This window comes from Pongo abelii, chromosome 10 (assembly GCF_028885655.2).
Source record: "Pongo abelii isolate AG06213 chromosome 10, NHGRI_mPonAbe1-v2.0_pri, whole genome shotgun sequence".
Classification (NCBI taxonomy): domain Eukaryota; kingdom Metazoa; phylum Chordata; class Mammalia; order Primates; family Hominidae; genus Pongo; species Pongo abelii.
In genome coordinates this window covers 11322897-11740924 of record NC_071995.2, presented here as the reverse complement: position 1 = coordinate 11740924, position 418028 = coordinate 11322897, and the positions used below count along the sequence as shown (strand labels likewise).

The window sequence follows — 418028 nt, the reverse complement described above, 5'->3', positions numbered from 1 at the left end:
ATTCACTAACCATATTTTCTCAAAGTTGCCTGACATAATGTCTGATTCAAGGAAATATCTCTACTGTAATAATGCCTGCTGATAACAATAGAGTATGTGAGACTTGGAGAAAAAAGATAAACATTTATAATGGAATATAAATAAATGCACATATGATATACAAGGCAATATGAATAAACATATATATAAAATCACAGTCAGAAAAAAGTGTAATGTAATTTTTTGAACAAAAAAATTATAAACAGAATAAGGAAAAAATTGTAAAATGTTAAGTATAATTAAGTAAGTGTTAAAGCATAATATATATCAGTGTAATGCTTGGATATGTTTGTGTATGTGTAGTGCTACTTTGACTACTGTAATAAAATAACCCAGATATAATCACAGTAGCTGGGAATGTAATGAAGCAGTTAAGAGAATTTTGCTTGCAAATGATGTTACTAAAATATGAAATGAAGATCATGTATTATTTTAATAGAGGATATGGATATGTCCATATGAAAGAAAAAAAAACCAGCACTGTTGTTTGAGGTAACTTTTACCATAATTTTAAAAATGGAGTAAAGGGAAAAAATAGCCAGTAAATCATGGGAAGTATGTTGGTTTTATATTAGTCTTCATGAAGTAGTAGGTGAAAATATTCTTCCAGGTTAAGCCCTGATACAGAGAATGGTGTAAGAATCATAAGGCCGTGGGGAAGAATTGTTGTTTTCTCCAGACAAAATGAACTCTTCCATTCAGGAAATTAGAGTGAGGTCACATCTATCACATTTATCAGGTAGGGTTCTCTCATTTAGCTATTAATATCATCATCATCATCACCACCACCACCACTATCATCATCATATATTTCATTTAACTATTTGTTTTTTAAATGTTTACATGCACAATTTGGAGAATGTCTAGGTAATTTCCTAAAGATTATTATTGTGGGTAAGTTGCATTATTAAAGAGCAAGGCTTATGTGAAACTTAATACATTTAGAATTAGAAATTGAGTGTATTTTTACTTAAAATGCATTGCTTGAACAAATGATTTATAAATAATCTTAAACTCATCAGAGGCTACCTACCAGAAATATTTAGTTTTTAGTGTAAATAGCATTTCTATAATAAGAGAGATAAAGTCAATAAACCACTTTATAATCAAACTCTTATTTCAAAAGAGAGGCTTTAAAAGTCAATGAACCAAACAGAAGTCAGCCCTCACATCTTCAATATCATACTCTCTTGATGATAGACTTGTAAGGCACAAAGCCCCATGTCTAACAGTGTAAGGAGAGTAAAAGAACTACTTAAAAGTTGAGCCATGTTGTAAGATGCTGTTGCTGTGATTGATGTACTCTCTTTTATTTATCGTAATGGCATTTTGAGATCAAGTTCTGCTCCTTGAATTTTCATGTAATAAGAGTCTGTGGTGAAGATCCAGCAACAGAGAAGCTGCTACACCCCAAAAGCTACTTGCATCAAATTTATTTTTAGTTCTTTTCAACTTGGTTAAGAATGATTAGACTCACGCTTTTATTCTATTCTTGACCACAGTGTGGGTAATCCCAGCACTTTGGGAGGCTGCGGCAGGCAGATCACGAGGTCAGGAGATCGAGACCATCCTGGCTAACACGGTGAAACCCCGTCTGTACTAAAAATACAAAAAAATTAGCCAGGCGTGGTGGTGGGTGCCTGTAGTCCCAGCTACTTGGGATGCTGAGGCAGGAGAATGGTGTGAACCCAGGAGGCGGAGCTTGCAGTGAGCTGAGATCGCGCCACTGCACTCCAGCCTGGGTGACAGAGCAAGACTGCGTCTCAAAAAAAAAAAAAAAAAAAAAAATTGGTGTTTTCTTTGACCAAAGTGTGGGTAAAAGAAGAGCATTATTGGTATTTTCTTGTCAAGTTTACTAAAAGTTTTTAAAAAATCTTTAAGAATTTGGTATTATGAGTATTTTATTTATCCATAAAAATAACTTATAGAAATAGAGTGAAAGTTTGTTTCTACCACCAAAATAATGACTGAAAAAATTAATATTAAGAATTCAGTATTTAATAATCAATTAGATTTAACAATCAGTTAGAAATGGTAGAATAAAGAATTAGTGAATTGGAAGATAACTACACAGAATGAAGCATAATTAGAGATGGAAAAATACAGGCTAAAGGGGAAGAGCATTGAGGCTACAGTCAGAAAGTCTTAACACACTTTTGGAGTTCTGGAAGATTTTAGAAGAGAGAATGTAGGGAAGAAGTAATGTTGCTGAGACCTTTCCAAAAATAATAAAATGTATCAATCCGTACAACTGAGAAACCAACAAACCTCAGACAAGATAACTTAAAACAAATTAACATATAAATGCTACAGGAAACCAAAGACCAATAGAAAATTTGAAAAGTAGCCTGAGAAAAAAGATAGATTATGTTGAAAGGATCAACTGTTTGAATGACAACTGATTTTCAGCAGAAAGCATGGAAGCTAGAATTCAATGTAATATATTTTCAGTGCGTTTCAAAGGAGTAGCAGACATTTCATAAACAAATTCAAAAGGATACATTTTCAATTAGAAAAAAGTTACTGAAAATACAAAGTTGAAGATGCAAGAAGGAATGAAAATAAAGGCAATGGCAAATGTGCGTAACTAAAAGGACTATTGACTTTATAGAACAATAATATCTTGTGTTAAAAGAGATAATGAATAAAATGTATGCCAATAACAGTATATAGACTAGGGGTGAAGGTGAAAAGATTAAATTTAGTTTAATTATTATTTAACCTTTTCATTGTCTGTGAAGAGAGTCTGAGTATCAAATTCAATGTGTGTACTCTAGTTATATATCCAACAGAAATGCATTAAATGGCATGTAAAATAATGCCCATGGTAGTAGTATTTGTAATTGTTCTAAAAAGAAACAGCTCAAATACCTATAAATTAAGGAAGGATTAATAATTATAGCAAATTCTTATAATGGAACAATATAGAGAAATTGAAAGGAATGAACCACGTGTACATGCAACAAAGTGGATACATTTTATCAACATAATGCTTAAAAAAAGAAATCATAAACAAGAAGAAAATATATTAAGGTTGTATTTATAAAGAGTCCAAAAATGAGGCAAACTCACATCAATTTCTGCAATAAATGAATCATCTTGAAAATTGTATTTACAACTTCACAACTTCCTGTGTTAAAGTCAGGAAATTTTCTTTCTATATTTCACATAAAATTCTAGTTTTGATTTTTAACAACTGACCTAATTGGTTTCTAATGTTCTAGGAAAAGACTTACAATCATTTTTCCAGGTTTCTGTACCTTCTCTGGTTCTCTGGTTTTCAAGTGAGAAAAGCTACACCTAAGCACCCCCATGAATTATACTGGAAAGTTTTTCACCTCTCTTTTTTGAGCAGAGATTTAGGAAAGTTGGCATTTGGATCCAAGTGACCCAAGCTTTAGGGCAGAATGAAAATTGCAAATCAGTGCAAGTTACTTTTTCTCATATTTGCATGTAATCAAAGTTGAATCCAGCCCTTCAATCAAAATTACAGATCGAGTGTTACTGCCTGAGATTGGCAGAACTGTTTGATAGGAATGAAAATGTTTTTATGTTAATATAAAATTTGTGCCCACATGTATGAAGGATTTTTCTATTAAAACTGTACAATTAAGCATAAGATGTGCCACACTGCAAGAGATATGGCACCATGAAACTAACTACAACTGTATACTATTGGGGCTCAGAACATGATACTGAAAATATATCGCTCTTTGACATGCTGGACTAAACAGGAAGCCTCAAATTCTCTGTCTGAAGTTTTCCCTTCTGTCTATGTCTCTGATCCTCTTTCCTGAAGCACCAGAGGAAATTCTCTCTGGAATTTCCTTATCTGATTAAGAAAATTTCTTTCTAGAAGAAGTGCAATTTTTAAAAGAGTCCTTGTCTAGGAATCTCATCAAATGACCAGGATAAGATACTGGATCAAATAACCACTGGATAAGATACTTGGAGTTGTCAACATGCCTAGACAGACTTCTCAGTTGTTCTTATGAAGGCAGCTCCAAGAGATTCCCTGGGTGACTTTATCTGCATAATAAGACAACCTTTGTTCACAGTGAAGTTCTGGCCCTAACCTTCCCTCCACCTCCCCTAGAGCTCAGAGGAAATTTGTCCTAGGCCATTGCTCTTTAGATTATTCATTTCCTCTGGAAATCATTTATTCTTACATCCCTCTTTTTCCTCTCCCCAATTAAGAGTATACTTAAGAGTCAATTGTCTGGCCCCCGCTTTGAGTCTCATACTTGGTATATGGCTCCCATGTATATATGCACATTAATAAAAACTTGTGTTTTTTCTTATTTATCTATTGTCAGTTTATTTTCAATGAACCCTCAGAGCAGGTGAAAACTTTCTCTTGGCTTCTTACAATACTTGGTTCTCTTTTAATGTATGTCAGTTGAATTGGAGTATATGCTACTGATGGGAGAATTAAAATAATTATTGATAAAAACATTTTGGAATTGTCTGATTGTATCCATAAACTGCCATAGCTGGCTGATGTATCATAAGATTTATTTGAGTGACTTTACTCTAACAAATTTGTCTCCAGTATTGAGTATGTTGAATACTATATACTATTTTTCAAAACTCGAAAATATTTTATACTATTTTTAAATATTACTTCTTTATTTCAATATTAAAGCAGAAAAAACATTCCACTATTTTGCTCTGGACACAAACCACTTGTTTGCTCTCTTGTTTGCCATTTTTTGGGGGGTAATATCTGTTAGCTCATAATATTTATCATAATTCACATTATATGTATTATATTGTTATATTATATCACCCATTCATAAGATCCATTTCTACTCATATATCTCAGGTGTGTGTTGGTATAAAATTCACAAAATCTTACAAGTCTTTTGGTCTGAATTTTACTTTGTCCTGTATCACATTTTGTACCTTGTCATTTGGGGCCTGCTGGGAATTGAGTGTTATCATATATTTAAACATAAGAGGAGGCAGGGATATATATAGAGGGGTATCAGCATTCCTCTGTAAGCCAGACAGCTCAAGGTAAGTCATTACAGGTTTTTAAGGCAAGGGAAGGAAGACTAACCTTCTCAGCGAGGGGAGGAAGAGTGCATCTCCTGGCAACGGTGCACCAGCAGAATTTAGGGGTTCAAGATCCTCCAGATTCTTTGGGTCTGCCATTACAGGCCCACCCCAATTTTTGAGGTCCTATTTCTTTTTTAGCAAATTTCCTGACTTTAACACAGGAAGTCGCGAAGTTGTAAACACAATTTTCAAGATGATTTATTTATTGCAGAAATTGATTTGAGTTTGCTTTTCAGAAATTTTAGTACTTCTGCTACAGGAGATAAGGACTTTTTTGAAGACAGTCGTAGGAATGTTATGTTAGTTTACATAATCCTAAGCTAGTAATTCAGAGCCTTCAGTTCATAATTTTTCTTTCTCCAAGTTTTCTAGCACACTTATGAGTCAGCAACGAACCCTATTCTACTTATTTTCACCAAAATGTTCTATGGCAGCCTCACTCAACGTCTTGCCTTCTATAGGAACTTGATTATAAATTGTTTTGTAAGTGATCATCTATGGATGATAATTTAAATAACTGTTGTGTCACCACATGCCAGGGATTGCCAGTGTCTCCTTTACTGTTGGAAACAGGGTCATGAATATCCTTAAATCTAATTATATGAGACAACTAATACCAGACAACTCCTACCTAGACTTGGAATTTGATTCTGTCATGATCCACAGTCTCATTCTGAGTCTCAGGCAGAAGGGGCAGTTGTACTTGAAGTGTAGCTGTGGCTATTTTCATGGTGATCATCAAAATACAAGAAGGCCCGGACAAACTGATAATGCATTTTGAAGATCTCTGCTCATATACATTCTGCTAATATTCTAAAGCAATTCACAGACAAGTACAATATTAATGGGCATGGAAATTATACTTTGCCCACAGTGGGAGAGCACAGCAAAGTTACATGCAAAGGCTGTGAGTAATACTATCAAAGGGAATAAATAATTGGGGCTAAAAATCCAATATACTATCATCTCCCAAGCTGAACTTTCTTAACCATAGATGTCAATAAACATAAAAGTGGAGAATGGTTAAAACTAAAATATAGTACAGATAAGTGATAAAACAAAAATAAATTGATCTTGAGAGAAGAGAAATTTTCTTCTCTAAAAAGAAATATTAAAACAGTTTTGTGATAAAAATAAAAAATTCTAATAAAATGTGCAATTTTCTAAAAAGTATAATCAGAATTTTCTTGTGAAGAAATGCTCTTGCATATGTCAAAAATAATGAAAGAAATTTGCTTGTATTATTATACTGTCTCACAAATTATCTTTTCCAAAAGAGTTGTAGGTTATATTTAAAATTTTATTTATAATAAACATCACACACTGGGACCTGTTGTGGGGTGGGGGTAGGGGGGAGGGGGGAGGGATAGCATTAGGAGATATACCTAATGCTAAATGATGAGTTAATGGGTGCAGCACACCAGCATGGCACATGTATACATATGTAACAAACCTGCACATTGTGCACATGTACCCTAAAACTTAAAAGTATAATAATAATACAATTAAAAAAAAAAAGAGGAAGAAAGAAAATGGAAAATAAAAGAAAAAAATATTAAGTTATTTAAAAATCTAAACACCTGATTGTAAAAATAATACCTATGCATTATTGCTATATTATAAAATTTTAGATCTGGCTACCATCATAAAAAAAATATGACATACCAAAGAAATGCTGATTCCAGAAATGTGAAGATGGTTTAACATATGGTAATATATTATGATAATCAACTCACTAATAGATTTAAGAGGGAAACAGTATGTTTATAAAATAGTTGTGGACACACTCTTTAAATAAATTTAGTACCCAATTATAATAGAAAATTTAACCAACTAAAGAAAGACTTTCTTTCCCTAATATAATTTGTCCCCTAAACAACTACAGGCAGTCTTGTAACAAATGCTTATCATATTATGAGTTCCACAGAAAAGAGGCTTGAGGTAATCTTATATCCTAGTAATTTATTTGAGCCTGCATTACCATGGAAGCAGGAATGGAAGTAAAGGATGAGTTAGGCAGAAAAAGGAAGAGAGCAAATACAAGACTTATTTAGCTGGCTGTCACTTCATAATCACAATTGATTTCTTAGTATGTGTTTAAAAGGAGTCTGTGTGAAATTTCTGTCTCTATCCAAGGGAAGAAATAAAAAGAATGTATATATTGGCTCTCATCTTTCATTGGTCAAAGTTTTCAGGGTGTCCCCTCTGTGCATTTCTAAACTATATTTTCTAGCCTCTCTAACCAGCCCCTGGTGTAGCAAGATCCCAGGAGAGCAGCAACAGCACTTACGGCATAAGCAGGGCACATTGAAAAAAAATAAAAAAAGCAAGGATGACCAGCAGTCTGTTGTTGGCCAGCAGTATGCAACTTCATGTGCATTTGTGTGGATGTTGACAGACTCTTGCAGGTTCTCACACTTCGGCTGCTGCAGGTAAATCCCAAGACAGGAAAAGAGAGGTGGGTAGTATCAGGCTTAATGACTGAGGGGAAATGCAGTCAGGCTGCACTCATCTCCTTGGAGCAGCTTCAAGCAGGGTCCAGCCAGGCCAGCAAGAGGCAGAGTATCAGAATGATATGACTCCAGTTTCAAAGGCCTGTCACAGCTCAATGAGACTCCTCAAAAGAGAAACCACCTCTGACATGTTTAAGAACGCAGTTGGCAAAAAACAAAACAAACCAATGAAACCTATAGAAAGTGTTTCTGGGCAATATATAATTGAGTCTGGTATAGAGGATCAATATAAAAATATTTTCACTGATAAATAAGGCGAAAATGCTCTTTAACATCTGTAGAACTCAACATTGTTCTAGCACTTTTAGCTAATGTAATAGGACAAGGAATATAAACTCATCTAGGAACTGGAATGAGATAGACAAATTTACAATATAATGATGTGATGATGTCACTGCTTAAATGAACTCCTAAAGAATCAACAGGTAGTATTAGAATAAGAAAAGATAACAAGGTTCTTCATATAACATCGATTTACCAAAAAACAGTGTATCTATTGCCAACAATAAATTACTATATGTAAATTTAAAAAATTCTTTGGCCAGGCGTCATGGCTCATGTCTGTAATCCCAGCATGTTGGGAGGCCCAGGCGGGTGGATTGCTTGAGTCCAGGGGCTTGAGACCAGCCTGGGAAACCTGGTGAAACCCTGTCTCTACTAAGAATACAAAAATTAGCGGTGCATGGTGGCACACACCTGTAGTGTTAGCTACTCAGTAAGCTGAGGTGGGAGGATCTGATCTTGGGAGGCTGACGCAGTGAGCCGAGATTGTGCCACTGCACTCCAGCCTGGGCAACTGGAGTGAGACCTTGTTTCAAAAACAAAACAAAACAAAATAAAAACTATTCCCATTATAGTGAATATATGTATATAAAAATAAATATAACAAAAATGTGGAAGTTATTTATTAAAAAGTAAACATGAAGAACATGAAAAAAACCTGTATAGATGAAGAGATGTATCATGTTCATAGATAAACTGAATATTATAAAATATTATTTCTTTCTAGATTAATATAGTCAATGCAAGTTGTGGCAGTCTCATTAAAGTTTTGCGGAAGTTGTGAAAAATGACTTGAAAGATACATATAGAAAATTAACAGTTCGGAGATAGGCAAGAAAACTTGGAAAAAGAAGAAGGTAAGTTCTCTACTGGGTATCAAGACTTATTATAGTGTAATTATGAAAATTGAAAGAATTTCGGCACAGAAGGATGCAATAGACAAAAGGGAATAGTAAGGCAGAATATATTTAGATAATTTACTTTTTATGCACATATCATTTGTCTTATAATAAGATTATCATTAGAAATTAGTAGATGTGTTTTTTGCAGTAAATTGTGTTTGGATAATGGACTTTTCATAAGGAGGAAAATCAATTTGTAACTTGTATCACAAAAAATAGTCCAAAAGGACTAAGATCTAAACATTAAGAACAAAATTTAAAGCTAAGAAAAATGTAAATTATTTTATAAATTCAAGGTAGGTGAGAATTTTATCTGAAAGATACAAAAACCACAAAACATAAAGTAAAAGTTTGATAAGTTTTAAATTCCTTGGAAAGATCTTTTAATTAATCCAGCTAAGTTAGCTGTCTGACCCTAGTCTAATTATACATCTAGGCATTTGGTAATGAATACAGAAAGAGTATTAAAACTAGGATTATATGGATGAAAATAAAAATACTCATTTTACCTAATTTAAAAAATCATGTTTTTAGATGACATTCTCAATGTTGTGATGACATCAATTCTTGCCAAATTCAGGTATACATGTAAGATGTTAAGGCAAACATTGCCATTTTTTTCTCATTTAGAGTAGTTTATTATGCTAAGGGCCTGGGAAACATTTTAGATTCAGTAAAAAACTTACCTAGAAGAATAAAGGAGAATGAATACTAGAAAAAGACTGAAAAAAAAAATGTGTAAAGATGCACAGAATGAGGAACATCTGTTGGTAAAATATATTATAAAATACTAAAAAGATATCCAGATAGTAAAAAGCTCAGAAACGTGAAAAATCTCTTTCACTTACTACTGGTAGAAGCATATAGTGGGATATAGTGAATGCGAATTTAGCATAAAAATACATACACTTTATGTATCTATGTACACATACTTTTTGATATGCATGTATAACTACATATTTCTGAAACAATTCTAAAAATAATCATGAAACGATTACAGATATGCAAAAACAGTTATAGAGCTATGTATAGTTTGTTAACATTAAGATAAAAGCCTTAACATTTTTTTATGCTTAAAAACATTATAATGCTTCAATATAGCAGAACACACATTTGTCATTAAAAGAGATATAGAGCAGCATTGCTCAGAGTTCAGCAGAATATTCATAGTTGTTACAAAAAAAAGTTCTTAATTTTTAAATATTTTAGGCAATGCTGGCTTAAGCGACTTCAACCTTTTTGTTTTTAAATCATAAGCTTTCTGTATACTCTTAGTATGTAAAAGGAAGTGCTGTATATGGAGTTTCCCAAATTTCCTTTTCTGTGAAATCCTTTTCTGTTTTAGAAAATACCTTTTAATTCTAACATTTTCAGAAATTTAATTTGATAAATTCTAATATTGAGGGATTATGTATCAGTGAGGAACAATTTCATTTTTTAGAACATGTAGACTGGGCGTGGTGGTTCACACCTGTAATCCTAGCACTTTGGGAGGCCAAGGAGGATAGATTATTTGAGGTCATGAGTTTCAGACCATCCTAGCCAACATGGTGAAATCCCATCTCTACTAAAAATACAAAAATTAGCCATGCATGGTGTTATGTGTCTGTAATCCCAGCTACTCAGGAGGCTGAGGCAGGGAGAATCACTTGAACCTGAGAGGCAGAGGTTGCAGTGATCCAAGATTGCGCCACTGTATTCCAAGCAGGGCAATGGGGCGAGACTCCATTTCAAAGAAAACCAAAAACCAAAAAACAAAACAAAAAAAGTGTAGGCACATGTGTAGGTTTGGATGGAACAATAAACACTGCAGAGATTCAGGGGATTGTGGCAGATGGATGTGAGGTAGGACTAGATTGCAGCTCTGGACAGACCAGCATGTGAATGCTTGTATTGTGAATTTTAGCTACAAATCCACTGCAAGAACAAACCAGTAATCCCAAGAGGACCCACAGATCCTCTGAAGGAAGCAGACTGCTCCTGCAGGACCCAGGAGACACCCAAATACAGTGACTGCCCCAACTGCAGGAGTAGGAAAGGGAGACCCTCCTCTTCTGAACACACACCACCACTGGAGAACTGAAGGTCTGTTTGCAGAAGTTTCTGGCTTTACCTTGAGCTGAGTCAAGTTAGAGAGCTGAGTGAAATGCAGGGGTAGAGGAAGCAGGGCAGAAAGGCCCTGGGAGCTCACTGGGTCCCCAAACAGCCCATTCCTGCCTGGCACCATAGTACTCCATCAGGAGGGTGGCCAGAGGAGCAGGGGGTAAAACTCCACAGGCAGAAGAAATCTGTAGCTGAACTTTGTAACAATTTGAACTGATCAAGAAGCCTCCTGGCCAGAACTTGGGGGAGGGTGTGAATCAGTCATGCAGACTTCACAGGCGGGGGAAGAACTAAAGCCCTTTTCTCTCATGGCTGGGAGGCAGATAGCCTTGGGCAAGTTTTCAAGCCCATCTTGCCCTCTGCCTGGAAACAGAGTCGGGGCTGTTGGCTGGGAGGGGCATGGTGGGAGTGAGACCAGCCCTTCAGTTTGCATGGGAGCTGGGTGAGACCTGTGACTGTTGGCTTTCCCCCACTTTCCTGACAACCTGCAAAACTCAGCAGAGGCAGCCATAATCCTCCTAGGTACCCAACTCCAGTGACCTGGGAATCTCATCCCCATCCCCCACAGCAGTCACAGCAAGACCCACAGAAGGAGAGTCTGAGCTCAGACATGCCGAGCCCTGCCCCCACCTGATGTTCCTTCCCTATCCACCCTGGTAGTGGAAGACAAAGGGTATATATAATTCTGGGAGATCTAGGGCCACATCCACTGCCAGTCCCTCACCACACTACTACAGCTGATGCTTTCTGGAAAGCACCACCTCCTGGTAGGAGGCCAATCAGCACAAAAATAAAGCATTAAACCACCAAAGATAAGGACCCCCATGGAGTCCATTGCACCCTCCATCACCTCAGCTGGAACATGCACTGCTGTCCAAGGCTGAGAGTCCCATAAATTGTTCACATCACAGGACTCTGTGCAGACAACTCCCAGTACCAGCCTGGAGCCAGTAGACTTGCTAACAAGTTGTCATCTCCGTCTATTACAGTATTTGCTCTAATCATATTTGACTTATATACCTGGGAGCTCCAATGTTGGGTGCATATATATTTACAATTGTTATATCCTTTTGATGAGTTGACCCCTTTATCTTTATATGTTGACCTTCTTTGTCTCTTCATAGTTTTTGTCTTGAAATGTATTTTGTCTAATATTAGTATAGCTATTCCTCTTTTTTTGGCTTCTGTTGCCATGGAATGTCTTTTTCCATCCCTTTATTTTCTATCTGTGCATGTCTGTATAGGCAAATTGTGTTTCTTATAGGCAACTGATTAGCTAGACTATGCCTTTTGATTGGAGAGTTTAGTCCATTTACATTCAATGTTACTATTGCTGTTTTCTGGTTATGTTGTGGTCTGCTCTTCTTTCTTTCCTTCCTATCTTTCTTTAGTGAAGGTTATTTTCTCTGGTGATATGATATAGTTTCTTGCTTTTTATTTTTTTGTATGTATCCATTGTATTATGTTTTTTGATTTGCGATTACTATAAGGCTTGCAAATACTATCTTGTAACCCATTATTTCAAGCTGATAGCAACTTAGCACTGTTTGCATAAGCAAACAAACAAGCACAAAAACTAAACAAATGAAGACTCTACACATTAACACCATCTTCTCAGTTTTTAACTTTTTGTTGTCACTATTTATATGTCATTGTGCTGTCTATATCTTCAGAGGTTGCGGGAACTATTTTTTTTTTTTTGTCAGTTCATGATTTAATTTTTGTACTTTAGCAAGGTTTACACACCACATTTACAGTGTTATACTAGTCTGTGTTTTTCTGTCTCCTTACATTACCAGTGAGTTTTATAGCTTTAGGTGATTACATATTGCTCATTAATGCCCTTTTCTTTCTGATTGAAGTAATCCCTTTAACATTTCTTATAGGACAGATCTGGTGTTGATGAAATCCCTCAGCTTTTGTTGGTTTGGAAAAGTCTTTATTTCTCTTTCATGTTTGAAGAATATTTTCTCCAGTAACACTATTCTGGGCTAAAAGTTTTTTCCTTCAGCACTTCTAATATGTCATGCCACTGTCTCCTGGCCTTTTTCCACTGAGAAGTCTGCTGCCAGATGTAGTGGAGCTCCATTGTACATTATTTGTTTCCTTTCTTTTGCTGCTTTAGAATCCTTTCTTTATCCTTGACCTTAGGGAAATTGATTATTAAACTCCTTGAGGCAGTCTTCTTCAATTTTACCCGGCATTGTTTGTTGAGAAAAACAATTAATTCCTTTCGAATTGCAATAGTACCTTTTTTTGAAAGCAATTGACCATGAATGTTGGTGTTAGTTTCTGGACTCTCAGTTGTGTTTCATTGTTCTTTTTGTCTACTGTAATGCGAGTTCCGTAGAATCCTGATTAGGGCAGCTTTGAAGTAAGCTTTGAAATCAGAAAGTGTAATCCTCCAAATTTCTTATATTTTAACAATTTCTTTTTGTGATCTTGTCACTTGGCATTTCCAGATATATTTTAGGAGTGGTTTTCCAGTTTCTGTGAAAAAAGTCTTCTGGGATTTGGTAGGGATTGCACTGAATATATAAAAGTTGACTCTTCACCTATAAAGACTCTCCTTGTGCTGGATTTCAGTTCAGCTGGTCATCGTTGCTTGTACAACTCTGCGATGAATTGAAAATATTATTTTGGCCTTTTGTTTCTCTTATCCTAGTTGTTGGAGAAGGATGTCATGCCTCTCTTAACCTCGTGTGTTCTGCTCAAAAATGGAGGTTCTCAGCCAGGTGTGGTTGTCCATGCCTGTATCCAAGCACTTTGGGAGGCCGAGATGAGGGGACCACTTGAGCACATGAGTTGAAGACCAGACTGGGCAACATAGGGAGACTCTGTCTCTATAAAAAAATTAAAAAAAATTATCTGGGTGTTTTGGTGCATGCCTGTAGTCCCAGCTACTCCAGAAGGTGAGGTGGGAGGACCACTTGGGCCCAAAAGTTTGAGACTGCAGTGAGCTGTAATCAAGCCACTACACTCCAGCCTCGGTGACAGAGCAAGACCCTGTCTCCCTCCCTCCACCCAAAACAAGGAAGTTCTCACTGGTATCTTTTATGTATCAAGTAACACATGATGATATGAAAAATTAATAATCCTTGATTCCTGCCTGTACCAGACAGGTAAAATTGAAAGCAGTTATACAAATAGTATATTAACTCCTCATAAATACTATCCAGAGAGAATATTATTATCATCTGTATTTTACAGATGATTATACCAAGGCAGAGAGTAGTTGTAAAATGAGGTCTGTCTGGAGCATAGCTATATGAAGCAGAAAACCTGGTTTCCTGTCTTGGCAGTCTGACTCCAAAATCCTCTCTTAGAAACAATTATACTGTAAAAATGAAAAATAAATAAAATCCAAGATTGGAGACTGATTGTAACATCTATTCATCTTAAACCATTAAGTAATCAAAAATAAATTAAACAGAGGAAAACAAAACCAAATATTCATATAGAAAGAAGTCTAGACTCTTCAATGGAAAACGTGTTGTTCAAGTGACCCACAATAGTTACACAATTGCTGAGCATTTTAATTAAACAATAAATATTTAAGTATTAACTAGACTCAAGAGAATAACTTAGTGAAAGGCCTAAGCATGAGTGGTAAGTTTGATAAATATTGAAAATGGGTCAAAAAGCCCAAATGGAAAAATAGGGCTATTTCCACCTGGATGATTTCCCTAAAATTAATTTTCCATTTTGGAAATTATAGGACAATAATTCCTCCTATTCATGAGGGGTGAGTATGTGTGTATGTGTGTGAGTGTGTTTGTATTAATAGCTTGTTAACAATAAGTTATACAAAAGTATTACTTAGTAGCAACCAGGTTTTAAGGACTATTGGCCTTTTTGAGGTTCCTAAGAAAACCTTGAATGCTTTTGGTAGGAAAAGTTGGGATTCACTCTACATATTACTGGCGTTGAAAAAAATAAATCTACTTTGGTGATGATCCCAGCTATCTTCAAGCTCCATTCACCAGGCTATACAACCAATGTGTCATATATGTATTGGGTTGTAAAATATCTCTAACAACTGAAGTTGCTGAACACAAATTATGGAGAGGTGAAACAGGGAAAAAATTGCAGAACAATTAAAACACTCTTCCTTGGCATGTTAGTAGATGAGAATTCAGCTTTCACTTCAACATCAATATGGAAATTTTTATCTTACAGCAAGGATGTTGTGTTTGAATAGTAGTTAATTTGAGCTGTTTCGGAAATTATCATGTTTTCCATAAAGATAGCATTGATTTCATCCATTAGCATATTGAGATGCTTTCCTATTTGACACTGGTCACAGAATTTAAAAGGAACAAGAACATTACTGCACATTCAGGAATCAGTTACACAAAGAAGTTAAGTTAAGGTCAGGACCTTAAAGGGAATCTTGACCAGTGATATTAGGCCTACTTTTTAAAACATTCAGACATGATGAATTTGCTACCATTTTTTCAATAACAGCAATGATATATTTATTTTTCCCATGGACACCTAAATTAAGCTTGTAGTGTATTTTTATATTTCAACATTTTTGTCTTTGAGTCCTTTTAGGAGTTGTTAAACAATCCTGAAATTTCCCTTACAGTATGCTGTTAACTAATTATATTTTTTCAAAGTCCTTTGGCATAATGATTGATTAAAGAAAGTATCTCCAGTGTAATTACACTTGCTTATAACAAAAGAGTATTTGAAATTTGAAGAAAAAAAGGTTAGACAAATTTATAATGAAATATAAATAAATATGTATAATATATAAGGCATTATTAATAAATGTATGTGAATAACCATCATAGAATGAAATTTATTGAAGTAAAAATACATTCTAAATTAGAATAGAAAAGGGCTTGGAAAATATTGTTTAATAATATGTTATATAAATACAAAACTGTAAATATTACTCTGACATTACTTATTTTGGAGAGGATATGACACAATGGGAATTTTCATATTCTACTCCTAGGATGATAAATCTGTACAGTCATTTTGGCTGAGTATAGCATTATCTGATTAAGATGAAGGATCACATCCTAAACCCAGTATTTACACTCTTATCCGAATACATATACATACATATATCACTGAGTTTCAATAGCTAAAGTTGAGAAGGCCTTGGAATGTCTGTCAGTCCTCCAAATGGATAAACAAATTATGGCATACTTATACAATGGAATACTATACAGTGATCAAAATTAACAAAGAAGACTGACATGTTTATAACAGGATAATACAACAAAGAAAATGAACAAATTTGAGCTACATAGATAATAATACAGACGTGAAAGGAATTATCAAGATGGAAAAATACATTTAGAATAATCTCATTTACATAAAGTTTGAAAAAAATATTTTTAATACATTGTAATTTGTTACATTGGTGATAAAACTCTACAGTGAAATATATGAATGATCATCATAACAATTGGGATAATCAGGAGGGAGGAAATAAAAGGGAAATATCAATAAGAAGACATATATTGGGAGTATCTGGATTGCTGGCAAATTCTGTTTTCTGACCAAGGTGTGGTAACATCAGTGTTAATGTTATAATTTTTTCTCTTACTGTTTATTAGGTTTTATCACTCTCTGTATGTTATATTCCCCAATAAAAAAAGTTAAAAAAGCAAAAACATAAAGTACATTTCTACATATAAAATTAGGGTGATACAGCATATTCTCATAGATACCATTGTAATTAGAGTTTTTGCTGAATAAAGGAGAATAGAGCATTATGGTACTAAGAAATACAAGTTAAAATTTAAAACTTTTCTTTTTTTATTTTGAGACAGGATCTTGCTCTGTTGTCCAGGCTGGAGTGCACAAGTGCAATCTCAGCTCATTGCAACCTCTGCCACCCGGGCTGAAGTGATTCTCTCAGCTCAGCCTCCAGAGTAGCTAGGACAACAGGCGTGCACCACCACGCCCTGCTAATTTTTTATATTTTTGGTAGAGACAGGGTTTTGCCATGTTGCCCAGGATGGTCTTGAACTCCTGTGCTCAGGCAATCCACCTGCCTCAGCCTCCCCAAAAAACTGTAACTGGGATTACAGTTACGAGCCACCACACCTGGCCCAAAAGTTTTCTTAAATTAATTAAAAAATAAGATAAACAAGAACTGTAAATCCACCTTCTTAATGCTAATATGAATTTGAAACATCAAAATTTGAATATTTATGATTGCTAGACACCTTTATTCTTATTTCCAATTTAATTATTTATAATTCACATTTCAAAGTGTCAGAAAGTCATGAATTTCCAATAAACTATAGTAAGATGGATATTAAATATATAGACCTATTATCCCAAAATGTGTCTCTAAATGAAATATGTATATTCGTATTGTTAGCATTCTAATTTCACAATACTATTCATGTGTACACCTGCATTTTGGGTTAAATATTTTGTTACTATAATTTTTTTGGTTCTGCATTGGAGAAAAAAAATCATAGAAAGGCAAATTTGTTAAGGTGTAAAACATATTTAGCGTGATCTTTGAGTATGTTTATGCATATATAATGCTACTTTGACTGCTATAGTAAGATAATCCAGATTTAGTCACCATAGCTAAGAATGTGAAAAATCATTTACAAGAATTTGGCTTGCTAATGATGCTATTAAAAAAATGAAATAAAATTGATATGCTGTATATTGCATAGAGTATTTGTCTATTTTCATATTGAAAACTGCACAAAAAACCCCAAAATAGAATCCTAATTGTTGGAGGTCACTTTTGCTATGAATTTTTAAAGTGTAATAAAATAAAAAAAGCAAATAAATCATTGAAAATACATTGGTTTTACATTATTCTTGATGAAATACCACGTGAGGGTATTTGCCTAGGCTTGATGCTGAGAATAATATAAGAATCATGAGGCCATGAAGAAGAATAATATTGTTCTCTCATTACCCTGAACTCTAGTACTTAAAAAGCAAGACTGAAATCACATTTATCAAATAGCATTCTCCCTTTTACCTGCCATCATCATTATCATCATTATCTATATCCACATCTGTCTCATTAAATGATTTATTTTTGAAATATTTAAACACATAATTTGGAAAATAAGTAATTTTAAAAAGATCATAATTATTGGAAAGTTACAGGAGTAAACAGCAAAGTTTAAGTCAAGCTCAATACATTTAGATTTAGAAATTAAGTGTAGTTTATTTTACAATACATTGCTTAAGCAAATAATTATTTATGGATGAGCTTAAACTAATCCTCTTTTCACTATGATCACGATGGAAACAATTTAGATTTTAATGGAACTAAACCTCCCGAATAAGAAAGACAAAGCAAATAGCACATTTTGTGGGCAAGGTTAGATTTCTAAAGAGAGGGTTTTAGGACCAAATTGTCAAACAGAGGTAAGACCTCAGATCTTCTGTCACACTTGAGTGAGTGATGATGGAGTTTGAAGGTTATAGTTCTATAACCAAAACTATATTCACGGATAGGGATTAAATGGTGGAATTCCTTAGAAGCACCAGATTCAGTTTTGTTTCCATGGGAATAAAAGTTCTTCAATGTTTGATAAACTTGTAAGTACTGTTTTACTCTTTGATCTTTTAAAGATTGTTATAAATGATTTCCAATTTCATCCATGTCCCTACAAAGGACATGAACTCATCATTTCTTATGGCTGCATAGTATTCCATGGTGTAGATGTGCCACATTTTCTTAATCCAGTCTATCATTGTTGGACATTTGGGTTGGTTCCAAGTCTTTGCTATTGTGAATAATGCGGCAATAAACATACTGTGCATGTGTCTTTATAGCAGCATGATTTATAGTCCTTTGGGTATATACCCAGTAATGGGATGGCTGGGTCGAATGGAATTTCTAGTTCTAGATCCCTGAGGAATCATCATTCTCAGTAAACTATCGCAAGAACAAAAAACCAAACACCGCATATTCTCACTCATAGGTGGGAATTGAACAATGAGAACACATGGACACAGGAAGGGGAACATCACACTTCAGGGACTGTTGTGGGTTGGGGGGAGGGGGGAGGGATAACATTGGGAGATATACCTAATGCTAGATGACGAGTTGGTGGGTGCAGTGCACCAGCATGGCACATGTATACATATGTAACTTACCTGCACATTGGGCACATGTACCATAAAACCTAAAGTATAATAATAATAATAATAATAATAATAATAATAATTACAATAAAAGAAAAAAAAAAGATTGTTATAAATGAAGAAGTCTTGATTTCTGCTTATAAAAACAGTAAAATTTAAATCATGGAATAGAATGGTGGAGCTGTGGTTGAGACACTATATTTTATTAATTGTAATGACATTTTCAGATCCAGTGCTGCTCACTGAATTTCCCTATGAGGTGAGTTTGTGGTGATGACCCAGCAACAGACAAGCTACTATCCAAAAAAAGCTACTCACATCAAATCAATTTCCAGTTTCTTCCAAGTTGCAGGAGAATGCCTAGACCATGATTTTAATCTTTTTTGTGACCTAAGTATTACAAAAAGAAGAAAATTGTGACCATTTTCATGTCAGGTATACTAAAAATTTATAAAAACTCCTTTTTAAAGAACTTGTGAGTAGCTTCACTATGCCTGGCTAACAATTTATTATAGAGGGAGTTTCAGTGTGTTGCACAGGCTGATCTTGAACTCCGGGCTGCTCCTGCCCCAGCCTTACAAAATGTTGGGATTATGGGTGTGAGCCACCCTGCCTGGCCAATAAAGAGACTTATTGAAAATATTAAGTTGAATATGCAAGAAGGGATACAAATTAATGAAAGTGGTCAATATGTGCATAATTGTAAATGAATGTTTACTGTATAAAATAATAATGTCTTGTTGGGGTGATTATATAATTGATAAGACATATGCAAATGGCAAAAAATAGACGAGGTAAAGGTGACAGGAGTAAATTTAGTTAAAGTAGTTTTTGAACTTTTCTATGTCTATGAGGAGATTTTAATGACCCTGTAATTCTACCCAAAGGTATATATACAGAGGAATTGCATCAAATCATATATGAAAGAATTCTCTAGTAGAATTATTCATAACTTCAAAAAAGAAGCTGACCAAATGTATATTAAGGATGGGTGAATCATTACATTAATTCCATACAATGGAACAATATAGAGAAATGAAAAAAAATCACATGTACTTGCAACTATGTGACTAAATTTCAGAAACATAATGTTGAGTCCAAGAAGCCACAAACAAGACGAACATGTAGGATTGCACCTACACGGAGTTCAAAGCAGGCCAGACCAAGCTATGCAGTTTAGGGTTGCATACCTAGTTGGTAAAGTATAAAGAAAATTAAGGAAATAATCAATATAAATTATGGATATTGCTTATCTCAGGAGATGCGAAGAAGGGTTTAGGGGCTTGGAAAGTGGCATGGAGGTGGACCTAGGCTGTTTTTGGTGTTCCTTGTCTTGCTCCACGTAATGGTTACTTGAATGTTTATGATACACTGCGGTATTTCCCATTTTTGTTTTGGTTCATTTCTAAGTGTGCATTATAATTTTAATATAAAAAGTTTTAATTAGGAGAAACATCTCATAGAAATTATTATTACTTGTCTCATTATATACTGAGGGGAAAAATAAACTATTTGTATACATTCTTATACAACTCTAAGAGAGTTGAAGTAAGAACTTTCTTATTTAGTTGCAACATGAGGAAATTTGAGATGATGTTATCTGCCACCCCCAGATCTTTCCAAAGGATTTCTTCTAACCTTAATTATCCACCTCACAGGAACAAACCTTTGCCATTCCCCGTCTATTTTTTCTTTTGGCTCCTGAATTCCTGACACAACAAGGTTGTACATATTTCCCACACTCTTGGTTTAGCAGAGTTCTTTTATCAGTTATGTTTTTCTGCAAGAAAAACCCTCCAAAACTACATTAGATATTTATATCTCTCATGTCTTTGGATTTTGTTTTTCTAAATGGGTTTGTTGGATGGCTCTGGTGACTTGAGATGGGCCAAATTCTGCATCTTGGAGGTCGTTAGAGTTTGGCCAATTTAGTCTGGATCAGGTGGGGGCAATCTGCCTTCATTAGTTTCTGATTCTCCTTCTGGGAACAGTGTACTAGCCAGGTGATATTCTCATAGTAAACGGAAAGAGGAAGAACACCCAGTATGGAAGCCGTCTCAAATTTCTATGCAAAATGTATTAATTTTCTGTTCATCAAAGTAAGTTAAATGATTGAACTCCAAGTTCAAGGGAAAGATAGTCAGTCTTCGTGTGATGGGAGGATACTGCAAGATTATATATCAAAGGGTCTGGTACTCTGGAATACTTATAAAATTGCTGAACATTTTAATTAAATAATAAATATTTAAAAATTTAACTTGAGAGAAACTTTACCAAAGGCCTAAGAATTAGAGATATGTTTGATAAATAAACATTATTTGTGGGCTGAAAACCTTGAGTAGGAAAATAGGACTAACTTCACCTGGACAACCTCCTGGAAACTGATTTTTTATTTTGGAAATCATGAGAAAATAATTCGTTCCATTCATAAGTGGTGTGCACATGTGTGTGTTTGTGTGTGTGTTTATGAGCTTGCGAATAATGAAGTTACACAAAAGTGTTAGCAGCAACCAGATCTTATGGAATATTGGCCTGCCTGTGGTTCTCAAGTAAATCTTAGATGCTTTTGATAAAAAAAGTTTGGATTCTGTGTATTTAAATCTGGTATTTAAAAAAGTCCATATTGGTGATGATCTTAGTTATGATCAAGCTCTCTAAGATTTTAGACATTTACTATATGATCTACATATTGGGTTATAAAACTTCCTAAACAACTGAAGTCACTAAAGACAAATGATGGAGAGGTTACACAAGGAAAAACTGCAAACACTGAAAGTGAGTATGTCCTTGTTTGCATACTAGCAAATGAGAATTCAGGTTTCATGTCAACTTCAGTATGAATAATTCCAGCCTATAACAAGAACAGACGGTGAATGAATGAGTTAATTTGACTTGTTTTGAAAATAAAAATGTTTTCCATAAAGAGAGCATTGAACTTACCCATTAGCATGCCATGGTGATTTCTGGCTTGACACTGGTCACAACAATTAAAAGTAAAAAGAATGTCACAGCACATTCACAAATCAGGTGCATATAGAATTTAAGGTCAGGATATTCAAGCAATCACAACCACTGACACTATACCAGCATTTTAAAAATTTCTTTTTGTCTGATCAGACATGATAACTTTTCTGCCCATCATTTTTTCCATTCTAATAGTGGTTATATTTGTTATTGGAAATTTTGCTAATGGCTTCATAGCATTGGTAAATTCCATTGAGTGGGTCAAGAGACAAAAGATCTCCTTTGCTGACCAAATTCTCATTGCTCTGGCGGTCTCCAGAGTTGGTTTGCTCTGGGCATTATTACTACATTGGTATGCAACTGAGTTGAATCTAGCTTTTTATAGTGTAGAAGTAAGAATTACTGCTTATAATGTCTGGGCAGTAACCAACCATTTCAGCAACTGGCTTGCTACTAGTCTCAGCATGTTTTATTTGCTCAAGATTGCCAATTTCTCCAACCTTATTTTTCTTCGCATAAAGAGGAGAGTTAAAAGTGTCATTCTGGTGATACTGTTGGGGCCTTTACTGTTTTTGGTTTGTCATCTTTTTGTGATAAACATGAATGAGATTGTATGGACAAAAGAATATGAAGGAAATTTGACTTGGAAGATCAAATTGAGGAATGCAGTGTTCCTTTCAAATATGACTCTAACCATGCTAGCAAACTTTGTACCCCTCACTCTGACCCTGATATCTTTTCTGCTGTTAATCTGTTCTCTGTGTAAACATCTCAAGAAGATGCAGCTCCATGGCAAAGGATCTCAAGACCCCAGCACCAAGGTCCACATAAAAGCTTTGCAAACTGTGACCTGCTTTCTCCTGTTATGTGCCATTTACTTTCTGTCCATGATCATATCAGTTTATAATTTTGGGAGGCTGGAAAAGAAACCTGTCTTCATGTTCTGCCAAGCTATTACATTCAGCTATCCTTCAACCCATGCATTCATCCTGATTTGGGGAAACAAGAAGCTAAAGCAGATTTTTCTTTCAGTTTTGTGGCATGTGAGGTACTGGGTGAAAGACAGAAGCCTTCGTCTCCATAGATTCACAAGAGGGGCATTGTGTGTCTTCTAGCAGAAAAACTGGTGGTGTATGAAACATTTCTTACTGGGTTTTCTGTAATATATGTATATGAATAATTTCCAAATGTATACCTAGAAAAGTCTTTTACCTAAAGTTAGTCTAGAAAAGTATACATATATATAGATGTGTGCGTGTATGTGTGTGTATGTGTGTATGAAAAACTGAAGAACATTGACAATAACACGCTTTTTATTGTTTTTTCACAAAAACTGCCAAATTATAGAAAATGACAAAAATTCCTCAGAATTATGAAGCCGTGTTTATTTCATACATGTATTTTATATTTCATTTGAAGAATTTATATCTATTTATAATTATTAAGAACTAACAGCTTATCTCTGGAAAAATATTGCTCTTTTCTATTGTTATTTGAATGACACAAATATGCTACAGTGTGCTTATAATCTGTTGTTTTAACCTATAACTTTTTGATAATAAGGTCGTTCAATTCTTAATCACTAATGAGGATGTATCTTCAGGGTTTTATTCCATTATGAATTCTTATTTTATGTTTAGTAAAAAGCAATCAGAATTGTTACAAAACAATGAACAGAATAAAATTTGAGTGACAAGTATACGTAGAGTAAATTTCATGTATGTGTACCATAAACAGTACTGAGGAATATTAGATTTAATACAAGTATGTGAATAACTTAGAAAAAAATCTCTTCTATAAGAGGGATGAAAAATCATGATCATGATCTTGATTGCTATTATCAGCTTCCATATGCAGTTAGAAAAGTCATTTCTTCCAGCTTTTGAATTAAAGAAAAACTTTTTTTGAAATTGAGCTCTGATGTAATTTTAGTATTTTTTCTAAAGCACTTCTAAGCCCCTGAATTGCTAATTATATCCTTATCTTCCATTTTTAAAATTCCTTCCAAACTTCAGATAAGAGAACTCCAATCTTCCGTTTTCTAAAAAAAAATCTATCAATGTGGAAATAGTATGAAAATTATGGAAAATAATTCAGTGCACCTTTTTGTAAATGTTGAAATAGTATCTATGAAATCTATGTATTAATTATAGGATTTGACCTAGTGTAATTTTGTTGTCAATGATTAAATGGAATTGTCTTGACATATTCATTAATAGGAAGTTCTGTTATAAGAAGGAAATGTACAGTCTTGTTTACAGCTAAATTCTACATGACTGTATTAATTCTTGGTGTTACGAAATTTTAACAATGTTGTTCAAACCTTAAGATAAATCATCCCCACACCTGATTCATGTATTTTTTAAAATCATGTATCTTCCTCAGTACAATGTAAGAACCATAAAAGAAGAGATCCTGTCTGTCAGCCTTTCTGTTGACTCCCAGGACCTAGAACCCAGCACAAAGAATAGATGGTCAAAAATGATATTTTAATGAACAAATAAATGGGTGGATAAAATGGGTAAGCTGATGTGGTAAACCAATGAAAAGGAAACTCATCATAAAATCTGCAGTTGAATGAATTCTCCTGTTCTGGTCTCAGGTTGAGGTTGAAGGCTTGTCCAAGCAGAAACCTTCCTCAGAGGAAAAGTTTGGCTATTCCACAATTTTAGGGGAAATATCACAATAATATAGTCTTGATGCAGCTGTATCAGGTGTCTGAATTGGAGACAACGTTAGATGCCACTATTGCAATATTTTTAAAAAGCATATCAAAGACTTTGGTCTATTTGCATATGTATTTTTTTCTATTGTGAATTATATATTCGTATTCTGATATTTTCTAGTTGTTTATCATATAAAAAGGCGTTTCATTTAAAAAAACTGAGTTAGTAACCAGCTACTTTACTAAAATGTTTTTAACGTAATACCTGATATTAAAGTGATGATATTTATATGGAAGACAATTTCAAGACAAAAATGGCAGGGTCGTGGAAATTGAGACAAGAGCCAATGTGAAACAATGTGTGGTGATGTCTTGTATGACTCTGCTGGTAGCCACTTCACAGTGAGGTGAGAGAGACGGCATGATGGTCATCAGATGCATGCATTTGACTCCCAGCACTTTTCCAGAAGGGCTACAAAGGGAAACCACAGCTGGCATTAGTTCATGGAAGAGAGAGAGGAGGGAGAATGTATCTGCTCAGCTGTTGTTAGTCTTCTGTTTCCCCTTGGCCAGGGTTTCCCTGAGTTAGAACTACCATCTCTGTTGTTCTGTCTTACATCATCCAGTCCGTTGGTGGAGGTTATGAAAGTCAGACTTCATGGCCACAGTGTGGTGTTCCATTCCAGTCCCAAATGGAAGGATGATTTGGATCAGGCAAGGTGCTGACCGGGGGAACAGGAGATAGTGAAGGGAATCTGAGGCAGCACATGTCTGTGTCCAATGCAGTACAATCCCTTTGCCACTGAGATGTGCTCATGCCCTCCAGTCATGGCTGGCTTTATGAGCGTATGACTTGCACAGTTGTACAGGGTTTTGTGCTTATAGGGGCTTGTGCTTAGAGGGACTCTATGCTTGGATTAATGTTCTGCACTTGCTGTTTGGTTTTTCAGACAGAGGATACTCCTCTGCTGAAGAGGGAATGCTCTTGCACTAATTCCATAGGGATTTGCTCTCCCCTCTCCTACAGACTTGTCAGAGATGTGCACAGAGTCCTATAATGCCCACTGTGCATGCCTCTACCAGCTTTGAATTCCGCTGGATCATCTGGCACAGTGGCCAGAGCAGCTTGGACCAGAGCTTATATCTTCTGTAGAGCCCTCTTTTGTTCTGGGTTCCACTTGAGACCAGTAGCCTTTAGAAACTTCATTTGTGAGTCAGAGCAGTATTCTCAAATGTGGAATATGTTGTCTCCAAAATCCCAATAGGCCCCCAAAACATCGTGTCTCTTTTGTAGTGATAGGAAATACATATAGAGAGTAACATGCCATTTACTGTAAAAAAGATTGTCTCAGTATGTGGACTAGGGACACTGAACGCTTTAAAACATCACCTATGTTGTCGGTCCCTGAATCTTCTCTGATTTATCTCTTTTCTTCTGTTATTTTACTTCTGCTCAATGTTATAGTGTTTTACTATACTTAAGATACTTGCCACTTCCTGATTATTGTACCAACTAATATATTATTATTATTGGTATTATTTTGAGACAGGGTCTTGTTCTGTCCCTGAGGCTGGAATGCAGTGGCAGGATCACAGCTCATTGCAGCCTCAACCTTCTGGGCACAAGTGATTCTCCCACTTTGGCATTGCTGGCAGCTGGGACTGCAGGGGCACACCACCATGACTGGCTAATTTTTGTATTTTTTGTAGGGCCGGGATGTCACCATGTTACCCAGGCTGGTCTCAAACTCCTGGGCTCAAGTGATCTGCCTGTGTCGGCCTCCTAAAGTGCTGGGATTACAGCCATATGCCACAGGGCCCGGTCTGTAATATTATCAATATATTAAACTGGCAGGATGTTTTAAAAAATGTAAATTAAAATGAGAACAGAAGTGACATAGCCCTGACATACAATAGTGAAGCAGTGCTATTATTCTTACAAGGCAAATAGTTTTGATTTTCCCTCATAATGGGTGTAGATTAAGAACCAGTCACCAAATCATGAGCCCCGTAAAAAGTACCAGAAGCTCTGCTCTGCTCAGTGAAGATAGCACATCCTGGAAAGCATTTGTGTATGTTGATTTAAGTTTATGGTAGTCTGCATTGATTCTATAACCCTCCTGGTTTTGGTAGAGGCCAGATAGGTTTAGTGAATCAGGTTATAGAAAGGACTACCATCCCCTGTAACTTGCAAGTGTTTTGTCATGGCAGTGACCAATTCCATTCTTTAGGGAATGTGGTTATTATATTTTATATATTTTGTTGCCAGTGGAGGAGAATTTCAGAGGCTTTCCCTTGGTCCTGCTATAATAATGTCCCTTACTCTACAGTTCAGGAAGAATGTGAGAGTCCTGCCAGCTGCCGTACGTATCCATTTCAATTACACATTCAGGAAGAGGTAATAACTACAAACTGATTAGCTCCACCTTGGGATGGACATGAGCCGAAGCTCTAGGTAGCATCTGACCTTCAAGAACTCCCACTGCTGGCTGGATGTGATGGCTCATGCCTGTAGTCCTAGTACTTTGGGAGGCCAAGGTGGGAAGATCCCTTGAGAGGAGGAGTTCCCTGTGCAGCATATGGAAACTCCGTCTCTACAAAAAATTTAAAAAATTAACTGGCATGGTGGTACATGCCTATAGTTCCAAGTACTTCAGAAGCTGAGGCAGGAGGATTGCTTGAGCCCAGGAGTTCCAGGCTGCAGTGTGCTATGATCGTGCCACTGTACTCCAGCTTGGGTAATAGAGGGAGATGCTGTCTATTAGAAAAAAAAAAGTGCAAGTTCTCACTGGTGTCAAATATCAAGAAAAACAGTATCAAATCAATAATTAACAATCTTTGGTTCCTGCCTATAGCAAACAGGTAAAATTGAAAGTAGTTACACAAATAGCATATTAACTCCTAACAAAACTAACCAAAGAAAGTTTTATTATCATCTCCTTTTTGTTGTTGTTATTTTGAGATGGAGTTTCGCTCTGTCTTTCAGGCTAGAGTGCAGTGGCGTGATCTCGACTAACTATAACCTTCGCCTTCTGGGTTCAAATGATTCTCCTGCTGCAGTCACCGAGTGGCTGGGATTATAGGTGCGTGCCTCCACCACCTGGCTAATTTTTATATTTTTAGTGGAGACAGGGTTTCACCATGTTGGCCATACTGGATTTGAACTCCTGACCGCAGGTGATCCATCTGCCTTGGCCTCCCAAAGTGCTGGGATTACAGCCATGAGCCACCGCGCCCGCTTTTTATAGGTGATTATACTGAAGCAGGAGTAGTTGGAAAATGGAGTCTCAGAGCACAGCTATACCAAGCAGGGAATCTGGTTTCCTGTCCTGGCAGTCTGACTCCAAGATCCCCTCTTAGAAACAGTTATGCTATAAAAACTGAAAAGAAACAAAATCCAGGATTGGAGACTGATTTTAACATCTATTCATCATAAATCAATAAGTAATCAAAAATAAATAGAGAAAAGTAAAAGTGAATATTCATACACAGAGAAGTGTAAATTCTTCTGTGGAAAACATGTTTTTTTAAGTGCCCAAGGAATAGTTATAAAATTGTTGAGGTTTTTCTTTTTTCTTTTTCTTTTTTTTTTGAGACGGAGTCTCACTCTGTCACCCAGGCTAGAGTGCAGTGGTGGCATCTCGGCTCACTGCAAGCTCCGCCTCCCGGGTTCACACCATTCTCCGGCCTCAGCCTCCTGAGTAGCTGAGACTACAGGCTCCCGCCACCATGCCCGGCTAATTTTGGTTTTGTATTTTTAGTAGAGACGGGGTTTCACAGTGTTAGCCAGGAAGGTCTCGATCTCCTGACCTCGTGATCAGCCCGCCTCGGCCTCCCAAAGTGCTGGGATTACAGGCGTGAGCCACTGTGTCCGGCCAAAATAGTTGAGTATTTTAATTAAATAACTAATATTTAAGTATTCTCAAGAGAATAATTTAGTTAAAGGCCTAAGCCTTAGAGATTAAGTTTGATAAACATTGAAAATGGGCCGAAAGGCCCGAGTAAAAAAATTAATTTTCATTTTAGAAATTATAGGACAGTAATTTTTCCAAACCATGAGGGGGGTGTGTGTGTGTGTGTGTGTGTGTGTGTGTGTGTGTGTGAATGTGTTTGTGTTAATGAGCTTGTTAACAATAATTTGTACAAAATTATTAGTTAGCAGTAACCAGTTTTTAAGGAATATTGGCCTTCCTGGGCTTCCCAAGAAAACCTTGGATGTTTTGGTAGGAAAAGTTGGGATTCACTCTCCATAAATCTGGCATTGAAAAAATGAATCAACAGTGGTCGTGATTCTAGTTTTGACCAAGCTACATATAACACTGTAGTCATCCAATGTATGATTTATGTATTAGGTTGGAAAATTTCCCTAACAATTCACATTGCTGAACGCAGATTATGGAGACATTAGACAAGGAAAAAATTGCAAAATGGTGATTAAGTATATGACTTGATTTGCATGCTAGCAAATGAGAATTCAGCTTTCACATCAACATCAGTATGAAAAATTTTATCTTATAACAAGCATATAGTATTCGAATAGGAGTTAATTTGAGCTGTTTTGGAAATTATCATGTTTTCCATTAAGACAGCCTTGAACTCATTCAATAGCATTCCCCGGTGCTTTCCTGTTTGACATTAGCCAGAGAATTTAAAAGGAACAAGAAAGTTACTGCAAAGTCAGAAATCAGGAGCACATAGAAATTAAGGTCAGGACCTTAAAGGGAATCTTGTCCATTGATATTAGGCCTGCCTTAAAAAAATTCGGACATCGTATGTTTACTACTCATCATTATTTTCCATAACAGTAATAGTAGAGTTCGTATTTTCCCATGGGCACCTTCATTAGGCTTATAGACTGTTTTGATATTTCAACATATTATTTTCTTTGAGTCCTTTTAATGAGTTGTTAAACAGTGCTAAAATTTGCCTTACAGTATATTGTTAACTAATCATATTTTCCCAAAGTCATTTGACATAATGTTTGGTTAAAGGAAATATGTCTAGTACAATTACACTCTAGGATTGTAATCCTTGAATTGTAAATCAGTGCAATTACTTTGAGTATGGCATTATCTGATTAGGATGATGAATCACATCTGAAGACCCACTATTGCACTCTTATCAGAATACATATACACAGACATGCATATCACTGAGTTTTAATTGCTAAAGTTGAGAAGTCTCTCAAATGTCCATCGGTGCTCAGATGGATAAATAAATGATGGCATACTTGTACAATAGAATACTATACAGCAATCAAAATGAACCAACTAGAGAGACATTTACAAAGAATATAAATAAAAAGGAAAATGAACAAATTTGAACTACATAGATATGAGAGATATTAAGATGGAAAAATGATTCCGTATAATTCCATTTATATAAAGTTTACAAAAATATATTTTTAATGAATTGCAATTTATTACATTGTTGTCGAAATTCTAAAGTGAGACCTAAGAGTGATTATTGTAACAATTGGGATAGTAGGGACGGAGGAAACAAAAGGGAAATGATATCAACTAGAAGGCATATATGGGGAGTGTCTGGATTGCTGGTAAATTCTACTTTATGACCATGATGTGGTAACATGACTCTTAATGCTCTAATTTTTTCCTTTACTGTACATTTAGGCTTTATTACTTTGTATATATGTTATGTTTCACAGTAATGAAAATATTTAAAAAGCAGAATCATATAATGAATGAATATAAAATAAGCTGAAAAAACATATTCTTATAGACACCATGGTAATTAGAAATTTTGCTGAATAAAGAAGAATAGAGCATTATGATAGTAAGAAATCCAAGATAAAATTTTAAACTTAACTTTAATTTTAAAAAGGAAGAGATAAGCAAGAAGTCTACCTCCACACTCTTAAAGTTATTCTTATTTTGAAACATCAGATTTTGCACATCTATATTTTGCTAGACACCTTTTTTTCTTATTTCCAATTTAAATATTTATGGTTACAACATTTCAAAGTGGCAGAAATTAGTGAATTTCCAATATATTATAGTAATATAGATATTAAATATACAGGACAATTTTCTAAATTTATCCCTAAATGAAATAATTATACACATATTTTTACCATTCAAAGATTATAATACCATGCATGTGTACACATGTGTGAGGAAAAATATTTTGATACTACAAATTTTTGGAATATTAGAGAAGAATTAGTAGAAAGGTAATTTTGTTAAGGCATAAAACATATATAGTGTAACTACTTGGACTGCTATAATAAAATCACCCAGATATTGTGACAGTAGCTGAGAATGTAAATAAGCAGTCAAGAGAATTTAACTTGGTAATGATGCTATTAAAAGATGAAATGAAGCTTATTCACTCTATAATTGCAAAGAGTATTTGTGTAAGTTCATATGAAAGTGGAACAAAATTAAACAGCCAACAAGTGAGTATTCTTTGCTGGAGGTCAATTTTACTGTAATTTTTAGAATGTGGTAAATGAAAAAAAAATAGCAAGTAAATCATTGGAAATGTGTTGGTTTTATGTCAATCTTGATGAAATATTATGTGAGGGCATTTGTTTAGGCCTGATGTGGAGAATGATACAAGAATCGTGCCGGGCACAGGGGCTCATGCCTGTAATCCCAGCACTCTGGGAGGCTGAGGCTGGTGGATCACCTGAGGTCAGGATTTCCAGACCAGCCTGGCCAATATGGTGAAACCCCATCTCTACTAAAAATACAAAAATTAGCTGGGTGTGGTGGCGGGCACCTGTAATCCCAGCTACTTGGGAGGCCGAGGCAGGATAATCAATTGAATTAGGGAGGCAGAGGCTGCAGTGAGCCAAGATTGTGCCATTGAACTCCAGCCTAGGTGACAAGAGTGAAACTCCATGTCAAAAAAAAAAAAAAAAAAATCGTAAAATTCCATGAGAAGGAATAATAGTGTTCTCCCACCACCCTTACCTCTAGTACATTGAAAAGAGAACCAAATCACATTTATTAAATAACATTCTCCCTTTTAGCTGACATCATCATCGTTATTATCATCATCTACATTTACATCTATCTTATTAAATGATTTATTTTTGAAATATTTACATACATAATTTGGGCAACATTTATGTAATTTCTAAGAGATGACATTGTGGGAAAGTTACATTAGTAAACAGCAAAGTTCAAGTCAAGTTGAATACATTTAGATTTAGAAAGTTAAGTGTAGTGCAGTTTAAAATACATTGCTTAAGAAAACAATTATAGATAATATTAAACTAATCCAAGGAACACTATAAAAAGATTTTGATTTTAGTATAAGTAAAATTGCTTAATAAGAAAAATAAATAAACCATTTCATGATCAAGCTCTTATTTCTAAAGAGAGGATTTTAGAGCTAAATAAATCAAAGAAGTAAGCCCTCCCCAACATCTTCTGTGTTTCATGTAGGTAATGATGGAGTTCAAAGGCACAGAGCCCCATTTCTACAACATAAGCAAAGTGAAAATTAATTCATGGAATACAATGATGTAGCTGTGGTTGATGAACTATATTTTATCTATTGCAATGATATTTTGAAATCCACTGCTACTCATTGAGTTTCCTTTTGAGGAGATTTTGTGGCGAGGACCCAGCAACAGACAAGCTACTATCCCAAAAAAACTACTCACATGAACTTAATTTCCAGTTTCTTTCAAATTGAAGGTAAATTCCAAGATGAAGCTTTTATTCTTTTCTTTGACCAAAGTGTTGGGAAAAGAAGAAATTTGTTACCATTTTCATTTCTAACATACTAAAACAGAACACAAAATACCCAAAAATCAAAAACACTTTTAAAAAGAACATGGCATTAAGATTAGTTTGTTCAGTTTCCCTGTAGAAAATAATTTATGGAAAGATAATAAAAGATTATTCTGAACACTAAAACAAGAAGATTAAAAAATGAATTATCAATATTGAGAACCCAATACATAGAGTTAACTAGTTAGATGAAGTAGAAGAGATAATTAGTGAATTGGAAGATAGCTGCACAGAATGAAGCATAGAGAGAAAGAGATGGAAAATATAAGACTAGAGGGTAATAAATTCATGCTACAATTGGAATATGTAACATACTTCTGTAGTTCTGTAAGATTAGAGGAGAGAAAATAGAGCAAGAGAAAATACAAAGTTGTACTGAAAATACAAAGCTGAACATGCAAGAAGCAATAAAATTAATGACAATGAAAAATAAGTGTGTAATTCTAAAGAAATGTTGCCTGTAGAAAACAATAGTGTCTTGTTGGATTAATTGTATAATCGATAAGATATATGCAAATAGCAATAAAGAGATTGGAGATAAAGTGACAGGAATAAACTTAGTCAAACTATGTTTTGGGCTTTTCTATGTCTGTGAGTAGAATTTGAATATCGTAATCTAGGACCCTATAAATCTACACCCAGATATATATACACAAAGGAATTGTAGCAAATGATATGTGAAAGAATGAATGTTCATTGTAGCATTATTAATAATAGCTCAAAAATAAGGTGCCCAAATATATATCAAATAAAGATGGATAAATAATTACAGTAAAATCATAAAATGGAAAAATATAGAGAAGTGAAAATAAATGAATCACATGTACATGCAACTATGTGATTAAATTTCAGATACATAATGTTGAGTCCAGGAAGCCATGAATAAGGACACATAGGATTGCACCTATACACAGTTCAAAGCAGACCAAACCAAGCTATTGAGTTTAGGGTTGCATGCTTTGTTTGTAAAGTATAAAGAAAATAAAAAAAATGATCATTATAAATTATGGATGTTGCTTATCACAAGAGGTGTGAAGAAAGGAGTAGGGGATTGGAAAGTGGCATGGAGGTAAACCTAGGCTCTTAGCAATGTTCCATGTCTTGCCCTACGTAATGGTTACATGAGTGTTTATGACACATTGCTATGTTTTCCATTTTTGTTTTGGCCCATTTCTAAGTGTGTAGTCTAGTTATAATGTGAAAATTATTAATTAGGAGAAATGTTCCATGAAAATTATTATTACCCTGCTCATTATATACTGAAGGGAAAAATCCACTATTTGTATACATTCATGTATAACTCTAAGCGATTTTAAGTAGAAACTTTCTGATTTTAGTCGCAACTTTTGGAAATTTGACATGATGTTTCCTGCCAACCTCACATCTTTCAATAGGTTTTTCTTTTAGGTTTAATTATCGACTTCATATGACAAAACTTTGACATTCCCCAACTATTTTTCCCTTGAATCCTGAATTCCTGACACAAGTGTGGACATATTTCCCACACTCTTGGTTTAGCAGAATACCTATATCACTTATGTTTTTCTGCAAGAGAAAATCCTCCAAAACTACATTAGATATTTGTATCTCATTTGTCTTTGGATTTCATTTTTCTAAGCTGGGTTTGGTGGAGGGCTCTCGGTGACTAGAGAAGGGCCACGTACTGCATCTGGAAGATAGAGTTCTGCTGATTTAGGCTAGATCAGGCAGTGGCATTCTGACTCTGTTAGTTTCTCATTCTTCTTCTGGGAACAGTGTACTAGCCAGATGATGTCCTCATGGTAAATGGAAAAGAGCAAGAAACTCCAATGTGGATGCTATCTTAAATCTCTGTGTAAAGTCTACTAATTTCCTGTTCACTGAAGCAAGTTACAGGAGTGAATTCAGAGTCAAAGATCAAGGTAGTCACCCTGCCTGTGGTGGGAGGACACTGCAGGATTATGTGACAAAGAGTAGAGTACTTAGAAGTATTTACAAAATTGCTGAATATTTTAATTAAATAATTAATATTCTAACAAAAAACAGACTTGAGAGTAAATTTACCAAAGACCTAAGCATGAGAAACTCGTTTGATAAATATTATTCATTGTCTGACAACCCTGAGTGGGAACATAGGACTAATACCACCTGGATGACCTTCTGGAAACTCGTTTTTCATTTTGGGAATTATAAGAAAATAATTCCTTCCATACCCTAAGGGTGTGAGCGCATGTATGTCTGTCTGTTTAGGAGCTTATTAACAGTAATGTCATATAAATTTATTGGTGTTCAGAAACCAGATTTTAAGGTTTATCGGCCTCCCAGGGCTTTCCAAGATAACCTTGGATGATTTTGATAAAAGGTTTAGAATCTGGTATTTAAATGTGGCATAAAAATAAATCCATATTAGTATGATTGTAGTTATGACCAAGCTCCTTAAACAATTTAGACATTTACTGTATGATATATATATCGGGTTTTACAAACTTCCCTATGTAACAACTGAAGATGCTGGATACAAATTATGGAGAGGTTAAACAAGGAAGAAAATTGCAAAACAATGAAAAAGAATATGCCTTTATTTGCATACTAAGAGAATTCACTTTTCACTTCACCCTCAGTATAAAAAATTTCAGCATATAGCAAGACAGACAATATATGAAGAGGAGTGAATTTGAGCTGTTTTGAGAATAATATTTTCTACTTCTATAAAGGCAGCTTTGAACTCATCCATTAGCACATGCTGATGCTTTCCTGTTGACATTAGTCACATAATTTAAAGGCCCAAATGTTATTACACATTTAGTAATCAAGTGTTTATCGAAGTTAAGGTCTGGATATTAAAGGAATCACAACCAGTGTTATTAAGCCTGCATTTTTTCTTTCTCTTTTTTTGTTCAAACATGATGTGTGTTCTGCTCATCATTTTATCAATTCTGGTAGTGTTTGCATTTGTTCTTGAAAATGTTGCCAATGGCTTCATAGCTCTAGTTAATGTCATTGACTGGATTAAGACATGAAAGATTTCCTCAGCTGACCAAATTGTCACTGCTCTGGTGGTCTCCAGAATTGGTTTGCTCTGGGCCATGCGTGGTGGCTCACACCTGTAATCCCAGCACTTTGGGAGGCCAAGGAGGGCGGATCACGAGGTCAAGGGATGGAGACCATCCTGGCTAACATGGTGAAATCCCATCTCTACTAAAAATACAAAAAAAAATTAGCCAGGCGTGGCAGCTTGCGCCTCTATTCCCAGCTACTCTGGAGGCTGAGGCAGGAGAATGGTGTGAACCCAGGAGGCAAAATTTGCAGTGAGCCGAGATCGTGCCACTGCACTCCAGCTTGGGCAAAAGAGCAAGACTCCGTCTCAAAAAAAGAAAAAAAGATTGGTTTGTTCTGGGTCATATTATTATATTTGTATGCAACTGTGTTTAATTCACCTTTATATAGTTTAGAAGTAAGAATTGTTGCTTCTAATGTCTTGGCAACAATCAACCATTTCAGCATCTGGCTTGCTACTAGCCTCAGCATATTTTATTTGCTCAAGATTGCCAATTTCTCCAACCTTATTTTTCTCCACCTAAAGAAGAGAATTAAGAATGTTGCTTTGGTGATACTGTTGGGGTCTTTAGTATTTTTGATTTGTAATCTTTCTATGGTAACCATGGATGACAGTGTGTGGACAAAAGAATATGAAGGAAATGTGACTTGGAAGATCAAATTGAGGAATGCAATACACCTTTCAAACTTGACTGCAAGCACGCTAGCAAACCTCGTATCCTTCACTCTGACTCTAATATCTTTTCTGCTGTTAATCTGCTCTCCATGTAAACATCTCAAGAAGATGCAGCTCCATGGCAAAGGATCTCAAGATCTCAGCACCAAGGTCCACATAGAACCTTTGCAAACTGAGACCTCCTTCCTCATGTTATTTGCCATTTACTTTCTGTGTTAATCACATGAACTTGGAATCCTAGGACACAGCAGAGCAATCTTGTATTCCTACTTTGCCAAACTCTTGCAATCATGTAGGCTTCATTCCACTCATTCATCCTGATTATGAGAAGTAGGAAGCTAAAACAGACCTTTCTTTCAGTTTTGTGTCAGGTGACATTCTGAGTGAAAGAACAGAAACCCTCAACTCCATAGATTCACAAGGGGAGCATCGTGTGTCTTCTAGCTGAAAACAAACTGATGACATCTGGAACATTTTGTATTTCTATCAGTTTTTCCACAGTGTATGTATTTCAGTAATTTCAAAACAGATACCTAGAAAAGTCATATATATACACATATGTGTATATATATACATATGTATATGTATGTTTATATACATATGTGTATATACATATGTATGTTTATATACATATGTGTATATACATATGTATGTTATATACATATGTTTATGTATATAACATACATATATACATATGTATGTTATGTATACACAAACATATGTATATGTATATATGTATATACATATATACATATATATGTATGTGTCTATATATACATATAAGTGTGTATATATACATATATGTGTATATGTGTGCATGTGTATGAATAACAACATTGACCATAAATTATGAAGCCGAGTACATTTCACATATATATGTATGTTTATTATATGATAGTTTATTGTATGATATTTCACTTGAAGAATTTATTATCTCTATTTATAATTAAGAACATACAGCTTTTATCAGGAAATTATTGCTGTTTTCCATTGTAATTTGTACCACATATATGAACTTAACTATCACTGTTTGAACATCTAATTTTTTGGATGGTAAAGACATTCAACTCTAAATCAATGATGAGAATGTATCTTTGGGGTAGGTTTTATTTCATTATGAATTCTTATGTTGTTAGATAATGATGCACACAATTAAATTTGAGTGACAAACATACGTAGAGTAAATTTTGTGTATGTATACCAAAAACAGTACTAAAGAATACTAGATTTAAACCAGTATGTGAATAGCTTAGAAAGAAAAATCGTTTGTATAATAGGAATGAAGAAACATGATCATGATCATTTCAGTGCTGTTATAGTTTTTTATGTGTAGTTAGAAAAGAGATTTCTTCCACTTTTTAATTAAAGAAAGCCTTTTTTGAAGTTGACATCTCATGTCAAGTATTTCCATTCAATTTGCTTAGCCACCTCTGAGCCCCTGAATTTCCAATTATCTCCTTTGTCTCCCATTCCTAATATTCCTCAAAATAATTCAAATATTCCCTCTCTTAAAAAAAGCTAAATGTAAAGAGGGTATAGGAACTATAGATCATAACTGAATGAAACATTCTGCAAATATTAAAAATTATCTGTGAAATCTCTATATTGATGATAGGAAATGTATTAATGATATGTTTTATTGGGGGTGGGCAGTGAGCTGAGGCTCCTTAGGCATCTCTTTCTATTTTTATTTTGTTTCTCTAGGTAGTTTCTCCAGCATTTGGCTCAAGGTGCCAAGGGCACATGTGACAAGAAGGTGCAGCTTTTTAAACCTTGGAACTTCTTCTGTGTCAGTTCAGAGACATACAATTTACTAAAACACATCATGAAGGCCTGTTTTGAAGAGAAGGGGAGTAAGACTACATCTATTCATATGAGGTATGTCGAAGTACTTGGACGTGTTTTCAAACCACCAATCTTGATGATTTAGAAATGTGCTCCCTTTTCCAATTTCATCCTGATAAAAATGTGTGATCTCTAGACGTTGCCAATATTCCCCTCCATTCCATCATGAGCCGTTCTCTATAATTCAGAGTCTGTGGACTAAGCTGTAAAACTAATGACTGTCAGTCTATTCTACATGAAATAGTGGGCCAAAGAAAAAGGAAAACATGATAAGCAGTAAAAATATATGCACAAAATTTTTTGCTTACACTAATGATCAAATAACACCCATAGGACCAAACCTCCCACAGATACTTTCTATAAATTCTGGATAAAATATTAAAAAAAAACCAGCCACCTGAAGGCAATGGAGAATGAACAAAATAGGCAGATACTGAAGAGCGGTTGACACTTGGAAGAAGGGAATAGCAAGGAGTGAATTTTCTGATTTTATAGCTGGCCCTAGTGTGCACCAGGCAGAGGACTAAAACATCAGTAGAAAAGCTGTAGACTTACTGGGTTGAAGTAACAGAGGACTGAATTTAGGGTAACATGAGCAGCAGGAGGTCAGGAGAATATCTGAGAAAGGAGAAGGCCAGAAAAGGGGAGCCCCAACTTCTGACTATAAACTATCCAAAGCTTTGTCTGGTCCCTACACCACACATGTATATGGCAGACTTCATGTAGCCCAGCTAAAATAATAAAACTGAGATTTCAGTTATCATCAAGCACAGTGAGGACAGAAATAGCAACAAAACACATTACTTTAGGCAAAGATACTCTTTTCTTGAAAACCCAAACTGCATTCCATTACCTTTCATAACAGTCATGTTCCTTGTCCATTCTTGTTTCTACCATGGTTCTAACTCCTACTTTTATTCATTACATTAATCAAAGTAATTCTCTTTCAAAGAGAAAACTGGAGGTTATGTAATTGAGGACTATTAAAAGTAACTATTTTGGCAGATGTGCAAAATTCTCAAGCACATATATTACAACTTTCTATAGTCATATACAACCTTTTTAACACTTGCTTGAATTGGCATACAAAACTCCCATGTTTGTTAATGTAATCCAAACAAATAGCCACTCCATAAAATATAAGAATAAAAATTACATTTATTTATTTATATAACCTGTGATTGGTGACCGCATTTCAGTATTCCATCTTAACTAGAAATTATCCAAAGATTTTCACGAAGTCACTGAATTTAATATTAGTCTAAGGTCTTAAATTGAACTAGGAATCTTGGAAATTAAATTTAAGCTGATAGGCTACAGAAAATAATTACTGTCAATATGTGGAATTTTTCATAATTTGTATTCAGTTTGTTTGAAAACAGAATTTTATATTTTTTTGGTATTTTAACATTATGTGGGCATATTAGTTTACCTTATCAGTAAACAGATATAGGAAGTTTAGGAATTTCTTTTTTTAAATGTATTTTTAAGTTTTGTGGATACATAGTAGGTCTATATATTTATTGAGTACACGGGATGTGTTCATAGAGGCATGCAAAGAGTAATAATCACATAATGAAGAATGGGGTAGCCATCCCCTCAAACATTTACTCTTTTTTGTTACAAACAATCCAGTTATACTCTTTTAGTTACGTTAAAATGTACAGCTAAATTATCATTGACTATAGTCACTCTGCTGTGGTAGCAAATAGTAGGTCTCATTCATTCTTTCTATTTTTTTTTTTGGTAGCCATTAACCAGCCACATCTTCCCTTTAGCCCCCACTACCTTTCCTAGCTTTTGTTAACCATCCATGTACTCTCTATGTCCATGAGTTCAATTGTTTTGATTTTTAGATCCCACAGATGAGTGAGAAAGTGCAATGCTTGCCTTTCTGTGCAAACATTGCTGTTATTTTTTACTTATTCAACTTAACATAATAATCTCCAATTCCATCCGTATTGCTGCAAATGACAGGATCTCATTTTTTAAATGGCTAAATAGTACTCTACTGTGTATATGTACCACATTCTCTCTCTCTGTCTCTTTTTTTTTTTTTTTTTTTTTTTGAGATGGAGTCTCACTCTGTCTCCAGGCTGGAGTGCAGTGGCGCAATCTCGGCTCACTGCAACTTCCACCTCCCAGGTTCAAGTGACTCTCCTGCCTCAGCCTCCTGAGTCACTGGGACTACAGGCGCCAGCCACCACGCCCAGCTAATTTTTTTGTATTTTTAGTAGAGATGGGGTTTCACCATGTTGGCCAGGATGGTCTCAATCTCTTGACCTCATGATCCACCCACCTCGGCCTCCCAAAGTGCTGGGATTACAGGTGTCAGCCACCGCACCCGGCCATACCACATTCTCTTTATCTATTCATCTGTTGCTGGACACTTTGGTTGCTTCCAAATCTTGGCTATTGTGAACAGTGCTACAACAAACATGGGAGTGTAGATACCTGTTTGATACACTTACTTCCTTTCTTTTGGGTATATACCCACCAATGAGATTGCTGGATCATGTGGTACCTCTAATTTTAGTCTTTTGAGAAACCTTTAAACTGTTTTCCATAGTGGTTTTACTAATTTATATTCCCACCTGCGGTGTACAATGGTTCCCGTTTCTCCACATCCTCACCATCATTTGTTACTACCTGTCTTTTGTATATAAGCTGTTTTAACTGGGATGAGATGATATCTTATTTTAGCTTTGATTTGCATTTCTCTGATGATAAATGATGTTGAGTACCTTTTCACATGTCTGTTTGACATTTGCATATCTTGTTTTGAGAAATGACTATCCAAATATTTCACCCATTTTTTGATCAGATTGTTAGATTTTTTTTTCCTATACAGTTGTTTAAGCTCCTTTTATATTCTGGTTATTAATCCCTTGCCAGATGAGTAGTTTGCAAATATTTTCTCCCATTCTGTGGATTGTCTCTTCACTTTGTTGATCATACCTTTGCTGTGCACAAGTTTTTTTTAACTTGATGTGATCCCGATTGTACATTTTTACCTGTACTTGTGGGGTATTACTAGTTAAAAATTTTTGCTCAAACAAATGTCTTGGGGAGTTTCTCTGATGTTTTCTTATGGGAGCTTCATGGTTTGAGATCTTAAACATACATCTTTAATCCATTTTGATTTGATATTTGTTTAGATATATGGGCCTAGTTTCATTCTTCTGCATATGGATATTCAGTTGTCCCAGCATCATTTATTGAAGAGACTGTCTTTTTCCAGTGTATGTTCTTGGCATCTTTTTCAAAAATGAGTTCACTGTATGTGTGTGGATTTGTTTCCGAGTTGTCTGTTCTGTTCCATTGTTCTATGTGTCAGTTTTAATGCCAGTACCATGCTGTTTTGGTTTCTATAGCCTCAGTAGTATCATATGAAGCCAAGTAACATGATTCTTTCAGTTTTGTTCTTTTTTCTTGGGATAGTTTTGGCTATTCTGGGTCATTTGTGGCTCTATATAAATTTTAGGATTGTTTTCTCTATTTCTGTGAAGAATGTTTTTGGTATTTTGATATGAATTGCATTGAATCTGTAGATTCTTTGGGTAGTATGGCCATTTTAACAATGTTGATACTTGTAATCCATGAACATGGACTATCTTTTTTTGGGTGTCCTTTTCCATTTCTTTCATTAGTGTTTTATAGTTTTCATTATAGAGATATTTCATCTCTTTGGTTGAGTTAATTTTCAGGTATTTAATTTTATGTGTGACCTTTGTAAGTGGGATTACTTTTTTGATTTTGTTTTCAAATTGTTCACTATTGGCATGTAGAAATACTACTAATTTTTTATGTTAATTTTGTATCCTGCAAATTTACTGAGTTTGTTTATCAATTCTAATAGTTTTTTGATACAGTCTTCAGGTTTTACAAATATAAGATCATATTGTTTGCAAACAAGCATAATTTGACTTGTTCCTTTCCTATGTGGATGCTCTTTATTTTTCTTGACTGATTGCTCTAGCCAGAGCTTCTACTATTATGTTGAATAATAGTAGTGAATGTGAGGATTCTTGTCATGTTCCAGATCTTAGAGGAAAGCCTTTTAGTTTTTCCCAATTTAAGATGATACTAGTTGTGGGTCTTTTTATATGATTTTTATTATGTTGAGATTTTCCTTCTATGTCCAGTTTTCTGAGGGTTTTTATCATGAAGGAATGTTGAATTTTATCAAATGCTTTTTCAACATTAATTAAAATGTTTATATGGTTCTTGACCTTCATTCTGTATATATGATGTATCACACTGATTGATTTGTGTATGTTGAACCATCCTTGCATCCTAGGGATAAATCCCACTTGTTCATGAGGAAATATCTTTTTAATGTATTATTTAATTTGGTTCACTAGTATAGTGTTGAGACTTTGGAATCAATATTCATCAGAGATATTTGCTTGTTGTTTTCCTTTTTAGATGTGTCTTTGTCTGGTTTTGGTATCAGGGTAACAAGAATTTCAAGAATGAGCCTGGAAGTATTCCCTCTTCCTCTATTTTTTCAGAATAGTTTGTGTAGGATTGGTATCAGTTCTTCTTTAAATGTTTGGTAGAATTCAGCTCTAAAGCCATCTGCTCCCAGGCTTTGTTTTTTGTTTGTTTTGTTTTGTTTTGTTTTTTCTAAAGTGGGAGACTTTTTATTGCAGAATTAATCTCATTACCTGTTTTTGGTCTTATCAGGTTTTGGATTTCTTCATGGTTCAGTCTTTGTAGGTTGTATGTGCCTGGGAATTTTTCCATTTTTTTAGAGATTTCAATTTATTGGCATATAGTTGCTCATAGTAGTCACTAATAATTCTTTGAATTTCAGTGGTATCAGTTGTAATATCTCTGCTTTCATGTCTGATTTTATTAATTTTGATCTTTTTTTCTTAGTCAGCCTGAATGTTTGTCAATGTTGTTTAACTTTTCAAGAAAACAAGTTTTTGTTTCATTGACCTTTTGTATTGTTTTCTTCATTTCAATTTCATTTATTTTTGCTGTAATTTTTACTATTTGTGTTCCTCTACTAATTTTGGGCTTGAGTTACTCTTGTTTTTTTAGTTCCTTAAGATACACATTTAGGTTGTTTATTTCAAGTTTTTCTTATTTTCTGATGTAGGCCCTTATAGATATAAATTTCCTTCTTAGTATTGCTTTTGCTGTATTTCATAGATTTTGGTATATTGTGTTTCCACTATCATTTGTTTCTAGCATTTTTTCAATTTCCTTTTAAATTTCTTTGTTGATCTACTGGTCATTCAGGAGCGTATTGTTTCATTTCCATGTGTCTGTATAGTTTCCAAAATTCCTCTTGTTATTGAGTTCTAGTTTTATTCCATTGTGGTCAGAGTTGATGCTTGGTAATATTTCAATTTTTTGGATCGTTTAAGACTTGTTTTGTGATCTAACATATGGTCTATCCTTGAGAAAAATCCATGTGCTGAGGAAAAGAATGTTTATTCTGCAACTTTTGGATGAAATGTTATGTAAATATCTAATAATCAATTTGTTCTATACTGCAGATTAAGTCTGATGTTTCTTTGTTGATTTTCTGTCTGGAGGATCTGTCTGATGCTGAAAGTGGAATGTTGAAGTCTCCATCTATTATTGCATTAAGGCTTTTCTCTTTGCTTTGGTCTAATAATATTTGCTTTATATATCTGGGTGCTCCAGTGTTGAGTGCATATATATTTACAATTGCTGTATCATTTTGATGAATTGACCCCTTTACATTATATGGTGACCTTCTTTATCTCCTCATAGTTTTTGTCTTGAAATCTATTTTGTCTAATACTTGTATAGGTACTCCACTTTTTTTGGCTTCCATTGCCATGGATAATCTTTTTCCATCCCGTTATTTTCTTTCTGTGCGTGTCTTTATAGGCAAAGTGTGTTTCTTAGAGGCAACAGATTGGTGTTTTGTTTGTTTGTTTGTTTTTCCATTTAGCCAGACTATGTCTTTTGATTGGAGAGTTTAGCCCATTTACATTCAATGTTAGTATTGGTAGTAAGGACTTACTTTTGTCATTTTGTTATTTGTTTTCTGGTTATGTTGTGGTCTGCCCTTCTTTCTTTCCTACCTTCCTATTTTTCTTTAGTGAAGGTTATTTTCTCTGGTGATATAATATAGTTTTTTCCTTTTTATTTTTGTGTATCCATTCTATGCTTTTTGGTTTGAGATTACCATGAGGCTTGCAAATACTACCCTCTAACCCATTATTTCAAGCTGACAACAACTTAGCACTGTTTGCATAAGCAAACAAACAAGCACAAAAACAAAACAAATGAAGACTGCACCTTAACTCCATCTTCTTCGTTTTTAACTTTTTGTTTTCACTATTTCTATCTTATTGTACTGTGTATGTCTTCAAAGGTTGTTGTAGCTATTTTTTTTTAAATTATACTTTAACTTCTGGGATACATGTGCAGAACGTGCAGGTTTGTTACATCGGTGTACATGTGCCATGGTGGTTTGCTGCACCCATCAACCCGTCATCTACATTAGATATTTCTCCTAATGCTATCCCTAGCGCCCCCTCACCCTAAAAGACCCAGTTGTGTGATGTTCCCTGTGTCTTCCCTGTGTCCATGTGTTCTCATTGTTCAGCTCCCACTTATGAATGATAATGTGGTGTTTGGTTTTCTATTCCTGTGTTAGTTTTCCAAGAATGATGGTTTCCAGCTTCATCCAGGTCCCTGCAAAGGACATGAACTCATCCTTTTTTATGGCTGCATAGTATTCCATGGTACATATGTGCCACATTTTCTTTATCCAGTCTATAATTGATGGGCATTTGGGTTGGTCCCAGGTCTTTGCTCTTGTGAACAATGCTGCAATAAACATACATGTGCATGTGTCTTTATAGTAGAATAATTTATAATCCCTTGGGTATGTACCCAGTAATGGGATTGCTGGGTCAAATGGTATTTCTGGTTCTAGATCCTTGAGGAATCACCACACTGTTTTCCCCAATGGTTGAACTAATTTGCACTCCCACCAAGAGTGTAAAAGCATTCCTATTTCTCCACCTACTCTCCAGCATCTGTTGTTTCCTGACTTTTTAATGATAACCATTCTGTCATGAGATGGTATCTCATTGTGGTTTTGATTTGCATTTCTCTAATGATCAGTGATGATGAGCTTCTTTATTTCCCATATTTTGTTGGGTACATAAATGTCTTCTTTTGAGAAGTGTCTGCTCATATCCTCCACCCACTTTTTGATGGGGTTGTTTGTTTAATATCCTCGTCAATTTGTTTAAGTTCTTTGTAGATTCTGCCCTTTGTCAGATGAATAGATTGCAAAAATTTTCTCCCATTCTGTAGGTTGCCTGTCACTTCGATGATAGTTTCTTTTGCTGTGCAGAAGCTCTTTAGTTTAATTAGATTCCATTTGTACATTTTGTCTTTTGTTGCAATTGCTTTTGGTGTTTCAGTCATGGAGTCTTTGCTCATGCCTATGTCCTGTATGGTATTGCCTAGGTTTTCTTCTAGGGTTTTTATGGTTTTGGGCATTACACTTAAGTCTTTAATCCACCCTGAGTTAATTTTTGTATAATGTGTAAGGAAGGGGTCCAGTTTCAGTTTTCCACATATGGCTAGCCAGTTTGCCCAATGCCATTTATTAAATAGGGAATCCATTCCCTCACTGCTTGTTTTTTGTCAGGTTTGTCAAAATCAGATGGTTGTAGATGTGTGGCATTATTTCTGAGGCCTCTGTTCTGTTCCGTTGGTCTATATATCTGTTTTGGTACCAGTACCATGCTGTTTTGGTTACTGTAGACTTGTAGTATACTTTGAAGCCAGGTAGTGTGATGCCTCCTGCTTTGTTCTTTTTGCTTAGGATTGTCTTGGCTACATGGGCTCTTTTTTGGTTCCATATGAAATTCTAAGTAGTGTTTTCCAATTCTGTGAAGAAAGTCAATGGTATGAAATGTTTTTCCATGTGTTTGTGTCCTCTATTATTTCCTTGAGCAGTGGTTTGTTGTTCTCCTTGAAGAGATCTTCACATCTCTTCTTAGCTGTATTCCTAGGTATTTTATTCTTTTGTAGCAATTGTGAGATGGAGTTACTCATGATTTGGCTCTCTGTTTATCTGTTATTGGTGTATAGGAATGCTTGTGAATTTTGCATATTGATTTTTTATCCTGAGACTGCTGAAATTGCTTATCAGCTTAAGGAGATTTGGGGCTGAGATGATGGGTTTTTCTAAATATACAATCCTGTCATCGGCAAACAGAGACAGTTTGACTTCCTCTCTTTCTATTTGAATACCCTTTATTTCTTTCTCTTCCTGATTGTCCTGGCCAGAATTTCCAGTACTATGTTGAATAGGAGTGGTGAGAGATGGCATCCTTGTTTTGTGTGGATTTTCAAAGGGAATGCTTCCCGTTTTTGCCCATTCAGTATATTGGCTGTGGGTTTGTCATAAATAGCAGTTAATATTTTGAGATACGTTCCATCAATACCTAGTTTCTTGAGTGTTTTTAGCATGAAGTCATGTTGAATTTTATCAAAGGCCTTTTTCTGCATCTGTTGAGATAATCATGTGGTTTTTGTCATTGGTTCTGTTTATGTGATGGATTATGTTTATTGATTTGCATATGTTGAACCAGCCTTGCATCCCAGGGTTGAAGACCACTTGATCTTGGTGGCTAAGCCTTCTTATGTGCTGCTGGATTTGGCTTGCCAGTATTTTATTGAGGATTTTCGCATCGATGTTCATCAAGGATATTGGCCTAAAAGTTTCTCTTTTTGTTGTGTCTCTGTCAGGTTTTGGAATCAGGATGATGCTGGCCTCATAAAATGAGTTAAGGAGTAGTCCCTCTTTTTCCATGGTTTTGAATAGTTTGAGAAAGAATGGTACCATCTCCTCTTTGTACCTCTGGTAGAATTTGGTTGTGAATATGTCTGTTCCTGGGCTTTTTTTTGGTTGGTAGGCTATTAATTACTGTCTCAATTTCAGAACTTGTTATTGGTCTATTCAGGGATTTTATTTCTTCCTGGTTTAGACTTAGGATGGTGTATGTGTCCAGTATTTTATCCATTTCTTCTAAATTTTCTAGTGTATTTGCATAGAGGTGTTTATAGTATTCTCTGATGGTAGTTTGTATTTCTCTGAAATCAGTGGTTGTATCCCCTTTATTATTTTTTATTGTGTCTATTGGATTATTCTCTCTTTTCTTCTTTACTAGTCTGGCTAGCTGTCTTTCTGTTTTGTTGAACTTTTCAAAAAACCAGCTCCTGGATTCATTGATTTTCTGAAGGGTTTTAAGTGTTTCTATCTCCTTCAGTTGCGCTCTGATCTTAGTTCTCTCTTGTCTTCTGCTAGCTTTTAAATTTGTTTGCTCTTGCTTCTCTAGTTCTTTTAATTGTGATGCTAGGGAGTCAATTTTAGATCTTTCCCACTTTCTCCTGTGGGCATTTAGCGCTATAAATTTCCCTCTAAACTCTGCTTTAGCTGTGTCCCAGAGATTCTGGTACATTTTGTCTTTGTTCTCATTGGTTTCAAAGAACTTATTTATTTCTGCCTTAATATTGTTATTTACTCAGTAGTCATTCAAGAGCAAATTATTCAGTTTCCATGTAGTTGTGCAGTTCTGAGTGAGTTCCTAAATCCTGAGTTCTAATTTGATTGCACTGTGGTATGAGAGACTGTTTGTTATGATTTATTTTGTTTTGCATTTGCTGAGGAGTGTTTTACTTCCACTTATGTGGTCAGTTTTAGAATTAGTGTGATGTGGTGCTGAGAAGAATGTGTATTCTGTTGATTTGGGGTGGAGAGTTCTGTAGATGTCTAGTAGGTCAGCTTGGTCCAGAGCTGAGTTCAAGTCCTAATATCCTTGTTACTTTTCTGTCTCATTGATCTGTCTCATATTGACTGTGGGGTGTTAAAGTCTCTCACTATTATTGTGTGGGAGTCTGAGTCTCTTTGTAGGTCTCTAAGAACTTGCTTTATGAATCTGGGTGCTCCTGTATTGGGTGCATATATATTTAGGATAGTTAGCTCTTCTTGTTGCATTGATTCCTTTACCATTATGTAATTCTCTTCTTTGTCTTTTTTGACCTTTGTTCGTTTAAAATCTGTTTTATCAGAGTCTATGATTGCCACCCCTGCTTTCTTTTGCTTTCCATTTGTGTGGTAAATATTCCTCCATCCCTTTATGTTGAGACTATTTGTGTCTTTGCACATGAGATGGGTTTCCTGAATACAGCACAACAGTGGATCTTGACTCTATTCAATTTGCTGGTCTGTGCCTTTTAATTGGGGTATTTTGCCCATTTACATTTAAGGTTAATATTGTTATGTGTGATTTTTTTCCTATAATTATGATGCTAGCTGGTTATTTTGCTTCATTAGTTGATGCAGTTTCTTCATAGTGCCAATGGTCTTTACAATTTGGTGTCTTTTTGAAGTGGCTGGTACTGGTTTTTCCTTTCCACATTTAGTGCTTGCTTCAGAAGCTCTTTTAAGGCAGGCCTGGTGGTAACAAAATCTCTTAGCATTTGCTTGTCTGTAAGGATTTTATTTCTCCTTCATCTATGAAGCTTAGTTTGGCTTGTTATGAAATTCTGGGTTGAAAATCCTTTTCTTGAAGAATGTCCCCACTCTTTTCTGGCTTGTAGGGTTTCTGCCGGGAGATCTGCTGTTAGTCTGATGGACTTCTCTTTTTGGTGACTCGACCTTTCTCTCTGGCTGTTCTTAACATTTTTTCCTTCATTTCAATCTTGGTGAATCTGACAATTATGTGTCTTTGGATTGCTCTTCTCGAGGAGTATCTTTGTGGTGTTCTCTGTATTCCCTGAATTTGAATGTTGGCCTGTCTTGCTAAGTTGGGGAAGTTCTCCTGGATAATATCCTGAAGAGTGTTTTCCAACTTTGTTCCATTATCCCCATCTGTTTCAGGTACACCAATAAATCATAGATTTGGTCTTTTTGCATAGTCCCATATTTCTTGAGGCTTTGTTTGTTCCTTTTCATTCTTTTTTCTCTAACCTCATCTTCATGCATTATTTCATTAAATTGATCTTCAATGTCTGACATCCTTTCTTCCGCTTGATTGGTTCAGCTATTGGTATTTGTGTATGCTTCACAAAGTTCTCGTGCTGTGCTTTTCAGCTCCATCAGGTCATTTATGTTCTTTTCTAAACTCGTTATTCCAGGTAGCAATTGCTCTAACCTTTTTTCAAGGTTCTTGGCTCCCTTGCATTGGGTTAGACCATGCTTCTTTATCTCAGTTGAGTTTATTTCCCGCCTTCTGAAGCCTACTCATGTCAATTCATGAAACTCATTCTCTGTCCAGTTTTGTTCCCTTGCTGGTGAGGAGTTGTGATCCTTTGGAAGAGAAGAGGCATTCCGGTTTTTGGAATTTTCAGCCTTTTTTGCCCTGGTTTTTCCTCATCATCATGGATTTTTCTACCTTTGATCCTCATGGATTTTTCTACCTTTGGTCTTTGATGTTGGTGACCTTCAGATGGGGTTTCTGTGTGTACATCCTTTTTGTTGATGTTGATGCTATTCCTTTCTGTTTGTTGGTTTTCCTTCTAACAGTCAGGGTCCTCTGCTGCAGGTCTGCTGTAGTTTGCTGGAGGCCCACTCCAGACCTTGTTTGCCTGGGTATCACCAGTGGAGGCTGCAAAACAGCAAAGATTGCTGCCTGTTTCTTCCTCTGGAAGCTTCATCCCAGAGGGTTACCCTCCAGATGCCAGACAGAGCTCTCCTTTATGAGGTTTTTGTCCACCATTGCTGGGAGGTGTCTCCCAGTCAGGAGGCAAGGAGGTCAGGGACCCACTTAAGGAGGCACTCTTTCCTTTAGCAGAGCTCAAGTGCTGTGCTGGGAGATCGGCTGCTCTTTTCAGAGTGTCTGGCAGAACAGTTTATGTCTGCTGATGCTGCGCCTACAGCTGCCCCTACAGCTGCCCCTTCCCCCACGTGCTCTGTCCCAGGGAGATGAGAGTTTTATCTATAAGCCACTGACTGGGGCTGCTGCCTTCTTTCAGAGATGCCCTGCCCAGAGAGGAGTCTAGAGAGGCAGTTTGGCTACAGTGGTTGTGCAGAGCTGCTGTGGGCTCCACCCAGTTTGAACTTCCTGGTGGCTTTGTTTACACTGTAAGGGGAAAATTGCCTACTGAAGCCCCAGTAATGGCGGATATCCTTCCCTTGACTAAGCTCAAGCATCCCAGGTTGACTTCAGACTGCTAAACTAGCAGTGAGAATGTCAAGCCAGTGGATCTTAGCTTGCTGGGATCCAAGGGGGTGGGATCCACTGAGCTAGACAACTTGGCTTCCTGGCTTCAGCCTCCTTTCCAGGGGACTGAATGGTTCTGTCTTGCTGGCATTCCAGGCATCACTGGGGTATGACAAAAAACTTCTGCAGCTAGCTTGGTGTCTGCCCAAATGATCGCCCAGTTTTGTGCTTGAGACCCATGGCCCTGGTGGCATAAGCACTGGAGGAAATCTCCTGGTTTGTGGGTTACAAAGACCATGGGAAAAGTGTAGTATCTGGGCCAGAATGCGTCGTCCCTCACTGCATGGTCCCTCACAGCTTCCCTTGGCTAGAAGAGGGAGTTCCCTGACCCCTTGTACTCCTGGGTGAGGCAACACCCCACCCTGCTTTGGCTTGTCCTCTGTGGGCTTCACCCACTGTCTAACCAATCCCAATGAGATGAGCCATGTAACTCAGTTGGAAATGTACAAATCATCCACCTTCTGTGTTGATCTTGCTGGGATTTGCAGACTGGAGCTGTTCCTATTAGGACATTTTACCAGCCACTCCACTATTTTTTTTTCGTTATTACTTCATCATTTAGTTTTTCTATTTAAGTGATGTTTATGCACCACATTTAGAGTGTTATACTAGTCTGTGTTTTCTGTCTCCTTACTATTACCAGTAAGTTTTATAGCTTCAAGTGATAACTTATTGCCCATTAATGTCCTTTTCTTTCTGACTGAAGTAATCCCTTTGAAATTTTTCTAGGACAGATCTGGTGCTGATGAAATCACTCAGCTTTTGTTGGTCTGGAAAAGTCTTTATTTCTCTTTCACGTTTGAAGGATATTTTCTCCAGTTGCACTATTCTAGGCTAAAAGTTTTCTTCCTTCAGCACTTTTAATATGTCATGCCACTCTCTCCTGGCCTTTTTCCACTGAAAAGTCTGCTGCCACATGTAGTGGAGCTCCATTGTACATTATTTGTTCCTTTTCTTTTGCTGCTTTCAGAATCCTTTCTTTATCCTTGAGCTTAGGGAAATCGATTATTAAATTCTTTGAGGTAGTCTTCTTCAGTTTTACCCAGCATTGTTTGTTGAGAAAAACCATTAATTCCTATCAAATTGCAGTAGTCCCTTTTTTGAAATCAATTGACCATGAATGTTAGTGTTAATTTCTGGACTTTCAGTTGTGTTTCATTGTTCTTTTTGTCTACTGTAATGTGAGTACCATAGAATCCTGATTCGTGCAGCTTTGAAGTAAGCTTTGAAATCAGAAAGTGTAATCCTCCAAATTTGTTATTTTTTAACAATTTCTTTTTGTGATCTTGTCACTTGGCATTTCCAGATAAACTTTTGGAGTAGTTTTCCACTTTCTGTGATAAAACATCTGCTGGGATTTGATAGGGATTGCACTGAATATATAACTGCAATCTATAAAGACTCTTCCTGTGCTGGATTTCAGTTCAGCTGGTCATGCTTGCTTGTACAACTCTGTGACAAATTGAAAATATAATTTTGGCCTTTTATTTCTCTTATCTTAGTTGTAGCAGAAGGTATCATGCTTTTCTGAACCTTGTGCATTCTGCCCAAAAATGGAAGTTCTCAGCCATGTGTGGTTGTTCACACCTGTATCCAAGCACTTTGGGAGGCCAAGATGAGGGGATCACTTGAGAACAGGAGTTGAAGACCAGACTGGGCAACACAGGGAGGCTCTGTCTCTACAAAAAAATTAATAAATTAGCTGGGTGTTGTGGTGCATGCCTGTAGACACAGCTACTCCAGAAGCTGAGGTGGGAGGACACAAATGTTTGAGGCTGGAGTGAGCTGTGATCAAGCCACTGCACTCCAGCCTGGGTGACAAGTAAGACCCTGTCTTTCTCGCTCCCCCACCCCAAAAAAGAAGGTCTCACTGGTATCTCGTATGTACCAAGTAACACACGATCATATGAAAAATTAATAATTCTTGGTTCCTGCCTGTACTAAACAGATAAAATTGAAAGCAGTTATACAAATAGTATACTAACTCCTCATAAAGACTACCCAAAGAGAATATTATTATCATTTGCATTTTACAGATGATTATACCAAGGCAGAGAGTAGTTGCAAAATGAAGTCTCAGACCATATTTGAAGCAGAAAATCTGGTTTCTTGTCTTGGCAGTCTGACTCCACAATCTTCTGTTAGAAACAATTATACTATAAAAATGGAAAAGAAATAAAATCCAAGATTGGTGACTGATTTTAACATCTATTCCTCTTAAACCATTAAGTAATCAAAAATAAATTAAATAGAGAAAAATAAAACCAAATATTCATATACGAAGGTCTAGACTCTTCAATGCAAAACGTGTTATTTAAGTAGCCCACAATAGTTACACAATTGCTGAGTATTTTAACTAAAAAATTAATATTTAACAATTAAGTAAACTCAAGAGAAAAACTTAATCAAAGGCCTCAGCATGAGAGATAAGTTTGAAAAATACTGAAAATGGGTTGAAAAGCCCAAATGGGAAAATAGGGCTATTTTTACCTGGATGACGTCCCTGAAATTAATTTTCCATTTTGGAAATTATAGGACAACAATTCCTTCTATCCATGAGTGAGTGAGTATGTGTGTATGGGTTTGAGTGTGTTTGTATTAATGAGCTTCTTAGCAATAAGTTATTCAAAAGTATTAGTATCAACCAGGTTTTAAGAATTATTGGCCTTTCTGAGATTCCCAAGAAAAACTTGAATCCTTTTGGTAGGAAAAGTTTGGATTCACTCTACATATTACTCACGTTGAAAAATTAAATTTACTTTGGTGATGATCCTAGTTATGTCCAAGCTCCCTTTACCCCGTTATACAACCAGTGTGTCATCTCTGTATTGGGTTGTAAAATTTCTCTAACAACTGAAGTTGCTGAACACAAATTATGGAGAGGTTAAACAAGGAAATAATTGCAGAACAATTTAAAAACTCTTCATTGGCATGCTAGTAGATGAGAAATCACTTTTCACTTCAACACCAATATGGTAAATTTTATCTTACAGCAAGGACATTGTGTTTGAATAGGAGTTAATTTGAGCTGTTTTGGAAATTATCATGTTTTCTATAAAGACAGCATTGATTTCATCCATTGGCATATTGAGATGCTTTCCTGTTTGACACTGGTCACAGAATTTAAAAAGGAACAAGAACATTTGTGCAAATTCAGGAATCAGGTACACATAGATGTTAAGGTAAAGATCTTAAAGGAAATCTTGACCAGTGATATCAGGCTTGCCTTTAAAAAAATTCAGACATGATAAATTTACTACCAATCATTTTTTCATCAACAATAATATATTTATATTTTCCCATGGACACCTACATTAAACTTATAGACTCTTTTTATCTTTCAACTTTTTTTCTTTGAGTCCTTTTAAGAGTTGTTAAACAATCCTGAAATTTCCGTTACTGTATGCTGTTAACTATATTTTTTCAAAGTCATTTGACACAATGATTGATTAAAGGAAGTATCTCCAGTATAATTACAGTTACTTATAACAAGAGTATTTGAAATTTGAAGAAAAAAGGTTAGACAAATTTATAATGAAATATAAATAAATATGTATAATATATAAGGCATTATTAATAAGTGTATATGAAATAGTCATAGAATGAAAAAGATTAATATAATTCATTGAAGTAAAAATACATTCTGAATAAGAATAGAAAGGGACTTGGAAAATATTGTTTAATATTTTATATAAATACAAAAATGTATATATTAGCCCAATATTATTTATTTTGGAAAGGATATGACACAATGGGAATTTTCATACACTACTCCTAGAATTATAAATCTGTGCCATCATTTTGGCTGAGTATGGCATTATCTCCTTAAGATGAGGGATCATATCCTAAGATCAAGTATTTACACTCTTATCAGAATACATATACATACACATGCATATCACTGAGTTTCAATAGCTAAAGTTGAGAAGTCCTCCAAATGTCTTAGTCCTCCAAATGGATAAAGAAATTGTGGCATACTTATACAATGGAATACTATACAGTGATCAAAACTAACAAACAAGACTGACATGTTTACAACAGAATAATACAACAAAGAAAATGAACAAGTTTGAGCTACATAGATAATAATACTCACAGATGTGAGAGGAATTATCAAGATGGAAAAATACATTTACTATAATCTCATCGACGTAAAGTTTGAAAAACATTATTTTTAATACATTGTAATTTATTACATTGGTGATAAAACCCTACAGTGAAACACATGAGTGATTATCATAACAATTGGGAAAGTCAGGAGGGAGGAAAATATCAACAAGAAGACATATATTGGGAGTATCTGGATTGCTAGCAAATTCTATTTTCTTCCTTTTTTTTTTACTCTTTCATTTGGATCTTATCTGTGTGAAGTATCTTTGACTGTGTTGGTCACCATTGAATCAAATATCTAAATAAAGTGAATCTGGAACATCCTAGTGTCCACATCAAAAGCACTCAATAAAGTTGGATAGGGGAGTGGTGGTGGTGGTACAGAAACAGGGTAGCCTAGTTAGGTTGCACAAGCCTATCTAAACACGTGTGATTATATGATTAGAACCAGGAAACTGGTTACTAGAAAAAGTAATCTAGTGAACTGCAGAAAGAAAATATTACATATTGAAGCACCTCACAATGACTTAACACCAATTTTATTTGAGGAATTTCTTTGTGTTAAAATACAATAAACAGCCACAGTAACAGTAATACCACTAACATTCTTGAGCTTTATTGTGTGCTTAGAAATTTGTGTATGAATTCATTTAATATAGTCCCATGGCTTAACACGTGGATTTTGTTCATTTTTAAAATATTTTATTTATTTATTTATTTTTATTTTACTTTAAGTTCTAGGGTACATGTGCACAACGTGCAGGTTTGTTATATATGGATACATGTACCTTGTTGGTGTGCTGCACCCATTAACTCCTCATTTACATTAGGTATATCTCCTAATGCTATCCCTTCCTCCTCCCCCCACCCCACAACAGGCCCCAGTGTGTGATGTTCCCCACTCTGTATCCAAGTGTTCTCGTTGTTCAATTCCCACCTATGAGTGAGAACACATGGAGTTTGGTTTTCTGTCCTTGCGATAGTTTGCTCAGAATGATGGTTTCCAGCTTCATCCACGTCCCTACAAGGGACATGAACCCATCATTTTTTATGGCTGCATAGTATTCCATGGTGTATATGTGCCACATTTTCTTAATCCAGTCTTTCATTGATGGGCATTTGGGTTGGTTCCAAGTCTTTGCTATTGTGACTAGTGCTGCAATAAACATATGTATGCATGTGTCTTTATAGCAGCATGATTTATAATCCTTTGGGTACATATCCAGTAATGGGATGGCTGGGTCAAATGGTATTTCTAGTTCTAGATCCTTGAGGAATCGCCACACTGTCTTCCACAATGTTTGAACTAGTTTACAGTCTCACCAATAGTGTAAATTGTTCCTATTTCTCCACATCCTCTGTAGCACCTGTTGTTTCCTGACTTTTTAATGATCACCATTCTAACTGGTGTGAGATGGTATCTCATTGTGGTTTTGATTTGCATTCCTCTGATGGCCAGTGATGATGAGCATTTTTTCGTGTGTCTTTTGGCTGCATAAATGTCTTCTTTTGAGAAGTGTCTGTTCATATCCTTTGCCCACTTGTTGATGGGGTTGTTTGATTTTTTTCTTGTAAATTTGTTTAAGTTCTTTGTAGATTCTGGATATTAGCCATTTGTTAGATGGGTAGATTGTAAAAATTTTCTCCTTCTATAGGTTGCCTGTTCACTCTGACAGTAGTTTCTTTTGCTGTGCAGAAGCTCTTTATTTTAATTAGATCCCATTTGTCAATTTCGGCTTCTGTTGCCATTGCTTTTGGTGTTTTAGTCATGAAGTCCTTGCCCATGCCTATGTCCTGAATGGTATTGCCTAGGTTTACTTCTAGGGTTTTTATGGTTTTAGGTCCAACATTTAAGTCTTTAATCCATCCAGAATTAATTTTTGTATAAGGTGTAAGGAAGGGATCCAGTTTCAGCTTTCTACATATGGCTAGCCAGTTTTCCACACCATTTATTAAATAGGGAATCCTTTTCCCATTTCTTGTTTTTGTCAGGTTTGCCAAAGATCAGATGGTTGTAGATGTGTCACAGTATTTGTGAGGGGTCTGTTCTGTTCCATTGATCTATATCTCTGTTTTGGTACCAGTACCATGCTGTTTTGGTTACTGGGCCTTCTAGTATAGTTTGAAGTCAGGTAGCGTGATGCCTCCAGCTTTGTTCTTTTGGCTTAGGATTGTCTTGGCTACATGGGCTCTTTTTTGGTTCCATATGAACTTTAAAGTAGTTTTTTCCAATTCTGTGAAGAAAGTCATTGGTAGCTTGATGGGCATGGCATTGAATCTATAAATTGCCTTGGGCAGTATGTTCATTTTCATGATATTGATTCTTCCTATCCATGAGCATGGAAAGTTCTTCCATTTGTTTGTATCCTCTTTTATTTCATTGAGCAGTGGTTTGTAGTTCTTCTTGAAGAGTTCCTTCACATCCCTTGTAAGTTGGATTCCTAGGTATTTTATTCTCTTTGAAGCAATTGTGAATGGGAGTTCACTCATGATTTGGCTCTCTGTTTGTCTGTTATTGGTGTATAGGAATGCTTGTGATTTTTGCACATGGATTTTGTGTCCTGAGACTTTGCTGAAGTTGCTTATCAGCTGAAGGAGATTTTGGGCAGAGAAGATTAGGTTTTCTAAATATACAATGGCAAATTCTATTTTCTTACCAAGGTATGGTAACATCAATTTTAACCTTATAATTTTTTGTCTTACTGTGTATTAGTTGTTATTACTCTGTATATGTATGTTTTGCTCCACAATAAAAAATGTTAAAGCAGAAACATAAAGTACATTTCTAAGTATAAAATTAGGGTGATGCAGCATATTCTCATAGATATCATTGTAATTAGAGTTTTTGCTGAAGAAAGAATAGAGGATTATGGTACTAAGAAATCCAAGTTAATATTTAAAACTTTTCTTTTTTTATTTTGAGACAGGATCTGTCTCTGTTGTCCAGGCTGGGGTGCACAAGAACAATCTTCGCTCAATGCAACCTCTGTCACCTTGGCTCAAGTGATTCTCCCATCTTAGCCTCCAGAGTAGCTAGGACAACAGGCATGCACCACCACGCCCTGCTAATTTTTTCTGTTTTTTTGTAGAGACATGGTTTTGCCATGTTGCCCAGGCAGGTCTTGAACTCCTGTGCTCAGGCAATCCACTTGCCTCAGCCTCCCAAATGATGGGATTACAGGTGTGAGCCACCACACCTGGCCCAAAACATTACTTAAATTAATTCACACAAAAGAAGAGATAGGCAAGAATTGTTAATCCACCTTCTTAGTGCTAATATGAATTTGAAACATCAAAATTTGAATATCTATGATTGATAGACACCTTTTTTCTTATTTCCAATTTAATTATTTATGATACACATTTGAAAGTGTCAGAAATTCAGGAATTTACAATAAATTATAGTACGATGGATATTAAATAATTAAATTAAATTTATTAAAAATGTGTCTCTAAATGAAATATTTATATTCATAAATTGTTAGCATTTGAATTTCACTATACTATTCCTGTGTACACCGGTGTGTTGGGTAAAATTTTTTGTTACTATAAATTTTTTGGCTCTCCATTAGAGAAAAAAATCATAGAAAGGCAAATTTTTTAAGGTATAGAAAATAATTTAGCCTGATCTTTGAGTATGTTTGTGCACCTATAACGCTACTTTGACTGCTATAGTAAAATAATCCAGATTTAGTCACCATAGCTAAGAATGAGAAAAAGCATTTGTGATAGTTTGCTGAGAATGCCGTCATTTTTTGATAAACTTTTAAGTACTGTTTTACTATTTGATCTTTTAAAGATTGTTAAAAACTAAGAAGTGTTGATTTCTGCTAATTAAAACAGCTTAAAATTTAAATCATGGAATAGAATGGTGGAGCTGTGGTGGAGATACTTTGTCTTATTAATTGAAATTACATTTTGAGATCCAGTGATGCTCACTGAATTTCCCTGTGAGGAGAGTTTGTGGTGATGACCCCACAACAGGCAAGCTACTATCCAAAAAAAGCTCCTCACATCAAATCAATTTCCATTTTCTTCCAAGTTGCAGGAGGATGCCTAGACCTTGCTTTATTCTCTTCTTTGACCAAAGTATTACAAAAAGAAGAAAATCATTACCATTTTCATGTCAGGAGGGTGGCATGGAGATGGACTTAGCCTGTTTTCGGTGTTCCATCTCTTGCCCTGTATAAGGGTTACTTGACTGTTTATGATACATTCCGGTATTTCCCATTTTTGTTTTGGTTCATTTCTAAGTGTGCATTATAATTTTAATATTAAAGTTTTTAATTAGGAGAAATGTCTCATAGAAATTATTATTACTCATCTCATTATATACTGAAGGGAAAAATCAATTAGTTGTATATACATTCTTATACAACTCTAAGATAGTTGAAATGGGAACTTTCTTATTTAGTTGCATCATGAGGAAATTTGAGATGATGTTATCTGCCAAGCGCAGATCTCTCCAAAGGATTTCTTCTAGCCTTAATTATCCACCTCACAGGACAAACCTTTGCCGTTCCCCATCTATTTTTTTTTGGCCCTTAATTCCTGACACAACAAGGTTGTACATATTTCCCACACTCTTGGTTTAGCAGAGTTCTTTTATCAGTTATGTTTTTCTGCAGGAGAAAACCCTCTAAAATATTAGACATATATATCTCATATGTCTTTGGATTTCATTTGTGTGTGTATGTGTTTTCTGTTTTTTGAGATGGAGTCTCACTCTGTTGCCCAGGCTGGAGTGCAGTGGCGCTATCTTGGCTCACTGCAACCTCCACCTCCAGGGTTCAAGTGATTCTCCTGCCTCACCCTCCTGAGTAGATGGGACTACAGGCACATTCCACCGAGCCCACCTAATTTTTGTATTTTTAGTAGAGACGGGGTTTCACCATGTTGGCCAGCATGGTCTCAATCTCTTGACCTCGTGATCTGCCCTCCTCAGCCTCCCCCACACCTGGCCTGGATTTCATTTTTCTAAGCTGGGTTTGATGGATGGCTCTGGTGATTTGAGATGGGCCAAATTTGGCATCTTGGAGATAGAGTTTGGCCAATTTAGTCTGGATCAGGTGGGGGCAATCTGACTTCATTAGTTTCTCATTCTCCTTCTGGAAACAGTGTACTTGCGAGGCGATATTCTCATGGTAAATGGAAAGAGTAAGAATCCTTAGTATAGAAGCCATCTCAAATCTCTATGCAAAGTGTAGTAATTTTCTGTTTATCAAAGTAAGTTAAATGATTGAACTCCCAGTTCAGGGGAAAGGTAGTCAGTCTTCCTGTGATAGGAGGATACTGCAAGATTATATACCAAAGGGTCGGGTACTCAGGAATTCTTATAAAATGGCTACATATTTTATATAATAATAAATATTTAAACATTAGACTTGAGAGAAACTTTACCAAAGGCCTAAGAATTAGAGATATGTTTGATAAATAAACATTATTCATGGGCTGAAAACTCTGAGCGGGAAAATAGGGCTAATTTCATCTGGACAACTTCTTGGAAACTCATTTTTTATTTTGGAAATTACGAGAAAATAATTTGTTCCATTCATAAGTGGTGTGCACATGCATGTATTTGTGTTCGTATTTATGAGCTTGTGAATAATGAAGTTATACAAAAGTATTAGCAGCAACCAGATCTTATGGAGTACTGGCCTGCCTGTGGTTCTCAAGAAAATCTTAGATGCTTTTGATAAAAGCAGTTAGGATTCTGTGTATATAAATCTGGCATTTTAAAAAGTCCATATTGGTGATGATCTTAGTTGTGAACAAGCTCCCTTTAAGACTTTAGACATTGCTATATGATCTATGTATTGGGTTATAAAACTTCCCAAACAACTGAAGTTGCTAAAGACAAATGATGGAGAGGTTACACAAAGAAAAATTGCAAACTCTGAAAGAGAATACGTTCTTATTTGTGTACTAGCAAATGAGGATTCATGTTTCCGGTCAATTTCTGTATGAATAATTCCAGCCTGTAACAAGAACAAACAGTGAATGAATGAGTTAATTTGAGTTGTTTGAAAATAAGAATGTTTTCCATAAAGAGATCATTGAACTCATCAATTAACATGCCATGGTGACTTCTGGCTTGACACTGGTCACAACATTTAAAAGTAAAAAGAATGACCCAGCAGATTTACAAATTAGGTGCATATAGAATTTAAGGTCAGGATATTCAAACAATCACAACCAGTGATATTACATTGAGAGGTGAAGCCAGCTGGACTTCCTGGGTCAAGTGGGGATTTGGAGAACTATTCTGTAGCTAGCAAGGGGATTGTAAAATGCACCAATCAGTGCTCTGTAAAAGGCACCAATCAGCACTGTTTAGGTAGCATAGGGATTATAAAATGCACCAATCAGCACTCTTTAGGTAGCATGGGGATTATAAGATGCACCAATCAGCACTCTTTAGGTAGCATGGGGATTATAAAATGCACCAATCAGCAGTCTGTAAAAATGCACCAATCAGCACTCTAGCTAGCCAGAGGATTGTAAAATGCACCAATCAGCGCTCTGTAAAAGGCACCAAACAGCGCTTTGTAAAATGCACCAATCAGTGCTCCGTAAAATGCACCAATCATCAAGATCCTAAAAGTAGCCAATCGCAGGGAGGATTGAAAAAAGGGCACTCTGATAGGACAAAAATGGAACATGGGAGGGGACAAATAAGGGAATAAAAGCTGGCCATTCCAGCCCACAGCACAACCCACTCAGGTCCCCTTCCACGCTGTGGGAGCTTTGTCCTTTTGCTCTTAAAAATAAACCTTGCTACCACTTAGTCTTTGGGTCCACTGCGTCTTTAAGAGCTGAAACCTTGCTACTGCTCAGCCTTGGGTCCATGCCGTCTTTAAGAGCTGTAACATGACTGCAAAGGTCAGTGGCTCCATTCTTGAAGTCAGCGAGACCGCGAACCCACCTGCAGGAACCAACTCTGGATACAACACCAGCATTTTAAAAATTTCTTTTTGTCTGTTCAGACATGATAACTTTTCTGCCCATCATTTTTTCCATTCTAGTAGTGGTTATATTTGTTATTGGAAATTTTGCTAATGGCTTCATAGCATTGGTAAATTCCACCGAGTGGGTAAAGAGACAAAAGATCTCCTTTGCTGACCAAATTGTCACCGCTCTGGCGGTCTCCAGAGTTGGTTTGCTCTGGGTGTTATTATTAAATTGGTATTCAACTGTGTTGAATCCAGCTTTTTATAGTGTAGAATTAAGAACTACTGCTTATAATGTCTGGGCGGTAACCGGCCATTTCAGCAACTGGCTTGCTACTAGCCTCAGCATATTTTATTTGCTCAAGATTGCCAATTTCTCCAACCTTATTTTTCTTCGCTTAAAGAGGAGAGTTAAGAGTGTTATTCTGGTGATGCTGTTGGGGCCTTTGCTATTTTTGGCTTGTCATCTTTTTGTGGTAAACATGAATCAGATTGTACGGACAAAAGAATATGAAGGAAACATGACTTGGAAGATCAAATTGAGGTGTGCAATGTACCTTTCAGATGCGACTGTAACCATGCTAGCAAACTTAGTACCCTTTTCTGTAACCCTGATATCTTTTCTGCTGTTAATCTGTTCTCTCTGTAAACATCTCAAGAAGATGCAACTCCGTGGCAAAGGATCTCAAGATCCCAGTACCAAGGTCCACATAAAAGCTTTGCAAACTGTGATCTCCTTCCTCTTGTTATGTGCCATTTACTTTGTGTCTGTAATAATATCAGTTTGGAGTTTTAAGAATCTGGAAAACAAACCTGTCTTCATGTTCTGCCAAGCTATTGGATTCAGCTGTTCTTCAGCCCACCCGTTCATCCTGATTTGGGGAAACAAGAAGCTAAAGCAGACTTTTCTTTCAGTTTTGTGGCAAGTGAGGTACTGGGTGAAAGGACAGAAATCTTCATCTCCATAGATTCATAAGAGGGTCATTGTGTGTCTTCTAACAGAAAACGAACTGGTGGTGTATGAAACATTTTATATTTCTTACTGTGTTTTCTGTAATGTATGTGTATGAATAATTTCCAATAATAAACCTAGATAAATCTTTAACCTAAAGTTAGTCTAAAAAATGTATGTATGTGTGTGTGTGTTTATGTGTGTATGAAAAACTTAAGAACATTGACAATAACATACTCTTTTTTGTTTTTTCATATGAACTGCCAAATTATACAAAATATGACAAAAATTCCTCAGAATTATGAAGCCATGTGTATTTCATTCATGTATTTTATATTTCATTTGTAGAATTTACAATGTCTATTTATAATTATTAAGAACTAACAGCTTATCTCCGGAAAGATATTGCTGTTTTCTATTGTTATTTGAACCACACAAAAATACCACAGTGTGCTTAGAATTCATTGTTTGAACCTCTATCTTATTGGATGGTAAAGTCATTCAATTCTAAATCAATAATGTGGATGTATCTTTGGGGTTTTATTCCATTATGAATTCCTATTTTATGGTTAGTAAAAAGCAAACAGAATTATTGTTAGAAAACAATGCACACTATAGAATTCGAGTGATAAGTATAGGTAGAATAAATTTCATCTATGTCTACCATAATCAGTACTGAACAATACTAGATTTAAAACAAGTATGTGAATAGCTTAGAAAAAAATCTCTTTGATAATAAAGGGATGAAATATCATGATCATGGTCTTGATTGCTATTATTGTTTTCCATATGCAGTTAGAAACGTCATTTCTTCCAGCTTTTGAATTAAAGAAAAGCTGTTTTTGAAGTTGAGATCTGATGTAAATTATTTTAGTATTTTTTTCTAAGGCACGCACTTCTAAGCCCCTGAATTGCTAATTATATCCTCGTCTTCCATTTACAAAATTCCTTCTAAACTTCAGGTAAGAGAACTCAAATCTTCTCTTTTCTAAAAAAAACTATCAATGTAAAAATAGTATAGAAATTATGGAAAATAATTCAGTGAAACTTTTCGTAAATGTTAAAATAGTATCTATGAAGTCTATGTATTAATTACGGGATGTGCCTTAACATTGTAATTTTGTTGTCAGTGATGAAAGTGTTTTGACATATTCATTAACAGGAAGTTCTATTATAAGAAAGAAATGTACAGTCTTGTTCACAGCTAAATTCTATATGACTGCATTAATTCTTGGTGTTACAAAATTTTAACAATGTTATTTAATGTTATTTAAACCTTAAGATAAATCATCCCCACACCTGATTTATGTAATTTTTTAATCATATATCTTCCTCAGTACAATGTAAGAACTGTAAAGAAAGAGATCATGTCTGTTTTGCTTTCTGTTGACTCCCAGGACCTAGAACCCAGCACCAAGAATAGATGGCCAAAAATGATACTTTAATGAACAAATAAATGGGTGGCTAAAATGGATAAGTTGATGTGGTAAACCAATGAAAAGGAAACAAATTACAAAATCTGCAGTTGCATGAATTCCTCTGTTTTGGCCTCAGGTTGAGGTTACAGGCTTATCCAAGCAGAATCCTTCCTCAGAGGAAAAGTTTGGCTATTCTACAATTTTAGGGGAAATATCACACTAGTGATATACATAGTGATATATAGTCACACTATATATATATATAGTGATATATAGTCACACTATATATATATATATAGTGATATATAGTCACACTATATATATATATAGTGATATATAGTCTTGATGCAGCTGTATCAGGTGTCTGAATTGGAGACAAGGTAAAACATGAAAATTAGATGGCACCTTGGGAGGCTGAGGGGGGCGGATCACGAGGTCAGGATATCGAGACCATCCCAGCTAATATGGTGAAACCCCATCTCCACTAAAAATACAAAAAAATTAGCTGGCAGTGGTGGTGGGCATCTGTATTCCCAGCTACTCGGAAGGCTGTGGCCAGAGAATGGCGTGAACATGGGTGGCGGAGCTTGCAGTGAGCCGAGACCGTGCCACTGCCTTCCAGCCTGGGCGACAGACAAAAAAAAAAAAAAGAAAAAATTAGGTGGCACCTATGACAATATTTTAAAAAGCACATAAAAGACTTTGGTCTATTTGCATAAGTATTTTTTTTATTGTGAATTATATATTTGTATTATGATATTTTCTAGTTGATTATTATATAAACAAAATGGCATTTTATTTCAAAAAATTGAGTTAGTAACCAGCTACTTGACCAAAATGTTTTTAATTAATACCTGTTATAAAAGTGATGACATTTATTTAGAAGTCAAGTTCAAGACAAAAATGGCAGGGACATGTGGAAATTGAGACAGGAACAAATGTGAAACAATGCTCTAGCCGTTTTGAATTCTGCTGGATCATCTGGCACAGTGGCCATAGCAGCTTGGACCAGAGGCTGTATCTGCTGTAGAGCCCTCTTTTGTTCTGGGTTCCACTTGAGACCAGTAGCCTTTGGAAACTTTATTAATGAGTCAGAGCAATATTTTCAAATGTGGAATATGTTGGCTCCAAAATCTCAATAGGTCCCCAAAACATTGTATCTCTTTTGTAGTGATAGGAAGTACATAGAGAGAGCAAAATGCCATTTACTTTAAAAAAAGATTGTTTTGACATGTGGCCTAGGGACACTGCACACCTTAAAACATCACCTATGCTGTAGGTCCCTGAATCTTCTCAGGTTTATTTCTTTTCTTCTGGTATTTTACTTCCATCCAACATTAGGGTATTTTACTATATTTAATAAACTTGCAACTTCCTGATTATTGTACCAACTAATATTTTATTATTATTGCTATTATTATTATTTTGAACAGGGTCTCATTCTATCCCTGAGGCTGGAGTTCAGTGGCAGGATCACAGCTCATTACAGCCTCAACCTTCTGGGCTCAAGTGATTCTCCCACCTCCGCATTGCTAGCAGCTGGGACTGCAGGGGCACAACACCTTGCCTGGCTAATTTTGGTGTTTCCTGTAGGGCTAGGATTTCACCATGTTACCCAGGCTGGTCTCAAACTCCTGGGCTGAAGTGATCTGTCTGTGTTGGCCTCCAAAAGTGCTGGGATTACAGTCATGTGCCACAGGGCCCGGTCTGTAATATTACTAATATATTAAATTAGCACGATGTTTTAAAAAATGTAAATTAAACTGAGAACAGAAGTGACATAACCCTGACATACAGCAGTGAAGCAGTGCTATTATTCTTACAATAGAAGCCAAATTGTTTTGATTTTCCCTCATAATGGGTGTAGATTAACAAATATTCACCAAATCATGAGCCCTGTAAAAAGTATCAAAAGTTCTGCTCTGCTTAGTGAAGATAGCACATCCTGGAAAGCATTTGTGAGTGTTGATTTAAGTTTATGGTAGTCTGCGTTCGTTCTATAACCCATCTGGCTTTGGTAGAGGCCAGATAGGTTTAGTGAATCGGGTTATAGAAAGGACTACCATCCCCTGTAACTTTCAAGTGTTTTGTCATGACAGTGACCAGTTCCATTCCTTAGGGAATGTGGTTATTATATTTTATACATTGTGTTGCCAGTAGAGGAGAATTTCAGAGGCTTCCCCTTGGTCCTGCTATAATAATGTCCCTTACTCTACAGTTCAGGAAGAATGTGAGAGTCCTGCCAGCTGCCATACGTATCCATTTCAATTACACATTCAGGAAGAGGTAATAACTACAAACTGATTAGCTCCACCTTGGGATGGACATGAGCCAAAGCTCTAGGTAGCATCTGACCTTCAAGAACTCCCACTACTGCAGGCTGGATGTGATGGCTCATGCCTGTAGTCCTAGCACTTTGGGAGGCCAAGGTGGGAGGATCCTTTGAGAGCAGGAGTTCCCTTCGCAACATATGGAAACTCCGTCTCTACAAAAAATTTAAAAAATTAGCTGGCATGGGTGGTGCATGCCTATAGTTCCAAATACTTGGGAAGCTGAGGCAGGAGGATTGCTTGAGCCCAGGAGCTCCAGGCTGCAGTGGGCTATGATCCTGCCACTGATCCTGCCACTGTACTCCAGCTTGGGTAACAGAGGGAGATTCTGTCTTGGAGGAAGAAAAAAAAAAGAAGTGTAAGTTCTCACTGGTATCTTAAATATCAAGTAAAAAGGGATCAAATCAATAATTAACAATCTTTGGTTCCACCTATAGCAAACAGGTAAAATGGAAAGTAGTTATACAAAGGGTATGTTAACTCCTAATTAAACAAAGCCAGTTTTATTTTCATCTCCTTTCATTTTTTTTTTTTTTTTTTTTTTTGAGACAGGGTGTTGCTCTGTCTCCCCGTTGCAGTGCAGTGGTGTGATCTCGCCCAGTTACAACCTCCGTCTCCTGGATTCAATGATTCTCCTGCCGCAGCCAACTGAGTACCTAGGATTATAGGCATGCACGACCACACCTGGCAAATTTTTGTATTTTTAGTGGAGACAGGGTCTCACCATGTTGGCCATGCTGTTTTCTAACTCCTGACCTCAGGTGATCCACCTGCCTCAGCCTCCCAAAGTGCTGGAATTACAGGCCTAAGCCACTGTGCCCAGCCTATCATCTGCTTTTTATAGGTAATTATACTGAGGCAGGCAGTAGTTGTAAAATGGAGTCTCACATCATATCTATATGAAGCAGGGAATCTGGTTTCCTGTCTTTGTAGTCTGACTCGAAGATCCCCTCTTAGAAACCATTATAGTGTAAAAACTGAAAAGATATAAAATCCAAGATTGGAGACTGAATTTAATATCTGTTCATCTTAAACCATTTAGTAATCAAAGATAAATAGGGAAAAATAAAGCTGGATATTCATACATAGAGAAGTGTAGATTCTTCAATGGAAAACATGTTTTTTAAGTGTCCAAGGAATAGTTATAAAATTTCTGAGTATTTTAATTAAATAACTAAGATTTAAGTATTAGACTCAAGAGAATAACTTAGTCAAAGGCCTAAGCATGAGAGATTAAGTTTGATAAACATTGAAAATGGGCTGAAAAGCCTGAGTAAAAAAATTAATTACTTTTTCATTTTAGAAATTATAGGACAACAATTTTTCCCCACCGTGAGGGTGTATATGTGTGCATGTGAAAGTGCTTATGTTAATGAGCTTGTTAACAATAAGTTATACAAAATTATTAGTTGGCAGCAACCAGATTTTAAGGAATATTGTCCTTCCTGGGCTTCCGAAGAAAACCTTGGATGCTTTTGGTAGGAAAAGTTGGGATTCACTCTCCATAAATCTGGCATTGAAAAAATGAATCAACAGTGGTCATGATTCTAGTTTTGACCAAGCTACATATAACAGCGTAGGCATCTGATGTATGATTTATGTATTAGGTTGGAAAATTTCCCTTAACAACTGACATTGCTGAATGCAAATTATGGAGAGGTTAAACAAGGAAAAAAATTGCAAAATGATGAATAAGAATATGACTTGATTTGCATGCTAGCAAATGAGAATTCAGCTTTCACATCAACATCAGTATGAACATTTTTATCTTATAACAAGGACATAGTATTTGAATAGGTGTTAATTTGAGCTGTTTTGGAAATTATCATGTTGTCCATTAAGAGAGCCTTGAACTCATTCAATAGCATGCTCCGGTGCTTTCCTGCTTGACATTAGTCAGATAACTAAAAAGGAACAGGAACATTACTGCACAACCAGAAATAAGGTGCACATAGAAATTAAGGTCAGGATCTTAAAGGGAATCTTGCCCATTGATATTAGTCCTGCCCTAAAAAAAAATCGGACATGGTTTGTTCACTACTCATCATTTTTTTCCATAACATTAATGGTAGAATTTGTATTTTCCCATGGGCACCTTCATTACACTTATAGACTATTTCGATATTTCAACCTATTATTTTCTTTAAATCCTTTTAAGGAGTTGTTAAACAATGCTGAAATTTGCCTTACAGTATGCTGTTAACTAATCATATTTCTCAAAGTCATTTGACATAATGTTTGGTTAAAGGAAATATGTCTAGCATAGTTATGCCTGTTCATAACAAAAGAGTATTTAAATCTTTAAGAAAAAATATTAGAAAAACTAATAAAGAAATATGAATAAATAAACATATGAAATATATAATTCATTATTAATAAATGTGCATGAAATAATGGTCATAGCATTTAAAAAGAGTAATAATTTTTGAATTAAGTATACATTCTGAACTATAATAGAAAAAGGCTTCAAAAATGTTAGGTTTATAATGTTTCATATAGATAAAAAAGTGTAAAAATTAGTCTGATGTTACTGATTTTGGAAAGCATATGAAGCAATGGGAATTTTCATACATTTCTCCTAGAATTGTATATCAGAAAAATTACTTTGTCTGAGTATGGCATTATCTGATTAAGATGATGGATCACATCTGAAGATCCAGTATTTGCACTCTTATCAGAATACATGTGCACACACATGCATATCACTGAGTTTTAACAGCTAAAGTTGAGAAGTCTCTCAAATGTCCATCAGTGATAAAATGGATAAGTAAATTATGGCATACTTGTACAATAGAATACTATACAGCAATCAAAATGAACTGTTGGAGACATGTGCTCAGAGTAGCCAAGAGAAACCTGCACTTGGACAGAAAATTTCTCAGCAAGGCACCTTTACGTCAACAGAAGGATGCTGCTTGCACCTGTTACAATCCCAAGAGAAGAGCACACCTAACAAAGGAGGGAAGGAGTTTTTAATCCTAACACAGTTCCTGTTTCTGTGTCCTTCCCTTACTGGCTGGGGTTGGATTGCACAATCTAAGATGACCCTTAATGGCTTAGACTTAAACTTTTCCAAATAGGGTAAACGCACGTTTTGCAAAAAGAAGGAGGGGTGGGAGGTAGGATTCATTTACAACATTTACAACTTATGGCTGGAAAGTTGAGTCTTTAAAGAGGAGCTTAGTTGTCCTAACAGAACCAGCTAGAGTGACATGTTTACAAAGAATATAAATAAAAAGAAAAATGAAGAAATTTGAACTACATGGATATGAGAGGAATTATTAAGTTTGAAAAAATGATTCAGTATAATTCCATTTATATAAAGTTTACAAAAGTGTATTTTTAATAAATTGAAATTTATTACACTGGTGGTGAAATTCTAAAGTGAGACATATGAGTGATTATCCTAACAATTGGGATAGTAGGGATGGAGGAAACAAAAGGGAAATGTTATCAACAAGAAGGCAAATATGGAGAGTGTCTGGATTGCTGGTGAATTCTACTTTATGAACATGATGTGGAATCATGACTCTTAATGCTATAATTTTTTTCTTTACTGTACATTAGGCCTCATTACTTTATATACTTTATATATATATGTTATTTTTCACAATATTAAATATTTCACAATAATGAAAATATTTAAAAAGTAGAAACGTATACTAAATGAATGAATATAAAATAGACTGAACAAACATATTCTTATAGACATCATTGTAATTAGAGTTTTTGCTGAATAAAGAATAGAGCATTATGATAGTAACAAATCCAAGATAAAATTTTAAACTTTTCTTTAAATTAATTAGAAAAAGGAAGAGAGAAGCAGGAAGTCTACCTCCACATTCTTAATGTTATTCTTACTTTGAAACATCAGATTTTGAGCACCTATATTTTACTGGACACATTTTTTCTTATTTCCAATTTAATTATTTATGATAACAATATTTCAAAGTGGCAGAAATTAGTGAATTTCCAATAAATTATAGTAGTATAGATATTAAATATATAGGATGATTTTTCTAAATTTATCTTTAAATGAAATAATTATACACATATTTTTACCATTCAAAGATTATAATACCATGCATGTGTACACATGTGTAAGGAAAAATATTTTGATACTGGAAATTTTTTTAATATTAGAGAAAAATTAGTAGAAGGATAATTTTATTAAGGCGTAAAACATATTTAGTGTAGTTACTTTGACTGCTATAATAAAAACACCCAGATTTTGTGACAGTAGCTGAGAATGTAAATAAGCAGTCAAGAGAATTTAACTTGGTAATGATGCTATTAAAAGATGAATTGAAGCTTATTCACTCTGTAATTGCACAGAGTATTTGTGTAAGTTCATATGAAACTGGACCAAAACTAAACAGCCAAAAAAAGAGTATTCTTTGCTGGAGGTCACTTTTGCCATAATTTTTAGAATGTGGTGAAAGAAAAAAATAGCAAGTAAATCATTGGAAATGTGTTGGCTTTTTGTTATTCCTGATGAAATACTATGTGAGGATATTTGTCAAGGCCTGATTCTCAGAATAATATAAGAATGGTGCCAAGCACAGTGGCTCATGCCTGTAATCCCAGCACTCTAGGAGGCCATGGCAGTGGATCCCCTGAGGTCAGGAGTTCCAGACCAGCCTGGCCAACATAGTGAAACCCTGTCTCTACTAAAAATACAAAAATTAACTGGGTGGGGTGGTGGGCACCTGTAATCATAGCTACTTGGGAGGCTGAGGCAGGAGAATTGATTGAATCAGGGAGGCAGAGGTTTCTGCAAGCCGAGATTGTGCCATTGAACTCCAGCCTGGGTGACAAGGGAGAAACTTAATCTGAAAAAAAAAATTGTAAATCCATGAGGAAGAATAAGAGTGTTCTCCCATCACCCTTAACTCCAGTACTTTGAAAAGAAGACCCAAATCACAGTTATTTAGTAACATTCTCCCTTTTAGCTGACATCATCATCATTATTATCATCATCTACATTTACATGTGTCTTATGAAATGATTTATTTTTGAAATATTTACATACATAATTTGGTAACATCTATGTAATTTCTAAGAGATATCATTGTGGGAAAGTTACATTAGTAAACAGCAAAGTTCAAGTAATGATGAATACATTTAGATTTAGAAAGTTAAGTGTAGTGTAGTTTAACATACATTGCTTAAGAAAACAATTATGGATGACATTAAACTAAACCAAGGAACACTGTAAAAAAGATTTTGATTTTAGTATAAATAAAATTGCTTAATAAGAAAAATAAACCATTTCATGATCAAGCTCTGATTTACAAAGAGAGGAATTTAGGGCTAAATAAATCAAAGAGAAGTAAGCCCTCCCCCACATCTTCTCTATTTCATTTAGGTAATGATGGGGTTCAGAAGCACAGAGCCCCATTTCTACAACATAAGCAAAGTGAAAATTAATTCATTGAATACAGCAATGTAGCTGTGGTAGATGAACTATATTTTGTCTATTGCCATGATATTTTGAGATCCAGTGCTGCTCATTGAGTTCCCCTGTGGGCAGAGTTTGTGGTGAGGACCCAGTAACAGACAAGCTAATATCCAAAAACATCTACTCACATCAACTTAATTTCCAGTTTCTTTCAAATTGAAGGTAAATTCCAAGACAAACTTTTTATTCTATTCTCTGACCAAAGTGTTGGGAAAAGAAAACTGTTACCATTTTCATTTCTAGCATACTAAAACAAAAAACATAAAAAGCCCAAAATCTAAAACACTTTTAAAAATAACATGGTGTTAAGAGTAGTTTGTTGAGTTTCCCTATAGAAAATGATTTATGGAAGGACAATAAAAGATTATTCTGAACACTAAAACAATAAGACTGAAAAAATGAATTACCAGTATTGAGAATCCAATAGACAGAGTTAGCCTGTTAGATGCAGTAGAAGAGAGAATTAGTGAATTGGAAGATAGCTACACAGAATGAAGCATAGAGAGAAACAGATGGAACTATACCAGGCTAAAGGGTAACACATTGATGCTACAGTCAGAACACCTAACATACTTCTCGAGTTCTGTAAGATTAGAGGAGAGAAAGTCAAGCAAGAGAAATGTTGCAAGAATTTTTCCAAAAGTGATAAAATGTATTCCTCCATATATTTTTAGTAATCTCAAACTTCAAGCATGATAAATTAAACCAAATTAACATAAAATAATACAGGACACCAAAGACCAATAGAAAATCTGAAAAGTAGCTAGAGGTGGAAGATAGAGTATGTCGTGCATTGAAAAGAACTGCATTCTAAATACAACCTGATTTTAACAGAAAATATGGAAGCAGGAACTCAATGGAAACATGTCTTCAGTGCATTTCCAAAGAGTAGTAGACTTTCATAAACAAAAATTGAAAATGATATTTTTCAGAGAAAATAAAAATGACTGAAAATGCAAAGTTGAACATGCAAGGAGCAATAAAAATTAATGACAATGAAAAATAAGCGTGTAATTCTAAATAAATGTTGACTGTATAAAAATATTGTCTTGTTAGATTAAATGTATAATTGATAAGATATATGCAAATGGCAATAAAGAGACTGGAGATAAAGGTGACAGGAATAAATTTAGTCAAACTATGTTTTGGGCTTTTCTATGTCTGTGTGGATAATTTGAACAACATAATCAAGGACCCTGTAATTCTACAACCAGGTATATATATGCAAAATAATTGTAGTAAATGATGTAGGTCATTGAAGCATTATTCATAATAGCTCAAAAAATAAGCTGCTCAAATATATATCAAATAAGGTTGGATAAATAATCACAGTAAAATCGTAAAATGGAAAAATATAGAGAAATGAAAAGAAATGAATCACATGTACATGCAACTATGGGGTTAAATTTCAGACACACAATGTTGATTCCAGGAAGCCATAAATAAGAACATATATGATTGCACCTATACACAGTTCAAAGCAGGCCAAACGAAGCTATTGAGTTTAGGGTCACATACCTAGTTGGTAAAGTATAAAGAAAATTTTAAAAAGATCATCATAAATTATGAATGTCACTTATCACAGGAGATGTGAAGAAAGGTGTAGGGGATTGGAAAGTGGCATTGAGGTAAACCTAGGCTCTTAGCAATTTTCCATGTCTTGCCCTACATGATGGTTACATGAGTATTTATGACACACTACTATGTTTCCCAGTTTTGTTTTGGCCCATTTCTAAGTGTGCAGTCTAGTTATAATACAAAAATTATTAATGAGGAGAAATGTTCCATGAAATTATTACTCTGCTCTGAAGGGAAAAATCCACTATTTGTATACATTCATGTAAAACTCTAAGAGATTTTAAATAGAAATGTTCTGATTTTAGTTGTAACTTTTGGAAATTTGACATGATGTTACCTGCCAACCCCACATTTTTCAATAGGTTTTTCTTCTAGGTTTAATTATCCACTTCATATGACAAAACTTTGACATTCTCCATGTATTTTTCCCTTGGATCCTATATTCCTAACACAACAAGGGTGGACATGTTACCCACACTCTTGGTTTAGCAGAATACCTACGTCAGTTATGTTTTTCTGCAAGAGAAAACCCTCCAAAACTGCCTTATATATTTGTGTCTCATAAGTCTTTGGATTTCATTTTTCTAAGTTAGGTTTGGTGGAGAGCTCTGGTGATTGGAGATGGGCCATGTACTGCATCTTGAAGCTAGTTTGCCTGATTTAGGCTAGATAAGGCAGTGGCATTCTGACTCCATTAGTTTCTCACTCTTCTTCTGGGAACAGTGTACTAGCCAGATGATGTCCTCATGGTAAATGGAAAAGAGAAAGAAACTCCAATATGGAAGCCGTCTTAAATATCTGTGTAAACTACTACTTTCCAGTTGACTGAAGCAAATTACAGGAGTGAATTCAGAATCCAAGTTCAAGGTAGTCTCCCTGCTTGTGGTGGGAGGATACTGCAGGATTATATGACAAAAATGTAGGGTACTTAGAAATATTTACAAAATTGCTGAATATTTTAATTAAAATTTAAACAAAAAACAGACTTGAATGTAAATTTACCAAAGACCTAAGCATAAGAAACATGTTTGATAAACATTATTCATTGTCCAACAACGCTGAGTAGGAAAATAGTACTAATTCTACCTGGATGACCTCCTGGAAACTCGTTTTCCATTTGGTGAGTAATAAGAAAATAATTCCTTCCATCCCCTAATGGTGTGAGTGCATGTGTGTCTATGTGTTTAGAAGCTTATTAACAATAATGTCATATAAAAGTATTGGTTTTCAGAAACCAGATTTTGAGGTGTATTGGCCTCCCAGGACTTTCCAGGATAACCTTGGATGATTTTGACAAAAGGTTTAGAATCTGGTATTTAAATCTGGCATAAAAATAAATCCATATTGGTATGATCCTATTTATGGCCAAGCTCCTTTAACAATTTAGACATTTACTGTATGATATATGTATTGGGTTTTAAAATTTCCCTATGTAACAACTGAAGATGCTGGATACAAATTATGGAGAGGTTAAATAAGGAAAAAAATTGCAAAACAATGAAAAAGAATATGCCTTTATTTGCATACTAACACATGAGAATTCACTTTTCACTTCAATATCAGCATAAAACATTTCCACATATAGCAAGGACAGATAGTCTATAAAGAGGAATGAGTTTCATCTGTTTTGAGATTAATAATATTTTCTCTAAAGACGGCTTTGAGTTCATCCATTAGCATATGCTGGTGCTTTTCTGTTGACATTAGTCAGAGAATTTAAAGGCAGAAAATGTTATTGCACATTTAGAAATCAAGTGTTTATCGAAGTTAATGTCTGGACATTAAGGGGATCACAACCAGTGTTATTAAGCCTGCATTTTTTCTTTTTTTTTTTTTTTTTGTCTGTTCAAACATGATATGTGCTCTGCTCATCATTTTATCAATTCTGGTAGTGTTTGCATTTGTTCTCCGAAATGTTGCCAGTGGCTTCATAGCTCTAGTTAATGTCAATGACTGGGTTAAGACACAAAAGATCTCCTCAACTGACCAAATTGTCACTGCTCTGGCGTTCTCCAGAATTGGTTTACTCTGATCATATTATTACATTGGCATGCAACTGTGTTTAATTCAGCTTTATATAGTTTAGAAGTAAGAATTGTTCCTTCTAATGTATTGGCAATAATCAATCATTTCAGCATATAGCTTGCTACGAGCCTCAGCATATTTTATTTGCTCAAGATTGCCAATTTCTCCAATTTTATTTTTCTCCAGCTAAAGAAGAGAATTAAGAGTGTTCTTCTTGTGATACTGTTGGGGTCCTTGGTATTTTTGATTTGTAATCTTGCTGTGGTAACCATGGATGAGAGTGTGTGGACAAAAGAATATGAAGGAAATGTGACTTGGAAGATCAAATTGAGGAATGCAATACACCTTTCAAACATGACTGTAACCATGCTAGCAAACTTCACACCATTCATTCTGACTCTAATATCTTTTCTGCTGTTAGTCTGTTCTCCATGTAAACATCTCAAGATGTTGCAGCTCCATGGCAAAGGATCTCAAGATCTCAACACCAAGGACCATATAAAACCTTTGCAAACGGTTATCTCTTTCCTTATGTTATTTGCCATTTACTTTCTGTGTCTAATCACATCAACTTGGAATCCTAGGACACAGCAGAGCAATCTTATATTCCTGCTTTACGAAACTCTTGCAATCATGTATCCTTCATTCCACTCATTCATCCTGATTATGAGAAGTAGGAAGCTAAAACAGACCTCTCTTTCTATTTTGTGTCAGGTGACATTCTGAGTGAAATAACAGAAACCCTCAACTCCATAGATTCACAAGGGGAGCATGGTGTGTCTTTTAGCAGAAAAGAAACTGATGGTGTCTAGAACATTTTATATTTCTATCAGTTTGTTGTAGTGTATGTATTTGAGTAATTCCAAAACAGATTCCTAGGATAGTCTTTTATATATATATATAAAATTTATATATATGTATAAAATTTATGTATATATAAAATATGTATGGGTGTATATGTGTGCATGTGTGTGAATAACATTGACCATAAATTATGAAGCCTAGTATATTTCACATATATAATGTATGTGTATTTTATGATAGTTCATTGTATGATATTTCATTTGAAGAATTTATTATCTCTGTTTGTAATTAAGAAATTACAGCTTTTATCAGAAAATCATTGCTGTTTTCCATTGTAATTTGTACCACATACATGTACTTAACTATCATTGTTTGAACCTCTCATTTTCTGGATGGTAAAGACATTCAATTCTAAATCAATGATGAGACTGTATCTTTGTAGTAGGCTTTATTTCATTATGAATTCTTACTTTACTTTTAGTATAAGGCAGATAGAATTTTTGTTAGATAATGATGTACACAATAAAATTTCAGTGACAAACATATGTAGAGTATATGTATTTGCCTTTGGGAAGGCAAATTTTGTATATGTATAACAAAAACCTTACTAAAGAATACTAGATTTAATACCAGTATGTGAATAGCTTAGAAAAAAATCATTTCTATAATAGGAATGAAGAAACAAGACCATGATCATTTCAGTGCTGTTATAATTTTTTAAGTGTAGTTAGAAAAATCATTTCTTCCACTTTTTGAATTAAAGAAAACCTTTTTTGAAGTTGACATCTGATGTCAAGTATTTCCATTTACTTTGCTTAGCAACCTCTGAGCCTCTGAATTTCCAATATTCTTCTTTGTCTCCCATTCCTAATATTCCTTGAAAAAACTCAAATATTCCTTTTCTTTAAAAAAAAAGCCTGACATAAAGAGGGTGTAGAAACTATAGATGATAATCGAATGAAACTTTCTTCCAATGTTAAAAATTGCCTGTGAAATCTATATATTGTCTGTGCCCTGCCCCTAGAGGTGGAGCCTACAAAATGGGAGAAAATTTTTGCAACCTACTCATCTGACAAAGGGCTAATATCCAAAATCTACAATAAACTCAAACAAATTTACAAGAAAAAAACAAACAACCCCATCAAAAAGTGGGCGAAGGACATGAACAGACACTTCTCAAAAGAAGACATTTATGCAGCCAAAAAACACATGAAAAAATGCTCGCCATCACTGGCCATCAGAGAAATGCAAATCAAAACCACAATGAGATACCATCTCACACCAGTTAGAATGGCAATCATTAAAAAGTCAGGAAACAACAGGTGCTGGAGAGGATGTGGAGAAATAGGAACACTTTTACACTGTTGGTGGGACTGTAAACTAGTTCAACCCTTGTGGAAGTCAGTGTGGTGATTCCTCAGGGATCTAGAACTAGAAATTCCATTTGACCCAGCCATCCCATTACTGGGTATATACCCAAAGGACTATAAATCATGCTGCTATAAAGACACATGCACACGTATGTTTATTGTGGCATTATTCACAATAGCAAAGACTTGGAACCAACCCAAATGTCCAACAATGATAGACTGGATTAAGCAAATGTGGCACATATACACCATGGAATACTATGCAGCCATAAAAAATGATGAGTTCATGTCGTTTGTAGGGACATGGATGAAATTGGAAATCATCGTTCTCAGTAAACTATCGCAAGAACAAAAAACCAAACACCGCATATTCTCACTCATAGGTGGGAATTGAACAATGAGAACACATGGACACAGGAAGGGGAACATCACACTCTGGGGACTGGGGTGGGGGGAGGGGGGAGGGATAGCATTGGGAGATATACCTAATGCTAGATGACGAGTTAGTGGGTGCAGCGCACCAGCATGGCACATGTATACATATGTAACTAACCTGCACATTGTGCACATGTACCCTAAAACCTAAAGTATAATAATAATAAATAAATAAAAGAAATCTATATATTGATGATAGGAAATATATTAATGACATGTTTTATTATAATGATGTAAATGGTGAAATGATACAAAGTGTGCTGATGTATCCATTGATACCAAGTTCTATTATAAGAAGGTAATCTACAGCCTTGTTGAACAGCTAAATTCTGTGTGATTATATTCATTCTTGGTGTTATGAAATTTTAACATTGTTATCTCAACCTTAAAATAAGTCAACTCCTCATCTGAGATACATATATATATATATACACACACACACATACATTTTGTTTATCATACATCTCCCCTAGTACTATGTAATCAGCATAAAAAGAGAGGTAATAGCTGTCTTGCTTTCTCTTGACTCACAGGATCTAAAAGCCAGCACAAAGAGTAGTTGGTCAAAATAATATGTTAATGAACACATAAGTGGTTGGATAAATGGATAATTTGATGTGGTAAACCAATGAAAATGAAACTCATCACAAAACCCACAGTTGCTTGAATTTTCTAGTTTCAGGTTGAGGTTATAGGCTTATCAAAGAAGAAGCATTTCTCAGAGCAAAAGTTTGACTATTCCACAATTCTAGGGGAAATATCACTGTAATATAGCTTTGATGTAGCTATACCAGGTGTGTGAAGTAGAGACAAGGTGGAACGTCAAAATTAGATGGCACTTATTCTAATGCTTTTTGAAAAGCATATAAAAGATTTTGGTATATTTGCACAGGGTCAGGGTCAGCTGTGAGTGCCAACTGCTCGGGGCTAGCTGACCCCGTGACAAGAATGTTAGGGAACTTCCCAGTAGCTGCCAAACACACTTTTGTTTTTAGGGAACATCTCTTTCTCCTTCAATATGACTTATGGTGCCTTCAATGCTTTGCTGATACAAGAGGAGTGAACTCAAAAGAAATAAAAATAAAAGCTAGCAAACTTTGCAACTGGTTAAGCTGGTTGTAAACGTACCCAATCACTTTCTACTGCAAATGATATACTTGTATTGTGATATTTTCTGTCTGGTTATTATATACACAAAAAAGGCCTTTCATTTTTAAAAATTGAGTTAGTAACCACTCACCTTACTTACACATTATTTGTATATTATTTTGTTTAGTATCCTTTCTAAATGAAAGTTTTAATTGCCATGTTATAAACACATGAAAAAGTGATTCAGATGAATGTATATCTTAGCTTTGGGTGTCTAGAACTAGAACCAATGTCTGATTTTACAGTGATGACATTTATTTGGGAAGGCAAGTCCAGGGCAGCAATGAGGGATACATGTGGAAACTGAGGCAAAGGAAGATGTAAAATCATGTGTCATGATGTTGGTATGACTTTGCCGGTTGTCACTTCTCAATGAGGTGAAATAGACAGCATGGTGGTCATCAGATACATGCAGTTGGTTCCCTGTATTTTTCCAGAAGGTTTACAAGGGGAAACCACAGCAAATATTAGTCCATGGAAGAGAGAAAAGGGAGAATGTTTCCTAGCTGTCTTCTGTCTTCTATTTCCCTTTGGCCAAAGATTGTTTGAGGCAGAACTACCATCTTTGCTTTTCTTCCTTACATTATCCAACCCCTTGGTGGCTGTTTGGGAAAGTCAGGCTAAACAATACCCCCATTTTTCTAAGAGATAGTTTTCATTTGTTTGTTTGCTTGTTTTCTTTTCTCTTCTCCTCTCCCCTTTCCCTGTGTTTCCTGCTTTCTACTTAACTTTTTAGGCATGCACATATAACTGTTTACTTTCCCCTCACCAGACAGTCCCTTTGGGCAACTTCATCTAACTATGTGCTCCAAGAGGGATCTCTCCTTGAGACTTGACAGTTGATTTGCAGACAAAAGTATGCCCTCATGGAACTGTCACCTCCAGGGGGTTAGCTTAGACCTCACATGCATTAGGAGGGGATGTGGAAAAGATGCCCAGGTGGCCACTTCTACAACTGCTGTCCTGCTCATTTCCCTCCCTACTTTAAAAAAAAATCCACTTTCTGCTCCAAAGGTTAAGTGTCACATTAAAAGTCAGGATGCTTTTTGCCCCTTCCCGCAAGCTAACTTCCAAATAAATTCTCCAGTTTTCTATCAGACCTTGTTCTTGTTAATTAGACTTTACATGAAGTGAGCAGTTAACCATTTTTGTTACAAGACTTCATGCCCACAGGTATATTCAAGTCCCAGATGGAAGGATGATCTAGATCAGGCAAGATGCTGATCAGGGCAACAGGAGACAGTCATGGGAATCTGAGAAAGTATATGTTTGTGTCCAATACACTCCCCACCTTGTGCCACTCAGATGTGCTCATGCCCTCCAATTGTGGCTGGTTTTATAAGCAAATGACTTGTGTAGTTGCATGGGGTCTTGTGCTTGAGGGGCTTTTTGCTTGGATTAATGTTCTGCACTTGCATTTTTGTTTTTCAGACAGCGGATACTCCTCCGCTGAAGAGGGAATAGTTCTGCAGTAATTCCCTAGGGGTTTGCTTTCTCCTCTCCTACAGGCTTGATGGAGACATGCACAGAGTCCTATAATGCCCATGTTGCATGCCTCTAGCAGCTTTGAATTCTATTGGATCATCTGACACAATGGGCAGAGCAGGTTGGGCCAGAGCCTATATCTGCTGTAGAGATATCTTATGTTCTGGATTCCACTTGAAACCAGTAGTATTTGCATTCATTCTGTAACCCATCTGGTTTTGGCAGAGGCTAGGTAGGTTAACTGAACAGGGATATAAAAAGGACTTTATTAACACGTTGGAGCAATATCCTCTACTGTGGTATTTGTGGACTCCAAAACCCCAAGAGGCTCAATAAACACTGTGCTTCCTTTTTAGTGATAGGAAGTATATATAGGGCAACATGCCATTTACCTTAAAAAGGATGTTTCTGCTGGGCATGGTGGCTCACGCCTGTAATCCCAGCATTTTGGGAGGCCAAGGTGGGCAGATCACTTGAGACCATGAGTTTGAGACAAGCCTGGGCAACATGGTGAAACCCTGTCTCTACTTTAAAAAAAAAATGTCAGGCATGGTGACACATGCCTGTAAACACTGCTACTCAGGAGGCTGAAGGATTTGAACTGATTGAACCCAGGAGACAAAGTTTGCAGTAAGCCGAGATTGCATCAGTGCGTTCCAACCTGAGCAACAGAATGAGACTCTGTCTCATTCCATAGTGCAGATTAAGTCTGATGTTTCTTTGTTGATTTTCTGTGTGGAGGATCTGTCCAATGCTGAAAGTGGAATGTTGAAGTCTCCATCTATTATTGAATTGGGGCTTTTCCCTTTGCTTTGCTCTAATAATATTTGCTTTATATATCTGGATGCTCCAGTGTTGAGTGCAAATATATTTACAATTGCTATATCCTTTTGGTGAATTGACCCTTTTATTGTTAATATGGTGACCTTCTTTATCTCCTCATAGTTTTTGTCTTGAAATCTATTTTGTCTAACATTAGTATAGGTACTCTTTGTCTTTTTGGTTTCCATTGCCATGGAATATCTTTTTCCATCCCTTTATTTTCTGTCTGTGCATGTCTTTATAGGCCAAGTGTGTTTTTTAGAGGCAACAGATAGGAGTTTTTTTGTTTTTGTTTTTCCATTTAGCCAGACTATGTCTTTTGATTGGAGAGTTTAGTCCATTTGCATTCAATGTTATTACTGGTAGTAAGGTCTTACTTCTGTCATTTTATTATTTGTTTTCTGGTTATGTTGTAGTCTGCTATTCTTTCCTTCCTTCCTTCCTATTTTTCTTTAGTGAAGGTTATTTTCTCTGGTGATATGATATAGTTTCTTGCTTTTTTGTGTGTGTGTATCCATTCTATGCTGTTAGGTTTGAGATTACCATGAGGCTTGCAAATGCTGTCTTCTAACCCATCATTTCAAGCTAATAACCCTTAGTACAGTTTACTTAAGCAAACAAACAAACAAGCACAAAAACAAAACAAATGAGGACTCTGCACCTTAACTCCATCTTCTCAGGTTTTAACTTTTTGTTTTCACTATTTATATCTTATTGTACTGTCTATGTCTTCAAAGGTTGTTGTAGCTACTTTTTAAAATTATACTTTAAGTTCTCGGATACATGTGCAGAACGTGCAGGTTTGTTACATAGGTATACGTGTGCCGTGGTGGTTTGCTGCACCCATCAACCTGTCATCTACATTAGGTATTTCTCCCAATGCTATTCCTAGCTCCCTACCCTCCAAAAGGCTCAGGTGTGTGATGTTCCCCTCCCTGTGTCTATGTGTTCTCATTGTTCAATTCGCACTTATAAGTGATAACATGCAGTGTTTGCTTTTCTGTTCCTGTGTTAGTTTGCTGAGAATGCTGATTTCCAGCTTCATCCATGTCCCTAAAAAGGACATGAACTCATCCTTTTTTAGTATTCCATAGTATACGTGTGCCACATTTTCCTCATCCAGTCTATCACTGATGGGTTGATCCAGGTCTTTGCTATTGTGAATAGTGCTGCAATAAACACACATGTTCACGTGTCTTTATAGTAGAACGATTTATAGTCCTTTGGTTATGTACCCAGTAATGGGATTGCTGGGTCAAATGGTATTTCTGGTTCTAGATCCTTGAGGAATCTCCACACTGTCTTTCCCAATGGTTGAACTAATTTGCACTCCCACCAAGAGTGTAAAAACGTTCCTGTTTCTCCACATCCTCTCCAGCATGTGCTGTTTCCTGACTTTTTAATGATCACCATTCTAACTGTCGTGAGATGGTATCTCATTGTGGTTTTGATTTGCATTTCTCTGACGAGCAGTGATGATTAGGCTTTTTTTCATGTTTGTTGGCTACATAAATGTCTTCTTTTGAGAAGTGTCTGTTCATATCCTTTACCCACTTTTTGATGGGTTTGCTTGTTTTTTATCTTTTCAATTTGTTTAAGTTCTTTGTAGATTCTGCCCTTTGTCAAATGGATAGATTGCAAAAATTTTCTCCCATTCCCATTCTGTAGGTTGCCTGTTCACTCTGATGATAGTTTCTTTTGCTGTGCAGATGCTCTTTAGTTTAATTGGATTCTATTTTTCAATTTTTGCTTTTGTTGCAATTGCTTTTGGTGTTTCAGTCATGAAGTCTTTGCCCATGCCTATGTCCTGAATGGTATTGCCTAGGTTTTCTTCTAAGATTTTTATGGTTCTGGGTTTTAGATTTAAGTACTTAATCCACCTTGAGTTAATTTTTGTATAATGTGTAAGGAACGGGTCAGTTTCAGTTTTCTGCATATTGCTAGCCAGTTTGCCCAACACCATTTATTAAATGGGGAATCCTTTCCCCATTGCTTGTTTTTGTCAAGTTTGTCAAAGATCAGATGGTTGTAGATGTGTGGCATTATTTCTGAGGGCTCTGTTCTGTTCCATTGGTCTATATATCTGTTTTGGTGCCAGTATCGTGCTGTTTTGGTTACTGTATCCTTGTGGTTTAGTTTGAAGCCAGGTAGCATGATGCCTTGAGCTTTGTCCTTTTTGCTGAGGATTGTCTTGGCTGTACGGGCTGTTTTTTCTTTTTCGGTTCCATATGAAATTTTAAGTAGTTTTTTTCCAATTCTGTGATGAAAGTCAATGGTAGCTTAATGGGGATAGCATTGGATCTATAAATAACTTTGAGCAGTATGGCCATTTTCACGATATTGATTCTTCCTGTTCATGAGCATGGGATGTTTTTCCATTTCTTTGTGTCCTTTGTTATTTCCTTAAGTGGTGGTTTGCTGTTCTCCTTGAAGAGGTCCTTCACATCCCTTCTAAGTTGGATTTCTAGGTATTTTATTCTCTTTGTAGCAATTGTAAATGGGAGTTCACTCATGATTTGGCTTTCTGTTTGTCTCTTATTGGTGTATAGAAATACTTTTAATTTTTGCACATTGATTTTGTATCCTGAGACTTTGCTGAAATTGCTTATCACCTTATAGACATTTTGGGCTGGGATGATAGGATTTTCTGAATATACAATCATATCCTCTACAAGCAGAGACACTTTGACTTCCTCTCTTTTTATTTCAATACGCTTTATTTCTTTCTCTTGCCTGATTGCCATGGATAGAATTTCCAATACTCTGTTGAATAGGAATGGTGAGAGAGTGCATCCCTATCTTGTGCCAGTTGTCAAAAGGAAGGCTTCCAGTTTTTGCCCATTCAGTATATTGGCTGTGGGTTTGTCATGAATAGCTCTTAGTATTTTTAGATATGTTCCATCAATACCTATTTTCTTGAGGGTTTTTAGCATGAAGGGATGTTGAATTTTTTGATGGCATTTCCTGCATCTATTGAAATCGTCATGTGGTTTTTGTCATTTGTTCTGTTTATGTGATGGACTATGTTTATTGATTTGCATATGTTGAACCACCCTTGCATCCTAGGGATGAAATCAACTTGATCGTGGTAGATAAGCTTTTCTATGTGCTACTGGATTTGGTTTGTCAGTATTTTATTGAGGATTTTTACATCGAGGTTCATCAGGGATATTGGCCTGAAATGTTCTCTTTTTTGTTGTTTCTAGGCCAGGTTTCGGTATCACGATGATGCTGGCCTCATAAAATGAGTCAAGGAGGAGTCCCTCTTTTTCCATTGTTTTAAATAGTTTCAGAATAAATGGTACCAGCTGCTCTTTGTACCTCTAGTAGAATTTTGTTGTAAATTCATCTGTTTGTGGGCTTTTTTTGGTTGGTAGGCTATTAATTACTGCGTCAATTTCAGAACTTGTTATTGGTCTATTCAGGGATTCGACATCTTCCTGGTTTAGTCTTGGGAGGGTATGTGTCCAGGAATTTATCCATTTCTTCTAAATCTTTTGTTTATTTATGTAGAGGTGTTTGTAGTATTCTCTGATGGTAGTTTGTATCTCTGTGAAATCAGCGGTTATATCCCTTTTATTATTTTTTATTGTGTCCATTGGATTATTCTCTCTTTTCTTCTTTATTAATCTAGCTAGTGGTGTACGTATTTTGTAGATCTCTTCAAAAAACCAGCTCCTGGACAGACGTGGTAGCTCACGCCTGTAATCCCGGCACTTTTGGAGGCCGAGTCGGATGTATCATGAGTTCAGGAGATCGAGACCATCCTGGTTAACATGGTGAAACCGCTTATCATGAGTTCAGGAGATCGAGACCATCCTGGTTAACATGGTGAAACCTCTTATCTACTAAAAATACAGAAAATTAGCTGGGCTTGATGGTGGTCGCCTGTAGTCCCAGCTACTCAGGAGGCTGAGACAGGAAAACGGCATGAACCTGGGAGGCGGAGCTTGCAGTGAGAGGAGATAGCTCCACTGCCCTCCAGCCTGGGCGACAGAGTGAGACTCCCTCTCAAAAACAAACAAACAAACAAAAACAGCAACAAAAAAAACAGCTCCTGGATTCATTGATTTTCTGAAGTGTTTTAGGTGTCTCTATCTCATTTAGTTCTGCTCTGATCTTAGTTATCTCTTGGCTTCTGCTAGCTTTTAAATCTGTTTGCTCTTGCTTCTCTAGTTCTTTAAATTGTGATGCTAGGGTGTCAGTTTTAGATCTTTCCCACTTTCTCCTGTGGGTATTTATTGCTATAAATTTCCCTCTAAACACTGCTTTAGCTGTGTCCCAGAGATTCTGGTACATTGTGTCTTCATTCTCACTGGTTTCAAAGAACTTATTTATTTCTGCCTTAATATCGTTATTTACCCAGTAGTCATTCATGAGCAGGTTGTTCAATTTCCTTGTAGTTGTGTGGTTTTGAGTGAGCTTCTTAATCCTGAGGGCTAATTTGATTGCATTGTGGTCTGAGAGACTGTTTGTTATGATTTCTTTTGTTTTGCACTTGTTGAGGAGTGTTTTACTTCCACTTATGTGGTCAGTTTTAGAATAAGTATGATGTGGTGCTGAGAAGAATGTGTATTCTGTTGATTTGGGGTGGAGGGTTCTGAAGATTTCTATTAAGTCTGCTTGATCCAGAGCTGAGTTCAAGTCCTGAATATCCTTGTTAAGTTTCTGTCTCATTGATCTCTCTAATATTGACAGTGGGGTGTTAAAGTATCCTACTATTATTGTATGGGAGTCTAAGTCTCTTTATAGGTCTTTAAGAACTTGCTTTATAAATCTGGGTGCTCCTGTATTGGGTGCATGTATATGTAGGATAGTTAGCTCTTCTTGTTGCACTGATACCTTTACCATTATGTAATGCCCTTCTTTGTCTTTTTTGACCTTTGTTGGTTTAAAGTCTTTTTTATCAGTGTCTAGGATTGCTACCCTTGCTTTCTTTTGCTTTTGTTTTGTGTGGTAAATATTCCTCCATCCCTTTATTTTGAGCCTATCTGTGTCTTTGCACATGAGATTGGTCTCCTGAATACAGCACAATGATGGGTCTTGATGCTTTATCCAATTTGCTGGTCTGTGTCTTTTAATTGGGGTATTTAGCCCATTTTCATTTAAGGTTAATATTATTATGTGTGAATTTTTTCCTGTAATTATGATACTACGTGGTTATTTTTCTCATTAGTTGATGCAGTTTCTTCATAGTGTTGATGGTCTTTACAATTTGGTGTGTTTTTGAAGTGGCTGGTACTGGTTTTTCCTTTCCATATTTAGTGCTTCCCTCAGAAGCTCTTGTAAGGCAGGCCTGGTGGTAACAAAATCTCTAAGCATTTGCTTGTATGTAAGGATTTTATTTCTCCTTCACTTATGAAGCTTAGTTTGGCTGGATATGAAATTCTGGGTTGAAAGTTCTTTTCTAAAAGAATGTCCCCACTCTCTTCTGGCTTGTAAGGTTTCTGCAGAAAGATCCATGGTTAGTCTGATGGGCTTCTCTTTGTGGGTAACCCAACCTTTCTCTCTGGCTGCCCTTAACATTTTTTCCTTCATTTCAACCTTGTTGAATCTGACAGTTAAGTGCCTTGGGGTTGCTCTTCTCGAGGAGTATCTTTGTGGTGTTCTCTGTGTTCCCTGAATATGAATGTTGGCCTGTCTTGCTGGCTGGGGAAGTTCTCCTGGATATTATCCTGAAGAGTGTTTTCCAACTTGGTTCCATTATCCCCATCTCTTTCAGGTATACCAATCAAACATAGGTTTGGTCTTTTCACATAGTCTCATATTTCTTGAGGTTTTATTTGTTCCTTTTCATTCTTTTCTCTCTATTTCATCTTCATGCTTTATTTCATTACATTGATCTTCAATATCTGATATCCTTTCTTCTGCTTGATCGGTTCAGCTGTTGATACTTGTGTGTGCTTCATAAAGTTCTCATGCTGTATTTTTCAGCTCCATAAGGTTATTTATGTTCTTCTCTAAACTGGTTATTCTAGTTAGCAATTCCTCTAACCCTTTTTCAAGGTTCTTAGCTACCTTGCATTGGGTTAGATCATGCTCCTTTAGCTCAGTTGAGTTTATTACCCACCTTCTGAAGCCTACTTCTGTCAATTCATCAACTCCTTTTCTATCCTGTTCTGTTCTCTTTCTGGCGAGGAGTTGTGATCCTTTGGAGGAGAAGAGGCATTCTGGTTTTTAGAATTTTCTACCTTTTTGCGCTGGTTTTCCTTCATCACCGTGGATTTATCTATGTTTGGTCTTTGATGTTGGTGACCTTCGGATGGTGTTTCTGTGTGGACATCCTTTTTTGTTGATGTTTCTGCTGTTCCTTTCTTTTTGTTAGTTTTCTTTCCAACAGTCAGGCCCCTCTGCTGCAGGTCTCCTGGAGTTTGCTGGAGGTGCACCCCCCTTGTTTGCCTGGGTATCACCAGCGGAGGCTGCAAAACAGCAAAGATTGCTGCCTGTTCCTTCCTCTGGAAGCTTTGTCCCAGAGGTTTACCCGCTAGATGCCAGCCAGAGCACACTCCTGTATGAGGTGTATGTCGTCACCTGCTTGGAGGTGTCTCCAGGTCAGGAGGCACGGAGGTCAGGGACCCACTTGAGGAGGCAGTCTGTCCCTTAGCAGAGCTCAAGTGCTGTGTTGGGAGATCTGCTGCTCTTTTCAGAGCTGGCAGGCAGGAAGGTTTAAGTCTGCTGATGCTGCACCCACAGGTGCTTCTTCCCCCAGGTGCTCTGTCCCAGGGAGATGGGAGTTATACCCATAAGCCCCTGACTGGGGCTGCTGCCTTTCTTTCAGAGATGCGTTGCCCAGAAAGGAGGAGTCTAGAGAGGCAGTCTGGCTACAGCAGCTGTGCGGAGCTGCAGTGGGCTCTGCCCAGTTTGGACTTCCTGGTGGCTTGTTTACACTGTGAGGGGAAAATTGCCTACTCAAGCCTCAGTAATGGTGGACATCCCTGCCTTGAGCAAGCTCAGGCATCCCAGGTTGACTTTGGACTGCTGTACTGGCAGTGAGAATGTCAAGCCAGTGGATCTTAGCTTGCTGGGTTCCAAGGGCATGGGATGTGTTGAGCAAGAACACTTGGTTCCCTGGCTTCAGCCCCCTTTCCAGGGGAGTGAATGGTTCTGTCTTGCTGCCATTCCAGGCACTACTGGGGTATGAAAAAAACTTGTGCAGCAGCTTGGCATCTGCCCAAATTGTCACCCAGTTTTGTGCTTGAAACCCAGGGCCCTGGTGGCATAGGCACCGGAGGAAATCTCTTGATTTGTAGGTTATGAAGACCGTGGGAACAGCGTAGTATCTGGGCCAGAATGCCCTGTCCCTCATTGCATGGCCCCTCACTGCTTCCCTTGGCTAGGGGAGGGAGTTTCCTGACCCCTTGCACTTCCGACGTGAGGCAATGCCCCACCCTCCTTTGGCTTATACTCCGTGGGCTGCACCCACTGTCTAACCAGTCCCAAAGAGATGAGCCATGTAACTCAGTTGGAAATGCAGAAATCACCCACCTTCTTCATTGACCTCGCTGGGAGTTGCAGACTGGAGCTGTTTCCATTCGTCCATCTTGCCAGCCACTCTGCTCTTGTTTTTATTGGTTCTTCATTTAGTTTTTCTACTTAAGCGAGTTTTATGCACCACATTTACTGTATTATACTAGTCTGTGTTTTTCTGTCTCCTTACTATTACCAGTGAGTTTTGTAGCTTCAAGTGATCACTTATTGCTCCTTAATGTCCTTTTCTTTCTGACTGAAGCAACCCCTTTAACATTTCTTATAGGACAGACCTGATGCTGATGAAATCCCTCAGCTTTTGTGGGTCTGGAAAAATCTTTATTTCTCTTTCATGTCTGAAGGATATGTTCTCCAGTTACACTATTCTAGTCTAAAACTTTTTTTCTTTCAGCACTTTAAAAATGTCATGCCACTCTCTCATGGCCTTTTTCCACTGAAAACTCTGCTGCCAGATATACTGGAGCTCCATTGTACATTATTTGTTTCTTTTCTTTTGCTGCTTTCAGAATCCTTTCTTTATCCTTGAGCTTAGGAAAATTGATTATTAAATTCCTTGGGGTAGTCTTCTTCAATTTTTCTCAGCATTGTTTGTTGAGAAAAAGGATGAATTCCTATCGAATTGCAATAGTCAGCTTTTTGAAATCAATTGACCATGAATGTTGGTGTTAATTTCTGCATTCTCAGTTGTGTTTCATTGTTCTTTTTGTCTACCATAATGCAAGTACCATAGAATCATGATTAGTGCAGCTTTGTAGTAAGCTTTCAAATAATGAAGTGTAATCCTCCAAATTTGTTATTTTTAAACAATTTCTTCTGGTGTTCTGGTCAGTTGGCATTTCCAGATATATTTTAGGAGCAGTTTTCCAATTTCTGTGATAAAACATCTGCTGGGATTTGACAATGATTGTACTGAATATGTAACTGCAATCTACAAAGACTCTCCCTGTGCTGGATTTCAGTTGAGCTTGTCATCCTTGCTTGTACAGCTCTGTGATGAATTGAAAATATAATTTTGGCCTTTTATTTCTCTTATCCGTGTTGTAGCAGAAGGACATCATGCTTTTCTGAAGCTTGTGTGTTCTGTTCAAAAATGGAAGTTCTCAGCCAGGTGCAGTTGTTCATGCCTGTATTCAAGCAGTTTGGGAGGCCAAGATGAGGGGACCACTTGAGAACAGGAGTTGAAGACCAGACTGGGCAACATAGGGAGAGTCTGTCTCTACACAAAATTAAAAAAATTAGCTGGGTGTTATGGTGCATGCCTGTAGTCCCAGTTACTCCAGAAGCTGAGGTGTGAGGACCACTTGAGCCCAAAAGTTGGAGGCTGCAGTGAGCTGTGATCAAGCCACTGCCCTCCAGCCTGGGTGACACAGCAAGACCCTGTCTCCCTCCCCCACAACTCCAAAAAAAGGAAGTTCTCACTGGTAACTTTTATGTATCAAGTAATCCAAGATCATATGAAAAATTAATAATCTTTGGTTCCTGCCTATACAAGACAGGTAAAATTGAAAGCAGTTATACAAATAGTATACTTACTCCTCATAAAGACTACCCAAAGAGAATATTATTATCATCTGAGTTTTACAGATGATTATACTGAGGCAGAGAGTAGTTGTAAAATGAAGTCTCAGAGCATAGCTATATGAAACAGAAAATCTGGTTTTCTGTCTTGGCAGTCTGACTCCAAAATCCTGTCTTAGAAACAATTATACTATAAAAATGGAAAAGAAATAAAATCCAGAATTGGAGACTGATTTTAACAACTATTCCTCTTAAACCGTTAAGTAATCAAAAATAAATTAAACAGAGAAAAATGAAACCAAATATTCATATACAAAGAACTCTAGAGTCTTCAATGAAAAACGTGTTTTTCAAGTGACCCAAAATAGTTACACAATTGCTGAGTATTTTGATTGAAGAATAAATATTTAAATATTACCTAGAATCTAGAGAAAAACTTAGTCAAAGACCTCAGCATGAGAGATAAGATTGATACATATTGAAAATGGGTTGAAAAGCCCAAATGGGAAAATAGGGCTATTTCTACCTGTATGATCTCCCTGAAATTAATTTTCCAGTTTGGAAATTAGAGGACAGCAATTCCTTCTGTCCATGAGGGGGTGAGTATGTGAGTATGTATGAATGTGTTTGTATTAATGAGCTTGTTAACAATAAGTTATACAAAAGTATTAGTAGCCACCAGGATTTAAGGATTATTGGCCTTTCTGAGGTTCCTAAGAAAACCTTAAATGCTTTTGTTAGGAAAAGTTGGGATTCAGTCTACATATTACTGGCACTGAAAAAAGAAATCTACTTTGGTGATGATCCTAGTTATGCCCAAGCTCCCTTTACCAGGTAATACAACCAATGTGTTACCTATGTATTGGGTTGTAAAATTTCTGTAACAACTGAAGTTGCTGAATACCAATTATGGAGAGTTTAAACAAGGAAAAAATTGCAGAACAATTAAAAAACTCTTCATTGGCATGCTAGTAGATGAGAATTCAGCTTTCACTTCAAAAACAATGTGGAAAATTTTATCTTACAGCAAGGACATTGTATTTGAATAGGAGTTAATTTGAGCTGTTTTGGAAATTATCATGTTTTCCATAAAGACAGCATTGATTTCATCCATTGGCATATTGAGATGCTTTCCTGTTTGACACTGGTCACAGAATTTAAAAGGAACAAGAACATCACTGCACATTCAGGAATCAGGTAAAGAAGTTAAGGTCACGACCTTAAAGGGAATCTTGACCAGTGATATCAGACTTGCCTTTAAAAAAATTCAGACATGAGGCCGGGTGCAGTGGCTCACATCTGTAATCCCAGCACTTTGGGAGGCCAAGGCGGGTGGATCACAAGGTCAGGAGATCAAGACTATCCTGGCTAACACAGTGAAACCCTGTCTCTGCTAAAAATACAGAAAATTAGCCAGGCGTGGTGGCGGGCACCTGTAGTCCCAGCTACTCGGGAGGCTGAGGCAGGAGAATGGCATGAACCCAGGAGGCGGAGCTTGCAGTAAACTGAGATTGCACTACTGCACTCCAGCCTGAGCGACAGAGAGAGATTTTGTCTCAAAAAAAAAAAAATTCAGACATGATAAGTTTACTAATAATCATTTTTTCAATAACAACAATAATATATTTATATCTTCCTGTGGACGCATATGTTAAACTTGTAGACTATTTTTATATTTTGACATTTTTTTCTCTGAGTCCTTTTAAGAGTTGTTAAACAATCCTGAAATTTCCCTTACAGTATGCTGTTAACTAATTATATTTTTTCAAAGTCATTTGACATAATGATTGATTAAAGGAAGTATCTCCAGTATAATTACACTTGCTTATAACAAAAGAGTATTTGAAATTTGAAGAAAAAAGTTTAGACAAATTTATAGTAAAATATAAATAAATATGTATAACATAAGGCATTATTAAGTGTCTATGAAATAATAGTCATAGAAAGAAAAAAGATTAATGTTTTTGAAGTAAAAATACATTCTGAATAAGAATAGAAAAGGACTTGGAAAATATTGTTTAATATTTTATATAAATACAAAAGTGTATATATTAGGCTGACATTACTTATTTTGGAAAGGATATGACACAATGGGAATTTTCATACACTACTCCTAGACTTATAAATCTGTGACATCATTTCGGCTAAGTATGGCATTATTTGCTTAAGATGAAGGATAAGACACAGTATTTTCACTCTTATCAGAATACATATACATACACATGCATATCACTGAGTTTCAATAGCTAAAGTTGAGAAGTCCTCCTAATGTCTATCAGTCCTCCAAATGGATAAACAAATTGTGACATACTTATACAATGGAATACTATCCAGTGATCAAAATTAACAAACAAGACTGACATGTTTACAACAGAATAATGCAACAAAGAAAAAGAACAAATTTGAGCTACATAGAAATAATACTCATAGATGTAAGAGGAATTATCAAGAGGGAAAAATACATTTAGTATAACCTCATTTACATAAAGTTTGAAAAACATTATTTTTATTACATTGTAATTTATTACATTGGTGATAAAACTCTACATTGAAACATATGAGTGATCATTATAACAATTGGGATAGTCAGAAGGGAGGAAAATATCAACAAGAAGACATATATTGGGATTATCTGGATTGCTTGCAAATTCTATTTTCTGACCAAGGTGTGGTAACATCGATGTTAACATTGTAATTTTTTCTCGTTATGTTTATTAGGTGTTATTACTCTCTATATGTATGTTATGCTCCACAATAAAAAATGTTTAAAAAGCAGAAACATACAGTACATTTCTAAATATAAAATTAGGGTGATATAGCATATTCTTATGGATACCATTGTAATTAGAGTTTTTGCTGAATAAAAGAGAATAGAGAATTATGGTACTAAGAAATTCAAGTTAAAACTTTTCTTTTTTTATTTTGAGAAAGGGTCTCACTCTATTGCCCAGGCTGCATTGCACAAGTGCAATCTTGGCTCAATGCAACCTCTGCCACCTGGGCTCAAATGATTCTTCCATCTCAACCTCCTAAGTAGCTAGGACAACGGGCATGCATCACCATGCCATGCTAATTTTTTCTATTTTTTTGTAGAGACAGTTTTGCCATGTTGCCCAGGCTGGGCTTGAACTCCTGTACTCAGGCACTCCACCTGCCTCAGCCTCCCAAAATGCTGGGATTACAGGTGTGAGCCACTTGACCTGGCCCAAAACTTTTCTTAAATTAATTTAAAAAGAGGAGAGATAAGAAAGAACTGTAAATCCACCTTCTTAATGCTAATATGAATTTGAAACATCAAAATTTGAATACTTCTTATTGATAGACACTTTTTACTTCCAATTTGATTATTTATAATGCACATTTGAAAGTGTTAGAAATTCATGAATTTCCCATAAATTATACTATGATGGAAATTAAATTAATATATCCAAAACGTGTCTCTAAATGAGATATTTATATAGATATTGTTATCATTTTAATTTCACAATACTATTCATGTTTACACCTGCGTGTTGGGTTAAATATTTTGTTACTATAATTTTTTTGGCTCTACATTAGAGAAAATAATCATAGGCAAATTTTTTAAGGTATAGAACATATTTAGCATGATCTCTGAGTATGTTTGTGCATATATAATGCTACTTTGACTGCTACAGTAAAATAATCCAGATTTAGTCACCATAGCTAAGAATGGGAAAAAGCATTTACAAGAATTTGGCTTGCTAATGTTGCCATTAAGAGATGAAATAAAGTTGACATACTCTATTATTGCATAGAATATTTGTCCGTGTTCATATTCAAAACTGCCCAAAAAAACCCCCAAAATAAAATCCTAATTGTTGGTGGTCACTTATATTATCAACTTTTAAAGTTGTAGCAAAAGAAAAAAAGCAAATAAATCATTGAAAATATGTTGGTTTTACATTATTCTTGATGAAATACCATATGAGGGTACTTGTCTAGGCCTGATGCTGAGAATCATAGAAGACTCATGAGGCCGTGAGGAAGAATAATAGTATTCTCCCATCACCCTGAACTCTGGTACTTAGAAACAGACTGAATCACATTTATCAAATAGCATTCTTCCTTTCACTGCCATCATCATTATCATCATCTATATCTTCGTCTATCTCATGAAGTGATTTGTTTTTGAAATAATTAAATACATAATTTGGAAAATAAGTAATTTTAAAAAGATCATCATTGTTGGAAAGTTACAGTAGTAAACAGCAAAGTTCAAGTCAAGCTCAATACATTTAGATTTAGAAATTAAGTGTAGTTTATTTTACAATATATTGCTTAAGCAAATAATTATTTATGGATGACCTTAAATGAATTATTCTTTCACTATAGTCAGTATAGAAACAATTTAGTTTTTCGTGTAAATAAAATTGCCTAATAAGAAAGATAAAGCAAATAACACATTTTATGAGCAAGATTTTATTTCTAAATAGTGGGTTTTAGGACCAAATTGTCAAACAGAGGTAAGACCTCAGATCTGCTGTCACACTTGAGTAAGTGATGATGGAGTTTGAAGGTTATAGTTCTATAACCAAGACTATACTCATGGATAGGGATTAAATGGTGGAATTCCATAGAAGCACCAGATTCAGTTTTGTTTCCATGGAGCTTAAAGTCTGCTTATATCATATATCATGCATTTTTTGATAAACTTGTAAGTACTGTTTTACTATTTGATCTTTTAAAGATTGTTATAAACTAAGAAGTCTTGATTTCTGCTAATAAAAGCAGAGTAAAATTTAAATCATGGAATAGAAAGGTGGAGCTGTGGTTGAGATACTATATTTTATCAATTTTAATGACATTTTGAGATCCAATACTGCTCATTGAATTTCCCTGTGAGGAGAGTTTGTGGTGATGAGCCAGCAACAGATAAGCTACTAACCAAAAAAAGCTATTGATACCAAATGAATTTCCAGTTTGGGCTTTCGTTGCCATTGCTTTTGATGTTTTAGACATGAAGTCCTTGCCCATGCCTATGTCCTGAATGGTATTGCCTAGGTTTTCTTCTAGGGTTTTTATGGTTTTAGGTCTAACATTTAAGTCTTTAATCCATCTTGAATTAATTTTTGTATAAGGTGTAAAGAATGGATCCAGGTTCAGCTTTCTACATATGGCTAGCCAGTTTTCCCAGCACCATTTATTAAATAGGGAATCCTTTCCCCATTTCTTGTTTTTGTCAGATTTGTCAAAGATCAGATAGCTGTAGATATGCGACATTACTTCTGAGGGCTCTGTTCTGTTCCATTGGTCTATATCTCTGTTTTGGTACCAGTACCATGCTGTTTTGGTTACTGTAGCCTTGTAGTATAGTTTGAAGTCAGGTAGCGTGATGCCTCCAGCTATGTTCTTTTGGCTTAGGATTGACTTGGCAATGCAGGCTCTTTTTTGGTTCCATATGAACTGTAAAGTAGTTTTTTCTAATTCTGTGAAGAAAGTCATTGGTAGCTTGATGGGGATGGCATTCGATCTATAAATTACCTTGGGCAGTATGGCCATTTTCACGATATTGATTCTTCCTATCCATGAGCGTGGAATGTTCTTCCATTTGTTTGTATCCTCTTTTATTTCATTGAGCAGTAGTTTGTAGTTCTCCTTGAAGAGGTCCTTTACATCCCTTGTAAGTTGGATTCCTAGGTATTTTATTCTCTTTGAAGCAATTGTGAATAGGAATTCACTCATGATTTGGCTCTTTTTTTGTCTGTTATTGGTGTGTAAGAATGCTTGTGATTTTTGCACATTGATTTTATATCCTGAGACTTTGCTGAAGTTGCCTATCAGCTTAAGGAGATTTTGGGCTGAGACAATGGGGTTTTCTAGATATAGAATCGTGTCATCTGCAAACAGGGACAATTTGACTTCCTCTTTTCCTAATTGAATACTCTTTATTTCCTTCTCCTGCCTGATTGCCCTGGCCAGAAATTCCAACACTATGTTGAGTAGGAGTGGTGAGAGAGGGCATCCCTGTGTTGTGCCAGTTTTCAAAGGGAATGCTTCCAGTTTTTGCCCATTCAGTATGATATTGGCTGTGGGTTTGTCATAGATAGCTCTTATTATTTTGAGATTTGTCAATACCTAATTTATTGAGATTTTTTAGCAAGAAGGGCTGTTGAATTTTGTCAAAGACCTTTTCTGCATCTATTGAGATAATCGTGTGGTTTTTGTTGTTGGTTCTGTTTATAGGCTGGATGATATTTATTGATTTGCATGTGTTGAACCAGCCTTGCATCCCAGGGATGAAGCCCACTTGATCATGGTGGATAAGCTTTTTGATGTGCTGCTGGATTTGGTTTGCCAGTATTTTATTGAGGATTTTTGCATCGATGTTCATCAAGGATATTGGTCTAAAATTCTGTTTTTTTGTTGTGTCTCTGCCAGGCGTTGGTATCAGGATGATGCTGGCCTCATAAAATGAGTTAGGGAGGATTCCCTCTTTTTCTATTGATTGGAATAGTTTCAGAAGGAATGGTACCAACTCCTCCTTGTACCTCTGGTAGAATTTGGCTGTGAATCCATCTGGTCCTGGACTTTTTTTGGTTGGTAAGCTATTAATTATTGCCTCAAGTTCAGAGCCTGCTTTTGGTGTATTCAAAGATTCAACTTCTTCCTGGTTTAGTCTTGGGAGGGTGTATGTGTCAAAGCATTTATCTGTTTCTTCTAGATTTTCTAGTTTATTTGCATAGAGGTGTTTATAGTATTCTCTGATGGTAGTCTGTATTTCTGTGGGATCAGTGGTGATATCCCCTTTATCATTTTTTATTGCATCTGTTTGATTCGTCTCTCTTTTCTTCTTTATTAGTCTTGCTAGCGGTCTATCAATTTTGTTCATCTTTTCAAAAAACGAGCTCCTGGATTCATTGATTTTTTGAAGGGTTTTTAGTGTCTCTATTTCCTTCAGTTCTGCTCTGATCTTAGTTATTTCTTGCCTTCTGCTAGCTTTTGAATGTGTTTGCTCTTGCTTCTCCATTTCTTTTAATTGTGATGTTAGGGTGTCAATTTTAGATCTTTCTTGCTTTCTCTTGTGGGCATTTAGTGCTATAAATTTCTCTCTACACACTGCTTTGAATGTGTCCCAGAGATTCTGGTATGTTGTGTCTTTGTTCTCATTGGTTTCAAAGAACATCTTTATTTCTGCCTTCATTTTGTTATGTACCCAGTAGTCATTCAGGAACAGGTTGTTCAGTTTCCATGTAGTTGAGCAGTTTTGAGTGAGTTTCTTCATCCTGAGTTCTAGTTTGATTGCTCTGTGGTCTGAGAGACAGTTTGTTATAATTTCTGTTATTTTTACATTTGCTGGGTAGTGCTTTACTTCCAATTATGTGGTCAATTTTGTAGTAAGTGCAGTGTGGTGCTGAGAAGAATGTATATTGTGTTGATTTGGGATGGAGAGTTCTGTAGATGTCTATTAGGTCTGCTTGATGCAGAGCTGAGTTCAATTCCTGGATATCCTTGTTAACTTTCTGTCTCATTGATCTGTCTAATATTGACAGTGGGGTGTTAAAGTCTCCTATTATTATTGTGTGAGAGTCTAAGTCTCTTTCTAGGTCTCTAAGGACTGGCTTTATGAATCTGGGTGCTCCTGTATTCAGTGCATATATATTTAGGATAGTTAGATCTTCTTGTTGAATTGATCCCTTTACCATTATGTAATGGCCTTCTTTGTCTTTTTTGATCTTTTTTGTTTTAAAGTCTGTTTTATCAGAGACTAGGATTGCAACCCCTGCCTTTTTTTGTTTTCCATTTGCTTGGTAGATCTTCCTCCATCCCTTTATTTTGAGCCTATGTGTGTCTCTGCACGTGAGATGGGTTTCCTGAATACAGCACACTAATGGGTCTTGACTCTATCCAATTTGCCAGTCTGTGTCTTTTAATTGGAGCAATTAGTCCATTTACATTTAAGGTTAATATTGTTATGTGTGAATTTGATCCTGTCAATATGATGTTAGCTGGTTATTTTGCTCTTTAGTTGATGCAGTTTCTTCCTAGCCTCGATGGTCTTTACAATTTGGCATGTTTTTGCAGTGGTTGGTACCGGTTGTTCCTTTACATGTTTAGTGCTTCCTTCAGGAGCTCTTTTAGGGCAGGCCTGGTGGTGACAAAATCTCTCAGCATTTGCTTGTTTGTAAAGGATTTTATTTCTCCTTCACTTATGAAGCTTAGTTTGGCTGGATCTGAAATTCTGGGTTGAAAACTCTTTTCTTTAAGAATGTTGAATATTGGCCCCCACTCTCTTCTGGCTTGTAAAGTTTCTGCCAAGAGATCAGCTGTTAGTCAGAGGGACTTCCCTTTGTGGGTAACCCGACCTTTCTCTCTGGCTACCCTTAACATCTTTTCCTTCATTTCAACTTTGGTGAATCTGACAATTATGTGTCTTGGAGCTGCTCTTCTTGAGGAGTATCTTTGTGGCATTCTGTGTATTTCCTGTATTTGAATTTCTGCCTGCCTTGCTATATTGGGGAAGTTCTCTTGTACAATATCTTGCAGAGTGTTTTCCGACTTGGTTCTATTCTCCCAGTCACTTTCAGGTACACCAATGAGATGTAGATTTGGTCTTTTCACATAGTCCCATATTTCTTGGAGGTTTTGTTCATTTCTTTTTATTCTTTTTTCTCTTAACTTCTCTTCTCACTTCATTTCATTCATTTGATCTTCCATCACTGATACCCTTTCTTCCAGTTGATCAAATCAGCTACTGAGGCTTGTGCATTCATCATGTAGTTCTTGTGTCTTGGTTTTCAGCTCCATCAGGTCCTTTAAGGACTTCTCTGCATTGGTTATTCTAGTTATCCATTCATCTAATTTTTTTTCAAGGTTTTTAACTTCTTTGCCATGGGTTTGAACTTCCTCCTTTAGCTCGTAATAGTATGATTGTCTGAAGCCTTCTTCCCTCAACTCGTCAAAGTCATTCTCCATCCAGCTTTGTTCCATTGCTGCTGAGGAGCTGCGTCCTTTAGAGGAGGAGAGGTGCTCTGATTTTTAGTTTCCAGTTTTTCTGCTCTGTTTTTTCCCCATCTTTGTGGGACCTTTGGTCTTTGATGATGGTGATGTACAGATGGGGTTTTGGTGTGGATGTCCTTTCTGTTTGTTAGTTTTCCTTCTAACAGTCAGGACCCTTAGCTACAGGTCTGTTGGAGTTTGCTGGAGGTGCACTCCAGACCCTGTTTGCCTGGGTATCAGCAGTGGAGGCTGCAGAACAGCAGATATTGGTGAACCGCAAATGTTGCTGCCTGATCATTCCTCTGGAAGTTTTGTCTCAGAGGAGTACCCAGCCGTGTGAGGTGTCAGTCTTCCCCTACTGGGGGATGCCTCCCAGTTAGGCTACTCGGGGGTCAGGGACCCACTTGAGGAGGCAGTCTGTCCGTTCTCAGATCTCAAGCTGCGTGCTAGGAGAACCACTACTCTCTTCAAAGCTGTCAGACAGGGACATTTAAGTCTGCAGAGGATTCTGCTGACTTTTGTTTGGCAATGCCCTGCCCCCGGAGGTGGAGTCTACAGAGGCAGGCAGGCCTCCTTGAGCTATGGTGGTCTCCACCCAATCCGAGCTTCCTGGCAGCTTTGTTTACCTACTCAAACCTCGGCAATGGCAGACCCCCCTCCCCCAGCCTTGATGCCGCCTTGAAGTTTGATCTCAGACTGCTGTGCCAGCAATGAGTAGGCTCTGTGGGCCTAGGACCCTCTGAGCCAGGCATGGGATATAATTTCCTGGTGTGCCATTTGCTAAGACCGTTTGAAAAGTGCAGTATTAGTGTGGGAGTGACCCGATTTTCCAGGTGCCATCTGTCACCTCTTTCTTTGACTAGGAAAGGGAATTCCCTGACCCCTTGTGCTTCCCGGGTGAGACAATGCCTAGCCCTGCTTTGGCTCACAGTCAGTGTGCTGCACCCACTGTCCTGCACCCACTTTCTGACACTCCCCAGTAAGGTGAACCCGGTACCTCAGTTGGAAATGCAGAAATCACCCGTCTTCTGCATCACTCATGCTTGGAGCTGTAGACTGGAGCTGTTCCTATTCAGCCATCTTGGCTCCACCCTCCCATTTCTACTTCTAAAACAGTAAGACAAAAAAGAGTAATCAATTTTGAGAATCCAATAGAGTTAACAACAGTTAAACATAAGAAAGAATTAGTGAATTGGAAGATAACTACCCAGAATGAAGCATAAAGAGACCAAGAGGTAGAAAATATAAGGCTAGATGGTCAGAGACATTGAAGCTACAATCAGAACAACTAACATACTTCTGCAGTTCTGGAAGAAAATGGGGCTGAAGCAATGTGGAGATTTTTCCAAAGTGATAAAGTGTATCAGTTCATATATTTTTAGAAACCATCAGACTTCAGACAAAATAACTAAAACCAAATTAACATAAAATGACAGGACATCAAAGACCAATAGAAAATCTGAAAAGTAACTAAAGGAGATAGATTATGTTAAAGGGAATAACTGTCTAAATGACAACCTAATTTTAAACGGACAAAAATAAAGCTAGAGTTCAATGGATCATGTCTTCAATGTATTTCAAAAGTAGAATAGACCTTGATGAAGAGAAACTTAAAATATATCTTTTCAGATACAAGAAAAATTATTATTATTATTTTTGTTGGTAGAGTTGGAGCCTTACTCTGTTGTTCAGGCTAGAGTTCAGTGGTAGGATCATGGCTTACTGCAGTCTGGAACTCCTGGGCTCAAACCATCCTCCCACCTCAGCTTTGTGAGTAGCTTCACGATGCCTGGCTAACTTTTTCTTTTATTTTAGAGGCAGTTTTGCTGTGTTGCACAGGCTGGTCTTGAACTCCTGGGTGCTCCTGCCCCAGCCTTACAAAATGTTGGGATTATGGGTGTGAGCCACCCTGCCTGGCCAATAAAGGGTCAGGTTGAATATGCAAGAGGGAATACAAATTAATGAAAGTGGCAAATATGTACATAATTCTAAATGAATGTTTACTGTAAAAAATAATAATGTCTTGGGGTAATTATATAATTGATAAGATCTATGCAAATGGCAAAAATAGAATGGAAGTAAAGGTGACAGGAGTAAGTTTAGTTAAATTATTTTTTGAACTTTTCTATGTCTATGAGGAGATTTTGAACAATGACAATGTAATTCTACTCATAGGTATATATACAAAGGAATCATATCAAATGATATATGAAAGAATGTTCTGGTAGAATTATTCATAACTGTTCAAAAAAGAAACTGGCCAAATATACATTAAGGCTGGATAAATCATTACAGTAATTCCATACAATGGAACAATATAAAGAAGTGAAAAAAAACGGGTACTTGCAACTGTGTGACTAAATTTCAAAGACATAATGTTGAGTCCAAGAAGCCACAAACAAGAAGAACATGTAGCATTGCACCTACACACAGTTCAAAAAGCAGGCCAGACCAAGCTATGCAGTTTAGCGTTGCATACCTACATGGTAAAGTATAAAGAAAATCAAGGAAACGATCATCATAAATTATGGATATTGCTTATCTCTGGAGATGTGAAGAAATGTTTAGGGGCTTGTAAAGTGGCATGGAGGTGGACCTAGGCTGTTTTTGGTGTTCCCTCTCTTGCCCTGCATCACAGTTACTTGAATGCTTATGATACATTGTGGTATTTCCCATTTTTGTATTGGTTCCTTTCTAAGTGTGTATTATAACTTTAATATACAAATTTGTAATTAGGAGAAATGTCTCATAGAAATTATTATTACTGATCTCATTACATACTGAGGGGAAATCAACTATTTGTATACATTCTTATACAACTCTAAGATAGTTGAAATAGGAACTTTCTTATTTAGTTGCAACATTAGGAAATTTGAGATGATGTTATCCTCCAACCCCAGATCTTTCCAAAGGATTTCTTCTAACCTTAATTATCCACCTCACAGGACAAACCTTTGCCATTCTCCATCTATTTTTTCTTTTGGCTCCTGAATTCCTGACACAACAAAGTTGTACATATTTCCCACACTCTTGGTTCAGCAGATTTCTTTTATCATTATGTTTTTCTGCAGGAGAAAACCCTCCAAAACTACATTAGATATTTATATCTCACATGTCATTGGATTTCGTGTTTTTTTTTCTTTTTTTTTTTTTTTAGACAGTCTTGCTCTGTCGCCCAGACCGGAGTGCAGTGGCGCAATCTCAGTTCACCGCAACTTCCATCTCCTGGGTTCATGCCACTCTCCTGCCTCAGCCTCCTGAGTAGCTGGGACTACAGGTGCACGCCACCACACCTGCCTAATTTTTGTATTATTAGTAGAGACAGGGTTTCACCATGTTGGCCAGGATGGTCTCCATCTATTGACCTCTTGATCCACCTGCCTCAGCCTCGCCCGGGATGGGCCTGGATTTCTTTTTTCTAAGCCGGGTTTGGTGGATGGCTGTGGTGATTTGAGCTGGGCCAAATTCTGCATCTTGGAGGACGTTAGAGTTTTGCCAATTTAGTCTGAATCAGGTGGCGGCAATCTGACGTCATTAGTTTCTCATTCTCATTCTGGGAACAGTGTACTAGCCAGGGGATATTCTCAAGGTAAATGGAAAGAGGAAGAATCCCCAGTATGGAAGCAATCTCAAATCTCTATGCGCGTATTAATTTTCTGTTCATCAAAGCAAGTTAAATGTTGGTACTCCAAGTTCAGGGGACAGGTAGTCAGTCTTCCTGTGATGGGAGGATACTGCAAGATTATATATCAAAGGGTCTGGTACTCAGGAATTCTTATAAAATTGCTAAATATTTAGTATAATAATAAATATTTAAACATTAGACTTGAGAGAAACTTTACCAAGTCCTAAGAATTAGAAATATGTTTGATAAATAAATATTATTCATGGGCTGAAAACCCTGAGTGGGAAAATAGGACTAATTTCACCTGGACAACCTCTTGGAAACTCATTTTTTATTTTGGAAATTACAAGAAAATAATTATTGAATTCATAAGTGGTTTGCATGTGTATGTATTGGTGTGCATATTTATGAGCTTGTGAATAATGAAGTTATACAAAAGTATTAGCAGCCAGCAGATCTTATGGAGTATTGGCCTGCCTGTGAAAAATCTTAGATGCTTTTGATAAAAGCAGTTTGGATTCTGTCTATTTAAATCTGGCATTTAAAAAAGTCCATATTGGTGATGATCTTAGTTATGACCAAGCTCCCTTTAAGAATTTAGACATTTACTCTATGATCTATGTATTGGGTTACAAAACTTCCCTAACAGTTGAAGTCGCTAAAGACAAATGATGGAGAGGTTACACAAGGAAAAACTGCAAACACTGAAAGAGAATATGTCCTTGTTTGCATACTAGCAAATGAGAATTCAGGTTTCATGTCAACTTCAGTATGAGTAATTCCAGCCTATAACAAGAACAGACAGTGAATGAATGAGTTAATTTGAGTTGTTTGAAAATAAGAATGTTTTTCATAAAGAGAGCATTGAACTTATCCATCAGTATGCCATGGTGATTTCTGGCTTGACACTTGTCACAACAATTAAAAGTATAAAGAATGTCATAGCACATTAGTAAATCAGGTGCATATGGACTTTAAGGTCAGGATATTCAAGAAATCACACCCAGTTATATTACAATGACAGGTGATGCCAGCGAGACTTCCTGGATGAAGTGGGGTCTTGGAGAACTTTCTGTAGCTAACAAGGGGATTGTAAAATGCACCAATCAGCACTCTGTAGCTAGCAAGGGGATTGTAAAATGCACCAATCAGCACTCTGTAAAACTACACCAATCAGCGCTCTGTAGCTAGCAAGAGGATTGTAAAATGCTCTAATCAGCTTTCTGTAAAATGCACCAATCAGCAGGATCCTAAAAGTATCCAATCGCAGGGAGGATTGATAAAAGGCACTCTGATAGGACAAAAAAGGAAAATAGGAGGGGTCAAATAAGGGAATAAAAGCTCGCCACTTCAGCCAGCAGAAGCAACCCGCCTGGGTCATCTTCTACTCTGTGGAAGCTTTGTCCTTTTGCTCTTCACAGTAAACCTTGCTACCGCTCACTGTTTGGGTGTGTGCCATCCTTAAGAGCAGTAACACTCACCGTGAAGGTCTGTGTCTCCATCGTTGAAATCAGCAAGACCACCAACCCACCTGCAGTAACCAAATCCGGACACAACACCAGCATTTAAAAATTTCTTTTTGTCTGTTCAGACATGATAACTTTTCTACCCATCACTTTTTCCATTCTAGTAGTGGTTACATTTGTTATTGGAAATTTTGCTAATGGGTTCATAGCATTGGTAAATTCCATTGAGTGGTTCAAGAGAAAAAAGATCTCCTTTGCTGACCAAATTCTCACTGCTTTAGCAGTCTCCAGAGTTGGTTTGCTCGGGGTATTATTATTACATTGGTATTCAACTGTGTTGAATCCAGCTTTTTATAGTGCAGAAGTGAGAACTACTGCTTATAATCTCTGGGCAGTAACAAGCCATTTCAGCAACTGGCTTGCTACTAGCCTCAGCATATTTTATTTGCTCAAGATTGCCAATTTCTCCAACCTTATTTTTCTTCACTTAAAGAGGAGAGTTAAGAGTGTTGTTCTGGTGATGCTGTTGGGGCCGTTGCTATTTTTGGTTTGTCATCTTTTTGTGGTAAACGTGAATGAGATTATACAGACAAAAGAATATGAAGGAAACATGACTTGGAAGCTCAAATTGAGGAGGGCAGTGTACCTTTCAAATGCGACTGTAACCATGCTAGCAAACTTAGTACTCTTCACTCTGACTCTAATATCATTTTTGCTGTTAATCTGTTCTTTGTGTAAACATCTCAAGAAGATGCAGCTCCGTGCAAAGGGTCTCAAGATCCCAGCACCAGGGTCCACATAAAAGCTTTGCAAATTGTGATCTCCTTCTTGTTATGTGCCATTTACCTCCTGTCCATAATGATATCAGGTTGGAGTTTGGGGAGGCTGGAAAACAAACCTGTCTTCATGTTCTGCAAAGCCATTAGATTCAGCTATCCTTCAGCCCACGCATTCATCCTGATTAGGGGAAACAAGAAGCTAAAGCAGACTTTTCTTTCAGTTTTGCAGCAAGTGAGGTACTGGGTGAAAGGACAGAAGCCTTCATCTCCATAGATTCACCAGAGGGGCATTGTGTGTCTTCTAGCAGAAAACAAACTGGTGGTGTATGAAACATTTTAAATTTCTTACTGGTTTTTCTGTAATGTCTGTGTATGAATAATTTACAAAGGTATACCTAGAAAAGTCTTTGACCTAAAATTTGTCTGAAAAACTGTATATATATATTTGTGTGTGTTTATGTGTGTATGAAAACTTAAGAACACTGACAATAACATGATCTTTTTTGTTTTTTCATGCAAACTAGCAAATTATACAAAATATGACAAAAATTCCTCAGAATTATGGAGCCAAGTGTATTTCATTCATGTATTTTGTATTTCATTTGTAGAATTTATGATGTCTATTTATAATTATTAAGAAGTAACAGCTTATCCCAGTAAAAATATTGCTCTTTTTTATTGTTATTTGAAACACACAAATATACCATATTGTGCTTAGAATTCATTGTTTGAACCTCTAACTTATTGGATGGTAAGGTCATTCAATTCTAAATCAATAATGAGGATATATCTTCGGGGTTTTACTCCATTATGAATTCCTATTTTATGTTTAGTAAAAAGCAAACAGAATTATTGTTAGAAAACAATGCACACAATAGAATTTGAGTGACAAGCATCTGCACAGTAAATTTCATCTATATCTACCATAAGCAGTACTGAGGAATATTAGATTTCATACAAATATGTGAATAGCTTAGAAAAAATCTCTTCTGTAATAAAGGGATGAAAAACCATGATCATGATCTCGATTGCTGTTATCAGTTTCCATATGCAGTTAGAAACGTCATTTCTTCCAGACATTTTAATTCTTTGAATTAAAGAAAATTTTGAATTAAAGAAAAGCTGTTTTTGAAGTGGAGTTCTGATGTAAATTATGTTAGTATTTTTTCTAAAGCACTTTTAAGCCCCTGAATTGCTAATTGTATCCTCATCTTCTATTTATAAAATTCCTTGTAAACTTCAGATAAGAGAACTCAAATCTTCTCTTTTCTAAAAAAAACCTATGCAAAAATAGTATAGAAATTATGGAAAATAATTCAGTGAAACTTTTTCTAAACGTTAAAATAGTATCTATGAAATCTATGTATTAATTATGGGAAATGCCTTAATGTTGTAATTTTGTTGTCAACGATGAAATGAAAGTGTGTTGACATATTCATTAATAGGAAGTTCTATTATAAGAAAGAAATGTACAGTCTTGTTCACAGCTAAATTCTACCTGACTGTATTAATTCTTGGTGTTATGAAATTTAAACAATGTGATTTAAACCTTAAGATAAATCATCCCCATACCTGATTTATGTATTTTTTAATCACATATCTTCCTCAGTACAATGTAAAAACTGTAAAAAAAGAGATCATGTTTGTCTTGCTTTCTGTTGACTCCCAGGAACTAGAACCCAGCACAAAGAATAGAAGGTCAAAAATGATACTTTAATGAATGAATAAATGGGTGGATAAAATGGATAAGCTGATGTGGTAAACCAATGAAAAGGAAACTCATCACAAAATCTGCAGTTGCATGAATCCCCCCTTTCTGGTCTCGGGTTAAGGCTATAGGCTTATCCAAGCAGAATCCTTCCTCAGAGGAAAAGTTTGGCTATTCCACAATTTTAGGGGAAATATCACAATAATATTGTCTTGATGCAGCTGTATCAGATGTCTGAGTTGGAGACAAGGTAGAACATCAAAATTAGATGGCACCTAATACAATATTTGTAAAAAACATATAAACGACTTTGTCTTTTTGAATATGTATTTTTTATTGTGAATTATACATTTGTATTATGATATTTTCTAGTTGATTATTACAAAAAAAGGCATTTCATTTAAAAAAATTGAGTTAGTAACCAGCTACTTTACCAAAATGTTTTTAATGTAATACCTGTTATTAAAGTGATAACATTTATTTAGAAGTCAAGTTCAAGACAAAAATGGCAAGGACATGTGGAAATTGAGACAGAAACAAAGGTGAAACAATGTGTGGTGATGTCTGGTATCTCTCTGCTGGCAGCCACTTCACAGTGAGGTGTGAGAGACAGCATGGTGGTCATCAGATGTGTACACTTGGCTCCCAGCACTTTTCCAGAAGGGCTACAAGGGGACACCACAGTCAGCATTTGTCCATGGAGGAGAGAGAGAAGGGAGAATGTATCTGCTCAGCTGTCATTTGACTTCTATTTCCTATTGGTCAGGGTTTACCTGAGGCAGAACTACCATCTCTGTTGTTCTGTGTTATATCATCTAGTCCCTTGGTGGAGGTTATGGAAGTCAGACCTTATGCCTACAGTGTGGTGACACATTCAAGTCCCAAATGGAAGGATGATCTGGATCAGGCAAGGTGCTGGCCAATGGAATCGGAGATAGTGAAGGGAATCTAAGAAAGCGCATGTTTGTGTCCAATACCACCACGCCTTGTGCCACTGAGACATGCTTATGCCCTCCATTCATGGCTGGCTTTATGAGCATATGACTTGCACGGTTGCATAGGGTTTTGTGCTTATAGGGGTTTGTGCTTAGAGGGACTCTATGCTTGGATTAATGTTCTGCACTTCCTGTTTTGTTTGTCAGACAGAGGATACTCCTCTGCTGAAGAGGGAATGGTCTTGCACTAATCCCATAGGGGTTTTCTCTCCTGTCTCCTACAGGCTTGTCAGTGACATGCACAGAGTCCTATAATGCCCACTATGTATGCTTCTAGCATCTTTGAATCCTGCTGGATCATCTGGCACAGTGGCCAGAGCAGCTTGGACCGTAGTCTATATCTTCTGTAGAGCCCTTTTTTGTGCTAGCTTCCACTTGAGACCAGTAGCCTTTGGAAACTTCGTTAATGAGTCAGAGCAATATTCTCAAATGTGGAATATGTTGTCTCCAAAATCCCAATAGGCCTCCAAAACATAGTGTCTCTTTTGTAGTGATAGGAAATATATAGAGAAAGCAACACGCCGTTTACTTTAAAAAAGATTTTTTCAACATGTGGTCTAGGGACACTGAATGCATTAAAACATCACCTATGCTGTAGGTCCCTGAATCTTCTCAGGTTTATTTCTTTTCTTCTGGTATTTTACTTCCATTCACCATTAGAGTATTTTACTATATTTAAGAAACTTGCCACTTCCTGATTATTGTGCCAACTACTATATTATTATTATTATTATTGCTATTATTTTGAGACAGGGTCTCATTCTGTCCTTGAGGCTGGAGTGCAGTGGCAGGATCACAGCTCATTACAGCCTCAACCTCTGGGCTCAAGTGATTCTCCCACCTTGGCATTGCTAACAGCTGGGACTGCAGGGGCACACCACGATGCCTGACTAATTTTTGTATTTTCTGAAGGACTAGGATTTCATCATGTTTCTCAGGCTGGTCTCAAACTCCTGGGCTTAAGTGATCTTCCTGTGTCAGCCTCCTAAATTGATGGGATTACAGTCATATGCCACAGGGCCCGATCTGTAATATTATTAATATGTTAAATAAGCATGATGTTTTTTAAAAATGTAAATTAAACAGAGAACAGAAGTGACATAGCCATGATATAAAACTGTGATGCAGTGTTATTATTCTTACAATACAAGGTGAACTGTTTTGATTTTTCCTCATAATGGGTGTAGATTAAGAACCATTAACCAAATCATGAGCCCACTAAAAAGTACCAGAAGCTCTGCTCTGCTCAGTGAAGACAGCACATCCTGGAAAGCATTTGTGAGTCTTGATTTAGGTTTATGGTAATCTGCATTCATTCTATAACCCGTCTGGTTTTGGTACAGGCCAGATAGGTTTAGTGAATCGGGTTATAGAAAGGACTACCATCCCCTGTAACTTTCAAGTGTTTTGTCATGGCAGTGACCAGTTCCATTCCTTAGAGAATGAGGTTATTATATTTTATACATTGTGTTGCCAGTAGAGGAGAATTTCAGAGCCTTCCCTTTGGTCTTGCTATAATAATGTCCCTTACTCCACAGTTCAGGAAGAATGTGAGAATCCTGCCAGCTGCCATACATATCCATTTCAATTACATATTCAGGAAGAGGTAATAGCCACAAACTGATTAGCTCCACCTTGGGATGGACATGAGCCAAACTCTAGGTAGCATCTGACCTTCAAGCACTCCCACTGCAGGCTGGATGTGATGGCTCATGCCTGTAGTCCTACTAATTTGGGAAGCCAAGGTGGGAGGATCCCTTGAGAGCAGGAGTTCCCTTTGCAACATATGGGAACTCCATCTCTACAAAAAGTTTTAATTTAGCTGGTGTGGTGGTGCATGCCTATAGTTCCAAATACTTGGGAAGCTGACGCAGGAGGATTGCTTGAGCCCAGGGATTCAAGCTGCAGTGGGCTAGGATCCTGCTACTGTACTCTAGTTGGATAACAGAGGGAAACTCTGTCTCAGAAGAAAAAAGTATAAGTTCTCACTGGTATCTTAAATATCAAGTAAAACAGTAGCAAATCAATAATTAACAATGTTTGTTTCCTGCCTATAACAAACAGGTAAAATTGAAAGTAGTTATACAAATAGTATATTAACTCCTAACAAAATTAACCAAAGACAGTTGTATTTTCATCTCCTTTTGTTGTTGTTGTTGTTGTTTTTGAGATGGAGTCTTGCTCTGTCTCCCTGCTGGAGTGGAGTGGCGTGGCGTGATCTCAACTAACTACAACCTCTGCCTCCTGGGTTCCAATGATTATCCTGCCGCAGCCACCTGAGTAGCTGGGATTCTAGGCGTGCACCACCACACCTGGATAATTTTTGTATTTTTAGTGGAGACAGGGTTTCGCCGTGTTGGCCATGCTAGTTTTGATCTCCTGAACTCAGGTGATCCACCTGCCTCGGCCTCCCAAAGTGGTGGGATTACAGACCTGAGCCACCGTGCCTAGACTGTCATCTGCTTTTTATAGGTAATTATACTGATGCAGGCAGTAGTTGTAAAATGGAGTCTCAGATCATAGATATATGAAGCAGGGAATCTGCTTTCCTGTCTTGGCAGTCTGACTTCAAGATCCTCTCTTAGAAACCATTATAGTGTAAAAACTGAAAAGAAATAAAATCCAAGATTGGAGACTGATTTTAACATCTATTCATTTTAAACCATTTAGTAACCAAAAATAAATTAAATAGGGAAAAATAAACCTGAATATTCATACACAGAGAAGTGTAGACTCTTCAATGGAAAACACTTTTTTAAGAATCCAAGGAAAGTTATAAAATTTCTGAGTATTTTAATTAAATAACTAAGATTTAAGTATTAGACACAAGAGAATAACTTAGTCAAAGGCCTAAGCCTGAGACATTAAGTTTGATAAACATTGAAAATGCACTGAAAAACACGAGTAAGAAAATTAATTTTTCATTTTAGAAATTATAGGACAATAATTTTTCCCAACCACAAGGGATATGTAAGTGTGTGTGTGTGTGTGAACGTGTTTATGTTAATGAGCTTGTTAACATTAAGTTATACAAAAATATTAGTTAGCAACAACCAGATTTTAAGGAATATTGGCCTTCCTGGGCTTCCTAAGAAAACCTTGGATGCTTTTGATAGGAAAAGTTGGGATTCACTCTCCATAAATCTGGCATTGAAAAAATGAATCAACAGTGGTCATGATTCTAGTTTTGACCAAGCTACATATAACAGTTCAGGCATCCAATGTATGATTTATGTATCAGTTTGGAAAATTTCCCTAACAACTGACATTGCTGAACAGAAATTATGGAGAGGTTAAACAGGAAAAAAATTGCAAAATGATGAATAAGAATATGACTTGATTTGTATGCCAGGAATTGAGAATTCAGCTTTCACTTCAACATCAGTATGAAACATTTTATAACAAGGACTTAGTGTTTGAATATGAGTCAGTTTGAGCTGTTTTGGAAATTATCATGTTTTCTATTAAGTCAGCCTTGAACTCATTCAATAGCATGCCCCAGTGCTTTCCATTTTGACATACGTCAGAGAATTTAAAAGGAACCAGAACATTACTGCACCATCAGAAATCAGGTGCACATAGAAATTAAGCTCAGGACCTTAAAGGGAATCTTGTCCATTGATATTAGGCCTGCCTTTAAAAAATTCAGACATGGTTTGTTCACTACTAACCATTTTTCCCATAACAGTAATGGTAGAATTTGTATTTTCCCATGGGCACCTTCATTGTACTTAAAGACTGTTTTCATATTTCAACATATTATTTTCTTTGAGTCCCTTTAAGGAGTTGTTAAACAATGCTGAAATTTGCCTTACAGTACGCTGTTAACTACTCATATTTCTCAAAGTCATTTGATGTAATGATTGGTTAAAGGAAATATGTCTAGCATAATTATAATTGTTCATAACAAAACAGTATTTAAAACTTGAAGAAAAAATATTAGGAAGAGTAATAAAGAATATGAATAAGGGTTGGACATGGTGGCTGATAGCTGTAATCCCAGCACTTTGGGAGGCCGAGGTGGGTGGATCATGAGATCAGGACATCAAGACCATCCTGGCTAACATGGTGAAACCATGTCTCTACAAAAAATACAAAAAAAAAAAAATTAGCTGGGTGTGATGGCAGGCCCCTGTAATCCCAAGTAGTCAGGAGGCTGACGCAGGAGAATGGCGTGATTCTGGGAGGCAGAGCTTGCAGTGAGCCAAGATCGTGCCACTGCACTCCAGCCTGGGTAACAGAGCAAGACTCTGTCTCCACAAAAAAAAAAAAAGAAAAGAAAAGAAAAAAGAATATGAATAAATAAATAAATAAATAAATAAATGAAATATGTAACTCATTATTAATAAATGTGCATGAAGTCATGGTCATGGAATTTAAAAAGAGTAACAATTTTTGAATTAAGAATACATTCTGAAACATTATAGAAAAAGGCTTATAAAATGTTAGGTTTAATAATGTTTCATATAAATATTAAAGTGTAAAAATTATTCTAATGTTACTTATTTTGGAAAGTGTATGAAGTAATGGGAATGTTCATACACTGCTCCTAGAATTGTAAATCACAGCAGTTAGTTTGTCTGAGTACAGCATTATCTGATTAAGATGATGGATCACATCTGAAGACCCAGTATTTGCACCCTTATCAGAATACATATAGACACACATGCGTATCACTGAGTTTTAATAGCTAAGTTGAGAAGTCTATCAAATGTCCATCAGTGATAAAATGGATAAGTAAATTATGGCATACTTGTACAATAGAATACTATACAGCAATGAAAATGAACTGTTGGAAACAAGTGCCCAGAGTAGACAAAAGAAACCAACACTTTGACAGAAAATTTCTCAGCAAGGCACCTTTACTTTGGCAGAAGGGTGCTGCTTGTGCCTGTTACAATCCCAAGAGCACACCAAACAAATGAGGGAAGGAGTTTTCAAACCTAACACAGTTCCTGTTTCTGTGTCCTTCTCCTATTGGCTGGGGTTGGACCATGCTATCTAAACTGATCCTGATTGGCTAAGACTTAAACTTTTCCAAATAGGGTACATGCAGGATATGCAAAAAGAAGGAAGGGTGTGAGGTAGGGTTGATTTACAGCATTTGCAACTTTTGGCCAGAAGGTTGAGTCTTTGAAAGAAATTTAATTGTCCCAACAGAACCAACTAGAGCAACATGTTTACAAAGAACATAAATAAAAAGGAAAGTGAACAAATTTGAACTTCATAGATATGAGAGGAATTATTAGGCTTGAAAAATGATTCAGTATAATTCCATTTATATAAAGTTTACAAAAATACATTTTTAATAAATTGAAATTTATTAAACTGGTGGTGAAATTCTAAAGTGAGACACATGAATGATTGTCATAACAATTGGGATGGTAGGGATGGAGGAAACAAAAGGGAAATGTTATCAACAAGAAGGCGTATATGGAGAGTGTCTGGATTGCTGGTGAATTCTACTTTATGACCATCATGTGGAATCATGACTCTTAATGCTATAAGTTTTTTCTTTACTGTACATTTAGACCTTATTACTTTATATATATATGTATGTTATGTTTCACAATAATGAAAATATTTAAAAAGTAGAAACATATACTAAATGAAAGAATATAAAATAGGCTGAAAAAACATTCTTATAAACATCATTGTACTTAGAGTTTTTGCTGAATAAAGAAGAATAGAGCATTATGATAGTAAGAAATCCAAGATAAAATTTTAAACTTTTCTTTAAATTAATTTAAAAAAGGAAGAGATAAGCAGGAAGTCTACCTCCACATTCTTAATGTTATTCTTACTTTGAAACATCAGATTTTGAGCATCTGTATTTTGCTAGACACCTTTTTTCTTCTTTCCAATTTAATTATTTACAACATTTCAAAGTGGCAGAAATTAGTGAATTTCCAATAAATTATAGTTATACAGACATTAAATATACATGACAATTTTTCTAAATTTATCCCTAAATAAAATAATTATACACATTTTTTACCATTCAAAGATTTTAATACCATGCATGTGTACACGTGTGTGAAAAAAAATTTTTATATTACAAATTTTTTGAATATTCAAGAAAAATTCATAGAAAGATAATTTTGTTAAGCCTTAAAACATATGTAGTGTAACTACTTTGACTGCTATAATAAAATCACCCAGATTTTGTGACCATAGCTGAGAATGAAAATAAGCAGTTGAGAGAATTTAACTTTAGTGATGCTATTAAAAGATGAAATGAAGCTTATACACTTTATAATTGCGCAGAGTATTTGTGTAACTTCATATGAAAGTGGAACAAAAATAAAGAGCCAAAATGACAGTATTCTTTGCTGGAGGTCACTTTTGGCATAATTTTTAGAATGCAATAGAAGAAAAAAATAGCAAGTAAATCACTGGAAATATGTTGGTTTTATGTTATTCTTGATGAAATGCTAGTTGAGGGTATTTGTCTAGGCCTGATTCTGAGAATAATATAGAATTCTGAGAATAATCATGCCAGGCAAAGTGGCTCATGTCTGTAATCCCAGTACTCTAGGAGGCCAAGGCTGGCCAATCGCCTGAGGTCAAGAGTTCCAGAACAGCCTGGCCAACATAATGAAACCCCATCTCTACAAAAAATACAAAAAAATTGCTGGGTGTGGTGGCAGCCACCTGTAATCGCAGGTACTTGGGAGGCTGAGGCAGGAGAATCGATTAACCAGGGAGGCAGGTGTTGCAGTGAGCCAAGATTGTGCCATTGTACTCCAGACTGGGTGGCGAGATAAATTTCATCTCAAAAAAAAAAAAAAAACTGTGAATCTATGAGGAAGAATAATAGTGTTCTCCCACCACCCTTAACTCTAGTGCTTTGAAAAGAAGACCAAAATCACATTTATTAAATAACATTCTACCTTTTAGCTGACATCATCATTATTATGATCGTCTACATTTACATCTGTCTTATTAAATGATTTATTTTTGAAATATTTACATACATAATTTGGTTAATGTCTACATAATTTCTAAGAGATATCATTGTAGGAAAGTCATATTAGTAAACAGCAAAGTTCAAGTCAGGCTGAATACATTTAGATTTAGAAAGTTAAGTGTAGTGTAGTTTAAAATACAATGCTTAAAGAAACAATTATAGATGATATTAAACTAATCCAAGTAACACTATAAAAAGATTTTGATTTTAGTATAAATAAAATTGCTTAATAGGAAAAATAAATAAACCATTTCATGATCAAGCTCTTATTTACAAAGTAAGGATGTTAGGGCTAAATAAATCAAAGAGGAGTAAGCCCTCCCCCATATCTTCTCTATTTCATTTAGGTAATGATGAAATTTAAAGGCACAGAGCCCCATTTCTACAACATAAGCAAAATGAAAATTAATTCACTGAATACAACAATGTAGCTGTGGTTGGTGAAATATATTTTATCTATTGCAATGATATTTTGAGATGTAGTTCTGCTCATTGAGTTTGCCTGTTAGCAGAGTTTGTGGTGATGACTGAGCAACACACAAGCTAATATCCAAAAAAAGCTACTCACGTCAACTTAATTTCTAGTTTCTTTCAAATTGAAGGTAAATTCCAGAACAAAGCTTTTATTCTATTCTCTCAGCAAAGTATTGGGAAACGAAGAAAACCACTACCATTTTCTTTTCTAACATACTAAAACAAAAAGCAAAAAAACCCAAAAGTCAAAAACACTTTTAAAAAGAACATGGTGTTAACAGTAGTTTGTTCAGTTTCTCCCTAGAAAATGATTTATGGAAGGAGAATAAAAGATTATTCTGAACACTAAAAGAATAAGACTGAAAAAAATGAATTATCAATATTGAGAATCCAATAGACAGAGTTAACCAGTTAGATGCAGTAGAAGAGAGAATAAGTGAATTGGAAGATAGCTACACAGAATGAAGCACAGAGAGAAAGAGATGGAAATATAGAAAGCTAGAGGGTAACACATTGAGGCTACAGTCACAACACCTAACATACTTCTGGAGTTCTGTAAGATTAGAGGAGAGAAAATAGAGCAAAGAAATGTTGCAAGTTTTCCAAAAGTGATAAAATGTATGCCTCCATATATTTTTTGTAATTTCAAACTTCAGGCATGATGACTTAAACCAAACTAACATAAAATAATACAGGACATGGAAGACCAATAGAAAATCTGAAAAGTAGCTAGAGGTTGAAGATAGAGTATGTTGAAAAGAACTGCATTCTAAATACAACCTGATTTTAACAGAAAATATGGAAGCAGGAATGCAATAGAATCTTGGGACTCATGTCTTCAGTGTGTTTCCAAAGAGTAGTAGACCTTCAAAGACAGGAATTGAAAATGATATTTTTCAGATAAAATAAAATTACAGAAAATACAAAGTTGAACTTGCAAGGAGCAATAAAAATTAATGACAAAAATAAGTGTGTAATTCTAAATAAATGTTGACTGTATAAAACAATAGTATCTTCTTGGATTGAATCTATAATTAATAAGATATATGCAAACAGCAATAAAGAGACTGGAGATAAAGGTGACAGGAATAAATTTAGTCAAACTATGTTTTTGGCTTTTTTATGTCTGTGAGGAGAATGTGAATGTTAATCAAGGACCGTGTAATTTCACACCCAGGTATACATATGCATAAGAATTATAGCAAATGATATGTGAAAGAATGCTCATTGTAGCATTATTCATAATAGCTCAAAAATAAGCTGCCCAAATATATGTCAAATAAGGACGGATAAATAATTACAGTAAAATCATAAAATGAAAAATTATACAGAAGTGAAAAGAAATGGATCACATGCACATGCAACTATGGGGTTAAATTTCGTATACATAATATTGATTCCAGGAAGCCATGAATAAGAACATGTAGGATTGCACCTATTAACAGCTCAAAGTGGGCCAAACAAAGCTATTGAGTTTAGGGTTGCATACCTTGTTGGTAAAGTATAAAGAAAATTTTAAAAAAAAATCATAAATGATGGATGTTGCTTATCACAGGAGATATGAAGAAAGGTGTAGGGGAATGGAAAGTGGCACTGAGGTAAACCTAGACTCTTAGCAGTGTTCCATGTCTTGCCCTACATGATGGTTACATGACGCATGATGGTTTATGACACATTGCTATGTTTTCCATTTTTGTTTTGGCTCATTTCTAAGTGTGCAGTCTAGTTATAATATAAAAATTATTAATCAGCAGAAAGTTTCCATGAAAATTATTATTACTCTGTTCATTATATACTGAAGGGAAAAATCCACTATTTTTATACATTTATGTATAACTCTAAGAGATTTTAAGTAGAAACTTTCTGATTTTAGTTGCAACTTTCTGAAACTTGACATGATGTTACCTGCCAATCCCAGATTTTTCAGTAGGTTTTTCTTTTAGGTTTAATTATCCACTTCATGTCACAAAACTTTGACATTCTCTATATATTTTTCCCTTGAATCCTGAATTCCTGACACAACAAGAGTGGACATGTTTCCCACACTCTTAGTTTAGCAGAGTGCCTATATCAGTTAGGTTTTTCTGCAAGAGAAAATCCTCCAAAACTGCTTTAGATATTTGTGTCTCGTATGTCTTTGGATTTCATTTTTCTAAGCTAGGTTTGGTGGATGGCTCTGGTGACTGGAGATGGGCCATGTACTGCATCTTGAAGCTAGTTTGGCTGATTTAGGCCAGATAAGGCAGTAGCATTCTGACTCCATTAGTTTCTCATTCTTTTTCTGGGAATAGTGTACTGGCCAGATGATGTCCTCATGGTAAATGGAAAAGAGCAAGAAACTCCAATATGGAAGCCGTCTTAAATCTCTGTGTAAAGTCTACTAATTTGCTGTTGACTGAAGCAAATTACATGAGTGAATTCAGAGTCCATGGTCAAGGTAGTCTCCCTGCCTGTGGTGGGAGGATACTGCAGGATTATATGAAAAAGTGTAGGGTACTTTGAAATATTTACAAAATTGCTGAATATTTTAATTAAATAATTAATATTTAAACAAAAAACAGACTTGAGACTAAATTTATCAATGGCCTAAACATGAGAAACATGTTTGATAAATATTATTCATTGTCTGACAACCCTGAGTGGAATATGAGTAATTCCAGCTGGATGACCTCCTGGAAATTCATTTTCCGTTTAGGGAATTATAAGAAAATAATTCCTTTCATCTCCTAAGGGTGTGAGTGCATGTGTGTCTATGTGTTTAGGAGCTTATTAACAAGGATGTCATATAAATTTATTGGTTATCGAAACCAGATTTTCAGATGTATCGGCCTCCCAGGGCTTTCCAAGATAACCTTGGATGATTTTGATAAAAGGTTTAGAATCTGGTATTTAAATCTGGCATAAAAATAAATCCATATTTGTATGATCCTAGTTATGACCAAGTTCCTTTAACAATTTAGACATTTACTGTATGATATATGTATTTGATTTTAAAATTTCCCTAAGAAACAACTGAAGATTCTGGATTCAAATTATGGAGAGGTTAAACAAGGAAAAAAATTGCAAAACAATGAAAAAGAATATGGCTTTATTTGCATACTAACATATGAGAATTCAGTTTTCACTTCAACATCAGTATAAAAAAATTCAGCATGTAGCAGGGACAGATAGTATTTGAAGAGGAGTGAATTTGAGCTGTTTTGAGAATAACAATGTTTTCTATTTCTATGAAGACAGCTTTGAACTCATCCATTAGCATATGCTGGTGCTTTCCTGTTGACATTAGTCACAGAATTTAAAGGCAGAAAATGTTATTGCACATTTAGTAATCAAGTGTTTATCGAAGTTAACGTTTGGATATTAAGGGTATCAGAACCAGTGTTATTAAGACTGCAATTTTTTTCTTTTTGTCTGTTCAAACATGGTATATTTTCTGCTCATCATTTTATCAATTCTGGTAGTGTTTGCATTTGTTCTCAGAAATTTTTCCAATGACTTCATAGCTCTAGTAAATGTCATTGACTGGGTTAAGACATGAAAGATTTCCTCAGCTGACCAAATTCTTACTGCTGTGGTGGTCTCCAGAATTGGTTTACTCTGGGTCATATTATTACATTGGTATGCAAATGTGTTTAATTCAGCTTTATATAGTTCAGAAGTAGGAATTGTTGCTTCTAATATCTCAGCAATAATCAACCATTTCAGCATCTGGCTTGCTGCTAGCCTCAGCATATTTTATTTGCTCAAGATTGCCAATTTCTCCAACCTTATTTTTCTCCACCTAAAGAAGAGAATTAAGAGTGTTGTTCTGGTGCTACTGTTGGGTTCCTTGGTATTTTTGATTTGTAATCTTGCTGTGATAACCACGGATGACAGTGTGCGGACAAAAGAATATGAAGGAAATGTGACTTGGAAGATCAAATTGAGGAATGCAATACACCTTTCAAACTTGACTGTAACTATGGTAGCAAACCTCATACCCTTCATTCTGACCCTAATATGTTTTCTGCTGTTAATCTGTTCTCTGCATAAACATCTCAAGAAGATGCAGCTCCATTCCAAAGGATCTCAAGATCTCAGCACCAAGGTCCACATAAAAGCTTTGCAAACTGTGATCTCCTTCCTCATGTTATATGCTATTTACTTTCTGTGTCTAATCACATTAACCTGGAATCTTTGGACACAGCAGAGCAAACTTGTATTCATGCTTTGCCAAACTCTTGTAATCATGTATCCTTCATTCCACTCATTCTTCCTGATTATGGGAAGCAGGAAACTAAAACAGAAGTTTCTTTCAGTTTTGTGTCAGGTCACATGCTTAGTGAAAGGACAGCGACCCTCAACTCCATAGATTCACAAGGGGAGCATCGTGTGTCTTCTAGCAGAAAACAAAGTGATGGTGTCTTGAACATTTTATATTTCTATCAGTTTTTCCATAGTGTATGTGAGTAATTTCAGAATAGATACCTATAAAAGTCTTACATATTATATATGGTTGTATATGTGTGTATATGTGTGCATGTGTATAAATAACAACATTGATCATAAATTACGAAGCTGAGTATATTTCACATATATAATGTATGTGTATTTTATTATAGTTCATTGTATAATATTTCATTTGAAGATTTTATTCTCTCTTTTTATAATTGGGAACTTACAGCTTTTATCAGGAAATTATTGCTGTTTTCCATTGCAATTAGTACCACATATATGTACTTAACTATCATTGGTGAACCCCTCATTGTTTGGATGGTAAAGAAGTTCAATTCTAAATCAATGATGAGAATGTATCTTTGGGGTAGGTTTTATTTCATTAGGAATTCTTATTTTATGTTTAGTAGAAAGCAAATAGAATTGTTAGCTAATGATGCACACAATAAAATTTCAGTGACAAAGATATGTAGAGTAAGTTTTATTTATATATACCAAAAACAGTACTAAAGAATACCAGATTTAATACAAGTATGTGAATAGCCTAGAATAAAAATCATTTCTATAATAGGAATGAAAAAACATGCTGATGATCCTTTCAGTGCTGTTATAATTTTTTATGTGTAGTTAGAAAAGTCACTTCTTCCACTTTTTGAATGAAAGGAAACCTTTTGTGAAGCTGACATCTGATGTCAAGTATTTCCATTTCTTTTTCTTAGCCACCTCTGAGCTCCTGAATTTCCAATTTTCTCCTTTGTCTCCCATTCCTAATATTCCTCAAAAAAACTCAGATACTCTCTATCTTAAAAAAATTCCCAACCCAAAGAGAGTATAGAAACTATAGATGATAATCGAATGAAACTTTCTTCAAATGTTAAATGTTAAACTTTCTTTAAATGTTAAAAATTATCTGTGAAATCTATCTATTGATGATAGGAAATTTTTTTTTTTTAGTTTTGTATCACAATGTTTTTAATATTACAGCTAATTTAAATAAACTTTACAAACAATCTATCTGATCTCAATCAGTTTTGACCTCGAGGTAAGATTTACATAAACTTTTAATAACCTTGTATAATTTTTTCCATCTTTCCCAACTTTTTATACACATTTAGTTTTATCTATCTTTTTTATTCCTTCAATTTAAAATAATCCTTAAAAATCTCTAAGTGAATTTACTTTCTCTGAAACAAAAACAGGTATACATTTTGCATACAGAATTGTTTCTCTTGTATCTAGTAGTCTTTTTTTTTTTTTTTTAAGTATTTATTGATCATTCTTGGGTGTTTCTCGGAGAGGGGGATATGGCAGGGTCATAGGATAATAGTGGAGAAACGGTCAGCAGATAAACACATGAACAAAGGTCTCTGGTTTTCCTAGGCAGAGGTCCCTGCGGCCTTCCGCAGTGTTTGTGTCCCTAGGTACTTGAGATTAGGGAGTAGTGATGACTCTTAAGGAGCATGCTACCTTCAAGCATCTGCTTAACAAAGCACATCTTGCACCGCCCTTAATCCATTTAACCCTGAGTTGACACAGCACATGTTTCAGAGAGCACGGGGCTGGGGGCAAGGCCATAGATCAACAGCATCCCAAGGCAGAAGAATTTCTCCTCCCATATGGGGCGGCCGAGCAGAGGCGCTCATCACTTCCCAGACGGGGTGGCCGGGCAGAGGCGCTCCTCACCTCCCAGACGGGGGCGGTGGGACAGAGGCGCCCCTCACTTCCTAGACGGGGTGGCGGCAGGGCAGAGGCTGTAATCTTAGCACTTTGGGAGGCCAAGGCAGGCGGCTGGGAGGTGGAGGTTGTAGCCAGCCGAGATCACGCCACTGCACTCCAGCCTGGGCAACATTGAGCATCGAGTGAGCGAGACTCCGTCTGCAATCCCAGCACCTCGGGAGGCCGAGGCGGGCAGATCACTCGAGGCCAGGAGCTGGAGACCAGCCAGGTCAACATGGCGAAACCCTGTCTCCACCAAAAATACAAAAACCAGTCAGGTGTGGCGGCGCCCGCCTGCAATCCCAGGCACTCGGCAGGCGGAGGCAGGAGAATTGCTGGAGAATCACAGGAGCCCGAGGCAGGGAGGTTGCAGTGACCTGAGATCACGGCAGTACAGTCCAGCTTCGGTAACAGAGGGAGATTGAAGAAAGGAGAGGGAGACCAGACCTAAGAAAGGAGGGAGAGGGAGGGGGAGGGGGAGCAGGAAATGTATTAATGATATGTTTTATTATAATGGTGTAAATGGTGAAATGACACAGTGTGTTGATGTATCCATTGATAGCAAGTTCTATTATAAGAAGGAAATGTATAGCCTTGCTGAACAGCTAAATTCTGCATAACTGTGTTAATTCTTGGTGTTATGAGATTTTAACATTGTTATGTAAAACTTAAAATAAGTCAACTCCTCATCTGATATATATATATATTACATCCACATATATATGTATCAGATCCACATCTGATATATATATATTTTATATATATATATATATATACACACACACACATTTTGTTTATCATGCATCTTCCCTAGTACAATGTAATCACCATAAAAAGAGAGGTCATATCTGTCTTGCTTTGTCTGGACTCACAGGATCTAAAAGCCAGCACAAAGAATAGTTGGTCAAAAATGATACGTTAATGAACACATAAGTGGTTAGATAAATGGATAATTTGATGTGGTAAACCAATGAAAATGAAACTCTTAACAAAATCTGCAGTTGCTTGAATTTTCTAGTTTCAGGTTGAGGTTATAGAAGAAGCATTTCTCAGAGCAAAAGTTTGGCTATTCCCCAATTCTAGGGGAAGTATCACTGTAATATAGCTTTGATGCAGCTATATCATGTGTGTGAAGTAGACACAAGGTGGAATGTCAAAATTAGATGGCACTTATTATAATACTTTTTGAAAAGCATATAAAGGATTTTGGTATATTTGCACAGGGCCAGGTTCAGCTCTGAGTGCCAGCTGCTCGGGGCTAGCAGACCCCATCACAAGAATGTTAGGGAACTTCCCAGCAGCTGCCAAACACACTCTTGTTTTTAGGGAACATCTCTTTCTCCTTCAATATGACTTATGCTGACTTCAATGCTTTGCTGATACAAAAGAAGTGAACCCAAAAGAAATAAAAAATAAAAGCTAGCAAACTTTGCAACTGGTTAAGCTGTTTGTAAATGTACCCAATCACTCTCAACTGTGAATGATATGTTTGTATTATGATATTTTCTAGCTGGTTACTATATACACAAAAATGGCGTTTCATTTTTAAAAACTGAGTTAGTAACCAGTCACCTTTCTTACACATTATTTATATAGATATTTTTAGTATCCTTTCTAAATGAATGTTTTAATTGCCATAATATAAACGCATGGAAAAGTGATTCAAATGAATGTATATCTTAGCTTTGGGTGTCTAGAACTAGAGCCGATGTCTGAGTTTACAGTGATGACATTTATTTGGGAAGGCAAGTCCAGGGCAGCAATGAGGGGTACATGTGGAAACTGAGGCAAAAGAAGATGTAAAACCATGTGTCATGATGTTGACATGACTTTGCCCGTTGTCACTTCACAATGAGTGAGACAGACAGCATGGTGGTCATCAGATGCATGCACTTGGTTCCCCGTACTTTTCCAGAAGGGTTACAAGGGGAAGCCACAGCAAATATTAGTCCATGGAAGAGAGAAAAGGGAGAATGTATCCTAGCTGTCTTCTGTCTTCTATTTCCCTTTGGCCAAAGTTTGTTTGAGGCAGAACTACCATCTTTGCTTTTCTTCCTTACATTATCCAACCCCTTGGTGGCTGTTTGGGAAAGTCAGGCTAAACAATACCCCCATTTTTCTAAGAGATAGTTGTGTTTTTTTTTTATTTTTTTTTCTCTTTTCCTCTCCCCTTTCCCTATGTTTCGCACTTTCTACTTAACTTTTTAGAAATGCACAAAATTGTTTACTTTCCCCTCACCAGACGGTCCCTTCGGGCAAGTTCATCTAACTATGTGCTCCAAGAGGGATCTCTCCTTGAGACTTGACAGTTGATTTGCAGACAAAAGTATGCCCTCATGGAACTGTCACCTCCGGGGGGTTAGCTTAGACCTCACATCCATTAGGAGGGGATGTGGAAAGGATGCCCACATGGGCACTTTTACAACTGCTGTCCTGCTCATTTCCCTCCCTACTTTATAAAACGTCCACTTTCTGCTCCAAAGGTGAAGTGTCACATTAGAAGGCAGGATGCTTTGTGCTCCTTCCCCCAAGCTAACCTCCAAATAAATTCTCTATTTTTGTATCAGACCTTGCTGTTTTTAATTAGACTTTACAAGAAGTGAGCAACTAAGCTTTTCTGTTACAAGACTTCATGCCCACAGATACATTCAAGTCCCAGATGGAAAGGTGATCTGGATCAGGCAACCTGCTGACCATGGGAACAGGAGATAGTCAAGGGAATCTGAGGAAGTACATGTTTGTGTTCAATATAGTCCCCTCCCTGTGCCACTCAGAGGTGCTCATGTCCTCCAATTGTGGCTGATTTTATAAGCACATGAGTTGTGTAGTTGCACGGGGTCTTGTGCTTACGGGGCTTTTTGCTTGGATTAATGTTCTGCACTTGCATTTTTGTTTTTCAGACAGCGGATACTTTTCTGCTGAAGAGGGAATATGCAGTAATTCCCTAGGGGTTTGCTTTCTCCTCTCCTACGGGCTTGATGGAGACATGCACAGAGTCCTATAATGCCCACGTTGCATGCCTCTAGCAGCTTTGAATTCTGCTGGATCATCTGATGCAATGGGCAGAGCAGATTGGGCCAGAGCCTATATCTGCTGTAGAGATATCATATGTTCTGGATTCCACTTGATACCAGGAGTCTTTGCATTCATTCTGCAACCCATCTGGTTTTGGCAGAGGCTAGGTAGGTTAACTGAATAGGGATATAAAAAGGACTTTATTAACACATCAGAGCAATATCCTCTATTGTGGTATTTGTGGACTCCAAAACCCCAAGAGGCTCAATAAATACTGTGCTTCTCTTTTAGTGATAGGAAGTATATATAGGGCAACAGGCCACTTACTTTAAAAAAGATGTTTCTGCTGGGCGTGGTGGCTCAATCCTGTAATCTCAGCACCTTGGGAGGCCAAGGTGGGCAGATGACTTGAGGCCATGAGTTTGAGACCAGCCTGGGCAACATGGTCAAACCAGATGTCTACTTAAAAAAAAAAAAAAAAATGCCAGGCATGGTAGCCCGTGGCTGTAAACACAGCTACTAAGGAGGCTGAAGGATTTGAACTGATTGAACCCAGGAGGCGAAGTTTGCAGTGAGCCGAGATGGCACCAGTGCACTCCAGCCTGGGCAACAGAGCGAGATTCTGCCTCAAAAATAAATAAATAAATAAATAAATAAATAAATAAATAAATAAATGGATTTTTCGACATGTGGACCAGGGATATGAGACCTTAAAAACAATATCTATATTGAAGTTTTCCAAATATTATTAGGTGTATCTCTTTCTGCTAGTATTTTATTTCTATTTAATGTTCAAGTATTTTACTATATTTAGGGACCTTTCCACTTCCTGGTTATTGCACCAATTACTGTAACATTATTAATAAATTAACATGATGTTTTGCAAAATGTAAATTAAACTGAGAGCAGAAGTGACAAAGCCCTGACATAAAACAGTGAAGCAGCACTTTCGTTCTTACCAAACAAAGGCCAATTGTTTTAATCTCCCGACCCACCCATGGGTGAAAAATAAGAAATATTCACTTAATCAAGAGCCACATGCAAAGTGCCAGAAGCTCTGCTCTGCTCAGGGAAGATACCAATTCCTAGAGAGCATTTGTAAGTAGTGATTTAAATTTATGTAACTCTGCCCTCATTTTATAATATATCTGATTTTAGTAGAGGCCATTTAGGGTAAGTGGATAGGGATGTAAAAAGACTACCACCCCCTGTAACTTTCAAGTGTTTTGTCATGGTAGTGATCAATTCCATTCCTTGGAGAATGTGATTATTAGTTTTCAATCATTGTTGCCAGTGGAGGAGAATTTTGCAGTCTTCCCCTTGGTCCTGCTCTAATAGTGTCCCTTACTCTACAGGTCAGGAAGAAAGTGAGAGTCCTGCCAGCTGCCATGTGTGTCCATTTCAATTACACGTTCAGGAAGAGGTAATAACAGCAAACTGATTAGATCCACGTTGGGATGTACATGAGTCAAAACTCTAGGTAGCATCTGACCTTCAAAAACTCCCACTGCAGGCTTGGTATGATGGCTCATGCCTGCAGTCCCCACGCTTTGGGAGGCACAGTTGGGATTATCTCTTGAGGCCAGGAGTTCCAGACCACCCTCAGCTACATGGTGAGAGCTTGTCTCTACAAAAACTAAAAAAAGAAAAAACAACAACAAAAATTAGTTTGGCATGGTGGTGCTCACCTGTAGTCCCAGTTACCCAGGAGGATGAGGCAGGATACTCCCTTGAACCTAAAAACAATATGCGAGTCAGTTGCTGGCCACATCTAGAATCCAGTTAAAAAGAGTGAGGCCTGGTACAAAAGTAATGAATTTATTTCAAACCTAGCTTGGGGAAGGGGCACAAAGAGTCCTGCCTTTAAGTGTACCACTTCACCTTTGGAGCAGAAAGCAGACACTTTTATAAGGTAAGGGGGGTATATTGAGCAAGGGTAGAGGGTCCTCCTGCAAGCTTGGTGCCTTTTCTACCATGCGGGGGTCTGTCCAGCCGACCCTGACTCAATGACAGAGGAATAACATACACCAACACATATGTTTTGCTTGTCAGTCCAGCTGAGCATCCGGGCCACTTACAGACTCTAAGGAAGAGTGCTGTCAGCTGCCGCCCCAACTTGCTGGCCTTCTTGGCATTTATTTAGCACACATCAAATGACAAAAGCTTTGAGTCAACACCATTAGAGGGTAATCAACCTGGTCACCTTCCCCCAGGAGAGCAATCCTGACTGTGAGTGAGGAAAGGTTAGCTTTAGGACTACCTGAGTAAGCAAGCTCTTTAGATAAACTCCTCTACGTTCCTTTGTATCTTTGCCCCAAGTGCTCTGGCTCTGGCAAAGAGACTCTGGCTGCCTTCAGCCAAACTAGCTGAAGCTGTGCAAAAACTTTTGGTCTTCCAAGAAGGTCTTTGTTTTATTTTATAATTTTCCCTACCATTCTGACTGAACCCCTGCACTACCAGATAGTTGAATTGGCACTTTCCTTTGCAGAAATACATTATAAAAGTGGCCAAGTGAGTATGCTTTCCATATGCCCTCCTGTTGGACGGAAGTCCTTAGGTAATTCCTAGAGTGGAGCAGAGCCTGGAATTTCCAGGTCCACTTCCTGCAGGTAAAAATTCTGTGGTGAGTGCGCTTTGGTCTGCAAATTGACTGTCAATTCTCAGGAGAGATTGGTCTTGGAGCACATAGTCAGAAAAATGTGCCCTGCAGGGAATGTCTAGTGAGTGGGGGTGAAAGGTTATGTTTGCATTTTTGAAGGGCTAAGCAGGATACAGAGAACAAAGGGAAAGGGGAGAGAAGAGAAAATAATAATAAAAAAATCATAACTCATTCTCTTTTTCTTAGAAAAACATTGGGCAATCTGTTACAAACCCAGGAATTCAAGGCTGTAGTGAGTAATGATCATGCCACTGTACTAGATACAGCCTGGGTGACAGATTGAGACTCTCTCTCTAAAAAAACCCAATGCAAATAACACAAAAAACAAAAGAAAACTAAAAAGAAAATCTCCCACTCCATCTCATGGACCACAGTGTCTTTTGGATACCTAGATATTAGTGTTAGTTCAGGCTCTGCTGGGGTGGCCAATATCTGGTTTACTGGTGGCAATTTCATATGACTCTGCAGCAACGTCAAGTCTTGCCTCCTCAGAGGAAGGAATTCAACTGAGGGGCATAAATAAGAAGAAACTGAAGGAAGTTTCTGAGCAGGAATGGAAGTTTATTAAAAAGAGAGCAGGAAAGAAAAGAAGAGACTTTATTGGAAGTCTCTTGGAAGACACTTGGAAGAGACCACAGTGGGCACTTTGGAGATCAAGTGCAGTGTTAGACCTTTGACTTGTGGTTTTATATGTTGGTATACTTCTGGGGTCTTGTGTTCCTTTTCCCACGATTCTTCCCTTAGGGTCTTGTGTTCCTTTTCCCATGATTCAGCCCCTTAGGGTGGGCCGCTCACATGCGTGTTAGCCGGCTAGCACTTTAGAGGTGAGCATGCGCAGTGTGTTTACTGGAGTTGTACACATGCTTGCCTGAGGCATTCTTCCCTTTTTTGGCGGAATGCCCTCAGAAGGTCATATTCCGCCATTTTCTCTCTTAACACGCATGCCTCAGCCTACTCACCCTATTCCTGAGCTGCTGACTACCAATTTTAAGCGTTTTTATTTATCATGAAATTGCCTCTCCCTGGTGCCTGTGACCAATTATTATTTGTAGAGAGGCAGGGTGTCAACTGCCAGGCCATCAGCTGATGGCCACCTGACGTTCCTTGTGGGTGGTGGGAGCCCTCTTCTGCCCCGCTCATGCCTGACTAACTACGTACTGTAAGAGCCCTATAACTAAAAGTCTCAGATGGTATGGATGTGTGTCCTTTCCTCTGGGTACTGTTTATCTGGGAAATGGCTACAGGTATTTGAGAAAGCATCATATGAATACATCCTGAATATTCTGTGGTGAATTTTCAGCATCTTTTATCAAGGGGACTTAAGCTTCCCTTCAATTATTGAATTCTTGTTCTCGGAATTGGCTCAGTCCTGACAACTGGTTGAGGTTTTTTGATTTCCCACTTCAAAGGCTGACCTCAGGAATGAGCTTTTCAGCTCCATTTTGCTCTTGGTTTATAAGTATTTATCAAAGTATGAAGCCTCTTCAACTATTGGCTTATGAACTCATTCCAATGAACCTACTGCTGTCATCGTTTCATTGATTCTGATGTTTCCAAGATCACCAGAGTCTATGTTGCCAAGGTTAGTCTTCATGTTGAATGCTCTATTAGCCACATTGAACATAGTTTATTTGCATTTCAGAATGATGCCCATTCCTGATTTTATCCTTGTTCACTGGGCACCACTCCATTTCTCATTCTCCTTTGCTAGTTATTTTTTGTCTCTAAACTGAAAATATGAGATTGCCCAAGGTCTCAATTCTACAATCTCTACAATGATGCCTGTTGTGTTGGTGATCTCATGTATTCCCCTTACTGACAATGTAGCCAAATTAGTCAACAGACAGGCATAAGGGTGATTATCCATTTATATTAATTATTTATTCACACATCTTGGAATATAGCACATTATGTAAATATTTTTCCTTCAAATGTCAAATTTACATTTAGAAGTAACAGTACCAGGGTGGACGCTGTGGCTCAAGCCTGTAATTGAGCACCTTGGGAGGTTTAGGCAGACCGATTTATTGAGCACAATTATTGGAGACCAACCTGGGAAACATGGTGAAACCCAGTCTGTAGTAAAAATACAACAATTAGCTAGGTGAGGTGGTGTCCACCTGCAGTCCTAGCTACTTGGGAGGCTAAGGTGGGAGGATAGCTTGAGGCTGGGAGCTGTAGAGAGCAGTGAGCCAATCTCAAACCACTGCACTCCAGTTGGGGCTACAGAGTGAGACCAGGTCTCAAAAAATGAAAAATAGAAAGAAGTAATAATACCAAAAATCTAAGGAAAAAGATGGAGCATTAATAATATTTTTGCTTGAATTTCCACTAAATCAGAGTGAGGGTGACCCACCATCTAATTTAGTTTTATTTAAAATAGCATTATAGATATTGATAGATTACTATGCGGGGTATTATTATTATAGATATAATGATCTAAGTAGGGAAATATACAGATGGAATTATGGTTGATTAACCCACTTACATTACTTGCAGTTGTACAGTTAGTATGTTTTAGTATCTTAGTTACTAATCTCACCTTTTACATATAGCTCTATAATCAATTAAATATGAGTCTTTTTTTGTATATGGTATGAAATCAGAATATAAATTTATCTTTATGCATGTCATCCAAATGTCTTTCAGACTTCCAAATGGATAAACAAATTGTGGCATATTTATACAATGGAATACTATACAGTGATCAAAATTAACAAACTAGACACACATGTTTACAACAGAATAATACAACAAAGAAAATGAACATATTTGATCTACATAGATAATAATATTCACAAATGTGAGAGGAATTATCAAGATGGAAAAATACATTCAGTATAATCTCATTTACATAAAGTTCGAGAAAAATATTTTTAATATTTTGTAATTTGTTACATTGGTGATAAAACTCTACAGTGAAACATTTGAGTGATCATCATAACAATTGGGATAATCAGGAGGGAGGAGATAAATGGGAAATATCAACAAGAAGACATATATTGGGAGTATCTGGATTGCTGGCAAATTCTATTTTCTGACCAAGGTGTGGTAACATCGATGTTAATGTTATAATTTTTTCTCTTACTGTTTATTAGGTTTTATTATGCTCCATATGTATGTTATGCTTCCCAATTAAGAAAAAGTTAAAAAAGCAGAAACATAAAGTACATTCCTACATATAAAATTAGGGTGATACAGCATATTCTTATAGATACCATTGTAATTAGAGTTTTTGCTGAATAAAGGAGAATAGAGCATTACGGTACTAAGAAATCCAAGTTAAAATTTAAAATTTTTCTTATTGTTTTGAGACAGGGTCTCATTCTGTTGCCCAGGCTGAAGTGCACAAGCAGAATCTTGGCTCAGTGCAACCTCTGCTATCCAGGCTCAAGTAATTCTCCCATCTCAGTCTCCAGAGTAGCTAGGACAACAGGTGTGCACCACCATGCCCTGCTAATTTTTTCTATTTTTGGTAGACACAAGGTTTTGGCATGTTTCCCAGGCAGGACTTGAACTCCTGTGCTCAGGCAATCCAACTGCCTCAGCCTTCTAAAATGCTGGGATTACAGATGTGAGCCACTAGACCTTCCCTGAAACTTTTCTTAAATTATTATTTTTTAAAAAAGAAGACATAAGCAAGAACTGTAAATCCACCTTCTTAATGCTAATATGAATTTGAAACATCAAAATTTGAATATTTATGATGGCTAGACACCATATTTCTTATTTCCAATTTAATTATTTTTAATACACATTTCAAAGTGTCACAAAGTCATGAATTTCCAATAAATTATAGTATGATGGATGTTAAATATATAGACCTATTATCCCAAAATGTGTCTCTGAATGAAATATTTGTATTCATATTGTTAGCATTCTAATTTCACAATACTAATCATGTGTACACCTGTGTGTTGGGTAAAATATTTTGTTAATATAAATTTTTTGGTTCTGCATTAGAGAAAAAATCATAGAAAGGCAAATTTGTTAAGGTATAAAACATATTTAGCATGATCTTTGAGTATGTTTGTGCATATATAATGCTACTTTGACTGCTATAGTAAAATGATCCAGATTTAGTCACCATAGCTAAGAATGTGAAAAAGCATTGCAAGAATTTGGCTTGCTATAATGATGCTATTAAAAGATGAAATAAAGTTGATATACTGTATTATTGCAGAGAGTATTTTTCTATATTCATATTGAAAAATGCCCAAAAAAACCCAAAATAGAATCCTAATTGTTGGATGTCACTTTTGCTATGAATTTTTAAAATGCAGTAACAGAAAAAAAAAGCAAAGAAATTCTTAAAAATATATTGGTTTTACATTATTCTTAATGAAATACCACATGAGGGTACTTCTCTTGGCCTGATGCTGAGAATCATAGAAGAATCATGAGGCCATGAGGAAGAATATAGGGTTCTCTCGTTACCCTGAACTCCAGTACTTGAAAAACAAGACGGAAATCACATTTATCAAATAGCATTCTCCCTTTTACCTGCCATCATCATTATCATCATTATCTATATCCACATCTATCTCATTAAATGATTTATTTTTTAAATATTTAAACACATAATTTGGAAAATAAGTAATTTTTAAAAGACCATCATTGTGGGAAAGTTACAGGAGTAAACAGCAAAACTTAGTCATGCTCAATACATGTAGATTTAGAAATTAAGTATAGCTTATTTTACAATATATTGCTTAAGCAAATAATTATTTATGGATGAGCTTAAACTAATCTTTGTTTCATTATGATCAATATAGAAACAATTTAGATTTTAGTGTAACTAAAACCACCCAATAAGAAGGATAAAGGAAATAATACATTTTATGAGCTAGCTTTTATTTCTAAGAGAGGATTTTAGGACCAAATTGTCAAACAGAGTTAAGACCTCAGATCTTCTGTCACACTTGAGTGAGTGACGGTGGAGTTCGAAAGTTATAGTTCTATAAACAAAACTATACTCATGGATAGGGATTAAATGGTGGAATTCTTTAGAAACACCAGATTCAGTTTTGTTTCCATGAGACTTAAAGTTCTTTGATCTTTCATGAACTTGTAAGTACTGTTTTACTCTTTGATCTTTTAAAGATTGTTATAAATGAAGAAGTCTTGATTTCTGCTTATAAAAACAGAGTAAAATTTAAATCATGGAATTGAAAGGTGGAGCTGTGGTTGAGCTATTATATTTTATTAGTTGTAATGACATTTTGAGATCCAGTGCTGCCCATTGAATTTCCCTGTGAGGAGAGTTTGTGGTGATGACCCAGTAACAGACAAGCTACTATTCAAAAGAAGTTACTCACATCAAATCAATTTCCAGTTTCTTCCAAGTTGCAGGAGAATGCCTAGACCATAATTTTAATCTCTTCTGTGACCTAAGTATTACAAAAAGAAGAAAATCACTACAATTTTCATGTCAGGTGTACTAAAAATTTATAAAAACTATTTGTTAAGAACTTGGTGTTATAAATACTTTGTTTAGTTTCTCCATTAAAAATGATTTATAGCAAGAGAATAAAAGTTCATTTCTACCCTTAAAACAATAAGATAAAAAAGAGTAATGAATATTGAGAATCTAATAGACAGAGTTAAGAACCAGTTAAACATAAGAAGGAATTAGTGAATTGGACGATAACTATGCAGAATGAAGCAGAAAGAGACCAAGAGATAGAAAATATAAGGCTAGAGGGTCAGAGTATGTATGTATGTGTGTATGTTTGTGAATGTGTTTGTATGAATGAGCTTGTAAACAATAAGTTATACAAAAGTATTAGTAGCCACCAGGATTTAAGGATTATTGGCCTTTCTGAGGTTCCCAAGAAAACCTTAAATACTTTTGTTAGGAAAAGATGGAATTCATTCTACATATTACTGGCGTTGAAAGTACATATCTACTTTGTTGATGATCCTAGTTATGCCCAAGCTCCCTTTACCAGGTAATACAACCAATGTGTCATCTATGTATTGGGTTGTAAAATTGCTGAACACAAATTATGGAGAGTTTAAACAAGGAAAAAATTGCAGAACAATTAAAAAACTCTTCATTGGCATGCTAGTAGATGAGAATTCATCTTTTACTTCAACAACAATGTGGAAAATTTATCTTACAGCAAGGACATTGTGTTTGAACAAGAGTTAATTTGAGCTGTTTTGGAAATTATCATATTTTCCATAAAGAGAGCATTGATTTCATCCATTGGCATATTGAGATGCTTTCCTGTTTGACACTGGTCACAGGATTTAAAAGGAAAAAGAACATTACTGCACATTCAGGAATCAGGAATAGAAGTAAAGGTCAGGATCTTAAAGGGAATCTTGACAGGATATCAGGCCTGCCTTTAAAAAAATTCAGACATGATAAGTTTACTACCAATCATTTTTCAATAACAACAATAATATATTTATATTTTCCCATGGACACCTACATTAAGCTTGTAGACTATTTTTATATTTCAATATTTTTTCTTTGAGTCCTTTTAAGAGTTGTTCAACAACCCTGAAATGTCCCTTACAGTATGCTGTTAACTAATTATATTTTTTCAAAGTCATTTGACATAATGATTGATTAAAGGAAGTATTTCCAGTATAAGCACACTTGCTTGTAACAAAAGAGTATTTGAAATTGACATTACTTATTTTGGAAAGGATATGACACGATGGGAATTTTCATACACTACTCCTAGAATTATAAATCTGTGACATCATTTCGGCCGAGTATGGCATTATCTGATTAAGATGAAGGATCACATCCTAAGACCCAGTATTTATACTCTTATCAGAATACATATACATTCACATGCATATCACTGAGTTTCAATAGCTAAAGTTGCGAAGTCCTCCAAATGTCTATCAGTCCTCCAAATGGATAAACAAATTGTGGCATACTTATACAATGGAATACTATACAGCAATCAAAATTAACAAACAAGACTGACATGTTTACAACAGAATAATACAACAAAGAAAATGAACAAATTTGAGCTACATAGATAATAATACTCACAGATGTGAGAGGAATTATCAAGAGGAAAATACATTTAGTATAATCTCATTTACATAAAGTTTGAAAAACATTATTTTTAATAATTGTAATTTATTACATTGGTGATAAAACTCTACAGTGAAACATATGAGTGATCATGATAACTATTGGGATAGTCAAGAGGGAGGAAAATATCAACAAGAAGACATATATTGGGATTATCTAGATGGCTGGCAAATTCTATTTTCTTACCAATGTGTGGTAACATCCATGTTAACATTATAATTTTTTCTCTTTCTGTTTCTTTTGTGTTATTACTCTCTATATGTATGTTATGCTCCACAATAAAAAATGTTTAAAAAGCAGAAACATAAAGTATATTTCTAAGTATAAAATTAGGGTGATATAGCATATTCTCATAGATATCGTTGTAATTAAGAGTTTTTGCTTAATAAAGGAGAATAGAGCATTATGGTACTAAGAAATCCAAATTAAAATTTAAAACTTTTCTTTTTTTATTTTGAAACAGGGTCTCACTCTGTTGCCCAGGCTGGAGTGCAGAAGCACAATCTTGGCTCAATGCAACCTCCGCCACCTGGGCTCAAGTGATTCTCCCATCTCAGCCTCCTGAATATCTAGGACAACAGGAATGCACCACCACGCCCTGCTAATTTTTTCTATTTTTTTTTTAGAGACAGGGTTTTGCTATTTTGCCCAGGCTGGGCTTGAACTCTTGTACTTAGGCAATCCACCTCCCTCAGCCTCCCAAAATGCTGGGATTATAGGTGTGAGCCACCACACCTGGCCCAAAACTTTTCTTAAATTAATTTAAAAAAAGGAGAGGTAAGCAAGAACTGTAAATCCACCTTCTTAATGCTAATATGAATTTGAAACATCAAAATTTGAATATTTATTATTGATAGACACTTTTTATTTCCAATTTGATTATTTATGATACACATTTGAAAGTGTTAGAAATTCCTGAATTTCCAATAAATTATACTACAATGGATATTAAATAAAATATATCCAAAAATGTGTCTCTAAATGAAATACTTACATTCATATTTTTACCATTTTAATTTCACAATACTAATCATGTGTACACCTGTGTGTTGGGTAAAATATTTCGTTAATATAAATTTTTTGGCTCTACATTAGAGAAAAAGACCATAGAAAGGCAAATTTTTTAAGGTATAAAACATATTTAGCATGATCTTTGAGTATGTTTGTGCATATATAATTCTACTTTGACTGCTACAGTAAAATAATCCAGATTTAGTCACCATAGCTAAGAATGGGAAAAAGCATTTACAAGAATTTGGCTTGCTAATGATACTATTAAAAGATAAAACAAAGTTGATATACTGTGTTATTGCATAGAATATTTGTCCATGTTTGTATTTAAAAATGCCAAAAAAAATCCCAAAATAGAATCCTAATTGTTGGAGGTCGCTTTTCTTATCGGATTTTAAAATGTAGTAAAAGAAAACAAAGCAAATAAATCATTGAAAATATGTTGGTTTTACATTGTTCTTGATGAAATACCATGTGAGGGTACTTGTCTAGGCTTAATGCTGAGAATCATAGAAGACTCATGAGGCCATGAGGAAGAATAATAGTGTTCTCTCATCACCTTGAACTCCAGTACTTAGAAACAAGCCTGAAATCACATTGAGCAAATAGCATTCTCCCTTTCACCTGCCATCATCATTCTCCTCATCATCTATATCTTCATCTATCTCATGAAATGGTTTGTTTTTGAAATATTTAAATACATAATTTGGAAAATAAGTAATTTTAAAAAGATCATCATTGTGGGAAAGTTACAATAGTAAACAGCAAAGTTCAAGTCAACCTCAATACATTTAGATTTAGAAATTAAGTGTAGTTTATTTTACAATACATTGCTTAAACAAATAATTATTTATGAATTACCCTCAACGAATCCTCCTTTCACTATGATCACGATAGAAAGAATTTCGATTTTCGTGTAAATAAAATTCCTTAATAAGAAAGATAAAGCAAATAACACATTTATGAGTACGCTTTTATTTCTAAAGAGCGGGTTTTAGCACCAAACTGTCAAACAGAGGTAAGACCCCAGATCTTCTGTCACACTTGAGTGAGTGATGACGGAGTTCGAAGGTTATAGTTCTATAACCAAAACTATATTCATGGATAGGATTAAATGGTGGAATTCCATAAAAGCACCAGATTCAGTTTTGTTTCCATGGGACTTAATGTCTACTTATGTCAGATGTCCTTCATTTTTTGATAAACTAGTAAGAACAGTTTTACTATTTGATCTTTTAAAGATTGTTATAAACTAAGAAGTTTTGATTTCTGCTAATTAAAACAGCATAGGCCGGGCGCGGTGGCTCACGCCTGTAATCCCAGCACTTTGGGAGGCCGAGGTGGGTGGATCACTAGGTCAGGAGATGGAGACCATCCTGGTGAACACGGTGAAACCCCGTCTCTACTAAAAATACAAAAAAATTAGCGGGGCGTGGTGGCGGGCACCTGTAGTCCCAGCTACTTCCGAGGCTGAGGCAGGAGAATGGCATGAACCCGGGAGGCGGAGCTTGCAGTGAGCCGAGATCGCGCCACTGCACTCCAGCCTGGGAGACAGAGACACTCCGTCTCAAAAAAAAAAAAACAAAAAAACAAAACAAAACAAAAAAAACAGCGTAAAATTTAAATCATGTAATAGAGTGGTGGAGCTGTGGTTGACATGCTCTATTTAATTAATTTTAATGACATTTTGAGATCCAGTGCTGCTCATTGAATTTGCCTGTGAAAAGAGTTTGTGGTGACGACCCAGCAACAGATAAGCTACTATCCAAAAAAAGCTATTGACATGAAATCAATTTCCAGTTTCTTCCAAGTTTCAGGAGGATGCCTAGATCTTGCTTTTATTCTCTTCTTTGACCAAAGCATTACAAAAAGAAAAATATGGTTACCATTTTCATGTCAGGTATACTAAAAGTTTAAAAAAACTCTTTTCTTAATAACTTGGTTTTAGGAATACTTGGTTTAGTTTCTCCATTAGAAAAATGATTTATATAAGGAGAACAAAAGTTCATTTCTACTTCTAAAACAATAAGACAAAAATAAAAAGAGTAGTCAATTTTGAGAATCCAATAGAGTTAAAAACCAGTTAAACATAAGAAAGAATTAGTGAATTTGAAGATAACTACCCAGAATGAAGGATAAAGAGACCAATAGATAGAAAATATAAGGCTAGAGGGTCGGAGACAGTGAAGCTACAATCAGAACAACTAACATACTTCTGCAGTTCTGGAAAATTAGGAGAGAGCAAATGGGGCAGAAGCAATGTGGAGATTTTTCCAAAAGTGATAAATTGTATCAGTTCATATATTTTTAGAAACCGTCAGACTTCAGACAAGATAACCAAAACCAAATTAACATAAAATGACAGGACATCAAAGACCAATAGAAAATCTGAAAAGTAACTGGAGGAAAAGATAGATTATGTTAAAGGGAATAACTGTCTAAATGACAACCTGATTTTCAATGGACAAAAATAAAGCTAGAGTTCAATGGATTCATGTCTTCAGTGTATTTCAAAAGTAGAATAGATCTTGATAAACAGAAACTTAAAATATATCTTTTCAGATAAAAGAAAAATTACTATTATAATTTTTGTTGGTAGAGTTGGAGTCTCACTCTGTTGTCCAGGCTGGAGTTCAGTGGTAGGATCATGGCTTACTGCAGTCTGGAACTCCTGGGCTCAAACCATCCTCCCACCTCAGCCTTGTGAGTAGCTTCACTACGCCTGACTAACTTTTTCATTCATTGTAGAGGCAGTTTCGCTGTGTTGCACAGGCTGATATTGAACTCCTGGGTGCTTCTGCCCCAGCCCTACAAAATGTTGGGATTATGAGTGTGAGCTACCCTGCCTGGCCAATAAAGGGTCTTATTGAAAATATTAAGTTGAATACGCAAGAAGGAATACAAATTAATGAAAGTGGTAAATATGTGCATAATTCTAAATGAACGTTTACTGTAAAAAATAATAATGTCTTGTTGGGGTAATTATATAATTGATAAGACATATGCAAATGGCAAAAAATAGAATGGAGGTAAAGATGACAGGAGTAAGTTTAGTTAAATTATTTTTTGCACTTTCTATGTCTATGAGGAGATTTTGAACAATGATAATGTAATTCTACTCATAGGTGTATATACAAAGGAATTGTATCAAATGATATATGAAAGAATGTTCTAGTAGAATTATTCATAACTGTTCAAAAAAGAAGCTGGCGAAATACATATTAAGGTTGGATGAATCATTACAGTAATTCCATGCAATGGAACATTATAGAGAAATGAAAAAAATCACATGTACTTGCAACTATGTGACTAAATTTCAGAAACATAATGTTGAGTCCAAGAAGCCACAAACAAGAAGAATATGTAGGATTGCACCTACACACAGTTCAAAGCAGGCCAGACCAAGCTACGGAGTTTAGGGTTGCATACCTAGTTGGTAAAGTATAAAGAAAATTGAGGAAATCATCATCATAAATTATGGATATTGCTTATCTCAGGAGATGCAAAGAAGGGTTTAGGGGCTTGTAAAGTGGCATAGAGGTGGACCTAGGCTGTTTTCGGTGTTCCTTGTCTTGCCCTGCATGATGGTTACCTGAGTGTTTATGATACATTGTGGTATTTCCCATTTTTGTATTGGTTCATTTCTAAGTGCGCATTATAACTTTAATATACAAATTTGTAATTAGGAGAAATGTCTCATAGAAATTATTATTACTCGTCTCATTATATACTGAAGGGAAATATCATTTATTTGTATACATTCTTATACAACTCTAAGATAGTCGAAATAGGAACTTTCTTATTTAGTTGCAACGTGAGGAAATTTGAGATGATGTTATCTGCCACCCCCAGATCTTTCCAAAGGATTTCTTCTAGCCTTAATTATCCACCTCACAGCAACAAATCTTTGCCATTCCCCATCTGTTTTTTCTTTTGGCTCCTGAATTCCTGACACACAAGGTTGTACATATTTCCCACACTCTTGGTTTAGCAGAGTTCTTTTATCAGTTATGTTTTTCTGCAGGAGAAAACCCTTCAAAACTACATTAGATATTTACATCTCACAAGTCGTTTGATGTTGGTTTTTTTTTTTTTTTTTTTTTCCTGACAAGAGTCTTGCTCTGTCGTCCAGGCTGGAGTGCAGTGGCGTGATCTCAGTTCACTGCAACCTCTGCCTCCCGGGTTCACGCCATTCTCCTGCCTCAGCCTCCTGAGTAGCTGGGACTACAGGCGCACACCACCACGCCCTGCTAATTTTTGTATTTTTAGTAGAGACGGGGTTTCACCATGTTGGCCAGGATGGTCTCCATCTCTTGACCTCGTAATCTGCCTTCCTCAGCCTTGCCCGCACTGGGCCTGGATTTTATTTTTCTAAGTTGGGTTTGGTGGATGGCTGTGGTGATTTGAGATGGGCCAAAGTCTGCATCTTGGAGGATGTTAGAGTTTTGCCAATTTAGTCTGGATCAGGTGGCGGCAATATGACATCATTAGTTTCTCATTCTTCTTCTGGGAACATTGTACTAGGTAGGCGATATTCTCATGGTAAATGGAAAGAGGAAGAATCCCAAGTATGGAAGCCATCTCAAATTTCTATGCAAAGTGTAGTAATTTTTTGTTTATCAAAGTAAGTTAAATGATTGAATTCCAAGTTCAGGGGCAAGGTAGTCAGTCTTCCTGTGATAGGAGGATACTGCAAGATTATATATCAAAGGGTCTGGTACTCAGGAATTCTTATAAAATTGCTAAATATTTTATATAATAATATTTAAAGATTAGACTTGAGAGAAACTTTACCAAGTCCTAAGAATTAGAGATATGTTTGATAAATAAATATTATTCATGGGCTGAAAACCCGGGAAAATAGGACTAATTTCATCTACACAACCTCTTGGAAACTCATTTTTTATTTTGGAAATTACAAGAAAATAATTTGTTCCATTCATAAGTGGTGTGCACATGTGTGTATTTGTGTGCATATTTATGAGCTTGTGAATAATGAAGTTATACGAAAGTATTAGCAGCAACCAGATCTTATGGAGTATTGGCCTGCCTGTGGTTCTCAAGAAAATCTGAGATGCCTTTGATAAAAGCAGTTAGGATTCTGTGTATTTAAATCTGTCATTTAAAAAAGTCCGCATTGGTGATGATCTTAGTTATGACCAAGCTCCCTTTAAGAATTTAGACATTTATTATATGATATATATATTGAGTTACAAAACTTTCCTAACAACTGAAGTCACTAAAGATAAATGATAGAGAGGTTACACAAGGAAAAATTGCAAACACTGAAAGCGAATATGTCCCTATTTGCATACTAGCAAATGAGGATTCAGGTTTCAGGTCAATTTCAGTGTGAATAATTCCAGCCTATAACAAGAACAGACAGTGAATGAATGAGTTAATTTGAGTTGTTTGAAAATAAGAATGTTTTCCATAAAGAGATCATTGAACTCATCAGTTAACATGCCATGGTGATTTCTGGCTTGACACTGGTCATAACAATTAAAAGTAAAAAGAATGTCACAGCACATTCACAAATCAGGTGCATATAGAATTTAAGGTCAGGATATTCAAGCAATCACACCCAGTTATATTACATTGAGAGATGAAGCCAGCTATACTTTCTGAATCCAGTGGGGACTTGGAGAACGTTTCTGTAGCTAGCAAGGGCATTGTAAAATGCACCAAACAGTGCACTGTAAAACCACAGAAATCAGCACTCTGTAGCTAGCAAGAGGATTGTAAAATGCACCAATCGCTCTAAAATACACCAATCAGCAGGATCCTAAAAGTAGCCGATCACAGGGAAGATTGAAAAAAGGGCACTCTGATAGGACAAAAAAGGAAAATGGGAGGGGACAAATAAGGGAATAAAAGCTCATGGCTTCAGCCAGCAGCGGCAACCTGCCTGGGTCACCTTCCACTCTGTGGAAGCTTTGTCCTTTCTCTCTTCTCAATAAACCTTGCAGTTGCTCACTCTTTGGGTCCATGCCATCTTTAAGAGCAGTAACACTCACTGTGAAGGTCGGTGGCTCCATTATCGAAGTCAGGGAGACCACGAACCCACCTGCAGGAACCAACTCCGGACACAACAGCAGCATTTAAATTTTTTTTTTTTCGTCTGTTCGACATGATAACTTTTCTGCCCATCATTTTTTCCATTCTGGTGGTGGTTATATTTGTTATTGGAAATTTTGGTAATGGCTTCATAGCACTGGTAAATTCCATTGAGTGGGTCAAGAGACAAAAGATCTCCTTTGCTGACCAAATTCTCACTGCTCTGGCAGTCTCCAGAGTTGGTTTGCTCTGGGCATTATTATTAAATTGGTATTCAACTGTGTTTAATCCAGCTTTTTATAGTGTAGGAGTAAGAACTACTGTTTATGATGTCTGGACAGTAACCGGCCATTTCAGCAACTGGCTTGCTACTAGCCTCAGCATATTTTATTTGCTCAAGATTGCCAATTTCTCCAACCTTATTTTTCTTCACTTAAAGAGGAGAGTTAAGAGTGTCATTCTGGTGATGCTGTTGGGGCCTTTGCTATTTTTGGCTTGTCAACTTTTTGTGATAAACATGAAAGAGATTCTACGGACAAAAGAATATGAAGGAAACATGACTTGGAAGATCAAATTGAGGAGTGCAATGTACCTTTCAGATGCGACTATAACCACGCTAGCAAACTTAGTACCCTTCACTCTGACCCTACTGTCTTTTTTGCTGTTAATCTGTTCTTTGTGTAAACATCTCAACAAGATGCAGCTCCATGGTAAAGGATCTCAAGATCCCAGCACCAAGGTCCACATAAAAGTTTTGCAAACTGTGATCTCCTTCCTCTTGTTATGTGCCATTTACTTTCTGTCCATAATGATATCAGTTTGGAGTTTTGGGAGTCTGGAAAACAAACCTGTCTTCATGTTCTGCAAAGCTATTAGATTCAGCTATCCTTCAATCCACCCATTCATCCTGATTTGGGGAAACAAGAAGCTAAAGCAGACTTTTCTTTCAGTTTTGCGGCAAGTGAGGTACTGGGTGAAAGGAGAGAAGCCTTCATCTCCATAGATTCACCAGAGGGGCATTGTGTGTCTTCTAGCAGAAAACAAACTGGTGGTGTATGAAACATTTTATATTTCTTACTGGTTTTTCTGTACTGTATGTGTATGAATAATTTCCAAACTCATACCTAGGAAAGTCTTTGACCTAATATTAGTCTAGAAAAAAAATATATGTGTGTGTGTGTATTTGTGTATGAAAACTTAAGAACATTGACAATAACATAATCTTTTCTGTTTTTTCATACAAACTGCCAAATTATACAAAATATGACAAAAATTTCTTAGAATTTTGAAGCCATGTATATTTCATTCATGTATTTTATATTTCATTTGTAGAATTTATGATGTCTATTTATAATTATTAAGAACTAGCAGCTTATCCCAGGAAAAATATTGCTGTTTTCTATTGTTATTTGAACCACAGGAATACACCACATTGTGCTTAGAATTCATTGCTTGAACCTCGAATTTATTGGATGGTAAAGTCATTCAATTCTAAATCAATAATGAGGATGTATCTTTGGTGTTTTATTCCATTATGAATTTCTACTTTATGTTTAGTAAAAAACAATCAGAATTATTGTTAGAAAACAATGCACACAATAGAATTCAAGTGAGAAGCATATGCAGAGTAAATTTAGTGTATGTCTACCACAAGCAGTACTGAGGAATATTAGATTTCATACAAGTATGTGAATAGCTTAGAAAAAAATCTCTTCTCTAATAAAGGGGTGAAACATCAAGATCATGGTCTCAATTGGTATTATCAGTTATGCATATGCAGTTAGAAAAGTCATTTCTTCCAGCTTTTGAATTAAAGAAAAGCTGTTTTTGAAGTTGAGATCTCATATAAATTATTTTAGTATTCTTTCTAAAGCACTTTTAAGCCCCTGAATTGCTAATTATATCCTTACCTTCCATTTATAAAATTCCTTAAACTTCAGATAAGAGAACTCAAATCCTCTCTTTTTGAAAAAAAAAAATCAATGTAAATATAGTATAGAAATTGTGGAAAATATTTCAGTCAAACTTTTTGTAAATGTTAAAATAGTACCTATGAAATCTATGTATTAATTATGGGATGAGCCTTAACGTTGTAATTTTGTCATCAATGATGAAATGAAAGGATGTTGACATATTCTTTAATAGGAAGTTCTATTATAAGAAAGAAATGTACAGTATTGTTCACAGCTAAATTCTACCTGACTGTATTAATTCTTGGTGTTATGAAATTTAAAGTGTGGCTTAAACCTTAAGATAAATCATCCCCACACCTGATTTATGTATTTCTTTAATCATATATCTTCCTCAGTGCAATGTAAGAACCGTAAAAAAAGAGATAATGTCTGTCTTGCTTTCTGTTGGCTCCCAGGAACTAGAAACCAGCACCAAGAATAGATGGTCAAAAATGATACTTTAATGAACAAATAAATGGGTGGCTAAAATGGATAAGTTGATGTGGTAAACCAACGAAAAGGAAACTCATCACAAAATCTGCAGTTGCATGAATTCCCCTGTTCTAGTCTCAGGATAAGATTACAGGCTTATCCAAGCAGAATCCTTCCTCTAAGGAAAAGTTTGGCTATTCCACAATTTTAGGGGAAATATCACACTAATATAGTCTTGATGCAGCTGTATCAGGTGTCTGAATTGGAGACAAGGTAGAACATCAAAATTAGATGGCACCTATTACAATATTTTGAAAAATCATATAAACAACTTTGGTCTATTTGAATATGTATTTTTTTCTATTGTCAATTATATATTTGTATTATTATATTTTCTAGTTGATTATTTAAACAAAATGGCATTTCATTTCAAAAAATTGAGTTAGTAACCAGCTACTTTACCAAAATGTTTTTAATGTAATACCTGTTATTAAAGTGCTAACATTTATTTAGAAGTCAAATTCAAGACAAAAATGGCAAAGACGTGGAAATTGAGACAGGAACAAATGTGAAACAATGTGTGGTGATGTCTTGTATGACTCTGCTGGCAGCCACTTCACAGTGAGGTGAGAGAGACAGCATGACGGTCATCAGATGTGTGCACTTGGCTCCCAGCACTTTTCCAGAAGGGCTACAAGGAGAAACCACAGCTGGCGTTAGTCCGTGGAAGAGAGAGAGGAGGGAGAATGTATCCTCTCAGCTGTCATTAGTCTTCTATTTCTTATTGGTCAGGGTTTCCCTGAGGCAGAACTATGATTTCTGCTGTTCTCTCTTCCATCATCCAGTCCCTTGGTGGTGGTCATGAAAGTCAGACCTTATGCCCACAGTGTGGTGATGCATTCAAGTCCCAAATGGAAGGATGACCTGGATCAGGCAAGGTGCTGGCCAGGGGAATAGGATATAGTGAAGAGAATCTGAGAAAGCACATGTTTGTGTCCAATACTACCACTCCTTGTGCCACTGAGACGTGCTCATACCCTCCAGTCATGGCTGGCTTTATGAGCATATGACGTCCGCAGTTGCATAGGGTTTTGTGCTTATAGGGGCTTGTGTTTAGAGGGACTCTATGCTTGGATTAATGTTTTGCACTTGCTGTTTTGTTTTTCAGACAGAGAATACTCCTCTGCTGAAGAGGGAATGGTCTTGCACTAATTCCATAGGGATTTGCTCTCCTGTCTCCTACAGGCTTGTCAGAGATGTGCACAGAGTCTTATAATGCCCACTATGTATGCTTCTAGCATCTTTGAATCCTGCTGGATCAGCTGGCACAGTGGCCAGAGCAGCTTGGAGCACAGTCTATATCTTCTGTAGAGCCCTCTTTTGTTCTGGGTTCCACTTGAGACCAGCAGCCTGGGAAACTTCGTTAAGGAGTCAGAGCAATATTCTCAAATGTGGAATATGTTGTCTTGAAAATCCCAATAGGCCCCCAAAACATTGTGTCTCTTTTGTAGTGATAGGAAATTTGTAGAGAGAGCAACATGCCATTTACTGTAAAAAAGATTGTTTCAACATGTGGTCTAGGGACACTGAATGCTTGAAAACCTCACCTATGCTGTAGGTCCCTGAATCTTCTCAGGTTGATTTCTTTTCTTCTGGTATTTTACTTCCATTCATCGTTACAGTATTTTACTATTTTTAAGAAACTTGCCACTTCCTGATTATTGTACGAAGTAATATATTATTATTATTATTGCTATTATTTTGAGACAGGGTCTCATTCTGTCCCTGAGGCTGGAGTTCAGTGGCAGGATCACAGCTCATTACAGCCTCAACCTTCTGGGCTCAAGTGAGTCTCCCACCTCCGCATTGCTAACAGCTGGGACTGCAGGGGCACAACACCACGCCTGGCTAATTTTTGTATTTTCTGTAGGGCTAGGATTTCACCATGTTACTCAGGCTGGTCTCAAACTCCTGGGCTCAAGTCATCTTCCCGTTTGGCCTCCTAAAATGATGGGATTACAGTCATGTGCCACAGGGCCTGGCCTGTAATATTATTAATATATTAAATAATCATGATGTTTTAAAAAATGTAAATTAAACTGACAACAGAAGTGACATAGCCATGATATAAAACAGTGACACGGTGTTATTATTATTATAATACAAGGCAAATTGTTTTGATTTTTTTAATGGGTGTAGATTAAGAACCATTCACCAAATCACAAGCCCAGTAAAAAGTACCAGAAGCTATGCTCTGCATAGTGAAGACAGCACATCCTGGACAGCATTTGTGAGTGTTGATTGAAGTTTATGGTAGTCTGCATTGATTCTATAATCCACCTGGTTTTGGTAGAGGCCAGATAGGTTAAGTGAATCGAGTTATAGAAAGGACTACCATCCCCTGTAACTTTCAAGTGTTTTGTCATGGCAGTGACCAGTTCCATTCCTTAGGGAATGCGGTTATTATATTTTATACATTGTGTTGCCAGTAGAGGAGAATTTCAGAGGCTTCCCTTTGGTCCTGCTATAATAATGTCCCTTACTCCACAGTTCAAGAATAATGTGAGAGTCCTGCCAGCTGACTTACATATCTATTTCAATTACACTTTCAGGAAGAGGTAATAACTACAAACTGATTAGCTCCACCTTGGGATGGACATGAGCCAAAGCTCTAGGTAGCATCTGACCTTCAGAAACTCCCACTGCAGGCTGGATGTGATGGCTCATGCCTGTAGTCCTAGCACTTTAGGAGGCCAAGTTGGGAGGATCCCTTGAGAGCAGGAGTTCCCTTTGCAACATATGGAAACTCTGTCTCTACAAAAAATTTAAAAAATTAGCTGGCGCGTTGGTGCATGCCTATAGTCCCAAATACTTGGGAAGCTGAGGCAGGAGGATTGTTTGACCACAGGAGTTCAAGGCTGCAGTGGGCTATGATCCTGCCACTGTACTCCAGCTTGGGTAACAGAGGGAGACTGTGTCTCAGAAGAAGAAAAAAAAAACAAGTATAAATACTCACTGGCATCTAAAATATCAAGTAAAACAGTATTGAATCGATAATTAACAATCTGGTTCCTGCCTATAATAAAGAGGTAAAATTGAAAGTAGTAATACAAATAGTGTATTAACTCCTAACAAAATTAACCAAAGACAGTTGTATTTTCATCGCCCTTTGTTGTTGGTGGTGGTGTTTTTGAGATGGAGTTTGCCTGTCTTCCCGCTTGAGTGGAGTGGCATGATCTCAACTAACTACAACCCCCGCCTCCTGGGTTCCATTGATTCTTCTGCCACAGCCACCTGAGTAGCTGGGATTTTAGACATGTGCCACCACACCTGGCTACTTTTTGTATTTTTAGTGGAGATGGTGTTTCACCGTGTTGGCCATGCTGGTTTCAAACTCCTGACCTCAGGTGATGCACCTGCCTCAGCCTCCCAAAGTGCTGGGATTACAGGCCTGAGCCACCGCGCCCGGCCTATCATCTGCTTTTTATAGGTAATTACACTGAGGCAGGCAGTAGTTGTAAAATGGCGTCTCACATCATAGCTATATGAAGCAGGGATCTGGTTTCCTGTCTTGACAGTCTGACTTCAAGATCCCCTCTTAGAAACCATTATACTATAAAAACTGAAAAGAAATAAAATCCAAGATTGGAGACTGATTTTAACATCTATTCATTTTAAACCATTTCATAATCAAAAATAAATTAAATAGGGAAAAATAAACCTGAATATTCATACACAGAGAAGTGTAGACTCTTCAATGGAACACGTTTTTTAAGTGTCCGAGGAATAGTTATAAAATTGCTGAGTATTTTAATTAAATAACTAAGATTTAAGTATTAGACTCAAGAGAAAAACTTAGTCAAAGGCCTAAGCATGAGAAATTAAGCTTGATAAACATTGAAAATGTGCTGAAAAGCCCAAGTAAGAAAATTTTTCATTTTAGAAATTATAGGACAATAATTTACTCAACCTTGAGGGGTGTGTATGTGTGTGTGTGTGTGGGAACGTGTTTATGTTAATGAGCTTGTTAACAATAAGTTATACAAAACTATTAGTTAGCAGCAACCAGATTTTAAGGAATATTGGCCTTCCTGGGCTTCCTAAGAAAACCTTGGATGCTTTTAGTAGGAAAATTTGGGATTCACTTTCCATAAATCTGGCATTGAAAAAATGAATCAGCAGTGGTCATGATTCTAGTTTTGACCAAGCTACATATAACAGTGCAGGCATCCAATGTATGATCTACATATTAGTTTGGAAAATTTCCCTAACAACTGACATTGCTGAACACAAATTATAGACAGGTTAAACAAGCAAAAAATTGCAAAATGATGAATAAGAATATGACTTGATTTGTATGCCAGGAATTGAGAATTCAGCTTTCACTTCAACATCAGTATGAAACATTTTATAACAAGGACTTAGTGTTTGAATATGAGTCAGTTTGAGCTGTTTTGGAAATTATCATGTTTTCTATTAAGTCAGCCTTGAACTCATTCAATAGCATGGCCCAGTGCTTTCCATTTTGACATTCGTCAGAGAATTTAAAAGGAACCAGAACATTACTGCACCATCAGAAATCAGGTGCACATAGAAATTAAGCTCAGGACCTTAAAGGGAATCTGTACATTGATATTAGGCCTGCCTTTAAAAAATTCAGACATGGTTTGTTCACTACTAACCATTTTTTTCCATAACAGTAATAGTAGAGTTCGTATTTTCCCATGGGCACCTTCATTGTACTTAAAGACTGTTTTGATATTTCAACATATTATTTTCTTTGAGTCCTTTTAAGGAGTTGTTAAACAATGCTGAAATTTGCCTTACAGTATGCTGTTAACTACTCATATTTCTCAAAGTCATTTGATGTAATGTTTGGTTAAAGGAAATATGTCTAGCATAATTACACTTGTTCATAACAAAACAGCATTTAAAACTTGAGAAAAAATATTAGAAAAACTAATAAAGAATATGAATAAAGGGTTGGGCGTGGTGGCTGATGTCTGAAATCCCAGCACCTTGGGAGGCCGAGGCAGACGGATCACAAGGTCAGGACATCAAGACCATCTTGGCTAACACGGTGAAACCCCGTCTCTACTAAAAATACAAAAAAAAGAAAAATTAGCTGGGTGTGATGGCAGGCCCCTACAGTCCCAACTACTCAGGAGGCCGAGGCAGGAGAATGGCGTGAACCCTGGAGGCAGAGCTTGCAGTGAGCTGAGATCGCACCACTGCACTCCAGCCTGGGCGACAGAGCAAGACTCTGTCTCAAAAAAAAAAAAAAAGAAAGAAAAAAGAATATGAATAAACAAATATATGAAATATATAATTCATTATTAATAAATGTGCATGAAATCATAGTCATAGAATTTAAAAAGAGTAACAATTTTTGAATTAAGGATACATTCTGAAACAATAGAAAAAGGCTTATAAAATGTTAGGTTTAATAGTGTTTCATATAAATATAAAAGTGTAAACATTATTCTGATGTTACTTATTTTGGAAAGCATATGAAGTAATGGGAATTTTCATACACTGCTCCTAGAACTGTAAATCAGAGCAGTTACTTTGTCTGAGTATGGCATCATCTGATTAAGATGATGGATGACATATGAAGACCCAGTATTTGCACTCTTATCAGAATACATATACCCATACATGCATATCACTGAGTTTTAATAGCTAAGTTGAGAAGTCTATCAAATGTCCATCTGTGATAAAATGGACAAGTAAATTATGGCATACTTGTACAATAGAATACAGCAATCAAAATGAATTGTCTGAAACAAGTGCTCGGAGTAGACAAAAGAAACCAGCACTTTGACAGAAAATTTCTGAGCAAGCCACCTTTACCTTGGCAAAAGGGTGCTGCTTGTGCCTGTTACAATCCCAAGAGCACACCGAACAAAGGAGGGAAGGAGTTTTTAATCCTAACACAGTTCCTGTTTCTGTGTCCTTCCCCTATTGGCTGGGGTTGGACCGTGCAATCTAAAGTGATCCTGATTGGCTAAGACTTAAACTTTTCCAAATAGGGGTAAACGCACGATTTGCAAAAAGAAGGAGGGGTGTGAGGTAGGATTGATTTACAACATTTACAACTTATGGCCGGAAAGTTGAGACTTTGAAGAGGAACTTAACTGTCCCGACAGAACCAACTAGAGCAACAACATGTTTACGAAGAACATAAATAAAAAGGAAAATGAACAAATTTGAACTTCACAGATATGAGAGGAATTACTAGGTTTGAAAAATGATTCATTATAATTCCATTTATATAAAGTTCACAAAAATATATTTTTAATAAATTGAAATTTATTACACTGGTGACGAAATTCTAAAAGGAGACATATGAGTGATTATTGTAACAACTGGGATGGTAGGGATGGAGGAAACAAAAGGGAAATGTTATCAGCAAGAAGGCTTATATGGAGAGTGTCTGGATTGCTGGTGAATTCTACTTTATGACCATGATGTGGAATCATGACTCTTAATGCTATAATTTTTTTCTTTATTGTACATTTAGGCTTTATTCCTTTATATATATATAAATATATATATATAATGTTATATATATAAATATATATATAGTGTTATATATATAAATATATATAGTGTTATATATATATAAATATATATATAGTGTTATATATAAAAATATATATATAGTGTTATATATAAAAATATATATATAATGTTATATATATAAATATATATATAATGTTATATATAAATATATATATAATGTTATATATAATAAATATATATAATGTTATATATATAAATATATATATAATGTTATATATAACGTTATATATATAAATATATATAATGTTATATATATATAAATATATATATAATGTATGTTATGTTTCACAATAATGAAAATATTTAAAAAGTAGAAACTTACTAAATCAATGAATATAAAATAGGCTGAACAAACATATTCTTATAGACATCATTGTAATTAGAGTTTTTGCTGAATAAAGAAGAAAAGAGCATTATGATAGTAAGAAATCCAAGATAAAATTTTAAACTTTCCTTTAAATTAATTTAAAAAAGAAAGAGATAAGCAGGAAGTCTACGTCCACATTCTCCATGTTATTCTTACTTTGAAACACCAGATTTTGAGCATCTGTATTTTACTAGATACTTTTTTTCTTATTTCCAATTTAATGATTTATGATAACAACATTTCAAAGTGGCAGAAATTAGTGAATTTCCAATATATTATAGTAATATGGACACTAAATATACAAGACAATTTTTCTAAATTTATCCTGAAATGAAATAATTATACATATATTTTTACCATTCAAAGATTATAATACCATGCATGTGTACACATATTTGAGGAAAAATATTTGGATACTACAAATATTTTGAATATTAGAGAAAAAATAGTAGAAAGATAATTTTGTGAAAGCATAAAACATACGCAGTTTAACTACTTTGACTGCTATAATAAAATCACCCAGATTTCATGACAGTAGCTAAGAATGTAAATAAGCAGTCGAGAGAATTTAACTTGTTAGTGATGCTATTAAAAGATGAAGCTTATACACTTTATAATTGCACAGAGTATTTGTGTAAGTTCATATGAAAGTGGAACAAAATTAAACAGCCAAAAAGAGAGTATTCTTTGCTGGAGGTCACTTTTGGCATAATTTTTAGAATGTGGTAAAAGAAAAAAAATAGCAAGTAAATCATTGGAAATATGTTGGTTTTATGTTATTCTTGATGCAATGCTAGGTGAGGGTATTTGTCTAGGCCTGATTCTGGGAATAATATATGAATCATGCCGGGAAAGTGGCTCATGCCTGTAATCCCAGCACTCTAGGAGGCCAAGGCTGGTCGATCTCCTGAGGTCAGGAGTTCCAGACCAGCCTGGCCAACATAGTGAAACCCCATCTCTACCAAAAATACAAAAATCAGCTGGTTGTGATGGCAGCCACCTGTAATCCCAGCTACTAGGGAGGCTGAGGCAGGAGAGTTGATTGAACCAGGGAGACAGAGGTTTCAGTGAGCTGAGATTGTGCTATTACACTCCAGCCTGGGTGGCAAGACAGAAATTCCATCTCAAAAAAAAAAAAAGGTCATAAATCTATGAGGAAGAATAATAGGGTTCTCCCACCACCCTTAACTCTAGTACTTTGAAAAGAAGACCAAAATCACATATATTAAATAGCATTCTACCTTTTAGCTGACATCATCATCATTATCATCATCTACATTTAAATCTCTTATTAAATAATTTATTTTTGAAATATTTACATACATAATTTGGGTAATGTCTATGTAATTTCTAAGAGGTATAATAGTAGGAAAGTTATATTAGTAAACGGCAAAGCTCAAGTCAAGCTGAATACATTTAGATTTAGAAAGTTAAGTGTAGTGTAGTTTAAAATACATTGCTGAAGAAAACAATTATAGATGATATTAAACTAATCCAAGGAACACTATAGAAAGATTTTGATTTTAGTATAAATAAAATTGCTTAATAAGAAAAATAAATAAACCATTTCATGATCAAGTTCTTATTTATAAAGTAAGGATGTTAGGGCTAAATAAATCAAAGAGAAGTAAGCCCTCCGCCACATCTTCTCTATTTCATTTAGGTAATGATGGAGTTCAAAGGCATTTCTACAACATTTCTACAACATTTCTACAACATAAGCAAAGTGAAAATTAATTCATTGAATACGACAATGTAGCTGTGGTTGATGAACTATATTTTATCTATTGCCATGATATTTTGAGATCGAGAGTGCTGCTCATTGAGTTTGCCTGTTAACAGAGTTTGTGGTGAGGACCCAGCAACAGACAAGCTAATATCCAAAAAAAAGCTACTCACATCAACTTAATTTCCAGTTTCTTTCAAATCTAAAGTAAATTCCAGGACAAAGCTTTTATTCTGTTCTCTGACCAAAGTGTTGGGAAAAGAAGAAAACTGTTACCATTTTCATTTCTAACATACTAAAACAAAAAACTAAAAACTCCAAAAGTCAAAAACACTTTTAAAAAGAACATGGTGTTAAGAGTAGTTTGTTCAGTTTCCCCATAGAAAATGATTTATGGAAGGAGAATAAAAGATTATTCTGAACACTAAAACAACAAGACTGAAAAAATGAATGATCAATATTGGGAATCCAATAGAGTTAACCAGTTGGATGCAGTACAAGAGAGAATAAGTGAATTGGAAGATAGCTACACCGAATGAAGCATAGAAGAGAAGAGATGGAAATATACAAAGCTAGAGGGTAACACATTGAGGCTACAGTCAGAACACCTAACATACTTCTGGAGTTCTGTAAGATTAGAGGAGAGAAAATAGAGCAAGAGAAATGTTGCAAGGATTTTTCCAAAAGGTATAAAATGTATCCTTGCATATATTTTTAGTAATCTCAAACTTCAGACATAATAACTAAAACCAAATTAATGTAAAATAATACAGGACACCAAAGACCAACAGAAAATCTGAAAAGTAGCTAGAGGTAGAAGATAGAGTATGTTGAAAAGAACTGTATTCTAAATACAACCTGATTTAAACAGAAAATATGGAAGCAGGAATTCAATGGAATCATGGAAATCATGTCTTCAGTGTGTTTCCAAAGAGTAGTAGACCTTCATAAACAGAAATTGAAAATGATATTTTTCAATTTCTGATAAAATAAAATTACTGAAAATACAAAGTTGAACACGCAAGGAGCAATACAAATTAATGACAATCCATCCTGGCTAACACGGTGAAACCCCGTCTCTACTAAAAATGCAAAAAAATTAGCCTGGCGTGGTGGCGGGTGCCTGCAGTCCCAGCTACTCCAGAGGCTGAGGCAGGAGAATGGCTAAACCCGGGAAGTGGAGCTTGCAGTGAGCAGAAATCGCACCACTGCACTCCAGCCTGGGCAAGAGGGAGACGATGTCTCAAAAAAAAAAAAAAAAAATTAATGACAAAGAAAACTAAGTGTGTAATTCTAAATAAATGTTGACTGTATGAAACAATAGTGTCTTCTTGGATTGAATGTATAATTGATAAGATATGCAAACCGCAATAAAGAGACTGGAGATAAAGATAACAGGAATAAATTTAGTCAAACTATGTTTTGGGCTTTTCTATGTCTGTGAGGAGAATTTGAACATCATAATCAAGGACCCTGTAATTCTACACCCAGATATATATACACAGAGGAATTGTAGCAAATGATATGTGAAAGAATGTTCATTGTAGCATTATTCATAAAAGCTCAAAAAATTAGCTGTCCGAATATATATCAAATAAGGGTAGAAAATAATCACAGTAAAATCAAAAAATGAAAAAAATACAGAGAAGTGAAAAGAAATGGATCACATGTACATGCAATGATGGGGTTAAATTTTGGATACAAAATGTTGATTCCAGGAAGCCATGAATAAGAACATATAGGATTGCACCTATACACAGATCAAAGCAGGCCAAACCAAGCTATTGAGTTTAGGGTCGAATACCTTGTTGGTAAAGTATAAAGAATATTAAAAAAAGACCATCATAAATTAGGGATGTTGCTTATCACAGGAGACATGAAGAAAGGTGTAGGGGATTGGAAAGTGGCATTGAGGCAAACCTAGGCTCTTAGCAGTGCTCCATGTCTTGCCCTACATGATGGTTGCATGAGTGTTTATAACACATTGCTATGTTTTCCATTTTTGTTTTGGTTCATTTCTAAGTGTGCAGTCTAGTTATAAGATAAAAATTATTAGGAGAAATGTTCCATGAAAATTATTATTACCCTGCTCATTATATACTGAAGGGAAAAATCCACTGTTTGTATACATTCATGTGTAACTCTAAGAGATTTTAAGTAGAAACTTTCTGATTTTAGTTGTAACTTTAGGAAACACGACATGATGTTACCTGCCAACCCCAGTTTTCTGAATAGGTTTTTCCTTTAGGTTTAATTACCACTTCATATGACAAAACTTGGACATTCTCCATCTATTTTTTCCTTGGATCCTGAATTCCTGACACAACAATGGTGGGCGTATTTCCCACACTCTTGGTTTAGCAGAATACCTACATTACTTACGTTTTTCTGCAAGAGAAAACTGAGTTAGATAATAGTGTATCATTATGTCTTTGGATTACATTTTTCTTTTTTTTTGTTTTATTTTATTCTATTATTATTATACTTTAAGTTTTAGGGTACATGTGCACAATGTGCAGGTTAGTTACACATGTATACATGTGCCATGCTGGTGTGCTGCACCCATTAACATGTCATTTAGCATTAGGTATACCTCTTAATGCTATCCCTCCCCCCTCCCCCCACCCCACAACTGTCCCCAGAGTGTGATGTTCCCCTTCCTGTGTCCATGTGTTCTCATTGTTCAATTCCCACCTGTGAGTGAGAACATGTGGTGTTTGGATTTTGTCCTTGCGATAGTTTACTGAGAATGATGATTTCCAATTTCATCCATGTCCCTACAAAGGACATGAACTCATCATTTTTTATGGCTGCATAGTATTCCATGGTGTATATGTGCCACATTTTCTTAACCCAGTCTATCATTGTTGGACATTTGGGTTGGTTCCAATTCTTTGCTATTGTGAATAGTGCTGCAATAAACATACGTGTGCATGTGTCTTTATAGCAGCATGATTTATAGTCCTTTGGGTATATACCCAGTAATGGGATGACTAGGTCAAATGGTATTTCTAGTTCTAGATCCCTGAGGAATCACCACACTGACTTCCACAAGGGTTGAACTAGTTTACAGTCCCACCAACAGTGTCAAAGTGTTCCTATTTCTCCAGATCCTCTCCAGCCCCTGTTGTTTCCTGACTTTTTAATGATTGCCATTCTAACTGGTGTGAGATGGTATCTCATTGTGGTTTTGATTTGCATTTCTCTGATGGCCAGTGATGGTGAGCATTTTTTCATGTGTTTTTTGGCTGCATAAATGTCTTCTTTTGAGAAGTGTCTGTTCATGTCTTTCACCCACTTTTTGATGGGGTTGTTTTTTTCTTGTAAATTTGTTGGAGTTCATTGTAGATTCTGGATATTAGCCCTTTGTCAGATGAGTAGGTTGTGAAAATTTTCTCCCATTTTGTAGGTTGCCTGTTCACTCTGACGGTAGTTTCTTTTGCTGTGCAGAAGCTCTTTAGTTTAATTAGATCCCATTTGTCAATTTTGGCTTTTGTTGCCATTGCTTTTGGTGTTTTAGATATGAAGTCCTTGCCCATGCCTATGTCCTGAATGGTAATGCCTAGGTTTTCTTCTAGGGTTTTTATGGTTTTAGGTCTAATATTTAAGTCTTTAATCCATCTTGAATTAATTTTTGTATAAGGTGTAAGGAAGGGATCCAGTTTCAGCTTTCTACATATGGCTAGCCAGTTTTCCCAGCACCATTTATTAAATAGGGAATCCTTTCCCCATTTCTTGTTTTTCTCAGGTTTGTCAAAGATCAGATAGTTGTAGATATGCGGCGTTATTTCTGAGGGCTCTGTTCTGTTCCATTGATCTATATCTCTGTTTTGGTACCAGTACCATGCTGTTTTGGTTACTGTAGCCTTGTAGTATAGTTTGAAATCAGGTAGCATGATGCCTCCAGCTTTGTTCTTTTGGCTTAGGATTGACTTGGCAATGTGGGCTCTTTTTTGGTTCCATATGAACTTTAAAACTACTTTTAAAGTAGTTTTTTCCAATTCTGTGAAGAAAGTCATTGGTAGCTTGATGGGGATGGCATTGAATCTATAAATTACCGTGGGCAATATGGCCATTTTCACGATATTGATTCTTCCTACCAATGAGCATGGAATGTTCTTCCATTTGTTTGTATCCTCTTTTATTTCACTGAGCAGTGGTTTATAGTTCTCCTTGAAGAGGTCTTTCACGTTCCTTGTAAGTTGGATTCTTAGGTATTTTATTCTCTTTGAAGCAATTGTGAATGGGAGTTCACTCATGATTTGGCTCTCTGTTTGTCTGTTATTGGTTTATAAGAATGCTTGTGATTTTTGTACATTGATTTTGTATCCTGAGACTTTGCTGAAGTTGCTTATCAGCTTAAGGAGATTTTGGGCTGAGACAACGGGGTTTTCTAGTTATGCAATCATGTCATCTGCAAACGGGACAATTGGACTTCCTCTTTTCCTAATTGAATACCCTTTATTTCCTTCTCCTGCCTGATTGCCCTGGCCAGAACTTCCAACACTATGTTGAATAGGAGTGGTGAGAGAGGGCATCCCTGTCTTGTGCCAGTTTTCAAAGGGAATGCTTCCAGTTTTTGCCCAATCAGTATGATATTGGCTGTGGGTTTGTCATAGATAGCTCTTATTATTTTGAGATACGCCCCATCAATACCTAATTTATTGAGAGTTTTTAGCATGAGGCGTTGTTGAATTTTGTCAAAGGCCTTTTCTGCATCTATTGAGATAATCATGTGGTTTTTGTCTTTGGTTCTGTTTATATGCTGGATTACATTTATTGATTTGCGTATATTGAACCAGCCTTGCATCCCAGGGATGAAGCCCACTTGATCATGGTGGATAAGCTTTTTGATGTGCTGCTGGATTCGGTTTGCCAGTATTTTATTGAGAATTTTTGCATCAATGTTCATCAAGGATATTGGTCTAAAATTCTCTTTTTTTGTTGTGTCTCTGCCAGGCTTTGGTATCAGGATGATGCTGGCCTCATAAAATGAGTTAGGGAGGATTCCCTCTTTTTCTATTGATTGGAATAGTTTCAGAACGAATGGTACCAGTTCCTCCTTGTACTTCTGGTAGAATTTGGCTGTGAATCCATCTGGTCCTGGACTTTTTTTGGTTGGTAAGCTATTGATTATTGCCACAATTTCAGATCCTGTTATTGGTCTATTCAGAGATTCAACTTCTTCCTGGTTTAGTCTTGGGAGGGTGTGTGTGTCGAGGAATTTATCCATTTCTTCTAGATTTTCTCGTTTATTTGCGTAGAGGTGTTTGTAGTATTCTCTGAATTTTTCTAACCTAGGTTTGGTGGATGGCTGTGGTGATTGGAGATGGGCCACGTACTGCATCTTGCAGCTAGTTTGGCTGATTTAAGGTAGATAAGGCAGTGGCATTCTGACTCCATTAGTTTCTCATTCTTCTTCTGGGAACAGTGCGCTAGCCAGATGATGTCCTCATGGTAAATGGAAAAGAGCAAGAAACTTCAATATGGAAGCCATCTTCAATCTCTGTAAATTCTACTAATTTGCTGTTGAGTGAAGCAAATTACATGAGTGAATTCAGAGTCCAAGGTCAATGTAGTCACCCTGCCTGTGGTGGGAGGATACTGCAGGATTATATGACAAAGAGTAGGGTACTTAGAAATATTTACAAAATTGCTGAACATTCAATTAAATAATTAATATTTAGACAAAACAGACTTGAGTGTAAATATACCAAAGGCCTGAGTCTGAGAAACATGTTTCATAAGTATTATTCATTGTCTGACAGCCTGAGTTGGAAAATAAGACTCATACCACCAGGATGACCTCCTGGAAACTCGTTTTCCATTTGGGGAATTATAAGAAAATAATTCCTTCCATCCCCTAAGGGCGTGAGTGCATGTGTGTCTATGTGTTTAGGAGCTTATTCACAATGATGTCATATAAATTTATTGGTTATCAGAAACTAGATTTTAAGGTGTATCAGCCTCCCCGGGATTTCCAAGATAATCTCGGATGATTTTGATAAAAGGTTTAGTATCTGGTATTTAAATCTTGCATAAAAATAAATCCATATTGGTGTGATCCTAGTTATGACCAAGCTCCTTTAACAATTTAGACATTTACTGTATGATATATGTATTGGGTTTTACAATTTCCCTATGAAACAACTGAAGATGCTGTATACAAATTATGGAGAGGTTAAACAAGGAAAAAAATTGCAAAACAATGAAAAATATTATGCCTTTATTTGCATACTAACACGTGAGAATTCAGTTTTCACTTCAACCTCAGTATAAAAAAGTACAGCATATAGCAAGGAGAGAATGTATATGAACACGAGTGAATTTGAGCTGTTTTGAGAATAACAATCTTTTCTGTTTCTATAAAGACAGCTTTGAATTCATCCATTAGCATATGCTGGTGCTTTCCTGTTGACACTAGTCACTGAATTTAAAGGCAGAAAATGTTATTGCACATTTAGTAATCAAGTGTTTATCGAAGTTAACATCTGGATGCTAAAGGAATTGGGACCAGTGTTACTAAGCCTGAATTTTTTTAACTGTTCAAACGTGATATGTTTTCTGCTCATCATTTCATCAATTCTGGTAGTGTTTGCATTTGATTTTGGAAATGTTGCCAATGGCTTCATAGCTCTAGTAAATGTCATTGACTGGGTTAAGACACAAAAGATCTCCTCAGCTGACCAAATTCTCACTGCTCTGGTGGTCTCCAGAATTGGTTTACTCTGGGTCATGTTATCCCTTTGGTATGCAACTGTGTTTAATTCTGCTTTATATGGTTTAGAAGTAAAAATTGTTGCTTCTAATGCCTGGGCTGTAACCAACCATTTCAGCATGTGGCTTGCTGCTAACCTCAGCATATTTTATTTGCTCAAGATTGCCAATTTCTCCAACCTTATTTTTCTCCACCTAAAGAAGAGAATTAAGAGTGTTGTTCTGGTGGTAGTGTTGGGGCCCTTGGTATTTTTGATTTGTAATCTTGCTGTGATAACCATGGATGACAGTGTGTGGACAAAAGAATATGAAGGAAATGTGACTTGGAAGATCAAATTGAGGAATGCAATACACCTTTCAAACTTGACTGTAACTACGCTAGCAAACCTCATACCCTTTACTCTGAGCCTGATATGTTTTCTGCTGTTAATCTGTTCTCTGTGTAAACATCTCAAGAAGATGCGGCTCCATAGCAAAGGATCTCAAGATCCCAGCACCAAGTTCCATATAAAAGCTTTGCAAACTGTGACCTCCTTCCTCGTATTATTTACCATTTACTTTCTGTGTATAATCACATCAACTTGGAATCGTAGGACACAGCAGAGCAAACTTGTACTCCTGCTTTGCCAAATTATTGCAATCATGTATCCTTCGTTCCACTCATTCATCCTGATTATGGGAAGTAGGAAGCTAAAACAGACCTTTCTTTCAGTTTTGTGGCAGATGACATGCTGAGTAAAAGAACAGAAACCCTCAACTCTATAGATTCACAAGGGGAGCATCATGTGTCTTCTAGCAGAAAACAAACTGATGGTGTCTGGAACATTTTATATTTCTATCAGTTTTTCCATAGTGTATGTATGTGAGTAATTTCAAAACAGATACCTAGAAAAGTCTTATATATATTTATGGGTGTATATGTGTGCATGTGTATGAATAACAACATTGACCATAAATTATGAAGCCGAGTATATTTCACATATATAGTATGTACATGTTATTATAGTTCATTGTATAGTATTTCATTTGAAGAACTTATTATCCCTATTTATAATTAAGAACTTACAGCTTTTATGAAGAAATCATTTCTCTTTTCCATTGTAATTTGTACCACATATATGTACTTAACTATCATTGGTGAACCTCTAATTTTTTGGATGGTAAAGACATTCAATTTTAAATCAGTGATAAGAATGGATCTTTGGGGTAGGTTTTATTTCATTATGAATTCTTATTTTATGCTTAGTAGAAAGCAAATAGAATTGTCATTAGTTAATGATGCACACAATAAAATTTGAGTGAAAAACATATGTAGAGTAAATTTTGTACATGTATACCAGAAACAGTACTAAAGAATACTAGATTTAATACCAGTATGTGAATAGCCTAGAATAAAAATCATTTCTATAATAGGAATGAAGAAACATGCTAATGATCCTTTCAGTGCTGTTATAATTTTTATGTGTAGTTAGAAAAGTCTTTTCTTCCACTTTTTGAATTAAAGGAGACCTTTTTTGAAGGTGACATCTGATGTCAAGTATTTCCATTTATTTTTCTTAGCCACCTTGAGCCCCTGAATTTCCAATTTTCTCCTTTGTCTCCCATTCCTAATATTCCTCAAAAAAACTCAAATATTCTCTATCTTAAAAAAACAGGCCAACCAAAGGAGGGTATAGAAACTATAGTAGATAATCAAATGAAACTTTCTTCAAATGTTAAAAATTATGTAAAAATTACATAAAAATCTATGAAATCTATATAATTGATGATAGGAAATGTATTAATGATATGTATTATTATAATGGTGTAAATGGTGAAATTACACAGTGTGTTGATGTATCCATTGATACCAAGTTCTATTATAAGAAGGAAATGTACAGCCTTGTTGAACAGCTAAATTCTGTGTGACTGTGTTAATTCTTGGTGTTATGAAATTTTAACATTATTATGTAGAACTTAAAATAAGTTAACTCCACATCATATATAATCTATATCTATGTATCTATATCTATATATATAGACATATATATATATATACACATCTTGTTTATCATATGTCTTCCCTAGTACAATGTAATCACCATAAAAAGAGAGGTCATATCTGTCTTGCTTTCTCTTGACTCACAGGACCTAAAAGCCAGCACAAAGAGTAGCTGGTCAAAAATGATATGTTAATGAACACATAAGTGATTGAATAAATGGATAATTTGATGTGGTAAACCAGTGAAAATGAAGCTCATCATAAAATCTGCAGTTGCTTGGATTTTCTAGTTTCAGGTTGAGGTTATAGGCTTATTGAAGAAGAAGCATTTCTCAGAGCAAAAGTTTGGCTAGCCCACAATTCTAGGGGAAATATCACTGTAATATAGCTTTGATGCAGCTGTATCAGGTGTGTGAAGTAGAGACAAGGTGGAACGCCAAAATTAGATGGCACTTATTCTAATGCTTTTTGAAAAGCCTGTTAAAGATTTTGGTATATTTGCACAGGGTCAGGGTCAGCTCTGAGTGCCAGCTGCTCGGAGCTAGCTGACCCCATGACAAGAACGTTAGGGAACTTCCCAGCAGCTGCCAAACACATTTTTGTTTTTAGGGAGCATCTCTTTCTCCTTCAATATGACTTATGGTGCCTTCAATGCTTTGCTGATACAAGAGGAGTGAACTCAAAAGAAATAAAAATAAAAGCTAGCAAACTTTGCAACTGGTTAAGTTGGAAATGTACCTAATCACTTTCTACTATGAATGATATATTTGTATTATGATATTTTCTGCCTGGTTATTATATACACAAAAAGGCATTTCATTTTTAAAAATTGAGTTTGTAACCAGTCACCTTTCTTACACATTATTTGTATATTTTTTTTAGTATCCTTTCTAAATGAATGTTTTAATTGCCATGTTATAAACACATGGAAAAGTGATTCAAATGAATGTATATCTTAGCTTTGGGTGTCTAGAACTAGAGCCAATGTCTGATTTTACAGTGATGACATTTATTTGGGAAGGCAAGTCCAGGGCAGCAATGAAGGGTACATGTGGAAACTGAGGCAAAAGAAGATGTAAAACCATGTGTCGTGATGTTGATATGACTTTGCTGGTGGCCACTTCACAATGAGTGAGACAGACAGCATAGTGGTCATCAGATGCATGCACTTGGCTCCCCGTACTTTTCCAGAAGGGTTACAAGGGGAAGCCACAACAAATATTAGTCCATGGAAGAGAGAAAAGGGAGAATGTATCCTAGCTGTCTTCTGTCTTCTATTTCCCTTTGGCCAAAGTTTGTTTGAGGCAGAACTACCATCTTTGCTTTTCTTCCTTACATTATCCAACCCCTTGGTGGCTGTTTGGGAAAGTCAGACTAACCAATACCCCCATTTTTCTAAGAGATAGTTGTTTTTTTAATTTATTTTTTCTCTTTTCCTCTCCCCTTTCCCTATGTTTCCCTGCTTTCTACTTAACTTTTTAGACATGCACATAGAACTGTTTACTTTCCCCTCACCAGACAGTCTCTTCTGGGCAAGTTCATCTAACTATGTGCTCCAAGAGGGATCTCTCCTTGAGACTTGATAGTTGATTTGCAGACAAAAGTATGCCCTCATGGAACTGTCACCTCCAGGGAGTTAGCTTAGACTTCACATCCATTAGGAGGGGATGTGGAAAGGATACCCATGTGGCCACTTTTACAACTTCTGTCCTGCTCTTTTCCTTCCCTACTTTATAAAACGTTCACTTTCTGCTCCAAAGATGAAGTGTCACGTTAGAAGGCAGGATGCTTTGTGCCCCTTCCAGCAAGCTAACTTCCAAATAAATTCTCTATTCTTATATCAGACTTTGTTCTTGTTAATTAGACTTTACATGAAGTGAGCAATTAACCTTTTTGGTTACGAGACTTCATGCCCACAGATACATTCAAGTCCCAGATGGAAGGATGATCTGGATCAGGCAAGGTGCTGACCACGGGAACAGGAGACAGTCAAGGGAATCTGAGGAAGTACATGTTTGTGTCCAATACAGTCACCTCCTTGTGCCACTCAGATGTGCTCATGCCCTCCAATTGTGGCTGCTTTTATAAGCAGATGACTTGTGTAGTTGCGTGGGGTTTTGTGCTTGAGGGGCTTTTTGCTTGGATTAATGCTCTGCACTTGCATTTTTATTTTTCAGATAGCAGATACTCCTCTGCTGAAGAGGGAATAGCTCTGCAGTAATTTCCTAGGGGTTTGCTTTCTCCTGTCCTACGGGCTTGATGGAGACATGCACAGAGTCCTATAATGCCCATGTTGCATGCCTCTAGCAGCTTTGAATTCTGCTGGATCATCTGATCCAATGGGCAGAGCAGGTTGGGCCAGAGCCTTTATCTGCTGTAGAGATACCATATGTTCTGGATTCCACTTGAAACCAGGAGTCTTTGCATTCATTCTGCAACCCATCTGGTTTTGGCAGAGGCCAGGTAGGTTAACTGAATTGGGGTATAAAAAGGACTTTATTAACACATCAGAGCAATATCCTCAACTGTGGTATTTGTGGACTCCAAAATCCCAAGAAGCTCAATAAACGCTGTGCTTCTTTTTTAGTGAGAAGAAGTATATAGGAAGCCATTTACCTTAAACAGGATGTTTCTGCTCGGCATGGTGGTTCAAGCCTGTAATCCCAGCACTTTGGGAAACCAAGGCAGGCAGATCACTTGAGGCCAGGAGTTTGAGACTAGCCTGAGCAACATGGTGAAACCCCATCTCTACTTAAAAAAAAATACAAAAAAATTTAGCCAGGCATGGTGGCCAAGGCCTGTAAACCCAGTTACTCAGGAGGCTGAAGGATTTGAATTGATTGAACCCAGGAGGCGAAGTTTGCAGTGAGCTGGGATTGCAACACTGCATTCCGGCCTGGGCAACAGAGCGAGACTCTATCTCAAATGTAAATTAATTGATTAATTAATTAATTGATTTTTCAACATGTGGACCAGGAATATGGGACCCCTGAAAACAATATCTGTGTTGGTGTTCTCTAAATATTATCAGGCATATCTTTTTCTTCTGATATTTTATTTCTATTTAATGTTTAAGTATTTTACTATATTTAGGTAACTTTCCATTTCCTGGTTATTGTACCAATCACTGTAACATTATTAATATATTAAATTAACATTGTTTTGCAAAACGTAAATTAAACTGAGAGCAGAAGTGACAAAGCCCTGACATAAAACAGTGAAGCAGTGCTCTTGTTTTTACCACACAAATGCCAATTGTTTTAATCTGCTGACCCACCCGTGGGTGTAAAATAAGAAACATTCACTAAATCAAGAGCCACATGCAAACTGCCAGAAGCTCTGCTCTGCTCAGGGAAGATACCATATCCTAGAGAGCATTTGCAAGTAGTGATTTAAATTTATGGAAATCTGCATTCATTTTTTAGTGTATCTGGTTTTGGTAGAGGCCATTTAGGTTAAGTGGATAGGGATGTAAAAAGACTACCATCCCCTGTAACTTTCAAGTGTTTTGTCATGGTAATGATCAATTCCATTCCTTGGAGAATGTGATTATTATTTTTCAATCATTGTTGCCAGTGGAGGAGAATTTTGCAGGCTTCCCCTTGGTCCTGCTCTATTAGTGTCCCTTACTCTACAGGTCAGGAAGAAAGTGAGAGTCCTGCCAGCTGCCATGTGTGTCCATTTCGATTACACGTTCAGGAAGAGGTTATAACAGCAAACTGATTAGATCCACCTTGGGATGTACATGAGTCAAAACTCTAGGTAGCATCTGACCTTCAAAAACTCCCAGTGCAGGCTTGGTATGATGGCTCATGCCCACAGTCCCCGCACTTTTGGAGGTGGAGGTGGGAATATCTCTTGAGGCCCGGAGTTGCAGACCACCCTGGGCTACACAGTGACGGCCTGTCTCTACAAAAACTAAAATACAGAGAAAACAACAACAAAAAATTAGTTTGGCATGGTGGTGCTCACCTGTAGTCCCAGTTACCCAGGAGGATGAGACAGGAGACTCCTTTGGACCTATAACCAATATGTGAGTCTGTTGCTGGCCGCATGCAGTGTCCAGTTAACAAAAGTGAGGTCTGGTACAAAAGTAATGAATTTATTTCAAACCTAGCTTGGGGAAGGGGCACAGAGTCCTGCCTTTAAGTGTACCACTTCACCTTTGGAGCAGAAAGCAGACACTTTTATAAGGTAAGGGAGGATACTGAGCAAGGGTAGAGGGTCCTCATGCAGGCTTGCTGCCTTATCTACCAGACAGTGGAATTGGTGCCTTCCTGTGCAGAAGTAAGTTGTAAAAGTGGCCGAGTGGGTATGCTTTCAATATGCCCTTCTGTTGGGTGAAAGTCCTCAGGCAACTCCCAGAGTGGAGCACAGCCTGGAAGTTTCAAGTCCATTTCCTGGAGGTAAACATTCCTTGGTAGGTGTGCTTTGGTCTGCAAATTGACTGTCAATTCTCAGGAGAGATCTGTCTTGGAGCATATAGTTAGAAGAACGTGCCCTGCAGGGAATGTCTAGTGAGGGGGGTGAAAAGTTATATTTGCATTTGTGAAGGGCTAAGCAGGAAATGGGGAACAAAAGGAAAGGGGAGATAAGAGAAAATAATAATAAAAAAATAGTAACTCATTCCCTGTTTCTTAGAAAAAATGGGGCACTCTGTTACAAACCCAGGAAGTCAAGGCTGTAGTGAGTTATGATATGCCACAGTACTACATACCTCCTGGGTGAAGGATTGAAACTGTGTATCTAAAAAACCCAAATGCAAATAACACACACAAAAAGAAAATTTTAAAAAATCTCCCACTTCATCTCATGGACTGCAGTGTCTTTTGAGTACCTAGATATTACTGTTAGTTCAGGCTCTGTTGGGGTGGCCAATATCTGGTTTACTGGAGGCAATTTGGTATGAGTCTGCAGCAACCTCAAGTCTTGCCTCCTCAGAAGAAAGAATTCAACTGAGGGGCATAAGGCAGAAAACGAGACTGAGAGAAGTTTCTGAGCAGCAATGAAAGTTTATTAAAAAGATTTAGAGCAGGAAAGAAAGGAAAGTACACTTGGAAGAGACCACAGTGGGCATTTCGGAGGTCAACCATAGTGTTAGGCCTTTGACTTGTGGTTTTATATGTTGGTATACTTCTGGGGTCTTGTGTTCTTTTTCCCATGATTCTTCCCTTAGGGTCTTGTGTTCCTTTTCCCATGATTCAGCCCCTTAGGGTGGGCTGCTCACATGCGTGGTGGCCTGCTAACACTTTAGAGGTGAGCATGCGCAGTGTGTTTACTGGAGGTGTACACATGCTTGCCTGAGGCATTCTTCCCTTTTTTGGTAGAATGCCCCCAGAAGGTCGTTTTCTACCGTTTTCTCTCTTAACACGTATGCCTCAGCCTACTTGCCCTATTCCTGAGCTGCTGACTAGCAATTTTAAGCGTCTTTACTTATTGTGAAATTGCCTCTCCCTGGTGCCTGTGACCAATTATCATTTTTAGAGAGGCAGGGTGTCAACTGCCAGGCCATCACCTGACGGCCACCTGACATTCCTGGTGGGTGGTGAGAGCCTTCTTCTGCCCTGCTCGTGCCTGACTATCTACTGTAAGAGCCCTATACCTAAAAGTCTCAGATGGTATGGATGTGTGTCCTTTCCTCTGGGTACTGTTATCTGGGAAATGGCTACAGGTCTTTGAGAAAGCACCGTATGAATACGTCCTGAATATTCTTGTGGTGAATATTCAACATCCTTTTCAAGGAGACTTAAACTTTCCTTCAATTATTGAATTCTTGTTCTCGGAGTTGGCTCAGTCCTGACAACAGGTTGAGGTTCTTTGATTTTCCACTTCAAAGGCTGACCTCAGGAATCAGTTTTTCAGCCTTTGAAGTGAGAAGGCTTGCTCTTGGTTTATAAGTATTTATCAAAGTATGAAGCCTCTGTAACTATTGGCTTATGAACTCATTCCAAGAAGCTGATGCTGTCATCAGTTCATTGATTCTGACATTTGCAAGATCACCAGAGAGTCTGTGTTCCCAAGGTTAGTCATCATGTTGCATGCTCTATGAGGCAAATTTAACTTAGTTTATTTAGATTTCAGGATGCTGCCCTCTCCTGATTTTATCCTTGTCCACTGGGCACTACTTCTCAATCTCCTTTGCTAGTTCTTTTTTGTCTCTAAACTGAAAATATCAGACTATCCAAGGTCTCAATTCTTCAGTCTCTACAATGATGCCTGTTGTGTTGGTGATCTCATGTAATCTCCTTACTGACAATGTAGCCAAGTGATTCAACAGACGGGAATAAGGCTGATTATCCATTTATATTATTTATTTATTCACACATGTTGCCATATAGCACATTATGTAAATATTTTTCCTTCAAATGTCAAATATACATTTTGAAGTAACAGTACCAGGGTGGATGCTGTGGCTTAAGCCTGTAATTGAGCACCTTGGGAGGCTTAGGCAGGCAGATTTCTTGAGCCTAATTATTGGAGACCAACCTGGGAAACATGGTGAAACCCAGTCTATAGTAAAAATACAACAATTAGCCAGGTGTGGTGGTATCCACCTGTAGTCCTAGATACTTGGGAGGCCAAGGTGGAGAAATACTAATATAATAGAATTATGGTTGATTGACCCACTTGTATTACTTGCAATTATACGGTTAGTATGTTTTAGTATCTTAGTTACTAATCTCACTTTTTACATTTAGCTCTATAATCAATTAAATATGAGTTATTTTTTGTGTATGGTATGAAATAAGAATAGAAATTTATCTTTATGCATGTGGATATTCAATTTTCTCAGTATCATTTGTTGAAAAAATGATTAATTCCTATTGAACTGCAATGATACCATTTTCTTAAATCAATTACCATCAATGTCAGTGTTAATTTCTGGACTCTCAGTTGTGTTTCATTGTTCTTTTGTCTACTGTAATGCCAGTACCACAGAATCCTGATTAGTGCAGCTTTGTAGTTAGCTTTGAAACCAGAAAGTGTAATCCTCCAAATGTGTTATTTTATCAAGATTTCTTTTGGTGATCTGGTCACCGTGTATTTTCAGATATATTTTAGGACTGGTTGTTCACTTTTTGCAAAACAGGCTTGTTGGGATTTGATAGGGATTGCACTGAGTATATAAGTTGACCCTTCACCTACAAAGACTCTCCTTGTGCTGGATTTCAGTTCAGCTGGCCCTCCTTGCTTGTACAACTCTGTGATGAATTGAATATATAATTTTGGCCTTTTATTACTCTTATCCTAGTTGTTGCAGAAGGATATCTTGCCTTTCTGAACCTTCTGTATTCTCCTCAAAAATGGAAGTTCTCGGCTAGATGCAGTTCACGTCTGTATCCAAGCACTTTGGGAGACCGAGGTGGGAAGATCGCATGAGCCCATGTTTTCAAGACCATACTGGGCAACATAGGGAGACCCCATTTCTACAAAAAAACTGAAAAATTAGCTGGCTGTGTTGGTGCACACCCATGGTCACAGCTACTCCAGAAGCTGAGGTGGGAGGATCTCTTGAGCCCAGGAGTACAAAGCTGAAGTGAACCACCACTGCACTCCAGCCTAGGTGACAGAGCAACATCCTTTCTCAAAAAAAAAAAAAGGAAAAGTGGAAGTTTTCACTGGTATCTTTTAAGTATTAAGTAACACAGAATCGAAAGAATAACTAATAGTCCTCCGTTCCTGCCTGTACTGAACATGTAAAATTGAAAGCAGTTACACATATAGTATACTAGCACCTCATAAGGACTACGCAGAATATTGTTATCATCTGCGTTTTATAGATAATTATACTGAGGTAGAGAGAATTTGTAAAATGGAGTCTCAGATCATAGCTATATAAAGCAGAAAATCTGGCTTCCTGTCCTGGCAGACTGACTCCAAGATCTTCTCTTAGAAACAATTATACTATAACAACTGGAAAGAAATAATATCCAATATTGAAGATCGATTTTTAACATCTATTCGTCTTAAGCCATTAAATAATAAAAATACATTAAATAGAGAAAAATAAAAGTGAAAATTTACATACAGAGAAGTGTAGGCTCTTCAATGGAATACACATGTTTTTTAAGTGCCCAAGGAATATTTACAAAATTGCTAAATATTTTAATTAAACAATTCATATTTAAATATTAACTAGACTCAAGAAAATGAGTTTTTAGGCTTTTATTCAAAAGCCTAAGCATGAGACACAAGTTTATAAATATTGAAAATGGGCTGAAAACATGAGTGGGAAATTAGGGCTATTTCAACTTGGATGACCTGCCTGAAATTCATTTTCCATTTTGGAAATTATAGGACAATAATTCCTCCCATCCATGAGGGGCATGTATGTGTGTGGACACATAAGTTTGTGTTAATGAGCTTGTTAACAATAAAGTTATACAAAAGTATTAGTTAGCAGCAACCAGATTTTAAGGAATGTTGGCCTTCCTGGGCTTCCCAAGAAAACCTTGGAGTCTTTTAATAAGAAAACTTTGGATTCTGTCTACATAAATCTGACATTGAAAAAATAAATTCACAGTGGTCATGATTCTGGTTATGACCAAGTTCCATATGACAGTGTAGACATCCAATGTAGGAATTATGTGTTGGGTTTTAAAATTTCCATAACAACTGACATTGCTGAACACAAATTATGGAGAGGTTAAACAAGGAAAAATATTGCAAAACAATGAAGGAGAATATGTCTGTATTTGCATGCTTTCACTTCAACAATAGCATGAAAAATTTCATCTTATAGCCAGGACATAGCGTTTGAATAGAAATTTAATTGAGCTGTTTTGGGAATTATTGTGTTCTCCATAAAGACAGCCTCAAACTCATCCATTAGCACACCCTGGTGCTTTCCTGTTTGACACTGGTCAGAGAATGTAAAAGGAAAGAGAACATTACTGCACATTCAGAAATCAGGTGCACATAGAATTTAAGGTCAGGACCTTACAGAGAATCTTGTCCAGTGATATTAGGCCTGCCTTAAAAAAATTCAGACATGGTATGTTTATTACCAATCTTTTTTTGTACTAGTAATGGTAGAGTTTATTTTCTCCTGTGGACACCTACGTTAAACTTATAGACTACTTTTACATTTTAACATTTTTTTCCTTGGAGTTCTTTTAGGAGTTGTTAATCCTGAAATTTCCCTTACCATATGCTACAAACTAATCATAATTTCTCAAATTCATTTGACATAACGATTGATTAAAGAAATATGTGTAGTATAATTACACCTGCTCATAACAAAAGAGTATTTGAAACTTCAAGAAAAAATAGAGAAATTAATAAATAAATATGAATAAATATATGGAATATATAATTCATTCTTAATAAATGTGCATGAAATCATAGTCATGGAATTAAAAAGGAGCAACATAATTTTTTGAACTAAAAATACATTCTGAATTATAATAGAAAAATGTTTCTAAAATGTTAACTTTAATAATATTGTATGTCAATATTAGTGTAAAAATTAATCTGATGTTACTAATTTTGGAAAGGATATGACACTATAGAAATTTTCATACACTACTCTTAGGATTATAAAGTACAATTACTTTGGCTGAATATGGCATTATCTGATTAAGGTGAAGTATTTTTTATTGTACCACATTTTAGAATGTGGTAAAATAAAAAAAATCAAGTAAATCATTGAGAATATGTTGGTTTTAAGTTATTCTTGATAAAATATTACCTGAGGGTGTTTGTCTAGGCCTGATACTGAGAATAATATAAGAATTATAAGGCCATGAGGAAAAATTAAAACAGTGTTCTCCCATCACCCTGAATTCCAGCACTTAGGAAACATGATTGAAGTCACATTTACAGAATAAAATAGTCCCTTTTAGCTGACATCAACATGATCATCAATCATCTACACCTATCTCATTAAATGATTTATTTTTCATTGTACATGATTTTGATAATGTCTAAGAAATTTTTAAAAGATTATCATTTTGGGAAATTTGCATTAGTAAAAAGCAAAGTTCAAGTCAAGCTGAATACATTTAGATTTAGAAATTAAGTGAAGTTTAGTTTAAAATGCATTGCTTAAGCAAGTAATTGTAGATGACCTTAAACTAATCCATTAAAGGCTATACGAAAGAGCTTGATTTTAGTGTAAATAAAATTCCTTAATTAGAAAGACAATTAAACTGTTTCATGATCAAGCTCTTATTCCTAAAGAGAGGATTTTAGATTAAATAAATCAAACAGAAGTAAGCCCTCACATCTTCTCTATCTCACTTGGGTAATGATGGAGTTCAAAGTCACAGAGCCCCATTTCTACAACATAAGCAAAGTAAAAATTAATTCATAAAATAGAATGATGTAGTTGTGGTTTAGGGGCTATTTTTTATTTATTGGAATTGCATTTTGAGATCCAAAGCTGCTTATTGAATTTGCATATGAGGAGAGTTTGTGTGAGGACCCAGCAACAGACAAGCTGTTTTCCAGAAAAAGCTACTCACATCAAATTAATATCCGGTTTCTTTCAAATTGCAGGAACATGGCTAGACCAAGCTTTTATTCTATTATCTGACCAGAGTTGGGAATAGAAGAAAATTGTTACTGTTTTCATGGCTAGAGTACTAACAAACTCCAGAAAAATACAAGGCTGGAGGGTAAGAGACATTGATGCTACGATCAGAATAGCTAACATACTTCTGGAGTTCTGGAAGATTAGAGATGAGAAATGGGGCAAAAGCAATGTTTGGGAAATTTTTCCAAAAATGATGAAATGTATATATTTCCATCCATATATATTTAGGAGCCATCAAATTTTGGACAAGATAACTAAAAAATTTAAAATAAAATGACAGGACATTAAAGACCAATAGAAAATCTGAAAAGTAGCTAGAGGTGAAAGGTAGATTATGTTAAAAAGAGCCACATTCTAAATAACAAACTGATTTTCAACAGAAAATATGAAAGCAGGAATTCAATGGAATCATATCTTCAGTGTGTTTCCAAGGAATAGTAGACTTTCATAGACAGAAATTAAAAATGATATTTTTTCAGCTAAAATACAAACTACCAAAAATACAAAATTGAGCATGCAAGAAGGAATAAAAATTAATGAAAATGGTAAATATGTGCATAATTATAAATGAATGTTTACTATCTAAAATAATAGTATCTTGTTGGACTAAATGTGTAATTGATAAGATATATGCAAATAGCAATAAAGAGACTGGAGTTACAGAAATAAATTTAGTTAAAGTATTTTTTGGACTTTTCTATGTCTGTGGGCAGAATTTGTACATCTTAATCAAGGACCCTATAATTCTACACCTAGGCGTATATGCAAAGGAATTTTAGCAAATGTATATGAAAGACTGCTCATAGTAGCATTATTCATAATAGTTCATAAAGAAACTGTCCAAATATATATCAACTAAGGATAGATAATTATAGTAAATTCATAAAATTAAACAATATAGAAAAATGAAAAGAAATAAATCACATGTACTTGCATCTGTCTGATTAAATTTCAGATTCATAATGTTAAGTCCAGGAAGCAATGAATAAGAACATATAGGATTGCACCTATACACAGTTCAAAGCAGGCCACACCAAGCTATTGAGTTTAGGGTTGCATACCTAGTTGGTAAAGTATAAAGAAAATAAAGGAAATGATCATGACAAATTATGGATATTGCTTACCTCAGGAGATATGAAGAAAGGTATAGAGGCTTGGATAGTGTCATGGAGGTGGAACTAGGCTGTTTGCAATGTTCCTTGTCTTGCCCTACGTGATGGTTACTCGACTGTTTATGATACATTGCTCTATTTCCCAGTTTTCCAGTTTTGTTTTGGCACATTTCTATGTATGCATTATAATTTTAATATAAAAATTTTGAATTAGGAGAAATGTCTCATAAAAATTATTACTCTTCTCATTACGTACTGAGGGGAAAATAAACTATTTATATGCATTCTTATACAACTCTAGAGAGTTGAAGTAGAAACTTTCTTATTTTAGCTACAACTTATAGAGATTTGAGATCATGTCACCTGCCAACCCCAGATTTTTCCATAGCTTTATTTCAGCTTTTTTCTTTCAGCTTTAATTATGCACCTCACATTGACAAAACTTTGATATTCCTTCTCTATTTTTCCCTTGGCTTCTGGATTCTTGACACAAGGGTGGACATATTTCCCACTCTCTTGGCTTAGCAAAGTATCTCTACCAGTTAGCATCATTTGAAAAAGAAACTTCTCCAAAACTACATTAGATATTTATATCTCACATGTCTTTAGATTCCATTTTCCTAAGCTGGGTTTGGGTGGATCACTCTGGTCATTTGAGATGGGCCATGTTCTGCATCTTGAAGTTAGAGTTTGGCCAATTTAGGCTAGATCTGGAGGGAGTGATCTCATTCTCATTCTCAATAAATATATAAAAATGTATTTATTATATAAATATTGTATATAAATATATATTTATATTATAATATAAATATAGATTTATATTTTTAAATAAATATATATTTATATTTATATTTATAAAATATATATATTTATAAAGTACAAATATATATTTATATATATTTATAAAGTATAAATATATATTTATATATATTTATAAAGTATAAATATATATTTATACTTTATAAAATATAAATATATATTCATATATATTTATTTATAGAATATAAATATATATTCATATATATTTATTTATAGAATATGAATATATATATTCATATATATTTATTTATAGAATATGAATATATATATTCATATATATTTATTTATAGAATGTAAATATATATTCATATATATTTATTTATAGAATGTAAATATATATTCATATATATTTATTTATAGAATGTAAATATATATTCATATATATTTATTTATAGAATGTAAATATATATTCATATATATTTATTTATAGAATGTAAATATATATTCATATATATTTGTTTATAGAATGTAAATATATATTCATATATATTTATTTATAGAATGTAAATATATATTCATATATATTTATTTATAGAATGTAAATATATATTCATATATATTTATTTATAGAATGTAAATATATATTCATATATATTTATTTATAGAATGTAAATATATATTCATATATATTTATTTATAGAATGTAAATATATATTCATATATATAAAATATAAATATATTCATATATATAAAATATAAATATATTCATATATATTTATAAAATATAAATATATTCATATATATTTATAAAATATAAATATATTCATATATATTTATAAAATATAAATATATTCATATATATTTATAAAATATAAATATATTCATATATATTTATAAAATATAAATATATTCATATATATTTATAAAATATAAATATATTCATATATATTTATAAAATATAAATATATATTCATATATATTTGTAAAATATAAATATATTTTATATAAATATATAAATATTATATATAATAAATAAATATAATATATAAATATTTTAATATATTTTATATTATATAAATATATATTATATAAATATGTAAATATATAAATATATATTATATATTTATATTATATATAAAATAATTATTTATATTATATATAATATAATTATTGATATATATAATATAATTATAATATAATTATTTATATTATATATAATATAATTATTGATATTATATATAATATAATTATTGATATTATATAAATATAATTATTGATATTATATATAAATATAATTATTGATATTATATATTACATATTATATATTATATATTGAATGTATATATTTAATGTATATATATTTAATGTATAAATATATAAAATATAAATATGTAAATATACATATGAGTGTATATGTGTGTATGTGTATGAGAAACTTAACATTTAACAACATATTCTTAATCAATTTTTTGACTCAATGTGTCACATTATACAAAATAAGATTAAAAAATTCCTAAGAATTATGAACCCTTGTGTATTTCATGTATATATTTTACTATATGATATTTCATTTGAGAAACTTATGATCTCTATTTATAAGTAAAAACTGACAGCTTGTATCAGGAAACCCTTGTTTTTCATTGTAATTTGTACCACATATATGCACCACAGTGTGCTTAACTTTCCTCGTTTGAACCTGTAATTTTTTGGATGGTAAAGACATTCAATTCCAAATTAGTGGTGAGCATGTAACTTTGGGGATAGGGTTTATTTCATTATGAATTCTTATTTTATGTTCAGTATAAAGCAAATAAAATTATTGTTAGATAATGAGGCACACAATAAAATTAAAGGGTGACAAATATATCTAGAGAAAATTTTGTATATGTGTATAAAAAACAGTACTAAGGAATATGAGATTTAATATTATTTTGTGAATAGCTTAGAAAAAAATTGTTTCTCTAATAGGAATGAAAAGCATAATCATGATCTCATCTCAATGCTGTTATAAGTTTCCATATGCAGTTAGAAAAGTCATTTTTTCCGGTTTTTGAATTAAAGAAAACATTTTTTGAAGTTGAAGCCTAATGTCAAATATTTCAATTTTTTTCTAAGCCACCTCTGAGCCCTGGAATAGCCAATTTTCTCTTTCATCTTCCATCCTTAAAACTCCTTAAGAACTGAAATATTTCCTATCTTAAGAAAAAGCTCAGTGTAAAGAGGCTGTAGAAACTGGATCATAACTGAATGAAACTTTCCGCAAATGTTAAAAAAAAATCTCTGAAATCAGTATATTGATGACAGGAATGTGTTAAAGATATGTTTTATTATAATCTTGGTGTAAATGATGCAACGACAGAAAGTGTGTCGACATATCAATTGATAGCACGTTCTATTATAAGAAGGAAACATACAGCCTTGTTGAACAGCTATATTCTATGTGAGTGTATTAATTCTTGGTTTTATAAAATGATAATAATGCTATTTAAACCTTAAGATAAATAATATCCACATCTAATTTATATATTTATTTGTTTATCATATATCTTCCCCAGTACAAAGTAAGCACCGTAAAAGGAGAGATCATATTTGTCTTGCTTTCTCTGGACTCACAGGACCTAAAAGCACAAAGACATGGTCAAAAATGATATGTTAATGAACAAATAAACGGGTGGGTAGATGGATAAATTGATGTAGTAAACCTGTGAAAATGAAACTCATCACAAATCTGGAGTTGCATGAATTTCCGTGTTCTGGTTTCAGGTTGAGTTTACAAGCTTGAAGACAGATTTCTCAGAGCAAAAGTTTGACTGTTCCACAGTTCTAGGGAAATATCACTAGAATGTAGCCTCGATGCAGCTCTGTTAAGTGTGTGAAGTGGAGACGAGGTGGGATATCAAAATTAGATGGCACCTATTAAAATACTTTTTGAAAAGCACATAAAAGATTTTGACATATTTGCACAGATTTTTTCTATTGTGAATGACTTATTTTTTTATGATATTTTCTAGCTGGTTATTATATAAACAAAAATGGCATTTGATTTTTAAAAATTGAGTTGGTAACCAGCCATCTTACTTAAATGTTATTTTGTTTAGTATCCTTTCTAAATAAACATTTTAATTGCCATATTATAAACTCACAGAAAAGTGAATGAATAATTGTACAACTGAATGAATATCTTAGCATCAGGCATCTAAAACCAGAGCCAATGCCTGATATGACAGTGATGACATTTATTTTTTAGGTAAATCCAGGGCGGCCATGAGGGGGACATGCAGAGGCCGAGGCAACAGCAGGTGTGAAACAATGTGTTGTGATGTGTGATATGACTCTCCTGGTGGCCACTTCACAATGAGGTGAGAGAGACAGCATGGTGGTCATCAGATGCGTGCACTTGGCTCCCAGTACTTTTCCAGAAGGGCTGCAAGGGGAAACCACAGCTAGCATTAGTCCACGGAAGAGAGAGAGGAGGGAGAATATATCTGCTCAGCTGTCTCTTGTTTTCTGTTTCTCTTTGGTCATGGTTTACCCGAGGGAGAAACACTATCTTGCTTTTCTTTCTTACATTATCCAACCCCTTGGTGGCTGTTTAGAAAGACAGACTGTATCTAAGTGTGGCAGGCCCGGTCTCACTAACGCAGGCCTCCATAACAACTGCTTCAGCTGAGTGGTTAAGTTAAATATATATATATAAATTTTTCTTTTCTTTTTTTTTTTTTTTTGAGACGGAGTCTCACTCTGCCTCCCAGGCTGGAGTGCAGTGGCGTGATCTCGGCTCACTGCAAGCTCCGCCTCCTGGGTTCAGGCCACTCTCCTCCCTCAGCCTCCAGAGTAGCTAGGACTACAGGCGCCCACCACCACGCCCGGCTAATTTTTTGTATTTTTATTAGAGACGGGGTTTCACCGTATTAGCCAGGATGGTCTCGATCTCCTGACCTCGTCATCCACCTGCCTCAGCCTCCCAAAGTGCTGGGATTACAGGCGTGAGCCACCATGCCCAGCTGGTTAAGTTACATATTAAAAGCTGATAGGGCCAGTGCCCTCACACAAAGGCTGGAATGTAACAAAAGCCCACCAAGAGTTTTGCCTAGGCCTTTCCTGGGCCTTGGAGCATGTTAAGATAACAAATGAATTCTTAACAGGACCCGTTTAGGATTAAACAAATTTTATTAGGGGTCTGAAGAAATTCCCCAGGTCTCCACAAACAAGTTTATTGGGGGTCTGAAGGAACTCCCCAAACCTCCATGATTTAGCAGGAGACAAGATAAGGGTGATCACCCCAGCACCTGGACCCATTTAGATTAAGTAAATTTATGGAGGCTCCAGAGGAAGGTCTTCAAGACTCAGATGTTAGTTATAGATTAAAAGATGTTAATCAATATGTCTTTACATGAATGCTCAGTTACGCATAGACTTATAGCTTAGAAGGTATATAAGCTCTGGAAAAACTGTAATTTTGAGTTGATCTGGCAATAATTTCCAGGCCTTCTCCCTGCAACTGGTTACAGAAATAAAAACTCCCTTCTCTTCCAGTGTATCTGTATCTTGTTATTGGGCCACGAGAATAAGCAAACCAACCTTTTGTTTGGTCTGGGAACACAAGTACCCCTATTTTTCTAAAATATAGTGTAATTATTTTTTATTCTTCTCTTTTCTTCTCTGCCCTTTCCCTGTGTTTCTTGTTTTCTGCTTAACCCTATAGGACTGCAAATATCACTGTTTACCTCCACCTCACCAGACATTCCCTACAGGGCAAGTTCATCTCACTATGTGCTCCAAGAGCGATCTCTCCCTTGAGAGTTGACAGTTGATTTGTAGACCAAAGTGTTACCAAAAAGTCATCTGGATTCAGACCCCAAGAGAGACTTCCTGGATTTTGAGAAAGAAAGAATTTAGTATGAGTCCATAGAGTAAAGTGAAAGCAAGTTTATTAAGAAAGCAAAGGAATGAAAGAACGCCTACTCCATAGGCAGAGTAGCCCCCAGAGCTGCTGGTTGACTATTTTTATGGTTATTTCTTGATCATATGCGAAACAAGGGGTGAATTATTTATGAATTTACAGAATGGAAGTTTTCTCTTCCTTATAGACCATATAGAGTAGCTTCCAGATGTTGTTATGGCATTTGTAAACTGTCATGGCTGGTGGGAATCTCTTTCAGCATGTTAAAGCATTATGATTAGTGTATAATGATCAGGGAAGACAACCAGAGGTCACTTTTGTTGCCATCTTGGTTTTGGCTGACTTCTTTATTGCATCCTGTTTTATCACTAAGGTCTTTGTGACCTATATCTTGTGCAGACCTCCTATCTCATCCTGCGATGAAGAATGCCTAACCTCCTTGGAATGTAGCACAGCGAGTCTCAGCCTCGTTTTACCCAGCCCTTATCCAAGATGGAGTTGCTCTAGTTTGAACACCTTGACAAAAGCATGCCCCCATGGAACTCTCACCTCTGGTGGGTCACCTCGGAACTCCACCCACTAGAAGGATATGTTGGAAGCATGCCTACTTGGCCACCTTTACAACTTCTTTCCAGGAAGGCACCACCTCAACTTCCTAGTAGTAGGGGTTCTCTTGCCCTTGCTGATTTTCTCCCCAGCTATATAAAAATGCTTGCTTTCTGCTCCAAATTTGAAGCAGCACATTTAAAGTCATGATGCTTTGTGTTCCTTCCCCTAAGCTAGCTTTGGAATAAATTGCCTTTTGTTTGTTTGTTTCAAACTCACTCTTTTAAATTAGACTCTACATGCGGTGAGCAACAAACCTGCTTTTTGGTCACAAGACCTCATGCCCACAGTCTGGTGTTCCATTCAAGTCCCAGATAGAAGGATGATCTGGATCAGCCAATGTGCTGACTAACCGAATAAGAGACAGTCAAGGGAATCTGAGGAAGCACATGTTTGTGCCCAGTAGAGTCCACTTCCTGTGCCACTCAGATGTGCTCATGCCCTCCAATTGTGGCTAGTTTTATGAGCATATGACTTGTGCAATTACACAGGGCCTTATACTTAGAGGGGCTGTATGCTTGGATTAATGTTCTGCACTTGCTATTTTATTTTTCAGACAGAAGATACTTCTGTGCTGGAGAACAAATGGTCTTACACTAATTCCCTAGGGGTCTTCTCTCCCCTCTCCTATGGGCTTGTCAGAGACATGCACAGAGTTCTATAATGTCCACTATGCATGTCTGTAGCAGCTTTGACTTCTGCTGAATTATCTGGCACAATGGCCAGCGCAGCTTGGACCGAAGTCTACACCTGTTGCAGAGATATCTTGTTCTGAATTTCACTGGAAACCAATAGTCTTTAGGAAGACTCCATTAATGAGTTAGAGCAATATCCTCAAATGCAGACTATGTTGGCTCCCAAATCCCAAGAGACCCAACAAACACTGTGCCTCTTTTTTAATGATAGGAAATATATATAGGGCAACATGCCATTTACTTTAAAAAAGGATGTTTCAACATGTGGACCAGGAGCATTGGACCCCTAAAAAACAACATCTATTTTGTACGTCCCTGAATCTGCTCGGATTTTTCTCTCTTCTTCTGGGATTTTACTTCTTTTTAATGTTTAAGTGTTTTACTACATTTGAGGAACTTGCTACTTCCTGCTTATGTGTACCAAGTTATGTAATACTATTAATATATTGAATTAACATGATGTTTTGCAAAATGTCAATTAAACTGAGAGCAGAAGTGGCATAGCCCTGACATAAAACAGTGAAGCACGGCTCTTTCTCTTACCACAGAAAGACAAATTGTTTTCGTTTTACTCCCAAATGGGTGTCAAATATGAAATGTTCACCAAATCAAGAGCCATATACAAAGTGCCAGAAGCTATGCTATGCTCAGTGGAGACCCACATCCTGGAGACCATTGGTAAGTCGTGATTTCAGTTTGTGGTAATCTGCATTTATTTTGTAATCCATTTGGTTTTGTTAGAGGCCAGACAGGATAACTGAATAGGGATATTAAAAGGACTACTCTCCCCTGTAACTTTCAAGTGTTTTTTCACAGCAGTGACCAATTCTGTTCCTTGGAGAATGCAGTTATGACTTTTTATTCATTGTTGCCAGTAGGGGGGAATTTCAGAGGCTTCCCCTTGGCCCTGCTGTAATAACATTTCTTACTCTACAGGTCAGGAAGAACCTGAGAGCTCTGCCAGCTGCCATTTGAGTCCATTTCAATTACACATTCAGGAAGGGGTGAGTAATAATGACAAACTCATTAGATTCACATTGGGATGGACATGAGCCAAAGCTCTAGGTAACATCTGACCTTCAGAAAGTTTCACTCCACGCTAGGAGTGCTGGCTTCTGTCTGAAGCCCTAGCACTGTAGGAAGCCGAAGTGAGAAGCTCCCTTGAGTCCAGGAGTTTGAGACCACCCTGGGCAACATGGCAAGATCCTGTCTCTATTTAAAAAAAAAAAAAAAAAGAAAGAAAAAGAAAAAAAAAAGAAGAAAAAAAGAAAGAAAAAAAAGAAAAAAGAAAAACCAAAATAAACTTTAGTTTGACATGGTGGTACTCACCTTTAGTTCCAGTTACCCAGGATGCTAAGGAAGGATGATCCCTTGAACCTATAACCAAAATGTGGGTTAGTTGGTGGCCACAAGCAGAGTCCTATTAACAGGAGTGAGGCCTGGTATAAAAATAGCAAATTTATTCCAAAGCTAGGTTGGGGAAGGGGAAGAAAGAGTCCTGCCTTTAAATGTACCACTTCACATTTGGAACAGAAAATAGGCACTTTTATAACATAATGGGGGAACTGAGCCAAGGGCAGAGGGTCCTCCTGCAAGCTGGTGCCTTATCTACCAGACAGTTGAACTGGTGCCTTCCTGAGCAGAAATAAGTTGTAAAAGTGGCCAAGTGGGTATGCTTTCGATATGCTCTCCCGGTGGATGAAAGTCCTGAGGCAACCCCAGAGCGTGAAAGTTCCAAGGCCACTCCCTGGAAGTAAAAATTCATGGTGGGTATGCTTTGGTCTGCAAACTGACTGTCAACTCTCCAGGAGAGAACTGTCCTAGAGCACATAGTTAGATGAACTTGCCTTGCAGGGAATGTCTGGTGAGGGGGAGGTAAAAAGTGATATTTGCATTTCTGAAGGGCTAAGCAGGAAATGGGAGCAGAAGGAAAGGGGAGAGAAGAAGAAAAGAACATTATAAAAAATAATAGTGAGACCAGCCTGGGCAACATAGCAAAACCCCTTCTCTACCAAAAATACAAAAATTAGCCATCTTCATAACTCGGTCTCAAAATAAATAAATAAATAGATTTAAAAAATAGTAACTCATTCCCTTTTTCTTAGAAAAAATCGGGGCACTCTGTTACAAACCCAGGAATTCAAGGCTGCAGTGGGCTATGATCCTGCCACTATACTACAGCCTCGGTGACAGAGTGAGACTGTGCCTTTAAAGAAACCCAAATCAAAACAAAATAACACACACACAAAAAATTAAATAATCTTTCACTCCATCCAGTGGGCCACAGTGTCTTTTTGGGTACCTAGGTGTTAGTGTTAGTTAAGTCCACATACCTAAAATTCTTAGATAGTATGGATATGTGTCCTTTCTTCTTGTTACTGATATGTAGTAAATGGCTACAGGTCTTTGAGAAAGGAGCATATGAATACATCCTGAATACTCTTGTGAATTTTCAGCATCCTTCATCAGGAGGACTTAAGCTTTCCTTCAGTCATTGAAATCTGCTTCTCTGAATTGGTTCAGTCCTGAGAACTGGCTAAGGGTCTTTGATTTTCCGCGTCAAAGGCTGACCTCAGGAATCAGCTTTTTAGCTCTGTTTTCCTCTTGGTTGATAAGTATTTTATCAAGGTAAGAAGCCTCTTTGACTATTGGCTCATGAACCCATTCCAATGAGGCTATTGCTGTCATCATTTCATTGATTCTGACCTTTGTAAGATCACCAGCGAGTCTGTGTTGCCAGTGCTTAATCTTCATGTTGCATGACCTATCAGCATCATTGAACATAGTTTATTTGCATCCCAGGATGCTGCCCTCTCCTGATTTTATCCTTGTTCAATGGGCACCACTTCTCGGTCTCCTTGCTAGTTCTTCCTCTTGTCTCTAAACTGAAACTATCAGACTGCCCAAGGTCTTAATTCTTCAGTCTCTGATCAATTATGCCTGTTTGGTTGGTGATTTCATGTATTGTCCTTACTGACAATGTAGGCGAATGGTTCAATAGAGAGGAATATTGGTGATTATTCATATACATTATTTATTTATTCACATATAACATTTCTCCTTCAAATGTTAAAGTTAGATTTAGAAGTACCACTATTGGGGTCGGGGTGGCGGCTCAGCCTTTAATGGAGCACTTTGGGAGACCAAAGCAGGTGGATTGCTTGAGCCCAGGAGTTCAAGATCAGCCTGGGAGACATGGCCAAACTCTGTTTCTATCAAAAATACAAGAATTAGTCAGGTGTGGTGGTGTGTGCTTGTAGCCTGTAGTACCAGTTGCTCAGGAGGCTAAGGCAGGAGATTTCTTGAGCCTGCAGTTGGAGGCTGCAGTGAACCAAGTTTGCACCACTTCACTCCAGCCTGGGCCACAGAGTGAGACTGTGTCTCAAACAAACAAACAAACAAAAACACTACAAAATCTAGGGAGCACCCATAACATTTATTACTTGCATTTGGTACAATTAATATGTGTTTGTATCTCAGTTACTAATCCTAGTTTTTACATGTCACTCTATGATTAAATATGAGGTTTTTTTTGGTATGGTATGAAATAGGATATAAATTCTTCTTTATGCATGTGGATATTCAATTTTCTCAGTATCAATTGTTGAAAAAATTATTAACTCCTATTCAACTGCAATGGTAGTCTTTTTGAACTCAATGACCATGAATGTCAATTTCTAGACTCGGTTATATTTTATGTTCTTTTTGTCTACTGTAATGCCAACACCACACCATCCTGATAAGTGCAGCTTTGTAGTAAGCTTTGAAATCAGAAAGTGTAATTCTGCAACTTTGTTTTTATTTTCTTATTTTATTTTATTATTTTAATTTATTTTATTTTATTGAGACTGAGTCTTGCTCTGTCACCCGGGCTGGAGTGCAGTGGCATGATCTTGGCTCACTGCAAGCTCCGCCTCCTGGATTCGTGTCATTCTCCTGCCTCAGCCTTCAGAGTAGCTGGGACTACAGGCGCTCACCATCACATCCGACTAATTTTTTGTATTTTTAATAGAAACAGGGTTTCACCGTGTTAGCCAGGATGGTCTCGATCTCCTGACCTTGTGATCCATCCCAGCATGCCGGGATTACAGGCGTCAGCCACCGCACCCGGCCAACTTTGTTATTTTTTAAAATTTCTTTTGGTTGTCTGGTAACTTGGTATTTCCAGATATATTTTAGGACTAGTTTTTCATTTTATCCAAAAAAAAAATGCCTGCTGGAATTTGATAAGGATTGCACTGAACATACAAACTAACTATTCATCTATAAAAGCTCTCGTGCTGGATTTCAGTTCAGCTGGTGTTCGTTGCTTGTACAATTCTCTGATGAATTTAAAAATTATTTTTGGCCTTTTATTTCTCTTATCTTAGTTGTTGCAGAAGGATATCTTCCCTTCTTGAAGTTGCTGTATTCTACTCAAAAATGGAAGTTCTTAGCCAGGCACTGATGCTCATAACTGTAGTCCCAGCACTTTGAGAGGACAAGGTTGAAGAATCACTTGAGCCCAGGAGTTCGAGACTAGATTAGGCAACATAGGGAAACCCTGTCTTCACAAAAATTTTAAAATTAGCAGGCTTGGTGGTGCATGCCTGTAGTTCCCGTTTCTTGGCAAGCTGAGGCAGGAAGGCAAGAGTATCACTTGTGTCCAGGAGTTCAAGACTACAGCGAGGTATGATTGTGCCACTGCACTCCAGCTTGGGTGAGAGAGCAAGAGCCTGTCTCAGAAAAAAAAAAAAAAAAGAAAAGGAAAAAAGAAATGGAAGTTTTCACTGGCATCTCCTAAATATCTAGTAACACAGGATCAAATCAGTAACTAATCATCTTTGTTTTTTCCTGTCCCAGACAGGTAAAATGGAAAGCAGTTATACAAATGCTATACTAACTCCTCACAAAGACTACCCAAAGATAATATTATTATCATCTGCGTTTTTTGGTGATCATACTGAGGCAGAGAGCAGTTGTAAAATGGAGTCTCAGAATCGTCCCTATATGAAGCAGAAAAACTGGTTTCCTCTCTTGGCAGTCTGACTCCAAGATCTCTTAGAAACAATTATACGGTAAAACCTGAAAAAGAAGTAAAAAACAAGATTGGAGACTAATACTAACATCTATTCTTCTTAATAGAGTAATCAAAAATAAATTAAACAGAGAAAAATAAAAGTGAATATTCATACCAAGGGAAGTCTAGAGTCTTCAATGGAAAATACATGTTTTTTTATAAGTGCCCAAGGAATATTTTAAAAATTGCTGAATATTTTAATTAAACAGTTCATATTTAAATATTAGCTAGACTCGAGAGAATAACTTATTCAAAAGCTTAAGCATGAGAGATAAGTTTATAAATATTGAAAATTGATTGAAAAGGGTGAGAGGGAAAGTAGGGCTATTTCAACCTGGATGACTTGCCTGAAATTGATTTTCCATTTTGGAAATTACAGGACAATAATTCCTCCCATCCATGAGGGGCGTGTATGCATGTGTGTGTTTGTGTTAATGAGTTTGTTAACAATAGACGTATACAAACATATTAGCAGCAAGCAGATTTTAAAGAGTATTGGCCTTTTTGCGCTTCCCAAGAAAACCTTGGATTCTTTTGATAAGAAAACTTTGGATTCTGTTTACATAAATCTGACATTTAAAAAATCAATCCACAGTGGTCATGATTCTAGTTACAACAAAGTTCCTTTTAACAATTTAGATATCCAATGTAGGAACTATGTGTTGCTTTTTAAAATTTCCCTAACAACTGATATTGCTGAACACAAATTATAGAGAGGTTAAACAAGGAAAAGTACTGCAAAACAAGGAAACAGAATACGTCTTTATTTGCATGCTAGCCAATGAGAATTCATTTTTCACTTCAACATCAGTGTGAAAAATTTCATCTTATAGCCAGGACATAGCGTTTGAACAGAAGTTCATTTGAGCTGTTTTAGAAATTATCATGTTTTCCATAAGGACAGCATTGAATTCATTTATTAGCATGCCCTGGTGCTTTCCTGTTTGACACTGGTCAGAGAATTTAAAAAGAACAAGAGCGTTAACGCACATTCAGAAATCAGGTGCACACAGAATTCAAGGTCAGGACCTTAAAGGAAATCTTGTCCGGTGATATTAGACCTGCCTTAAAAAGAATTCAGACATGATATGTTTACTACCAATCATGTTTTCCATACTGGTAATGGTAGGATTTGTGTTTTACCATGGACAGCTATTATTGAACTTATAGACTATTTTTATATTTTAATATTTTTTCTTTGTTTCCTTTTAGGAGTTGTTAAACAATCCTGAAATTTCCCCTACAATATGCCATGAACGAATCATATTTTCTCGAAGTCATTTGACATAATGATTGATTAAAGGAAATATCTCCAGTATAATTACACTTGCTCATAACAAAAAAGTATTTGAAACTTCAAGAAAAAATTAGAAAAATTAATAATGAAATATGAACAAATAAATATATGAAATATGTAACTAATCCCTAATAAATGTGCATGAAATTATAGTTATAGAATTAAGAGAGTGATATAATTTTTCAACTAAAGATACATTCTGAATTATAATAGAAAAAGGTTTGTAAAATGTTAAGTTTAATAATATTTTATTTTATTTATTTTTGAGACAGAGTCTCACTTTGTGGTCCAGGTTGGAGTCCAGTGGTGTGATCTCAGCTCACTGCAACCTCTGCCTCCGGATTCACTCGATTCTCCTGCCTCAGCCTCCTGAATAGCTGGGATTACAGGTGTGCATCACCACACGGGGCTAATTTTTGTATTTTTAGTATTTTTTGTATTTTAGTATTTTTTCACCATGTTGGCCAGTCTGGCCTTGAACTCCTTACCTGAGGTTATCCACCTGCCTTGGCTTCCCAAATTGCTGGGATTACAGGCATGAGCCACCATGCCTGGCCAAGTTTAATTATATTTTATATAAATATGAAAGTGCAAAAATTATGCTACTAATTTTGGAAAGCATATGAAGCAGTGGGAATTTTCATACACTGCTCCTAGGACTATAAATCAGTGCAATTACTTTGTCTGAGTGTGACATTATTTGAATAAGATGAAGGATCACATCCTAAGACCCAGGATTTGCACTCATATCAGAATACATATACAAGTATCTATCGCTGAGTTTTAATAGCTAAAGTTGAGAAGTCTCCCAAATGACCATCAGTAATAAAATGGATAAATAAATTATGGCATACAAATAGAATGCTATACAGCAATCAAAATGAACAAACTAGAGGGACATGTTTACAAAGAATATATATAAAAAGGAAAATGAATAAATTTGATTTACATGGATAGCAATATATACAGATATAATAGTAATTATTAACATCAAAAACATTCAATATAATCGCATTTATATGAAATTTGCAAGAATTTTTTATATTTTTGCAAATAAATTCTTATAATTGCTTATAAAAGAAATTATAAATTCTGATAATTGCTTATAAAATAAATTATAAATTCTTATAGTTCCTTATAAAAGAAATTATAAATTCTTATAACTCCTTATAAAATAAATTATAACATTTTATAAAAGAAATTATAACTTCTTATAAAGGGAATTATAAATTATTTTAAGTTTTTAAAATTCTTATAATTTGAAATAAATTCTTATAATTTATTACATTGGTGACAAAACTGTAAAGTGAAACATATAAGTGATTACCATAACTGGGATACTTGGGAGGGAAGAAACCAAAGGGAAATCATATCAACAAGAAAGCATATATGGGGAATGAATGGATTGCTGGCAAATTCTACTTTGTGACGAAAGTGTGGAATATGAGTGTTAATGTTACATTCTTTTTTCCTCTTACTGTGCATTTAGGTTTTATTGCTTTCCCTACATATGTTAGGTTCCAGAATAATGAAAATATTTTAAAAGCAGAAATATTAAGTAAATTAATGAATATAAAATTAAGCTGAAACAATATATTCTTACATGTACCATTGTAATTAGAGTTTTGCTGAATAAAGAAGAATACAACATTACAGTAGTAAGAAATAAGGATAAAATTTTATACTTTTAAAAATTAATTTAAAAAAGAAAGATATAAGCAGGAAGTGTACATCCACATTCTTAATGCTAATCTTAATTTGAAACATCAGATTTTGAACAACTATGTTGCAATAGACTTTTTTCTTGTTTCCAATTTAATTATTCATGATACACATTTCAAATTGGCAGCAATTAGGGAATTTTTCATAAAGTACAAATATTAAAGTATGTAGGACTATAGATATTAAGTGTATAGGACAATTTTTGCTACATTTATCCCTAAATGAAATAATTATACTCATGTTGTTACCATTCAAAGATCACAATACTATGCATGTGCGCGGCATATGTGTTGGGGAAAATATTTTTTTACTGTTAATTTTTTTACTGTATTAGAGAAGAAAACAGAAATATAACTGTTAAGCTATAAAACATATTTAGTGTAATCTTTGAGTGTGCTTGTGTATATGTAGTATTACTTTGACTGCTATGATAGAATAACCCAGATTTAGTGACAGTAGCTGAGATTGTAAATAAGCAGTTGAGAGAATTTTGCCTGCTAATGATACTATTAAAAGATAAAATACAGCTTGTATGCTATATAATTGTATAGAGGATTTGTATATATGAAGTTCATATGAAAGTGCAGTGAAAATTAAACAGCCCAAAGGAGAATACTCTTTGTTGTAGGGCATTTTTGTCATGATTTTCAGAATGTGGTAAAAGAAAAAAAATAGTCAGTAAATCATTGGAAATACATTGGTTTTAACTTATTCTTAATGAAATACTGTCTGAGGATCTTTGTCTGTGCCTGATGCTGAGAATAATATAAGAAACAAGTTCATGAGCCCATCACCCTGAAACGTAGCACTTAGAAAACACGATTGAAGTCACACTTATAGAAGAGTATGGCCCCTTTTAGCTGACATTATCATCATCATCAATCATCATCTACATCTATCTCATTAAATGATTTATTTTTGAAATGCTTACATACATAATTTGGATAATATCTAATAAATTTTTAAAAGATTATCATTGTGGGAAAGTTACATTAGAAAACAGAAAATTTCAAGTTGAGCCAAATACATTTAGATTTAGAAATTAGGTATAGTTTAGTTTAAAATACATTGCTTAAGCAAATCATTATAGATAACCTTAAACTGATCTTAGGAACACTATAAGAAAGATTTAGTTGTGGTGTTAATAAAATTCCTTAATTAGAAAGATAAATAAGCCACTTCATGATCAAGCTCTTACTTCTAAAGTGAAGATTTTATTTTATTTATTTGTAAACCTTTCCACATTTTATTGACAAAGGATTAATAGTATAAATTATGTTTCTATTGCAAAGTTTATTTATGGAAATTTGATACGTGTACTTCTACTCCTTTTTACACCTTACATGAATATTTAAATAATTGATTTATAACACTCCCTGATGCCAGGTAAAGCAAATACTAATCGCAGTTCAGAAACTCACATGTACAACAAATTTAACTTCCTGGATATTTTTAAGACTCAGCTTAATTTCCATAGGTGCTCCATTAACCTGATGGCAGAAATTAAATCTTAGGCAACTCTGGGTTCTCCCACAAGCACACTTTGCTTCAGAGTTGTGCTGAAGTTTTGAGGAGAATGGGAGGAGGCAAGGTGGTGTCCAGTCCTTTGTGCATCTATCCTCTGGCATTCTCCCATCCTGCCCCAGGTCATCGGCCCACACAGGTTGCTGGCACATCTAAAGTGAGAATTTTAGAATAAATCAAATAGTAGTAAGCCCTCAAATCTTCTATATCTCACCTTATAGTGAGGAAGTTTGAAGGCACAGAGCTCCACTTCTGCTAATAAAAAAAAGTAAAATTTAATTTGTAAAATAGAATGGTGTAGCTAAGGTTGAGGTGCTATAATTTATTTATTGGAATGGAATTTTAAGATCCAGCACAGCTCATTGAATTTCCCTGTGGGGAGAGTTTGTGGTGAAGACTCATCAACAGACAACCTGCTAACCCCCCCAAAAAAAAGAAAAAAAAAAAAGAAAAACAAGCTACTAACATCACATCAATTTGTAGGTTCTTCCAACTTGTGGAGGAATGTGTAGACCAAGATTTTATTCTATTTTGTGACCAAAGTCTTGGGAAAAGAAGAAAATTGTTAGCATTTTCATGTCAAGCATACAAAAAACAAAAAAACAAAACCAACCAACCAAACAAAGAATCCAATTTTTTAAAAAAACTTGGTAGTAACAGTACTTTGTCCTGCTTCTCCATAGATAATGATTTATAGAAGGAGAACAAAACATTATTTCTGCTACTAAAACAATAAGAGTAAAAAATAAATAATCAATATTGAGAATCCAATAGACAGAGTTAACAACCAGTTAGACACAGGAGAAGACAGAATTAGTGAATTAGAAGACAACTACAGAGAATGAAGCCCAAAGAGACCACAAGACAAAGAATGCAAAGCTAAGAGGATAAGAGGCATTGATGCTACAATCAGAGCATCTAACATACTTCTGGATTTCTGGAAGATTAAAAGGGAGAAAATAGGGCAGAATCAATGTTGTGGAGATTTTCCCAAAAGTGATAAAATGTATTAATCCATATATTTTTAGTAACCATCAAAGGTCAGACAAGATAACTAAAAACAAATTAACATAAAATGTCACAAGACATCAAAGACCAATAGAAAATCTGAAAAGTAGCCAGAGGAAAAGATAATTTTAAAAGGAAAAACTTTCTAAATGACAACCTGATTTTCAACAGAAAAATGGAAAGTAGAATTCAATGGAATCATGTCTTCAGTGTGTTTCAAAAGAATAGAGGATCTTCGTGAACAGAAATCCAAATGATATTTTTCAGATAAAAAATATTGAAAATACAAGGTTAAGCATGCAACAAGGAATAAAAATTAACAGAAATGATAAACACGTGCATAATTCTAAATGAAAGTTGACTGAATAAAATAATAGCATCTTGTTGAGTTAAATATATCGTTGATAAGATATATGCAAATAGCGATAAAGAGACTGGAGGTAAAGGTGACAGGAACAAATTTAGTTAAATTATTTTTTGCACTTTTCTATGTCTGTGAGGATAATTTGAACACCACATTTAATGACCCTGTAATAGAAATTGCATCAAATAATATGTGAAATAATGCTCATAGTAGTTATTCATAATAGCTCAAAAATAGACTGCCCAAATATATATTAACTAAGGATGATTGAATGACATGAAAGATTACAGTAAATCCATACAGTGGAGCAGTATAGAGAGGTGAAAAGAAATTAATCACATGTATATGCAACTATGTAACTAAATTTCAGAAACATGATGTCTAGTGCAAGAAGCCATGAACAAGAAGAACACACAGGACTGCACCTATACACAGTTCAAAGTAGGACAGACCAAGCTGTGGTTTAGGATTTCAAACCTAGTTGGTAAAGTATAAAGAAATTCAAGCAAATGATCATCATAGATTATGAATATTGCTTATCTCAGGAGATGTGAATAAAGGTTTGGGAGCTTGGAAAGTGGCCTGGAAGTGGACCTAGTCTGTTTGCAGTGTTCCATGTCTTACCCTGCATGATGGTTACATAAGTGTTTATGATACATTGCTCTTTCCTATTTTTGTTTTGGCCCATTTCTAAGTGTGCATTATAATTTTGTTTAAATAAAAAAATTTTATTAAAAAAATATATAATTTAAAAAAAAAATTACGAGAAATGTCATGTAAAAATTATTAATTGCTCTGCTCATTATATACCTAGGGGGAAAATCCACCATTTATGTACATTCTTATACAACTCATGAGAGCTAAAGTGAATTCTTATTTTAGTTGTGAAATGGAGAAATTTGAGATGCTGTTACCTACAGCCCCCAAATCTTTCCAAAAGTTTTCTTCTAGTTTTAGATATTCACCTCATATTACAAAAACTTTGATATTTCCACCCTATTTTTCCTTTGGCTCCTGAATTTCTGATACAACAAGAGTGCACATCTCTCTCACACTCTTGTTTTAGCAGAGTATCTATATCACTTAGCTTTTTCTGCAAAAGAAACTTCTCCAAAACCACGTTAGATATTTATATCTTGCATGTTTTTGGATTCTGTTTTCTTAAGCTGAGGTTTGGTGGATGGCTCTGGTGATTTGAGATGGTCCAAGTTTTGCCTCTTGGATCTAGTTAGAGTTTGGCTGATTTAAGGCTGGATCAGGCAGGGGCGATGTGATTCCATGAGTTACTCATTCTCATTCTGGGAACAGTGTGTTAGTGTGGACATGTTCACATGATAAGCAGAAAAGAGCAAGAAAGCCTAATGTGGAAGCCATCTCAAATTTCGATATAAAGTGTAGTAATTTTCTGTTCATCAAAGCAAATTACATGATCGAACTCAGAGCCCTAGTGCAAGGTTGTCACTATACCTGTGGTGGGAGGATACTGCAAAATTATGAGACAAAGATCTGGTACTCAGGAATATTTACAAGGTTGCAAGTAGCATTACCAAAAGCCTAAGTATGAGAGATATGTTTCATGAATATTATTTATTGGCTGAAAATCTGGCATGGGAAAAATAGGACTAATTCCACCAGGACGAGCTCCTGGAAACTCATTTTCCATGTCATACATTATAAGAAAACAATTCCTTTCATCCTTGAAGAGTGAAAGTGTGTGTGTCTATGTGTGTGTGTTTATGAGCTTGTTAATAGTGATGCCATACAAAAATATTGGTTAACAGCAACCAAATTATAAGGAGAATTGGCATTCCTGTGATTTCCAAGAAAATCTTGGGTGATTTTGTTAAAAAGTTTAGATTCTGTGTATTTAAATCTGGCATTAAAAATAAATCCATAGTGATTTTGATCCTAGATATGACCAGGCTCTTTTAACAATCTAAATATTTGCTGTGTCATCTATGTACTGGGTATTAAAATTTCCCTGACAACTGAAGGGCTGAACACAAATTATGGAAAGGTGAAACAAGGAAAAAATTGCAAAGCAATGAAAGAAGATATGTCTTTATTTGAATGCTAGCAAATGAGAATTCAGCTTTCCCTTCAACATCAGTATGAAAAATTTCAGCCTATAGGAAGAACAGAGACTGCATGAATAAGAATTAATTTGAGTTGTTTTGGGACTAACAATATTTCCCATAAAGGTAGCATTGAACTCATTCATTAGTGTAAGTTGGTGCTTTTCTGTTGACATTGTTCACAGAATTTAAAAGTATAAAGAATGTTATTGAACATTCAGGAATCAAGTGCATATTTAATTTAAAGTCTGAATATCAGAGGAGTCACAACCAGTGACATTAGGCCTGAATTTTTTACTTGCTTTTTTGTTTAGACATGATGAGTTTTCTACACATTGTTTTTTCCATTCTAGTACTGGTTGCATTTATTCTTGGAAATTTTGCCAATGGCTTTATAGCACTGACAAATTTCATTGCCTGGGTCAAGAGACAAAAGATCTCCTCAGCTGATCAAATTATTGCTGCTCTGGCGGTCTCCAGAGTTGGTTTGCTCTGGGTAATATTATTACATTGGTATTCAACTGTGTTGAATCCGACTTCATCTAGTTTAAAAGTAACAATTTTTGTTTCTAATGCCTGGGCAGTAACCAATCATTTCAGCATCTGGCTTGCTACTAGCCTCAGCATATTTTATTTGCGCAAGATCGTCAATTTCTCCAGACTTATTTTTCATCACTTAAAAAGGAAGGCTAAGAGTGTAGTTCTGGTGATAGTGTTGGGGGCTTTGTTCTTTTTGGTTTGTCACCTTGTGATGGAAAACACATATATAAATGTGTGGACAAAAGAATATGAAGGAAACGTAACTTGGAAGATCAAATTGAGGAATGCAATGTACCTTTCCAACTTGACTGTAGCCACTCTAGCAAACTTGATACCATTCACCCTAACCCTGATATCTGTTCTGCTGTTAATCTACTCTCTGTGTAAACATCTGAAGAAGATGCAGCTCCATGGCAAAGGATCTCAAGATCCCAGCACCAAGATCCACATAAAAGCTCTGCAAACTGTGACCTCCTTCCTCATATTACTTGCCATTTACTTTCTGTGTCTAATCATATCGTTCTGGAATTCTGAGACGCAACTGAAAGAACTTGTCTTAATGCTTTGCCAAGCTGTTGGAATCATATATCCATCATTCCACTCATTCATTCTGATTTGGGGGAACAAGACACTAAGGCAGACCTTTCTTTCAGTTTTGTGGCAGGTGACTTGCTGGTCGAAAGGACAGAACCAGTCAACTCCATAGATGCACAAGAGGTGCATTGTGTGTTTTCTAGCAGAAAACAAATTGATGGTGTCTGGAACATTTTATATTTCCTACAAGTTTTTCTGTAGTCTGTGTATTTGAGTAATTTCCAAAAGTAGACATAGAAAAGTCGTTTACCTAAGTTTATTATATAAAAGTATATATATATAACATATATATGCGTGTGTGTCTGAATGTATATGAAAATTTAATATTTACCATAACATACCTTTAATCAATTTTTCATATAAACTGTTCAGTTATACAAAGTAGGATAAGAAATTTCTCAGAATTATGAACCCATGTGTATTTCACACATATACTTTATTATATGATAGTTCATTTGAGGAATTTATGATCTCTATTTATAATTAAGAACTGACAGCTTATATCAGAAAATCATTGCTGTTTTTCATTGTAATTTGTATCATGTATATGCACCATAGTGTGTTTAACTGTTTAACTATCATTGTTTGAACCTCTAACTTTTTGGATGGTAAGGACATTTAATTCTAAATCAATGATGAGAATGTGTCTTTGGGGTAGGTTTTTTTTTTTTTTTTTTTAACCATGAATTCTTTTTTTCTCTTTTCTTTTTTTTTTTTTTTGAGATGGAGTCTTGCTCTGTTGTCCAGGCTGGAATACAGTGGCGCAATCTTGGCTCACTGCAATGTTAACCTCCAGGGTTCAAGTGATTCCCATGCCTCAGCCTCGTGAGTGGCTGGGACTCCAGGCATGCGTGCATGGCTAATTTTTTATATTTTTCTTTCCTTTTTTTTTTTTTTCAGTAGAGATGGGGTTTCCCCATGTTGGCCAGGCTGGTCTCGAACTCTTGACCTCAAGTGATCCACTGCCTCAGCCTCCCAAAGTGCTGGGATTATAGACGTTCATGATGAATTCTTATTTTATGTTTAGTATAAAGCAAATACAATTATTGTTAGATAACAATGCACAAAATGAAATTCAAGAGTGAAAAATATATCTAGTGTACATTTTCTTATGTGTACCAAAAGCAATACTGAAGAATATTATATTTAATATAGTATGTTAATAGCTTAGAAAAAATCATTTCTATAAAAAGGATGAAGAAACATGATCATGAGCTCTTTTCAGTGCTGTTATAAGTTTCCATATGCAATTAGAAAAGTCATCTCTTCCAGTTTTTGAATTAAACAAAAACTTTTTTGAAGTTGAGATCTGATGTTACATATTTTAGTTTTTTGTCTAAGCCACCTCTGAGCTCCTGAATTGTCAGTTTCCTCCTTTATCTTCCATCCTTAAAATTCCTCAAGAAGCTCAAATTTTCCTTACTTTAAAAAGAAGCTCAATCTAAAGAGGGTATAGAAACTATGGCATCTATGAAATCTATATATTGATGATAGGAAATCTTAAAGATATGTTTTATTATAATCTTGGTGTAAATGATGAAATGAGAGAAAGTGTGTTGACATATTCACTGATAGCAAGTTCTATTACAAGAAGAAAATGTATAACCTAGCTCAACAGCTAAATTCTGTGTGACTGTATTGATTTCTGGTGTTACGCAATTTTAACAATATTATCTAAACCTTAAGATAAATCATCTCCACATATGATTTGTTTGTTTATCATATATCTTCCCTGGTACAATGTAAGTACCATGAAAGTGGAGATCATATAGATCTTGCTTAGTGTAGACTCCGAGGACATAAAGATAGCACATACAATAGGTATTGAAAAACAATACTTTGATGAACAAGTTAATTGGTGAATGACTGAATACATGAACTATATTGGGGTGGTGAACCAATGAAAATGTAACACATCACAAAATCTACAGTTGTGTGAATATTTCTGTTCTGGTTTTAGATTGAAGTTACAGGATTATCCAAGAAGAAGAATTTCTCAGAGCAAAAGTTTGGCTATTCCACAATTCTAGGGGAAATATCACTGTAATATAGCACTGATGCAGCTATATCAGATGTGTGACACAAAGGCAAAGTGGAAAATAAAAAGATGGCATTTATTACAATACTTTTTACTAAGCATATAAAAGGTTTTTGTATAAGTGCACGTATCTTTTCTATTGCGAATGATATATTTATATTGTGGTATTTCTAGCTGGTTATTATATAAACAAAAGTGACATTTCATTTAAAAAAATTTAGTTACCAACTATCTTATTAAAATATAATTTTTAGATAGTATTTTTAATATCCTTTCTAAATGACCACTTTAATCACCATATTATAAACTGATAGAAAAATGAATGAATAATAATTATAACACTGAATGAATGTCTTATCATCAAGGGGTCTAGAACTAGAGCAAATGTCTGATATTAAAGTGATGACATTTATTTGGAAGGAGGTCCACTGCAGCAATGGCTGGGACATGTGGAAATTGAGTCAAGAGAAGATGTGAAACTATGTGTTGTGACGTGTGATATGACTCTGCTGACGACCACTTCACAATGAGGTGAGAGAGACAGCATGCTGGTTATCAGATGCATGCGCTTGGCTCCCAGGACTTTTTCAGAAGGGCTGCGAGAGGACAACACAGCCAGCATTAGTCCATGGAAGCAACAGATGAGGGAGAATATATCTGCTCAGCTGTCTTCTGTCTTCTATTTCCCACTGGCCAGGGTTTCCCTGAGACAGAACTACCATCTCTGCTGTTCTGCTTTCCATCATCCAGTCCCTTGGTGGATGTTATGAAAGTCAGACCTCATGCCCACAATGTGGTGATCCATTCAAGTCCCAAATGGAGGGGTGATGTGGGTCAGGCAAGGTGCTGACCAGGGAAATAGGAGACAGTCGAGTGAATCTGAGGAAGCACATGTTTGTGTCCCATGTAGTCCACTCCTTGTGTCATTCAGATGTGCTCATGCCCTCCAATCATGGCTGACTATGAGCATATAATTTCCACTGTTGCACAGGGTCTTGTGCTTAGAGACGTGCATGCTTAGAAGGGCTTTATGCTTGGGTTAATTTTCTGCACCTGCTGTTTTGTTTTTGAGACAGAGGGTACTCCTCTGCTGAAGAGGGAATGGTCTTGCACTAATTCACTAGGGGTTTGCTCTCCCCTCTCCTATGGGCTTGTGAGAAACATGCAGAGAGTCCTATAATGCCCACTATGCATGCATGCCTCTAGTGGGTTTGAATTCTGCTGGATTATCTGTCACAATGAGCACAGCAGCTTGGACTAGAGCCTACATTTGCTAGAGGCATTTTTTGTTCTAGTTCCACGTGAGATCAGTAGCCTTTGGAAACTTCATTAGTGAATCAGAGCAGTATCCTCAAATGTGGAATACGTTGGCTCCCAAATCCCAGTAGGCCCAACAAACATGGTGTCTCATTTTTAGTGACAGGAAATAGATGTATAGAGAGCAACATGCTGTTTACTTTAAAAGGGTGTTTCAGCATGTGGACTAGGAGCACTGGACCCCTAAAATCATCATCTATGTTATAGGTCACTGAATCTTCTTGTTCATCTTTCTTCTTCTGGTATAGTTCTGTTCAGTGTTACGGTATTTTACTAGACTTGAGAAACTCACCACTTCCTGCTTATGGGTAACAATTAATGCAATATTATTAATATATCGAGTTAGCATGATGTTTTGCAAAATGCCAATTAAACTGAAAACAGAAGTGACATAGCCCTAACATAAAACAGTGAAGCAGTGCTTTTGTTCTTACCATGCCAGAACAAATCATTTTGATTTTCTCTCCCAATGGAAGTAGATTAAAAAGCATTTACCAAATCAAAAGCCTCATACAAAGAGCCAGAAACCATGTTTTCTCAGTGAAGGTACCACATCCTAGAGAGCATCTGCAAGTGTGATTTAAGTTTATGGTAATGTGCATTCATCTTATAATCCATCTGGCTTTGGCAGAGGCCAGATAGGTTAACTGAATAGGGATCAAAAATGGACAACCACCTCCTGGAACTTTTGAGTTTTTTGTCACGTCGGTGACCAATTCTATTCCTTGGACAATGCGGTTATTATGTTTTACTCATTTTGTTGCCAGAAGAGAATTTCTGAGGACTCTTTTTGGTCCTACTTACAGTAATGTCCCTTAATATACAGGTCTGGAAGCAATGTGAGAGTTCTGCTAGCTGTTGAAACTGTTAATTTCATTTAACATTCTGGAAGAGATAATAAATATAAACCCATTATTAGATCCGTCTTAGGTTGAACATGAGCCAAAGCTTTATGCAGCAACTGACTTTCAAAAACTCATACTCCAGGACTGGTGAGGTGGCTCACACCTGTAATCCAAATAATTTGGGAGGCTGAGGTGGGAGGAGCACTTGAGGCCAGGAGTTCCAGATCAGCCTGGGGCAAGATAGCAAGGCGCTGTTTGTTAAAGAAAATAAACTGTAGTACTGCGTGCCTGTAGTTCCAACCACCCAGGAAGTTCTGGCAGGGGGATCAGTTTAGCCCAGGAATCTGAGTCTGCAGTAAGCTATGATTGTGCCATTTCACTCCAGCCTGGGCTGCACTCTAGCCTGGGCAGCCAAACAAGACTCTGTCTCTAAAAACAAAAAAACAAACAAACGACAAAAAACAAAGCCTCCCACTCCATTCTGTGCAACACAGTTTCTTTTTTAGTACTCAAATATTATTAGTGTTAGTTCAGGCCCCATGTTTAAAATTCTGAGAGTATGGATATATGTTCTTTCCTCTGGGTACTGTTATGGCTACAGGTGAAATGGCTACAGGTGCTTGAGAAAGGGTCAAGTGAATATTTCCTGAATATTTTTGTGGTGAATCTTCAGTGTCGTTTACCGAGGGCATGTAAGCTTTCCTTCAATCATTGAACTCTGCTTCTCTGAATTGGCTCAGTCCAGAGAACTGGCTAAGGGTTTTTGATTTTCAACGTCAAAGGCTGACCTCAGGAGTCAGCTTTTGCAACTCTTGTCCCCTCTTGGTTTATAATTATTTAGCAAAGTATGAAGCCTCTTCAACTATTGGTCTATCAACCCATTTAAATGAGGCCGTTACTGTCACCACTCCATTAAATCTGACATTTGCAAGATCACCGGTAAGTCTGTGTTGCCAATGGTTAGTTTTCATGTTGCATGCTCTATGAGCAGCATTGAACATAGTTTATTTGCATTTCAGGATGCTGCCCTCTCCTGATTTTATCCTTGTTCACTGGCACAATTTCTCAGTCTCCTTTGCTAGTTCTTCCTTTTGTCTGTAAACTGAAAATATCAGATTGCCCAAGGTCTAAATTCTTCAATCTCTAATCAATTATGTCTGGGTTTTTTTGGTGATCTCATGCAGTCTCCTTAAAGATAATGTAGCCACATGGTTCAATAGAGAGGAATAAGGCTGATTATTCATATATGTTATTTATTTGTATACATATAGTTACATATATCAAATTATATAACCCTTTTTTTCAAATGTCAAAGTTACATTTAAAAGTAACAATACTAAAAATCGATGGAGAAGGTCGGAGCATCAATAATGTTTTTACTTGAATTTTTGCTAAATCAGAGTGATGGTGACCAGATAGCTAATTAAGTTTTATTTAGAATAGCAATGTAGATTGATAAGCAGGGGATTATCATTATAGAAAAAAATGATATAAGTAAGGAAATATACAGATAGAATGATGATTGATTAACCCATTTTGACTTATTGCATTTGGTACAGTTAATGTCTCGGTATCTCAGTAATCTGTTTTTATATTTTTCTCTATGATCAATTAATTATGAGTTAATTTTTGTGTATGGTATGAAATAATGGTCTACCTCAAGTTTTTATGATTCTGCTTTTACTCCCACTTCTTAGGTAAGTTCATCTAGTCATAACCTTAGTTACTTTCTGTGTGCTGTTGATGCCAATATTTAATCCTTCAGCTCAGAAGTCAACCCTGGTCTCTAGAATCCTTTCTCTAAGAAGTCATTTGACATCTTCATTTGGATGTCTAACAAGAACTTGAACTAACATGTCCAAATCAAAATAGTGATCTTCCCTCTAGTCTCCAGAGTTGTTTCTTCTATAGCCTTTCCCTCTTCTGTTAATGACCACTTCAGTCTTTCAGATGCTTAGACCAAAAACACAGAGTTAACATTGTCTCTCTTTCAGAACTCATCTCTAAGGCATCAGCAAATTTTGTTGGTTCTACCCTCAAAAACATACAGAATCCAATCCCTTGTCATCACTTTTGCCATACTCATCTAAACTGCTGCCATACCTAGCCAAGATAATTGCCATCAACTCCTAATTATTCTTTCTAGTTCTGCACATCATTTTCTCCTGATGTACTCTCAAGGTAGCAGCCAAAGAGACCCTGTGAAGATGCAAATTTGATCATGCCATTCTTCAGCTTTAGATTTTTTAGTGGCTTCTCATCTCATTAGAGTAAGGCCAAAATCCTTACAAAGTCCTGTAATCATGTGAATGATCTGATTTTGTCTGCCTGTCTGTCCTAAAATGCCTGGCTATCCCATGCTAGCAACACTGGACTTTGTGTAATTTCTTTAATATACCAAGAATTGCCTCAGGGACTTTGTACTTGTGTCCCTTCTTCTCGGAATGCTCTTTCTCAGAAATCAACACTAAACACTACCACTCATCAAACATCACTGAATCATTGAGGCCTCCTTGATTTGATTTTTGTATATGGTGATAAATAGGCATCTAGTTTCATTTTTCTGCAAACGGATATCCAGTTTTCCCAGCACCATTTAGTGAAGAGATTGTCCTTTCCCCAGTGTATGTTCTTTACACCTTTGTCATGAGTTCTCTATAGGTGTGGATTTGTTTCCGCATTCTCTATTCCATTTCACTGCTCTATGTGTCTGTTTTTAGGCCAGTACCCTGCTGTTTTGGTCACTATAGCTCTGTAGTATACTTTGAAGTCAGGTAATGTGATTCCTCCAGTTTTGTTCTTTTTGCTCAGGATAACTTTGGCTATTCTGAGACATCCATATATTTTCAGAAGCCATTAAAATTTAGATGAGATAACTAAAACCAATTAAAAACAAATGCCACAGGATATCAAAGACCAATCAAAAATCTGAAAAGTAGGTAGAGGAAAAAGATTATGTAAAAAGAAACAACTGTCTAAATGACAATCTTATTTTCAACAGACAAAATCGAAGCTAGAATTCAATGGAATCATGTCTTCAGTGTGTTTCAAAACCACGGTGGACTTTAATAAATAGAAATTCAAAATAATTTTTTTAGATAAAAGGAAAATTACTAAAAATATAAAGCTGAACATGCATGAAGGAATAATAAATAATGGAAGTGGTAAATATGTGCATAAGTCTAAATAAATTTTGACTGTATAAAATGATGGTGTCTTTTTGGGTTAAGTATTTAATTAATAAGATATATAGAAATAGCTATATATAGTCTGTAAGTAAAGGTATAAAAATGAAAATTTAGTTAATTTAAATTTGGAATTTTCTGTGTCTGTGAAGAGAATTTGAAAGCTATATTTGATGACCTTGCAATTCTCTTTCTATGTATATATCCAAAGGAAATGAATCAAATGATATATGAAAGAATGGTCATACTAGAATTATTCATAACTCTTCAAAAAAGAACCCCCCCAAATATGTATCAACTAAAGATGAATGAATCATTACAACATATTCATACAATGGAATAATATAGAGAAGTGAAAAATGAATCACATAAAGATGCAACTATGTGAGTAAATTTCAGAAACGTAAAGGTGAGTCCAAGAAGCCATGAACAGGAACATACAGGACTACACCTACATATGGCTTAAAGGTTTAAAGTAGGCAAAACCATGTCATAGAGTTTAGGGTTGCATACCTAGTTGTTAATGTATAAAGAAAATCAAGGCCAGGCACGGTGGCTCACACCTGTAATCCCAGCACTTTGGGAGGCCGAGGCGGGTGGATCACCTGAGGTCAAGAGTTCAAGACCAGCCTGGCCAACATGGCAAAACCCCGTCTCTACTAAAAATACAAAAAGTTAGCTGGGTATGGTGACATGCACCTGTAGTCCCAGCTACTTGGAAGGCTGAGGGAGGAGAATAGCTTGAACCCGGGAGGTGAAGGTTGCAGTGAGCTGAGATCGCGCCACTGCACTCCTGCCTGGGTGACAGAGCGACACTCTGTCTCAAAAAAAAAGAAAATCAAGGAAATGATCATCCTAAATTATGGCTATTGCTCTCCTCAGGGTATGTGAAGAAAGGTGTAGGGGCTTGGAGAGTGGCATGGAGGTGGACCTAGGCTATTTGCGATGTGACATGTTTTGCCCTGCATGATGGTTGCATGAGTGTTTATGACACATTGCTGTGTTTACCATTTTTGTTTTCACCCATTTCTAAGTGTGCATTATAATTGCATTTAAAAATTATTAACTGGAGAAATGTTCCATAAAGAATATTAATTATTCTGCTCATTATATACCCTGCAAAAAATTCACCATTTATACACATTTTTATACAACTCTTAGAGAGTTGAAGCAGGAACTTTATTTTAGCTGCAACATGTGGAAATTTGAGATGATGCTACATGCAGCACACAAATCTTTCCAAACTTTTTTTATTATCTTTAATTATCTACCTCACATGACAAAACTTTGCCACTCCCCATCTATTTTTCTTTTGGCTCCGAATTCCTGACAAAACATGGGTGAATATATTTCCCCACACTCTTGGTGTAGCATAGTACCTATACCAGTTAGGTTTTTCTACTAGTGAAACCCCTCTAAAACTACGTTAGATATTTTTATCTCATATATCTTTGGATTCAGGTTTTCTAAGCTGGGTTTGGTGGATAGCTCTGGTGACTTGAGATGGGCCAAGTTCTGCATCTTGGAGCTAGTTAGACTTTGGCCAATTTAGGATGGATCAGGCGCAGGCAAACTGACTCCATTAGTTTTCATTCTCATTCTGGGAACAGTGTACTAGCCAGATGATAATCTCATGGTCAAAGGAAAAGAGCAAGAAACCCCAATGTGGAAGCCATCTCAAACCTCGGTGTGAAATCTACCAATTTTCTGTTCATCAAAGAAAGTTGGGTGAGTGAGGTCCGAGTCCAGGGGACAGATAATCACCCTGCTTATGGTGGGAGGATACTGCAAAATTATGCGTCATAGGGTGTGGTACTCAGGAATATTTACAAAATTGTTGAATATTTTAATTAAATAATAAATACTGAAACATTAAATAGACTTGAGAGTAAGTTTACCAAATGCTTAAGCATGAATGATATGTTTGATGTTTGATACTTTTTTTGGGGGGGGTCTGAAAACCCTCAGTTTCCATTGGGAAAATAGGACTAATTTCACGTGGATGGCCTCCAGGAAACTTACTTCCCATTTTGGAAAGTGTAAGAAAATAATTCCTTCCAACCCTTAGGGGTGTTACAGTCTCTCTCTCTCTCTCTCTCTCTCTCTCTTTTTCTGTGTGTGTATCTATTTATGAACATGGTAACAATAAATTCACACAAAAGTATTGGTTAGCAGCAACCAGATTTTAAGGTGTATTGGTCTTCTTATGGTTCCCAAGAAAACCTTGGATGGTTTTGATTTAAAAGTTTGGATTCTGTCTGTTTAAATCTAGCATAAATAGTAAATCCGTTATGGTGGTGATCCTAGTTATGACTAAGGTCTTTTAAAGAACTTAGACATTTACTGTGTGAACTATGGACTCGGGGGTAAAATTTCCCTATCTAACAGCTGAAGTTGCTGAACACAAATTACGTATCGGTTAAACAAGGAAAACATTGCAAAATATTGAAAGAGAATATGTCTTTATTTGCATGCTGGTAAATGAAAATTTAGGTTTCACTTCAACTTCATTATGAATAATTCAAGCCCATCACAAGAACGGACATTGAATGAATGAGTTAATTTGAGCTGTTTTAAGAATAAGAATGTTTTCCATAAAGATGACATCAAACTCATCGATTAGCATAAGCTGGTACTTTCTTATTTGACACTGGTCACAGTATTTAAAAGTAAAAGGAATGTTACTGCACATTCAGAAATCAGATACACATAAAATTTAAGGTCAGAGTATTAAAGAAATCACAACCAGTGATATTAGGCTTGCATTTTCTTTCTTTTTTTTTCTGCTCAGATATGGTAACTTTTCTACACATTTTTTTTTCAATTCTAATATTGGTTTTATTTGTTCTTGGAAATTTTGCCAATGGCTTCATAGCACTGGTAAATTTCATTGACTTGGTGAAGAGAAAAAAGATCTCCTCAGCTGACCAAATTCTCACTGCTCTGGCAGTCTCCAGAATTGGTTTGCTCTGGGCATTATTATTAAATTGGTATTTAACTGTGTTGAATCCAGCTTTTTATAGTGTAGAATTAAGAATTACTTCTTATAATGCCTGGGTTGTAACCAACCATTTCAGCATGTGGCTTGCTGCTAGCCTCAGCATATTTTATTTGCTCAAGATTGCCAATTTCTCCAACCTTATTTTTCTTCATTTAAAGAGGAGAGTTAGGAGTGTCATTCTGGTGATACTGTTGGGGCCTTTGACATTTTTGGTTTGTCATCTTCTTGTGGCAAACATGGATGAGAGTATGTCGGCAGAAGAATATGAAGGAAACATGACTGGGAAGCTGAAATTGAGGAATACAGTACATCTTTCATATTTGACTGTAACTACCCTATGGAGCTTCATACCCTTTACTCTGTCCCTGATATCTTTTCTGATGCTAATCTGTTCTCTGTGTAAACATCTCAAGAAGATGCAGCTCCATGGAGAAGGATCTCAAGATCTCAGCACCAAGGTCCACATAAAAGCTTTGCAAACTCTGATCTCCTTCCTCTTGTTATGTGCCATTTTCTTTCTATTCCTAATCATTTCGATTTGGAATCCTAGGAGGCTGCAGAATGACCCAGTTGTCGTGGTTAGCAAGGCTGTTGGAAACATATATCTTGCATTAGATTCATTCATCCTAATTTGGAGAACCAAGAAGCTAAAACACACCTTTCTTTTGATTTTGTGTCAGATTAGGTGCTGAGTAAAAGACCTGAAGTGCTCAACTCTCTAGATTCACAAGTGGAACATTGTGTGTGTATTCTAGGAGAAAACAAACTGATAGTGTCTGGAACATTTTATAGTTTTTACTATTTTTTCTGTAGTGTATGTTTTTGAGTAATTTCTGAAAGCATACCTAGAAAAGTCTTTTACCTAAAGTTAGTCTAAAAATGTGTCTATGTGTGTGTATGTGTGTATGAAAGACTTAAAAGACATTGACAATAACATAATGTTAATCATATTTTCACAAGATGCCAAATTATAGAAAATATGGTAAGAAGTTTTTCAGAATCATAAACCCATGTGTATTTCACATATACATTTCATATTATCATGTTTCACTTGAAAAATGTATGATCTTTACTTATAATTGTTAAGAACTGACACATTATCTCAAAATCTTTGCTCTTTTCCACTGATTTTTACCACATATATGTACCACAGTGTGCTTAAACATCTGAATTTTTTTATAGTAAGCACACTCAATTCTAAATCAATAATGAGGTTTTATCTTTGGGGTAGTTTTTATTTCATCATGAATTCTAATTTTATGTTTAGTTTATAGCCAACATAATTATTGTCAGAAAAAGATGCAAAGAATAATATTCAAGGATGACAAATATATTTAGAACACATTTTGTGTATGTCTACCATAAACAGTACTGAGGAATAATATATTTAATACAAATATGTGAACAGTTGAGAAAAAAGTCATTTCTATAATAAGGATGAAGAAAGAAACACCATGATGACTTAGGTTGTCGTAAGTCTCAACATGCAGTTAGAAAAGTCATTTCTTCCAGTTTTTGAGTTAAAGAAAACCTTTTTTGAAGTTGAGATCTGATGTCAAGTATTTCAGGTTTTTTTTTCTAAACCACCTCAGAGTGCCTGAATTGCCAATTATCTCCTCTATCTTCCATACTTAAAATTATTTTTAAACTTCACATAAAAGAACTTGAGTCTTCCCTTCCTTAAAAAACTACTCTATGTAAAAATAGTATAGAAATTATAAAGATCATTTGAATTAAACTTTTTGCAAATGTTAAAATGGCATCTGTGAAATCTATGTATTAATGATAGAAAACATCTTAAATATATGTTGTATTATAATCTAGTTGCAAATAATACAATGAGACAGTGTGTTGATATATTCAGTAATAGCAAGTTCTATTATAGGAAGAAAATGTATAACATCATTAAACAAGTAAATTCTATAAACTGTATAAATTCTTGGAGTTATGAAATTTTAACAATGTTATCTAAACCTTGGGATAAATCATCTCTACATCTGATTTAGTGATTTGTTTGTTTATCATATATCTTTCCTGGTACAATGTAAGCACATAAAAGCAGAGATCACATAGATCTTGCTTACTGTTGACTCCCAGGGCCTAAAAGACAACCACAGAATAGGTATTTAAGAATATTTTGATGAACAAGTAAATTGGTGAATAAAGGAGTAAACTAACTACATGGGAGTGGCAAACCAATGAAAATGAAACTTCATCACAAAATCCAAAGTTGCATAAATTTTTCTTTTCTGGTTTCAACTTGAGGTTACAGAATTATCTAAGAAGAAGTATTTCTCAGAGCAAAAGTATGGCCATTATACAATTGTAGGGGAAATACCACCATAAGATAGCCTTGATGACAGAGCCCTGATGACATCACACATATTCGATGTGTGATGGGAAGATAACGTGGAACATCAAAATCAGATTGTACCTATTGTGATACATTTTAAAAAGCACATAAATATAAAAGATTATGGCATCTTTGCATACAATTTTTCAGTTGTGAATGATATATTTGTATTGTGATATTTCCAGCTGGTTAGTATATAAACAAAAATGGCATTTCATTAAAAAAAACTGAGTTAGTTACCAACTACCTTGCAAAAATGTTACTTTTATAGAATATTTTAAAACCCTTTCTAAATGAACATTTAAATTGCCATATTACAAACCCACAGAAAAATGCATAAATAGCAATTATAACACTAAACAAATATCTTAGCCTTGGGTGTCTAGAACTAGAGCCAATGTCTGATGTTAAAGTGATAACATTTATTTGGAAGGTAAGTCCAGGGCAGCAATGGCTGGGACATGTGGAAATTGAGGCAAGAACAGATGTGCAACCATGTGTTGTGATGTATGATATAACTCTGCTGGTGGCCACTTCACAATGAGGTGAGAGAGACAGCATGGTGGTCATCAGATGCGTGCACTTGACTCCCAGTACTTTTCCAGAAGGGCTGCAAGGGGAAACCACAGCCGGCATTAGTCCACGGAAGAGAAAGAGAAGGGAAAATGTATCTACTCAGCTGTCTTCTGTCTTCTATTTCCCATTGGCCAGGGTTTCTCTGAGGCAGAACTACCATCTCTGCTGTTCTGCCTTCCATCATCCAGTCCCTTGGTGGTAGTTATGAAAGTCAAACCTCATGCCCACAGTGTGGTGTTCCATTCAGGTCCCAAATGGAAGGATGATCTGGATCAAGCAGGGTGCTGACCAAGAGAAGAGAAGACAGTCAAGATAATCTGAGGAAGGATATGTTTGTGGGCAATACCATCTACTCCTTGTGCAACTCAGTTTTGCTCATGCCCTCCAATCATGACTGGCTTTATAGGCATATGACTTCACAGTTGCACAGGGTCTTGTGCTTAGAAGCGCTTATGCTTAGAGGGGCTTTATGCTTGGATTAATCTTCTGCACTTGCTGTTTTGTTTCTCAGACAGAAGGTACTCCTCTGCTGGAGAAGGAATAGTCTTCCACTAATTCGCTAGGAGTTTGCTCTCCCCTCTCCTATGGGCTTGTGAGAGGCATGCATAGAGTCCTATAATGCCCACTATTAATGCCTGTAGCAACTTTGAATTCTGTTACATCATCTGGCACAATGGCCAAGCAACTTGGGCCAGACTCTATATCTGCTATAGAGCCCGTTTTTGTTTTGGGTTTGACTTGAGACAAGTAGCCTTTGCAAACTCCTTTAGTGAGTCAGAGAAATATCCTTAAATGTGGTATATGTTGAATCCAAAACCCCAATAGACCCCCATAAAACTGTATTTCCCTTTTAGTGATAGGAAATATGTATATAGGGCAACATGCCATTTACTTTAAAAAGGATGTTTTGACAAAAGGACCAGAAGCATTGGACCCCTATAAACTTCATCTATGTTATAGGTCTTTGAATCTGCTGAAGTTTATGTCTCTTCTTCCAGTATTTTACTTCTGTTCAATGTTATAGTATTTTACTATACATAAGGAACTTGCCACTTCCTGCTTATGGGTACCAATTTATGTAATATTATTAATATGTTGAATTAACATGATGTTTTGCAAAATGTCAATTAAACTGAAAGCACAAGTGACATAGCCCTGACATAAAACAGTGAAGCAGTGTTCTTGTTTTTACCACACCAAAGCAAATTGTTTTGATTTTCCTCCACAATGGGTGTAGATTAAAAAGCATTAGCTAAATCAAAAGCCACATACAAAGTGCTGGAAACCACATTCTGCTCAGTGAAGATACCACATCCTAGAGCGAATGTGCAAGTGTGACTTAAGTTTATGCTAATGTGCATTCATCCTATAAGCCATCTGGTTTTGACAGAGGCCAGTTAGGTTAACTGAATAAAGATATAAAATGGACGACCACCCCCTGGAACTTTTGAGTTTTTTGTTGTGGCAGTGACCAGTTCTGTTTCCTGGAGAATGCAGTTATTATGTTTTATTTATTTTATTGCCAGGAAAGTAGAGTTTCAAAAGCCTCCCGTTGGTCCTGCTTACGATAATGTCCCTTGGTATACAGGTCAGGAAGCAATGTAAGAGTCCTGCCAGCTGTTGAAACTGTCAGTTTCAATTACACTTTCAGGAAGGGGTAACTATGATAAACTCATTAGATCCCCTTTGGGTTGGACATGGGCCAAAGCTCTATGTATCATCTGATCTTCCAAAACTCATACTCCAGTCCTACTGAGGCAGCTCATACCTGTAATCCCAATAATTTAGGAGGCTGAAGTGGGAGGATCACTTTAGGCTGAGAGTTTCAGATCAGCCTAGGCAACATAGTAAGAATCTGTCTGTAAAAAGAAAAAAAAAATTAGCTATTTGTGCTAGTGTGTGCCTGTAGTTAACAGCTACCCAGAAGACTCAGACAGGAGGATTGCTTTAGCCAAGGAATTTGAATTTGCAGTGAGCTATGATCGTGTCATTGCACTCCAGCCTGGGCAATCAAGCAAGATCTTGTCTCCAAAAAGAAACAAACAAAAACAGCAAACAAAAACCCAAAAAGGGCCAGGCACGGTGGCTCACGCCTGTAATCCCAGCATTTTGGGTGGCTGAGTGGTTGGATCACTTGAGGTCAGGAGTTCGAGATCAGCCTGGCCAACATGGTGAAACCCTGCCTCTACTAAAAATAAAAAAATTAGCTGGGTGTGGTGGTGTTGTGCACCTGTAATCCAAGCCACTTGGGAGGCTGAGGCAAGAGAATCACTTGAAACCGGGAGGCAGAAGTTGCAGTGAGCTGAGATCATGCCATCGAACTCCAGCCTGGGCTATAGAGCGAGACTCCACCTCAAACAAAACAAAACAAAACAAAACCCAGAAAGTAAAAAATTTCCACTTTATCCCATGGACCACTGTGTCTTTTGGGGTACCCAGATATTAGTGTTAGTTCAGGCTCCAAACATGAAAGTCTCAGATAGTATTAACATGTGTTCTTTTCTCTGAGGACTGTTTTCTGGGGAATAGCTACAGGTCTTTGAGAAACCAACATATGATATATCCTGAGTGTTCTTGCAGTGCATTTTCAATGTCCATCATCAAGAGGACTTAAGATTCCCTTCAATCATTGAATTCTGCTTCTCTGAATTGGCTCAGTCCTGAGAACTGGCTGAGGGTTTTTGATTTTCAATGTTAAAGGCTGACCTCAGGAATCAGCTTTTTCAATTCTCCCCCTCTTGGTTTATAATTATTTAGCAAAGTATGAAACCTCTTCAACTACTGGCCTATCAATCCATTTCAATAAGACTATTGTCACCACTTCATTGAATCTGACATTTGGAAGATCACCAGTGAGTCTGTGTTGCCAATTTTCAGTCTTCGCGTTGCATGCTCTGTGAGCAGTACTGAATATAGTTTATTTGCATTCCAGGATGCTGCTCTCTCCTGATTTTTTCCTTATTCACTGGGCAACACTTCTCAGTCTCCTTTGCTAGTTCTTTCTCTTGTCTGTAAATTGAAAATATCACACTGCCCAAGGTCTCAGTTCTTCAACCTTTAATCAATCGGGCTTGTTTTGTTGGTGATCTCATGGAGTCTCCTTACTGATAATGTAGCCAAATGGTTCAATAGAGAGGAATAAGGCTGTTTATTCATAGGTATTTATATATATTACTTATTTATGTACATCTATTTACATATATCTAATTATATAAATCTTTTTTCTTCAAATGTCAGTTACATTTAAAAGTAACATGACCAAAAATCTAGGGAGAATGTGGGAGGATCAATAATGTTTTCACTTCAGTTTCTGCCTATTCAGAGTGATAGTGACTCAGTAGCTAATTTAGTTTTATTTAAAATAGCTATGTAAATATCGATAGATTGATAGGCAGGGGATAATCATTATGGACATAATGATCTAAGTAAAGAAATACATAGATAGAATTATGATTGATTAACCCATTTTTAATTTCTTGCATTTGGTACAGTTAGTGTCTTAGTATCTCAGTAATCATAGTTCTTAAGTTTTTGCTCCATGACCAATTAATTATGAGTCAATTTTTGTGTGTGGCAGAAAATAAGGGTCTAAATTTATGTTTTTTCTTTCTCTTTTAGCTCTTACTTTTTAGGTAAGTTCATCTGGTCATGGCCTTACTTTCTGTGTGCTGATGATATCAACATTTAATCCTTCAGCTCAGAACCCAACCCTGGTCTCCAGAATCCTTTCTCTAATAGCATACTTGACATCTTCATTTGGATGTCTGACAAGAACTTAGAACTAAGTTGTCTAAACCAAGTTACTCATCTTTCCTTCCATCCCCAAATCTGTTTCTCCTACAGTCTTTCCTTTTGTTAATGAACACTTCAGACTTTCAGATACTTAGACAAAAAACATAGAGTCAACATTTTCTCTCCTTCACATCTCATCTCAGCAAATTTTATAGACTCTGTCTTCAAAAACATACAGAATCCAATCCCTTGTCATCACTTCTGCCATACTCATCTAAATTTCTGCATTTCTTGCCAAGATAATTGCCATCAATAATAATTTTTTCCAGTTCTGCACATTCCCCTGATGTATTCTCAAGGTAGCAGCCAGAGAGAGCCTGCAAAAGTGCAAATTTGATCATGCCGTTCTTCTGCTCCAGATTTTTCAGTGGCTTCTCAACTCATTCAGAGTAAGGCCAAAATCCTTACGAAGTCCTATAATCATTTGAGTGATCTGATTTTGTCTGCCTGTCTGTCCTAAAACACCTGGCTCATCCCATGCTAGCAACATTGGCCTTTGTGTCACTTCTTGAATATGCCAAGCATTGCATCAGGGACTTCATACTTGTGTCCTTTCTTCTTGGAATGCTCTTTCTCAGATATCAACACTAAACACTACTACTCCTCAAATATCACTAAATCACTAAATCAGTCCTGCCTTATTTAAAGAGAAATCTCACTTCTCCTTGCAGTTTTTAATTTTTTTTAGATTTTATTTTAGGTTCAGAGGTATATGTGCAGGTTTGTTATATAAGTAAATTGCATGGCATGGGAACTTGATGTATAGATTATTTCATCACTCGGGTGATAAGCAGAGTACCTGATACGTAACTTTTTGATCCTCACCCCCCTCCTGCCTTCCGTCTTCATGTGGGCCCTGGTGTCTGTAGTTCCCTTTTTTGTGTCCATATGTATTTAATGTTTAGCTCCCACTTGTAAGTGAGAACATGTGGTACTTGCTTTGCTGTTTCTGTTTTACATTCCCACCAGCAGTATAAAAGCATTCCCTTTCATCACAACCTTGACAGAGTCTGTTTTTTTATGTTTGTTTGTTTTTTTTGTAATAGGCATTCTGAGGGGTGTGAGAGGTTATATCATTGTGGTTTTGATTTGCATTTCTTTAATGATTCGTTCATATTGTTTCATATGCTTGTTGGCTGTGTGTATGTCTTCAACTGAAAATTGTCTATGCCGTTTATTCATTTTTAAACGGGGGTGTTTGTTTTTTGCTTGCAAAATCAAGTTCCTTATAGATTCTGGATAGGACTTTGTCAGATGCATAGTTAGCAAAATATTTCCCCCCATTCTGCAGGTTGTCTCTTTACTCTGTTGATAATTTCTTTTCTTGTGCAGAAGCTCTTTAGTTTAATTAAGTTTCATTTATCAATTTCTGTTTTTGTTGCAATTGCTTTTGGCATCTTTGTCATGAACTCTTTGCCAGGTCCTATGTCCAGAAAGGTATTTCCTAGGTTATTTTTCAGGTATTATTTTTCTTTTTACAGTTTTAGGTTTTACATTTTAGTATTTAATCCAGCTTGCTTTGATTTTTGTATATGTATAAGGAAAGCATCCAGTTTGAATCTTCTGCATGTGACTAGCCAGTTATCTCAGCATTATTTATTGAATAGGGGGTCTCTCCCCATTGCTTGTTTTTCTTAACTTTGTTGAAGATCAGATGGCTGTAGGTGGGTGGCATTATTTCCGGGCTCTCTATTCTATTTCCTTGGTCTACGTGCCTGTTTTTGTGCCATTGCCATGCTGTTTTGGTTACTGTTGCCTTGCAGTATGGTTCAAAGTTAGGTAATGTGCCTCTAGCTTTGTTCTTTTTCCTTGGGATTGCCATGGCTATTTGGGCTCTTTTTTTTTATTCCTTATGAACTTTAAAATAGTTTTTTTCTACTTTGGTGAAGAATGTCACTGGTAGTTTGTCAGAAATAGCATTGAATCTGTAAATTGCTTTAGGCAGCATGGGCATTTTAGCAGTGTTGATTCTTTCTATCCATGAGCCCGGAATCTTTTTCCACTTGTCTGTGTCATATTTGATTTCTGTGAGCAATGTTTTGCAATACTCTTTGTAGAGATATTTCACCTCCCTTGCCAGCTGTATTCCTCTATATATTGTATTCCTTTGCTGCTATTGTGAAAGGGATTGCTTTCTTTATTTGTCTCTGCTAGGATGTTGTTGATATATAGGAATGTTACTAATTTTTGTACATTGATTTTTGTATCCTGAGAATTTGCTGAGTTTGTTTATAAGATCAAGGAGATTTTGGGCAAATACTGTTGGGATTTCTAGGTATAGGATTATATTGTCTGCAAACAGGGATAGTTTGACTTCTTCTCTTCCTATTTAGATGACTTTTATTTCTTTCTCTTGCCTGATTGCTTTGGCCAAGACTTCCAGTACTATTGATTAAGAGTGGTGGGAGAAGATATCCTTGTCTTGTTCCTATCTTTCAGGGGAATACTTCCAGTTTTGCTCATTTGGTATGATGTGGCTTTGTTTGTCATAGGTGGTGCTTATTATCATGAAGTATATACCTTCAATTCCTAGTTTGTTGAGAGTTTTTAATATGAAGAGATGTTGAATTTATTGAAAGCCTTTTCTGCATCTACCGAGATAATAATGTGATTTTTGTTAATTAATTCTGCTTATGTGATGAATCACACTTATTGATCTGCATATGCTGAAACAACCTTGCATCTTAGTGATAAAGCCTACTTGATTATGGTGGATTAGCTTTTTGATGTGCTGCTGGATTCAGTTTGCTAGTATTTTGTTGAGTACTTTTTCATCTGTGTTTATTAAGGATATTGGTCTGAAGTTTTCTCTTTTTTTTGTTATGTCTCTGCAAAGTTTTGGTATTAGGGTGCTGCTGGCTTTATAGAATGAGTTATGGAGGAGTCCCTTTTCCTCAGTTTCTTAGAATAGTTTCTGTATAAATCATACCAGTGCTTTGTTATACATTTGGTAGAATTCAGCTGTGAATCTTTCTGGTCCTGGGCTTTTTTTGGTTGGCAGGCTTCTTATTACTGATTCAATTTTGGAACTCATTATTGGTTTATTTAGGGATTCAATTTCTTCGTGGTTCAGTCTTGGAGGTTGTATATGCCCAGGAATTTATGCATTTCTTCTAAGTTTTCTAGCTTGTATGCATAGAGGTATTGACAGTAGTTTGTGAAGGTTGTTTGTATTTCAGTGGGGTCAGTGGTAATGTCCCCTTTGTCATTTCTGAAAGTATTCATTTGTATATTCTTTTTTCTTTATCATTGTGACTAGTGTTCTATCTATCTTAATTAAAAAAAACAAAAAAACAAAAAAAACAACTCCTCGGCCCACTGATCTTTTGTATGGTTTTATGCATTGCAATTTCCTTCACTTCAGTTCTGATGTTGGTTATTCCTTGTCTTCTGTTAGCTTTGGCATTGGTTTGCTCATGGTTGTCTAGGTCTTTTTGTTGGGATGTTAGGTTGTTAATTTGAGATCTTTCTAACTTTTCAATGTGGGCATTTAGTGCTACAAACTTTCCTCTTAACACTGCCTTAGCTGTATCCCAGAAATTCTGGTATGTTGTATCTTTTTTCTCATTAGGTTCAAGAATTTCTTGGTTTCTGCCTTAATTTCATATGTACCCAAAAGTCATTCAGGAGAGGGTTGTTTAATTTCCATGTAATTGTATGGTTTTAAGCTATTGTCTTAGTATTTACTTATGTTTTTATAGGGCTGTGGTCCAAGAACATGACTGGTATATTTTTTGTTGTTTTGTATTTGCTAGGAATTGTTTTATGTTAGATTATGTGGTTCATTTTAGATTACATGCCATGTGCAGATGAGAAGAATGTGTGTTCTGTTCTTTTGGGGTGAACTGTTCGTGGTGGTCTATTAGGTTCATTTGGTCAAGTGTTTAGTTCAGATTCTGAGTACCTCTGTCAGTTTTCTGTCTTGATCATCTGTCTAATGCTGTCTGTGGGGTGTTGAATTCTCCCACTAGTGTTGTGTGTTTATCTAAGTCTTTTCATAGGTCTCTAAGAACTTGCATTATGAATCTGGGTGTTCCTATGTTGGCTGCATATATATTCAGAATAGTTAGGTCTTCTCGTGAATTGCGTCTTTTACTTTACATAATGCCCTTCCTTGTCTTTTTTGATCTTTGTTAATTTAAAGACTTTTTTTATGAAATTAGAATAGTAACTCTGTTTTTTTTTTTCTATTTTTTATTTGCTTGGTAGATGTTTCTTCATTCCTTTACTTTGAGCCTATGAGTGTCATTACATGTGAGATGGGTCTCTTAAGGACAGCGTACCATTAGGCTATGCTTTTTTATCCAACTTGCCACTCTTTGCTTTTTAACTGGGGCAATTAGCCTTTTTACATTCGAGGTTAGTGTTGATATGTGAAGATTTGATTGTTTCATCATGTTGTTAGCTGGTTATTAAGCAGGTTGGGTTGTGTGGTTACTTTATAGTGTTACTGATCTATGTACTTAAGTGTATTTGTGTTGTGGTCAGTAAAGATCTTTTCTTTCCATGTTTAGTGCTCCCTTCAGGACTCCTTGTGAGGCACGGCTGGTGGTAATGAAATCTCTTAGCATTTGCTTGTCTGAAAAGATCTTATTTCCCCTTCACTTATGAAGCTTAGTTTGGGTGGATAAGACATTCTTGATTAAAAATTCTTTTTAAAAAACAAAACTGCTGAATGTAAGCCCCCATTCTCTTTCTGTTTGTAGGGCTTCTACTAAAAGGTCCATTGTTAGCCTGATGGGGTTCCCTTTGTAGGTGATCTGTCCTTTCTCTTCCAGTTGCCTTTAGCATTTTTTCTTTTATTTTGAGCTTGGAGAAGCTGATGACTATGTGCCTTGGGGATGGTCTTCTTGTGAGTTTTTAGTTCTATCAGATCAGTTTGGTTCCTTCGTTGATTCTTTCCCCAGCTTGCTCAATTATGCCATGAATACTTTCCGTTGTGTTCTGAAATTCTTGATGTTAGTTTTTCAGTTCTATCAGAACACTTTTTTTTTCTTTTTTAAAATAACCATTTTGTATTTCAACTTCTGCATCATTTTATTGCATTCCTTAGAAACTTTGGATTTGGTTTTGACTTTCTCTTGAATCTCATTGATCTTCATTCCTATCCATATTCTGAATTCTATTTCTGTCATTTCTGCCTTTTCAGCCTGGTCAAGAACCATTGCTGCAGAACTAGTGTGGTTGTTTGGAGGTAAGAAGACACTCTCTGGCTTTTCGTATTGCCAGAGTTCTTGTGCTAATTCTTTCTCATCTGTGTGGGCTGATGTTCCTTGAATCTTTGAAATTGCTATACTTTGGATGGGTTCTTTTTTTTTTTCTTTTATCTTCTTTGATACCCTTGGGGGTTTGATTTCGGAATAAGGTGGGTTTCATTTACTAGCTTTGTTTATGGTAGATTTTGGGGGTGCCAAGGATCAGCTCAGCACTCCTGTGCTGAATGCTCTAACTCGGAGGCTAGTATTGGACCCCTGGCTTTGCTCTCTTTCCCCTCAAGGTTGGGAATCTGCTATGCTGGAAGGGCTATTGTGTTCCTGGATTGCTGGTTACGATACTCTGAAGGATGGTGCCAGCCTAAGCACTTTGTTGGGCAGTGGCATTCTGGTTCATCCTTGTTCACACATGCCAGCAGCATCAATAGTGTGGCAGAGTACACACTCATAGACTGGGGTGGAGTGCAGGTGGATCCAAGGCTGCTAGCCTCTATAAGGACATTGGCAGTAGCCTAAATTCATTTTTATGCATGAGAATATTCATTTTGTCCAGCATCATTTATTGATAAAAATGATTCTTATTTAGTTGCAATGGTATGGTTTTTGAAATTAGCTGATAATAAATGTTGTTACTAATTTGTGGACTCTTAATTGTGTTTCATTATTCTTGTCTATAATATTAAAAATGCCAGTGTCCTCATGATTAGTCCAGCTTTTAGCAAACTTTGAAATGAGAAACTGTAATCCCCCTACTTTGTGCTTTTTAAATTATTTCTCTAGGTGCTCTTGTCACTTGGCATTTCCAGATACATTTTAGGAGTAGTGTTTTTTATTGTCTACCAAAAAGCCTGCCAGAATTTGATAGAGATTGCATTAAATATATAAGTTGACTCTTCACCTATAAAGACTCTCTTTGTGCTGGATTTTAGTTTAGCTGGCCCTCCTTATTTGCACAGCTCTCTGATGAATTGAAAATATAATTTTGGCCTTTTATTTATCTTATCCCAGCTGTTGCAGAAGAATATTTTACCTTCTTGAACCTGCTGTATCTACTCAAAAGTGGAAGTTTTCACAGGTAACTTCTACATATCCAGTAACACAGGATCAAATGAAAAACTAGCAACACTTGGTTTCTGCCTGTATCAGACAGGTGAAATTGAAAGCAGTTATACAAATAGTATACTAACTCCTCATAAAGCCTACTCAAGGAGGGTATTGTTATTGTGTGCATTTTACAGATGGCTATACTAAGGCTGATAGTAGTTGTAAAATATAGTCTAAGTTCATATCTATATGAAACAGAGTATCTGGGTTTCTGTCCTGGCCATCAGACTTGAAGATCCTTTCTTAGAAACAATTATATTATCAAAACTGAAAAGAAATACAATCCAAGGCTGGAGTCTTATTTTAGCATCTATTAATCTTAAGCCATTAAGTAATCAAAAATAAATTTAAAAAAATTATATTCAAATATCACATGTAGAGAAGTCTAGTTTCTTCAATGGAAAACACATGTTTTTTAAGTGCTCAAGGAATATTTACAAAATTGCTTAATATTTTTAATTAAATAATTAATATTTAAAGACTTAATAGACTTGTTCTCAGCAAACTAGCACAACGACAAAAAACCAAACACCGCATGTTCTCACTCATAGGTAGGAATTGAACAATGAGAACACATGGACACAGGAAGGGGAACATCACACTCTGGGGACTGTTGTGGGGTGGAGGGGGGCGGAGAGATAGCATTAGGAGATGTACCTAATGCTAAATGACGAGTTAATGGGTGCAGCACACCAACATGGCACATGTATACATATGTAACAAACCTGCACGTTGTGCACATGTACCCTAAAACAAAGTATAATAAAAAATAGAAAAAAAAAGACTTAATAGACTCAAAAGAATAACTTACTCATAGACCTAAGCATGAGAGCTCAGTTTGATAAATGTTGAAAATGGGCTAAAAAGCATGAGTAGGAAAATAGGGCCTTTTCAAAGTACATGACCTCCCTGAAATTTATTTTTCATTTTGAAAATTATAGGACAATAATTCCTCCCATCCACGTGGGGTGTGTGTGTGTGTGTGTGGTGGGGGGGGTGCTTTGTACGTGTTAATTGGCTTGTTAACAATAAGGTTATACAGAGGTATTAGCAGCAACCAGATTTTAAAGAGTACTGGCCTTCCTAGAGTTCCCAAAAAACTCTTGAATGCATTTGATAGGAAAAGTTGGATTCTGTCTACATAAATCTGGTACTGAGAAAAACAAATTCACTTTGGCCATGATTCTAGTTACGACCAAACTCCCTCCAAAAATGTAGATATCCAATATATAATCTATGTATTGGGTTTTAAAATTTTCCTAACAACTGATGTTGCCGAACAAAAATTATGGAGAAGTTAAAGAGGGAAAAAATTGCAAAACAATGAAAGAGAATATGTCTTCATTTGCATGCTTGCAAATGAGAAATCAGCTTTTACTTCAACATCATTATGAAAAATTTTATCGAATTTTTTCAAAATAAAAAATAGAAAGAACAGACGGTGTATGAACAGTAGTTAACTTGAGCTGTTCTGAGAATAACATATTTTCCATAAAGACAGCACTGAACTCATCTATAAGCATGCGCTGCTGCTTTACTGTTTGACGTTGGTCACACAACTGAATTTAAAACATCAAAAATGTTAGTGCACATTCAGAATTCAGGTACACATAGAGTTTAAGGTCAGGACCTTAAGGGGGATCATGACCAGTGATATCAGACGTGCCTTTTTTGAAGGTGTGTTTGTTTAGTTAACGGGAAGTTTACTACCAATCATTTTTTTCCATACTAGTAACGGTAGAATTTGTATTTCCTCGTGATACCTACATTAAATGCATAAACATTTTTATATTTCAACACTTTGTATGAGTCCTTTCAGGGCCTGTTAAACACTCCAAATTTCCCTTGCAATATGCCAATAACTAATCATATTTTCTCAAAATCATTTGACATAATGTTTGATTGAAGGAATATCTCTGGTATAATTATATTTGCTGATATCAAATGAGAATGTGAAACTTCATGAAAAATGATTAGAAAATTTAATAATAGAATATGAATAAGTGCATAAAATATACAATTCATTCTTAAGAAATGTGTATAAAATCACAATCATAGAATGATAAAAGAGTAATATGTAATTTTTGAACTAAAGTTACGTGTTAAAATTGAATAGAAAAAGAATTATAAAATGTTAAGTTTAATAATTTTTATATAAATATAAAAGTGTGAAAATTATTCTGATATTACTAATTTTGAAAAGGACAAGAAGAAATGAGAATTTTCAAACACTGCTCCTAGAAGTACAAATTGATATAACTCCTTGGCTTCGTATGACATTATCTGATGAAGATGAAGGAGCACATCTTAAGACTCAGTACAGGTACTCTTACCAGAAAATGTATACACACACATGAATATCACTGTGCTTTCACAGCTAAAGTTGAGAAGTTTCTCAAATGTCCATCAGTGATAAAATAGATACATAAATTATGGCATACCTATATAATACTATATTACTATACAGTAATCAAAATGAACCAACTAGAGAGACATGTTTACAAAAAATGTATATAACAAAGAAAATAAACAAATTTGAGCTGATTAGATAATACTCACAAATGTAAGAGGATCTATCAATAGTGAAAAAACATTCATTTTAATTCCATTTATATAAAGTTTTCAAAAATATATCTTTAACACATTGCAATTTATTACACTGGTGACAAAACTCTAAAGTGAAACATATGAGTGACTATTACAACAATATGGACGGTAGCGAGGAGGAAAACAAGAGAATGGGATCAACAAGAAGGCGTATATGGGGAGTGTCTGGATGGCTGGAAAATTCTATTTTTTGACCAAGATGTGGTAAACACGGGGGGTAAAGTTATAATTTTTTCTCATACTGTGCTTTTAGGTTTTGTTGCTTTCTGTCTGTATGCTATGTTCCACCATAATAAAAATATTTAAAAGGCAAAAAAAGTAAAATAATGAATATAAAATTACACTGAAACTACATATTCTCATAGATAGAATTATAATTATTAGAGTTTTTGCTGAATGAAGTCAAATAGACTATTATAGTAGTTATACATGCAAGTTAAAATTTTAGGGCTGGGCAAGGTGGCTCATGCCTGTAATCCCAGCATTTTGGGAGGCTGAGGCGGGTGGATCACCTGAGGTCAGGAGTTCAAGACCAGCCTGGCCAACATGGTGAAAGCCCGTATCTACTAAAAAATATAAAAAATTAGCTGGGCGTGGTGGCGGGCGCCTGTAATCCCAACTACTAGGGAGGCTGAGGCAGGAGAATCGCTTCAACCTGGGAGGCGGAGGTTATAGTGGGCTGAAATTGTGCCATTGCATTCCAGCCTGGGCAACAAGAATGAAACTCCATCTAAAAAAAAAATTAAACTTTTCTTTAATTTTAAAAATAATATATAAGCAAGAACTATAAATTCAAATTCTTAATGCTAATCTTAATTTGAACCATCAAATTTTGAATATTGATATATTGCTGGACACCTTTTGTTCTTATTTCCAGTTTAATTATTTGCAATGCACAAAGTGACAGAAATTACTGAATTTTCAATAAATTATAATACTGTTGATATTAAATATATGGGACAATTCTCCCTAAATTTATCCTTTTTTTTCTTTTTTGTTTTGTTTTTATTTTATTTTATTTATTTTTTTATTATTATTATACTTTAGGTTTTATGGTACATGTGCGCAATGTGCAAGTAAGTTACATATGTATACATGTGCCATGCTGGTGCGCTGCACCCACTAACTCGTCATCTAGCATTAGGTATATCAAATAAAATAATTTCAGTCATATTGTTACCATTCAAAAATCACAGTATGTGCACACATATGTGTTAGAAAAAATGTTTCATTTCTATAATTTTTTGGCTCTCTATTAGAGAAAACACTGGAAAGTTAAATGTGTTAAAGTGTAGAACTTATTTAGTGTAATCTTTGGGTATATTTCTGTATATGTAGTGCTGCATTGCTTGCTATAATAAAATACTCCAAGGAACCAGGTGCAGTGGCTCACACCTGTAATCCTAGCACTTTGGGAGGCTGAGACAGGCAGATCACTTGAGGTCAGGAGTTCAAGACTAGCCTGGCCAACATGGCAAAACCCCATCTCTGCTAAAAAATACAAAAATTAGCCTGTGTGGTGGTGGATGCCTTTAATCCCAGCTGCTCAGGAGGCTGAGGCAAGGAGAATCACTTGAACCTGGGAGTCAGAGGTTTCAGTGAGCCGAGATTGCACTCTAGCCTGGGCAACAGAGTGAGACTCCATCTCAAAATAAAATAAAATAAATAAAATAAAATAAAATAAAATACTCCATATTTCATCACAGTAGCTGAGAATGTAAATAACCATTTGAAAGAATTTGGCTTGCTAATGATGCTACTGACACATATAATAAAGTTTATGTACTGTATAATTGCACAGAGTATTTGTACATGTTCATATGAAAATGCAAAACAACAACAACAACAAAAAACCAAAGAGCAAGTGCTATTTGTTGGAAGTCATGTTTGCCATGATTTTTAGAATTTAATAAAAGAAAAAAATGGCAAGCAAATTATTGGAAATTTGTTGGTTTAAAGTTGTCATTGTTGAAATACTATGTGAAGGTGATAGGAACAGGAGGCTGGGAAATTCTAGACAGAAAAGGGCGGGTCCTCAGCTAAAGCCCCACTCTCAAGCCTAATAGCCTGAGACTGTGGCCCAAAGGGAGTACTTCTAACCCTGTTTTCCCACTCAAATGTTGCCTTTTTTGGCCTGCCCCACTCCTCATCCTATGCCCATAAAACCCCAGGCTCCGCCGGTAGTGGGAAGTGGCTGAAGATCGAGAGGAGAAGCAGCTCAATGTTACAGACTATGGTGGGATGTCGGAGAGAAGTGGCTTGACTTCAGAGGGACAGGTTGAAGGCGTGACTTTCGAGAAGAGTCTGGATGGAGACAGCCGGACTTCAGGGGAAGATTACCTTCCTGCTTCTCATTCCCTTCCCAGCTCGCCTTCCTGCTGAGAGTCACTTCCATCAACAATAAAATCTCCCGCATTTACCATCCTCCAATTCGGTTGTGCAACCTCATTTTTCTTGGAAGCTGGACAAGAGCTCAGGAGCCAGGAATGCAGATACAAAAGGTTGTTACACTGAACCTCTGCCCTTGCTGGCAAGAGGCAGCCGCCTGAAGCGAAAAGGCAAAGGGCCCACTGAGCTACTAACACTTAAGCCGTCTGCAGATAACAGAGCTAAAAGAGCACTGTAACACCCTCCCCCTCGAGGTTTCGGGGGTGGCGGCACCCCCCTAGATGCTGCTGCGGGGCCTGCACAGAATTTGTTCCTGCTGGCATCCAAAAGTGCTCCTGCATCTGTTGACCTGTGTGCTCCCTCCCATGAGGGGTGGGCGCAGTGGGTCCCAGCGAGTGGATTTCACCCCTGCCAGCCCTAAAGCAGCTGGCTGGTTCCAGCGTCAGTGCGCCCCAGTTCCCTCCCATGAAGGGGTCAGGGAAATGTCCTCCATCAGAGGTATTGTTCCAGTCTAAGCCCTGATGCTGAGAATAATATGAGAATCATAAAGCCAGGAGAAAGAATAATTGTGTTATCCCATTACCCTGAATTGTAGCACTTAGAAAAATGAATGAAGTCACATTTATTAGACAGCATTCTACCTTGTAGCTATCATCATCATCTCTATCTACATCTATCCCATTAAATAATTTACTTTTTGAAATATGTACATTCATAAATTGGATAATGCCTATGTAATTTAAAAAAAGAATGGGTATTATGGGTAAGTTACATTAGTAAACGGTAAAGTTCAAGTCAAGCTAAATACATTTAGATTTAGAAATTAAGTTTAGTTTAAAATACATTGCTTAAGAAAATAGTTATTTATGGATGACCTTAAACTAATCCAAGGAACACTATAATAAAGATTTAGTTTTCAACATAAATACTATTCTTTAATCAGAGAGATAAACCATTTCATGATCAATCTGTTATTTTTATTTATTTATTATTTTTATTATTTATTTATTTTTCTTTTGAGATGGAGTCTCGCTCTCTAGCCCAGGCTGGAGTGCAGTGGCGCCATCTCAGCTCACTGCAACCTCTGCCTCTTGGGTTCAAGCGATTCTCCTGCCTCAGCCTCCTGAGTAGCTGAGATGACAGGCACGTGCCACCACAACCTAATCTCTTATTTTTAAAGACAGGATTTTAGGACTAAACAAATCAAATGTAAGTTCCCCCTCACATCTTTGATCTCTCACTTGGGTAATGATGCAGCTTGAAAGCACAGAGCCCCATTTCTACATTACAAGCAAAATAAAAGTTAATTCATGGAATACAATGGTGTATCTGTAATTGAGGTAGTATATTTTATTTATTGGAACGGCATTTTGAGATCCAGTGCTGTTCATTGAATTTCCCTGTAAGGAGAGTTTGAGGTGAGGACTCATCAAGCTGCTATCCCAAAAACAAAACAAAACAAAACAAAAAGCTAATCACATGAAATCAATTTCCTGTTTCTTCCAACTTGCAGGATAAGGCCTAGACGAAGCTTTTATTGTTTTCTGTGACCCAAGTGTTGGGAACAGTAGAAAATTGTTAACAGGTGTGAAGAAACATTTAGGGGCTTGAAAAGCAGCATGGGGGTGGACCTAGGCTCTTTGCAATGTTCCACATCTTGCCCTACATGATGGTTACATGAGTGTTTATAATACATTGCTGTGTTTACCATTTTTACTTTGACTCATTTCTAAGTGTGCATTATAATTTTAAAAATTATGTATTAGGAGAAGTACACCATAAAAATTATTGGTTGCTCATTATATACCTAGGAAAAAATTCACTATTTATATATCTTTACATACAACTGTAAGAGAGTTGAAGTAGAAACTTTATTTTAGGTACAACATGTAGAAATAAGAGAAGCTGTTACCTGAAGTACCCAGATCTTTCCAAAGGTTTTTTTCCACTTTTTCATTTTTTTTTTTTTTTTTAGGTGGAGTCTTGCTCTGTCGCCCAGGCTGGAGTGTGGTGGCGCCATCTCCCCTCACTGCAAGCTCCCCCTCCTGGGTTCACGCCATTCTCCTGCCTCAGCCTCCCGAGTAGCTGGAACTACAGGCGCCCACCACCATACCAGGCTAATTTTTTGTATTTTTTGTAGAGACGGGGTTTCAGTGTGTTAGCCAGGATGGTCTCGATCTCCTGACCTCTTGATCTGCCCACCACAGCCTTCCAAAGTGCTGAGATTACAGGCGTGAGCCACCGCGCCCAGTCTCTACCTTTAGTTATCTACCTTGCATGACAAAACTTTGCCATTCCTTATCTATTTTTCTTTTGGCTCCTGTATTCCTGACACAACAAGGGTAGACATATTTCCCACACGCTTGGTTTAGCAGAGTACCTATATCAGTTAGGTTTTTCTGCCAGAGAAACCTCTCTAACGCTACATTGCATATTGATATCTCACATGTCTTTGGATTCAGTTTTTCTAAGCTGGGTTTGGTGGATGGTTCTGGTGATATGAGATGGGCCAAGTTCTGCATCTTGGAATTAGTTAGAGTTTGGACAATTTAGGCTGGATAAGGCAGGGACAAACTGACTCCATTATTTTCTCATTCTCCTTCTGGGAACAGTGTAGTAGCCAGGCAATGTTCTCATAATAAACACAAAAGGAAAAGAAACTCCAGTGTGGAAACCATCTCAAACCTCTGTGTGAAGTCTACCAATTTTCTGTTAACCAAAGCAAGCTATGTGAGTGTGCTCAGAGTCCAGGGGCCACCCTGTCTGTGATGGGAAAATACTACAAGATTATATGTCAAATAATGGGATACTCAGGAATATTTACGAAAATGTTGAATATTCTAATGAAATAACAAATATTTAGACATTAAATGGACTTGAGAGTAACTTTACCAAGGGTCTAAGTATGAGAGATACGTTTGATATATTTTTATGGGCTGAAAACCCTGAGTGGGAAAATAGGACTAATTCCACCAGGATGACCTCCTGGAAATACATTTTCCATTTTGGAAATTATTTTAAAAATTCATTTTTTTCTGGAGGGGTGTGTGTATGTGTGTGTGTCTGTCTATGTGTGTATGTTTTATGAGCTTATTAACAATAATGTCATACAAAAGTACTGGTTAGCAGGAATAAGATTTTAAGGTGTATTGGCATTCCCACAGTTCCCAAGAAAATTTTCAATGATTTTGATTAAAAAGTTTGGATTTTGTCTATTTAAATCTAGCATAAAAATTGGTCATGGTGATGATCCTAGTTATGACTAATCTCCCTTTAAGATTTAGGCATTTACTTGTATAAACTATGTGGTACATTTTCCATAGCAAACAGCTAAAGTTGCTGAACACAAATTATGCAGAAGTGAAACGAGGAAACCATTGCAAAACATTGAAAGAGAATATGTCTTTATTTGCATGCTGGCAAATGAAAATTCCGGTTTCACTTCTACTTCAGTATCTAACAAGTCTGTAACAAGAAGGGACATTGAATGAATGAGTTAAGTTGAGCTGTTTGAAAATTAGAATGTTTTCCATAAATACAGTATCGAACTCATCAATTAGCATAAACTGCTACTTTCTTGTTTGACACTGGTCACAGTATTTGAAAGTAAAAAGAATGTTACTGCACATTCAGAAATCAGGTGCACATAAAATTTAAGGTCAGGCTATTAAAGGAATCACAGCCAGTGTTGTTAGGCCTTCATTTTTTCTATCTTTTTGTCTGTTCAGACACGATAACTTTTCTACCCATCATTTTTTCCATTCTAGAAGTGGTTACATTTGTTCTTGGAAATTTTGCTAATGGCTTCATAGCATTGGTAAATTCCATTGAGTGGGTCAAGAGACAAAAGATCTCCTTTGCTGACCAAATTCTCACTGCTCTGGCAGTCTCCAGAATGGGTTTGCTCTGGGTAATATTATTACATTGGAATGCAACTGTTTTGAATCCAGGTTTACATAGTTTAGGAGTAAGAATTACTACTATTAATGCCTGGGCTGTAACCAACCATTTCCGCATCTGGATTGCTACTAGCCTCAGCATATTTTATTTGCTCAAGATTGCCAATTTCTCCAACTTTATTTTTCTTCACTTAAAAAGGAGAATTAAGAGTGTCATTCCAGTGATACTATTGGGGTCTTTGTTATTTTTGGTTTGCCATATTGTTGTGGTAAACATGGATGAGAGTATGTGGACAAAAGAATATGAAGGAAACGTGAGTTGGGAGATCAAATTGAGTGATCCAACGCACCTTTCAGAAATGACTCTAACCATGCTTGCAAACTTAATACCCTTTACTCTGTCCCTGTTATCTTTTCTGCTCTTAATCTGTTCTTTGAGTAAACATCTCAAGAAGATGCAGCTCCATGGCAAAGGATCTCCAGATTCCAACACCAAGGTCCACATAAAAGTTTTGCAAATGGTGATCTCCTTCCTCTTGTTATTTGCTGTTTACTTTCTGTCCCCAATCACATCGATTTGGAAGTTTAGAAGGAGGCTGCAGAATGAACCTGTCCTCATGCTCTGCCAAACTACTGCAATTATATATCCTTCATTTCATTCATTCATCCTAATCTGGGGAAGCAAGAAGCTAAAACAGACCTTTCTTTTGATTTTGTGTCAGATTAAGTGCTGAGTAAAAGACCTGAAACTCTCAAATTTCTAGATTCACAAGTGGGACATTGTGTGTCTCCAAGAGAAAACAAACTGATGTTGTCTGGAACATTTTATACTTTCTACTGGTTTTTCTGTATTGTATGTTTTTGAATAATTTCCAAAAGTATATCTAGAAAAGTCTTTTACCTAAAGTTAGTGTAAAAAGTATCTATATATGCATGTGTATGTGTATATGAAACACTTAGAGTGACAATAACATAACCTTAATCATTTTTTACAAACTGCCAAATTATAGAAAACATTGTAAGAAATTTTTCAGAATCATGAAGCCATGTGTATTCACAATACAGTTCATATTATCATGTTTCATTTGAAAAATTTATGATCTCTATTTATAATTGTTAAGAACTTACATCTTATTTCACAAAATCATTGCTCTTTTCCACTGCTATTTGTACCATACATATGTACCATACCGTGCTTAAACATGATTATTTGAACATCTAGTTTTTTAGACGGTATGAGCATTCTAATCTAAATCAATAATGAGGTTTTATCTTTGGGGTAGTTTTTGTTTCATAATGAATTCTAATTTTATGTTTAATTTAAAGCAAACTATTGTTAGAAAACTATGCACAAAATAAAATTGAAGAATGACAAATGTATTTGGAATACATTTTGTATATGTCTACCATAATCAGTACTGAGGAATATTAGATTTTATACCAATATGTGAACAACTGAGAAAAAAGTCATATCTGTAATAGGGATGAAGAAAGAAACACAATGCTGACCTCTTAAGTGCTGTCATAAGTCTCCATATACAGTTAGAAAAGTCATTTCTTCCAGTTTTTGAGATAAAGAAAACCTATTTTGAAATTGAGATCTGATACCAAATATTTCCGTTTTTTTCCTAAACTACTTCAGAGCCCCTGAATTGTCAATTATCTCCACTATCTTCCACATTTAAAAATCTTTTTAAACATCACATAAATGAACTCAAATCTTTATTACTTGAAAAAATACTCAATGTAAAAACAGTATAGAAATTATGAAAATCATTTGAATTATATTTCCTGCAAATTTTAAAATGACATCTATGAAATCTATGTATTGATGATAGGAAATGATTTAAATATATGTTTTATTATAATCTAGTTGCAAATAATGCAGTGAGAGAAAGTGTGTTGACATATTCAGTGATAGCAAGTTCTATTATAGAAAAAATGTATAACATCATTAAACAAGTAAATTCTACAGACTGTATCAATTCTTGGAGTTATGAAATTTTAACAATGTTATCTAAACCTTGAGATAAATCATTTGATTTAGTTGTTTGTTTATTATTTATCTTTCCTGGTACAATGTAAGCACCATAAAAACAAAGATTCTGGCCAGGCTCGGTTTCTCACGCCTGTAATCCCAGCACTTTGGGAGGCCAAGGCAGGCAGATCACGAGGTCAGGAGATCGAGACCACCCTGGCTAACACGGTGAAACCCGGTTTCTACTAAAAATACAAAAAAATTAGCCGGGCGTAGTGGCGGGCACCTGTAGTCCCAGCTACTCCGGAGGCTGAGGCAGGAGAATGGCGTGAACCCAGGAGGTGGAGTTTGCAGAGAGCGGAGATGGCGCCACTGCACTCCAGCCTGGGCAACAGAGCAAAACTCCGTCTCAAAAAAAACAAAACAAAACAACAACAACAACAAACAGAGATCCTGTAGACCTTGCTTATCGTTGACTCCCAGGACCTAAAAGACCTCATAAAAAATAGATAGCCAAAAATATTTTGATGAACAAATGAATTAGTGAATACATTAATAAATTATATATATTGGGGTGGTGAACCAATGAAAATGAAACTCATCACGAAATCTACAGTTGCATGAATTTGCCTATTCTGGCTTCTGGTTGAGATGACAGGATTATCTAAGAAGAAGCATTTTTCAGAGTAAAAGTGTGGTTATTCCATACTTGTAGGGGAAATATCGCTATAATACAGCCTTGATGCAGCTATATCAGACGAAAAACATGGAGACAAGGTGGAACATCAAAATCAGATGGCACCTACTACAATACCTTCAAAAAAGCATATAAAAGATTTTTGGATATTTGTATATATTTTCTCGATTGTGAATGATATATTTGTATTGTGATATTTCTAGCTGGTTATTACGTAAAAAATGGCATTTCAATTTTAAAAATTGAGTTAGTTATGAATTACCTTACTAAAATGTGATTTTATACAATATTTTTAATATCTTTTCTAAATGAACATTTTAATTGCCACATTATAAAATCACAGAAAAGTGAGTGAAAAATAAATTATACCACTGAATGAATATCTTAGCTTTGGGGGTCTAGAACTAGAGCCAATGTCTGATATTAAAGTGATAACATTTCTTTGGAAGGTAAGTCCAGAGCAGCAATGGCAGGGACACATGGAAATTGAGGCAAGAGCACGTGGAAATTGAGGCAAGAGCAGATGTGAAAGAACGTGTTGGGATGTATTGTAACAATGTGTTGTGTGTATGTGACTGTGTTGTGGCCACTTCATTATAAGGTGAGAGAGACAGCATGGTGGTCATCAGATGCATGCACTTGGACCCCAGTACTTTTCCAGAAAGGCTACAAGGGGATACCACAGCCAGCATTAGTCCATGGAAGCGAGAGAGGAGGGAGAATGTATCTGTTCAGCTGTCTTCTGTCTTCTATTTCCCATTGGCCAGGGTTTCTCTGAAGCAGAACTACCATCTCTTCCGTTCTGCTTTCCATCATCTAGTCCGTTGGTGGCTTTTATGAAAGACAGACCTCATGCCCACAGTGTGGTGTTCCATTCAAGTCCCTATAGGAAGGATGGTAGGATGATCTGGATCAGGCAAGGTGCTGGCCTAGAGAATAAGAGACAGTTAAGGGAATCTGAGGAAGCACATGTTTAAGTCCAATACCGTCTACTCCTTGTACCACTCGGATTTGCTCATGTCTTCCAATCATGGCTGGCTTTATGGGCATATGATTTCCACTGTTGCACAGGGTCTTGTGCTTAGAGGTGCTCGTGCTTAGAGAGGCAATGGTTAGTCTTCCTGTTGCATGCTCTATTAGCAGCATTGAACCTGGTTTATTTGGGGGATGCTGCCATCTTCTGATTTTATCATTGTTCACTGGGCACCTCTTCTCAATCTCCTTTGCTGGTTCTTTCTCTTGTGTCTAATCTTCTGCACCTGCTGTTTTGTTTTTGAGACAGAGGGCATGCCTCTGCTGAAGAGGGAATGGTCTTGCACTAATTCCCTAGGGGTTTTCTCTCCCTTCTCCTATGGATTTGTCAGAGACTTGGACAGAGTCCTATAATGCCCACTATGCATGCCTCTAGCATGTTTGAATTCTGCTGGATCATTTGGCACAATGGGCAGAGCAGCTTAGGCCAGACCCTATAGCTGCTATGGAGCCCTTTTTTGTTCTGGGTTCCACTTGAGAACAGCAGCCTTTGGAAACTCCATTAGTGAGTTCAGAGCAATATCCTCAAATGAGGAATACGTTGACTCCAAAATCCCAATAGGCCCAAAAAACACTGTACCTCTTTTTTAGTGAGAAGAATTATGTATCAGGAAACATGCCATTTACTTTAAAAAGGATGTTTTGACACAAGGACCAGGAACATTGGACCTCTAAAAACACCATCTATGTTATAAGTCCCTGAAACTGCTGAGGTTTGTGTCTCTCTTCTTCTGGTATTTTACTTCTGTTCAAAGAAATACTATTTTACTATATTTAAGGAACTTGCCACTTCCTGCTTATGAATACCAATTAAAGTAATATTATTAGTATATTGAGTTAGCATGATGTTTTGCAAAATGCCAATTAAACTGAAAACAGAAGTGACACAGCTCTGACATAAAACAGTGAAGCAGTGCTTTTGTTCTTACCCCAACAAACAAATTGTTTTGATTTTCTCTCACAAAGGGTGTAGATTTAAAAACATTCGCCAAATCAAAAGCCACATACAAAGTACCGGAAACCACGTTCTGCTCAGTGAAGGTACCGCATCCTAGAGAGCATCTGCAAGTGCGATTTAAGTTTATGCTAATGTGCATTCATCTTATAAACCATCTGGTTTTGGCAGAGGCCAGATAGGTTAACTGAATAGGGATATAAAATGTACTACCACCCCCAGTGTTCATTATCAAGAGGACTTAAGCTTCCTTTCAGTCGTTTATCTCTGCTTCTGTGAATTGGCTCAGTCCTGAGAACTGGCTGAGGGTCTTTGATTTGTCACATCAGAGGCTGACCTCAGGACTCAGCTTTTTCAACTCTGTTTTCCTCTTGGTTTATAGTTATTTAGCAAAGTATGAAGCCTCTTCAACTATTGGCCTATCAGCCCAATCCAATGAGGCTGTTGCTGTCACCACTCCATTAAATCTGACATTTGTTAAGATCACCAGTGAGTGCATGTTGCCAATGGTTAGTCTTCATGTTGCATGCTCTATTAGCAACATTGAACATGGTTTACTGGGGGGATGCTGCCCTCTTCTGATTTTATCGTTGTTCACTGGGCACCTCTTCTCAATCTCCTTTGCTAGTTCTTTTCTCTTGCCTCTAAACTGAAAATGTCACACTGCCCAAGGTCTCAATTCTTCAATCTTTAATCAATCAGGCTTGTTTTGTTGGTGATCTCATGCAGTCTCCTTACTGATAATGTAGCCAAATGGTTCAATAGAGAGGAATAAGGCTGATTATTCATCTATATATTCATATATATCATTTTAATATAGCAATGCAGATATTGGCAGATTGATACATGGGGGATTTTAATTATATGATGATCTATATATAATTAGATAATGATATAAGTGAAGAAATACATAGATAGAATTATGGTTTACTAACCCATTTTTGATTTCTTGCATTTTGTACAATGTCTCAGTATCTGTTAGCATCTTATTTCTTAAGTTTTTTTCTCTATGATCAATTACTTATGAGTTAAGGGCCTAAGTTTACTTTTTTTTCCTTCTCTTTTAACTCCCGCTTCTTAGGTAAGCTCATCTACTCATGGCCTTACTTATTTTCTGTGTGCTGATGATGCCAACATTTAATCTTTCAGCTGAGATCTCAACGCTGGTCTCTGGAATCCTTTCTCTAATAGCCTATTTGACATCTTCATTTGGATGCCTAACAAGAGCTTGAACTAACATGTCCAAATCAAAATACTGTTCTTCCCCCAACTGTCAGATTTGTTTCTTCTACAGTCTTTCCCTCTTCTGCTAATGACCACTTCAGACTTTCAGATGCTTAGACTAAAAAAATGGAGTCAACATTTTCTCTCTTTCAGAACTCATCTCTAAGGCATCAGCAAATTTTGTTGACTCTACCCTCAAAAACATACAGAATCCAATCCCTTGTCATCACTCTGCCATACTAGTCTAAACTGCCGCATATCTTGCCAGGATATTTGCCATGAGTTTCTAATTATTCTTTCTAGTTCTGCACATCCTTTTATCCTGATGTATTCTCAAGGCAGCAGCCAGAGAGAACCTGTAAAAATGCAAATTTGATCATGCCATTCTTCTCCTCCATATTTTTCAGTGGCTTTCATCTAATTCAGAGTAAAGGCCAAATCCTTACAAAGTCTTATAATCATTTGAATGATCTGATTTTGTCTGCCTGTGTGTCCTAAAACACCTGGCTTATCCCATGCTAACAACACTGGCCTTTGTGTCACTTCTTGAATATGCCAAGCATTGCCTCAGGGACTTCATACTTGTGTCCCTTCTTCTTGGATTGCTCTTTCTCAGATATCAACACTGAACATTATCACTCCTCAGATATCACTGAATCATTGAGGCCTCCAATACTACCTTATTTAAAGAGAAATCTCACTTCACTTTGCAGTTTTTTTTTTCTTTTTTTAGCTTTTATTTTAGATTCTGGGGTTCATGTGCAGGTTTGTTATGTAAGTAAATTGCACGTCTCAGGCACATCGTGTACAGATTATTTTGTCACTCGGGTGGTAAGCAGAGTACCTGATAGGTATCTCTTTTATCTTCACTCTCCTCCTTCTCTCTGTTCACATAGACCCTGGTGTCTGTTGTTCCCTTCTTTGTGTCCATCTGTACTCAATGTTTAGCACCCACTTATAAGTGAGAACATGTGGTATTTGTTTTCTCTTTCCATGTTTGTTGGCTCAGGATCACGGCCTCCAGCTCCACCCATGTTGCTACATCATCTTGTTTTTTTTCTAATGACTGCATAGTATTCCATGGTGTATATGTACCATATTTTCTTTATCCAGTCTACTATTTATGGGCATTTAGGTTTATTCCATGTCTTTGCTATTATGAATAGTTCTGTCATGAATATTTGCATGCATGTGTCTTTATGGTAGAACAATTTATATTTCTTTGGATATATGTCCAATAATGGAATTGCTGGTTTGAATGGTAATTCTGTTTTAAGTTCTTTGGAAAATTGCCATACTGATTTCCACAATGGCTAGACTAATTTACCTTCCCACCAGCAGTGTGAAAGCATTCCCTTTCACCACAATCTTGCCAGAATCTGTTGGGTTTTTTTGAGTTTTTAGTAATAGCTATTCTGACTGGTATGAGATGGTATCTCATTGTGGTTTTGAATCGCATTTCTTTAATGATTAGTTGTATTGAGCATTTTTTCATGTGTTTGTTGGCTGAGTGTATGTCTTCACTTGAAAATTGTTCATGTCCTTTATCAAATTTTTAACGGTGGTATTTGTTTTTTGCTTGTAAATGTAAATTCATTGTATGTTCCAGATATTACGCCTTTGTCAGTTACATAGTTCACAAAATATTTTCTCCCATTCTGCAGGTCTCTGTTTACTCTGTTGATAGTTTCTTTTCTTGTGCAGAAGCTCTTCAGTTTAATTAGGTTCCACTTTTCAATTTTTGTTTTTGTTGCAATTGATTTTGGTGTCTTTGCCATGAAATCTTTGCCAGGTCCTATGTCCAGAATGGTGTTTACCAGGTTATGTTTCCGTTTTTTAAAGAAATAGTTTTAGGTTTTACATTTTATTATTTAACCCAGCTTGCATTGATTTTTCTGTATGTATAAGGAAGGTGTCCAGTTTCCATCTTCTGCACATGGCTATCCAGTTATCCCAGCACCATTTATAGAGTAGGGAGTCTCTCCTCATTGCTTGTTTTTGTTAACTTTGTTGAAGATTAGATGGTTGTAGGTGGGTGGCATTATTTCTGGGGTCTCTATTCTGTTCCCTTGGTCTACGTGCCTGTTTTTGTACCAGTACCATGCTGTTTTAGTCTCTGTATCCTTGTAGTATGGTTCAAAGTCAGGTGATGTTATACCTCCTGCTTTGTTCTTTTTGTTTGGTATTGTCTTGGCTATTTGGGCTGTTTTTTTCATTCCCAATGAATTTTAAAATAGTTTGTTTCTAATTTTGTGAAGAATATCAATGACAATTTGACAGGAATAGCACTGAATCTGTAAATTGGTTTGGGCAGTATGGGCATTTAAACAATATTTATTCTTCCCATCCATGAGCCTGGAACATTTTCCCATTTGTCTGTGTCTTATTGGATTTAATTGAATAGTCTCTTGTAATATTCTTTGTAGAGATATTTCACCTCCCTGGTCAGCTGTATTCCTATATTTTTTATTTTTTGTGACTATTGTGAAAGGGATTGCCTTCTTGATTTGTCTTTGCTTGAATTTTGTTGATATAGGAATGCTACTAATTTTTGTACATTGATTTTGTATCCTGGGAATTTTCTGAGTTTGTTTATCAGACCAAGGAGATTTTGGCCAGAGACTGTGGGGATTTCTAGGTATAAAATCATATTATCTGCAAACAGGGATAATTTGACTTCTTCTCTTCCTATTGGGATGCCTTTTATTTATTTCTCTTCCTGATTGCTTTGACCAGAACTTCCAGTACTATTGAATAAGGATGGTGAGAGAGGACACCCTTGTCTTGTTCCTGTTTTCAAGGGGTAATGCTTCCAGTTTTGCCCATTTAGTATAATATTGGCTGTGGGTTTGTCATGGGTGGCTCTTATTATTGTGAAGTATATATCTTCAATGCCTAGTTTGTTGAGAGTTTTTAATATGAAGAGATAATTGAATTTTATTGAAAGCCTTTTCTGCATCTATTGAGATAATAATGTGGTTTTTGTTAGTTTCACTTATGTGATGAATCACATATATTGATTTACATATGTTTAACCAAACTTGTATCCCAGTGATAAAGCCTACTTGGTTATGGTGGATTAGCTTTTTGATGTGCTGCTGGATTCAGCTTGCTGGCATTTTGTTGAGTGATTTTTTTAAATCTATGTTTATCAAAGATGTTTTCTTTTTTTGTTGTGTCTCCGCCTGGTTTTGGTATCAGGGTGATAATAGCCTTGTAGAATGAGTTAGGGTGGAGTCTCTTTTCCTCAGTTTTTTAGAGTAGGTTTAGTATGAATGGTACCAGTTCTTCTTTATACATATGGTAGAATTCTGCTGAGAATCCATCAGGTCCTAGGCATTTTTTGTTTGTTTGTCTGGTAGGCTTTTTATTACCCTTTCTTTTTTTTTTTTTTTTTTAAGGGACTAAGAGTCTTTTATTCATCAATAATTTGATAATATATTGGAATTTTCTATGAAACTGAAATATAGTGCCATTTTTGCTTTTTAAAAACTTTTGTGTAACCAAAGTAATAATCATCATTTATAAACGTTAAACATTTAAATTTTTTTTTCTTTTTATTATTATTATTATTCTTATTCTTATTATACTTTAGGCTCTATGGTACATGTGCGCAATGTGCAGGTAAGTTACATATGTATACATGTGCCATGCTGGTGCGCTGCACCCACCAACTCGTCATCTAGCATTAGGTATATCTCCCAATGCTATCCCTCCCCCCTCCCCCCACCCCACAACAGTCCCTGAAGTGTGATGTTCCCCTTCCTGTGTCCATGTGTTCTCATTGTTCAATTCCCACCTATGAGTGAGAATATGCAGTGTTTGATTTTTTCTTCTTGCGATAGTTTACTGAGAATGATGATTTCCAATTTCATCCATGTCCCTACAAAGGACGTGAACTCATCATTTTTTATGGCTGCATAGTATTCCATGGTGTATATGTGCCACATTTTCTTAATCCAGTCTATCATTGTTGGACATTTGGGTTGGTTCCAAGTCTTTGCTATTGTGAATAATGCTGCAATAAACATACGTGTGCATGTGTCTTTATAGCAGCATGATTTATAGTCCTTTGGGTATATACCCAGTAATGGGATGGCTGGGTCAAATAGAATTTCTAGTTCTAGATCCCTGAGGAATCGCCACACTGACTTCCACAAGGGTTGAACTAGTTTACAGTCCCACCAACAGTGTCAAAGTGTTCCTATTTCTCCACATCCTCTCCAGCACCTGTTGTTTCCTGACTTTTTAATGATTGCCATTCTAACTGGTGTGAGATGGTATCTCATTGTGGTTTTGATTTGCATTTCTCTGATGGCCAGTGATGGTGAGCATTTTTTCATGTGTTTTTTGGCTGCATAAATGTCTTCTTTTGAGAAGTGTCTGTTCATGTCCTTCGCCCACTTTTTGATGGGGTTGTTTGTTTTTTTCTTGTAAATTTGTTGGAGTTCATTGTAGATTCTGGATATTAGCCCTTTGTCAGATGAGTAGGTTGCGAAAATTTTCTCCCATTTTGTAGGTTTCCTGTTCACTCTGATGGTAGTTTCCTTTGCTGTGCAGAAGCTCTTTAGTTTAATTAGATCCCATTTGTCAATTTTGGCTTTTGTTGCCATTGCTTTTGGTGTTTTAGACATGAAGTCCTTGCCCATGCCTATGTCCTGAATGGTAATGCCTAGGTTTTCTTCTAGGGTTTTTATGGTTTTAGGTCTAACATTTAAGTCTTTAATCCATCTTGAATTAATTTTTGTATAAGGTGTAAGGAAGGGATCCAGTTTCAGCTTTCTACATATGGCTAGCCAGTTTTCTCAGCACCATTTATTAAATAGGGAATCCTTTCCCCATTTCTTCTTTTTCTCAGGTTTGTCAAAGATCAGATAGTTGTAGATATGTGGCATTATTTCTGACGGCTCTGTTCTATTCCATTGATCTATATCTCTGTTTTGGTACCAGTACCATGCTGTTTTGGTTACTGTAGCCTTGTAGTATAGTTTGAAGTCAGGTAGTGTGATGCCTCCAGCTTTGTTCTTTTGGCTTAGGATTGACTTGGCGATGCGGGCTCTTTCTTGGTTCCATATGAACTTTAAAGTAGTTTTTTCCAATTCTGTGAAGAAAGTCATTGGTAACTTGATGGGGATGGCATTGAATCTGTAAATTACCTTGGGAAGGATGGCCATTTTCATGATATTGATTCTTCCTACCCATGAGCATGGAATGTTCTTCCATTTGTTTGTATCCTCTTTTATTTCCTTGAGCAGTGGTTTGTAGTTCTCCTTGAAGAGGTCCTTCACATCCCTTGTAAGTTGGATTCCTAGGTATTTTATTCTCTTTGAAGCAATTGTGAATGGGAGTTCACTCATGATTTGGCTCTCTGTTTGTCTGTTATTGATGTATAAGAATGCTTGTGATTTTTGTACATTGATTTCGTATCCTGAGACTTTGCTGAAGTTGCTTATCAGCTTAAGGAGATTTTGGGCTGAGACAATGGGGTTTTCTAGATATACTATCATGTCATCTGCAAACAGGGACAATTTGACTTCCTCTTTTCCTAATTGAATACCCTTGATTTCCTTCTCTTGCCTAATTGCCCTGGCCAGAAGTTCCAACACTATGTTGAATAGAAGTGGTGAGAGAGGGCATCCCTGTCTTGTGCCAGTTTTCAAAGGGAATGCTTCCAGTTTTTGCCCATTCAGTATGATATTGGCTGTGGGTTTGTCATAAATAGCTCTTATTATTTTGAGATACGTCCCATCAATACCTAATTTATTGAGAGTTTTTAGCATGAAGGTTGTTGAATTTTGTCAAAGGCCTTTTCTGCATCTATTGAGATAATCATGTGGTTTTTGTCTTTGGTTCTGTTTATATGCTGGATTACATTTATTGATTTGCGTATATTGAACCAGCCTTGCATCCCAGGGATGAAGCCCACTTGATCATGGTGGATAAGCTTTTTGATGTGCTGCTGGATTCTGTTTGCCAGTATTTTATTGAGGATTTTTGCATCAATGTTCATCAAGGTTATTGGTCTAAAATTCTCTTTTTTTGTTGTGTCTCTGCCAGGCTTTGGTATCAGGATGATGCTGGCCTCATAAAATGAGTTAGGGAGGATTCCCTCTTTTTCTATTGATTGGAATAGTTTCAGAAGGAATGGTACCAGCTCCTCCTTGTACCTCTGGTAGAATTCGGCTGTGAACCCATCTGGTCCTGCACTCTTTTTGGTTGGTAAGCTATTGATTATTGCCACAATTTCAGCTCCTGTTATTGGTCTATTCAGAGATTCAACTTCTTCCTGGTTTAGTCTTGGGAGGGTGTATGTGTTGAGGAATTTATCCATTTCTTCTAGATTTTCTAGTTTATTTGCGTAGAGGTGTTTGTAATATTCTCTGATGGTAGTTTGTATTTCTGTGGGATCGGTGGTGATATCCCCTTTATCATTTTTTATTGCATCTATTTGATTCTTCTCTCTTTTTTTCTTTATTAATCTTGCTAGCGGTCTATCAATTTTGTTGATCCTTTCAAAAAACCAGCTCCTGGATTCATTGATTTTTTGAAGGGTTTTTTGTGTCTCTATTTCCTTCAGTTCTGCTCTGATTTTAGTTATTTCTTGCCTTCTGCTAGCTTTTGAATGTGTTTGCTCTTGCTTTTCTAGTTCTTTTAATTGTGATGTTAGGGTGTCAATTTTGGATCTTTCCTGCTTTCTCTTGTGGGCATTTAGTGCTATAAATTTCCCTCTACACACTGCTTTGAATGCATCCCAGAGATTCTGGTATGTTGTGTCTTGGTTCTCGTTGGTTTCAAAGAACATCTTTATTTCTGCCTTCATTTCGTTATGTACCCAGTAGTCATTCAGGAGCAGGTTGTTCAGTTTCCACGTAGTTGAGCGGTTTTGAGTGAGAATCTTAATCCTGAGTTCTAGCTTGATTGCACTGTGATCTGAGAGATAGTTTGTTATAATTTCTGTTCTTTTACATTTATTGAGGAGAGCTTTACTTCGAAGTATATGGTCAATTTTGGAATAGGTGTGGTGTGGTGCTGAAAAAAATGTATATTCTGTTGATTTGGGGTGGGGAGTTCTGTAGATGTCTATTAGGTCCGCTTGGTGCAGAGCTGAGTTCAATTCCTGGGTATCCTTGTTGACTTTCTGTCTCGTTGTTCTGTCTAATGTTGACAGTGGGGTGTTAAAGTCTCAATGTGTGGGAGTCGAAGTCTCTTTCTAGGTCACTGAGGACTTGCTTTATGAATCTGGGTGCTCCTGTATTGGGTGCATATATATTTAGGATAGTTAGCTCTTCTTGTTGAATTAATCCCTTTACCATTATGTAATGGCCTTCTTTGTCTCTTTTGATCTTTGTTGGTTTAAAGTCTGTTTTATCAGAGACTAGGATTGCAACCCCTGCCTTTTTTTGTTTTCCATTTGCTTGGTAGATCTTCCTCCATCCTTTTATTCTGAGCCTATGTGTGTCTCTGCACGTGAGATGGGTTTCCTGAATACAGCACACTGATGGGTCTTGAGTCTTTATCCAATTTGCCAGTCTGTGTCTTTTAATTGGAGCATTTAGTCCATTTACATTTAAAGTTAATATTGTTATGTGTGAATCTGATCCTGTCATTATGATGTTAGCTGGTTATTTTGCTCGTTAGTTGATGCAGTCTCTTCCTAGTCTCGATGGTCTTTACATTTCGGTATGATTTTGCAGTGGCTGGTACCGGTTGTGCCTTTCCATGTTTAGCGCTTCCTTCAGGAGCTCTTTTAGGGCTGGCCTGGTGGTGACAAAATCTCTCAGCATTTGCTTGTCTGTAAAGTATTTTATTTCTCCTTCACTTATGAAGCTTAGTTTGGCAGGATATGAAATTCTGGGTTGAAAATTCTTTTCTTTAAGAATGTTGAATATTTGCCCCCACTCCCTTCTGGCTTGTAGGGTTTCTGCCGAGAGATCCGCTGTTAGTCTGATGGGCTTCCCTTTGATGGTAACCCGACCTTTCTCTCTGGCTGCCCTTAACATTTTTTCCTTCATTTCAACTTTGGTGAATCTGACAATTATGTGTCTTGGAGTTGCTCTTCTTGAGGAGTATCTTTGTGGTGTTCTCTGTATTTCCTGAATCTGAATGTTGGCCTGCCTTGCTAGATTGGGGAAGTTCTCCTGGATAATATCCTGCAGAGTGTTTTCCAACTTGTTTCCATTCTCCCCGTCACTTTCAGGTACACCAATCAGATGTAGATTTGGTCTTTTCACATAGTCCCACATTTCTTAAGGCTTTGCTCGTTTGTTTTTATTCTTTTTTCTCTAAACTTCCCTTCTCGCTTCATTTCATTCATTTCATCTTCCAGGGCTGATACCCTTTCTTCCATTTGATTGCATTGGCTCCTGAGGCTTCTGCATTCTTCACGTAGTACTTGAGCCTTGGTTTTCAGCTCCATCAGCTCCTTTAAGCACTTCTCTGTATTGGTTATTCTAGTTATACATTCTTCTAAATTTTTTTCAAAGTTTTCAACTTCTTTGCCTTTGGTTTGAACATCCTCCCGTAGCTCGGAGTAATTTGATCGTCTGAAGCCTTCTTCTCTCAGCTCGTCAAAGTCATTCTCCGTCCAGCTTTGTTCCCTTGCTGGTGAGGAACTGCGTTCCTTTGGAGGAGGAGAGGTACTCTGCTTTTTAGAGTTTCCAGTTTTTCTGCTCTGTTTTTTCCCCATCTTTGTGGTTTTATCTACTTTTGGTCTTTGATGATGGTGATGTACAGATGGGTTTTTGGTGTGGATGTCCTTTCTGTTAGTTTTCCTTCTGACAGACAGGACTCTCAGCTGCAGGTCTGTTGGAGTACCTGGCCTGCCATGTGAGGTGTCAGTCTGCCCCTGCTGGGGGTGCCTCCCAGTTAGGCTGCTCGGGGGTCAGGGGTCAGGGACCCACTTGAGGAGGCAGTCTGCCTGTTCTCAGATCTCCAGCTGCGTGCTGGGTGAACCACTGCTCTCCTCAAAGCTGTCAGACAGGGACATTTAAGTCTGCAGAGGTTACTGCTGTCTTTTTGTTTGTCTGTGCCTGCCCCCAGAGGTGGAGCCTACAGAACCAGGCAGGCCTCCTTGAGCTGTGGTGGGCTCCACCCAGTTCAAGCTTCCAGGCTGCTTTGTTTACCTAAGCGAGCCTGGGCAATGGCGGGCGCCCCTCCCCCAGCCTCGCCGCCGACTTGCTGTTTGATCTCAGACTGCTGTGCTATCAATCAGTGAGACTCCGTGGGCGTAGGACCCTCTGAGCCAGGTGAGGGCTATACTCTCCTGGGGCACCGTTTCCTAAGCCCGTCGGAAAAGCACAGTATCCGGGTGGGAGTGGCCCGATTTTCCAGGTGCTGTCTGTCACCCCTGGAAAGCTAACTCCCTGACCCCTTGCACTTCCCAAGTGAGGCAATGCCTCGCCCCTGCTTCGGCTGGCGCACGGTGCACTCACCCACTGACCTGCGCCCACTGTCTGGCACTCCCTAGTGAGATGTACACGGTACCTCAGATGGAAATGCAGAAATCATCCATCTTCTGCGTTGCTCGCGCTGGGAGCTGTAGACCGGAGCTGTTCCTATTCGGCCATCTTGGCTCCTCCCTCTCTTTATTACCCTTTCAATCTGGAACTTGTTATTGGTTTGCTCAGGGATTCAATTTCTTACTGATTCAGTCTTGAAAGGTTGTATGTATCCAGTAGTTTATCCATTTCTTCTAGGTTTTCTAGCTTGTGGGCATAGAGGTGTTGACAGTAGTTTGGGAGGATTGTTTGTGTTTCACTGGGGTCAGTGGTAATATCCATTTTGTCATTTTTGATTGTGTTTATTTGGATCTTCTCTCTTTTTTTCTTTATTAGTCTGGTTATGGGTCTATCATATTAATTTTTTAAAAACATCAAATCCTGGATTCACTGACCTTTTGTATGTTTTTTAATCACAATTTCCTTCAGTTCAGCTCTGATTTTGGTTATTTATTGTCTTTTGCGAGCTTTGGCATTGGTTTGCTCTTGTTTGTTTTGTTTCTCTTGTGAAGTTATGTTATTAATTTGAGATCATTCTAACTTTTTGATGTGGGTGTTTATTGCTACAAACTTTTCTCTTAACACTGCCTTATCCATATCCCAGGGATTCTGGTATGTTGTATCTTTGTTCTCATTATGTTCAAAGAATTTCTTGATTTCTACCTCAATTTCAATATGTACCCAAAAGTCATTCAGCAGAGGGTTGTTTAATTTCTATGAATTATATGGTTTTAAGGTATTTTCTTAGTATTTATTTATATTTTTATTTTGCTGTGGTCCAAGAATGTGGTTGGTATGGTTTTCCTTGTTTCATATTTGCTAGGAATTGTTTTATGTTAGATTGTGTGGTTGATTTTAGATTATATGCCATGTGCAGATGAGAAGAATGTTTATTCTGTTGTTTTGGGGTGAACCGTTTTGTGGATGTCTATTAGGTTCATTTGGTTAAGTGTCTATTTCAGGTCCTGAATGCCTTTGATAGTTTTCTGCTTTGATGTCCTGTCTAATGCTGTTGGTGGTGTGTTGAAATCTCTTACTATTATTGTGTGGTTTTCTAAATCTTTTAGTAGGTCTCTGAGAACTTGCTTTATGAATCTGGGTGTTCTTTTGTTGGGTGCATATACATTTAGAATAGTAATGTTTTCCTGCTGAATTGAGCTTTTTTCAATTATGTAATGCCCTTCTGTTTCTTCTTGATCTTTGCTGGTTAAAGACAGTTTTGTATGAAATTAGATTAACAAGATCAGGTGTCATGGCTCAGACTTGTAATACCAGCACTTTGGGAAGCTGAGGTGTGTGGATCACTTGACCACAGGAGTTTGAGACCAGCCTGAGCAACATGACAAAATCCTGTCTCTATCAAGAAAAAAAAAAAAGGCAAAAATTAGCCAGTCATGGTGGTGCACACATGTGGTCCCAAGTACTTGCAAGGCTGAGTTGGGAGGATTTCTTGAAACCAGGAGGTAGAGGTTGTGGTAGGCTGAGATTGTGCCACTGCACTATGGCCTGGGGAACAGAGTGAGACTCTGACTCAAAACAAACAAACAAACAAACAAAAAACAAGAAGAAAAAAAGAAAAAGAAAAAAAGAAGTTAGAATAGCAACCCTGCTTCTATTTTCCATTTGCTTGGTAGATTTTTCTCCATCTTTTAAATTTGAGCTTATGGGTATCACTGCATGTAAGTGAGTCTCTTGAAGACACTATACCATTGCATCTTGCTTCTTTATCCAAATTGCCTCTATGTGCCTTAGTTGGGGTGTTTAACCTGTTTACATTCAAGGTTAGTATTGATATGTGGGAATTTGATCCTTTCATTATGTTGTTAGCTGCTTATCATGCAGACTGGTTTCTGTGGTTACTTCATAGTATACTGGTCTATGGCCTTAAGTGTGATTTTGTTGTGGCTGATAATGGTCTTTCTTTTCTATGATTAGCAATCCATTCAGGACCTCTTGTGAGGCGGGTCTGGTGGTAATGGAATCCCTTAGCATTTGTTTGTCTGAAAAAGATCTTATTTCTACTTCACTTATGAAGTTTAGTTTGGCTGGATATGAAATTCTTGGTCGGACATTCTCTTTCAAAAAATTTCTGAATATGATCCCCCATCTCGTCCTGATTGTAGAGTTTCTGCTAACAGGTCCCCTGTTAGCTCAATGCTGTTCCCTTTGTAGGCGACCTGCCCTTTCTCTCTAGATGCCTATGGCACTTTTTCTTTCATTTTTACCTTGGAGAATCTGATGACTATGTGTCTTGGGTATAGTCTGCTTGTGTAGTATTTCATAGGGGTTCTCTGCATTTCCTGAATTTGAATGCTGGCATCTCTAACAAAGTTGAGGAAATTTTTGTGGACTATATCCTGAAATAGGTTTTCCAAGTTGTTTGCCTTCTATTCCTGTATTTCATGGATGCCAATGAGTCATATATTTAGTGTCTTGACAAAATCTTATATTTCTTGGAGGTTTTGTGCATTCTTCTTCATTATTTTTCTTTATTTTTGCCTGACTGAGTAATTTCAGAGGGCTGGTCTTGAGCTCTGAGATTCTTTCCCCAGCTTTGTTGATTCTGTTGTTAACACTTGCATTTGTATTCTGAAATTATTGAAGTGATGTTTTCAGCTCTATCAGATCAGTTAGATTTTTTCTTAAAATGACCATTTTGTCTTGTGTCCTCTGTATCATTTTATGGCATTCCTCAGAATCTTTGGATTGTATTTTGACTTTCTCCTGAATCTCATTGATCTTTGTTCCTATCCATGTTCTGAATCATATTTCTGCCTTTTCAGCCTGGGAGGGAACCAGCGTGGTCTTTTGGAGGTAAGAAGACACTCTGGCTTTTTGAGTTGCCACAGCTATTGTGCTGATTCTTTCTCATCTCTGTGGGCTGATATTCTTCAGTCTTTGAAGTTGCCATTCTTTGGATTTTTTTTTTCTGTTTTTATCTTCTTTGATGCATTGGGGTTTCACTGCAGATTCCATCAAATGAGTTTGTTTCTGGTAGATTTTAGCGGGGCCAAGATTTCTAACTCTAACTCTGGGGTCTAGTTTTGGACACCGGACTTTATTCTCTAGCCCCTCAACATTGGGAATCTGCTGTGCTGGAAGGGCCATTGCGTTCCTGAATTGCTGGCCACAACACTCTGAAGGGTGGTACCAGCCAAAGCTCTTCATTGAATAGTGACAGTGTAATGCAAGCTTGTTAACACATGCCAGCAGCAGCCGTGTGGCAGGGTATAGGCTCTTGGACTAGGATGGGGTGCAGCCTGGCCCAAGGCTGCCAGCTTCCATGTGGGCATTGGCAGTAGCCTAAATTCATCTTTATGCATGTGGATATTTAATTTTCCCAGAATCATTTGTTGAGAAAAGTGATTAATTCCTATGAATTGCAGTGGTATGACTTTAAAAATCAGCTGACCATGAATGTCATTACTAATTTCTGGACTCTCAATTGTGTTTCATTGTTCTTTTTGTCTCTCATAATGCAATTACCACAGTGTCTTGATTTAGTCCAGTAAACTCGTAGTAAACTTTGAAATGAGAAGCTAATCCTCCAACTTTGTATTTTAAAAAAATTATTTTATTGGCCTAATCACTTGGCATTTCCAGGCATATTTTTGGAGTAGTTTTACATTTTCTGCAGAAAAAGCTTTCTGTGATGTGATGAGGGTTGCATTATAAATTGCTCTTCACACATAAAGACTCACCTTGTGCTGGATTTCATTTCAGGTGGTCCTTATTGCTTGCAAGCTCTTTGATGAATACAAACATAATTTTGGCCCCTTTATTTATCTTATCCTAGTTGTTGCAGAAGGACATCTTGCTTTCTTGAACCTATTATAACTATTCAAAAGTGGAAGTTTTCACAGATAACTTCTCTGTATCAAGTAACACAAGATCAAATAAAACACGAGCAATCCTTGTTTCGTGCCTGAACCAGAGAGGTGAAATTGAAATCAGTTATACAAATGTGTACTAACTCTTCATAAAGACTATCCAAAGAGGGTATTATTATCATCTGCATTTAATAGATAGCTATCCTAAGGCTGTTGTAAAATAGATTCTCAGATCATACCTATATGAAGCAGAGAACCGGATTTCCTTTCCTGGCAGTCTGACTCCAAGATCCTTTCTTAGAAACAATTATACTGTAAAAACTCAGAATGAATAAAACCCAACATGGGAGACTGATTCTAACATCTGTTAATCTTAAACCATTAAATAATAAAAATAAGTTAAAATGAAAGAAAAATATCCAAATATTCATATACAGAGAAGTCAATATTCTTCAATTGAAAACACATTTTTTAAGTGCTCAAGGAATATTTACAAAAATGCTGAATATTTAATTAAATAATTAATATTTGTATATCAAATTGACTTAAGAGAATGACTTCCTTAAAAGCCCAAGGATGAGAGATCAGTTTGATAAATATTGAAAATGGGCTGAAAATTATGAGTGGGAAAATAGGGCCATTTCAACCTGCATGACATCCCTAAAATTTATTTTCCATTTTGGAAACTATAGGACAAAAACTATTCCCATTCATGTGGGGTATATATATATGTGTATGGGTGTATATGTCTTCCCAAGAAAATCTTGAGTACTTTTGATAGGAAAAATTTAGATTCTGTTTACATGTATCTGGTATTGAGAAAAATAAATTAACAGCAGTCATGATACAAGTTATGATCAAGCTTCCTTCAGAAATTTAGACATCCAATATATGATCTATGCATTGGGTTTAAAAAGTTCCATAGCAAGTGATGTTGCTGAACATAAATTATGGCTACACAAGGAAAATATTGCAAAACAGTGAAAGAGAATATGTCTTCATTTGCATGCTTGCAAATGAGAAATCGGCTTTTACTTCAAAATTATTATGAAAAAAGCCTATAGCAAGAAGAGACGTTGTTTAAATAGTAGTTAATTTGAGCCGTTTTGAAAATTACGTTTTCCATAAAGACAGCATTGAACTCATCCATTAGTATGCCGTAGTGCTTTCCTATTTGACATTGGTCCCAGAATTGAATTTAGAAGAACCAAGAATTTTACTGCGCGTTCGGAAATCCAGATCGCATAGAGTTTAAGATCAAGACCTTAAAGGGGATCATGACCAGTGATACTGGGCTTGCCCTTTTTTAATGTGTGTTTGTTCAGACATGGGAAGTTTACTACCAATCTTTTTTTTTCATACTAGTAATGATAGAATTTCTATTTTCCTATGATGCCTATTTTAAATGTATAATCATTTTAATATTTTAACACTTTTTTAATGAGTTCTTCCAAGGGTTATTAAACAATCTAAACAATCTTATTTTCCCTTACAATATGCTGATAACTAATCATATTTTCTCAAAGTCATTTGACATAATGTTTGATTGAAGAAAATACGTCTGGTATGACTCTACTTGCTGATAACAAAAGAGAATTTGAAACTTCAAGAAAAAAGATTAGAAAAGTTAATAACGTAATACAAATAAGTATATAAAATATATAATTTATTCTTAAGAAATGTATATGAAATCAGAGTCATAGCATGAAAAAAGAGTAATATGTAATTTTTAAACTACAGGTACATTTCAAATGTGAATTTACATTTTAAAATGTTAAGTTTAATAATATTTTATATAAATATAAAAGTGCAAAAATTATTCTGATGTTTCTAATTTTGAAAAGGACATGAGGCACTGAAAATTTTCAGACACTTCTAGGATTTTCAATTGAAAGAATTCCTTTGACTGAGTATGACATAATCTGATTATGATGGAGGATCACCTCATAAGACCCAATATTTGTACTCCTACTGGAATACATATGAAAAAAGTGTGTATCACTGTGTTTTAATAGCTAAAGTTTAGAAGTCTCCCAAATGTCCATCAGTGACAAAATGATAAATAAGTTATGGCATACTTATATGGTAGAGTACTATACAGCAATCAAAAAGCAAACCAGAGTGACATGTTTAAAAAGAATTTATTTAACAAAGAAAATGAACAAATTTGAGCTAAATAGCTAATACAGATGTGAGAGGAATTATCAATATTGGAAAAACATTCAATTTAATTCAATTTATATGAAGTTTGCAAAAATATATTTTAATACATTGTAATTTATTACATTGGTGGCAAAACTCTAAAATGAAACATATAAGTGATTATCATAACAACTGGGATAGTTGGGAGGAAGAAAACTAAAGAGAAACAATATCAACAAGAAGGTATATATGGGGATTGTCTGGATTTTTGGCAAATTTTATTTTTTGGCCAAGGTGTGGTAAACGTGGGAGATAAACTTATAATTTTTTCCCTAACAGTGTATTTAAGTTTTGTTACTTTTCATAACTATGTTATGTTCCACAATAGTAAAAATATTTAAAAATCAGAAAATAAAGTAAAATAATAAATAAAAAATTAAGCCAAAACTACATATGTGCATAGATACAATGGTATTATAATTATTGTGTTTTTGCTTAACAAAGAAGCATAGTGCATTATGTTAGTGAGAAATACAAGTTAAAATTATAAGCCTTTCTTTAAATTAATTTGTAAAAGAAGGTATAATCTAGAAATGTAAATTTAAATTCTTAATGCTAATCTTGGACAAAGCCTCCAGGAGCAACTGAAAGCCTCTCTGCCACTGTCTCTGCAGTAGAACTGCCCTTGCCACTCTTGGACTAATGAAGGAGCAAAGATCCTAAGTGCCTTATCCATACCTCCAACAAGATGCAGTCAACCCAAGGAGAGAAACCCAGTTAGACTTCCACGGGTCCCACAAACCCCACACCTCCCAATGCTGGTCATCAGACAGGGAACCCCTGACTTGGGCCCACAGCACAAACCCTCCATCTTGGACTGACTGCACTGAGTGATTGCTGACCTGCATCTCTCTGGGATGGAGCCCCCAGAGGTTGACTCTGGGCCACAGCCACTACTAAGATCTCTTCCAGTGCTGCCTCTAAACTGGGAAAGGAACATAAACACTGAGATTGTACCAGGGCTGCAGTTGGCAGCTCAGGAATGCCAAGTTTTGAACTGTAGCCAGGACTGAAGGGCACAAGGAACCTACATCTTCAGAACGCTGAGAGAGAACATGGCTGCAACTGTGAGGAAACATAGGGGAACCACATAATTGAGCAAGAGTCTATCAACTGACCAATAAGCTGAAGGGTCACCTGCTGAATTACACCCCAAAACTTCAACACCAAAAATGCCTCACTAACATAACCCCCTCTGAAGCCAGAGACACAAAGTCAGCTTCAAATAAATACCCTGCACAAAGGTTCTCCCTGGTGAAAACATCCAGAAAGGAAGTCTATTGACTGTGCTCAATATACACTGCAGTTAAAGAAACACCCACATACAGAGATGAGAAAGAACAAATGCAATAACTCAAATGGCCAGAATATCATATTTCCTCCAAAACACTGCAACAATTCTCCAACAAGAGTTCTTAACAAGGTTGAACTGGCTAGAATGACAGAATACAGTATATGGCAGAAACAAAGATTATCGAGATTTGGGAGGAAGATAAAACCCAATCCAAGGAAAATAAGAATCACAATAATGTGATACAGGCGCTGAAGGATGAAATAACCAGTATTAAAAAGAATTTAATGGGTCTGACAGAGCTGAATAACACGATACAAGAATTTCACAATTCAATCACAAAGATTATCAGCAGAATATACTAATCTGAGGAAAGAATTTCAGAACTTGAAGACTGGTTTTCTGAAATAATACAGTCAGACAAAAATAAGAAAAAGCATAAAAAGAAATGGACAAAGCCCCTGAGAAGTATGGGATTATAAAAAGAGGTTAAATCTGTAAATCATTGGAATCCCTGAAAGGGAGAGCCAGAAAGCAAACAACTTGGAAAGTATATTTCAGAATATCATTCATGAACTCTTTCCCAACCTTGCTATAGAGGCCAACAGACATATTCAGGAAATACAGAGAACTCATGCAAGATTCTACACAAGATCATCTCCAAGATATATAATCATCAGATTTTCCAAGATTGAAATAAAAGAAAGAATGTTAAAGGCAGCCAGAGAGAAAGGGCAGGTCACCTACAAAGGGATTTCTATCATGGTAACAGCAGATCTGTCAGCTGAGTTCTTACAAATCAGAAGAGATTGGCGGCCTATATTCAACATTCTTAAAGAAAAAAATCTTCAACCAAGAATTTCATATCCAACCAAATTAAGCTTTTTAAGTGAAGGAGAAAGAAGATTTTCTTCAGGTAAGCAAATGTTGAGGGACTTTATTATCACCCGATCTGCCTTACAAGAGATCTTGAAAGGGGCATTTAGTATAGAAAAGAACACCACTACGAGCTAATAAAAAAAAACCCTGAAACACAGAGACCTGTGTCACTGTAAAGCAACAACACAAACAAGACAACATAATAACAAGCTAACAGCACAATGACAGGATCAAATCCACACATATCAATATTAATCTTGAATGTAAATGGGCTAAATGACACAATTAAACAGCACAGAATGGCAAGCAGGATAAAAAAGCAAGACCCAATGGTATTCTGTCTTCAAGAGACCCATCTCAAATATAATGACACTCATAGGCTCAAAATAAATAAATGGAGAAAAATCTACCAAGCAAATGGAAAACTGAAAAAAGGGGTGGTTGCAATCCTAATTTCAAACAAAACAGATTTCAAACAAACAAAAGTTTTTTAAAAAAAGACAAGCAAGGATATAACATAATGGTAAAGTGTTCAATTTAACAAGAAGACCTAACAATCCCAAAAAGATATACACCCAATACAAGAATGTCTGGATTCATGAGGCAAGTACTTAGAGACCTACAAAGAGACATACACTCCCACCCAATAATAGTGAGTGACATCAACACTCCACTGACAGTATTAGATCATACAGGCAGAAAATTAACGAAGATATTTAGGACCTAAACTCAGCATTGGACCAAATGGATCTGATAGACCTTTACAGAAGTGTCCATCCCCAAATAAGAGAATATACATTCTTTTCATCACCACATGGCACATACTCTATAATCAACCACATAATTGGATATAAAACAATCCTCAACAAATGTAAAATAACCAAAATCATACCAAACACACTCTCAGGCCACAGTGCAATAAAAATAAAAGTCAACACAATGAAAATTATTAAAGCATACAATTACATGGAAATTAAACATCATGCTCCTGGATGACTTTTAGATAAATAACAAAATTAAGTCTGAAATCAAGAAGTTGTATAAAAATAATAAGAACAAAGATACAACAAACCAGAATCTCTGGGACACAACTAAGGCAGTAGTAAGAGGGAAATTCATAGCACTAAATGCCCACATCAAAAAGTTTGTAAGGCCTCAAATTAACAATCTAAATTCAAAATTGAAAGAATTAGAGAAAAAAGAACAAATCAACCCCAAAGCTAGCAGAAGATAAGGAATAACACAAATCAGAGCTGAACTGAAGGAAATCAAGACACAAGAAACCATTCAAAAGATCAATGAATTTAGGAGTTGGAATTAAAAATAATTATAAAATAGGCCACTAGCTAGACTAATTAAGAAGAAAAGAGAGAAGATCCAAATAAACACAATTAGAAATGATTAAAGGAATGTTATTACTTACCCTACAGAAATGGAAACAGCCATCAGAACCACTATAAACACCTCTATGCAGACAAACTAGAAAACCTAGAAGAGATAGATAAATTCCTGGACACATACACCCTCCCTGCTGCGGGAAGTCAGAGACCCCAAACCGAGGGACTGGCTGAAGCCATGGCAGAAGAACATAAATTGTGAAGATTTCATGGACATTTATTAGTTCCCCAAATTAATACTTTTATAATTTCTTATGCCTGTCTTTACTGCAGTCTCTGAACATAAATTGTGAAGATTTCATGGACACTTATCACTTCCCCAATCAATACCCTTGTGATTTCCTATACCTGTCTTTACCTTAGTCTCTTAATCCTGTCGTCTTCATAAGCTGAGGAGGATGTATGTTGCCTCAGGACCCTGTGATGATTGCATTAACTGCACAAATTGTTTGTAGAGCCTGTGTGTTTGAACAATATGATATCTGGGCACCTTGAAAAAAGAACAGGATAACAGCAATGTTCAGGGACTCTTCTTTCAAAAGCAAATAGGAGAAATTCACTGAATTCTTTCTCTCAGCAAGGAACATCCCTGAGAAACAGAATGCGCCCCTGAGGGGAGGCCTCTGAAATGGCTGCTTTGGGGATGGCTGTCTTTTACAGTCTTAGCTGAGGGATGAAATAAGCCCTGGTCTCCTGTAGCACTCCCAGGCTTATTAGGATGAGGAAATTCCTGCCTAATAAATTTTGGTCAGACCGGTTGTCTGCTCTCAAACCCTGTCTCCTGGTAAGATGTTATCCATGACAATTCATGCCCGAAACTTCACTAGCAATTTTAATTTTGCCCCGGTCCTGTGGTCCTGTGATCTCGCCCTACCCCCATTTGCCTTTTGATATTTTATTACCTTGTGAAGCACATGATCTCTGTGACCCACACCCTATTCGTACACTCCCTCCCCTTTCGAAAATCCCTAATAAAAACTTGCTGGTTTCACAGCTCAGGGGGCATCACGGAACCTGCCGACATGTGATGTCTCCCCCAGACACCCAGCTTTAAAATTTCTCTCCTTTGTACTCTGTCTCTTTATTTCTCAGACTGGCCGACACTTAGGGAAAATAGAAAAGAACCTACATGAAATATCGTGGGTGAATTTCACCCTATACTCCCAAGATTGGACCAGGAAGAAATTTGTTCCCTGCACAGACCAATAATGAACTCCAAAATTGAATCAGTAATAAATAGCCTATGAACCCAAAAAAGCCCAAGACCTGCTGGATTCACAGCCAAATTCTACCAGGTGTACAAAGAAGAGCTGTTACCATTTTTACAGGAACTAATCCAAAAAGTTTAGGGAGACTTCTCTTTAATTCATTGTATGAGGCCAGCATCATCTTGATACCAAAACCTGGCAGAGACACAACAGCAACATAAAATTACAGACCAATATCCTTGATGGACACTGATGCAAAAATCCTCAACAAAACCTTTGCAAACTGAATCCACCAGCACATCAAAAAGCTAATCCACCATGATCAAATAGGCCTTATCCTGGCATGCAAAGTTAGTTCAACATACAAAAATCAATAAATGTGATTCATCACATAAACAGAACTAAAGACAAAAACCACATGATTATCTCAATAAATGCAGAAAAGGCTTTTGATAAAAATTCAACATCCCTTCATGTTAAACTATTTCAAAAAATTAGATATTGAAGGAACATACTAAAAATAATGAGCCATCTATGACAAACCCACAGCCAACATCATACTGAATGGGCAAAAGCTGGAAGCATTCCTCTTGAAAACCAGCAAAAGGCAAGGATTCCCTCTCTCACCATTTCTTTTCAACATAGTATTGGAAGTCCTGGCCAGAGCAATCAGGTAAGAGAAAGAAATAAAGGACGCCCAAAGAACCATAGAGTATGTCAAACTGCTTGCAGGTGACATATTCTCTATCTACAAAACCCCATAGTCTTGGCTCAAAAGCTCCTTCATCTGATAAACAACTTCAGAAAAGTTGCAGGATACAAAATCAATGTACAAAAAACACTTGTATTCCTATACACCAACAACAATCAAATCAGGAAGACAATCCCATTCACAATTGCCACACACACAAAAAATACCTAGGAATACAGCAAACCAGGGAAGTGAAAAATCTGCACAATAAGAATTACAAAAAAACTTCCCAAAAAGATCAGAGAAGACACAAACAAATGGGAAAACATCCCATGTTCATGGATACAAAGAATCAATTATTAAAATGGCTGTACTGACCAAAGGAATGTACAGATTCAATGTTATTCTTATCAAACTACCAATGAGATTCTTCACAGAACTGGAAACATTTATTTTACAATTTATATGGAACCAAAAAAGAGCCCTAATAGTTAAAGTAATACTAAGTGAAAACAACAGAGCTAACAAAGCTAGAGGAATCACATTACCCAACTTCAAACTATGTTACAGAGCTACAGTGACCAATACAGCATGGTACTGGTATAAAAACAGGTACATAGACCAATGGGACAGAATAGAGATCCCAGAAATAAGGCCACACATTTATGACTATCTAATCTTTGACAAAGCTGGCAAAAACAAGCAATGGGAACAAGACTTCATATTCAATAAATAGCACTGGAGTAACTGGCTAGCTATCTGCAGAAGATCAAATCTGAAATTCTTCCCTGTACCATATAAAAAAATCAAGTCAAAATGGATTAAAGACCTAAATGTAAAACAGAAACCTGTAAAAGCCCTGGAAGATAACCTAGGCAATACCATCCTGGACGTAGGAATGAGCAAAGATTTCATGGCAAAGACATCAAAAGCAATCACAACAAAAACAAAAATTGACAAATGGGATCCTATTAAACTTAAGAGCCCCTGCACAACAAAAGAAAATATCAACAGAGTAAATCGACAACCTACAGAATCAAAGAAAATATTTGCAAACAATGCATCTGACAAAGGCCTTATATCCAACATCTATAAGGAACTTGAATTTACAAGAGAAAAACAACCACGTTAAAAAGTGGGCAAAAGACTTGAACAGACACTTCTCAAAAGAAGACATACATGTGACCAAGAAGCATATGAATAAAAACTTAATATCACTGATCATTAGAGAAATCCAAATCAAAACCACAATGAGGTACCATCTCACACCAGTCAGAATGGCTATTACTAAAATGTGAAAAACAATCCGCTCCATCATGGTGGATGGGAGGCAGGACTAAATTGCAGTTCTGACTTGGAAAGACAGAGTAGCTTGGGAAGGCTTGAATCATGAATTTTAGCTCCAGAAGGACTGCAGGAAAAAATCAGGAAATGTGAGAGGACCCACAGATTTTCTGAAGAAAGTGGACTGCTCCTGCAGAACCTGGGAGACACCCCAAATACTGTGAGGGCCCAAATTGCAGAAGAGGGAAAGGGAGATCCTCTGCCCCCAAACACAACCTCCCCTGGGAAAACCAAAGGTCTATTTTGTGGGAAAAGATTACAACCTTACCTGGAGCTAAGTCAATTTAGAGAGCTGAGCAAAATACAGGAATAGAGGGAGCAGTAGAAAAGGCCCTGTGAGCTCGCTGTGTCCTCAAGCAGGCTATTCCTGTGTGGCATCACAAAGATCCTTTGGGAGGGTGACCAGAGGGAAATGCCACAGAGAGAAGGAAATCACCAACTGAATTTTGGAACAATTTGAAGTCATCGAGAAGCCTCCTGGCCAGAACTGAGGGAAGAATTCAAATCCATTGTGCAGACTAAATAGGCGGGGGAAGAACTAAAGTCCTACTTTCTTTCACAGCTAGGAGGTGGGTAGCCTGTGGCAGGTTCTCAGCCCTGCTTGCCCAGTCTGGAAACAGACAGGGTGCCATTGGGGAGGCATGGTGGGAGTGAGACCAGCCCTTTGGATTGCATGGGAGGTGGGTCAGGCCTGTGACTGCCAGCTTTCTCTCACTTCCATGACAACCTGCATGACTCAGTAGAGGCAGCTTCCTTCTAGGTGCGTAACTCCATTAACCTGGAAACCTCACCCCCGTCCCCCCTAGCAGCCACAGCAGGAGAGAGTGAGTCTGAGCTCAGACATGCTTAGCTCTGCCCCACCTGATGGTAGGTACTTCCCTACCCACCCTGGTATTCTGAGCACAAAGGGCCTATACTCTTGAGAGTTCTAGCGACTTACCCACTGCCGGTGCCTCTTCATACTATCACAGCTGATGCTCTCTAGAAAGCACTACCTCCTGGTAGGAGGCCAACCACACAAAAATAGATCATTAAACCACCAAAGCTAAGAACCCATACAGAGTCCATTTAACCCCCCCCCCCGTCACCTCCACCAGAACAGGTGCTGGTATCCACAGTTGAGGGACCGACAGATGGTTTACATCACTGGACTCTGTGCAGACAACCCCAGTATCAGCCTGGAGCCTGGTGGACTTTCTTGGTGACTAGATCAAGAAGAGAGATAACAATTACTACAGCTCAGCCGTCAGGAAGCCACATCCTGACAAGGAGAATACTACATCAAAGAAACACCCTCTGGAAGAAAAAAGTCTGAACAACAGCCTTCAGCCCTAGATCTTTTCTCTGACAGAGCCTACCCAAATGAGGAGGAGCCAGAAAACCAACTCTGGTAATATGAGAAAACAAGGCTCTTTAACACTCCCCAAACATCACACTAGCTCACCAGCAATGGATCCAAACCAAGAAGAAATCCCTGATTTACCTGAAAAAAAAATTCAGGAGGTTAGTTATTAAGCTAATCAGAAAGGCACCAGAGAAAGGTGAAGCCCAATGCAAGGAAATCCAAAAAAGTGATACAAGAAGTGAAGGGAGAAATATTCAAATAAGTAAATAAGTAGATATTCAAATAAGTAAATAAAAAACAATAAAAACTTCAGGAAATATTGGACACACTTATAGTCTCAGCAATAGAACTGAACAAGTAGAAATAAGTAATTCAGGGCTGAAAGGCAAAGTCTTTGAATTAACCCAAACCAACAAAGACAAAGAAAAAAGAAAAAGAAAATATGAACAAAGCCTCAGGAAGTCTGGGATTATGTTAAACGACCAAACCTAAGAATAATTGATGTTTCTGAGGAAAAGAAAAATCTAAAGGTTTGGAAAACATATGTGGGGGAATAATTGAGGGAAACGTCCCCTACCTTGCTAGAAACTGAGACATCCAAATACAGGAAGCACCAAGAACACATGGGAAATTCATTGCAAAAAGATCATCACCTAGACACATTGTCATCAGATGGTCTAGAGTTAAGATGAAGGAAAGAATCTTAAGAGCTGTGAGCTGTGAGACAAAAGCACCAGGTAACCTATAAGGGAAAACCTATCAGATTAACAGCAGATTCCTCAGCAGAAACTCTACAAGCTAGAAGGGATTGGGGCCCTATCTTCAGCCTCCTCAAACAAAACAATTATCAGTTAAGAATTTTGTATCCAGCAAAACTAAGCATCATATATGGAAGAAAGATACAGTCTCTTTTAGATGAAGAAATGCTGAGAGAATTAGCCACTACCAAGCCAGAACTACGAGAACCGCTAAAAGGAGCTCTAAATCTTGAAACAAATCCTGGAAACACATCAGAACAGAACCTCTTTAAAGCATAAATCTCACAGGACCTATAAAATAAAAATACAATTTTAAAAAAACTGAAACAAAAATTAAAAAACCAAGGTACCCAGGCAACAAATAGCATGATTAATGTAATGGTACCTCACATCTCAATACTAATATTTAATGTAAATAGCCTAAATGCTGGAATTAAAAGGTATAGAACTGCAGAATGGATAAGAATTCACCAACCATATTCTACTTTCAAGAGACTCACTTAACACATAAGGACTAACATAAATTTAAAGTAAAGTCTTGGTAAAGGGCATTTAATGCAATTGAATGCCAAAAGCAAACAGGAGTAGCTAATCTTACATCAGACAAAACAAACTTTAAAACAACAGCAGTTGAAAAAGATGAAGAGGGACATTGTATAATGGTAAAAGGCCTTGTCCAACAGGAAAATATCACAGTCCTAAACATATACGCACCTAACACTGGAGCTCCCAAATTTATAAAACAATTATTAATAGACCTAAGAAATGAAATAAACAGCAACATAATAATAGTGGGGGACATCAATAGTCTGCTGACAGCACTAGACAAGTCATCAAGAGAGAAAATTAGCAAAGAAACAATGGATTTAAACTATACCTTGGAACAAATGGACTTAGCAGATATATATAGAATATTCCATCCAACAACCCCAGTATACATGTTCTATTCAACAGTGCATGGAACTTTCTACAAGATAGACCATATGATGGACCACAAAATGAGCCTCAATAAATTTAAAAACATAGAAATTATATCAAACACTCTCTCAGACCACAGCGGAATAAAACTGGAAATCAACTCCGAAGAGAACTTTCAAAATCATGCAAATACATGGAAATTAGATAACCTGCTCCTGAGTGATCGTTGGGTCAAAAATGAAATCAAGATGGAAATTAAAAAATTCTTCAAACTGAATGACAATAGTAACACAACCTATCAAAACCTCTGGGATACAGCAAAGGTGGTGCTAAGAGGAAAGTTCATAGCCCTAGATGCCTATATCAAAAAGTCTGGAAGAGCACAAATAAACAATCTAAGGTCACACCTCAAGGAACTAGAGAAACAAGAACAAATCAAACTCAAATTCAGCAGAAGAAAGGAAATAACCAAGATCAGGGCAGAACTAAATAAAATTGAAACCAAAATAAATAAATAAATAAATGAAACAAAAAACTAGTTCTTTGAAAGATAAATAAAATTGATAGGCCATTAACAAGATTAACCAAGAAAAGAAGAGAGAAAATCCAAATAACCTCAATAAGAAATTAAACAGGAGCTATTACAACTGACACCACAGAAATACAAAAGTTCATTCAAGGCTGCAATGAACACCTTTACGTGCACAAACTAGAAAACCTAAAAGAGATCGATAAATTTCTGAAAAAACACAACCCTCCTAGCTTAAATCAGGAAGAGTTAGATACACTGAACAGACCAACAACAAGCAGCAAGATTGAAATGGTAATTAAAAAATTACCAACAAAAAAAGTCCAGGACCAGATGAATTCACAGCAGAATTCTACCAGCCCTTCAGAGAAGAATTAGTACCAATACTATTGTCGCTATACCGCAAGATAAAGAGGGAACCCTCCCCAATTGACTCTATGAAGCCAGCATCACCCTAATACCAAAACCAGGAAAGGACATAACCAAAAAAGAGAACTATGGGCTGACATCCTTGATGAACACAGATGCTAAAATCCTTAACAAAATACTAGCTAAGAGAATCCAACAACATATCAAAAAGATAATCCACCATGATCAAGTGGGTTTCATACCAGGGATGCAGGGATGGTTTAACATATGCAAGTCACTAAATGTGGTACACCACATAAACAGAATTAAAAACAAAAATCACATGATCATCTCAACAGATGCAGAAAAAGAATTCAACAAAATCCAGCATCCCTTTATGATTAAAACTCTCAGCAAAATTGGCATACAAGGGGCATACCTCAATGTAATAAAAGCCATCTATGACAAACCCACAGCCAACATGATACTGAATGGGGGAAAACATTTCCTCTGACAACTGGAACAAGACAAGTGTGCCCATTCTCATCACTCTTCTTCCACATAGTCCTGGAAGTCCTAGCCAGAACAATCAAGCAAGAGAAAGAAAGGGCATCCAAATAGGTAAAAAGGAAGTCAAACTGCCATTGTTCGCTGATATGATCATTTGATCCAGCATTCACAGTACTGGGTATCTAACCAGGGGAAAATAAGTCATTATACAAGAAAGATACTTGCACATGCAAGTTTATAGCAGCACAATTCACAATGCGAAATCATAGAACCAGCCCAAATGCCCATCAGTCAATATCCAATATCCAATATTTATTATATATAATATATAATATATAACATATAATATATATTATATATATATAAGTTTCTTTATCCACTCATTGGTGTATATATATATACACACACACACCAACTATATAATCTTATATATATATATGTAATGAATGAATCATATATATGTAATCCTATATATATATATATATGTAATGAAACGCTATTCAGCAAAAGACATGATTTAACAGCATTTGCACTGACCTGGATGAGACTGGAGACTATTATTCTAAGTGAAGCAACTCAGGAATGGAAAAGCAAACATTGTGTATTCTCACTGATATGTGAGAGCTAAGCTATGAGAACACAAAGGCATAAGAATGATACAATGGACTTTGGCGACTTGAGGGGAAGTGTGGGACGGGGACAAGGATGAAAGACTACAAATAGGGTGTGGTGTATATTGTTAGGGTGATGAGTACATCAAAATCTCACAAATAAGCACTAATGAACTTACTCATGTAACCAAACACCACGTGATCCTCAATAACGTTTGGAAAAAAAAGTAAAAAAATAACATACCAGTGAGGTTGTGAAGAAAAGAAAACCCTTATACACTGTTGATGGGCATGTAAATTAGTTCAACCATTTTGGAAAGCAGTATGGTGATTTCTCAAACAGCTCAAAACAGAACTACCATTCGACCTAGCAATCCCATTACTGGATATATACCCAGAGAAATATAAAGCATTTTACCATAAAGCTGCATGCATTCGAATATTCATTGCAGCACTGTTCACAATAGCAAAGACATGGAATCAACCTAAATGTCCATTAATGACAGACTGGATAAAAAAAAAGGGGTGCATATACACCATTGAATATTATGCAGCCCATAAAAAAGAATGAGATTGTGTCTTTTGTGGGAACATGGAGGCAGCTGGAGGCTATCATCCTTATCAAATGAATGCAGAAACAGAAAATCAAATAACACATGTTCTCACTTATAACTGGGAGCTAAATGATTAGAGCTTATGAACACAAAGAAGGAAATAACAGATTCTGTGGTCTACTTGATGGGGGAGGGTGGGAAGAGGGAAAGTAGCAGAAAAGATAACTATTGGGTACTGAGCTTAATACCTGTAATAACATGTACAACAAACTCCCATGACACATTTTTATCTATGTAACAAAGCTTCACAGGTACCCCCAAACCTAAAATAAAAATTGAAAAAAGATACATCAAATTTTGTATATCTGTACATTGCTAGCCACCTTTTGTTCTTATTTCCAATTTAATTATTTACAATGCACATTTTGAAATGGCAGAAATTAGTGAATTTCCAACAAACTATATGACCATGGATATTAAATATATAAAATAATTATCCCTAAATTTATCCTAAGTAAAATAATTATACTCATATTGTTACCATTCAAATATCACAATATGTGATCAATAGGTGCACACGTGTGTTTGAGAAAATATTTTTCTACTATATATTTCTTGGCTATTAGAGAAAAATCAGGGAAAGCTAAATGCTTTAAAGTATAAAACTTATTTTGTGCAATCTTTGGGGTTTTTTTAATTTGTCATGCTACTTCGGCTGCTATAATAAAATAATCCAGATTTAGTCATAGTAGCTGAGAATGTAAATAAGCATTTGAAAGAATTTGGCTTGCTAATGATGCTATTGATATATGTAATAAAGTTTATATACTGTATAATTGCAGAATCTTTGTACATGTTCAAATGAAAATTAAAAAAGAAGAAAGGAAGAAAGAAAGAAGAAAGAAAAAGAAAAGAAAGAAAGAGAGCGAGAGAAAGAAAGAGAGAGAGAGAGAAAGAAAGAAAGAGAGAAAGAGAGAGAAAGAAAGAAAGAGAAAGAAAGAAACCAAATGGAGAGTACTATTTGTTGGAGGTCATGTTTGCCATGATTTTTAGAATTTAGTAAAAGGAAAAATGTAGCAAGTAAATCATTGGAAATTGAGTTGGTTTTAAGTTACTCTTGATGAATTATTATGTGAAGATATTCTTCCAGTTTAAGCCCTGATGCTGAGAATAATATGAGAATTACAAAGCCGTGAGGAATAGTGTTCTCCCATCACCCTGACTTCTAGCACATAGAATAATGGACTGAAGTCACCTTTATCAGATAGCATTCTCCCTTGTAGCTGCCATTATTGTCATCATTAATATCATCATCTCTATCTACATTTATTCTATTAAATAATTTATTTTTGAAAATTTACATTCATAATTTGGATAATGTTAAAGTAGTTTTTAAAATATTATCATTATGGGTAAGTTACATTAGTAAACAGTAAAATTCAAGTCAAGCTGAATACATCTATATTTAGAAATTAAGTGAAGTTTAGTTTAAAATACTTTGATTAAGAAAATAATTGTTTATGGATGACCTTAAACTAATCCAAGGAACACTAAACACTGTAAGATTTAGTGTTTAGTGCAAATACAATTCCATAATAAGAGAGATAACTAAGCCATTTCATGATCAATCTCATATTTTTAAACAGAGAATTTTAGAACTAAACAAATCAAACATAAGCTAGCCCTCACACCTTTGATACCTCATTTGTGTAATGACAAAGAGCCCCCTATTTCTGCAGTATAAACATAATAAAAGTTAATTCATGGATTAGAGCAGTGTAGCTGTGCTCAAGGTACTATATTTTATTTATTTGGATGGCATTTTGAAATCCAGTGCTGCTCATCGAATTTTCTTTTGAGGAGAGTTTGTGGTGAGGGCCCATCAACAGACAAGGGGCTATCCAAAAATGCTACTCACATGAAATCAAGCTCCAGCTTTTTCCAACTTGCAGAAGAATGCCTAGGCCATGCTTTTATTCTATTCTGTGACCAAAGTGTTGAGAAAAGTAGAATATTTTTAGTCTTAATGTCAAGCGTACTAGAAAACAACCACCACCAATAGAAACCCAAAACACTTTCTTTAAGAACTTGGTGGTAAGAGTAGTTTTTTTCAGTCTTCCCATAGAAGATGATTTATGGAAGCAGAATAAAAGATTATTTCTACCACCAAAATAATAAAACTAAAAAAATGGATAATCAACACTGAAAATCCAATAGACAGTGTTAACATCAAGTTAGATATGAGAGAAGAGAGAATTAGTGAATAGGAAGATAAGTAGACAGAATGAAGTATAAAGTAAAAAGAGACAAAGAGATGGAAAATATAAGACCAGAGGGTAAGAGATATTGAAGCTACAGCCAGAATATCTAACGTAATTCTGGAATCCTGGAAGATTAGAAGATAGAAAATGGGGCATAAGAAACCTTCTGGAGATTTTTCCAAAAGTGATAAAATGTACCCATCTTTATTTATTTTTATTTTTATTTTTTATTTTGTGCATACATAGTAGCTATATATATTCATGGAGTACATGAGGTGTTTTGATACAGGCATGCAATGTGAAATAAGCACATCATAGGGAATGGGGCTTTCATCTCCTCAAACATTTATCCTTTGAGTTGCAAACAATCTGATATCAAATCTCATATCAAATTGTAATCCCCATGTATCAAGGGAGGGACCTTGTTGGAGGGGATTGGATCATGGGGGCAGATACAGATTTCCCCCTTTCTGTTATCATTATAGTGTGTGAGTTCTCTCACAAGTTCTGGTTGTTTGATAAGTGTCTGGCATTTCTCCCTGGTCACTCCTTCCTGCAGCCTTGTGAAGAAGGTGCCTGCTTTTTTCTCACCATCCATGATTGTAAGTTTCCTGCGACCTCCCCATCCATGTGAAACTGTGAGTCAATTAAACCTCTTTTGTTTATAAAGTACCTAGTCTCAGGTAGTGTCTTTTTTTTTTGGCAGAGTTTTGCTCTTGTTGCCCCGGCTGAAGTGCAATGGCATGATCTTGGCTCACTGCAACCTCCCCTTCCCAGGTTCAAGTGATTCTCCTGCCTCAGCTTCCCTCCCGAGTAGCTGGGATTACAGGCATCTGCCACCAAGCCCAGCTAATGTTTCCTTTTTGGTTTTGTTTGTTTGTTTGTTTTTTAGACGGAGTTTCACTCCTGTTGCTGAAGCTGGAGTGCAATGATGTGATCTTGGCTCACCGTGACCTCCGCCTCCTGGGTTCAAGTGATTCCCCTGCCTCAGCCTCCCGAGTAGCTGGGATTACAGGCATGTACCACCACATCTGTCTAATTTTGTATTTTTAGTAGAGACGGGGTTTCTCCATGTTGTTCAGGTTAATCTTGAACTCCCAACCTCAGGTGATCTGCCTGTCTTGGCATCCCAAAGTGCTGAGATTACAGGTGTGAGCCACCGTGCCTGGCCAATTTTTTGTATTTTTAGTAGAGATGGAGTTACACCATATTGGCCAGGCTGGTCTCAAACTCGTGACCTCAGGTAATCCGCCTTCCTCAGCCTCCCAATTGCTATATAAAGACTGAATGTAAAGATAAAAAGAGTAAAGGTAGTTAAATTGTATTTTGGACTTTTTTACTTCTGTAAAGAGAATTTGAAAATCATATTCAAGATCCCTGCAATTCTACGTATCCAAAGAAATTGCATCAAATTATATGTGAAAGAATGCTCTTAGTAGCATTATTCATAACTGCTTAAACATGAAAACCCCCAGGTAGATATCAACTAAGGATGGATGAACCATCACAGTAAATTTATACAATGGAAAATATAGAGAAATAAAAAGAAGTGAATCATGTACATGTAACTATGTAACTAAATTTCAGAAACATAACGTTGAGTCCAAGAAGCCATGAACAAGAACATGCAAGATGACATTTACATATGATTTAAAGTAGGTAAAACAATGTTATGGAGTTTAGGGCTGAATAGCTAGTTGGTAAGGTATAAAGACAATAAAGTAAATGATCATCACAAATTATATACATTGCTTACCCCAGGAAATTTGAAGAAATGTTAGGGGGCTTGAAAAGTAGCGTGGAGGTGCGCCTAGGCTCTTTGCAATGTTCCATGTCTTGCTCTGCATGATGGTTACATGAGTGTTTATGATACTTTGTTGTGTTTACCATTTTTGTTTTGGCTCATTTTTAAGTGTGCATTATAATTTTATCTAAAAAGTATTAATTAGGAAAATAATCTGGCTTGCTGGCAAGATTGCTGAATAGGAACAGCTATGGTCTGCAGCTCCCAGCAAGATCAATGTAGAAGGGGGGTGATTTCTGCATTTCCAACTGAGATACCCAGTTCATCTCATTGGGATTGGTTGGACAGTGGGTGCAGCCCACAGAGGGCAAGTTGAAGCAGGGTGAGGCATCACCTCACCTGGGAAGCACAAGGGGTCGGGGAATTTTCTCCCCTACCCAAGGGAAGCCATAAGGGACTGAGCCTGAGGAAATGGGCACTCCAGCCCAGATACTGTGCTTGTCCCATGGTCTTCACAACCTGCTGACCAGGAGATTCCCCCTGGTGCCCACGCCGGGAGGGCCCTGGGTTTCAAGCACAAAACTGGATGGCTGTTTGGGCAGACACTGAAGGTTTTTTTTTTTTCCATATCCCAGTGGTGCCTGGAACACCAGTGAGACAGAACCGTTCACTCCCCTGGAAAGGAGTGCCAAAGCCAGAGAGCCAAGTAGTCTGGCTCAGCGGGTCCCACTCCCATGGAGCCCAGCAAATTAAGATCCACTGGCTTGAAATTCTTGCTGCCAGCACAGCAGCAGTCTGAGATCAACCTGGGATGCTTGAGCTTGGTAGGGGGAGGGGCATTCACCATTACTGAGTCTTGAGTAGGTGGTTTTATGCTCACAGTGTAAACATAGCTGCCAGGAAGTTTGAACTGGGTGGAGCCCACAGCAGCTCAGCAAGGCTGCTGTGGCCAGACTGCCAGGTTTCTCCTCTCTGGGCAGGGCATCTCTGAAAAAAAGGCAGCAGCCCCAGTCAGGGACTTATAGATAATATCCCCATCTCCCCAGGACAGAACTCCTGGGGGAAGGGGTAGCTGTGGGCGCAGCTTAAGCAGACTTAAACGTCCCAGTCTGATGGCTCTGAAGAGAGCAGCGGACCTCCCAGCACAGTGTTTTAGCTCTGTTAAGGGTCAGACTGTCTCCTCAAATGGGTCCCTGACCCCCGTGTATCCTGACTTGGAGACAGCTCCCAGTAGGGACCAACAGACACCTCATACAGGAGAGCTCTGGTTGGCTTCTGGCAGGTGCCCCTCTGGTACAAAGCTTCCAGAGGAAAGAACAGGCAGCAATCTTTTCTGTTCTGCAGCCTCTGCTGGTGATATCCAGGCAAACAGGGTAGGGAGTGGACCTCTAGCAAACTCCAGCAGACCTGCAGCAGAGGGGCCTGACTGTCAGAGGGAAAGCTAATAAACAAAAAGGAATAGCACTTCCACCCGAAGACCCCATCCAAAGGTCACCAACATCAAAGACCACAGGTAGATAAATCCACAAAGATGGGGAGAAACCAGCACAAAAAAGCTAGAAATTCCAAAAAAACAGAATGCCTCTTCTCCTTCAAAGCATCACAACTCCTCGCCAGCAAGGGAACAAAACTGAACAGAGAATGAGTTTGATGAATTGACAAAGGTAGGCTTCAGGAGGTGGATAATAACAAACTCCTCTGAGCTAAAGGAGCACGTTCTAACCCAATGCAAGGAAGCAAAGAAACTTGAAAAAAGGTTAGACAAATTGCTAACTAGAATAACCAGTTTAGAGAAGAACATAAATGACCTTATGGAGTTGAAAAACACAGCACAAGAACTTCATGAAGCATACACAAGTACCAATAGCCAAATCGATCAAGCAGAAGAAAGGATATCAATGATTGAAGATGAACTTAATGAAATAAAGCTAGAAGACAAGATTAGAGAAAAAAGAATAAAAAGGAACAAACAAAACCTCCAAGAAATATAGGACTATGTGAAAAGACCAAACCTACATCTGATTGGTTTACCTGAAAGTGATGGGGAGAATGGAACCAAGTTGGAAAATACTCTTCAGAATATTTTCCAGGAGAACTTCCCCAACTGACTAAGACAGGCCAACATTCAAATTCAGGAAATACAGAGAACACCACAAAGATACTCCTCGAGAAGAGCAACACCAAGACACATAATTGTCAGATTCACCAAGGTTGAAATGAATGAAAAACTGTTAAGGACAGCCAGAGAGAAAGTCAGGTTACCCAGAAAGGGAAGCCCATCAGACTAACAGTGGGTCTCTTGGCAGAAACCCTACAAGCCAGAAGTGAGTAGGGGCCAATATTCAACATTCTTAAAGAGAAGGATTTTCAACCGAGAATTTCATACCCAGCCAAACTAAGCTTCATAAGCAAAGGAGAAATAAAATCCTTTACAGACAAGCAAATGCTGAGAGATTTTGTCACCACCAGGCCTTCCTTACAAGAGCTCCTGAAGGAAGCACTAAACATGGAAAGGAACAACCAGTATCAGCCACTGCAAAAACATACCAAATTGTAAGGAATATCAACACTATGAAGAAACTGCATCAACTAATGGATAAAACAACCAGCTAGCATCATAGTGATGGATCAAATTCACACATAACAATATTAACCTTAAATGTAAATGGGCTAAATTCCCCAATTAAAAGGCACAGACTGGCAAATTGGATAAAGAGTCAAGACCCATCAGTCTGCTATATTTAGGAGACCCATATCATGTGCGAAGACACACATAGGCTCAAAATAAAGGGATGGAAAAATATTTACCAAGCAAATGGAAAGCAAAAAAAAGCAGAAGTTGCAAACCTAATCTCTGATAAAACAGAATTTAAACCAACAAAGATCAAAAGAGACAAAGAAGGGCATTACATAACAGTAAAGGTGTCAATGCAGTAAGAAGAGCTATTAGAATGAAGACACAACGTACCAGAATCTCTGGGACATATTTCAAACAGTGAAGCGGTGTGTAGAGGGAAATTTATAGCATGAAATGCCCACAAGAGAAAACAAGAAAGCTCTAAAATTGACACCCTAACATCAAAATTAAAGTAAGTAGAGAAGTGAGAGCAAACAAATTCAAAAGCTAGCAGAAGACAAGATATAACTAAGATCAGAGCAGAACTGAAGGAGACAGAGACATGACATGAAAAGCCCTTCCAAAATCAAAGAATCCAGGGCTGGTTTTTTGAAAAGATAAACAGAATAGATCGCTAGCCAGACTAATAAAGAAGAAAAGAGAGAAGAATCAAATAGATGCAATAAAAAATGATATAGGGGATATCACCACTGATTTCACAGAAATACAAACTACCATCAGAGAATACTATAAACACCTGTATGCAAATAAACTAGAAAATCTAGGAGAAATAGATAAATTCCTGGACACATACACCCTCCCAAGTCTAAACCATGAAGAAGGGGAATCCCTGAATAGACCAATAACACCTTCTGAATTTGAGGCATTAATAGCCTAGCAACCAAAAAAAGGCCAGGACCAGACAGATTCACAGCCAAATTCTACCAGAGGTACAAAGAGGATCTGGTACCATTCCTTCTGAAATTATTCCAAACAATAGAAAAAGAGGAAAACCTTCCTAACTCATTTTATGAGGCCAGCATCATCCTGATACCCAAACCTGGCAAAGACACAATAAAAAAAGAGAATTTCAGGCCAATATCCTTGAAGAACATCATTTCAAAAATCCTCAATAAAATAAAAAACCGAATCCAGCAGCACATCAAAAAGCTTATCCACCACGATCAAGTTGGCTTCATCCCTGGGATGCAGGGCTAGTCAACATATGCAGATCAGTAAATGTAATCCATCACATAAACAGAACCAATGACAAAAAACACGTTTATCTCAATAGACGCAGAAAAGGCCTTCGACAAAATTCAACACCCTTCATGCTAAAAACTCTCAATAAACTAGGTGTCGATGGAATGTATCTCAAAATAGTAAGAGCTATTTATGAAAAACCCACAGCCGATATCATACTGAATGGGCAAAACCTGGAAGCATTTCCTTTGAAAACCGTCACAAGACAAGGATGCCCTCTCTCACCACTCGTATTCAACATAGTATTGGAAGTTCTGGCCAGGGAAATCAGGCAAGAGAAAGAAATAAAGCGTATTCAAATAGGAAGAAAGGAGGTCAAATTGTCTCTGTTTGCAGATGACATGATTGTATATTTAGAAAACCTTGTCATCTCAGCCATCTCCTGGTCATTAGAGAAATGCACATCAAAACTGCAATGAGATATCATCTCATTCCAGTTAGAATGGTGATCATTAAAAAGTCAGGAAACAACAGATGCTGGAGAGGATGTGGAGAAATAGGGACACTTTTACACTGTTGCTGGGAGTGCAAATTAGTTCAACCATTGTGGAAGACAGTGTGGGGATTCCTCAAGGGTCTAGAACTAGAAATACCATTTGACCCAGCAATGTCATTACTGGGTGCATACCCAAAAGTTTATAAATCATTCCACTCTAAAGACACATGCACACGTATGTTTATTGTGGCACTATTCATAATAGCAAAGACTTGGAACCAACCCAAATATCCATCAATAATAGACTGGATAAAGAAAATGTGGCACATATACACCATGGAATACTATGCAGCCACAAAAAAAGGATGAATTCATGTCCTTTGCAGGGACATGGATGAAGCTGGAAACCATCATTCTCACCAAACTATCACAAGAACAGAAAACCAAATACCGCATGTTCTCACTTATTGGTGGGAGTTGAACAATGAGAACATATGGACACAGGGAGGGGAACATCACACACCGGGGCCTGTTGTGGGGTCTGTGGCTAAGGTAGGGATAGCATTAGGAGAAACACCTAATGTAGGTGACAGGTTGATGGGTGCAGCAAACCACCATGGCATGTGTATACCTATGTAACAAAGCTGCACGTTCTGCACATGTACCCCAGAAGTTAAAGTATAATAAAAAAATTTTGAAAGTATTAATTCGGAGAAGAATTCCATAAAAATTGTTAATTACACTGCTCATTATACACCTAGGAAAAAATCCACCATTTGTATACATTCACATACAACTCTAAGAGAGCTGAAGTAGGAAATTTATTTTAGCTACAACATGTGGAAATAAGAGAATGTTTTACCTGCAGTACCAAGATCTTTCCAAAGGTTTTCTACTAGCTTTAGTTATCTACCTCACATGTCAAAACTGCCTTTCCTCATCTGTTTTTCTTTTCGTTCCTGAATTTCCGACACAAGAGTGGACGTATTACCCACACTCTTGGTTTAGCGACTACCTGTATTAGTTTAGTTACTCTCAGATAGACTTGAGAGTAACTTTACTAAGGACCGAAGCATGAGTGATATGTTTGATACATATTTTTGTATGGGGTGAAAATGCTGAGTGGGAAAATAGGACTAATTTCACCAGGATTACCTCCTGGAAACTCATTTTCCAAGAAAATAACTCCTTCCATCCCTGAGGGGTGTAAGATTGTGTGTTTGTGTGTGCATGTGTGTGTGTGTACGTGTGTGTGTGTTTGTGTGTTTATGAGCTTGGTAATGATAAATTCATCCAACAGTATTGGTTAGCAGCAACCAGATTTTAAGGTGTATTGGCCTTCCTGTATTTCTCAAGAAATCTATGGATAATTTTGATTAAAAAAAGTTTGGATTCTATGGATTTAAATCTTGTATAAAAATCAATCCATTATTGGTGATGATCCTATTTATGAATAAGCTCTTTTTAACAATTTAGACATTTACTGTATGAACTATGTACTGGGTGGTAAAATTTCCCTATTAACAACTGAAGTTGCTGAACACAAATTATGAATTGTTAAACAAGCAAAACATCGCAAAACAATGAAAGAAGATATGTTTTTATTTGCATGCTGGCAAATGAATATTTAGGCTTCACTTCAACTTTAGTACAAAAAATTCCATCCTATTACAAGAACAGACATGGAATGAATAAGTTAATTTGAGCTGTTTTGAAAATAAGAATGTTTTCCATAAAGACAGCATCAAATTATCCATTAGCATAAGCTGGTTCATTTTTGTTTGACATCGGTCACAGTGTTTAAAAGTAAAAAGAATGTTATGGCCCATTTAGAAATCAGGTGTATACAACTTTTAAGGTCAAGCTATTGAAGAAATCACAACCAGTGATATTAAGCTTGTATTTTTTTCTTTCTTTTTCTGTTCAGATATGATAACTTTTCTACACATTATTGTTTCAATTCTTGTAGTGGTCCTATTTGTTATTGGAAATTTTGCCAGTGGGTTCACAGAACTGGTGAATTTTATTGGCTGGACCAAGAGACAAAAGATCCCCTCAGCTGATCAAATTCTCACTGCTCTGTCAGTCTCCAGAGTTGGTTTGCTCTGGATAGTATTGTTACATTGGTATTCAATAGTGTTGAATCCAACTTCATATAGTTTGGAATTAAGAATTACTGTTTACAATGTCCAGACAGTAACCAATCATTTCAGCATCTGGCTTGCTAGTAGCCTCAGCATATTTTATTTGCTCACGATTGCCAATTTCTCCAACCTTATGTTTCTTCACCTAAAAAGAGACTTAACAGTGTCATTCCAGTGATAGTGCTGGGGCCTTTGCTATTGCTGGTTTGTCATCTTGTGATGGTAAACATGGATATGAATGTGTGGATAAAAGAATATGAAGGAAATGTGACTTGGAAGATCAAATCGAGAAACACAATATACCTTTCAAACTTGACTGCATCCATGCTGGCAAACTTAATACCTTTTACTATATCCCTGATATATTTTCCGCTGTTAATCTGTTCTCTGAGTAAACATCTCAAGAAGATGCAGCTCCATGGCAAAGGAGCTCAAGATCCCAGCACCAAGGTCCACATAAAAGCTTTGCAAACTGTGTTTGCAAAGCTTTTATGTGCAGTTTCCTCTCTGTTCCTAATCATTTCGGTTTGGAATCCTAGGAGGCTGCCCAATGAACCTGTCGTCATGCTCTGCCATGCTATTGGAATCATATATCCTTCATTCCACTCATTCATCCTAATTTGGAGAAGCAAGAAGCTAAAACAGTCATTTCCTTTTTTTAATTTTATTATCATTATTTTTTTATTTTTTTGGTCAGATTAAGTGCTGAGTGAAAGAATGGAAACTCTCAACTTTCTAGATTCACCTGTGGGAAATCCTGTGTTTTCTAGGAGAAAACAAACTGATGGTGTCTGGAACATTTTATACTTTCTACTCATTTTTCCATAGAGTATGTGTTTGAGTAATTTCCAAAAGACCTAGAAAAGTCTTTTACCAAAGTTAGCATAAAAGTTATGTATGTATGTGTGTGTATATGTATATAAAACACTTAAGAGACAGGCACAATAACATAATGTTAATCAATTTTTTTCCAAACTGCCAAATTACACAAAATATGGTAATAAGTTTCTCAGAATTATGAAATCATGTGTATTTCACATATATATTTCATGTCATCATGTTTTATTTGAAAAATTTATGATCTCTATTTATAATTTTTAAGAACTGACAGCTTATCTCAGGAAATCATTGTTCCTTTCCATTGTGATTTGTACCATACATATGTACCACAGTGTGCTTCAATATCATTGTTTGAACATCCAATTTTTGGATAATAAGGACATTCGATTCTAAATCAATAATGAGGTTTTATCTTTGGGGTACTTTTTATTCCATCATGTATTAAAATTTTATGTTTAGTTTAAGGTGAACAGAATTATTGTTAGAAAACGATTCACACCATAAAATTCAAGGGTGACAAATATATTTAGAATACATTTTGTGTATGTCTAATATAAACAGTACTGAGGAAAATTAGATTAGATGTAAGTATGTGAAGAGTTGAGAAAAAATCATTTATATAATAAGGATGAAGAAAGAAACATAATTATGACTTCTTCAATGCTGTCGTAAGTCTCAATATGCAGTTAAATATGTCATTTATTCCAGTTTTTAAATTAAAAAAACCTTTTTTGAAGTTGAAACCTGATGTTGAATATTTCAGTTTTTATTCTAAACCACTTCAGAGCCTCTGACTTGCCAATTATCTCCTTTATCTTCCACATTTAAAATTCTTTTTAAACTTTACGTAAAAGAACTCAAATCTTCCCCATCTTAAAAAATCTTCAATGTAAAAATGGTATAGAAATTATGGAACATAATGAAAGGAAATTTTCTGCAAATGTTAAGATGACATCTATGAAATCTACGTATTGATTATAGAAAATGTCTTAAATATGTATTTTATTATAGTCTTGTAGGTGATGAAATGAGAGAAAGTGTATTGACACATTCAGTGATAGCAACTTCAATTATAGGAAGGAAATGTGTAACCTTGTTCAACAAATAAATTCCACACAACTGTATTAATTCTTGGTGCTATGAAATAATTACAATGTTATCTAAACTTTGAGATAAATCGTCTCTACATGTGATTTAGTTACTTGTTTATCACACATTTTTCCTGGTTCAAAAACACCAGAGATCATACAGATCTTGCTTACTGTTGACTCCCCGGACCTAAAAGACAGCACATAGAGTAAGTGCTCAAAACTGATATTTTGATGAACAAATAAATTGGTGAATACATGCATAAATTAGATATATTGTGATGGTGAACCAATGAAAATGACAGTCATCACAAAATCTATAGTAGCATGAATTTTCCTGTTCTGCTTTCAGGTTATGATTACAGGCTTATCCAAGAAGCAGCATTTCTTAGACCAAAAGTGTGGCTATTCCACAATTCTAGATGAAATATCACTACAATATAGACTTGATGAAGCTATATCAGATGTGTGATGTGGAGACAAGGTAGAACATGAAAATCAGATGGCACCTATTACAGTACTTTTTAAAAAGCATATTAAAGATTTTTGTATATATGCATATATTTTTATTGTGAATGATATGTTTGTATTACGATATTTTCTAGCTGGTTATTGTATAAACAGTAATGATGTTTGATTTTAGAAAATTCAATTACCAAACACCTTACTACAATGTTATTTGCATATAGTTTTATTATCCTTTCTAAATGAATACTTTAATTGCCATATTATAAACTCACAAAAATGTGAATGAATTATAATTATAGAACTGAATGAATATCTTAGCCTCAGGTTTCTAGAACTAGAGCCAGTGTCTGATATTAAAGTGATGATATTTATTTGGAAGGTAAGTCCAGGACAGCAGCAGCGAGGACATGTGGAAATTGAGGCAAGAGCAGATGTGAAACAATGTGTGGTGATGTATGATATGACACTGATGGCGTCTACTTCACAGTGAGGTGAGAGAGACAGCATGGGGGTCATCAGATGCATGCACTTGGCTCCCAGCACTTTTCCAGAAGTGCTGCAAGGGGAAACTACAGCCAGCATTAGTCCATGGAAGAGAAAGCGTATGGAGAATGTATCTGCTCAGCTGTCATCTGTCTTCTATTTTCCCTTGGTCAAGGTTTCCCTAAGGCAAAACTACCATCTCTGCTATTCTGCCTTCCATCATCCAGTCCCTAGCTGGTGGTTCTGAAAGTCAGACCTCATGCCCACAGTGTGGTGATCCATTCAAGTCCCAAATGGAAGGATGATCTGGGTAAGGCAAGGTGCTGACCAGGGGAATGGGAGATGGTTCACTTTCACTCCTTATGCCACTCAGATGTGCTCATGCACTCCAATCATGGCAGGCTTTATAATCATATGACATGCACAGTTGCACCAAGTCTTATGCTTAGAGGGGCTTGTACTTACGGGGACTCTATGCTTGGATTAATATTCTGCACCTGCTGTTTTGTTTTAGAGACAGAGGGCACACCTCTGCTGAAGAGGGGATAGTCTTACTCTACTTCTCTAGGAGTTTGCTCTCCTCTCTTCTATGGGCTTAACAGAGATAGGTACCGAGTCTTATCATGCCCTCTAGCAGCTTTGAATTCTGCTGGATCATCTGGCACAAGGGGCAGAGCAGCTTGGGCCAGAGCCTGTATCTGTTGTAGAGCCCTCTTTTGTTCTGGGTTCCACTTGAGACCAGTAGCCCTTAAGGAAATTCTGTTAGTACATCAGAGCAATATCCTCAAATGTAGTATATGTTGCCTCTCAAATCCAAATAGGCCCCCAAAACACTGTCCCTCTTCTTTAGTGATAAGAAGTATATATAGGGAAACATGCCATATACTTTAAAAATGATGTCTTGACATGTGGACCAGGACCACTGAACCCCTAAAAACATCACCTGTTTTAGGTTCCTGAATCTGCTGAGGTTTATCTCTCTTCTTCTGGTATTTTATTTCTGTTTATTGTTACAGTATTTTACTATATTTAAGGAATACTTTCTGCTTATGGGTACTACTTAATGTAATATAATTAATATATTGAACTAGCATGATGTTTTGCAAAATATCAGTTAAACTAAAAGTAGATGTGACATAGTCCTGATATAAAACAGTGAAGCAGTGGTATTGTTCTTACTGTATTTACCGGAAGCTATGCTTTGCTCAGTTAATGTCCCACACCCTGGAGAGCATTTGCAAGTGCAATTTAAGTTTGTGGTAATCTGCATTCGTGGTCTAATTTATCTGGTGTTTGCAGAGACCAGATGGGTTAGCTCAATAGGGATATCAATGGGACTGCCACCCCCGACCCCCATAACTTTCAAGTTTGTTGCGGTGTCAGTGATCAATTCTACTTCTTGAAAAATGCAGTTATTATTTTTTTCATTATGGTCTTGCCAGGAGTGATGAGTTTCAGAGGCTTCTGCTTGTTACTCCTTACAATAATGACCCTAAGTATATAGGTCAGGAAACAATGTGAGAGTTCTGCCAGATAGGTGATAATGACAAGCCCATTATGTCCACCTTGGGATGGTCATGAGCCAAAGCTCTAGGTACCATCTGACCTTCAAAAACTCACACTCCATCCCATGGACCACAGTCTTTTTAGGTACCCAGATATTAGTGTTAATTCAGGCCCCACACCTAAAACTCTCAGATACTATGTATGTGGTGTCGTTTCCTCTGGGTACTGTTATCTGGGAAATGGCTACAGGTGTTTGACTAAGCATCATAGGAATACATCTTGGATATTCTTGATATTCTTTTTAGGTACCCAGTGGTGAATTCTCAGCATCCTTTCTCAAGGGAACTTAAGCTTCCCTTCCAATGACTGAACTCTGGTTCTCTGAATTGGCTCAGTCCTGAGAACTGGCTGAGGGACTTTGACTTGGTGATTTTCCATTTCAAAGGCTGACTTCAGGAATCAGCTTTCCAGCTCTGTTTTTCTCTTGTTTTATAAGTATTTATGAAAGTATGAAGCCTCTTCAACTGTTGGCTTATAAACCCATTCCAGTGTGGCTGTTGCTGTCAGCACTTCATTGAATCCGACATTTGCAAGCTCACTAGTGAGTCTGTGTTGCCAATTATTAGTCTTCATGTTGCATGCCCTATCAGCAGCATTGAACATAGTTTATTTGCATCCCAGGATGCAGCACTCTCCTGGTTTTATCCCTGTTCATTGGGCACCACTTTTCAGTCTGTCTTTGTTAGTCCTTTCTCTTCTCCCTAAACTGACAATATCAGACCGCCTGAGGGTTCAATTGTTTAATCTCTAACCAATTATGCTTGTTTTCTTGGTGATCTCATGCAGTCTTCTTACTGATAATCTAGCCAAATCATTCAATAGAGAGGAATAAGGCTGATTACTCATATATGTATGTGTATATATATAAATATATATTTAAATTTTTTATTTAATTTTAAGTTCTGGGATACATGTTCAGAAGGTGCAGGTTTGTTACATAGGTATACATGTGACATGGTCATTCGCTGCACCTATCAACCTATCCACTACGTATTAAGCCCGCATGCTTTAGCTACTTATCCTGATGTTCTCCCCCTACCACCGACAGGTCCCAGTGTATGTTGTTCCCCTCTCTGCGTCCAGGAGTTCTCATTGTTCAGCTCCCACTTATGAGTGAGAACATGCGGTCTTTGGTTTTCTGTTCCTGTGTTAGTTTGCTGAGGATGATGGTTTCCAGCTTCATCCATGTCCCTGCAAAGGACATGATCTTATTCCTTTTTATGGCTGCATAGTATTTCATGGTGTATATGTACCACATTTTCTTTATCCAGTCTATCATTGATGGGCACTTGGGTTAATTCCATGTCTTTGCTATTGTGAATAGTGTTGTAATAAGCATACATGTGCATGTATCTTTATAACAGAATGATTTATATTTCTTTGGGTATATACACAGTAATGAGTTGGATGGGTCAGATTGTATTTCTGGTGCTAGATCCTTGGGGAATCCACATGTTGTCTTCCATAATGGTAGAACTAATTTACATTCCCACCAACAGTGTAAAAGCATTCCTATTTCTTCAGTCTCGCCAGCATCTGTTGTATTTTGACTTTTTAATACTTGCCATTCTGACTGGTGTGAGATGATATCTCATTGTATGCCAGTCACATTGGTGATTATATGTATATTTTTATTCATATATATATATTTACATATATCACATTATGTAAACTTTTTTTTTTCTTGAGTAGTCAAAGTTACATTTAAAAGGAATACTACCGGTTGGGCGCAGTGGCTTATACCTGTAATCCCAGTACTTTGGGAGGCTGGGACAGGTGGATCACGAGGTCAGAAGATCGAGACCATCCTGGCTAACACAGTGAAACCCTGTCTCTACTAAAAATACAAAAAATTAGCCAGGCATGGTGGCAGGTGCCTGTAGTCCCAGCCACTCGGGAGGCTGAGGCAGGAGAATGGCGTGAACCTGGGAGGCAGAGCTTGCAGTGAGCAGAGATCGCACCACTGCACTCCAGCCTGGGCGACAGAGCAGGACTCCATCTTGAAAAAAAAAAAAAAAAGAATACTACCAAAAAGCTAGGGAAACTAAGGAAGTTTCAATAGTTTTACTTTAATTTTTGCTAAATGAGAGTTACAGGGACCTGGCTTCTAAAATTTAAAAGCAATATAGGCCAGGAAAGATAAGGGAGGATATGAGGAGAGGCTGATTAAGGGGTACAAATGTAAAGTTTAATAAAAGACATAAGACCTAGTGTTTGGTAGGTCTGTAGGGTGACTACAGTTTACAGTAATGTATTTAAAAATAGCTGGAAGAGAATGATTCAAATGTTTCTAATATAAAGGAGAAAGAAATGTTTAAGAAAAAGGATACCCGAATTACACAGATTTGATATTTATGAATTCTACGAATATATAAGTTTGGTGCAAAAGTAATTGCAGTTTTTGCAATTTAAAAGTAATAAATTATCACATGCACTCCCAAAATAAATTTAAAAATAAATAAAAAATAAAGTGAGAAGAAAAATCAGCAATATAGGTGTTGATTGATGCATGGGGAATTTTCATTATGGACATAATAATCTCAGTAGAGAAATATATAGACAGGATGATGGTTGTTCAACCGAGTTTCTCCTCTGCATTTGATACAGTTAGTACATAAATTTTGATGCATAAAAAAGTTAAAATGAAACACACTAGTCTGTTCTGTATACACCTAAATGTAACTTTAACACTGAAATGGATTAAGACACTGCTCTTCTCTGAGGAACTGACTGACTTGTTATTCTAATTTCTGGATGTAGTGTGTGGGAATTATTATTTTTGCCGCTGTTTTTCTGAAAAAGATTGTGTTTCCCTAAGAGCTGTTGTTCCAATGAAAACCTAGTGTTCTCAGCCCAGCATGAATAATGCAAGTGCTGAGGGCCTTTGGGTGAGACCCTCTGGGATTATTGTAGCTCTCACTGGAGACTTGAGCTCTGCTCTCTTTTCAAAGTATCCATGAAGTCTCAACGGAACCCACCACACAACCCCCACCCACCATGGTAGTTTGTCTTTCTCTTTGTCTTCTTTCCCAACCTCATCTTTATTGCCTGGATATAGCGAGGCCAGGGTAACCTTGTCTCTACATGGATAGTACGTTTGTACTTCTAGCCTTGGGATTTTTCCTTAATATTTGTCCATGCCAGCTGAGTTTGCCTTTTCAATAGCTCTCTTGACTAAATGTACGGTAATTTCCAAGATATTTTGGTTTTATTTTATTTTATTTTTGCTTAGCATTGCTTCAGGGGACTGAAGGTGAGGGATCAGTTCTTCATAGTGGAACACCTTGCATCTTTCTCTGCCATCTTTGACGTTTATGAGGCATATTTTTCTACTTTCTTTGGTAGCTGTTGCTGAATTTGTTTCATTGGTGCTTTGCTCACTTTACTTACTTTTTTAGCTATTGAAGAAGAATGACTGTATCATACTGCTGATTTCCCCATCTTGGCTAGACAGTATGTCATCCTTTATCTACATTGGTCCCTGTAGTGAGGATCATGGAGCAGACATTGCTGGGAGAGTGAGTATATGTGAAAAAAATGTGAAGGTATTTGGTGCTGATGAAGCAATGTGCTCTACTGGGCAGGGGAGAGGCACAGAATAAGGATTCTTGCTATGTGGATGGACTCATTCAAACACAGTGACTGCTTTATGAGACAACAGATAGACTTCCACCTCTTCTCACATGTACAGAAAAACTATTTCCAAAGTCTCCAGAATATTTACGTTTAATACTATTTAATATAAACTCGCAAGTCTTTTTAAATGTGTTTAAAACTATCACAGTACTAAACATGAACTAGATGCATAATAAATGCTGAAAGTAAAAAGCCTGAATTGTTAAAGTGAAAAGAGAAAAAGTTTTAGATCCCAAATAAATGTATGTGTTTGTGTGTGTGTGTGTGTGTGTGTGTGCGCGCGCACATGCGCGCACATGTTTGGTGTGCATGTACTTGTAAAAAGTAAAATAATTAGAAAAGTATTATTCTTGGTACCCAGCATTCTAGGAATAATATCTTCCACAAGATTATTAGAAAACTCTGCTACTTTGTAGGAGGAGCTTTGGATAACTATGAATAAGTCCCTTTACAGACTTAACTTTAAAAAACCATCTGATTTTTCTTTATTTTCTTTATTTTTATTGTAAATTGACATATTTTACTTGCATACATTTATGAGGTATCAAATGTTATTATGATTTATGAATACTATGTGGAATAATTAAATGAAACTAATTAACTTATCAAATGATAATATATTAACATAACAAATGACTGGTAACAAATTTTTTTTATGGTGAGAACATTTGAAAGTTACTTTTTCAGCAATTTTTTAATGTACAATACACTATTATTAACCATACTCACAATGCTGTTCAATAGATCTCAAAAAAGCAAAACAAAACTTATTCCTCTTGTCTAACTGAGGCTCTGTACACTTTCACCATCATCTCCCCATTTTTCTCCACCCAAACTCGGAAGTATGTAAAAATTCTCAGTGCTTAGAAAGTTTCATATACCAATTTTTGTAATGATACTTCCCCAGAACTCAATTTGAGAGACTGAAGTATGTAGACAAGACAAAAAAAAAAAACCAATGAAAATAAATATGTCTTTATTTCCATGTTTGCAAATGAGAATTCAGTGTTTCCTTTTTCACCAACTACAAAAGCCTTCAGCCTACTGTGTATAAGGCACACAGCATCTGGATGAAGCTCAGCTGAGCTGTCTGCGGAAATACAGAGATTTTTATGAAGACAGCTTTAAACCCAGCCATTAACAAATCTGGATGGTTGCTGGTTTAACATTCCCTTTTTAAAGGGAACATATTGAATTTTCAAGAATCATATATACATAGCATTTTAGATGAATGTATTAAGAAGTCTTCAGCAGTGATATTAGACATTGGGACATTCTCTTACAGGCAATGGGTGGTGTCATAAAGAACATATCTACATTCGTTTTAATTGTGGAATTTATAATTGGAAATTTAGGAAATAGTTTCATAGCACTGGTGAACTGTATTGACTGGGTCAAGAGAAGAAAGATCTCTTTAGTTGATCAGCTCCTCACTGCTTTGGCAATCTCTAGAATTAGCCTGGTTTGGTTAATATTCGGAAGCTGGTGTGTGTCTGCGTTTTTCCCAGCTTTGTTTGCCACTGAAAAAATGTTCAGAATGCTTACTAATATCTGGGCAGTGACCAATCATTTTAGTGTCTGGTTAGCTACAGGCCTCGGTACTTTTTATTTTCTCAAGATAGCCAATTTTTCTAACTCTATTTTTATCTACCTAAAGTGGAGAGTTAAAAAGGTGGTTTTGGTGCTGCTTCTTGTGACTTCAGTCTTCTTGTTTTTAAATATTGCACTGATAAACATCCATATAAATGCCAGTATCAACGGATACGGAGGAAACAAGACTTGCAGTTCTGATTCAAATGACTTTACACGATTTTCCAGTCTTATTGCATTAACCAGCAGTGTGTTCATTTTCATACCCTTTATTTTGTCCCTGGCAATTTTTCTTCTCCTCACCTTCTCCCTGTGGAAACATTGCAAGAAGATGCAGCACACTGTCAAAGCATCTGGAGATGCCAGCACCAAAGCCCACAGAGGAGTTATGCAAACTGTGATTGCTTTCCTCCTACTCTATCCCATTTTCTCTCTGTCTTTTTTCATAGCAGTTTGGACCTCTGGATGGTTGGAGGAAAATCTAATTATTCTTTCCCAGGTGATGGGAATGGCTTATCCTTCATGTCACTCATGTATTCTGATTCTTGGAAACAAGAAGCTGAGACAGGCCTCTCTGTCAGTGCTATGGTGGCTGAAATACAGGTTCAAAGATGGGGAGCCCTCAGGTCACAAAGGATTTAGGGAATCATCTTGAATATATTAGAAAAAAATAGTTCCTAAGAAATTCTTGGGTGTGATATAAATTTATACTTCCTTAAGATTCTTTCATTATGTATAGGAATTTTACAAAGATATGTTTGGAATCAACACCATCCAAACATATCACAAATTAGGATATATGAAAGTATGTATATTACAATACAGAGAAGAATGTGAATACTATAAAGAGTTCTTATACAAATAGATAATATAGATTTTGTATCAATCATTAACCTTTTTTGAGATTTTTAAATGAGAAACCTATAATGTATAAGATACGTGTGTGTGTGTGTGACACAGTTACTGAAAATAGGCTGCTTAAACTTACATCTCAATCTGGTAAAGTACATAAAATAATATGGAATTTTAGTACCTATATTAAATGTTTTTAATTTTTGTATAATATTTAGTACCTGATTAACATGTATGCAAAAAACTAATTTGCTTTGTTTGTTGAATTAGAAGCCTTACTAAACTATCACATTTGCTTTGCTCATTCTCTTGTCTTTGCAGATAGAAAATTATATCATCTGCATATAGTGATTTATAATGATTATTTTACTTCTCCATTTTACTACTTGTAATTCTTTTTTTGGTATCGGTTATATAATGAAATAGTTTGAACATTCAAAGTGTTAAGCAATTCTGATCGTAACTGCTATCTTTGCAAATGGAGTGTTTTCTAGTGTTTTAACAATAAACATAATACTGACTCTAGCTTTGAGATAAATTCTTTTAAAAATAATCTTCAGGGAGAATATTTGTTTCCTATCTTCCTGTGTGTAGTATTATAATAAAATCTCTGTTAAAAACTATCACTTTTTTTGCTGTTTATTAAGATGATCATATTTTCCCTCTCCTCTGACCAATTAAAATAATGTTACTTGTTAATGGTGGTACATAAAACAATGATATGTCTTCTAGTCTATGCATTCTAGACTTAATAAAATACAATATACATATTCATACACACACACGTGCGCGCGCACACACACACACACACACAGAGAAAGAAAATTGCAACCTTAGAGGCAAATTGGAATTCAGAAAGTAGCTGCAAGGTAGCGAGAGGTAATCTCCAAAAGGGGAAAATAATCCCAGTTTGAAGAACATGAAAAATTGTGTCAAAGAATTGTATGCCAGAAGACAACTGATTCATTTTTTCAAGGGCTAAGGAATGTAACTATAATCCTGAATTCTTTGCTAAAAATTTGTTCTGGGGTTTGAATTAAATAATAACATTCCCCTCTCCCCTTAAAAAAAGATGAGAGCTATTTACTAAACATACCTCCTTACTGAAAATGTTACTAACCAATCTGCTTCAGAAACACTGTTAGGGACTAACTTGTTTGTCTCCAAAATCCATGTTTTGAAGCCCGCACTCTCAATGTGACTGTATTTGGATATGAGGCTTTTAAGTAGGTAGTTAAGGTAAAATTAGGCCATACAGTGAGGCCGTAATACAATAGGACTGGTGTCTTTATAAAAAGAGGAAGAAACAGGCGTCTGTGGGCACAGAGAAAACACAATGATGTATGATTCCATTTATACACCCTTCTAGAATATGGAAACTAATCTATAGTGATTGAAAGCAGATCCATGATTGCCTGGGAACTGGGGGTTTGATAAAGAATGGGCAGTGGTAAGTTGGAGGAATAACACAGGAACATAAAGGAAAGTTTTGGGGGTAATATATATGTTTGTTACCTGATTATAGTGATGGTTTCACATGTGATGAGTATCACATGGAGAGACACTCATGAAATTGTACACTTTATATCTGTACAACTTATTGCATGTCAAGTATACCTCAAGTGGCGTATGAGAAACAATTCAGGAGGAAAACTGCACACAAATATGCATTCTTAGAAAGCTTCTCTTTGCAACTTTAGAAGAATCAAATATTATTATTTCCTATTCTTATTTTTTGATCTTAGCCTGGGCCTTATGTTTACTGGAATAAAATATGTAGGAATTCTTGTTGTCTTATCTACCTTTCTGGTTTGTCTTCTCCAATAGTAAGTTTTTAAGGGAAGAAAGCTGCAAGGGTGTGTGTATGTGTGTGTGTAGCGGGGGGGGGGTGGGGAGGGGCGGGTGGGAAGGATAGGAGAGCAATAGCAGAGAGCTCCTCTGAAGTGAGTTCTAGCTTTCCTGGGGCCTATGTTTTGTTTCATCATCGAATGCTCCATGAAAATTCAGTTTCAGAGCCTACTCCATTACCCCATTTTCATTCTTGTAGGAATTGGTGTGTTCCTCAAATTCAGCTCAATATCCTGGAAGATGCCAAGCCTGTAATGTCCATCCTACCTCTGCCTGGGTCATGTGTTGGCACTCCAATCCTTGAAAGTTTTTTCTTAAAATTTCCCATTTTTGCCTGCTTAACTCCTCAATCTGGATCCCTCCAAATTCGAGGATCATATAGACATTACAGTTCTTTGCTGATGTAGTTTATTGCTCTCTATTGCTCTAAAAATTTTCTTGAAGAAATAAGAATATATTGGGATTTAACTCCACCGTGTTGTTTAGCAAACCTGTACTTACTTACTTTGGAGTAAGATTTAACAGCCATAGAACAGATGCTGCTCAGCAGAGGTGTGGGGAAGCTGAATAAAACCCAACCTTTGATAACTCTAGGGGAGTGGGTATTACTGAGTAGTGGAGAAGCACAAAATGATGACAATTCATGCTCTGCAGATGTTCCTCTGCATTCTCAGTATTGTCCCTATCTGGCTTTAACAAAGAGGCTGCTGTGTGGGATTAATACAGAGTTCTATCAGTTTTCATAAGCCCTGTAAATGGTTCTCAAAGCTTCCTGGATATTTTCAGTTAAGTATTAGAGAATATCAAGGGTAATTATGTTTTTAAAATATTTTGATATGTAATATTTTTTAATGTCAGGAGAAGCTTAATAAATATTAATGAAGAAAGAATTAATTATTTGAAAATCAAAGGTTTTGAATCCATATGATTTCCTGAGCCCTATATTCTTATTGCCAAAAAGACAGCAGTCATTCCTGGACAATAATCCTATAAGGTTATTCTGCAAAGTGTGTGTATACTGGAACTTGCAAACAACTAATTGATAAATAAATGTAAATTATCAGCACTCAGCATTCAAGAGTTACAGCTCCTCTGGATTCATTCAGTAAATTTCAATGCTTTGAATTATAAGAGCTTTGGATAAACTATGAAAATATCCCTTTAGTCTTCCCTCAGCATTCCTCAGTGGAGATGATTTTAGTGCTCAATATACTCCATCTACTAATTTACATATTTGCTATATGTTATACTTCTATGCATTGAATTTTAATGTGATTCATAACAATTAAAACTAATGAGCAAATTGTGAAGAGATTAGATAAAGCAAACATGCACAATGATGCAGAGAATTGTCTTTGTCTATTAGCAATGAGAAGTCAGTTTTTTCTTTCAACATGAAGTATGAGAAATTTCACTTTATGTTAAGAACATACAGTATATGGATCAGAATGCAGATAACTATCTGGGGCAAAATAATCCTTTTGTGAAAAAAGCTATGTGCCCATTCATTAGTACACCTTAGTGCTTTCTACTTTCATATTGAGCCTATAGTTTTGCTTTGAAGGAAGAAATTAACTGCACATCCAATTAATAAGTATGTATAACGTGTACATGTGATAGATGAAGAAATTGTCAGCATTGCAGTTAGACATTGGAGTTCTTTCTTTGCAGCCATGCTAAATGCCTTGCGTAGTATCCTCACTATAATAATAAATATAGAATTCCTAAGTGGAATTTTGGGGAATGGATTCATAACACTGGTGAACGGAATTGACTGGGTCAAGATGTGAAAGAGATCTTGGAATCCTCACTGCTTTGACTGTCTCCAGAATTTGTCTGATTTTGGTAATAATGGTGAGATGGTTTATAGAGGAGCTGTAGTTATCTTTACAGATGAGCGGAAAGAAAGTTATACTTGCTATTGCTCGGAATGTGGCTTATTTTTTAAGCATCTGGTTTGTCACAAGCCTCAGCCTCTTTTATTTTCTCAAGATACTCAATTTTTCAAATCTGTGTTTCTTCACTTGCTGCACAGAGTTGAACCGATAATTCTGGTCATGTTGTTAAGTCTATTCGTCTCATTGCCCTTTAATCTTAGCATGGCAAGCATGTTTCTAAATATCTGGGTACATCCATGTGAAAGAAATGTCACTTCAAGTTCTGAAAGGAGTGACAGTGTAAACTTCATAAAACTGATTATATTTACCCTTTTCTCTATTCCTAAATGTTTTTCTCTTGTTAATCTCCCTATGGAAATATCTCAAACGTATGAAGCTCAATGCAATGGAATTCAGAGATCCTAGAGTCAAGGCCAATATAAGAGCCATGATACCTGTGATGCTTTTCCTCTTATTATTTGCTATTTACTTTCTGTCTTTCCTTGTAGTGATTTTCCATTCTGAGATGATACAGAACAAACTGGCCCTTACGCTTAGCCAGGCTACTGCACTTGTTTATCCTTCAGGCACTTCATTTATCCTGATTCTGGGACACAGTACGCTACAAAAGGTATCTCTGTTTTGGTGCTGTGGCAGCTGAGGTGTGGGTCAAAGTTGGGAAACCCTCACATTCATAGACCATTCTGGTGACCATCTCACATAATCTAGAAAAGAAATGTTAAAAATTCTTGTGTAGCGTTTTGTCTTCCTTTCGAGGTTATTCTACAATGTGTGATATTGAATAATTTTCCAATATTTATCATAAAAATGCTCTTATATACAGCTATTAAATGTTAGTTGCATGTATATGTTTAAAATATTTATACAAATGAAAAATTACAAGGATTACCTAATTATACAGGAATTTTGCCAGCAACAAATAATGTAAACACTGCTTCAGTTTTTATTTATTTGGAAAATGTTAATATAGGTATGAAAAATATGCACAGTGGACATACACAGTTGACCCTTCAAAAATGTGGGTTTGCATTGCATGGGTCCACTTACACACAGATTTTCTTCTGCCGCTGCCACCCTGCCTAAGACAGCAAGACCAACCCCTTCTCTTCCTCCTCCTCCTCAGCCTTGTACTCAAACTGAAGACAACCAGGATGAAGACCTTTATGATGATCCACTTGTACTTAATGAATTGTAAATATATTTTCTCTTCCTTATGATTTTCTTAATAATATTTTCTTTTCTCTAGCTTATTTATTAAAAGAATACGGCATGCAATACATATAACACACAAAATATGTGCTAATCTTTTTTTGTTCTTGGTAAGGCATCCAGTAAACAGAATATTAGTCAGGTTTTTGGGAAGTCAAAATTAATAGTGGAGTTTTGACTTCATGAGGGGTCAGGGACTCTAACCTTCATGTTTTTCAGGATCAACTGTATTTATTGAAATATAACAGTAATAATTTTTATGCATAACAGTTTTCAAATTATAAGAATCAATTTACAAATAGTTGTTAGACATTTCTCAGAATCAAAAAGCAACCTGTATTTCACTCACTCTTTCCACCTTATTACCTTTTCATTCAGTGATTCATTATATATCTGTAATATATATTACAAAATATTTATAAAACATATAGTATATAATCACTTTATAAATACATAAAATTAGGAAATTTGCAAATATTATTGGGAATTCATTAATATTTCTCATTATAATTGCAAAATATGTACACAATTTAGATTTTAATGTATGAATCTCCAACATTTATCTTACTTTGTGAGCATGCTTTTTAAATGTATATTTTATTTGATCATGCACCTCTGCATGATTGGTGAGTCCAAAAATGAATGGAAATTAAGAAAAGAATTAGAAAAATTTATGACAAAAACGTGAACTTCAGATACATGTAACTCATACCAGGATTGATTTGACACTGGAAAGAAAGGAAGTTGAAGTTAATCCAAGTATAGTATGTCAAAACTCATCTAAAATCAAGTTCAAGTAGAGAGATAAATGATAATAATGACCAAAGGTCAATGTTACTAAATTTTGAATACAATGAAATGCTGTTTCATTACATTCTATGTCTAGAGTAGAATGTATGATTTATCAGAGCAGCAAAATTGTTAGTCTTTTCCATTTTTGTAGCCTGATGACCTAAAAGAAAGCCTGGACACAGAGTAGTTCAATAAATATTTAACCAATTAACAATCGGATAAATGATTGAATGAACTATATAGAGGAGGACGGCAAGAGCAAACTTACTCCACTGAAACTGAAGCTTGCATATCACAGGTATTTTCCAGACCTGGCTTATAAATTTATATGTACACTCTCTGAGTTCAAGAATTTCCAGCAGCCAGAGCTGCAAGCTCTTGTGGTGAAGAGAATACATCACTAGGGGGAACCCATCACTGGGAAAGAAGCTGTTCTTAAAATCAGAAGTAGAAATAACTTAGAGTAAAATAATCAGATGCTGGCTATCACAATGGCATTAAAAATTCGAAGACTAGGCCTTTTGGTTCCTTTGTGAATAATCATTTTCTTATTATATTTACTAGCTGGTTATTGTGTAATCACAAAGATTCTTTAGAAACTGAATTAATAAACAGCTATTGTATTAAATTTTGTTTTAATTACAATGACTTTCCTTCCTTTCCTTTTTTACCTGAGTAGATTCTCTTGTTATTTCCTGGATAGAAAAACAGATCTGCATGTGGTGGTAATTTTACTCCTTCCATTTGAATATGTTTATCTCTTTTATGTGCTTGTTTATCTAATATTAAATAAAATTATTCACTTTCTAATTACCCACAACATTGACAAGCTTTTTCTTTGTGCCTTTTTATTAGATAATTTTTCAGGGTGTTGCGGATACACATAAGGTTAGCAGTTACTTTGAGGTACACCATTTTAATCATGGTCAGAAGGCTAGTCAAAAAACTATTTTACAAGAATTATTTTTTTTAAAATATATTAAATATTATCAAACTCAAAAGTTGGCATCTTTTGAGATGATCATATTTTTTTTCCTCTGCTGACTTCATTATCCAAAACAAATAATGAACATTCCTAGAATCAAGTCTGCTTGGTCATTTAATTCATATATCACTTTAATTTGTTTTAAATTATTTAGTTTTTAAAGTGAGATTTATAGTTATTACTGTTGTTAGAGTAGTCATATCAAAAAAATTTTTTTTCAAGAACTTGGGGTACTTCTTTTCAGCGTTTTGTATAAATCATCGTATTAAAGGACTGCCTGTTAGTGAGGAATCTTCCATGAAGGTGCTTTTGGGAGGAGTGAATTCTCTATTAAATTTCATAATATTTTACTTAGACATTAACTACTATAACGAGTTTAATATATTTTTAAGGTCATTTTGTGTATAAGTCACTCCATATTGTATATCTGTAAAAACTGTGTTCAGTTTTTCATGTTTGCTTTTCAGAATGTAGGAAAAACTCATCTTTTAAAACACTTGTTTAGGCTTTACCTGATTACTCTGAAGATTATCTGTTTCCTTTATTCTTCAAGAATTTTCACAATCTTTTGCCAATTTTATTGGATTTTCAAGAAGTTATTACTGTTAGTTCAAAATTTATGAATCATTTCTTCTCATTCATTTAATCTTTTAAATTTTCATTAATTCTTATTTCTGTTCTCCCAAGTGTATTTTGTCTCTCACTTTTAATTATTTGAGCTCATTGCTTACTTTTTTTTCAATACTCCTGGTTGCATTATAAAGCTATCAATTTCTAAAATGTTTTCTGACTATTGTGTAAATCAAGTCACATCAATTTTCACACTCAATCACAATTTTATTTTCAGAATTATCAGTAAATTTAAGTTTTCTGTTTGCTCATATGTTTCCATTATTTAAATGTTTCAAGAATACAAGTGGTTTGATTTGTATTTGACTTTCATTTTTAATTATTTTCTAGGGATAAAATAATCTGATTTATAAAAGTACTCTGTAGAATTCCATTTTATTTTATTTATTTTATTTTATTTAAATACATTCTATCAGAAAAGCATATGCTTTTTACTTTAGGTTATAAACTTCGAAAGAAATATAGCTATAATATTAAGTATATTTACTATATTACTTAAGATATTTCTTTTAAAATTTTTTATCTTTCATTTGTCAAAAGTGTCTAAACTTCTGCTACAATTATATTCATTATCTTCTATAATTTCCAATATTTTTGCTAAGTATTTTTCCAAGACATATACTATTTGACATATAATTACCCTACAGAGATGAGCTTCAAATATAACAGTTGTAGAATCTATCATAAGCTAGTGGAATATTTGAAAATATGCAGGATGATCAAGTACAATGGGATACTAATGAGTTAGTCATGATTGAAAGAAATAGAATGGAGACATTAAATTTTGCCTTAAAAAAGTTTGTGTTTTAGCAAGTTTAGGTAGCTTAAATAAACAGAAAAAAGAAAGTGTAATTCTGAAAATTATAGATAATAACGATGGTTTAATGAAGGCCACAATTTTTGGACACTTTTCCTATCAAGAAGGAGGTCTGCTTCATCTCCCTTCAAATTTGGATAGGCTCTGCCTTGATCATATGGCATATGTGATGTTACCAGGTCCAGTGTTCTGATACGGGCAGGATTCCTGCCTTCAGGGGCATTCACTTGTGGAACTCAGCCATCATACTACTGGAATTCCAAGTCACAAAGAGCAACCCTTGTAGGTGTCTTGATGGATAGCTCCTGCTAAGCATCTCACTGAAAACCTGCATCAACTCTCAGCCATTGGGATGGACCATTGTAGATGTTCAGCTCATCTGAGCCTTGAGATGACTGTGGTCCCATCCCTCATCTGATGGCAACTACATGAAATACCACAATCAGAGACTACCCAATAAGCCCTGGCAATTCACAGAATCACGAGGAAAAAAAATAATAATCTGCTGTTTTAAGCCAGCAATTTGGGGGATGATTGTAATATAAAAATAGAAACTTAGAATAGATGGAGAAATGAATAAAAAGAACTTATCAATTTAATCACAAAGCACAAAGAGAAAAAAAAGAGTGTTAACTAGCAAAATTTTAACAAGACAGTAAAAGCAAGTTCGATGTTTTCAGAAATTTTCATGAATTTAAATAAATTTGCCTGATCTATCAAAAGACAGAAAATAAGTAAGAAAACAAAAAACTATATTCTGTTTTCAAGAGGCATACCTAGAGCAGAAAACCGCAGTAACAGAAAATAAATGGATAGAAATATACAACATACTAATGAGCACAGTGACTGTTACTTATTCCTAATATCTATTATCCTATTGTTTGTTAGTGATAGAATCACACTATTCCCTTGGACAATTTGCACCACAAAAGCTTTCCTATGTACTTTTTAGTTATGTGAAAGATAGATACTTTGAGTTTGAACATACATAGCAATGCATTACACAAATAGATAAAGCAAAAGCCAAACCATCACAAAGACAAACTGATGAACCCACAAATAATGAGGATGTAAGATACACTTCATAAACTCATATATCAAGCAGAAGTAAGAATGATATGGAATATTTTAAGAATATAATTGGCAAAAATTAATTCAATATTTTTATGTAGAAACCTGTAATTGACAGAAATCTGTACACAATCATTTCAAATACACATGAAACATTTACACACCTAAACCGTATACACTTTAACAAAGAACAGATTCCAAGGAATAGATATTACACAGAATGTAAAGTAATAAAATGTTAAACCGATCAAAAGTTTGAAAATTAAACTGTTCTCTATAACTAAGAAAAAGATAAACGTTTCTAAGTAAAAGATAAATGTTTAGAACTCAACAATGAAAAAAGCTGTTCATAATCAAAATGAAAAAACCAGCTAAAGCTAAGAATACGTATCCATTAGCACAAGTATTATAAGAAAAGTTTTCTAGGTGAATAGGGCACATATTCACCTTAAGTTAAGAAAAATGAACAACAGAAAAATTCAAAGATGGGTGAAGAAGTTAAGAAGGAGCTTGCGGGGTGCGGTGGCTCGCGCCTGTAATCCCAGCACTTTGGGAGGTTGAGGCAGGCAGACCACGAGGTCAGGAGATCGAGACCATCCCGGCTAATACAGTGAAACACCGTCTCTACTAAAAATACAAAAAAATTAGCCGGACGTCGTGGCGGGAGCCTGTAGTCCCAGCTACTTGGGAGGCTGAGACAGGAGAATGGCCTGAACTCGGGAGGCGGAGCTTGCAGTGAGCAGAGATCGTGCCACTGCACTCCAGCCTGGGCGACAGAGCGAGACTCTCCGTCAAAAAAAAAAAAGGAGCTAAAATTTACCCAGTGCTTATTTTGTACATGGTACTATTCTAGGTGCTTTATGTGTGCTATTTATTTTATATTTAATCCTTAAAACATTCTCATTCCCTTTGGTACAAGGAATCAGAGGCATGGCAGGGCGTGGTGGCGCATGCCTGTAATCCCAGAACCTTGGGAGGTCACGGTAGGTAGATGCTTGAAATCAGAAGTTCGGGACCAGCTCAGGTAATATGGTGAGACCCCTTTCTCTACAAATAACACAAAAATTAGCCAGGCATAGCGCTTCACATCTGTGGTCCCAGCTACTAGGGAGGCTGAGGTGGGAGGATGCTTGAGCCTGGGAGGTCAAGGCTACAGTGAGATGAGATTGTGCCACTACACTCCAGGCCTTGGGTGACAGGGAGAGACCTTGTCTCAGAAAAGAAACAAACAAAAAACTGAGGCATAGAAAGGTTAAGTAAATATCCCCAAATCATAGACTCAGCAAAAGGAAAATTTAGAATTTCTCTGAGGTGACAGTAATTATGCTTTTGGATGTCAGCCAGAATAAAAGTAGAAAATAATTAAAGAATAAATAAATAGAAAACTAAACTATAGTAGACAATGGTAGCACAACCAAAATCTTTTATTTATTTTATTTTATTTTATTTTTTATTATTATTATTATTATTTTTTGCCTCTCAACAGCAATTTATTTGTAGTTCTCAATATCAACCTCTCAAACATTTTTATTCTGTTTATAGACATTTGGTATTTTATGTTCCTCACATGATATTATTTGTATATTTTCTATTTGCTTACTGATGGTATATAAAATATAGTGTGCATCCAGCATACTTTCTAAAATCACTCAATACTTCTAAGTTTGGAAATTCTTTAATAGAAAAAAAAATCTTTTAAAGATTAGTAAATTCAAAGGTCTGATAGTATTGATTAAGAAATACAAGAAGCAGAAAACCTGATTAATGAAAAGTAGAAAATATAAATAGCAGAACTTTATATACTCAATGTTGTAAATAATTATATTCCAAAATTTAAAAACTCAGTTGAAATTGTCAAATTTTTAAAAAGCATAAATCAACAAAAAATTATATTACTCCTAATTATATAAGCATAAATCAACAATTTCAAAGATTTTGAATGGACTGTCAAAATATATACAAGTTATCAAATTCAGGTGGATTTATAAAAAATTTTACTAAGTTTAAATGTGTCATAATGTTTACCTTCTCCAAAGTATTGCAGTGAACCTAAATGTTTCATTCTCGTTTATTTTAAGAAGTTAAAAAATTATCCTCAAAATAAGCAATAACAGTACAGGACAGCAAATAATGATAAGGTAGGTGATTAATTACAGGCACAAAACTGCAAAAAAAGTGTGAAAGTAAATAAGTGCCATAATACATACTTAAAATATATTACACATATAAAGATTCATTCTAAGAATTTGAAGATAATTTAAAACTAGAAAGTAAATAATTTTAATTTACATAAAGCTATCTCAACAGATGTTTCAAAATTGTTTCATCTAATTTAATTCCTAATCAAGATAAATACCCAGACCAAGTTTAAATGGAAGCAAACTTTAATAACCTGTAAGCATGTCTACTAAACCAATACAGAAGCATAGTTATTAGTGTAACACAGAATTATTTAATCAAGATTAAGAAAAAGATACTTGTCTATTGACCATTTTATTACATAATATAACTGATGCATTTTGACAAAAATATTGTTATGTGGAAATTTGGATGGAAATTTAAAGAAATTATATGCTGATGGTAGTAATTCTGCCATGATAATTAAAAAATCAACAGGAAAACTTTTAAAATAAAACAAATTAGACAAGCTTGAAGGATACAATATCAATATTTATGGGCTAAAATTACACCTATTCACCGGCAGTAGTCCATTAAAAGGTATAATTTTTAAAAACTCCGTTTCTTATTACCAATAAGAACCATAAAAAATTGATTATGACTAAGTCTCACAGAAGTGTTTCATGATGTTATATATTGTAAAATTACATAACTATAATATTTTACTGAAGGATTTAGACTAGAGAGATATGCAAAAATTAATTTTCTAAGACTTTGATTATGCTCAAATTAATTCATATATTCAATCAATTCTAACCAGAATCTTAAAGAAATGTATTTTAAAGGTTGACAAAATAATTGTAAATTACACAAGAAAAATTAAATATTCAAAAATAGATCAGACAACTCTTGAAAAAGAAAATTAAGGTAGGGATATCCAGCAGATAACAAGATTTATTAAAATTATTAATTTAGCGGCTCACTGTATGTGAGTACAAGAATCAGCCCGGTCATGATCTATCTCTGAATAACACACGTTCTAAAGCAAGCTAGGCTGCAGGTTCAGATCACATTTCCAACTGAGTCTTGTGGCCTGTTGCTTGGAAATTGCCCTTATAACCTGGCCTAGAGACTAAAGGAGCACATTTTTCTCTGCACCAAGTCTGACCCTGAAAGCTGAGAGGTGGTAGGCGGGGAAGGCACAGGGATGTCTGCTGAAGAAGACCAGAAGCTGGGTTGGTGCCCAGGACTGATCTGGTTAAGCTCCTACAGAGCATACTAGGCATCTTGTGCTCGCCCGTAACTCACTTCTGATTTTAGACTACCAGAAAGTCCTTAGCAGCTCCCAATAATACCTCCACTGAGCACAGGACTGGTAGGGAGTGAAACTGGGCAGTGTGGGCAAACCTGTCTACCTAGATGTCCTGTTTGGTCCAATTCAGTTGGCTAACCTCAAAAGCACAGAACACTCAGACAAAAATAGATAAATGGGACTAAAACTAAAAAGCTTCGGCACAGCAAACAATATCATCAACAGAGTCGACAGACCACCTGCAGAATAAAAATATCTGCAAACTATGCATCAACAGGGAATAATATCCAGAATATAAAAGAAACTCAAACAACTCAACAACAACAAGAAGATATTCCATTATAAAGGGACAAAAAACAGAAATGAACATCTTTTCAAAGAAGACAAATGACCAACAGTATGTGAGAAATGCTGTATATCACTAACATCACTAATCATCGGAGGAATAAAAATTAAAACCACAACAAGGTACCACCTTATCCAAATCAGAATGGCTATGATTAAAGAAACAAAAAATAACAGATGTGGGTGAGGATATGGGGCAAGGAGAACTCTTATACTCTCTGAATGAAATGTAAATTACTACAATCTCTGAATACTGAATACTGAAAACAGTATTTCTCAAAGAACTTAAACTAGAACTACTATTCAATCTAGCAATCTTACTACCAGATATCTACCCAAAGGAAAGAAAACAGTATATGAACAGCATATCTGCACTTTTGTTTATGGCAGCAACATTCACAATAGTAAAGATATGGCAGCAACCTAAGCATCCATCAATAGGTTTGTGGATAAAGAAATTGTGGGACATATACACAATGCAATACTACTCTGCCAAAGAGAAAAATAAAGTCACTCATTTTACAACAACATGAATGGAACTGGGCATGATAGCCAATGTGTTAAATGAAACAAGACAGACACAAAAAGTCAAATATAACATGTTCTCACTCATAAGTGTGGTGTTTAAAAAAAAAGAATGCATTTAGGTAGATGTAGAGAGTGGAATGACAGTCAATGAAGACTTAGAAGGGTGAGGGGGTGGGAGAGAGGTAAATAGTGAGACATACATTAATAAATACACTGTATGTTATTCTGATTATGGATACCCTAAATCCCTGAATTACTAAGTATGCAATCTATGCATATAACAAAATTACCATTGCACCACATATATTTATACACATAAAATTTAAAAATAAATAGAGGGCAAATCTAAGCATAATTTTCAAAAATAAAGGAGAAGAAGAAGACTGAAAAGGAGAGGGCCATAGCACAGTCAATTAGGTATACAGCAGTCAATAAATTCAGAGAAAAGTAGGGCTTCATGAAAAGGCACTTGGCCACACTCAAAATTAGGATTTTGTTCTTATGATGTAAAAGAAGTTGAAATACACTAGAAACATACACATGTAATATGAATATTAAATAGTTACAGTGGGGAATTGATTGTTGGGAAACAATAGACTTCCTATTTGGAGTAAGGTAGAAATCAGGCTTGCTTAGGTGGACAGATAGTGATGATTGTGTTGAAAAATGGATGAAATTGGAAATCATCATTCTCAGTAAACTATTAGAAGGACAAAAAACCAAACACCCTATGTTCTCACTCATAGGTGGGAAATTGAACAATGAGAACACAAGGACACAGGAAGGGGAACATCACACTCTGGGGACTGTTTTGGGGTGAGGGGAGGGGGGAGGGTTAGAATTAGGAGATACACCTAATGCTAAATGACGAGTTAATGGGTGCAGCACACCAGCATGGCACATGTATACATATGTAACTAACCTGCACATTGTGCACATGTACCCTAAAACTTAAAGTGTAATAATAATAAAATTTAAAAAAAAAGAAAGAAAAATGGCTGCAGTAGAAATGTATTTTGCAGGTTGAACTTTAAAATAGTAGCATAGTCTGTTTGACCTGATGTAATGTGATGTAGGAGGAAGAGTCAAGAATGACTCGCAGTTGGCTTAATCACATAGACGAATATAGATGTTATTTACCAAGATAAAAGAGAGTTGAAAGACAATAAACTTGTAGCTACAGGTGGGAGGCAGCAGAGGTAGGAGAAACCCTAGGAGACAGTGAGAGATCCCTGGAGATGTTGATAAGGTGTTCCAAAAAGAAGGATATGTTCAATAGTGTCACATTACTCAGAGGACAAATGAGATGCAACACTGAAAATGGACTCCTGAATTGACTGGAATGAAGGTCAAGGGTGACCATCACAAAATTGGAGTGCAAAGTATGAAAGCCTCTATAATGAATGTGGCAGAAAAATTGAAGGTGAGGGAATGGAAGCAACACAATGTTTCAAGACTTTTGCAGTAAGGATGGCAGATAAATAATGTGATAGTAAAGGAGTAGTAAGAGCCTTCCGAAGACCTTTGTAAAAATGGGAGATGTTTCAGCAGGTTTGTGCTGATTGAAATAATCTCATGGGGAATAGATATAAGATTCAGGAGACAGAAGCTTGAGCTGTCCAGTTCTCTGGGCACCTTGGTGGTGGTTGTGGTGAGATCGTTCTGTTGTGATTGTCTTTGAAATTCTTAGTGAAAGCACTCATGCTATCATCTGAAACAGATGCAATATTCTAACATTGAACCGTTCTTACCATTCTCTTTAAACATGGTGGATTGTTTTCACCACAGCATTGACTTGTTTATTTACTTCTTGACATTTTTAAAGGAATAACTTTGCAAGTCTCTATATTTTGATTAATGAGCCTCACAGCATAAATTCTGAAACATGTTAACTTGTTTTATAATTTAGAAAAAATGAAATTAGATTTGTCTTTTGTTAATGAGTTAGAAATTCGACATTAAAATTTTCTGTGTTCATTGACATTGGCAATGACAGTGAGGGCTACTTACCGAGAGTTTCCTGTCAATTTCTTCCATTTATTTTAGGTTATTTTATATTAAAACTTTCCTCAAATTCTTGAGTCACATTTGATAATTTACATTATGTAAAGTAATATCAATTTCATTGAAATTTTACATCAGAAGACTTTACATAATGTTATCTTATTCTTTCAAAAATTCACACATCAATACTTAAATTTCTCTTCTCATTTTGTAGTTGGTATTGTTTTCTAATACTTTTAAAAATGTAATTACAAGAAGTATGCATCTTTTTAAAAAAAAAGAAAAGAAAACCTAGATTTTCCATCTGTTTTAAACTAGGTTATTTTCTGTTTTCTCATTCTAGACATTTTAATTTTGGTGGCAAACATTGACGTTATGCAGCCAATATTTTAATATATTAACTAATATTTTACTAATCTGTTAGAAGACTAAAAGAAACTTAAATTTCTAATGGACCTAATGAAATTTTCATTTTAAATATCTACCGATATGGACAACATACAAGCAGTTACTAACTTTATTTTTTATTTTTTATTTTTTTTTCTTTTTCTTTTTTATTATTATTATTATTATTATTTTTATTATTATTATACTTTAGGCTCTATGGTACATGTGCGCAAAGTGCAGGTAAGTTACATATGTATACATGTGCCATGCTGGTGCGCTGCACCCACCAACTCGTCATCTAGCATTAGGTATATCTCCCAATGCTATCCCTCCCCCCTCCCCCCACCCCACAACAGTCCCCGAAGTGTGATGTTCCCCTTCCTGTGTCCATGTGTTCTCATTGTTCAATTCCCACCTATGAGTGAGAATATGCGGTGTTTGGTTTTTTGTTCTTGCGATAGTTTACTGAGAATGATGATTTCCAATTTCATCCATGTCCCTACAAAGGACATGAACTCATCGTTTTTTATGGCTGCATAGTATTCCATGGTGTATATGTGCCACATTTTCTTAATCCAGTCTATCATTTTTGGACATTTGGGTTGGTTCCAAGTCTTTGCTATTGTGAATAATGCTGCAATAAACATACGTGTGCATGTGTCTTTATAGCAGCATGATTTATAGTCCTTTGGGTATGTACTCAGTAATGGGATGGCTGGGTCAAATGGAATTTCTAGTTCTAGATCCCTGAGGAATCGCCACACTGACTTCCACAATGCTGAACTAGTTTACAGTCCCACCAACAGTGTAAAAGTGTTCCTATTTCTCCACATCCTCTCCAGCACCTGTTGTTTCCTGACTTTTTAATGATTGCCATTCTAACTGGTGTGAGATGGTATGTCATTGTGGTTTTGATTTGCATTTCTCTGATGGCCAGTGATGGTGAGCATTTTTTCATGTGTTTTTTGGCTGCATAAATGTCTTCTTTTGAGAAGTGTCTGTTCATGTCCTTCGCCCACTTTTTGATGGGGTTGTTTGTTTTTTTCTTGTAAATTTGTTGGAGTTCATTGTAGATTCTGGATATTAGCCCTTTGTCAGATGAGTAGGTTGTGAAAATTTTCTCCCATTTTGTAGGTTGCCTGTTCACTCTGATGGTAGTTTCCTTTGCTGTGCAGAAGCTCTTTAGTTTAATTAGATCCTATTTGTCAATTTTGGCTTTTGTTGCCATTGCTTTTGGTGTTTTAGACATGAAGTCCTTGCCCATGCCTAGGTCCTGAATGGTAATGCCTAGGTTTTCTTCTAGGGTTTTTATGGTTTTAGGTCTAACATTTAAGTCTTTAATCCATCTTGAATTGATTTTTGTATAAGGTGTAAGGAAGAGATCCAGTTTCAGCTTTCTACATATGGCTAGCCAGTTTTCCCAGCACCATTTATTAAATAGAGAATCCTTTCCCCATTTCTTGTTTTTCTCAGGTTTGTCAAAGATCAGATAGTTGTAGATATGTGGCATTATTTCTGAGGTCTCTGTTCTGTTCCATTGATCTATATCTCTGTTTCGGTACCAGTACCATGCTGTTTTGGTTACTGTAGCCTTGTAGTATAGTTTGAAGTCAGGTAGTGTGATGCCTCCAGCTTTGTTCTTTTGGCTTAGGATTGACTTGGCGATGCGGGCTCTTTTTTGGTTCCATATGAACTTTAAAGTAGTTTTTTCCAATTCTGTGAAAAAAGTCATTGGTAACTTGATGGGGATGGCATTGAATCTGTAAATTACCTTGGGAAGGATGGCCATTTTCATGATATTGATTCTTCCTACCCATGAGCATGGAATGTTCTTCCATTTGTTTGTATCCTCTTTTATTTCCTTGAGCAGTGGTTTGTAGTTCTCCTTGAAGAGGTCCTTCACATCCCTAGTAAGTTGGATTCCTAGGTATTTTATTCTCTTTGAAGCAATTGTGAATGGGAGTTCACTCATGATTTGGCTCTCTGTTTGTCTGTTATTGATGTATAAGAATGCTTGTGATTTTTGTACATTGTTTTTGTATCCTGAGACTTTGCTGAAGTTGCTTATCAGCTTAAGGAGATTTTGGGCTGAGACAATGGGGTTTTCTAGATATACTATCATGTCATCTGCAAACAGGGACAATTTGACTTCCTCTTTTCCTAATTGAATACCCTTGATTTCCTTCTCTTGCCTAATTGCCCTGGCCAGAGCTTCCAACACTATGCTGAATAGAAGTGGCGAGAGAGGGCATCCCTGTCTTGTGCCAGTTTTCAAAGGGAATGCTTCCAGTTTTTGCCCATTCAGTATGATATTGGCTGTGGGTTTGTCATAAATAGCTCTTATTATTTTGAGATACATCCCATCAATACCTAATTTATTGAGAGTTTTTAGCATGAAGGTTGTTGAATTTTGTCAAAGGCCTTTTCTGCATCTATTGAGATAATCATGTGGTTTTTGTCTTTGGTTCTGTTTATATGCTGGATTACATTTATTGATTTGCGTATATTGAACCAGCCTTGCATCCCAGGGATGAAGCCCACTTGATCATGGTGGATAAGCTTTTTGATGTGCTGCTGGATTCTCTTTGCCAGTATTTTATTGAGGATTTTTGCATCAATGTTCATCAAGGATATTGGTCTAAAATTCTCTTTTTTTGTTGTGTCTCTGCCAGGCTTTGGTATCAGGATGATGCTGGCCTCATAGAATGAGTTAGGGAGGATTCCCTCTTTTTCTATTGATTGGAATAGTTTCAGAAGGAATGGTACCAGCTCCTCCTTGTACCTCTGGTAGAATTCGGCTGTGAACCCATCTGGTCCTGGACTTTTTTTGGTTGGTAAGCTATTGATTATTGCCACAATTTCAGCTCCTGTTATTGGTCTACTCAGAGATTCAACTTCTTCCTGGTTTAGTCTTGGGAGGGTGTATGTGTTGAGGAATTTATCCATTTCTTCTAGATTTTCTAGTTTATTTGCGTAGAGGTGTTTTTAATATTCTCTGATGGTAGTTTGTATTTCTGTGGGATCGGTGGTGATATCCCCTTTATCATTTTTTATTGCATCTATTTGATTCTTCTCTCTTTTTTTCTTTATTAATCTTGCTAGCGGTCTATCAATTTTGTTGATCCTTTCAAAAAACCAGCTCCTGGATTCATTGATTTTTTGAAGGGTTTTTTGTGTCTCTATTTCCTTCAGTTCTACTCTGATTTTAGTTATTTCTTGCCTTCTGCTAGCTTTTGAATGTGTTTGCTCTTGCTTTTCTAGTTCTTTTAATTGTGATGTTAGGGTGTCAATTTTGGATCTTTCCTGCTTTCTCTTGTGGGCATTTAGTGCTATAAATTTCCCTCTACACACTGTTTTGAATGCATCCCAGAGATTCTGGTATGTTGTGTCTTGGTTCTCGTTGGTTTCAAAGAACATCTTTATTTCTGCCTTCATTTTGTTATGTACCCAGTAGTCATTCAGGAGCAGGTTGTTCAGTTTCCACGTAGTTGAGCGGTTTTGAGTGAGATTCTTAATCCTGAATTCTAGCTTGATTGCACTGTGATCTGAGAGATAGTTTGTTATAATTTCTGTTCTTTTACATTTATTGAGGAGAGCTTTACTTCCAAGTATATGGTCAATTTTGGAATAGGTGTGGTGTGGTGCTGAAAAAAATGTATATACTGTTGATTTGGGGTGGAGAGTTCTGTAGATGTCTATTAGGTCCGCTTGGTGCAGAGCTGAATTCAATTCCTGGGTATCCTTGTTGACTTTCTGTCTCGTTGATCTGTCTAATGTTGACAGTGGGGTGTTAAAGTCTCCTATTATTAATGTGTGGGAGTCTAAGTCTCTTTGTAGGTCACTCAGGACTTGCTTTATGAATCTGGGTGCTCCTGTATTGGGTGCATATATATTTAGGATAGTTAGCTCTTCTTGTTGAATTAATCCCTTTACCATTATGGAATGGCCCTCTTTGTCTCTTTTGATCTTTGTTGGTTTAAAGTCTGTTTTATCAGAGACTAGGATTTCAACCCCTGCCTTTTTTTGTTTTCCATTTGCTTGGTAGATCTTCCTCCATCCTTTTATTCTGAGCCTATGTGTGTCTCTGCACGTGAGATGGGTTTCCTGAATACAGCACACTGATGGGTCTTGAGTCTTTACCCAATTTGCCAGTCTGTGTCTTTTAATTGGAGCATTTAGTCCATTTACATTTAAAGTTAATATTGTTATGTGTGAATCTGATCCTGTCATTATGATATTAGCTGGTTATTTTGCTCGTTAGTTGATGCAGTCTCTTCCTAGTCTCGATGGTCTTTACATTTCGGTATGATTTTGCAGTGGCTGGTACCGGTTGTGCCTTTCCATGTTTAGTGCTTCCTTCAGGAGCTCTTTTAGGGCAGGCCTGGTGGTGAAAAAATCTCTCAGCATTTGCTTGTCTGTAAAGTATTTTATTTCTCCTTCACTTATGAAGCTTAGTTTGGCAGGATATGAAATTCTGGGTTGAAAATTCTTTTCTTTAAGAATGTTGAATATTGGCCCCCACTCCCTTCTGGCTTGTAGGGTTTCTGCCGAGAGATCCGCTGTTAGTCTGATGGGCTTCCCTTTGATGGTAACCCGACCTTTCTCTCTGGCTGCCCTTAACATTTTTTCCTTCATTTCAACTTTGGTGAATCTGACAATTATGTGTCTTGGAGTTGCTCTTCTCGAGGAGTATCTTTGTGGCGTTCTCTGTATTTCCTGAATCTGAATGTTGGCCTGCCTTGCTAGACTGGGGAAGTTCTCCTGGATTATATCCTGCAGAGTGTTTTCCAACTTGTTTCCATTCTCCCCGTCACTTTCAGGTACACCAATCAGACGTAGATTTGGTCTTTTCACATAGTCCCACATTTCTTGGAGGCTTTGCTCGTTTCTTTTTATTCTTTTTTCTCTAAACTTCCCTTCTCGCTTCATTTCATTCATTTCATCTTTCAGGGCTGATACCCTTTCTTCCATTTGATCGCATCAGCTCCTGAGGCTTCTGCATTCTTCACGTAATTCTCGAGCCTTGGTTTTCAGCTCCATCAGCTCCTTTAAGCACTTCTCTGTATTGGTTATTCTAGTTATACATTCTTCTAAATTTTTTTCAAAGTTTTCAACTTCTTTGCCTTTGGTTTGAATATCCTCCCGTAGCTCGGAGTAATTTGATCGTCTGAAGCCTTCTTCTCTCAGCTCGTCAAAGTCATTCTCCGTCCAGCTTTGTTCCGTTGCTGGTGAGGAACTGCGTTCCTTTGGAGGAGGAGAGGTACTCTGCTTTTTAGAGTTTCCAGTTTTTCTGCTCTGTTTTTTCCCCATCTTTGTGGTTTTATCTACTTTTGGTCTTTGCTGATGGTGATGTACAGATGGGTTTTTGGTGTGGATGTCCTTTCTGTTAGTTTTCCTTCTAACAGACAGGACCCTCAGCTGCAGGTCTGTTGGAGTACCTGGCCTGCCGTGTGAGGTGTCAGTCTGCCCCTGCTGGGGGGTGCCTCCCAGTTAGGCTGCTCGGGGGTCAGGGGTCAGGGACCCACTTGAGGAGGCAGTCAGCCCTTTCTCAGATCTCCAGCTGCGTGCTAGGAGAACCACTGCTCTCCTCAAAGCTGTCAGACAGGGACATTTAAGTCTGCAGAGGTTACTGCTGTCTTTTTGTTTGTCTGTGCCCTGCCCCCAGAGATGGAGCCTACAGAGGCAGGCAGGCCTCCTTGAGCTGTGGTGGGCTCCACCCAGTTCAAGCTTCCAGGCTGCTTTGTTTACCTAAGCGAGCCTGGGCAATGGCGGGCACCCCTCCCCCAGCCTCGCTGCCGACTTGCTGTTTGATCTCAAACTGCTGTGCTAGCAATCAGCGAGACTCCGTGGGCGTAGGACCCTCTGAGCCAGGTGCAGGCTATAGTCTCCTGGGGCACCGTTTCCTAAGCCCGTCGGAAAAGCACAGTATTCGGGTGGGAGTGGCCCAATTTTCCAGGTGCAGTCTGTCACCCCTGGAAAGGCAACTCCCTGACCCCTTGTGCTTCCCGAGTGAGGCAATGCCTCGCCCCTGCTTCGGCTGGCGCACGGTGCACTCACCCACTGACCTGCGCCCACTGTCTGGCACTCCCTAGTGAGATGAACAGGGTACCTCAGATGGAAATGCAGAAATCACCCGTCTTCTGCGTCGCTCGCGCTGGGAGCTGTAGACCACCGGAGCTGTTCCTATTCGGCCATCTTGGCTCCTCCAGTTACTAACTTTAAAAAAAACAAATTTTTTTTTATAAATAGGCTCATAAGAAAGAACATGCTAAAAATACATTAATTGAACAAGTGATCTGATTTTGTTTGAAAGCCTGGAAAGAAAAACAATGTCAGAGACTATTGTAATTTGATCTTTGATAAAGCAATCTTAAGATTTTTCAGTTTGAAGCTTTTAATTCCTCACAAACTCATGTCTGCTGCTCTTTCCTAAAATTCTTATTGGGAAGCTGACATGCCAATCTCTGCTAAATTTTTATTTATATTACATCTTTAGTCTTCATCCTTTAAGGCAGTCAATTTGGTTATTCTCCTTTTAAAAGAGGAAACGGAGGTTCTGAAAGTTCTAAGTCACTTTCAATGAGTCCAAAGTTATAATAGCAAGAAAAAGAGTTAGGCTTAAACTGAAATCTGAGAGATTCCAAATTCTTAGCCCTTTAAAATCATGCTGTCTCCTTGACGAAATCCATTCAGATTTTCTTTAAGAATGGTGAGAATCACAGGCAGGGACACAACTGATCAAAGATAAAGCTGGGGAAAATGTGTGTGTGTATATATATATATATGTATGTATATATACACACACACAAATATATATATATTTACCAATAAATATTTCAAAGAGGAGGTTCCAAAGGGTACACAGTGATGCTTTGGAAAAGGGGAGAGAGGAGGAACTATGAGTTATGCTGTTACTATTTAGCTCCACACACTCCTGTTCAGTGAGGTTTTTTTTGTTAGCTTAATTATGTCCTAATTTCAAAGTAAGTATTAAAAATGATACACCATTTGACAGCTGTTAAATGGTCCAACGACCATTTAGCAGGAATACTGGACTTGAGAAGCTGTTGTGAGGCACAACTCAGCCAAGAGTGCTCAGGTGAAAACTTTAAATGCGAGGTCTTTGAGTTTGTGGACAGAAGACAGAGCACCAAGGAAGAACATGGTTCTATGTCCTCATTGCCAAACCAATTTAAGACAGGTGATTCGAAGACAGCGATTCTCAAAATCAGAATTACATTCAAAAGTTTGTTAAAAATACAGCATCTTGCTACCCTGTCCCAGAATATCTGAATACAAATTAGAAATGGGGTCCTGGACAAGGCAGTATCAAGGGGTTTTCAGGTGATTCATCAGCAAAATAAAGTTGGAGAACTGTAGTAGTTGGAGTCTTTGATGGAGAACAAACTGGAATCATACCTGACATTGAATACTAGATTACTGGGGAGGCTGTCCCTGGGGAGGGCTTGGTGGTCTGGCCCCTTGGGAAGATGGAGGTGGTCCCTGGGGTTTTCCAGGAGGAGGTGGGGAAGGGCGATAGGGGTGGCCTCCTGGTTGGGGTGGTCCTTGTGGCTTTCCTGGAAGATATGGAGGACCATGGTGGTGGTTGCCTGCTTGTGGGGGTGGTCTTTGCTGGTTTCCAGGAGAAGGTGGGGATCCAAGTTGGTACCTGCCTCCTTGTGGGGTGGTCCCTGCTGAGGACCATTACCCTGGTTTCTATCATCAACAGGGGGTTCAGGTGGGAGTCCTCCAAAAGGTGGTCTCAGGTTCCTCATCTGGGCTCTGGTTAGAGTCTCCCTCATCTGTGTGAGCTGACACCAGAAGAGCTGAGCTTAGTGCTGGAAGACCCTCCTGTCTCCATGATTCTCTGTCCTTATCACATAGCCCCTCTCTCCCAGAACCTGCCTCTCAGGTTCCTCATCAGAACTCCTCTTGACCCACATAAGGATGATGAAAAGTTGCATTCTTTGCTCACGTTCCCCAGAATCAAGGTTGCATGATGATTGCCTATATCTCTAGGGGCACTATCATTAGTCAACTCCTGAGAAGAAAATGATGATAAGAAGACACTGGAGAACTGAACAATTCCACAAGAGAAAGAGAAAAGTTCATTGAGAATAAATTGGGATTTACCTGACATTGTGGAGAGAATGTCATCCTGGATGACATGTAGAAAAGATGCATATGATGAAGAGAAAAGTCATTTCGTGAATCTTTCAGGGCTCACGGTGTTGTACAGAGAAAAACGTCTTCTGACCACACCCTGTGCATCCCCTAAGGTACCTCATCAGCCACCATCTGTAAAGCTGCTGGAAGAGGAGGAAGATGTCTGGGGAAGAAATATTGTTGCTGCACTGAGCATCACCCATGAGCTCAACATAGAAGAGCCCCTTTGTGTCCTCCCTGATGCCTCAAGCTTTAATGCTAATTTAGTTAAACTGCTTTGAGGATTTGAATGTCGTATTTGGGGATTCTCTGCCCTCTTTCTTCTGTAAACACATTGCTTATGTTCACATACTTTCTCAATAGGTGCAACCAGGAATAAGCACTTGGATACAATCTTACACATAAACCTCACAGCACATTGAAATACGACATGTGGGGGAGGGAAAAACAAAAATATTTCACATTGATTATTCTCTATCACTTTGTAGACAGAGACAAGTGTTTTATCCAGTTCTCTGTCTCTGCAGTAGCTCTGATGTGTGTTTATCTCCTTCACTGATGCTGATCCACTGTACAGCAAGGCCACCATCATCCCTGTCTACTGAGATCAGTACAGGATCTTCACAGCTGCACTTCCTTGAATCTGCCTTGCATTCTCCACTGCATCCTTCACAGCACAGTCCTAAGTCTCTATAAATGCAAATCTTACTCTGTCATTCCTCTGGTAGAAATTCTTTATTAGGTGCTATTTGTGTATTAAATAAATTATAAGACGTTGGTGTGAAATGCAGGCACAACAGGTCTTCTGATCCTAGGCATGAGAACTCTGCAGTCTAATCTGTTTTCTCATCCTCCCCTCTTTGCTCCACTATCCCCCTCTAAAGTGTGAGCTCCTAAGCCCCAAGCAGAGTCACAGCATCATCTCCCAATTTTTCTTATCTTCATTTAAGCTCTGAGCTGAGCTCAAGGCCAGCAGGGCCACTGACAGCAGAATCAGCAGCATCTTGCAGGAGACTGTGGAGTTGCTCCCAACTTTGTGCTGGGAGAAACATGGAAGTTCCCTTTATACAGACAAGCAGAACAATGGCACTTTTGAGCTCCCTACTGGGTGGTCATCACCATTTGACAGACTGGGTTCTGCTTTCCTCACTGCAGGTCCAGTGTATCCCTTATTTCTCTTCGAGCCTTTAGCACAGCAGGAAGCGTTGGGTAGGATGTTGTTTGTGTCTCATTTCTAAAAGGTACAACTATGACTTGAACAGAAGTTTTGAAGGACCTCAGTGCAAGCAATCAGCTCAGTGTCAGAAATGAACTTTAGACATTTTTTGATTTTCAGTCTGTTTAGTAAGACTGTTTTTTGATTTTCCACCACGCTTTTCATTTCTCTGTGTGTGTGTTTGGGCAGTAATCCTACGGCCAACAGTGCAGATGGTTAAGATCTCTGGATCTGATTATAGCCTACTTCCACCTCTTATGATGTGTGTTTACAGATAGTTTCACATTTAGCAAAAATTTTGGTGTGATAGAGATCAGTCTGCTTATCTGTGAGATGTGTGAAGACAACACACTCCTGAGCACACATAGATGACAGAAAGCTGCCCTACAGCCTGCTCAGGCTATCAAAATTATCTAAACTTCTGTGGCTCTCACTCCACTCAGGGAAGGCTTGGAGTTGTGCAACACAGGAAGGCTAAAATTTTGTACTTTCAAAGTATGTTTAGGGGTTATTAAAACAAAACTGAGCACAGAAACTACTGGGGAATTTCTAGACCTGAACAAACTGAATACACGGTTCCTTGAGTGAGCCACGCATTCTCATGTCACTAAGACCTCCTTCATGATCTCCCCTTTCTCTGGAACATTCTATAAAATTCAAATTCCACTTTATTTCTTCTAGGAAATACTTTGAATCTCTGCCACTCCTAATTAAGTGGCCACAATTATACATAGCAGTAAGATAACGAGATACTCCCAACAAATCGTCTCTTGCATTGTATTGGTCTTCTGGTTTTTAGCCAACATTTGTGTTGCCTGTTTTCTCAGGTTGTTGTTCCACATAGAGGATTTTTTTTTCTACAACATTCTGATACCCATTCCTCCTCACTCTCATTCTGATACTTGATATTTCATATTCTGAGTCAACCTCACTATGTGTATTTTTCTTCTTATATCTGTTTCCCGCCCCCCCCCCCCCCAGTGAATTTTGGAAGACATCCTTTATTTTACCATCTAAGTAATGATGTATGGTACGCCTCATGACATTTGTTTCATTTGAGTCTGTATAATTTTGTCATAAAGTGTTGTGTTTCCAAAAAATCATCAGGGTCCTGCATTGATCCCTCTTTTTTTCAGCCACTGATTCTTCTGTTAAACCTAATAGTTCCCTCACCATCAATTCTTGAAAGATACACGTTAGTCAGTATCACCAGGTGCCACTTACCATTTCAGATCTTGTGTAGGTCTTCTGCCACTGTTCACTTTTTGTGCGCAGTTAGTGATAATTTCAGGATAGCTTGGTTGCAAGCATAGCTGGGGGCCCATGTGACCTGAATTCCTAAAGACAGGCCCCATGACAGGTGTGGATGAGTGGATCCTAGGCTATGCATATGAGGGTCTGGTCTGGCCCTTCTGAAGGGTTGCAGATAGTAGTACAGGAAGGTTTCCTAATACAATAGGCTTTGCTACAGATAACTTTGTCCTTGCATGGGGCCCTGGCAGATTGGTATTTTTCCTGGCATAATTATAGACATATTTGAAGAGGGAATATATTATTAATTGGCAATGCTTCTCTGGCTCTGTGGGAAGTGGATCGGTTCTAACTGTGCTTTATGAGTTTTGTCTTAGGTGGAGAGTAGATGCTTGGACCTAGCAGGTCCCACTGTGTTACCGGGATTATTGTCTCTGGTTTCACCAGACGTTGCTTTACATAGGAACTGACGGTGAGCAGTCCCGCCTAGGAAGCTTAAAGTAGACCATCAGGTATAAGAGGAAGGTCAGCAAAGAACAAAGGGAAGTTCTAGGGAGACACTGCCTCATATTCTCTGCAACTGAGGAAGCTGAAGTTCTGGTGCAAGACAGACTACCTTGACTGGAGAGTATAGAAAGAGAAGGTGATGCCTCCAAATGTCACTCAGCTCAGGCCTTTTCCCCAGCCTTCTTCAAAATCAACAATGAGTAAAAGTGATCAGAGGATCAGGAAAGAGTAAATATCAGCTATGCACTCAACAGGCATAACAAAAACAGAGGTGATGGAAGAGCTGAAAGGGACACTGTCTGAGAGTGAGAGTGGCTTAAAGAGAGAAGCAGGATCACAGCAGGATCTTGGGCAACTGCAGGTAAGTAGAGGCCTTCAGCAATCCACTTGCCTTCTAATACAGATGTTCATATTTTGAGATCGTGATGGTTCAATTTTCATACAAAATTTGTCAGAAATGAAATTCAGCCCATAACACCTCCCAATCTGTTCTTAGTCACTGGCAGGTGTTCACCCAGTTGTTCAAAAATCCTCACTCCTTCCAGGCACTGCCTATTAGTGGGTCAATTACTTTCACTTTCAAAATGTGTCCCAAATATGACCACTTGCATAATCTTTACTAGAAGGTGACTATTCAGCCCATGTTGCTCTCTTCTGAAGGACTTTAACAGCCCCCTCACTGGTCTTGGTAACATTCTTTGCCTGGCACATTCCATATCAGCTTTTCTCTCAACAGTCAAAGTGATCTTTTAAAAGTAGAAATTAGATCATAACACCCTTGTGCTTCAAATGCTCTTGTGTTTTCTTTCTGCACTTGTGATAAGATACAAATTTCATGCCTGCGCCCTCTCATACCCACATGTCTCTTTCTTTCTTCAAGACTAGGAAGCTCTCTGAATAAGACAGAAAGCAAAATCTTCAACTGTACCATATACTAGTTTGCCTGGAACACTAAAGACTGACTTCTATGGAAAGATAAAAATGACAGTAGATAAACTGCTACTTTTGAAAGAGTGAGTTGCAGTTAGTCCTTGTGGTCTGGGAAGAGTTCACATGAATAGGAAGAATTATTGGGTTCATTGCATCAACTAACCATTCTGATAATACAGTTAGCAAATCGACACACTTGTTTTTGAGACTTCAACTTTGCTTTGACTTGTCTAAATATTTTGGTTACACTATTATGATGGTTATGTATATTTTTAATTTGATGTTGATGCTTCATAAATAAATATTTCACAATTATTTTAGTGTATTTATATTCTTTCCACCTACATAGCCAAATTGGTTATAATAGGAAATATTTATTAAGCATTTACTATAGGCCATTTAACCTTCAGAACCATTTTTTATGGAAACATGATTATTATTATTTTCTTAATTTTCTAGATGAGATGACTTAGGTGCATGCGTAGGGTTTGTATAAAGGTAGCAAGTAGACTGGAAGGCTGTCAGTTCTCAGAGCTGAGTTCTTGCTTACTGTGCTCCACTGGTGACTTGCTCTTCACTAGAAAGTGAGATGGAATGAGGTCCAGAGGACAAACACAAGTTACAATTAGAAGATTTGTAAGGTTATATTTTCCTAAGACTTTCACAGGTGAGATGAGAAAAAATATTTTTTCCTGAGTGAATAGGTTTGTTTTAAATCATAAGCACAATTACAAAGTTTCTAGTATTGTGCTCTCCACTTGCCTTCATATAAAGATACTCATACAGATGAATCCCTTTTCATTCTAATTTCTAAAACTCTGTCAGTGTAGATCCTGCATGTGCTTTCTTTTTTTTTTTATTATACTTTAAGTTCTAGGGTACATGTGCACAACATGCAGGTTTCTTACATATGTATATATGTGCCACGTTGATGTGCTGCACCCATTAACTCGTCATTTACACTAGGTATAACTCCTAATGCTATCCCTCCCCTCACCCCACCCTACAACAGGACCCGGTGTGTGATGTTCCCCTTCCTGTGTCCAAGAGTTCTCATTGTTCAATTCCCACCTATGAGTGAGAACATGCGGTGTTTGGTTTTTGTCCTTGCAATAGTTTGCTGAGAATGATGGTTTCCAGCTTCATCCATGTCCCTACAAAGGACATGAACTCATCCTTTTTTATGGCTGCATAGTATTCCATGGTGTATATGTGCCACATTTTCTTAATCCAGTCTATTGTTGTTGGACATTTGGGTTGGTTCTAAGTCTTTGCTATTGTGAATAGTGCTGCAATAAATATACGTGTGCATGTGTCTTCATAGCAGCATGATTTATAATCCTTTGGGTATATACCCAGTAATGGGATGGCTGGCTCAAATGGTATTTCTAGTTCTAGATGCCTGAGGAATCGCCATACTGTCTTCCACAAAGATTGAACTAGTTTACAGTCCCATCAACAGTGTAAAATTGTTCCTATTTCTCCACGTCCTCTCCAGCACCTGTTGTTTCCTGACTTTTTAATGATTGCCATTCTAAATTGTGTGAGATGGTATCTCATTGTGGTTTTGATTTGTGTTTCTCTGATGGTCAGTGATGATGAGCATTTTTTCATGTGTCTGTTGGCTGCATAAATGTCTTCTTTTGAGAAGTATCTGTTCATATCCTCTCACCACTCCTATTCAACTTAGTATTGGAAGTTCTGGCCAGGGCAATCAGGCAGGAGAAAGAAATAAAGGGTATTCAATTAGGAAAAGAGGAAAACAAATTGTCCCTGTTTGCAGATGACATGATTGTATATCTAGAAAACCCCATCATCTCAGCCCAAAATCTCCTTAAGCTGATAAGCAACTTCAGCAAAGTCTCAGGATACAAAATCATTGTGCAAAAATCACAAGCATTCTCATACACCAATAACAGACAAACAGAGAGCCAAATCATGAGTGAACTCCCATTCATAATTGCTTCAAAGAGAATAAAATACCTAGAAATCCAACTTACAAGGGATGTGAAGGACCTCTTCAAGGAGAACTACAAACCACTGCTCAACGAAATAAAAGAGGATACAAACAAATGGAAGAACATTCCATGCTCATGGATAAGAAGAATTAATATTGTGAAAATGGCCATACTGCCCAAGGTAATTTATAGATTCAATGCCATCCCCATCAAGCTACCAATGACTTTCTTCACAGAATTGGAAAAAAATACTTTAAAGTTCATATGGAACCAAAAAAGAGCCTGCATTGCCAATTCAATCCTAAGTCAAAAGAACAAAGCTGGAGGCATCACGCTACCTGACTTCAAACTATACTGCAAGTCTACAGTAACCAAAACAGCATGGTACTGGTACCAAAACAGAGATATAGACCAATGGAACAGAACAGAGCCCTCAGAAATAATACCACACATCTACAACTATCTGATCTTTGACAAACCTGACAAAAACAAGAAACTGGGAAACAATTCCCTATTTAACAAATGGTGCTGGGAAAACTGGCTAGCCACATCTAGAAGGCTGAAACTGGATCCCTTCCTTACACCTTATACAAAAATTAATTCAAGATGGATTAAAGACTTAAATGTTAGACCTAAAACCATAAAAACCCTAGAAGAAAACCTAGGCAATACCATTCAGGACATAGGCATGGGCAAGGACTTCATGTCTAAAGCACCAAAAGCAATGGCAACAAAAGCCAAAATTGACAAATGGGATCTAATTAAACTCAAGAGCTTCTGCACAGCAAAAGAAACTACCATCAGAGTGAACAGGCAACCTACAGAATGGGAGAAAATTTTTGCAATCTACTCATCTGACAAAAGGCTAATATCCAGAATCTACAAAGAACTCAAACAAATTTGTAAGAAAAATACAAACAACCCCATCAACAAATGGGCAAAGGATATGAACAGACACTTCTCAAAAGAAGACATTTATGCAGCCAACAGACACATGAAAAAATGCTCATCATCACTGGCCATCAGAGAAATGCAAATCAAAACCACAATGAGATACCATCTCACACCAGTTAGAATGGCGATCATTAAAAGGTCAGGAAACAACAGGTGCTGGAGAGGATGTGGAGAAATAGGAACACTTTTACACTGTTCTTGGGACTGTAAACTGGTTCAACCATTGTGGAAATCAGTGTGGCGATTCCTCAAGGATCTAGAACTAAAAATACCATTTGACCCAGCCATCCCATTACTGGGTATATACCCAAAGGATTATAAATCATGCTGCTATAAAGACACATGCACACGTATATTTATTGTGGCACTATTCACAATAGCAAAGACTTGGAACCAACCCAAATATCCAACAATGATAGACTGGATTAAGCAAATGTGGCACATATACACCATGGAATACTATGCAGCCATAAAAAAGGATGAGTTCATGTCCTTTGTATGGACATGGATGAAGCTGGAAACTATCATTCTCCGCAAACTATCGCAAGGACAAAAACCCAAACACCACATGTTCTCACTCATAGGTGGGAATTGAACAATCAGAACCCTTGGATACAGGGTGGGGAACATCACACACCGGGGCCTGTTGTGGAGTGGGGGGAGGGGGGAGGGATAGCATTAGGAGTTATACCTAATGCTAAATGGTGAGTTAATGGGTGCAGCACACCAACATAGCACATGTATACATGTGTAACAAACCTGCACTTTGTGCACATGTACCCTAGAACTTAAAGTATAATTAAAATAAATAAAATAAAATAAAATAAAATAAAATAAAATGAGGTTGATTGTATTTCTTTAAATTCTTGCTCTCCCACTTGGTGTATCCTTTGCAAAACATGCTCCCTGCAGATTGGTGTCCTCCCTCAGTATTTGTAGGGTTTCTACTTCCCAATATGGCATGAATGGTAAGTGTTAACTATGTCTTCCTTACTTTACAACACATGGAAAGGTCAGGAAAATTCTCACGTTTGACTACAATAGCAAGCAGCAGCTTCATGGCCCAAATCCATCTGGTCATTTCTGCTAGTGTCATCAAATAAGCATAAGATCAACAAGGCCTCTCTCTTGTTTTTCAAAATTTCTTCATGTCTCTCTTTCTAAAATGTGGGTTCCAAACCAATCCATAGACTCTTATCAAAGGCACAGCTCAAGGAAAAGTCATCAGTTTTTCTGATGCATTGAACATATTCTTCAGTTGTAAATGCTAAAGCCAAATGGCTCTGAAACAGGAGGACCACTTTAATATTATGTCTCACTCCTGACTTTTTTGGAAGCCCCAGAGTAGTTTCTTCTCACAGTAACATGGTTGTCCGGACAGTATGTGAATATCTTATTGAAGGCACAAGAAGCGGGAGAGAGGATAAAGAATTATACCAAAAGAAATTAAGCCACTTGGCTAAGGTCACTGTAGTAAATGAGGAAGGATGAGGCTGATCTTTTGAACATTGCTTCTCTTCCCCTGATAATGCCAGTTTAACGGGATGTTGTTGTTGTAGTTTTCAGTGTAGAAAACTACAGCAAATTTTTCATTAGCCATAAGTGTCACTCTGCTCTCCACCACAAAGAAGACTCTGAAAATTAGAACAAGGCTACCACTAAATCACAGGAGGTTGAGTCATTTTTGGAAACTAGAGAAGCATAGGATGTACCCTGCTGAGGCACTGAATTATACAAGGATGGCAGAAGGACATTTCTTAGCTGTTCTCGTTTGAATGTGGGCTCAATAATTATTCACTGGACTTGACTTATGAAACTGGTTTTTCTGTTATGAGGGAATGGATTCTCAGTTGCCTTGTGTTAATACCATAGTAATTTTATTCCTCTCTGAAACTTTATAGGTGGGCATCACTTTACACTAAAAAGACAGAGGCTACACAAAAGCATGAAAGAATCTGTGGCAAATATATGTTTTCCTATTGCTGCAATAACACATTACCACAAACTCAGTGGGCTTCACAGAACATGAACTTATTACCTTACAGCTTCGTTGCTCAGGATTCTGAAATGGGTCTCACTGGGTTAGATCAACATGTCAAGGCTGAGTCCCTTTCTGGAGTCTCTAGAGAAGAACCCATTTTTTGCCCATATTCCTTGGCCCTCTTCCATCTTCTATGCCAGCAATAGCCGGTTGAGCTTCCCATCACATCACCTCACACTGGCACTGACTCTTCTGCATTTAATGAGCTTGTGGTTACAAGGAGTCCACCTGAATAATGCAGGATAATCTCTCTAAATTCAGGTCAATTGATTCACAAATGTAATCTCCCTTTGTCATGCAAGTTAACATATTCACTGGTTCTGGGAATTAGGAAGTGTGTGTCTGTGTGTGTGTGTGTGTCTCTCGGAGGCCATTATTCTTCGTTGCACAAACTGGAAGGACATCTTACTCTCCTAGACCTGGTTTGATTCAATGCAGGGTGAAGAGAGTTACCCAGGCTTCTTCCAGGTAGTCACATGAGGGTGCAAATGAATTCATATAAAATTAGATGTAATGGAAATATTTGTACTTTAAAGTACATATCTATGCAATAGTATAAGTCAGAAACTGAAATGGCAGAAATTTACTTTTAATAACCATTTATACTTAATGTAATTGTTGGTATTTCTGAGACATTTTTGTTTTTCATATTTGTAATACTTTTGTTTTCTTTTTCCCGATCTCCTATGGATGCCTTAAGAATGTTTTCTGATTCCATTTTACTTGATCTGTAAATTTTTTGCATGACTCTCTATACAGCATTGTTAGTGGTTGCTCTGTGTTATGTAACTATGAAAAACATAGTTTTTCACAGTCTAGTGGTGTACACATTTTACCATATTACGTGAAATATAGAAAAATTGCTTCTTGTCTTCTTAACCACTCCTGTTTGTAATAGAATCATATTAAATATATCTCTACATGCATTTAGCCTCACAGTAAGTGTTGTCATTTTTGCTTTGACATAATTTATTGTCTTCCAAGTTTGCAGCTCAGAAATCTGAACTGGGTCTCAATGGGTTAAATCCATGTCTCAAGGTTGAGTTCCTTTCTGGAGGCTCTAGAGAAAAATCTCACTATCTTGCCGCATTCCTTGGCCATCTTCCATCTTTAAAGCTAGCAATGGCCAGTTGAGCCATTTGAAACTCATGCAGAAAACTCGAGAAGGAAAGAAAGATATTTTGTATTTACCTACTTTGTATTACCAGTTTTTATTTTTGGTTTATTGTCATTACTGTTGTTGTTGTTGTTATTCATTATTGACCTTCCAAAAAGTCCTCTTCTATCTTTTCTTTTATGATTAGTGACCTTCACAGAGCCATTTTATGGGATAGGTTTGTTGGAAAGAAATTCTCTTAGAATTTTTTTTCTTTTCTGTCTTCCAAGAATGCTTGGATTTTCCTTTTATTATTGGTGAGTACTTTTGCTGGACGTAAATATCTGGTTGAAATTTTTTTTCTTTCCACACTTTAATATTTAAAGATTGATATTATATGAGCAACATTTCACTATATTCACTAACACATTCCTAAGTTGTTAGATTTCAAAAGCCAGCATTTCTAATTGTCATAATCAAATTTCCACTTTAAATATCTACCAATATAGACAACATACAAGCAGGTACTAACTATTTTTCAATGAAGAGAACTACTTGGACTTTTACAAATAGCCTGGTAAAAAGAAAATGCTAAAAAATATATGAGTAGACAAAGTGATCCTATTTTGTTTGAAAGCTTAGAAAAAAACAATGTCAGAGACTATTGTACTTAGATTTTTTCACAAAGAAATCTTAAAATTGGTAACTTGGAGCATTTAATTCCTCACAATTTCATGTCTGATCTTCTTAAAATCATTATTGGGGAGCAGACATGACAATCTCCATTAGTTTTTTATGTATGTGATCTGCTTAGTCTTCATCCATTAGGGGAGCTATTTTTATTATTCTCATTTTAGAAGAGGAAATTGAGGCTCTGAGACTTGTAAGTAGCTGCCTAAGAGTCCAGAGCTAGCAAGAAAGAGGTCTTAAACTAAAATCTGAGAGACTCCAAATCCTTTGCCCATTCAAATCATGCTGCCTCCTTGATTAAATCCATTCAGGTTTTCTTAAGAATGGTGAGAATCATAGGCAGGGACAGAACTGATCAGTGATAAAATAGGGGAAAATAGGTCTAGTGGCTTCTAGGGAATACAGGCATAGAACCATACTCATTTCCCTAGAAAACAAAATAAGTTACTCTCTCAAACTTGTTAAAATTTCTCTCAGCTTCTGGGACTTTCTTTCATTGGTACTGTTTTGCTTACATTCATAAGCTGACTGCAATATCAGGAAATGACCCGAAAATAATTGTGCAATTTAAATTAGAGCTACAGAAGACAGAGAAGGAAAGAAACAGCGGAACTCCTTCCCCCGACAGATGACTTAATAAGGATAAGGAGGAGAGAAGCTTGCTGGAAACATCAAGGAGAAGGGGTCCTGGATGTTCGTACAATATGCAAATGGGTCTCAGATTCCAGAGTCCCAAACACTCAGAAGAAGACACCACAATCAGAAATTGCAAGCTGATTATTTTATTGGTATATTGTAGTTAGAGCATGATCACATTATGTTTCAAGGAATTTGAAACACTGTTATCTTCTTATTCACTTCCTGAAAAAGACAAACAAGGAAGATTATAGGCAAGACTTGACATGGCAGGAAATGTCTAATCCCTCATTGGTGTTACTGCAGTGAGGCAGAAGCAAAACCATCCTCTTGCCCTCCATCCCTTCTACAGCCCCTCCTCCTTAATATCATTTTCTTTGTTCACACTTTCTATGCCATTGCACGTAATGTGCTTTAAACTGTTGCTGAGATGAGGAAGAAAAACGATTATTGTTAGGTTGTTCATGCTTTGTGGCTGTTGGATATGTTAAGGGTTATTTTCACAAAGATGGTCACTGCAACATATCCTGTAACAGTGACAGTGTGAAAGCAGCCTCAATGATCAGTGACAGGGATTGGTTAAGTAAATTACGGAACAACCAAATAGCATTGTATATAATTGTAAAAAAAAACTAACCAATAAACACTGAAGAGATCTAAATGAACTCATGTGAAAGCTAAGAAATAAATTTTTCCAATAAGTAAGACACAGATCTGAATATAAAGTGTGGTATTAGTGGTGGGAAGATTATATATAGTTATGTAGCAATAAATATTTCAAAGAGGAGGTTCCGAAGAGTAAAAAGTAGGAGTTTTGGGAAGGGTACAAGGGAGGAAAAATGAATTACTATGTAGCTTGGTACATTTCTGTTCAGTGAGATTAGTTTTTGTTAGCTTAAGCATGCGTGACTCTAAATGTGTTTAAAAAAAATGAGATACCATTTAACAGCTGAAAGTCCGAGGACCATTTAGCAGGAATACTGGACTTGAAAGACTAGTATGAGGCAGGACTGAGCCTCTCCTGAACAAGGAGTGTTCAGGTAAAACTTTGAGTCTTTGAGTTTGAGGAAAGGAAACAGAACGCCAAAGGGAGAACATGATTCTATGTCCTCATTCTCAACCCTATTTCAGAGAGGTAATTTGAAGATAGTGATTCTCAAAATCGGAATTGCCTTCAAGAGATTGTTTAAAAACAAGGTCTTGCTACCCTATCCCAGAATATTTGAACAAAACTCATGAGAAATGTGTTCCAGGACACGAAAATATTAACAGCTTTTCATCATTGGCACAATGAAGTTGAAGAACTGTAGCAGTTGGAGACTTTGATGGATAATAAACTGGAATCGTACCTGTCATTGAATCCTAGATTACTGAGGAGACTGCCCCTGTGGAGGTCCTTGTGGGCGGCCCCCTTGGGGAGGTGGTCCCTGGGGTCTTCCATGAGGAGGTGGGGGAGGACGTTGCTGATGGCCTCCCTGTTGGGGTGGTCCTTGTGGCTTTCCTTGAGGACGTGGTGGACCTTGTTGCTGCTGGCCTCCTTGTTGGGGTGGTCTCTGCTGAGGGCCATCATCCTGGTTCCCATCACCAGCAGAGGGTTGAGATTGCTGTCCTCCCAAAGGTGGTCCCTGACGCTCCTCATCTAGGAACTGCTCAGAGTCTCCTCCATCTGTGTGAGTTGAAACAAGAAGAGCTGAGCTCAGTGCTGGAAAACCCTCCTGTCTTCATACTTCTCTGTCTTCACCACACGGCCGGCCCCTCTCTCCCTGACCTGCCTCTCAACTCCCAACCTCCCCCCTTCCCAATGCTTCCTGATTAGAACTCCTTTTAATCCACAAGAGGGTGATGAAAAATCAAATTTCTTTACTCATGGTCCCAGAATCAAGGTTGGGAGAAAACTGTTTATATCTCTGGGGCACTGATATTAGCCAATTCCTGACAAGAAAATGATGATAAGAAGACACTGGAGAACCGATCAATTTTTCAGGGAAAAATGGAGATGGAGTTTACTGAGAATTTATTGGGATTTACCTGATATTACGAGGGGAACATCCTCCTGGCTGACATCTAGAAAAGAAGTACAGGATGATGGGAAAAGTTACTTCATGTATCAATCAGGGCTCATAGTGTTCTATGAGGATAAAGGACCTCTGATCACACCCTGTGCATCCCCTTTGTGATCTCATCAGCCACTCTCTGATGCTACTACAAGTGGAAGAAGATGTAAGGGGTAGCAGGATTGTTACTACGCTGAGCATCAACTAAGAACTCAACATAGAAGGGCCCGTGTTTGTCCTTTTATGATTCTGCAAGGCTTAGTGCTTATTTAGTTAAATTGCTCTGAGAATTTCAATGACATACTTGGGGATTCTTCTGCACTCTTTCATCTCTAAATATGTTGCTAATGTTTGCAAGCTTTCTCAATAGGAGCCACCAGACATAGCCACTTAGAAGCAATCTTACACATGCCATTCCCAGCACATTGAAATACTACATTCAGGAGAGAGAAAAATGACAATGTTTCACTCTGGTTATTCTCTAACTCTATGTAGACAGAGACAAGTGTTTACCCAATTCTCCGCCTCGGCAGTAGCTCTGACATGTGTTTATCTCCTTCATCGATGCTCATCCACTGTACAGCGAGGCCACCATCATCCCTGTCTACTGGGATCAGTACAGGATCTTCACAGCTGCACTTCCCTGAATCTGTCTTTCATTCTCCACATCCTTCCCAGCAGTCCCATGTCTCTATAAATGCAAATCTCACTCTCTCACTCCCCCGGTACAAATTCTTTATTGGGTTCTATTTGTGCAATCAATAAATTATGAGGCCCTGATGAGGAATGAAGGCACAAGAGGTCTTCTGATCCTTGGCATGAGAACTCTTCAGTCCCATCTGTTTTCTCATCCTCCTCTCTTCCCTCCACTTTCCCCGTCTATAGCTTTCACCCATAAACCCCAATCAGAGTCACAATATCTTCCCCAAATTCGTCTTACCTTCATTTGAAGCCTGAGCTGAGCTGAAGGCCAGCAGGGCCACTCACAGCAGAATCAGAAGCATCTTGCAGGAGGCTCTGGTGTCACTCTCAACTTTGTGCTGGGAGAAATGTGGCAGCTCCCTTTATAAAGAAAGACAAGCAGGACAATCGCACATTTGAGCTCCCTAGTGGGTGGGCATCCTCACCTCAGAGACTGGGTTCTGCTTTGCTTACTTCAGGTCAAGTGTATGCCTCATTTCTTTTGGGACTCTAGCCCAGCAGGAAGGGTTGGGTAGGATGTTGTTTGTGTCTAATTTCTAAAAGGTACAACTATGACTTGGACAAATGTTTTGATGGATCTGTGTCCAAGCAATCAGCACAGTGTCAGGACTGAACTTTAGAGGTCATTTGTTTTTCAATCTGTTTGGAAAGACTGCTATTCTGCTTTCCACTGTGCTTTTCATTTGTGTGTATGTGAGTTTGTGTGGGTGTGTCGGGGGTAGGCAGCAATCCTACAGCTAACAGTGAAGATGGTCAATATCTCTGACTCTTTTTACAGCCTATTTCCATCTCTCTTTATGTGTGTGCATGGACATTTGTATATTCAACTAAATTTTTCGTGTAATGGAGATGCTCTCTGCTTATCCATGAGATGTGTGAGGACAGCACACTGCTGGGCACACATAGATGACAGAAAGCTGCCCCGCAGCCTGCTCAGGCTACAGGAACTTTCCAAACTCTGTGGATCTCACTAGATTTAGGCAAGCCTTGGTGCTGCACAACACGTGCAAGCTAAAAAATTTGTATTTGAAAAAATATCTTTAGGGGTTATTAAAGCAAAATTGAACACAGAAACCATCAAGGAATTTCTAGACCTGAACAAACTGATACATGGTTCCCTAAGTGAGCCAAACGATGTCATATAGCTAAGACCTCCACTTTCTCCAGAATATTCTATAGAATTCATCATCTACTTTATTTCTTCTAACAAATACCGTAGTCTTCATCACTAATAACTAAGTGGCCATACTTATATATTCAACTTGATGATTTGTAATGCCTATCCAAGCCTCAAATGCCTTGATTGGTCGTCTGTTTTTTACTCAGTATTTATGTCACCTGTTTCATCAGACTGTTATTTCACACAGAGGATTTTTTCTATAATATTCTAATACTAATTCTTTCTCATTCTCTTTCTTACATTTATTTGTTGATATTTTATATTCTTACATTTATTTGTTGATATTCTTACATTTATTTGTTGATATGTGTAATTTTCTTCCTATATAGTTTTTTTCTCCCCAAATGACTTTTGGGAATGACATTTATTTAATCTTCTAAGTAATGGTGTATTATACACTTCACTACCTTTATTTTCATTTTTGTCTCTACAATTGGACAATAAACTATTAAGTTTCCAAAAAGTCCTTTCAGGGTCCTGGATTGGTAGCTCTCTTCTCAGCTGCTGATTGCTCTGTGATACCTAGAAATTCCCTGTTCATCAATTCATAAAATAAAATATTCACTATCACCAGCTGCACTTTCCATTTCAGACCTTGAGTAGGTCTTGTGTAATTTTTCACTTTCTGTGCATGGCTAGTCTTTATTTGAGGATAGCTTGGTTGGAGGCATGGCTGAGAGGCCATGTGACAGAAAATCATAAAGACAAGGCCCTAGACGGGTGTGCATGAGCGGATCCTGTGCTGGGCATACGAGGGTCTGGTCTGGCCCTTCTGAAGAGTTGCAGATAACAAAACAAGAAGGCTTCCTAATAGATTAGATTTTTCGACAGACAACAATGTTCTCATAAGGGACCCAGGCAGATTGGTATTTTCCCTGATATAAATATAGACATATTTGAAGTGGGAATGCATTCTTAATTGGCAATTCTTCTCTAGCCCTGTGGAAAGTGGATCAGTTTTAGCTGGGCTTGATCGGTTGTATCTTAGGCACAGGGTAGTTTCTTAAGCCAAGCAGCTCCCAATGGGTTACTGGGATTATTGTCTTTGGTTTCACCAGATACTGTTTTCCATTAGACCTGGAGATGAGCAGTCCTGCCTTGGTGACTTCAGGTCAACCATCATGTCAAAAAAGAAGGTCAGAGAAAAGGAACAAAGAGGAGTGCCAGGCAGATATTGCCTGATGATGTGGGTAACTGAGAAAGCTGCAGGCCTGGTGAAAGACAGATTTCTCCTTGGCAGCAGAGTACAGGAAAAGAACAGGAAATGCTCCTAAAGGTCGCTCAGCTCAGGTCCATTCCATGACCTTCTCCAATGTCAACAATCAGTGAAAGAGACTAGCATATCAGGAAAGCATAAATACCAGCTATGCTCTCACCAGCCAAATCAAAAGCAGAGGTGATGGAAGAGCTGAAGGGGACACTGTCTGGGAGTGAGTGTGGGTGACAGGTAGAAGTAGGACTGCTGCAGGAGCTTCGGCACCTAGAGTGGGTGGCAGCCCTCAACACCACAATTCCCTTCTACTATGGATGTTCACATTCTGAGGTCCTGAAGCGTCAGTCTTCAACATATGAAATTTTAGGACTCATCTCTCATAACACAACCCAACTTTTTCTCTGTTACTCACAGGTGTTTACCTAGTGGTTCAAAAATCCTCACTCCCTCCAGGCACTACCCATTAGCTTATCTAATTGCTTCCATCTTCAAAATACATCTCAAATGTGTCCACTTGCATGGTCTTTACTAGAAGGTTGTTGTTCAGCCCACGATGCTCTCTCCTGCAGGACTTTAACAGCCTCTACCTGGTCTTGGTAACATTATTCCCCCAGTACATCCCATATCAGTTCCCTCACGACAATCAGAGTGATCATTTAAAAGTAGAAATTAGATCATATCACCTTTGTGCTTCAAACCCCTTGTTTTTCCTTCTGGACTTAGAATAAGGTCCAGATTTCATGCCTCAGCTCTTTCACACCCACATGACTGAATCTTTTTTGAAGACCCGGAAGCTCTCTGAATGGAATAGAAAGTAGGATCTTCTTCAACTTCACCTTGCTTTAGTTTGCCTGGAATACTGAAGGATGGTTTGCCAGGAAAGATGAACATTGGCAGAGGGGATAAACTTCTCCAAGAGTGAGTGAATTGCATTGAGTTGCTTGTGTGGCAGTTTATGTGAATTGGAAGCATTTTCGTATTCATTGTATCAACTAAGCAGTCTGATAATACAGTTAGCAAATAAACACAATAGTCTCTGAGACTTCAGCTTTGCTTTGACTTGTCTAAAACCTTTGGTTTCATTATCATGGTAACCATCTATATTTTTTAATTTGATGTTGATGACCTATTAATATATATTATACATTTCACAATTAATTTAGCATATTTCCATTCTTTCCACCTATCCTAGCCAAATTGGTTATAATAGAAAACATTTTTAAACATTTACTGTATTCCACTTAATCATCAAATCCATTATATTAGGAACATATGATTGTTATCATTACCTTAGTTTTATAGATGACATGACTTAGGTACATAACAATGTTCTTATAAAGGTAGTAAGTGGAATAGAAGGCAGTCAGTACTCGGAGTTTAGTGTGCTCCACTACTCCCTTGCTATTCATTTATTCATTTCATTACTACAATATGAGAGGGAATGAGGTTCAGAAAAGAAACATAAGTTCTGTTATTAGGAGATTATCAAGGTTAAGCTTTCCTAAGACTTTAACAGGTGAGGCAAGAAATATATTTTTCCTGAGGGAATAAGTTTGTTTTAAATCATAAGCACATTTACGCAGGCTTCCAGTAACCTGTTTTCCTCCTTGCCTTCATATAAAGATACTCATACAAATTAATTCGTTTTTTGTGATTATGAAAACCCGGTCAATGCAGATCCTCTATGTGCTTTCTTAATACATGTCACATGCATTTTTGTGCCGAGTCATATTAGCATTGGCAGAACTTGAGCCTATCCTTTGAAATGGACCAAAAATGTTGATTCTCATCACAATGAATGTAAAATTTTAGATGTCTGAGAGAGACTGGCCTGAGATTTGTGTATGAAGGGATAAATCTGTATACCACTTGCACAGATTTCAGTCTTCTGCCTGAGAGTCCCCCTGTGTCCTGGCCCCAGAGCTGGTGTTACCAAAACAGGTCCGGGTCATTGATATTATTACTAAGGTGTTATCTGAGCTCATGGTCTCATGACCAAGAAAATTAAGGAGTGTGGACACAAAAGGGTGAGGTTGGAGCAAAAGTTTAATAAGTGAAAGAAGAAAGCTCTCTGCAGTGGAGAGGGGAGTCAGAGTGGATTGCCACTTTTACGCTTGAATCCACAAGCTTTTATGAGAAACTGCTCTCCAAACACATTCAAAAGCTTGCAGACGGCAAGAAACAACTAAGATCAGAGCAGAATTGAAGGAGATAGAGACACAAAACACCCTTCAAAAAATCCATGAATCCAGGAGCTGGTGTTTTTGAAAACATCAACAAAATTGATAGACCACTAGCAAGACTAATAAAGAAGAAAAGAGAGAAGAATCAAATAGACACAATAAAAAATGATAAAGGGGATATCACCACTGATTCCACAGAAATACAAACTACCATCAGAGAAAACTATAAACACCTCTATGCAAATAAACTAGAAAATCTAGAAGAAATAGATACATTCCTCGACACATATACCCTCCCAAGACTAAACCAGGAAGAATTTGAATCCCTGAAATGACCAGTAACAGGCTCTGAAATTGAGGCAATAATTAATAGCCTACCAACCAAAAAAAGTCCAGTACCAGACAGAATCACAGCCGAATTCTACCAGAGTTACAAGGAGGAGCTGGTACCATTCCTTCTGAAACTGTTCCAATCAGTAGAAAAAGAGGGAATCCTCCCTATGTCAGCCATTGAGTTGGACCATTGTAGATGTTCATCCCATTTGAGCCTTCAGATGACTGTGGTCCCATCCCTCATCTGATGGCTACTACGTGAAATACCACAATGAGAGACTATCCAATAAGCCCAGGCAATTCACAGAATCATGAGGAAAAAAATAATAAACTGCTGTTTTAAGCCTGTAATTTGGGGAATGATTTGTTATATAAAAATAGAAACTTTGAAAAGATGGAGAAATGAGGCTGGGCTCAGTGTCTCACGCCTGTAATCCCAGCACTTCGGGAGCCCGAGGTGGGTGGATCACGAGGTCAGGAGATGGAGACCATCCTGGCTAACACGGCGAAACCCCGTCTCTATTAAAAATACAAAAAATTAGCCGGGCGTGGTGGCGGGTGCCTGTAGTCCCAGCTACTCGGGAGGCTGAGGCAGGAGAATGGAGTGAACCCGGGAGGCGGAGCTTGCAGTGAGCCGAGATCGCGCCACTGCACTCCAGCCTGGGCAACAGAGAGAGACTCCGTCTCAAAAAAAAAAAAAAGAACAGATGGAGAAATGAATAAAAGGAACTTATCACTTTAATCTCAAAGCAAAAAAAGAGAGAAAAGAGAGTGATAACTAGCAAAATTTGTAATAAGACAGTAAAAGCAAGTTCAATGTTATCAGAAATTTTCATGAATTTAAATAAATTTACTTGATCTATCAAAAGACAGAGAATAAATAAGAAAACAAAACACGACTTTGTTCTGCTTTCAAGAAGCATACCTAAAGCAGAAAACCACAGGGACAGAAAATAAATGGATAGAATCTACCACTAACTAATGAGCACAGTGACTGCTAGTTATGCCTAATATCTATTATCCTACCATTTGTTAGTGATAGAATCACACTATTCCCTTGGACAATTTGTGCCACAAAAACTTTCCTATGTGTTTTTTAGTTATGTGAAAGATACATGCTCTTCCACGTGCATATATTCAACTGCTTGTTTATATTTGTCATATTTAACTGAATTATAACTAATAATCACATAACGTTTAAAGTAAACAGCAGTAACAGTTAAAGACAGGTGATTACAGAGTAGTAAGAATAAAACAATTCACTGAAGGCTGGGCATGTTGGCTCACGCCTGTAATCCCCACACTTTGGGAGGCCAAGGCGGGCAGATCACCTGAGGTCAGGGGTTCAAGACCAGCCTGGCCAATGTGGTGAAACCCCCATCTCTACTAAAAATACAAAATATTAGCTGGGCATGGTGGTGTGTGCCTGTAATCCCAGCTACTCAGCAGACTGAGGCAGGAGAATTACTTGAACCCGGGAGGCGGAGGTGGCACTGAGCCAAGATCACACCATTGCACTCCAGCCTGGGCAACAAGAGCGAAACTCCATCTCAAAAAAAAAAAAAAAAAGAAAAAAAAATTCATGGAAAAGATGCAATAATTATGAATTTGGACACACCTAACAATGCATTAGATAAATAGATAAAGCAAAAGCCTCACAAACAGAAACTGAAGAATCCACAAATAATAAGAATGTAAGACACACTTAATAAACTGCCATATCAAGCAGAAGAAAGAATGATATGGAATATTTTAAGAAAGCAATTAGCAAAAATTAATTCAATACTTTTATGTAGAAATCTTTACTTGACAGAAATCTGGACACAAACATTCAAATATACATGAAACATTTACACACCTAAACCAGGTACACTGTAACAAAGAACAGATTCCACAGAATATTACGTAGAATGTAAAGTAGTAAAATGTTAAATCAATCAAAAAAGTTTGAAATTTAAACTATTCTCTATAACTAAGAAAAAGATAAACATTTCTACACAAAAGATAAATGTTTAGAACTCAGCAATGAAAAAGCTTTTCACAATCAAAATGAAAAAACCAGGTAAAGCTAAGAATTCATATCCATTAGTACATGTTTTATAAAAAAGCTTTCCAGATGAATGAGGCACATATTCACCTTCAGTTAAGAAAAATGAACAACAGAAAAATTCAAAGAAGGGTGAAGAATTTAAGAAGGAGCTAATATGTACCTTGCGCTTACTTAGTACATGGTACTGTTCTAAGTTTAGGTGTGCTATTTATTTTATATTTATTCCTAAAAACAGTCTCATTCCCTTTGGTTGATAAAGAATCAGAGGCATGACAGGGTGCTGTGGCACCTGCCTGTAATCCCAGAACATTGGGAGGTCAAGACAGGTGGATGCTTGAGTTCAGGAGTTCGAGACAAACCTGGGCAATATGGTGAGACCCCACCGCCCTCTACAAACAATACAAAAATTAGCCGGGTATGGTGGTGCACATTTGTAGTACCAGCTACTAGGGAGGCTGAGGTGGAAGGATCACTTGAGCCTGTGAGGTCAAAACTACAGTGAGCCAAGATCCCACCACTGCACTCCAGCCCCAGGTGACAGCGTGAGACCTTGTCTCAAAAACTAAACAAACAAAAAACCAAGGGATAGAAAGGTTAAGTAAATTTCCCAAGTCATAGACTCAGCAAAAGGAAAAGTTAGAATTTGTCTGAAGGGCAGTAATTATGCTTTTGGATGTCAACCAAAATAAAAATAGTAAATATATAAATGAATGAATAAATAAATAGAAAATCAAAATATAAGACAATGGTAGCACAAGCAAAATCTTTTAAAGATTAGGAAATTCAAAAGTCTGATGGTACTGATCAAGAAATATGAGAAGCAGAAAAATTGATGAAATGTAGAAAATACTACATAGCAGAGCTTTATATAATCAATGTTCTTAATAATTTTATTCCAAAATTTAAAAACTCAGTTGAAATTGCCAAGTTTTTAACAAGCAAAGGTCAACAAAAATTTATATTAGTAGTAAAAAACTTTAATAAATCAACAATTTCAAAGATTTTGAATGGACTATCAAAATATACACAAGATATCAAATTCAGATGGATTTATAAAAAAGTTTTACTGAGTTTAAAAATGTCATAATTTTTACCTTCTCCAAACTAATTCAGTGAACCTAAATGTTTTATTCTCATTTATTTTAAGAAGTTAAAAAATTACCCTCAAAATGAGTAAAAACAGTACAGGACAGCAAATAATGAGAAGATAGGCAATCAGATACAGGTGCAAAACTGCTAAAAAAAAGTGTAAAAGTAAATAAGTCTCATAATATATACTTAAAATATATTACAAATGAAAAGATTCATTCTAAGAATTTGAAGATAATTTAAAACTAGAAAGTAAATAATTTTAATTTACATAAAATTATCTCAACAGATGTTGCAAAAATGTTTGATCTAATTTAACTCCTAATCAAGATAAATACCCAAACCAAGTTTAAATAGAAGCAACATTTAATAACTTGTATGTCTACTAAACAAATACAGAAGCATAGTTATTAGTGTAACATAGAACTTTTCATTTAATCAAGATTAAGACAAAGATACTTGTTTATTGACAATTTTGTTAGGTAATTTAACTAATACACTTTGACAAAAATATTGTTACATAGGAATTTGGATGGAAATTTAAAGAAATTATATGCTGATAGTAGTAATTCCACCTAGAAAATTTAAAAATCAACAGGAAAACTTTTGAAATAACACAAATTTGACAAGCTTGCTGAGTACAACATCAATATATATGGGCTAAAATTACACCTATTCACCAGCACTGGTCCATTAAAATGTGGAATTAAAAAAATTCCCTTTCTTATTACAAATAAGAACTATATTTTGATTATGACTAAGTCTCACAAAAGTGTTTCATGATGTTATATATTGTGAAATTACATAACTATAATACTTTAGTGAAGGATTTGAACTATATAGATATGCAAAAATTAATTTTCAAAGATGCTGATTATGCTCAAATTAATTCATATATTCAGTATAATTCTAACCAGAATCTTAAAGAAATTTATTTTCAAGTTGACATAATAGTCCTAAATTACACATGAATTAAGTATTCAAAAATAATTCAGACAATTCTTGAAAAAGAAAATTAAGGTAGGGGTATCCAGTAGATAGCAAGATTTATTTAAATTATTTATTTAGTGGCTTATACTTGTAATCCCAGCATGTTGGGAGGCTGAGATGGGAAGATCACTTGAGTTAAGACATTCAAGACCCACTTGAGCAACACGGTGAGACCTTGTCTCTAAAAGCATCAAAAAAGTAGCTGGGTATAGTGGCAACTGTAGTCCTAGATACATCAGAGAATGAACAGGAGGATTGTTTGAGCCCAGGAGGTCAAGGCTGAAGTGAGCCTTAATTGAGCCACTCCAGCCTGGGCTACAGAGCAAGACTCTGACGGGAAAAAAAAAAAAAAAAAAGATTAAAAAGAAATTTTTTTAATATTTTTTGAGACAGAGCAAGACTGTGTCTCAAAAAAATTATTAAAAAAATCAAAACAATGAAGGTTGTGACACAGAAATAAAATGTATATAATAAATAATAGATCAGCAGATCAAACTAAAGACAGGTCTGGTGAGACCAGGTTGTTTATTCTTATCACATAGGAACTTCCGTACGTGATAGATTTGGCATTAGAAATCAACAACAAAAAAACGTAGACTGTTCAACTAATGATATTGAGACCTCTGTCATTTAATATTGGGACAAAATTGTATTTCTAACTCACAACAAACAGAAAAACTACATTAGATGTACTATCACTTTAGATTTGAAAACAATTCTTTAAAACTTTTACAAGAAAATCAAAATAAGACTCTACTGCCTTTAATTTGAGGAAGCACATGTCATTAAGGAAAAGACTGATGAGTTCACATTTGCTGATAAAAATAATATAATCTGTCCATCCTAAGTTAGGTGTCCAACAAATAATTAGTTACATGTCTATCCTCTCACCTTTCATGTCCTCCAACTCTTCTCTTTAAAGAGTGGCAGAGCATAACATCATGAAAGAATGAGGAAACTCCAGTGCAACAAAAAAATTATAGAGTTTATAAATATCTTTTTTTGTTTACAAATATATGTGAGATAGATTTTTCCATCTTAAATATGTGAAGAAAAATTAACCCTGCAATAATTAGTATTGTAACAACAATATTGCAATTTGAAATAAGACAAATGTGTAACACACTTCTTCTTCCAAAGTAAATAAGAGGATTAAATACAGAATTGAAAAAGTAAACATAATCAAACAGAGAAAATACCAAGAATTGTTTTGTAATATTGAAAGTTGGGAAGACATGTTTAAACATGATATTAAAGGCAGAGTACATTTAAAATGAATGCATTTAATAGCATGACTGGAAGAATTTCTGAATGCCTCAAGAAAATAATATAAAAACGTAAGCAATAGACTAAAAACTTTAAAATCTATTTGCAATATGAACAGTAGAAAAAAATTTAATACTTTTACTATTTTATAAAAAAGATGGAAATAATTTTAAAAACCAGATTATCATATATAAAAAATTCAGCCTCACATTTAAACAAAAACGTAAGTTTAGTATAGTACTATGGTAAAATGAATAACAAGTGCTCTATTCTGCATTTCAAATTGGCCACATTTTGCTTTTGTAAATTGTTACATAGAATTATAATGTGTGCAAAGTTAGGAGCAGTCTCGTTTAATGCTAGTGAGAGCTTATATTGGTGTATGCATTTTGTAGGTGCCTTTGTCAATATTAATAAAAGTCTTAAATATTTATATAGATTATAACCTGCTTTTTGGACTTCACCCACTTCTACGACTTCATCTTACAAATAATTGGAGATTTCACCACAGAGTTTTGTGTTAGTCCATTTTATGTTGCTATAAAAGAATACCTGAAGTTAGATAATTTAATTTTTTTTGCATTTTTGATCATGTGGATCTTTTAAAAATGTATTATTTATTTATTTATTTATTAAGTTCTGGGGTACATGTGCAGGATGCGCAGGTTTGTTACATAGGTTAATGTGTGCCATGGTGGTTTGCTGCACCTATCAACCTATCACCTAGATATTAAGCCCAGCATGCATCAACTCTTTTCTCTAACGCTCTCCCACCCCCGCCCTGCCCCAATATGCCTGGTAGGTGTTGTTCCCCTCCCTGTGTCCATGTGATCTCACTGTTCACCTCCCAATTATAAGCAAGAATATGCAGTGTTTGGTTTTCTGTTCCTGCATTAGTTCACTGAGGATAATGGCTTCCAGCTTCATCCATGTCCCTGCAAAGGACATGATCTTGTTCCTTTTTAAGGCTGCGTAGTATTGAAGCTGGACAGTCTATAAAGACCTAATGTTTCTGCAAGCTGGGAAGCTCAAAAAGCATGACACTGACATCTGCTCAGCTTCTGGTGAGGGCTTTCCTGCTGTATCTTGACATGGCAGAAGGTCAAAGGGGAAGTGGACATGTGTGAAGAGGCAAAACCTGAGAAGCCTTCTGACACTGTAACCACTCAGTCTTGCGGAAACATTTCCATGAACACGAATTCAGTCTCAAGAGAACAAGAACTGACTCAGTACTGCTGGTTTTGAGTTCATTCCTGCTACTGAATTCAGAAATCTCCTGCTAATGCCATTCTTCAATGTCCTGTCTCCTAATTGGGGACTGTAATGTGTTCATAAATTGCAGTTTAGGGTGAAGCAAAAAGTGAAAACAGTGAAAGGAAAACTGTCCATAACTGCATCTGAGAACACTAGACTTCATTGGGTATTCTTTTGAATATGGAAAGCTATCACCTGTGGCTCTTATAAAACAAATAAAATATTTGTTAGTATGAAAATTGCCAGGTGAAACATTTGAATAATGATTGCTCTGATTTCATAAAGATCAATATGACCTGATCCTACAGAAGAACTGATTTTAATGCAATTAACAACAAATTAACAATGAGCAATGGAATTAATGGACATAGCAAGAAAGAAGTACTGAAACAATAAATATTAAATATTAATCCTTTAATTATTATATTAATCCCTTAGTTGAAAATAAGAAATTATTATAAAATTAGGAATTTTTCTCTCTGAAGAGAATCCAGGTATAGAGGAGGACATTTTCATGTGGTATTAACTATGGAATTCATCACTGACTTAATTGGCAAGGAACGGGATATCTGCTTCAATGACCTCATTCTCACCAGCTTATCTCATATGTACAAATATATACATATCTGTATATATGAGTCTCACCGATGTATACATATATTTAAATGTATACATATATATGAGTCTCACTCTGTCACCCAGGCTGATGGGCAGTGGCATAAGCATGGCTCACTGCAGCCTGGGCCTTCTGGGCTCAAGCAATCCTTCCACCTCAGCCTTCTAAGTAGGTGGGACTACAGGTGTGCACCACCATGCCCAGCTATTTTATTTTATTTTATTTTATTTTATTATTTTATCTTATCTTATTTTGTAGAGAGGTGGTCTCTCTATGTTGTTCAGGTTGGTCTCAAACTCCTGGGCTCAAGATCTCCTCCCATTTTGGCCTCCCAAAATGCTGGAATTATAGATGTGAGCCACGGTGCCCGGCTCAAATATATTTGTTGATGATAACACTAATCCATTTCTGTGGCACTTCTTTTCAGGTCTTTATAGCACCGGTAAAATGGGGATAATGACAGTTTGCTTGGGTTTCTGAATGGTCCCTTTGCATATTTGTTTACCACCTACCTCTATTTTTCACTGTCTTGGTGAGAGCCCATTCCTTCCACTAACTCTTTTCATAGCTAACATGACAGTTTATGTGGTTGTTACTGTTATTTTGTATGGTTCTCTATCTGTGGCAAGTCTCCCTTAAGGACAGGGAAATGTTCTGAGTTGGGGAAAGAATATAAGTCTCATTAAAAAAGATGTAATTTTAGAACTAGGAAAAAAAGTGTAATCTTCTAGAGAGTCTCATATTGACTGTGAGCTCCCATTTGTCTTCATAATATGTTAAACTATATCTCTGGAATAGGGTTTGATATGGTTTGTTTGTGTCCCCATCCAAATCTCATCTTGAATTGTGGCTCCCATAATTCCCATGTGCCATGGGGAGGGACCCAGCGGGAGGCAATTGAATCATGTGGACGAGTCTTTCCCATGCTGTTCTTGTGATGAATAAGTAAGTCTCATGAGATCTGATGGTTTTATAAAGGGGAGTTGCCTTGCAAACTCTCTCTTGTCTGCTGCCACGTAAGATGTCCCTTTCCTCTTTCTTTGTCTTCCGCCATGATTGTGAGGCCTCCTCAGCCACGTAGAACTGTGAGTTCATTAAACCTCTTTCCTTTATAAATTACGTAGTCTTGTGTATGTCTTTATTAGAAACATGAGAACAGACTAATACAGGGTTTTAGATCAACATGTGTTAATAAGGTCAACTAAGGCACACTAAAGTTTTTTAAAAGTTTATTTGCAAATGATGGCTCATAAATTGGAAAGCTCCAAACTGAGGTGGAGTAGAGCACACCAGAGCTCTACTGAGGGAATGCAATGGGGACGCTTTTATAGGACAGACACAGAAGAAAAGCAAAGACAGGACAGATGAAATAAGGTACCTTTACAGCTAACCAATCAAATGTTTGGCTATCCTGTTGGCCGTCTTTGATTGGTTGAGTTTAAGTTCTGTTTTTCTTTACTATAGGCATTTATAAAAAATAGCTCAAGTTAATTTTTGCTTACTTTTGTAAATCAATCAGTTTTAAGGTCATATGAGACCTAACTGGCTTTGTCTGCCTAGGGATTCTTCAGACCTGGCCTCCATTTTAATATACTTTGACACGTGTGACCTAGTTTGGGTTGGCATTTCTTTCAGAAGCACAATTTTTTAAGAAACTCAATTTTTTAGTCTACTTAATTCCAGTCAGCTTTACATACAAACAAACAAGTCACAGTTTTTGTCTAGTCTGCTGCTTCTTATATTTGCTGTATTTTGTTGCTTTTTCACCCCTCTGCTTTTCCCTCTGGATTTAATATCAGATACTTTGAGCATTGTAAAGCGTCATTTGGGAAACCAGATATTTAATCACTCTGCCTTGATATTACCTTGTCAAACTGAAAGAACAGTAACTGTCAGTTGAACCTTTTTCTGTAAATACAATCCAGTCAGAATTTTTAACATAGATGTAACAACCATACCCTTGAGATAATCCTAGTCTTGAGGCTGAGTTTTTTTGTTTATTTGTTTTTTGTTTTTTGAGACGGAGTCTCGCTCTGTCGCCCAGGCTGCAGTGCAGTGGCATGATCTTGGCTCACTGCAAGCTCTGCCTCCCGGGTTCACACCATTCTCCTGCCTCAGCCTCCCAAGCAGCTGGGACTACAGGTGCCCGCCACCACACCAGGCTAATTTTTTGTATTTTTAGTAGAGATGGGGTTTCACCGTGTTAGCCAGGATGGTCTTGATCTCCTGACCTTGTGATCCACCCGCCTCAGCCTCCCAAAGTGCTGGGATTACAGGCGTGAGCCACCGTGCCCAGCCAAGGCTGTTTTAACCAGGCTTAGAAACTCAAATACTATTCAGTGTTGAGAAGCAGTTGCCTGTTCCAGCTCTGCAAAATTTCAAGTTTCTAGACTCTTCCTTCTGATATATTTTTTTCCTGCTTGCAAAGTAGTATAAAATTGTCAGAATCAAAATGAAGTCATTTGTGTTAAAACTCTGACAAATGGAGCTGGAGAAGGCCATGAGGGGAGAGTTCTTAATGTAAATACGACTTATAAGAAGAGCTATCAGAAAAGACTCTACAAAACAACAACATTGCACAAAGGCCACTGCAACCCTACACAAAAAGATACTTCTGCAAGGACATCTGCTCAGAAGCTCCTTGTCTAATCTTAGACAGGTGTCACCATTGTTCTTGATCCTTGGATCCAAGGTTAATTATCTCAAAACAATTATGTAATCTTCCTCTTTTAGAAATCCTTGTCTTTTTTAATGTCCCTGAACACACATAATTTACTATGGCACATGTATTCTCATTGCAATATTCTCCCACATAAATATCATTTTCTTCTAGAGCATCTCCCTCTGTTTTCTATTTAGCTAGATAGTAGGCAATTATTTTCTAAACTCAAATTTTTTAATTGCCAAATGAACCATTAGTATATTCAATTATATTTTTTTTCTAGAGTTACAAAACTTTCAAATATGTGATCTACCTCCCACGTAACCACAGGTGACTGCTATCAAATGTTTTGCCACTCCCTATCTTGTTTTACAGTAAACAATAATGTTTTTTCTTGCCACTCACTGCCAGTGAATCAAGTATTAAGCCAGTGTCACATAAGTTAGGTGTTTTGTTTTAGCAGCGCCTGATTTCAAGAGGCCAGTCTCATACTAGCCAAGATAGCTTAGTCTGTGCTGTACTAACAAGATCCCCAAATCTCAGGGACTCCACATAGGAGAAGTCTTTGTTGTTTGTTTTTGTTGTTCATTTCTGTTACGTGTCCTGTGCTCATAGTGGTCACAAAAGAATCCAGGCTGATAGGTGCTTTATTGACCCTTGTTTGAGTGTCAAGGCAAGAAGATGAGAAATTTGCAGTCTTATACTGGTGAGTAAATGTTCTCACTCTGAAGCAACATGTCATTTCCACAATATTTTATTGACCAAAAATTTACATGATAATATACAACTTCAAGGGAGAGAGGGGACTCCTACAAGACTACATTTCTTATCCTACAAGGAATAAAATGTTAGCATGCAGCTCTAGGTACCATTTTACGACCTCTATGCTATGTACAAGATATATATCTAAATCCTAATAACAAAGAGAAGTTAAAAGTAAAATTTAGAAAAATCACACCATAAAACACTAACAAAAATAAGCTAATGTAATCATTTTAATATGTACTAAATAGACTTTTTTTTTTTTTTTTTTTGAGACAGACTCTCGCTTTGTCGCCCACACTGGAGTACAGTGGCGCGATCTTGGCTCACTGCAAGCTCCACCTCCTGGGTTCCTGCCATTCTCCTGCCTCTGCCTCCCGAGTAGTTGGGACTACGGGTGCCCGCCACGATGCCTGGCTAATTTTTTGTATTTTTAGTAGAGACGGAGTTTCACCATGTGTTAGCCAGGCTGGTCTCGATCTCCTGACCTCATGATCCGCCCGCCTCGGCCTCCCAAAGTGCTGGGATTTCAGGTGTGAGGCTAAATAGATTTTAAGGAAAAAGACATTAGAATAGATAATGTCACCTCATGTGAGTAGCGGTTACATTTGCCATGAAGATACTACAATTCTAATGCTCTATGCAGTCATCAGCATGGCATCAAAATATGTAAAGTAAAAGTTGACGGGACTTCTAAAAGACATAGATAAACCTATACTCATAGCAGGATAGTTTAACATTAAATCTCAAGAAATAATAGAATAAGAAGACAAAACTCAGAAAAGGTAAATAGGATTTAAATAATATGATTACAAATAGATCTAGTGGATGTGTGAAACATTGCACCCCAAAGCTACAGGATACACATTATTTTCAGCAAACACAAAACATTTATCAAAATTGACCATATATGCATAACATAAATTTTAGCAGAGAAAATTTTATGTAAATGGAAACTTGAACATATATTTTAAAAATAGTCTGGTGGAAGAAAAATCACAATAAATTTAGAAAATATTTAAAATTAAGTATAATAAAATATAGTAAAATCTTGTGAGAAATGCTTAAAAATTCTAAGAGGAAAACATATACCAGGAATATAACAGCAAACATACTCAACGGAAGTAAAAATAATTAAATAACAATATAAGAGATGAAATTAATGAAAGATAATACATCTGAAAAGATCAACCAAGACAGACTTGAATAAACTAACAAAATAGGCAAACTTCTGGTAAGATAAATCATGAAAAGAAAAGCAAATAATATGAAGAATTTAAAGGATATATTCTGTTGGTATTAAAAATTTAATAAGATGATATTATAATCAAAATTACGTGAAAACATAAATAATTGAAACTGCCAAATATCTAGAAAATCATAACTGCCAAAACAAGACCAGAAGAAATAGGCAACAGAATGGTTCCAGATCAAGATCATAGAAATGTACGCTCATGTACTGAATAATAAGTTACATGTTAAAGAATGTTCGTAGTATCATCATCATCATAGTCTCCAAACTCAAAATAAACCAACTTTGTTTTTCCACTAGACTAGATAAATTTTGAATTGTCATTCCATTAATACTATGCAGCAATTGAATAAATGATCTATCCTTATATGCAACATGATTAATTTTAAAAACAATAGTGATCAAAAATAGTTAAATTCAAAAATATTATGTACAGTATTATTCCATTCATGTGCAATCCAAAACCAGGCAAAACCAAGCTAGTGCTTAGGGATACATATTCAAATTAAAATATACAAAGTTAAACAATAACATGATTTGAATTGCAGATAGTTGTTACTTCTGGAATGAAGATAGGGGTTATGATTAGAAAGGAGCAAATAAGGTGTTACGGGGTTTACAAAATTCTCTTTCTTGCCATGGGAGGTGTTTAAATTAGTGTGCACTTTATAGCATTTAACCTTCATGAAATGTTCTATATGTGTTATATGTAACAATAATAGGCAGCAAAAATGAAAAAGAGAAAAGAAATATTTCTAAACAAATGATATGAGGTTAGCTAAATCTTGATACCAAATTCTCATAGGCACAATATGAGAAATGAAAATTAAATGTCAATATTCCTCATAAACATAGATGCAAATATCCTAACACAACGTTGGCAAACTGCATCCATCAGTGACTTAAAAAATACTTTACATACTCAAACCTTTCATTGTTTCCTCTTCCTGCCCTTTGCCTCATTTTCCTTTTCAGTTCAGACTGCTGAAAAAGTTTTTCCGTGATGCTCCCTAGCATCTATTCTCTTTCTCTTATAGAAGTGAGAGACTACATCTCTTTGATTACATTCATATTTTTAAATGTTTTCTCTTATGGAAACACACCAGGAAAATGCAGCTCAGAACCGCAAGCCTGCTATCCATTCTCTATGTCTTTGTCATGTGTTATGTCACAAGTTCTAAAAAACCATCGTATTTTTTCATATACCAATAAGTACAGTACCATCCCTCAGGCCTATTTGTACAGATTTGGGGTATTATCAAGTTGTGACCGGCATTCCCAAACCCTTTTCTCTAGATAGGTAGGAAGACCACCCTAAAATGAAAAAGTATAAAAGATCTCTTCAGGCCTGGGTCAAGAATGCAAATGGAAGACCACATGCCACATGGCTAGATATTTAAAGGTCATAAATATACAAAGCTAACAAACTGTTAAAGGAGATATTTTCTATTCTATCTTGACAAATATACCATTGTAACAACAAAACAGAAAATATCTACCTATTTTAAATTATAGTTGAAACTTGCAAATCATTAAAGATGATGCAATTATTTTGTAAATTTTTTAGTACTCTGTAGATCACCCAATAAAGGTTGCATGAGTAATAAAGTACAAGCATTCATAATTCACAAATTTTATGTTTATTAAATAAAAATAGCTTTGTATTCATCCAGCTAAATGGCTATTTATTATCTTATAATCAAGATAACAAATTGTTTTATTTACATTAATTTTGAATTAGGCAATCTTTCTTGAGTCTCCACTTTTTCAGAATTTTGGTAATTCACTTTTTTTTGGTAGTTTTTGAAAGAGTGGGGCTGGGTGAGGAACCTTGACTCTTCACAACGAACACATTAGTTCCCCCTTATCTGCAGTTTCAGTGACCCAGGGTCAACCACAGTCCAAAAATAGGTTTTTACAGTACAGTAAGGTATCTTGAGAGAGTGAGAGACACCACACTATATATTTTAACACATTTTTTACTTTTTATTTTTTAAATTTTTATTTATTTTAGAGATAGGGTCTCCCTATGTTGCCCAGGCTGGTCTCAAACTTTTGGGCTCCAGCAGTCCTCCCGCCTCAACCTCCCAAAGTGCTAGGATTACAGGGATGAGCCACAACTCCTGGCAACTTTTATTATAGTATATTGTTTTAATTGTTCTATTTTATTATTAGTTATTTTTGTAATCTTTTACTGTGCTTGATTTATAAATTAAACTTTATCATAGGTAGGTGAATACAGGAAAAAAATATATTGTATATAGAGTTTGGCACTATCTGCTGTTTTAGGCATCCACTGGGGGTCTTGGGACATATGCCTTGTGGATAAGGGGAACTAGTGTATCTGTTTCTTTGCTTGGTTATCAGTTTTGCAAGTTATGATGTAATACAGTACTGCTTTCTTTGGTAGCTGTTGCTGATTTTGTAAAATTTGTTTTTTAATCACTTTTAAGTTTAAAAAAGAAATATGAGCGGAAAAGTGGATAAAACGTGAAGGCATTTGGTGCCTATGGAGGGATGGTGGTGAGCACTGCTAAGTAGTGATGAGGCAGGGAATGAGAAAGATGGATGCTTCGTAAACGAGTTTCTCTTTAGTCACAGTACTGACCAGATCCAGCTTTAGCTCCACAAGAAATTGAGCACTCTTTTGAAATAGCATAGGTCTGTCTTTGCATATTTTATGAATCTTCATTGGCTATGCTATTAGCCATAAAAGCTTCATTTAGCTACATATTCTATGAATCAGATTTTTATAATATTTGTACCTCAGAAATCAAGCTGGTTGAATCTAATTTTCTATGCTCAGACAAGGCAAAAAAGTACAAAACAATGAAAGAGAATATATCTTTATCTGCATGGTTGCAAATGTGAGTTTAACTTTGCTTCATAATCATCTATGAAATATTTCTGCGCATGGTGAAGACATAAATATCTTAGCTAGGGCTCAGCAGAGAAATTGAAGAAAAATAAAGATATCACCAGAATAGCTATGTGAAGATCGATCAGCAAACTTTAAAGATTTCTGCTTTGACATTGAGCCAACAATGAAAGAAGGAGCAGAAAAAGGAGAAGGAAGAAGAACTCCACTGGACACTCAAAGATATGAATAGCATTTTAGATCAGTGAATAACCAGCAGTGACATTAGACATTGAACTTTCTCTGTTCTGACATGGAAAGTGCCCTGCCGAGTATCCTCACTCTTGTAATAATTGCAGAATTCATAATTGGGAATTTGAGCAATGGATTTATAGTACTGATAAACTACATTGACTGGGTCAGTAAAAGAGAGCTGTCCTCAGTTGATAAACTCCTCATTATCTTGGCAATCTCCAGAATTGGGCTGATCTGGGAAATATTAGTAAGTTGGTTTTTAGCTCTGCATTATCTAGCCATATTTGTGTCTGGAACAGGATTAAGAATTATGATTTTTAGCTGGATAGTTTCTAATCACTTCAGTCTCTGGCTTGCTACAATCCTCAGCATCTTTTATTTGCTCAAAATAGCAAGTTTCTCTAGCCCTGCTTTTCTCTATTTGAAGTGGAGAGTAAACAAAGTGATTCTGATGATACTGCTAGGAAGCCTGGTCTTCTTATTTTTAAATCTGATACAAATAAACATACATATAAAAGACTGGCTGGACCGATATGAAGGAAACACAACTTGGAATTTCAGTATGAGTGACTTTGTAACATTTTCAGTGTCGGTCAAATTCACTATGACTATGTTCAGTCTAACACCATTTACTGTGGCCCTCATCTCTTTTTCCCTGTTAATTTTCTCCCTGCAGAAACATCTCCAGAAAATGCAACTCAATTACAAAGGACACAGAGAGCCCAGGACCAAGGTCCATACAAATGCCTTGAAAATTGTGATCTCATTCCTTTTACTCTATGCTAGTTTCTTTCTATGTATTCTCATATCATGGATTTCTGAGCTGTATCAGAACACAGCGATCTACATGCTTTGTGAGACGATTGGACTCTTCTATCCTTCAAGCCACTCCTTTCTTCTGATTCTAGGAAACCCTAAGTTAAGACAGGCCTTTCTTTTGGTGGCAGCTAAGGTATGGGCTAAACGATGAGAAACTCACAATTTCATAAGCCATTCAGACCACAGATTATTGAATATTGCAGACAGAAACAGGAGTCTACAAGGAGTTTAAAAGATATTTTATGCTTCCCCTGGTTTCTTTTATTGTGAAGGTCACTGTAAATTTTTTAAATTCTTCTCTATAATAGCATCTTACCTAAGAATATTATGTATTTATGACATGTATTTCTACATTATTAGGAATTTGAAACTTATTTGAGGAAATTATTGGCAGATTCTATTGTAAATTAAAAACATATACTACAGCATACTTAGATGTTAATTGTAAATCTACAATCTTTTGTTTGGCGATGGCTCTTCAATTCTAAATCATTCATTGGGATGGGTGATTTAGGTAATTATTTTATTATCTCAAGTACTCCTATTTAAATGGTGAGTTACAGATAACTAGAACAGTTATTTGGAATAGAATTAGGGAAGTTTGGACTTGCCACTATTACTATGCTGATGGGTTGAGAGAATTGTGAGGGTTAAAAAGTTTAATATGAGTAACTGCCACATAAAAAGATAAGGGTTTTTTAGTAATTATATTGTATGTATGTGTACATACATATTTTACATTATGCCTTTTAAAGTAAATATTATTGAGGTATAATTTACATATAATAAAATGCAACATGTTAGTCCACATTTCAGTTAGAGTTTTGACAATGTATATACTTGTGTGACCACAATGTCAGTGCCCTTTGCAGTTTACCCTCTCCTCTCCAGCCCTTTTTTCCAAGCAACTACTTATCTGCTTTTGGTAACAATAAGAGAGTTTTTGATTTCTACAATTTTATGCATCTATATATCTATATATATAGATATATAGATATATAGATGCCATATACACACACACACACACACACACACACACACACACACATACAGTTATAGAGTGTGTATTGTTATATGTGAGGCTTAACTCAGCATAATGTTTTTGAAGTTCTTCTATTTTGTTGTGTTAATCAGTAGTTTGCTCCTGAGCAGTATTCCTGAGTAATGTCGGATATCCCACATTAAAAAATTTCTCTTTCCTGTTAATGAACATTCGAATGGTTTTCAATTATTGGCCATTATAGATAAAACTGGTATCAACATTCATGTATGTCTCTTCTTCTGGATATATGACTTCCTCACTCTTGAGTAAATACCTATGAGTAAAAATGTCAAATCATATGGTAAGTGTACGTTTAACTTAAAAAAAACTGCCAGAGTTCTATAGAGTGGTTGCACTGTTTCATATTATTGCCAGCAATATACGAGTGTTTCAGTTATTTCACATTCTGGCCAAAAGTTGGTAGGTACTCTGTTTTGTTTTTTATTTTGGCCATTCTAGTCAGAATGTAATGGCATCTCATCATAGTTTTAATTCACATTTTCCTAATGGCTAGTGAGGCTGAACATTTTTTCATGTGCTTTGGGTCATTCATAAAACCTCTTTTTACGAAATGTTTGTTTAAACCTTTTGCCAACTATTTAGCTTGATTCATTGCTTTCTGTTTTTATTACTGAGTTGTTAATGTTCTTTATATAGTCTCTGTATTAGTCCATTTTCATGCTGCTGATAAAGACATACTCAAGACTGGGTAACTTATAAAGAAAAAGAGGTTTAATTGACTCACAGTTCCACATGGCTGGAAAGGCGTCACAATAATGGCAGAGGCGAAAGTCACGTCTTACATGGTGGCAGTCAAGAAAGAATGAGAGCCAAGCGAAAGGGGAAACCCCTTATAAAAACATCAAGTTTCATGAGACTTATTCACTACCATGAGAACAGTATGGGCGAAACCACCCCCATGATTCAATTATCTCCCACTGAGTCCCTCACATAACACATGGGAATTATGGGAGCTACAATTCAAGATGAGATTTGGGTGGGGACACAGCCAGACCATATCAGTCTGAATGTAAGTTCTTTATCAGACATATGTTTTATAAATATTTTCTGCCAGCCAGAGGCTTGTCATTTCATTTTCTTTACAGTGTCTTTCAAAGAGAGGGCATTAAAAACTCTTAATGAAGTTCAATAATCAACGATTTTCCTATAAGAAAATTATTTTTAACTTTTTTTGCTTTCAAAATTCAAAGATATTTTATGGATCATTTGGAATAAATATTTGCAATAAGGCACAGTTATCCTTGAGTATAATGACAGAAAGCCTGATTTCATTTTCTCTGCTGTCAGAACAGGTTCTTTGGTGATACCACATGCATTTTTAGTAGCCTGTTTCAATAGTACTACCTACTTGAGCATTCTCATTTTCTCTCTTTTATTTTCTTTTTAGAAAGGACCTCCCAAATGGGTTTGCTTAAAAATTAGGTAAGTGAGAGGAGTAGTATGATCATTTTTATCATTAATTTCTCTGAACTCTCTTGTAGTTTATTTACCCAATAGCATCTTTCAATATCTGTCAGGATTTTCACCTCTGCACTCATATGGTCTCCACAAAAAACACTATAATAGTTAAGGACTGAGTCTGGAGTCAGAGGTACAATTCTCAATTCTATCACTTAGTAGTGTTAGTTAAAATTGTGTAGTTCCCATTTATAAGTGAAACTTGCAGTATTTGGTTTTCTGTTTCTGCATTAATTCACTCAGGACAATGGCCTTTAGCTGCATCCATGTTGCTGCAAAGGACATGATTTCATTTTTTTTAATGGCTACATAGTATTCTATGGTCTATATATACCACACTTTTTTGGTCTAATCCATTTTTTTTTTTTTTGAGACAGAATCTTACTCTGTTTCTCAGGCTGAAGTGCAGTGACATGATCTCAGCTCACTGCTGCCTCTGCCTCCCAGGTTCAAGCGATTCTTCTGCCTCAGCCTCCCAAGTAGCTGGGATTACTGGCGGGTGCCAGGACACCCGGCTAATTTTTGTATTTTTAGTAGAGACAGAGTTTCACCATGTTGGCCAGGCTGGTCCTGAACTGCTGACCACAGGTGATCTGCCCACCTTGACCTCCCAAAGTGCTGGGATTACAGGCATGAGCCACTGTGCCTGACCTGTAATCCATTGTTGATGGGCATGTAGGTTGATTCCATGCCTTTGCTATTGTGAATAGTGTTCCAATGAAATTGTGAGAGTACATGTGTCTTTCTGGTGGAATGGTTTATTTTCTTGTGAACAGAGTGAGAGGGCAACAGAGTGAGACTCTGTCTCAAAAAAAGAAATGGATTAGACCAAAAAAGTGTGGCATACATATAGTATACTGAGTAATGGGATGACTAGGTTAAATGGTAGTTTAAGTTCTTTGAGAAATCTTCAAACTGCTTTCTACAGTGGCTGAGGTAATTTGCATACCCACCAACAGGGTACAAGTGTTCCCATTGCTCCACAGCTTCACTAGCATCTGTTTTTTTATTTTTTTAACTTTTTGATAGTAGCCATTCTGACTGGTGTGAGATGGTATCTCTTTGTGGTTTTGATTTGCATGTCTCTAATGATTAGTGATGTTGAGCCTTTTAAAATATTTGTTGGCTGCTTGTATGTCTTCTTTTGAAAAGTGCCTGTTCATGTCTTTTGCTCATTTTTAAAGGGGTTATTTGTTTTCTGCTTGTTCAATTGTTTTAGTTCCTTATAGATTTGGAATATTAGACCCTTGTTGCATGCATAGTTTGCAAATCTTACATTCTATAGGTTGTCTGTTTAATCTGTTGATAGTTTATACAATGTGTGCAGAAGTTCTTTAGTTTAATTAGGTCCCACTTGTCAATTTTTGTTTTTTGTTGCAATTGCTTTTGGGGACTTAGTCATAAATTATTTCCCAAGGCCAGTGTTTAGAATGGTGTTTCCTAAGTTTTCTTCCAGGATTATTGTAGTGTAAAGTCTTACATTTAAATTTTTGACCCATCCTGAGTTAATTTTTGTATATGGTGAAAGGTAAAAGCTCAGTTTAATTCTTTTGCTTATGGCTAGCCAGATATCCCAGCACCATTTACTGAATAGGGAGTCCTTTCCCCATTCTTTATTTTTGTCAGTTTTGTCAAACATCAGATGCTAGTTGTGTGTCTTTATTTCTGGGTTCTCTATTCTGTTCCATCGGTCTGTGTGTCTGTTTTTATAACATTACCATGCTGTTTTGGTTACTGCAGCTTTATAGTGTAGTTTGAAGTCAGGTAATGTGATTCCTCTGGCTTTTTTCTTTTTGCTTAGGATTGCTTTTGCTATTTGGGCTCTTTTTTTGGTTTTATATGAATTTTAAAATAGTTTTTTTTTCTAGTTCTGTGCAAAATTACATTGGTAGCTTGATAGGAATAGAGTTGAATCTGTAAATTGCTTTGGGCAGTACAACCATTTTAACAATATTGATTCTTCCTATCCATGAGCATGGAATGCTTTTACATTTGTTTGTGTCATCTATGATTTCTTTCAGCAGTGTTTCACAGTTCTCTTTCACTTCCTTTTTGAGGCTATTGTAAATGGGATTGCATTCTTGATTTGGCTTTCAGCTTGAAGATTTTTAGTGTATAGAAATGCTACTGATATTTGTGCATTGATTTGTATCCTGAAACTTTACAGAAGTCCTTTATCTGTGTCAGGAGCCTTTTGGCATAGCCTTTAGGGGTTTCTATGTATGGATTCACATCAGCAAAGAGATATAGCTTGACTATGGTTTTTTTTTTTCTATTTGGATGCCTTTTTTTTTTCTTGCCTGATTGTCCTGGCTAGGACTTTCAATACTATGTTGAATAGGAGTGATGGGAGTGGGGACACTTTTCTTGTTCCAGTTCTCAAGTGGAATGCTTTCAGTTTTTGCATGTTCAGTGTAATGTTAGCTGTAGTTTTGTCATAGATGGCTCTTATTATTTTGAGGTATGTTCCTTCAATGCCTAATTATTTAAGGGTTTTTTCAAGAGTCCAGAATTTCATTGTTAGTTTTCTGCCTCAATGATCTGTCTAATCTTCTCAGTGGGGTGTTGAAGTCCCCCAGTATTATTGAGTGGGTATCTAAATCTTTTCATAGGTCTGGAAGTATTTGTTTTATGAATCTGGGTGCTCCAACACTGAGCGCATGTATATTTGGGGCAGTTAAGTCTTCTTGTTGAATTGAACCCTTTATTATTATGTAGTACCTTTCATTGTCATTTTTTTACTGCTGTTGGTTTAAAATCTGTTTTATCTTATATAGGAATAGTGATTCTTTCTTTTTTTCTTGTCTGTTTGTGTTACAGATCCTTCTACAACCCTTTACTTTGAGAGTGACAGTAACATTACATGTGAGATGGGTCTCTTGAAGACAGCAGACAGATGGCTTTTGTTTTTTATTCAATTTGCCACTCTGTGACTTTTAAGTGAGGGTATTTAGACCATTTACATTCAAGGCTAATATTGCTATGTGAAGTTTTGATTCTATTGTGAAGTTGTTAGCTGGGTGCTTTGTAGTTTCTATTGTGTGGTTTCTTTATAGGGCCTTGGGCTATGTGCTTAGGTGTGCTATTTTGGTAGCAGATTTTCGTGTTTAGAACTCCCTTAAGGATCTCTTGTAAGACTGGTCCAGTGGTAATAAATTCCTTTACCCCTTGCTTGTCTATAAAACATTTTATTTCTCCTTCAGTTATAAAGGTTAGTTTGCTGGAATATACAATTATTGATTTGAAAATTTTCTTTCCTTCAAGAATGCTGAAAGTAGGCCTCCAATCTCTCCTGGCTTGTAAGGTTTCTGCTGAGCTGTATACTTGGCCTTATGGGGTTCCCTTTGTATGTGATCTGATCTTTTTCTCTAGGTGCCTTTAAGGTTTTTTTCTTTAGTGTAGACCTTGGATAGTCTGGCAACTATATGCTTTGGTGATGTTCATTTCCTATAGCATCAGTCAGGTGTCCTCTTGATTTCTTGTATCTGTATGTCTACCTCTCCAGCAAGATTAGGGAAATTTTCTTAAATTATTTCCTCAAATATGTTTTCTAGGTTATTAACTATTTCTCCTTCTTTCTCAGGAATGCCAGCAGTTTATGAGTTTGGTTGCTTCACATAATCCCATATTGCTCTAAGACTGTATTCATATTTTTAAATTCTTTTCAATTTTTTTTTCTGGGTTAGTTCAAAAGACCAGTTTTCAAGGTCTGAAACTCTTCTGCTTGTTCCAGTCTATGAGATAAAGCTTTCAATTGTACTTTATAATTCCTTAAGTAAGTTTCTCAATTCCAGAAGCTCTGATTGATTTCTTTGTAGGATGTATATTTCTTTCTTCATTTCCTGGATTGCTTTAGAAATTTCTCTGTGTTCATTTTCAGCCTTGTCTTGCATCTCATTGAGCTTCCTTGCAATCTATACTTTGAATTTTTTATCTGTCATATCTGAGCTTTTGTTTTGGTTGGGGACCATTGCTGGAGAGGTAGTGTGCTCCTTTGATGGTGTTGATTTCATTACATTCACTTTTTTCTTGTTCTGTTTCCTCTTCCTCTGGCAATACTGGCACTTCTAATTTTTGTAATTATTTTCATAAGGTAGGATTTTTCTCTTTATTTCCCTATAATATTATTGTTCTTTTTTTCTTTCCCTTTCCATTCCCCCTCCCTCCTTAGGAGGTGTGACTTTAGAGAATTCTGGGTAGGGTCTTTTGCCCAGCTTCTATAGCCCTATGCACTCATAGTTTGCAGGTTTTATATTAGACTGTGCGGTTCAACCTACAAGCCAGTAGATGGCACTTATAGGTAAGAGCCAGTTGTGGACAATGTGATGGTTATATATTTGATCCTTGTTTACTGGAAGAAACTCTCTGTTGCTGCACATAATGGGCTGACTCATGGAGTACACAGTGGTGTGAACTCCCTGCTCAGCCTTGGGGGTTGTGGGGAGCAAGGTGGGTGGGGCCAGACAAGGCAGGTCCACCTATAGGTCTTCCAATGGCAGACACAAGCACCAACACTGAGGGAGAATCTACTAAGTGGCTACCAAGTGACCAGAGTTCTGTCTAGGGGTGGAGCTAGGTAACCCCCTTGGCTCCAAGTTCTTTGCACAGGGATATTGGAGAAGTTGGCCTAAACTCTTAATGCAGGAGAGTGGGGGCTCTGAATGCCTGGAAATCTGCCTGTTTGTGGAGCAGAACCCACCCCCACCAACCAAGATTTCTGCACAGGGTAGATGGGGTGACTCAGGCTGCTTAACCCGGCAGGCAGGTGCTCTGAATGCTTAGATATTTGCCTGGGCATAAAACAGAGAGGGTCAGCCCTGTACATGGATCTCTGAACAGGAAGGGTGAGGCAGCACAGGTTGCCAGTCTGTGTGAGCAGGTGCTTTGAATGCTTGGGTATGCAGTGGAGAGGACCTCCCTGCATCAAAATCTATGCACAGGAAGGGGAGGGGAGGGTAGGCTGCTGAGCCAGGCGAATGGGTCCTTCAAATGTCTAGAGTTCTGCCTGGATGTGGAGCAGAGAGGGCCCCACTGCACCGTGACTTACGTCAAGGAAGGTTAGGTGGTTCAGGGTGCTGAACCATGCTAGCAGGTGCTCCAAAATCCTGAGATCTGCCTAGGTGTGAAGCAGAGAGAGCCTCCCTGTTCCAGGATCTCTGCACAGAAAGGGTGGAGAAGATGAAGCTGCTGAACCAGGTGAATGAGTGATCCAAATGCCCAGATTTCTGCCTAGAGGTGGAGTGGAGGAGAGTCTGCTGCACCACAATCACAAGGGAGCAGGATGGGGTACCCAGCAATGACACACACAGACTAGTTCCAGGTAGCTAAGCTGCCTGGTTGCAAGTCTCATCACATAGGATAAACTGGCTGTAGCAGCTCCCCTCCTGCCCCAGGCCTGTGATGGGGAAGAGCACAATTTCAGTGTTTGCTGCTAAGGTTTTTTTCCCCACAAATTCTGGCCATGGAGGTCCCCACCCTGCTCTAGAGCAGGTGCTCCAATATCTGGCCCTAGACTAAAATGACTGCACAGCTATGCTGCCGAGTCACCAAAGAATGATTGACTTTCTATGCACCTGAATTAAAAATGGTATCCTGCTGTCAGTCCTGGGTCTGAGAAAAGGCCTGAACCTTTTCCCGGTGTCTTTCCCTTACAATGTCTCTAAGCCTCTCTCCAAGTTATCTCCAGGGCTTTGGAGAAACAAGGTACTCTTCCTCAGCCTGGGTTGCTCAGATCCCCAGTGGAAAGGTGAGTCACAGAGGGAGGCTCTCTGCCTCTCTCACCTACTGGAGCTTCATTCACTTTTATAACTGGGTGCCATCATGGGGGCTTGTTTGCCCATGTTCCCCTCCCTGGGATCTGTGCGTCCTTATGATTCTGGTAGATTTCCACTTTCCTTCTTGAAATAAAGCTCACAGAGTTAACCTTTATGAGACTTTGTTGAAAAATTTGTGTAGGTTGGTATTTTTTTCTTCTTAAATATGTGATGAAAATAAACATTCAGGTCATCCCTTGCTTTGTGGGAAAGTTTTAAATTAAGAATTCAATTTTTAAAAATAGACACTAAGATTTTCTATTTCTTTGTGTGCCTGATTCAGTAATTTCTTTCAAGGAATTTGTCCATTTTATCTAATTTAATTCACTGAAATAATTTTATAAATATTATTCCCCAATTTCTTGGTCTGTTTGTGTTGCTATAAAAGAATGCCTGAAGCTAAGTAATTTATAAATAAAAGAGGTTTATTTAGCTCATGGTTCTGCAGGCTGTACAAGAAGCATGGCATTAGCATCTGCTTAGTTTCTGCTGAGAGCTTTTGTGCTGGGTCAAACCATGGTGGAGAAGGTCAAAGCAGAAGCGGGCACATGTGAAGAGAGAATAAACCAAAGAGGCACCCTGGCTTTATAACAATTCACTCTCATGAAAAACAACTCATTCCCCCAGAACAAATTCAGTCTTGTGAGAGTGAGAACTCACTCACTACATTGAAAATGGTACCGAGCCATTCATGAGTGATCCAACCCTATGACTCAAACACTTCTCACTAAGCTCAACCTCCCAACACCACTACTTTGGGGATCAAATCCCAATATGAGTTCTGATGGGGACAAACAAACCATGTACAAACTGTAGCATTCTGACTTGGTCCCCTGAAAACTCGTATCCTTCTCACATAAAAAAAAATGTAATCATTCCATCCCAACAACAGTCCCCCAATTCTTAACATGTTGCAGCATCAATTCAAATGTCTGAAGTCCAAAGTCTCATTTGAGACTCAAGTCAAGTTCCTTCCAGCTATGAGCCTGTGAAATGAAAAACAATTTATTTCCTTACAAGATACAGTTGTTGTACAGGCATTGGATAGACATTCTCATTCCAAAAGGGAGAAATCAGCCACAAGAGAAGGGCAGTAGGCACCACACAAGTACAAAACACAGCAGGGCAGGCGTTAAATATTAAAGTTCTAAAATCATCTCTTTTGACTGTATGTGCTTCTGGGCCCATGCCTCTTCCTTCTGTGATTTCGCTCTTAGTGGTCTCACTCTCTCATCTCTGCAACAGTCACACTGCTTTCCTTGTTCTTCCTCAGACACACTAGGTACATCCAATGTTAGCACACTGATAATACTGTTCCCTGTGTCTGGAATGTACTTTACCCAGACAAAACATGGATAATTTCTTTACCTACTTTAGGTCTTTGTTCAGACATCACCTTCTCAATGAGTCCTTCCCTAATCACCTTATTTAAAATTTCAACCCCTCTTCTGACATACTTTCTATTTCCCCTCTCTACTTATATTTGCAACTTCTTATAAACTATATTTTATATCTGTATGATATATATTTTATTAGTTATCTGTTTAGAGTTCATCTTTTCAGAATGTCAACTTATTGAGGTCATTTAAAAATAGTTGTATTTAATGCTTCATCCCACCTCCTAGAGGGCTGGAACAAAGAAGATATTCAATAAGACAAAATAACCCTTTTTCAGCATATAATATTTTCCTGAATTTCCCTTTGTTTATTTCAGTTTCAGTTTTGTTTGCATTTCATATTTGCCTATCACAATTAGCCTTTCTTTTAGTCATGCAGTTTTCTTTGTGAATTTACCTAGGTTGTATCTTTTGGTGGGCTGTTCAACTCATTCATTTCTTTGACTCCTCTTAGGCCTATATTATACCTCCATTGTTTTTGAATGTCACTAGATTTTGGACTAGCTACTTTGGGAGGGAAATGCAGCAGTTGCATTACACAAAGAACGTGACTAATTGGCCTTTCCTGGTTTGACCTCATCAGAATTAAGATTAAGTTCAGCTCAACGTATGAAAAATTATAGAAAATTTATACAAGTTCCCCTTACACTGAGGAAAATAAAGATGCTATGGATACCTTTATTTGGGATAGAAGAGAAAAAGAGACATGGAAATTAGAAATAACAAAATATTGATACCATTCATATGCTACATAATTCTATTCTGATGCTTTATTGCTGCATAATAAAATCACCCAGAAACTTCATGGTGTAAAATAACAGCCATTTTATTGTTCTTGTTGATATGGTTTGAATTTCTGTCCTCGCCCAAATCTCATATTGAATTGTAACCCCCAATGTTGGAGGTGGGGCCTGGTGGGAGGTGATTCGATTATGGGGGGCAGTTTCTAATGGTTTAACACCATCCCCCTTGGTGGTGGTGTGGCAATAGTGAGTGAGTGAGTTATCACAATATTTGGTTGTTTAAAAGTGTATGGCACCTCCTCCATCTTTCTCTTCCTCCTGCTCCAACCATGTGAAGATGTATCTGATTCCCCGTTGCCTTCCGCCATCATTATACATTTCCTGAGGCCTCCCCAAAAACAGATGCTCCCATGCTTCCTGTACAGCCTGTGAAGCCATGAGCCAATTAAACCTCTTTTCTTTATAAATTACCCAGTTTCAGGTGTTTCTTTACAGCAATGCGAGAATAGACTAATTCACTTAAAGATTCTGTAGGTTAGGGTTTTGTTCAAGGCATAGCAGGGATGGCTTCTTTTTGTTCTAGAATGTCTAAGCCTTTAGCCAGAAAGTTATGAACAATTGGGGGCAATTCAAGTGACTAGGGGCTGAACTTATCTAAGGCGGAGCTGAGAAGTACATAGAAATGTCAATGATAGGCAATGATAGAAATATCCTCTATGTATGTTGGCTATAAAATAGTCAATAGTCACATGTGGCTAGTGAGCATTTGAAACATGGTTAGTAATACTGAGGCTCTGTACTTTTAATCTTATTTAATTTTTATTAATGTGAATTTAAAAAGCCATGTGTGACATGTGGCTAGTATCTACCATATCAGACAGGTCAAATATCGTTTTCTTGGCTCATAGGTTTAGTACCTCCAGTAAAAGGACTTAAAAGCTGGGCTCATGTGGGACGATGAGCCAGAGGGCCTGCACGTGGCCTCTGCATGTGGTTTGGACATTGTGACCTCAGAGTAGATGGACTACTTACATGTGGCTTAGGACTCCAAGAGTAAATATTGCAGTGATTAAGAAAAAACTGCATGGCTTTTTATGATTTAGCTTCAGAATTATTATACCATTTTTATTAGTTGAATTAGTCACAAACCATTCTAGATTTAAGGACAGAGTACACAGACTCCTAAGATATCAATAGAAGAAGTGCCAAAGTATGTATCGTATGTTTCAAAACTTGCATACTGTCTCTCTCTCTTTTTTTTTTGAGACGGATCTCACTCTGTCACCCAGGCTGGAGTGCAGTAGTGTGATCTCGGCTCACTGCAACCTCTGCCTCCTGGGTTCAAGCGATTCTCCTGTCTCAGCCTCCTGAGTAACTGGGATTACAGGAGCATGCCACCGCGCCCAGCTAATTTTTGTATTTTTAGTAGAGACAGGGTTTCACCATGTTGGCCAGGCTGGTCTCGAACTCCTGACCTCAGGTGATCCACCTGCCTTGGCCTTCCAAAGTGCTGGGATTATAGGCGTGAGCCACCGCGCCCGGCTTAAAACTTCCATACTCTCTAAAAGATTTGTTATTATATCAGAGAGCAGTTTTCTCCATTTTCTTAAACTGCATATTTTATAAATAATCTGCATTAGTGAGGTTGATAATGAAGAAATATGCTGATCATAAACTCTAAATATATACTGCATTTTTCTATATGGGGGCTTAGAGTTTCTAGCCCAGGGTGGTAGATGAATCAAAGGGATACATCATACAAATGAATAACTTTTAAGCAAAAGATGGCATCGTAAAACTATAAAGGAGAATCTACTTCAATTTTGCATGTTAACAAATGAGGGTTCAAATTTGAATGCAGAACTTTCCATGTAAAATACAACCAGAGTCAATAGTAGCAGGGAATATAATATTTGCCTTGAAAATCACTAGCTGATACCCTCAAGGGAAAAAAAATTGTATATTTTACAATTTAGTTGAAATCTAATTTTAGAGCACACCTTGGATCTCTCTAGACTCCACCAATGGCCATCAATAAAACAGAAAGAAGTCACTCCTTTGGATACATAAATCTATAACAGTGCAGCTAGAATCAATCAGCCAATGGTGTATTGAAGGCAGAGATTCACTATGTAGAGGCATGTCAAGCATTTGGGAGACACTGTTTATAATAATTCCTGTTGTGTAATTCATAATGGGGACTGTGGGAAATTGATTCATTGTATTGGTTAATATCATTGACTGAATCAGGAACTGAAAGGTCTCCCTGATTGATTTTATTCTCAACTGCTTGGCCATCTCCAGGATATGTTTCCTGTAGATAACAATTTTAGCTATCTCTTTCAATATATGCTATGAGAAAATGCCTGATTCTAAGAATCTTGCAGTAAGTTTTGACATTCTCTGGACAGGATCCAGCTATTTCTGCCTGTCCTGTACCACCTGCCTCAGTGCCTTCTATTTCCTCAAGGTAGCCAACTTCTCCAACCCCATTTTCCTCTGAATGAAACGGAAAATTCACAAGGTTCTTCTCTTTATTGTACTAGAGGCAATGATCTCTTTCTGCACAACTTCCATTTTGAAGGAAATAATAATTAATAGTTTAATCCAAGAACGGGTAACAATAAAAGGCAACTTGACATTTAATTATATGGATACCATGCATGATTTCACTTCTCTGTTTCTCCTTCAGATGATGTTCATCCTTCCTTTTGTGGAAACACTGGCTTCCATTCTTCTCTTAATCCTCTCCTTATGGAGCCACACCAGGCAGATGAAGCTACATGGTATTTATTCCAGGGATCCCAGCACAGAAGCCCATGTAAGACCTATAAAAGCTATAATTTCATTTCTACTCCTATTTATTGTGCATCATTTCATCAGTATCATACTAACATTGGCCTGTCCTCTTCTAAACTTCGTTGTGGCAAGGACTTTTAGTAGTGTGCTGGTATTTTTCCATCCGTCTGGCCATTCATTTCTTCTAATTTTACGGGACAGCAAACTGAAGCAAGCTTCTCTCTGTGTCCTGAAGAAGATGAAGTATGCCAAAAAGGACATAATCTCTCATTTTTATAAACATGCCTGATATGACTGATGATATTCTGAGAAAGAAAAAAAGGAAGAAGAAGAACAGGAGGGCTACACATTTGTGTCTTTCACCTACCTCTTATTTTCTCATTATGTTCTATGATACATTGAGCATTATTGAAAATACTTGCTGATTTAAATTAAGCAGAACAGATTGCTACCTTGTTTGCACCATATATGGAGATTATGTATTTAATAGTAAAATTCTAATATATTGAAAATGCATTTTACATTAGGCACTGTGAACAGTATAATAGGTTACTCTATCTTTAAATTTTATTAATATGTTGCATAAGCATTAGAATAGAATAGAAATACATCAAGAATTATAATATCTACGTATGTGTATAGAGTGTATATAAAATCAGATTTACATGTATAAACACATAGGGATTTAGTTCCTATCCTAAAAATGATGATCAATTGATCATTTAAAACTAGGAAGGAAAACTCAAATGAAAATAGTTAGTAGAGTCTGCAGCTTAGTGAAAACTTCGAGGATATGAAACAAAGTCAATTGAAATGCACATCACTAAGAGTTATTTCCAAATATAAGCCATATTCTATTAATATTTTCAGTCATTTTCAGTTAAAAACACTAAGCAACCTTGACCATCAAAAATGTTACAGTCTTGACCATCTACAACAGACTTGGAATCTAGAATCTGAATCTTTGGAGTAACAATAAAATTTTGCTCAATTGGTTAACTGTGTAAGGAAGGCAAGGACACATATTAAAAAATCAGTAAGATTTTAAGTAAGCAAAATTGGAGGACTGATGCTGGCATCTAGTGTAGAGTTACCAGGTTTAGTAAATAAAAATATAGAAAGCCAAGATGATAGTAACAAATACAGGATCTCATTTGATGAAAGTCACTGTGTAAAGAAAGAAAAATAAATAAAGGTTTGAAAAGAAAAACAAATCAGGGATAATCAGTCAGTTTACAGAATTGAATTTAATAAGAACATCTCCTCTTAAAAATGTAATGAGAAAGCGTGTAAAAATAGCAGGTTAAATAAAAGAACACAATCGCAAGTTTAAGGTAAACAGTAATAAATACTTAAAATGAAATAATTGGAAGCAGATTTTGAAGAACAATTATGTTCTTTCTAAGAAATGAAAGAACATATTGCAAGCAAATAATATAGTTTTCAGCAGTAAAGTCAAAAGACAAATTTTCAACATTGCAGAAAGTATTTTAAAAAGTCAATTATATAGTAATCGATAGAACAAAAAGTAACCCTAGAAAAATAACCTGGACATTGCAGGCCTAAAATGAAATTTTAAATGTGTGAACAAAATTAAAATATCCAGAGAATAGACCATGAGATTTCCATGTGCAAAGGATTAAATCCCTTTAGGACAGTGATTCTCCACACAGGGCAATTTTGCCCCCTAGGGGACATTTAATAATGCCTGGAGACATTTCAGTTAAAATTGGAGGGATGCTGCTGGCATCTATTGTAATGTTAACAGTTAAGCAAATAAAAATATATGAGGCCTAGTTAAATTTACACTTCAGACAAAAAAAAAACAAGAAGAATAAATTTATAAATAAGTATTACTTGTGATAACCATAATATAAGTTTACATCATAATGTAAGTGTGCTATGGAGGACCAATTACAGACCTGCAGCACTGATAATTGGATACACAGACAAAGACAATTATTTGCTGCTTATTTGAAATTCAAATTGAACTGGCATACCCTGCATTTTACCTGGTAACTGTACGAGGACAAGGATGCTGCTCAATATCTCACAATGCACATGACAGCCCCTCACAACAGAATTATCCAGCATAAAATGTAAATTGTTCTGAAGTTAAAAATCATGCTCTATGAAGATGTAATAATGAAAAACACAAATTCCATAATAGCAATTAGGACTGAAAAAATAAATCAGTTATTGATACAAGATTTCACACACTCCAGCTGCCTTCCTTATCTCTGAAATGTCCAACTTACCATACTTAGGCTCTGATTTCTGTACATACATCCCCAGTTCACACTTGCTTCCAAGCAGGCCTTACTTTGAGACAGGAACGATTTGGGCTGCTTTAGTCCTTCACCAATTGCTGATTAATGAGCTGTGATGGCTTCCAGTTAAAATAATTTGTGGGTGAAAAATTCACAAAATATACTTCACTTTTAAAAATTAGAGTATAGACATTCTCAAAGCTGTGTTCTTGTTTATAGGGTACTGTGAATTCCTAAGCCCCATAATTCTGTAGATAACTTGTTTATGGCAGTCTTCTATTTACCTCCATAACAATTTTAGATTTTACTTCTTTTTCTTCCTCCTATCATGATATGGGATATTCTGATAATGATTTTTGCAATTTTGCTAAGTGATAATCACAGACTTAATTTAAATCATAAAATGACATACCCCTTATGAAATAAGATTATTCACTTTCCTTTCAATCCTTTCTAACTGTTCCAGTGCTCTCAAAGGGTAGCGTCATCCCTGATGTCACAGTTCTCCTCCTGTCCCCCTTACCTCTGGACTCATCTCTTAATCAAAAATAAAAAAAAAATTGTATGCAAAAGAAAGAAACATTTTTTTAAAAAGTTACTTCTGATGAACTTAGTTCTGTCCATGAAGAAAATAGATGATATATTCAGAATACTCTACAATCTTTGGTAACTGTGTAACCTTGATCTTGGGGAAGGATGTTGGGAAAAAAATTCTGTGTGAATATGTTGCACTTCTGCATGGTCTAGCTCTTATCTTGTGAGCAAACAGTACGTTTGATGAGCAAACAGAAGGGCCTCAACTAGGATCAGGTGAGCAAGGTACGCAGGGTGCAAAGTTTGAGGAGCCACTTGGTTTTAGGGCCCTGCAACCTATTGAATGCCTTTTTACATTTTGTGCCCTAGGAGTCTCGTTCACTTTGCCCAAGACCAGGTCATGGCAAAGAGCCTTTGGATTTAGAAATAGGGTATCCCTCTTGGTCAGAAGGCAGATTTGTTTAAAGATAAAGACTCTTCTTCTTCTCTTCTTCTTCTTCTTCTCTCCAGAGATATTTGCTTACATTCCAGTGTAAACCTTCTTCCTCAGAAGGGAAGATGGACAGGTTACTCACAGTGATCAAAGTTTTTAAGACCAGAGTTTCCTAATTTTGAGATTTCTCTTTTGATAGACACCACTACATGCACATGTAACATCAGGTTCTAATCTTATCCCTGTGAGGGGACTGAAGCTTGAAGAAACAGTATGATGATGTTCCTCTGGCTACTGCTAGTACTTCGGTGAATAATAAACCATCCTGTGTCTTCTGCAAGTACAACAAGTGACAAGCTAAGTTGTTAGCTTATAATAATTTTGGCAACAAGGATGGAACACAGCGCAAAGACCTGGCCTTCTGAGGAGAAAGTGAAGGATCCTACAAGCTGATTAATAGGATTTGCTGAAAGTCCATGGGAACTGGTAGCTAACTGTTGACTAAAATGTTTGTAATTGGTAAATAAATATTCTTCTATTATGTTGCTCATTAAAGAGGAGGATTGGTAAGTGGTTGAAAACTGAGTACCACTGTTAGAACTGAAACAGACTTCCAAATGACACTTTTAGATTTTGCTCTCTTCTCCAGATCACATTAGGTAGACAGATTAAAGATCTCCCAAAGTTGTTACAGGCCTTTGGTGGAAAGGTGAAAAGATTAAGGATCTCCCAAAGTTGTTACATTCAGATGCTTATTCAGTTAACCATTGAGCAGTGGCAATAATGCTTATTTGAAAGTAAATGTGTCTTGCATACTGGCCTGAAGACAGTTTCTCTATATTTCCCTGGTAACTTCTTTACCTCTATTCTGATGTCAATTGCTTTAGGGATTCGGGCTGGGCCTGAGATCTTCCTGACCCAAGGGACACCAAAGACCCTACAGAACCATCCCAACATATTGCAAAGCTTCAAGGAGAGTAGGGACTCAAATTAGTATAGCCCTGTTGGATATATGTGCACAAATCACCATTCTACTTGGTTCCAGGGGTTGGGGGAAGGGGTGCCGAAGGATGGAGGACAATAGCATGTGAGGAAATACAAAAGAGACCCTACTGGGAAGTGCACTAGAAAGAAGGGCAAGAAGCCAGGAGGAAAAAAAAGAAAAAAGCCAACCCTCCCCTCCCCTCCCATCCCCTCCTCTTTCCTTCCCTTCTTTTCCTCCCACCTCAGCCACCCAAATGACTAGGACAACAGGCACACACCATCATGCCTGGATAATTTTTTAATGTTTTCTAAAGACAGAAGAGTCTCACTATGTCACCCAGGCTGGTCTAGAACTCCTGGCCTTAAGCAGTCCTCCCACCTCTGCCTCTCCAAGTGCTGATATTACAGGCATGAGCCACTGCACCGGGCAGGCCTACAGTCATTCTTTATAGTTTACCCTCATTTTCCTGCATTCTATAAATACTCAAATAGAAGATAGCAGGGCCTCCTGGCTACTGTGACAGCCTCTAACAAGCAGGTTTAGAAAGAAAAAGGAAAAAGAAGTTCCTGAGTTCAACTGATGAGGATTGAACAAACAGTGCACACACACACACACACACCAAAGTTAGGAAGACTTTGTGGATAGAGCCCTTTGGACCCATTCGATGCACTGTTTTTTGTTGTCTTTATATCTGTATGTATGCTATGATATTAAATACTTAAAATATTATCTCATAAGTGCCAGAGAGATTGACCCAGGGAAAAGCACCAAAAATGTTAGTGGGGCAAACTCCCTGGCCATTTGAGCCAGTGGGTGGAGCATAATTTACTATAAGTGCCTTCACCCTCCAATGTCTGAACCTACCCTTATTGGGCTTTTTGTGTATTGCAAACAGAGAAAATCCCTCTGTGCAAGATAAAATAGAAAATTACTCAATGTACTCAAAACAACTCACAAAAAATCGACCATTTCTCAAGGAATGAAACAATCAAGAAATGACAACCTTGAAATGACTTAGATATTAAAATGACCAAAGACTTTACAGGAGCGGTTGTACCCATCCTTCATGAGGTCAAGGTAGACACTCAAAATGAATGGAAAGGAAAAACTTGTCAGCAGAAAAATAGGAATTATAAATTATAAATTAAGAAAACAGATATTTTAGAAATAAAAAATATAATGTCTAAAAAAACCTTTATTCAGTATGATAAATAGCATAAAGAAAATGATGGAGGAAAGACAGTGTTCTTTAGGTTGGATCAATAGAAATTATATACTCTAAACAATACAGGGTAAAATAATTGAAAAAATTATACATCATATCATGAATATGAAAGGCTATAACAAATGATGTACTATCATGCATTCTGAGTTTCAGAAAAACAGAACAAAGAGGTTGGTGTTGAAAGAAGACTCAGAGGAATAATGGTCAAAAATTTTCCAAACACGGCAAAGAGCATAAACCTACAGATACAAGAAGCTGAGCAAATCCCAACCAGAATACAACCAATGAAATCCATGCCAGGGAAATTCATTGTCCAATTTCTGAAAATTAAAGACAAAATCTTGAAAGCAGAAAGAAGGAAATGACATCATAGTTATAGGGAAAATACAATATGAATAACAGTGGTTATTATCACCAGAAACCAGAAATAACAGTAGAAAGGAGTACAAATATTTAAAGTGCTCAAAAGAAGAAATGGTCTACCACAGGTTTATGTTCAATAAAAATATCCTTCATTAATGTAAAGGAAATCCAGGCATTCTAAGAAAAAAAGAAAAGCTAGAAACCTAGAAGAATTTCTTTCCAACAAACCTATCTTTAATTAATGGCCAAATGAAGTTCTCTAAACATAAAGGAAAGAATAGAAGAGGAATTTGTGGAACATCAAGAATGAAGTAAAAATAACAGAAAGGGGGAAAGTGGGCAAACACAATATATCTTCCTTTTTCACTTGAGTTTTCTTCATATGTTTTAACCAGCCATTGCTAGCATCGAAGACGGAAGAGAGACAGGAAATGTGGAAAAATGACATTCTTCTCTAGAGCCTCTAGGAGGAAACTCAGCCTTGACACATGAATTTAACTCAGTGAACCCCAGTTCAGATTTCTGACCTACAAAACTGACAAATAATAAATTCATTTTGACCTAAAAATTATAAAGGGATGTAAGGTTTCCATACTTCACTAAAACTGGTAAAAAGTGTACACCACTAGATTATAAGCTATGTACATGTAAAGTAAAACAGAAGAATCACTAAAAATGCTGTTCAGAGAGATACCTCAAAAACTATATGGATCAACTAAAATAGAATTATAAAACATTTTCAAGGGCCCCATAGGAGATCAGGAAAAAGAAAACAATCAAAAGTAGTATAAATAAAAAACAAAAAATATGACGGCTCTAAAATATGAAAAAATGCATTAAGTGTCAATGGTTATTGAAAGTAAATTTTTGCCATCTCAGTTTGTGATCTACATTTTTGCATAGATATATACTTTAAGTCACAAACATTTGTATAACAACTAATTATATATAAACTCATTCATATTCTCTTGAAAATATCTGGAAAAAGCCTGGGTGAGTCTCTCCAGCTCTCACTGAGCCAAACCAGGTCTAGATGGGTAAGATGTCCATCCTGTGTGTTCTATGAAGATTAACAGCCTCCCAAAGTCACACACTTCCTAATTCTCAGGCAAGTGAATATATTAACTTACATGACAAAGGGAAATTACATTTGTGAATCAATTGACCTGAATTTAGAAAGGTTATCCTGGATTATCCAGGTGGACTCAGTGTAACCATAAGGTCATTAACTGTAGAAGAGGGAGGCAGAAGAGTCAGTGCAAGGGTGATGTGATGCTATGTGATGGGAGGCTCAACTGGCTATTGCTGGCATTGAAGATGGGAGAGGGCCAAGTAATGTGGACAAAAAATGAGTTCTTCTCTAAAGACTCCAGAAAGGGACTCAGCCTTGACAGGTGGATCTAACTGAGTAAGACCCATTATACATACTATGCTTCTCTAGTTTCCCACAATTACTCAATTTCCTGTAATTTAGTGTTAGCCTTGTTCTAAAGATAAGCGCCTTCTTAGAAAGTGGTGAGTAGCAGAGTGATACTCATGGCTAATGAACAATTTGCTATATTTTCTAAATTGAAAACAACATCAACAACATCCGGTTAAACTGGAATTACGAAGAGAAGAGAAGATCAACTTAATTTTTCCTCATTTACTACAGTGACCTTAGCCATGTGACTTAATTTCTTTAGATATAATTTTTTTTTTGTATTTTTAGTAGAGATGGGAAAAAATTAGGCATGGTGGCGAGGGCCTGTAATCCCAGCTACTTGGGAGGCTGAGGCAGGAGAATTGCTTGAACCCGGGAGGTGGAAGTTGCAGTGAACTGAGATCATGCCACTGCACCCCAGCCTGGGCGACAGAGCAAGACACCGTCTCAAAAAAAAAAAAGAAATATGCTAAATTAATTGTGAAATATATACATTTATGGACCATTAACATCAAATTAAAAAATATAGAAGACCGCCATAATAGTGTCACCAAAATTTTTAGACAAGTCAAAGCAAGTTGAAGTCTCAGAGACTTTTTATTTGCTAAATGTATTATCAGAATGCTTAGTTGGTGCAATTAATACAGTAATTCTGCCAATTCGTAACACTGCCAGACCACAGCGACTCAATGAAACTCACTGACTCTCAGAGAAGTTTATCCCCTCTGCCAATGTTCATCTTTCCTGGCAAACCATCTTTAGTGTTCCAGGTAAACTAGAGCATGGTGAAGTTGAAGAAGATTCTACTTTCTGTTCCATTCAGAGAGCTTCTGGGTCTTCAAAAGAGTGAGGCATGTGGGTGTGAAAGAGCTGAGGCATGAAATTTGGATCTTATCACAAGTGCAGAAGAGAAAACAGGAGATTTGAAGCACAAATGTGATATGACCTAATTTCTACTTTTAAATGATAACTCTGATTGTTGTGAGGGAGCTGATATGGGATGAGCTGGGGCAAGAACATTACTAAGACCAGCTGGAGGCTGGTAAAGTCCTCCAGGAGAGAGCATCATGGCTGAACAATCACCTTCTAGTAAAGATCAGGCAAGTGGTCATATTTGGGATGTATTCTGAAAGTGGAGGCAGTTAGATCGGCTAATGCGTAAGTTCCTGGAGGGAGTGAGGATTTTTGAACCACTAGGTAAACACCTGTCAGTGACCGAGAAAATGTTGGGATGTGTTATGAAAGATGAATCCTAAAATTTCTACTTTGAAGACTGGCCCTTCAGGGCCTCAGAATATGAACATCTATAGTAGAAGGCAAGTGTGGTGCTGAGGGCTGCCACCCACCTCTAGGTACCCAAGCTCCTGCAGCAGTCCTGCTTCTCCCTTTCACCCACCCTCACTCACAGACAGTGTCCCTTTCAGCTATGCCATTACCTCTGTTTTTGATGTGTCTAGTGAGAGCATAGCTGATATTTATGCTTTCCTGATACACTAGTCTCTCGCTGATTGCTGACACTGGAGAAGCTTAGGGAACAGGCCTGAGCCGAGTGACCTTTAGGAGCATTTCCTGTTCTTTCCTGTACCCTGCTGCCAAGGAGAAACCTGTCTTGCACCAGGCCTGCAGCTTCCTCAGTCGCCCACATCATCAGGCAATATCTGCCTGGCACTCCTTTTTGTTCCTTTTCTCTGACCTTCCTTTTGACATGGTTGACCTGAAGTCACTGAGGCAGGACTGCTCATCTCCAGGTCCTATGGGAAACAGTATCCGGTGAAACCAGAGACAATAATCTCCATAACGCATTGGGAGCTGCTGGGGTCAAGCAACTACTCTGTGCCTAAGATACAACTCACAAAGCCCAGCTAGAACTGATCTACTTCCCATAGGGCCAGAGAAGAATTGCCAATTAAGAATGCATTCTCCCTGAAATAGATCTATATTTATTCCAGGGAAAATACCAATCTGCCTGGGTCCCTTACAAGAACAATGTTTTCTGTAGCAAAATCTAATCTACTAGGAAGCCTTCTTGTATTATTATCTGCAACTTTTCAGAAGAGCCAGACCAGACCATCGTATGCCCAGCACAGGATCCACTCATGCACACCTGTCTAGAGCCTTGTCTTTATGATTTTCTGTCACCTGGCCTCTCAGCCATGCCTCCAACCAAGCTATCCTCAAATAAAGACTAGCCATGCACAAAAAGTGAAAAATTACACAAGACCTACTCAAGGTCTGAAATGGAAAGTGCAGCTGGTGATAGTGAGTATTTTATTTCATGAATTGATGAACAGGGACTTTCTAGGTATCACGGAGCAATCAGCAGCTGAGGAGAGAGCTACCAAACCAGGACCCTGACAGGGCTTTTTGGAAACTTAATTTTTTATTATCAAATTATACAGACAAAAATGAAAGTAAAGGTAGTGAGGAGTACCACACACCATTACTTAGAAGGATAAATAAAGGACATCTTTGTGGGGAGGAAAAAAAAAGATATAGGAAGAAAGATAGACTCAGAATACAAAATATCAACAAATAAGTGCGAGAAAAAGAATGAGAAAGAATGAGTATTAGAATATTACAGATAAAAATCCTTTGTGAGAAAGAACACTCTGATGAAACAGTTGACATAATTACTGAGTAAAAAACAGAAGACCAATCAATCAAGGCAATTGAGGCTTGGACAGGCATTACAAATTATCTTAGTTGAATGTATAATTGTGGCCATTTAATTATCAGTGATGACAATTACAATATTTATTAGAAGAAATAGAGGATGAATTCTATAGAATATTCTGGAGAAAGTGGAGGTCTTAGCTATATGACATCGTGTGGCTCACTTAGGCAACCATATATTCAGTTTGTTCAGGTCTAGAAATTCCTTGGTGGTTTCTGTGTTCAGTTTTGCTTTAATAAACCCTAAAGATATTTTTAAAATACAAATATTTTAGCTTGCCTGTGTTGTACAGCACCAAGGCTTGCCTGAGTGTAGTGAGATTCACAGAGGTTTGGACAATTCTTGTAGCCTGAGCAGGCTGCGAGCACCTTTCTCTCATATATGTGTGCCTGGGAGTGTGCTGTCCTCACACATCTCACAGATAAGCAAGACCACCTCTGTTACATGAGAAATTTAGCTAAATGTGAAAATATCCACACACACACACATCATGAGAGATGGAAATAGGCTATCAAAAGAGTCAGAGATATTGACCATCTTCACTGTTAGCTGTAGGATCAGTGTCCACCCCCTCGACACACCCACACAAACTCACATACACAGAAATGAAAAGCACAGTGGAAAGCAGAATAGCAGTCTTACCAAACAGATTGAAAACCAAAAGATGTCTAAAGTTCAATCCTGACACTGTGCTGATTGCTTGGACACAGTTCCGTCAAAACATTTGTCCAAGTCATAGTTATGCCTTTTAGGAATTAGACACAAACAACATCCTACCCAACCCTTCCTGCTGGGCTAGAGTCCCAAAAGAAATGAGGGATACACTTGACCTGAAGTAAGCAAAGCAGAACCCAGTATCTGAGGCAAGGAGGCCCACCTGGTAGGGAGCTCAAATGCGCCATTGTCCTGCTTGTCTTTATAAAGGGAGCTGCCACGTTTCTCCCAGCACAAAGTTAGGAGTAACACCAGAGCCTCCTGCAAGATGCTTCTGATTCTGCTGTCAGTGGCCCTGCTGGCCTTCAGCTCAGCTCAGGACTTAAATGAAGGTAAGCCAAATTGGGGGTAGATATTGTGACTCTGATTGGGGTTTACAGGCAAATGCTATAGAGGAGGAAAGTGGAGGGAAGAGAGGAGGATGAGAAAACAGATGGGACTGCAGAGTTCTCATGCTGAGGATCAGAAGACCTATTGTACCTTCGTTCCTCATCAAGGCCTCATAGTTTATTTGTTGCACAAATAGAATCCGATAAAGAATTTATACTAGGGGTGTGAGAGAGTGAGATTTGCATTATACAGAGACATGGGACTGCTGGGAAGGACGTGGAGAATGAAAGACAGATTCAGGGAAGTGCAGCTGTGAAGATCCTGTACTGATCCCAGTAGACAGGGATGATGGTGGCCTTGCTGTACAGTGGATGAGCATCGATGAAGGAAATACACACATGTCAGAGCTACTGCCGAGGCAGAGAATTGGGTAAACACTTCTCTCTGTCTACATAGAGTTAAAGAATAACCAGAGTGAAACATTGTCATTTTTCTCTCTCCTGAATGTAGTATTTCAATGTGCTGGGAATGGCATGTGTAAGATTATATCCAAGTGGCTATGTCTGGTGGCTCCTGTTGAGAAAGCTTGCAAACATAAGCAACATATTTACAGATGAAAGAGGGCAGAAGAATCCCCAAATATGTCATTGAAATACTCAGAGCAGTTTAACTAAATAAGGACTAAGGTTTGGGGAATCATGAGAGGACAAACAGGGGCCCTACTATGTTGAGTTCCTGGTTGACACTCAGTGTAGTTAACAACCCTGCTTCCACCTTACATCTTCCTCCACTTCCAGTAGCATCAGACGGTGGCTGGTGGGGTCACCAAGGGGATGCACAGGGTGTGATCAGAGGGCCCTTTTCCTCTTAGAACACTATGAGCCCTGAAAGATTCATGAAGTAACTTTTCCCATCATCCTGTACTTCTTTTCTAGATGTCAGCCAGGAAGACGTTCCCTTCGTAATATCAGGTAAATCCCAATAAATTCTCAGTAAACTCTGTCTCCATTTTTTCCTGAAGAATTGATCAGTTCTCCAGTGTCTTCTTATCATCATTTTCTTGTCAGGAATTGGCTAATATCAGTGCCCCAGAGATATAAACAGTTTTCTCCCAACCTTGATTCTGGGGACCATGAGTAAAGAAATTCGATTTTTCATCACCTTATGTGGATGAAGAGGAGTTCTAATCAGGAAGCATTGGGAAGGGGGAAGGTTGGGAGTTGAGAGGCAGGTCAGGGAGAGAGGGGCCGGCTGTGTGGTGAAGACAGAGAGGTATGAAGACAGGAGGGTTTTCCAGCACTGAGCTCAGCTCTTCTTGTTTCAACTCACACAGATGGAGGAGACTCTGAGCAGTTCCTAGATGAGGAGAGTCAGGGACCACCTTTGGGAGGACAGCAATCTCAACCCTCTGCTGGTGATGGGAACCAGGATGATGGCCCTCAGCAGGGACCACCCCAACAAGGAGGCCAGCAGCAACAAGGTCCACCACGTCCTCAAGGAAAGCCACAAGGACCACCCCAAAAGGGAGGCCATCACCGTCCTCCTCAAGGAAGGCCACAAGGACCACCCCATCAGGGAGGCCATCCCCATCCTCCTCAAGGAAGGCTACAAGGACTACCCCATCAGGGAGGCCATCAGCAACGTCCTCCTCCACCTCCTCATGGAAGACCCCAGGGACCACCTCCCCAAGGGGGCCGCCCACAAGGACCTCCACAGGGGCAGTCCCCTCAGTAATCTAGGATTCAATGACAGGTACGATTCCAGTTTATTTTCCATCGAAGTCTCCAACTGCTGCAGTTCTCCAACTTCACTGTGCCAATGAATTCTCTGAAAACCTGTTAATATTGCCTTGTCCTGGAACACATTTCTAAAAATTGTTATTCAGATATTCTTGTATAGGGTATCAAGACCCTGTGTTTTACAGAAGCTCTTGAAGGCAATTCTGATTTTGAGAATCACTATCTTCAAATTATGTGTCTTAAATAGGGTTGACAATGAGGACATAGAACCATGTTCCCCCTTTGGCTCTCTGTTTTCTTTCCTCAAACTCAGACCCCCATTTAACGTTTTCACCTGAACATGCTTTGCACAGTCCTGCCTCACATCAGGCTTTCAGGTCCAGTATTCCTGCTAAGTGGTCCTTGAACTTTCAGTTGTTAAATGTAAGTACATTTAAAGTCATACATGCTTAAGCTAACAAAAACTAATCTCACTGAACCGAAATGTACAGAGCTAAATAGTAAGAGCCTAACTCATCTTTCCTCCCTTCTAACCTTCTCAAAACCTCCACCTTTTACTCTTTGGAATCTCCTTTTTGAAATATTTATTGCTACATAAATATATACAATGCTTTCATTACAACCACGTATACCATACTCTATATTCAGATTTGTGTCTTATTCATTGGAAAAATTTATTGTTTAGAAAACTTTCTCATGAGTTCATTTAGATCTCTTCAGTGTTTATTGGTTAGTTTGTTTTTACAATTGTATACTATTCTATTGTTTGGTTGTTCCGTAATCTATTTAACCAATCCCTGTCACTGGACATTGAGGCTGGATTCACATTCTCACTGTTATATGATATGTTGCAGTGCCCATTGTTTCTCTTTCTCATCTAAGCAACACTTTAAATCACATTACGTGCAATGGCTTAAAGAGTGAACAAAGAAAATATTACTAAGGAGAAGGGGGCTGTAGAACGGATAGAGGGTAAGAGTAGGGGCTTGCATCTCCATCACTGCAGTAACCCCCAGTGAGGGATTAGACATTTCCTGCCATGTCAGGTGTTGTCTATAATCTTCCTTGTTTGCTTGTCTTTTTCAGGAAGTGAATAAGAAGATAACAGTGTTTCAAATGCCATGAAACATGGCGTCATGCTCTAACTTCAGTATACCAATAAAACAATCAGCTTGCAATTTCTGATGGTGGTGTCTCTTTCTGAGTGTTTAGGACTCTAGAATCTGAGACCCATCCATGTTCACATTGTAAGAACATCCAGGACTCCTTCTCCTTGATGTTTCCAGCAAGTTTCTCTCCTCCTTATCCTTATTAAGTCATCCGCCTGGGGAAGGAGTTCCACTGTTTCTTTCCTTCTCTGTCTTCTATAGCTCGAATTTAAATTGTACAATTATTTTCAGGTCATTTCCTGATATTCTAGTCAGCTTATGAATGTAAGCAAAACAATACCAATGAAAGAAAATCCCAGAAGCTGAGAGAAATTTTAACAAGTTTGAAAGTAACCGATTTTGTTTTCTAGGGAAATGAGTATGGTTCTATGCCTGTATTCCCCAGAAGCCACTAGACCTATTTTCCCCTATTTTATCACTGATCAGTTCTGTCCCTGCCGATGAGTCTTACTATTCTTAAGAAAACCTAAATGGATTTCATCAGAGGCAGCATGACTTGAATGGGCAAAGAATTTGGAATCTCTCATATTGCAGTTTAAGAACTCTGTCTTGCTAACTCTGGACTCATAGGAAGCTACTTACGTCTCAGAGCCTAAGTTTCCTCTTCTAAATTTTTGAATAATCAAAATGGCTCCCCTAAAGGATGAAGACTAAGCAGATCACATACATGAAAAACTAGTGGATATAGTCATGTCTGCTTCACAATAATGATTTTAGGAAAGAACAGCAGACATGAAATTGTGAGGAATTAAATGCTCCCGAGTTAAAAATCTTAAGATTTCTTTGTCAAAAAATCTAAGTACAATAGTCTCTGATATTGTTTTTTTCTAGGCTTTCAAACAAAATAGGAACACATTGCATATTTGGATACTCCTTAGCATTTTCTTTCTTATCAGGCCCATAAAATTCTAATTAGGTTTTTTTTTTTAAAATAGTATCTGCTTATGGAAATTTAATTATGACAATTAGAAATGCAGGCTTTTGAAATCTAAGAGCTTATGAATGTGTTAGTTAATATAGTGAAATATTGCCTGCATAATGTTAATTTTTTATGTGGATCACCCAAATTAAAATATCTAGAATGAGAAAACAGAGAAGCAATCTAATTTATAACAGACAGAAAGTCTAGTTCTTAAGCAAAAATAAAAGATACATACATCTTATAATTTCATTTAAAAAAATAGAAAACAATACAAACTTCAGAAATGAGAGGGAGAAATTAATCATAAATGTGTAAAATTTTGAAAAAAATCAGATAACATGATGTAAAACTCTTCTGATATAAAAATTTCCATGAAATTAACATTACTTTAACATAAGTTATCAAATATGACTCAAGGAGTTTCAGAAAAATTGAATATAAAATAACCTAAGAGAAATGAATGATGTTGATAGGAGACTCTCTGCAAGCAACTTTCAGCGTCATTTCCAATGTCAATGAACACAGAAAATTCTTATGTTGAATTTATTAATCACTAGGAACAGATATTTCTAGTTTAAGTTTTTCTAAATTATAACAAAGGTTAAAAACATTCAGAATTCATTCTGTGAGGCTCATTAATGAAAATAGGTAGACCTGCAAAGGAAAAATACTCAGAAGTAAATAAAGAAGTCAATGCTGTGCGGAAAATAATCCACCATGTTGAAAGAGGACGGTGAGGATGGCTCAATATTAGAAAACTGCCACTGTCTCCACTGATAGCCTAAGTGCTTTCACTAAGAAGGTAAAAAACAATCAGAACAGAATGATCTCACCAAAACAGCCACCAAGTTGACCAACCCACATGCAGCTGGAGCTGAGTTCTCTCCTATTATCCTAGGTGAAGCCTCCTTGCCTCTATCTTTTCCCTTCCTACTTGATTTTATATCTTATTGCCTAATCAAGGATTTTGATTCTGCACATGATCTTTTTGTCTCTTGAATCTTACCTGTATGCTCCATGAGATTATTTCAATCAGCACAAATTTGCTGAAACATCTCTTATTTTTACTAAGGTCTCCCTAAAGCTCTTAATGCTTCCTTACTGTGACATTATTTGTCCGCCTTCCTTATTGCAAAGTTCTTGAAACATATGACTATAGTATTTGCTCCATTCACTCACCTCCAATTTCTCTTCCACATTCATTATACAGGCTTTCATACTTTGCACTACAATTTTGTGACGGTCATCTTTGACCTTTATTCTAGTCAGTTTAGGAATCCGTTTTCAGTCTTGCATCTCATTTGACCTCTGAGCAATGTAACACTATTGAACATATCCTTTTTGGGACAGTTTATCAACATCTCCAGGGATGTCTCACTGTCTCCTATGGTTTCGTCTACCTCTGCTGCCTCCCTCCTGCAGCTACAAGTTTATTGTCTCTCAAATCTGTTTCATCTTGGTAAATAGCATCTATATTCATCAATGTGATTTAGCCAACTGCAACTCATTCTTGACTCTTCCTCATACATCACATTACATCAGGTCAAATGGACTATGCTACTATTTTAAAGTTCAACCTTCAAGTATATTTCTATTGCAGCCATTTTTAAGCACCATCATCACTATCTGCCCATCTAAGCAAGTCTCATTTCTACCTTACTCCAAATTGCAAATCTATTTTTTCTCAACAGTTCCCCACTGTAACTATTTAATAATCGTATTACACATATATATTTTTTAGTGCATTTGCCCCTCTTTTACACCGTAAGAACAAAATCCTAATTTTGAGTGTGGTCAAGTTCCTTAGGGTAGAGCCCTACCAGTCTCTGAACTTATTGACTGCTCTATACCTAATTGATCCAGCTATGGCCACACTGGTCTTCTTTGTTGTCATCTCCTCCTCACTCCTCCCACCTCCTCCCTCCTTCTCCTCCCTTCTCCCTCCTCCTCCTCCTTCTTTTTCCTCTCCTCCTCCTCTTCGTCCTCCTCCTCCTTCTTCTTCTTTTTCTTCTCCCTTTTTCTTCTTCTTTCTTCCTTCTCCTCTTCCTTCTTTTTTATTTCTCCTTCTACTCCATCTCCTTCTTTTTCTTTTTTGAAAAAATTGCTTAAATTTGCCTTCAATTTTATTTATTTATTTTGAGATGGAGTCTCGTTCTGTCACCTAGGCTGGAGTGCAGTGGTAAGATATCGGCTCACTGCAACCTCCGCCTCCCAGGTTCAAGCGATTCTTCTGCCTCAGCCTCCTGAGTAGCTGGGATTACAAGCATGCACCACCATGCCTGGCTAATTTTTGTATTTTTAGTTAAGACGGGATTTCACCATGTTGGTCAGGCTGGTCTCGAACTCCTGACCTTGTGATCCACCTGCCTCGGCCTCCCAAAGTGCTGTGATTACAGGCATGAGCCACCACAAGCGGCTTACCTCAATTTATTTTTTAACTTTATTTTTATAAATATATGTGGTTCAAAGGTAATTTTGTTACATGTATAGATTGCATAATGGTTAAATCATGGCCTTAGGGGTTCCATAACAAGAATAACAAATATTGCATTTACTAATTAATGTCTAACTCTTAATTCCCTCCCACCCACTCACTCTTCCAAGGCTTCAGTGTCTGTAGTTCTACCCTCTATATCTATGTAAATACATTTTCGCCCCTACTTATTAGTGACAACGTGTTATACTTGACTTTCTGTATCTGGCCTTTTTCACATAGCATATTATCTGTCACATCCAGTTCCATTCGTATTGCTACAAAAGGAGCGATTTCTTTCTTTCCTTTTTTTTTTTTTTTTTTTTTTTGCAGAGTAGTATTGCATTGTGTATATATCACAATTTCTTTACCTACAAACCCATTGATGGGTTTCCATTGTTTCCATACTTGGGGTTTCCTAGGTATCCATTGATGGTTACTTAGGTTGATGCCATATCTTTGCTATTGTGTGTGGTGTTTCAGTAAACATAGAAGTGCAGATTTATTTTTCATATAATGATTTCATTTCCTCTGCATAGATACAGTAGTAAGATTGCTAGATTGAATAGTAATCCGAGTTTTAGTTCTTTGAGAAATCATACTGTTTTCCATAGAGTTTATGGAATTTACTTTTTTTTACTAATTTACTTTCCAATCAGGGTGTATAAGAGCACTCCTTTCTCCACATCCATCCCAACATCTGTTTTGTTTGTTTGTTTGTTTTAATCATAGCCATTCTGACTAGGGTAAGGTGATATCTCACTGTGGTTTTGAGTTTTATTTCTCTGATGATTAGTGATATAGAGTATTTTTCACATACTGTTGATTATTTGTATGTCTTATTTGAAAAGATGTCCATTTCTATCTCTTGTCCACTTTTTATTGGACTATTTTGTTGTTTTTGAGTTGTTTGTTTGTGTATTCTGGTTATTATTCTCTGTCAGTCCTATGCTCAGTAGGGTTATAATTGGGAGCTGTGTAGAAATTTCTACTAGTCCAAACTCAGAAGTGAGGCATAGGGGAGCATAACATGCCCGGCAGGGGCTCTCGAAGCTTGGCCTGATCAGTCCTGGGCTCCAACACAACGTCTAGTGTGCTTCTCTAGCAGACAGCCCTGTGCCCCCCTCCTCCCACCTCTCAGATTGCGGGGTCAGGATTGTTACAGGGAAACACAGACACCTTTAGTCTCTATGCCAGCTTATATGGGCAATCTCCAAGCAACAGGCTGAAGGACTTACATGGAAATGTGATCTAAACCTAGAGTCTAGCTTGCTTTATAATGTGTGATTATTAAGAGTTGGAGCATGTTAGCCACCAATTGTCTTCTTGCACTGAGCCCTGCAAATGTTAAATTTGGGCTTTTGGATAATCATTGGGCCATTTCGATATGGAGAATTATCCTTTAGTTCTGGGAAATGTATTGTTTCATTGATGTGTTTCTCAATATATTCTTATTTCTTGATCTGAAATTAATGATTGTTGATATTAAAGAGAACAGGTTATAGGAGGTGGAAATCAAGATTCTACTTGGTACATGGTATGTTTACATTCATTTTAAATGACAGGTGGATTGCTGAGGTCCTTGACCCATGTACAGAAGCCTAAGCGCCTGCTGCAGTCCTGCTCCTGGGTTTGACTCCATTCTAAGTCAGTGACAGTGTCTCCTTCAGCTCTTTAGTAATCTCTGTTTTGGTTGTCCGGTAGGTTGAGACCCAATATTTACTCTTGCCTGAAACACAAATCTCTCTCATTCATTTCTGACATTAGAGAAGGTCAGGAATAGGGTATGAGTTGAGTGATATGTGGAGGCATCACCTGTTCTCTTCCTGGACTCGGGAGACAAGGAGAAGCCTGCCTCCCACCAGGACTAGAGCTTCCTCAGCTACCCACTCAAAGAGGCACATCTGACTGACATTCACCTCTGCTCATTCTCTCTGACCTTCCTTACCTACCTGAAGGTCTACTGTAAGCTACCTAGGCAAAACTGCTCATGTCCAGTAACTCTTTTGAAGTAATGTTTGGTGAAACCAGAGACAATCATCCTATTAACATCAGGGCACCTGCTAGGCCCAAGCAGCTACTCTATGACTCCCTTAAAACATGTGACACTTAGTTGAAACTGTTTGACTTTCCACATAGCTGCAGAATATTTGACCACTGGTATTATATTCCTTCTCAACCCACATCACTATTTATGTCAGCAGAGAAACAGAAAGTTAATCTGCCTAGTCAACTAGAAAATTCAAAGTTACCTGTAGCAATTCTTATATTATTGAAAGGTCTTCCTGTAATGTAGTAGGTCTTTAAAAAGTTCATGAAAATGTATGTTATATTAAGAATACCATGCAACTTTTACTTTTGGTGAAAAACCTGGTTAGTAAGCGATTTTAATTATGTACCAAGAGTGGAGCCTAGGGCCCAGACAGAAGTGCAGATAAGGTCTGACTCTTGCCAGCATCTAACTCCACGTGTCCCAGGCCTTACCCATCTGCAAATCAGGCAGTATACAACCTTGGAACATTTAGCAAACCTAGTATCTAAGTTGTATGTATTAGACCACCTATTTGCATTTTACCAATAATCCTTATGACTAATTTCTTAAAGATTAAAGTCATGTGAACTAAAAAAAAAAAAAAAAAAAAAAAAATACCATAAAAGGATTCCACATTTTTGGCATCAAAATGAACCTAAACTGATATGCTGTAAGATGTCTGAATAGGAGCTATTTCAAGGAATAATGAAAAATAAGACAGGAGTTTCAAAACATCCCCTATAAGAGGAAAATACAGTTTTCTAAAATTAAAGTGAAAACAAACATAAAATTTATGGTTAAGCTTGCATGAAAGAAGGTAAAACCACTGATGCTTTCTGAAAAGTTCATGTGGATAATGGCTGAAGAAATCAGCAGTTCACAAATAGATATGTTATTTCAAGAAGGGATGAGATGGTGCTGAACCTCAAGCCTACAGTGACAGAGTATTCATATCAAATGTATCTTGTGGATACCATGATAGAAGAGGAATGAAGATTAAGAGTATGAACAATAGCCAACCCTTCAGGTTTTTTAATTGGTTCATCTTACATGATTCTAACTGAAAAATTAATGTTGAGCAAATTTTTCACTCTGTGGATACCAAAACTGTGGCAACCAGAGCAGCTACAGACAAGAGCAGAAGTTTCCCTGAAAATTTAAATAAGGGGATAAAGATCCTGAAGCATTTCTTCAAAGAATTGTGACAGCAGATGTAACATGGCTTTATCAGTACAATCATGAAACAAAGCACAATCAAAGCAATGGCTACCAAGAGGTGGAAGTGGTCCAGTCAAAGAAGAGTGGATGAGGAAAGTGCAAAGGTAATGGCAAGAGTTTACTGAGAAGCTGAAGGCATTTTGCTTGTTGACTTTCCGAAGGGCCAAAGAAGGACAATATATGCTTATTCTGAGAATATTTTGAGAAAGCGAGAATTTTAGTAGAGAAATGCCCAGGGGAGCTTCAGCAGAGTCCTTCACCACGACAGAGCTCCTGCTCATTTCTCTCATCAAACAGGGCAATTGGTGAGAGTTCTGATAGAAAACCATTAGGCATCCACATTACACCCTAATTTAGATCCTTTGGATGCTTTTTGTTTTGTAATCTCGTAACATCTGTAAAGGCTATTTATTATTCTTCAGCTAATAATGTAAAAAGGACACACCAATAGCTGGTATGTTGACCAAAATGTATGAAAATTTCCCTTATGCTGTTCATTAATGAGTAGGTTAGGGAAATGTTTGAAAACTGAGTATCTGATGGTAGCATTGAAACAAACTTACCAAATGACACTTTTATATTTGCTTTTTTCCATAGATAACAAGAGGTAGAAGAATTAAAGATACTCCATCAATGTGTGCACTGCTTGAATTTGAAATTAAATGTGTCTTGTTTACTTGCATGAAGACACTTTATATGTATCTCCCTTATCACTTCTATTCCTCTACTCTGATCTCAGTTCCTTTAAGGATTTGAGCTGGGCCTGAGATATCCCTTACTCAAATGAGACAAAAGCCTTACAGATCCATCTCAAAATTTTGTAAAACATCAAGGAGGGTAGGGATTAAAATTGCGTATATGTGTTCAAATCACTATTCTACTTGGCTCTGTGGGAAATGGGGAAGGAGTGCAATGAAGGAAGTGAAGGATATAGGATGCAGCCACTTGTGATACTGAGGCAAGAAAGGAAGAGACTCCAATTCTGTAGACTCCCTAGACACTGGGAGGTGCACTTTAAAAAGGTAAACCCTGGAGCAAGAAGTCAAGTGAAAAAGAAAGCCTTTTTGGTGGCCCTAGTCTTTTTTGTTTTTTGGGTGGTTTTCATTGTTCTTGTTTTTTCAGACTTTGACTTGCTCTCTCTCTTAGGCTGGAGTGCAGTGGTGTAATCACGGCTCACCGTAGCCTTGATATCCCAGGCTCAATCTATACTCCCAGCTCACCCTCCCAAATAGCTGGGTCTACAGACGCAAACCACTGAGCCAGGATCATTTTGCAATTTTTTTGTAAAGACTGGATCTTACTATGTTGCCCAAGCCTATCTCAAATTCCTTGTGTCAAGGAATCCTCCCACTTCTGCCTTTGAAAGTAGTGGGATTACAGGCATGAGCCATTGTGCCAGGCCTGTAGTCATCGATTTTACCTCAGCCATATTATCTACTTTCTGTAAATCCCCAATCAGAAGACAGCAGGCCTACCTGGATACTGTAACAGACTCTAATTAAGCAGGTGTTAAATTAAATTGTGTTGTTTCTGTAGGGAAAAAAGGAAAAAGAAGTCCTCAAATTCAATTGAGATTTGAGCAAATGATGCACAAAAGAAAATTAAAAAAGACTTTGTGAATAGGAATTTTTTGGGACCCCTTCAGTGCACACTATGTATGCTATGATGTTAAATATACTTATAGTTTTATCTCATAAGAGCCATAAAGGATCATCCAGGCAGAAGCTCCAAGTAGAAAAATGTTAGTGGGACAAAATGGACCAAGTGGGGGCGAGATGCAAAGCACTTTTAAACAACCAGATCTCATGAGAACTTACTCACCATCATAAGAACAGCAGTGAGAGAATGGTGCTACACCAGTTATGAAGAATCTGCCCTCATGATCCAATCACCTCCCACCAGGCCAGTCTTCCCCAACCTTGGGGATTACAATTCAACATGAGATTTGGGTGGGGACACAGATCCAAACCATGTCATTCAGCCCATTGCTACTCCCACATCTCATGTCCTTCTCACATTTCAAAATACAATCATGCCTTCTCAGGAGTCCCCCAAAGTCTTAAATCATTTCATCATTAGCTCAAAAGTCAAAAGTCCAAAGGCTGATCTCAGAAAAGGCTAGTCTCTTTCGCCTATAAGCCTGTAAAATCAAAAAACAGTTACTTCCAAGGTACAAGAAGGGTACAAGCATTGGGTAAACACACCTGTTCCAAAAAAGAGAAAGCTGTAAAAAGAAAGGGGCTACAGGCCCCATGCAAATCTGAAACGAGCAGGGAAGTCATTAAATCTTAAAGCTGCAAAATAACCTCATTTGACTCACTCTATGTTTCACATCCAGGCTTACTGATGGAAGGAATTGGTTCCCAAGGCCTTTGGCAGTTCCACCCCTGTAGCTTTGCAGGGTTCATTTCCCACAGCTTCTCTCAAGGGCTGACATTGAGTGCCTGCAGCTTTTCCAGGTGCATGGTGCAAGCTGTCAGAGGATCTATCATTCTGGGGTCTGCAGGATGACAGCTCTCTTCTCACAGCTCCACTAGGCAGTGCCCCAGTAGGGACTCTGTGTAGGGGTTCCAACTCCACATTTTCCCTTTGCACTGCCCTAGTAGAGGTTCTCTGTGAGGGCACTGCCTCTGCAGCAGGCTTCTGCCTGGACATTTAGGCTTTTCTATAGATCCTCTGAAATCAAAAGAGAGGCTCCCAAACCTCAACTCTTGCACTCTGCACACTCACAGACTTAACACCACATGGAAGCTGCCAAGGCTTATGCCTGGCATCCTCTGAAGCAGTAGCCCAAGTTGCACCTGGACCCCTTTGAGCCACAGCTGGAGCTGGAGCAGCTGGGATGCAGGAAACAGTGTTTGGAGGCTGTGCAGGTCAGTGGGGCCCTGGGCCTGGCCCGGGAAACCATTCTTCCCTCCTAGGCCTCCAGCCCTGTGATGCGGGTATGGCCACAAAAGTCTCTGAAATGCCTTCAATGTCTTTCCGCCATTGTCTTGGCTATTAACATTTGGTTATTCTTTACTCATGCAAATTTGTGCAGCTGGTGTAAATTCTTCTCTAGAAAATGGGAATTTTTTTTCTACCACATGGCCAGGCTGCAAGTTTTCCAAACTTTTACACTCTGCTTCCCTTTTAAATACAAATTCTAGTTTTACCTCATTTCTTTGATTAGGCATATGAGCTTGGTTTGTTAGAAGCAGCCAGGTCATGTCTTGAACACTTTGCTGCTTAGAAATCTCTTCCACCAGATACCCTAAATCATCACTCACAAGTTCAAAGTTCCACAAGTCCCTAAAGGAGGGGAACAATGCACCCAGGCTCTGTGCTAAAGCATAACAAAAGTGACTGCTCCAGTTGTTCCCAATAAGTTCCTTATTTTTATCTGAGACCTCCTCAGCCCAGACTTCATTTTCCATATCAGTATTAGCATTTTGGTCACAATTTACAAGTTTTTAGGAAGTTCCAAATTTTCCCTTATCTTCCTGTCTTCTGAGCCCTCCAAACTCTTCTAACCTCTGCTCATTACTCGGCTCCAAAATCGCTTCCACACTTTTAGGTATCTTTATAGCAACGCCCTACTCTTCAGTACCAATTTTCTGTATCGGTTCATTCTCACATTGCTATAAAGAAATACCTGAGAGTGGGTAATTTATGAAGAAAAGAGGTTTAATTGGCTCACAGTTTCATAGGTTGTACAGGAAGCATAATGACATCTGCTTCTGGGGAGGCCTCAGGGAGCTTTTACTCATGGCAAATGGCAAAGCAGGAACAGGCATCTTACATAGCAGGAGAAGGACTGCCACACCCCTGGGTAGTGTGCCTGGGCACTGGGATGATGGAACCAAGCTTGGAAGGCCTGTAGCAGGAGCAATAGCAGGAGCAATACCTGAAGAAAGCCTGTCCTCAAGGCACATGAAAATTTGCTGCAACTGTGCTGCTAGGGCAGGGTGTGGTTATTGTCAGTGGCAGCAGCCACTAGCAAGCAGCTCTCTGGCAATGTGGCGCACACTTTGGCTTCTGGCAGCAGCATAAGCCAGTCCTCAGTGCAAGTTCACAGTGGCTCTGCTGCTGGTAGAAGTCAGGTTGCTGCCAGTGACACACGATCTGGCCCCCAGCTGCATCAGCAGCCTCAGCAGCAGGTGGGGAGAGCCTGTCTTCAGGTTGCATGCAAGTGCTCAGCAGCTCTGCTGCTGTATTGTGGGGGGTGACATTGCTGTCTGTGTCAGCAGTCACAGGGAGGTAGCTCTTTGGTTCCGGAAAGTATGTGCTTTGGCTCCCTATCTCTGGTTCATGGCCTTTCTGGTGTCTGAAGTGCAGAACACTGTATATGCTAGAATGCTGGGGATCCTGCCACTTTGCTGGGTACAACTGGCATTGCACTGCTGCAGCCCCCGGTGGTGACAGCAGCAGCTGTGCCACCAGCAGCAGTGGGAAGAGCCTTTTCTCAAGGTGTGTGCACTTACATGCACTGTGGTCTTGCTGCTGGGTGGGCGGGTTGCTGTCAGTGCTCACAGGTGTAGCAGGGCATCCATCTCTGCAGAGTCCCATCTGAGGGGGCAGGGTCAGTGCAGGACCAATTATTAGGCCATGCACAAACTCACAGAGTTGTTTTGGCCCAAGCAGGCTGTAGTCCTGGGGGTGGGCCCACCAAAGGACCAGTTTTCAAGTTGGGCACCAGCATGCACAGGCTCAGCACACTAGCTGGTTGTGAGGTGTATGTACATGTGGGTGTCATGGCTAGTAGGCAGTTGGATGGCTTCCATGCTGTTCACTTCTTCCCTGGATTGGTGGTGCACCACATGGGTTCGGATGCCGGGGTCTTGATTAGTTTATGTGGCTATGCTCTGGGAAGCTAGGGTCATGGTGCTGCAGATACCTGTATGAATGTGTTGGAATGATGGTGGGGCCTCAAGTCATAGACAGCTGGGTGCTACTGATGCTCAAAGCAAGACATACTCTCTATGTAGGTTCAGTTTGGAGATGGCACTGAGCCATAGCACCTTACATTGCAGGGGCAGAGGGTGCTCAAGTTGAGCTCTTACTATATAAGGTGATGCAGTTTGGAAATCCCAACTGCTCTCTAGACTGGTTTTGGTGCCAGTGATAACAGTGGGGCAAAGATTGTTGACATTTTTTTATGGCAATGAGGACCGCTGGGGAACTACAGCTTACTTTTTCCTGTAGAATGGAGTTACTGATGACCCCGAGCCAACCTTGACTGAAGAGAGAGTATGTCAGAGGCAGGATGCTATACTGAGTTTCTGTACTTCACAGAGGTTTTTCTGTTCCCCTGGTGGTCTCCAGCATACTTTTTAAATCACACTAGCTGACATAAAATGGTTTGTTTTCTTGATTTCTTTTTGTGGGGAAATGAATGCCAGGGAACTCTAGTCAGCCATCTTGCTGATGTTCTAAATTCTGTTTTTAAAAGATCACTCTGGCTGTTGTAAGGAGAACTGCATGGGATGTGGTGAGGGGCAAGAATGTCACCAAGATCAGCTGGAGACTGCTGAAAGTCCTCCAGGAGGGAGAATCATGGCTTGACCCAAGGCCTTCTGGTAGAGATTATGCAACTGATCATATATGGGATATCTTTTGAAGGTAGAGCCAATTGCATTTGCCAAGGGCAGTACACGGAGGGGACTAAACAATCAAGAGTGACACTTATGTTTTTGAATGGTTGAGTGACACAAATGTCATGAACTGAGAAAAGATTGTGAGGTGTTATCAGCTAAATTGTGTTCCCTCCAAACTCTCATGTTGAATCCCTTACCCCTGATACTGCTGAATGTGACTTTATTTGCAGCATGGCCTTTAAAGAGGTGATTAGGTTAAAATGAGGCTGATAGGGTTGGTGCTAATCCAATCTGACACCTGTCCTCATAAGAAAAGAACATTAGCACAGACCACAGAGGGATACCAGGGAAGCACGTCTGCAAATAAAACCCCATGTGAAGATACAGCAAGAACTGGCCATCTAGAAGTGAAGGAGACAGGGCCTCAGAAGACACCAAACCTGTTGACACCTTAATCTTGTACTTCAAGCTCCAGAACTATGAGAAAGTAAATTTCTGTTGTTTAAGCCACTTGTGGGGCATGTTTTTAGGGTAGCCGTAACAAATTAGTATGAAGGGGAGCAGGTTTTAGGAAGTAGAAATCAAGAATTATGTTAGGGATATGTTAAGTTTTCATCTGTTGTAAAAGGCAAGTGGATTGCTGAGAGCGTCCACTCACCTACAAGTGCCTAAGCTCCTGCTGCAGTCCTGCTTCTTGATTTGACCCCATCCTCACTCACTGACAGTGTCTGTTTCAGCTCCTCCATCACCTCTGTTGTGGTTGTGTGTGGTGAGATCATAGCTGATATTTATTATTTCCTGATACATTCACCTCTTTCTCTCATTGCTTACATTGGAGAATGTCAGGGTAAGGGTCTGAGCTGAGTGATATTTGCAGGCATCACCTGTTGTCTTCCTGCTCACCAGCCAAGGAGAAGCCTGCCTTCCACCAGGACTGCAGTTTCCTCAGCCACCCACAGTGAATCATGTCTGCATGGCACACCCTTCTGCTCCTTCTCTCTGACCTTCCTTTCTTACCTGATGGTCTACCATGAGCCACCTAGGCAGGACTGCTTATCTCCAGTTTCCATGTTAAACAGTGTCTGGTGAAATCAGAGGCAACAATCCTAGTAACACAACTGGATCTGTAGGCCCAAACAACTACTCTCTCTCACCCATAAAACCCATAAAGCACAGCTAGAACTCTTCTGCTTCCCACATAGAGAAGAATTGCTAACTCATAATATATTTTACCTTCAAAATATGTCCATAATTATGCCAGAGAAAATATTTATTTTTTTGGTCACCTTGCCAGAGTAAAGTTATCCATAACAAACACCATTGATAAGAAAATCTTCCTGTAATATTACCTCCAACCCTTCAGAAGAGCCAGACCAGACCTTCATCTGCACAGCACAGGATCCACTTATCCACAATGGTCAAGAGGCCTGTCTTTAAGATTTCCAGTCACATTCCCCCGACCCTGTCATACTTCCAACCAAGCCATCCTCAACTTATCACCAGCCCTGTACAAAAATGTAACAATAATACGAGACCTATACAAGGCCTGTAATGAAAAGGGGCAGCTGGTGATACTGATTGATCTAGGGGTTCCATGAAAATATAAGCAGAAAACTACTAGATAGAACAGAAAAATCAGCAGGTGAAGATTGAGCTACCAACTCAGGACCCTACCAAACTTTTTAGAAACACAAAACCTTGGTGCCAAATATTAAAAACAAAGATGAAGAAAGCAAGCGAAGAGAAGTACAGAACCTTGTTTAGAAAATTAAATAAAGATTTCTCCCAGAACACATGAAGAAAGCAGTCAGATATAAAACATAGACATAGAGAGGATTGATTCACAATATAACATATCAACAAGTAAGGTTCAGCACAAGAGTGAAGAAGAATGAGTGTAAGAATATTGCAGAGAAAATAATCTTTGGTGAAGGCAATCTGAGAAGCAAATAGCATGGAAAGCAATTAAAAAATAGAAAATCAATGTAATACTTGAGGCTTTCAACAGGCTATCATACTATCTAATTAGATTGTATTATTGTGTCCACTCAATAACCAGTGTGATTAAAATATTTGGTACAAGAAGTAAGACCTAAACTGAATCTTACAGAACATTCTAGAAAAGAGAAAGACCATGGAAGAAGTCTTAGGGACATAAAATAGCATGGCTTGTTCAAGGAACTGTGTATTCACACTGTTTTGATGCAGAAATCTAATGGTGCTTTCTGTGGCCAATTTTGCTTTACTAAACTCCAGGATATTAATAAAGATAGAATGTTTTAATACCTGTGTTCTACAACAATAAAGTATCTCTGGTTAGTGCTAGATTAGGAGAATCTTAATCTCTTTGGGCCAGAGTAGCCTGAGGGTAAACCTTCTGTCATCCACGTGTGCCCAAGTGTGGGTTGTCCTCACACAACTCAACATTAAACAGAAATGATCTCTATATTATTATGAAATTAAGCTACATATCATCCATATAGGTACATATGCTATAAAAATGGAATTTATGCTACACTAATAGCTAGAGATATTAATCATTTTCACTTCTGGCTCTAAGATCACTGCTGACAAACATATACAAATGTAAGCACGTGTGCACACAGACAACCAATGAAGGGGAAAGGCTAACTGTCTAACCCAATTGAAAATCAAATGATGACCAAACTTCAATTGTAGTATTTGTGCTGATTGCTTGGATAGTGTTTCTTCAGAAACTATGCTCAAGTCACAGGTTGTACCTAACCACATCCTACCACCACATCCTGCTGGGCTAAAATCCCAAAAAGTAATAAGAGATGCATTCAACTTTATGAGAGGAAAGCAAAACCTAATCTTTCAGGTCCACCCAGTATGGAGCTCAAAGGTGTCATTGTTCTGCTCATGTTTATAAAGGGAGCTGCCATGTTTCTCTCAACACAGAGTTGGGAGCAACTCCAGAGCCTCCTTCAAGATGCTGCTGGTCCTGCTCTCAGTGGTCCTTCTGGCTCTGAGCTCAGCTCAGAGCACAGATAATGGTAAAAAAATAATTTTTTAAAAAAAGGAGATGGGGAGTGGGATGAAGGTCCGTGACTCTTCTAGGGCCTTAGGGGTTCACCCTACACCACTGCAGAGGAAGAGCAGGAGGGAAGGAAGGAGGTTGAGAAGAAGGGTAGGGCTTTGGAGCTCTCGTTCCAAGGATGACATCTGTTGTGCCCTCATTCCATGCCAAGACCTTATACTTTATTTGATATACACATGGAACCCAATAGAGAATTTCAATTAGAGGAATGACAAAGTAAGATTTGTATTTTTAGAAAGACCTGGCTGTGCTGTGAAGGATGCAGTGGAGAATGCAAGACTGATCCAGGGAAGTCCAGCTATGAAGATGCTACAGTAATCTCAGTGGACAGCAATGATGGTGTCCTTGCTGTACAGGGGATGCAGAATCAATGAAAGAGATTAACAAACATCAGAGTACTGTCAGACATAGAGGACTGGATAATACATTTGTGTCTTTCTACATAGTGGTATAGAAATATCAGGTCCCCAAATTCCCATTTTTCTTTCAATCACATTTAAAATTTCAATATGTTGCAGGCAGTATGTGTAAGATTGCATCCAAATATTTACTCCTGGTTACTCCTCTTGGGCAAGCTTGTGAATATGATCAAAATATCTAAAGAAGGAAGAAGGTAAAGATCTAAAATATGACATGAAAATACCCAGAGCAGTGTGCCTAAATTAGCATTAGGGTTTGAGGGATCCTAAGGATGACAAAAAGGGACTCTTCTATGTTGAATTCGTGGTTGATGCTCAGCGGTAGTAACAATCCTGCCTCCCCTAACATCTTCCTCCCCTTCCAGCAGCTTCACAGAAGATGGTTGATGAGGTAACTTAGGGGATGCACAGGGTGTGGCCAGAAGACCCCTTTCCCTATAGACCACTGTGAGCCCTGAAAGATTTATGAGGTAATGTTCACTTCATCCTGTGCTTCTTTTCCTAGATGTGATCTATGAAGACTTTACTTCCACCACACCAGGTAAATCCCAATGATCCTCAATCCATTTCTTTTTTTTTTTCCACTAGAATTTTTTTTTAGTTTTTTCAGTGTCTTCTTCTCATCATTTTTCGGGAGGAGGTGGTAAGAGGGGTCAGGCATTGATTAATATTAGTGCCCCTAAATATATAGGCAATTCTTACCCATCTTTGATTCTGGGGACCATGAGCCAGGCCACCAACTTGAATACAGAGATGCCTGGCTTTGAGGACAATAGGAGTGGGCAGGCTTTTTTCCCAGGCTGGAATGACTGCTGAGAGATGATGAACAAATGAGAAGTGTTCTCATTCTGACTCCTCCATCCTTAACTGCTTCTTTCTTCCCCCAGTGTTCCCCTGCACAGTTGTGTGGCTTCAGGGAGAAACGCAAAACAAAACAAAAAAATCAGTGCATGAATGTCTTTTCTCTGTGTTGACGCACTCAGCTGTGTCACTACAGATGATAAATACTTGCCACAGCTGTTTAGTGATCATGTGCAGGCTTTCAGATTGTCTTTCTCTTCTGTCTCTTAGTATTTCTCTACTTGGTTCCAGGAGCCTGGGAAATCAGCTCTAGTTTCCACATAGGGCTTAGGTGCCCAGAGATGGAGTCACAGTTTGTAAGTTGTTGCAGCAACCAAAAATAAAAAATAAAAAATAACCAGTAACATAACCGAAAGCTATAATGCTTTTGCTTTTTTTTTTCCTGTCCTTGGAGACATCCTCTGGCAACTCTAAGATATGCAAGAACCCCTCTTTTCAAATTTAAGGAAATATACTTGTCACAAGAGCAAATAAATGAGACTTTCTATATCACTCTTACATGGATTAAGTTGAGAGCTGCATAAAAAGGAAAAAAAAAAAAACAGTGGGCACAAAGGAAGTTGACAGTCAAGCAGCAGGTTTGGGGAGAACAGGGCTGTGTGGTAAGGTGAGAGAAGTATAAAGAGAGGAGAGTTTTTCTTCACTGAGCTCATGCATTCTTGTCCATTAATTACTCAAACAGATGCAGAGGACTCAAGTCAGAGGCCAGATCAGGGACTCCAGAGACCTCCTCCTGAAGGACTCCTACCTAGAACCCCTGGTGATAGTGGTAACCAAGATGATGGTCCTCAGCAGAGACCACCACAACCAGGAGGCCATCACCGCCATCCTCCCCCACCTCCTTTTCAAAATCAACAAAGACCACCCCGACAAGGAGGCCGTCACCTCTCTCTACCCCAATTTCCTCCTGTCAGCGTGGAGGAAGTATCATCATTCTTCCAGAGGGACAGACCACAAAGACATCCCCAGGACCAGCCACTCTGGTAATCTAGAATTCAGTGACAGGTATGATTCCAGTTCATTCTCCATTAAATGCCCAAACTGCTACCATTCTCAAACTTTATCAGGTTCACAAATCAATTGGAAACATGTTGAAATTACATAATCCTGGACCCCATTTCTAAAGATTTGTATTCAGATATTCTTGGATAAGGTTGCAAGTCCTTGTATTTTTAACAAGCGGTTCGAAGAATTCCTATCTTATGAAATACTGACCTCCCCAACTTTTTTCTTAAGATGACTTGTCTCATTAAAATGAGTTGGTAATGAGGAAATGGGGTGTGTTCTCCCTTTGGTGCTCTGCCTCCTGTCTTTGAGTCTGCCTTCTCAAACCCAAGGACTCTCCATCTCAGGTTTCTCTCAGGTTTCCACCAGAGGACTCTTTGCTCAGTCCTGCCTCACACCAGCCTCTCAGGTCCAGTGTCCCTGCTAGATGATACTTGAACTTGATGCTCCTATATCTTATTTAATTTTTAAAATACTTATTTTGAAATTAGTACATGCTCAAGGAAAAAAAAATCTAACCGAACAGAATGGTATGAAGCTAAATCTTAAAGTGATGCCTTATCCTACTTACCCACACCCCTCACCAAAAGTCACCACCATTAATTTTTTGAACATCCTCCTGGAAATATTTATATGTATATAAGCGTACGTCATTATTTTTCCCACAAATGTTATATTATTTTATATGCAGATCTGTATTTGCTTATTTCAAATAATATATGTCTTAGATAACTTTATCATTTCACAGAGACCTATAGATCTTCTTGGTGATTTATTTGTACATTTTTGTTTTGTTGTTACAATTGTATACTATTCTCTTGTGTGACTGTACCATGATTTCTTCAATCAACCACTGTTAATTTATATGTAGGCTTGTATTAGGTTTTCACTACTATAGGTTCAAGTTGCAGTCATTTTCATAAATATGACCTGAATGTTTTGAACAGTAACCAAAACATAAACACCATAAAAATAATCTGTTTTCTTAATCTTGAAAGCAATAATTTGCTTTAGTAATATCATCAAGGAATTAGATAAGTTTTGCCATGTTGTATCTTGTGTATAAATTTCCTTGTTTGTTTGTTTGTTTCAGAAAATAAATAAGAAGATAACTTCCTTCAGAAAGCCATGACATTGAAATAATATGGTCATAACTCTTTCTTCAGTACACCAATAAAATATTAATAGCATGCAATTTCTGATTGTTGATTCTCTTTGTGTGTGTTTCTGAGTCTAGAATTTGAGGGCCATTAATACGATCTAAGAATATCTGGGACTCCTGCTCATTGATGCTTCCAGCAGGCTTCCCTCCTCCTTTATCTTAATAAAGCCAGCTGCCAAGGGGAAAGGGTTCCATTGTTCCTCTTCTGTCTTAGATTGCATAGCACAAATGCAAATTCTTAAAATTATTTTTACATCTTTCATTGATATTCTTGTAACTTTAGGAAAACAAGGAATATATAACAAACGAAAGGGAGTTGCAGGTGCTGGGGAATTCTTAAAATTTCCAAAACTATTAATCCTGGTTTCCAGGGGCATAAATGTAGTCTAGATCTCTTCTCCATAAAACTCACTATTCTCTTTTCTCCTCTTTTTTCATTGCTCAGTTCTCTTCCTCCCTAAGTCCTTCACCATTCTTTATAAAAACTTGAGTGGATTTCATAAAGGGTGCAGCATAATGTATTTTAAAGGGCAAGAAATTTAAGTAAAACTCTGTTCTGATTGTGAAAATTCCAGCAATATCAGTATTATTGTCAGATAACAGACTGCCAAATTTAACTCAAGATGCTGAGGGAAAGTTGAATAGAAAATAACCCTAACAAGCAAAGGAATTTGATATGTAACTGTCTCCAACCACCTCTCATTATCACCTCCAATGTCACTGAATACAGAAAATTTTAATATCCAGTCTTTATCATTAAAAAGCACATAATTCTTATTTAGATTTTTTAAGTACAGGAAACAACAAGTTTCTGAATTCATTCTGAGTTTCATTAAACAAAATATATAGAACAGCAAGGATACTCTGTTAGGGAAACTATTCAATAACACATAAACAAATGAACAGTATGCTAAAAGAATAATAAACCATGTTGAAAGAGGATGAGGATGTTAAAGATGGTTCAATATTAGAAAATTGGCCATACCATATCTGATTTTGATGATATTCAGATGAGACTTTGGATTTAGATTTTACAGTGGATGCTGGAATGAGTTAAGACTTTGGGATTTGGGGGATGAAATAAATGTACTTAGTGTGTGAGACCATATATTCACAGGGATGACCAGGGACAGAATGCTATAGTTTGAATGTTTATGTCTCTACAAAATAAATTTATGTTGAAACTTAATTCCCTATGTAATGGTATTAAGAGATGGAGTCTTTGGTGGAAGTGACTAAGTCATGTGGACCCTAGTTTCATGAATGGGATCAATTTCCCTATAAAAAGAGGCTCCCAAAGGCTGCTAAGCTGTTCCATCTCTTTTGACATGTAAGGACTCAATGTTCATCCTTCTTCCACACTTCTGCCTCATGAGAGAGAAGCCAGGAGAAATTGTCTGTTTGGAATGGGCTCTCACTCAACCCCAAATCTGGTACCATCTCAATCTTCAACTTTCCAGCCTCCAGAGCTATGAGAAATACATTTATATTATTTATAAATTACCCAAGATAAGATATTTTGTTAATAGCAGCTCGAACTGGCTAAGGCAGAGGGCTACTTACAAGAATTAAATGCATAATGTATATAAAATTACCTTATAAAATGTATATAAAATTACCCTACATGATGTATATAAAATTACACGATTTAAGTCTTGTAAAATGCAACGTGTATATAAAATTACCCTATGTGATATACAACAATAAAAGTTCAATACATTTAAATTTATTTATTCTTTTATTAGAAAAGACTTGTTTTGTTCTTTCTAATAATGAATTACCTTCTAATAATAAATTATCTTTCTAATAATGAATTAACTTCTAATAATGAGTTATCTAAAAAATAGATTATTTGATAAACACTTGCTTTCTTTAGCATTAAAGCCATTCAAAAAAGAAGCAGAAAGGCCATCTAAAAGGTATGTTGATGAACAAATGCACTGTTGCATGTCATCAGGTGGTTGGTTAATGTGAATAAAAACTAAGTCTCCTTCTTCATTTAAATTCCAACGATTCTGCTCTTTAACATTTAATATTCAGCCTCTTCTCTACCTATACAGAGAGTAATGCCACCTGTAGGTCTATTGTTGCTCAGATGTTAATCTGGGAAGTAAAGCCCAGTTCCTCTTGAAAAGGCAGATAGTTTAGACAGAAATTCACCGGCTGCTTTCTTACAGAAAGTAAACCAATTTCTGCTTCCAGAAAAATGGAGTAAATGTATTTTGCCCTATTCCTTCTACTAAGAAAAACTATGAACCCTGAACATTATATATAAAATATATGAAAACTCAGACCTGGAGAGACCAAGGCAGATGTGGTAGGGACTCAATAAATTGTATAGTGATGAATCCTCTAAGTTTTCTTTTTTGCTTTATAATTTGCAGACTTTTAGCTGAAAATGCCATCAACATAGAAATACTAACAGGCACATATGAGAATTTCCCAACAAAAGCCTATTATTTTAGGCAAAGGTCAAGGAAATAGTCTACCAAAGCAGAAAACATTTTGACAATAACCACTCTACTGTAGTCAAGTACCACAGAAAACACTATTACCTCAAGTGAAGAGCTTAGATCTTTAGATCTTCACACCTACCAGGCTGTGACAAAGTGTCCCAACCCTCCTCCAGAATAGTATCTCAGAATAGCAGAAGTTGGAACTTTCATCCCCTAGCTTGTGGTAATAAGCCCCTTACTCTCCTTCCACACCTTGATATGACTGGAGAGCAAATGGGGAGCTGGATCTACTCTAAAAGCAGCAATGAAGAAGCACCCTCCTTTCCATACCAGGTGGTGCTTGTGGAGGCCACGTGGGAAACAGTAACAAGTCACTTCCGCCTCCGAGACAGGCTATCAGTGGAGGCCTAGTGGCGACCCAGAATCCACCCTCCAGCCAGCAGTAATGAGGAACATTCCCCTGCCTAGGTGTCAACAGAGATTGAGAGGAAATCTTTATTTCTACCATCACCTGGCAGTAATGCAGTGTCCCTCCCTCACTCCCTTGCCTTGCTGGAGTAGTATCTGAGGAAGCTAGCTAAGACAGAAGGGGTAAATAAGTTCTAGAGTCTCATAATGCCTAAAATGTCCTGGTTCATTTAGAAATCATTTGGTATACCAAGAACCAGGAAAAATCTCAACTTGAATGTAAAAGATAATTAGAAGATTCCAGAACAAAAATGACAAAGATGTTAGAATTATTCAGAAAAGATTTTAAAGCAGTCATCATAAAAATGCTTCCAGTATATTACTTACAAACATATATGAAACAAAGTTGAAAAATAATCTCAGCCAAGAAATTAAAATATATGAAAGAACTGAATGGAAATTTTAGAACTGAAACTTACAATAACCACATAAAAAATTCAAGAAGATAAGCAGGAAAAAACTATAAACACAGCCTCAGGGACCTGTAGTATTATAACTGAAGGCCTAATTTTTGTGTTATCAGAGTCCCAGAAGGACAGAAGAAATGGGCAACTTTGAGAAAGGTCTCAAAGACTGAAAACTTCCTTAATTTGGCAATAGGCAAAAACCCACAGATTTCTAAATTCAAGCAAACCCAAAATCTCTTAGCCATTTTAGGCTACTGTATCAGAATACCATAGAATGGGTGGTTTATAAAAACAGAAATGTGTTGTGCACAATACTAGAGGCTGGAAGACCATGATCAGTATACCAGCATAGTTGAATTCTGCTGAAGACATTTTTTGGCTGTAGATGGACATCATCTCATTGTATCCTCACATGTTGGAGAGAAGAAAAAGACATCTCTTGTCTCCTTCTCCCTCTCTCTTTCTCTTTTTTTTTAAATAAGGCCTCTGATCTCAACATGAGGGCCCCACCCCCATGACTTAATCTTACCCTAATTACCTCCCAAAGGCCTAACCTCCAAATAACATCACAATTGAATTTAGGATGTCTACATATGAATTTTGAGGGGACCCAAACTTTCAGTGCATAAAACTAACCAAGACAAACACAAAGAATCCAAACTAAGGTATACCATGGTCAAATATCTGAAAATTAAAAGAAAGAACAAATTTTGAAAGCAGCTAGAGGAAATAGCTCATCTATAGGAGAGAAAACAATACAAATGGAAGCAGGAAACATCAGAAACAGATGAAAGCCATAGAAAAGTGGCACAACACTGTCTATGTGATGAAATAAAATAACTTTCGATTCTGGTTTTTATACCTGGTGTATTTATCTTTTAGGAATGGAAGGGCTATAAAGACATTTGATGAAAGAAAACTGAGAGGATTTGTCACCAGAAGGTCTACCTTTTAAAAAGGGGCTCAAGAAAATTCTCTATCCAGGAAAAATAAAAAAAGATTAAAAACGAAACTTTAAAACACCAAAATTAAAGAAAACACAATGGAAAGGGAAAAAATGGATAACTTCATCTTCCTTTTCCTCTTCAGTTTGGTAAATTTATTTGACAGCTGAAGTTAAAATTATGACATTATCAGATGCAATTTTAAGTGTATATAGATAAATATTTAAGACAACTATATAAGGAACAGAGGAGGGTAAAGAGACATACAGGGAATCAAGGAATGAGGTTTCCATACATCTTTCAAAGTACTAAAATTTTGACCCTATTAAACCATGATAAGTTATTACATGTGATGTAAAACCTACAGCATCCACTAAGATGTCTGCACACAGAGATATACTCAAAAATACCACAGATAAACCTCAATGGAATTCTAAAAAAAGAAAATTAAAGTAACACACATGGAAGCAAGACATACAAAACAACAATGACAAAAAAAGAAAAAAAAACAGATAAGCAGAAATCACAAAGTAAAATGGCAGGTTTGTGACCCAACGTATCAATAATTACAAATAAAAGTGGTCTAATGTGAACAAAGTTGCTGAGTATTGAAGAGTGTCTATATTATAGAAATAAAATAGCATATGCTATTATCAAATTTTATGGGATATTTACATTTTTATATACATTGTACAAATGTTATGTTAAATATTTTAATTAATATTTTGTACAATTAATTTTTGGTACAAAGTAATTATTTTGTACTATTAATATTATTGTATAAAACATGTATATTTTGTAAGTAACCCGTATAAAGCTCTCAGCTTCATCCATGCTTGGCACAGGGAAGCTGATATGGTTTGGATGTTTGTCCCCTGAAAACCTCATGTTGAAATGTGATTCCCGATGTTGGTGATAGGACCTGGTAGGAGGTGATTGGATCAGGGGGCAGATTCCTCATGAATGGTGTAGCAGAAGCTTGTCCAACCCATGGCCAGCAGTCTGCATGCAGCCCAGAATGGCTTTGAATATGGCCCAATACAAATTCACAAACTTTCTTAAAACATTGAGTTTTTTGGCAATTTTTTTTAGCTCATCACCCATCGTTAGTATATTTTTTGTATGGCCCAGGACAATTCTTTTTCTTCCAATGTGGCCTAGGGAAGCCAAAAGATTGGACACTCCTGGTTTAACACCGTTCTCTCGGTGATTAGCGAGTTCTTGCTCTGAGTTCATGCAAGATCTGGTTGTTTGAACGTGTGTGGCGCCTCCCCTGCTTGCTCCCACTCTCACCATGTGACATGCCTCCTCCCCCTTTGCCTCTTGCCATGACTGTAAGCTTCCAGAGGCCTCATCAGAAGCTAACCAGATACTAGTGCCATGCCTGTACACCCTGCAGAACTATGAGCTAATTAAATCTCTTTTATTAATTACCTTTATTTTTTATTTTTTTATTTTTTTTTTGAGATGGAGTCTCTCTCTGTCATCAGGCTGGAGTGCAGTGGCGCGATCTCGTCTCACTGCAACCTCCACCTCCCGGCTTCAAGTGATTCTCCTGCCTCAGCCTCCTGAGCAGCTGGACTACAGGAACCTGCCACCACGCCCGGCTAATTTTTTGTATTTTTAGTAGAGACGGGGTTTCACCGTGTTGACCAGGATGGTCTCAATCTCCTGACCCCGTGATCCGCCCGCCTCTGCCTCTCAAAGTGCTGGGATTACAGGTGTGAGCCACCTTGCAGGGGCCCTCTGTTTCTTTATGGCAACACAAGAATGACCTAATACAGAAGCCTTCACTGAGAGCTGCTAGTGTGAAGACAGTCACTGGGTGGGGCTCCCCATCATTTGCTTGCTATGTCAAGTTCCCACATGGCTGTCCCAGAGGTCTTACTTGTCCTGATATCTACACTATTCCTAAGTGACCTTGTCTAAGTGCATGGCTTCAAATGCCACTGAAATCAAGTTTACAATCACAGCTGATAATGTCGTAATTGTAACTGCAACTGTCAAATACATTTACCAAACTGAAGAAGAAAAGGAAGATGAATTTATTCGTTTTTTCCCTTTCCATTGTGTTTTCTTTAATCTTGGTGTTTTAAACTTTCTTTTTTAATTTATTTTTCTTGGCTAGAGAATTTTCTTTAGCCCCCTTTTAAAAGGTAGACATTCTGGTGACAAATCTTCTTAGTTTTCTTTCATCAAATATCTTTATAGCCCTTCCATTCCTAAACGATAAATTCACCAGTTTCAGTGGCATTTGAAGCCATGGGCTTAGATAAGGTCACTTATCTAAGTTATAGCATGGCACAGGTGCTATAACTCCTTCAACAAACCCAGGTTTGGCACCCACCTCATTATTCTCTAGGCAGCTACTTTGATTCATCAGTTGAAATTTGAAAACAAAATAAAAGAAAAAAACCAACAACACTTAAAAAATCTGGACAGACAGTTTGCGTGCCTATTTTGAATCCACTAATATTTATTCCTGGCTAAATTGTGCACATCAGACTAGTGACCCATCACAAAATTTCATACTGAAATGTATTGGATATAAAAAGAAAATAGAAAGAAAAAGTGAAAACATTAACTGGCAGAAGAGAAATACTACAGTCTTAAAATAAATCAGGACCAGCCTTCAGACTACTTTTCTATTTAAAAGAAAAGTCCTGAGACAATGGGTTTTATCAAGCCAGGATAAAGAAACATAAAATCTGATATTCTTGAAAACAAGTTTGTCATATGAGTCAGGAATTTATTACATGTTGTACAAAAAATAATAGTAAATTAAAATTTTCTTTCTGAGACAAGCTAATGAGCTAAGAATTCTGTAACCTAATGATTCCAAACATTGATGTATTATTTGTTGAAATGTATTAAAAAGTCAAAAGATGCTCTCAATTTAATTTGGTTAACTGACTAATTTTTCAAGAGGAAGATGAGGTTGATGTCATTAGCCTCAGTAAGTAACATAGTTAGAACTAGAATCCATATCTTCTCCACTCTCAAGTCTACACACAACTCTGAAGTATTCATCATCCCCACCTTACAAATGCAGGGAAACTAAAAGTAAATTTTTGACATGTTTGCTTGTCATTTACACTATTTGCATATACCTGCCTGCAAGTACAAATATATGTAATATCAAAATAATTTTATACAAAATCATACATACTCTTTTGCAAAAATATAATGTAACCATAACAAAACCTTTGCTAACTGTATCTCCCTCTGCCCTCCACCACACACACTGAACCAAACCAGGTGTAGAGGAGTAAGATATTTATCCTGTCTGTAATATGAAGAATAATGGCCTCCCACGCATGCATGCTTCCTAATCCCTGGAACCAGTCACTATGTTAAATTACATGGCAAAGGGGATTATTGTTGCTAGCCAATTAACATTAATATAGAGAGATTATCCTGGATTATCTAGTTGAGGCCAAAGTAATTAAGAGGTCCTTAAATGTGAAAGAGATTAAAGAGTCAGTGCCATGGTGATGTGATGTGGTATGGTGTGATGTGATGTGATGTGAGGCTCCTATAAAAGAAGGGTATAAAACTGGAGCAGAGTATATGAGTCCCTATTCTTGAGTCTGTCCTAGAACAACTCCTGAGAAAAATCAAAGACCAAGAATAAAATTAAATATGAAAATCTTTGGTTTTATCGGGTATTCCAGTCATGGGCTTTTCATGATAAATGGCAGTGACATCTAGAAATAAGAGCATTAGTTTGAAAGATAAAACCTCCAGGGAAATTACTTTCCTGTTAACATTCAAAGAATATTAGTTTTTTTGGTAATTACTACAGTCAGAAACCTGACTTGAGAAACAGTACGATAAGCTCACCCATGGCAAAGCCATGCTATTTTTGCCATGAACTCTCTTAGCCTAGGCCATAGAAAAACTTGCAGACACCACTAGTGTGGATTACAGCTGAAGAAACGATACGCTAACTACTATCACCTGGTAGTGACTAGTAGTGACTACTAGTCAGGGCCAATGCACCATACCAAACAGACACCCCAAGGTACACTCATACAAATAAGTCATTCTCTGTGAAACATACTCCATAAAATTGGAAGAGGCAACTTTTCCAATGGATGCATAGAAATTAAGGTAGAAACCCATTAACCATGAAAAACATATCTTTCATATATGTATATATGTATATATTTGAAACATATATACATATCTTTCAAAAAATGATAATTCTCCAGTAAGAGACTCCAATTATAAGGAAATATATAAAATGCCAGAAAAATATATCAAAATAATAACATTAAGGAAATTCAATGAGATAACAAGAGAGCACAGGTATACATTTCAATGAAATCAGGACAATTCATGATTTGAATAACTAATACAACAAAGAGTTGAGCAAAGAATCAAACAGAAATCCTAAAGCTAAATAATTCAAGAAATAAATAAAAAATATAATTGAGAGCTTCAACAATGGAGTAGACCAAGCAGAAGAAAGAGTTTTTAAACTTGAAGATAGGTATTTTGAAATAAGACATGCAGACAAGAAAAAAACAGAATAAAGAATGAATAAAGTCTACAGAATTTATGTGATGCCATTAAGTAAACAAACGTTCATATTATGGGCATTCCTATAAGGAAAAGAGAAGGGCAAAGGTAAGGAAAATATATTTAATGAAATAATAGTAGAAAAATTCCCAAGTCTTGGAAAACAGATGGATATTCAGGTACAGAAAGCTCAAAGAACCCCAAATATATTAAGCCCAAATAGGCCCTTCTGAGCCTTTTAAAAACAGAAAGAAAAAAGTTTCAGGTTACATATAAAGGAATCCCCTTAAGACTAATAACATATTTCTCAGCAGAAATCTTACAGGCCAGAAGAGAATGGGATGATATATTAAAAATATACAGAGAAAGAAACCCTACCATCCAAGCATACTATGCTGAGCAAAACTGTACTTCAGAAATGAAGGAGAAATAAAATCTTACACAGACAAGCAAAAACTATGAAAATAAATCACCAGTAGATAGGCATTACAAAAAAAAAAATACTCAAAGCAGTGTTACATGTAAAAGTAAAAAGATGATTAAACCCATAATAAAGACATGCAAAACTGTAAAACTCACTGATAGAATCAATAAAAAGGGAGAAAAAGAAAGAAATAAATATTATATTTACATCAGACAAAATAGACTACAAGTTAACAGCTGCAAAAAGAAGAACCTAAGACAAGCAGACAGAAAAAAGAATAAAGAATAAAAAAAGCCTACAGAAGTATAATAATAAAGAGATCTAGAAAGGGAATATTACAATTGTAAATATACATGCACTGAACACCAGAGCATCCATATATATATAAAGCAAATATTGTTAGATAAAAAAGGAAAGATAGACTCAAATACAACATTCAGGACTTCAACACTTCATTCTCATTATCAGTAACATGATCTAGACAGAAAATCAGGAAATAAATACAGGATTTAAACTGTACATAGACAAAAAGGGCCTCACAGACATTAAAAAAATTTCCAACTTTTAAGTTCAGGGATGTGCAGGTTTGTTACATGGGTAAATGTGTGCCATAGTGGTTTGCTGCACAGATCATCCCATCATCTAGGTATTAAGCCCATCAACCATTAGCTGTTTTCCTGATGCTCTCCCTCCTCTCAGCCCCCACCCTCCAACACGCCGCAGTGTGTGTTGTTCCCTTCCCTGTGTCCATGTGTTCTCATCGTTAAGTTCCCACTTATAAGTGAGAACACGCGGTGTTTGGTTTTCTGTTCCTGCATTAAAGTACTGAGGTTAATGGCTTCCAGCTCCATCCATGTCCCTGCAAAGGACATGATCTCATTCCTTTTCGTGGCTGCATAGTATTTGATGGTGTACATGTACCACATTTTCTTGAACCAGTCTGTCAATGATGGGCATTTAGGTATTCCATGTCTTTCCTATTGTGAATAGTGCTGCGATGAACATATGCGTGCATGTATCTTTATAACAGAATAATTTCCTTTCTTTAGAGCATATACCCAGTAATGAGATTGCTGAGTCAAATGGTATTTCTGTAGATCTTGAGGAATCACCACACTGTCTTCCACAATGTTTGAACTAATTTACACTTCCACCAACAGTGTAAAAGCATTCCTTTTTGTCCACAACCTCGCCAGCATCTTTTATTTTTTTACTTTTTAATAATAGCCGTTCTGACTGCTGTGAGATGGTATCTCATGGTGTTTTTGATTTGCATTTCCCTAATGATCAGTGATGCTGAGCTTTTTTAAATATGTTTGTTGGCTGCATGTATGTCTTCTTTTGAAAAGTGTCTCTTCATGTCCTTTGTCCACATTTTAATGTGTTTTTTTTTCCTGCAAATTTTTTTAAGTACCTTATAGATACCAGATGTTAGACCTTTGTCAGATGAGTAGATTCCAAAAATGTTCTCCCATTCTGTAGGTTGTCTGTTCACTCTGATGATAGTTTCTTTTGCTGTGCAGAAGCTGTTTAGTTTAATCAGATCCCATTTGTCAGTTTTTGCTTTTGTTGCAATTGCTTTTGGTGTCTTCATCATGAAATATTTGCTTTTGCCTATGTCCTTAATGGTATTGCCTAGATTTTCTTCTAGGGTTTTTATAGTTTTGGGTTTTATATTTAAGTCTTTAATCCATTTTGAGTTAATTTTTGTACAAGATGTACGGGACGGGTACAGTTTCCATTTTCTGCGTATAGCTAGCCAGTTATCCCAGCACAATTTATTAAACAGGGAATCCTTTCCCCATTTCTTGCTTTTGTCAGGTCTGTCAAAGATCAGATGGTTGCATGTGTGTGGTCTTATTTTTGGGTTCTCAATTCTGTTCTATTGGTCTATGTTTCTGTTCTTGTACCAGTACCATGCTGTTTCGGTTACTGCAGCCTTGTATAGTTTGAAGTTGAGTAGCATGATGCCTCCAGCTTTGTTCTTTTTGCTTAGGATTGACCTGGCTATTTGGGCTCTTTTTTAGTTCCATATGAACTTTATAATATATATATATATTTACATTTACATATATAAATATATATATTAATTCTATGAAGAATGTCAATGTAGTTTAATGGGAATAGCATTGTATCTATAAATTGCTTTTGGCATGGCCATTTTCACAATATTGATTCTTCTTATACATGAGCATGGAATGTCTTTCTATTTGTTTTTGTCGACTCTGGTTTCTTTGAGTGGTGGTTTGTAGTTCTCCTTGAAGAGGTCCTTTGCTTCCCTTGTTAGCTGTATTCCAAGGTATTTTATTATTTTTTGGCAATTGTGAATGGGAGTTCATTTATGATTTGGCTCTCTGTTTGCCTATTGCTGGTATATAGGAACGTTAGCAATTTTTGCATATTGATTTTGTGTCCTGAGACTCTGCTGAAGTTGCTTATCCACTTATGAAGCTTTTGGGCTGCGACGATGGGGTTTTCTAAATATAGGATCATATCATCTGTAAAGATAGTTTGACTTCCTCTTTTGCTATTTGAATACGCTTTGTTTCTTTCTCTCGCCTGACTGCCTGGCCAGAGCTTCCAATGCTATGTTGAATAGGAGTGGTGACAGAGGGCATCCTTTTTTGTGCTGGTTTTCAAGGAGGAATGTTCCAGCTTTTGCCCATTCAGTATGATATTCGCTGTGAGTTTGTCATATACGGCTCTTATTATTTGACCTCATAAACTTTACAGAACATCTCACCCAACTGCTGCAGAATACAGGTGCTTTTCATGAGCACATGAAACATTCTATAGGACTGACAATATGTTAGGACACAAAAAGAGTCTCAAATAATAAATTAAAAAAAATTTAGATTGAAATCATGTCAACTATCTTATCTGACCATAATGGAATAAAAGTAAAATCAATAACAGAAGGAAACTTGGAACTATATAAACACATGGAATTTGAACTGTATGCTCTGGAATTACCAGTGGGTCATAAATAAATTTAAAAGGAATTTTTTTTAAGTCATAAAACAAATGACAATGGAAATAATATATCAAAACCTATGCAATATGGCAGAAACAATATGAAGAGGAAAGTTTATAGCAAGAAGCACTTCCATTAAAAAAGTAGAAAAACTCCAAATAGGCAACTTGATGATGCATCTTAAAGAACTAGAAAAGTAACAGCAAACCACACTCAAAGTTAATAGAAGATAAATATCAGAGCAGAAATAAATAAAATTGAAATTAAAAAATACAAAAGATGAATGAAACAACAAGTTGACTTTTTGAAAAGATAAACCAAATTAGCAAACTCCTGGAAAGACTAATTAGGAAAGCAAGAGAAAAGACTCAAATAAATAAAATCATAAATAAAAAAGGAAACTAATATTACAACCAGTACCGCAGAAATACAAAGAATTGTTAGACACTTCTATGAGCAACTACATGCTAATATATTGGAAAACCTAGAGAAAATGGATAGATTCCTGGACAAATAAAACTTGCCAAGATTGAACTATATAGAAATCCAAAACCTGAATAGACCAGTGACAAGTAAAGAAATCAAAGCCATAATAAAAAATATTTCAGTAAGAAACGCCCAGAACCTGATGGCTTCACTGCTGAATTTAACCAAACATTTAAAGAAGAACTGATACTCAAAATATTTTAAAAAATAGAGGAGTACAGAATGCTTCAAAATTCATTCTGGCTATAAGGCCAGTATTACCGTGGTACCAAAACTACAAAGACACATAAAAAAAAAGAGGCCAATATTCCTGATGAAGATTGAAGTAAAAATTCTCAACAAAAAGCATGCCTTAATGCAAAATCCTCAACAACATATTGAATACAATTCAATATGTCATTGAATTCCATTTGTTGAACTCAGCCAATAGAATTCAACAACATGTTAAAAAAAAAAAAAAAAACCTTCATCATTACCAAGTGGGATGATCCCAGAGATGCAAGGTTTGTATAGCATATGCAAATTAATCAATGTATATATTACATCAACAGAATGAAGGTCATAAACCATATGATCATTTCAATTGATTTTGAAAAAGCATTTGATAAACTCAACATCCCTTCATGATAAAAGCCATAAAAAAACTGGAGATAGAAGAAACATACTTCAAAACAATAAAAGTTATATATGACAGACACACAGCTAGCATTATAATGAATAGGGAAAAACTGAAAGCCTTTCTTCGAAGATCTAGAATATGAGGAAGATGCCCACTTTCACCACTATTATTCAACATAATACTGGAAGTCCTAGCTAGAACATTCAGACTAGAGAAAAAATGAAGGGAATCCAAATTGGAAAGGAAAATATCAAATTGTCTTTGTTTACAGATGATATGATCTTACATTTGAAAAAATATAAAGCCTCCCTGAAAAAGCTATTAAAACTGATATTAAAAAGTCAGTAAATTTGAAGGATATAAAATCGACATGCAAAAATCAGTAGCATTTCTATATGAAAACAACAACAAACATTCTGCAAGAAACATCAAGAAAGGAATCCCATTCACGAAAGCTACAAATAAAATAAGATGCCTAGAAATAAGCTCGACCAAAGAAGTGAAATATTTTTATAATGAAAACTATAAAATAATAATGCAAGAAATTGAAAGGACACACAAAAAAATGGAAAGATATGCCACATTCATGGATTGAGAGAATCAATATCACTAAAATACCCATACTACCAAAAGCAATCTATAGTTTCAATGTAATTCCAATTAAAATACCAATAACATTCTTCACAGAAATGGAAAAAAATCCTAACGTTCATATAGAACCACAAAAGACACAGAATAGCCAAAATAATCCTAAGCAAAGAGAACAAAACAGGAGGAATCACATTACCTGATTTCAAAGTATGCTACACAGCTATCGTAACCAAAACAGCATGGTACTGGCATAAAAACAGACATGTAGACCAATGGAACAGAATGAAGAACCGAGAAACAAACCCACACACCTACAGTGAACTCATTTTCAACAAAGATACCAAGGACATACATTGGAGAAAGGACAGTTTCTTCAATAAATGGTGCTGGGAAAACTAGATATCTGTATGAAGAAGAATGAAACTAGACCTCCATCTATTACCATAACATAAATCAAAATGGATTAAATACTTAAATCTAAGACCTCAAACTATGAAACTACCACAAGAAAACATTGGGGAAACTCTCCAGGACACTGGACTGGGCAAAGATTTCTTTTGTCATACTTCACAAGCACAGGCAAACAATGCAAAAAATGGACAAATGGGATCACATTAAGTTAAATTCTTCTGCACAGCAAAGTGAAAACTTGACAAAGTGAAGAGACAACCAGCAGAATGGGAGAAAATATTCGCAAACTACCCATCTGAAAAAAGATTAATAACTGGAATATATAAGGAACTCAAATAAATCAATAGGAAAATATCTAACAATTCAATTAAAAATAGGCAAAATATTTGAATGGACATTTCTCAAAAGAAGACGTACAAATGGCAAACAGGCATGTGAAAATATGCTCAACCTTTTTGATCATCAGATAAATGTAAATCAAAACTACAATAAGGTATCATCTCATATCAGTTAAAATGGCCTATATCTAAGAGATAGGCAATAATGAAATTTGGCAAGAATGTGGAGAAAAGGGAACACTTGTACTCTGTTGGTAGAAATGTAAACCAGTGCAGCTACTACAGAGAACACTTTGGAGGTTCCTCAAAAAGCTAAGAATAGAACTATTATATGATCCAGCAATCCCACTCCTAGGTATATACCCAAAAGAAAGGAAATCAGTGTTCCAGAGATATCTGCACTACCATATTTGTCACAGCACTGTTCACAATAGCCAAGATTTGGAAGCAACGTAAGTGTTCCTCAACAGATGAATGGATAAAGAAAATGTGGTACATATACACAATAGAGTACAATTTGGCCATAAAAAAGAATCAGATCCTGTCATTTGCAACAATATGAATGGAACTGGAGGTCATTAGGTTAAGTAAAATAAGACAGACACAGAAAGACAAACATAGCATGTTCTCATTTATTTGTGGTATCTAAAAATTAAATTAATTAAAACAATTCGACTCATGGACTCATGGAGATAGAAAGTAGAAGGATAGATACCAGAGGCTGGGAAACATAGTGGGGTGTTGGGGAAAGGTATAAATGGTTAATGAATATAAAAAATTAGTTAGAATGAATAAGACCTAATAATTTATAACACAACAGGGTGAATATAGTCAATAATAATTTAATTGTACATTTTAAAATAACTAAAAGTGTATAATTGGATTGTGTGTAACACAAAGGATAAATGCTTGAGGGGATGGATACTCCATATTCCATGATGTGATTATTACTTATTGTATGCCTATGTCAAAACATTTCATGGACCCCATAAATATATACACCACTATATACCCACACAAATTAAAAATGAAACTTTTTTTAAAAGAAATAAAAGGCATCCAAATAGGAAAAGAGGAAGTTGAATTATCTCTCTTCACTGACAATATAATTCTATACCTAGAAGACCCAAAGAGTCCACCAAAAGACTCGTAGATCTAACAACTGCAGGGAAGTCTCAGGATACAAAACCATACAAAATTCAGTAGAATTTCTAGATACCAATAATATTCAAGCTGAGAACCAAATCAAGAATGTAATTCCATTTTCAATAGCTACACACAAAAGAAATATCTAGAAACATGTCTATCCAAAGAGGTAGAAGACCTCCTCAAAAAAAAATCTACAAAACACTGCTGAAAGAAATCACAGACAAAAAAACAAACGGAAAAGCATTTCATGCTCATGGATGGAAAGAATCAATATCATTAAGTGTTCGTACTTCTCAAAGCAATCTACAGATTCAATGTTATTCCTGTTAAATTACCTATGTCATTTTTCACAGGATTTGAATAAGCTATTTTAAAATGTATAGGAAATAAAATGTAGCACATAGCTACAACAATCCCAAGCGAAAAAGACTTAACTTAAAATCTAATTTTGAGAAAGTTGTCAAAAATGTAGAAAGGTTAAGAACACTTGAATAAATAGCATCAGAGTTCACTGCTAACAATACTAATGTGAAAAAAGATTTTTAACAGCAAATAGAGAAATTTAAAGGTTGAGAAAAAACGTATCTCTTTAAATATTAAGAAGACTTGCTTTTCTTAAGTAATCAAAAACCTGATAAAAAAACAACATGAAGCACAACAGATATAACCCAATCTGAACAACAGAGAAAACATAGGAAAAAAATTAACAGAGCCTCAGGACTTGTAGAATTACAGCAAAAGACCTAATACGTCATCTGAGTCCCAGAAGAAAAGGAGAAATAGAGCAGGCCTGGAAAAGAACTCAAGGAGGTAAGGGTAATACTTTCCAAATTAGTCAAAAGACATAAACCTACAGATTTCAAAAATCATGCAAACCCCCACTGCCTTAGTCACTTTCGGCTGCCTTAACATAAACTGGGTAGCTTACAAACAACACAAATTTAATTCTCTCAGGTCTGGAAGCAGGAAGTCCCAGTCATGATGTCAACATGGTTGGGTTCTGATGAGGGCCATCTTCTGGATTACAGAAGGACGTCTTCTCCTTGTATCCTCACATGACAAAAACAGAATCACTTGTCTTCACCTCTTTTTATAAGGGTACTAACTCCAACATGAGGGCTCCATCCTTGTGATCTAATTTAAACCTAATTACCTCCAAATACCGTCACACTAAGGACTTTTTTTTTTACACTGGGGATTGAGATTTAAATGTATGCATTTGTGGCACACAAAAGTTTAATCCTTAATGCCAACCAAGGTAAACACAATGAAATCCACACCAATATATATCATAGTCAAACATCTGACAAGTAAAAAAAGTAGATAGAGGAATTAACTTATATATAAGGGCAGGTGAATAATACAAATGAAAGAAGAAAATATCATCAGAAGCACATGAAAGCCATAAGGAAGTGCCACATTTTTAAAGTGCTGAAATAAAAGAACTATAAATCCTCATTTTTAAAAGGGGACCATTTGTCTTTTAGGAATGAAATGGAAATAAAGAATTCGATAAGTAAAAACTTATATATATATATCATCAGCAGCTCTACCTTAAAACATGGCTAAAGGAAGTTCTTTAAACAGAAAGGACATGGCCAGAAAAGGAACTTGAAACTTAAGAAGAAAGAAAGAACAATGCAAAAAGGAAAATATGGGTAAATTAAATGCATCTTTTTATTCTCTTCAGTTTTCTGAATATGTTTGACAGTTGAAGTAAAAATTACATAACATTATCTTATATGGTTCTATGTGCATACAGATAAATAAGGCAATCATATTATAGAGGAGGGTAAAGGGAGACACAGGGGATAAGATTTCTGTACTTCACTCAAAAGTGGTAAAATGTTGAACCTATTAGGCTGTGACAAGTTGTATAGGTGGGATATAAAATAACAGCATGCACTAAAAATATCTGTACAAAGAGATACACTCAAAAATACTATAGATAAACCAAAATGGAATTCTTTTTTTGTTTTTGAGATGGAGTCTCGCTCTTTCACCCAGGGCGGAGTGCAGTGGCGCTATCTCGGCTCACTGCAAGCTCTGCCTCCCAGGTTCACGCCATTCTCCTGCCTCAGCCTCCTGAGTAGCTGGGACTACAGGCGCCCACCACCATGCCCGGCTAAATTTTTTTTTGGATTTTTAGTAGAGACGGGGTTTCACCGCCTTGGAACTACTTTCTATTTAGAAGAAAAGCCTTAAAACAAGAGGCTAGATGCAGCCAGAAAAAAAAAATAATAATAACATTCGATGTGCTCTGGTATAAAACTCATTATAATCATAATCAGAATATTTCTCCCTGAGACAAACTAATGGGTTAATAATTTTAGAAGTTCATGACTCCAAACATTGGTATATTATTTGTTGAAATATATTAAAAATCAAAAAAGAACTTTCAAATTGATTTGGTATAACTGACTCATTTTCCAAGGGGAAGCTGGGGCTTAGAATGATTAACCAAAGTAAATGGCATAAGTACAACTAGAATTCATACCTCCCTACTCCAAGTCCTCACACCACTTTGAAATATTCATTGCCCCCAACTTACAAAATCAGGGAGCCTCAGAGTAATTTCTGCCATTTCAGTTGTTATTTATATTATTGCATACACATACTACAAAATATGAATACTTCCACTACTAACTAATTTTACACAAACTCATATATACCTATTTGAAAATACCTAGTGTAAACCTAAAAAATGCCAGGTAACTTTCTCCTACTCCCCACTGAACCAAACCAGGTTGAGAGGAGTAAAATCTCCATCCTGGGTGTGCTATGAAGAATAATGGCCTCCCAAAGATACATACTTCCTAGTTCCTAGAACGTGAATATGTTAACTTACATGGCAAAGGAGAATTAAGTTTGCTAATCAATTGACCTGAATATGGAGAAATTATCCTGGATTATCCAAGGACTCAATGTAAATCAAAGGTCCTTAAATGTGGAAGAGGGAGGCAGGAGAGTTAGTGCCAGGGTGATGTGATGTGATACAATGTGATCTGAGGCTCAACTGGCCATTGCTGGCTTTGAAAGTGGAAGAGCGCCAAGAAACATGGGCAAGAACATGAGATTCTTCTCTCGAGTCCCCAGAAAGGGACTCAGCCTTGACACGTGGATTTAACCCAATGAGACTCATTTCAGACATCTGAGCTACAAAACTCTAAGGTAATATTTATGTCTATTTAAGCCACTAAGTTTATGGTAATGTGTTATTGCAGCAACATGAAAACTGATGTACTTTCCAAGATTCATTTCATGCTTTCCTGTGGCCCCTCTAAAGTGTTGGTGTCTGTTTGTAAAGTATTAGAGAGAAATAAAATTACTATGGGTATTAATACAAAGCAACTAAGCAACTCTTCCCTCATAAAATAAAAACCACTCTCAAAATTCAACTCAAACGAATATTTATTGAGCCTATATGAAATGGGGTACAGCTAAGAAATGCCCCTCTCCCTTCCTTATACAATTCCTTCCACTCAGCCAGGATCAATGCCTTGCTTTTTCCCCTTATCTGGGCACACATCCTATGTATCTCTAGTTTTCTACAATTATGCAATCTCCTATTTTGTAGTAGTAGGTGTTCAAAAGCTCAGAATAATCTTAGAAAGTGGTGGATAGCACTGTGATAGTCACAGCTAATGAGGAATTTGCTTCATTTTCTAAATTAAAGAAAAACAACAACAGGAGTTACTAGGAGAAACAAGAGAATTAGTACTCAGAAAATCAGCCCCATCCTTTCTCACTTATCACTGTGACCTTGAGGGTGTGATCCAATTTCTTTGGGATGTAATTCCCTAACTTCTCTGTCCTTGTGCTTTAAATGAGATGATACACAGTGTCCAGCTACCCATTTTACTGCGTGTTCCTCATAAGGGGCCTCCGAAAATGCCAAGGGTGAGGTGAAGTATTAAGGCTGGGACTTCCTGATTCAGCTTCCCTAAGCTTTGGAGTCTTAAAATGAATTGTATATTCTATGCAACAAAAATCTGATAGCTTTTCTTCCAGCTCTCCCTTAGATAATATTCCTTGGATTGGAGTGGAATCCGCATCCTAGAGAGACAGGAAGGAAGAAATTTGAAAACTCAAGGGAAATGCCTTATTTATCTATGTCTACTAGGTTATTAAAAATCCAGGCAATTGAGCTTGGAAGGTGATATGGTGTGTCTGTGTCCCCCACCCAAATGTCAACTTGAATTGTATCTCTTAGAATTCCCACGTGTTGTGGGAGGGACCCAGGGGGAGGTAATTGAATCATGGGGCCGGTCTTTCCCATTCTATTCTCATGATAGTGAATAAGTCTCATGAGATCTGATGGGTTTATCAAGGGCTTCTGCTTTTGCTTCCTCCTCATTTTCTCTTGCCACTGCCAAGTAAGAAGTGCCTTTTGCCTCCTGTCATGATTCTGAGGCCTCCCAGCCACGTGGAATTGTAAGTGCAATTAAATCTCTTTTTCTTCTTAGTCTCAGGTATGTGTTTTTCAGGTATGCGAAAACGGACTAATACAGAAGATAAACCTCAGAAGGAAATGTGGTTGTTTTAATTTCCATATTAGACTAAATAGGCTAATCTCAACATCTGGAATGCGTTCAGTTTGGAATCCTTTTTCAGTGGATTAAAATGATCTCTGAAGATAGCATCAAATCTCTAATATCAGGGAAAGAAGATAAAAAATACAAACATGAACTGAGGAGAACTCATTGCTTCTTGTGGAGGTGCTGAGTTGATCTGTAATTAAGAAATGATTTGATTCACTTTCATCAGCCTCCAGTAGTGTTAGTAACTGTAAAATTCCATTGAGACTGTGGCACAACGGTCCCTCTCCTACCTGCAAGGCACTCTTCCAGGGCTGATATCCTAACAATGGAAATGGGGTGCAAATGCACTCTGTGAGAAGGATTTGGTTAAAGGCTTGGTTCACTCACATGCAGAAGTTTCTAAGAGAAACTTAGACACCTCCTCATCAACAAGTACCACATTCTATCTTCTTTCTGAGTGTATGAGCATGGCACCCATTTGAGAAGGGCATGAAATGAGGCAGAGTTTCAGAATCCCACTTCTTGATGGTGCCTCTCTCAAGCCTCCATTTGTCTTTCATTTTTCTATTTGTGACTTAGTCAAAGAGTCCTAAGATTTCAATGTCTTTTGCCTCTGCAAACTGTAATAGTTTGAGGAATACTTGAGATTTCTTTTCCCTAAAAAAGAGCATTGGGCTTTAGTAGAGACGGGGTTTCACCGTGTTAGCCAGGATGATCTTGATCTCCTGACCTCGTGATCCACCCGCCTTGGCCTCTCAAAGGGCTGGAATTACAGACGCGAGCCACCAGGCCCAGGGAAAGTAACGTTTTCTTTTTATTATTATTATTATTATTATACTCTAAGTTTTAGGGTACGTGTGCACGATGTGCAGGTTAGTTACATATGTATGCCAATCCAAATGTCCAACAATCATAGACTGGATTAAGAAAATGTGGGATCGGGAGGAGCCAAGATGGCCGAATAGGAACAGCTCCAGTCTACAGCTCCCAGCATGAGCGTCGCAGAAGACGGGTGATTTCTGCATTTCCATCTGAGGTACCGTGTTCATCTCACTAGGGAGTGCCAGACAGTGGGCGCAGGTCAGTGGGTGAGTGCACCGTGCACCAGCCGAAGCAGGGGCGAGGCATTGCCTCACTTGGGAAGCGCAAGGGGCCAGGGAGTTCCCTTTCCAGGGGTGAAGACGGCACCTGGAAAATCGGGCCACTCCCACCCGAATACTGTGCTTTTCCCACGGGCTTAGGAAACGGTGCCCCAGGAGATTATAGCCTGCAACTGGCTCAGAGGGTCCTACGCCAACAGAGTCTGGCTGATTGCTAGCACAGCAGTCTGAGATCAAACAGCAAGTCGGCAGCGAGGCTGGGGGAGGGGCGCCCGCCATCGCCCAGGCTCGCTTAGGTAAACAAAGCAGCCAGGAAGCTTGAACTGGGTGGAGCCCACCACAGCTCAAGAAGGCCTGCCTGCCTCTGTAGGCTCCATCTCTGGGGGCAGGGCACAGACAAACAAAAAGACAGCAGTACACCTCTGCAGACTTAAATGTCCCTGTCTGACACCTTTGAGGAGAGCAGTGGTTCTCCCAGCACGCAGCTGGAGATCTGAGAACGGGCAGACTGCCTCCTCAAGTGGGTTCCTGACCCCTGACCCCAGAGCAGCCTAACTGGGAGGCACCCCCCAGCAGGGGCAGACTGACACCTCACACGGCAGGCCAGGTACTCCAACAGACCTGCAGCTGAGGGTCCTGTCTGTTAGAAGGAAAACTAACAGAAAGGACATCCATACCAAAAACCCATCTGTACATCACCATCATCAAAGACCAAAAGTAGATAAAACCACAAAGATGGGGGAAAAACAGAGCAGAAAAACTGGAAACTCTAAAAAGCAGAGTACCTCTCCTCCTCCAAAGGAACACAGTTCCTCACCAGCAACAGAACAAAGCTGGACGGAGAATGACTTTGACAAGCTGAGAGAAGAAGGCTTCAGATGATCAAATTACTCTGGGCTATGGGAGGATATTCAAACCAAAGGCAAAGAAGTTGACAACTTTGAAAAAAATTTAGAAGAATGTATAACTAGAATAACCAATACAGAGAAGTGCTTAAAGGAGCTGATGGAGCTGAAAACCAAGGCTCGAGAACTACGTGAAGAATGCAGAAGCCTCAGGAGACGATGCGATCAAATGGAAGAAAGGGTACCAGCCCTGGAAGATGAAATGAATGAAATGAAGTGAGAAGGGAAGTTTAGAGAAAAAAGAATAAAAAGAAACGAGCAAAGCCTCCAAGAAATGTGGGACTATGTGAAAAGACCAAATCTACGTCTGATTGGTGTACCTGAAAGTGACGGGGAGAATGGAAACAAGTTGGAAAACACTCTGCAGGATATTATCCAGGAGAACTTCCCCAATCTAGCAAGGCAGGCCAACATTCAGATTCAGGAAATACAGAGAATGCCACAAAGATACTCCTCAAGAAGAGCAACTCCAAGACACATAATTGTCAGATTCACCAAAGTTGAAATGAAGGAAAAAATGTTAAGGGCAGCCAGAGAGAAAGGTCGGGTTACCATCAAAGAGAAGCCCATCAGACTAACAGCTGATCTCTCGGCAGAAACCCTACAAGCCAGAAGAGAGTGGGGGCCAATATTCAACATTCTTAAAGAAAAGAATTTTCAACCCAGAATTTCATATCCAGCCAAACTAAGCTTCATAAGTGAAGGAGAAATAAAATCCTTTACAGACAAGCAAATGCTGAGAGATTTTGTCACCACCAGGCCTGCCCTAAAAGAGCTCCTGAAGGAAGCACTAAACATGGAAAGGCACAACCAGTACCAGCCACTGCAAAATCATGCCAAAATGTAAACACCGTCGAGGCTAGGAAGAGACTCAATCAACTAACGAGCAAAATAAGCAGCTAACATCATAATGACAGGATCAAATTCACACCTAACAACATTAACTTTAAATGTAAATGGACTAAATGCTCCAATTAAAAGACACAGACTGGCAAATTGGATAAAGACTCAAGACCCATCAGTGTGCTGTATTCAGGAAACCCATCTCACGTGCAGAGACACACATAGGCTCAGAATAAAAGGATGGAGGAAGATCTACCAAGGAAATGGAAAACAAAAAAAGGCAGGGGTTGCAATCCTAGTCTCTGATAAAACAGACTTTAAACCAACAAAGATCAAAAGAGACAAAGAAGGCCATTACATAATGGTAAAGGGATTAATTCAACAAGAAGAGCTAACTATCCTAAATATATATGCACCCAATACAGGAGCACCCAGATTCATAAAGAAAGTCCTGAGTGACCTACAAAGAGACTTAGACTCCCACACATTAATAATGGGAGACTTTAACACCCCACTGTCAACATTACACAGATCAATGAGACAGAAAGTCAACAAGGATACCCAGGAATTGAACTCAGCTCTGCACCAAGCAGACCTAATAGACATCTACAGAACTCTCCACCACAAATCAACAGAACATACATTTTTTTCAGCACCACACCACACCTATTCCAAAATTGACCACATACTTGGAAGTAAAGCTCTCCTCAATAAATGTAAAAGAACAGAAATTATAACGAACTATCTCTCAGATCACAGTGCCATCAAGCTAGAACTCAGGATTAAGAATCTCACTCAAAACCACTCAACTACATGGAAACTGAACAACCTGCTCCTGAATGACTACTGGGTACATAACGAAATGAAGGCAGAAATAAAGATGTTCTTTGAAACCAACGAGAACCAAGACACAACATACCAGAATCTCTGGGATGCATTCAAAGCAGTGTGTACAGGGAAATTTATAGCACTAAATGCCCACAAGAGACAGCAGGAAAGATCCAAAATTGACACCCTAACATCACAATTAAAAGAACTAGAAAAGCAAGAGCAAACACATTCAAAAGCTAGCAGAAGGCAAGAAATAACTAAAATCAGAGCAGAGCTGAAGGAAATAGAGACACAAAAAACGCTTCAAAAAATTAATGAATCCAGGAGCTGGTTTTTTGAAAGGATCAACAAAATTGATAGACCGCTAGCAAGATTAATAAAGAAAAAAAAGAGAGAAGAATCAAATAGATGCAATAAAAAATGATAAAGAGGATATCACCACCGATCCCACAGAAATACAAACTACCATCAGAGAATACTACAAACACCTCTACGCAAATAAACTAGAAAATCTAGAAGAAATGGATAAATTCCTCAACACATACACCCTCCCAAGACTAAACCAGGAAGAAGTTGAATCTCTGAATAGACCAATAACAGGAGCTGAAATTGTGGCAATAATCAATAGCTTACCAACCAAAAAAAGTCCAGGACCAGACGGATTCACAGCCGAATTCTACCAGAGGTACAAGGAGGAACTGGTACCATTCCTTCTGAAACTATTCCAATCAATAGAAAAAGAGGGAATCCTCCCTAACTCATTTTATGAGGCCAGCATCATCCTGATACCAAAGCCTGGCAGAGACACAACAAAAAAGGAGAATTTTAGACCAATATCCTTGATGAACATTGATGCAAAAATCCTCAATAAAATACTGGCTAACAGAATCCAGCAGCACATCAAAAAGCTTATCCACCATGATCAAGTGGGCTTCATCCCTGGGATGCAAGGCTGGTTCAATATACGCAAATCAATAAATGTAATCCAGCATATAAACAGAACCAAAGACAAAAACCACATGATTATCTCAATTGATGCAGAAAAGTCCTTTGACAAAATTCAACAACCCTTCATGCTAAAAACTCTCAATAAATTAGGTATTGATGGGCCATATCTCCAAGTAATAAGAGCTATCTGTGACAAACCCACAGCCAATATCATACTGAATGGGCAAAAACTGGAAGCATTCCCTTTGAAAACTGGCACAAGACAGGGATGCCCTCTCTCACCACTTCTATTCAACATAGTGTTGGAAGTTCTGGCCAGGGCAATTAGGCAGGAGAAGGAAATCAAGGGTAGTCAATTAGGAAAAGAGGAAGTCAAATTGTCCCTGTTTGCAGATGACATGATTATATATCTAGAAAACCCCATTGGCTCAGCCCAAAATCTCCTTAAGCTGATAAACAACTTCAGCAAAGTCTCAGGATACAAAATCAATGTACAAAAATCACAAGCATTCTTATACATCAATAACAGACAAACAGAGAGCCAAATCATGAGTGAACTCCCATTCACAATTGCTTCAAAGAGAATAAAATACCTAGGAATCCAACTTACAAGGGATGTGAAGGACCTCTTCAAGGAGAACTACAAACCACTGCTCAAGGAAATAAAAGAGGATACAAACAAATGGAAGAACATTCCATGCTCATGGATAGGAAGAATCAATATCGTGAAAATGGCCATCCTTCCCAAGGTAATTTACAGATTCAATGCCATCCCCATCAAGCTACCAATGACTTTCTTCACAGAATTGGAAAAAACTACTTTAAAGTTCATATGGAACCAAAAAAGAGCCCGCATCACCAAGTCAATCCTAAGCCAAAAGAACAAAGCTGGAGGCATCACACTACCTGACTTCAAACTATACTACAAGGCTACAGTAACCAAAACAGCATGGTACTGGTACCAACACAGAGATATAGATCAATGGAACAGAACAGAGCCATCAGAAATAATGCCACATATCTACAACTATCTGATCTTTGACAAACCTGACAAAAACAAGAAATGGGGAAAGGATTCCCTATTTAATAAATGGTGCTGGGAAAACTGGCTAGCCATATGCAGAAAGCTGAAACTGGATCCCTTCCTTACACCTTATACAAAAATCAATTCAAGATGGATTAAAGACTTAAATGTTAGACCTAAAACCATAAAAACCCTAGAAGAAAACCTAGGCATTACCATTCAGGACATAGGCATGGGCAAGGACTTCATGTCTAAAACACCAAAAGCAATGGCAACAAAAGCCAAAATTGACAAATGGGATCTAATTAAACTAAAGAGCTTCTGCACAGCAAAAGAAACTACCATCAGAGTGAACAGGCAACCTACAAAATGGGAGAAAATTTTCGCAACCTACTCATCTAACAAAGGGCTAATATCCAGAATCTACAATGAACTCCAACAAATTTACAAGAAAAAAACAAACAACCCCATCAAAAAGTGGGCAAAGGACATGAACAGACACTTCTCAAAAGAAGACATTTATGCAGCCAAAAAACACATGAAAAAATGCTCACCATCACTGGCCATCAGAGAAATGCAAATCAAAACCACAATGAGATACCATCTCACATCAGTTAGAATGGCAATCATTAAAAAGTCAGGAAACAACAGGTGCTGGAGAGGATGTGGAGAAATAGGAACACTTTTACACTGTTGGTGGGACTGTAAACTAGTTCAACCCTTGTGGAAGTCAGTGTGACGATTCCTCAGGGATCTAGGACTAGAAATTCCATTTGACCCAGCCATCCCATTACTGGGTATATACCCAAAAGACTATAAATCATGCTGCTATAAAGACACATGCACACGTATGTTTATTGCGGCATTATTCACAATAGCAAAGACTTGGAACTAACCCAAATGTCCAACGATAGACTGGATTAAGAAAATGTGGCACATATTCACCATGGAATACTATGCAGCCATAAAAAATAATGAGTTCATGTCCTTTGTAGGGACATGGATGAAATTGGAAATCATCATTCTCAGTAAACTATCGCAAGAACAAAAAACCAAACACTGCATATTCTCACTCGTAGGTGGGAATTGAACAATGAGAACACATGGACACAGGAAGGGGAACATCACACTTCGGGGACTGTTGTGGGGTGAGGGGAGGGGGGAGGGATAGCATTGGGAGATATACCTAATGCTAGATGACGAGTTAGTGGATGCAGCACACCAGCATGGCACATGTATACATATGTAACTTACTTGCACATTGCACACATGTACCATAAAACCTAAAGTATAATAATAATAATAATAAAATTTTAGTTAAAAAAAAAAGAACTAAGAAAAAACAATCTGTCACACAAACTAAACAGTACTTAAAAAATTTTTAGCATTATTTTCTAACCATAAAGGTAATATATGACTCTAATTTTTAAAATGAATATTATAGAAAAATATGAGCATAAAATTTTTCTCAGTTTCCCACCCTTCTAACACCTATTAGCAACTTAATCTATGTTTTAACTCTATATTGTCATTTTTATATTACAAGCTATTAAGTGTTTAACTTCCTTTACAAAAATGATATCTACACACACACACAAAAAAAGAAAATGTGGCACATATACACCATGGAATACTATGCAGCCACAAAAAATGATGAGTTCATGTCCTTTGTAGGGACATGGATGAAGCTGGAAACCATCATTCTCAGCAAACTATTGCAAGGACAAAAAACCAAACACCACGTGTTCTCACTCATAGGTGGGAATTGAACAATGAGAACACATGGACACAGGAAGGGGAACATCACACACCAGAGACTATTGTGGGGTGGGGGCAGTGGGGAGGGATAGCATTAGGAGATATACCTAATGCTAAATGACGAGTTAATAGGTGCAGCACACCAACGTGGCACATGTATACATATGTAACAAACCTGCACATTGTGCACATGTACCCTAAAACTTAAAGTATAATAATAATGAAATTAACAAATAAGAATAATAATAATAATAAAGGGGGCAGAGAATAAAAAAAGAGCACTTAAAGACTGAAAAAACAAAAGATTAGGATTATCTTTTCAACTAATCATATTGGAACAGTTGAATATTCATATGTAAAAGAAAGCTCTCCGTGTCTGTTTTCTTTCTAGGTGAGGGACTTGAAAGCCACATGTTTAGTGTTAGATACTCCACTAGCTTGTATTCCAGAGAGACTACATGAAAACTGTCCTCACCTCACTCTACATTTTTAAATTAAATTAGTCATATAATGTGAACCGAGAAATGAAACTTTCATGAAACTCACATTGTAGATGCTACAGCATAGCCTGTCCTATCATGTCTCATCCACAGAGTAAGAAGTTTCTCAATAAGTAATAGTCAACAAAAGTGAAATGATGTAAAGCTTTTGATATTTTATTTATACCTCACCAGAATTAAAGATAACTGAGCTAATAGTGTTACTGCAAGGTATAAGAAAATTATGAAAAATATACACAGATGTTACATATTCTATAAGGAAAAATGTCGTATGTAACTTGTTTTTGCCTTAAATGCTTTTATTGAGATATAGTTCACATGATATACAATTCACTCATTTAGTATTCAATTAAATGATTTTTAATATATTCCACAGACATGTGCAACCGTCACCACTGTCAATTGTAGAACATTTTATCACCTCAAAAAGAAATCTCATAGCCTTTAGCTATCACCTCTGTATTCCCCCATCATCCCACCTTTCTCCCCACCCCAGTCTAAGCTTCTATTACTCTTCTTGTATCTGTATATTTTCCTATTCTGGACTTTCGACTAAATGGCACTATATAATATGGGGTCTTTTGTGATTGGTTTCTTTTACTTAGCATAATTTCAAGACTCATACATGTTGTATGTATCAGCACTTTATTCCCTTTAATAGTTAAATAATATTTGATTACATGACTAAAGCACCTTTTGTCTATTTATTTATTCATTGTTGAACATTTGGGTTTTTTTCTCTTTTGGCTACTATAAATAATGATGCTAAGAAAATAAAAACTAAGCTAGTGAAAGACTTTCCTTATGTATGTGCTAAATAATTCTATTTTAGTTATGCATTGATCTTTAAAACACCCTGAGTCCAAAACTCAGAGATACAAAACAACAATATTTTATTTTATGTATTTTTTCTTCAACTTTTAAGTTCTGGAGTACATGTGCAGAATGTGCGGTTACATCGGTAAACATGTGCCATGGTGGTCTGATGCACAGATCAGCCCATCACCTAGGTATTAAGCCCAACATCTACTAGCTATTCTTCCTGATGTTCCTCCTCCCCCAACCCCCCACCCCAATAGGCTCTAGTGGGTGTAAAACACAGTATTTTATTATGCTTCCAGATTCTGTGAGTCAGGAATTCAGACAGGGCTCTACGAGAAGGCTTGTCTCTGCTTCAAAATGTCTAGACCTTCACCTGAGAATATGTAGACAGCTGACTATGACTCAAGTGGCAGGGGCTGCAATAACCAAGCAGACCTTTACTTTCATATCTATCACTGGACTTGGATGATCAGAAGTATGGGCTCATTTGAAATGGTTGACTGTATTGCCTACATGTGGCCTCCTCGTGTGGCTTGAGCTTCCTCACAGCATGCTGGTCTCAACTTTGTCAGACTTCTTATGAAGTGGTTCAGGATTGTAAGAGGAAACTTTCCAGTGAGTAACAGAAAAGCCATACAGTTTTTCTTGATAGCCTTAGAAAGTATATAATGTCATTTCCACCACACGTCATTGTTTAAAGCAGTTACAAGCCCACTCAGTTTTAAGAGGAAGGTCTGCAGACCCTAGGCCTCAAAAGGAAGAGGATCAAAGAGTTTGCAGCCATGTTTCAAAACTGCCACAGACTCTAAGTGATCCTGATATAATATCAGAAAGCAGATTTTGTGTATTCGCTTAAACCTTGGGTACTTTATACATAATATGTATTGGCGAGGTGAGTAAGAAGTTAAACTGTCATTTTAGACATTTGTGGCATGTGATAGGAATGTGCCTCTGAAATCTCTGACTTGAGGGAGCACAATTAGCTGCAGAAGGGCAAATACACATTAAAAATAAAGAGGCTTAATCATCTCTCTTACAAATAAGCACCCTTATCTCTCAGTTTCTGCTGGGAGCAGGAGCCTAACTTCAATGGCCACCAGGCTTCAAATGGCAAGACTATCTCCTACATAAAGATATGTGTTTATTTGTCCTTTGTTTAAAGTCTATTAACTAACACAGATGGCCACCCCAATTTCCAGGTAAATTTAAGATAAACTATGTGTAATAAATAATGCTGCCAAGTCCTCTTTCTTGGGGATTAGTTATCACTTAACTTGAGAAAATGTGTATATTGGGTAGTAAGCATATATTGGCTATATAAAAACAGGTGAGATCTCTTTCTGTCTTTGCAGTCTCTTAGTAGGTTGCCTGTAATGTATATCAGATTCTGGTTTAATATTTGTTTAATAAGAAAACTATTTTCTTTCTCTACTACATTTTTGGAGAGACTTTCTGGGTTGGGAGGAGACTTTGTTTTTAATCGTATTTCCCCAACAGCTAACAAGCACAGCACCTAGGCTATGAAATCTATCACCCCATTCACTTCCATGAGCTGCTTTCAGCCAAAGACGGAGAAGGGGGCAGATTCAATGGTCAGGCCTGCTCCTGGGAGACTCAGGACTCCTCTAATTTGCACCTTGGGCTTGATAACTCCCTACTGGACATCTTGAAATTTTCTCATGACTGCACTGCTGCCTAAGACCTTCCTTCTTTCCCTCTCTCTCTCCTTCACAGCGGTCAAAGTTTTATCCTAGTACCATAGCTCTGTTCACCTTTCACTCTCCCCTTGCTTTCTCATATAGGCATTTATCCCAATGACTGCCTTGCTTCTCAGGAGATCCATGAAGACACCGTATTTTCTAGATTGGTTTAATGTTTCTAGTTTACAACTAAGGTGAATGAATAAAAAACATTTAAATCTTAAGAAAAAAAGATGCAAAAAAATATTTTAAAATCTCTATTTTGTATTTTAACAAATCAGAATTCAAATCCTAGTTGATAGATTTACAAGGAAATTATGAACAGTGTCACAACAGCAGGTAATATAATATCTGCCTTGAAAATCACTAGCTGAAATTCTGAGAAAAATAAAGGTAGTTTTTGTTTTTCAAAGATAACTAGGACTTTGTCTGGGAGCACACTGGAGGCATTCTGTTCTTTTCCAATGTCAATCAATAGTACAGGATAAAGAAACATATTGAACACTAAAGCTTTGGATACATAAATTTATAACATCTTATTTATAAATCAGTGGTGTACAGAAGGCAGAGATCCCATAATCAAGCACAGCAAACATGTTGAAGAATATACTTACAATGATTTCTGCTATAGATTTCATAATGGGGATTCAGAGAAGTAGAGTTATGGTGCTGGTTCACTGAATTGATTGGATCAGGAGCTGAAAACTCTCCCTGATAGATTTTATTCTCACCTGTTGGGCAATTTGCAGAATATTCTGCTGTAATTTTACATGTGGGCTTAAATGTAAACTGAGGAAATTTTGTACGATAAGAATGCAAGGATAAGTTTGACGTCCCCTAATATCTATAATTTCATTCCTGCTCCCCTTTATTATATACTATTTGAGCAATATGATTATAAAGCGAAATTATTCTAATCTAGATAGCACTGTGGCACAGATTTTTGCTCTTGTGTTAGCATTTTTCTATCTATTCAGTTGTTCATTTTTTTCTGATTTTATGGAACAGCAAACTGAAACAGGCTTCTCTCTGTGTCCTGAGGAACCTTCGGTGTTACATGAATATAAGGAAATCTAAATCCTCATAAACACACCTGAATTGATTGGTAATTCTCTCAAAAATGAAGACAACAAATAACCCAGCACACATCTCTTTCATTTAACCCAACTTCTTTTATTATGTTCGGTGATAGATCATTGAGCTTCACTGATGAAATTATCTGCCTGAAATAAGTTAAAAGAGAATATTTCACTGTTTCCATCAGAATTGTAACTATATAATCATGGTGAAATTAAAATTATAGTATTATGTAATAGTAACAATAAAACTAGATGAATAATGCATTTTATGTTAGGCAAGATAATGAACATTTTGGCTTTATCTCATTTAGTTTACATTATGTTGATTTGATAAAAGCATACACAAATATACAATCGACGGACTGATGATACAACCTCTAGAATAAGAGAAAATATTTGAAAACTATTCATTTATCAAGGAATTCATATCCAGACTATAGAAGGAACTTAGCCAAAAACACAAATAATTAGATTAAAACATGGGCAAATTAACTGAATAGATATCTCTCAAAAGAAGACATACAAATGGCCAATAGGTATATAAAAAGGTGCTCAATATAACTAATCATCAGAGAAATGGAAATAAAAACCTCAATGAGATGTTATTTTATTCTAGTTATAATGGCTATTTTCAAAAAGACCAAAAAAAACACAAATGCTTGTGAGGATGTGGAGGAGGAAATTTTACACACTGTTGGTACAAATATAAATTAGTTTAGTCATTATGGAGAAC

General features: G+C 36.7%; 16 protein-coding genes and 1 pseudogene across 18 annotated transcripts; 16 read left to right on the top strand and 1 right to left on the bottom strand.

Moving 5' to 3' along the window:
• Positions 1-22113: 22113 nt before the first annotated feature.
• LOC100440863 (taste receptor type 2 member 30) lies at positions 22114-268702 on the top strand. Its single transcript, XM_063712031.1, is given in 8 exon segments — positions 22114-23017; positions 23020-27706; positions 37803-37976; positions 125573-125640; positions 176423-176534; positions 179928-180057; positions 180316-180383; positions 262832-268702. Coding segments are annotated over 2 exon segments (927 nt in total). The 3' UTR covers positions 23043-27706; positions 37803-37976; positions 125573-125640; positions 176423-176534; positions 179928-180057; positions 180316-180383; positions 262832-268702.
• Positions 30749-36452, top strand: LOC103891983 (putative taste receptor type 2 member 33). Its single transcript, XM_054527802.1, has 2 exons — positions 30749-30813; positions 35576-36452. The coding sequence occupies exons 1-2, from the start codon at positions 30749-30751 to the stop codon at positions 36315-36317; spliced, it is 807 nt and encodes a 268-aa protein (XP_054383777.1). The 3' UTR covers positions 36318-36452.
• LOC100440493 (taste receptor type 2 member 45) lies at positions 37976-64272 on the top strand. The gene has a single exon (XM_054526829.2). The coding sequence runs from the start codon at positions 61281-61283 to the stop codon at positions 62208-62210; it is 930 nt and encodes a 309-aa protein (XP_054382804.1). The 5' UTR covers positions 37976-61280; the 3' UTR covers positions 62211-64272.
• On the top strand, positions 66495-75909 carry LOC129049057 (taste receptor type 2 member 64-like; annotated as a pseudogene).
• On the top strand, positions 104254-114425 carry LOC100439759 (taste receptor type 2 member 43-like). The gene is given in 2 exon segments (XM_054526832.2): positions 104254-104887; positions 104890-114425. Coding segments are annotated over 2 exon segments (924 nt in total). The 3' UTR covers positions 105180-114425.
• Positions 116549-268702, top strand: LOC100439397 (taste receptor type 2 member 64-like). The gene is given in 6 exon segments (XM_063712030.1): positions 116549-124384; positions 125573-125640; positions 176423-176534; positions 179928-180057; positions 180316-180383; positions 262832-268702. A coding segment is annotated over 1 exon segment (930 nt). The 5' UTR covers positions 116549-118473; the 3' UTR covers positions 119404-124384; positions 125573-125640; positions 176423-176534; positions 179928-180057; positions 180316-180383; positions 262832-268702.
• On the top strand, positions 137663-148735 carry LOC100439033 (taste receptor type 2 member 31). Its single transcript, XM_054526831.2, has one exon. The coding sequence runs from the start codon at positions 141081-141083 to the stop codon at positions 142008-142010; it is 930 nt and encodes a 309-aa protein (XP_054382806.1). The 5' UTR covers positions 137663-141080; the 3' UTR covers positions 142011-148735.
• On the top strand, positions 158254-268702 carry LOC100438310 (taste receptor type 2 member 19). Its single transcript, XM_063712029.1, has 5 exons — positions 158254-163230; positions 176423-176534; positions 179928-180057; positions 180316-180383; positions 262832-268702. The coding sequence occupies exon 1, from the start codon at positions 158565-158567 to the stop codon at positions 159519-159521; it is 957 nt and encodes a 318-aa protein (XP_063568099.1). The 5' UTR covers positions 158254-158564; the 3' UTR covers positions 159522-163230; positions 176423-176534; positions 179928-180057; positions 180316-180383; positions 262832-268702.
• Positions 186932-196014, top strand: LOC100438669 (taste receptor type 2 member 20). The gene has a single exon (XM_054526830.2). The coding sequence runs from the start codon at positions 192745-192747 to the stop codon at positions 193672-193674; it is 930 nt and encodes a 309-aa protein (XP_054382805.1). The 5' UTR covers positions 186932-192744; the 3' UTR covers positions 193675-196014.
• On the top strand, positions 196125-215812 carry LOC134759347 (taste receptor type 2 member 50). Its single transcript, XM_063712032.1, has one exon. It carries the CDS (start codon positions 203741-203743, stop codon positions 204638-204640), a length of 900 nt encoding a protein of 299 aa, XP_063568102.1. The 5' UTR covers positions 196125-203740; the 3' UTR covers positions 204641-215812.
• LOC100442689 (taste receptor type 2 member 45-like) lies at positions 222263-228777 on the top strand. Its single transcript, XM_054527801.1, has 2 exons — positions 222263-222479; positions 225596-228777. Exons 1-2 carry the CDS (start codon positions 222263-222265, stop codon positions 226612-226614), a joined length of 1236 nt encoding a protein of 411 aa, XP_054383776.1. The 3' UTR covers positions 226615-228777.
• Positions 268703-269928: 1226 nt separating the features above from the next.
• On the top strand, positions 269929-276632 carry LOC100442319 (taste receptor type 2 member 50-like). Its single transcript, XM_054526833.2, is given in 2 exon segments — positions 269929-270286; positions 270289-276632. Coding segments are annotated over 2 exon segments (915 nt in total). The 3' UTR covers positions 270846-276632.
• LOC100436447 (salivary acidic proline-rich phosphoprotein 1/2) lies at positions 273244-384065 on the top strand. 3 transcript variants are annotated; one of them, XR_010135720.1, is made up of 7 exons: positions 273244-273332; positions 352759-352887; positions 363697-363818; positions 364752-364787; positions 365150-365568; positions 382931-382966; positions 383969-384065. XR_010135720.1 is itself a non-coding variant. In XM_063712033.1 (6 exons), the coding sequence occupies exons 2-5, from the start codon at positions 352850-352852 to the stop codon at positions 365548-365550; spliced, it is 597 nt and encodes a 198-aa protein (XP_063568103.1). In that variant the 5' UTR covers positions 273244-273332; positions 352759-352849; the 3' UTR covers positions 365551-365568; positions 366642-367609. The 3 variants fall into 3 exon arrangements, 2 of the variants coding, with proteins under 2 accessions (XP_063568103.1, XP_054382811.1); XM_063712033.1 differs by lacking the exons at positions 382931-382966; positions 383969-384065 and adding an exon at positions 366642-367609; XM_054526836.2 differs by lacking the exons at positions 273244-273332; positions 382931-382966; positions 383969-384065 and adding exons at positions 341931-342077; positions 366642-367609.
• Positions 279179-289692, top strand: TAS2R14 (taste 2 receptor member 14). The gene has a single exon (XM_063712028.1). The coding sequence runs from the start codon at positions 279513-279515 to the stop codon at positions 280467-280469; it is 957 nt and encodes a 318-aa protein (XP_063568098.1). The 5' UTR covers positions 279179-279512; the 3' UTR covers positions 280470-289692.
• On the bottom strand, positions 316186-319113 carry LOC103889445 (salivary acidic proline-rich phosphoprotein 1/2). Its single transcript, XM_054526837.1, is given in 4 exon segments — positions 316186-316280; positions 317405-317721; positions 318084-318119; positions 319050-319113. Coding segments are annotated over 3 exon segments (399 nt in total). The 3' UTR covers positions 316186-316280; positions 317405-317422.
• On the top strand, positions 337349-341754 carry TAS2R13 (taste 2 receptor member 13). Its single transcript, XM_002822928.5, has one exon. The coding sequence runs from the start codon at positions 338832-338834 to the stop codon at positions 339741-339743; it is 912 nt and encodes a 303-aa protein (XP_002822974.1). The 5' UTR covers positions 337349-338831; the 3' UTR covers positions 339744-341754.
• Positions 370479-384291, top strand: PRR4 (proline rich 4). The gene is made up of 3 exons (XM_054526838.2): positions 370479-381962; positions 382931-382966; positions 383969-384291. The coding sequence occupies exons 1-3, from the start codon at positions 381899-381901 to the stop codon at positions 384271-384273; spliced, it is 405 nt and encodes a 134-aa protein (XP_054382813.1). The 5' UTR covers positions 370479-381898; the 3' UTR covers positions 384274-384291.
• Positions 384292-418028: the final 33737 nt, after the last annotated feature.

What these genes read in the sequence shown, in the direction of transcription:
- LOC103891983 (XM_054527802.1), top strand. Translation starts at nt 30,749, where the DNA reads ATGTGTGAGGAAAAATATTTTGATACTACAAATTTTTGGAATATTAGA. An exon ending in AGAGAAGAATTAGTAGAAAG is followed by an intron (nt 30,814 to 35,575) that starts GTAATTTTGTTA and finishes CTAAAAATACAA; the next exon opens with AAAAAAATTAGCCAGGCGTG.
- LOC100438669 (XM_054526830.2), top strand. Translation starts at nt 192,745, where the DNA reads ATGATGAGTTTTCTACACATTGTTTTTTCCATTCTAGTACTGGTTGCA.
- LOC100438310 (XM_063712029.1), top strand. Translation starts at nt 158,565, where the DNA reads ATGCTAAAGGAATTGGGACCAGTGTTACTAAGCCTGAATTTTTTTAAC.
- PRR4 (XM_054526838.2), top strand. Translation starts at nt 381,899, where the DNA reads ATGCTGCTGGTCCTGCTCTCAGTGGTCCTTCTGGCTCTGAGCTCAGCT. An exon ending in AGCTCAGAGCACAGATAATG is followed by an intron (nt 381,963 to 382,930) that starts GTAAAAAAATAA and finishes TTCTTTTCCTAG; the next exon opens with ATGTGATCTATGAAGACTTT. An exon ending in CTTTACTTCCACCACACCAG is followed by an intron (nt 382,967 to 383,968) that starts GTAAATCCCAAT and finishes TTACTCAAACAG; the next exon opens with ATGCAGAGGACTCAAGTCAG.
- LOC100442689 (XM_054527801.1), top strand. Translation starts at nt 222,263, where the DNA reads ATGCTGCTGCGGGGCCTGCACAGAATTTGTTCCTGCTGGCATCCAAAA. An exon ending in GGAAATGTCCTCCATCAGAG is followed by an intron (nt 222,480 to 225,595) that starts GTATTGTTCCAG and finishes GAAAGTAAAAAG; the next exon opens with AATGTTACTGCACATTCAGA.
- LOC100440493 (XM_054526829.2), top strand. Translation starts at nt 61,281, where the DNA reads ATGATAACTTTTCTGCCCATCATTTTTTCCATTCTAGTAGTGGTTATA.
- TAS2R14 (XM_063712028.1), top strand. Translation starts at nt 279,513, where the DNA reads ATGGGTGGTGTCATAAAGAACATATCTACATTCGTTTTAATTGTGGAA.
- LOC134759347 (XM_063712032.1), top strand. Translation starts at nt 203,741, where the DNA reads ATGGTAACTTTTCTACACATTTTTTTTTCAATTCTAATATTGGTTTTA.
- LOC100436447 (XM_063712033.1), top strand. Translation starts at nt 352,850, where the DNA reads ATGGTATTTATTCCAGGGATCCCAGCACAGAAGCCCAT. An exon ending in ATCCCAGCACAGAAGCCCAT is followed by an intron (nt 352,888 to 363,696) that starts GTAAGACCTATA and finishes GTCTTTATAAAG; the next exon opens with GGAGCTGCCACGTTTCTCCC. An exon ending in AGCTCAGGACTTAAATGAAG is followed by an intron (nt 363,819 to 364,751) that starts GTAAGCCAAATT and finishes CTTCTTTTCTAG; the next exon opens with ATGTCAGCCAGGAAGACGTT.
- LOC100439033 (XM_054526831.2), top strand. Translation starts at nt 141,081, where the DNA reads ATGATAACTTTTCTGCCCATCATTTTTTCCATTCTGGTGGTGGTTATA.
- TAS2R13 (XM_002822928.5), top strand. Translation starts at nt 338,832, where the DNA reads ATGGAAAGTGCCCTGCCGAGTATCCTCACTCTTGTAATAATTGCAGAA.